This window comes from Borostomias antarcticus, assembly GCF_949987555.1.
Source record: "Borostomias antarcticus genome assembly, chromosome: 18".
NCBI lineage: Eukaryota > Metazoa > Chordata > Actinopteri > Stomiiformes > Stomiidae > Borostomias > Borostomias antarcticus.
In genome coordinates this window covers 7,608,338-8,060,837 of record NC_140251.1, presented here as the reverse complement: position 1 = coordinate 8,060,837, position 452,500 = coordinate 7,608,338, and the positions used below count along the sequence as shown (strand labels likewise).

Here is a 452,500-nt window from a genome sequence, read left to right as displayed (position 1 = left end):
CCTCCAGTCTGTTCAGAGCCTTCATCTCCACTGATGAAAGTCTGAATATCCAGACCGGGTTCACCCAGGGTTCCCGTTTGGGTTGTCCTGAGCCGCTGCCTGGCTTTTATTTAGAAGTGTATATACTCAACACGTACCGCGGTCTGTTTGTAGTTAAACAAGGGAGGATTGGGTGGAGGAGCGGGGTGGGGGGGGGGTGAGTCTTGTCTCCTCCTGAGAGATGTGCCAGAGCTCTACAGCCTCGTTCAGCTTCTCCAGGACAAAGATTGCATTGTTGTTCAGCTTTCTTTTTTCATCCTCCTCCGTCCTCCCCGAGCCCGCCCGCAAAACATAGAATCTCATCCCCTTCCCAACTCGCCGTTTCTTCAGCCATCTGTGGAAAAACAGCGACAGTGAGCTGTGTTGTGCACTACCTTCGGATTTCATTAAGCGATAACGCGACTGTAAAAAGAAATGAACTGCAAAAAAGAAAATCAAAAAATGTTCTGTTGGAGAGGTTTGTTTGATCACTTGAGGTCATCTCTTGGAGTGTGCTCTTGTAAAGTTTAGATCTACCGGACAGAAGTCACTGTACGGCTGTGGTGGTGATGGAGTGTAATTCAGCTCTGGTGATTTGTGTGACTGTCTCTGGAACAGATTGCTGCTAAGCAGGCTGCAGCTGCTGCCACCCAGACCATAGCAGCTGCTCAGAACGCCGCCGCCTCCAACAAGAACACAGCCTCGCACCAACAGCTCGTGCACAGCTGCAAGGTACTCCCATACCGAGAAGGAACAGAGCACACCAGGCTCTCTGATCAGGCACTTGAAGCCACAGGAGACTCGGCTTGAAATAGTAAAAATGCATATGTGATATCAAAAGGATTTCGCTGTTTAGACCATTTCTCACTGTGTGTAGGCTGTTTTGTTGCAGTTGCACCTGTTGGGGTGGGACAACTGAATTAATTGTGTAATAAACCAGGGCCATTTCAAACCCACTATCAGGAACCTTCCACAAATTTAAAAGAAAATATTTCGAATTTGGATTGAAACTAATTTCCGGGGGCTTTAAAATAATATATTAGTGTTTTATCACTAGACATCGCAAGCTTTACTTCAAATGATTGGCTTTACTTCAAATGATTGGCTTTACTTCAAACAATTATCTTTTAAATGGTGTGTGTGTGTGTGTGTGTGTGTGTGTGTGTGTGTGTGTGTGTGTGTGTGTGTGTGTGTGTGTGTGTGTGCATGCGTGCGTGTGTGTGTGTGGGTGTGTGTGCGCCTGGTGGCTGTGTGTGACGTATGCCAACGCAGGCGGTGGCAGATCATATCCCCCAGCTGGTGCAGGGGATGAGGAGCAGCCAGGCCCAGCCAGAGGAGCTGAGCGCCCAGCTCGCCCTGATCATGGCCAGCCAGGGCTTCCTGCAGGTAACCCCTGACCCTGACCCTGACCCTGACCCTAACTCTAAACAAAAGAGACTTGCGCCAATGCAATACCGATACACGTAGTGTGTCCCCTAATCTAACCCTGACCCAACCCTGCTCCAGAGCGCCTACTGCACCTCCACCTCCCCACCACAGTAGAGGTCTTTTCGGGTCTAAAATGGGGACCCGAAACCGAGATGGACCCGAGACATTCTTTCCGAGATCCGACTAAATCCGATCATTTTTTTTAAATATGTATACCGGACCCGATTTTGTCCGAGAGCAGGAGTAGGACAGAGACCCGAGACCCGAGTCGTATCAGGTATTTTACGGATCCAACAGGCAGTAGTAGCAAGTAGCAGTGGCATTAATCGCTTAGGCTGTCACGGCTGTTGGCTTGCATGCTGTTGCATCACAGTTGGATGGAATTGCGATTTATACTCTCAGTCTCGACAGGATCAATCGCTGTTTTGTCAGGCTGTGATGTGGCAGCATGGAAATTAAACGGCCGTAAATAAATAAGGCTACACAAAGCTGCCGCTAGGTTTGACCTCTTTATATTCATTTTCTTTCAGCTTACTTCACAAGGTAGCCTACTGTGGCTGCCGTGTCTCCGCTCGTGTCACGACCGCGGTCTCACTGAATTCGCGTCATGCGTTTCTCTCGGGTATTACGCATAATGATAAACAGACCCGGGACCCGAGGTAATAGAATCGGATCCACCCGAACCCAATTGACCATAATAAAAGCGTGGAAATGTGGACCCGGACCCGTACGGGTCTCGGGTCCGGTTTGGGTCCTCTCGGATTTACCCGACCCGTGAAGACCTCTACACCACAGTAGAGAATCACTAGTGAAGTGCATTTGGCTCTAAAACGTCTAAACCTGCTGAGCTTAATCCTGGGCCATTTTCATATATTGTCCATTAGGTTAATGACGCTGACTCTTGTTATCTAAGCCGGCCATTAATGCTACTGCTGTTGTTTCCTCCTCTCAGCCTGGTAGTAAGATGGTGACGTCTGCCAAGTCGGCGGTTCCCACCGTGCTGGACCAGGCGGCGGCCATGCAGCTGGGCCAGTGTGCCAAGAACCTGGCAACCTGCCTGGCAGAGCTCCGGACGGCCACGCAGAAGGTACCTCCTCAGGCCCCAGCTACACACGGCACTCAGCCTGTTACAGATCAACTTGCTGTTAGATCTCGAAAACGACTGCTAATGCAAGGCTTCCCCTACACTGTATATATACTGTATATATACTCAACTGAACAGTTAGGCACACCGGACAAAACTTTATACCGAATTGTATGTGTATTTCAAAGGGGGAGAACCCTTATGAGATGTTTGTGAGGAATCCCTGGGTGTTTCTGTGTGGTTGCAGGCCCATGATGCATGTGGTCCTCTGGAGATAGACTCCGCCCTTAGCGCCGTCCAGACCCTCAGGAGCGAGCTGCAGGATGCCAAGATGGCTGCCATCGAGAGCCAGCTCAAACCTCTTCCTGGAGAGTCGGTGAGTGAGCCGGGATCAACGAGTCTGTTAAAAAGCTATTTGGAATGTACACGCACTTGATTCAAATCAGCCAGTTTTGGTATATGGATGTGTTAAAATGGCTGCCGGTGGTTTGCCTGTGCTTCTCTGCCCAAGTTGGAAAAGTGTGCCCAGGACCTGGGCAGCACCTCCAAGGCTGTGGGCTCTTCCATGGCCCAGCTGCTGACCTGCGCTGCCCAGGGCAATGAGCACCACACAGGTAAGAGCCCCTCTGGAACCCCCACCAACCCCCCTCACTGTCAGAACAGCTCAGAGGAACCACTTCCTGTTTATTCATGACTAAACTCCTGTCTCTGAGTTGTTGTTTTTTACTCTTTATTAGGCTTAGTTTATTGTTAGGCTCTTTGATGTAGATCAGCCAGCCTCCAAACAATCATTATTACCAGCAAAAGAAAACCCTCTAAAGCAGTTCTCTACCAAGCAGGGTGAGAGGATCATTTAGTCCCCTGGCAGGCACCGGGGGATTAAAGTGTAATTAAATTCCTGGTTTAGTCGTAAATAAAATAGTTATCACTATTGTCCGGCAGGAAAAAAAAGACCCTGCTCGGCCTGTTGTTGTTGTTTTGCGCTCCCAGGGGAATAGATGAAGATAGATTTGAATAGTATATGCTAACAATGAGTCCTCCCAGGCTAGGCGCACGCCGGGCCCCGGGTAACTGCTCTCTCCTCATTAATCTCATTTCCACCGGATTTAACATTCCAGCAGCAGCTGGCTGCTCAAGGCTGGATAATGCATTCTGTCAGTCTGATACTGCTTGATGCTCTCATTTTGGTGTGGAATAAGTAAAAGACAAATCCCGCATGGGGCTGCGTTTTACTACCTAACTCGTTTGTTTTAATAATAGAGGTGTTTTAGATTGATCTCACCGTGATAGTCCTAGTACAGTTGAGATGCAGGCAGTTATTATTATTATTATTATTATTATTATTATTATTACCCTTCTACACATGCTCATACTGTATCTCTACTACAGTAGGTATTTACCATTCTACATGCTCATACTGTATCTCTAAATGCTGGACCTGCAGTGAGCAGCTAATAAGATTGAAATTATGTAGAATGTTGGCTAGTTCATAAGATTTCTTCTAACTAAGGCAGAGATACATGGTACAGTAGATCATATGGAACAATTATGAGATGGATGATGGAATATGGACACAGTCTGGCCGTTTCTATCACCGAGAGCCTGGAGAAGGCGGGCTGGAATGTGAGAGAAGCTGACAAGCAGACAGGATGAGGGCTGCTTCCGACTGTTGCCGGTGGGACAGTGACAAGTTCTCCTCTGCTTGTAGACAATTTTATAATAACCTAAGTCAGCGACCCAGTTTTTACACACAGTATTCAGCGTGAAGCAAAACCTGTCTTGAGTACATACTCAGAATACTGATGTACTGGTCCATCTCTGTTAAAAAGAAATTATTTTCCATGGATTACCAGTATCCTCATGAATATGTGTGTGTGTGTGCTAGCCAGCTTGTCATTTGCCTGCCCCACCACAGTACCTGGCCCACTCCAGGCATCTCATAAATATTCATATCTAGAAGTGTCCCTGCCCTGATATGTAGGCCGCCACTGCATATCTCTTTACATTGACTGTTTGAACTTCTACTGTACCTGTCTGTCTGTCTGTCTGCCTGTCTGTCTGCCTGTCTGTCTGTCTGTCTGTCTGTCTGTCTGTCTGCCTGTCTGTCTGTCTGTCTGTCTGTCTGTCTGTCTGTCTGTCTGTTTGTCCGTGCGTAGGCGTAGCTGCCAGGGAGACAGCCCAGGCCCTGAGGACGTTGGCCCAGGCAGCGCGCGGCGTGGCCGCCAGCACCACGGAGCCGCAGGCCGCGGCGGCCATGTTGGACTCCGCCCAGTACGTCATGGAGGGCTCGGCCATGCTGATCCATGAGGCGCACCAGGCGCTGGTCCACCCTGGCGATGCCGAGAGCCAACAGAGGCTGGCGCAGGTGAGGGAGAGTCCTCCTGACGCCCAGGGCGTTCATGACCAAAGCGCAGCGCGCTTCGGCTTCCTGGCTGATAACAGATTTGTAAACACTTCTCCTCCGCATAACAATTACACGCCACGTTCTCTCCGCTGTCTCCTCGCTCGCCGGCTCCCTCTCTCAGGACCGCCGCCCTCAGACTCCTGGTTCGCGGCGGAGCCCTGCGGGAGACGCGACATATCGGCTGGCTGATTTCTGTGCCGGTAGCATAAATTAGTGATACAGGTTGGTGCCCTCTGCGGCACGGCCGGTCTGCAGTAGATATCCCTAGTGCTGCAGCCGTGGCGCGTTGCTAGAGTACGTGGTTGCAGCCCGCTTGACAGAGAGTGTGTCTGGGGCTGAGCTGGGCTGTGTGGTACCGTGTGGTACTGAGCTGGGCTGAACCAGGCTGTGTGGTACTGTGTTCCAGGTAGCCAAGGCCGTGTCCCACTCCCTGAATAACTGTGTGAACTGCCTGCCCGGCCAAAAGGACGTGGACATGGCACTCAGGAGCATCGGAGAGGCCAGCAAGAAGTTGCTGGTGGACGCTGTGAGTCTGATACACACCAACAAAGAAACTGCTTTTTTTGGGGGTGGGGGGGAGGGGAGGGGATTCGTGAACACTCTTCAGCTTTTGTCTGATACACATCGGAACGGGGTGCATAGATTAGCATCATCAACTATCTCTACAACTCTCACACAATTGAATCATGCTAAAAGCATTCGGTAGCACTGGGTAATTTATCAAATCAAACTGTATTTGTATAGTGCATTTCATACACAGAGGCAACAGGGAGCAATGGGGGGGAGGGGGGGGGGGCAAAAAAACAGTTGCTGACGTCCAGGGGCCAGAAAGGTGAGCTGTAAAAATTCTTCCCTGACCTCTCTCAACAAGACGATTGAGCAAGCTCCTGGAAAATGTTTGTCTATTTGCTAAGAACATACAGATCAGTAAACATGGGATAAGTACTTCATAAGACAGACATGACAGTAGAGTGCACAAATAGTTACAGAGAAATTGTGTTATGTGTTAGCTATCCCTGTAGTCTCTAATATGATATTTAAGTGAATCATATAACAAAGGACAGTAAGCACTTAGCATGTATAGCACTTAGCTTTTAGCAATTTATACCCCCGGCACAGGGGCAATTCTTATCTACTCTAATGCTGCCCCAGATTGATTTGTGTAAAACGTGTACAAACGAGACTTGAGACGATGGTCTAGCGCTGTTCTGGGTTCCCTCCAGCTGCCGCCCTGCAGTAAGTCCTTCCAGGAGGCCCAGACAGAGCTCAACCACTCGGCCGCTGAGCTGAACCACTCGGCCGGGGAGGTGGTCCACTCCTCCAGGGGCACCAGCAGCCAGCTGGCCGTGGCCTCGGGGAAGTTCAGCGAGGACTTCGACGAGTTCCTGGATGCTGGGATCGAGATGGCGGGACACACTCAGGTAACGTCCCCCCCGCTGTTGTCACCCCCCCCCCCCGTGAAAATAGGAAGTGACACAAGTTAGGCTGAGCCTTCATTGGGAAAGCCTGTGAGGTAGTCGGTCATTGAATGCTTATTCATATTGTTCTTTCACTTTAGCACTTAAGTTATTTTGACACCTTCAGTTTGACACATGGTTGTCCCCAGGAGCTCCAAGTAGTCAGATGTGATGATGTAATATTAGATGGTGTTCTGGTTCTGGTTATTGTGCTCATTATCTTAAAGAGATTGTCTGGGAAGGGACTTGATGCACCATGACACCTGGCCCTTAATCAGGCTTAATGAAGGAGCGGGGGGTTTGGTTGGGTGAGGTGGGCAGCATGGTTACATTGCAATCATTTACCTGACGCTTAAAGAAAGCGACTTGACAATTATTGCATTTAACACTACTCCCCAGACCTCATGAGTCTCATGAGGAGTCTCCTTTCTTAACAAGTGACTATAAGAGCATAATCTAGTGCTAAAGCCAAAGCGCAAGAATAGCAAACTAAAAATACAATAGGTGCTTAAGAGGGAGGATCCTGGTTGTACTTCCTGAAGAGGTGAGTTTTGAGCCTGCGGCAAAAGGTGGGCAGTGACCCCGCTGTCCTGACATCAGTGGCAGTTCATTCCACCTCTGTGGGGCCAGGACAAAGAAGAGCTGTGACCTTGTCGATCGACCACAGGGGGCATCGGGAGTGAGGTAGTTGACTCCCATCATCACTTCGAAGGCAAAGATAACTGTTGCTTGTATATGCAGAAGCTTTTTACCTAGAACGATGCAAATCGATGTTACAGTGTTGTCATGTGCCTGCCGACATGTCTGACTCGTCATCTTGTGACTTTGCAGTGTCAGGAGGACCAGATCCAGGTGATTGGTAACCTGAAGAACATCTCCATGGCGTCCAGCAAGTTGCTTCTGGCTGCCAAGTCTCTCTCCGTGGATCCAGGAGCCGCCAACGCCAAGAACCTGCTGGCCGTCGCCGCCAGGTGAGACCGCCCACCGCTGACCAGCACGCAGGGGGACGGGGCGGACGATGTCTCTTCTGACAAACTACATTACATTACATTACAGTCATTTATCCAAAGCGACTTACAATAGTTGCATTTAACGTAGGAAAAGTCAATGTATTACTACTTTGCAGGACAAGTGCATCTCCTTTCTAAAACAAGTGACTAAGAGCATGAGCTGAAGGCAAAGTGCAAGAAGAGTAATCTAAAATACAATAGGTGCATAAGAGGGAGGATCGGTGTTGTACTTCTTGAAAGGTTGAGTTTTGAGCCTGTGACGAAAGATGGGCAGCGACTCTGCTGTCCTGACGTCAGTGGGCAGTTCGTTCCACCACTGCGGGGCCAGGACAGTGAAGAGCCTTGACCGTGTAGATCGACCGCAGGGACTAGCAGAGTGCACAGCGCTAGCAGACTAGTACAGAAATGTTTCAACATCTCGACCAGTTTCCTGTCAGAGCTTCCCGTGTTCAAGCAGCAGGGGATCTGGGAGACTACAGTACGCTGCTGGGGCTCAGTGTCCCTCCAGGCTGGTGGTGATGCAAGTGGGCTGACTGACAGAGAGAGGAGAGAGACAGAGAGACAGAGAGAGAGAGATCGAAAGGGAGGGGGAGAGAGAATGGAGAGAGAACGAGAAAGAACACGGAGAGAGAGAGAGAAAGAAAGAGAGAGCGAGAGAGACAGAGAGAAAGAGATTGAAAGGGAAGGAGAGAGAATGGAGAGAGAGAAAAGATAGAGAACAGAGAGAGAGAACGGGGTACAGAGAATGTGGAGAGAGAAAGAGAGAGGACAGAGTGAGAGAACGGGGTAGAGAGAATGTGGAGAGAGAAAGAGAGAGGACAGAGTGAGATGGAGCGAGAGAGAGAGAGGGAGAGAGAGAAAGAGAGAAAAGTAGAGTGAGAGAGTGGGTAGAATCCCCCTGGTGGAGGATGGTTGGCAGATCGTCCCGCTGGGCGTTGGGCCTCACTGCCTTCCCTCCCTAATTAGGGAGACGGAAGCATGGCTGGAGCTTGTCTGCTCACCGAGCCTGAACACAGACCCAACACTCCTGCACTGTGTGTCACTATCGTCTCTGCTCAGCCAGACTGAACACAGACCCAGACTGAACAGACTGAACACCTGTGCTGTGTGTTACTGTAGACCGTCACTGGGAGTCGGGTTCAGCCATGTGTGTATAAAGTGTGTGTGTATGTGTGTGCGTGCGCGTGCATGCGTGTGAGTGCGCGTGTGTGACAGTACTGTAGGTGTGTGAGTAGCCCAGGTTGCGTGTGTGCAGAGAATGAGAGGGTTAAAAGGTCGGTGCTGCTGCTCCTGTGTTTCAGAGCGGTGACAGAGAGCATCAACCAGCTGATCACGCTGTGTACCCAGCAGGCACCGGGGCAGAAGGAGTGTGACAACGCTCTGAGGGAGCTGGAGGTAGCTCCCTACCGAACTCTACACTGTTCGCCATCAGTCCAGGCCACTTACAAAACTATTTTTCAGTCCACATCAACTAATTTTGTTCACTGTAAAAGCAAAGTTGTACCGTTCTGGTGTTGGTTAAAAGCTCATATGTTTGTCATGTTTGGGTATTGACATAATGTACTGTATGCCAAGCAGTGCCTGTCTCCATGAGGAATACTAGCCTCGTCACATACAATACTTCCACTGTGAGTCACTGGAGTCACTTCGGCCCACGTCTCCTCCTCCTCCTCACCTCCTCCTCATCCTCCCCTCCTCCCCCTCTCCTCCTCCTCCTCACACAGAGTGACATTTATATCCAGTCTCGTCTCACCATGGAGACAAGAGGCTGCTCAATTAGTGGCAAGCGGCGTTCAAAACATCCGGCACTACAGCTAATGGCCTCATTATGGGACTGAAGGCTCTTTAATGTCTTCAACTTCCAGATAACATGAGGAATTTGGGGGGACTTTTGGAAGTTAAAGATTTCTCTAGCTTTCTCTTTCTCTCTCTCTCTCTCTCTCTCTCTCCCAGGCTGTCAGAGGGCTGTTGGACAACCCCAACGAGCCGGTCAGCGAGCTCTCCTACTTTGACTGCATCGAGAGTGTCATGGAGAACTCCAAGGTACCGTCCAGCCCCTAAAACAAACCATCCCATGCACCATCTACTTTAACATTGGGGAGGGGGGGGGGGGCATTACATAAAACACAGCTGTCGATCTGCATCTTTCTCTTGCTCCCTGCTGTCCATGTGCAGGTCCTAGGGGAGGCCATGGCGGGGATCTCCCACAACTGCAAGACGGGCGATGTGCCGGCGTTTGGCGAGTGTGTGGGCGTGGCCTCCAAGGCCCTGTGTGGGCTGACGGAGGCGGCCGGACAGGTGAGATCTGGTTCTGACTGGTTCTGGGTCATCTGACTCACTGGGCCCTTCCTCTAAGCTCAGGTCTGCCTGGCCCTCAGCCAAGGCCCCCTCCCAGCTCTGCTTCTCTGCTCACACTGGTCTTAGTCACAGCCTCTCTCTCCTCAGAGGAGGATTAAACTAAAGCAAAGCCTCTATTCTCTCCTCTCCCCCTCTCCTCTCTTCTCTCTCCTCTCCTCTCTTCTCCTCTCCCCATCACCTCTTCTGCTCTCTTCTCTCTCCTCTCTTCTTTCTGTTCTCCTCTCTCCCTCCTCTCTTCTCTTTCCTCTCCCCTTGTCTCCTCTCTTCTCCTCTCTCCTCTCCTCTCCCCATCTCCTCTCTTCTCTTTCCTCTCCTCTCATCTCCTCTCTTCTGCTCTCCTCTCTTCTCTATCCTCTCTTCTCTCTCCTCTCATCTCCTCTCTTCTGCGCTCCTCTCTTCTCCTCTCTTCTCTCGCCTCCTCTCCTGCCCCCTCCTCCTCAGGCCTCCTATCTGGTGGGCGTGTCAGATCCGAACAGCCAGTCGGGTCATGAGGGGCTGGTGGACCCTATCCAGTTTGCCCGGGCCAACCAGGCCATCCAGATGGCGTGTCAGAACCTGGTGGATCCCGCCAGCAGCCCCTCACAGGTGAGCAGGCCCATCTGGACCCGCCGGCAAACTGCTCAGCCCTACACTGGCACGGTGTCCGTTCTGGAGACCCATAACTCTCTTATGACTGGAATCAAACGGCCTGTTAAGTTTGAACCGCAACCAAACATCCAATTCCAGGTTTGCCATATGCGCTCTCTCTCTCTTTCTCTCTCTCTCTCTTTCTCTCTCTCTGGAATGTCTCTTTCGTCAAACAGTTTTCCCTGTGTTTGTCTCTGTTTGTTTGTTTGTTTGTTTGTTTGTTAGGTTCTCTCTGCAGCAACGATAGTAGCCAAGCATACCTCAGCACTTTGCAATGCCTGCCGATTGGCCTCATCCAAAACGTCCAACCCTGTGGCCAGGAGACAGTTTGTCCAGTCAGCCAAGGAGGTTGCCAACACCACCGCCAACCTTGTCAAAACCATCAAGGTGAACTCTCCGGGGAGAGAATATCTTCTCCGTTTGCCCTAAGAAGGAATTATGTACTGTATATCCAAAGAATATTTACTGCCTCTGTTTCCAATTTTTTGTGAGCTATTTGTAGTGCAGTTTGTAGGTGCTGCGGCGGCCTGGCTGAAGGAGCTGTCCTGCTGTTTTATTGCAGGCCTTGGACGGGGATTTTTCTGAGGAAAACAGAAACAGGTGCCGCGTTGCTACGACTCCCCTCCTGGAGGCTGTCGACAATCTCTCCACGTTCGCCTCCAACCCGGAGTTCGCTAGTATCCCTGCACAGATCAGCAACGAGGTACGCACGCTTGCGTTTTCAGACGTCTTTCTGTGTATGGTGGTAAGATTGAGAATCTGTCCATGAGCTGGATAGGGCCTTGGCATATCTGAAGCTGTTCTTTGTCGTATCACCAGCTTGTTTTGTTTGTCTGGTTTATTCTTTCTCATGTGTAAGGAACTGAGAAGCTGCACCCACATGTTGATTAAATACGTGTGTGACTGCTGGTTTCACTCCTATAGACACAGAGCTGATGCAGAGAGGTAGAGCAGAATGCCAGAGGAACTGGCTTGTGAGCCAATGATGTGAAATACAGTATTTCTTGATTTCCTCTTTCTGTTAATGTTGGGGAAGAGGCTCATGAGAAACCAGATGGAATTTAATCTAATTTACTACTAATGAGTCTTCACACAGTTTTAAAAGCTTTACGACTATCTGTTGGAGGGCAGTTTTTAACTGTGCTCTCTCTCGGTAAAGCTTTTCTAATCTTCAGCTTGTTCATTTAATTGTTAAGGGAGACGGATAAAGGCTGGAGCTGTTTCTTTGGCTCTGAATACACTTTGATCTCCTGGAGGTCGACAGGGAATAAGAACTGTGAGACCTATTGCTATTCAGCTTCTGCAGGCTCTCACACCTGTGATGTTGTGTTGTCACACTATGCCCCCTGTCCTCCCTTCCTCTCATGCCCTTCTCCTCCCCTGCTTCCTCTCCTTCATCTCCCTCTCCTCGTCTCTTCCTCTCCTTCCTCTCCTCTCATTCCTCTCCCTCTCCTCCTCTCCTTCCTCTCCTCTTCTCTTCCTCTCCTCCTCTCCTTCCTCTCTTCCTCTCCTCCTCTCTTCCTCTCCTTCCTCCCCTCTCCTTCCTCTCCCTCTCCTCCTCTCCTTCCTCTCTTCCTCTCCTCCTCTCCTTCCTCTCCTCCTCTCCTTCCTCTTCCTCTCCTCCTCTCCTTTCTCTCCTCCTCTCTTCCTCCCCTTCCTCTCCCTCTCCTCCTATCTTCCTCTCCTCCTCTCTTCCTCTCCTTCCTCTTCCTCTCCTCCTCTCTTCCTCTCCTCTCTTCCTCTCCTTCCTCTCTCTCTCCTTCTCTCCTTCCTCTCCTCTCCTCCCTCATCTCTGGTTCCTCAGGGCTCGGCATCCCAGGAGCCCATTGTGCGCTCGGCCTGCTCCATGCTGGACAGCTCCTCCCTCCTCCTGGAGACCGCCCGCTCACTCATCATCAACCCCAAAGACCCGCCCACCTGGTCGGTCCTGGCCGGCCACTCCCGCGTCGTCTCTGACTCCATCAAGAGCCTCATCACCTCCATCAGGTGAGCTCCTCTCTCCTCCTCTCTCCTCTCCTCGCCTCTCTCCTCCTCTCTCCTCTACTTTCCTCTCGCCTCTCTCCTCTCTCCTCTCCTCTCTCCTCTCTCCTCTCTCCTCTCTCCTCTCTCCCTCTCTTCTCCTCTCTTCTCTCCTCTCCTCTCTCCTCCTCCTCTCCTCTCTCCTCTCCTCTCTCCTCTCCACCTCTCCTCTCGCCCCTCCAACCTGGACTCCGCACCTCAAGATGTTCCTCTAGATTTGGTGGGCCAGAGTCTACTCTGTGACAAGAATGTCCCAGAGACTAATGCATTTTTGAATGATTTTAAAGTGAGTACTTGCAGGTAGTCTAATCCCAGAGAACCGGGAGGATCAGAATACAAATTCCATTTAGAACAGCATCCTGTTATACTGGAAACAACTCTCGTCACACATATTTCGGGGCGTACCGCCATCGTTGCCTCTCTGCTCTGTATTTGGGTTTGTCTGTGCACCTGCATTAATCCCATCACATTCTTCTTAGACGCACCGGCCTCTATCAATTCTATATAGCAAAAAAATAATTGTTACACATACAGCGGCCCCAAACTTCTTCAAAACCCTGCACCTGTATAGATCCTACATTAGATACCCTGGATCCCCTGACAGGAGGGATATTAGCATGAATGTTTATGGTAATTTATGGCATCTTGAGTTTCCATCTTCCTTGTAATAAGATGAGGGGCGCTGTAAGGCAATGATCCAGATGAGAACCCAGAGGATCTGCTAGGCTTTGCCCGCGTAAAACAGCTGTCTTCCTCAGGGGTGGCAGAGTATCCCTCCTGCCGGCTGGAACAGAAATGTCTTCACTGTTCATTATCGCTCTACCATCACACACACACACACACACACACACACACACACACACACACACACACACACACACACATACATTCACAGCCCCTTGGTTCCATCGTGTTCTGTACCTGACATCTCTCCAGAGACAAGTCTATCGCAAATCTGTCAGACACGCTCGCAGAGATCCAGTACAAAATGATTTTCTGTGCTTGGTGGTGCAGTGAAAATACAGAACTGTGGTAAATTAATACACTAGATGAAAAGTGGGATTTTCGACCCTGTGAATGCACCACATGCAAACTTCATGCAAACTTCTACAGTAAATCCCAGCAGTTAACAGCTGTTCATACAGTACCACTCCTCCACCTCCACCCTCCCGCAGAGTATTGAACCACTCTAATTAGCATCTGAACAGCAGAACCTCCAAAGCTAGAACAATCAAGCCTTTTCAAAAGCACTTGTGATTGGTTTGCAGATCTGTCTGTCTAGAATTCCATCGGAATGTACAGTGCTGCTTACTGACGAATACCCCACTTTTCATGCAGTAATTTGACAGACAGCCCACCAAGCTACTGTCTTTCAAGGACAGCATCACCCCAGTATTCATGGCCGGTCTGTGTCTGTAGGGACAAGGCACCAGGGCAGAGGCAGTGTGACCACTCCATCGACAACATCAACAAGTGCATCCGGGACATCGAGCAGGCCTCGCTAGCCGCCGTAGGCCAGAGCCTTCCCTGCAGGGACGACATCTCTTCTGAGGTACCTTCTTAAAGGTCAAAGGTCAAATGCTGCGGTTCCACCTGAGGAGTTTGATCTTCATTATTTGTGCTGTGCTGTCCCTCAAGGCTTTGCAGGAGCAGCTGACGTTGTCAGTGCAGGAGATCGGCCATCTCATCGATCCCATCACCACGGTGTCCAGGGGGGAGGCGGCCCTGCTGGGACACAAGGTACCGGTCCGTCCGTGTCACCGGGTCTGTCCAGCGCTGGGTCCAGACTGAGTCCTGACCTGACCTTCCCCCTCTCCCAGGTGACCCAGCTGGCCAGCTACTTCGAACCGCTCATCGTGGCGTCGGTGGGCCTGGCGTCCAGGCTCCTGGACCACCAGCAGCAGATGACCATCCTGGACCAGACCAAGACCCTGTCAGAGTCGGCCCTGCAGATGCTCTACGCTGCCAAGGAGGGGGGGGGCAACCCCAAGGTAAATAAGACTAACCCCAACCCCAAGGTAACTAAGACTAACCATAACCCTAAGGTAACTAAGACTCACCATAACCCTAAGGTAACTCTCACCAGCACAATCACTAAGACTAAACCTAACTCCAAGGTAACACTCACCAGCACAATCACAATCACAATCACTAAGACCAACTTTAACCCCAAGGTACAACGCTCGCGAGCAGAATCACAATCACAATCAGATATATTTAGCCAGTTAGGTTTTCATACATTCTAGGGATTTGTTCTAGCCTGGGTCCAGAATTTCGAATCTGCCCACTCTACCGAAGTTGACTGGTTCTTCGTCTGGTGTTGTTACATGAAACAGCTGTTTCTCTGATTAAACAATGATGGGTCCAATGAGCACTGCGAGTTCTAACGATTAGCCAATCAGCGCCAAGATCGGGACTTTGTTCTGGACTGTTGGTGCAGTACACTAATAAATAGCCAGTGATAGACAAGGATCAACAACATGACAATACTGCAAAATAAGGACCAATACAATATGATGTGTTTATATACAATATACAGTTAGGTCCATAAATGTTTGGACATTGACACAATTTCAATCAATTTCAATCATCAATCATTTTGGCTCTGTACGCCACCACAATGGATTTGAAATGAAACATTCAATGCGTGCTTTAATTGCAGACTTTCAGCTTTAATTTGAGGGTATTTATATCTAAATCAGGTGAATGGTGGAATTACAACACATTTAATATGTGGAACCCCCCTTTTAAGGGACCAAAAGTAAAACTAACAATCATAAATCAAATTGTAGATATCACCAGATGCCAGGTATCATCCCTGGTGATGCTCTGCCAGGCCTCTACTGCAACTGTCTTCAGTTCCTGCTTGTTCTTTGGTCGGTTTCCCTTCAGTTTTGTCTTCAGCAAGTGAAATGCCTGTTCAATTGGATTCAGGTCAGGTGACTGACTTGGCCATTGCAGAACATTCCACTTCTTTGCCTTGAAAAACTCTTTGGTTGCTTTCACAGTATGCTTCAGGTCATTGTCCAATGAGTTCTGAAGAATTTGACTGAATATGAGCAGATAATATTGCCCGAAACACTTCAGAATTCATCCTGCTGCTATTGTCAGCATTCACATCATCAATAAATGCAAAAGAACCAGTTCCATTGGCAGCTACATGTATACATGCCCACACCATCACACTACCACCAACATGATTCACTGATGAGACGGCATGCTTTGGATCATGAGCAATTCCTTCCTTCTCAATACTCTTCTCTTCCCATCATTCTGGTATAAGTTGATCTTTGTCTCATCTGTCCATAGGATGTTGTTCCAGAACTGTACAGGCTTTTTTAGATGTGTTATGTCAAACTCAAATCTGCTCTTCCTGTTTTTGAGCCTCACTAATGGTTTACATTTTGTGGTGAACCCTCTGTATTTACTCTGGTGAAGTCTTCTCTTGATTGTTGACTTTGACACAGATGCGTCTTCCTCCTGGGGAGTGTTCTTGATCTGGCTAACTGTTGTGAAGGGGTCTTTCTTCACCAGCAAAATTCTTCTGTCATCCACCACAGTTGTTTTCCGTGGCCTTCCGGGTATTTTGGTGTTGCTGAGCTCACCAGTGTGTTCTTTCTTTTAAAAAAATGCACCAAACAATTTGATTTGGCCACACCTAATATTTTTACATCTCTCTGGGAGGTTTGTTTAGATTTTTCCCGGCCTAATGATGGCTTGCCTCACTGATATACATACAGCTGCCATCATTGGTGTGTGAATGGGTGAATGAGAGAGGTGAAGGCACTTTATTTATTAAATTCAGTCCACTTATCATTCTGTGTTGGTGCTCAGGCCGCCCACACCCACGCCGCCATCGCAGAGGCCGCCCAGCTGATGAGGGAGGCAGTGGATGATATCATGGCAACCCTGAACGAGGCGGCCAGCGAGGGAGGCATGGTGGGGGGCATGGTGGAGTCCATCGCCGAAGCCATGGGCAGGGTGAGCTGAGTGTGTGTGTGTGTGTGTGTGTGTGTGTGTGTGTGTCTTTGTGTTTGTGTGTGTGTGTGTGTGTTTGTGTGTCGCGTCTCGTATTGATTCAGTATTGAAAGTGCATTTTATTTTTCAATACGGGACAATCCGGTATTAATGTGCAAGTGCACATGTGGGCCAAATGCATTATCATCAGTTCAGGAGGTTGAAGAACCAGCCATCAGGATAATCAGATCTGACTGTAGCTCAAATGTATGCTTTTTTATGTATATAGTGCAAAAAATATTCTCGCACGCTCGCATTCAATGTCCCCACCAAAGCTCAAATCAAAAATACGCCCTTGTGCGTGTTTGTATGTGTGCGTGTGTGTGTTTGTGTATGTGTGTTTGTATGTGTGTGTGTGTGTGTTTGTGTGAGTGTTTGTATGTATGCATGTGTGTCCTACAGAAGAGTGTGTGCTGCGGTCTAGGGAAGCTGAGCACCAGAATACTGACCTGCTGCTGTCCCGTGATGGCTCCAGGCGGGTCAGGGCTGGTCAGGGCTGGTCAGGGCTAGTCAGGGCTAGTCAGGGGTAGTCAGGGCGGGTCAGGGCTGGTCAGGGCTAGTCAGGGCTGGTCAGGGGTAGTCAGGGCTAGTCAGGGCTGGTCAGGGCTGGTCAGGGGTAGTCAGGGCTGGTCAGGGCTAGTCAGGGCTGGTCAGGGCTGGTCAGGGCTGGTCAGGGCTAGTCAGGGCTGGTCAGGGCGGGTCAGGGCTGGTCAGGGCTAGTCAGGGCTAGTCAGGGCTGGTCAGGGCTGGTCAGGGCTGGTCAGGGCTAGTCAGGGCTAGTCAGGGCTGGTCAGGGCTGGTCAGGGCTGGTCAGGGGTAGTCAGGGCTAGTCAGGGCTGGTCAGGGCGGGTCAGGGCTGGTCAGGGCTAGTCAGGGCTAGTCAGGGCTGGTCAGGGCTGGTCAGGGCTAGTCAGGGCTGGTCAGGGCTGGTCAGGGCTGGTCAGGGGTAGTCAGGGCTAGTCAGGGCTGGTCAGGGCTGGTCAGGGCTGGTCAGGGCTGGTCAAGGCTGGTCAGGGCTGGTCAGTGCTAGTCAGGGCTGGTCAGGGCTGGTCAAGGCTGGTCAGGGCTGGTCAGTGCTAGTCAGGGCTAGTCAGTGCTAGTCAGGGCTGGTCAGGGCTGGTCAGGGCTGGTCAGGGCTAGTCAGGGCTGGTCAGGGCTGGTCAGGGCTGGTCAGGGCTGGTCAGGGCTAGTCAGGGCTAGTCAGGGCGGGTCAGGGCTGGTCAGGGCTAGTCAGGGCTGGTCAGGGCTGGTCAGGGCGGGTCAGGGCTGGTCAGGGCTAGTCAGTGCTAGTCAGGGCTGGTCAGGGCTGGTCAGGGGTAGTCAGGGCTGGTCAGGGCTGGTCAGGGCTGGTCAGGGGTAGTCAGGGCTGGTCAGGGCTGGTCAGGGCTAGTCAGGGCTGGTCAGGGCTAGTCAGGGCTGGTCAGGGCTGGTCAGGGCTGGTCAGGGCTGGTCAGGGGTAGTCAGGGCTGGTCAGGGCTGGTCAGGGCTAGTCAGGGCTGGTCAGGGGTAGTCAGGGCTGGTCAGGGCTGGTCAGGGCTAGTCAGGGCTGGTCAGGGCTGGTCAGGGGTAGTCAGGGCTGGTCAGGGCTGGTCAGGGCTGGTCAGGGGTAGTCAGGGCTGGTCAGGGCTGGTCAGGGGTAGTCAGGGCTAGTCAGGGCTGGTCAGGGCTAGTCAGGGCTGGTCAGGGCTAGTCAGGGCTGGGAGAGTATCTGGCGCTCGTTAGTCAGATGAGGGTGAGGTCCTGGACTCCCCTCCCCGGGGATCTGTCTCAGTCTGGGTGGTCGAAGCCGGTTCATATTTGGTTCCCGTGCTCGCTTTATCGTGCTCTGCACCTGTGTTTTCAGCTAATGAATGTTGTTTGTACTTCAACGAGAAACAGTTGTATTTATGTCGACTAGATTGATATGTTGATTGAAGCCAATGGGTTGACCTCCACAGCTGGGAGAGGGCTCTCCCCCCGAGCCAGAGGGGTCCTTCGTGGATTACCAGACCACCATGGTGAAGTTCTCCAAGGCCATCGCCATCACCGCACAGGAGATGGTGAGCGAGATACGATAACACAGTATCCCACCTCCTTAATACAGGATATTTGATTAGTTTGTACATTTCCTGTGTGTCACTGTGGTGTCGTGTACATGGCTGTGCAGTGATGCTGTGTGTGTGCGCGTGTGTCCCGTCTCCAGATGACCAAGTCAGTGACATGTCCTGAGGAGCTTGGCGGTCTGGCGTCGCAGGTGACGGTGGACTACGGACAGCTGGCTCACCAAGGCCGCCTGGCGGCCGTCACTGCCGAGCCTGAGGAGGTGAGAGGTCACTTGAACGGCGCTGCAACTGACCCCGTTAAGACAGGATGCTCTGTCGACACACGGTGTCGTTCATTCCCCGGGTCTGCGCTACCTCAGGCGCCACTTTAGTCGAGTCTGAAACGTCAGGATCCAGAAATATCCGGAATTCGATTTGCATTTGCTTTTGGAGACACAATCATGCAGACACGATGCTCAAGCCCTTGATAGGATGCATCTTCCTGGCAGCTCTACTCGACAGTGTGAGATCAAACCGCGATGCGTTCGCACCTCTCCAACTTCCGTTTCTCTCTCCCCCTCTCTCTCCACACCCACGTAGACTGCGCTGAAACCCTGTCTCGGAGAACGCACTCTTATCAATACTCTTTACATAACCAGTTGCTGGAAAACCTGGTTCCCATGGCGACATTGTACCCCCACAAGCCTAGAAGCCTATTGCTGGTAATGAAGTGCCACCCACCCATGAATCTGTGCCAGGAAATTAAAGGTGTAGTGATGCCATCAATCCCTCTCTCTCCCCGCTAGAAACCAGCTTTCTGTCCCCCAGGCAGATAAACGCTAGTTAGTCTGAAGAAGTGAGGCACTGGCTGGCATGTGGACATAGATGGATATAATGGATGGCTGACTGGACCAGCCGACTGACTGACTGACTGACTGACTGACTGACTGACTGACTGACTGACTGACTGACTGACTGACCGACCGACCGACCGACCGACCGACCGACCGACCGACCGACCGACCGTCTGACTGACTGGCCGACTGACTGATTGACTGACTGACTGACTGACTGACCGGCAGACTGTTCTTCGCTGGCTGACCGGCAGACTGTTCGTTCCAGGTCGGGTTCCAGATCCGGACGCGGGTCCAGGAGCTGGGCCATGGCTGCATCTACCTGGTTCAGAAGGCGGGGGCCCTGCAGGTCAGCCCCACGGACAGCTTCTCCAAGAGGGAGCTCATCGAGTGCGCGCGCGCCGTCACCGAGAAGGTAGGACAGGGTTGGGAGGCTGACGACTGTCAACGTCCCGCTGTTATCTTCTGCACAGAGGGAAGAAAGTGTCTCTCTCTCTTGCCTCCACCCTATTCTCTCTGCTTCCCTGTCGCAGCGCTGTTGTAGTGTACGCCGTACCATGCTGAGAGCTTTTGTAAAGAGGGAATTCGGTGCAGAATCATCTTGCGGGATAAGGGCTCATTAAGTTAGCGTTCTCTAGCACGGTGCTGCATATAACGTCTGAAATCCCTAGCTACTACTGTGAACCCTAGAGCTGGGAGCTGGGACTGGGAGAATAGTGTGTGACCATGTGTTCCATGTTGTAGATGGTACTGCTTGTCCTTAACATAAATTATTTAACTTTATCAGTGCATTTTCCAACTCATTGGAGTAATGGGGACGGACCAATTTCTCCTCCCTATAACCCTAGCAGGAGACATCTCTGCATCTCAATTAGTCATGCATTAGAATTTCCCTTCCCCAGTGTAATAGTGAGCTCAGTGGTTCATATCAGACGGCCGTGATTTGCGGCCTGCCGCGTATGGAGACCGAGTCCTCCGTCTCGTCCGGATGCCTCTCTCATGACGGGTCGTCCGTTAGCGAGGGATGGCGCACAGCCAATCTGGGAGAGAGCTCAGAGGCGCAGAGTCCGAATCGTCGTCTTAATGTGTTTGTACAGCAGTAGCAGTAGGCCCGGAGCTAATATATCCTCTCTCTCTCTCTCTCTCTCTCTCTCGCTCTCTCTCTCTCTCTCGCTCCTCTCTCTCTCTCCCTCTCTCTCTCTCTCTCTCTCTCTCTCTCCCTCCCTCTCTCCTCTCTCTCTCCCTCTCTCTCCTCTCTCTCCCCCTCTCTCTTTCTCTCTCTCCCTCTCTCAATGTGTTTGTACAGCAGTAGCAGTAGGCCCGGAGCTAATATATCCTCTTTCTCTCTCTCTCTCTCTCTCTCTCTCTCTCTCGCGCTCTCTTTCTCTCTCTCTATCTCTCTCTCTCTCTCTCTCTCTCCCTCTCTCTCCTCTCTCACTGCCTGTCATGCTGATTCAAAGCGTTGGTTTAATGAGGGTTTTGTACAAAAGTCCAAACAATGGAGGAAGATCAGAGAGAGTTTCCTAACTGTGTCGCGCCGCTGGGTGGGAGGTCGATATCCGAAGGCTCCGGTGTTGAGTCTGAGTGGTGCGTTGTGTGGATAACTGGTATCTGGAGGTTCTGGTGTTGAGTCTGAGTGGTGCGTTGTGTGGATAACTGGTATCTGGAGGTTCTGGTGTTGAGTCTGAGTGGTGCGTTGTGTGGATAACTGGTATCTGGAGGTTCTGGTGTTGAGTCTGAGTGGTGCGTTGTGTGGATAACTGGTATCTGGAGGTTCTGGTGTTGAGTCTGAGTGGTGCGTTGTGTGGATAACTGGTATCTGGAGGTTCTGGTGTTGAGTCTGAGTGGTGCGTTGTGTGGATAACTGGTATCTGGAGGTTCTGGTGTTGAGTCTGAGAGGTTCTCCTGTGCAGGTCTCCATGGTGCTGTCTGCACTGCAGGCGGGTAATAGAGGCACCCAGGCCTGCATCACGGCCGCCAGCGCCGTGTCCGGGATCATCGCTGACCTGGACACCACCATCATGTTCGCCTCCGCCGGGACGCTCAACCCAGAGAACGAGGAGTCATTTGCTGACCACAGGTTAGAGGACCAGGTTAGAGGATAGAAACCAGGCAGAACCAGGGAAGAACCAGGACAGGATCAGGAGAGGACCAGGGAAGAACCAGGAGAGGATCAGGAGAGGACCAGGGAAGAACCAGGACAGAACCAGTGAAGGATCCGGGAAGAAACAAAGCAGAACTAGGGAAGGACCAGGAGAAGACCAGGACAGGACTGGGGCAGAACCAGGACAGGACCAGGACAGGACTGGGGCAGAACCAGGACAGGACTGGGGTAGGACCAGGACAGGACCAGGACAGAACCAGGACAGGGAGGTTTGGTTAGCTCAGCGGCTCTGATGTCTCAGGACATACAGACCTAACTAATAGAGATGAATACATACCTACAGTAACTAATAGAGATGAATACAGACCTACAGTAACTAATAGAGATGAATACAGACCTAAGTAATAGAGATGAATACAGACCTACAAAAACTAATAGAGATGAATACAGACCTACAGTAACTAATATAGATGAATACAGACCTAACTAATAGAGATGAATACATACCTACAGTAACTAATATAGATGAATACAGACCTAGCTAATAGAGATGAATACATACCTACAGTAACTAATATAGATGAATACAGACCTAACTAATAGAGATGAATACATACCTACAGTAACTAATAGAGATGAATACAGACCTCACTAATAGAGATGAATACAGACCTACAGTAACTAATAGAGATGAATACAGACCTAACTAATAGAGATTAATTCATACCTACAGAAACTAATAGAGATGAATACAGACCTACAGTAACTACGTAATAGAGATGAATACAGACCTACAGTAACTACGTAATAGAGATGAATACAGATCTACTAATAGAGGTGAATACAGACCTAACTAAAAGAGGTGAATACAGACCTAACTAATAGAGGTGAATACAGACCTAACTAATAGAGGTGAATAAAGACCTAACTAATAGAGGTGAATGCAGACCTAACTAATAGAGGTGAATACAGACCTAACTAATAGAGGTGAATACAGACCTAACTAATAGAGGTGAATGCAGACCTAACTAATAGAGGTGAATACAGACCTAACTAATAGAGGTGAATACAGACCTAAATAAAAGGATTACGGCAGGTCAAATCGACTCGCTCCTTCACAGGTAAGGAACGAAGTAAGCCTAGAGGGAGAGGATTTTCTACAGCACGTGTGTGTGTGTGTGTGTGTGTGTGTGTGTGTGTGTGTGTGTGTGTGTGTGTGTGTGTGTGTGTGTGTGTGCGGTGTCTCCCCAGGGAGAGCATCCTGAAGACGGCCAAGGCTCTGGTGGAGGACACCAAGCTGCTGGTGGCGGGCGCGGCCTCCAGTCAGGAGAGGCTGGCCAAGGCTGCACACTCCTCCGCCAAGACCATCACCCAGCTGACCGAGGTGGTCAAACTGGGGGCCACAAGCATGGGCTCCGACGACCCTGAGACGCAGGTACACACACACACACACACACACACACACACACTGAGACGCAGGTACACACACACACACACACAAACACAGGTACACACACACACACACACGCTGAGCCGCAGGTACACACACACACTGAGACTCAGTTACATTAGTCTGACTCAACGGATGTAGGTTTTGGCAATAAACCTTGTCATTCATTGTCACACTGCCCAATCAGTGGCGAGCACCAATCAGATTCGATCCAGACTATTTTGCAAGAGCACCGTCGCTGCGTCCGGGGCTGGCTCCGCCCAAGACGACTGTGATTGGTTTAAAGAAATACTGAGTTTTTCCCCCCCTATTGCAGAATGGTAATATGTCCAGCCAGACCTGTCTCTGGCGCTGGCACAGCATAAACCAAGTGGGTCTGGCTATGCGAGACTACAGGTACACAAACACACTGAGACGCAGGTACACAAACACACTGAGACTACAGTTACACAAACACACTGAGACTACAGTTACACAAACACACTGAGACTACAGTTACACAAACACACTGAGACTACAGTTACACAAACACACTGAGACGCAGGTACACAAACACACTGAGACTACAGTTACATAAACACACTGAGACTACAGTTACACAAACACACTGAGACGCAGGTACACAAACACACTGAGATGCAGGTACACAAACACACTGAGACGCAGGTACACACACACACTGAGACTCAGGTACACTAACACACAGTAGTGGGAGAGAAAAAAAGCATAGGAAGGAATACATGTTCCTCACTCTGATAAGATAGTGACTATTATGACTATTAGACCTCAACAATGCACTTTTACTGGATCTCTCATCATTCTTTGCACTGTAGTTTGCTTTTTTTGTAGTCATATCCTCTGACACACACATACACACACACACAAGCACACTGTACTCTTTCCCGTCTGTGGACCTCTCCCTCCTCCAGTCAGTCAGAGGGGTCCCTGCAGGTGAGGCTGATAATACCCGCTGGGGTCAATACTGTCCTCTAGTGACTCTGATCAACCTACGCGCTGGCCGTTGTGTTGTACCGATTTGAGCTCCCACCCTTCTCCCACCTCCACCTCTCTCTCTCTTCTTCTCTGTCTCTCTCCTCCTCTCTCTCTCTCGTTCTCTCTTCATCCCCCTCTCTCCAACCTCCACCTCTCTCTCTCTTTCTCTGTCTCTCTCCTTCTTTAACTCCTTCTCTGTCCTCCTCCTCTCTCTCCTCCTCTCTCTCCTTCTCTCTCTCTTCTTTTTCTTTCTCTCTCTCTCTCTCTCCTTCTCTCTTCATCTCTCCTTCTCTCTTCATCTCTCCATCTCCTCAGGTGGTTCTGATCAACGCGGTGAGGGACGTGGCCAAGGCGCTGGCTGAGCTCATCGGCGCCACCAAGTGCGCATCTGGCAAGCCGGCAGACGACCCCTCCATGTACCAGCTGAAGAGCGCTGCCAAGGTGAGGCTTCTCTTGTGAGGCGGGCAGCTGTGTGCGTGCTTTCCCTGCGTGCCTGATTCCACCTGCAGATGATCACTGAGGCCAAGATGGCACCGTATTATGGCGCCGCGCTACGAGCTACTCTCTCGTTGTTATTTTTTTGTGTTATATATCACGTCCTTCCTATGTAAAATACGTTACCGGAGCATTTAATCACACTCCACTTTGTCATTAAAGAAGGCACATTTATGCTAATTTCTGGTTGGGGTTTGGCGGGCGTAATAGGGGTGGGGTTTAATTAACATCTTCAGTTTCATTGGCTAATATTCTCTAGTTTCAGTAGAGCCACCGCCCATAAATAAACCAGCGTGGCTCCTCTTTGTTTACTCGACCACGTTACTATGGCATAACTCGATCATGAACTCGTTTGTGGAGGACTTTTGGGATGATGAAAAGTGCTCTGATTCTGAAACTGACGACGACATCTGATCTTATCTGATTTCAACTCCAATGAGAGTTTGTGTTCTGGTGATGAGGACGAGGACAATGGCACCGACTTTTGACAATGATTTCAACGCGAGGCTCAGACCAGAGGATGCACGCTTCACATACCACGATGCAACAAATCGAAAAAAGCGAACTTCTTGCGGCCCCTCTGATGGAGCATGAGTTACTGGCTGCTAATACCCTGTTCCAGTAAAGAACAGGAAAGAGATGGACCTTCTAGGACTGGTCTTCCGGTATGTTTAGACAGCTAGACTAAATACTGGTAAGGCAGAAGTGGAGGAACTCGGTCACAAATGCAGAACCTTACAGCACGTTCAGCGCTGTGGGCTCGGACCACCGAGTGGTTTCCATGAGGGTGAGGCTGAGCTTGAGGGTCCCCAAGCCAAACCTGAAGACCCGGCATGACTGGAAGACATTCTCAGTGAGACTTGACCTCCAGGCCAGATAGACAGTGGAGGTGAGAAATCGCTTTCAACTGCTGGACGTGGAGGAAGGTCCTAATGCAATGTACGATCGGTTTGTAGCAGCACACATGGAGGCAACCAGGGACTGTGTGCCAGTGGTGGAGAGGACCAGAGCTTCCTCATAGTCCAGGCATCCAGAGGTTGTAGCTGCACAGGAAAGAGTTAAGGCTCACCGACGTCTTGGCCAAGAGAAGACTGTGGGGAATGAATGAGGCAAAGCAACAGTTCTTTGATACCTACGATAAGATCAGAGAGGAGGAGCTGATGGAAAAGGTGCGGAGGATGGAGGCAGCCCGAGGGGAGCAACGATACAGTAAGGCCTGGAAGATCATTAACAAGATGAGTGGACAAAAAAGGGCAAGTCGCAGGTAACAGCCCAGTGGAGAGGGAGAACACTTGGTTCACTCACTTCAGGAACATCCCAGGCATCCACCCGACAGTGGAAGAAGCCGAGGAGGAGATACCTGCGGTCCTCGAGAATCTCAATATTGACAATGGCCCGTTTACAGCTGCGGAGCTCTCCAGGGTGAAATCCACTCTGAAGCAGGGAAAGAGTGCTGGGCCAGACTGCATTCCCCCAGAGGCCTTTAAGAACTGCAACCTTGATGATAGCATCTTGGACATCTGCAACCTGGCTGCCCTAATGAAAAATAACAAGCCTGATATATGATATTTCTCCAACATCATCCCAGTGCCTAAATCCGGGGATCTCTCAAAGCCCAAACTACCGTGGTATCAGCCTGACCTGTATCATTGCAAAGATGTACAACCGCATGATACTTAACAGGCTGTGGAGTGCCATCGACCCACACTTGAGAGACAACCAGAATGGCTTTCGAGAGGGGAGGTACACAGTAACTCAGATCTTGGCCCTAAGGAGGATCATCGAGGAGGTGAATTGATTTGATTTGAGGTGAAGAACATGGCTGCTGTGCTGTGTTTTATTGATTTCAAAAAGGCATTTGACTCAATACACAGAGGTGTCATGATGAAAATCCTTAAGGTCTATGGTGTTCCCCCCAATTTACTTCAGCCCATTGGGACCATGTATTCGAACGCAAGGGTTGTGGGTGGGAACAGTGAGGATTTTGACATCATGGCGTGAGTGTTACAAGGGACACCCTCGCACCTTCCTCTTTATAATAGTCCTGGACTACGCACTGCGGCAATCCAGGGAAGGGAGGATCATGGCTTCACTATAACACCTAGGGGGTCGAGAAGGTATCCCGCTGTAGTCCTAACAGACCTGGACTACGCTGACGACATCAGCCTGATATCTAACCATGTGAAGCAAGCACAAGAGCTCCTGACCAGAGGGGAAAATAAATATGCCAAGGTGGGTCTTGGACTGAATGCCAAGAAAATTGAGGTCTTGGAACATCTGCCCCTGATAGCTGAAGGTTCTGCTTGAAGACTTCAAATACCGGGGCTCTTGGGTCAACTCAATGGAACAGGACCTCAAAGTTAGGAAGGCGCTCACATGGAGAGCTCTAAACAGCATGAGCAACATGTGGAAATCCAACTTCCCCTGTGAAAATAAGTAGTTCTTCGACACCACCATGGAGGCCGTTGGACCACCGACACCATGGAAGTCGCGAGGACGTCCTACCAAAACATTCGTGGACATAATCAAGATGGATGTGGAAGTGGAGACCACGATGAGATCGCCAGGTGTATGGAGGACCGGGATAACTGGAGACGAAGATGGGAGGCCCGTCTGTGGACGACCCGATGATGATGATGATGACAATGAAGTTTGAACTTGAAATTGAACTTGAAATTTAATGAGGTAGAGCAATGGTTGTCCAATGATCGTAGGTTCGATGGTTCGAATCCCGGCTCCTCTTGTCCACATGTCAAAGTGTCCTTGGGCAAGACACTGAACCCCAAATTGCTCCCAATGAACAGCTTGCAGCCATTGCTGTGTGTATGTGTGTGTGAATGGGTGAATGAGAGGCCACTGTAAAGCACTTTGGATAAAATCTCTATATAAGTGCAAACTATTTACCATTTACCCTGCTTACCTAGCTTTGGTACAGGAAAGAGCCACACAGAGATACCCGACACAAGGATATGCAGCCAGGTATCTGAGAGATACTACAGTATCTCTGTATCACAGCTGTGTGTTCCAGTGCCATCCCATTTCCTGACAGATACCACCATCTTTATCGCTCCCTGTCTGTCATCTGTGTGTGTGTGTGTGTGTGTGTGTGTGTGTGTGTGTGTGTGTGTGTGTGTGTGTGTGTGTGTGTTTGTGTGTGTCTGTGGTTACTCGTGATTGTCACAGCCATTGTGTGTGTTGTGCGGTGTGTCGCTATGTTGTGACTGTATGACTGGAGAGAGGCCCCTACTCTGTCAGACACTCCGGACATGGCCTGACCGGGGTTTTTACCAAGGCTGCACCAAACCTGTCTGCCTTGTCCAAAACCTGTCTGCCTGGTCTAAACCTGTCTGCCCTGTCCCAACCTGTCTGCCCTGTCCAAAACCTGTCTGCCTGGTCTAAACCTGTCTGCCCTGTCCCAACCTGTCTGCCCTGTCCAAAACCTGTCTGCCTGGTCTAAACCTGTCTGCCCTGTCCAAACCTGTCTGCCCCATCCAAACCTCTCTGCCCTGTCCAAAACCTGTCTGCCCTGTCCAGTTCCCCTGCCCTGACCCTGGTGTAAGCACTGACTGACTGTTCCACAAACACTTAGTGGACAGAGTGCTACTTAGATATAGTGTTCTGCCAGCGTGACCAGAGCTTCCCTTTTAAAGGCTTTAGTTCCTCTGTCACTATTCATCTTCATACAGTAGGCACGTGCATGTTAACATGTGTCTGTTACATGCATGTTACTCTGTTATGTGCCTGTTACTCTGTCTGTTACATATGTGTTAATTTGTTATATGCATGTTACTCTATCTGTTACGTGCATGTTACTCTGTGATGTGCATATTACTCTGTTAAATGTGTGTTACTCTGTCAGTGACATGTGTGTTACTCTATCTGTTACATGTGTGTTACTCTGTTACACTACATGTGTGCTAGTCTGTTACATGTGTGTTACTCTGTTACATGCATGTTACTCTGTCTGTTACATGCATGTAACTGTCTGTTATGTGCATGTTACTCTACCTGTTACGTTCAACTAGTTTTAAACTCTCGTGCGAGGGGCATCAGGGACCACCCATGGAAGCTGCTGGTGTTGACAGATTGCTGTCATTCCTCCAACAACATACGGCAACCTCTGCACTGGACTCTCTCAAACCCCCCCAGTGCTCATGTCGCTGGAACATGCTCTCCACCACACCGTCTGTCTGTTACAGAGAGCTGTGCTTGAATATGTACAGTATTACTACTGCCGTGGAAGACGGTTCTGGTATGACTAGTGAAAGACTGTTATTCTAGCAATGGCTGCTGGTACGACTAGTGAGACCGTTATTCTAGCATGGCTACCACGAGGCCCCACTTATTCTGGTGGAGTTACACAGCTCCCTCTGCTGGCCTGTTTTTTTTACTCTTGGTGTGATCCTCAAGTCTTCATTCTCCCTTTCGCTCTCTTTACCCAACCCTCCTTCCTATCTCCCCCTCTCTCTCTCTCTCTCTCTCTCTCTCTCTCTCTCCCTCTCTCTCTCTCATTCTCTCTCTCTTCCTCTCTCTCTCTCCCTCTATCTCCCTCTCTCTCTATCTCTCTCTTTCTCTGTGTATGTGTGTGTGTGATAGGTCATGGTGACCAACGTGACGTCACTTCTGAAGACGGTCAAGGCAGTGGAGGACGAAGCCACTCGCGGGACGAGGGCGCTGGAGGCCACCATCGAGTGCATCAAACAGGAGCTGACGGTAAGCCACCCTGACAGGCTATAACGTCTCCCCCCTCTGTCCCTGACAGGCTATAACGTCTCCCCCCTCTGTCCCTGACAGGCTATAACGTCTCCCCCCTCTGTCCCTGACAGGCTATAACGTCTCCCTCCTCTGTCCCTGACAGGCTATAACGTCTCCCCCCTCTGTCCCTGACAGGCTATAACGTCTCCCTCCTCTGTCCCTGACAGGCTATAACGTCTCCCTCCTCTGTCCCTGACAGGCTATAACGTCTCCCTCCTCTGTCCCTGACAGGCTATAACGTCTCCCCCCTCTGTCCCTGATAGGCTATAACGTCTCCCTCCTCTGTCCCTAACAGGCTATAACGTCTCCCTCCTCTGTCCCTAACAGGCTATAACGTCTCCCCCCTCTGTCCCTGACAGGCTATAACGTCTCCCCCCTCTGTCCCGGCAAGACGCTATGACTCTATGGGGCCGGCTAGCTGTGTCTCACTGCGGCTATAATGCTGCATCTTGTATCTAACCTGTTGGGGGAAGGAGGGGGGGTGGGGGGGGGCGCTGAGTTCTATTCAACTCCGCCCCACCCTCTCTCTCCCGCTCATCCACAGCGGGCCCGGTAGTGAACCTCAGGCACTCTTATCACGGATGCAGCAGACATTTTCATCAGCTCGTTTTCTTTGTGATTTCCTGCTAATTCTTATCAGGGTCCCCCCAGGGCCACGGCAAGCTCTGGGAACGCCGGGACAAACGCGGCCCACTTAATTACAGCAGTGTCAGTGAGGGGGAGATTGGTCCACCTCTCTTGTTTACTCTCTCACAGTAGCTGTGTGTCCCCCCCCCCCCCCCGTCTGCATCAGTTCAGGGCTGTTTAGTGATGGTCCCTCGTCTGCCTCAGTTCAGGGCTGTTTAGTAAGGAACCATTCAAAATGTATGGGAGGGAAAACAGCACTTATTCACAGAAGGAAAACATCACTGCTTTTAAAATTTTAGTCCGTTACTAGTCCGAATTTGAATCGATCAAAATAAAATAGTTTCTTCAGCTTTTCGGAATCCAGCAAGTTGTTTTGTACGAGCCGGTGTAGGCTATCGTTTCTCTTTGACTGCCCGATCTGTTGATCTCTGTGCTTGGCCTATCCAGAAAGTGGGTGTATACAGCATCTGGCCAATCAGTGGCGCTCTGCTGGTGATGACGGGATTGATTTAGTAACTCACGTGTAGAACGGACAGATGCGGAACCATGTGGATGACTCGATTTTAACTTTGTATTCAAGTTATTTTCTTCTTATTTCGAGTAACACCCTATTGAAATGAATATTGCCTATTTAGTGGGGGAGGGTCAGTAATTTTTTTTCAATCACTCGGGGAGGGTCAAAGAAAATATATTTCTATCAGAGGGAGGGTCATGTATTTTTATTTCCGAGCACTCCAAAGTCCTCCGGTGACCCTCTCCCCTAAATTTCGAACAGTCCCTAATGGTCGGGGCTACAAAATGGCGCGGCCTCCATACCTGTCACAGTGCTCACACACACCTCCACCATCCGCAGGTTTTCCAGTCCAGGGAGGCGCCCGAGAAGTCCACCATGCCCGAGGAGTTCATCCGCATGACCAAGGGCATCACCACGGCGACGGCCAAGGCTGTGGCGGCGGGGAACTCCACCATGCAGGAAGACGTGATCGCCACCGCCAACCTGAGCCGCAAAGCCATCTCGGACATGCTGACCACCTGCAAGGTGCTGATCCAGCCGCCACCATCCCCCCCCCCCCACACACACACACACACCGCCGGCAGGGTCAGACCTCACAACCATGACAGTAGCGCGGCGGTCTCAGCGCCAGCTTAGGGCGGGGCAGGGCGGCAGGTGTAACCGAGTGAAACATGACAGTATCTGGCGGAACTCACTCCTCAAAAAGGAGAGCTGACAGTCCCTATAGGCGCAACCGTCAGCGCATCCGCCTCCCCAAGCGGGAGACCCAGGTTCTAATCCCGCCCTGGGCGTGCCGACACAGGCTGAAGAGGAGCAGGAGTGGGAGCGCTGGAAGGCCCGCTGGTCACTCGCTCGCACTCCGCTGTCAGCCAGGGACACCAGGGACACGAAGTCCGTCAGCTCCACTGACCACAGCCAGCCAGAGGGAGGCCTCTGGGATGCATTCCCATGGTTTTACACGCTGTCTCAGTGACAGCTCAGGGATCTGTTTCAGCCGTCGTGTACAATGCCGTAGAACATAGCCATTTTATGGTTGTGAGCAACTGAATCATCTTCAGCACATCTCTTCACCACACCTTCCAGAAATACGCCAAGCTCTGGAAACTCAGAGGAGTGGAAATCAGTATCAGAATCATAATTATTTTTATTGCCATTGTACTTGACATACATAGGAATTGTTTGTGACACTGTGGAGCCAACAACAATACAACAATGGGCCAGTGCAAAAACAAGACAGGACAGTGCAAAGTACAAACATAGTGCAAAAACTAGCAGTGCTTTTGGACTACAAAAGAGTCAGTGTAGTGCCAAAATTGCAGGGGGCAGCGGAGAGAGTCAGTGGGGGTCCTTGTTGATAAGGCTGATGGCCGAGGGGAAAAGCTGTTCCTGTGTCGGAACAGTTTTGGTCTTTTTTGACGACTGCAGCCTTCTGATAGAGGGGAGCGGTGTGAAGAGGTCATAGCCCGGGTGGGAGGGGTCGGCCATGATCTTCCTGGCCCGTTTTAGCGCTGGAGTCGTTTCAGCACCCTCTACGTCGAGCTGAACACTTCAGGCTGAAGAGCAGCACCTGCGGTGATGAGCGTTGTGCGTGTCCTGTGTGTCTCCAGCCTGTGGTTCTGTTGTTTAGCGTGTCCTGTGTATCTCCAGCCTGTGGTTCTGTTGTTTAGCGTGTCCTGTGTGTCTCCAGCCCGTGGTTCTGTTGTTTAGCGTGTCCTGTGTGTCTCCAGCCTGTGGTTCTGTTGTCTCTCTCCTCCCCAGCAAGCCGCCTATCACCCCGAGGTGAGCGAGGAGGTGAGGACCAGGGCGCTGTGCTACGGGTCAGAGTGCACCACGGGGTACGTTCACCTGCTGGAGCAGGTGCTGCAGGTGAGAATGACATGTTAGTACGTCGTCACGTGTCATTTCCTGTTGTCCGCTTCCTGCTGAAAAGGTTTGGGGCTGCCATATGTCTGTAACAATTATGTTTTTGCTGTATAGAACTGATACCAAATCAAATCAGACTTTATTTGTATAGCGCATTTCATACACGGAGGCAACACAATGTACAATGTGCTTTACAGAGAGCAAAGGGAGGATGTACAGAGATCCTACCCCTATATTTTCCAAAAAGCAAGCAAAGCAAAAAAAACAGTTCAGCCATTAGGTGAGCTGTAAAAAATTATTCTCTGACCTCTCTCAACAAGATAACTAATTAAAGGAGTAGTAAAGGGAAAATGCATGTTTAGCCCTGTTTTAAGGTTACTTATGATCATATACAATGATTCAGATCAAAACGTTGACAAAGCTAGCATTTTCGAGAAAGTTGATAATTGCTCTATCACCGTTTTGGTCATACGATGGATGTGGAGGGGCATCTTGAAAAATAATTCAAAAACATGTTAAACTCTCGATTTCAAAGACAAGAAGCTCACCAAGGGTGTAATTGGTGTCCATTGGTGTTCTGACATAAATTTCGCCACAAAGTATGAATCCTGTAGGGTTTTATTGATCATTTTATGAAATCCATTGACTGGTATTGAGGCGACCATTGTAGATGTGTAGATCAATCCGCAGAGGGGATTCAGGAAGCGGAACTACTTGCGGTAGCTATTGTTATTGTTTATGTTGCTAGGCTACATAGTTTACGGAAGTTTACACACGTACTGTATGTGCTGCGACTAAATAGTTCTATGCTAAATATTTAAAAAAGCCTTTCCAGATGAACTAGAATCTTACTTTATGGCAAATTATATGTCAGAACGTCAACTAACACCTATGTGAGTTTAACATGTTTTTGAATTATTTTTCAAGATGCCCATCCACATCCATTGTATGACCAAAACGGTGGTAGAGCAATTATCAACTTTCTCGAAAATGCTAGCTTTGTCAACGTTTTGATCTGAACCATTGTATATGATCATAAGTAACCTTAAAACAGGGCTAAACATGCATTTTCCCTTTACTACTCCTTTTAGCTCCTGGAAAATAGGAACATTTGACAGAGCACTAAATATGGATACATACTTCATGATAAGAAACATGACTAACAGTAGAGTAGATAAGGCCTGATAGAGGCCTCTGTGTCTAAGAAAGAAAGAATAATAATCGCAGTGCTCCTGTGAAGAATGTGAGGGTATTAATGCAGGTGCACAGATAAGATGAAATACAGAGCAGAGACGCAACGAGGGCAGTACGCCCAGAAATATGTGACAAGAGTTGTTTTCAGTATAACAGGATGCTGTTCTAAATGGAATTTGTATTCTGATCCTCCTGGTTCTCTGGAATTAGACCACCTGCAAGTACTCACTTTAAAATCATTCAAAAATGCATTAGTCTCTGGGACGTTCTTGTCACAGAGTGAACTCTGGCCCACCAAACCTAGAGGAACATCTTCAGATCTATTTACCTTCTTCACTACCTTGGTTAAAACCTTGATTTGGCCCCATCCTGAAGGTCATTGAGCGTGTGTGTGTGTGTGTGTGTGTGTGTGTGTGTGTGCGTGTGTGTGTATGTGTGTGTATGTCTGTGTGTATATATGTGTGTGTGTGTGTATGTGTGTGTATATCTGTGTGTGTGTGTGTGTGTGTGTGTATGTGTGTGTATGTCTGTGTGTATATGTGTGTGTGTGTGTGTGTGTGTGTATGTGTGTGTATATCTGTGTGTGTGTGTGTGTGTGTGTGTGTGTGTGTATGTCTGTGTGTATATCTGTGTGTGTGTGTGTGTATGTGTGTGTGTGTGTGTGTGTGTGTGTGTGTGTGTGTGTGTGTGTGTGTGTGTGCGCGCGCGTGTCCAGGTTCTTCAGAAGCCCACTACAGAACAGAAGCAGCAGCTGACAGTGCACTCCAAGCATGTAGCTGGGTGTGTGACAGAGCTCATCCAGACAGCTGAAGCCATGAAGGGTGAGGAAGTGCACGCACACACACACACACACACACGTGCGCACATACACATGCACACACACACACACACACACACACACACACCATACACACACGCACACCATACACACACACACACACACTACACACACATACACACCACACGCACACATATACACAACACCACACACACATACACACCACATGCACACACACACACACACACACACACATATACACCACACGCATGCATACACACACATACACACACACACACATTTTTCTGAATACATAAATATATTTTTTATTCCAAATGTATTTGACAGATATAAGGTGCACAGTGTTGTAATATTGAGCTGATTGCTTCATAATACGCACATAATTAGATGAGTCACAAAAATTGTCTTTGTCCAAAATAAAATATTGATTATGAATGTCACTTTTGAATATTGCACATTTGCAGACGAGGTATTTCACTGTAAAAAAAAAAAAAAAAATGTTAATAACAATGAATGTGCATAGTAGGTTCCCAGGTACGTCAGGAATGTTTCCTCTGACACCACTAATATATTGCATTTGGGTGAGAATTGGATTTCAGCGTATAGTCTTAGCCCCGCTGGGACTATCCAGTTCACTGCTCTAATGCCCCTGTAACCCCAACCCCCCTCTCTCTCTCTCTCTCTCTCTCTCTCTCTCTCTCCGGCCTCAGATGGAGGTAAGTGGGAGATGAGGGTGTTTTTCTGTGTCTGCCAGATCCTCTTTCATGGGGGGCTGGAGGGGTTTGGAGGGTTCCAGCACATTTCCCCAGGGTTCCCCAGGATTTCAACATAGTCTGATAAAAACATCACTCCATCTGCCTCTCCCAGCTGTTCCACAACAACCTTGTTTTATGGCCAATTTCAGTCCTATGAAGAGTGACAATGATCCATCAAACGTCCCTTTGCTGCAACTCTTATTTAACTTTATTTAAAAGTGTGTGGCGTTAAGATCTCACCTCAGATAGATGTCGGTGGATTATACAGCTGGCATGGTGGGAAGGGGGGGGGGGGTTATAGGGTTAGGCTTATAGGGTTAGGGTTATAGGGTTAAGGTTATAGGGCTAGGGCTGATTTCTATGTTATTGCAGTGAAGTGGACAGCTAGCATGGTTTAGCTGGTTGCTGTGGCTCAGTGGTTCTCTTCCATGTGGGATCTCTCCCACAGCTTGTTCTCATTAAAGGACACTATGTGATGTGATAGTTACATGTGTTTTAGAGAACATAGTGTGTTTTACACATACCTACACATACCACATAATTAGTGCAGCATGGACTGTGTGTTATGGGCGTGGCGGATGGACAGACTAAATGCTGGGGTGTGTTCAAATTCAGCGAACATAGCGAACGTTTGCGAACGTTAGAGAACTATTTTCCGTTAGCTTTGTGTTCGCCGCAAACGTTTGCTAACAGAAGCTAACAGTCTGGAGAGGTAGTTCACCAGTGAGGGAACGAGGATCACAATGGACCCAGGCTTACTGGAGATGTGCTCCCAGATGGGGATTGTTGCGTTTATGCGAACTATTTGGAACGTTCATTAAAAGCCGCTCAAATGTGACCGTTTGGAGAATGTTTCGCCTCTGAATTTGAACGGACCCCTGGTCTAGAGGTCAGGAGGAGTGGTTGAGGTAGGGGCCTGGTGTGTGTTGGTGCTGTGTTGAGGTCATGAGGAGTGGTTGAGGTAGGGGCCTGGGGTGTGTTGGTGCTGTGTTGAGGTCAGGAGGAGTGGTTGAGGTAGAGCCTGGGGTGTGTTGGTGCTGTGTTGAGGTCAGGAGGAGTGGTTGAGGTAGAGCCTGGGGTGTGTTGGTGCTGTGTTGAGGTCAGGAGGAGTGGTTGAGGTAGGGGTCTGGGGTGTGTTGGTGCTGTGTTGAGGTCAGGAGGAGTGGTTGAGGTAGAGCCTGGGGTGTGTTGGTGCTGTGTTGAGGTCAGGAGGAGTGGTTGAGGTAAAGTCTGGGGTGTGTTGGTGCTGTGTTGAGGTCAGGAGGAGTGGTTGAGGTAGAGCCTGGGGTGTGTTGGTGCTGTGTTGAGGTCAGGAGGAGTGGTTGAGGTAGAGCCTGGGGTGTGTTGGTGCTGTGTTGAGGTCAGGAGGAGTGGTTGAAGTAGGGGTCTGGGGTGTGTTGGTGCTGTGTTGAGGTCAGGAGGAGTGGTTGAGGTAGAGCCTGGGGTGTGTTGGTGCTGTGTTGAGGTCAGGAGGAGTGGTTGAGGTAAAGTCTGGGGTGTGTTGGTGCTGTGTTGAGGTCAGGAGGAGTGGTTGAGGTAGAGCCTGGGGTGTGTTGGTGCTGTGTTGAGGTCAGGAGGAGTGGTTGAGGTAGAGCCTGGGGTGTGTTGGTGCTGTGTTGAGGTCAGGAGGCGTGGTTGAGGTAGAGCCTGGGGTGTGTTGGTGCTGTGTTGAGGTCAGGAGGAGTGGTTGAGGTAGAGCCTGGGGTGTGTTGGTTGCTGTGTTGAGCATGGAGTGTTGTTTTGTTAAGAGTTTTTAGTGATGCGTGTGTTCTGGGATCTGATTGGGTGTGTTGTGTTCCAGGGTCTGATTGGGTGGACCCGGAGGACCCCACGGTGATCGCCGAGACAGAGCTGCTGGGCGCGGCGGCCTCCATCGAAGCTGCCGCCAAGAAACTGGAGCAGCTGAAGCCGAGAGCCAAACCCAAGGTAGGCCCCCCCCCTCCACCCCTCAACCCTACCTCCTGTGCGCTAACCCTAACCCTAACCCTAACCCTAACTTGCCCTGGCCTCGCTAACCAGACATCCACCCCTTAACCCTACCTCCCTGACCTCACTAACCACCCCTCAACTTTACCTCCCTGACCTCACTAACCACCCCTCAACCCTCCTCCCTGACCTCTCTAACCACCCCTCAACCCTACCTCCGGGACCTCACTAATCACCCTCAACCCTACCTCCCTCATCTCACTAACCACCCCTCAACCCTCCTCCCTGACCTCACTAACCACCCCTCAACCCTACCTCTCTGACCTCACTAACCACCGCTCAACCCTCCTCCCTGACCTCTCTAACCACCCCTCAACCCTCCTCCCTGACCTCACTAACCACCCCTCAACCCTCCTTCCTGACCTCTCTAACCACCCCTCAACCCTCCTCCCTGACCTCACTAACCACCCCTCAACCCTACCTCCCTGACCTCACTAACCACCCCTCAACTTTACCTCCCTGACCTCACTAACCACCCCTCAACCCTCCTCCCTGACCTCTCTAACCACCCCTCAACCCTCCTCCCTGACCTCACTAACCACCCCTCAACCCTACCTCCCTGACCTCTCTAACCACCCTTCAACCCTACCTCCCTGACCTCACTAACCACCCCCAACCCTCCTCCCTGACCTCTCTAACCACCCCTCAACCCTCCTCCCTGACCTCACTAACCACCCCTCAACCCTACCTCCCTGACCTCTCTAACCACCCCTCAACCCTCGTCCCTGACCTCACTAACCACCCCTCAACCCTCCTCCCTGACCTCACTAACCACCCCTCAACCCTCCTCCCTGACCTCACTAACCACCCCTCAACCCTCCTCCCTGACCTCACTAACCACCCCTCAACTTTACCTCCCTGACCTCACTAACCACCCCTCAACCCTACCTCCCTGACCTCACTAACCACCCCTCAACCCTACCTCCCTGACCTCTCTAACCACCCCTCAACCCTCCTCCCTGACCTCTCTAACCACTCCTCAACCTGACCTCACTAACCACCCCTCAACCTTACCTCCCTGGCCTTGCTAACCAGACCTCAGCCACAGGATAATAATACTGCGTGTCACACCTGACAGAGCTGCTCATAGCTGTACTGATGTTTGGGGAAGGTAGGGGGAATATTTGAACTGTAACACTACAGTAGTTCGACCCCGAACCTCAGGGAAAGCTCCCCACTGGGCATTGTGAGCTGCAATGTTGATGTGTAAGTCGTAGGAAAGTTTCATGTAGGAAGTTATATGGTGTGCTCCTTTTTTTGGGGTGGGGGGGGGATTATTTTGAGTAATGTTGCCAGGAGATGCAATTACACAGCCTGGGCCCTAAAGCTTATGGAGTAAGATCCAATTTGTGCACATCTGTCTGCAGGCCTTATTGAAGGAGAGCGTGTCCTTCAGATCGAACTTATTTCCTCAGCGTCTCTATTTTTTTAGACTTAGGCCTTTTCAAAACACACATAACACACGGCTTACCAAAGCACCAGGGGGTGCAGTGGCCATCGCTTGCAAACGTGCAACGCCGTAGTTACTGTAGGCAGGTTATGATGCTGTGTGTTATGCCAGATATAGACAGAACATCCCAGTGACGTCTCCCTCCCTGTGTCCCCGTAGAACAGTGTGGTCCGTGTGAAGTTCTACCGTAGAGCTTTGGCTTGTTCTGTTTGTGGCGGTTCTTGGTCAGACCCGGTCCCTCTCCTCAGCTAACGTGGGATGAGTAGGTGACTTGCCTCTTCAGACGGCACCCTACGCCCCCTAGTGATCTGAAATAACACTGCATCCTGTCCTCAGGCAATTCTTCCCAATCACAGTTTTCCAAAACACAAGTCTTCCTCTATTTCATTTTGGGCAGGACGACATGTTCATTAAACGTGATTCTGGGTTGAAATGCGCCGCTTGCCTTTTAAGGTATCTAGCTTCGACTGGAAAGGACACGGTGTCGTCTGGAGAGCAGAGTCCGGGTCGCCCAGAATAGATGTCTCCCTCAGTAATGAGAGACTGTCGATCTAATAAAACTCCTCTTGTCCTCCTTCTTCTCCCTCTTCCGTCCTTCCTCCTCTCTCAGCGCCCCCCCCCGTACCTCCCACCTAACCCATAAAACAATCTCCCCTCCAAGCATGCCCCCCCCGCCCCCACCCCCCACCCCATCCTCTGAGACATTGTAGATCTGGATCCTCTCTGCAGGGCTCTGTCTGATATGTTTGATATATTAGGTTGTTATTCAGTCCCAACTATATATCAAACATATTCCTACAGTGTCCCGCCCTGTCTCCAGCCACCTGTACCTTGTATGTCGCTGGCATGGTCTGTGGTCGCGGGTCACTAATCGTGGCGTGTGTGGTTGACTGAGGCAGGGGGGCAGCGACCTAGGACGTTGCCCAGCTGTTGTGTGTTAGTCTTTACTGGTGTTTTCGGTATGTTATGAAGGTTAGTTTGAGTTTTGACTTCTGTCTTACCGCCACAAGATGTCACTCTTTGCAAGCTTCTTAAGACATGACTTCCGTGAGACCTTCTTTTTGTACATTCTTTGAAAGATACTACCTGACTGCGACTGACGTTGATAGCAATAGCGTCAGTTACGTCAGAATCAGCTGTATGTCATGGTTTGGCGTCTTGACGGTTGACCGTGTGCTTCTCTTCCCAGCAGGCGGACGAGACGCTGGACTTTGAGGAGCAGATCCTGGAGGCCGCCAAGTCCATCGCCGCCGCCACCAGCGCCCTGGTCAAGTCTGCATCGGCTGCACAGAGGGAACTGGTAGCCCAGGGCAAGGTCAGTCCCAACCGTCTCATGTTGATGACATCATACAAGCCAGGAACAATTCCAGTGTGTCCATATGAAGTTCTGCCGTAGAGCTTCTTTGTCTGTCTGTCTGTCTGTGCGCAGGTGGGCTCCAACCTGGCAAACGCTGTGGACGACGGGCAGTGGTCACAGGGTCTCATATCTGCTGTAAGTGACCTTGTTGTTAGAGAGTTTGAGTTTGTATTAGGACCTCTTTTAGCCAATGGCTACTATTCCAAGAGTCCTGAACAATAAAACATATCAATATGTAACATATAAAACATGACAACATTAATACATATCAATACATATATCAATATAATAAGACGTTAAAACATATCAGTGTATATCATGTTGATATTCCATAGAAATGCAAAAAATGTTTTGACAAACTAGTTGGGAATGCTAACATACAAAACCTTATACTTGCTTACTTGGCCTATGTACTACATCTATAATAAATTATCACTGACAAACAAACAAACACAATGAGCATTTAGAGTTTAAAACGTCACACCTAGGATGAACACATTGTCTAAATACCCTTCTGATAGTATAATCCATGCTATGACAGCCACTACCCCACAAGAAACATAGGCTGCGCAAACAAAACCTACAGTTGATGTGGCCTGCTGTACATACAGTACAGTATTAGAATCTGGAATCAGACGTGTGCGTCGTCGCCCCCTGTAGGCACGGATGGTCGCGGCAGCCACCAGTAACCTGTGCGAGGCGGCCAACGCCTCGGTCCAGGGCCACGCCAGCGAGGAGAAGCTCATCTGCTCGGCCAAGCAGGTGGCGGCCTCCACCGCTCAGCTGCTAGTGGCCTGCAAGGTCAAGGCCGACCAGGACTCAGAGGCCATGAGGAGACTCCAGGTACGACCTCCGGACCTCAACCCCCACACCCCCCACCCCCCCCATCCCCATCTCCCTTCGCTCTGCTCTTAGTTAGGATAGTAACCTAACGTCAGAGCTTGCTTTCTATCCTCTCTGTCTGCCCCTAAGGCTGCTGGGAACGCAGTGAAGCGGGCGTCGGACAACTTGGTGAAGGCGGCGCAGAAGGCGGCGTTTGACAAGGCGGACGACGACAGCGTGGTTGTCAAGACCAAGTTTGTGGGCGGCATCGCTCAGGTGAGACTGTGGGGTTTTCTAAGTGAGCTCTTCCCAAGTTTTAGGTCTCACTCGGACCGTGAAGAGCTTTCAAATTGCTTTCACATTTCTCCTCGCTATAGTCACTGGAGATGACTGTGAAATGGTGGCTAGCTGCTGTGTGTGATCAACGACGTTTCAGATGGCGGTTTAGCAGGCTTCCACAGCTGCCAGAACATCTAGTCCCTTAAATAGGTTTTCACAGACTTCAGCGAGCGAATGATTCACTTCATTTTTAACCGTGCCAATAAGAAAGTCACTGAAGGGTGGATGAGCATCTACTGTACTCATCCATTCTCATCCACAGCCTGGAGCTCTCCTCTCCTCAGGTGGCATCTGGAGAGGGTGACTCCATCTTCCTGTGTTTGTCTGTGCGCGCCTGTGTGTGCGTGTGTGTGGGTGTGTGTGGGGGGTTAGGGTTAGGGTTAGCGTGTGTGTGTGTGTGCATGTATGTGGGTGTGTGTGGGTGGGGTGTGCACGTGCGTGCGTGCGTGTGTGTGTGTGTGTGTGTTTGCATGTGCGTGCGTGCGTGTGTGTGTGTGTGTGTGTGTGTGTGTGTGTGTGTGTGAGAGAGTACATTTATGTGGGGGAGTCTCTCTTTCTCTCTCTCCCGCTGCCATCTCCCAAATCCACAAGACCTCCTCGCTCAAAAAGAAGAAAAAAATCATACTACATACTTACGTTTAAGAAATTCCATTTGTAACCAGAGACGAGTTATGATAATTATAGGTCTCTGAGAACTAGCCTTCACAAAACCAGCATTTTCCTGTGAAAGGAACGGCCGGATTTCAAATGTGAAAGTGAAGAAAAGACACTTCAGATTATTATGGTCAGATATAGTCTATAGTCCATACCGTATGAAGACCTGAGGGAAATCACTGGTGCTTTTATAACCTTTCTCTACTGACTTACTGTTACTGCAGACCCATTCTGTCCCGGGTGCTTTCCTCTCGCACGACTAGTGTGGAATGTTTGGTGATGTCAGGCCCAGTAGAACAGGCTGTGGAGACCACTAAACTGAAACCCCTCTCCTCTCTCCTCTCTCTGCTCTCCTCCTTCCCTCTCCTCTCCTCCTCTCTCCCCCACCTCTCCTCCTCTCCTTCCCACTCATCTTCTCCTCTCTTCTCCTCCTCTCCTCTCCTATCCTCTCCTCATCTCTCCTCCTCTCCTCTCCTCCTCTCCTTCCCTCTCTTCTCCTCTCCTCCTCTCCTTCCCTTCCCTCTCCTCTGCTCTCCTCCTCTCCTCCCCTCTCCCCTCTCATCCCCTCTCTTCTCTCCTCTCCTCCTCTCCTCCCCTCTCTCCTCTCCTCTCCTCCTCTCCTCCCCTTCCCTCTCCTCCACAGATAATCGCAGCGCAGGAGGAGATGCTGAGGAAGGAGAGGGAGCTGGAGGAGGCCAGGAGGAAGCTGGCTCAGATCAGACAGCAGCAGTACAAGTTCCTGCCCACAGAACTGAGAGAGGATGAGAGCTGATTGGTCGAGCAGGCAGGAAATTCATCTCTTTCTTGAGCCTATCGTTACAGATGAGGTGGCAGGCTCGTGTGACTGGCTGCTTCTCTCTCACATGTAGGCGGGGTTTATACAGCACTTGAAACAGGCCTGATTTATGAGAAGGACTAGTGCCTGTGTTCAAAACGTGTACCTGTATGTGATGTGTGTGTGTGCGTGTGTGTGTGTGTGTATGTGTGTGTGTATTTGTCAGAGAATGGAATTGACGTTTTAACTTCAAATAAGGACCAGCTGGTTATAGATGTCTATGCAGGGTTCGAACTTGCAAACAAAAAGTCCAAACAAGTGTCTGGTATAGATCTTATACTGATAGGGTCTGGTATGTCTATACAGTAAAATATTACTGGAACTAACAATGGCTGATCGAAAGTTATGAATGCATATACTAGCTTTCATAAGTACATATCTGAATGTGATGAAGGCCGTGTTAATCGTGCTGAAGCAAATAAAAATGTGTTTACTCTGAAACAAAGAGAATAAAAAGCTGACATAGGGATCTATAGAGAAGTACAGTACCTCACCTAACATCCATAGTGTTTATTGAATTATGGCAGTACTTCAACACCTCATCTTATCACTGGCTTGCATGCACCATTATAGCTATACAGTACATATCAATGAAGCTACTAACCAATAGACTAGTAGAGAGTGTGGGGGCGCTTATTACACGTGTATTATGTTGGTATTAAAGTGAGCTTCGGGTTTACAGATGAAACCATGTTAAAGAGGTTCAGCTTAACACCAAAACAGTGCAAGTGAAGGGTTCAGTCTGAGTGAGCGGTGAAGCTAGTCCCACGGGGGGATGCCAGTCCAAATATATTTTAGAGTAATAATTATTGAAGTAATATTTAGCCCGCATTTGAATAGTTATCACTCCCTTCCATTGTATGGACTCTCAGCAGATGCGTTATCTGAACTAGTTGTTTTCCAGGAGCAGTCAGGTGAGACGTGGGTTGTCAAAACATCGGGGGTCTATCCGCAGTCCCATCTGTTGGCTTGTCAGCCTGGCGTTCCAGTAGCCCCCCCCCCCCCCCGGGCGCTCTCTGGACCGCACCAGAAGGCTCTGTTTACATTCTTTGTCACGTTTGTCCTCCCTTGTGTTTGTGTTTTAATTCCAGTCTAATTGACAATAGCCAGATTGTGGAGTTCCACTCGTCACGCGCATTACAGCCAGTCTCCAGGCAGCGCTGGCCCGCTCCTCTCACACTAACTGACCATAGCAATACGCAGACATCTAGTCTACACAACTAGTGTGTGTCAGACTAATGAGAGAATGAGCAGAGCTGACTGAAACGGTGTATGCAGGTGTGTAACGCTTTTCCCTTATAGATATTGTAGTAGGAAGCTGTAGAACACGTTGAGAAATGCACTGATAGACCCTTATCCACTAAGGAGCGCAGGTGATGCCTTGCACGTTCATCCGTGTAGGAACAACAAAATAGTGCTCAGCCGTGATTCGTCAGATGGTTTGTCATTCTTTTCATCCTCTAATGCCAAGTCCCGCTGGGTTAGTGTTAGTGTGTCCGCTCCAACGCTTCAGTCTTACGTAGGGTCCAGCTGGTCAGTGTTAGTGTGGCCTCTGTCTCCATGCTCGTCGGTCGCTGGTCTGCATAGTGTACTAGTGCCTTAACTTGCATCTGCAGAGAGAACAGCTTAAGGCTGCGTCCTCAGAGTCTTGTCATTCTGGATCAGAACATGTTGCCAGTCTAATCTAATTATCACCTAGTCCTACGCCATGTACTGCCTTGGCTGGTAGCCCATCCGCCTGTCATCAGATATTCTGTGCTGGTATATAAAGGGCATCCTGGAGACTTTAAGGTTTAGACTGGAGAGAAGTATTGACACACAAAACATCGCATTCCATCAGCACGTGGCAAGCTGTTACTGAACTATGAAAAATGGGACTTTGCTCTGCCTTTAAATTCATATGAAAAGTCATTCTTGGAACTGAACAATTTCCTTGTTTCATTGTTAAACTACTATAAATGAAGTTTTTATCAATACATGTAAGAACTACTCTTGAGATGTTGTCTAAGGAATTTAAGCATTAACTGGAATAGGAAAAGTTACTATCTTTGTTATTCTAGTAGGTCTTGTGCTTTCTTTAACAGACTGCGTTAGTTTCAACATAATTTGATGCTGTACTGTATGTATAATATTTATCTGGTCACAAAAGTATTTTTTGTATTCACCAAAAATAAAGAGTTTGAAACAAGCATGGACATGTTTGACTGTGGTTATTGAGCGCAGTATTCAACTCTTTAGGAAGGAGATGTTCTTATAAGCTTCCTGATGAACACGTAGGGGATGTTCTGTAGGGGATGTTCTGTAGGGGGTGTTCAGTGTCATAGGGGATGTTCAGTATTGGTGCACAAAGCAAATGATGTGTCAGTTTCCCTACATTCTTTCCAGTAGATGTCACTATAATACTTTTCAGTGCAGCGGCAGAGGTCACTGGGTGTTTGGAGAAAAATGTAGCAGTGGAGGGCAGAGTAAGGCAGACCAAATATGGACATAGTGTATGTGGTTAATTCCTCCTGCTTCACAGAGCAGATCTCAGACCAGCCACTGACCAGCTGTTTGAAAGCCCTGACGACTGATACTGATGAACCGACATGGATGTTGTAGGTTGTTGAGGAAATTGAAAAAGGAAATAGTCTCTTTGTTGGTGGAGTTTCTCTCATTGTACAAAAACAAAAGTAAAAGTAAATTCTTTCAGACAGAATTGATGTGTTATTGAGGTCTGACCAGATGTTGCTGCTGGCTGGCTTCCTTCTCCTCAGGTGACATTGTGTAAGGCTGTCTCTGTCTTCTCAGGGCCTGAGGCTGACCTGTCTGTCTTCTACAGTGTCCAGGGCTGACCTGTCTGTCTTCTCCAGGGCTGACCTGTCTGTCTTCTCCAGGGGGTGAGGCTGACCTGTCTGTCTTCTCCAGGGCTGACCTGTCTGTCTTCTCCAGGGGGTGAGGCGGACCTGTCTGTCTTCTCCAGGGCTGACCTGTCTGTCTTCTCCAGGGCTGACCTGTCTGTCTTCTCCAGTGTCCAGGGCTGACCTGTCTCTGTCTTCTCCAGGGCTGACCTGTCTGTCTTCTCCAGGGCTGACCTGTCTGTCTTCTCCAGTGTCCAGGGCTGACCTGTCTGTCTTCTCCAGGGCTGACATGTCTGTCTTCTCCAGTGTCCAGGGCTGACCTGTCTGTCTTCTCCAGTGTCCAGGGCTGACATGTCTGTCTTCTCCAGGGCTGACCTGTCTGTCTTCTCCAGTGTCCAGGGCTGACCTGTCTGTCTTCTCCAGGGGGTGAGGCTGACATGTCTGTCTTCTCCAGGGCTGACCTGTCTGTCTTCTCCAGGGCTGACCTGTCTGTCTTCTCCAGTGTCCAGGACTGACCTGTCTGTCTTCTCCAGGGCTGACCTGTCTGTCTTCTCCAGGGCTGACCTGTCTGTCTTCTTCAGGACTGACCTGTCTGTCTTCTCCAGTGTCCAGGACTGACCTGTCTGTCTTCTCCAGGGCTGACCTGTCTGTCTTCTCCAGTGTCCAGGGCTGACCTGTCTGTCTTCTCCAGGGCTGACCTGTCTGTCTTCTCCAGTTTCCAGGGCTGACCTGTCTGTCTTCTCCAGGGCTGACCTGTCTGTCTTGTCCAGGGCTGACCTGTCTGTCTTCTTCAGGACTGACCTGTCTGTCTTGTCCAGTGCATGGGGATGACTGGGACCCTGTATGGAGGATGGTCAGATATGCCCAACACAATACCCAGAGCCGCTCAGCCTAATGAACACCATATTTGGCTGTGTGAGTGTTTAGGTCTCACGCGAGGACCGGCCACACAGTGGAGAGGGGAAACTGAAGCCATGTGTTCAGCAGGGAGTGCCACACACACACACACACACACACACACACACACATACACACGCGCGCAGGCACACACACACACAAACACACACACACACCAAAAAGAACAGAAATCTGGGAAACGTTGGCTCTTCCATAGGACTATCAAAATCCTCCTGATGATTAATGTTTTACAGAGCCCATCTTACCCCAGTACTTGCTCTTATTATCATGAACTTCATGATTGCAGTCTTGATTAGTCGACCGCTGTAACAGCCACAGTAAGTTTCCACCCGGGCCATGGTTGCCGAATGCTCCTCAGCTACATTTCCTTTCAGTGCATGAATACCTTCATGGCTCCCACATGATCGTTCCAATGGAGAACATTTGTGTATTTCTACACATCTCTCCTTCTGTATTTTTTATCTTCTTACTGTATCTTAAGAGCCTGGATCAAGTCTGTCTGAAGACTGAAGGGAAGCACGGAGAGAGAGAGAGAGAGGGAGAGAGAGAGAGAGAGAGAGAGAGGGAGAGAGAGAGAGAGAGGAAGAGAGAGAGAGAGGTCCATGTGTTGGCATCAAGAGAGAGTTCTTGTCCGGCTCGTTCATGGATGGAGACCAGCTGGACCCGGGCGGCAGAGTGGTTTGAAGTGTGATCTGTTCCAGCGCAGGAGCGTATGTCATTAATAACAGCAGTGCCTCCGTGAAGGGGCTCGCCGTCGGGAGGTACAGTGGTGGCGGCACCCACATCAGGGAACCATGACCTCCCGAATGTGTTACATTAACAGTGTTGGAGGGCAGTCTTTAGAGAGACTGTGGCCTATGCTGTGCCTAATCCACACACACACACACACACACAGCCTGGCAGCCATTTGCTCAATGCTTTGTTCCTCAGGTTCACCATGCCGAAGCTGTGCCAAACCGTGACTACACTGGCTGACGGTATCAGCTCATCAATGTGCAAGTAGTTAGGTACAGACAGAGAGCGTATTAAGAGCACTTAAACCCCTTAAAGCATGTGATACTTGGTAAAAGATAGTCCTCCACTGGATGATAGCTCAGTCATGTTTTACTAATGAAACTGTATTAACATTTTGTTTATGGCCCACTCTCTGATGGTAGGTTTTGCTTGAAGTACATGACAAAAGGTGGCACTTGAGTGGTTTTGGGCTGTCAATCCCCTCCTCAGCATTTTTGGGATAGTTCTCTGCAGGACCTATTTATGACGTTGTGAATCAACTTTGGTTAGCAGCATACATCATTCCTCTGTTGGTGTATTGCTTCCGTTTTATGTCTAGTTTTCTTACTAGACTAAACAAAGGAGAGCCTTAGGAAATATGAAGCCACAAACAGACTGCATTCTTTAGGAGAAAAAGAAAAGCCATTGTCTGCGAATGGTCCCGCCTGGTTCACTGGCATTTTTTAGTCTTGGAAACCAATCCAAGATAAGTAAGGCTGCAGTTGGACAAGATTCAGCGAGCATCATGCTTTTTTCCCATCTACAGTGTATACGAATGAAGCAGCGCTGGCCGGAGCCAAGCGGGCCTGGTCCTGCTCCTCCAACAGCTAGCAGAGGGAGAGGAAGCAGGGTTTGGAAAAAATGTTTGCTGTCGGGGAAAGAATCTTTTTTTGGTTTGTGCCTTTTTCAACATACCGGACTCCCTATGTAGATGTGATATTCAAGGTTGTATGGGAACTCAGTGAGAGAGAGGAAATTCAATACTTTTTATTAAAACAAGTGGTCAGAGACATGTTGAGATGAGAAAGTCAACCTGACTGGAAGGAGGAACGAGCGGAAGCCAGTTTTGTTCTGAAGTAAAGGCTTTACTAGGTTCTGGTCCTCTCTGTCGGGATATTCCATCAACCACAGCCCACAGCTTATGGTGGATTGATGGTTTATTTGAACAATATCCCCAACGTTAAGTTACTGTACAGGTTGATATACCATGAGAAAAAAAAAGCCTGGCAAGAAGTGAAAAAGAAATAATCGTTTTTTTTTCTGTTCCATTTATTCTGTCTGTTCGAATTATATTTTTACAGCTGGTGTGTCAAAATGTTCCCGTCTTTTTCCCCCGCGTGGGTGTTCTCTGTTCCCCCTGCTGCACATTGTCTTCTTCCATGTCCTGATGTTTTGTGCTAACGAGTCCTCTCTACCCAGATATAGTACACCTACAAAAGAACTACTCCCAGAGACCACTGAGTTCACGTCAGCTCCTCCAGACCCCCGGTGACGTCAGCACATTCCCACTCCCTACTCTTGTAGACTGGATGGAATCTGTTTGGAGAGAAGTGGCTCTCTAACATAAACCCAGGTGTTGGGAGATGATGGATCTAAGCGAGCCTCCTGCCCTGCTCTGGTACTCATGCCTATGTAAGGCCACCGGTGGGGGGGTGGGGGGGGTTTGCCCTGCTCGCCTGCCGTTAACTCATCCTGTGGAGATGCTGCCTGCGCTGTCATAACCTAGGGAGCTGTCCGTTGTCTGTTTAACCCCCAGCTCACCACCTCTGTGCCACGGAGAGGTGTTGAGCTGTACAGTGTTATATTACTGGAGGTGGTCCCACATGTGCTGTTTGGCCCAAGCTATCGGTGGGATGCTCCAGAATATTTGTCCAGCGTATATGACTCTCTCTTTCTCTCTCAGCTATTGAGGGAGTAGTGATGGGAGCAATAGGCCTACCGTGCCACCAGGCTTCCCCTGTCAAGCTTCGTGTCACAACGCATGACCTCTTGAGTGTCGGGTTGAAGGTCTTCCCCCATATTAACGTTGGCAGAGTTAAAACTCGCCCATTTCCACAGGGGTTTCCTCGGTTGACGTGGTGCAAGGCCTCTTATGTGGCGTGCCGGGGGTCGCCTCATGGAGGCTCAGTCTTCCGCGGTCTGCCTGTCATGGCTGCCCTGGCCTCCCAGCCAGATCCTTTACCGGGGGAGTGGGAGGAAGGCAGGATTCAGCCCTGTCAGCAGTGAGAGTGCCAGCGAGAGCTGAGCTATATCGGGTTAAAGCTGAGCCTCCAACCTGGGGCTAATTTTGGACACCTTTGAGGAGGTAACGTCAATTAAATCGCTACAGCTGCTCTCAAATAAGTAACAGCATCTGATCTGACCCGAACCAAACCCCCACACCCACTCCCAGACCCCCACCCTCAATGTAGCAGGCAGTTTGAGCCGCCCCCTAACTCATGAACAGGCTCATTTTTGTTCTTGTCTGAGACAAGACGAGGCAAGACGAGCTGTGGGAGATGGCCGACTGTCTGCCTCAAACTTTGCTGTAGACTGGGACCAAGCTGCAGTGTCCTGGGATATAAGCTGTCTAGAGTGAAATGTAACACCGGTCCGTCCCATTCCCTCCGTCTTAATAAGGAAACCGTGCCGTACACTAGATGAGAGCCCACATTTCTGCACTCGCGTGTCCTTGGCTACTTTTTTTCTCTTCCCATTCCGTGGCTTCCCCACCCTGTGTAAAAGCTGAATAAACAGTCACTGTGAATGTTCAGCAGAAATGTTTCTCTTCAACCGACGCCATTTTTTTTTATGTGAGGATTTAGAGTCCAGCCAGAGTGATTAATCAATGTGACTATAATTCTGCTCCTTCTATTGGCTGTCCCTCCTCTCCCTGCCCTATAGCCTGACCCAGAAAATGGGCTGGCTAAGAACGAGGGATCCAGGGAGTGCTACTAGACTTCCAGCAGACCCTTTCTTTCATCAGGCCTTTCCCATATCCGCTTGACGGGAGTCATGATGTGAACTAGTTCCCTCGGCAAGATGGGAAGATAATTACCCTGTCCTCGTACGCTGTTATCTCTGAGAGGGAGGCCTCTGGGTAAGGCTCAGCCAGACCACACCGGATGTGTACTTATTCTCGTGTCTGTGTGTTCAGACAGTTGTTTTATGATCTCTCTCTTAGCTGCTCTACCTGACGGTGAGTCTGAGCATGACGGGAAAACAGTCTGAGCATCTGAACAAACACATGACAGACAGACAGGCGGACGGACGGACGGACAGACAGACGGGAGGGCAGGGTCACAGCCAACGTTTGGTATGTGCGGCCAGGTATTGTCGAGCTGTGGCTTCCTGCGGCATTCCTCATGGTAGGGAGACCACAGGGCCGGGCATAGTGCACACAGTCTGTCAGCTCGAGAGAGAGAGAGAGAGAGAGAGAGAGAGAGAGAGAGAGAGAGAGAGAGAGAGAGAGAGAGAGAGAGAGAGAGTGAGAGAAAGAGCGAGAGAGAAAGAGGATATATTAGCTCCGGGCCTACTGCTACTGCTGTACAAACACATTGAGAGAGGGAGAGAGAGGAAGAGCGGAGAGAGGAAGAGAGAGAGGAGGGAGAGAGGGATTCAAAAAATGTTTAAAAAAAAACACAGCGGAATGTATGCTCACTATATATTCCCACACAACCTCTAAATGACTGCTTTACTTGAACCAAGCTGTAGTGATTTTAGGTTCGGCAGTTAATTCTTGTATCCTAGAATTAAAACTCTTTGTATGAAATAGCTTGCTCAAATGAGCCTACTCAAACTTGTGATGTATTCATAGTTCAAGCTATGAAGGAATGACACTGTATCAAGGAAGTACTCACATACCCTCATGTCCATTCTACTGTAACAACCCATTTTAGATAGCTTTGTTTCATCTCTCTTGCAGTAGGTTCTGACACACGCAGCAGAGAAATAGGGAACAGTGGTTCAGTTGTAATTGCATACCAGTTTTACTGTACCGGGGAATGGAAAGAAATATCGAGAATGACTTAGACCTCACAAAAAGCCTCTCCAACCAACCCTCTCCACCTCACACACAGGCTTCTGCACCAGGGATTCCATATATGGGCACATGTATGGAAGATTCGCTCTCTGTGTACAGACACGGAAAGTTCTAACCTTGTGACATTAGGGGCAAGATAATTTAGGCAAATACTTCGGAAGTCAACATGATGCTGGGGCTACATCCAGAACACAAACAAAACTGGTACTGGACCAATAGACAATGATCGCGAGAGGGTCAACACATTCAGCACGTGAAGTTGTACACTAGCACAAGACCGTTCAGAGAACAGAGCGAGTGTTCAGTCAGGTCAGCCCCCATATCAGTGGCTTTCAGCGGCCCAGGAGGAATTCCTGGCCATGGCCAAGATGCTGGTAAGGAATCTCTTATCTGGAGCTTGAAGAAGTTCAGGCTGCCAGTAAACAGCCGTTTACTCTCCTCCCACTTGTCGGTTTTCGCCACAGTATGTGCAAACAAGCACAGTCAACGTGCAAGAAACAGTGACCCTCAAAACTGTTGTCTTTAATCTGAAGAGGCCCTCAGGAACATCCTCTGTTAGCAAGCGCTAAGTGGTTGCTTTAAAAGTGCATCCTCGGGTTCGTAACCATATCATTAAACTTTGCGACGTTCAATCAATCAATCAATCAAAGCTTTATTTGTATAGCGCATTTCATACCCAGAGGCAACACAATGCGCTTTAAAAGGCTCTGAGGTGATACTCACCATGAATGAATCACGGCAGTTCCCCTCTGAGGATTCTCCCCCTCGGTCTGAGCTGACAGAGCATCAGACAGGGCTGACATTCTTGCCTCTGTGTGTCCCCAGCTGTGGAAGGGGAACACAAACAAACGCTTTGGGAGGAGTCCATGCTAGCCCACAAATATTCAGTCATTATGGCCGCCACCCGCAGCCTCCTCCTGGAGCAGAAGTTTCTTCACAATGGTTGTTTTGCCTCCCAAGTCCTGTTCAGTTTGAATTTGCAATATAATTGGCTGTATAATTGTTTGTTTTTTCCTAAAGATTGAATGCAGGCATAATACTTCACTTTTTATAAAAAATAAGTTGTGTATCAGACAATGTAAAAAGCATTTTTTTATATTAAACTCTGGCTGAGGTTTGACTTCACTCAACTGTCACTGAGTGATTTCTAGCTCAGGACAAAGTCACTCCAAAAACAGGATATAAGCTTCAGCCTCAGAAGATGAAGATGATTTATTGAGAGATACATGTCATGTATACACAGGTCTACACAGGAGAAATACTACTAAAGATGTCCTAGTGGGTTTTGATATTGGTTTGTATTATACTAGGTAATGCACCAGGACAGAGGTCAATCAATCAATCAAAGCTTTATTTGTATAGCGCATTTCATACCCAGAGGCAACACAATGTGCTTTACAGAGAACAAGGGAGGTGGGCATACGACCCACTCTCTACATATTCCAGAGGGAAGCAAAAAAACGGTAATCACCCGGAGGCCAGATAGGTGAGCTATAAAAATTCTTCCCTTTACTAAGTAACTTTGTGGCTCTGTTCCAGTCTAAGTATAATCAGACCCAGGAAAGACTCACAGTGTGAGTGGTGAGAGACCCTCTCCCTTGGCAGCTGCCTCCAGTCTGAAATACCTGGTGCAGGTGGAATTTATGCAGCTTCAACGGGGCACCTGTAGATGAAACCTGCGCCCCCCTTCCCCAGGAAGTGCACCTCATATTGTAGCTCAACGGGAGTCTAATCAGTGCTGAATGTTCGGAATGCAGATTTGGTGAGATAAGCCATCGATTCCTTTGTTCCTACGTCAAATGCTCGTCACGCAGATACAGTATGCAATGGCATTTTGGCTGTTAGAGACTGCTGTCTTGGGGTGAATGGCTTTGTGCAGCTCTCCAGATGTATGCCCCTAATTTCTAAGATTATGCATGAATCCTGCAGTGTGCAGTACCTGAGTGCGTAGGCATTGGCCAGGTGTCAGTCTGTGTCTACACTACTTGAGGTGTGAGGACCCTAAGCCAATGGAACAAGACTGCAGAGAGACATCTGTGACATCAGAGCATTAGTTGCACTCGGGTTACGGTGGGCTAGGGTTGCAGCCCCCCCCCCCCCCCGGGTACCTCTCCCTCTTCCCCATGTCCCAGCATGGAGCGGTCTAATGTTTAGGCCATGGCTGGTGAGATCCAAGGAGCTCTATATATATCTGGACCAGGTCTGCAGAACTCCTCAGATGGTATTTGACAAGCAGGCCTCCAACACCGTGCTCCCCAGGAACACAGTCTGACGCCTTCTCCACCGAAGAGAAGGCGTGATCCAGCTGCGGGCCTAGACCGTTGTCAGTCTCTCCACGGGCTGAAGACAACATGCTGTACTAGTGTGTAACACATCACTTTCTGCCACGATAGAATCCCCTAGCTTCTGTCCCCAGGGTTCTGTTAGATAAACACGCTCTGAGAACAAGCTAGGCTCCTCCTCGGAGGGGAACCGGACATTCCAGCCGCACAGGGGGCCCGGATACCGGACCAGATCTGCCGACTGATAAAAGACCCGGGCAGCCATGTTCATTTGGGACACCATAAAAAAAAAAACTCTGGCCTGTTGTAGTACTAGGCTACTAGTCAAACAAACGGTTCTCATCACTCAACCATGGTCTTTGAAAACGGAGGCCTCTGACTTTTATCGTTAGTGATTCATTGTTCTATGTCTCGTTGGTTTTCTGATCTGAGAGTCTGCAGGTCTGGATCTCATCAACGCCCATGATGAATCACCCACACCACCTAACCGACTTTAATAAACCATCACTCAGGCAGAACGCTTGTCTAGTGACAGTTTTTGGTAACCGACCAGACACAATGTAAGCCACATGGGGAGTGATCAGGTAACACTTGGCCAGGGGATCCCAGCCGTCTGTCACCCAAAGGCAGTGGTATTGTGAGGATTCCTGGTTGATCCGTGTTGATCTGCTGTCTATGTTTGGCATGTTGTGTTACTGGACTCAGACAAGGCCCAGTCTGCTAGCTAAGTGTCAGCTCCCCAGTGTGTTCCTAGTGTGCCAGTTGGATGGGTGGGGGAGAATGGGGATGAATGGCTATCAAATCAAGTAAGTTACATTTGTGGATTTCTAAAGTGTCTTGCTAGCTCCAAACATGAATACCTTCCTTCAGATGCTCTGATCGCCAAAAAAAAAGCTCTGTGAAGCGGAAGGGTTTTCAGATGCACAAGCAGATATTTTCATCCTGAGTTATTTCAAGCAAACACATAATTATATGTTTTAAAGGTTCAGTGCCAAGTAAAGCAAAATGCAGTTCTTGTGATTCTACAGAGCCTAGGACATGCAGATACTTGACCTACTGTACACAATAAACCTATCCCAATCTTTGCTGTGTCACTTACTCAAACAAAGAAAATGTATGCTATTTCCAATAGATTCTCTGCAGCTATTCGGGGCATCCACAAAACGTTTTTTTCAGTATGTATACAATAATTTCAAAGTAGAACTCCAAGTTGGAGGGGCCCGGTATTGCTAATGTCTAGACAGAGAACCGTCTGTGTGATTACATCCACATCAAAGCCTTCGGCTATTTATACTATTTCAATATGTTATCACAATACAGCTATTTTCATTCCCAGAATGCCACTGCAAATGCGGCATGCCGAAGCAGACCTCCTGTGACTGACTGCTCCCTGTGAAAATACTGTGCTGAGGATGAGGTCACGTTACAACACAAACGTACACACAGACTGAGCTTTTCTCTCAATAATAATACAGATATACTATATATTTTCTGTCATGATAAACAAATCACAGTCTGTCTCTTAATATAGCTGCTCTCGTGATAATTTTAACAGGAAAACATGTTCTACAGAGTTAGAATTGGTAGTATATCTGGGTAGTAGTATATCTGTTGTTCAAATCGTTCATTAGTAGTAGTATATCTGGGTAGTAGTATATCTGTTGTTCAAATCGTTCATTGGTAGTAGTATATCTGGGTAGTAGTATATCTGTTGTTCAAATCGTTCATTGGTAGTAGTATATCTGGGTAGTAGTATATCTGTTGTTCAAATCGTTCATTGGTAGTTGTATATCTGGGTAGTAGTGTATCTGTTGTTCAAAATCCTTCATTGGTAGTTGTATATCTGGGTAGTAGTGTATCTGTTGTTCAAATACTTTAACTTTAACCATTTGACAGATAAAAGCAGACATACAAATCTAAAAAGACCCGCTCAGATCTGAGAGGTTGGAATGCCTGTTAACAAGTGTGGTGTCATATCTGAAGCAGCATGGTGAAGGTTTCACTGGAGCCCTTCAAACCATATGTGTCTTCAAGATTGGTATTCTGCAGGAGTGTTTTGGTGACTAAAGAAGTGGATATACTCTGACTAAAGAAGTGGGTATACTGTTACAGAAATATTACAGTTTTTACATGAATGGTTTAAATAAGTGGGTTTACTGTGGGTCCAAGGATAAAGAAGTGGGTGTACTCCACATACCTCTGTATACCCTCCAATACACCACTGGTATTCTGAGCCTCTGTTGAAGAAAAAGCAGCCTGGAAAAGAGAATTCTGCTGCTATGATTTTCACTGCCAATTATACTATTCAAGGAGGCATTCTTTCTTATAGCACAAGCTACAGCAGCTGAGGCTGCACACTGTACACTATATCCTTCTAACTTAGCCCTGAAACATTACTTACAGTAATATGTGGTGCTCTGTTGACATTACCCATTTTGACTGCTACTACTTTTTGTTCTTAAACACATTTCAAATTAGTTTACTGAACTAAGTTATCTGTGTTCGTGTAAATATTTTTCTCACAAAAAAAAGTTCATTTACTTAATTTTCCTAAGGCAACAGGGTTTCTCGCTTTTTAAAAATCATGCAACACATCTTCCAGTGCAGGATCATCATAATGATAATATTACCTGCCACTCAAACTTGATGACACGTTGACCCTATACTGCACTAACTCCACTGTCTGGAGATACTACTGAATAACTGGAATGATGGCAGTCAGACAACTTGATTTATCATATTCTGCTAATGTGTGTCTTAATCCCAGAATAATATGCTCAACTAATCCATGAAAACAATGGGTATGATATGGTGGTCATGAATTAGCTCTACACACTGATCAGTAGAACAATGGACCTGTCGTAACACATTTATTAATCACAGTATCTGTCACTGCTTATAAGCCACAGTAAGTAAGTAAGTAAGTAAGTAAGTAAGTAAGTAAGTAAGTAAAAGTTTATTTATATCTGCCACTGCTTATAATTGCCATTCAAAGACATCTAAAATCCAGTGAACCATATAGGAGACATGGATTATTTTAGGGGCTTGTCTCATCGGGGTTGGTCCTGGACACTTGGCATGGTGTCTTGGTTCAACTTTACAGACCAGGGCAGGTGCGTGAAGGAGAAGGCTATCCTAAAAATATCCTCTTAAGAATCTCTGCGAGGACAGTTAGGCTCAAGAAGCCTCAACTGGAGTCTATCTTTCGTGTAGGTTTTAACCAGCTTTGAAAATTGAAACACATCATCATTAATCATATATATATATATATGACTGTAATGTAATATCTTATGTAGTTATTTTTCCCATAATGTAATGCACTTTATTTGGTGATACTGGGTATACTCAGATGTACGGCTGTCTTGAGACGTTTGGACAGCGGTGCCAATTCCCTCAGCTCAAGCGCAACAGTTGTTCCGTTAGGATCCGCTGTAGCTGAGGGAAGGGCTGTTAAAATACCGCCCCACACACACACACACGCTGGGCATCTCAGTGGAGGCAGCCTGGCCATTGCCAGACGACTGATGACTTAAAGAGTTTGCAGAGAGGAGGCTTGATATATAATCAGGCATGCGTTCCCTTATCTCGCGCCTCTGAGATTGTGAACAATGCCTCAGGGGGGTTGACTAACTTCAATCTCTCACCAAGAGTATCTCTTCTAACACTGTACACTTCACCTAGCCTGATGCAACACCTCCCTAGACACAAATAAGCTAAAGAACGCCAACGTAGATGGCCTCATAGTGAGCACTGGTCCAGATGTCTAAAGTCTGCCACCCTGGTGAAAGAAAAAAACAGAGATTAGTCACTGTAAATACATCAAATTGTATTTGATGACTCATACTGTATCTAAAATGCATACCCAACTCCTATTAATATCTGGAGGAGATCAATGGACTCTGAATGGAAGCCCTGGATGCTTTGACCTACTTAGGCTACTAGTAGCATGTTTGTAAACAGGTTATATTGCAAATAAAACACTTAACGTGGTGCTAATAGTGTAGGCTAGCCATCAGGTAGCCTTCACCTCTCTCCCCGTCCCTCATCATCTTCTGGGGACTTCGTCTTCGTCTTTCCCATTCCCTTTAAAACCGTACAAATAGGAAGGCGTCTGGAGGGAGCCGCTCTCTTGCACATCAGATCCCATATATAGTCATATCAATGGTCAAATGTCTGAGAGCAGCGAATCGCAGAGCAGACCCATAAAAAAAGACAGGGCACGCGGAAGGCACCCCCACTTACCGTCCCCAAAAAAGTATTGGATGTCCGAAGGAATCCAGTCGCCCCCCCGCGAAAGTACATATTTGACAGGGCACAGTCAGGAAGAGCTCGCACTCCAGCTTAGCGTTCAGTTCGGCACAGACGCTCTTAGCCTCTCCTCTCTGGTTTCTCTTGGAGCATTTGGTGCAGCCAAACAAACTATAAGCAGCCATGGACGCCATCAAGAAGAAGATGCAGATGCTCAAGCTCGACAAGGAGAACGCCTTGGACAGAGCTGAGCAGGCCGAGGGAGACAAGAAGGCAGCGGAGGACAGGAGCAAACAGGTCGGCATTTTATACGGAAAATCCCAATGACCCGTAGAAAAGGCGCATACTGTGTCAGCTGCTCTGTATGCCGCTGCCTCAACAGCGAATAAATGGATCATCTCGTCAATGGATTTATTACTCTTACGGATCATTCCAAATAAGGAGCGTTAAAAGTGAATTTGTAGAGTAACAATATTTTCCTTGATTTTTGGAATACTCTATAATTCTTCATCTCAGCTGATTGGATAGCCTAATTGGTGACGTAAATATAAATTGTGTGAATATTATAGGCTGTATCCATTCGCATAAATTAATGTGAAATAATTAACAGATAACCATGTTTACTTGTAGGCTATTGGCTAGGCCTGCTGATAAAATGCATGTAGGCCTATACATTTCATAAGCTATGGATTAATTGCAAATGGTTTATTAATTGTTTTTGACGTTGTGATAAACTTAATCAGATGTCATTTATATGCATGTGTAGTTAGAGGATGACATAAGAGAGTTGGAAAAGAAATTGCGTATTACCGAAGACGAGCGAGATAAAGTGGCTGAGGAGTTCCAAACTGCTGAGGAGAAACTGCTGAGCGCTGAAGAGGTGGCCACGAAGGTATTCTGTGCGACTTGCATGATATTCCCTAACTTCTCTCTTCTTTCTCTCTGTCTCTCTTTCCCTGTCTGTCCCTGCGCTCTCCTTCACGCACTGCTGTTTCCCGCTGCTCACCTCTGAAACTGGCCACACAAACACACCTCAGCTCGAGGATGACTTGGTAGCTCTGCAGAAGAAGCTGAAGGGAACTGAGGATGAGTTGGACAAGTACTCCGAGGCTCTTAAGGATGCCCAGGAGAAACTTGAGTTGGCTGAGAAGAAAGCCGCCGACGTAAGTAAAAAAAAGGGCACAACTTGCACCTTTCCTGCACAAAACCGCTTCCCCACATTCCTACTGTTTTCCAGGTGTTAATGTGAATATATAAAATGACAGTAGGCCTCTCCATGGGTTGAACTGCCTACCCTAAGATGACAGGCTGCCTCTCTCATCATTAAGGTGTGGCACACCTGGCCATCAAATAGCCTATCCTAGACCAAAATGGAAGACCAATCATTATCATTAACATTGATCATGAACTGTCGTTTTATATATTTTGTTTGTGTTTGCCACTTGTCACGGATCACAATGCACATTAATCAACGCAAAGAACGCAAAAGTAGTCTAGTTTATGGATTCTCCATTGAAAAACTGCTGGATTGATTGATCTATTGACCCCTTATTGATATAGAATCTCATCAATAATTGAGTGTGAGAGGAAGACAATTAGCTTATTCACACGAGTCCTTATGAAGGGGCATTCATGAGTGGAAACTGAACTTGCTTAATGTGTAGTCTGAGAGCGCAGAGCTAGGCTCTGGTTAAATATAGTCCACTGCTTTATATGGTCAAGTTACAGCTCACTTCTTGGGCTGTGCCCCGTTTCTTGTAACAGGATAAATCAGTTTCCCATAAAAATGTCAGATTGCAGGCCTAATGGACCCCATCAAACGAAACACTTGAGAGGAATGTGTTTGTAGACTATCAGTGATATTCATGAGAGATAACACGCATAAACGCATTTTAGCTGATCTGTCCACTTTAGCCTAATGTTATATAGATAGAAATGCTAGAAATACACTTCCTCTTTTTCATCTTCAGTCTTTGTTGAAAGAGTCGTGACTTTATATGAAGAACCCGGGTCCATCTTCAACTTTAACCAAACATTTAATTCGTTGTGGGAATAACCACATATTTTATTTTACTGTTTTTGAAGGAGCCTTTATGTCTAATAATATTCCTTCGGAAATCATTTCTGTAATTTGTACTGTCTAAATTGGACCAGCAGAGGGTGCTGTTGCCTACATCAAGACAGCAGAGGAACTCTCATGCTAATAACCAGGCGTCCATCAATAAAGCACTAAATATGCCAACTTTTTATCGACCATCCGTTTGCATAAACGAAACCACCAGAACATCAATCCATGTATCAGTAGGCTACATGTCTTTTGTTAATCTTTGAACATTTTAGAACAGGGCTTGGCTATGAAAGCATCGTTTCCGGTGTAGTGCTTTAGTGCGTTCAGAGAAGCAGGTCCGTCTCTCAAACATTCCACGGCGTCGCTACGTTCATGACCGGTCTAAACCCCTGGTCTTTGTAAAGAGATATTATGGCGGGATATACATCGGTGGAGTCAGTCAAAAGAAAAATCAAATCTTTGCATGAACAGGCAGGCAGTGCTGAAGAGAGAGTTGAGCGACTACAGAGAGAGTTGGGCTTAGAGAGGAAAGCCCGAGAATCAGTAAGCATGTTACAAATAGATTCAATTGTGTTCTCCCTTCATTTAGGTAATCAGTTATCAAATGCATATTGTGCTGGTTTGTCTTGTTAGACTTATACATGGTAGATCTAATCTCTGGTAGATGAGCACCATGCGTCCTCAGTGCTCATAGCGGACTTTATTCCACATCCCGCTTTGGTATTTTCTAGCTGTTTTACCTTCTTCGTGTTCGCTGCGCAATGCGCACTACAGACTCCTTCTCCTACAGAGAGAATGAGCTTGAGACGTGATTATTGACAGCCTACACAAACAGAAGCTACAGCGGTCTAGTTTTGAGAATTGAGACGTTTTTGATTGCCAATTGAAGATAATACTATCCATGCGCTTATGTTATCCTTACTTTAGGCTAAGTTAATCAAAGTTAATGACATTAACTCATGACCTAAAGTGAGGATATCATAGTATCGTGCTTTGCATGGTCTTTTTTGAGACCTATGCTACATTGTTTCTTTATGCTGGTCTTAAAGCATATAGCATATTTATACAAAAGTGTATGCCGGCCAATAGGACAGCACGAGGTTCAAACTTCAAACAACCACAGTTCACACCTAGAAGCAGTATTGACCACACAGGCTTTGCAAAGCACCAAGTGCATTCAAGTGTGTGCTCTTTCTTTCCTTTCTCTCTCTCTCTCTCTCTCTCTCTCTCTCTCTCTCTCTCTCTCTCCCTCTCTGGCAGCTTAAGTCGTAAATTTAGTTTCCCTTATAAGGACAAAGACTGTTGCAACCTAGTTCTCGTGGTAGCTACACAGCAGCAGTCATAGAAACAGGAACTGGTGTCATGCATGTCGAGGCATTGCTATAACTGGGTAGTTTATTTTTGAGCATAAGTGTTTTTGGGTGGTGTTGAAACCACCAGAACTGATAACTTTATCTCCATTTCACCTGCCAGTATCTCCTCTCCATTCACAGCCTGATCTGCACTTTGCCCTGCTCAGCATACTTGAAGGTCTTTGTTCACCTGCAGTGTTCTGAGTGAGTTACTAGGGACGCAAGGCACAGAGCAAGTTAATAACATGCAGTAAACCTTATGAAAGTACTATATGTACTATGACATACAGTACTCCAGCCTGTACTATATGTACTATGAAGCGCAGTACTATAGCCTGGCTTCCTGAACGATTTTCAGAGCCATACAGAATAAAGTAGTGTATCCATTGCTTTTACCTTAAAATGTTTATTTTTTCTAATTTCATTACCTAATTACTGCAGAGTTGTGTGCACGCGTGACCTCTGGTAGCGTAGTTGTCCATGACTGTAGCCAGCTCCTTGATAGTGTTTTCTCTGGGATCTAGTAATGAGGCTAGGTTTTCTGCCCCCCCCCCCCCCCCCCCCCCTCCCCTCAGCCTGGGGAATTACTGTCATTATACAGTGTGTGTGTGGCTCGCTTCACTCCCCCACAGGTGTCACAAAAACCTCAGAGAGGGACAAACCACCAGCGTTCTTTACGTTGATACAGCGTGCGTTTACAGTACATTAGATGGCGTAACCGTGTACGCAATTGCATGTGCCTGTGTGTCGTATCGCGGAGCTCTCCTCCATGTCCTATGCGTACATCCGATGTGTCCTTCTCAAACGAGAAGTCCTCCCCTTGAGCTCCTCCTGACGGGTCCCTGTGTCCCTCCCCCCGCAGGCCGAGAGCGATGTCGCTTCCCTGAACAGACGTATCCAGCTGGTGGAGGAGGAGCTGGACCGTGCCCAGGAGCGTCTGGCCACCGCCCTGACCAAGCTGGAGGAGGCCGAGAAGGCGGCTGACGAGAGCGAGAGGTGGGTGGCGTACCGGGGTGGACGTAGGACTGCAGAACGCCAATGGGGTTCCCCCATAGAACCCCCGGAGTTCTACTGCATTCCTTGGCGAGGAGCAGCTTTCAGACTGATGGTGTCACTCACTCAAGACCTTTACAAAGGCCGCTCGGCCGAAATGTCTGTTTGATTAAATCAGCCAGCATCGAGAGCTTGAGTGTAAGGTTAATTTCTTTATCGACCACCTCTGACCGAGTTGCCCCAGCGCGCAGACGAGGATGTATTTTAAATAGACAGGGCCATGTGACTGTTTCCATTCCGGTTTGTTTGGTGTTTAAACGGCTCCCCTGTGCAGCAGAACCCAGTATCTTCAGTATCACTGTGACGATGGCCGCAGCACACACGGTGTCGGCCATATTGTATCACCTCTGCTGCTAAAGAGCCGTCAAGTTGTCTTGTCTTAGCCCTGACCCTGAGAGGGCGCGTTAGAGACGCGTAGGCCAGCGTTCAGCGCCTAACATGACGCTTAATATGACGCTGCGAGAGCAAGGGACTCGGGACTCCTAATGACTTCTGACTGTCTGCCCCTCCCCCCCCCCCCACAGAGGCATGAAGGTCATTGAGAACAGGGCCATGAAGGACGAGGAGAAGATGGAGCTGCAGGAGATCCAGCTGAAGGAGGCCAAGCACATCGCTGAGGAGGCTGACCGCAAATACGAGGAGGCGAGTGTGTCAGCTGCTCTACAGCCCGGCCGCACCACCCCCCTGTAGACAAACAGACCAGTCCCTCCAATAACACAGCACCACACACACACACACACACACAGGCCCTCCAATAACACAGCACCACACACACACACACACACACACACACAGGCTCTCGCATAACACAGCACCACACACACACACACACACACACACACAGGTCCTCATATAACACACACACACACACACGCTCTCACATAACAGTACCACACACACACATACACAAGTGACTCATTCCGCCTACTGTTTAAATAGTGGTTATTTGTCTTCTTCCTAACATACACCAAACTGTACACAGTGTGTGTGTGTGTGTGTGTGTGTGTGTCCATTTGCATTAACACTTTTGTGTGCTGCGTCTAAAGGTCGCCCGTAAGCTGGTCATCGTTGAGAGTGAACTGGAGCGTACAGAGGAGCGCGCTGAGCTCTCAGAAGGGTGAGTCCTTTCACCATGCCTCCCCAACCTGCACGCACTGTACACAGTACTCAACACCAGACCACACCTCCCTAACCTGCACGCACTGTACACAGTACTCAACACCAGACCACACCTCCCTAACCTGCACGGACTGTACACAGTACTCAACACCTTCAACTGTTAACAACATCAGCCTTGAAAAGCACAGCGCATATCTCAGTTTGAAAGCGTTGGCTTTCTATTCTTACTGCATGTGCTCATAATTTGCATGTGTTCCCTGTTTTGAATGGCCACGCCCACTAACAGACGGATTCGAAGAGCTGAGGATGAGCTAAGAGTTTTGGAACAAAGCTTTAAATCACTAAAAGCTTCCGATGCAAAGGTACTACAGACTAACATACTTAGTCAGGTATTCTCTTACAGGCTTTCTTCATTCATTCATTCATTCATTCATTCATTCATTCATTCATTCATTCATTCATTCATTCATTCATTCATTCATTCATTCATTCATTCATTCATTCATTCATTCATTCATTCATTCATTCATTCATTCATTCTGCTGAATGAAGCTTCTCCTGCCTGCATGGTCTGCTTGTCTACCTCTTTCTTCTTCTTCTTCTCCTTCTTCTTCTTCTTCTTCTCCTTCTTCTTCTTCTTTTTTTCATCTATGTGCTCTCTCACACCTGGGATATCCCAGAATCCTTCACACACCTCTAACCTGGCAGGAACTGTGCACGAACGAAATCTCTCACTTAACAAAACACAACATTTGAAACCTCATGCAATCTGCATGCTACATGGCATCCATCATTTACAAATGTGTCTTTTTAGACTTCACCTCTGCGTCACGTTCCTGCTCTGTTGGGGCGCGTTGGGCTCCCTTCCTCCACAATCCTCTCGTTCTTATTGATTTTGTTTTTGTTTCTTCTCTCCTCTCTTGCTCTTCCACCCCGCTGTTCCATCCTCCTCCCCGGCCTCTCTGTCGCCAATCCCCCACTTTGGTGCCCTTCCCCCCGCCCCCCCCCTCCTGCACCTCCTCTAAAACATCAGCAAATGCGCTGAGCTTGAGGAAGAGTTGAAAACCGTGACCAACACCCTGAAGTCTCTGGAGGCCCAGGCTGAGAAGGTAGGTGACCGTGAGCGTCCAGACTCAGCTCCCGCGCAGCCACGGTCTAGACTGAAGAACCGCGCACAACCACGTCCACGTTAGCCTCAGACAGACCACCGTCGCCATTCAACGCCATGTCAGAACTTGTGTTAGTTTTGTTTTTTTTATCGCGTGGGGGTAGGCGCCTGACTGCTTCCTGTCTCTGCGTTTGGTCCACAGTACTCTCAGAAGGAGGACAAGTACGAGGAGGAGATCAAGGTCCTGACAGACAAGCTGAAGGAGGCAAGTTTCACGAGGCTTTATCTGGGGACCCTGGCAGCAGGCCGGGCTGTTCTAACGGCAGCAGGTGCTGTATAATCACGCGTCAGTCTGGCTTCCTCCTCTTACCCCGGCGGTCTCTCTGTCTCTCTACCCCAGGCTGAGACTCGTGCTGAGTTCGCTGAGAGATCAGTAGCCAAGCTTGAGAAGACCATTGATGATCTGGAAGGTATGGTTTTCTCCACATCTATTTCTCCACTGTACTTTAGTCTGTGTTTCGCTGTAGCTTCAGTTAGTCTGATTCCTGGCCATAGGGTGAGTGCTCTCTGCTTGGTTCAACTAGTAACAATAAAATTATAGTCTTTTCCATACTTCAAAAATCTATTCTGCTCCCCCTCATTTTCTATCATGACCTATCCTCTCTTTATTTCCTGGTGAAACAATGTTTAAACAGCCGCCCCCTGATGTTGGGAGTCAGCGTAGTTTTGAATAGCTTTGGAGTGAAATTGACTGGCGATTCGGCGCACGCCAGTGTTGAACCCGTTTAGCTGGGGTATTGACATGTTTTGCCCGCAACATTGATTTTAGGGAATGAGAATAGTGTTTACGCATGGCGAGGGAGGTGTCGCCGTTCTACTGCTAGGTTGTAAATCGTTCATCTGCAGGTGACAGGATATCTGTCACAGTAATTATGAGGGCTGGAGGAACGGCCGTGTGGCAGTGAGGACGGTCAAGGGCCTGGATACTTTACTGTTCAGTATTTCCTGGTATTACTGAGGAGTTTGTCGTGGCACAAATCACATTTCTGCTCTTTCCTGTTTCTGGTGTAATGTTTTTTTTTTCTCTCTTTCCATTCTATCTCTTCTCCTTCCCGCCTCTCTCTGGGGACTGACCCGCTGCTGTCCCGGACACTCCGCCTTGCCCCTACCCCTCCCCCCCAACCATCTTACCCTCCACACCCTCCTCTACCCTCCATACCCCCCTCCCCTCCCCCCCACCTGTGCCCTGGGCTCTTGGTCCCAATAGATGAGTTGTATGCCCAGAAACTGAAGTACAAGGCCATCAGCGAGGAGCTGGACCACGCCCTCAACGACATGACTTCCATGTAATTCTTCGTCTGCTGTGCCTGCATGTGCCGCTGTCCCCTCCCCCCACCTCACCTTCTCCCGGCATTCCGGCCCCTCTCCCTTCCTTTATCACTCCCATGTTCCTCTGTAACTAGACCGGCCTTGTCTCTGTAGCTAGACCTGCCTTGTCTCTGTACCTAGACCTGCCACGGCTCTTCTATCATCTGCCGGTTCAGTTCATGCGAGACAGAAGGTTCACTTACTTACCGCTTCGTTTGTACTTACTAAGGACCGTCTGTAGTACTAGTCTGTACTATGCCAGCACTCTCGCGGTGGGGTTATGAAGACTATCCCTTTACTATAGTGTTAGTTAGGACTTTAGCAGTACAGTATGTGAACCTGAAGTCTTGCTATGTATGATCAGAACACGTCACTGAGATGGAGGTTCTCTGTTTACAAATGTGGATTTTCCAAAGCTATTTGTAAACTGTTGTATTACTTTTTTTTACATCAAGAAAAAAGTAATTATTGACTTGTGTGATTTCCAAATGGAAAATTGAAGTGCTCTTAATTTCAAAATATTCATTGTGATATTTTGCCAACCCTCAGACTAAGCATGTGAGGAGAAACTAACGATGCAGTAGATTGTACAGTACATACAGTAGGATGCATCTCATTATGAAGTGAATTCAGATGAGTGCCGGCGTGTAGATCAGTCTGCTGATTTTCTCCTCTGGACCTCAGAAGCTAACTCTCACTTACTACTAACATGGCCTACTTCACTACAGAAGAAACCCCTGGTGCTTCTTCGAAAGGCCTGGCGCTTCAGGAAGACTTGTTTTGCTCTGTCATAATCCCAGTTGAGGGTGAACTGTCACCGTCCAGTGACAGTTCAGTCTGGCTGAGCTTGGGAGGCCGGCTTCTCTGTGGGTTTTGCCCCAATGCCTCTCTGGCCCTGCGGAAGAAGTCAAACTTAAGTCTCAGAGTTGTACGAGCAGCACCACGTGCTGTTCCGTCCTCGTGACTCCTCAGAAAGGTCTTCACGTGATCAGAGGTTTGAGTCCTCAGAAAGGTCTTCACGTGATCAGAGGTTTGAGTCCTCAGAAAGATCTTCATGTGATCAGAGGTTTGAGTCCTCAGAAAGATCTTCATGTGATCAGAGGTTTGAGTCCTCAGAAAGGTCTTCATGTGATCAGAGGTTTGAGTCCTCAGAAAGGTCTTCATGTGATCAGAGGTTTGAGTCCTCAGAAAGGTCTTCACCTGATCAGAGGTTTGGTCCAGTCTTTGGTGTGTGTTTGACGTGGTTGCCTGTCCCTCCCTAACAGAGCACTAGTGTAGCTGGCCATCCAGCGTGCCGTGGCTGCTGGTGTGTTGTTCTCCTCTTAGCTCTCCCACAGGCCTCCCAGTAGCCCCCTGGTTCACTGTCCCTCTTCTCTTCCGCACAGATAAATTGTTTACACCTCATCAAAGACGCCTCCCGCCGGCCGAGCGGCATCTGTCTGCTCTCTCCAGGCTTCTCTCCGCTCCCCTCCCCCTCTCCGTCCTCTCTCCTCCAATCCTCCTGTTTCACCCTCGTGTCGGCGTTGTGTATCCCATCCGTTGTACAGAACCGTTGAATCTTTCTGCGTTGTGTAAAAATAAACTTCCTTCCTTCCATGTAAGCTCTCTTCATTCTGTCCTTTCTGTCATTTTCTTTTTCATTTCTGTTTCTTTCGTGCGGCTCTAATAAAACCAGGAAGCCCAGATTTAAAATCACCTTGTTTTTTCTTCATCATTTTAAGCTTCAAGTTCATTTTTCATTTGTATAATTTGCCATACTGAACCCATTAAGTGTTCTCTGGAGTGCTGTGCTCTTTAAGTGCACTTTTATTTGAGATTTCCCAGAATTTTAAAGTATTGCAGCAGATCTGGTAAGCAGCGGGGCAGATGTTAGTTTGATAGGGCAGCTGCAGGTAGACTAATGAGTCTTAAGAGAGGTAAATGGTATGTACGAGTTTTGATCTCATCTGAGTGTTGGAAAATGGAGATTAAATGGAAGCATAAGTATGATTGTTGACTCAACTGAGATGCAAATGATGAGAAGGAGGTCTTTGTATGATTTGAAATATAATTTGATTAATGAAATAAATATAGATTTGCAACTATATGGATCATTTGTTTTCCATTTCCCAGTGTTCAGGGGATGTAATAAAGTTGCTTAAATGTATTGGAGACCATTTCATCATGACCTTCATGGGTTTAAAGTACTCAACCAAGACTACATGGTAGACAGAATGCCGAACACCTTTCATTCAGTTTAAGGCCTCTACCAGAGAGTATGGCTTTTCAGCTATTTTATTAACCTTTTAAGAAGTTCTGCATCACCACACTTGTGCCTCTGATTTCCTGTTTTTTCTGTCTTTATTTCTCTTCACTACCTGCTCTCTGACTGCAAAGATCGCCTCTACCAGCAACTTGAGAAAAAAAAAACTTCTCTCTAACGAACGTAGTGGTCTTACATGAGGACTAAGCATAGTGTGATAATTTCACCTACTAATTTTATAAAATGTACATTGTTGACATCTAATCCCATGTTTGAAATACTTGGGTCTGTGTTGTGTATGTATGGTGATTAGTGTTACTATTTTGGGGTCACAGACTATCCAGATTAGACAGTGAATCAGGGATTACCTCTACTGAACACTCGACCTGGCATGATCATACCATTTTAAATCCTTTCAATTACTTTAATCTTTACTCGAGTCTGCCTAGATTGTGTCAGGTGGGCAGAGCAAGGCAATTTCGTGAATATCCCCATTGGTCCCGATGTGCTAGACAAGAACAATCAAGCACAGATTAGACATGAACAATCAAGCACAGATAAGTGCCGCGAAATAATTTCAAATAGTATTTTAGCCCATGATACACCATGCAGTAATCTTTTAAATAGTACAAAAACGATACTCTATTCGGGTATGCAGCTTTGTCAGTTTCACATTGTACAGCATGTCATGGGTATCCCAGGTATTACCTGCATGGTTACCACAAATGACAGAAGTGAGAGTGCATGGTTTTCTCTGAACTAGAGATCTAGATTTATGCTTGTTAGCCAGTTGATGTGGTCTTGACTAATGACAGACTAGAGTTTGCCAATGGCTCTGTTGTAGACATATTTTATACTAAAGAATCAGGCTTTCTGTTGCATGCTTTGTGCCAGGCTGGTTTATGTGGGTTTTAATCGTTTTTATTTGGTTTCTAACAGAGAAACTGGCTCAGGCTAAAGAAGAGAACCTCGATATGCACCAGATGTTGGACCAGACTCTAATGGAACTGAATAATATGTGAAAGCCTGGTTTCCCCACGACAGTTTTGGCTTTTATGTACTTGCACCTTGCTTGCCATAAACCTCCTCCCATTCCATGCCCACGGTGTAGACCAAACAGCCAGACGCTTTTCCTTATGCACCGGCCTGCTTCCAGTGGGACTCAATGACAGAGCTGAACTAAGGGAAAGTTTCCTTAACAAAGCCCTAAATGAGAAACACTCTTATTTTTTGCCAGCTGATGTATACTTGTAATGCTGTCAGCATTTTGTAATCATTGAGTTTTTTGTTATTGACAAGTTATCAGGTTAAATGGCTTGTGCCATTTGTTACATAAGTTGGGGTTCTTTTCTTTGTCTGAGAGACTGAAGGTAATGATCTGGTACTTCCCCGTTCCATCCTGATTATGCTCATGCCACACATTCAAACATTTCCACCCTACATTTCCATCCAAAGACAAAGTGGAGAAGTGTTGCACTTAACTGAGTCTCGCATCATGAATTTCATCGTGAGAGTGTAACGTGAAGTTTTTAAGACCATCTGTACTTAAGTTCTTAATGAATTTTCCCCAGAAGTGTAAGTGTACATTGGATATGTCTGTCTACATGTATACTGGTGCTACTGTGTTGTCAAGAAGTTAGAGGACACTTTTAGGAAATCCATCTATGATTACCTGTTGTGAAGGCCAAAACAGTCTTGTTTGGTGCCAGTATGAAATCCTGGCTAGAAAGGGATCTGACACGCCCAAAGTCTATTTATTTTTCTTTTGAGCCTGAAACTCATACAAAATGTATGGCAACATGATCTTGCTAATGCATTATTCTCTTTGTTTTCTTTTGGGGAAACCATGGTTCGAAATGTCTTCATCTTGTCTCAAGTATGATTTCAGTCATATTTGGTTGTTCCTTATTTGTTTTGTTTGTTTATTAAATATAGATGTATTAAGTGTTTATTATATCTGAAATGTATAAAATTATGATTATAAATAAAACGGCACAGTTTGAGATTTTCTAACTGGTGGCCTATTTTTATTAATGCCTTTTCGGTATGTGTAGGTGAACTCGAAAATCTGTTTAATTTAAAGGGAACTTATCACATGTATTGAGCTCAACATCTTTACTGATTGCATAGTTGTTGTAACTATTGTAATAAAGCGTGGAACCGGGTGTGGTCCCATGTCGGAGGTTAACCAAACACACCACGCATCCACACACTGCTTTAAGAAAAACACAGTGATCTTCATTAAATAACCAAATTCATAGGGGTCGCCAGAAAGGAGTATCAGTAGGATAAGGGCCAGTACTTGGGGTAAAATATTAGCGGTTCAAATCCTGGCTCCTCCTGTCTACATATCGAAGTGTCCTTGGGAAAGACACTGAACCCCTAATTGCTCCCAATGAGCAGGCTAGCACCTGCATGGCAGCTGGCCGCCAGTGGTGTGTGGATGGGTGAATGAGGCCATAATTAAGCACTCTGGATAAAAGAGATATATAAGTGCAGTCCATTTACCATGGACCCACACCCAGGTCTACAAGCCCGGTCCCCCAATGGCCCCCAGCATCCTGTAAACCCTCGCTCTACCTACCCCTTCCGTAGGCTACCCCCCACTAGGACAACAAACTACAGTATAAGACCAATAACTGACAGGCAAACAAAAAAAACAAAAATCTAATGAAGAGATTCATATCTTACCTCTGGAACAAGGACGACCCACCCCATGGGGTCTCCGCTGGGGTGACCCAGTGTTCTGATAATTTATGCTGCCTTGTCTCAGTCAGTCCGACCTCACCAAACATAACTACAAATCCACGTTAGTGTTCGTCTGTCATTCTCATTAAATCAGGTGGGTTGATTCAAATTCAAATGTAACATGAACAAGTCCATGTCATGTTGTGTCTGTCACTAAGAACACGTGTTATTTAAGTGAAAAACCGGACTTAACGTCACGCGCGAATCGAGCTAGCTGACTAACGTTAATGGGTAATCAATCACTAATTTACATAGGTCTATGTCAACCATGTCGCCTCTATTCTCAATCATTTCTATCAATGACCCCCCCACTAACTTGTGTGAGTAGGCTAACCTAAGATATGTGTTTGCGCAAGCATGTTTTGATATTGTCAATCGTCTCACCTTTAGGCTACTAGGGGACTTAACTCAAACATGCTGCCAGCAGGGAAGAAAAGGAACGTGGACATCAGGACATTTTTTAGTCAAAGGGCACCAGAGACAGGTGATACGGGGACGCAGGTGAGGTCTTACATACAATGGTTTAGTGATTGTTGCAGTGCAGTTCAGCATTCAGTAATCCATAATAGGCTACTTTATAGATTTGAGTAGCTAAATCTGTAATGTTTTGTGTTGATAATTTGTTTCTAAGCAGACTGAATCAGGTCCACCTGCTCAAACAGATGACAGCAAGTGCATTAGCAACAGCAGTGACAGTACCAGTGACCGTGGTGAGACCAGTCCAGTTCAGTGTTGCAATGAAGGCATGGACATTAGTACTTCCAAAAACACCTCTCCGGTGCAACCTTTATGTCAGTTTCCCATGAGGAATGGGAGAAGATTCAATACCCAGCTATACAAAGCATATGATTGGATTGAATACTCGGTGAAAAAAAAAAAAAAAATACACAGTGTATTTTGTTTTGCATGCAGACACTTTTGAGGGGTGTCAACATCCCAGGGGGACAGGCTTGGACAGAGAATCTTTATTGACAAGGGGTTTTCCTGCTGGAAGAATATGCAGAGTCAACTGAGAGAGCACAGCAAGAGCAAGCGGGACATCAGTGCAGTTGTGGCACCAAAATTGACTATTGCACAATTGATTCTACTTTTTTTTCAAGGGGGGACACCCCCCTTTCACCACCATCCCTACTCTACCATACCTTGCCTTTTGCTGAAATGACGTCACTGGCTGGCTTACAGCCACGCACAAAAAAAGTTTCAGAGCGTAGGCTACTCGTCATGTAGATCATATTGAAGAGAATTTACAAGTCTAAGATCAGATAATTCTTCCATCCGTTGAAATGGGGCTTCATCTTTAAATATTTACATCTATGAACATACGCATAATGCAATCTACTGTAGCAGTTCCGGGTTTGTCGCTAAAACATAAATAGCCTATCAAAGCAGATCGCGTAAGACATCAAGGTCAAGATTAGAGGTGGAGTTAAAAGGTATCTAGGTTTTGGCTGAGTTCCTGCAGTCTGGAAATGTAAACCTTCAGAGGTGCTGAAAGTTAAGGGCCAGATAAGGGCAGGGCACAATTCAGAGAGACACATTTATTAAGTGGGGAAAAAGACTGTCTGATGATTAGGCATATGCCTCTTGTCACTAAATAAACAGTTCAACAGTGGTCGCTCTATTATAATGAATAAGGTAAGAATGAAGTGCAACTTCAAGGACTGTCTGAAACACAGTTGTAGCCGAATCGGGGATTGATTAACTTTGTCTGTCTAGCAGCAGACAGGAAGTAGCCAAATGGCTCCGTTCTGCTACAAACACACTCTGCCCAACAACGAACATCAAAAGGTCAGTAGCGAAAACCATTACATTTACTGCAATGTTTCGGTTACTGTGTTTGCCACGTTGTTGCGCCAAGTGTAGAAACACCATCCCGCTGAGCGCGAGCCGCTACTCGACTCTGTTGACCCCGCGAGCTCAGTTCAACACGCGATTGTCAAAATACATCTTTCAACAACAACAACAACAACAGCAGCAGAGACATTTCGTTGGACCTTCATACCAAGTTTTCAAATCTTATAAATCCAGATTTTGGATTTTGGGAATCTCCACGGGGATAATCTTGGTTTTAGGGGTTAAGCACCATATCGACAAGAGTGAAAGCTCGTGTGATGGAGTAAATCAGGACACCGGGAGGAATGCTGAGAGATATCGAGCAGTGATTGAAATTAGTCGGGACCTTGTTCAGCGGATAAAGGTAGGCCAGCAGGTATCTCGAGATTTAGCGTTTTAATATGCCTTTTTGTCTCTATTGTAGGCTAGTATACTCATATGAATCTCACGTTTATGCTTCCCTGTTCTCCCCTCATCTTCTGTGAATCTATTTCAGTTTATAAAGGTTATTTCTTTCTCTCTCCACTGCTGACAGGATGAGATTGGAGCCCCAGGCCTGGTTGTCGGTGTGTCCGTGGACGGCACTCAGGTCTGGTGTGAAGGTTGGTACCGAGACTGCCTCAAAAGCTGAATTTAATTTTTACTGTGCTGGCCTCGTATGTTAGCCTACTCAGAGTCCTCAAGAAGCATACTGTATCAAGGCTATAGATCGATATACTGTAATACCTGACATCCCCAACTGAAGTCTTGACCATGTTAAGGGCTTGGCTATGCTGACTTGGAGAACCGAGTGCCGTGTGGCCCAGCGACCGTGCTGCGCGTCGCCAGCATCAGTAAATCCCTCACCACGGCCGCGGTTGTGCGCCTGTGGGAGGAGGGGAAGCTAGACCTGGATGCTCCAGTCCAGACATACGTTCCAGAGTTCCCCCAAAAACAGTTTGAGGGAGAAGATGTGAGTAGGCAACAGTACTTAGAGGGGGGAAATGACTTAATGTAAACTCTTGTCAACCATGACAGAACTTCAATGACTTTTCACTTCGTAATGTGTTGTCCCGTCCTGCGCTGTAGTTGTCGTGGTGTCTCTTGGTATCATCCTGCGTCCTGTTGCGCAGGTCACCATCACCCCGCGGATGATTCTGTCTCACTTGAGTGGCATTCGACACTACGAGAAGGACGCCAAGAAAGTCCGGGAGGACCGGGAGAAAGCTGCGCAGCTTCTGAAGCCACCAGGCAAAGACGAGAATAATAACTCGAGTGAAAGCAAAGAGAAGACCAAGACAGAGGGCAGTACAAAGGGCAAGGATACCAGACAGGCCCAGAAGAAGAGGGAGTTTGAGCAGGAGGAGTACTACCTCAAAGACGGCTTTGACAGTGTTATCCACGCCTTGGACCTGTTCAAGGACGACCCTCTCATTTTCAAACCTGGTAAGGTATGCCCTCAGAACATCTGGGTATCTGCTCACTCATGTAACAGAGGGACCAATGGCTATAAATTACCTTTTATTAAAGTGGGAATATAGAAGAGAATAGAAAGTTTATTTTCCATGTGTAACAAGTACAGGTACAGCTACATTTGAATTCTTGTCATCGCTTGTCCTTACAGTATCTTATCAGTACTAATCAGTTACTCATTCCAGTCCTAGGTACTCAGCTAGACATTTAAAGGTTCCCAAACTGGCAATTTACTATCCATAGTCTGTCAGTATCATCCTCATCTACTTATCCCATCTGATCATGGATGACTGTGTCTGTGTCCATGATGTAGGCAATGCAATTAAATAACATTCAAGTATACAGGACTTGAATATAGTAGGCCAGAGTCAGTTGTTGGAGCTGTCTATTTTATAGGCAAGAGTCAATTGTTATTGTCAATCGTATAGGCAAGTTGTTCCATTGTTCAAGTGTTTTGTGGTGTTGGTTCAAGCGTTGGGGTGTACAGTAGTACAGAGTCAGTTGTAGAGGTTGTGTGTTCAGTTGTGCTTGTTCTCCTCAGGCACCACCTTCCTGTACTCAACGCACGCCTTCAGCCTCCTCAGCGCTGTGGTGGAGCGAGCCGCCGGCCAGCGCTTCCTGGATCACATGATGAAAATGTTCAGGGAACTGGGCATGCTCAACACGGTGCCGGACAAGAACGACCCGATCATCTACAACCGCTCGAGGTGATTAGCCGCCAGGAACAGCCGCTTCACTCCAGAGCAACTCATCACTGTTACGATGACAAGCGTCGCATTGCTCCATAGCTAGTCGCTTCATGTGAAATATTATCAGAGCAGGGCTATCGTTATGTGCGATCAGCGTTTTGACAGTTCTTTTCCCTGTTTCAAGGTTTTATCATTTCAGTAAGAAAGGACGCATCTTGAACTGCCCGTACGTAGACAACTCCTACAAGTGGGCCGGAGGCGGCTTCCTCTCCACCGTCGGCGACCTGCTCTTGTTCGGGAACGCTTTGCTCTACAGCTCCCAGGTGGGGATGTAATGATAACTGGCATAATGATAAACCACAATAAAATACGATTAAATTCATTGTGATAAAATTATCATTAAAACCGTGTTTGATTTCCTTGCTCTGAACAACTCACTGTAAATACTGTCCAGCATCAACCAAAGTTAGTGACAGTCTCCAAGATGCATTATTTAAATGTTTATGCAAACAAAAAGTGCATAGTGCTGCTAATTTTATTTGTGGTTTTAATATAAAACTTTTTATAACACATTTTATAATACCGCAATAAGATAACCGTGATCATTTTGGTCACTATAATCCTGATGTGAAATGTTCATACTGTTCCTCTGATCTCTACTTCCAGGTGGGCCAGCTGAAGGATGCCGCGGGCCTCCTGCCTGGCTTCCTGCAGCCCCAGACAGCCCAGACGCTGTGGGCCCCCGTGGACAAGACAGAGGCCAGCTGGGATAAGGACGGACTGTACGCCCAGGGCTGGTTGGTGGTGGAGAAGCTGCAGAAGTACGGGCAGTGCAGGAGTCGCAGGCACTACGTCTCGCACACAGGAGGCGCTGTGGGGGCCAGCAGCGTCCTGCTCGTCCTGCCCAGTGAGGCCGTGAGCGGGACAGCCTTGCCTCAGGGGGTTGTGGTCACCATCATCACTAACATGCAGTCCGTAGGACTCAACAGCACAGCACTAAAGATCGCCCATGAGTTCGACAAAGCCAGAGGCTTATGATACATTTACTACATGTTTACATCCACTGCCAAGTTGTCAGTGGTGCACTGACAAATTTTAGCAAATGATTTATCAAGCTTCTTTAGTTGTATTTTGATACAGATTTTATACTTGTCTGCCTAGTCTATCGTATAAGAAATACAGTATTATACATTGTTGTGTGATGAATTACATGGTTATTGTTGATGTCATGTCATGGGTCATTCTTTTGTGCATGGCTGTAAGCCAGCGCACCAAAGATAGCATTTGTCGGTATAGCATTTGTTGCCACCACAATAAGCAGTGGTCCCAGCACACCAAAATAAATACACTATGACATTGCACATGTTCAAGTTCCTTGGTAGTGTAGTGGATAAAGTGTCTGACTCCCATGCGGACGTTAGGGGTTCAAGCCCAGGTGGGGAAGCTTTGGGAAAACAATATACACACCCTCTGCTAGCCTGTGGGTCTATTTCTACATTTACTTTTGGCCTTTCCATCCATCTCCCTCCCTCCTTTCCCCCTTTTTTGGAAGTATGGGAGAGATTCTATAGGAACAAAAACACTATGACATCGCACACTTTCAAGTTCCTCAGTAGTGTAGTGGATAAAGTGCCCGACTCCCATGCGGAAGATCATGGGTTTGATTCTCGGTAGAGCACGAGCCTGTTTGATTTTTAACTTTAGCCATTTCTTCCTCTCCTTTCTGCCCCCTTTTTTCAGACAGACGGGAGAGATCCCATGAGAATAAAACATTATTTTTTTATTTTTAAGGAAATGTACAGTCTGTTTTGCAGATGAATTAACTGTGTCAAACTGATTGCAGAAACTAGGTGACCAATTAAAAGTCCCATTGATATACTACACTTGTGCTTACTGTTATGTTTCTCTGTGTTTTATTTTCTCCTCCTGTTCTCAGTCCCACTCCCAGATTCCTGAGTGGATCCAGTTATAATTAATATAATTCAAAGCATTTTAATAAATATGAGCATTGTGATTTGTCATTTGTGTTTGTCACTGGATGTTATAGAAGCTATGTAAAAATGTGGTTACCTGCTGGTGCTATGTCAGTTATTGAATTTATGTGCAGTAATTGAACATTTGAAATACTCCTGTTTTTAAATTATACATACAGTATAGGTGTCTCAGTAATTACCCACTATATATTAGGCTATACTTTGCATGTATTTACCAGTTTAGTAATTGGGGGACTATGAAAGGAAGGGTTACCCAAAAAATGTTCAGAGTAAGTTAATTTAGCAATAGAAATCCATAAGCCTAGGGCCAAAGGGCCTGGGATATAGACAATAAACTACCGGTGGAATGGTGGTGGAGCAATAGCGGGAGTATTTCGGATTACTAGCGGACCGCTGTCCCTGACGCTAATAATCCGCCAGAGGTCTGCTTGCCATTCGATGTGCAAATGGCCAGGAACCCGCCAGGGGATTCGGCCAGAGGTCCGCCAGCTCGTCCATCGAGGACCCGCTGTAGGTCCGCTGTAGGTAGCCTTGTGTTATCTACCCTTACCTTTGTCCAGAAAAAGTTGAACCAATGGTAGAAAATTGCTAACGTTACAGGAATCATCAGTGTGTGTAACTGCTTTAGCCACTGACCACTACCATTAATGTTATGGAAGCTGCTGCTAGTTGTTGTAAGCTCATGAGCTAACTGGCTATCCTGCTCTTATTGTGCTGGATTAGCATTGGAAGCATTGGAACTGATGTGTCCAGGCAACAAGACTTATCTTAATTATCTTATCTTAAACATTATTTCATGTCATTTCAATTCACAGCTTTTTCAGTGGCATGACGCTTCCATCCTACCAGTCCTGAACAGAAACAAGCCAGCCACACACATAAGCCAGGCTGGACCTGGCCTGGTTTAATGGCAGCCATCGACTAGTTTGGTATAATTGCCACTAGACGGCATCAGTGTACAGTTTTTTTTTGTAGAGACCACTGACATTAGTTTGTTCATTCTGGTAACAGATTCAGTTTCAATTGTTTAAGCAACATTCCCTCATCTTAAGGAACAAGCAACCTTTTATTAACTCTTCAGGAGCAGATTAGAGGAGGTCCGTTTCTGCTGGATAATAAATCACATGCCCTGCACATTGGTTTGTATAAAGATAACCAGCGAGACCATAGCACCATCTGATGGTTAGTTACGTTTATTTGATTATTTGATATGGACATTACAGTAGAGTAAGAATTGTAACATACATGTATGCACAAGGACCAGATGCAAATGTTAATTTACAAGGTCGAAGGTTAAAGTGCCTGTATGCTGGTGTGATGGTGCTGCACACTGATCATGGTGTTGGTGAAAAGACCAAACTCCTACAGTAATTACCCTCCTTCACACCGTCACTTAGATAATGTAAAGTACATTATGTACAACTGTTAGTGTTTCTACATTCATTGACTAATACAATGGAAATTATATTCTTCATACTGTATGATCAACCTATGCCCATTAAAGCTCTGCTTATCAGTTTTTAATTTCTCCATCTTATCTAAAATAGTATTGTAACCTCAGGCCCCACTGTGCTGTGTAAACAAAATATTGCAAGCCTGAATGAAATGTGACTAACTCTGTCTTTAAATTAGGTAAATATTACACAACCATGACATTCTTTTTAGCGAAGGCATCAGGTGTCAATGCATTCCACCCACCCCCTCATCTAAGCATGTGTTCTGTATCTGGCAAAATACCCAAGACTATAAAGTACTGTAGCAAAGTACAATTCAGTCCAGAGAGTGCGCAGTGTGTCTATGTGAGGGGGGATCTGGCCTCCACATAATTTATCACGACAGGAATGCCATCCAGAGGCTGGTGGAGATCATTGGTGTGGAGCTCCCAGCCATCGAGGCCACCGGTAGGCCATCTCTATCAGAAAAGACACCAACCACCCCAGCTACCACCTGTTTGCACCATCTGTCCAGAGAGACGGAAGATGGCTGAGCATCAGGACCGCGAAGGAAAGGTTCCACAAAGGCTTTTTTGCTGACGTGTCCCGCAGGCCCAACAGCCAACAGCAGCAGTAGACTGACACTGAAGACATACCTAGGACAGACCCCACCCCCCCCCCCCGCCTCTACCACCCCTCTGCCTGGACAGTTAACCCCCCATTCCGATTGTTCAGACGGACCACTCTCCTATCCTCGCTGACACCCCCCACAAACCCCAGTTGGCCTTCCGCTCCCTGACCTACCTAGGACTGGAATGAGGAACCGATCAGTGCTGACACTGTAAGGACGCAAGCAATGGCAAGAATTCCAATGTACCTGTACTTGTTACACATGGCAAATAAACTTTCTATTCTATTCTGGTGGCCAGTGAGTGATCCACTGGCTGAGTGAGAGAACTTGTGGTCTCCTCTGTCCTCCAGGTCCTTCATAGCGACATCTTCAGCAGCATCCAGACCTAAACATTCCCACTAGTGTTCATTGACCGTTCGGCTATTGCATCTGGTCCAGTGTATGTGAGGGATATGGTGTCACACTCTGGGCTGCACTCTCCAGTATTCAGTGCTCGGCTGGTTCTTTGGTTTGGTTCTCAGCTTCCTAATGTGGGAAGAAATTAGAAAGACGTTTGTGAAACAAACACAGCGAGTGTAGCAGCCCGTAAAACAGTACGTTTCAAACCAGAAATGTCATTTGGTTAACATTACTTGTGAATGGTGAATCGGCCTGGGTGACTCACTTGCATGTGTAGTAGATCACGACCCCCAGCACGACCAGGACGAGGAGGACGATGATGACCACGGCGGTGACCAGCCCTGGCTCGATCACGTCGCCCGTACTGCTGAACATTTGGAACTGCTCACACCGGCTACCTTTGTAGCTGTCACTGCAGCTGAAACATACGAATAAACACACATAGGCCTGTTGTACTGGAGTAGACATGAATAAACAGACATACTGTACTTTACTAGAGCTCCAGGTGCCCGCAACACACAGGCCTCACCTCGCACATTCCACTCATGACTTAGACACAGATCATAGAGATTCTGGAGACATACAGTAGTGATGTGGTACACATGAGAGTAACTCACATGCAAGAGAGTGTGTCCATGGAGAGGATTTTATAGCACGTCCCTCCATTCATACAGTAGGTAGCCTCCAAGTCATCACATGGGTCTCCATGGTCTACCAAGACAGAACAGAGACATTATGTGAATATTATTCATATTAATATGGAACATTATTAACAGGGATTCATTAGGAACATTCACTCTTTGTGGATAGTCAACAGACCTGACTTTTTTTACAATACCAACATTTCTTGGCAGAATGTTTTTTTCTCATTATGAAATGTTTTTTTATGTTAGATATACTTGAATATTACGAACATTAACCAATTTCAGAATTGAAGTCATTGATCAGATTTAATGAATAAGCACAGATCCCTATCCCGATGACAGATGTCACCAACAGTAATCAGCAGCTTCTTCATTCCAAACAGAGAATTTAACTATTTTACCTGCCATCATTACAACGTTTGTTTATCTTGTTTTAATCCTTTAAAATGCCAGCTTTAGATCACCACCTGGGAATGAGAAACATTATGTTTTCGCCAAAGTGATACAGGTATCTCACTCAGGGAGACTAGTACAGTAGCCTACAAAATGCAGGAAATGCCTGAAATACTGACAAATATGTGTTTTTCCCTAACACCATAGCAAGGTTAACGTGTGTGTATAGGCTAGTTGCATGTACTTCAAGCACATCAAGATCTTACCACGCAGCCACAAAATAAACCAGGTTTGTTATTCTGTCTATCAGTGTACGAATCCTGTAGAAGTGCAGGTTCCCAAGGCGAGTCACGAGTGCCTGAAATAACTCTGAGAGCGGCTCTTTAAAGACACACGTGGGCGTGTTCTATAGCCCTCAAAAATGTTGTGATTGCTGTTTGTCTACATTATAAATTATATGTTACATTGTCAGGATTCTCTCCATTGATGGTAACTCCGTTTGGTGGAATGTGGATATGCTCAAATAGATTTTCAATTAGTTTCCAACAAAAATATCAAGCGGTTTCCTTGTTCACCTCGGCTAGCGGCCAATATTAGCTGGCTAGCATTTCTGAGGGCTTTAATAATACGTTCCAATCACTCCGTCCATCCGCAGGTGGGTCTGGAGATCACCTGCTGTCTGCGTGATGTCATGCTGTGCGTAGACAAGCTCGTAGACAAGCTCTGTGCTTGGTGTGAGACACTGGAAGCCGTGGAATGTGAAAAAGGCTTTAGAGTTAATGCCGCAGGTATGAATGGAATCGTGGGAACCTGCTTCTTCTTATTATAACATGTCATACCACTTCCACAAGACATAGCCTGCATTATTGCTACTTATGGGACCCACTGAGATCCGTTAGCACCTTCACTACAGTCTGCTGCTTTCAATAAAGTTACATAGGCCCTACCTGCCTTAGACCTGTGTAATAACTCACGCTAATTTCCCCTCATTCAGGCTGCTAGGCTAATAGCCATGGTTAGTTTGCATTTAATGAACTCGGTTATATCAAAGGGGGAACATTTTATTTATTATTCTATAGTCTATAATATTTTAGTCCATGTAATAATAACAAAAAAATAAAAACATTTGATTCCAAAACGATTTCTTCAGTGTGGTTGATCATAAAAGGTATTATAAAACTGCATAGGGCTACAGGCCTATTATTTCCCACATCAGTCATGTAATTTGACTCTGGATACAAAAAATGAATAGGCCTATTACCACCGCCACTATTTTATATTCTCAGAGGTTTATGAAAACTTTGAACTAATTATTTCATAATCTCTCTAATCTCGGGAACAGATGTTTCGGATATTCTTGTAGACTTTCTCGGAGGCTGGGTGGCCTACAACGTCCTTGCACGATACTATCGCGAGGAACACGGAAGCTCCAGAGGTGAAGGAATCGGTCGGAGTGTTTCAACTAGGCTACGACACTGCTGTGCTGTGGCTTAAAGAAGACGTCTGCGGCTTCTTAGAGACTTGACACCGAAACATCTATCACGCATTTTGATTCATAGCGGTTTGACAGCTCATTTCATGGTCGATTTCTGTCTGCGCATCTGTAGGTAATGGGATCTCGGTTCCAGCACCTGGACAGCTCCCGGTCCTGAACCTGTTGTCGGGCACATGGAGTCCCAGGCGTGATTGTGAGGGAAGCCCTGTGAGCAGGCGCGACCGCGTTATGCCCTCCTCCCGTTTCAGAGATGCTGTTCTCCGGACGTTATAGCATAGTCGTAGACACCTAGTAGCATCTCCGTGAATGATGGTGCTTGCAGCAGGAACTGGGGTCTTTGGTTGTGCCCTGTATTCCAAGCAGCGATACGGGCGCGTGGCCAATGCAAACCTGGAGAGAATCGCACAGCAAGAAGAACTGAGCTTCGATGACAGTGATCATTGGCGAGGGATATAGCCTAGTATTACCATCATCATTACGAGGGCAGAGGAGTCACGACCACACTTTCAACAATGTAGAGCGACTAAAAGGTAGGTTGAACGCAGAAGCCGAATGATCACTCAATTTGACACTTCCCGCCGCCTACTTTTGACTTCCAATTCTTTCATCCTTTAAAATTGTTGACTTGACGCTGAGATTATTCTATTCCTATATTCGCAAAGCGTTTGCCTGCAAAGCAAAGGCAAACCTATAGCAAATTAAATATTTACACGTGATTTGCAACATAGCCAATGATTACTAACATATGGAAGAGATAGCCTTCAAGACCATGTTCACGTCGACAATAGTTCAGCCAGGCTGATACTGTAGCCTGTTAAGTAGGCTAGATGTACTTAAGGATGGATCCTATTTGTGAATCCCGGATAGACTCGGTGGAGGAGGGACGCAGAGATGTTATGAGTAAGGATATGAAAGAGGATGTAGCCTAGAATAAAAGAAATGGTTGCCGCGCTGCACTGTATGTCCTAAGATCTATCTATCCTTCTTTCAAATAAAGTAATTGTAAATCATCATACGAAAGGAAAGCACTTGTGTTGTGAATGAAGCAGGTCGTGGTTGAAAGGATTTGGCAACATCTGGGATGCTGGTAATACGGTCTGTTCTTCTGTAGTTCTTGATACTCCACATAAGCCAAGAGGCTATCTCACCTCCTCTTTGGGAATTTGTCTCTGAGATCTATTTTGCCTTTTTTGTTGTTGTTGTGAGACCGACCAATGACTTCTCAATTTCATTAGCTTGGACTGAATGCTTTAAGGGAAATTACTGCAAAATGCAACTTCAATGCAGTCAGTGTTATGGCCACACATTTGTGTATGTTGGGCATTGCAGTAATGCAATATCTAACCTTAGCGTCTGATTGACCTGAATGGACTTATTTTGAGTGGCTTTTAATCTGCTGTGCTGTACTACTGTATATTGTTCTGCTGTCCTACTGTAGGCTAGTCTGACCACTGACATCATCGCTTCAGTGTCTATAGAACTGTTTTTGGTCCGGCTGTGCTGCGCCTAAACGATTAAAGCCAGAGGTAAACTACCTCTACGGGGTTCCACAATGAGGTTGAGTTAAGCCAGTACCACAATGAGGTATAGTTAAGCCAGTAAATGGTAAATGGACTACACTTATATAGCGCTTTTCCACCTTAGCGGCACTCAAAACGCTTTACAATGGCCTCTCATTCACCCATTCACACACACATTCACACACCAATGGTAGTAGCTGCCATGCAAGGTGCTAACCTGCTCATTGGGAGCAATTTGGAGTTAGGTGTCTTGCTCAAGGACACTTCGACATGTGGACAGTTGGAGCTGGGATTCGAACCACTGACCCTTCGATCACTGAACGACCCGCTCTACCAACTGAGCTACAGCCGCCCTAGTACCACAATGAGGTTTAGTTAAGCCAGTACCACAATGAGGTTTAGTTAAGCCAATACCACAATTAGGCTTAGTTAAGCCAGTACCACACTAAGGTTTAGTTAAGCCTACAGGTGCAACGTTGAGAAGCCATCCATACCCCCGTTCAAAACTCAGATTAGGTGTGAATTCACCTTTCCCCCATCACTGGTATTTCCTCATGTGGCTTGATGCTGACTGAATGAGGTGCCCAAACAGACCCTTCCATGGCTCCCTGTCTATCCTATAGCACTACCATCTAGTTCACTACTTTATTATGCAAATCGTGTGATGTTTTGAGCCCTTAGTGCAATGGAAAATCTATGTACAGTATAACTTGATTATTTTCTGACTTTTCTCCATAGGTGTGGTATGAGCTGAGTCTCTACTGTGGCCAATCAACAGTCACATTCATGGTCATATAGTTTGGATGCTCATTCCCAACAAGACAGCGACATGAGCAACCCCCAGTGAGTAAAATTTAAGAAATGTCAAGAAATTACTGTACAGTATACTGTATGCCTGATGTCTGATGTGTGTTTAATCTCGCTAATTTTAACCGCTCATCCTGATGTCGATTTTCTAAACTGGTCAACACTTCAGGAAGGTCCCGAGTGTGAGCACAAGCAGGTGTTGTGATGGAGAACTCAGCTGGGTGTGATGTGATTATAAAGCAGTATACCTGCCTGTAGGGTGATGTGATTATGAAAGCAGTCTACCTGCCTGTAGGGTGTGATGTGATTATAAAGCAGTACAGTATACCTGCCTGTAGGGTGATGTGATTATAAAGCAGTATACCTGCCTGTAGGATGATGTGATTATAAAGCAGTATACCTGCCTGTAGGGTGATGTGATTATAAAGCAGTATACCTGCCTGTATGGTGTGATGTGATTATGAAAGCATTACACCTGCCTGTATGGGAGGGGGAGCTCAGTAGGGTGTGATGTGATGATGAAAGCTGTATACCTGCCTGTGTCCTCACGCCCTTCCAGCCAGGGACTGTGAGCCTGGATCAGCAGGGGAGCTGAGTTAGCCTTTAGCCAGCCACGCTCTGCCAGAGAGCAGCCAGCCAATCGTCTCCAGCCTCTGCTGGATCTCTCAGGATGGAGAAGGGACGTTCACTTGTCATCTTCTCTTATTAATAATTACTCTCCGCCTGGTCCCCCAGACGGGCCCTGCATTCTGATGATAGTCCTGGTTGTGGCCCAGGGAAGGGGAGGAGGAGGTGGTGTGTGTGTGTGGGAGTGTGTGTTTGTGGATGTACTGTATGTGTATATTGTGTGCGTTTGTGTGTGTGTTGTGAGTGTGTGTGTGAGGAGGGGGGGGGGGGGGGGGCTGAATACAGAATTGGTTCAATCAGCTGCATCTGGTTAAAGACGGAAGCAGGAAGCCAGTTCTACTACTGTACAGCGCGTTGTCGCAGGGGCGAGTGTGGACGTTGAGGTTATCAGGAATGTTTCCATCTCAAGCATATTTGAGGAAGAACATTGTGTAATAGAATTGGCTACGGAGTGATAAAACCTGTCTGCCTGTATCATCTGGGTAATGTAAAGGTGTGAGTTACTGCTGACTGGTGGAATGCCAGATGGGAACTCCTCAAGCGGTGATGCGAGGTTGAAATCCTCCACAGTTGTTTTCACCAGTCTTCCTCCGGGCTAGAGGGATGTGTAAGTCATGTCTCCTGCTCCCTGTGGGGGATCTCCTTCAACTACCAGGAGAGAAAGTGAGTCAGGGATGGAGACAACATCCTCAGAATGTAACCTTCCTATAATGGGCTCGCATTTGACCATTTGATTTCCCTGTTTAGAACGGAATTTTATTTCAGTTGTAAATGGTTGGTATGTCTTTATTCTGCTGTAAATTAGTATTCAAACAATTCAGCAGTAAATAGATGAATGAGAGAGAAAAATAAACAGACCAGAAAAAAGAAAACTGTTCCTGAATTTTCAACAATCCTTCAATAATATACATTTTCCACACTAAACTATGGAAAATACCCTGTAAGAATAGTGGTTGGTGTTTGCTTGCTATGTAGTGAGGCTGCTGTCTTTCTCCAGGCCTTATCCCGGCTTGTTTGTACATTTCCTTCCATTCAGCTCACAAAGAGAGACCACCACACACCCTGAGGAGACCGACGTGTTTGAAGCAGGTCAGCTAACATTTACTGTTACTGACCTCTCTGGTCACGTGATCCACTGCCAGAGCAATTTTCTTTTCGTGGAACGAAGCCTCTCCTGTCTTGTTAGAATCAGATCAGCTGATTAGCAGTGTATTGTTATGGCCATAATGTTCCATGTTTCACACTGCTAAAATCTGATGTTTAAAATCCCTCTCAGAGCTGGGTAGTTGTGTGACATGGTATTACATTTGTACATTATGCGCTTGTTTTAAAGACAGATGTATTCAGGGCATCTAACCTGCCCCCAGGGACATGCATTGCAGGCTGCTATCGTCAACAGCATCACTCACAATACAGCACCGTTATTATTATGTAGATTCAATGTTGTCCAAAAGACGCAGTACGTGAATTGGGTCTGAATATTGCCTTCCTCCATTCTTTAACATAATTATGTTGGCTGCCAAGGGCACCCACATCCTAAAACAGTCAGTATTTATTTATTTATTTATCTTTTTGTTTGTTTGTTTCTCTGAAGAACTTGCTGGTTATGTAGTCATTCATTCTTTGTGCTTGAAGCTTAATTCAAATTTTAAAATGTTCGGGGTTAGGGTTAGGGATTGTGCACGTCTATTTTCAGTGTTCATGAGTTTTATTGTTTTTGTGCATGGCTGGAATCCAGCACCATAGATAGCGTTTGTCGGGTTGTCACTCCCTCCCTCCCTCCCTCCCTCCCTCCCTCCCTCCCTCCCTCCCTCCCTCCCTCCCTCCGTTGACCTGCATTTCTCTGTTGGCACCACAAGAGGCAGTAGTCCCAGCACACCAAAATAAAGAAGGACACCAAAATCAACCCGCCGATCTCCACTGCATAAGTAGAGTAGGGGTGAAAGAGATCTCCACTGCACAAGTAGAGTAGTGGTGAAAGAGATCTCCACTGCACAAGTAGAGTAGTGGTGGAAGAGATCTCCACTGCACAAGTAGATTAGTGGTGAAAGAGATCTCCACTGCACAAGTAGAGTAGTGGTGGAAGAGATCTCCACTGCACAAGTAGAGTAGTGGTGAAAGTATTGGACTCCCACCATGCAATGGGGATGATTTTATGGGAGTATACCACAAACCTCCACACGTTCATCCTTCATCCTTTCACTCCAACCTTTTCCCAGATAACACACAGATATCGGTCATCCATCGGAATCAGAGCGACAATCGGCTGGAGTGTTTCTACTGGGGGGTGTCTAGAGGGGCACCGTTGTTAAACACCTGGGGAATTTCTGCTGGCAAGTCGGTAGCGGTCTCCAAGGGGAATTCCACTCGCATTCACACACGCTGACGCCCTGCCCTGTCGCTTTTCTGATGGTAAAACCAGGGCTGCCAAGTCTCACGCATTGAGCGTGAGACACACACATTTCAGCCTATTCTCAGGCTCACACGCCACACTTCACAATTCTCACGCGGAGAAATGACCAACCCCTACATACTAGCACTTCAATGTCCATGGGGGGAGAAGGAGAGGGACTCGTCTCAAGGGGGAAGGGGATAAATCTCACTCCAAGCTTTTGGTCAAACTTGGCAGATGGGCCAACATAGACAGATTATGAAATGATGGGCCCCTGGGCACAGACACGTAACAGGCCCCCCCACTCATTTCATTTATCGAAATTTGGAATTTGCCCAATGACACGGCATGATCTCTCAGGATGGAGACGGCATGATCTCTCATGTCTTCCCAGCGCCCCGTTATGCCGCCGCAGGCTCCAAAGGGCCTTCCCAGCGCTGAAATTGGTCACTTTGCCGAACAGAATGTAAAAAAACCTCCCAAACAAACCAAGAAAAAACACTTTCTCGTGGTTGGAGCTCTGCTTCATCTCCACCCCCTCCTCGGGGTCCTTGCACCATAGTGTTCACCTGTGGCAGGTAGGTCCAGATATCAGCCAGGTAGACACAGAAGGGAGCCACCACACTGCCCACACGACATATCATACTGCCACTGCCCACTGCCAAGGACCTGAGGAGAGGACACACGCACACACACACACACACACACACACACACACACACACACACACACACAGTCATAAGGGACTTTTCCACAGCAGGGATGAACAGTTCCATAGCCACACCTGGAGAAAGGTCTGGCTGCATCCAATTATAATTTTGAGACAATGGAAATATTTTCTTATTTTCAGTATTTTCTTTAAACCAATCACATTCATCTACAATCAGTCTTGGGCGGCACTAAGCTTGTTTATTTTTTTCAACGGTGGTCTTGCAAAATAGTGTCAGGGGATCGAATCTGATTGGCTCCACTGGAATTCAGCGCCGCCAGGTCTAACAGAGAGGAATGGCTCCTGTGGTGTTTCAACCAGAGAAACGTTCCGGCGTTGGTGTGTGTGTGTGTGTGTGCGCAGGTGTGTACATATGTGCGTGTGTGTACTTGATGATGGTAGGATAGAGCTCACAGGTGTACAGGTACTGTACATGAGGGTTAGCTGCTAGATGCTCAGTGTGTGTGTGTGTGCGTGTGTGTGTGCGTGTGCAGGGATGGGCAGTATTTCTATTACTTGTATTTGAAATACATATTTCAATTACTTTGGAGTATTTTGTAATTTGTATTTGATAAGGCCGATAAAAAATCTAATGTAATTTGTAACAAAATATTTTAGAGTGGAGTAATTCTGTATTTAAAATACTCTAAATACTTTCTCCACAAATAAAAAAACAAAAATAATACATATTCTTATAATATTGGATGTAACAATAAATAATGTTTTAAGGCACATGTCCCTAGGCTTTTTTCCTTTTTTTCATTTGAAAAAAGTTGAGCGCAGGGCTCCTAAGACTGTAGACAGTAGCCTCGCGTCACCAGTCTCTCCTCGGGGAGAAGAGCCTGGTATCTATTTACTTCACTGCCTTAAGCCCGCCCCCTCATCGGGCTCGAGCCGGTAGAGCCCGCCTCCAACATCCGCTTGCTTTATTTTTCCTTAACCAGTAGTTCTCCTCGCATCTTCTTTTACAATTTTCGTCGGTGTTATGCCTGGTGATGCCATCGCGAATGTTATCTACTCGAAACTTCACCATGTGCAGCCTACAGTAAAAACATTACAACAACTGTTCGTCTTCCGGTCCAGACCGGATGATTATGCGATGCGTCATCGCGCTTCCGCTCTAGACCGGCGAAACAACACCGAACGAGAAAGGACCCAGACTAGTAGACAGTGAACAAGTTAACTAGCTAGCTATCTTGCTGCTGTTTAACTACCTAGACCATTGGTGGACAGTGAACCGCACAGCTCTCAGACTTGACAGGCATGCTCACGTGGATGCAAATTGACCCACACTACCAGTGCCACGCTGCTCATAATTTCAGATCTTCAAATTCAACGGATTGTCTGTCAAAGTAAATTATAATCTGAAACTAGTGATCGATGCTAACATGCTGATGACGCTAGCATGCTGTCTAGGCTAGTGCGCAGCATAGCCAGTGTTTAATAAAGCTAGCGATCGATGCTACAGTAGCATGCGGTCTAGGACGACAGAGTTCCTGTCAGAAGTAACAAAAGAACAGTTGAAAATACCATGCCCAACACGTTGGAATTCTATGTATGACATATCATAATTCTATGTATGACATACTGTATCATATCATACAGGTCAGCCAATTCTCTCTCATCCTAGACCTGACCACAACCATTTTCGTTCATTATGTTGTGAACCTTTTTAGTTGATTACTTTATATTAAATTACATTTTTCCTATCTGCATCATACCTTTGTGATGCCTGTAGTGACAATAGATATATCAGGATGCCTGCAGGTTTGGTAAATATAAGACATTTCATGATTTTTTTAATGCTACATGAAATAAAATTTAAGACCAATTTCTGATAACTCAGTTCCACATTCATGGCCTTTTCCAAGGCTCACACTAATAATATTTAAGGACCCAAGAAAACCTTCTTGTTTGTATGACATTTTTTAAACTCAAAGTCTGACCAACAAGTCTCAATCGGGAAATCAAATCAAATCTCAAGAAACATTCAAAAAGCAAAGGCGAGTGAGACCAGCTGGATTTTTTCTATGAAACATAGGACTAGGTCACCCAAAATACTACCAGGGGTTAAAATAACTCTATTCACTAGCCTATGGCTGGTAAAAAATCTGTCTGGCTGGTAATTGGCAGGGAAGCCAAAAACGTAGCTGTTAGCTAGGGCGACAGAGCAGACAGTTAGCCAGGGCGACAGGGCAGATAGTTAGTTGGAGCAGAGAGACTTATATAGGGCGACAGAGCAGGCCAACTTATCTAGGGTGACAGAACAGGCCAACTTATCTAGGGTGACAGAGCAGACAGACTGTTAGCTAGGGCAACAGGACAGACTGTATATATATATATATATATATATATATATATATATATATATATATATATATATATATATATATATATATATATATATAGTAATAGTAAAAGCAGGCCTATTAACACTTAACTATTTACAAACAACATTGCTACCTGCTGACTCAAGTAGATGTCCAGATAAGCCACTGTCTTGGTCTACTTCGTTCACCACCTAAAGGGAAGTGCAAAACATCAGGTAATGGCTTTTGTCCAGAAACAGAAGTTGAACCAATTACAGCAAAATAGGTAACGTTACAGGAATCATTAGTGTAACTGCTATAGCCACTGACCGCTACCATCAATGTTATAGAAGCTGCTGCTAGTTGTTGTGAACTCATGAGCTAACTGGCTATCCCGCTGTTATTGTGCTGGATCAGCATTGGAAGCCTTGGAACTGATGTGTCCAGGCGACAAGACCTATCTTAATTTATCAGACATTATTTCATGTCATTTCAATTCACAGCTATTTCAGTGGCATGACTAGCTTCCGTCCTACCAGTCCTGAACAGAAACAAGTCAGCCATGCACATAAGCCAGGCTTTACCTGGCCTGGTTTTTAGTTATGTTTTTGTTCCTAATTTTAGACTTTTGAAATGCATGATGACTTGCAATACCTGCTGATCACCATCCCCAGGCCTGAGGCACTGTTCTGTCTTCCAGCCACAGATGGAGCAGTAGTGAATGCAGAAGAGCCAGTGATGTATGAGCAGAGTGGAAAACATCTGTAATTTCTGGGAAAAAAATCTGCAGATATCTTAGTTTATTGTAGATGTACTATAAAGGAATATGTAATTGGATCCTTACACACACACGCATTTCAGAAAAATAGCTAGGCTATATGTCCCAGTAATACTACTGTATGACAAGTGCATCAGTGCTTTGTATAAGCGCCGACTGCACGGCTGCCAAACAGCTGACTGCTCATTTAAGTCCAGCTGGCTATTATATTCTTGATTATACTCATTTTTGATTATAATAAAATAGTTTTGATTAACAATTCGTATACGTGTATATTTACGACCAGTAGTCTCCACTTCAATGCGAGCATGATAGAGAAACGTGTGTGTGTGTGTGTGTGTCTGTGTGCGGGCCTGTGTGCAGGTTGCCTGTTTTATGTTTCCAGCCCAATAGTGCTCAAAATCTGCCCTAATTTATAAAAAGGCTGGAGAGAGAGGTTGGGGCTGAGGAGAGAGGCTGGGGAGAAAGGCTGGGTAAGAGAGGCTGGGGCTGGGAAGAGAGGCTGGGGAGAAAGGCTGGGGAGAAAGGCTGGGGAGAGAGGCTGGGGAAGAGAGGCTGGGGCTGAGGAGAGAGGCTGGGGAAGAGAGGCTGGGGCTGGGGAGAGAGGCTGGGGCTGAGGAGAGAGGCTGGGGCTGAGGAGAGAGGCTGGGGAAGAGAGGCTGGGGCTGGTGAGAGAGGCTGGGATGGGGAGAGAGGCTGGGGCTGGGAAGAGAGGCTGGGGAGAGAGGCTGGGGCTGGGGAGAATGACTGGAGAGAGGGGCTGGGGAGAGAGGCTGGGGCTAGGGAGAGAGGCTTGGACTGGGGAGAGAGGCTAGGATGGGGAGAGAGGCTGGGACTGGGGAGAGAGGCTGGGATGGGGAGAGAGGCTGGGGCTGGTGAGAGAGGCTGGGGCTGATGAGAGAGGCTGGGGCTGATGAGAGAGGTTGGGGCTTAGGAGAGAGGCTGGGGAAGAGAGGCTGAGGCTGAGGAGAGAGGCTAGGGAAGAGAGGCTGGGGCTGGGGAGAGAGGCTGGGGCTGGGGAGAGAGGCTGGGGAAGAGAGGCTGGGGCTGAGGAGAGAGGCTGGGGAAGAGAGGCTGGGGCTGGGGAGAGAGGCTGGGGAAGAGAGGCTGGGGCTGGGGAGAGAGGCTGGGGAAGAGAGGCTGGGGCTGGGGAGAGAGGCTGGGGAAGAGAGGCTGGGACTAGGGAGAGAGGCTGGGCAGCCCACATTGAATTTCCTTCAGGAAATGTACACTAGTTATTCATCAAATATCGTATTGTTTTTGTTTGTAGTACATTGGAGTTTTACTATCATTATTGACCATTGAAAGCATTGCTTTACAGTACAGTGCTTGTCATGGTGTTATGTCTGTAGCTCTGTGCGGCAGCCCTGGGGGAGCTCTGGCAGATGTTGCGGTGGTATCTGCTGAGTGGGAGAGCTCGCTGTTCTGTGGCGTCTTCCCTGCCTGCTGATTGAGGCGTCCGTGACCAGGACGGACTCCCAGCTGCTCCTTACTTCCTCTGAGGTGCCAGAGAACGAACACGCTGGACGCCTCCACTCTCGTCTCCACACACTAGCGCTCACAATGGGATTAACAGTTCACAATCAGTAATGAACTAGCCAGGTCACAAACGCACACACAGCTTCTATGACGAATGGGTGACATTGATTTGATCCAATATATTCTTAGAAATAGTATAGATATTGTCTTAATATCAAGGGTGGTGTCTGCAGATGCGGCTTGTCCCCCTGTGCAGTAAGTGACTTGGCACGTCGGTCCTGCTTCCCTGATGATGTTGCCGTATGCTGAGGGCCAGCCGGGCGGTGAGATTACTTTTCTCAACCCAGTTTAGCAAGAACACCATTGAGTTTAGGGTTAAGGTTATGGTTAGGGTCAGGTTTAGGGTTAGGGTTAGGGTTAGGGTTAAGGTAAGGGTCTTCCTTAACCCTAAACTCAATGGTGTTATCGCTAAACTGGGTTGCAAAACGCGTAGACGCGGCCAGGCGCGCAGGCGTATTGGGTGGGGCACCTCAGACAGGGCCGTAGACAGCCGGTCAGGAGCAGGGTGGCAGTGGGCTCGTCACAGAGAACGATACGGACGCTCTCTGCAGGAAGCCGGCCCCTGCTGAGGCAGCAGTTAGAGACTCCAGGAAGTGAGAAGGAAATGGATGATTGTATCTTGGAGAGAGTGCTCTGACAAACATTGAATTGCAAGCTTTTACAATGTCATTATTCTCCCTCCTGGTTTCCGTGTAGACTATTCTAAAGAATTATGTATAATTGTAATGTGTTTTTGTGTTCAGGGTAGCAGTTTAGTTTCAAGTACACAAGCTCACATTTTCTGTGTAACTTCATGTAGGTGTGGAGGGACATTTAATTTGATTTCTCGTTCTGTTGAGCTTGGCGGTTTTCGCGAGGCCGAGGAATGCAGCCAGAGCCCCTCTCCTGATTCAGGGATCCAGGAGGAGTCCTGGACGAGAGCGCAGAAAGCTCTGGGTGAGATGTGGTTTACAAATGACTTTCATCCACCAGTTCTCTGACCCAAGAGATGGTTGCTAAGAGGATGTAAAGTTTATTTTTATTTTTTTACATTTTATTTATGTAATTCTTGCATACATAATAAGAACAGACAAGACATCCTGAAAGCAGGTACTAATAAGACACAAGAAAAAAAGAAGACTTTGAACATCACAATACAAAAACCTAACAAAAAAAAAAAAAAAATTAGGGCAGCACTCTCAGTAATATCTTATTGTTTTCACTGCTAGTCCACAAAAGGGTACAAGGGTGCATCGTACAAAGAAAAGAGGAGGTCTACTGGTCTCTGATGTGCTGTAACACCGGGTTCCATATTCTGAAGAACCTCTTATCTTGTCTTGACAGTTTGTATCTCAATCTTTCTACATGTAAAATGCCCACCAATTCACTTAACCAAGTCTCAAATTTGGGGGTTGAGTCAGATTTCCATTGTTTCAAAATGCATCTCTTGGCAACAATCATGCCATATACCAAGACTGAACAGGCACTGTGGTCTAACTTTTCCACAATAGTGGAGAACCTGAGTAGAGCTGTTTCAGGGTCAGGGGTTAAAGGAGTAGTAAAGGGAAAATGCATGTTTAGCCCTGTTTTAAGGTTACTTATGATCATATACAATGATTCAGATCAAAACGTTGACAAAATTAGCATTTTAGAGAAAATTGCTGTTTTGGTCATACAATGGATGTGGATGGGCATCTTGAAAAATCATTCAAAAACATGTTAAACTCTCGATTTCAAAGACAAGAAGCTCACCGAGGGTGAAATTGGTGTCCGTTGGTGTTCTGACATCAAATTCAAAAGGAAAAATTATTGATCATTTTATGAAATCCATTGACTTGTATTGACGCGACTGTTGTAGATGTGTAGATCAATCCGCAGAGGTGATTCAGGAAGCGGAACTACTTACGGTAGTTATTGTTTATGTTAGCTAGGCTAGCTAGTTTGCTCACTGCTCACGCTACTCTTTCGCTCACAGACAAGGAAGCCCTAGGCTACAGTTCAGAAAACGCTTATCAAAATGGTTGATCTAGAAGAGTATGAATTTGATCGCGAGGAATTAGACTTTGACGGCAGCACTTATCGTTTCGAGCCTGAATATAGTGAGGAGGAACTACAGCAAATGGAAGAGATGGAAGCTTGCCGAACCGCAAAGCCAGAGACGGTCGATGAAGCTGTCGCTACACCACGAACCACGGGTGTTTGGTGGTGTGTTAGCAAACATTGCCGACAGATGCCCACCAAAGAGAAAAGTTTGTGCTGTACCGAGTGGGACCTGTTGCTAACAGCTGACATGGAAAACCTTTCGGTCCATGAGTCTGACTCCTTGCCTGTTGAAAGTGAGTCCTGCTTTTACCACTAGTATTTATGTCAGAGCGAATAAATCTTCTTACAATTCTATTTTTCTAAAGTTATCCTTAGCAAAGGGATTATTATTATTATTATGCTTCAACACACACACACAGGCGCACACACACACACACAGCTGGCAATGAGAACTTACCTCAAGTTCTTCCACTCGTTCGTCTTCTGTCGTTCCTCTATGTAAAGTTGGAACAGCATCACGTTTGAGGAAGACCCTTTTGGGAGATTTCTTCGAGAATAGCCTAGGCTTATAACATTTGTCCTCAAAATGCGAAGCGCACACACGGTGATCTAAGACCCGAAGAATATCCACGGGTGTGTTTACGTCCAAGTAAAGAGATTCTAGCCACAACTTCAATGTTGCGGGATCGTTGTGGGGAAGTCTATGACAAGTTACAGATTTTGCCACAATTGGCAACAGCACAATAGCTTGTCATTGTTGAGATCCCAAACAAATGCTTCGCACGAGCCTGTCTTGTTGCGGCTAGCTTTTCAAGGAAGGAAGCTGAGTGGAATCCACGGACGTCGCCTACCGCGAGATCAAGGCATTGCGCAATGTCGGAATCAGTTAAAGCGGAAGTTTACACACGTATGTGCTGCGACTAAATAGTTCGATGCTAAATATTTTTAAAAAGCCTTTCCAGATGAACTAGAATCTTACTTTATGGCGAATTATATGCCAGAAAGCCAACTAACACCTAGGTGAGTTTCTTGTCTTTGAAATCGAGAGTTTAACATGTTTTTGAATGATTTTTCAAGATGCCCATCCACATCCATTGTATGACCAAAACGGTGGTAGAGCAATTATCAATTATCGGTGGTAGAGCAATTATCAACTAGTTTTGTCAACGTTTTGATCTGAATCATTGTATATGATCATAAGTAACCTAAGGGCTAAACATGCATTTTCCCTTTACTACTCCTTTAAAGTGAGATCAAAAACAGTACAGTACCATCGAAATATGAGACACCAAAAGTTAAGGAGGTTTGGACAGGTCCAATACTGGTGAGCAAGGGTAGCCTCGGTACTCGCACTTATTGCATAAAAGTGAAAGATCAGGGAATATTCTGTGCAGTTTAGCCTTAATGAAGTAATGAAGTCTACTTTGTATTAGCCTACTTTGAATTGGATCAGTTGGAGTCTGGCGTTAACAGAGCAGGATTGTATTCCTTTTAGTGCCTCATCCCAGATATCTTTGTCAATTTCAATGTTCAGTTCTTCCTCCCAGGTTTGTTTTATATTACAAGTAGATGTGTCTAATTTGCTTGAGAAGAAGCACACAAAGTCTGATACTAGATGTTTCGCTTGTGGGGAGCCCAGCAGAATGTTCTATGTAAAGTTCAAGGCTTTTTTTAATTCTAGAAATTAATTGTTATGAGAAGGATATAAGGCCATCTGTAATACAGAATTTCTTTCAAACATACCGTAATGAGACCTATAATGATCCAATTTAATTAGCGCTGAATAAACAAAAGCATTGACAGATTTCATTAATCCTATTCTGTAGTGTCTGCATTTCTTTTTTATTTTCAAAAACACTGCGTTCGGACAATTTTTGTGACAATCTGCATTAAGAAGCCCTTATTCAGAAGGCAGTACGCTGGAGCTGGAAGGCTGCAGTCCCAGCAGGGCGTTTTATTTTTATATTTATATTGATCGCTGAGCTGATTTATAGGCGTGCTGTGTAAAAACACCAGGGGCCAGGCCACGAGGACCGCTCATCTGGGGGAGTCGATCCTTGGCAAGGATGAAACGCTCCTCCTCAACCTTTTTTTCAAAAATGTGTGGAAAACAGATGCTCACATGCAAGCAACACCAGAAGTGAATTCTGTTAGATAGAAATTATTTTTTTTTTGAAAAGAGACTAGAAATTGTTAAAATATTCATTACAGGGAGATGGCAGATAGATGAACGATCACAGGTAGGTCTGGAACACATTTGTTTATGCCCTCCATCCAAGGGGAGTTAACGGCAGCCTATCGCTCTCGTATGGTCAGCCAGAGATAGAGCAGGAGCTACTGTATCAGTATTAGTGTACTAGTGTACGTTAGTTTTTTTACTCACTTGGCATTTGTCTGATATATGTGTGTGTATATATATATATATATATATATATATATATATATCTATGCGTGTATGTGTATTGAAGTATACAGTATATCTGATCTACTGAAGAAAATAATCAGTGATCAGTAGCCCTCAAAATCCCGATAGGAGCATCCCTATCAGGTAGGGATCAGACTGGGTCTGCCAGAGGACTGGGTCCACCCTCCGCCTGTCTGGCGGGGCTGAGGTGAACATGCTGCTCATTAAGGAATAATTAATCGCGAATGGTAGATAAAGCAGTGGGGATGTTTCACTCCCTTAGCGTGCTCCCCCCCACCCCCCCCCCCTACCCCTACCATGGGTGGCCTATATTAACCTTTATGCTTCCTCCTGGCGGTTGCTTATATCGCACGCCACTGGAGAGACTACCAGCCTTTGGCGTGCTGTTGGCTGCCCTTGCCTGCACGATGGTCCTAATGTGAAGCCACCGTCTCCCCAGGATGACGACCCGCCACGCTCAACTGGGCCCTGCAACTAATGGGCCCAGGCTTGGCCAGTGATGGCCGGGGAATGCGATCTTGATGCACTGTGAACAGTTACTGTCTGTCGTGACTGATTAGCGTCCTCGTTGCTGTAAGCGGGGAAAGGTGTCAAGTGTACAGATAACAGCACCGGAATGGTGAGATGTTTGTTAGTGTGGAGGCATTCAGAAGAAGAAGAGGATGCGTCAAGTGTCCATGTGTAGTCGCTTGAATCAGATTACTAAAGGCGTTATGTCATGACTCATGAACGAGCCATGTGTTCTGCCGTGCACCGAACGACACGCTCAAAACGAATGTGGTTTTCTTTCTTTCTAAAATGATTCTGGGTACCTACGGAGATAAGGAAACAACCTTTGAGGAGAGCATGCTAAGTAGGGATTAGTCATAAGCCAGCGAGGGGCAGGGCCTGCCTACATTAACATTAACAGAGGTGCGTCTGTCTGCACACTGATCTCTAGCGCTGCCAGCTGACCAAGCGTGCTACTCTGGTTAATATGAGTAGCAGGCTGGGTTCCGGGGCGGGGGGGGGTTGGGGGGGGGGGTCCGAGGGTAGGGGGTGTCCGGGGGGGGCGAGGGGCGACGGGGGTCCGGAGTCCCAGCCATCTCCATCCAGCACCACAACATATTTTCTTCTCTCTGTCTTGTAATCAATACCCCCCCTCCTGCTCAGCGCGGCTGTTATTGATGTCTTCCCATCGGCAGCACCGGGACGAGCGCCAAGCGGCGTAAGACCTCGGTTCTCGTGTGAGCCGGCGTCCTTGTCTTCTATTGGCTGAGCTGCGGAGGGGTCCGCGGTCCTCCCTGCGTCCAGGCTTGAGTGTTTCCAGCGCAGTGGGGGAATTAAAAAAACGCCGATACAATTGGTATTCCTGCAGGCAGACATTCTCATTTTATCTTTCCTGTTATTTTAACACTAAAGGAAACGCGATTTACAGCCACTTCTGTTCAGCTGAGAGAGGCCATTACGGTGAATGTGCTCTCTGATTCATGTTGGAGGTAATGCTGTAGAGAGTAGTGTAGGGTAGTGCTCTTATTGGCCTCGTCTTTGTGCTGATCTGCAATGACGGTCATAATTTATGTATTTACTCGACTGTATCAGAGAGTGGATGTGTGTGTGTGTGTGTGTGTGTGTGTGTGTGTGTTAGTGAATACATCCTCTTGTCTTTTGTCCTCCATGCCGTCTCTTTCTTTCACCGAAGCCAAAAAACACTGAGGTTGCATTGCACAGCTGCCCGTACGAAAAGAAAATATATTTGACATACATTTACAAAAAAAATCTAATTTGAAAATAGATTTCAAAATGCATTTGAAATATGTAAAAATTGGCTATTTTAGGGACAGAAATACATTTTTGCATAGCTTCAATGTATCGTCAAAATGTATTCTTAAGATCCCAGGTATTCCAAAGGTAGGCTATTTGAAATGCATTGTGGCCAAAAAATATATATGTTTAGAATATATTTCCTTTCTGTAGAGGATCTCTGTTGGGGGACCTGTGTGTTTGTGCTGAATGTGTGTTTTACATCCCAGTGTCGGGGCTCCTGTTCTGAGGCTCAGTCTTCCTGGTGATGTGTGTCCTCCTCTAGGGCCCCGCCCCATGCTGGAGCCTCCGACCTGGAGGTGATCTCCCAGCAGGTGGAGGAGGACAGCCAGGGTGTGACGCCTGCACAGCTGGTCGGGTTTGCCTACCGAGACCTGCCCCTGGCCGCCCTGGACCTTTCCCTGGCCGGATCCCAGCTCATCTCCAACCTGGACGAGGAGGACAACAGAGACGGGTAGGTAGGGAGCTCTCTCAGACTGGACCCCAGCCTTCTGACGGGCTCAGCTGTGACCCTGGGCCTCGACTCATCAAGGTCCTCCTTTGTGGAACCTTTATTGGACTGCTAAAATCCCAGTAGATGTTCACCCATTCTTCCTCATTCATTTGTTAGGAATCAAATTCAACCAAAAAACTATTTTATCAGAGACATCATCTGAAGCATTCCCTTTCTCGTGGCATTTCTGTTCCTTGCCGTACTGTAACCATTACAGAACTACAAATATCCACAACCCATAATCTTCCCTGACAGAGAGAATATCTTCCTTCCTTTTCTTGAATTCCAGCTATTGCTTGTGCAATATGCAGCTGACGTGATATTGAATCAAAGGGGGGGGATACTCCCCACTCTCAAATAAGTTTGAACTGATTTTAATGCACATACAGTATACAGCAGACAATGAACGGACGCGCTTTTACCGTAAATACAAAAGCTATCGAAAGGCCGCAGTGCTGAAACGCGTCCGTTCATTGTCTGCTGTATATGTGCATTAAAGGCAGTTAAAACTTATACCAGAGTGCGGATTATCCCCCTTTTTGTTAAATGTATGCTCTAGAATTCGCACCCGTCAAGAGTTGAAGACTAGTGGGGCGAGCGTGCCGGATATCCTATTTGCTATGATATTGAATCCGCCTTAATTCCCCTCTCATTTTCTGTGAGAATGGTGGGAGCGTCTGAGGATACCTGGTCGGGGATTCTTTCGTGCCATCCTTACAGCAGATGTGCATTAGCCGACATGCCAATCGGTGTTCACACAATAGGACCCGGTGACACAGCAATTTCTCATGGCTAAAAATAGACCGGGCGGCGACGTTGTCTCTGTACGTGGGGGAGGCGGGGGGGGTAGGGGTGGTTATGATCCCCTCGTTGCCGCGCTGTGCCGCAGGCGGAGTGCGGACAGGATGCGCCTGTGTCGTGTCCTGGGGCGCCCGTCTCGTCTGAGTGGCTGTCTCGTTTATTCATCTGTGTGTTGTTGTTTGTTTTTAATGTATGCCACTGTTTCTATTTATTACTGGAAATCACTTTGTGATTCTGTGTCTTGAAAGGTGCTGTATAAATACATCTTACTTACTTACTTACTTACTTATACTTACTTATACTTACTTATACTTACTTACTTACTTTTACTGACTGACTGACTGACTGAATGTCTCTTCACTCGGGGTGAATGGCTCTCATGCCCGCGGTGCTGTGGTCCGTGCAGACAGAGGAGACAAACAACGCGAGCGTCGTTAGACCATCTGGCATCTCGCCGTCTGAAGCCCTGGTGTCACTGTCAATTGACCACACCTTACTGGGCCCCCGGCCCCGCCCCTGTGATTCTGTGGGATCACACACACACACACACACACACACACACACACACACACACACACACACACACACACACACACACACACACAAACATATACATACAGTACACACACACACAAACATAATAGTACACACACTGACACACACATACAGTACACACACACACACAGTCCCTGATTGGCCCAGTCAAAACATAATTTTGAAAATAATCATTCAAGATGGGGGAATCCCAGACTGATCTGCAGAGACAAACTGTGAGCTTGCGAGATTCATTTTTCAGTTTTTCAAGGTACTAGGAATTTGCTTTCGGTCGTGATGCATAACAGGGAGACAACATTGGACAGGGTGCAGGGACGAGACTGGACAGTGCAAAGAGCAAGTACAATATGCTTGTGCAAAAAAAGCTAAGACAAAGAACAATATACAAAAAATTAGTGCAGTTAGTGTATATACAGTGAGTGTGCAATGTGTATATACTAAATGGTAAATGGACTGCACTTATATAGCGCTTTTCCACCTTAGCGGCACTCAAAGCGCTTTACAATGGCCTCTCATTCACCCATAGCTGCCATGCAAGGTGCTAACCTGCTCATTGGAAGCAATTTGGGGTTAGGTGTCTTGCTCAAGGACACTTCCACATGTGGACAGTCGGAGCTGGGATTCGAACCACTGACCTTTCGATCACTGAACGACCCGCTCTACCAACTGAGCTACAGCCGGCCCACTACTGTGTGCAGAGTGTAATGTGTAATGTATGTGTGTGCGGGGTGATATATGAGTGCGGTGCGTGACAGATAGCGGTTAAATAGCCTATAGATGCAGTATGTGTAACCTGTCACTGATGGCAGATTCATACCATACATCAGTGAATCATCAGGGTTCGAAGGTCCAGCAGGAGGTCTGGACGGGCGGGGCAGCCACCTTGATTCACCCTGTGACTTTAATTCCCTATCTTGCTAGGATACTCGGTTATAAGGTGCAGGCATATTGAGAAAAATATTTTACATGATTTCTTTTATATCTTTTTTTCTTATTGTTTTATTCTCTTCTTATTTTCTCTGCTTTTATGTTCATTTTATGTCTATTTTTATGTGAACCACTGCATTTTTTGTATAAAAGGTGCTGTACAAAGGAAGTTTATTATGATTACTATTACTAGTATTATTATTATATTTATTATTAGTAGTATTATTGTTATTGTTATTATTATAGTTATTAGCATTATTTTTAATTTTTTAATTATTATTATTATTATTATTTTTTATTTTTTATTATTACTACCTTAATTGAAGTTATCTGAGTGAAGGTACATTCTGGTCGATTATTAGATAAGTGCACACGGCCTCATGGGATTATTTCCTGGTGCTGAAATGTTTTGTTTTTTTACTTCAGGCAGAAGAAATCCTGTATGACATGACATCACATTCCAGAGATGTCTTGACCTACTTTACAGAGCTGGTCTCCTACTGCATATCAATAACAGAAGCAGGAGTTTACATGACCCAAACAAAGTATACAGTACATTTGTGATTTCTTACTGTGAAATATTTGGTGTCTGGATAGTAGCATGGTGTAGAGGGGTGTGTGGTGCAGTTCCAGAGCCTCCTGTCTCTTTTGTAGTCAGCGTAACTGTGAATGGCTGACATGCCTGGATCTGTCATGTTAAAGTGCAGCATCAAGAGTGTGTTGTTTTTAACTGCACAGTGCAGGCTGCTGATCCCAGCCTGCAGAACATAGTGGGTTGTCATTCACACACTGTAGCTGCTGTACCACACGCTCGTACAGTACAGTCTCTTAAGAGCTTGACGGTATGTTTGTAATTTTAGAATAGAATAGAATAGAAAATAAAGTTTATATAACCAGTACAGGCACAGGTACATTGGAATCGCTTGTCCTTACAGTATCTTATCAGTACTAAATAGTTCCTCATCCCAGTCCTATTACAGTAGTATGGCTCCTCTCTCTGCGGGTGACCTCAGTCTCTTCGGACTCTCCGGTCCCTTCTGGAGCTGCACCCTTCTGGAGCTGCACCAGGCCTCCTCAATCAATCAATCAATCAAAGCTTTATTTGTATAGCGCATTTCATAGAACAAGGGAGGTGGGCATACGATCCACCTCTACATATTCCTCCTGCTGCTCCTGCCCAGCCTCCCCCAGACCTCCTCCTGCCTCCTCCTGCTCCTCCAGCTGCTGCCCCAGGCCTTCTCCTCCTCCTCCTCCAGCCCAGCCTCCCCCAGACCTCCTCCTGCCTCCAGCGTCAGCATCCGACCTCCGCGGGCCTTTTGGTGTGAGGAGCGTGACGCGCCACATCGATGACAGACAGCTCATCCGGGGTCAGCCTGTCGCCGTGGTGACCGGAGGAGGGAGGGGGGAGGAGGCTGACCACTACAGGTCAGAGGAAATGGCTCCATTTTACCTATATGGGCATCCATGTTGGACAGCGGTGTGGGGATTAACTCAAGTGTTGCATGGTGGGAGTGGTGTTTGACTGATGTAGTGCTATGGTGAGAAGTAGGGTGTTAAGAACGTGCCCAGCCAGGCAGGATCGCTGACGTTACTCTACAGAGCCACCTTGAGAGCTCTGCTGAGACCAAATCCTCCAGCCACTTGTCCTGCAGCCGGCCAGACTTCCCCCACCTCAGCTCTGCACAATACATAACGGCACTACGCTCATTTGTACATTATCACACCCCAGTCCAAAGAGTAAAGTAAAGACACTAGTCAGAAATGAAGCATGAGTCTTTAGAACACAGGAGAAACCATTCTGTGTGTGTGTCTAGCGTGCATGTCGGCAGGAGCAGACTTCGCTGGGCTCCCAGAGTCCTGTTCCTCTGTGGATGGATGTCTGAAAAGAGCGGAGGGGATTTCTCCTCATTTTCCCTCTGATTCCGTTTCAAACACACAGAAGAGTGGGTCGTCTCCGTCAAATTGGCTCCGCGGCCTGGCACCATCTGCTATACAATAGCTGACATTCGAGGGCAGGGATTGAGGGTTTGTTAATATTCATGGACATGCAAAGTGTGAGATTGGTTTTGGGGATGGGAGTGAGAGGGATCAAGTGCCCTGGTGAAAACTCATTTATCAGGAGCAGCTTGTCTGCTACTATGCACATGCCAGGCCCATCGGTCTCCATTTGCCTTGTATTAAAAGACCATTCCTCTGGCTCAGGCCCGCTGGAATCCCTTTTTGCCAGTTAGCCTCACGGCATGCCACAGCAGAGGTGTGTAAGGAGAAAGGATGTGCCCTCAAATGGAAGGGAAAGTCCATTTCACGGCGGTAAATGGAAGTTATTTAAGGACTGAAGTCACATAGTTAACCGACTGTACCGTGTTTGTGAGGCTGAATGATGGCAAGCCTCAGGTAGAGGGAGCATGTCGTGAGTCTTTCTTTCTCGCACCTATTCTCATCACTGAATGGTACTTTTAAATTTCATTTGATACAGTAAATCTCTGCAAAGCTTCTGCTAATTCCCCAGGCGTCAGTTTGGGTAACGGCGAGGAGATATGAAACCTCTCAGATGTAAAATTGATTGGCTGTGATAAAAACAGCAGGAAGCGTATTCAGCATATTTTAGTGCTTAGTTGTTTTTTTCCCTCGCAGTGCTTTGTTCCAATTGGCTGTGGTGATGATTCTGAGGACTCAGCAGTGATCACATCGAGAGAGGACTTAGCCAGTTGTTACATTGACGTTTGATTTTCAAACTATTGAGGGCCAATCGCATTCCCTGGCTTTTTTCCCTCCACCACCCCTCTGCCTGGACAGTTAACCTAACACTCGAATAGACCTTTCCTATTCAGGCGGCAGGTTCCGGACTGGAATGAGGAATTGACTAGTGCTGATAAGATACTGTAAGGACAAGCGATTACAAGAATTCCAATGTACCTGTAATTCCAAAGTACTGTACTTGTTACACATGGCAAATAAACTTTGTTTTCTGTTCTATTCTATTCTAGAATAAGTGACATAACTCAGGAGAAACAACGCAAGGTACAGACTGAGATGATGTACAGACAGATGGATGGATGAAGTCCTCTGAACGTGACGGCTCTGTAGCCGGCAGCCCTCTGCCCATGCCTGCTGGGTGTAGCAGATTGATGTGAATCGGTGTTTATATATGGGGAAGAGAGAGAGAGAGAGAGAGAGATTAGAATGGCTTGCTCAGGCTTGACAAGCACTCATTATTAGAAATACCCTGCATGCATCTTACAGTGATGTACAGTATTATCACCTCACTCTTACAGTATCTCTCCTTTGATTTTAAAAGAGATCGATATTATTATAAGTAGCCTTGAAAACTAATGGTTCTGGAGCCTAGTGGCCCATAGGGCAGGCGCCTATCTCCTGATTCCTTAGCGTGAGGCAGCTTGATGTACAAATACACCCCCTGGACATGACGCTAGTATGTCGCAGAGACTTCCCCCAATCCAACCCTTGATGCTGACTTCCAAGCAGGGAGGCATTGGATTGACTCGGCTGGGGATTGAACCCCCAACCTCCCAATCTCAGGGTGGACACTCTAACCACAAGGCCACTGAGCTGGTACATATTAGATATTATTACATACGTATTATTCTTTTTAAGTGGCCTAGGGCTGGTCTTTCTTCCGGGTCAGTCCTACAATGGGGATGGAGGGACCAGCAGAGCTGGCTCAATACATATTTTACAGATCTGCACCATGATTGATGTACTTGGAATCATACGGAAAGGCACGGCAGCTACCACAAGTCTGATTGTTAATGTCTTGGGAGTTTTTCACAGAGAACACTTGCTCTGGTATACATGTGTGCGTGACATCAATCACGAGTTCCGATCAATTATTCAGGGCATAGGCACAACACAACTGAACTAAATCGTTTGGGCCTCCTCAGCTACCATACCACCATAGCGCCATAGTTTGGCTTCAGGGAAACTGTTCACAACATTGAGCAAGGTGTTGGGTCTCAGAGAAGTGTAGCATTTCATGCCATTCATCCCAGGATCAATACTGGAAGGCAGGTTGATGGAGGTGTGTGTGTGCTGTAGCTGTTCTGGATTGTGTTTTCTCCCTTGCAATTCCTTTCTTTACCCAGCAGTCAATATTCTTCATTCACTCCGTCCACTCTGGGATTCTCTGCAGCGTCTCAGTTGCTACTGTAGTTCACCGTTACGGCAGCTGTGTGCTACAATTGTATTGGCCGTACATGGTGCCTTTACCACACGCACACACACACACACACACACACACACACACACACACACACACACACACACACACACACACACACACACACACACACACACACACCTCTTTGTTTTCATTGCTGTGCAAATCAAGCCTACTAAAGACTTAATGTTGTCTTTAATTCCGGCTCAATTAGAAGAGACAGTTCATGAACGAGATCAACCCCAGATAGGATCAGCCAATCTAATCTAGCTCACCCCTATTCCAGCCTAGCCCAGCTTAGTCCAACCCAACCCTACCACAGCCTAGCCCATCTTAGTCCAACCCTGTCCCACCCCTACCACAGCCTAGCCCAGCCTAGCCCACCCCTACCACAGTTTAGCCCAGCCTAGCCCAGCCCTACCACAGCCTAGCCCAGCCCTACCACAGCCTAGCCCAGCCTAGCCCACCACTACCACAGTTTAGCCCAGCCTAGCCCAGCCCTACCACAGCCTAGCCCAACCTAGCCCACCCCTACCACAGTTTAGCCCAGCCTAGCCCAGCCCTACCACAGCCTAGCCCAACCTAGTCCAACCCACCCCTACCCTACCACAGCCTAACTTCCAGCGGTCGGTGGACTCACATATCGCCCCTGCCCTCTGGAAAAAAAATCCATAATTGTTCCAGTTCCAAAGAAACCTTGTCCGACTGAAAATAATGACTATAGACCTGTGGCCCTGACTTCAATTGTTATGAAATGTTTTGAAAAATACATGGTGTCTGCATTAAAGGCAGAGGTAAGTCAGAATTAGATCCGTTTCAGTTTGCCTACAGGCAAGGGCGGGGTACGGATGAATGATGCCATTAACAGTATCACCCATTTTGCCATCAAGCACTTGGAAGATCCTAAGTCCTGTGCACGCCTAGGCCTATTATTTGTTGATTTTAGCTCCGCTTTTAATACAATGCTGACTCATCTGCTGATCATGAAACTGAAACAAATGAGTGTCAATACCTTTATTATGAATTATTTAGTGGTATTTTTCATTTTCAACTAATTATTTAGTGGTATTTTTCATTTTTAACCAATCGAACCGAGTTAGCTAATCGAGTTAACAATACCCTTTCGGGAGCCAGATCAATGAGTACAGGTGCTCCACAGGGTGGTGTTAGCTCTCCAGTTCTTTTTATATTATATACAAATGATTGTAGGAATTGCCGCCCTAGAAATCACATTTTTTAATTCTCAGATGACACCGCCATCCTTGGCTTGCTGCACAAGGACACAAGTCCTACAGCCTACTTCGATGAGACAGAGAAGTTTGTGCAGTGGTGTGATGCCAATCACCTCATTCTCAATGTAAAGGAAAACCCAGGAGATGATTTTGGACCCCAAGTCAGTGGGGGATCATAGTCCAGTGGTCATACACGATGAACCCATTACTCAGGTCTGCTCTTATAAATACCTGGGCGTTCACTTAGACAATACATCTAGTTGGAACACCCATGTGGAAAGCTTGTGTTCTCATTTACAGCAGAGATGATACTTTTTGCGTAGACTCAGGGTACATGGGGTGTTTCTATTTTACCAGGCTGTGTTAGAGAGCATAGGTATAGTTAGGTATGGGATGACTGCATGGTATGGCAATCTCACTGTCAAGCTCAAATCTAAGCTTGCTCGTCTGGTACAGACTGCTATGAAAGTCATGGGGAGGGAGGAACACCAGTCCCTCCAGTCCATATATGAGCAGTCTGTTTCCAGGCAGGCACAGGGAATACTGTCTGACCCATCTCATATTCTATAGGCTGAATCTGAGCTTTTGCCCTCGGGCAGACGGTATAAAGCGCCCAATTGGAAATTACTGTAATCCGTTTCAAACATTCATTTGTGCCGACCTCAATCAGAATTTTGAATGGTGTTAAGTGAGGTTGTAGGGGTTGTACAATAGGTCAAGGTGTTTTTTTTCACTGGGCTACGTGCAATACGGGTTATGTGCAATATACTTTGTATTATGTGCAATATGTGGTATGTGCAATATGTGGGATATGTGTTTTCTGTTTCTGTATAGAGGCAGTCTATGTATTGAGTCCAAGACAAATTTCCCTAAAGGGACAATAAAGTATATTGTATCGTATCGTTAGTCCACCCCTACAGTACCACAGCCTAGCCCAGTCCAACCCAGTCCTACATCTCTGTCCACTGTGCTCTGACTGAAAAGACGGTTTGTCTGAGTACACTGACCGTTCGTAAATTAATTGATTTCAGAGCGCTCTCTAACGTTGAAACCAGGGTGCTCTGAAATCAGAGCAGATTCTCAGAACGCATTTACGAACCCACCCTATGATCCTGTGACGTTTCTGTCCACTCTGCCTCAATGTCATTTTATTGATATAGCACCACTCATACAAATCAATGTAGCACATAGTGCTTTTCAAACCTCAGGTCGGTGAGATGTCTCACCACCGTGGCGGTGTGCGTCAAGCCAGGTGCACTACCAGGGGAATCATGGGCAGCACTTTGTGCGTCCAGCGAGAGAGGCACACAGCCACCATATTGAGGGAGCCTGGCGTACACAAGGAGACGATCTACTGGTTCAGCTACCCCACACCGGCAGCTCTCAGAATCAACTTGAAGTTCATTGAGTGGAACCACTGGTTGGCAAGGAAACACAGGGAAGGAGTGGCTGGATGTCTTTTCAAGGACATTTGAGCATTATTTTAGGGGGCTGTTCATGAGAAATGACCTAGAAATTACTTGGAAATGACGCATCACGAACACACTTTATTTTAGGGGGCTGTTCCTGAGAAATTACCAAGAAATTACTAAGAAACTATCACCTTATTACAAATTAGCTTATGATAATTCTCTCCACTTTACAAGGAGTTGTATCACCTCATTACTTTGACATTACTGCTGCTTATCACCTTATTTATATTAAATTACTTGATAAAATACCACCTTATTACTAGTATATTACCACCTTATTTCTAAAAAATAACTTGATAATTAGCACCTAATTATTAGGAAATTACTAGGTAATTTCAACCTAGTTTCTAAGAAATTACTTGATAATTACCACCTTATTACTTGGAAATTCTAAGGTAATTTAAACATTTTTTCTTGATAATTACCACCTTATTATGAGGAAATTACTAGGTAATGGCCAAGGCAATATCATAATTTATGGACCAAATAGGATGTATGGATCCCTGGCGCTTCCTCTACAGTATAACAATAAAAAACAGTTTTCTTTTTACTCTCAGGTTCATAAAACGTTTTCAAGAATTGATTACTTTTTTATAGATAATTACTTTCTCCCGACTGTCAAGGCTGTGGAATACTCAACTATAGTGATATCTGATCATGCCTCGTTGCTTCTTGACTTCTCATTTGTTCTCCTACAAAAAACACGCCCATCCTGGAGACTGGATTGCACACTGTTACATGATGATACATTCTGTGAGACAATTGCCAAAGTGATTGACAACTTCCTTATAACTAATGACTCTGACCTCACTTCCCCATCATTACTTTGGGAGACCCTGAAGGTGGTAATCCGTGGAGAGATTATCTGTTATTCTGCTAGGCAAAACAAATTGAAAAAAACAAAAAAAGGAAAAGATTTTGGAAAATATAGCAGACTTGGACAGTAGACTATCAGTATCCCCATCCCCTGAATTAGTTAAATAAAGGCAAAATCTTCAAATGCATTATAACCTACTTTCAACACAAGAGACTGAAAAGCTACTTTTAAGATATGAGCATGGGGAAAAGGCAGGACATCTTCTGTCACACCAGCTTAAAAGTCAATTGGCATCCCAGCAAATTAAACAAATTAAGACCTCAGGTGAACTCACAGCATACCCCTCTGAAATTAATGAAGCATTTGAAACATTCTACTCTAAATTATACACCTCACAATCCCCCTTGGATGATATAGACAGGATTGGATTCCTCGATAACCTAGATTTCCCATCCATAACACCCACTCAAGTGAGTGAAATGGATCAGCCTTTAGAATCAAGCGAAATTGTGGCCTCAATTAAATTAATGCAGAGTGGCAAGGCCCCCGGCCCAGATGGCTACCCAATAGACTTTTATAAACCAGGCCAGGTCCAGCCTGGCTTGTGTGTGTGGCTGGCTTGTTTCTGTTCTGGACTGGTAGGACGGAAGCTAGTCATGCCACTGAAATAACTGTGAATTGAAATGACATGAAATGATGTCTGATAAATTAAGATAGGTCTTGTCGCCTGGACACATCAGTTCCAATGCTTCCAATGCTAATCCTGCACAATAAGAGCGAGAGAGCCAGTTAGCTCATGTACTCACAACAACTAGCAACAGCTTCCATAACATTAATGGTAGCGGTCAGTGGCTAAAGCAGTTACACTGATGATTCCTGTAACGTTAGCTATTTTGTTGCAATTGGTTCAACTTCTGTTTCTGGACAAAGGTAAGGGATAAACCCAGATAACACAAGGCTAGCGGACCTACAGCGGGTCCCCGATGGATGCTCCACCACCATTCCACCGGTAGTTAATTCTCTATATCCTAGGCTCATTGGCCGTGGGGTCTGTGGCATGGAGGCGAGACTCCGCCCCCTGGCATCAGAGCGGTTCGGGTATCCAAGTTTATATCTTGGATATCCCTTTTATATTATTCTCCTAAGGCTTCAATAAGCACCAATGGGATGAAATCTAGATATTTCACACTGGGAAGAGGTACTCGTCAGGTTAGTCCTTTGAGCCCATTACTATTTGCTTTGGCGATCAAACCTCTATCCATGGCACTTAAATCTGACCGCTTTAGACGTGGAATTCTTAGATATGACTCAGAACATGTGCTTTCCTTATACGCAGATGATTTATTATTGTTAGTTTCGTATTCTATATCTACTATTCCCCAGATTATAGAGTTGCTAAACAGATTTGGACCTTCTCCGGTTATAAGATGAATTTCTTAAAGAGTGAATGCTTCCCTGTGAATAATCTAGCTCTTGAGATACCCAATGGACAACTTCCCTTTAAAATGTCTCAAAACTATTTCAAGTATTTAAGTGTGAATATCTGTCGACAATTATCTGACATCTACCAAATTAATTTCTTACCTCTAATTGACAAACTTAAATTGGACCTGGAAAAGTGGAATAACTTACATATAACCCCTGCTGGGAGGGTAAATTGTATTAAAAGGAATGTGCTTCCTCGCCTTCTATATCTTTTTCTGTCCCTGCCAATATTTTTACCCAAGTCCTTTTTTAAAACAGTAAAGAAATTAATCTCCACATTTTTATGGAAAGCCTTTAGATTCCAAGAAATGTGTAACCACACTCCCATTTGTAATAACCATCTCTTTCTCACTCCCAACACTGATAGAGCCTTTTATATGGCAGAGATCAGGCCTGGTCAAGCTAAGGGACCTTTACATTAATAACATCTTCTGTAGTAAAATCAAATAGCCTTGCTTTCCCCAATTTCTCTCCCAACTTGGTGATTGACTCAATTCTGGACACCTCTGCAAATCAAAAAGGCACTATTTTGAGACTGTACAATCTAATCTCACACCTCACTGAAGCATATCTTTAAAAAATTAAGAGATTGGGAAAATTAACTTGGTGAAGGTATACAGGATGATGGCTCCAGGCTTAATCTGATACAATTCAAAGTTGTCCATCGTATCTACTTTACCAATTTCAAACTCTCTGAAATATATCCCAATGTTAAAGATTCTTGCTATCGATGTAATTTGTCACCAGCTAACATGACACATATGTTTTGGTCCTGTCCTCGCTTACTAGAATACTGGACAATTATTTTTTATCATCTTGCTAATGCCTTAAACATACCTGCAGAGTTGATTGATTGTAAATTAAACTGGAAAGATCATATTAACCGGGTGTGCAATAGATCTATGAAAACACTTGGAATATTGAGAAAGGTGCTCCCATTTATCCACCTAACTTCATATCTCACTTTATACTACAGTCTTCTTTTTCCTTATCTCAACTGTACTGCAATATTGTATGGGCTGCAACCTTTTCTTCGTACATTAGTAAATTACTCCTCATTCAGAAGATATTCCTAAGATCATTTCTCACTGATTATTGTGAACCCTCTGTTCCACTTTTTAGACACTACTCATTATTGGCAATTGACAAGTTACATGTGTATCAAACGAGCTTATTTATCTTCAAATTCCTGAACTGTAAGCAAACTCTTCCAGTGTCGCTACTCAACCTCTTTAGCCTCTCTTCTGACGTTCATTTATTACAGCACCAGTGATAAACTATACCGGTTTCATCGGTGGGACCCCGGTAAGGTTAATCCCGAATGACAGTTGGATGCTAGCGATAGTAGCTGAGGGACCCCTGTGAGGTAAAATCCTGTTTCCGAACAGTTGGGCTCTTTGCAACTGTCCGGTGCTAGGTTAATGGCCAAATAGCAACAGTTGCAGAGCCCCGGAAAGGTTAGCTCTCTGTAGCACCTGCTGGGGAACCCCTGACAGGTAAGCTCTGTGTGACTGTAGTGCTTGTAACTGTTCAGTGCTAGATTAGCTCATTGGCTAAAATAGCGACTGTCGAGAGACCCCGGTGAAGGTAAATCTCATGTGACAGTTCTGTGCTAGATAGCTGGTGGCAAAGTAGCAACAGACGAGAGCCCCGCGAAGGTTAGCTCTCTGTAGCTAGCAGCTAAAATAGCAGCTTCACAGAGACGGACAAGTTCAAGAGTATGCTGATCCGTGCTCTTCGACAGGAAAACAGTCACCAAAAACGGCCACTGAATCCACCTGCAAGCTGTAGAGCCAACAGTACCTAGAACAACGCCGATCTCCAAGCATAGGTCAATGCAGTTCTTCAGGGGAAGAAATCGAGAATGACGTTGGCGCGGTGACACCAGATATATATATCCTCGGAGTCGGTACCTCCTGTCATGTGTCGCCAGTCTGTCCTCGTATCAGGACAGACATTGTATAAAAGTTTCCATTGTATGGTCGTGCAAGTGCATTCCTTAGGTGAAACATGAACGAATGTTTGAAAGAGAACCAGACAGTGTATAATCACGGGCATCATATAGAGTAGCTAAGCGTGAGCTAGGCGACTCGTGCATTTGTGAAATAGAGTGCGAACGCCGCCTCACACAACAGGCCTACTGTTGATAAGGTTGAGCATCAGTTCACCAAAAACACCCGAGGAGCGGAGTCTCGCCTGCTCATGTTGATATGGCTAGACGAGGCTGCCGTCAATTCTCCCCTCTCACACCGTCTGTCCCTCAGAAGTGAGACTGGCTTGTGTCACATCTGCTTAAAATAAGGCAGGGAAAGACACAGTGGTCCGAACTTGATGGCACATTAGAACTTCACCGGCGAGACCTACGGTTGTCATGTCTGCTGTAACAGCAAGGAAGACTCCGTGGCTCAACCAAACACATCCAAGATTTCCGATGGGACCGGAGCTCTCTGGCTCGGTCCCGTCGTACTCACTAACGGACGTGTTAATACAACGGATAAGTTAGTACTTTACGGGCGAGACCTGCGGTAGTCACGTCTGCTGTATACGCTGGGGAAGACCTCCACAACTCGAGCCGGAACCCTCAGAGTTTTCCTATGGGACCGGAGCCCTTGCCGGCCCAGTCCTGTCGTACTCACTAACGGGCAAGTTAGTACAGTTCCAGCGAGACCTGCAGTTGTCTGCTTTTTCCACAGGGAAGACACCGCTGCTCTAGCAGGAAACATCAATATTTTCAGATGGGGCAGTAGCTAATAGCTGGGCCATCTTACACATAACATCCAAACCCCTCCGTGTGAAGGAGCTACAACACAGTTATGTCGCTTGTAGCTCGACTAGGCACCCACGAGATGCAGACTGTACAATAAAAAATTATAAATGTATTTTTATTGTCGCCTTAATGGAAACGTCCCCATCACCGCTCTAGAGGAGCATGGGGGGAAGGCAAGATAGTCATGCACTGTGGTTACAGTATGTGCGTCGCTTCTGTCCCTGAACCTTGAGGTGGGCAGCCGCATCGGACGGGACACTGACCGGCTAGGCAGGGAGAACATAACCGGCGAGAACTGCGGTCATCACGTCTGCTGTTTCCGCATCACGAGCCGGACTCATCACAGCATTCCGATGGGACCGGAGCCCAGATAAGGTCGGTCCAATCGTAGGCTTCTCACTAGCGGCCCAGTTAATGCCGTACCGGTGAGCTCCGCGATTGTCACGTCTGCTATTTTAGCAGGAAAAGACTCCACGGCTTGAGCCAGTTTCAGTTTTCTGATGGGACCGGCGCCCAGATAGGGACGGACCCGTCATAACCTACTCACTCATACTAACAGGTGAGTCAGTAGCCTACAGTCTCGGCGAGCTCTGTGGTCGTCACGTCTGCTATTTTAGCAGCAAAAAACATCGCTGCTAAACGACCCGTGCCCGGGATCACTGGATGACAAGCCACTAGCATCCTGGGTGAGGGTGAGTCGTCGTCGGCCTCAGAAAACTCCCTCCCCTCCTGCATCATCAACAGACGGAGGATGGGACAGCATCGGCGCAGGCCGCTGAAGCGGACCGCCGACATCATCAACCCCGTCTGAGCTGCCCTCCGCAGATACAGGATCTTAGTTCCCCAGTGGCGGTGGCAGGCAGTCGAAGAACTGCGCCCGGCGAAGCCTCTCCAGAAGCTTATGTTGAACGTGGGTCTGGCAGGAAGGAAACAGCATCAGAACCGCCCTGGCGTGCTGCGTCCCCGTGCAGCAGAGCAGAAGTGGATATCTCACGTCGCTATAGGGGGCGCCGCAACCGCAGAATCTTTCCAGTAGACTGGGCCGGGGATCCCGGAGGATCACGGACGACGCCGTCGGCTTCACGGTGAGTTGCTGCATAGTCATCTTCGGTTCTTCTCTTCTCAGTCGTCTTCGCGAGCTGAACATTTCAAAGGAGCAGCTGTGCAGGCGAAGCCCGCTTATACAGTTGTGCACCGTACCTGGTTGGACACAGGTGCGTGTATGGGTTTTTTTCTTCAGTCAATTGTAGCTAGCTAGGTTTCACTAGCCAATAGGAGCTAGCCCTGTGGGGCGGAGCTCCACGAAATAGAACTATAGAAACAGAGTGCAAATTAAGAACACTAAGATATTAAAACAAATAAAACTATGTGGTAAAAGCAATGTTAAAAAGGTGTGTTTTAAGATCTCGCTTAAAAATTACCACGGTCAAAGACATTCTCAGGTCCTCTGGCAGGGTGTTCCAAAGGCTGGGAGAATATGAACTGAAGTTCTCCCCATGCCTCTTAGTCCTCACTCTAGGGACCATTAAAACTCAGTGCCAGAGGACCTGAGGGACCTACTGGGTGTATATTTTAAAAGCATATCTGATATGTATTTAGGTGCTTGATTATGTAATGAATTATATAAAATAATCTTAAAATCTATTCTAAAACTGTCAGGTAACCAGTGCAGTGATTTTAAAACTGGTGTGATGTGAGCCCTTCTTCTGGTCTTTGTAAGAATGAGGGCTGCAACCTCGGCCATGGTCACCATGTTACAGTCACATCACCTCCACCTCTGGCCAGTACTGATCAGTTTCACGTCAGCCACAGTTCGGTCAGTCTGACCCTTCCTCTGGGCTTTATAAAGCCGTCCACCACAACCCTGCGCTCTGCAGCTCACATTCATTCCCAACTTCCCCCACATCCATAATGGATGTGTTTGTGCGTGTGTGTGCGTGTGTGTGTGTGTGTGTGTGTGTCTGTGTGTGTGTGTGCGTGTGCGTGTGTGTGTGTGTGTGTGTGTGTGTGTGTGTGTGTGTGTGTGTGTGTGTGTGTGTGTGTGTGTGTGTGTGTGTGTGTATGTGTGTGAGAGTATGTGTGTGTGTGTGTGTGATGCTGGAAGTATTGCCTGTGGATGGCCATGACCCACTGTGCCTCTCCCAGCGATGCAGCTTAACCTCCCATAAATACTTGAGGTCTTCAGTGCTCAAGGTTTAAAGTGATTTCCCCCAAAATTAAGTTTCGTAGCTTGGAGTAATCCATCACGCCCATTCACTCTGCTTCTAGACAGGGTTTTCTTTGCGGGTTTATTCAATTAATACATTTTCTGCCAGGCTTGAGGCAAGCGTCTGAGTGAATTATGAATCCATATGTTCAATCAAGCTTCTCCGTCCTGAACCTCGGGTGTCTGCTTATACGTTACTGTGCCAGTCAGCCCGGGGGCTATAGGAGATCTTTTAACAAACGGCCCTCTAATAATATAATATAGTCAGCCGGTGTGAGGCAAGCCACATCCTGATGCTAATGTAACATTTACTTGGCCCAGTGACAGATGACTTTGGTCCTGAAGAAATTTCCTGTAGTGAGTTGATGCAAGACTTAAGCTAATAAGCCATTATGTCCTCCACTGTGTCCCTCTTAGCTCAGGTGTCGAGCTCCTAATCAGAGCGACTGGCAGCGCTGCAGTGGGTAGAGTGTGCCAGCTGTCCCCTGTGGGAGGAGCTCATTGACACAGCATGGCCTCGCTCCAGCTTCTCTGCTGACCTTGGCACATGCAGGACAGGATATCTAGTCCTCCACCGGAGGTCCAGCTGTAGCCACAAACTGGCTCCACGCCACTGTCTTTTCTCTCTGGCTCCTCTCTCTCTCTCTCTCTCTCTCTCTCTCTCACTCTCTCTCTCTCTCTCTCTCTATTTCTCTCTCTCTCTCTCCTCTCATGCCCTCGCTCCCATCCTATTTTGGCACCACTACTTTGCCTTTGAAATAACTGCCTCTCTGTCTGTGCTCGCCTGCTCTGCTCTGAAGAAAAAAAAAGGCAATTCTCCTCCGCTGTTCTCAGATGACTACTGAACACAGGAGTTCCTCCAGGGACATGTGACAGCGAATAGCAGCTGATTCTGAGGGAGCATACCGTCTCTTGTCAGTGTCGCCCACAGATAACCAGGTGTTACAGGGGTCGACTAGCCTGGCTCGTAATTCTAATGACTCTACTTTACAAGACTAGTCAGCCCGTAACCTGAACGTCTCTCCTTGCGTGTAGGTATCCATGTCAAGTATGCCTTAGCTTACCTGGGTGAGGGCAAGCTAACCTAGTTAGGGGGGATAGGGTCGCTCTACTCACCACAGCCCAGATAGGAACTCGGACCAGCTCGACACCGATGGGCCCGTTACGACAGCCCCGGAGTAGATGTGCGGCCAGCTTGCTCCTCGATGGTCCGTTCAGTTATATTTTAAAAAGGGGTGTTCATTTAAGTCCATAGTTATGGGGAAAGAAGTGTTCAAGAGCACGGTAGCTTCCCTTGCTCCTTGTTTGGTTGTTGTCCACTACCAGCTAAGACCATAACTACCAGCTAAGACCATAACTACAGTACCAGCTAAGACCATAACTACCAGCTAACCATAACCATAACTACCAGCTAAGACCATAACTACCAGCTAAGACCATAACTACCAGCTAAGACCATAACTACCAGCTAACCATAACCATAACTACCAGCTAAGACCATAACTACCAGCTAAGACCATAACTACCAGCTAAGACCATAACTACCAGCTAACACCATAACTACCAGCTAAGACCATAACTACCAGCTAAGACCTGGCGTAGCACCAGGAAAGAGAGAAGGGGGAGGGTGGGTTCTGGATTCCTTTTAACAGGTTTTGTGTAGAGTAGAGCAGAGTTGTATCAGGAGGGGAAATCCCCGTCGGTTTCCTGGAGATTTGTCTTTATTTATTGACAGTAAATCCCCGGGAGCCTGGGCCAGTCGCAGGGCCTGATTAGAGGAACGCGCAGGGTGACAGGGATGGATTTAAGGTAGCGCTGCTGGCAGACTCTTCTACCTAGAGATGGACCCAGCAAGCTCTCCACCCTAATGGAAATACATGGCAGTGTAGATGGGGGTCCACACAGGGCTAACGGTTAAACACCCTGGGGGGTTAGCAGGACTGACGTGCGGGTGATGATGATGGAACATACAGATTTATATCTGATTCCAGCCTGTCCCCGTGTCCGCAACAACTCAGGACAACAGCAGACAGAAGCCATGAGCATGTAAACACTGTCAGGCTCCTCAGATGAAGGCACCATGGCCGACGGGCGTCTGCGCCCTCCAGACTGTGTGAAGGCTGCCCCACCGTGATGCCGCCCAGGGGGGTGGGGGCACACGCCGAGGTCAGCCAGCCAGCATCGAGGAGCTCCCAGAGGAACCAACGCTCTGAGCACACAGCGTTGGCTGTGGAATCCTTCTTCACCGGTGTGCTCGTTAATACGCTCTGAGAATCTGCGGATTTCAGAGCGCTCTGTTCGGTTTGCTCAGACAAACCGTCTTTTCAGTCAGAGCAGCCAGTGCTGCTCTGAGGGCTCCCAGGGTTCACTGCTTTGAATTTTCAAACAGGAGCAGTTGGAACGCTCTGAATTTCGGAACGACCAGAGAGCTCTCCCGGCGCTCCGAGCACATTTATGAACGCACCCATAGCCCACTATAAAATGTTTATTTACAAACCACCTCTCTGTATACAAGGACTGTTTTAATTCATCCACGTTGTTTTGTTAGTCGTATTTCTATTCACATATATTTTCTCTTTCTCTCTGATAATAATAATTGTATTTATAAAGCACTTTTCACTGAGAGACAATCTCATAGGGTTGAAACAATCTTAAAATTATTAAGAAAACAATCAATAATAATAATAACTGAAATATAGATATTACATACAAAAAGCTTTTCTAAATAAGTAGGTATTTAGACCAATCTTAAAATAACCCAGAGTCTGTGGTGCCCTCAGATTGTCAGGGAGAGCATTCCAAAGGCGGGGGGCAGCTGCGCAAAAGGCCCGGTCTCCCATAGATCAGAGCTTAGTCCTGGTGTATGAGGAAGCAAGGTCTCCCATAGAGCAGAGCTTAGTCCTGGTGTATGAGGAAGCAGGGTCTCCCATAGATCAGAGCTTAGTCCTGGGGTATGAAGAAGCAGGGTCTCCCATAGATCAGAGCTTAGTCCTGGTGTATGAGGAAGCAGGGTCTCCCATAGATCAGAGCTTAGTCCTGGTGTATGAAGAAGCAGGGTCTCCCATAGAGCAGAGCTTAGTCCTGGGGTATGAAGAAGCAGGGTCTCCCATAGATCAGACCTTATTCCTGGTGTATGAAGAAGCAGGGTCTCCCATAGATCAGAGCTTAGTGCTGGTGTATGAAGAAGCAGGGTCTCCCATAGAGCAGAGCTTAGTCCTGGGGTATGAAGAAGCAGGGTCTTCCATAGAGCAGAGCTTAGTCCTGGGGTACAAAGAAGCAGGGTCTCTCAAACAAAAACTAAATTCACATGAACAAATCTTTAATTATTATTTCCTAACATTTTCCATAAACAAAAGCAAATTCACGTGAACATGTAACACAAGTAGTTCTAAGATCGGTCCGTCAAAGATCAGGCTGACCCCCAGTCAGTGTTTTGGTTTGTCCACCTATCACATGTGCTTTAAAGGTGCAGTATGCAGTTTGGCATTTTTTTTTATATTTTATGCAATTGTCATCACATCCTAACAGCAATCAATAAATAAAGTGCTCTGACACAAAAATGAAATAAATCTGTGATCTGTGGAACTCGAAGGACTGTAATAAGCGTCCAATCATTTTGAGGTTCCATCTTCAAATGATTGGATGGCTTACCTGCCTGTCAACCTACCTACCTGCCTAATGAGTGTCATTTGCTTTCCCCCAGTTTGGAGGAGTGGCTTCGGAGGGAGGCCTGAAGGGAGGGGCGGGAATTTTGTTGGTTGCATTTTTAAAAATCTTTCAAAAATGTTCCTAGTTTTTTTTCCCCTTGTCCTTTCCACGTCTTAACAGGAAATCACAAGCTGCATACTGCACCTTTAAGAGAACAATCGGTTACTAAAGCAATGCCTAGGCAGGTCGCAGCTTTCACTGCCACCCATATCACATGACTAGGGTATATTGGTCCTTCCTTCAGACCTCATTTCCCTGGCTGCCTCCAGATGGATGCGTTATCTCTCTGCTCTGTGCTCAGGTCGAACTGGCTGAAGCCATGCTGCGGCCGCAGGGCTGCCCTGTGGCAGGTGTGTCTGCTCAGCGCCGGCTTCAACTGCTTCCTGGTGGCCTGCGTCATCCTGGTGGTGGTCCTGCTCACTCTGGAGCTGCTCATCGACACCAAGCTGCTACAGTGTGAGTGTCTGTCTGTCTGTCTGCCTGTCTGCCTGTCCGTCTGCCTGTCTATCTGTCCGTCTGCGTGTCTGTCTGTCTGTCTTCCTGTCTGCCTGCCTTTCTGACTGTCTGTCTGTCTGCCTGTCTGTCTGCCTGTCTGTCTTCCTTTCTGTCTGTCTGCCTGTTTGTCTGCCTGTCTGTCTCTGTCTGTCTGTCCGTCCGCCTGTCTGTCTGCCTGTCTGTCTATGTCTTGTCTGCCTGCCTGCTTGCGTCTGTCTGTCTGTCCGTCTGCCTTTCTGCCTGTCTGTCTGTCTGCCTGTCTGTCTTCCTGTCTGTCTGTCTGCCTGTTTGTCTGTCTGCCTGTCTGTCTCTGTCTGTCCGTCTGCCTGTCTGTCTTCCTGTCTGTCTGCCTGTTCGTCCATCCGCCCGTCTGTCTGTCTGTCTGTCTGTCTGTCTGTCTGTCTGTCTGTCTGTCTGTATGTCTGTCTGTCTGTCTGTCTGTCTCTTATGTCTTTCTGTGCTTTCTTTCTGTGCTTTCCCCGTACATAAAGGGGGACTGTGTGTTTATACTCTTGTCAATAAGGCTGCTCCTCACTTTGGCGCTGTGCGGTGCATCGTTTGTTGTGAATATAATCGCGGGTGTGATTAACGGCGAGTTCCCTTGGGCCGCCGGGACAACAATGTGTGATTAGACCCGTGGTCAGTGACACGTTCAAGACCCGGCGAGGCCCATTAGTATTCCCGAGATGACACACTCCGTCAGCTGATCTAGATGCCAGTCTGACCCCATCTGCATCACCCGGCTGGCCACGTCCTCATCTGCTATCACCGGCTGGAAGGTTGCGCGAGTTGTGACCTTCGATGACGTCAGTAGCCCGAGAAGAAGGTCGAACGCGGGTGTGGGCTGTCGATGCGGAATGTATCTAAGTACCGAGTCCCTCCGAGTCCCAGGAGACAGACTGAGGAGGGGGGGAACGCTTTGAGGGAAAGTAAGACAAACGCAGGGGGGGGAGAGATTAGCGGACAGATATATGGGGGGGGGGGGGGAGGGGTAGAGCTTGGCCACTGGATGGATGTGGTGGTAGAGCCATGGAGGAAGATGAATGGACTGATGGACAGATCACTGAGCACAGCCAACAGAGACAGGTGGGGAGGTGGAGAAAGGGGTTGGGGGGGGGCGTGAAGAGGATGGCCTCGGCTGAGAGCCTGATGCCGTGCAAAGCTGTCCCGCAATTAGGCTGAAGGACAGACAGACGGACAGCGCCGTGTGTGCGTGCGTGTGTGTGAAGCATCTCTGAAGTGTCTGTGTTTGTGTGTGTGTGTGTGTGTGTGTGTGTGTGTGTGTGTACCATGTTCTCTCCATAGTTAACAATGCGTTCCAGTTTGCCGGCATCATCCACTGGATCAGCCTGGTCATCCTCGCTGTGTTCTTCACTGAGGTGAGACGCCTTTCTCCCTCTCCCCCTCTCTCTCGCTCCCTCTCTTTCTCTCTCTCTCTCTCTCTCTCTTTTTCTCTCTCTCTCCCCCTCTCTCTTTCAATCTCTCCCTCTTTCTTTCTTTCAATCTCTCTCCGTCTCTCTTTCTCTCTTTTTCTCTCTCTCTTTCAATCTGTCTTTCATTCACTCTCTCCCCCTCTCTGTGTCCTTCAATCTCCTTCTCTCTCCCTCTCTCTGCCCACGCTCCTTCTTTCTCTCTTTCTAAAAATGTAATTTAATTACAGGACCCGAGGGGGGGGTCTTTATTCAGCCACACGTGACACACACATTGCACACACAGTGAGTGGTGACATGGCACACAGCACACACAGTGGAAATTGTTCTCTGCATTTCACCCATCCAAGCTGTCCTCCTCCAGGGGCAGCCAGGAGCAGTGGGCAGCCATCGTTCATGGCACCCGGGAACCAAATCCAAGTGCTCAGTCCAGGTCTTGGTCAGGGACCGGACTGAAGAGCATCTATCGGGTTCTTTGGGAGGAAATCCTTGCGTACACGGGGAGAACATGCAAACTCTGCAGAGAAAGGCCCGGAGACCTTCTTGCTGTGAGGCGACAGTACTAGGTACTGCGTCACTGTGCCACACGTGAGCCATTTTGGGCTTGCTTAAGGACACTTCGGCACAATGCCAGCAGCTGGGAACCGCGGACCATCCTCGGCTTTTGATCTCTCTCGCCCTCTCTCTGCCCCCCCCCCTCTCCCTCTCTCATACTGTAACCACCCTGGCAGGCTCGGTTACAGCTGATTCTGCTGGTTATTGATTAAAGTTATAACGCTGTGTGGAGGAGCTGAAGGTGAGTTGACGAGATGCCCTGGTGTATTTGCGTCACAACACCCACAACAGCAGGAAACACTCGGCACTTTTTCATCATCAGCATATTGTACTCATTAGCCACTTCCTGCAGTTCATTTACCTGCTCCCAGGGTTCCTAGCACTACGGCCCTCCCTCCTCCTGCCTGGCGCTAGACCTCTATTGACTTCCCACCGCTGTTGAGATGGTTGGTCTCTCCCTTGACGCATGGCATCGATCCCCGACGCCGTCGCTTTTAACTTTAAAATGCAGATGGAGCTTTCCTGGGCGCTACGATTTTAACTAACGTCAGGGTCTCCTCAGGCTTAACCTGCCGTATCGATTACCGTTGCCTTGGAGCTAGCAGCATTTGTCTTAGTTCTTCTTGTTGACTGGTCCCCTGCTTAGCTTGGGCCAGAAGCATTTTAGTTATCAGAGAAAGGAAACCTATAGGGATTCTTTCAAGGACTGGGTATGGCAGGGTGGCTTCTGCTTACGGTACGTGCGAGCCTGAATATCTAAGAACAGTTGCCCTCTGCAGCCCGCGCTGAGTCAGCGGTATGCGCAGGACGCAGTGTCTATGATTGGTGGAGGGGAAACCCTACCCCAGTGCTTGTGTGAAGTGTATAAAGATGATGTCTGTGATGAATTGCCTGTGAAAAATGGGAGAAAACAGAATCACAACTGCAATTCACATTTGCTGAGATGTTCATATTTTTAGAGGGTGTTTACAACTAAAGGAAGTACGAGTCCAATCCAAGTCTAGCTTACCACCTCATACTCTCTCTCTCTTTCTTTCCTTCTTTCTTTCTAACTTACCACCTCATACTCTCTCTCTCTCTTTCTTTCCTTCTTTCTTTCTTCCTTTCTTTCTTAGTCGCTTTGGATAAAAGCATCTGCTAAATGACTGTAATGTAATGTTTCTTTCTTTCTCTCTCTCTCCCTCTCTTTCTCCCTCCCTCTCTCTTTCTCTTTATCCCTCCCCCTCTCCCTCTTCCTCTCTCTCTCTCTCTCTCTCTCTCTCTTAGACGGTCTTCAGGATCGTGGTGCTGGGGATATGGGATTACATAGAGAACAAAGTGGAGGTGAGTCTCCAGGGGTCTCATTATAGTTCTGAGGTGGGCCCAGTGTCACCACAATGTCATTCCTTCAACAGCACACTTCATCATCACAGAAACCTCAACCCCACAGTAACGACTGTTTGTTCAGGTGTGTTTGTGTGCATGCGTGCGTGTGTATGCACACAAACACACCAGCACAAAGAAATACACACATTAACACACCTGCACAAAGAAATATTAACTGATACCTATGACCATTGATGCTAGTCATTTTCTAATTGTACTTAATAATTATTCTACTCTACACCCATGTACTATGTCACCACTTTATGTTTCATACTGTGCTACTGTATTACTGTCATTGTAGTTTGCATGCTGTCACTTTTCTTTTTTTCCTTTTTTTCTGTGTACTCTGCCACTGAATTACTGTGTATGTTATATGTAAGCAGGACACATCTGTAAAAGAGACCTGGTCTCAGTATGTTCTTCCCTGTCTAAATAAAGGCTTCTATCTATCTATCTATCTATCTATCTATCTATCTATCTATCTATCTATCTATCTATCTATCTATCTATCTATCTATCTATCTACTGTATCTATCTATCTATCTATCTATCTATCTATCTATCTATCTATCTATCTATCTATATACTGTATCTTTCTTTCTTTCTATCTATCTATCTATCTATCTATCTATCTATCTATCTATCTATCTATCTATCTATCTATCTATATACTGTATCTATCTATCTATCTATCTATCTATCTATCTATCTATCTATCTATCTATCTGCGCATGTGCTGCGCGGTGCGCAGGTGTTTGACGGGGCAGTCATTGTGCTCTCCCTGGCCCCTATGGTGGCCTCCACGGTGGCCAACGGTCCCAGCAGCCCTTGGGATGCCATCGGACTCATCATCACCCTGCGCATCTGGAGAGTCAAGAGGATCATCGACGGTAAGCCCAGGGGAGTCGCCCCCTCCCCCACCCCCCCCCGCCCCAGTGTCGCATCCTCTAATGTCAGCCTCCAGAAATGCGGCAGGAAGGTACATGAGAGTCTGCGCTGCCTCCTCCCTCCCTCACTGACTGTAGTCATTAGTTGAACTTTTATCTCAGTACAGTGCCCCCACCACCACCAAGCTTACTGCTGACGGCGCTACTATGCTAATAAAATTCACATATACATGCACACGTTTACCCACACACTTTGCACTGAATGTTTTGTGCACTCGTTCGAATTGATATAGCGCCCCCTTGTGGTGTCTGACTGTATAGGTAGGCACACGTGCAGTGGAGACTAGGACACTGAGGGAGTTTGCCTCCAGCGAGGAAGAGTTCATTAAAGACAGTGGGTCAGGGAGCCTGTGGCCTGATGTGAACCGCAGCAGACAGTCTGAATGTTGGAAATACATACTGAATAGAACCTGACTAGGACTAATTTGTGGCAAAAATAATCACCTTGGAGGATGATGAATAGGTCTACCGTAAAAAAAAAAAAAAAAAAATCTTTCTAAAAGTAACTCTCATGTATATTTAAACAAGTTCACAGCCGATACTAACAAGCCATTGTAACCGTGGCGGTGCGGTGAGCTAACAACCTGCCTCTGGTGTGTCCTGGCCTAGCCTACGTACTGCAGGTGAAGGTGGAGATGGACCTGGAAGTCCAGCAGTACGAGAAGGCCAAGGCTGTGAGGGAGGAGCAGCTGGAACGCCTCACCCAGATCTGCCAGGAGCAGGCGGTATGACCTACGACCTTCTTACTGAATCACACCACCCTGCCTGTCACACCAGCAGAGGGCAGCAAGATATCAACAAGTCATCTTATCAACTGTGCATTTTTCAATTGTATTTGTATTCAACATTTATTTTCAACTGGTATTTGGTACGATGTTGCAGGGCTATACAGTTATGTCCTGTATGTAATGAGGTCAGCTGATTCCTTGGGTTTGTAAATAGGTAGGTAGGTACTGAATTTAAGTAATACTGTACATTATTGATCCCCGTGGGGATATACAGTCAAAGGAGTACAGTAAGACCAGTTATGTAGAGGTTGTGTCTAGTGCAAATCAACTCAAGGGTACATGTTTGATAATGGGTATTGATCCAGGTGATTACTGAATAGAAATCCACTCACATCGTCCACTCCTGTCTCTCTCTGGCTCTGCCCACTCCTCCTCATATCTCCGTCTCTCCGCACTCCTATCTCCCCCCCACTCCTGTCTCTGACTTTGTCTCTCCCCTCTCCTGTCTCTATCTATCTGTCTCTCCCCTTTCCTGTCTCTCTGTCTCCGTCTCTCTCCATGCCTCCTCATATCTCTATCTCTCCCTTTTCCTGTCGCTCTCTGTCTCTGTCTCTCCCCTCGTCCTCCTCAGTTTGAGATCCGGCAGCTGAGGGCCCATCTGGCCCAGCAGGACCTGGACCTGGTGGCTGAGCGCGAGGCTGCCATGCAGATCCACCACGTCTGGGGCAAGCAGAGCAGCAGCTTCCAGGAGGTGGACGGCCTGGCCCCCGGGGTCCACGGACAGCTTAAGGCCAGGGAGCCAGGGGCCAACGCTGGTGAACACACCTCACATCACACACAAACACACACACACACACAGTACAACAATCCGTTCAAAACAACAAGTGTCTTTTGGAACCAGTGGAATATAATAATGTTATATAATAATGCTTCTTGTCATGTGAGATCAGGTTTTGCCCATTCAACCCGGTCAGAGCCCTGTGCTTCGGGTCATGTTCTGGGGATAGTGTGGTCTGTCAAAAAAAACAACGTGTTCCGTTCGCACAGAAACCACAGCATCTTAACAAGCCACATCCCGGCTCCTCGGGAGGATTGTGGGACTTGAAAACGAGGGAAAGACTGGCGCATCCCTCCAGAACAGCAACCGTAGAAAGACCTGTCAGAGCAGAACACAAACTAGCAGAGGCAGAGGGCAGAGCAGCTCATTAGGAATGGACAGCACACCGCACACTGGCGCAACGCCGCGCTGCTGTCAGAACACGCCTCTTACAATTCCGATTACAACTCCTCAGCAGCCCCTAGCCGGACAGAGGGTAATGGTCCATAACTTACACGACTTGCGAGAACAAAGGGGCCATTGGTGTTTGCGATGCAAGAGCTCACAACGCGGGGCTCCATTCCTTTATGAAAGCCATAAATCAGCCTGTCTCTGCCAGAACGCTGAGGTCCCGGAGAGGAGCAGCGCGGTAACTGGGCCTGATCCTCAGACAGATTGTCTCCGTCTACCCCTCCTATCGGGACAGTGATCAAATAAATATTTAAGAAACATAAAGAGATAGGAGGTTCCATCTAAGGGTCCTGAGGGAACAGAGATGGCACTCAGAGACGGACTGTGACTGATGCCTAGTCAGTGAAGCCTCCGCTACAGGTCTGACCAGGCGGGGTGGACTTTAAATCATTTTCAACCACTACTCTGTCCCTATATAGATAGACAGGCCTCTCAGATCTGCCCCTCGAAACTGAATTGCTGTGCGTCAGCAGGCCTGATGTGGTTGGTTGGTTGCCCACTTGATGAACTTGCACCCCAGGTCATGTCTCTGTGAGGCCCCCTGTAGGCTAACCGGCTGGTCTAGGTCATCTTAGAAAGTGCAATAGCAGGTCATTTCCATTGCATCTGAGACATAATCTGTTTATTTATTTCAGATCACGTCATTCAAGACGACATGAACAACTACATCAGCCAGTACTACAGTGAGCCGAGTAGCGGTTAGTCCACTTTCGGATTCTTTTTTCCACATACAGTCCTCTTACAGTTTTTATTCCACATACAGTCCTTTTATTCTTTATTCAACATAATGCTCTTACAATTTTTATTCCACATACACATCATACACATACAGTCCTCTTTATTATTTATTCCACATACAGTCCCCTTCTTCTTTATTCTACATACAGTCCTCTTATTCTTTATTCTACATACAGTCCTCTTACAGTTGTGTTCTGTTCCAAGTCCATACCCGGTTAGCCACTGTGTGATGTTGTCATTGTAGATGTCATGGTCATACCTGGTGTGTGATGTCATTGTAGATGCCATTGTCATACCTGGTGTATGATGTCATTGTCATACCCGGAGTGTGATGTCATTGTCATACCCGCTGTGTGATGATGTCATTGTAGACGTCGGGATCCCGGACCCTGCGACCCGTGTCATCACCACGGCGGCCATCGACGTCCACCTGCCCAACAACCCAAGCCAGCTGCCCTCGACCCTGGTGAGCGCAGACGCCGTGCCGCCCGGCCGGGGTCTGCAGCGGACAGGCAGCTCGGTCAGCGAGGTCTCCACCACCGTGTCGCGCTCCAGCTACAGCTTCAGCGGCCGGCAGCACAGCGTCAGCAGCCACACGCTGGGCTCCACCGCAGACTACAGCTCCACCGTCAGGGAGGCCTCCACCTCCACGGACTACAGCGGCCAGCGCTGCTACCCGCCACCGTACAGCAGCCCCCTGGCCCTGGGCGGGGGCCCGCCGGCCCGGGGGCCGCCCCCCAGCGCGGTGGTGCAGGAGCTGCTCTCGTCCCTGTCGGAGGAGTCCAGCCTGGCCCAGAAGAAGGGCCTGGACCCGGTCAACCTCAAGCTGCCCAGCCCCGCCGGCTCCGCCAAGACCAGCCCGGAGCGGGAGCACAGGCTCAACATCTACAACCAGAGGAACCGCGAGAACCGGGCGGCACCACACACCAAGCCCCTCATCCACCTGCCGAGCAGCGAGCCCCTGCTGGAAGAGAAGTACAAGCTGATGGAGCCGGCGGACGCTCCCATTGGTCGACTCCCCGAGACATAGGGCCCGAGGTGGGGGGTGCGGGGCTCTCAGCCAGCACTCTCCACACGCTCCAGGGACACTACCGAAACTCACTAGCTGAGGGCCTCGTTGACCACCTGATACCCCCCCCCTTCAACTCAGCTCCTCGTAGAGCATAGCGGCCGTCTGTCCTGCTCTCCTGACGCCGTGACCGTTCCAGAAGAACCGCACGGGAGTCTGAACAAGCGCTGAGCATCCATTAAGAATTGGTTATGTCAAGAAATATACAAACGAGTGGCCAAAAGAAACCAGCAATGGGGCATTAGCCAAAGCTCCAGAACAGCAGGCCTCTGCAGACAGCTGACTGACGTTTCCTTGTAACTGTATATTATAAAGGAGTGGGTGTGTGTGTATTGGGGGGGGGGGGGTGCTGGAGGCTTGTTTCCACTGAAATACTTCCTAAGGGATTGGAGATACTGGACTAACATGGCATTTCACTGGAAATCTGGTTTGAAACGAGTAGCCTCCATATCAGTGCAATGTTATGAGACACATGAATCGACCGTTATACTTTTGAGACTGACTGTCTCCAGACTCACACAAAGTACAGTGCTTGGTGGCACTGCTGCAGGGTTCAAATGTGTTGAGCTATGTTCTCAATCTATTTCTTATCCTCGTCTTTCTACATTACCAATGCTAACATTTGTATTCAACTTCTATGGTAAAAAAAAAAAAAAGAAGCTCAGCAAAATATTTTTAAGTGAGATGATGTGTGATTGGACAGGGGTGATTTCAGCTACTAAAACGTGTAGCTGTTGTAAAGTATCAGTCAGAGGACAAAGTATTATAGCATGTACATTAAAAGATCTGCTTTATAGATATGGTTAACTAATCCTGTGCATTTCTATGTTAACAGGGATTTTGTGGAATTATCATGGAAGGGAATCATTACAGATTGAGACAAATAAAAGGCAAACTTGAAACAAATACTTTTTCTGATATTTTCCGTATTCATACCAGGTATCATTGTGGACCATGCAGTGAATCCTTGCATCGGATAACAACACAGCATGTCTAGTCTGAAGGTGCGTAGAGACTTCTAGGTCTCCAGTCAACTTGTCTATGTGTAGGGGTGTAGGAGCCAGAACAAAAGCGAGCACCAAGCTTACTTTAGAGATTAAAACACGCCACCAACCAAAACTAAAGTGCTGGATTTTAATTACAATAGTGGGGAACAGGTGAACATGCAATAGACGCGAGGGAACTACAGTATGAGTGGTGCCAAAGAAAATTAATCAAAGTGGTTAACTAACCTGCGTAACTAGGGCACTCAAAGAGAGCAGACCTCCGCCCAATTGATGCATGTCGTCAGCATTAGGGATCGACCAAATTAATTTTTTCAGGGCCAATAGCGATTATTAGTAATCAAGGATTACTATTCTAAGATCAGTCTAAAACAAATATACTTGGTAATGAGAAAAAATAATTGTGGCGACCACACTGCTGGGCTCTGGTACATGTGCTGGACGCACACACTAACGTACAGGGGCCTCAGACTCAGCCAGGTGGGGGACAGCTAACAAAACAACACGAAGAGAACTAGAAGACGGATAGAAAAGTCACTATCGTGGCTCAACCACATGCTGTTACACTACTGCATTCAGTCCACTGAACTGAACCAGCAGCATCTGACAATGAACAAACAAATACAAGTTGACAAAGACAACACAAACACAGAGTACCTACAGACACTAAGACAACACAAACAGTAACAAGTCGACCCCAAAACTGAAGACAGGTGGGGTTTAAATAGTAGATGGATGAACAGCTGATACACAATACACAACTACTATATGGACACGTATAGATATGCATGTGGCCGTAACAGACTTAAAATAAAACCAAGATGAGAACCTAACTTTTGACAAAAACCAAAAGGCAGTTTAGCTTTCCCAAAGTTCTTTATTGCAATGCAATGTTAAATACATTTTATGAAATATACATCAAAAGTTTTATTATTAGCAGCTATGGAAGGTACAATGTTGTATCACAGATCAAATCTAACCTATGGCTTGGTAACGTTAAGGTACATAAAAACAAACAATATGTTTTGTAAACTGATCGTGTTCTGTTGCGAGTCAGAGAGTAAGGTAACATAACTGAATATGCGACCACAGAACCCCCTTAAGACCGCGGCTCTAGGAGAGAGGTCTGGGGCGGGTACAGTCTTGGTTCCCAGGTCAGAGTTGACGGAAAGATGCTTGGCTTAACGTCGCTCATTTGTTCAGCGCTTCAGTCATCTCTGGGACAGCCTGGACGGGACACAGAAGGATTGAGAATGGTCATCAGTCTACTGGACATCGCCATCCATACAGACTGGATCTGGTCTGCAGGTGTGACACACACACACACCGCAGGCTGCGTTACAGTATGAAGTAACCGTGTCATGCGCCAACGAGGAGGAACCGACTGAAAACCCATCGGCGGTCACCATCTGAGGTTGTCCCAGCTATCAGTTTTCCAGTGGAGGAAGAGGAGAAAGCTTATCCGTTTTAATCAGTTATCCGAGGAGGTGATCACGTGTAAGACGATAACCACCGGGCCACTCTGCTGCCGCAAGCTATTATTACCAATCACTTCTACCGAGTTGACCAGAACACCTAGACCTCTCACACACCGCTGAGGGGCTAAATAAAACATGACCAACAGGACACACACGAAAATAAACGCTGCTACCGTTTCATGAGAAGCACGAGCCTCTGGCTTTAGCATGCGCCGACCTCTGACCCCCTTGGCGTGCTGTCTACAAGCGCCAGCCAGACACTAGAGGGCAGCTGAGCATATAGTCGGGGCAAAGAGAAATGGAATATAAACAGGAGAACTAGCACCCGGCCACTTCAACCAGCATCCATGACCTTTTATGGTTGGAGGGAGTGCTGCTGCTGTGTGTCGATCTAAAGTGCAGCTCCATCCACAACTCACCTCTGATTAATTCAACAACTCAATTATTCAACATATGCACATTTCCATCGGTTAGAATGATGAGTCGTGCAAAATTTATCAGGGGAAAAGTGAACGTTGTATTGTGGCTTTCACATGTCACATCCTGGTTACTGAGGTCTGCTACAAGCGAGGTTGTAAGCACTGCTCGGCGTATTTAGCGCTGGGTTGGTTTTAGTCACGTTGGGGCATACAGGCAGCCTGAGAAAGTCTCACCTTGAAAAGATCAGCCACCAAACCGTAGTCAGCAACCTGGAAAATGGGAGCCTCTGGGTCCTTGTTGATGGCGACGATAGTCTGCAGGTAGATGAAAATAGACTTTTATTTAGATTCATTTAAATGAAAGAGTTTATTTAGATTAAGAATGATGCAATGTACCCGTTGCTCTTAAACAACCAACCTCTCTCTAAAGGTCAATTCAAGAAGGAAGTGAGGAGCGCATTAAAGGCCACAATGCCTGAGTGTTTCTCTAGTAAAAATCTAAACGTTTATATCATGATGTATGACTGTACCTTGCTGTCTTTCATTCCCGCCAGATGCTGGATGGCTCCAGAGATGCCAACTGCGATGTACAATTCCTGTCAATAAAAAGAGAAATTACTACACTTAAGGCCAAATCGACAAAGAATGGATTGCTCCCGCTAATAGCTTGATATTTTGCACAGCAATTGCAACGGCAATCTGCTCAAGTTTAGCACGATATCCATAAAAGATTTTGCTCTAATGATATGCCCGGGCAAACACGCCCACAAATTTGCCAACTGTGTGCAATTTGCGCCCATGCTTGCAATTAGCCATGTACGTGTTCTTGCCCACGCCTGGCATGACGGTACCTTCGTCTGGCTACAATAACTGCTGCCATGATCCCTATAGAGCCCGGGCATGTCAGCCCCTTATATGTGTTCGGGCCTGGCCATACGAGGGGGCTTGGTCAGGCTTAGCCCCCTCAGTTTTAATTCCAGCCCCCTCAGTTTACTGTAAGTTTAATGTAACTTTACACTAATGTTATAGAAAAATAGCAAAAACAACAAAAATATTGGCCGAGAATTAGGTATCATTGAGATGGCAGTAATGAAACACTTTCTTTGAAGTTTTTCCCCATTACAGCTTTACACACAGCATTACACACAGCTTGTTATCTGATCTGTCAAGAGATGTATTTATTAGATTTGAACCTCTCAGTACACTGTAGACGGGATGTGATTAAAACGTGGTAAAAAAAATAAAAATTAAGAGCGTTTGAAAGGGATCTTACAAAACGATTTCGGGGAAAAAGACTGGAAGGATTGTTTACTCAGGAAGTTCAACAAACAAGCAACAAGGAAGCTACAACTCTACTGAGGAAAGGTAAGACAGAATGTAGTTGGTGTATTTTTCTTGTCTTTATATTTTGCTGTTTTGGCATGTTGGAGACATAGCCTACTTTTAGGCTATTAGCATAGAGCGCTGTCCCTGGTACTAAATGGTAAACCTTTGGCCCTAATTCTATTTTTCATATTTTACTGTTACTGTAGCAAACCACTGAATGGAAAGGACAGGGAAGTTTCAGTCAGCGAGAGAGAGAGAGAGCTGCATGAAACGTGAACGCCTACTGCACTTGACCAATAATCAGAAAAGATCATATTATATTGTAGCGACCCGTGTTTATAATGTTGTTGCTGTTTGTGTGTTGGTGTGTGCGGGTTGTGGTTGTAGAGGGAGGGGAGCGGGCGCTGTGTGGAATATAATACTGTAGGTAGGCGTGCCTCCTTGCTCTTCCTGAGCTACTGTATTGTTTGATTTTGGGAGTCAGTGTTAGCCTACGTTCGTGCCGCTTGGCGATTCATTAAACCAGACCCTACGCCTCAGTCAGCCTTATTGACATTACAATATTTTTGTAGCCTATATGATGCTTGCTGCGCTGTTGTATTTTGTTAATTTTAGCAGTCATCTCTCTGTAGATAGAATAATCATTCATAAATTCTTCTGCGTCTTCTTGTAAACACTCCACTGTTAGGCTAGATAAATGTAGCTTATTTTGAAACAGTGTTGTTGTTTAGCCACTGTACCACATGATGAAAATCATTTCACCCTGGGGCCAGGCCACTTTTTTGCAGAAAATATGAGTTCTGTTTGTTTCTGTGCATCGCAGCTGGCAGAACTTATTTTTAAATCCCCCTCTATATATATTTCACCCTTAATATCATCCGATATCAATTCAATATCATTTAAACTGCACAAGTTCTGAGGAGAGACATAAGGAGAGAGTGTGCGCTGACTGCTGCAGTTAATACCAGCTTTTCAAAAGCGGTATTTGCACCTCTCTAACTGTGTGTGGCAGTTAGCTCATGGTCTTTGTGGATCAGACGCAAGGCTTATTTGGGGCAATTTTGCACGGAAGTACCTAATTTACATACATTCAAATGAGCCCGGCGCAGCCGTGGAGCTATTAGCTCATCGGTGCAGTTTGCAATGCTTTCCCCCCTTTGCGTGTGCTTTGTGGATTGGATGCTATTTTTTGTCTCATTTCCGCAGGTTTTGCCACTGCAAAAGCTGCGCAATCCTTTTGTGGTTTTGGCTCTGCAGTATTACCATCTGATACTGTACGACACCTATCCAACTGAAAACTATCGCACCTCGTGTTCATATGTAAGGAGGAGATTAACAGAAACACCTTTAAATGCTGTTAACTTCCTTAAACATGATGAGGTTCTGGGGACATCTGGCCCTGGTACCGACCATCATCACTGACCAGAGGCAGGTCGGTTGACCTCTGACCTCTCCTGCCTGGCCCTGGTCTGGATGTCATGTCATCTTAGAGGAGCAGCGCTCCCAGCATGCCCTGACACCCAGGGTCAACCCTTCAGGGGCTTTCAGCTTAATGCAAGGCCATATGAATGTTTTAGTGTATAATGTTGGTGTGGTGGTCTCGACTGAGTCCACAGTATAAAACCTAGCAGTGTCTAAAAAGCAAGACAGATACTCCAGTAACCTATATAAGATAGTTTCAATCGAGGGATCATTCTAGCAGACAGCCACATGGTGTGGTATGTTCCCGTGTTCTTACGCTGTAGTATGCATGTACAAAACATGCTGACAGGAGTTTAAGGACCAGTCAAATCAGAATGCCTGTTCTCCTGTTGCAAAAGTACGGCCCATGCCATTGTATTCCTCCAGGTCTTTCACGTTTCCCAACGCAAGTGTTCCTGAGGTGCGAGAGCACATCTATCTGCTAGCAACGTTAGCACTTCTCCACGTCAAGTGGAGAATGCAAGAGGTGACCAAGCGTGACACTGATTACAGAGCTCTACTCAAACAAAACATTACATTAATTACATTAGTCATTTAGCTTTTATCCAAAGACACTTACAATAATTGCATTTAACCTAGGTACTGTAGTGAGTGTACTACTACTCACCAGAACTCACAAGTGTACCTGCTTTCTAAACGGATGACAGAGAGTAATCTAGTGCTAAAGTCAAGGAGCAAGAGCAGCAAGATACAAATAGCTTGACGTTCAACCAAAGCATATAAAAGAGGACAAATTCAAATCTAACGGAACACATTCTAGTCACATATGTCAAGCTTGTCAAAACAACTGCAAAATCCAGTTTGGGAAGAGGCATGGTCTGGGGCGGTGCTCTGAGCAGACATCCTTCAGCCTGCTCTCTAATGGACCAGATAAATCATTTAGGACCCTAAATGTGCCATTAACTACATTTCATGCGGTCTAATGTGTGGATAATCAGGGATGGGATATCCTAGTTGAACCGGATAATGGAAATGTAACCTTTTTAAAGGCCAAAAAATCTCTCTCAGTGATACTGAATTGCGGGAATGCTGTTTGGAGGAAAAGGCGCACTAGTGTATAAGCCTTCTAAACCAGCTACTTGCACACTATCGTATGTGTGTGTGCGTGTGTGCGTGCGGCACAATGAGGTATTAACTTACAGGGGCAACAATCTTGCCAGTCTGTCCAACCTGCATATCATTGGGGACATATCCAGCATCCACAGCGGCTCTGGAAGCACCAACTTAAGGAACAAAACACAGCTATATTAATCCAGTTTGAAAATACAGTATGAAAAGTAAAGTATTATTCCGATATGGTCACAAACTAACCAGCAGCATTCATTCTGTCAGCAAGGTCATAGAGCAGCTTGAAGTTGTCTCCACTCTTCAGACCTCTGCCTGCAGAGACAGAGGCATATTTATATCATATTTAAACAACAATACTACTAATTGAATCAATCTAATGAGGGGGACATAGGAATGAACCATCCAATGCAACAAAATGGTTGAGACAAATGGTAAAGCTGAGGCAAGTAGACCCGTACCTCCCGACACCACCACCTTGGCGCTGGTCAGCTCGGGACGGTCACTCTTGCTCAAGGTCTGTTCCAGCCACTCAGACACCCCAGCGGGAGAGGATGCAGACACTGCAAAACACAAGTAAAGAAAACCAGATCAAATAGAACAACTACAACTACAGAACAACTACTGTTTTTCTCCTGGGTGTTCTCCGGGAGTGTGTCGGCAGATCTTGGGCAGTGAGGCTAGCAGCTACCTTCTTCTGACGAGGCGCCGCCGCCCTCCGCCGCCGCCGGCTCAAATGACGTCCCCCTGACGGTGAACACCTTGACGTTCTCGTTACACTTCACCGTGCTGAGAGCGTTCCCTGGGAAACAGACGCAAGTTCATTACTGCAGAAGTGAGTCTCATTATTTGTCAAAAATGAGCAATAGAGAATTACCGTTAAGAGTATCTAACTCGCCAAATACTTGTACTGTAAATGCTATCCCAAATGCAGCTGAATGCATTCATTTCCCTTGACAATGTAAAAATAAAAATAAACAAAAAACATACATGATATAATTCAGACCGTAATGATCTAATTCAATTCTGAAAGCATTGGTAAGTTAATTACCCAGAATATCATGGCAGACAGTGAGAATGATACTGAAAGGCTGGCGTGTAGACCACAAAACAAACAAACTAGATGTTTATAGTTGGCTATAATATATATATATATATATATATATATATATATATATATATATTATATGTATATGTGTATATATATATATATATATATATATATATATATATACACATATACATATACATATATACACATACATATATACACACATATATATATATATATATATATATATATATAGCCTACTGTATATATTTATATATATTAGCGTTTCAGGTTCGTAAGGAGGCAGTCACCAGCATAGATGGTTCTGACAAAGGTGTCTGGGGCTTTGATCTCAATGATGTCGGAAATGGGAGCGACGTCCAACTTGGCAGCCACCCTTGGGAGCAGGTTCTACAAAAAAACAAAACAGTGAATTATGAGCAGAATTGAGATTTATCAGCGGAACACTTTTTTTTAAGGTTGTATTTTACTTGATCTCTATCTTCTTTTACTATTCTTCTTTCTCTGTTGTAAAGCACTTTGAGCCGCATTTATTTGTATGAAAGGTGCTGTACAAATAAAGTTTTATTGTTATTATTATTATTATTATGGATATGAGTCTTACTTTCCCAAAGGCAGACGCCCCAGCACAGATGTGGGTGAAGTTGAACTGCTCCTGGGTGGCCAGGATGAGCGGAGTTAACTCCTCTGTGAGTAGACAAAATGGTCACAGGTTACACCAAACTGTTGTTGTATCAGACATAAAGACAGAGAACAGGTCAGTTGAAGTACATGTCCGAGTGCAGGTTCCAGTGATCTGCTGTAGGCTCTGCTACAGGCAGACATAGTGGACTGTCAGCCTACCTGGCAGAAAACCTTTGTAAGCATTGTGTTGGGCCACCAGAACCTTCTTCACACCCTGGACTTTGCTGATTTCTTCTACAACCTGAGAGCCATACACATCAAAACAACTCCTCAAAGACAGTTTTCACCAGTCACATAAATATACACTACATATTACACACTATGACCGGCAACTGTAGCACACATGTAGGGTTTCACAACAGATCTGGGGATAGGCTATGACTGACCAGGTTAAAGTAAGGATTATGAAAAAGATCCTTAATCATTGGCTCTAACAGCTCTGATCAATCGAGAAAAAGAATCACACACCTTAGAGCAGTCTGTCCCAGCGACCAAGCAGGACACGTCTCCTCCAAGCTTATTTGCGGCCGTGATGGCGCTCAACGTGATGGCCGTCAGCTTGTCATTGTTGTGCTCTGCCACCACCAAGGTGCTTTGAAACCTCTGGAGGAGGCCGGTCTGCAGGAGAAATGGATCAGTACATAGGCTACCCACAATATAATAATAAGAAGAAGAAGATCTATCAGTAAAGCATTCGCCCAGAAGTCTTGATTGGAGGTCAGTCGAGCTACAACTGTGGCAAGGGAGACTCAATTTCTGTAAACAAACTGATGTTGCCGACAAAGTTGAGTCAGAAGGACCTGGCTGTTTGAGCAATCTTGGAAAACCGCTTCAATCCTGTGGTGGCCAGGAGAGAACAGGGAGATACCACCACGTTATCCGACACCGCTCTGGTCTCATCCGTCTTTGGAGGTCATTCAAAGCGCTTGTGCAACGTTAAAGGCAGGGCTGGTTTCAAACTTTAGACTAGCCTCGACCAAACGTAGAATGAAGAGATCATGAGTCTCTCAGGATCAACTCATCCTATAACCAGAACACCCCGGCCAGTTTCCGCAAGATCGTCGCACAACAACAATGCGATGATTTTCCGTTTCGATGTGTTTGAGTTGTGTAACTTGTTCAACCAGGTTGAATAACTCACTGGCAACGATAGCCTAGCTAGCTAACGTTGTATTTTGCAAGGGCAGACTGACAACTCGTCTATATCAATACCTATTCAGAACTGGGCGACACTATTTTACGGTCACTAACGAAGGCAACAATGTGTAACTTGCGTAATATGTAATAAGTTAGCTAGGCTAGGCTAGCTATAACACAACATCTGAGCTAACTAGACATAGTGCTAGCTAACATATGGCTAGCTAGCTAACTTAGCTTAGCTACATTTCAGGCAGCGCCTGAAAAGCCTTGTACGTTCCCCCGTGCATTCATAACAAATAATTCGACTAAACTGATGCCGTGTCATGTGGAACTACAATCCACTCAGGATCCACTTACCAAATGTTTCAATTTGGTTTTGGTAATGGCTCTGTGCATGTTGGACCCCTGGTTGGAACCTGCTGTTCTGCACTGTCGGAGGATTCTCTCTCGGATCTGACAGCTGCAAGGCGTGCTCTCGCGAGACTAAACTCAAGTTGGACTACAGTCACGTCCATTCACTCTTTACATAACGGTCCATGTTGGCCCCTAACCACAAAGCTAACCCTAGCCTGGACCTAGTTTTTGGATACCATATTCCATATTCTAGTAAATTTAAGCAACGACTGAGAAGATAATTATAGGTAATGAATCTTACACTTCTTGTCACCATTCCGAGATCAGGTAGGCAAGCAGAAGCTTAGAAGTGAGTGATGGCTGAAATGAAACTGGACAAGGTGGTTAGGCTATACCAGTGCGGAGGCAGTATGACTAGCCCGCGAGAAATTACATGATGAACAAAATAAGTGTATGCAAACAAAACTATAGCCTGGTGTCTTGCATCAGTTGTGATAAAAGTCACAGATATTAGCCTATTTCTATAGCCTTATATTTTGTTAGGTGACGTTCGATCGTCTTCATGGAGTCAGTGAAATTGGAAAATATGTAATAAATATATATATATGAAAGGTGCTGTACAAATATAGCCTATATATATTCACATTAGCTAGGCCTACTACTGAAAAGTAAAAAATAATGATAGGTTAATCATAATGATTACACTGATCAGTTTGAAATCACAAAAACATAATATTTGACTACAGGCTACTAGAGGGTAGTGATCAAGGCGCTTTTATCAATCCCACTAAATGATTCATATTCTTTGCAGCATTTCAGCAGATAAACTGTATTTGAACATATATTACATGACTCCAAATAGTCTAATTCAATTAGACACTTTCAATAGAATAGTTCATTCTTAATAAACAAATAAATACAATTAAAAAAGGCTATGCTAGATTTAATTAAAAGATTGGTCACTTATTGAAGTTATTGCACCTATCAGGAGTGGATTTAGCCTAGGCCTACTTTATCCAGTAGAGGACGCTCTCATAGAACCTGCATGGGACAATGTTCCTCCCTTTGAAACTTAATGGATTATGAAATGAAATATCTCAGCAAGCACATGGTCCTAACAGTGATAAAGAATAGGCTAGTAGCCTAATATTCATAATTGTGATAGTAGCCTAATAATGATGAATAATTGACAAATTAATCTATGGTTATAAATGGTCTTCGTTGCCCTATAAATGTAGGCATATGATTCAAAACATAGTGTGCATTGTTTGTTGGCAGCTAGGCTTGCCTTTCGCGCTATTTTAGACAAAAAATACAACTTTTTGATGGAGCAGTAGCCTAGCCTTATCCATATTTTAGTTTGTTTGCATGGACTTGCATGAAAATCAACATAACAACAGTGGATGGTAGCTTACAACAACCAGGCAGGAACATATAAGAACAGCTAAAAACAGCGACAGTAGGTATACGAACAGCGAGACAATTACAAAAATAAACGATATATGTTTTTTTTTATAGAACAAAATGAATAAAAAATCAAATAGTCCTACAAATGAATACAGTACTACACATAGCATTGACCATGTTCCTCTAAAGGCAACTTTGCATGATTCATCGCATCCCCATACGTCACTGTGCGCGTGGGGCAGTGCTGTTCCCACCTCTACTAGAAACAGAAGTTATCAGTCAGACAGGACCGGCCAGCCGCCCACTTCATTCCTTTATCTGTCGGCCTATACTATACCTCCTGTATGGTGGATATTATATTAAATTCTTCTTTCTTGGGTGATATGGGGGATCATTCCAAAAGTAAGTAGACGCATATACGTGACTCTCCATATTTTTTCATCTTCATATAGGACAAACATATTTTTGTGTCCACATATTCGATTGGATCAAAAGCGCAAACTGAACGGCAAAAGCGAAGTCTATCGGGTTGGTTAAGGCTTGGTTGTTACGGCCTTGCTAGATTTTTCTAGGCTACTTGTTTAGACCAACAGCATATTCAATTGTGAGAACTTTTTTTTTTATTGTTATAAAGAAAATCATTTGCACCCCGGCCTGAGCCTATTGAAGTGACAGGGTTAACAGATACGGATGCTGGGTGGACACAATGCACGCGGGGATTTGGTGAGGATGTCTGGGGATTACAAGGTCCAGTAATGTGTGCATTCCACAGAGAAGTCTGGAATCGCCATGTGTGTGGGCTGTGGAAGTCAGATACACGACCAGTACATCCTGAGAGTGTCCCCGGACCTGGAGTGGCACGCTGCCTGTCTGAAGTGCGCGGAGTGCAGCCAGTACCTGGATGAGACGTGCACTTGCTTCGTCCGAGATGGCAAGACATACTGCAAAAGAGATTATGTAAGGTAGGAGTTGACTACATTTTCACACTCTTACGTGATTTCAGAGCTTTGGAATTTCATAAGGTCTACAGGTCTTCTGGCCTACACAGAAAAATTAATCATGGTGAAAACCAAATTAAATTTTTAGGAAATAGGCTTAATTGCACGTATAGCCTAAATGATTGTCCTCACAAAACGAATTTGTGTGGGCTATGAAGAGTCATGAACTAGGCCTAATGTTAATAAATGTTAATTCCAAAACAGCTTTAAACAGTTTTGCCAAGATTAAATATAGCTACAATGGCGCATAATATTGAGACCGATGTCCCTATGTCCTTTTCAGATTATTTGGGATTAAATGTGCAAAATGTAACATTGGCTTCTGCAGCAGCGATCTGGTGATGAGAGCTCGAGACAACGTGTACCACATGGAGTGTTTTAGGTGCTCGGTGTGCAGCAGACATCTCCTCCCCGGGGATGAGTTCTCCTTGCGGGACGAGGAGCTGCTGTGTCGGGCTGATCACTGTTTACTGATGGAGCGGTCCTCGGCGGGAAGCCCCCTGAGCCCGGGAAACCTGCACTCCAGGCCTCTTCACTTGTCAGGTAGGTTTACGTGAAAGAACAGAAATAAGCTACCATAACATAGTGATTAAACAATAATAATGAAGATAATCATAACGATAATAATAATAATAATAATAATAATAGTAATAATAATAATAGGCCTGATAATAATAATATAATCATATAGGCTGTTTATGTTGATAATGATAATAACGTGTGATAATGTGATATTAATGCTAATAATAGTGCAAATAATAGCCTAGCTTTACACTAGCATATCTGTAATAATAATAGGCTAATAATATTAATAATAATAATAATAATAATAATAGGCTAATAATGATGATCATCATCATATGAATAATGAATAGGCTATAGCCCAATGCATTGATTTTATGCTCTTGTATAGGCTATATTTCTTTTAAAGTGTCTGGAAATAGGCTATAGCCTACCTTTTTCAAGATAGACTAGCCTACTTGGAAACTGGGATTTAAGAAAAGGGTTGGATTTATTGGGTTTATTCCCTTTGCTAAATGTAATTCACAATGTGAAACACCTTTGAGTGAAATATATTTTAATTAGTGACTAATTCCCCTTGCACAATGTAATTCACAAAGGGAGACGCCTTTTTAATTATAGTGAATTCTCATTTCCCTCAACCATTTGGATCATTTTACTTTTAACTTGTTTTCCTTTAAATAACTTTTAAAATGTTTCCATGTTTAGAATTCTACGGGGACAGGCTAGTCCTATAGATATACATCGAAGTGAAATAAATAGGCTACGAATCAGTTATTAGTTACTCACAAATGTTTTGCTCTGCTCAACTTGTGTCAAAACAAAGCTGAAATCCATGACTTGGTGGGACTGGTCGACCTTTACGGAAGGGGTGGATAGAATAGAGTAGAAAATGCTATAACATTTCACGAGTGCTCTGAGGATTCGAAATCAAAATTCACAAAACAAATATTTGTTGTTTCCTTTCTGTACATTTGTCCTCAGATCCAGTGTCAGTTCGACCGCCTCCTCATCGAAGCCATGGCCATAAGCAGTCTGAGAAGACTACACGAGTACGAACAGTTTTAAACGAGAAACAGCTCCATACTCTGCGGACTTGTTACAATGCCAACCCCAGACCAGACGCCTTAATGAAAGAACAATTGGTGGAGATGACGGGTCTCAGCCCGAGGGTTATTCGAGTTTGGTTCCAAAACAAACGTTGCAAAGATAAGAAGAGATCTATATTCATGAAACAACTCCAACAACAACAACACAGTGATAAAACGGTAAGTCAGCCTACTTAATCATTGCCACATTTTTAAAACATGTTATTTGTTATAAAATATAATTTTCCTACAGTAGCCTACTTGAAAAATCACTAGGCTATTCAGATTAAACAGTAGCCTAATATCTGATGAACAGTTATGCGCGTATAATAGACCTATCCTACACAGCCTCGGTCAGAGACAATAGGGTGCAGTGTGGGTGTGTTGATTTCTGTTTTCTCATAGAATCTTCAAGGCCTCACTGGTACGCCTTTGGTGGCAGGCAGTCCAATTCGACATGACAACACCGTCCAGGGGATAGAGGTGCAGACCTACCAGCCGCCGTGGAAGGCCCTGAGTGAGTTCGCACTGCAGAGCGACCTGGACCAGCCGGCTTTCCAGCAGCTGGTAAGACAAAAACTTTATGTGGGGGGAAGGGGGGGGGTGCACCGAGGCTACGATCTAGCCTAGGCCCTATAGAACCACCAAAGAACCCTCTGAAAAAGGTTCCATATAAAAGATAGGGGTCCAAATAGAACCCATTTCAGCTGTTTGGAACCCTTCTTTCTGGTCTGAAAAGGAGTCTACAGTATATAAAACATTCCCTTCTGCTGTTTCAAAGGGATATAGCACCTTTTAGAATGTATTTAGCTGGTGTAGGTCTATCTTGGAAACGGCCTTATTTTGTAGGCCTATTTATTTGCTGAAAATAGTAGGATTTTCACAGGCCCCACTGACGAGTCAGCTCATTACTCTAAAAACAAAAACAGTTCTACAGGCTACTCTAGAACCATTTTCAGGTCATTAATGTTACAGAACCCTTTTCAGAAAGAAGCATTCAGGGTTCAAGCACTGTAAGGTTAGAACCGGTTAGAACCTTCAGAGGGTTCTTCTATGAAAGGTTCTATACTGTAGAACCCGTTTATTTTAGAGTGTATACAAACTCCACAAACCAAATGCACACAGGTCAATATTTTTTTTCTTACCTTTTCATCACACAGGTGACTTTTTCTGAATCGGGATCCATGGGTAATTCCTCGGGTAGTGATGTGACCTCTTTATCGTCGCAGCTGCCGGACACGCCGAACAGCATGGTGCCGAGCCCCGCGGACACGTGAGACCGGTCCGGTACTGAGCTCCGAACCCAGCATGCTTCCGCGTGCCCTGCCCTGCATGAGAACCGCCAAGCCCACCGCTCTGGATGAACGGGGATTTCGTTGTAGCGACCAAAACGTTGGATACGAGGATGCATCTTTTTTCTTTTTCTTTTTATGGAAAAACCACGAGGATTGGGATAACAGTGCAATGCAGCCGGATTGAACACAGATAAGTGAGGATTGATACACTCACTTTCGTTGAGCCACTGACTTCAATATTGAACATATTTGAACATTATTCCTCATATTGGCCATTGTTTATCATAATAGGCTATATGTTATTCATGGGGTCACGTGTCTCTGTAAATGTGCATGAGCAGAGGTGTAAATGTAGTGTAGGCCTAATTAAGATGATGGGATGCAGATTGTTTGAGCCTTTCAAGAAAGAGTAAGTTATTGTTATTTATTGTGAGGACAGACAGATAATAAAAAACAACAATTGTTTATGTATATGTGCTCTGGATGCAAACATCTCTTTGGTGCAGTAATTCACCAGAAATTCAATGGCCAAAATAAATAAATTTTGAGAATGAATTTTCATAATTATGACTCTCCCTAAAGCAGGCTTAATAACCAAAATCGACAAGGTGAAAATGTGGATAATTCTTATTCCATTTAGTTGCTAACAATTCGCATAAGATCCCAAGAATAGCCTACATTTGGGATCATCGGCTGAGGGAATTTGTCGCCTGTAAATTATAGGCTATAGGCTAGCCTACCTGCTTATAAGATTTAATACCGGTAGTCCTAGCTATTTGTTAAAACAATAAGCTGAAAATATTGGTGATTTGGAGAAATTTGCCATGTGCTCAGTCTCGTTTCGCTAGTCCCAAGTCTAGACAGAGGACAGGCCGGGCGGCTGCTTATCTGCGCCTGGCATCACCTGCAAACGATACACTGAATGGAACCACAACAAACCCACCTCTCGGTCGTTAGGCCGGGCTGAAGGGGGACTCCAGCACCCAGCGGACCTGGCGTGTCTTGCTTATTTTTCATTCCAGTCGGATAGGAATAGCCGCTGGACATAAGAGCGCAGGGCAAGTCACCGCTGACAGCCCCCAGCAATGTGTTACAAATGATGGACATTTTTGGTCTTGATTGGGATTGCTCTATCAAATACTGAGATGGGGTGAAGACGCATTTGACCCATCACGACACACCCACACACTTTGTGCACAATTATTTTTTATAAATAAGTCTATCTTCGAAATGTTCATCTAAAAACAGCGGTAGAGGACAACGTAGCCTACATTGCAAGCACGTACCTGAGGACATTTAAACATAGGCCTACAATATTCCAGTCTACTTTTCACAGACTATGAGGAGACTAAACTATCCTATCAGTGGCTGACATTTGTTTAGTCTACAAAAGCTTACTACAACAAATGTGTTCTTCATAAAACGGCATCTAGGAAGTGGCTAGTGAATTAATATATGGACACCGGTTAGGCCTATTCGATTTGAATAGGCCTACAAAGTAATATCGATATTTTAAAAATTACCATCTATTCGACTGACTTGGACTATGATCTAATCAGCTCATAAAGGAGGCCCTGATCCGTTGTGCCGGTGCGGCCCCGTGTGTCCAAGGAGAATGAAAGTAGCCTCATTTCCTCCTGGGATGAGCCTGCTAATTTCACCAACAGACTAATTATGACAGAAATCTAATGTTATGATCGTGTTCTAACGGGTGTTATTTCCTGTGACCAGCCGTCAACAATGCCGTGCGAGCCTATCACTGGGAGGAAAACGCTTAAATCAGACATTGTCATCATGACTTTGTACAAGGACTCAGAATTCCATGCAGTCTATACATTTTGGATGAGATAGTCTGTCGTCTTGCTTCTTGGACTCACAAAAACAGTAGTGCAGGTCCATAAAACAGTGTCAAAAGGGTAACAAGATAATCAAGAGAAATTAGTGTCTTGATTAGTTGAACTGTTTAGATAACCATATAGAAAAAAGTAATGACAAGCACATGATGCATAATAATTTATTAAATGTGATATAAACATAAATGAATTAAATAAATTATATTCAGTAAATGCTTCACAACATAGCTACAAGAACAAGGAAAACAGGAGAGATCATACTTAAAGCAAAACTAAATGTTCAGAGTAAACAGACTACTACCTGTAATACAAAACAACCAAGTCTGGTAGGTATAGGGAAAACATTCTGGCCAGGTCGTTCACATCTTAACAGAACATGATGGATTAACGGAACCACTACACAGAACCACTACACGATAATATAAGCATTTGAGAATGCTTTCAGTGAACTCTTCTATGGAAAGTCCTTTTTGCACAGTATTGTGGAAACTAAAGACAAAAACATATGACTAGCATGGACACTTAATCAAATTGTTGTGCGTGACTTAAGGACTATATACGAATAAGTGAGATATACACGCAACTCAAAACTTTGTGCAAATCTTCCATCGACATCATTGTCACGGAAATCTGAGTTTTACACACACACACACACATCTGAACTTAGGTTTTGGCCCATGGGATGCTAGGATTTCAAGAATGTTGGCAATGCTTAGAGACAGCATTCTTTTATTTATGCAGACCTCAAATCTACATCTAAGTGGAAGAGTAAAAACGGACTGAAGGGGGACGTCTCTGGCTCTCTTTCGTAGTGTTTGTCACGGTTGGTGTCCGTGTCAGTAGAACAGTGTGTGTACTCTAATCTGCATTACAGTTGGTGTGGTCAGCGCGTATATTCTAGTCTGGATTACAGTTGTTTGGACAGTGTGTGCACTCTAGTCTAGATTACGGTTGTTGTGGACAGTGTGTGTACTCTAGTCTAGATTACTGTTGTTGTGGACAGTGTGTGCACTCTAGTCTAGATTACGGTTGGTGTCCGTGTCAGTAGGACAGCGTGTGCACTCTAGTCTGGATTAAGGTTGACGTGGACAGCGTGTGGACTCCAGTTAAAATTACGGTTAACGTGGACAGCGTGTGTACTCCAGTTTAGATTACGGTTAATGTGGACAGCGTGTGTACTCTAGTCTAGAGATTACGGCTGTTGTGGACAGCGTGTGTACTCTTGTCTGGATCAGTCCTCCTGCTTCTTGAGGAAGAACTGCAGTGCCGATTCCCACTGGTCTCGAGGGAAGCGGTTGGACAGCTCACAGTAATCCAGCATCTGAGAAACTCTCTCTGCCCCGGACACAAGACACAGAGGGACTCAAAACAATGGACCAGAAGAACAGCCCAGACATTCATTTGTAATGGCACTCTTCCAAAAAGGACAACATTGTAGTTTCTCTCTCTTCATAAAAAAAAGTGTAGACAAAATGATCTACGTGTCAAGAATAATTGCGAAATGAAGTTAGGTTGAGATATGATTGATACGGAGGGGAGTGAGCTCACCTGCTGGCAGAGTTTTACCGTCAGGCTGGTGCTCAGTGGAGGCACAGTCCTGGAGGAGACAGAGGAGTCAGTGCATCCTGCCTCATCAAAACACTAGTGAGCTCTGGAGAAGCTGCCCATCATGTGAGCTGGTCATCATCTCATCCACATCTCCATCTGAAACCTGAAAAGGTTTTAGGTTAACTGCCGCCAACGTGACTTGGGTCAAAAGCGACAGAATTAATTTTTGATAGGTTTCAGATGGAGATCTGATAAGTTTCTGATCAGTTTCAGATGGAGATGTTGTGGATGAGATGACGACCAGCTCATGTGATGTGTCATACAATGGCGTGGGCCGAGACGCCACACATCCTTCCTCTGCTATGGCCTGTCCATTTGGGAAGGAGGGCTAATCTTATCCCAATAGTGTTGGTAGCAGGGAGGGGGGGGGCAGGCTGTTTACTGGAGGCAGGGTGATTGAGGGGTAAAACCTGACACACATCTGTGTGTCCAGCTGACAAATACGCACCTCAGGGAGACGGAGCAAAAATGATGCAGTAATGCACAAGTGGGATTTCCAAATGTGTGTGTTCTTGCATGTGTGTGTGTGTGTGTATGTGAGAGTGTGTGTGTGTTTGCATGTGTGTGTGTGTACCTGTATGAAGGTGGCCAGCAGCACACAGCTCATCTCCTGCTGCAGCGTGGCCTTGTTCTGGGGGTTGTTGTAGCAGGCTGAGATCAGTGAGGGGAAGAGCACTTTGATGAGGCGTGGGTGGCTGAAGTACTGGAACGGCAGCTGACACAGTTTCTGCAGCACGCTGGGCTGGCGGCCAGACTGCACTATTACCTGGGACACACACAGAGAGCAGGGCCAGTCAGTCAGTCAGTCGGTCAGCCAGTCAGCCAGTCAGTCAGCCAGTCAGCCAGTCAGCCAGTCAACCAGTCAACCAGTCAGTCAGTCAGTCAGTCAGTCAGTCAGCCAGTCAGCCAGTCAACCAGTCAGCCAGTCAGCCAGTCAGTCAACCAGTCAATCAGTCAATCAGTCAGCCAGTCAGTCAGCCAGTCAGTCAACCAGTCAACCAGTCAGTCAACCAGTCAGTCAGTCAGTCAGTCAGTCAGTCAGTCAGTCCGTCAGTCAACCAGTCAACCAGTCAGTCAGTCAGTCAGTCAGTCAGTCAGTCCGTCAGTCAACCAGTCAGCCAGTCAGTCAGCCAGCGGCATATCCAGTCTTAAATCACAGCCCTGCGCCCCCCTGCACATAAATCTGCCAGTAAAACAACACACCAAACAGCCATTAGGAGCAGAACTGGAGGGCGCAGCCTCCCACCGCACAATTACAGGCTGTAAAACACAATGATGGGATGTTTTTCTCTTCCTTTGTACCACAAGTAATTGGCGAGAAATAAGGGAAGTGAGAAGTCTGAATGAGACACACTTTGCTGTCATCATGCGTTTGTGGGACTTTTTCTTTTCGGTGCCATTGAGACACAAGTTTGTATGCGCTTCAGTCTCATCTGGACGCTCCAGCAGGGTAGGGGGGCAGGCCGGGTTGAAAGGGCGTTCAGAGGGCAGCAGGGATGGAGGGGTGGGCGCGACGAGAGGGGAGCCGACCTCCACTGTAGCCTGGCCGCCGGCACTTTAAGAAATGAGCAATAGCATTAATGGAGTTCTCACCCTGCCGACATCCTGCTGCCCTTCACTAGCACCTGCCACTCACGCCATCACATCCGGCCCAGCGGTATTAGAACCAGATCACCCTCAGCCTAGTTTGATTAGGGGGCGGGGGGGTGGTCTAGAGGAAGGGGTCGTCCTGGCCTAATGCTCTGGGCATCTCCCCTGAGCCTGGGGAGAGCTTTAGCCCTTCCCTGAAAACCGGGGCGGTGTGTGTGTGGAGTCATCACAGTACGTTCTGGCTAGAACAGCAAACCCCCACGGCCTCGACCGGTCCACACACCCGGGGGGGCTCAGCAGAATGGAAACCAGAGGGGCAGGGTGAGGTCCCCCGGTCGCAGTGACATCAATTCCCAGAATTTACAAGATTTAGAAAATACACCTCACAATACTCTTCCAACGCATTCTCTCTTTGATAATGCACTTTGAGGTTTAAGTGTGGGATAAACAAAGCTATAATTCAAGTGCTTTTATTATTTCAAGGTGAAGCTCCTCAGAGCTGGGTTCTACAGCAGTGTTCAAAGGCCCACACGCGATGTCATTTCCTATTACTGTCTGTTTAAACATTCTTTAGAGAGCAGCTAAAACAAACTCCCGAAGAGGCTTTTTAAGGGATTTATGACCTGCCTAGCACGCAACTATAGCTGGGTCTTGATTAGTTTGACAGAGATGAACTCAAGAATAAAACATTAATGTTTCTTAGTTATAGGACACTAGAATCACGGTAGATTCACTTTGCTGAAAAGGACTGTTCTTTTATTTAAAAAAAAAAAAAAAAAAAAGGGCAGGAAAGAGAAAGCTCTGGTTGTTATCAAAAGTGTAGCTGCTTATTTTCATCTTTTGAACTAAATATGCTTAGTTCATCTCAGACCACCAAAGGCCTCTTAATCATTGCAACACTGCCTGAGGAGGAGCAGGAAGATAGAATAGTCATAAATTCAATAATGACGAAGTAAAATCCTCTTATTTGAGAATATGTTTTAATACCTTTAATGAAAAATACACTCACAATTTGCTGTTTCAAGCCTGCCAGTGGACATCATAATCCTGACCATTCATACAGGTCCTGCTACCTGAGGGGGGGGTTAACTCTGAAGAGATTCCGCCCACAAATCATACAGCAATCTCATAATCCCCCCACTATGCACCGTTCCATCTTCAGCTGCCTAAACAAATTGTCCACCCTCAAGTGCCCGCCACAGGGAGACATAAAACCAGGACTTCTGGCAGGCCGAGAGCAGAGGTGGGAAAGAACCCCAGCCTAACGCCAGCTCTCCAGGCCCCTCCTAGCCCAGGAGCAATAACACAGCCCAGGACGGTGCTCCAAACGGGGGATTATACCATAGCCTAGGCTCCCCCGGTGCACTGGAGTATCTATTCCAACCCTGACATCATAAACGGCGAGCATCTATATACCCATGAATCAGGCCCAGGTCGAACACAGACCCCCGTAAAGCTCAAGTGCCTGGCGCGCCTGCTCCTTCTTAACTACACAGACCTGGTGTTCCCAAACAGGGCTGCACTTTTATGACACTCCGTTACATAACTTCACTCCACGGACAACAAAGAGCGTGCAAAGTTAATGTTCCGAAACGTAAACAAAATCTTGGGGAAAAACGGACTGAACAGCTCTGGGTTGTTTTAAGTTAAGTAAGCTACATGGAAAAGGAAAATAAAGACTTCAATCGCATCCTGCCTGCGCCAAGCGCTGTCCTTTATAAAGAACCCCAACCTCAAACTCATCTCTAGAGAGCCTGTTCCCAGCAGGGCTTCCTATCAATATAAACCCATGAGCTCAATACAGAGGAACTTGGGGTGGGGGGGGGGGGGTCCTCTTGGTCGTTGCGTCTAGACTGCCCCAACACCTCCATGGGGGGATCCAGGATGTATCAGGCTCAACACGGGGCCACAAATCTGACTCTCTGGGGCCTAAACACAAACCAGACCCCGTCTGTCCACCTCCCCCTGCTCGGCAGAGTTAGCGCGGACGTGGAACTGGTTTGTTCGCTGATAAGAGATGCTGAGCAGCGCGTTACAGGACACGGAAAGTCCACAGGAAGGGAAGTGAACGCCAAAAGGCCCTGCTACCACCCAGCAGCAGCTTACTGAGAGGTACTGTACGTTAACGTGTTGTCCTACGGCAATCAGATGACCTAGACATACCACTTTTAACGAGGCCAAAAGGGCCTCAGCGTCTTAAACCACCCACGTTTGGGGTTTGCAAAATAAGGTCTAATTACTGTGGATTTATCTAGCAGTGTCATCCCACCCAAGATCGCACTGCAGATAGTTCTGCTCTCCTGCCGCCCCCTGACTGAGGCTTGACGGACCAACTGGAACGCCTGAAAGGTTTACCTCGCTGGAGTCAGCTGCACCCGTGTTCACCCTGGGAGGAGTCTGTAAATCACCCATGGAGCCAACAATCAGGTCCTCTCCTGCTAGGCTCTGTGTGTGTGTGTGTGTGTGTGTGTGTGTGTGTGTGTGTGTGTGTGTGTGTGTGCGCGCGCATGTGTAAGTATAGGTGTCGGTATGTGTGTTTGTGCGCGTGTAAGTGTAGGTGCTGGTGTCGGTGAGTGTGTGTGTGCGCGTGTGTAAGTCTGACATTCTCTCTGTGTACTTCCCTGTGTGTGATAGCCTCCCCGACAGCCTGCTTTCCTCCAGTGCAAGGCTGGCTGGCTGGCTGGCTGGCTGGCTGGCTGACTGACTGACTGACTGGCTGACTGACTGGCTGACTGACTGGCTGACTGACTGGCTGACTGGCTGGCTGACTGGCTGACTGGCTGACTGGCTGGCTGACTGGCTGACTGGCTGACTGACTGGCTCCCCACCGTCTGCACGAGACACTCTCCGGCCCGGGGCGAGGCAGCCTGGGCTTGGTTGTCTTGGCAGTAATGGACTGTTGAAGGGAGGGTTTCAACATCAGTTTAGCAGGGATTACAGGCGCAGAGCCGGGCTCGGGCCTGCAGGGCGGAGGAAACGCCCTCGAAGGAGAACGGGAAGGAGAGGAGAGGGCTGACCCCGGAGATAAGGCAGAGGTGTGGAGATGTGTGTGTGTGTGGGAGGGATGGATGTGCCTTCTGGGAACAGCGGTCCGTGGGCTAACCCTCTCTGATATTCAGCACACATGTTAATCCTGACTCCTGGTGCCGGCGTTCAGGGAAATCTAATTAGCCCATTGAGAACTTTCCATACCCTGGCAGTAGTCATGGAATTGGATACACGGCATACCTGTGCATACCTGTATGCGTGAGAGTGTGTGTGAGTGTGTGTGTGTGTGTGTGTGTGGCAATTTCCATGAGTGTGAGAGGGCCCAGAGTTTTCTTAAGACCTCTGTACTCGAGTGACACTGATGTGCTGGTGTTCAGACAGGAGTCAGGAGGGTTAACATGTCAACAGTTAACAATTATGGCCTCTACATTTCAAAGAATTCTGAGATCACCTGGAAGGATCCACAGATGAATGACTGGAGGTAGTGAACCGAGGGAGCTTACCAGTCCGTACCTCTCCCCGACACAGGGAACATGTCTACCACAAAACGGGATTTCGTTTAGCCTGTTTATTTTGCAACCGTCTCTATGGACTCATACTAACCCTAACCCTGCTCTAGATACCCCCTCTAACCCTGCTCTAGATATCCCCTCTATCCCTGCTCTAGATATCCCCCTCTAACCCTAACCCTGCTCTAGATACCCCCTCTAACCCTGCTCTAGATATCCCCCTCTAACCCTGCTCTAGATATCCCCTCTAGCACTGCTCTAGATATCCCCTCTAACCCTGCTCTAGATATCCCCTCTAACCCTGCTCTAGATATCCCCCTCTAACCCTGCTCTAGATACCCCCTCTAACCCTGCTCTAGATACCCCCTCTAACCCTGCTCTAGATATCCCCCCTATCCCTGCTCTAGATATCCCCCTCTAACCCTGCTCTAGATATCCCCCTCTAACCCTGCTCTAGATATCCCCCTCTAACCCTGCTCTAGATACCCCCTCTAACCCTGCTCTAGATATCCCCTCTAACCCTGCTCTAGATACCCCCTCTAACCCTGCTCTAGATATCCCCTCTATCCCTGCTCTAGATATCCCCCTCTAACCCTGCTCTAGATATCCCCTCTAACCCTGCTCTAGATATCCCCCTCTAACCCTGCTCTAGATATCCCCTCTAACCCTAACCCTGCTCTAGATACCCCCTCTAACCCTGCTCTAGATATCCCCTCTAACCCTAACCCTGCTCTAGATACCCCCTCTAACCCTTCTCTAGATATCCCCTCTAACCCTAACCCTGCTCTAGATATCCCCTCTAACCCTGCTCTAGATATCCCCTCTAACCCTAACCCTGCTCTAGATATCCCCTCTAACCCTGCTCTAGATATCCCCTCTAACCCTTCTCTAGATATCCCCTCTAACCCTAACCCTGCTCTAGATATCCCCTCTAGCCCTGCTCTAGATACCCCCTCTAACCCTGCTCTAGATATCCCCTCTAGCCCTGCTCTAGATACCCCCTCTAACCCTGCTCTAGATATCCCCTCTAACCCTGCTCTAGATATCCCCCTCTAACCCTAACCCTGCTCTAGATACCCCCTCTAACCCTGCTCTAGATATCCCCCTCTAACCCTAACCCTGCTCTAGATATCCCCTCTAACCCTGCTCTAGATATCCCCCTCTAACCCTAACCCTGCTCTAGATACCCCCTCTAACCCTGCTCTAGATATCCCCTCTAACCCTAACCCTGCTCTAGATACCCCCTCTAACCCTGCTCTAGATATCCCCCTCTAACCCTAACCCTGCTCTAGATATCCCCTCTAACCCTAACCCTGCTCTAGATATCCCCTCTAACCCTGCTCTAGATATCCCCTCTAACCCTAACCCTGCTCTAGATACCCCCTCTAACCCTGCTCTAGATATCCCCTCTAACCCTGCTCTAGATATCCCCTCTAACCCTAACCCTGCTCTAGATACCCCCTCTAACCCTGCTCTAGATATCCCCTCTATCCCTGCTCTAGATATCCCCCTCTAACCCTGCTCTAGATATCCCCTCTAACCCTGCTCTAGATACCCCCTCTAACCCTGCTCTAGATATCCCCTCTAACCCTGCTCTAGATATCCCCCTCTAACCCTGCTCTAGATATCCCCTCTAACCCTGCTCTAGATACCCCCTCTAACCCTGCTCTAGATATCCCCCCTATCCCTGCTCTAGATATCCCCCTCTAACCCTGCTCTAGATATCCCCCTCTAACCCTGCTCTAGATATCCCCCTCTAACCCTGCTCTAGATACCCCCTCTAACCCTGCTCTAGATATCCCCTCTAACCCTGCTCTAGATACCCCCTCTAACCCTTCTCTAGATATCCCCTCTATCCCTGCTCTAGATATCCCCCTCTAACCCTGCTCTAGATATCCCCTCTAACCCTGCTCTAGATATCCCCCTCTAACCCTGCTCTAGATATCCCCTCTAACCCTAACCCTGCTCTAGATACCCCCTCTAACCCTGCTCTAGATATCCCCTCTAACCCTAACCCTGCTCTAGATACCCCCTCTAACCCTTCTCTAGATATCCCCTCTAACCCTAACCCTGCTCTAGATATCCCCTCTAACCCTGCTCTAGATATCCCCTCTAACCCTAACCCGGCTCTAGATATCCCCTCTAACCCTGCTCTAGATATCCCCTCTAACCCTTCTCTAGATATCCCCTCTAACCCTAACCCTGCTCTAGATATCCCCTCTAGCCCTGCTCTAGATACCCCCTCTAACCCTGCTCTAGATATCCCCTCTAGCCCTGCTCTAGATACCCCCTCTAACCCTGCTCTAGATATCCCCTCTAACCCTGCTCTAGATATCCCCCTCTAACCCTAACCCTGCTCTAGATATCCCCCTCTAACCCTAACCCTGCTCTAGATATCCCCTCTAACCCTGCTCTAGATATCCCCCTCTAACCCTAACCCTGCTCTAGATACCCCCTCTAACCCTGCTCTAGATATCCCCTCTAACCCTAACCCTGCTCTAGATACCCCCTCTAACCCTGCTCTAGATATCCCCCTCTAACCCTAACCCTGCTCTAGATATCCCCTCTAACCCTAACCCTGCTCTAGATACCCCCTCTAACCCTTCTCTAGATACCCCCTCTAACCCTAACCCTGCTCTAGATACCCCCTCTAACCCTGCTCTAGATATCCCCTCTAACCCTGCTCTAGATATCCCCTCTAACCCTAACCCTGCTCTAGATACCCCCTCTAACCCTGCTCTAGATATCCCCCTCTAACCCTGCTCTAGATATCCCCTCTAGCCCTGCTCTAGATATCCCCTCTAACCCTGCTCTAGATATCCCCCTCTAACCCTGCTCTAGATATCCCCTCTAACCCTGCTCTAGATACCCCCTCTAACCCTGCTCTAGATATCCCCTCTAACCCTTCTCTAGATATCCCCTCTAACCCTAACCCTGCTCTAGATATCCCCTCTAACCCTGCTCTAGATATCCCCTCTAACCCTAACCCTGCTCTAGATATCCCCTCTAACCCTGCTCTAGATATCCCCTCTAACCCTAACCCTGCTCTAGATACCCCCTCTAACCCTGCTCTAGATATCCCCTCTAACCCTAACCCTGCTCTAGATATCCCCTCTAACCCTAACCCTGCTCTAGATACCCCCTCTAACCCTGCTCTAGATATCCCCTCTAACCCTAACCCTGCTCTAGATATCCCCTCTAACCCTAACCCTGCTCTAGATATCCCCTCTAACCCTTCTCTAGATATCCCCTCTAACCCTGCTCTAGATATCCCCTCTAACCCTAACCCTGCTCTAGATATCCCCTCTAACCCTGCTCTAGATATCCCCTCTAACCCTGCTCTAGATATCCCCTCTAACCCTAACCCTGCTCTAGATATCCCCTCTAACCCTGCTCTAGATATCCCCCCTAACCCTGCTCTAGATATCCCCTCTAACCCTAACCCTGCTCTAGATATCCCCTCTAACCCTAACCCTGCTCTAGATATCCCCTCTAACCCTAACCCTGCTCTAGATATCCCCTCTAACCCTAACCCTGCTCTAGATATCCCCTCTAACCCTTCTCTAGATATCCCCTCTAACCCTAACCCTGCTCTAGATATCCCCTCTAGCCCTGCTCTAGATACCCCCTCTAACCCTGCTCTAGATATCCCCTCTAGCCCTGCTCTAGATACCCCCTCTAACCCTGCTCTAGATATCCCCTCTAACCCTGCTCTAGATATCCCCCTCTAACCCTAACCCTGCTCTAGATACCCCCTCTAACCCTGCTCTAGATATCCCCCTCTAACCCTAACCCTGCTCTAGATATCCCCTCTAACCCTGCTCTAGATATCCCCCTCTAACCCTAACCCTGCTCTAGATACCCCCTCTAACCCTGCTCTAGATATCCCCTCTAACCCTAACCCTGCTCTAGATACCCCCTCTAACCCTGCTCTAGATATCCCCCTCTAACCCTAACCCTGCTCTAGATATCCCCTCTAACCCTAACCCTGCTCTAGATACCCCCTCTAACCCTTCTCTAGATACCCCCTCTAACCCTAACCCTGCTCTAGATACCCCCTCTAACCCTGCTCTAGATATCCCCTCTAACCCTGCTCTAGATATCCCCTCTAACCCTAACCCTGCTCTAGATACCCCCTCTAACCCTGCTCTAGATATCCCCCTCTAACCCTGCTCTAGATATCCCCTCTAGCCCTGCTCTAGATATCCCCTCTAACCCTGCTCTAGATATCCCCTCTAACCCTGCTCTAGATATCCCCCTCTAACCCTGCTCTAGATATCCCCTCTAACCCTGCTCTAGATACCCCCTCTAACCCTAACCCTGCTCTAGATACCCCCTCTAACCCTGCTCTAGATATCCCCTCTAACCCTAACCCTGCTCTAGATATCCCCTCTAACCCTAACCCTGCTCTAGATACCCCCTCTAACCCTAACCCTGCTCTAGATATCCCCTCTAACCCTAACCCTGCTCTAGATATCCCCTCTAACCCTTCTCTAGATATCCCCTCTAACCCTGCTCTAGATATCCCCTCTAACCCTAACCCTGCTCTAGATATCCCCTCTAACCCTGCTCTAGATATCCCCTCTAACCCTGCTCTAGATATCCCCTCTAACCCTAACCCTGCTCTAGATATCCCCTCTAACCCTGCTCTAGATATCCCCTCTAACCCTGCTCTAGATATCCCCTCTAACCCTAACCCTGCTCTAGATATCCCCTCTAACCCTAACCCTGCTCTAGATATCCCCTCTAACCCTAACCCTGCTCTAGATATCCCCTCTAACCCTGCTCTAGATATCCCCTCTAACCCTGCTCTAGATACCCCCTCTAACCCTAACCCTGCTCTAGATATCCCCTCTAACCCTAACCCTGCTCTAGATATCCCCTCTAACCCTGCTCTAAATATCCCCCTCTAACCCTTCTCTAGATATCCCCTCTAACCCTAACCCTGCTCTATCCCCTCTAACCCTAACCCTGCTCTAGATATCCCCTCTAACCCTGCTCTAGATACCCCCTCTAACCCTAACCCTGCTCTAGATATCCCCTCTAACCCTAACCCTGCTCTAGATATCCCCTCTAACCCTGCTCTAAATATCCCCCTCTAACCCTTCTCTAGATATCCCCTCTAACCCTAACCCTGCTCTATCCCCTCTAACCCTAACCCTGCTCTAGATACCCCCTCTAACCCTTCTCTAGATATCCCCTCTGCTCCAGCCATCTCGGCCCAGAACCACATGGACATATTCCGGAGCTGTGGAAGCACATGGACACATTCCGGAGCCGTGGAAGCACATGGACACATTCCAGAGCTGTGGAAGCACATGGACACCCTCCGGAGCGGCATGAAACCGCTGGTGGCGGGAGCAGCTCTGGAGGTCACACAGGCCCCTCCCCTTTCTCCCACTTCCACCCCCCTTCTGAAACCTCATGTGACCCTCCGTTAAAACAACAACAAATAACTCACCTCTCCATCATCTCACCACAATAACCCCAGGTCCCAATGTAGAACATAACAACAGATTTAGGATATCAATCTTCATTTTCTAGAAGTGTGTAGTACCCCAGATGGGGGTCACAAATCCTTTTCAAATCAGCAAATTGCTCAGCTCACGCATGAATATGCAAAGGCAGGTTGTTCTGTTGTCTTTGCCCTGGTGAGTACAAAGCCCTATCATCTGTCACCCCTTAATCCAATCAACCAGCCCTCATTCAATTATCCAATATAATATGCAAATCAGGCCAGCTATGGCCAACAAATGCTAATTACATACATCAGAATAATTAAATTGGATAGGAGCAGTGGAGAAGAGCCGAACTACCATAAAAAGCAGACAGATCCTTTAATTAGGACTAAAATATCTTTAGATTAGAATCTCTAATAAGCCTATACATTTCTGCACGCGGCAGCGAGGACGCGGGGTTGAGGCCAGAGCTCGCCTGCTGCCCCCGGAGAGGTCAGGCTCCGCCCAGCTGAGGCTGCTTGCAGCCGGGGCCGATCAGGGGTCCGCTGTGCAAACCGTGCACGACAGCCGATTACACGGCCGCCAAGGCTGATCTGTCCCGCCTGCTCCCTGCCCCCGCGGGCTTAGCGCTTAGTGCCACGGAGGCGGGAGCGGGGCCGGCCGACTGGCTGTGGTTGGCCGGCTCTGGGAGGAGGAGGGAACAAGAGAGCGCGCCACTCCGAGGGACTGCAGACGACACGGGTGGGACAATGGTTCCGGTGTGGCGAGGCGTCGGTCTTTAAATGGGTGGCTTCTGTTGTTCCTCGTGTGCGACTACCATAGAACAGCTTCTCTCCTCTGTGTTATCAAAGGCGTAAAATAAAAGACACAAAAACACCACTAAGGGCACAGTCTCTATCTGAGTAGTGCAGTTTGAAAGCCTTACCTGGTTGTCGGGGTGGTTGACGGTGAAGTAGCCCACGCAGACGATGAGCTCGTGCAGCAGCTCTTCAGACGTGTGCTGGGAGCAGTACCACAGCAGGGAGCTGACGATGTGACGGAACGCCAAAGAGAGACCCTCTGCTCCTAGGACAGACTGAACACAACAACACAGGCCTGTCAGCTCCTAGGACAGACTGAACTGAACACAACACAGGCCTGTCAGCTCCTAGGACAGACTGAACTGAACACAACACAGGCCTGTCAGCTCCTAGAACAAACTGAACTGAACACAACACAGGCCTGTCAGCTCCTAGAACAAACTGAACTGAACACAACACAGGCCCGTCAGCTCCTAGGACAGACTGAACTGAACACAACACAGGCCTGTCAGCTCCTAGGACAGACTGAACTGAACACAACAACACAGGCTCGTCAGCTCCTAGGACAGACTGAACTGAACACAACAACACAGGCATGTCAGCTCCTAGAAACACAACACAGGCCCATCATCTCCGTGGCCTGTACCTGTATATACAGCATGTCATTTCAAAATACAACATCTTCCTCACATAACGTCTGACACAATAACCCGATGTAGAAGGAGCTAGAGGCCTCTCAGCAAAGGGGATGGGTTGGCAGACCTCAATAAACGGCGTGCGTTTCTGGGGACCGACAAGGTGTCGGACTGACTCTACTGAGGGGAGTCGACCAAGGGAGCCCCAACCCCCCCAGAGATGAGATGCTATCAGTAGCCACCCCCCCCCCCCCCATCCACCGCCCTGACACTAAAACAATATTTTTAAAAGACCCAACTCAATGCTGTGTTTCTGTTTGTACCTCCCTCTAAGCCTCCCCATTAGCGAGTGTGGAGTGTGCGTCCGGCTAGCCCTCAGTCCGGCGTCCAGCGCTTGTTAGCCTGCGCCGTAGGATAACACGAACCACAAGGTGATTACAACTCCGGGGCCGCAAAGACGCATTATTTAAAATGTTCATAAAAGTGCTTTGACTCAGCAGCTGTTTCGAATAGCCGGAGCGTGGCGGCAAGGGGGAGTGTAATTACGCTCCAGAGGCATTAAAATAATTAATAACCTTCCTCTGTTCAGGTGGTGACTTGGCACGGTGGAGCTGTCACCCTCCTCTCATCAGAGCCGCTAATGTACAGCCCCCGCCCGGGCGCTAATCACTCAGGTCCGTCCGCAGTTAACCTGGCCAGATGACCCCTCCCCCCGGGTCAGGGTGCAACCCGGCCAGATGACCCGTGTGCATATGTCGGCATAACACTCCTACAACGTAACACTCCTACAACGTAACACTCCTACAACGTAACACTCCTACAACATAACACTCCTACAACATAACACTCCTACAACATAACACTCCTACAACATAACACTCCTACAACATAACACTCCTACGATACCACACCACTTTACCTTCCTGTGAGGGTGTGTGTGTTTGCGCTTATGCCTCCACATTGTATTGATAGGAGCTGTGAGGAGTTGTAGGTAGGATGTACTGATAAGTGTTGTGAGGAGTTGTACAGTAGGTAGGATGTACTGATAAGTGTTGTGAGGAGTTATAGGTAGGATGTACTGATAAGCGTTGTGAGGAGTTGTAGGTACAGAAGAATGTATTGATAAGCGTTGTGAGGAGTTGCAGGTAGGGCATATTGATAAGTGTTGTGAGGAGTTGTAGGTAGGGCGTATTGATAAGTGTTGTGAGGAGTTGCAGGTAGGGCATATTGATAAGTGTTGTGAGGAGTTGTAGGAAGGGCGTATTGATAAGTGTTGTGAGGAGTTGTAGGTAGGGCGTATTGATAAGGGTGTTGAGGAGTTGTAGGTACAGTAGGATGTATTGATAAGTGTTGTGAGGAGTTGCAGGTAGGGCATATTGATAAGTGTTGTGAGGAGTTGTAGGAAGGGCGTATTGATAAGTGTTGTGAGGAGTTGCAGGTAGGGCGTATTGATAAGTGTTGTGAGGAGTTGCAGGTAGGGCGTATTGATAAACGCTGTGAGGGTTAGGGGGGCGTACCTGGAAGGCGGAGAGGTCGAGCAGGGCGAAGCTGTTGAGGAAGCGGAGCCCCTGCAGCGCCACCTGGATGACCCCCGGGGCGTAGGGCTCCTGGGGGCTCTGGGCGGCCGGCTCCGGCTGAGAGCTGTGCAGCAGGATGCAGTAGAGCGTGTGGACCACACCCACCACGTCCGTGGACTGGAGCAGGGCCGTCAGTCCGGTGGGGTCCTGGCGCTTGTTGTCAAATATACTGGGAGAGCTGGAGACGGAGGTCAGGGAGATTGAATTTATTTAACAATTGCATTTATTGGAAGGATAGCCCCTTGAGACGTGACATCTCATTTACGAGGAGGAGATATAGTCACATATGGACACACGGTTGCATCACAGATCCCCAGGTCAGGGCAGAGCAGGGGACAGTACTGATGGGAAGGGACAGGACGTCACTGAGAACGACGCAAATTGTCTTTTTCCAGAAAAAGAGAGAATAGAGGTCCACACCATGTGGCTCCCGTTAAAAGGATTTATAAGTAGTGGCGTTTCCAGCGCACAGGTCTTCCTCAGACTTCCGTCTGAAAAAGACCAGTTAGAAATCGTAAGAAGGTATGAGGATACATTTAGCCGAGAGACAGAGAACTACTCTCTAAAACAACGTTTTCAAACCAGCAGATTTGGATAAATGGTTATAGACAAGTAAAAACTGCTGCAGTTGCTTCGCAATCGTTCCACAAGCAAAGCCACCGAGAGCCATGAGCTCGCCCGGGCCCAGGGCAGACAGGCAATTCAAGCGGACTGCTGCTGCCGCTACGCAGGCTGTGATTTGCAGTCAGTAATAGAGGGGTTCTGACCTCTCCATGGAACCCACCGTGCATGCTGTTACTTGATGTTGGCCAACAGCTCCGTGTGGAAATTTGTAGCCCGGCAAGAACACAGCCCTCTAATGCCGCTCAAATCCCCCGACACAGCAACTGGCAGGGACAAAAATATTCCAGAACCACGTCAGGCGTTCTCAGATCCGACGTCGGGAGAATACCGTCGGAACGGGCGGAGAGATGGCCGGCCCGGATTAATGGGCTGTTGATCATTACGGAACACCTCTCGGTTCCCTCATTAAGAGCTATGACGCGGCGTGTTCTCACAGATATTCGGTGACTCCCCGGCGCTGGTGAGCGTGGAGCAGCTGGCCACTGTTACAGCTCGCGGCAGCTGGAAGGGGGGTGCAGCTGAACGGGTAGAGCGCCAGGCCGGGCGACCGAGTGGCCACGAGCTACAGCCATAGGGTCTTACTGTGAGCAAAAAAAAAAAAGCTACCCGGTCAGGCTGCTCTCTGCGTTTTAGGCCGGCCTAAAGAATTCGTATTTCTTTATTCGATACAAGATTGAAATTACAGAGGCTTATTGTACTGTGATACATTCTGATGACTCGGCGGTCGGTCACCCTTAAGAGCGGCGCGCCATCGGACGTGCTACCGCTGTCGGCGTGAGACAAACCGATGCAAGGGTCTGGAGTGAGAAGTGTGCTTAGCCTCTGTCAGCGCCGACCTCTGGCCGCCTCCCTGAGGAGGCCGTGGCGACACGCGTGGGTGGGCTCGGCCCTCGGGGCTCCTGGTGAGTGACGGAGCACTGGGGGTCAACTAGGTGCCCATCTCAGTCAGCGCCGGCGACGGCTCTGACAGCTAGCCGTCTGACGGAGGGAAACCACCAGTTGTTGGCTCAAATATACACTCCGCTACACTCACCTAGTCTTTATGGAAGCACTAACAGGGAGTTAATCCTGTCATTAGACATGCCGGGAGTGTGTGTGTGTGTGTGTGTGTGTAGCTGGAGGGGTTGGAGGGAGGGGTGATAAAAGGAGGGGGTCATACCACTCACCGGCTGGTGACAGCGAAGCACAGCTTACACATGCCGTGCAGCAGAGCGGAGGCCTGCTGGAGGAAGGCAGACATCTTGGGACTCTCGTCCACCGGGCCTTGGACGGACAGGAAGCAGCCGTACAGCTTGTCAATCAAACCCATGTTGACCACGTAGCTGAGAGAGACACAAGGGGAAAGTTGTTTTAAAAAATAAAAATGTTAGGGTGTCTCTGCTTTGTTGGGATAGAACAGAGGACAGACATGAAAGGTGAGTGAGAGAGAGAAGAGAGAGAGAGAGCAGAGACAGAGCAGAGAGCAGAGAGAGAGAGAGAGAGAGGAGGCCCGGGCCGGATTCGGTAAGGACCCAGCCTTCACATGGTACGCGCCCCAACCCGTTGAGCCACCGGGGCGCTCCGACAAGAGCAAAAGTCCAGAGTTCACGGCAAGAGGTCACGTTCGCGGCGGCGAGCCAAAACAATGGCACATGATGAAACCTGGAACTTGAGAGGAGGAATATCGGATGATCCACCGTGAACGGCTGGAAATTTTCACAAAGCCCCTCACTGAGGACCGTATCGCAACAGGCAGCCCGGGCGGTAACCAGACACCCAACCTCAGCCTGCTCCCTGTCATTACTGGGATATCTCCAATTTGTCTCCCCAATGACAGGTCTCATGGTCATGTTCCCTGAGCTCTTTAGCCACAAATCTCTGGTAATAGCGTCATTAGAGGGACGCGGTGCCCTGTGCCAGGCCTGCCCTGGGCCCCTGGCGGTCTGCTGACCTGGGGCTGCCTCAGAGCTCAGGTATGCCCCTCTCTCCCTCTCCCCTGCCCCCGCTCACCTCAGACACACCCAGCATGGGGAGGGGCTGGGAGGCTCAGCTGTCAATCAACAGACTTCCCAGTGTACGAATCCTGGCGCTCACCCGGGAGGCCCTCACTGTCCCCACACAGCTCATCCACCCTAACCCTAGCTTCAACCCACCCTAACTTCAACCTACCCTAACCCTAACTTCAACCCACCCTAACTTCAACCCACCCTAACCCTAACTTCAACCCACCCTAACTTCAACCCACACTAACTTCAACCCACCCTAATCCTAACTTCAACCCACCCTAACTTCAACCTACCCTAACCCTAACTTCAACCTACCCTAACCCTAACTTCAACCCACCCTAACCCTAACTTCAACCCACCCCAACTTCAACCCACACTAACTTCAACCCACCCTAACTTCAACCGACCCTAACTTCAACCCACCCTAACCCCAACTTCAACCCACCCTAACCCTAACTTCAACCCACCCCAACTTCAACCCACACTAACTTCAACCCACCCTAACTTCAACCGACCCTAACTTCAACCCACCCTAACCCCAACTTCAACCCACCCTAACCCTAACTTAAACCCACCCTAACTTCAACCCGCTCCACAGGTCACATATCTTCTTTGTGGGAGTTGTCAGTCAAAACAGAGTCCTCTGCAGAAGGTGATTATGCCCTTTACTCCAACCTCCACAAAGGGTCACCTGACACTTGAAGAGCACCTTGTTATGATTTTAACCTCTTCTACAGCTTTACCTGAACTGAAAGGAGCTTTCCACACACGCGTGCGCACGCACTCACACACACGCGGATGCGCACAAGCACACACACACACACGCGGCTGCTTCGCACAATGCCAAGCTCAGGGTTTGTTTGAGAAACTGTTCAGTCCTGCCTTGATAAGTCTGTGACTAAGAGACTCAAGCCCCTGCTCCACTACAGCCATCAGGCGTCTGATTCAGGAATGCGTCCTTTGAAACCAGCTAAAGCTGCTACACTGTTCACGTTGCATTGCATCCAATGGCTGCGTCCAAGCAAGAAAGCTAGCAAGATTAATATTGATATTTATCATATTTATACATATATTTTATTTTATTACTCTTACACCTTGGTTTTAGTGCTAGATTATGCTCGTAATCCCTTGTTTAGAAAAGAGATGCACTTCTGAGTTCTGGCATGTAGTAGTACACTGACTTTGTACGCTAAATGCAATTATTGTAAGTCACCTTGGATAAAAGCGTCTGCTAAATGACTAATGTAATGTATATTCAATTCTCAATGGTAGATGTGTGCCTTTATATCTTGTGATCTTGAAATACCGTAATAAGAAACAAGATTGTGCTCAGAGAGCACAGACCTCCGCCCCTGAATGCATTTTGTGGCTCTGTGCACGCCAAAATTGAATGGGTTCTAAATTTGCCCATGCTACACCCCTCCATCGTGTTTCATGACAAGCCTAGATCTTAGTCCAAAAAATGAATGGAGGTGAATGGCCGGCCCGGCCGTGTTTGTGCGGTTCGTAAACCTGTCCTGTGATTCGGATCCACTCCAAATTTCAGATTTTAATGGGTTGTTAGTTGATCCATGCTACACCCCTCCACGAGTTTAATGAAAATTGGTCTGGTAGTTTTAGCAGAAAGAAGGGGTGCGTTTCCCAGAGGCATCGTAGCGCTACGTTCATCGTAAGATACGTCGTTAGGTCCCCCTCTAGGTGGCGAGGCGTTTCCCAGAGCCTTCTTGGCCAAGGTATACCTTGGCTAAGAAGGCTCTGGGAAACAGCTCCACCCAAGGTACATCATAAATCGGCCTTACGATGTACCTTCCAAAGATACATCATAAGCCCTCCCTGGAGCCGAAGCGCTGTTTCCCAGAGCCTTCTGAGCCAAGGTATACCATAGCCAAGGGATGCCCTCTCTCCTATGATGCTTTTTTAGCCTCTCTTACTCTGAAATGTAATTTAATGTGATGTATTGCTTTATAAATGTTCTTAGCCGGTAGACAAACATACTCCTGGAGCTTGCTCGATCGCCTTGTTGAGAGGGGTCAGGGAAGAATTTTTACAGCTCACTTATCTGGCCCCGGGTGATTACTGTTTTTTTGCTTCCCTCTGGAATATGTAGAGAGTGGGTCGTATGCCCACCTCCCTTGTTCTCTGTAAAGCGCATTGTGTTGCCTCTGGGTATGAAATGCGCTATACAAATAAAGCTTTGATTGATTGATTAATTTCAGGGCGGTCTGAACCCATCGTAAGCTGTCCCTTGGCGATGCGCTCCGTTTATCCCGTTATAGTTTTCGCACGATCAGAGCAAAATTATACTTTTAAAAAGGAGAGTTGCAATAAAGCGCATATCTATCTACCCTACCTGCGCGAACTACATAATTAGTGTACAATAAAAGGAGAGTTGCAATATAGCGCACATCTACCTACCCTACCTGCGCATAGCCTACATAACACATCATGGGAATGTTGTCGTTAAACATTTTATTGAGCCAAATAAAATATAGGGAATATCCATAATATAAATTCAACACTTTATGTAAAGGAGCAATATTTTCTTATGTTAAGTAGCAATTTGATGGCATATGAGTTTTCTGGCTGCCTGTAGGCTACCCCACCACTATATAGGATACCGACAGATATTAGGCAAATTGATTAATCCATTGAGGCCTTCTAGACCCCTGGTAGGGTAGACACAGGTAAGGTCCGCTTCTATTTAGTGTGTCACAGCCAACTCGTGCTTCGTGTAGGCCTATAGGCCTACATTATGGCTGCATGAAAACAATATTGTGTTTAATTTATGAGTAGCGTAGGCTATTGTGTCATGTAGGCAATTTCGAAATGCCTATCAACATTTCCTACCTGACAGGACGCGCTACCCATGAATTGAACATAACGTAATGGGTGGTAGGTCATCCTGAGGAGGTAGGCTATATGCCAACTTTTCAGAACACAAAGTGAACAAAAACAGTCACTTATTTAGCTATCATCATCATCATTCTAGCTCCTTCCCACTCTGTGTCGTCAGCTGTCCCTACCCAGCCACCCCTACCCATTTTTTTTTTTACCTTTGGCTCTCTGCTTTCTGTTTCCCCACCTCTGCCTTGTGGCATTAAGTGCTTACTGTGCTTTGTTATATGATTCACTCAAATATCATATTAGAGACTACAGTGATAGCTAACACATAATGGCCTACCATGTAGGCAACTTCTCTGCAACTATTTGTGCACTCTCCTGTTAGTCATGTCTCTCTTATGAAGTATCTAGCCCATGTTTACTATCTTAGCCAATAGACAAACATTTTCCAGGAGCTTGCTCAATCGTCTCGTTGAGAGAGGTCAGGGAAGAATTATTACAGCTCACTTGTCTGGCCCCCGGGTGAAACAGTTTTTGCTTCCCTCTGGAGTATGTAGGGGTGGGATCTATGCCCACCCTCCTATTGCTCTCTGTAAAGCGCATTGTGTTGCGTCTGTGTATGAAATGCGCTATATAAATAAAGTTTTGATTGATTGATCATTAGCCATCATCCTCATCGTATTTTTCCTGGGCTTTCAATAAGTCCAAGACTAGGCGTATATGTCCCAATGAATGCTCTTTATTTTATATTTTGTAGACTATAATGTATGAATTGGAACTATCACGAGTATCACTTCCATTTTGTTAATATTAGATAGGGTTAAAATCAAAATGATTATGAGAACGGTTGAAAACGTCATCAACAAGGGACAACGATGTACCTTACGACGTACCTTACGATGTATCTTACGGCGCCCACTAAGGGATGGTCTGGGAAACACTCGTAGGAAAAACTGTCCCTTCGCCAAGGTACTGTATACCTTGAGAAGCGTCGTAGAGCGCCAAGGTACAGCGAATCTGGGAAACGCGGCCCTGGTCTAAAAATGAATGGAGGTGAATGGCCGGCCGTGTTTGGGCGGTTCGTGGACCCGCCCTGTGATTCGGATCAGCTTCAAAATGTAATGGGTTCGAAGTTGGCCCATGCTACACCTCTCCACTGAGTTTCATGAAAATTGGTCAGGAAGTTTTTGCTTAATCCAGCTAACAAACAAAACACACAAGCAAACACATGCCACCGAAAACATGACCTCTCGTCCAGCGCTGTCGCGGGGGAGGTGGTAATAAAGTTGATGTTTGGTTTCTGCTATATGGACTCACGTTACAAAACAATTGATAGCAACCCACAGACAGTAGGCTATAACTGTAATTATAAGAGGACTGTTTAGTACAATCGCTAGCAACACTTTAGCAGCTGCTAAAAACTCCAAAGCTATTGTACTGATGCATCACACACAGTAAGGAGGAACACAGACTACAGAGGCTCCTCCCTCTGCTCATAGACTAAACTATGACGTCTAGTGAGCGACTGGCAATGAGAAGAAAGGGGGAAGAACTCGCTGATGCAACGTTTCTGCGGGATCCGCGGGGAGAGTTGCAAAAGTGACCCTTTTTGATCTCATCTCCCTCCCACAATCACACACATTCGCTCCGACAGCGGAGGTAAATCTCCTGTCGCTCGCAGGATTAAGAGTCTGACGACGCCATTTTTCACAAGCCCTCCCCTGTCTCTCCGGGGTGATGGCCGGGTCGCTGGGTGAGAGCGCGTTGGGCCTGTGCAGCTGCGCTGGTCAGATGAATCATGGGCGGCGGTGGGAAGACTCGTGAGGCTGGACAGGCCTGCCTTTCCTCACAGTCCAACAGTACCCCCGGAACGGCCCACCCCCCTGCCCAGCAGGCCCACAGGCCCAGCCCCTCAGGCCCACCCCCCTTCCCAGCAGACACTCAGGCCCACCCCCCTTCCCAGAATCTCCACAGGCCCGGCCCCTCAGGCCCACCCCCCTGCCCAGAAGCCCCACAGGCCCGGCCCCACAGGCCCACCCCCCTTCCCAGCAGACACTCAGGCCCACCCTCCTGCCCAGAAGCCCCACAGGCCCGGCCCCTCAAGCCCGGCTCAGAAGCGCCGCTTCAGAAGGACGCTGCACAGTTCCAGGACTTCTGTTTAGGTTTTAACGCGGCTCACCCAGAAACAGGCGTTATTACTCTGCTGGGAAAAATGTGGTGCCGAAACCGTGAAAAAGTTACTCCCCTACAGCCTCTCTTCACACTCACTCCATTTTTATTCCTGGGGAGGAAAAGGACGATCGCTTTTCCAGAAGAGCTCAAATTACGATAGCCTTTTTTTTTTTTTTTTTTTAAACAGACAAGGCATGTAGCTCAGGAAATCAGTAGCTGACCAAATCAACCCTGCTGGGTGGGAGGGGTGTAGCAGGAACAAGCAGAAGGAAGCAGAGGTTTGAGAAAGGAGACTGGTGCCTATGTAGCCTGTCTGTGTCGGCACGCCCAGGGCGGGATTAGAGCCCGGGTCTCCCACTTGAAGGGGGGGGGGGGCGCTGACAGTTGCACCAATAGGCATGTCCCTCTCTGGGGCTGTCGGCGCTCTTCTGAGAATGAGTCTCACCAGCTAATTCACATTTCGCTCAGTTACACCTGGATAGGGAGGAGAGGTTTGAAAGAGGAGAGAGGTCGGGGGGTGATGGGGGGGGTACCTGATCAGGTCCTGTGCGCGGCTGTTGAACAGCTCTGCAGCGGAGATCCTGGTCTTGGTGTCGGGCGAGCAGATGCGCGGGGAGTCCCCTCCGCTGCCCTGGGGGCCGCTGGGTCTCAGGAGCCCCAGGACGGCGGCGGCGGTCTGCAGTAGCCCCGTGGTCAGACCCTCAAACACCTGCTTGTTCACGCTGCGCCCAAAGATGGACTTGTCTTCGTCCGGCACGTACAGCTGTGAGGAGAGAACAGAAGCACTTCAGTCCATCCAGTCAGAACCCTCCAGGTCCCCCAGACCAGCCATAACCTAGTCTCAACGCCAGACCCGTGAGAGTTCTTTCGCTGATACACTAACGTAAGCTACGCTAACTACGTTTCTGCACACTGCAGATGTTATGTTATGTTATTTTTATTTATAATGCACCCCCCAACCAACTGTTACATCTGCCCGGGGCGCAGCCCGGGTACAAAAGGAGACAAACAGATCTGTCTATGGGTCTGGGACACTTCATGCAAAAATCTGGTGTTCAAATCCTGGCAATTCAATCGGTAGCGCCGGAATCTCGGCGACACCAATCAGTAATGACTTTCACAATCAGTCGCTCCCACTCAACCTGGCCCCGCCCATCTAACCTGGGCTAAACGTCTCTCATTTGCTGCTACGACCTGTCACTCACGCTTTCAATTTTGACCCGTCGATATGCCCTCAGGACACCAGCTTGGGTGGCGAAGTGGCACAGACTCTATTATGTAGAAGGCGGAGTGTAGTGAGTCAACTCTCCGGAGAGAGACTTCCCATAAGCCTCCACCGGGTGTTAAACCAGGCACCAGGTACCCTCCAACCATCTGGCGTCATGTCTAGCGTTTCACACACCGACGTACGGGAATCTAGACGGGTGACGGATGCGGCGTCCCCAATCTGTCCTTGTCCCCGATGGTCACAGTATCCAATGAGTAAAACAAAAGGACAGGGTCACTTAACCCTCAACCTGCCTCACATACGATTGAAGAGGAGGAAGCCAACTAAACCTCCCTGGCTCAGTCTGTTTACCCACGCAGGGCGTTTGTGTTGATTGGCATCGGGTTACACGTCAGCATAAATAACAACATGTCACGCGGACCGGTCCATTATTCATCAGTTCCGGGCCGTAGGTTTGTGGTTAACGGGAGGGGGGGGGGGGGACCGTGACGGGTGACCTGCCAGGCCGCTGGGGTGGAGGTGTTCCCTGAGACATGCACGGGACGACCGGACACCCAGACGCCGCGAGGCGACAGACGGGGGGGACACTTCAGTGTGCGTGCAGAGAGAGGTTATGGTTCAGCATGTAGAGAGAGGTTATGGTTCAGCATGTAGAGAGAGGTTATGGTTCAGTGTGTAGAGAGAGGTTATGGTTCAGCATGTAGAGAGAGGTTATGGTTCAGCGTGTAGAGAGAGGTTATGGTTCATGTATAGAGGTTAACCATCGTATAATCATCTGGGAACTCTCTGTTGAAAACTGTTTGGAAAAGGGCAGGCACTTTCAAAAATACTTGGTACAGGTGATTGTATGAACCATCTGAAAAAAAATCAGAGGTCTATCAGGCGCTAACTGCTCCTCGCTGTCATAAATCCGCCCGGCGTAGCTGTTAGTATTTAAAATTCCCCAGAGCCAACACTGATTGGCGAGATCGTTTTCTACGCTGGCCCAAACGGATCTCTATGGAGAGTATCCAGACTGATTTGCGGGAGAATGTGAGCTCGCGAAATCAGGATGGTCTCACAAGGCTAGGACATACAGAGAAAGTCAGGTCAAAGCTTGGAGAACATCTCATTTAGACTGTTAGGCCAGCATACTGAAGCCCAGGGCTGCATACTGACCGTGTTAGTAAGTCCTCATTTAGACGGACGGTGAAGCCAGCATACTGACAGCGTTAGCAAGTCCACCAACATTCTTCACAAATCGAATTAAAGGGGTACAAGCACAGACGGCCGAACTACTTCCACTTATAAACACAAGTACAGACACACGCTACACACGACACACACTTCAGATTTCTACTGACGTGGGCAAAATATACACCAGGTCAAAATCCAGAGGACAAGAGAAACACGCACAGTTAATAACATGTTCAATTGTTCATTTTTCCCAACTTGTGATCCAGAAATCTCACATCTAGAAAAGCTACCACTGTGCAGTTCAACATGTCACTTATCAGAGCAGCTGCTGGGATACGTTTTATATAAACTGAAGTGTAAAGCCTAAACCCCCCCCCCCCTTCTCCCCCCAGGAAATATGACTGCTTGGGATTGCAACTCCAGCCCCGGTATGGTTTGTGCAGCTAGGCCCATCTGAGTCTTGTCCTGTCTGAGCGGCGTTCAGGGTTTGAGTCTTGTCCTGTCTGAGCGGCTTTCAGGGTTTGAGTCTTGTCCTGTCTGAGCGGTGTTCAGGGTTTGAGTCTTGTCCTGTCTGAGCGGTGTTCAGGGTTTGAGTCTTGTCCTGTCTGAGCGGTGTTCAGGGTTTGAGTCTTGTCCTGTCTGAGCGGTGTTCAGGGTTTGAGTCTTGTCCTGTCTGAGCGGTGTTCAGGGTTTGAGTCTTGTCCTGTCTGAGCGGTGTTCAGGGTTTGAGTCTTGTCCTGTCTGAGCGGTGTTCAGGGTTTGAGTCTTGTCCTGTCTGAGCGGTGTTCAGGGTTCGAGTCTTGCCCTGTCTGAGCGGCGTTCAGGGTTTGAGTCTTGTCCTGTCTGAGCGGCGTTCAGGGTTTGAGTCTTGTCCTGTCTGAGCGGTGTTCAGGGTTTGAGTCTTGTCCTGTCTGAGCGGTGTTCAGGGTTTGAGTCTTGTCCTGTCTGAGCGGTGTTCAGCGGCTGGCTCCTGCCACCCTTAGATGTTTGGAGAGGGCTGATGTTTACAGTCTCAGAGAGTGCTGAGGGATATGGGCCTGACACGTCCGCCGCCATACCACCAGACATATTTCTCTCCCTCCCTCCTTCACCCTCCTCCCTCTCTCCCCCTCGTCACCTCTCTCTCTCTCTCTCTCTCTCTCGCCAGGACCAGAAGCATCTGAGGTTTATAGTGTTTGTCTCCCTCTCTGTCTTTTATTTACACAGTGCCTGGAACAGAGGCTGGCGAGACCCCGGGTTTGTCAGTGCTCGTAGTTGACAGGGGAATTTACACAAACACTGGGAGCGGCAGTCATCAAACACCACGGGAAGCACACAGACACAGTTAAGCAGTAACACACGAGAGCGAGCGCTTCATAGCGGTCACTGGCACGGCTGTGCTGCGGCCGAGGGCTCGAGTGCCGTTTCTTTGTGTGTGAAAAACATGTGTTTGTAGTGTTCCATTTCGCTCAACTTGCTTTGCTTTTAGCCCTCCCCAATCGGAAATAGTTCTCCATTGTTTACCATTGCTATAGGCAACTTAACACCAGCTGACCGCGTTTAACGGAGTGATACCTTTACCGGTGATTTGCCCGTTGGTATATCGCGGTTATTGGCACGGCTCCCGATGCATCTTGGCTGATCAAAATGCGCGGTCGGAACTAGCTGGAGTACGATATACAAGATGTCTGATCACACGCCACTTTTGTAGGTGTCACAGATTTCACACTCAATCAAGACAAGGCTTTAAAAAACAACAACATAACAGTATCTGGCAATCTTGCACACTGGTGTGTGATCCAGCTTTGGTGTTTTCTGTGGTTGGGGATGAAGACCTACTGTGAGCTGGTGCAGCAGCAGATCCACGAGGAGGGCGATCTTGTTGCTGAAGAGGACGTAGGAGCAGTTGTGTTGGCAGCGTGAGCAGGCCAGGTAATAGGTATTCATAGCCGTACACAGGGACCTGAGGGAACGCACAGACAGGCAAACAAAAGAAGATGAATCATATGTCAAACTAGTGAGACACTTCAAGGCAGGCGGCCATTGTTTAAACCACTCATTCATAGCACCGCTACAGTCTAGCCAGGGGTGCTGACAGGATTATCTGAGGTAATCGGGAAACTGAACACACTCTGCCATGTTTGTGGTTTCCAAGGTTACAGTTTATCTCCATGGACTGAGAGCGTGTTATGTCACTGACAGGAGGAGGAGGAAAGTTCTGGGGGAGAGAAAGGCCTCCTGTATGAATTCATTAAATCATATCAGCTACTTCGGAGGAGAGAGCCTCCTCTCCAGAGAGACGACAAGCAAATGTGACAAAGATCTGCGGACAGAGAGAGAGAGAGAGAGAGAGAGAGAGAGAGAGAGAGAGAGAGAGGAGAGAGAGAGAGAAAGACAGAGAGAGAAAGAGAGAGAGAGAAAGAGAGAGAGAAAGAGAGAGAGAGAAAGACAGAGAGAGAAAGAGAGAGAGAGAAAGAGAGAGAGAAAGAGAGAGAGAGAGAGAGAGAGAGAGAAAGAGAGAGAGAGAGAAAGAGAGAGAGAGAGAGGAGAGAGACACAGAGATCCTACATTGTTTCCTCTGGGAGAGATAAGGCCGTTCCTCTCTCCCGCTCCTCAAGAGGCCCCGGGGCCCGGGGACGGCTGTATTATGTCTGCTTTTAAACAACCCCCCACCCCCCCAAGAGAAGATGAATGCCACAGATAACTGACCAATCACTCTGCTCTGACCGCCGCTCCCCCCTTGCCCCCTCTCTCCATTCGTCAGTTCATATGTTTCTGACAACTGTATATTTTAGCCAATGGCAGAGTGGCGTGTCCTATCTGCTCGCGTGGAGGAATGGAATCTGGCGTTCCTGTTCCAAATGTAGGCCGTGTTTATTTCAGCCGGTAAACATTTTGATATCTACCGCAACCTTCACATCTGCAACACATTTTCAGTCAAACCCAAGTTGGCATAAGCTACAGAGAGAAAATAGTCTCGACCCACGCAGGCCTGGGTCTGTCAATAACTCCATCCCGATGAAAATATTCTGTGTATCTGATATGCTAGAAGGCAGATCTGTAAGTTTTCCATATCACTATTGACATTGTAGTGTAAAGCTGTCAGTAGTGGAATGTGGTGTTAATTTGAGAAGTACTACAATGTGAGTTATGGGATGGATTCCAAATACAACATCAAGATCTACCTCAACACTCTGAAGACAAAACTAGTCTAAACAATACCTCATGATTACCATATATCACAGTGTGCTGGCGTTTGAATTTTTCACTGAGAAAATGTCAACAAACCCTGGTTTGGCGTGTTGGTTTCTGTCTCTGCCACTCACCCTTGTAGGAACGTCACATTCAATTCTTCTACACAAGTTACTTAGTCATTGGCAAAAATTGATCCATCCAGTTCAGTTATTGGGTCCTCAAATGGAGGAGGTGGGAAAAATGGCCGCCATCATGGTGTTGTAGAAGGACACTACAGCCCTGCCGGTCATGGCTAGAAGGGATACAGCTACAGCCGGTGTCGAAGGAGGGTAAAGGCTAGTTCCCATAAGCGCAGAGAACATTTAGGGTTATGGTTAGGTTTAAGGTTAGGGTTAAGGTTAGGTTTAGGGTTAAGGTTAGGCTTAGGTAAAGGGTTGGGTTAAGGTTAGGGTTTGACCGGTCCCTGTGCAGAGAGTCTGGAGTTTACGGTAACATGAGAAGCCCACCAAACTGTGCTCTCTGGGCGTCCGACCAGCACAGGGGACTGCCTCACTGGCTCTCCAGTCAAAGAAGAGAGCAGAGACTGACCGGCCAAAACCCATGAGAGAATCTCAGCGTCAGACAGAGGATTTCCACACTGCAGTGGATATTCTGTGATCGCACGCACAGCGCCTGTAAATCCAGGCTCAGGTCTCATCATGTAGGTCTCTGTGGGAACTACGCAGGCGTTGCAGGTGAACAAACCCTCAGCTACTGTGATGGAATGCGAGGTGTCCTTATTGAATAAGGCAAGACACAATAGCAGGGGTGTCAGATCCCCTGGAGGAGGTAAAGAGACAGGTCTTGGCTGATCGGGTTACGGCCAACAATCACATTACATGCATGACAACGTGATGATAGGCTGGGGAGAAAAATGGGGGACCGGACGAAGAACAGAAATCTGACAACGGCTCGCGCCTGGTAAATCACATGACGTCTCGCTCCTGGTAAATCACATGACGTCTTGTGCAAACCAGAAGTGTCATGAATTACGACAATCCTAAAACGAGTCATTCAGCGTGGGGAAAGTAACCGCCAGCCTCAGTAGCAGGGCTCCAGCCTGGTGAGGTCCATACGTGGCTCCCGCTGCCTGGCCTGACGCCGTCATCACCCACACAGGGAGCGGAGGAGCAGGAGGGCCGGGGTCTGGTACCCCACCAGGCCCCAGGTGGCCAGCGCTCTTTAACGACAGATTAAAAATGGCACAGGCTCTCGAGCAATATCTTTTAATCTTATTAGAGAGGAAAACAGCTGTCAAGCTTGTCTCTCTCCACACAAACTGACATGACAGGAACAAAGCAAAACATGAGCATCTTTCAAGATTCAAGATCCGCCCAGAACATCACTCACTTATTATAGTGTAGCGTAGCTAATGTTTCATTTGACATTCGATGCTTGTTCAGATTATTATTTTTTTGTTATTACTGCACAGTATCGCCAAGCTATTTCCATTCCGATCGCTATGGGTAGTCAGCCAGCCAGTCAGATCTGGAGCCATCAACGACTCGCTGATTGCTCTCAATTGACTCAGCCAACCGCTCATGTAATGAGCATGCGATCGCTGTGAAACACAGCTAAAAGCGTTCCTGCGCCTCCTCGTACAACGAAGCTTCGCCGCGCTCCTGTCTGCGGTTCCCGCCCACCTGCACTAACTGAGCTCGATTAGCATGACACCCGATAGCGGGGCCTTCTCCTAATAACGTCGGGCTCCCCGCGCCCGTCGACGACAGCCCGCGCCGGAGATTTTGAAGAACAATTTGGTTGAGTGCCACGCTGCCCCGTCTCCCGTTACTCGCCGAGTGTGCAGCGTTGACCCAAGAATGCCGGTCAACGCTAACAGGCAGCGTTTCTCCGCCCTCACGCCAGCGTGAGCCTCAATCCTCACAGCCGGCCCACCGGGGGCTGGGGTGCACGCACCTGCAACCCCCCCCCCCCCCTCCTCCTGCCAGACGACGCCCAGGAACAGGCACACTGTTAATCTGAGCACATTGAAGCCTTATTTGCAGACATTGGATTAAGTCCCACTGCTGCCGGCCAATACTGGCAGGCCACAGAGCTAGAAGGACAGCATGAGGACTCGGGTCAGGGGGACACCCTTCAGGTCAGGGGGATTCAGGTCAGGGGGACACTGGAGGAGTGCACCTGATCCCTGGAAGAGTGCCCCCCACCCCCGCGGGGCTCTGCCTGGGTGGCCGACAGGCCCCGACAGGACCGTGGACCTGGTAGGGGATGGGGGTGGGTCGGAGTGTCACTGACCTCTGAATTAAAACTCTTACGTTTAAACCATCACCAAATCCATAGAGCATCCCAGGACAGATGGTGTAGGGAGGGGGGTGGGGTGAACTGGGGCGAAGGTCAATACCCCCCCCCCCCCTCCTCCTCCTCTTCAAGACAGACTTGGAGAGTTTCAGGGAGGTATGCCTGCATGGGCATCAGGCAGCCGTTTTCTAAACAAAGAACGCAGAACGGTTTCTTATTGAATCTAGGGGTACGTTTTGCGTTCCGTACAGCTAATCCTCTCTCTCTCCCTCTCTCTGTCCCTCTCTCTCGCTCGGCTGGCGGTTTTGACAACAGGACAACCCCTCCATGTAAAAGGCTCTTTATGCTTCTTGTCACTGGGCTATCAAGCAAGAGATCACCGCTCTGCAAAACTTGCGGCTCATGTTTCCCAGCAGCCTCTCTGTGCCGGTCCCGCGCGCCCGGCCGAGCCTGACCGGAGCCGTGGCGGACGCTGCAGAAATCTGACCAACTTCCAGATCAGGTTGAATCTCAGCTTTTCAAGCGGGGAAAATTGGGTGTTCGTTAGGAAAGAAAAAGGATCCTAAGCCAAAACAAAAAGGTGAGGAGCAAGTCCATTTCCTCGCGCTGTCAAACAATCCCTTCATTCACTGCTATCTAAATGACATTTAATTTGACTCTGCTGTTGATCTTTCCGATAGCCGAGTGCTTCCAAGGCATCCATTCAGCCCGTCGTGCCATAGTGGTGGGGTATGTACTGGGGGTAATCTGATGAGCGGTCACACATCACACACACACACACACAGGCATACACACAGACAGACACATACACGCAGGCACACACGCGTGCACACTCTTGGTGCGCTATAACGACATCCTGAAATGAAACCTCAGGTAGCAGCTTTGATTTCACCGGACGTGCTCGGCCATTGTGTGACTACAAATGCTACGTTTTAACATTGAGCGTTCCTGCTCTCTGAAAATGATGACCCTTCAACGCTGCAGAGGCCCGTGGTCCACTCTTGAGTACGACAAGGAGTATGCTTCACCAAGTGACTTGTAAATTATACCATGGTTACGTGATATCAGCATTATATCACGTTTTCGCTTCAATCTATTTCTATACAGAAAGACGATGCCTCTAAATCCTTTGAGTTTCTAGCCTCTCAGAGTGCTGCGGCTCTATACTGAGGTCCTTCTGTCTTTACTTCTCTCTCTCCCTCTCTGCTCCCCACTGACCCCTACTGGCAGACAGACGGACATGCCCCGTCCGCACCTACTGGTCGACTCCAGCGACGCGTCCTGCGCTTACTGTAACCTTCAGGTAATGTCAAGAGCTACGTCTGGGTTGGACATGAGCCACACGCTGAGCACAGCTCTGTTGGAATCCGCTTAATACTACAGTGACGGTGAGGAAGGGTGCGGACTAGCCTGTACGCCTCAGTCCCGTACACCTCAGACCGGCCCTCTCTGAAACCACCCACTCTGACTGGGGCAAAACATTTTCACATCCCCTAATAATAATATTGATGCTGGAGATAAGAGACTCTGCAGACAGAGGGGAGAGAGACAGAGAGAGAGAGCTGTGGTTCTGGTTAGGACCTGTGATCATTTACAGCTTGTTTTAGATATCTCCCCCCCCCCCCCCCCCCCCAACTCCTCAGGGGAACAGCCCCTCTCCACCCCCCTCTCAGAATCACACAGTACACACTCTCGATCACACTCACAGAGAGAGAGCGAGAGCACAGAGCACACACTCTCAAACACTCAGAGAGAGAGAGCACAGAGCACACACTCTCAAACACACTCACAGAGAGAGAGTTCAGAGCACACACTCTCAAACACACTCACAGAGAGAGAGTTCAGAGCACACACTCTCAAACACACTCAGAGAGAGAGAGCACAGAGCACACACTCTCAAACACACTCACAGAGAGAGAGTTCAGAGCACACACTCTCAAACACACTCACAGAGAGAGTTCAGAGCACACACTCTCAAACACACTCACAGAGAGAGAGTTCAGAGCACACACTCTCAAACACACTCACAGAGAGAGAGTTCAGAGCACACACTCTCAAACACACTCACAGAGAGAGAGTTCAGAGCACACACTCTCAAACACACTCACAGAGAGAGAGTTCAGAGCACACACTCTCAAACACACTCACAGAGAGAGAGTTCAGAGCACACACTCTCAAACACACTCACAGAGAGAGCGCACCGAGCACACACACACACACTCATAGAGAGATGGCTCAGAGCACACTCTCAAACACACTCCGAGAGAGAGCACTCATCCTAACGCCTTCACGCCGTCACCTTGGAGACCAAACACAGACCAGACGAGCCTGACTGAATACGATTCATATTCAAGGTTAAATAGGTGAAAGATAGCTCAACGATTACATTTTACTAGTCACAGTAAAACAGAGGCAATCCATTTGATTTATTGCGCGCTACAAAACAACAAAACAATTAACAAAACGCAGATGAGCTGGATTCATTAGGGGGACCTCGTTTGGTTTATGGGTGCCTTCTCCAGGTGGACATCTGGGACACGACACAGTAGTGTCGAGACCCCCCGTCCCGTCCCCCCCGTTCCACGTTAAGATGTTCCAGACGTTCCGGCAGCCAAAGGGTTACACAGGGACATTAGCGCAGCCTCACACAGGGATTAGCTCATTAATGTAATGATAACGAGATGGACTGCTCCTCCCAGGGGGGTGATATGGCAGCAGCATCTCCGTAGCGGATCACTTTGTTTTTCTTCTTTTTTTTTGTAAATCACTCTGCTTATCTGAGAGGAGGCGATCAATGCGGCAGCATTACTGTAAACAGATAATGTAGCGAGCGATGCCCTGGGGACGGCCAGCGTCTGTCTGGGAGGCCATTACGGCCGCGGGGCCGTCCCAGATGAGGGGCGGCGATTAGCGGACGGCCGGGCCTCGGCTACGCTAACCGTCCTCTGCACTTCCTGCAGCACTAGACCGCGGCCGGGAGGCGAGCCGTTATGAGCACGCTGCTAGGGAACGTTCAAACTATCTAGGATTACCTGCATAAATCTAACGTGAGATGTTGGAATTTTATTAGGCCAACACTTTAATGAAATCACTGAAACAGGAAACTTGTATGTGCTCGAGTCTTTCATAACATTCTACAGTAGTTCTTTACCGATACTGATGGAGTGGCCTGCCATGCACGGTTAATCAATAGTGCTCAGTCTGGTGTGTTGAGTACGAACGCTGTAGAGAAGCTCTGTACGACATGTTCAGGCAGAGCGGCGATGCAGTCATGAAAGACGGTGACTGAGAGGGCCATTCCTTTACGGTTACATGCGGCCCACTGCGGGCTGTGATTGGACAGGCCCGAGGCGCCCTAGGTCTCCGCCTCCTCTTCCTCCTCCCCGGAGTGTCGAGTGGATCTCTTAAAGCCACGGAACAACAACAACTCCAGCGCGCGGTGTGGCCTCGTCGTGTGTGAAAGGCAAAAGATCGCAAGTAGCAAGTTAAAGATCTCTTCCGTTTGCGTTCACGAAAACACTCAAGTCTGCTTCAAATCCTCCAGGATTTGCGATAAGAGGGGGGGGGGGGGGGAGAGAGAGAGAGAGAGAGAGGAGGGGAAAAGAAATCAATAAACATGCGATGCCCTGTAAAAGCATTATAAATATAAGTAGCGTTTGTCCATTAGTGGGGGTTTGGGAGACCAGTAAATGCTAATGAATGGGGGAGAGGGGCCATTCCGGTCCATTAGGGCGTCCCGGCCCGGTGTGCGGCGGCCTCACAAAGGTTATCTACTGGCAGGCCGCGCAACTCCAGACCCACAACTCAAAAACACCAGCCATTCACCGTGATGGATGAGACAGACGGGCGCGCGGGCGTACGAGAGAGAGAGGTGGAGGAGCGTGGAGTAGATGACTTCAGATGGAAGCCCTCGTTTCCCTTCGTGAAAGGGTGCTTTGTTATGCGTCAGGACATTTTGAGAGTATTTATGAAGATGGGACCGCTGTACACGGACAGACACAACAAACGAGGTGGAGGAGATTAGCTCACTCGCTTTATGCAATTGCAAACAAAACAACAAAAATTGTTGTAAATACTGTGAATGAGGTCAGCGGGAGGCTACAGTCACGGGGGGGGGGGGGCGGCCGTCCGTGTCTAACAGGCCGGGGTACAGCTGCTCCGGACCGCTGGCTGGCAGACAAGACAAGCCCTGTGTGGGTGAAAGAAGCTAGACCCCCCACTACAGGAGAGGGGGGGGGGGGGGGGCTGTGTTTGACTGGAGAACGTGGTTCTCACTTGAGGGGACAGGGGGGCCTGTGTTTGACTGGAGAACGTGGTTCTCACTTGAGGGGACAGGGGGACCTGTGTTTGACTGGAGAACGTGGTTCTCACTTGAGGGGACAGGGGAGCCTGTGTTTGACTGGAGAACGTGGTTCTCACTTGAGGGGACAGGGCGGTGGAAGGTCTGTGTGGGCGGGAGAAACTAGACTCCCAGTTGCTTGAGGACGAGATCTGTGAGGGATTAGAATCGTTTTGGCTCACGTCTCCTCACAGGAGGATGGGGGGGTCAGTTTCACTGGAGAACGTCGGTACTCACTTGAGGGGAATGCGCGGCACAGCGGTGGACGTGGAGGCCGCGCTGACGACCTGCAGAATCTGTTCCAGAGCAGAGAGACCCCCTCCGACCTGGAACGCCACCTGATCAGCATTGTTCTGGAGGGAGAGAGAGAGGGGGGGAGAGGGAGAGGGAGAGAGAGAGAGAGAGAGAGAGAGAGAGGGATTGGGAGCCAGCTGTAACAGTGGATCACATTGCTCTCACAGATGAGCTTGCCCCCCCCCCCCCCCCCCCCTTCCAAACGGGGGAGTTGGAGCTGGAGTGAAATCTAAAACAAAGTGATCCCTCAAGCATTCCTGTTAAATCTCAAAAGTGCACAACCCCGCGCCAGCGCCCCCCCACCCCCCCCCCCCAGACACACACACACACACACACACACACACACACACACACGGGCCGTGCCGGGCCCAGTGGAGGACAGGCTCTCCGCAGACCTCCGCACGGTGCCAGGGTGGTCTGTGACCGCAAACACAGGCTCAGGGAAGACCAACGTGGACCGGTACAGAAGAGAGATCAAACAACAAGACAAAGGCACCAGGGAGTTCGATCAAGATGAGATAGCGGTCACATGCAAAACTTGGCACCTTTGTTGTTTTTTTGCATCTTAAAGAGAAAAAACTTTTCGCATTGTCTGGCTCCATATGCAGTTAATTTATTGATGATCGTCAGAATCCTTTTGTATCTTAAAATACCCCCCAAAACAACAACTTGTGTTTGTAATGCTCACTCGTGTTTGAATGTCAGTCATTTGACATGGCAATGATCTGATGTAGCCATATAATTCAAGCGCATACCTCCTTCTAACGAGAGGTCCGTGCCCTGCTCGGGGGTAGGGGGGGGGGCGAGACTTCGCTGTCCCATAAATCAACAGCTCCACAGACGAGAGCGAGCGGCCGCAGCCAGGCGTGTTTGTGCCTGGGTCGACGCTGGGGTGGGGGGTGGCGGTGGAGAGGGTGCTGACGGAGCGCTTTCTTCACACACGGGGTGGGGGGGGGGGCAGGGCCCGCACTGTGGCGCACCGGGGGTCGCACCTCCGCCTAATGAGGTCAGAGGCTCCTCGCCAGACTGACAGCTCTCAAATCCGGGGCCCTTCGCCTCTGTTTTTGTTCCCCACACGCCCGGGCCACAGGCAAGCCCGAACGGATTGAGGAAGCGCTTTCGCAAAATTATATATAAGCTCTCCTGTCTGTCAACTCGCTCATGCCGCCCGCCGAGGCACAAGTTCTCAAGATCCGGTAACAAAACATACTCGATCTGGTCGGGCGGAGGGATTGGGGAACAATACGGCTGACAAGCACGGCAGAGGCTGTCTCTGTTCCCTCCAGAGACCGTCTGCTCACTCCAGAGGCCGGCTGCTCACTCCAGAGACCGGCTGCTCACTCCAGAGACCGGCTGCTCACTCCAGAGACCGGCTGCTCACTCCAGAGGCCGGCTGCTCACTCCAGAGGCCGGCTGCTCACTCCAGAGACCGGCTGCTCACTCCAGAGGCCGTCTCTGTTCACTCCAGAGGCCGGCTGTTCAGTGTCAGGTAAGGAGCTCAGCCTGCAGGTCTAATCGGACCATGCGCTGTTTTGTACGGGACACTACCTTCCCCTTCTCCATATACCTGATCAATAAGGCCTCATCCTGAGCTGGGTTTAACCCTCTCTTAACCCACCCATCAACACGCCTTCCTAAAAGCGTCTGGTTTTAACTGAGAGGAGGCAGCTCTTTCATGGTGGCTTATGGATGGTCTTTAGGGGGGGTTAACCAGGACCTGCCCGTCTTTAGGGGGGGTTAACCAGGACCTGCCCGTCGTGGGAGGGCTCTAACTGGGGGACTGCCCGGCTCTGACTCCGCCAGCTCCTCCACAGCTGTGATAGTGGAAAAATACGGGGTGGAAAGGGTTAACCGCAAATCATTTTTGGAATTATCTACCTGTGGGTGGTCGGAGTTCACCACACATCTCTTCAGAAGCAGGGCCTGTAGTGTGTTGCCTCGTTAAGCCACAAGACATCTTTTTCAAATGGTCACATCTGCATCTAGACTTGACAGATTGTTTCAACAGCAGCCATCAAACATACAACAGCTATCATGGATAGTACGGAATTAGAGCAACTGATTGACAAGGATCAAACAGTGAAACGGGGTTTAAACAAGCTGTTTTTGACTGTCTGTTAAAACAACAGAGATCAGCAGTACAAATCCCTCCCCGTTGTCCTTAAGAAGCACTGTGTGATCTGTCTAGTCCCACCCCCCCCAACAGACAGGCCAATCACCGTGGTCGTAAGGAAGCACTGTGTGATCTGTCTAGTCCCGCCCCTCCCCCCACCCCCTCCCCACACAGACAGGCCAATCACCGTGGTTGTGAGGAAGCACTGTGTGATGTCTAGTCCCGCCCCCCCTCCTCCCACCACAGACAGGCCAATCACAGACAACATTAATGAGGGCCTCAATCTTCCAGAGGAGAGAAGCAGCCCCATGACTGAAGAGCTGAGAACAGACAAGAGGGTAGGGGACGAAGGACAGCCTAACTTGGATTATTCTCCTGGGTGACCATTATTACCCCCAGGCTAGCCAGGAGGCCAGGCGGCGGCTACCTCCTGCAGCCGCGGGGATGTCGTCGAGATGAGGCGGGAACGGCCAGGCTGACCTGAGTAGGCCCCTCCCACAAGCCACTCTCATCGGAGCCAGGAGGATGGGGGGCTGCACCTTGGCTCCTCCCACCCAACAGCACTGGGAACACCTGACTGAGTTCATTAAGGGTGTGTCACTGCCTCTCTCTTGCAGTCTTCCAAGTCAGTGTGCAACAATCAAGTTTTTATAGGCCTATATTTCGCTGTTGTTCGACCTGAGCTCACTCTTCACAATCGCAGGGAATCTCTGATGTGACACAAAATGGATATGAAGCCAAAATGTTTAAGATACTGATCACCTGTCTATTAACTTGATTTCTATTGGTCCACACCACAGACATTGCAAGAAAGAGGGGTAGGCTGCACAAGCTATTAAACACATTCGGAGAGGATTTTAATTGCTATTTTTATTCTTAGTTTTTATCATTCTGGTGCTGGGGGGGGGTGCCAAAAATTCCTAACGGGAAAACCCCTGACATTGTGTGCTACCAGAGAAAGCAGCAGGTCTCCCTGACACACAGTCAACATGCTATACACAACAGGCTTCAAATTTTAAAAAAAAACAACGAATTCCTCGTTTCATTGAGCAGTCTAAAGCGGCGTCACCGCGTGAGGGAGGAGTTCTGCCAAACCACAACACGAGTCCTAGAGTAAACATTTAGAGACGGAGTCAGAGGCTGGCGTGCTTACGGGGTGTACGGCGAGGGCTGTTTGCTACGCTCAGATTGACGACTGCTGGGAGACAGTTGGGAAAGTGAAACAGCGACAGCCAACTTGATTCTATCAAACACGTTCAGCAAAGGCTAGTGAGGCACAAAATCAAACGGACCACAGACAGCCACAGCCCTGGGAGTAGGCTATGGTTAACAGCCCTGGGAGTAGGCTATGGTTAACACAGCCCTGGGAGTAGGCTATGGTTAACAGCCCTGGGAGCAGGCTATGGTTAACACAGCCCTGGGAGTAGGCTATGGTTAACACAGCCCTGGGAGTAGGCTATGGTTAACACAGCCCTGGGAGCAGGCTATGGTTAACACAGCCCTGGGAGCAGGCTATGGTTAACACAGCCCTGGGAGTAGGCTATGGTTAACAGCCCTGGGAGCAGGCTATGGTTAACAGCCCTGGGAGTAGGCTATGGTTAACACAGCCCTGGGAGTAGGCTAGCACCGCGCTGGACGAGCGGTGGACGGCCATAGAGAGCAGGATACATCCGGGAGGTTAAGGGACTCACTTCCCCTGGACTGTCTGATGCCTTTCATTCTTCAGAAGAATTAAGTTGTAATTGATCAAATTCACACACTAAAAGCTTTTTCAGGACAGTAGACAATGACTGACGTTGTAAAATGCTGATTGTTTAGTTCTTAGAAAGGTACCAGGGCCCGCGAGGCTCCGTGTCAGAGACGGCGTTGTCCTGCCCCTCTGGACCAGCCCCCCCAGGTAGAAACAGCCAGTGGCTGGCCTCCTAGGGCCGTCCCCCCCCCCCCCCCAAACCAGCCCGACCTGACAGCTGGCTAATGAAAATGTAAATATGCTCTCTCCACTCCCAAGCTCTTACAAGCACCCCGTTTCTGACAGTGTCACAAACGCCGCCTGCTTCTAGCTGGCCTTTATTTGAAAACAGTGACAAACACTTTGCCCGATATGTAAATACCTGCACTCTATAGTAATGATGTAGGAGTGAGAAAAGGAATTGTCGGACGGGAAAAAAAAAAAATCCTATAAGAAAAAAAATCTCTCCACTCCCGTCGGCCAACAAAAAAAAAACGAAAACCTTGTTTGACACAATATAAACCATTAGAGGCCACTGAGGGAGAGACGCGCTGGGGTCGGAGACCAAGCCCACAGCGTGAGGGGGGGTAGCAGAGGAGGAGGGGGGAGTGTCGGGTGTTGTCCAAGGAATTAGCAGGGAAAGTGGAGACTGAATCAGATAGCGCGGGAGGAAAAACAAATCTGTAGGTGAGTCAGTGACACGGGAGATGCTTGTTAGGTCAAATAATCCGAGCGGTCCTGACTTTAGAGTGACTCACGGGGCAGACTCTCCTGCTGACGGAGACTGTGTTTATTTTAACTTTGTCCAGAGATTAGAGGAGGAAGTGCTCCCCAGGCCCGGTTCACAGGCTGACACACAACACTGCCCCAGGCTAGGCTGGGCTGGGCTGGGCTGGGCTGGGCTGGGCTGGGCTGGGCTGGGCCGGGCCGGGCCGGGTTGGGCCGGGTTGGACAGCGCTCAGGCCTGACCTGGGCCGGGCAGCACAAATCTACTCCTGACAGACACACTGAATCAACTCCTCAGTAAGCCACTCTACAATCCTCTGATCCCACAAGTAGAAAACATCCTCCCAGTCTTACAGATCCACAAACGCGTAAAAGCAATGGAACACACAGCTAGCCGACAGCAGGGTATCTAGCCTACAGCGGGGTATCTAGCCTACAGCGGGGTATCTAAGCCGACAGCAGAGTATCTAAGCCGACAGCAGGGTATCTAGCCTACAGCGGGGTATCTAGCCTACAGCGGGGTATCTAGCCTACAGCGGGGTATCTAAGCCGACAGCAGGGTATCTAGCCTACAGCGGGGTATCTAGCCTACAGCGGGGTATCTAGCCTACAGCGGGGTATCTAGCCTACAGCGGGGTATCTAAGCCTACAGCGGGGTATCTAAGCCTACAGCGGGGTATCTAAGCCTACAGCGGGGTATCTAAGCCTACAGCGGGGTATCTAGCCTACAGCGGGGTATCTAAGCCTACAGCGGGGTATCTAAGCCTACAGCGGGGTATCTAAGCCTACAGCAGGGTATCTAAGCCTACAGCAGGGTATCTAAGCCTACAGCGGGGTATCTAGCCTACAGCGGGGTATCTAGCCTACAGCGGGGTATCTAGCCTACAGCGGGGTATCTAAGCCTACAGCAGAGTATCTAGCCTACAGCAGTGTAGCTAGCTTGCACCAGGGTCGCTAGCCTACAGCAGGGTATCTAGAGTACAGCAGGGTATCTAGAGTACAGCAGGGTATCTAGAGTACAGCAGGGTATCTAGAGTACAGCAGGGTATCAAGCCTACAGCAGGGTATCTACCAAGCCTACAGCAGGGTATCTAGGCCTACAGCAGGGTATCTAAGCCTACAGCGGGGTATCTAGGCCTACAGCAGGGTATCTAGGCCTACAGCAGGGTATCTAAGCCTACAGCGGGGTATCTAGCCTACAGCGGGGTATCTAAGCCTACAGCAGGGTATTTAAGCCTACAGCGGGGTATCTAGCCTACAGCGGGGTATCTAGGCCTACAGCAGGGTATCTAGGCCTACAGCAGGATATCTAGCCTACAGCAGGGTAGCTAGGTCTACAGCAGGGTAGCTAGCCAATAGCAGGGTACGTGGCCCTGTGACCTCTGACTTCCCTCTGGGAGGGTACGGAGCTGAGGGGAGGAGCCCTCCGCGTTAGCGACAGCTTGTGCTCCCCCCTCCCCTCCCCCGACTACTCCTCTCGTATTACAGCACATCGTGCCACCACCACCCCTGCCTTCCCCCTCTCCCTCTCTGGGGAAATTCAGTAATAGCGCCCCCCCCCCCAACCCGCCTCTCCTCTGTGTCGAGACGCCATCATCTCCCTATCCCCCCCGCCCACATCCCGGGCCTTGTGATGTCCCAGAGCACAACTCAGCAGAGAGAGTTATGTCTCGTCACTGGGGAGGCTGTATATTCTCCCTCTGCATAAATAAGGAGAAAGGTGCTCCCAACGCCTCGCTCTTTATTTGGGGCGGCTGTGGCAGAGGTAGAGGTCCAGTGATCGTAGGGTCGGCGATTCGAATCCCGACTCCTCCCGCCCACAAGTGTAATTGGGCAAGACACCGAACCCCAAATTGCTCCCAATCAGCAGGCTAGCAACTTGCATGGCAACTTGCATATAAGTGCTTTCAGTATTTCTGAACAGTGCGGCGGGCTTCGCTGTCCACAGAGCTCAGCGTAACCCTCATACGACGTCACGCGGTCGGTGGAATCTACCTCCTGTAAACCTATTCAAAACTGCTGTCTATATCTGTGAATTAAAAAACGAGTCGACACAGTCAATTCAAAATCCTCAAATGGACAATTAAAACCTCTGGGCTCCTGCGATGTGAATTCTTTTGGATTAACTACACACATCCCCGGAAATCCAATCAGTTGCTAATCCAATCAGTCGCTGTATAAACTCCTGCTGCTTCTGAGAACAGACAGACAGAGGGGAATGGCGTGCCCGTCTAGAGATGGGTAGCTCCTCTATTAGGACCATGTGGCCCATGAAAACATGGCTAATCTGGCCTGCATTACCCATAACCCAGGGCGAGGGGGAGGTGGGGTAAGAGGATACCCCCTCTCCTACGCCGGGACGCCCAGACAGACGGAGCAGTGGCCAAACACACTGCTTCAGTTCAGGCTGCTGCCAGAGGGGCCCGCCACTCCCGCACAAACACACACACACACACAAACACACGTACGTACGTACGTGAGCACACACACATACACACACACACACACACACAGACACGTGCGCGCACACACACAGACACGGACAGACACAGACACACGCTCGCCCACGCACACACACACCACTGCAGACAGCTCCGCCCTGACAGGGGCAGCACACAAGTCGCCGAGGTCCAGCACGAGGAAGACGCCTGCCGACACAGAACCTCCCATGTCCGCTGACACTAACCCCACGGCTGGTACAGACGCAGCTCTGAAAACATCTCTGTGTTTTCGGGTTTTGGGGGGGAGTACCTGTTTCTCCAGGATGCGGGAGATCTCTCCTAGAGTCCTGTCCAGACCGGACACCTTGTTGTTGGCCCACTGGCCGCTGTCCTGCCCCTGAAGCTGCTTCACCAGGTCCTTGACCAGTCGCTGGAGTCTGGACACACACACAAGACACACACACACAGTTGTGAGTGTGTGGACAGGACGGACTGGCCGCCTACCTGGCCAGCCATCAGTGGAGGTGAATCTGTAGGAGAAGCGGGGAGAGGCTGGTTGTGAAACATACTTGGCCTTGTATGGAGATTCGGGGACCTGGGTCTTTGCCTCCACTGACGTCTCGTACTCCTTGGCCCTACAGAGAGGGAACACAGTCTCTCAATAACAGGAAAGGAGTGCTGAGCCTGTCAGTGAAAAGGCAACTGGGAGGATGAAAAGTCTGAAGGAGGAGGAAAAAGTCAGAGTCAGGTCTGAGTGTTTATTTGCCCTGTCAACCGTTCCCTCGTTACTGCCTTAAAATAATCACAGGCTGATTCTTCAGGGAGCTCTGTACACTACTCCACCTCAAATCACTCACGTTACAAAGCCATATCAAATTATTCATTTTACTTTATTGGCAAATAAACAGTTGATGGAATGTCATTATGGTGTTTTGAATATTTGACCTCTCAGAGGGTCATAAGGACTGTTCTTTCACTGGCATTACACCCACCCCCCAAACCCCCCCACCCCCCCCAGATCTGTCACTTAGGCATCCCAGCCCAGATAAGAACTACAGATCCCAGACAGACGGAGTGGCTTTACAGTCAGGCACCCGCTGATAAACCCTAGCACTTTCCGGAAGGTGACAGGTGGACCTTCCCGGAGGACTAGGCTTGGAACACGCAAGGTTGACCGCAATAAATGTGCATCAGATGGAAACGTGTGTTCACGGTCTCTGGACAGGCGCCACGGGACAAAAATACAAATGATTAAAACTATCCCAGCGGTGACCAATTAATGCGTTCAACTTTTTCCCGGGCCTACACACTTACCATATGCCTTCAGCGTTCTCTAGATCCCAGGAGATTAATACTGGCTTATTTCTTATCCTAAAGTGCATTATAAATCAGTGTGCGTACATGAGCACTACAGGAACCGCATGCGAATTAGATTACGCCTCGAGGAGTATAACCTAACGGAGATATAATACCACGGGACCACTAACGTGGTAGCAAACTAGCTATCAAAAAGGCTTCTAAACAGAGGAACAGGCCAAACTACTGTAATATATTAAAATGGCTTCTAAACAGAGCAGCAGAGCGTGGGCCTAATGTGGCATAAGCCAGGCAGCGTCTGTCAGACATGGCTGCAGGGTGTGAACACCGGGTTGGGACTTTTACACGCAGCTGCTCTCTGAGTGAACTAGCCAGCACCCCCCGCTCCGCCGGGGCGACTGGGGTTCGTAGTTTTATCCCATTATTTAACACGTCCTTACAGAGGCCATGATGGGAAACGCAGGCAGGCTTGGAGCTACACCTGGCCAGTTTGTCATTCGTAATATTACAATATTCATCTCTGACAGGTTTACACCCACCCAGGTTAAACGGGGGAGCAGTTGCGGAGCCGTTCATCATGTTCAGTAGCCCACCCCACCAAATGGCCCGGGTCCTATAAATACCAGTCATCAGCATTAAGGGAAGAGGCATCAGTCTACAATGCCGAACGAATAATCAATTCATCACTATCTGCCTGTCAATTCATCTGTACTGGGCCCAGAGTGGCTGAACAGATGCTTTGGAAATTCAAAATTCCTCAGAAATTCAAAATTCATGTGCACAAAACACAGAGCATGAGGTAAGGACACCTGGAGAGAACAAAACTGTGTGTTTATGTGTAATTGTGTGTTTATATCTGTGTGTTTATGTGTAATTCTGTGTGTGTGTGTGTGTGTGTGTGTGTGTGTGTGTGTGTGTGTGTGTGGGAGGGAGGGGGGTGTTGGCCCCATGTTTTGGTCCTCTTTCCCCACCTGAGGGAGCAGACAGGTTGAAATGAGTGAAGGCTGTGATCACCGCTCCACGTTCCGTACAGCGGGGCCATTGTGCGCACACCTCCCGTGGGGGTTCAGCGCACACACTGGGGTCCGGGTTTGTGTGTGTGTGTGTGTGTGTGTGTTCAGCTCACACACTGGCCAGTCTGTTCCCCGCCCGGGGAAACACACCAGCAGAGCCGTTTCACAGGAGGATCACCGGCCACTTATGAGTCCCCATTTTTCAAAAAGTTCAGAACACATCCTGACACAAAAATGACATGCTACTTACACGCCATTTTACCTCCAGGTTCCCTGGCGGGGAATATTTCCTACTGAAACAGGCCGTCCGACCCACGGAACTGCAGGTTAAACGGTGTTTCCATGGAGAGAACGAGCCCGTCTGGAGTCTGGGTGAAAGCCTGAGCGTTTTAAGCCACGATGCTCTCTAGTAAAATGGCTCCCGTCCAACCAGCGGTGGAGCGGCTCACCTTGGTGCCTCTAGCTCTGAGATTTATGACTTCTGAGAGCCTTTCCCTTCAGAGTGCTAGTCTGCTGGTCTCTCTCTCTCTACAGGGCTGAGTGCTAGTCTGCTGGTCTCTCTCTCTCTCCAATGGGCTGAGTGCTAGTCTACTGGTCTCTCTCTCTACAGGGCTGAGTGCTAGTCTGCTAGTCTCTCTCCCTACAGGGCTTTTTGCTAGTCTGCTGGTATCTCTCTCTCGCTCTACACAGCTTAGTGCTAGTCTGTTGATCTCTCTCTCTACAGGGCTGAGTGCTAGTCTGCTGGTCTCTCTCTCTCTACAGGGCTGAGTGCTAGTCTGCTGGTCTCTCTTTACAGGGCTGAGTGCTCGTCTGCTGGTCTCTCTCTCTACAGGGCTGAGTGCTAGTCTGTTGGTCTCTCTCTACAGGGCTGAGTGCTAGTCTGCTGGTCTCTCTCTACAGGGCTGAGTGCTAGTCTGCTGGTCTCTCTCTCTCCATAGGGCTGAGTGCTAGTCTGCTGGTCTCTCTCTCTACAGGGCTGAGTGCTAGTCTGCTGGTCTCTCTCTCTCTACAGGGCAGAGTGCTAGTCTGCTGGTCTCTCTCTCTCTACAGGGCAGAGTGCTAGTCTGCTGGTCTCTCTCTCTCGCTCTCTACAGGGCAGAGTGCTAGTCTGTTGGTCTCTCTCTACAGGGCTGAGTGCTAGTCTGCTGGTCTCTCTCTCTCTCTACAGGGCAGAGTGCTAGTCTGCTGGTCTCTCTCTCTCCACAGGGCAGAGTGCTAGACTGATGGTCTCTCTCCACAGGGATGGGGTGACAGTGTTGCTAGTCTGCTGGTCTCTCTCCCTATAGGGCTGAGTGCTAGTGTGCTGGTCTCTCTCCGCAGGGCTGGGCCCGGAGTGACAGTGAACAGAGGGAGATCATGTTGTCACCTTCTCAGCCTCTCTACAAGGCAACGACACCCTCCAAAACAGATTAGGGGAAGTACGGGAGAATAATGTTCTGCGCCTGGGGGAGGTTCCACAGAGGAGAACAAGCGCCCAGAGCTTCATCCCTCGTCCTCTCTTTGAACACATACTGTACAAACGCTGATCTCAGAGCTGAACCACAGTATAAAAATGTTGTTCACCTAAGGCCACTTGCTTCCAATTGAGTGTTTCTTAATGCCAGTGTGACCACAGACACGCACACGCGCACGCACACACAAACACCCACCCACCCACACACACACACGCGCGCAAACACCCACCCACACACACACACCGCAGCAGCAGTGTGTCCAGGGTCTGGGTCCTGTTCAGTGTGAACTGTGCTGTGTCTTGGCCAGGCCTTCCGCCTCCAGCCCACTGTCACCCCAATGACAAACCCCTGTTCCCACAAGTTCCATGTGGCTCCTCTGAGCGCTGGCATGTCCCTCTCCTGGTCCCCTCCCTCCTCTGAGCGCTGGCATGTCCCTCTCCTGGTCCCCTCCCTCCTCTGAGCGCTGGCATGTCCCTCTCCTGGTCCCCTCCCTCCTCTGAGCGCTGGCATGTCCCTCTCCTGGTCCCCTCCCTCCTCTGAGCGCTGGCATGTCCCTCTCCTGGTCCCCTCCCTCCTCTGAGCGCTGGCATGTCCCTCTTCTGGTCCCCTCCCTCCTCTGAGCGCTGGCATGTCCCTCTCCTGGTCCCCTGGCTGCTAGATTGATTGATTGAGCCCAGGACTGGGTTCTGACACTGTAGCACACTAACTCCTATTTGTTGAGTACTATTGATTTTCTTTGATACTTCATTTTAAAATCAATAGCCCAGAGAGAGAAAAACAGGCATGGTTTACACATACTTTAACATACTATTGTACACTGCAGGAGGCTCTGGTTTTGGCAGCGCCCCGGCAGCAATTAGGGGGAAAGCTCTTAACAGGTGAAAGCCAGGGCCCTCAGATCGATTCCCCGTTTTCCTCCCCAATCACAGAAAGTGGTCATAAATTAAGCCCATCGGTGTTATTCTGTGGACAGCTGGGATGCACATAACGCCTGCTCTCCATCTCCTTGTCACTCATAAAGCCCTCTGACGCCGAGTTGTCCTCTGTGCCTGTGGAATGGTGTGACGGAGAGGGAGGGAGGGAGGGAGGGAGGGAGGGAGGGAGGGAGAGAAAGAAAGGAGGGAAAGATGGGTGTATCACCTGGAGTTCATGCGGGCACGGAGCTTCTTGGCCTTCTTTCGCGCTTTCTGCTTCTCCTCGCCGTCCTTCACGCCCTCCGAAGAGACAGAGCTGTCCGTGACGATGTCCACGATGTACTTCTTTAGGGAGAGGTGCTCCTGAAACACAAAGCATGTTGCATAAGCTCTCATCTCGCCACGCAAACGGGAACTGGGCTGGGGTAACAGTCACCTATGGGTCCTATTTGGTCAGGCCAGTTTAACAGTCACCTATGGGTCCTGTATTTGGCCACAGGCCGGGGTAACGGTCACCTAGGGGTCCTGTATTTTGTCAGCTCACCAACGGCTCATCCTGCTGCTGAAGAAGCCCACCTGCTGCCTGAACTCTAGACCCATTTATATGAGCGTCCACTTTCCTTTGGGAACCACTTATCTCCAGACAAGACAGTCAACCTGAGCAGGGCAGGTTATCGCACTAGAGGCGCTCCTATAGGCGACACCTGTTCTATAAAAAGCTACCTGTAGCTAAAAATGTTCAGATTACAGTAGATAAGAGCCAGCCCGATCTACACCCCAACCGCTGTGGGTGGAGGCGTATCCATTGTGATGGCAGGTGTGCGTGCCAGCTGTGGACGTATCATGTAGGCCCGTGCCTCTCAGCGGCGCCATCGAATCCTGCAATTATCAGGGCACCTCCAGCCCCTTGCACGCCTGCGGGAACGCCGTGGCGCCTGTGGCGCCGTCAGCCGAGGCGAGCCGTTTCCATCGGGAGAGACGGAGGGATGTAACCCAATTTGAAAGGACGTGATGTATGTGCAAGAAGCTAATTACCCAATTATGCTGTCACCCTCGGAGCACCCCGGAGAATGGGATGGCCTCCCGAGATAAAGGCCCTCCGTTCAGCGCTCGGCCCACGTGTGGGATGCCATTCCTTTTTGGTCATAAGTGTCGGCAGGTGCACCTGCTGCTGAGTGGCGGTTCTCGGAGGAAGCCCCTGACAGATTGGTGTTGTCATTTTTTTTTTTTTTTTTACTTGGCTCGCCAAGTGGTGAACTGCGGAATACAGTAGCTCGACACGTATAACAGATCACACACGCAGGTTGTGGTGGATTCAAATCAATTCTTACTGCTTTATTGCCGTGGGGTATTGATTACTGATATGTGACCAAGCAGATCAATCAGAGGGGAGGGGTTAGGAGTGATTAGAGAGCCATTCCTCCGACCAGTACAGACAAGACTGCTCAGAGGAAACACTGTTAAAGACCGCTCAGAGAAGGCTGCAGAAGCCCTTTTAAGGGGAGTCATGGATAAAAGCCCTTCTTCTCCCTCTCCGTTTTCTCTTGGAGTTAAATACAACTCGGAGAGAAATGTCAATATTAAGACAACCAACCTTTATGCCTGTCACCTGTCAAATATAAATAATTCCTGGGGAAAATTAGAAAGATACTCTTACAATTGTGTGTCGTGTGTATGTGTGTGTGTGTGTGAGAGAGAGAGAGAGAGTGTGTGTGTGTGTGTGTGTGGCCCTCCCTGACAGGGTTACAGGGTTCGGCCCTGCAGTCATAGCCGTAGTGGTCCCTTGCTTGGGAGACAGCTGTTCAGTAATCTCTCTAAAAGGCTCCAGTACTGCGGCCGTTTACTTAAAGGGATTGTTTCAGTTAACACCTCAAAGACCATCAACCATCTCACACATAGCCACACAAAGGAGCTTTAGGCGAGGCCAGAATATTACTGCTGCTACTTAATCTTCCACAAGATCATCCGATTCTGTCGTCCTGTAGACCGCCGTGGACACAGATGCTGCTATCTGGACAATCAAAACCACGACACCGGCAGCTAGCTTATTTGTTGTAATGACATGGATATTGGCTGTGGGAGAGTGTTCCAGGTGATGGGGCAGAGTGATAGACAGGTGTCCGACTGCAGCAGGAGCACAATGGGGCACTGAGATCTCGGCCTAGAGGGTAGGGCCCACTCACAATACCACAGACTGGCCCTGGAAGGAGCTGGGTAACCAGAGACCTCCGCGCACACACACCACAGACAGCGCCCAGCGAACAGAGGTCTTTGTACACATGCACACCCCGGTGATATGTCCCCCCCAGGCAGCCTTTTGTCCGGCACAATGGCCCAAGCGCTTGGCTTTCCACTTGGCGTGAAACAGACAGCTGTATGTCATGTAAGCTATAGTGCGATGGTACACTATTGAGTTACCTTTTCAGCAACCATTAGCGCGACTGTTTTCTCACAGAACTGTCAAAGCGAGTGTCTTATTTTAGTCTCAGATTCTCCCTCCAGTGTACTTCCTCCTCTAGATCTCCTGCAATTTCTTGATTCGTTGAACTGAACTGAAACTGAAACATTCCTCACAGCTTGGTGAACCTTCTGTTTTACCGACTTGAGAGGCACAGGGTCCGAGGCACGGTATCGTCCACGACTACCTCTAGCGTGGCCAGCCCGGCCCAGTGATCCCTCTGGTGGCCTGAGGCTGCCCAGCACCCAGACCGGCGGGCCCCGGAGCGGAGGGGACGAGCAGCCTGGCCCCTATGAGAGGCCGCCGCCGTTTCGGGGGCGCCGCGTCGAGGGGTCGGTAATAAATAAATCCCACATGTCACGGGCGAGGGGGACGCGGGCTCCGTGAACGTCGCGCTCAGCAGGGACAGACGACAGCTACGGTAATAAGGGCGAGCTACGGTAATAAGGGCGAGCTACAGCTACGGTAATAAGGGTGAGGGGAGAGACTGACCGCGGTCCCGGGCGTCCGCCCAGAGCATCGATCCCACTCTGTTGATAATCACTGTATTTTCAATTTAACCTACAAGTCCCTCAAAATGGGTTAAAATGACTAAATATAAAGGCAAAAGGCATCTGCCGCCCGCCTCCACTGGGAAACTACAGACTGACCTCTGTACAGCTCAGCCAACCACCTTCCTTTTAATTAAAAACCTTTCATTCCACCAAGAGTTATGGAACTACCGTCTGGAACAGCGTTGGCCGTTGCATGAATGATATACAGCACACCAAAATGAGCAGGGACTTAAATACAGAGACAGGCCAGCTCGGTCCCCCTAAACAAGAATCCCAGGACATTTATCTGTGGTGCCCCCATCATTCTCGCACTTTAAGTGAAAATGTGAAGCAAAAACGGGCAAGGCTCAATGTGTTGTACAGGAAGTATGCCATGTCCACTGAAAACATATCCGTCTTTTATTTGCCTGCTCCCATTTCAACGAAGGAGAGAAATGATTATGCTTGATGGGTAGACAATTTAAATGTTGCTCTGCTCAACTGTATGAACTGAGATTTTTTTTTTTTTTAAAGTACCTCAATAGCAATGAAATGTGCAGCCAATTCATTCTCTCGGACCGCTGAGAGGTACTAGCCATGTTCATAGCACTGTACTGCACTTCATAGCACTGGTGAATTGCCTGCCTTCATTTCCTTGTTTAGCATACTGTCAAACAGAAAAAATGACCTGCAGTTGGACAGGAAGTGATTTAGAGGCAAATGGCGGGATATCATTTATTCCCAGCTGAAAAAAAAGGGTTGGAAGGAAGGAGCTGCTGAGGCCAAAGTTGCTGCACATGTAGCACCAACAGTTGTCAAGCTCACAAAGCGTGTGTTGAAAAGCCAATCTCATATTGCAGGCTGCCCGAGAGGCTGCCTGAGAGGCTACCTTGGCTTTAACGAGCAACCGTCTAAGGAAAGAGCACTCCGGAGACAAAACGACCCGGAGACAAGGGGGTGATGTCACCCCTCAACCGAGCCACTGAACCTGAAATATTTACACTGCAAGGCTAATTGATCACACCACCAAGCCTTACACGATATGACGGCTGCATAAACAACACCAATAACCCTGTCATAATGGACTAATATTATGTTTTATATTATTGCAGTGAGTATGTGAGTGGTATCCTTTGTTTGGGAGAGCTTTGCCGCAGTGAGCGCCGTGGTCTGGGGATACGTACCACTTCCTCGTCCGAGAGCTCCCGCCCCTGGATGCTGCTCCCGTCCCTCACTGCCTGCTGGTGCCTCCTGCCCTTGGTGTGGCTGAACAGGTGCACCTCCGTGGTGATCTACAAACACGGCACACAGGTCAGAGGTCAGGGGTGACACGGCAGGACACGGCGGAGACGGAGGAGGGGGGTGGGAGTTAGGAGGGCCCCTTGGGAGGCCACTGAGGCTATAGGTTTCAAGAGGGTTTCAGTGAGATCAGAAGTGTCTTTGTCTGAAACAGGCTAAAGGAAGCCAGATTGGAGATAATATACATGGACCCGTCTTTATCAAGCCACTGACGGGCGTTTTCACACACACAGAAAAACAACGCGGAACACAATGCAGCTCAAATAATCAGAACCTTGCCGTTAACAAGAGATGACTTCATGGTTGTATGTCATACATTTTCCCTTCTGACGGCACAGCAGAAACACATTAATCACTGCAGCTGGAACCCAGAGGCTTACTGATCCACTTAGGACAACAGTCCTACAGTTAAACAAAAATCGGAACAAAGAACATTTCTGTTTAGTTTCACAATGCTTTTTAGATTATTTTCCTACCCAGTATCCTCTCTGACAGTGTGGAAACTCTGACAGACAGTGAGAGTTGATTTTAATGATAACTACAGCCCTGCACTGAACTACACGGGGGATATAGTTTAACATAGCTAATAATGTACAAAACTGGACTGTACAATATAAACATAAAAATTATAAACGCTGATAAAAAAAATTATAACAATGGGATGTGCTTCAGGTAAGGTGAGGTGAGGGAAAGGCAGCGTTGTTGTTGTCTGACAGCTGGAACAAAGCCTGTTGTGGACGGGCGTGTGTTTAATGTCATTAAGTAGAGTGCTCATTTCTGACCCCGCGCATGATCTCCGGTGTCAGATGCTGGCCAAGGTCATCTGACATCTTAACAGGATTCCCCTCCCCCCCTGTTTCTCTGACGCTGGTCCGGAGCTTCAAGGTGTCTCGGCCGCGTTGCTGGGAGAAAGCGGCCCGTCACAGATAAATGCGCATGCCTGGAAATTTGTTGCCCCGTCTCCTGTAAAGCGTGATCATGCCCAGTAATAAATCTACCCCCCATCCCCCAGAGTTCAGGTTTAATCAATACAGTTAAATCCTCATTTAAATGCGCCCTCTTCCAAAATCCTCTGAATCACCTTCTCGTCAGCAGTTTCATGCGTTGTCGTGCCAAGCCCCCAAGACAGGAGCTCTGCTGCTGCTGCCACTCCCCCTCTGTTCATCCGAGCCAATCAAGTCTCTCAATTTAGCGCATAGGATTAACTTAATGGAGTGAAGGCTGAACTCCACACTGATGAGGGAATCAAGCCAAGTGAGGCTGTGCTGTACTATAAGTCTATAGGGGCAGGGGCTGACGGGGGCCTGTGGCTCAGGAGGTAGAGCGGGTTGTCCAATGATCGTAGGGTCGGCGGTTCGAATCCCGGCTCCTCCTGACGACATGTCGAAGTGTCCTTGGGAAAGACACTGAATCCCAAATTGCTCCCAATGAGCAGGCTAGCACCTTGCATGGCCGCCATCGGTGTGTATATACTGTATGTGTGTGTGAATGGGTGAATGAGAGGCCTTCATTGTAAAGCGCTTTGGATAAAAGTGCTATATAAGTGCAGACCATTTACCATTTTACCGGTCAAATGTTAAATGGTTTTCTACTCAGTACACTACAGTAACATGGTTAGCATCGGTCCAACGTCACCAGACGTCTACGGACTGGCGGTATTTGCCGTGTTGCCACGGTAAAGACAAACTCTTCCGGAGCTGAGCGCGGCGGCGTCCTGTTCGGACAGCGTCCTCGTCGACTCACCACCACGTTGCACAGAGAGCAGTGTTTCTTGCGCTCGTAGGGCGTCAGCTTGGGGGCGTAGTCGGTGTTGGCGTGCCGGCCGCTGCTGAGCTCGGCGGCCTTCTCCTTCCTCTGCTCCATCTGCTCCATGTGCCGCCGGCTGCTCTCGTCATGCTGGGGGGGCACAAGACAAGACAGGGGTATAGTCAATGGTGTGGTGGGGGGCGGCAGAGGGACCCTCGCTGGGAAACTGAAGGTGCGAGGGTGAAGGTCTGAGGGTGAAGGTCTGAAGGTGAAGGTGGGAGGGTGAAGGTCTGAGGGTGAAGGTGGGAGGGTGAAGGTCTGAGGGTGAAGGTCTGAGGGTGAAGGTCTGAGGGTGAAGGTCTGAGGGTGAAGGTCTGAGGGTGAAGGTGGGAGGGTGAAGGTCTGAGGGTGAAGGTGGGAGGGTGAAGGTCTGAGGGTGAAGGGCTGAGGGTGAAGGTCTGAGGGTGAAGGTCTGAGGGTGAAGGTGGGAGGGTGAAGGTCTGAGGGTGAAGGTCTGAGGGTGAAGGTGGGAGGTTGAAGGTGGGAGGGTGAAGGTGGGAGGGTGAAGGGCTGAGGGTGAAGGGCTGAGGGTGAAGGGCTGAGGGTGAAGGGCTGAGGGTGAAGGTGGGAGGGTGAAGGTGGGAGGGTGAAAGTCTGAGGGTGAAGGTCTGAGGGTGAAGGTCTGAGGGTGAAGGTCTGAGGGTGAAGGTCTGAGGGTGAAGGTCTGAGGGTGAAGGTGGGAGGGTGAAGGTCTGAGGGTGAAGGTCTGAGGGTGAAGGTCTGAGGGTGAAGTTGGGAGGGTGAAGGTCTGAGGGTGAAGGTGGGAGGGTGAAGGTGGGAGGGTGAAGGTCTGAGGGTGAAGGTGGGAGGGTGAAGGTCTGAGGGTGAAGGTCTGAGGGTGAAGGTCTGAGGGTGAAGGGCTGAGGGTGAAGGGCTGAGGGTGAAGGGTTGAGGGTGAAGGGTGAAGGGCTGAGGATGAAGGTGGGAGGGTGAAGGTCTGAGGGTGAAGGTCTGAGGGTGAAGGTGGGAGGGTGAAGGTGGGAGGGTAAAGGGCTGAGGGTGAAGGGCTGAGGGTGAAGGTGGGAGGGTGAAGGTCTGAGGGTGAAGGGCTGAGGGTGAAGGTGGGAGGGTGAAGGTCTGAGGGTGAAGGTCTGAAGGTGAAGGTGGGAGGGTGAAGGTCTGAGGGTGAAGGGCTGAGGGTGAAGGTGGGAGGGTGAAGGTCTGAGGGTGAAGGTCTGAGGGTGAAGGTCTGAGGGTGAAGGTCTGAGGGTGAAGGTGGGAGGGTGAAGGTCTGAGGGTGAAGGTCTGAGGGTGAAGGTGGGAGGGTGAAGTTGGGAGGGTGAAGTTGGGAGGGTGAAGGTCTGAGGGTAAAGGTCAGAGGGTGAAGGTCTGAGGGTGAAGGTCTGAGGGTGAAGGTGGGAGGGTGAAGGTCTGAGGGTGAAGGTGGGAGGGTGAAGGTCTGAGGGTGAAGGTCTGAGGGTGAAGGTCTGAGGGTGAAGGTGGGAGGGTGAAGGTGGGAGGGTGAAGTTGGGAGGGTGAAGTTGGGAGGGTGAAGTTGGGAGGGTGAAGGTCTGAAGGTGAAGGTCTGAGGGTGAAGGTGGGAGGGTGAAGGTCTGAGGGTGAAGGTCTGAGGGTGAAGGTGGGAGGGTGAAGGTGGGAGTATGTGAGGCTCCACCGACCTTCATCTGGATCTTCTTCTGCAGCTCCTCCATGGCCTCCTGCTGGGCTGCGCTCAGGGCGGCCAGACGCTCCTCCCTGTCCCTGGGGAGAGAAGGAGGAAGAGAAGGAGAAGAATAAGAAGGAGAAGAAGAAGGAGAAGGAGAAAAAGAAGAAGGAGAAGGAGGAGAAGAAGAAGAAGAGGAAGAAAAGAAACGCCAAATGTCAGGATCCCTCAGTGTCCTGTCCTGCTCGGGACAGAAGCGTAGACAGATAGACAGGCAGGCAGGCAGGCAGGCAGGCAGGCAGGCAGGCAGGCAGGCAGGCAGGCAGGCAGGCAGACAGACAGACAGACAGACGGGCAGACAGATGGGCAGACAGATGGGCAGACAGATGGGCAGACAGATGGGCAGACAGATGGGCAGGAAGCCAGGCAGACCGTCTCAGACAGACAGACAGACAGACAGGCAGACCTGGCCCTCTCGCGCGCGGCGTCCTCCCTGGCCCTCTCCTTCTCCTGACGCTGCTGCTCGATGCGCGCCTCCTGCTCCTTCCTCCTCACCAGCAGCTCCTCCACACGCGCCTGTCTCTCAGCCTCCAGCGCCCGCTTCCTCTCCTACAGGAGGGGTTTACAGGATCAGCGGTCAACTGACAGGAAGCCCCGCCCCCCCTCACGGTGAGTGGACAGAAGGCGACGGGGCTCCCGTACCTGCACCGCCTCGTCCCGGGCCTGCTTCTCCTCCTGCCGGCGCTGGCGCTCCTCCTGCAGCTCGTTGAGGCGCTGCTCATACTCGTTGAGCTTGGCCAGGACGTCGTGCCGCTTGTTCTGGGCCTCCAGGGTGTTGATGAAGGCAATCTCGTTCACCTGCAGGGGCGTACACACACACACACGAACGCCGATCAGTGTCGGTGGTAGGACCCGGACCCGGACCCAGACCTGGACCCGGACCCCCACCCCCCGGCGAGCTGGACGGAGCTGCGGTACCTTGGCCTCCTCCTCCTGGGCCTTCTTCACGATGGCCTGCAGCTGCAGCTCCCGCTTGAACTCGGCGTGCAGCAGCTTCTCCTCCATCATCCGGCGCCGCTGGTCCAGCAGCTCCTCCTTCCACTTCCGCACCTCCTTCTCCTGGGGAGAGAGGGGGGGGGGGGGGGGGGGGGGAAGAGGAAAGGAGGGGAGAAGAGATGGGAGGAGAGGAGAGGGGGCAGACAGCTGGCGTCAGCTCGTTTCACACACAGCACGTGTTCCTAGCCGAGACCTACTGCGGTCTCTGCCTGGCGCGGGCTGCCCCCCCCCTCCAGCGTGTCCTCCGGGATTACTGGGAAATGCACACAAACTTCATGTATTTATGTGGTTAATAGTCTGGATTATGCAGGGACTCACTCATCTCCGTCGGACCTGACGAGCGGGGGGGAGGGTGTGTGGAAACGACAACGGATGTCACGAGGCCGCGGAGTTTGAATTTGGGGTCCGCCGGGCGAGTCTGAGAGACCAGCCGAGCAAGAGAAAGAGAGAGAGAGAGATAGATAGAGAGAGAGAGAGAGAGAGAGCGATGCCAGGCGCGGGAGGGGGGGCTCTGAAGTTTAGCGATTGTATCTGGCGGCGTGCTGACAGAAGCTCTCCTCATGGACCGGGCCTGAGCTAAGCTATGCCAGCCCTGCTACCCGTGGGGGGCGGGGTAGGGGGTGTTCCCCGTCTGGCTCTGGGTACGGAGGTACTCTAACTTGGCTTCACCGGACCCAATTTGCAAACATGCGAAGGTTCTAGAGCTGCTGAGTTTATTTTCGATTTCCACGGTCGCAGACCAAAATGCCTCTGGACGCAATTGGATAGACCTACAACCAATCAGAGCAACGAAACGTGGGTTAGTTGTCGTATCAAGCCGGCGCGGAGTGCCTAAGAAGGGCCGAAACAACGGAGGTCTTCAAGCGAGAAGAAGAAGATTATGGCAGCAGAAAGGCGCTGGTGGACAAGAGAGCTAAAACAACGTCAGTGGTGTGGAAACACTATGGGTTCGCGGAGACAGATTTGGACCAAGTTGACAGGTGTGTAAAATTTGCTACGCAGTCGTAGATGCCCCTCAAAGTAGCCCTTCTCAGTCCCGTTGTCACATTCCGCTCGCTCATGCCAGACAACAGTCCTTTGCCGGTCCATTCACTTTGCCATCAAAATAAATCGGTGTTGGCCTAGTTAGGAGAGGCGCTCATATTTACAAGTGTCAGATAAACATGAAACTTCACTTACCTAAGCAAAGGGGTCTATTTAAACAAATGCTGGATTTTGAAGCCTCGGCGCTACCATTAAATAACATATTTAGACGCGTTCTGTCCTAGTGAAATTATTTTTCCGAGGTAGTCTTCTTCTGTGGTGGTGGCGGTGCTTTGAAGCTTCTTTATTTATCAGTTTTGGCACTTTTATTTATTTATTTATCAAAGTCAAGGTTCACAATTTGTCTCCCATGGGAGAAATGTCTCTAATCCAAAGAACATTGTTAAAAAGAAAAGCCTCTGTCAACATTTAATAAATTAATTGTTACCAAAGTCAATGTATAATTTGATATGTTAAGAAAATTTAAAAACTTTTGATAATTTTTTTTTTTTAATGAATAATCGTGTTAAATAATCGTGATCTCAATATCAATCAAAATAATCGTGATTATGATTTTTGCCATAATCGAGCAGCCCTAGCTACCGCCCACACTGGTAGCTCAGAACACAAGACGGCTAGAGCTACTCTCCCTCTCCAGGAGCTTCTGGTACTCAGTACTACCCACTACTACTCTGTACTACTCACTCTCTCCAGGAGCTTCTGGTACTCAGTACTACCCACTACTACTCTGTACTACTCACTCTCTCCAGGAGCTTCAGGTACTCAGTACTACCCACTACTACTCTGTACTACTCACTCTCTCCAGGAGCTTCTGGTACTCAGTACTACCCACTACTACTCTGTACTACTCACTCTCTCCAGGAGCTTCTGCAGCTTGTGGGACTTCTCCTCCCTCAGTTTGTCCCGTAGCTGCTGGGCCTTCAACTGCTTCTCCTCATGCTTCTTCTTGGACTCGGCGATGGTTCTAGGGAACGGATACACATCAACCAGCGCAGACACACACACACACAGAACAACCAGAATGAGCACGTTACCAACAAGCATCTGTATGGGGATGGGGGGGTCTACCCAGGGTGAATGAGAGAATAGCAGCCAGGAGAATGAGGCTGGCTGGTCACTGCCAGAGACACCAGGAGCCGACCAGCGAGCAAACTGGGAGCCAACAAACGGGCATCGATCACGAGGGCCGTCTCTCCCCCATCTCAGAATGATAATGGGTTGCAGCCAGACCTTTCTCCAGCGCTGGAACAGCGCGAAGCACGGTGTGTGTGGAGAACGGCTGGCTATGCGAGACTAACTCTCCTACAACTGACAGTAGCTCTGACCTCCGCTTGGAAAATGTGTGTGTGCTTGTGTGTGTGTGTGTGTGTGGGGGGGGGGGGGGGGGTCTCACCTCTTGCGAGAGGGCGAGGAGAGTTTTTCATGCATGTGGATGCCGTGTCCCGGGGGCCGAGAAGGCTCCTCCTCCACGATGTCCCCCCAGGAGGTGCTCTGACGCCAGGGCTCCCGTGCTGCAGAGGGCGGGGGGGGGGGGGGTGAGAGGGTTACACACGATTCCCACTCCAAGTCAAATGTCAAATTCCCTGACTTTTCCCTGACTTTCACTGACTAAAAAGCAGAATTTCCATGACCTGTAATGAACGGAGAAGCTGTTGATGAGCGGGAAGGGGGATGAATGGGCGCTGAAAAATCAAGTAACCAACCTCAACCGTGTGTGATAACCCGATAAAGAAAAATACTGCTGAGAAATATCACACTGATGTTGATGAATGGCAACTAAAATGCTACAAACAAAATACCCTGATATTCCATGACATGGCTAAAAAAAAGGATGTCAGGAATAGACTTTAAAATACTTTAAAATTGATGATATTCCAGAAATTCCATGACCAGTGGGGAGCCCTGGCCACAACCTGCTCCAGAGAGGATACTCATACACAGCAAACACAGACGCTTTATATGCTGTCATCACAGAAGGAAACCAACCCTCATAGTCAGCCAACATGTCACTCCAATCCATGTTGAGTCCACAACTTCCACTGCCTATACTGGCCTGAGGGAGAGGACAGAGGTTTTGAGTTTATAATCAGCTTTAATATGGTCATTGAATTTTGGCCTTTTCAAATCAATGCACTGTGTGTGTGTGTGTGTGTGTGTGTGTGTGTGTGTTTCATACAGAAAAGTCACTCTCGTTGTCCGTCTCCAGGTCGTTGTTCTCAGCCTGGATCTCGCGGGTGAGCTGCTCCTCCTCTGCGATGGCGCTGGCGATGGCCTCCTCGTTGGCCCTCTCCAGACGGTCCGCTAGCTCCTCCTTCTTGGCCAGCACCTCCGCCATGGACTGGGGCTGTGGCACAGCACACGGACACCAACTCACGTACAGAGTTTACAGCAGATGATGCCTTCACCGAAGCTCCTCAAATATCTCTCCTTCGAATTTGCGCCTGTGATTATTGTAAGAATGTCGAGGGGAACAGAAAAATCAACCCCGAAAGCAAAAAATCATAACACGCCACAAATCACCACAAAATCACAAGTGCAGAAGCATTCAGGAGTCATGCAGGGTCTGTTCACTGTGAGCATGAAGAGATGGCGGAAGGACTAGCAGGACTGTTCCACTGACCAGGGTCCTAGTAAATGGCTAAACACTAACTAGATGGGTAGTTAGTTCCTGCGACTAAACTTCAATGCGCTTCTCAGACATGTTCACGCTGGGCCTTGTAGCGTGTGACGTCCATTTCTACATCTAAGGTTGGGCCGTTTCATGAGTGGTGAGGGAGGGGGGCGACAGTATCGCTCACAGAGGCCAGGGGCTCCGGTCTAACTATACGAGGGGAACGGGAGAGAGACATCGGGAGAGAGAGAGAGACAGACACAGAGAGAGAGAGAGAGAGAGAGAGAGAGAGAGAGACAGAGACACAGACAGAGAGAGAGTGTGAGAGACAGAGAGAGAGACAGACAGAGAGGGAGAGAGAGAGAAAGGGAGAGAGTGGAGAGAGAGAAGGAGAAAGAGAGAGAGAGAGTGATGGGAGGCGTTGAAGCCTGTCTGCTCTAATGATTGGTCCGCGGTACGGTCTAAACAGCGCTGGACGTCGTCTGAACCGCCCTCCCTGGTGCGTCTGGACGGGTCATGTGGAGAGAGACCAGGTCCTGACTGAGCTTGGATAACCTTTCCCCCCCGGTGCTGTTCCGTCTCTACGTTCTGATACTGGCCTCCGTGAAAAGCCTGAGGGAGTGTAGTACGTGGCGGTCGTTACATTAGTGAAGAGGGACGTTCACCCTGGGTTCGTCTCGCTTTAGGGAGGCAACGTACTTGCAGTATGTCAGCAGGGCTCGTTTTAGTAAACCTGACACCGGACCACCGTCTGATAAACTCACCTGCTCCCTCCTCCATTTACCCATGAGCCCTCGCTCCACACTCCGCCATCGACCCATGAGCCCTCGCTACAAACTCCACCATCGACCCATGAGCCCTCGCTCCACCGCTGTCTTCTTCAACATTTAACAAGTGCGTCTTTAAGCCTCCTGACCTAAGGAGTGTCAGGACTGCCACCCTCCACTGTTACGAAGGGGCAATCCATTCACCCCCCACCCCGACACTGAAGCCGTCCCGCGTGTGCCTGGCCGGTTGAGGGGGCTGTTCAGAGGGAGGGGAGATCTGCAGCACGTCGGGGGCCGGGAGGTTTCTCAAGTCGACTGTGTTTAGGTGGTGAGGGCCCCCTAGGGGAACCCTGCCAACCCCCCCTCCCCTCCCCCTCCCCCTCCCGCTCCACCATCTCTCAGCACTCACAGTGGAAAGCTCTGTGGGGTCCAGCACACACTCCGGTTTCACCACTGCGGCCAGGGGAGCCTCAGCCCGTCCCGGAGCAGATGTGGCGGCTGCACCCCCCGCAGTGACCCCCCGCTCCCCCTGGGCTCGCCCGGCACCGAGACCCTCCTCACCCCAGGTCGGGTCCGGGGCAAGGTGGGGGGCCACGCCTGGGACTGACGGGGCGGAGGACGGGGTGGCGGCGGGGGGGTCTGGGGCTTGGGGGGGGAGGGGCGGCACGGGGGGAGAAGCGACGTCGGCACACCGCCCAGAGTCCTGCGTACTGTCCGACGGGGGCTGCACCGACACAGTCAAGCACATACACACACACGCACGCACACACACACACACACACACACACACACACACACACCATTAAACACATGCATATGTTCAGCAATTTCATGAGAGCAGCGAAGGACAACAAAAACAATTAAAAACACAAGCCTTGGCTGAAAACAAACACACCGGTCATGCAGGGAGGCTGGTGCTGACATGCCCTACACATCCAGCTCTGATTGGACAGACGGTGATGACAATGAGGAAATACAGATTTGTATTTCCTGATCAGGAGACGCCCCGGACACACCCGTACCAAGTGTTATGATCCGAGGCGTCCAGACGGTACTCATTTCACGAGGACGAAAATGAGATTTCTGGCACCGCCCCGCCACCGACATGTCAGTGCAGAATCGATGGCTTTTAAAGTTGATATCCCACGATGCCCCCCCCCCCCCCCACCCCCGACAGCCTGTCTACGAATACCGCGGAGCCCAACACAAAAACAGCGTGGTTGATAAGCCGGTCTAATGTTACTCCGCTTCACCTCTCCTGTCTTCCTGAATAATTCCTATAGGGGGATTGCTGGTGGGGCGGGTGTACCTCCATCACGTGACACTTCTCTTCTCTCACTTCTCCGCTCTCCTCCAAGAGCGCCAGCTCCTCTGGGATTGGCTGGCTCGGCTCAGACAGGAACTGGCCCATGTCTTTTTCCGGGTGACAGGAGGGTCCGAGATGCTGCTGTTGTTGTTGCTGCTGCTGGTTCACCTTGTTGTTGCTGTCCTCTGTGGAGCAGGCGTTGGCCAGGACCGGGCTGACCATGGCCACGATGGCGGCGTGGCGAGGCCTGGCGGGGCGCCCGCGCTGGACCATCTCCCACCCCTCCGCGTCTTTCTTACCTACAGAGAAGGATGCGCGCTCAGAAGAGGAACCAACTGAAGGCCACGCAAACCCTGTGAGGGTTTATATGGTCTGTGTGTGTGGTGAGGGTTTCTATGTGTGTGTGTGTGTGTGCGTGTGTGTGTGTGTGCGTGTGTGTGTGTGTGTGTGTGTGTGTGGTGTGAGGGTTTCTATGGGTGTGTTGTGTGTGTGTGTGTGTGGTGTGAGGTTATCTATGGCCTCTGTGTGTGTGGTGTGAGGATTTCTAGGGGTCTGTGTGTGTGTGTGTGTGTGTGTGTGTGGTGTGAGGGTTTCTATCGGTCTGTGTCTGTGTGTGTGTGTGTGTGTGTGTGGTGTGAGGGTTTCTATGGGTCTATGTGTGTGTGTGTGTGTGTGTGTGTGAGTACCTGGTTTGTCTGCAGGGCAGGTGGTATTCTGGCTGAGGACAGGCAGGGACTGGGAGGACTTGACACGGTCGGCCCAGCTGGGGCCTGTGTGAGAGAGGCGAGCTACGGCCAGCGTGGGAGGCGGGCCGCTGAGGAGACACACACACACACACACACACACACACACACACACACACACACACACACACACACACACACACACACACACACACACACACACACACACACACACACACACACACACACACACACACACACACACACACACACACACACACACACCAGCTGGAATTGGCAGCACACACAACGGCTCTGCCGCTACGCAACAAAACGAATCGAGCAAAAAACAGGGCGTGTACTCCTCTCTTCAACGGCCTATCCTGACCCCGGCAGCCCTTGTCTCTCCTTCCTTCTTTCTGTCTCTGTCTCTCTCTCTCTCCCTCTCTCAATATCTCTCTCTCTCTCTCTCTCTCTCTGCATCTCTCTCTCAGTCTCAATCTCTCTCTCCCTTTCTCCCACTGTCTCTCCCTCTCTGTCTCTCTCTCTCTCTGGGCTGTCTCAGGGAACAGACCTCCATCATAATCAATACCCATTTCCTCTGGTTTCTGATTACGCGCTCGTATTGAACCAGTGCTTCAGCGTCTTCAACCACACGTTTATCTACACCTCCCGCCGTTTCTGTGGTGAAGGAGTGAAGGGCTCGACAAATTACATTAAACAAATGTCCCTCCATCAGCAATCAATGGCCCCCATCAGCAGATCATTCTACAGGCGGGCTTGGCATCGCATCGGACATCAATCCGTTAATTACAGGATGTTATGCCACTTTATCAATTTAGACTTTGTGTTTCTCTTTCCAGACCAATCACAGCGAGTGTCTACTGTAATCGGAGGCTCCGTCATGCCAGGCGTTGGCGCTGGAGAAAGCTTACCCAAAGTTGAGGGACCGCCGGGCACTTGGCGAGGGGACGATGCGGTCGGACGAGGGATTGGGCATCACGTGGCGTCCTGGGGACATCTTCCGCACTTCCCAGGCCAAAGACGTGGGTCTGGATTGACAATGGAAGAAGAAATCTGTTCCTGATAGTCAAAGTATTGTATTATTCTAAATGTTAATACCAGTCCCAACACTACAATGCCCAGGTTTTGTGCAGTGCCAACAGGATGTGATGACAGAGACAAGCCAAAAAGTTTCAGGTTGTCTGAATCGATTAACGTTCAAACTTAAATGGACAATTGGGAGGCAATGTAAGAGCATAATTTATAGTTTCTATACCTTAGTCAATTTAAGAGTGTTGTGATTATTCTGTTGAAGAAAAGCCAATAAACCGGTGGTTCACCTTGAATTACAGCAAAGCCTATTATTGATCTGGGCTTTGTTAGGGAGTGATTGGTTGGGTGGTTATAGAGAGGTAGGGACAGAGAGAGAGAGAGAAAGAGAGAGAGAGAGAGGGAGAGAGAGAGGTACAGTAGAGAGAGAGAGAGAGGAAGAAAGAAAGAGAGGTAGAGGTAGAGAGAGCGAAAGGGAGAGAGGGAGGTAGAGATAGAGAGAAGTAGAGAGAGAGGTAGAGAGAGAAATGGAGAGGTAGAGGGAGAGAGAAGTAGAGAGAGAGAGTTGGAGAGAGAGAGAGAGAGATAGAGAGAGCGGTAGAGAGACAGAGAGCGTGGTAGAGAGACAGAGAGAGCGGTAGAGAGACAGAGAGAGCGGGGTAGAGAGACAGTGAGAGCGGTAGAGAGACAGAGAGAGCGGTAGAGAGATAGAGAGAGGGGGAGAGGGCATAGGTCACCTGTTCTGGGCGTCTGTTTTCTCCAGCTTCTCCTGCAGCTGGATCCAGTCAATCAGAGCTTTGAAGTCTCGCACATAGTTATCCAACATCATCAACACCTCCTGGAACACAACCAATCACAGTGCTGGGAGGTTATTACACAGTCCCACCTATGTATGTGACAAATAAATCCAACTTTGACTTTGACTATAGGACAGAGGCAACATACATAGTGCGACATCATCATGATCATGGAGATGACAGCAGATATGAAGCAGTTGTTCCAGTCCACGACCATCTCTCACTGAGGAGGTGGACGTACGTGTGTGTGTGTGTGTGTGTGTGTACGGACAGGGCTGATTAATGGGGAGTGTGGAGGGAGTGGTAATTGAGAGAAAAGCTTCATGGTGCTTTTAGTTAATAGAGCAGTCAGGCCAGTGAAAGATGTGTCCAGCAGCAAGCCTGCTGATTAGAGCTAGTTAACGGGCCGGGACCCCCAGCCCGGGACCCCCAGCCCGGGTGCACCACTGCGTCCTGCTCATCTGATAATGAAGGAGCCACAGCTGGGGGGCCGGGGGGGGCGACATGACAGACAGTGAGTGAAGACCCTATAGAAGCGCAAACACTCACCCGGCGTTCAAACGGCACGCTTGCCTAAATACGACCCGCTCGTAACCTTCCACAGGGGGACAGCCCGAGACCCTAAAACCTGCCTGGTCATCGCATTATGAACACTAGCAAGACGAGCCTGTCGGGAGTGAACGCTACACTTGTCTTTCCTGAGGGAATAAAAATCCAAACTATAATTATAACACACAAGATTCCCTCTGAGCTAAGCCGGACGCCCCCCCCCCCCCCCCCCCCTGTCCATGGCCCACTTCCAAACAGAGAAGGTGTGTCCTGGCCCCCCCGGCAGACGGAGGATCCTCCCCGCTCTCCGCTCCGCCCCACGGGATTGAGGGAGCATAAATCTGAGCCGGGACGGAACAAACGCCTGGTAAGAACTAATTAGGCCCGGGGGGGCTGTAGGTTAAAGAGATGTGGGCGTCGTTAATATACAAGCATAAATCAGCCCCCCCGCTCCCCCAGAATAAGGCCTGTCGGCGCGGGACGGGACAGACCGGCAACCTGGGCCCCAGGGCCGGCAGGGAGTGAGACCCCCTTGCGGTTCTCCTAGAGGCTGCGGGCCCCCACGGCAACATGAGCTCCCGCGGTGTCTGTGGGTGGTTTCGGGGCGCTGTGGGACAGGGGGGGGGGGGGGGCAGGGGAGATGGGCTGTTTGTGTCAGAACACGGTGCAGCTTTCCAACTGCTCCGGGGGATTGTGCCCCGCTGGCTGGGGGCCGGTATCACAAGCACTCAGGGGCTTCTGCTCTAGAGCGGTGCGCGGCCAGCCCAGATCTCGTGCCTGCGAGCCGACAGAAACCCCACTACCACAACACACACGTCCATGGTGTTTACACCATCATGTCATCGACGTCCACTCCCCTGGCCGGGCCCCGGAGAAGGCCCCGTGATAATTCCCTCACTAGCACGCCTTCAGACCCCCTCTGACACAAAGCAGGAAACTAGAGGAATGTGAGGAGCTGGGGAGAAACTCAGCTGCCAGCTCTATGTCTCCCTCTGGTGGTCATGAGGGTGTAGGACATCTCATTCTCTTCAAGAGGCCTCTCTCTCCATTGCATACTAGGCAGGTTAACGGTGACCCCGGTGACCCCGTTGACCCCCCCACCCCCCACGGAGGTGGAGATGACCTTCCCCAGCGGTTACGGGGATACCGGGGTACACAACCTCAGTTTCCAGAGACCGACCTTGCACTCCACCACGCTCTGGTCGGATTCGCAGGTGACGTAGATCTCGTCCACGGCCCGCCGCAGGTTGTCGAAGAGGAAGGCCCAGTAGCGCGCTCGCAGGTCCACCTTGCGTGGCTGCCGGGTTTTGACGGGGCTCTTCTCCGCCCCCTTGTCCAGCAGCGCACCGGCAGCGCTCTTACTCTCCAGACCTGCATTCTGCGGAGACAGGGAGGCAGAGAAAAAAACAAACAAGAGTAATAATTATTAACCCTATAGGCTGAGGACTAGCGAATGGTCTTGAGCAGAGTCTGGCGATGCCAGCCTTTCCAAACTCGTAGAGCGTGTTTATTTGTGTTGTGTGTGCAGGGACCTTCTATGATTGGGACAGCTAGGCGTGTGCTGCCCTCTAGTGAGCATTCAGACGCCTTTACACACATCCTGTAGTCATAAAACTAACATGTTATGTGTAGGCAGAAATTGGCTTCCATCCATGTTGGTTTAGAGATAGATACTATAAGCCCACCTGTTTCTTATTTCTGTGAAGCCCAGAGTTGATTCTTTGAGCCCTTGGATTGTTGTTGGAGCTGCTCTTTGACTTCCCTGCGAGGAAAAGCAAATAATGAAATAACATTTCAGATGGAGCAGAACAATCATCAGCATGTGTCACCGTGGTCTGTCATCCAGCGGCATCTGTGAGCAGAGATGGAACACAGCCTGAGGGCGGAAACGCAACATCACCCACGCACATCATCACACACGCACAACAGCACCCACACACAACATCACACACACACACCGTGAGAGTTAAAGAGCCATGATCAGGGTCTTACACAACACAGGAGAGGAGAGAGAGACAGAGAGAAAGAAGGAAGGGGAGGGCAGTGGAAAAGGAGAGAAACGCGCGCACGCACGCGCACACGCACACACAGTGAGGAGGTGTGGGGTTTCTGAGCTCTGAGTAGGTGTTAAAGGGACTCACTCATGCCCCACGTCCAAACCACAAGCCTTAAACGCCAATAAACTGCACTGTAAATTGTGGCATTATCGTTTTGATTATGAACATTCCATGAAATGGTCAAAAGTTTCTACAAAGCATGTCCTCTTCAGAATTAATGAATTAATGTTCTTTTATGAAGTTAATGCAACACAAGTCAATACAAATCTTGTCGGGGGGGGGGCAGGCATGGCCTAGGAAGCAGGGGGTAAAATAGCTGTGAGGTGTAGCAGTAGGCTATTACGTTACAACCAGCAGTGACTAGAATCAAGTTACCGTCCCACCACTCCACAATGACCTGATCCTAATATGACCTAGTTAAGGGTCTCTGTTGTTCCATGTGGACAAATAACATGAGTCATACCCTGTATGTCAACAGCAACACCTGCTACTGCGGCTGAAGAATGAAAACACTGACTTGGCAAACGGCCTAACTCTACTCTACTACTTCGAAGTTCAAACAAACGTAGAAGCATGACCACGCTTATAGAGTGGATCATCCAAGAGGGTGACAGAATTTGATGGTGTGTGTGTGTTCATCACCGTCTTCTTCTTTGTTCTCCAGGGGAACGCTCCAGGCGATGAGGTTGCGAGCAGCGCGGCCTTCCTCCGCCACGATCCTCCTGACCTTGTCCTGGCTGTTGGACCGCTGGAAAGACGCCTGTGGACGCCATGGAGAGGCTTGTTAAATTACACTCCGCACCTGGCCCATTTACGGTACACCCTGCACCTGGCCCATCTACTGTACACCCCGCACCTGGCCCATCTACTGTACGCTCCGCACCTGGCCCATCTACTGTACGTCACGCACCTGGCCCATCTACTGTACGCTCCGCACCTGGGCCATCTACTGTACACCTTGACCTGGCCCATCTACTGTACGCCCCGCACCTGGCCCATCTACTGTACACCCCGCACCTGGCCCATCTACTGTACGCTCCGCACCTGGCCCATCTACTGTACGCCCCGCACCTGGGCCATCTACTGTACGCCCCGCACCTGGGCCATCTACTGTACATCATGGCTCTCAGTGGAGAGGCTCAGTTCAACTCAATACATCTTTATTGTCCCCGGAGAGCAATTTAGGTGCAGCTTTAAAACAAACACTACAAATCATCACAAAAACACAACACTATACACAAAAACACGTAACAGATAACACGTCCATGAGTAAAAGACAGTGCAAGTAATACTATACCCAAGTCTTTCCCTAAAGGTGGCCCAATCCTATAATTACTGGTTTAGGGTCAAAGCTGCGCCACGGCTAAACCACAATTCCATGGTTCGAAGCTGGTTCGAATCCCAGCTCCTCCTGACTACCTGCAAGTGTCCTTGGGCAAGACACTGAACCCCAAATTGCTCCCAATGAGCAGGCTAGCACCTTGCATGGCATTGGTGTGTGAATGGGTGAATGAGAGGCCTTCTTTGTAAAGCACTTTAGATAAAAGCGCTATACAAGTACAGTCCATCATCTACCATTACCATAAAATGCAAAAAATCAGGGGCTTCCGCATAAAATATCTAATATTATCCAATATATGCCTATTTAAACAGATAAACAATTGACAAGCACAGACATTTGCATCTTACTATCATCAATTAATAGTCAATAGTCAATAACAGTCATTAATCGTTAATAGTCAATTACTAATATAAGTAAAACAGAATAAAAATTAACTTGATTTGTTTGCCTCTGGAAAGGGAAGTCCATTTCCAAAGTCTGTTAATGAAAACAAAATAGTCTGTTCTCACTCAGAATCCCAAAAGGTATTCTAAAGTAGAAGGAGAATTAGACTTTTTACGATGGGCCAGAGAAATAGGCCTAAAGGAAAGAACTGTGTGATGATAATTTTGTGAGTGGCAGCAAACCATCAAAATGTTGGTGTAATAGTTGTGGGTGTGAATTTTATTGCAGAAATAACCACCAAGGGAAACTGCTGGGTTCGTTCCAAAAACTGAAGAGATGTGTCTAGGCCTGCTGATGCAGCTGATAGATTCGAGATGGTATTTACATTCGAGATAGTATTTACAGGTTTGCATCTATGGCCAAAAAAATAATTAAAAACTCCACCTGGGCCATCTGTCATGCTGGGCTGGCGCATTAAAAAAAACATGTAATGTAACAAGTATTGTACGACTCTATCGACAATTCTACGTTCATCACACGCAGACAGGAAGCAGGAGCTCGCAGTGCACAGTTTACTGCAGGGTTGACCTGCTGTGTTACTGAGTGCATGAGTGCACTTCATAACGATGTGTGAGAGGCGCTTTGGCAGGGCGGGCAGTGTCTTGAACAGACAGAAGTCCGGAAGATGAAATGCCTTGGCTCTCCTTATGAGTCTGAGGGGCTCTTCGTGCCCGTGTGTTATGATAAACAATCTGAAAACCTCTCCATGGTAACTGCTGTAACATTCAGTTGGTCACACGCACGCTGACCTAATGCTGAAGCAATACCCCCACCCTCTCCCCCTCCTCTTTCTGATGCACACTGTCAGATTATGACAGCACACGGAGCACAGTCTAGGATCTCATATGTGGAGCCCGGGGGGCAAAGCTTCTTCACGCAGCCATGAGCACAGTGTCCCACTTTGCAATGGCAGAGATATAATAAGAGTAGGTCTCTATTTGCAGTGTCCACACTGAAATGGAGGCAAGTGAATTGAATTTTAAATGGAATCCTGTGTTGGACAAAAATGGAATTAGTGCTGAATTAAAGCTAACTTGATTGGGTGACCAATATGGCGATGTGGACTTGACAATGCAAATTGTGACTTGAAGCAGAGTTGGTTCTCTGGCATCCTCCGCTCCAAAAGCAACAGAGTCACAGGACATAACTTGTTCCATCTCGAGTCTCGACTGTCACACTGACCCTATCTATCGTTTACTCAAACAGGCTGCAATATTTCTGCACCACTAGTGGAAAAAAGATAGAATTAGACTGCTGTTACCAAGATTGTTAATCCTATCATCTCAAATGTCACACATACTGATGCAGTAGTTCCTCTTCAGCCTATCAGCTCCACTGAACGCAGCTTCTGTTTCAATACGTTCACAGAGGATTGGTTATCTGTTTCAACACGCGCACCGAGGAATGGTTATGGTTGGCTAGGTTTTACACATGCAGAAACATCAGACGGTGTCCTGGTCTGCTACCATGTCATACCCCTGGGAGGGACACCTCAACCTACATTCACTGAGCAAGATGCTTTACATGCTCTGTTCTTTAACCAGAACAGAAACCAGCCGTGCATTAAGCACAATAGCCTAGGCCAGGCGTCAGGAACTTGTGGCTCCAATATTTATTTAAATATTGAATAAATAGATACTGAAACCAACTGAATAAAGTCTAAGGGTTTCGTTTGTAATGCAGCTGTATTAGTCACGCCTGTCCGACTCAGACACAAACACCATGGACAGCTCATGGAACAAGCTTTTTTTAATTTTTATGACCGTTACCTCCGCCCCAGCGACTTGGGCGAGAAGTAATGTCTTCCGCGTCCGTCCATCCATCAGCAGGATTACACAAAAACTACTGCACCGATTTTCACAAAACTCGGTGGAAGGTTGTAGCATGGGCCAATTTAGAACCCATTCAATTTTGGAGCAGATCCGAACTACGGGTCCACGAGCCGCCCAAACACGACCGGGCCGGCCATTCACCTACATTCATTTTTTGGACTAGGATTCCGCAAAAACTACCAGACCGCTTTTCATGAAACTCGGTCGAGGGGTGTAGCATGGGCCACCTTAGAACCCATTCAAGTTTGCCGTGCACAGAGCCACGAAATGCATTCAGGGGCAGAGGTTTGTGCTCCGAGTACAATTTCTAGCAAATTGTTACTCTGTCAGGACGCTTTCACTTTACAGTATGATGCGACATGGGAGGCCTACAATTCAGGAATAAAACTTGCGCAAGGAAAAGTGCAGATTATTCAAAGAAGAATGGAATGACTCTTACGTAGTCATATAGTAGCTATAACTGATGAGTTTGAAAGATGAAAAACGCTGTGGAAAAAGTATTCTCTCAATATTTGATATTGCTCTTCCAATCAAACCTGGTTCAGAGGTATGTTTGATTGGAACAGCAATATCGAAAGACAACATTTGCCACACAGTGTTTTTTCTTTCAAAAAGCCACACTGTGTTTTATCTTTCAAACTCATTGTTTTCATCAACTGCAACTCCCGAGAGTACATGTTTTTCTTTTTCTCAAAGGTTATTCCTGACCCCTGGCCTAGGCCCAACCAAAATGGAGAACATAGCAAGCTGCAAGAACACAGTAGCCCTTCATCCAGCTGACAGTGAACATTAACACAGTGTTGCTTGGGTTTGGCAACCATCAGAGGACAGACTGTTGTGGGGAGGCCTAGTCTAAGCACTCACGACTGATGGCTAACTGTGCAGAATGAGGCAGGCCAGGCTTATGGCAAGGCTATCCTGATCCACTTAAATCAACTGCAGATAACCTGCCACCTGGCCAGAACTCTGGAAGAGACGCTTGTCTTTTGGAGCCCTTCTCCATATCCTATATACAAAGACCTGGACACAGCCTAGACTGAACGCAGGAACCTGGACTCCTGTTATGCTGACCAAAATACAGACCTGTCCTTCACATACACGGAAAAGAGCTAGTTCTTTCTGTCTTTTGCTGAGTGTGTGGGGGCAGGGGTAGGGTGTCCTAAAAGCAGGTCTAGTCACAGACTCATGCAGGGAGACAGAGGGAGAGCGACAGCAGGAGACGGACAGAGAGAAAGCTCAGAAGAGTACATACTGAATAGAAGTAGAGTCTGTAAGCAGGTTCTTCGTTCTTGTCCACCACTGACATACTTTTGCAGCACACGTCAGCCAACCTGTTTCCCCTCGCCCGCAGTGCCACCAGTACTAGGTGACATCGTCATCTGACAGCAGGACCGAAATAGACTGCCCCCATGTAGCTTGCGCCGCTATAGCAACTTGCCCAGCTGTGTCTGTCAACTTTTCCACCAATGGCGACTGAGCGAGCCGAGTGCTTAGCAGGCTGAGAGCCCCCTCTCCCTGGCTGCCCTCTGTCCGTAATCAGGGCTGAGCCTCCAGCACTCTGCTGAGCTAGCAGACACCCCCTGCGCTGCTGTCCGCCTGTCTGCCGATGCTCTGCTCTCCTTCATGTGTTTACAGTTCCTCTCCCCTCTCCTCCCAGCTCTGCATCGCAGCTCCCCCCCCCCTCTCTTTCTCTCCCCTCTCTCTCTCTCCCTCTCTCTCCCTCCCTCAGCCACAGCACTGCGCAGTTAGGAGCAAAGAGTGTTGCTGCAGACTCCAGCAGTGTGCTACCGCTAATGTAAGCATGAGCAGTGACAGAGGCTTTGTCTCCAAGAGGACTGATGAATCATACAAGGCAGGGGGACAAACTCACATGGCCTAGCTGCAGTTGGCAGTCATTTCAAAATTTGAAATGACTGCCAACTGCAGCCAGGCCATGTGAGTTTGTCCCCCTGCCTTGTATGATTCATCAGTCCTCTTGAGCTTTTAGTCCGCAGCCAACAGTTGAGGGCTAGATGCCATTTCAATGAGAAAACGAGACTGGGCTAGAATAAATAGGACTTTAAATAGGAAAAGCCTATACTCATCATCACTGACGTTACAATCAAATCAAAATGGAAATGTATCCCTTATTTGCAAGTGATTTCAAAGCCAAATTAACAAATTTGTACCCAACTTCCTCCCGTAATTCCAAACATGAGTGTTTACCTGGCTGAACTACTGTGGATGTGAAACGTGGAGTAAAGTAAGCAAGTAAGTAAGTAAGTAAGTAAAACTTTATCTCTATAGTGTTCTTTTCAGCACAAGTGCACAGAGTGCTTCCCAGTGGAGATGAATCAAAAATACAAATCACACAGAAATACAGGCAGCTCCTACTATAACATAAAACCATAACAGCAACAGAAAAAATCAGTAGTTGAGCTACTGTACAGATGACCAAATGCCTGCCTGAAAATGGGGGTCTTCAACTGTCTCTTAAAACAGTTCTCAGATGTCACAGCTCTCAAGTCCTGGGGGAGTGCATTCCAGAGCTAGGGGCCACTGCTAAGGGTGACCAAAAGCTTGGTCGGCCTTAGTCTTTAGCTTGGTCAGAGGCACCACCAGGAGCCCCTGGTCGGACGACCTCAGGAACCGGCTGGACGAGTGTAGGTGGATGAGGTCGCAGATATAGGCGGGGGCTTGACCATGGAGGGTTCTGTAGGTGAACACCAGGACCTTGAACTGGATCCTGAGGTGCACTGGGAATCAATGTAGGGAGGCAAGGATGGCAAGTGATATGGCATGACTTCTTTGACCTGGTGAAAGAAGTCATGCCATAAGTTTTTCACATGCCTTTCAGTAGCTAATTCCGCCAGGTAAACACTCTAGTAAACACTCACTGAGATAACACGAGGACTGAGGGGATGACACGAGGACTGAGGGGATGACACGAGGACTGAGGAGACATCCCCCAGTGTGCTGAACAGCAAATTTTGTTTGAAAAAGCTTCCGTATGGAAAAAACTGAGGTTGTGTGCACATATTGCAGTGACGTAGGCTACTCCGTCTTTCCACCGAAGCAAGCCGAGTCAAAGAAAAGCTTCCAGGTGGAAGATAAAACCATTGTGTGTAAATTGCAGTGATGTAACCGTCAAGCAAGTTGAGTAAAAACCAGGCAAGGTCCAGCCTGGCTTATGGCTGATGAGCGTACATACAGCTGTTCTTTTGATAGTTCTAACCACTTTGTCATGCATTTCTTTATTCTAACATCACACATGCCTAATTGTTTCATCTCCCCCCAAAAATACAAGTACTAGTATTTTAAACTTGTGATTAATCATGATTGATCAGTCTATTATTGTGATTAACTCGATTACATTTTTAATCGATTGACAGCACCAATATAAATATACACATTAAATAGAAAAAGTCTTAAAAGAACCCAGAGTCCGTGGTGCCCTGACTGACTGTACAAGCTCGCACATATCACAACGGCACACAAATTGTATAAAAACATTGCACACACATGCACTCTGTACACATAGGCTACTGTACACTCATCGCACACCACTTTGTATCTGTACTGCTCATTTGCACAGTCCTGTCTTTGCACTGTCCTGTCTAGTCCTTGCACCCTGTCAAATATTGTCTCCATCAGTGTTGTGCACCAATTGACCAAAATAAATTACTGTTGTGCATCAATTGACCAACACACATTCCTAGAATGTGTAAAAACTACATGGCTAAAACTGATTCTGATTGTCAGGTTCCAAAGGCGGCGGGCAGCTGAGCAGAAGGCCTCTTCTCCCGTAGATTTGATCCAGGCATTAAAGAAGCGTTCATCACTGAACCTGAGAACACTGTAGCACATTCCTATGCATAAGCCAGCCATGGTGAGCTAGCTAAAGTTAACTCGTGGGTTGTTAATGGTCGCTAGCTATCAAACAGGGTTAACAGGTACATATTTATTTAATTACATGATTTAAGAAGAGCTAGCTAACATTATAATTAGCCGGCTATATATTTACGTAGCTGTAGCCAACTGAATAGGGAAAGGTGCCCCATTTCCCTTGGTCATCGATTAACGTTAGCTATCTATCTAGATAGGTGGCCAAATGATGCACGTATTGTAGCTAGCTACCCAGTGCTAACGTTACCCGCAGCTTACTCACGTTTGTCCTAACTCGTAACTGTAGCTAACTCAACGCGCCGGTACTGTGGCTATACCTCCAATGACAGCAACACGTTTGATAGCTAACGTTAATGCGAGTTAGGCAGGAGCCTGCTGTGTCCAGCCCATGGGGGTCCAGTCACACATGGCTCGATGCTCCGTAGCTAGCCAGCAAAAACAACGTAGCCTATACAGCTGGTCAGGCTACGATATAAGGTTTAATAGCTCATTTGTACGTGGTTTACTACTTTGGGGGGGGGGGGGGTAACGTAACTTCGCTGGCCAACATATTTGCAAGAATCGAAAGACAGGTCGCTTGCCGAGGCCGCCAGGCTACTTGGACACAAGACTTTGATAACGCTAGCTAGCTAAAAACATTAGCAAGGTGGTTAACAGACTACTGTGCTACAGTAACGCACCTTCAAAGCGATGGTTACAGCCGCCCCCCTGCTTTTGCCTCCTCCCTGCGAGGATCCTGAACTGTTGCTCCCGGACCTCTCCCTCCCGTCCGCTCCACCAGGACCGATCCTCGGACCGAGTCGGTGCTGCTGACCAGCCCCGCGCCGCCGGCCATCGTGGCGGCTGTCTTTAGACATTGGCGTACAGTTAGAGCTATGATTAAATCCACGCTAGTGATGTTAATGTCAAATCCCTTGTGGTTATAACCAATCTTGTCTTTTTTTCCAGTGTCGATGGAGACATTTGCCACAACTGACAGCAAAGAACCGAACACCCTACACCCGAGCAGGAAATAAACTGTCTCCACGGTTGATTGACACACCTGTAATCCAATCACTGTTCATGAAGGCGGAAACAGAATATTAACAAACCAATCATAGAGCATTTAACACGGGTCAGGGGTCATGAGAGGGTCAGGGGCCATTAGAGTGGTCCAGAAACTTTTAACCATGGCAACCAGAATGGTGTGGGCGGGACAGACAAACAAGTTGTCTGGAAGTTGTTCAGCCAGGATCTGGTCTAGACGAGCATCATCAATATTCAACAAAGGTCTGCTCACTACCTATATGCTGACCTTCTGATTTCTAGATATCTAACGTTAGCGTTAGCTACATAACTTTTTGCCGTCTGCTTCTAGGTTTGTTAGTTAGGTCGCTTACGAATAGCACGATTTAGCTACTTACGTTAGCACTACAGTTACCTAACACCAAACCAAGCCTTCTTTGACTGTCTACTAAGGCTAAGGTAACATCATACAGCTGTATTTGTGGCTAGACAATGGAATGAGGTATCTTTGAGAAGCACAACAGCTATCCTGCCAATCCGCCTAAACTGTTAGATTGCTTGCATTAACGTTAGTGGTTAATGTTGAGCCAATCATATCACCTTGACTGTAGGCAGAAATAAAATATTTAATGATGCTGGCAGCAGTGTAAATATGTTTTTGTTGTTCCATAGATGGTATATTCAGTAATGACCATTGCATTTCTTGCAATGCACTTTGCCCTTGGAGAAAGCTCCAACAAGCAACTTCATGAGGATCATTACATTGGTCACCAGCACAACCCTGAGCACGACATGGATGTCCTGTTTGGAACAAAGGTAAGCAGTATTTGCCTGCAATCATCTAAAACACATTATCCGACCTTATTACTTACGAGACCAAATATTATGTTGTCTTTGTTTCACACATTTCAGGACAAAGAGGATATTAAAAAACTCACTCCATCTGAGCAGAGGGAAAGAATTATGGAAATTGTGAAGAAGATCGATAAAGATTCAGACAAGTATTTATCCTTAGGTAGGCCAAATTTGGTTGCTTGGGTTATTTTTGAAAGTATTATATTTTCATAGTTGATTGATATCATATTGCGATTGTATATTTGCATTATATTCACAGAGGAGATCACCTTATGGATTCAGCATGTCTACAGGAAATATGCTCTTGATGATGCAGAAGAGCGCTTCCCCGAGTTTGACACTAACAAAGACGGTATTGTGTCATGGGATGAATATAACATGGTCATCCATGAACGGATAATTGACATCGATCAAAATGCTGTTCTGGAGGATCCCGAAGAAGAGTCTCTCAGATTAGTATGATCACAGTCGCTGTACTAACCGTAGACATGTTTGAGTTGCTGTACTAACGATAGACATGTTTGAGTTGTTGCACTAACAAAAGACATGTTTGAGAAATGTGAATTGAATTTAATAATATTCTGTTGTGGATCTTCATTCCTTTTTAGCTTCATTTGAAGGAGAAGAGGCGCTTCGACTTTGCTGATGTGGACGGCAAACCTGGCCTCAACCTGACTGAGTTTCTTGCATTCACACACCCGTCTGAAGTGGATCACATGGCAGTGCGTTTGAACTTCACTTAAGCTTTGTGTTCTCAACAATGGGAATATCTTATATCTTTTTTGTTGAGGCATGTCAGTGTTTTATATGTGGTGTAGGTTATTTCTTGGAATACAGTAACACTGCCATGTGAATGATGCTGTTGCTTTTCTTGCAGGATTTTGCCATTGATGATGTGTTGAGTGAATACGACTCCGATAAGGATGGCTTCATCAGTCTAAGCGAATTCATTGGAGATGTTCGAAGTAATGGTAAGCCTATTTTTCTTTCACAACATACTATGTTACAGTACTGTGCCATATGTCAAAGCCCAGTTAGTTTTCCTGTGGGAGTGATCTGTATTTCTGCTCTTAAAACAGAAAACAATGAGCCATCACAGTGGGAGGTAGAGGAGACTGTGCGTTTTCAGGACCTCTACGACCAGGACAGGGATGGCAAGCTGAACAGAGAGGAGCAGCTTCGCTGGGTCGCCCCAAACAGCTACGGTTCAGCAAGAGAAGAGGTGAACTACCTCTGCACCACGATTAGTAGCAGTATGTACAATTAGAGACACATCTAGAGTGGGAGGTGCTGGTCAAAGCAAGACGTCAAAAACATGAAAAGTTAAACCTTCCTAGGATTCATGGGAAGGGGCCACACACTCCACTAGAAACTCTGGCCGTGGATTTATGCCGCATTCCAGATAGGATTTTGAGCCCGTAAGTTACGACTTCAAGTCACGACTCACGACTTCATAGCGTTCCAGGCAAACTGTCTGAATGCGTGGCATTCTGGATAAATGTAAACAAGCCGATATGGTAAAAGCTTGAGATTTGGCACATTGTCAGAGCTGGCAAGCTAAACATTGTATGCCTAATTTCGCTATGCTAAGAAATTGTACGTTACATTTTATTTATTGACATCATCGACTTTTCGCCGTTTGCATGGTCACGTTCAGGTTTACCTTAATGTTAGCTGGCTAGCACTAGCTATCTCGTCAACATATTTGGGCATCATTACATACACATAGCAGGTTGTAGTGCATAATCGTTTGTATTATTTTGATTACAACGTACAAATGTACGTTACGTTGCCCTAAAGTTATCTTTGTCGCCATACCCATGGGGGCTGCCATCTTGCTTAGAGGGCTGTGTGACGTCAGAGAGCGCAACTGGGGGTACATCGATCTATACGAGTTCACGGGTGGGAAGTTACGGGTTTGACTGCCATTCCAGAGCATTTTCACATGTAGGAGGTAGGAAAAACACGAGTTACGGGTTGCCTGGAACGCGCCATTGCTTACTTAATGCATAACGTAACATAATTGCTATGCTTTATCAGGGGCAAGAGGTACGTGTGGCATAACACACTCCAAACACAGCTTTAATCAATTAATCAATCAACCAATCAATCAATCAATAAATCACTTGCTAAAAAGGTCATTTCAAATATAGAAAAAGTAGCCCAAGTATTTACACACACACACATCATCGTCATCGGCGGTCACTCGTCTTTGAGTATGACTGTCCTCCCTCCTGGTCCTTGTGGGTCTTTAGATGGGCGTAGAGGCCAATCCTGGATCCGATTATTCTTGTGCAGTGTGGGCAGGGGAAAGTGGTGGTAGTAGTGGGTTTGGGCTGGGCTTGCTTGGTGGAAGCTCTCTCCTTCCTGTGCTTGCGTTTTTATTCTGCAGCCTGGTGGAGGTCTTCATTGTACAGTGCAGCTCCATCACGGACAAGGTTTCTCCAGGTCACCCTGTTTTTGGCTTTGTCTTCCCAGGTCTTAAGGTCTATGTGGGACTTCTTAAGGTTTGTTTTGATGTTGTCTTTGTACCTCTTCTTTTGGCCTCCTGGAGCACGCTTTCCTTTAACAAGCTGGGAGTAGAGGACTTGTTTTGGGAGGTGAGAGTCAGGCATCCAGATTACCTCCATTTGAGCTGGTGTTGGGCGATGATGGCAGTGATGGTGGGGATGCAGGCGTCCTCCAGGACACTGGCGTTGGTTCGCCGATCCTCCCAGGTTATCCTGAGGATTCTCCGGAGGTGCCTCTGATGAAAAGCCTCAAGTGCTTTCAAGTCTGAGGCAATGGTGTACCTCTTCATCAATGGTGGTTCTTGATGATGGGAGGCTGCCAAGATAAGGGAAGTGGTCCACGTTTTCCAATCTGGTGTCTTCGATGGAAATGTTTGGGGGAGTGCTACTGTTTGGTGGTGGCTGGTGGAGGATTTGGGTCTTTCTTATTTTGATGGCCAGACCAAGCTGTTTGAATGCTTTTGCAAAAGCAATCAAGGTGCACTGTAGATCCTCTTCTGAGGAGGCTACAAGGGCATTGTCATCTGCATACTGTAGCTCTGTGATGGATACAGTGGTGGTTCGACCATTAGCCCTGAAACGGTTGATATTAAAGAGTTGCCCGTCAGTTCTGTACATAACTCCAACTCCCTGTGGCAGCCGTGTCCCTGTGAGATGGAGGATGGCAGCAATGAAGATGGAAAATAGTGATGGGGCAATGACACATCCCTGCTTAACTCCTGTGTCGACCCGAAAAGGTTCTGTTTCATCTCAGTCAGTATAGTAGCAGACATGTTGTCATGCAGCAACCACAGCACTCCTATACTTTTCAGGGCAGCCAATTTTTGCCAGGACAAGCCAGAGGGGCCTGACGGTTGACTGAGTCAAAGGCTTTGGTGAGGTCTATGAAGGCCATGTATAATGGTTGACTGTGTTCCCTGTATTTTTCTTGCAACTGGCGAGCAACAAAGATCATGTCCGTAGTGCCTCTGTTTGGGCGGAAAGTAACCACTCTGAGACTCAGGAAGAGTGCTTTCTGACAGGGGGGTGACTGTTGGCCAAGACACGAGCTAAGGCCTTCCCTATGGTGGCCATGAGGGAAATACTGCGGTAGTTTCCACAGTCTGCCTTTTCTCTCTTAAAGAGGGATATGACTAAGGCATCCCTCAGCTGTGCAGGGATTTCTTCCTTCTCCCATATTTTGAGGAGCAGGGCATGGATGTGTTCGAGAAGATCAGGTCCGCCTTCCTTCAGGACCTCTGCTGGGATGCCGTCAGGCCCAGCAGCCTTGTTGTTTTTCATTGTCTGAACACCATCATGCACCTCTTCCAGACTGGGTGGTTCTCCCATGCTCTCGACAATGGGCAGTTAAGGGAGTTGGTCCAGAGCCTCAAACTCAGGGGTGGTGTCCCTGTTCAGGAGCGCTTCATAGTGCTCTTTCCACCCATTTGTTATTGCCTCCTTGTCTTTCATCAGCGTGAGTCCATCTTTAGAGCGAAGGGGGGTTAGGTAACGGTGGCTGGGGCCGTATACCGCTCTTGTGGCTTCAAAGAAGCCTCTGGTGTTTCAAGAGTCAGCGAGCTGTTGGATCTCTAGAGACTTTTGTATCCACCACTGGTTCTTCAATATCCTTACCTGTGATTGTACAGCTGCCTTCACTTTGGCATGGGCTGCTCTATTAACCTTGCAGTTGATGTTATTTTGCCAGGTGATGAAAGTTTGCCGCTTGATGTCAATGAGCCGCTGGATTACGGTGTCGTTCTCATCAAACCAGTATTGATGTTTCTGCTTTTTGTGACATAGGATGGCTTTGCAGGAGTTTAGGATGCTTTTCAATATCCTCCGGATACTGGTTGGGCAGCTCTGCGCTGAGGGCTGCCTGGAGCTGGTGTTGGTAGGTGATACCACCCAGTCACTCGATGTTAAGCTTTGGGCGGATCTGTCTTTTCTGCCGCCTTCTTTTCTGCATTAAACAGATAGACATGGTGGAGTGAATGTTGTGTTCAGAACACTTTGTTAGTAGCAGTAAGCCATTGGAGTTAGTGTTTCCAACCCCTTCTCTCCCCAGCGTTCCAAAATGTAGCTTATGTTTCTGACCGCATGGTGGTGATCCCTCTGGATGCGGTATTCCAGATGGGAGTTTTGAGGCAGGCTATGTTTAGGGTACCTTTTCTAACCCCCTCCCCTCCTGGGGTGAGCAGAGTGTTTCCTTAATAGGGCTGCTCAGTCGTGGGTGCAGCTGCCGAAAAGCTCCTTCTGCCTCGTTCCAGGAGCTTAATGACCTTCTAACACCCACCGCCTGTGTGCTAGGTTGTGGTTAGTGGCTGCCAGACTTCACGGTCCTGCCACCGTCACTACTCCCTGATCGCCACAGGACTTTGTGATCCGCACCACACGGCCCTTGGCAGAGTGGGTCAGGGTCCAGTGGCGTGGAATCCATGACGACTGGAGATCGCCCTCTGTTGCAGCCTTCATCCGCCATCAGTGCCATTGTGACCGAGACATCCTCTGCCACTTCCGCCACTTCCGTCATTGAGGTCTTCTTTGGGTCGCGCTTTGCCTGGAACCTCCCCATCGACCTTATCGCCATGGGTGACCCTACCAGGAGCTAAGCTCCAGACAGCATCGCTCTCAGGTTCATTGAGACACACAAGGTTCTCCACCATGTCAAGGTGGCAACCCAAGGAGAACACACACACAGGTAGATTGAAAACATACAAAGTGATAGAAAAAACACATCCAACAGGCAATAATCAGTGACCGAATAGCCGACCCAGTCTACTAATGAGCTTTAGGTTCAACACACAATTCCTGTGTTCGGAATCTCTCCCTCGTTCCATCACTCCCTATTCCCTATATAGGGTTCACCATGTAGTGAACTACCTAGGGAACGGAGAAAATGTAGGGTACATGCACTGTTCCCTGCAAATCAAGGTGAATTGTGGGTAATAAATAGTGGACTATATAGGGAACGAAAATTCCGTGGAGAATTCGGACACTACAAACAAAATGGCTGACGCCCTATATAGTGCACTATATAGTGAATAGGGAGCGATTCCGAACACAGCTAATGATTCCCACTTGGGGCCGGCAAGGCAATAAGCTACATGCTACAAGCTACAAGTCTAGATGTATCATAAAATAATAGTGCATATTATATGGTTTGAATCACTTTGCATTTGGCATGTCCAATATTTTCTGAGCCTAAATAAGGTTATGAATGAATGTCTTCCCAGGTCTCCACAGAGAGAGTGTGTTTTTCTCATTTGTTTACCACAGTTGAATTAACATCATCCTTCTTGTGTGATTTCATAGGCCTACTGCTGACACCATTCTGTGGTCCATTGTATAGTATTGCATTGATTGAGGGATCTGTTCAACCACCAGATTCGCTCAGTACTGTATGTTATGTTGTCTCAGGTTAATTTACTTTCTTACAATTTGCAGGGTATTCACCTCATCAAAGAAATGGATCTGGATGGTGATGGAAGACTCTCAAAGCCAGAGGTTTTGAAAAATCAAGACGTTTTCATGAATAGTGAAGTCACAGATTATGGGAGACAGCTGCACATATCACATGATGAATTGTAACTGTGTAAGGGTGCCTGCCCACTGCCCCAACCAACGGCAACTAACACCAACATTGGATTGGTGTGCTGTGTTTGTTGGTGACTGTTGGCGTCAGCTGGTTTTATTTTTTTGGAGCAGTGTGGAGCTGGATTTTAAACTTCGAACATTCTAACAACAACTGGCAACTTTAGAATGTTGGGTGTTGGGAGTTGGTTGGGGCCGTGTGCAGGCACCTTAGAGTAGCAGTTGTGTATCTGATCACTCAGGCGTTTTCAATAAAGATGCAACCGTTTTCCATAATATAAAGTCACATATTGAATGGGTTGCGTGTGGTGGTGCTGTAATAAGTACACAGAGTCAACATCAACTCTAGTTACTGAAAATGTAGGTATCTGTGTAACCACCAGCTACACAGATCCCTATATTTACTATCTACAGGCACATCTTTAAAATGGAAACCAACATGAGCCATCATAAAAGAAGGCTGTATTTGGTAGCAGAGTTCTTCCTCATTTGAGTCACACAAGTGAACCAGAAACGTGCTCTCAGCTGGGATTTCCTGTGTGGGGCATTATCAACTCTCATAGGCTCTGACCTTCTGTCAGTTCCAGTATGCTACTGCGCATACTGAAGTGAACTCACTTTACAGTGTTCTTGTTCAAAGAGGAAACCCTTTGCTGAAATGACTTTACAATTTAAAGATGCCTTTTGGGTGAGTTAATATACCAGAAACTGATATGTTTGATTGTGTGATAAGAATTGTGTTGTCAAGACGAGGCTTGGTTAATTTTTTAGCGCTATATGTTTTATGACTCTGGCTGACAATTTTCATGAAATTGATTTAATGTTCAGACTGCTAGTGTCTACAACTGGGTATTTCAAATATCCTCTCAGCCAAACAAATACTGTAATGTAACTAACATACTGTACATTAATCTATGTGCACTATTCTGGGTTCTTATAGGCTGTAGGTATTTGTTAGTCATTGGCTCTCCTGAAACCATCTTGTATGGTTACATTATTTTTTACATAGGCTTAGGCTATTTTGTAGATGAAAGTAATGTTCAATGTGTACTGTAACATTGGATGGAAAGTTTCTGTGGTAGTGAGAATGTTACCACTTTAGCATCATTTAAAAAAAAAAAGTATGTATATTTGATTAGTTAAATAAACAGCAGTTTCTTAGAACAGTTGTTGAGAAGTAGTGTCTATTAACTTGGTTTATAGTTTTTTCTTTATATTCACCAGTTGAATATGACCAGTGAATCTTTTCCCTGTTCTGTGATGGGCTTCCTATAAGTTCACCTCTCTATGTGGCTTTGATCTTTTAACTGTGATGCGATCTGCTCAGTAATCTACAGAGAACAGTCTGCTTCTGGGTTCATTTGCATTGGAGGCTCTGTACAATAATCCCCTTGCAAATGAAAATGATCACATGATGCATCAGCATCTGTAACTTTTGTATGAGCTTTTATATGTGAAATATGAGAATGTGTTAGTCTACCTTGCGTTAAACTTATTTAATGGCATCAAACCAGACGTTGAACCAACTTGGTGAATAATTTGAGTTCAGTAGGCCGTCTTAAATTACGGTGGAATAATTTGGCTGCACTGTTTGACTCCCACTATTTTGCTAGATAGAGCATGAGATATGCCTTACTGCTGTGTAGTCACATAGCTTACTGTAGTAACCTTTCCTGTCCATTCAATGAAATACCATTATGTTGTAGATCTTTGAAAGATCTTTGAAAACCACCTTCAAACTACAGGACATATGTCAATAAAAATGAGGCTGTAAGGTGAAACTTTAGGCCTACTCTTTGTCTATTTTCCTTGAACTTCTGGTAACATTTTACATTTTAATAGCTTTGAGATTCAGCAATTTGATTTATGTAGGGACAGTTCCCATTTGAGTTTCATACAGCGTGTAAAGTTGCCATCATTAAAAGAGGAGAAAGGGTGGTTTATGGTATGATGGTTCCAGGGACTGGATTTCATCAGTAACGTGGGATACGAGGTCCTCGCACAGAGACTGTGTGAAGGTCGACGGACATGCAAAGACATGGAGGAGCTCTTGAAGATGAGGTAATGACTGGCAATGTTTTGTTTGTGGTGTATTGGGGGAAAAAATCCTAGAAATTGTAAAGAAATATGGTCCTGTATTTTGGATAGGGCGTCAGCCGAGGAGAGATATGGCAAAGAGCTGGTGACTATTGCACGCAAGACAGGAGGTCTCTATGAAATCAGGTGGGAATAAGTGTCTGTTTGCCTTCTTGTGAAGCTTACCTACCACAACTAGAAAATGTCATATGCACACTTTGACAGTTTCTCTTGGTTTTTACAGCACTTTGAGAACCTCCCTTGACCAACTCAAAGCTCGTGAGTAGAAAATCCTATACACTTGTTCATGTGTAAACAGTTTATAGTCTCCACCTCAGCCTGCTGTATTAGGTGCCTAATTGATGTCTTCCAGAAATGGAGAACATTGGGAACCTGCACATCCAGCTCTCTGGGATGTTGAAGGAGGAGCTGAAGAGGATGGAGCAGTTCAGGGAGCGTCAGAAAGAGCAGAGGAAAAAGGTTCTGGTCAAACGTGTAACACAGTCAGTACCCAGAAGAGGAAATTACAGCGATATACATTTCCTCCAAGTAGACCAGAGCTTACACCTACTCTTTTCACCCCTACTGTATGTTAACAGTCTGATGTTATCCCACGTCTTTGTAATGTCTCATCAAAACAAGAATGATGTAGATGTCAGTGTTAGTAAATATCGAAAAAGGATGCATTTCTAGTTGCTGGTAATAATCGTTGTTAGATTAATATGTCAATTTTTCAACTAAACATAACCCTAGCTGTTTTCTTCTTCTCTTCTCAGTTTGAGGGAATCATGGAGAAGGTTCAGAAGACAAAGGTGTCTCTGTATAAGAAAACAATGGAGGTGACCCTAACACTCGTTATTCCATTGCTTAGTGCTGTAACCTTCTGTGCAGTTGCCCTCAGTAGTGTGAAAGATCTGGGTGGCTATTTTACCTGTAGCTGGAGGCTATCAAGTAGCATGAGAAACTAGGATTATAGTTGGCTATACTAGTGACAGTTAGTTTTAGATTTGGCATACATATAGTAGGTTACAAGCCTGACGCACAGTGTAAGCCTATTTGTGTTTAATAGGTGGGATTTTTTTTGGGGGGGGGATAATAATATAGCAACAAGTAAAGAAAAACAGACAGAGGGAAAGGAACTGCATTCTCTGAAGTCGATGGGTGGCTGTCAAACATATGAACCACCAGAGGCTGTAACCAAGTCAATAATGTAATGACATCGCTCTCGGCTCAGGAAGTCCTGCGTTGTGGCTATTCAAGTACCCTGCTTGCTCACGCTGTAGCTCTCTAATAACACTATGTTCCCCATCCTGCAGCAACTTCCTGTATTAAAAAAAGTATACACATATATGTATTAAGTCAGTCATAAAAAATATTTATATTTACAACTGTAGAATAAGGTATTGAATGGTATTCATAGAGATATATGGTCTGGTTTGGTTTCACGTGCCAGTCTAAGAGGTCATATGAGCAGCGCTGCAGGGAGGCTGACGAGGCGGAGCAGGCCGCTGAGAAGATGAGCAGCACAGCCACCTCCACACCTAAACACACAGAGAGGGTAAGTCACCACCACCTCCACACCTAAACATGCCAAGAGGGTAAGTCACCACCACCTCCACACCTAAACACACAGAGAGGGTAAGTCACCACCACCTCCACACCTAAACACACAGAGAGGGTAAGTCACCACCACCTCCACACCTAAACACACAGAGAGGGTAAGTCACCACCACCTCCACACCTAAACATGCCAAGAGGGTAAGTCACCACCACCTCCACACCTAAACACACAGAGAGGGTAAGTCACCACCACCTCCACACCTAAACACACAGAGAGGGTAAGTCACCACCACCTCCACACCTAAACACACAGAGAGGGTAAGTCACCACCACCTCCACACCTAAACACACAGAGAGGGTAAGTCACCACCACCTCCACACCTAAACACACAGAGAGGGTAAGTCACCACCACCAGAGGGTAAGGGCGTATTCACATAATAGTGCGCATCATTGATGTGCACCAAAAGCGAAAGTGATACATGGTTTTCTCAAATGAAATTAATCAATGGTGCGCACTCACATATGTGAATACGCCCTAACATTCTTTAACAGGGATTGTGTATTGGTTCTCCTTGAGTACAGCATTTCAATACACGATTATACTGATGCTCAAACTCAGGAAACCAGTAAGATGATCCTGTGAAAGGCCAAGCAAATAGCAGGACTACTGTAGATGTACTTCTAATCTTTTGGAATATGTAAGGGACTATAAGTACCCTAACTGTCCCAACACACACATCATTCTCTGTGTAGATTCCTCATAAGCGTCTGTTCAAATAAAAGCTCTGTATTTTCTTAGTCCTGCTTCCTCTGTAAAGAAGAAGTGATTAATTGGACACAGCTATGAGAGTGGTGACGGTTTTGAACTTGGAAACAACATTTCATGCAACAATTTTTTTGTTAATGACAGTCACCTCTCTTCCTTATCAGTTGCACAACAAAGCTAAGCAGTGCAGAGAAGCAGCAGGAGAGGCAGGTAAGGATAGAGTCTACTGTACACTGACCTACTGTGGCTGTGCTGCACATTGTTGGGTCCACTTAGAGACATCTACTGTATCCTTCCTGTTAAACAGTTTGGGGTGTGGCGGTGTTTAAGTAGTATTTCTACTTCAACTTTTCTGAGGTTTACCAGAGTTAACCCTAACGCAGTGGCTACACTTACTTCCCTTTCCACTGAGGGAAATAATGGAAATACACCATACTGATGTATGCCAAAAGGCTGTGGAGACACTGTTACCTCAACTCAAACTTTAAAAAAATTATAACCACAGTAACCATAGTGTACAATTGTTGTCTCTTTCTGTAGAGAACCAGTACATGTCAAATATTGAACAACTTGACAAGATTCGCCAGGAGTGGGAGACCACACATGCAAGCACGTGTGAGGTACATCGAGAGGACCTCCTCCTTCCCCTGTTAATCAGATTTCTCTTATTCAGATAGAGCCCCTCAAACAATTTACAGTACGGTGACATTATGAGACATGGACCTGTAGATTCTATTTACATTTACATAGGTCAGCCATTTCCGCCCTTATACAGTTGATACAACTGATATTTGGTATGCAGGTCTACCAGCAGCAAGAGGAAGATCGTATTAACATCCTAAGGAATGCCCTGTGGGTGCACTGTAACCACTTTTCAATGCAATGTGTCAAAGATGATGAGGTTTGTCCAGTTTGACTTGTTCTTAACTGATATCCGCAATAAATCATCAGTAAATACTAGATAGTGAGACCATAGAAATGTTTTGAAGATGAGAAGTGGACATGTTGTGTAGTAATGGTTGATTGTGGATTAGTTGCATCTGAATAATGTGTTTGAACTGTAAACAAACTGTTCTTTCAGTGTTATGAACATGTTAGGAACACCCTAGAAGTGTGTGACATCACCACAGACAACAATGCCTTTGTTGAGATGAAAAACACCGGCTCAAGTCCTCCAGGTAAATGCACACCTTTTGGTTTCCCTTATTTGGATATGTTCCAGGTTTGTTCACTTTCCTGATAAAAAGCCTCCGCACTGAGGATGTACATTTATGTAAATCTATTGTGCTAAGTTCCAATGGTTTCTCCCCAGCACCAATTTTGTTTGAGAACTACTATGAGAGAGAGCCCACAGTAGAAAGCAATGGCGGTGTCCGTTTTGTGGGAGGAGTCATGAAGAGGTTAGATCAGCTCATTTTTGGCCACTTTGGTAACCCTTTGACTAGTTATTATGGAATGTTGATCGTTTAGATCTAACAGTCTGAAATATGTATTGCATAGTCTCTCAATTTTGGTGTGTGGTCTTGTCAACAAGTATTGCATGAGGCTTTGGCAAACTGGCAGATTGGTAAACTATACACAAAACTCATTCATTTACACTTTTTTTTACTTCCGTTAACTGTTTCAAGGTTTACAAATCTTCTCCAAGGAAACAGCTCTGGTGTTGGCATTTTGGTTGGCTCCAAAACAAACATTAATGACTGTTCCCAGCCACTACCACCACTTACTGGTATGTAGCTACAGGACAAAAAATAGTTGAAGTACAAAAGGATTGTGAATTGAGTTTTGTCTGCAGGAAACAATTTAACAATTGCTTATATACATAACTATAGATCTTATATACACACTGCTAGCAAATAAGGGGTAATGAGGTTACAATCTGCCTGTGGCTAATTGGCCCGGTAACAACACCTAATCTGCTGGCATCTCTGCTGCTATGTGTACCTCCTAGTTGAAACATCAGACAGCGTGTATGCTTCCATCCCTGGATGTCAGCATGGGCAGCCAAACAGCTCAGAGAATACTGACGAATACCAGGCTCTGTATGACTATGTAGCTCAGGTCAGGATCCTCCCCTGTGTACCTATTTCCATTCATTCACAAGCTGACCTGTGAAATTGTGAATTAATGTTTAAATGACAATTCCTTCAAGAGAATTTTATAATGAATGAGTATTGTGGAAGTGGAATGACCACTATTCCCCATCACAGACTACAGCTAAAATGACCATGTCCATGTCCATCCCCAGGGTGAGGATGAGCTCTCTATCTTGGCAGGGGAGGTGCTGCTGGTTCTGGAGCAGGGCGACGACGGCTGGTGGACCGTGGAGCGGAACGGACAGTCCGGACTGGTCCCTGGATCCTACCTGGCCAAATGCTGAGCTCATCTGACCTCATCTTGAGGGACTGGAAAGCAAACAGCACACACCTCCCCTCTCACTGTCACTACTGCTGTTGGGTTATTAGCAGTGCAGGTTCATGCACCTCCTTACTGATGCCTCAAAGTTCTGGTTGGATTTGATCGTACTGTGTTGAGGGATCTTTAATGTTATTGACAAAGCTTTATCTTAAGATGGGAGAGGCAAGTTATTTATTGTTAAGGTGGGAATATACATAATATTCTATTCCGGTTATTGAATCTCTTTAAGTTATCTAGCTTTGAATTAAGTTAAGTACCTTATTGTGTACTGAAATAAAAATGAAATGGCACAGCTGAACCAACAGCCATCTGGTTATTGTAGTCATAGTTGCCTGTTTCAGAAGTGCTCCTCTGAGGTCTATTCTCCATTAAGATCTGATTGCTGTGGAATAACATCTGTAGGACAAAGGGCCTCTTGGCACCTGCTCAGGTTCTTTGCCAAAGAGCTGTTTGTGTTTATTTGCAACATTCACAGAGAGCTTAAAGGACTAGTTTGGTATTTAGCATTATAAGCCGTGTTATAATGTTGTTTGCGGTCCATATCAACATTTTGATTAACTGTGCACTCTTGAGATATTAGTGCTCATTCCTCATGTTACAGCTACAAAATGGATTTCTATGGGCATATAGAACATTCCTCAAAAGACACCATACACTCTCATTTTCAAAGACAGGAACTCCAGAAGTGTTATTCATTGATATCCAATCCATCAAAGCCAACTTAATTGTGATGATCTAAGGATATAGCTTTTTCAAATAACAGAGTAGATGTGGAGCAAAGCTCAACAAGTATATCTATGCTCTTGGATGTCTGCAGAGTGACTTGATCTTGTCCATGAAAACGACCAAACACCATCTGGATGGAATATACAGGTTTATTTTTTTATGTCTGAAGTCTCTGCATAGTCTATTTACATTCATTTGAGTTTTCAGTTCCTCTACATGGCTACATGTTCTCAAAATCAGCTCTTAAAATGACATCTACATCAGAATAGAACATAATGTATGTTATTCCCCAATAAGCCCATTTCAATTTCAAATGCAGATTTGTAAAACAGTGGATGATTCTGATTCTCCACAGCAAATTTCCCTTTGGTGCCTAGACAATCGTATAGGGATAATGTAGTCATGTAGGAATAATGTAGACAGTCATGTAGGGTCAATGCAGTGCATTTTATGTTATATTCTGTCCTTTTAGTCTCAGGTTGCAGGTTGAGGGTGAAAGTTTGACGTTCATATTGGAGTAGAACAGGGAAACCTTGCGTGCCTACAATCTTTTAACATCGTGTGAATCTGAATCATGTGTTCACATGATGAACTTTAGAGTAAATCCATACACATACTGTAGTGCAAATTGAAACAAGGAAAGTATATCATTCACATGTTGCATAAAGTAGGTCCTTCATGTAACCTTTACACAGGCCTCCCATTGCCCTCACACCTGTGGTAACACTTAGTCAGTTACAAATGACATTAAAAATCTTAGTTTTGTCATAAATAATATGAAAAAATAACTTTAAGAAAAAAGAAAAAGTCATAATAAAACACCAAATTATAAAGCATGTAAATAAATTTCTCACATTTTGACCCATCATCAGTGTCCAGTACAACCCATCCAGTAGGAGGAGCTTCCCAATATACAGTAGAAGAAGGCATAGATAGGGCAAGCCAGGGAGCAATCTCCACTGACAAGTTTTGTGGTTTTGTGTGTGTGTGTGTGTGTTTATGCTTGGGAGACGGGTCCTTCTCAGGCATAGGTCCCCCCCGTGATCAGAAGTTCATAGACAGGGTCGCGGCCCCTCCTACACAGGACCACACAAGCACACAGCATCCCCAGCATCTAGGAGAGGAGATCAATGGAAATATGATAATGTGCTGGACTGACCGTTTCTCAAGGGTGAATAATAGTTCACAGCATTAGTTCGACTCAACATGGGTAAAGCATTATGCAATCCAGACATAGGAGTGAAAAGGTTAAAGTATAGAAAATACTTCTCTTCCCTCGGCATTAAGAATGTCATTATCAAATTCATTATCTAAAATAACACAAGACGGAGAATTAAAGAGCAGAGTTTGGATAAAATAAAACGTGTACCGTACCTGAATGGCAGCAAACGTTAACGCAGCCCAGATGACATACATCATGATCTCCTTTAATTTGTCCACAACCAGAGCTTCACACCCCTGTAGACACACAGCAAGAGAGATTAGACCATGTGACATCTTGTGTAGGTGTGAGTAGACCTGTGTCATGGAGAAGAGCCTGACAGGCCGGTGCTGGGCCCAGCGTCACCTCTTGGAAGAGGTCCCCTGGACGGCCCAGGGAGCCTGTGCAGTTCCGGATGCTGGGTTGGCAGCAGCTCACTGGTACACTGTTGTTTCTGGACTCGCTGAACCAACGTGTATTCTTCCAGTCTGAGTAACTGTGAATCCCACAGCAGCGGAGCTGAAGACACCAGAAAGATTACTTTTAAATCTGAAACTATTTATGCAAGCAGATTATTCCTCCTAAAACTACTAATAAAACAATTAAAAGCATGGTTACTTATAGCTGACATGATTAACAGTCTCCATGTCAAACTGCTCTTACCTGTCTCTGCACGTAGTCAATGGCACGGCTGGGAGCATCTGTGTTTGTACCATTGTATTCATTATATAAATTCTGGATGGAGCTGTTGACCTCATTCTCGACCTGAAAACAAACAAGGAGCTGTGTTTAATCCAACTTCACCATTGTCATTAATCATCCAACACGTGAGGTTGGCTGGAACTGAAGCCCATGTTAATTTAATTATTGCGGGCGATCAACTGAGTGAATGAGGTCAAATGCAAACAACCATACTTAAATAAGGGTTTTGCGTGTTCTACATTGATTTAAACCAAACCTGGCCATAGTGCACCATATATAATTCAGGGCCACAGACATACAGGTTCATCTCAAAAAATGTGAATATCATGGAAAAGTTCAATATTGTAATTTTTTTTTAGATACACCTGTACTGGGAGATGGCAGCGCTGATAGGCACTGGAATGCTGGAATGACCCAGAGGTGTGGAAAGTTGCATGCAGTTGCAAGAAGTTTGGGAATTGCTGGTATTGCATGGCTCCGTTTGGTGACTGGCTCTAAATCATCTTCTATTTCATCCAAAAGCTCTAAACTGGCATTACTGGATAGCCAGTATTTTTAAATGATTTCAAAAACATTAACACGATTGGAAAATACCGGCAGTGTTCTTGTATTTTTTCTGACGATGAGATGCAGCCTTCTTTCTGGATGTGTGTCAGTATCTGCTCTCCATTCGTATTAAAACACAGACACATTTACCTGCCCTGTACCAACCCGCCCTGAACCAACCCGCCCTGAACCAACCCGCCCTGAACCAACCCGCCCTGAACCAACCCGCCCTGTACCAACCCGCCCTGTACAAACCTGTCCTGTACAAACCTGTCCTTACTTTCTGGCTTGGTAAATCACATTAGACATGCTAAATTCATCTATTTGCATTTTGTCCTCCCACTATTTTGCACACGCATGTGAAACGCCCAAACACGCAAACATGGGCGAGGCCCGTACCTGGCACATTAGACGCCATCCTCAGTGCACCCCATTTAGTAGATGAGCATTTTTATGCAAATGGTAACAAGTTTTACACATGGCTTTACACGCAAAACCTTTAGTTAGTCAGCCCCTTAGGATACTACCACTTTCCATTTAAACCTTTAGTAAGTCAGCCCCATACGATACTGCCACTTTACATTTAACATCACTACTTGACTTAAGCAAACAGAACAGAGTTTGTGTTTGAGAAGATATTGGGCTTGTAGAGTATTCTCATTGAGTATGTGTGTATTTAATTACTCACCTTTGCTCTGTAAACATAACCAAGAACCACCACAGCCACTTCAGTCACAAATACCAGCATAAGAATGACAACAAACTGCGGAATCAAGAAAAGAAAATGGCACAGAATCACCAGTAGACCAGAGTTGAGGAAACAGTAGAGGAGTGTTTCTAAATAGACTGAAGGTTTACTGTAGGATAATCAAGGGCACATAGAGGGTAAATCCATATTGACTGACCGTTGCTAGTCCACAGCGACTCTCTCTGATGGTGGCACAGCAGCCTACAAGGCCTATGATGAACAGGAGGGCTCCAACAGCAATGATGACCACAGCAGGAATAAGGGTGTACACATCCTCAAAGAAGTGATCATAGTCATCGTATGTGATGAACACATACGCTCCAACATAGCACAGGATTCCAGCAGCTGCCTGTATAAGGAGACATGGGGCAAAAAGAATAAGGTACCGCTGCTTCCTAGGTTGAAACTTAAAACTGGAACAGATCATGCACATTTTATAAATATATATATATATATAACACAAAATTAATTTAAGTTCAATATAGCCAAGCTAGCAATAATGTTAGCACAGACCACAACCACTCCATATGTTGACTGTTGAGAGAATCAATTAGCACCAGTATGTAAAGATTTTATTTAAATATTGCCATGATAAATCGAGAGGGATAATTGTTTGAGCTCCTCCGTGAAAACCACATCTTTGTAGAAGTTGTTTGGCTCTGCTACAGCCGTTATTGTAATTTGGTGTCAGGTCTGGTCGACACCAGAGCATTAAAAACAAATGACTAACAAATGAAGGCGTGTGTCCCACCTGGTTGAAAGAATGCTGAGATCCAATCAGCAACAGAGTACCTTCTACTATGGCCTTATGGGTACTCGTGAGATTGAAGCTGACTGAATTTAACTTGGCAGACTGAATTCTCTTCTAAGGCTTTACTTCTAAGGGGTTACAGAAAGCAACTTTCACACAACTTTAGTTGTAGTTGCAAGTGACAACATTCTTTCCATAACTTGACAGTTTACAAGAAGCAACTCAATTGCAATCAAAGTTGCATCAGCCACAAATCAAGATTCAACACAAGGTTCATCACATGTAATGTATGGTGTACAGTAACAGTGAAATGCTGCTGCCGGCTCCAAGATTATGCTATAAATAAACCTGACTCAATTCCAAATTTACAAGTAACAAATTTACAATTTAGGCTACACAAATTACAATTTTACAAACTAACAAACAAAAACACAATGAGTACCCTTTGTACAAGTATAAAATTAAGCTGGGATGGGATAGATAAAGGTCTGGGTGGATTATGTTCATGCTATATATGGATAAATAAACGAATAACCCGGGGTGCATGGGTGAGTTATGTACATGCTATACTAAATAAATAAAATCCCAGGGGGGTTAAATAGTTATTCAGAGGCCGGATGGCTTGCGGGAAGAAGCTGTCATATAAAAATGGCATAATAGTCAACTGATGTAGCCACTAGCCAAAACACACGCAATCTCCTGTTGGCTGGGGTCACATCAGTTGAAATGTTGCAACTGGATACAACTTAGTTGCAGATCAACCAAGAAGCAAGCAAGTTGCAAGCATTGTGCCACAGTCAAAGTTGGTTCGCGTGCCAGATTAACAGGCGTAGAAGTTACTAGAGCTTTAATGTTGCAAGATAGCCTGCTATCAGCCACGACTGTAAAGCTAAATTCAGATGCTTCAATGTCACGGTTTGTGGGTTTTTGGTACCAGAATGCCCAAGTTGCTGATTGTCGAGCTCCATGTACCACACTGTTAGTGATATGAGTGTAGCTAGTCAGCACGGCCTAATTAAACATGTAGTACACGTGTGCTCTGAATGTTTGGGACTCCTGCTGTATCTCTATGCTTGAGTGCACAAAGAGTCGCTGGTGTTTGCAAATATCCTATTAAATGTATTAGCTAAAGACGGACAGGTCGTTGTCTGTTCAAACTGTATTGATTAATCTCACTCTTGGGTACATGTTTACGACATTTATATGCAATTGCTGTCAGAGCCTGTAAAAGGGACTCAATGACGTATCCCTCTAGTTCATAGCCCATTTTAAAATCGTACATAGCCTGCAGTTTTGAAAATATTTCTGACTAGCTACGCTAAAATCTGAACAAGTAGGCGCTACGCTAAAATCTGAACAAGTAGGCTAATCTAAAACCATCTAACGTTAACCAGGCTAATGACATTGGTCAGACAAAACCCTTGTTCAACTAGGAGACTCGAGGTGGCCTTGAACTGGGGGTGGCTATATTGTGCGCCACCCGGATCAAGTAACTTAAGTAACATACATAGCAGTCCATATAGATACCAAATTATATTATTTAGCTAAAGCATACAGCGAAACGAGTTGCTAGATAGCTCGCTCGTTATCTGGTTGTTTCCAGGATGCGGCAGCTCGACCTACACAATAAACAAAACAGCCAGCCGCGGCCCAGTAGGCATTCAACACGTACGTCCTTTTAACTTACCCAAAATATCAGGTTGAGAAATACCAGCACCGTCTTTGATGAGGTGATTCCACACTGCCCCATGATTAAAACAGGTATTCTTTAAAATGTGTACAGCGACTTTAAAAGGGCTCTTGAAAATGTCCGTCTCTACCTGTCGTGTCCCATACTGTTACTGCTATTGCCACCGCAGCATCAACAGCCACGTGATCTCCACGATGAGCTCATCTTCCCTGCGCAGCTGAATGTAACTGACTGGGATTCCGGAGTATTTAGCTAAGTATTTGCCAAAGCACGATCTGTTTAATGCCACTAATCATAGGTTTTACAAAACGTGTTTTTTTTAGAAACTCGTGCTAACTTCTAAATGTGTCCTAGCTTTAGAGACTATTTTGGTCTGATAGGCGCGCGCAGCTGCAGATGAAATTGGATCTTATGTCATATAATTGGACAATCTGTTTAGTCGTGAATCAGTTTAGTTAAAAGATCCACAACAATTGTACATTTTGTAATAAAAGCATGAAATGTGGTATAGCCAACATTATGCCATCATGCATTTTCAATAGCAGCCATTTGCAATAGGAAACCTGTTGTTTCTCTTGTATTTTCCACTAGCCTACTCTTTTCCTGGACTCAAATACCTCAAAAATATGTAAAGGTATGAATAACCAGGTGTGCTTGTGTCTTTCCACACGGGAAACAAATTTGCCCGAATAACCCGTAGTCTCCGCCATGATGATGGATTTTTCTGCAGTTTGAAAATTTAGCAAAACCTATTTAAACGTTTCTTCTAAATAAATCGCAAGTCTGAATGGTCTGAAATTGCTCATGGACATGTATGGTGCATGTCTCACTTTAGGGTGTTAATAGGTCCGTTCCAAGATGGCTGAGAAACTGGTAGGTCTTGTCGCCTGGACACATCAGTTTCAATGCTTCCAATGCTAATCCAGCACAATAAGAGCGGGATAGCCAACAACTAGCAGCAGCTTCCATAACATTAATGGTCACGGTCAGTGGCTAAAGCAGTTACACTGATGATTCCTGTAACGTTAGCTATTTTGCTGCAATTGGTTCAACTTCTGTTTCTGGACAAAGGTAAGGGATAAACCCAGATAACCAGGGGTGGAGAGCTGGTTGGGGACAGTACAGTGACCTCCAAACAATCTCCATGCACCCACCGGTGAAGACCATGCGTCTCTAGCCCCCTCAAGGGCTGAGTTTCGGGGTCCATGGCGTGGTGGTGAGACTCCGCCCCCTTTGGTCAGAGCTGGTCGGGGACAGTACAGTGACCTCCGGGCAATCTCCATGCACCCACAGGTGAAGACCGTGGGTCTCTAGCCCACTCGGGCTGAGTTGTGGTGTTTGTGGCGTGGATAGTGGCGTGGTGGAGAGACTCCGCCCCCTCATGTCTGAGTTGGTTGGGTACACGTCACTGACCTCCGGGCAATCACTGCACCCACCGGTGATGACTGTGTCTCTAGCTCACTCAAGGGCTGAGTTGTGGGGTCCGTAGCTTGGATGGTGGCGAGACTCCGCCCCCTAAGGTCAGAGCAGGTCGGGAGCAGTGCAGTGACCTCCCGGCAATCTCCATGCACCCACCATTAAAGACTGTGTGCCTCTAGCCCACTCAAGGACTGAGTTGTGGATTCCGTGGCGTGGTGGCGAGGCTCCACCCCCTTGGGTTATAGCATCTACAAAAAGAGACAGCATTGACAATAGTGTACAGTTAAAACGCTCAACCATCCCGTCAGACTGTGGATGGTAGGGGGAGGTACGGGTTTTATTGACATCCAAAAGTTTACACAATTCTCGAAAGAGATTGGATTCAAAATTCCTCCCTTGATCTGAGTGGATGCGGGTCGGGGGGCTCCAAACCGGCATATCCATTCCTCTGCCAAAACCTTGGCAATGGAATGGGCTTCTTGGTTGGGGAGGGGGAACGCCTCCAACGTCCATTTAGAGAAATAGTCGGCAATCACCAGGATGTATTTGCTCTTTTTCGGAGTCTCTGGCAAAGGGCCCAAGATATCTAGTGCGACGCGCTCATAGGGTCTGGATGTCACAGAGGGGTTCAAAGGGGCACAAGGATGTTTCCCCTGGGTTTTCCGAGAAGCACAGTCAATACACTGTCTACAGTGTCACGTCTGCATACCATCCAGGCCAGTAAAAACGATCTTTGACTTTGGCCTGCAATTTTTGGACCCCTAAGTGACCCCCTGTGGTGGTGCTGTGTAGTGTTTTCAATACTTCAGGTACCATCGCTTTAGGTAACACCACCTGGCTATTTGGGGCGGCGTCTGAGTGAAGCAGGGGGACCCTGACTAGACGCTGGCCTTCCATCTGAAGCTGCCCCCACGCTTGTGCATACTTCTTAAACTCAGACCCATAAGGCAGGGGGTCCTGCTCAGTGCTAGTCCTCTGCTTAAGATGAATAAGCCGTTTAATCTCCGGGTCATCTCGCTGGGCTCTAGCCAACTCATCAACACACTCTCCCTCAACCTGTTCTGACGGTGGTGCCTGACCCCAACAACAGAGACAATAGGGAGGGGAACCAACCCCTCAACTGGGGGGCAGGGTGGGGGTACTACATCACCCCCCACAGAGAAACCGGGCAACCGGGAAAGAGCATCTGCATTTGAGTGCACAATCTTACCATATATTTTCATACAGTAATGAGATGTCTTTCAGTTTCATATGCCTTTATTTAATCTTTACTTCAGGATGAAATATAGCAGCCACTTAGGTAACAGTAGGAGAGAAAACAACTAACCAATCATTTAAACAGCAGTCATGAACACCAACATTCATGAATACCTGATTCAGTCATTATACAGAGAAAAAAGACCCCTTATACAGTATCAAAGTACATCAACAATATCATCTTTTATAATAGATGTTTATAAATGAATCTATGACAAAATGATTGTATACAATGATCAAGTTGAAGTTACAATATTAAAGAACCAAAGTTCAACTATTATAAACAAATGCTTCATGAGGTTGCAAACTTGAGCCAGAGGCAACGTTCCGTTCCTCTCCCCCCATCCTCTAGAAGGATCCCCCTCCCTCTACCACAGTTTACTAATCTCTGCACATTCATTATACCAACACATAAGCCCTAGATAGAGTGGCTGGGTGAATGTGGTCTGGACTTTGTGGAGGAGGGTCACTGTGTCAGAGACGCTGTAGAAGGACAGAGAACCTGCCTTGTGATCTAGGTACACTCCTACTCTGGAGGACAGAGGGCCTGATAGTTTAGTCTCAACATTATTATGTCTGAACCTGTTACCATCCCTAGAGCACCTTAAACACCAGGACTTGTTATTGTCACCAAACCTGGAGGAGTTTCTCTCTCTTCTGCTGATGTCTTTATATGAGACTGCTATGATAACACCACCTCTCCATTCCACCTCCCAGTAACAGCGCCCAGACAGAGCCTCTCTACACAGCACCTGGGGCCAGCAGGTGAATCTGTCTGGATGGTCAGGATATGACTGGATCGGCTCTGAATATGTCACCTTCCTGTTCTCCCCAGACAGAGAGAGGGATCTGTATGCTGTGTTTGGGTCCAGAGTGAGCGGACAGGAATCTGGGAACAGAGCAGAGACCAGATCAGAGTTAATAACATGACCGTACATCTGTCGCCCTTAAAGCTGGTATTGTTGATTTATCATTCAACAGAGAGAGGTGGAGACTTCAGACACTCACAATGTAAGAAATGTGCTCTGGTCCTGGGCTCTGGAGGAGACAACACACCCACTAAAGAGACTTCAGTCACGCACGCACACACACGTGCACACACACACACACAAACACAAACGCACATCAATTTTAAAGCCAAGTAGACAGTATACAGAGATGTGTTCAATGTGTTTCATTGTGAACCCTAAATCTTTCCTCTGGTCACGTTGTTTCTTATTGGACGAGACAGGATCACTTGTTGCTCTCCGTACTTTAGTGATATTTTTACAGAATAATTTACTCAAAACTCCTCCAACACACCTGTGAAGGAGATGCTGGACCACTCTCCCTTGATCACGTCCTCTAGTTTCTCTCTCAGCTCAGAGACAGCCTTAGTCACATCACTGAAGAACTGAAGAGAAGGGACAGAGACGCTGGGGAGGTCTGAAGATACACTGGGACTGGAAACAGACTGGTAACTCTGGAGAGAGAGAGACTGGTAACTCTGGGGAGAGAGAGAGAGAGAGAGAGAGAGAGAAAGAGCGAGGAAAAATACATACCGAGTGTACAGATAATGCTGGCCTATAGACCAAACCAGTTGATGTTCACATGTCAGGTACCAGGAGAGTCCAGCTACTGTACCTGGAGGAAGTGGATGTGGTCTTCTGTGTGTGAGAGCTGCTCCAGCTCCGCGTCTCTCCTCCTCAGCTCAGCTATCTCCTGCTCCAGTCTCTCCAGCAGTCCTTCAGCCTCACTCACTGCTGCCCTCTGCTGGGCTCTGATCAGCTCCTTCACCTCAGAGCGCCTTCTCTCAATGGAGCAGATCAGCTCAGTGAAGATCCTCTCACTGTCCTGCTCTGCTGCCTGGCCAGAGCGCTGGACAAAGAAAGAAAGAAAGAAAGAAAGAAAGAAAGAAAGAAAGAAAGAAAGAAAGAAAGAAAGAAAGGAGTTCAAGTGAAACCAATAATCCTGAATGTGACAGTTATAACTGTCCTACAGGTATCTCCTAGCCTCATAACACCATCCTGATCTGCGGAGGGAAAACTGAAAGAGAGCTGGTGAGTTCAGGATGGTTTCACAAGGCCAAGTATCTCCCTCCACCATAGCTTGAGTAGCTGACATCCTGATGCTGACCTGGAGAGACTCCACAGCCTGCTGGACCTCCTTCAGCTCCTTCTCTTTCTCCTGGATTCTCTGCTGGACTTTCTGCTGACTCAGACCCAGCTTTCTCTGGAGATAAACACACAAATTACAACAAAACATTAGAAGTTACAGTAGAAACAGTACTGGAGCTCTGTCATAACACAGCTACAGTATCACCAACATTGGTACAGCTGGTAAACATGAGATAAACTTCAACCCCTGACTGTCCACTACAGGTATGTACGCTGTAGCTTTATAGGCTAAAGGTTAAGTTTACATACATGGTAAAGATTTACTATAGGTCATTTATACAGGTACGTCATAGAAGCAAGTATCCATCCTTGGTATCAAAGGTGTATTTGATAGTGAAAATGAGTAGGACGACTCTCTCTTGTGATGATCAATTAATGAGCTACTCTCTACTGTAGTTCTGCCTGCAGGCACTGAAAGAAGGACAATATCCCCCCTTCTAACATGTCAGAAGAGGGAAAAGTTTTGGGTCTGATGTCACTTTGATGGGGCAACATAAAAGTTCTCCTGCATTTCCTGATATGAGTCAGCACTTGGTGACGGTGTAGTTTTTTATTGTACAGTATGTAGCCCAGATAGGAGTTCAGACTGGACTTTTAACTCGTGAAAGCCAAATATAAAATAATAATCATCAAAGACTAGGGTCAAATCCACAAAAGGATTGCGCGGGTTTTGTAGCAAACCCTGTGCAAATTAAACAAAAAAATAGCATCCAATCCACAAAGCACACGCAAAGGGGGGAAAAGATTTGCAAACTGCACCGATGAGCAAATAGCTCCACGGCTGCGCCAGGCTCATTTGAATGTATGTAAATTAGGTACTTTCGTGCAAAATTGGCCCAGATAAGCCTTGCGTCTGATCAACAAAGACCATGAGCTAACTGCCACACACAGTTAGAGAGGTGCAAATACCGCTTTTGAAAAGCTGGTATTAACTTCAGCAGTCAGCTAGCCTGGCATGACTATCCCGATCTAGCGTGCTCTCTGCTTCGCTCAGCTGAGCTCGCAAGAACGGGATGTTCGTACCAGGCTAGCAGTCAGCGCCCACTCTCTCCCTCTGTCTCTCCTCAGAACTTGTTAAGTTTGAATGATATAAAATTGATATTTTTCTGTTATTAAGGGCGATATATATATAGAGGCGGATTTAAAAATAAGTTCTGCCAGCTGCTTTGCACAGAAACAAACAGAACTGATATTTTCTGCAAAAAAGTGTGGTTTGTTTTTGCTATTTTTCTATAGCCTAGGCCTAACGTTAGTGTAACGTTACATTAAACTTACAGTAAACTGAGGGGGCTGAAATTAAAACTGAGGGGAAAGCCTGACCAAGCCCCCTCGTACTGCCAGGCTCGAAGGGATCATGGCAGCAGTTGTAGCCAGACGAAGGTACCGTCATGACAGGCGAGCGCAAGAACGTGTAGGCCTACATGGCTAGTTGCAATCATGGGCGCAAAAAACTGCACACAGTTGGCAAAGTTGTGGGCTTGTTTGCCCGGGCATATAATTAGAGAAAACTCTTTTATGGATATCGTGCTAAACTGGGGCATATTACCGTTGCAATCGCTGTGCTAAATATCGAGCTAGCAGGAGCAATCCTTTCTTTGTGGAGCTCAGAGGGGGCGGCCCGGGCTCCTCCTGTCTCCTTCAGCTTCTCCACCACCTCAGCCAGCATGGTGTTCTTCATCAGGACAGGCCTTGGAGTGAAGCTCCGTCTGCACTGGGGGCAGCTGTAGATTCCATTCTGTTCATCATGGTCCCAGCAGTTATCGATACATCTTCTACAGTAGCTGTGACCACAGTGGAGGGTGACTGGATCCTTTAAGAGGTCCAGACAGATACAACAGCAGAACAGGTCCTGGTCTAAAAGAACTCCCTGCTGGGCCATGCTGGTGTGTCAGGGACACAATCACTCACTCACAGACGCAGATAGATAAGAGTTTGAGAGAGAAAAAGAAAGAGAGAGCGAGAGAGACGGAAAGAACACTCGTTTTCTCAGAATAGAGAGTGAGTACTGGGAGGAGCAAGAGATTTCCTGGTTCTGCCAGGGGGCGTGGTTTAGAGAGAGAGAGCGAGAGAGCGTGTGTGTGTGAGTGAGTGAGAGAGAGAGAGAGAGAGAGAGAGAAAGAAGAAAGGAGATTTCTAATTGTTGTGTCCTTTGCTTGATATTTCCTACAAAAAATATCTTATTGATTGTTCATTTCAACTGAGGTCAGGTGTCTGCTGGAAGGGATTAACCCTTCACATATGAACTGTTGCAATATTAAATATCTTGTTCATGTTCTACAGTACTGAATCCCTGTGTCCTGTGTGTATTCCTGCTCATCAACTCTAGTTTGATTGATGTAAAGAGCGTTTAGAAAGCAAATGCAGATTTATCAGAAGCAGAACCATCGGCGTCGCTAGACCCTTTTTACTGGGGCACGTGCCCCAGTATTGATCTGCTGTGCCCCAGTAAAATTTCACATTTGAGTTTTAACACGCGGTTAATTAGATTGATGACAATAACCCACAATGTCAAGGCAATGCAGTTTAACCCCAAAATACAAGTTTAGGCACGCACTTTATGATCATTGGCCATAGACATGACCGTCCGAGGCAGTAGGCTATCAAGCGCAGTATGTAGCCTATGACATTGGCCGCGAGCGCCGCGCGCACAGCACTCCCTAACGGCGCGAAAAAACATTCAGTCACACACGAGCATGGACGAGAGACATGAAAGGAGGGCGGCACCGAACAGCTGGACTAAAAAGTACATTTTTGAGTAATAGGCTAACTGGCTGAATATTGATGATCTTATTTTGACTTCAATTTGACTCAAACAGTAGGCTATTACTCCTGTAGATGGACATCAGAAAGTTATTTGCTCGCAGCAGGGAAGCAGCTCTGAGGAGAAATGGGAGAGGTAATCCCTGGCTATTGCATCAGAGAACGAGGAGCAAACTGCAGGATGACGGGGAGAGATTGAGCTAACGTTAGTTGGGAAAAGAAATGAGACGGAGACTTGGCTAGCTAACATGCTAACGTTAGTTAGCTAACACAGATCGCTGGTTAAAGGGCATTGCTCGTTTTTGACAACCTGGACCTTATTTACGACATATTATAAGAAGTTTGACTCACCGAGATCACTTTTGTGTAGTTCGGAGGCATGTAGAAGAAATTTTAAATCCAGCGCGAGCCAGTATATCCATGTAATGACGGTGATCCGGGCACCGAGAATGCAGTTTCTCAAAATCTATTTTCGGCCGCTAAACGGTTGTTTTCATCAATCAGATTGGATGAATCGACAGTTGAATCTGATTGATGAAAACAACCGTTTAGCGGCCGAAAATAGATTTTGAGAAACTGCATTCTCGGTGCCCGGATCACCGTCATTACATGGATATACTGGCTCGCGCTGGATTTTAAATTTCTTCTACATGCCTCCGAACTACACCAAAGTTATCTCGGTGAGTCAAACTTCTTATAATATGTCGTAAATAAGGTCCAGGTTGTCAAAAACGAGCATTGCCCTTTAACATTGACTTACTAGTCAGGGTTTACCTCTCTGAATTATGAATTTGGGAAAGCTAATGTTATAGTTGACCAGATATCGCCTAGGCCTACTGTATATATACAGTATATATAGGACACTCCTGCCTGTTTGAATGTCACAGTCCTTCACATGGGAGCACTGGTCCAACAGGAAATCACATTGGTACTGTTACTCCACATCACCATTATCCCAGTCATAAAAGGGGGAAGCTCTGTAACTGAACACTGATGACAGCAGCTTCAGAGCCTTCTCTCCTCTCTGCTCCTCCCAGCCACTCTGCTGCTAGAGACAGGAGATCCACCAGGAACATGATCTGCTTTGAGCACTGTCTTGATAGAAACTGTAACAAAAACATACATTAAAGAAAAATTTTACTTGTATATTTCACATTTAAACACATTCTAAATCTAATGGTTATAACACTCCACTGGTTCTGAACAGATGTTACCTAAGAGAGTAAGAGGAAAACAATTGGGTTGCTTGAGTTACATTTGCCTCTTACAATCTGAATGTTCAGAGCCAATCACTTGAGCCGTGTGCTATAGGGCAGACACTGAAGGAAACTCCTCACTGCACTCTCTTCATCTGACCATAACCTTTTACGTGGTATTAAAGATGTTTTCAAAAGATGTTATCATTGCAGATTTTTTTGTGTGCCCTTTCAGCAGTAATTCTGGCTTGGTCTTGCCCCTATCGGTTCAATTCTAACTATCTGAATGAAATACGCAGCCTTGCCGATGGTGTGGTAGCCTACCGCTCCACGTTAATGTTTTTTTAATTTATTTTTTTAATGAAAAGAGGCCAGGAAAAGGCTGAAATTGAGGTTGAGATAGTTACCCTCAGTTCTGAGGGGATATCCCTGGATGGCCAGTAGAGGGAGCACAGAGCCCCTGTAATCATCAGACAAATGGGTTTGGAGTAGATAGCACGTCTATGAGCTGGTAACTAACTTGCTAGATTCTGTCTATGTCTTATCTCAGTTTAGGACCACATTTAGGATTTTTGCTATTACAGAAACCTGTTTACAATAACCATGTGCCCAATAGCAATGTTTATCGTTGCTAAGCAACCTCATACCAGCTGATAGTTAAGCACAGGTGCAACAGAAAGCTAGCAGCTAACTTTATTAACTAACACTACTACATAGGATATATAACGTTACATTGTTCTGTTCTTGTGTTTCTTTGACAGAAGAAACAACAACTGACGAGTTGTAATCAGATCCCACTAATGTTTAGCGCATTGCATCCAATCCTTCCGCTGCCCTAATACCTACCTGCAGCTTTCGTGACGCAGAAGGAGAGGAGAGGCAATGCCTTAACTTCACCCAACAGTAGCTGTACCCGTGACCTGGTAATCACAGGTACGTTAGCTCAACTCAGCTGTATTTATACCACACATATAGCAACGCAATTAGGGTCACGGTTGGTAGTATAATTGTCATTTTTACTCATGAATCAAATAAAAGCCATTAAATTCTTTTGAAATGCAGCATTGCATAAATAATTGTTTTATCTGAACGAGTGAATTGGATGAATTTGAACTTTATAATCGGCAAACGAAATGGATGCCGGGTAATTAAACGTCGTAATCATAATCATAATCATAATCATCATCATAACTTATTAACGATGCTGATTTTTTGTAGGCTTGATCTTAATCAATGGCAACAGACAGGTGGCCACTTTATATTCAACACCTGTCTAAAACGTTACACTAGCTAGCTAGATAACTAACAACAAACACCAACACTTGACAGCGTTAAGAAGATTTATCTGACAGTGTCAAACAGTCAAACGTTAGATGGCTAGCTAGCTAAAGCTAACATGCCAATGGCTACCCATAAAACACGTGCTAGTTGGCGTAACGTTAACAATATCTCGTATTTATGTGCTTGCGGTGCTAAAGAAAAGATTAAGCTATAAATCGTCCGACATGTAGGCCCACATGATTGATATGGAGTGATTGCCGGGGCGGCACATAGGGCCTAGCTCGGGAGGTAGAGCGGCCGGTTGGGGATCGCAAAGTCCCCGGTTCGCTCGGAAGTGTCCTTGAGCAAGACACTGAACCCCAAAGTCGCTTACGTGCATTATACCTGCCTTGTACTGTCGCCTCACAGCAGGTCTCCGGGCCTTTCTCTGTGGACTTTGCATGTTCTCCTGAAAGGAACAGATGCTCTTCACTCCGTCCGGTCCCTGACCAGGACTTGGTCCCCGGGCGCCATGAACGATGGCTTCCCCTGGAGGATGGGATAAACACTTCTTCTCGCAAGCCATCCGACACCTGAATGACTCAATCTAGAGCATCCAGTGTACATAACATAACCACAAATGCAAACGTCAATCCCTCGGGATTATTTATTATAGCTGTAGCATGTACATAACACGCCCATGCCCTCCGTGGCAGAGGTACAGGGAGAACCATGGGGAGAACATACGCGGACGTCGCGGGAATGAACGAAGAGGCGCGAAGGGGTTCGCATGGTTATCGGTAGGCTACGTTCAAGCACTGAGCGCAGATCTCGGTGGCAGTGAATGCGGTGGCGGTCGTTACGTCACGCTGAGGCGAAAGACCTCGAACCTGTGGTTAGTTTTCTGTCATTTTAATTCACAGCTATTTCAGTAACATGACTAGCTTCCGTCCTACCAGTCCTGCACTAAAACTAGCCAGCCATGCACATAAGCCAGGTGGACCTGGCCTGGTTTTGCATCTAGACCTGAGGTGATTTCTTTCTTATTTCTATATCTATTTGCCACTACTAGCACCTCTCTGAATAATCCCGCTGTGCGTTTTCTTCTCTTTGCTCAATTGCTCAGTTTTGCCTAACATTAGTGTGTTCTATTGTCCACCCAACTAGCTATCATTCCAACGGCACTTGCCGATCACCACATGTCTACTATGTTCTGGTGGGAGACAGGCATATAATGGACTAAATCGACAATTACTGATTGCTCCAACAGGTACCAAGACAGATACTGTAAGTTAATAAAATGGGCTAAGATGGAGTGATAGCAGATGTGTAACCCATACTTTTCGGCATGCCCTGGGTGGGAATCGATTCCTGGGTGGGAAACGAACCCTGGTCTCCCTCGGTTACAGATGTACAGTATTTAGCCTAGTTGGTGTCCATAGTGCTCCAAGGTAACAGAACTGCATTACAGGCGAAGGCCTGATACCCTAACAAGACAATAACCTTGACACTTCAGCTCTGCCCGGGACAGAAACCTGGGTCAAAGCATATATTATTAACAACTGAAACCGTAACCATTTTCTGAAACTTGGATTCATTTCCAAGCAGAATAATCTGACACCATGCAGACATCAGTGTTTTACCATGTAATTGTTTCCATTGCACACAAATATTAGGCTACTTAATATGAACAAATGGCAAACAAATACAAAACAAATGCAAATAGTTGATGCCAATATACATTTCACAAGCTTCACCAGGTTTAAATCATACAGTGATTACTGGTACTCTTTAAGATCATACAGGTGCTACTGGCAGCAACATTTCACTGTGACTACACCGTACATTACATGTGACAAATAAAAGGAATCTTGAATCTTGTTTCTACTGGTACAAGCTACTTTTTAAGGAACTTCACCAGGTTTAAATCATACAGTGACTTAGGCTACTAGCCTACTCTGTCAGGAGAAGAGAAGCAGAAATCAGCATGTGTTCCAAATATTTTATCCCAGTGGCTGAAGTGAGGAGCAAAGTTAGTGTTGGGTTTCTGATGGTGCACATCATGTTTGCTGGGTCCTCCATAAATACCGAAAGGTATCAGACGAGATGTTGACCAGGGGAAATCATATCCACAGTGATCCTCGACAGACACGTAGACGTGTACCACCATAAAGACCCATGTGGTGAGGAGGTGACACCTCAGGATGACTGGGTTCAGGGTGGTCCAGAAGCCCACGGTGACCAGCTCCCACCCGCCCAGGCACTGGGTCGCCAGAACGAAGGGAGCTGAGTAGCTGTGGTGGACTGCGTGGAAGGTGACATACAGCCAGCGGACCCTGTGGTGCAGCAGGTGCCAGATGAAGTACTGGAAATCAAAGAGTAGGAGATTCCCTGTCACGCCGGCGACGAGCTCCAGTAAGGATGGGGCTTGGTCAGGCAGCGGTACCGGCGGTCTCCATGCCCACTGAGCCACCGTCGCTGGAAGCACGAGGAGTACATGGTTGTGCAGGGTGACGCCTGCACAGTGGAGCAGCATCGAGGCTGTCGGGCGCTTGCTGGGCTGGATCTTGAACCGCTGCACCCAGGGCCACCTGTCCCCCATGATGTCGCAGATGAGGAAGGGGAGGCAGAACACAAAGTATGAAGAGACAGTCAAAATTATGGGGAAAAGTGGAGATCTCAGGCAGTCCCTGTGATCGAGTCGCAAGTTGTCCCATAGAGGCTGTAGCAAGGAGTCATTTCCTTGGTAGGCTTTCCAAAGGTCTGCATATGTACCATGGTGATCCATATGGGAATGGAAAAAAATAAAAACTTCTATCTGGGATTGTTTAAAATATAGAGTAAGAGATAGTTGAAAAGACCAGTTGAGACTGTTAGTCCTGCCACTGAGTGTTGTCTTGCACCTTTGTCGTGGTACAGTAGGCTATCAACTAACACCGAGCAGTTAATTATTCATACATAGGCCTACAGTACCCGTACACCCTAGTAGATCTCGTCAGCGCAGACTGCATGTGTCCATTAGCTCATTTGTATGTTTGAACATTGGATATTTTCATAAATGCTCTGAACCTTGTAAACCGTTGTGATGGTAAATTTTGACCTTAGAGATGATCACCAATTCAACTACTACTACTACTACTACTACTACTAGGCCTACTACTACTACTACTACTACTAATAATAATAATAATAATAATAAGTATTAATGTTGTAACTGATTAAACCATTTTACTGTGTGTGTGATTCCAGACAGGGATAACTGTTTAAGGTAAACCATTTCTCGTCTAACTGTAAGGGGCCCTTTTGCTCAAGCCATCCTGTCTATGTTTTGAGTTTAAGCGCCAGCTCTGTGAATAACAGTTATTTACCTGCTTGACTCTGCTCATTTGACCTAGCTTAGAGGACCATATTTGGTCCTTCCTTCCTAGCTTAGAGTGTAGCTAGTCAGCACGACCTAGTTATGGTAAACATGTATAGGAATGTCTGTGTGCTCTGAATGTTTGGGACTCCTGCTGTATCTCTGCTTGAGTGCACAAAGAGTCGCCGGTGTTTGCAAATATCCTATTGAATGTATTAGCTAAAGATGGACAGTTCGTTGTCTGTTCAAACTGTATTGATTAATCTCACTCTTGGGTAGGCCTACATGATTATGAAATGTAGATGCATGCAGTGGTAAATTCCACATTCTCCCATAATTTCCATCTCTCCTAATTTGACATAATTTATAAGGGAGGAAGGCCAAGGGCAAATGCTTACGTAAATGCTGCCTTAGTAGGCAGCCCCTTAATTTAGCATAGCGATAGGATCTGCAAAGTTAGCTCCTAGTAGTTTAGCAATCACCTATCACCTTTATTCCAGAATAAAAATCTCTCCCACCAGCATGTGGCAGCATCACCAGGAGCCTTGCTATACCCTCCACGACAGGAGGGGGCGATAACGTACAAACATGTTCTGGCCACCCCTTCAACGTTAGCTAAAGGAAGTCTGATCAGTAGTACTCTACCTCCATGGTAGTACCGTAAAGAGTCGGCGATTGCTATTAGTAGCCTATTAATCGCATGCTCGGATGTCACTGAGGCCACAGTATAAACAATTTAGGAACATCCTCCATGAGCAGCTTTGAGGTATTGTACAATCCTACTACTTGCTACCCAACTCAGGACAGGTGTTAGTGCTAATTTTGTTAAATGGGACAAGACGCTTCACAAAACTGTCAACATTTCAGAACCAACGTGGCTAGAAATCAGATTTGCATGTGAAAGTGTCATATTTCTCTGATATCGCGTGTGCACACGAAGATCTAAATTCACTATCTAGCACCAAATTACAAGTTTTCAGTGCCATGTAGATTGATGATTTAGGGATACATGTCTTGATGTTAATTATTCAAACATTTTTCCAGGCATCAGCAATGGAGAACCATGGGGAATCTGTCCCTCTGTCTCACAGGGAAAAAGAGAACCAGGATGAGACAGGCAGAGCACTAGGTGGCCCCCAACAGGTGTGCCGATTCTTCTCACAGGGACGGCACTGTAACTTTGGGAGGAAGTGCCGCTTCCTCCATCAGAAGGGAGATGTTCCTGTCCAGTGTAAGCTGGAAAGCAGGACTAACAGGAGGTTGGAACAGGAGAGACATGGAGGGGCAGTTCTTCACAGCACCCCTGGGGTCACCCTTCAGGACATGAAGTCTGGTCCAGGAGGAGATGTAGGCGACGGGCCACTCTCCAGCCTCAGGACCGGGCCCGGCAAACGCCAGGGAGCCAACCGCCGACCATGTCGCTATTTCCTCTCTGGCTTCTGCACCATGGAGGATAAGTGTCGTTTCTGGCACCCGGAGCAGCTCTCCCTGGTGGACGCCCAGACTGTACCCGGGGACGACGGCAGAGCCAGGCAGAGGACACCCGCCCCTCCCCGCCCTAGTACCCTCCAGGAAGTCAAACTCTGCGACCTGACAGACCCTCTCGCCAAGGAGCTGCGCGACACTGAGATTAAGCAGTTGATGAAGCGCTTTCCCAAAGAGCGGCTCATTGTGCAGGAGCGGAGTGACGGCAAAGTTACTTTCTACAGGGTCACAGTCGAGGCCACAGACCCAGACTGGGTAATGGCGTTTTTCCTGATACCCCGCAAGGTCACAGTCAAGCTTCTCAGCTATATTACCTAGCCTACACCAGGAGCTGTTTTCAACATGATAATAAACCAGTGATGATGGATAACCACATACCGTGTACTTTAATGGAGTACGATCTCCAAATGATGTTAAAGGGTCAAGCAGGATCTAAAAGCTTTTCACAGAAATGTGAAATAATTTTGCTCTTCCTGTATATCGCTGGAACTTGTCAAAAATAGTTTTAGGGTCAGTACTTTTGTCCCATTAACATTGGTCCATTAATCAAAGACAACAAAAGTCAATTGTTGGCCATTGTACAGTAATATACTATATCACATTTCCCATCTCACATTATGTCAGAGATTTGTCCCTGGAAAGGACCAACAGATATGCCTTCAATCTGGCTCCTTTTTCTCCCGGATGGTTAGGCTACTGAGCGTTGTGTGTTAATCATTACTGGCCGTAACATTTCGCCCCTGGTTTGATTTTATGAGCGTCTTGGTAATGCTACCTTGTGGTAAAGTGCTTGTAAAAACATGTTGATTACCTGCTCTGTTTCACAGCCTTTTGACCTGAAAGAAATTGATGTTATGGTGAGCTTCCCAGAGAAGTACCCCCAAGAGGTGAGCACACGCGTCTCTACTTCATTACGACTGATATCAAATGTTTGATTTTATATTCAAGACCTCAAGGCTAGGCTTATTATTGACTTCTTTTTTTTTTTTTAAGGTTTTTACTATAGATATACCGGGGGACCAGGACCTACCCTCCGTCATGGCGAGGTGAGAGGAACTGTAGCTAATTTAGTGACATCATGCAGTTACATAACTGTTTGATGCGTGCCAATCCTGTTCCATTTCCACATGCTTGTGTTTATTTCTACAGCCATGTGCAGCAGGCCTCACTGGAGTGGCTGCAGGCTAAACACGCCACCAACCAGCTGATGGGGAAGGTGGAGCTGCTCTTCCGGCCCTTCCTTCGCTGGCTGGACCGGAGTTTGGAGAAGCTGTTCACCGAGGGAGCCAGGCAGGTCAGACACCTGGACACCAGGGTTGTGTATTGTAACTACCTTTACACCAGTGTTGTGTTGTGTAACTAGTGACACTTGTACACCAGTGTTGTGTAGTGTAACTAGTGCATTATGCCAGCAGGTGGCAGGCTTGAGGCTAGCTCTATTTCTGCTCCAGGAGGATTCCAACAGCTCACGGGTTATCTGCAGAACCTGCCTGATATTTGATACTTGAGGATACTGTTGGACACTGGTTTATCACCTTCTTTCCACAGCTGAAGAAAGACATTGAGGTAGCGAGGTCGGGATTCCAGTTCGTGCCATACCAGCATCTCCAGGCAGCAGCGTGCAGGGAACCCTCCAGCAGCACCGACACTGCCGGGACACACAAGCCCCAGGAGGGGGAGGAAGAGGAGGAGGAGGAGGAGGAGGGGGAGGAGTGGAAGGGGGAAGGGGAGGGGGAAGCAACCGTGGAAGAGAAGGAGGAAGGGGACGCGGGCGGCGGTGCTGTCCGAGAACGGGGCGACAGCGGCCCGGTGGAGAACGTCAGGAGTGGCGACCCGCGGCGGGGGACGGAGGTGAAGCTGCTGGGTCTGAGGCTGGGGGACACCACGGCCACCGTGGTCGCCAGACAGGTCACCGTGTGTCTGCAGTGCAGCCGGTGAGCGCGCCGGCCAGGGCCCGCCCCCGACGTCCCGCACTCCGTACACTCTCCATCGCTCATCTGATATTATTGACACCCCCCTTATTCCATGTTTAGTGCTCTGTGAAATGTTCCTAGCCGATAGATTTAAACATTTTCTAGGAGCTTGCTCGATCGACTCGTTGAGAGAGGTCCAGGGAAGAATTTTTACACCTCACCTATTTCGACTCCTGGATGAACTGTTTTTTTTCTTCCCTCTGGAAAATGTAGGGGTGGGACCTACTCCATCCCCCCTTTGCTCTCTGTAAAGCGCATTGTGTCGCCTCTGTGTATGAAACTATAGGAATAAAGTTTGATCTGATTTGATTTTCTAACGGACTTGATGATCGCTGTGATCCGTGTCTGTGTGTGTGTGCGTGCGTGTGTCGTCCGCAGGTGTAAGGTGACCGCGGACCTGACCCTGAGTGGACGGACGCCCTGCTCGGCCCAGTGTGAGAAGTGTAACGCGGGGATCAGCGCCGCCTTCAGGCCCAGCATGCTCCACCGCTACTGCGACGTACTGGGCTACCTGGACCTGAGCAACGCCGCCCCAGTGGACCTGGTCCTCCAGGACTGCCAGCTCGCCGTGGGCTGCCTCGACTGCTCCCAGGAGGGCCCTGTGCAGGTGGGCTTCTACGTTTGTGAAGTCATCAAGGTTAGAACCACTTTGAATTGTGATGGGTTCTGAATTCCACATTCGGGTCTCCTCAGAACCTTTCGTACGGTCAGAGTAAGGACGTCAGCTGCCAGCACTGCCACAGCAAACTTAGCATCCTGGTCGACGCCACGCGGTTCCAGTACATCCAGCCGCGTTCTAGAGACCAGCCAGGTCAGAGCGCCCTTCACGGTGGCCCCTGGGAGGAACAACAAGGTTCCCCTGAGAGGTTGACTTTCTATTTGAGCTCCTCGGTCTTGGGAGGCTTATCTGTCACCTGTCACCTGTTGTTCCGTATGCAGGACGGTCTGCTCTGAACTACCGGCAGACGGTCAGAGATCCGGCAGTCCAGCTGGGAAAACCGCTGCCTGGGAATGGAGCCTGCAGGCACTACAAACAGAGCCATCGCTGGCTGAGGTGATCCTGTTGCTCTCATTTCTAAACACCTGTACTGGATTTATTACACGGCTCTCTGAAATACTCGATTCTGATTGGACAAACGACACGTTCTGCCAGTCAGTTATTTCTCGATTAACTGACCGACATACAGGGCAACGGAGCAATATTGGCTGCTGCTAGGGGCAACGCTGTTAAACTGTCCAATTCAATCCACTTTATTTATTGCCTATAGCACATTTACAAACACAAGGTTACCAAAGTGCTGCACAAAAAACACAGTGAAACACAAGTAATAACACAAGTAATAACTGTTGTTATCTAGCTAACATTCAACAAAATCGGTGGTGAAATAAAAAGTGTAGGCCTATAGTATTAGTATTAATACTGTTGCTAAGTAGCTGTGTAAAAAGCAGGATAACGTATGGCCAGCTGGTCATTATTGAAAAATAAGAGTCTGCACGCACAGTCGGGCTCTTAATTTTCCGATAATGACCGGCGGCTAGCCATACGTTATTCCTTACTTGTTTACCGCACTTGCGAAGGAGAACGGTACCAGTGAGGGACATCTCTGTGTGTCTGTTGGCACCGTCAGGTTCCCGTGCTGCGGCCGTGCCTACCCCTGTGACGTGTGCCACGACGAGGACCAGGATCACCCCATGGAGCTGGCGACCAGGATGATCTGTGGTCACTGTGCCAAAGAGCAGGTCAGACAGATAAGGCGGCACTTTATCAATGCGGTTCACGGCACGGTCAAGGCTTCTCCCTCCTCCCTTTACTGAAGCACTCCTCGCTCCTCGCCGTCTAACCGCTGGCGTCTATCTACCTCACCATCTCACAACACTACATATTCTACCTGTCCCACTTTGCACTCTTGTTGTTCGCTAACTAATGAACTAATGACCTTCTGCCTCTTGAGAACTTTTTAGCCTATCCCATACAGTCACGTACCATCTCCAGTCCTCTGTTTTTAAAGAGCGTCTTGGTTGTTGGCTGTGGTTGTGAGTCAGGACCATGGAGGTATTATGGTGCATTCGTTTGTGGTCGGAGGTGGCAAGTCGCAAGTGGCAAAATACCTACCTCCGACCTGTGTGCATTCGAGCTATATACCATTATATCACAGTTACCTAGTTATATCTAGTGCATTCGAGCAACTGGGGGCTGAGAAACATATCCGAATTTGCGACGAGGAAGGGCGAGTTCATGCGGTGTTTTATTTAATAATTCCTAGTAGCAAGTTGCAATTTGCCACCTCCCAGTTATAAAAGAACGCACCATTAATAGAGCAGACAGGACAGAGGCTGATCGCTGATCTTGGGTCCTGTCTGCCCTCTGCAGCCGTACAGCAACGGGAAGGCCTGCGTCGCCTGTGGAGGCATGATGACCCGTGGAGCACACACCAGCCACTGGGAGGGCGGCCTGGGCTGTAGGAGCAAAGTCAAAATGAGCAGGTACTGTACCTCTACTGTAGGTCACGCAAGCAGGCTTCCACACACTCCACCAGAATGCTCTCAGCATGTACTGTACACACTGGTTAAAGGACCATACCGGTCTAAATATGATTTGAGCTCCTTAAACTAGTCACCCAACGTATATCACATTACCGCAGTCAATCTTCCGAAGCAAAGCTCACGTTAAAAGATATTTGCATTTTCACATTTTACTTACATTTCAAAATCTAAGTTTAATTTCATCAATTTAAAAATAGGTTTGAAGCCATCACGTTCAACTTTTGAAATGTAAGTAAAACGCGAAAATGGAAATATCTTTTCATGTGAGCTTTACTTCGGAAAATGAATTGCGGTAATGTGATATAAGTTGGATGACTAGTTTTAGGAGATCAAATCATATTTAGACTGGTATGGTCCTTTAAGTGATTCTTGAACCCAATTTTATACAACAATGTATTTTTTTCCTCGTTCACAGAAATGATCGACATAAGTATGCCAACACAAGCAAGACGATCTCAAGGAAAGCAGCCAGCGAGAAGAAGTGATTGAAGAGAGATGAGATGTTAGTATTATGGTAGTGATTCATGATCACTCTTGCATTCTGATTCAAGAGAAACACTTCACATTTTTCTTCAGTGAAATTGAGGGACGGCTGTAGCTCAGGAGGTAGAGCTGGTCATCCCGTGATCGTAGCTGGCAGCTGCCGTCATTGGTGTGTATATATGTGTGTGTCAATGGGTGAATGAGAGGCCTTCATTGTAAAGCGCTTTGGATAAAAGGGCTATATAAGTGCAGTCCATTTACCATTCTCAAATAAATGAAATTCCTATTGTTATCCAGCTTGTGAGATTGAGTGATTCCAATATACACCAGTACTGTATGTACAGTATAGAAGGGGGTCTGATGTACAGAGTTGGTTGAGACAGATGCAGAAGCTCCTACTGTAACTCCAGAGTAAGACTGTCTGATGGCATCTGAGTTGAGGTGTTAGTATTTCTCAAGGACTCAGGTCATGTTTTCATGATATTTCAGCAGCCGTCCTCTTGACCCTGAAGCTGTGCTCCAGATACAGTACCGACTGCTGGTCTTTCTGTTCCCAGAAACATTACATGTCCAATGAGTTCATTCTGGAATGAATAGTTTTATTGAAAGGAATTCTGTGGATGCAGACGGTACACACAAAAGTACAGCAACAGTTATGAACAATTCATAGAACTGAGTTCATCGAACAATCCGGTCCTGCTTCCTGTGTAGAGATAGACGATATCTGGGAAGTTTGACTCTGGTATAAAGTAGTTATGATTGAGATCAGTTTGGCTGGTTCACAAACTATAAATCCCTCATAAACCCACAATAAAGTTAGATTACAGAACGTGTGATTGGACTCATTTACAGGAGCCTTGAGGAGTCCGGCATTCAACAGCTTGTTAGGAGATTAAATGGCAAATCCTAAATCTCTTTAAATGTTCCTACAGAGTGATGGGGAAAATCTGCAGTAGAAAATCTCTATTACATAATTAATGATAACATGGTTTTTAGTTCGGATGTAATAATACAAGATCATTTCTTAAAATGAGGTATAATGTGACTGTATTCAATTGCATAAACTCCTAGTCCCACTCAGCACTACTGTATATTGACTGAATTAGCTGATTCTACTGTAGTACTGTACATGTCCAGAGTTTAATGTCAGATGACCTGGGTTTGACATGGGTAACCTGTATTTGACTTCACAACACATTAGCTTTATCTGTTTTCTGAGTGCGCAGTCGGTGCCCTGATTGGCCAGGAGAGGTTTATTGATAAGGACACACAGTACTAAATGATAAAAAATACGTAGGTCAGACTGGCACTCAAATACAGTACGTGTATACACCCTGTTTTGATATGGCACATTTCTTCATACTTGGGTTCATGCACTCAAAACAGTTAAAAGCATTACATGTACAGCAGAGTTTGTCTGTTTTGCAAAGTGAATCTGTTCAGGTGGCTCTGTTATGCGTGCGTGAACCTTGGAATGCAGAAACGAGTGGCAAATTGATAAGAGAAATACTATTATCAAATCACCTGTATTGAAGGTTACTATTAGCATCTATTTGATTATGAAGATGACAGTACCTCAGGCAATATGCAACAGGCATGCAGTCAGTTAAGCAGAGAGAGAGCTTCTCCCCTTTTCTATTCAAGATTAGCATTCCTTTCAGAAAAGAATCTGAAATATGCTTGGTTTCTTTGAGCCTGTTGTTCAGTCTCTATTTCATTGTTGGTTTACCAATAAACTGCTTACTCTGACCTGATTCACTGTTAGTACGAGGAGCACTGCCAGCATCTATTGGGGCTGTTTAATATATTTTTGGTGAATTAATGGATTTGGTTAATCCTCCAAAGAGAAGAATTGATTGTTGTCTCATTGGCCAAAGTCCTGTACTCAGCACTATATAAGGGGAGGTGTTTCACTCAGCCCTGCTCACTGCATCCGCAGACCAGCATCCAGACCAACAACATGTGGAACATCACTAAGGAGCCCCCGGTTCTGGTTCCCTCCAGGACCTCAGACGGGCTTCTTCAGCCTCTCTGGGACTACCTGCTCCTCCACCACCGCCCCCTCGTCTCCTCTCCTTTCTTCGTGGTCCTGCTCGCCTTCTCCAGCTACCTCTTCTTCAGTGTTCCCTTCGCCGTGCTGGACGTCCTGGGAGATAAGGCGCCCGCCTTCCACCGCTACAAGATCCAGCAGGAGAGGCGTCCCACACTGAGGATGATGGCTAAGAGCTTGTCCAGGGCTGTGTTTAACCACCTGGTGTTTGTTCTGCCTGGGGTCCTGATACACAGCTGCATCATGCCTCCACCACTGCTGCCGGCCAAAGCTCCAACTGTATCACAGGTCTTCATCGACGGACTGGGTTCACTTCTCCTGTTTGACACTTAGTACTTTATCTGGCACGTAGTGCACCACAAGAACCCTCAGTTGTACCGCTGGGTCCACGCTCTCCACCACGAGTATGTGGCGCCCTTCTCCTGGTCCTCACAGCAGCTCAGCGTCCCAGAACTGATGGCTGTGGGGTTCTGGAGCAATCTGGATCCCATCCTGCTGAAGTGCCACCCTCTCAGCAACTGGAGTCTCGCCGTCTTCAGCATCTGGTTGTCCGTGGAGGACCACATAGGTTACGACTTCCCATGGAGCTTCAACCGCCTAGTACCGTTGGGTCTGTTAGGGGGAGCGCCGGCCCACGACATGCACCACCAGAAGCCCAACAGGAACTTTGCACCTTTCTTTACCCACTGGGACAGACTCTTTGGGACTGCCATCCTTGTAGAGAGGAAAACTGAGAAAAAAGCTGTGTAAATAATATGGATGAAAAATATGAACTCTATGAAAATATAAATTACCGTAAGTTATTGATTCTTTATAGTTATTGATTCTTTATAGAACATACTTTCTTATAGTGTCAAGGCTGCCAATTTTGACCAAAAGTTTGGAGTTCCTTCAAGTAATTTCAAAATAAGGGTCCCATGAACATTGAACTGCTAGTATTTAGGGGTTGATCAATTCTCCGTGTGAGAATTATGAAGTGTGAGCATGAGAATAGGCTGAAATGCGTGTCTCATGCTCAATGTGTGAGACTTGGCAGCCCTGATTATTATGATTATTTTATATCACTTTATTTAACAACAACGAATGCACGTTACATTATATTACTTTTTAAGATTACTAGGATCTTAGATACATAAGGGAAGACATGTTTACATTTCTTGCTGAGACTAGAAGCTTTCAGATCAATAAATCCACAGGATGTTTGCCGAATCCAAGGGTCACTCACATGATCAGGTGAAGTTGAGTTTAGAACCAATAACTTAAAGTAGCCTACTTGATTTTCAAATCACCTGGGTCTGGGTGAGTAGTTTAGAAGGAAGAGTTACCTAGGGTCAGTGCACTGAAAGATTTGTCCATGTGTGTTTAGTCAGAGGGGTTGATGGGAGTGTACATCTCTATTGACATCCAAAGGCAAGACCACCTGACAAAATGCACTCACTAAAGGTTGACAATAAGTGCAGGGCTCCATGAGTAATACGAGCAGTATTGAACTATCTCTTCTTATTGAAAACTATGTGGACCATATGCAAACGCTGGGTCAAATTAGGGTCAAAATGGTCATTGTGATAACTGCTACTGTAGCTTAAGGGGACCTCTCAACAAGAACATCTAATTAGCATGTTGAAAGTAGGCTAAACTGAGCTGGATAATGGCAGTGTACTGTACAAGCACCAGATTAACATGGCAAAATATTACTTTAAAAACATTTCATAATTTCCCTTTGCAAAGACTGCAAATGTAACCCTGAAATTCTCACAGGTTATACCCAGTGTAATATTACCACTATAATACAATAACACGTCAAAATGTACAAAAAATAATAATAGCCCTACATATAAGATACAACGGAACGGAATGATGGTGCTACTGAAAAAACAGAGACACAGGAAGATTGAAACATTTATTTATCCCAGACAATATAAAAATAACATGCCATTTGTATTACATCATTTTCACACTCAGAACCAAAGGCTTTCAGTTTATGTACCATCAATGGATGCTCTTGTTTAGATACTGTACAAACATGTTAGCGATGTGTCCAATGTTCTCTGTTGGGTGCGTTTTCGAGTAGCTGATGAACTGGCGACGCAGTTTCCGCAGCTCCGCCATGTTAAGACTTCTTGTTAGTTCTATGTTTTGAACCTGGTTAAGGAAACAATGAGCAATGTTGCAGTATCAAATCACCTTGGTCCCCAAATTCTTATACAAACATATTTAAACAAGGAGTGAACGATCATTTCCTTAAAAACGCTGTATAACTGAATTCTCAAGCTCTTGTTTACCGGTGCCATCCACTTTAAAGTGAACCACAGGTATCTGATTTCCTTGGATGTCTCATGCAGATTGCATATTAAGTCAAAGTAAAGTGGTTTGGTCTTCTAACATTCAGTGTGCTTGAAGGGAAGACCTTTCTGGCTGCTCAGTTACTAAGGGTATCAAATGAAATGATTGTCTTTGATGCAAATCCGTCCACCCACTGCCCATGCCAAATGTCTACTAAGAAGTCTGGCCGTTTCATATTTCATAGGTTGGCTAATGCCCGTCAGGATGACGACATCAGTCAAAATAAATAATCTTCCTCTCAAACATTCAATGTGCTTGAAGGGAAAACCTTTCAAGCCGCTCAGTTGACGTGTTACTAACGATATCAAATAAAATGATAGTCTTTGATGCAAATACGTCCACCCACGGCCCATGCCAAGATGCCTACTAAGACATCTGTGTAACGTGTCAGTGTGTCGCTCATTAACACTGCCTCCACCTTCACTCAACACACAGGGCTTGATCTCTGGGCCTCTGACTTAAGAACACACGTGACCACCGCTCAAACACCGCTTCAGCCAGCTACAAACTTGGTGGAACTCAGATACATCTGGTCATTTCCATACAGGATATGCCTGACTCCTGCTGCATAAGCCTCCTACTCTGTTGTACATGCATGGATGAGATACAATGATGAGCTGGACAATAACCAAAAAGTAAATACAGTGTTCAATCATTATGTTAATGACATTAGGACCTTATTTTTCATCCGAGAAATATATCACGGTAAAGGATATCTTTTCTGTAGCGCCTGGAATTGTAATGAGATCCCCAGGAACACTTGTCTTCTGTGAATTGAGAATGGCCTGGAAAATAGAACATATATACAGGTAATGCAGATGTTAGACAGTACTGGACCACAGGTAATGCAGATGTTTTAGACCGTACTGTAACCATGTCAAGTAGGAGGAAACACAAGAGGAGGAATAGACTGAATATGAAGCCTCACCATCAACACATCCTGTGTGACTTTGTCCAGCTCATACAAAAAGTTAGTGGATGACAGTGGTTGCTGTAATATGGGCAAAAGACAATATTAAAACTTGTGCAGCAACCACTATGACAATCAACACAGCGAGACCATTTGAAGTGTGTGTGTACATAGTATGTGTGTGTATACACCATGTGTGTGTGTGTGTGTGTGCATTCATGCGTGTGTGCGTGCGTGCGTGTACGCCCGCAGGCATGTGTGAGAGAAAAAGAACGCAATTTAGCTCAATTCCTCACACTCTGTGTGGACTGGTTAGGAGGGGGTGCTTTTCTTTTAAAGATGGCGTCAGAGATGGCTTCAAACGGGAGCGTGTCCTCTTTCTGAACTGTGAAGAGCGGGCTGTCCCATCTGTTCCTGGAGTCCGGCGCTTCAAATCTCAGCACCAGTTCATCTAAGCTGCAAACCAGAACCAGAACTAATTATTCTATATTATACATAGAGACGAGTGACTAATTAAAGGAAAAAACCTGAATACATGAGTGGAGAAACATAACGAATGCAGATGCTTCCATACAGGTGTGCTGTGGAATCTAGGTGCTTCCGTACAGGTGTATGATGCAGGCCCAGCTGACCTCAATTTTGGATCAAGATGGCAAGAGGAAAAGATGCAAGTGACTTTGAAAGAGGGTTCCTTGGCAGAAGCTTCAGTCACAAAGACTGCTCAACTGGCTAGTGTCTCAGTAGGAACAGTGACTAAAGTGACATCTGCATTTAGATCTATGGGGAAGACGTCAGTAAATAGGGTCGGAATTGTGGTTGAAAGCGCACATTCAATGACCGTGATGCTCGTGCATTAGTGCAACTTGAGGGGAAAACAGAAGAGCAACTCTTTCTCAGGTGACGGAGAATGTCAATGTCAATGCAGGACGTGATACGACTGTCAGAGAGGGATATTATGGTATGGTGGTTGTAGTAAATAAACCCCTCAAAGATGAATGCACATTTGAGAGTTCAGCTATGTAAAAACCAGAGTCATTGGTCAACAAGAGATGTGGAAAAAAGTGATATGATCAGATGAGTCATCCTTCACCCTATTTTCGACACGTGTGCGAGTACAGGCCGCGTGTGAATGCTTGACCCTTACAATGAGGGGGTCCGATGGCTCTTATGCTATCCATTGTTAGACAGCGCTCTCCATCAGCATAATTAAAACACTAGTGTCAACCAGAGAGCTGGATTTTACAGCTCCAGAGAGCTCTAGAGAGAGCTGTGTTCCAAGCACTTTTAGCGCTATAGCGCCATGGGCTCTAGGCTTTTTTTTCAGTTCAAAGAAGTTAAACTTTTTGGGCTAAAGCGTTGGCTGTAAAAGGCTGTTCTGACGAAGATGGTTAGTTTTCGGCAAGACTGCAGAGACAGCGAACGTTAGCACTAGCTAACATTAGTCTTAATTTAGCTAGGTAATCTACAGTCTCGGTGCTAATGTGAGCCATCGGTAGCCTAGCCAGTCCACTAGCTTTCCCAGTGCGCTGTGAGCAGCTGTAAGTTTGCCGTTGTTCAGGTGCATACAGCTCGCCGTTGGACACACAGCCTAAAAGAGGGAATATGGTGGGAAAAGTGTGCCATCCCATCAGTAGAGTTCCAGAGACTTGTAGAATCTACGTCAAGGTGAATTGAAGCTGTTCTGGTGTGGTGGCTCAGCACCTTACCAAGACACATTATGTTGGTTTATCCTTTCTCACCCATCTGTACACACATTCCTATTTCCAGCGAGTAAGAAACGGTATAGACCAGCTACTCACATCTCTGGGGTGTACTGCTCATCAGCATCCCTGTTCGTGTTCCACTCTGCGCTCACCTCTGCCGACGTCAAGCAGTACACCTACAACGCATTAAATAATAGGCTACATTTATTATAAATGTTCAAATAGGCTGTATAAATCTAGTTACCCCAATCTCACGTAAGTATAGTATTATGTCATAGTGGGACAACGGAGTGCAATGGTCAACCATGGCTAAACTGATTAATGCAATTAGGAAAAGTGAAACAAAACATACAGACCTAGGCTACGTATGTACCAAGCTGGGAAAGGGACGGCAGAGGCGCATGCTTCTCTGTACTTACCAGACAATGAGGCGTCTGTGTGTGTTTGATCAGACAGAACAGTTCATATCGGTAACCTAGAGATGAAGAGTGCAGGTTAACATTTTTCTAAGGATAGGTGATGAGAACAATCATTGTTTAAAGGTGTAGGCTATAACAGATGGGAGAAACATGTAGTCTACCTTTGATGTAATTCAGTGAATCCAGAATGACAATGTCATCTTTGTTGACCCTCCTAATACAAGTGAACAGAGTCGTCAGACTCAGATCTGGTAACAACTTTTCAGAGATTAAACTTTCTAGAGGATCGTGTCGGCTATTTTGCCTTGTAAACTCACCTCTCCACATCGGCTCTTAAAGCTCCTCTCACGTTTTTCTCACTCTGGGGATCTGTGAAACACATCGACTAGGACTTGCAGTCACACATAACTAGCTTTAATAGTAAACATATGCATTTCCTCCATTTCCTGTGAAGCGCAGTGTTGCCTTACGTGTTGTTGTTGTTGTAAGTGTAGAAGCCTAGGCTAGGCTATGTAAAAAAAAAAAAGGTTTGATTAGATTTAGCTGTACGGCTAGCCTACCTGCATATACGGCGTTCTTCTCAACCCCCAGCGTTCCATCTCCTACAACATAAACCTTTTTCTCTGTGTTCTGCTCAAAATATTCCTTTAACTCCGCTGCCCTTTGTGTTTTACCACAGCAGGGAAAGCCACACATCACTATCAGGGGCATAGTTATAGTTTTCACTGTGGAAGCATGACCATGCACAGCTAGCAAGCTGACATAACCCGGAAGTGGTAGTAGCGAGCGTGACTGTAGTTCTGTGTGATGTCCTGAGACTGTTGTACATAATGGTTGTACATTTGTTTTGGCAATGCCCAAGTGTGAGAAAATTCTGGCAAAATCTGTGTGTTTTTATTACTGAGAATATCGATGAAAGTTTTTCTTTATTTTGGAAGAATATATTGTTTGGTCTCCTGGGAACTAACAAACAGGAAATCACTGAGTAGCCTATAGGTTACTGATTAATGATTAATATTATCATTAGCCTATAATGGCTATAAGTTCCATATTCATAAATGTAAATGTACAGGTAAAAAGCCATGTTTTATTGTCTTTAGCAGAGAATTTACAATGTAGCCTACAGTAGGACCCCACTTATCCGAACCCAACGGGACCGAAGGTCGTTCGTATCTCTGAAATGTCCGGATGACTGAAACGTATGTTAAAATGCACCAAATTCTATAAGTGGTGTCTTGTTTCATACAGACTCATAATAGACCGATAAATACCCGTAATTAGCCTACTTGTGAAAATGCATCAAAGTTGCAATCAAATAGCCAACTAAACTCATATACAGTATATTGATTCAATTCGACATTCTGTGAAAGAAAAAGCTAAGACTACTGCTTGTACAGTGCTTAATTTTTTGTATAGATTTGTAGCCCCCCCTACCGTTGTTTTGTTAAATTTACATACCTAAGATGTTGGTATTGATTGTTTTGAATAACATGTAAGGTGATGCTATTATAATAAGAAAAAAGGAAAAAAAAAGACTAGTTCTGTGTTCGGAATCGCTCTCTCGTTCCCTCACGGGGTTCACCATGTAGTGAACTACCTAGGGAACGGAAAAATGTAGGGTATGCACTGTTCCCTGGAAAACAAGGTGAATTACCATATTTGTGCCCTACACAGCATAGGATTCTATGCACTAGAGCCAATTAAACCACTTGATACACCTGTGGAGGACACACAGATGGCAGGTCTAGGACTAGGCCTACTTGGTACCCATGAATAGGGAACGAAAATTCCGTGGAGAATTCGGACACTACAAACAAAATGGCTGACGCCCCATATAGTGCACTATATAGTGAATAGGGAGCGATTCCGAACACAGAATAGCCTAACCCCTAAACCCACCCCAATAACGCCACCCCAACCCCAACAACCCTGACCCCAACCCCACCTCAATAACCCTAACCCCTAACCAGCAGAGCAGAGCCTCTTTAAAAAATCTCTGAAGTAGCCTATTTAGGCTACAATATGTCTCGACCTAAACACACAGTATTTACAGTAGCCTAGGCCTATCTCTCGACCGGCGGACACAATAGTAGGCTATTTAACCTATTAGGCCTACACTATTTTTGAATAACCTATAATAATGTAACGCAGTAGGCTACACAACAGAAAATAATGTAAAAGCAGATTTTAATAGTTTTAGTTTCCAGGGGGCAAACAAAAGTGCTCTATAACCAAAATGTGAAACAGCACAACATCGAATCACGCTGTGTAAAAATTATTGTAATGTAGGCCTACTAGAATAAAGAGTTAAGAGCCTAGTAAAACTATCGATATAAATGAACAAATGACACAAGTGTCGTTTTTGAAATAGTATATTGCATGACATTACATCCAAACACATAAAATATATCAGACCTACTTTTTTTAAACAGGCATACATATGTATTATAATTCTATATATAAATTGTTAAATATCTTCCCACAGTCACTGTCTAAACAAATAACAATTGATTGATTGCAAGATTCATGTGATAATTGTACAAATACACTTGAAACGTCATGTCTTGTGAGTTTCATTGGATGATGGAGGCTCAGTCCCTCAGTAGTAATTTTACAAGGAGACCCGTCATCTAAAAAGTAAAAAGAATGCTGTCAAAATGTTGCAATGTTGTTGGTAACAATTAAGTGTGCGCGCGCATTTTAGCAACAAAAGAATGACTACGGATGCGCAACACTCGTGGTTGCATCAATCAAATGCATCGATTAATTGACAGGTGTCATTACAGCGATGCCTGCGCAATTTCGAAACAGGATGATGACATTGCACAGAAAAGGGTCTATAGGACATCATAATCATTCCTATACCTGGTCCCCGTGCTCCAGCTGTGTCTGCCGAGCCTTCAGAGCAGTTCTCAGCACCTCCTGAATGATCAGCTCTTTCCAGTCCTCCGCCTCGTCCACAGCGCTGACAGACTCAGACTGAGGCGCAGAGTCTCCGAAGGGCGACTCTGGAAAGCTATCCACAACACTTTTCTTGCCCATGAAATGACCTGAGGGGGCATATAATAAAATCCAGAAATATGATCAATGGCAATCAATTCTCAATAAATAAATAAGTAAATAAATAAACAGTAGGCCTAGCCTAATCAAATCAAACTTTATTTGTATAGCGCATTTCATAGACAGAGGCAACACAATGCTCTTGCACAGAGAGCAAAGGGGCGATGGACATATATAAGTCCTGCCCCTACATTTTCCAGAAGAAGGTAAAACACCAGTTCACCCAGGGGCCGAAATAAGTGAACTGTAAAAATTCTTCCCTGACCTCTCTCAACGAGACGATCAAGCAAGCTACTGGAAAAGTATAAATCTATTAGCTAGGAGCATTTCACAGAGCACTATGGAATAAATACATTCAAGTAACCTATACAAAATGGACTCACCTGTCGCCCAGAGATTTCCCCTCGGATTTACCTTGATATTTGACACTTTATTTCTTAGTTCAGTTAAATCAAGACTCATTGAAGAAGTCATGGCTATATATGAGATCACAACAAAGGAAGACAGGAGTCCCGTTCTGTAGGTCACCGTGCATGTCATTATGCCTTTCTGGGCCACAAAGGAACATTTACTGGGCAGGCTAGCTCTGGGGAAACTTGTGCTCTCCTGTCAGCGACTGCAGACTTTTATATTGCGATCGGCGAGCTTCATATTCTAATGAGATGAAGTCAGTGATCAAAAACTGGTTGGTCACCCATCCTGGCGCTTATTGGACGTAACTGACAATGATGACAGGGTCTGAAGCAGCAGGTCGTATGAGGACGAAGGGATGCTGAATGTCGGAGAGGAGAGCTTGTCACAATGAAATTGCAGTCCACCTGGTGCACTCTCATGCATTGAGCGCCTGGTTCTAACTTACGACCCTACTGTATCAAGGACACAAATGACATCCAAGTTCACATACCTTGCAATTTATTGAAGTAAACATAACGGCAAGGCTCGATGCCCTGCAGGATGAAACGCTAAATACAGGTGATGGCTTACGAAATGCTGCAATTAAGGAGTGTTAATTAGCTGTTGTATGCATATTAGAGGCTACATATTATCAAAAGTACAAATTTCTTTTAACAGGTAATACAAAAACAGTGAGATGTGGATACATGTCATACCACTGAGGTTTAATAGTGAATGTGTTGTTTAAAGGACGAACACTGTTTAACTGAGAAAATAAGTTCATACAACAATTAAATATAAAGTTTACTAGCTAGACAAGTCAATGTGACCACAGATATACAAATCCTCGATGCAATTCATAAAACTGAATGATGTGCGAGGATGATACTTTCAAGATAAAACACTTGACATTGCAGAGACAAGAGAGAAAGACAGGCCCACTGATCACGTCTCCAAAGACTTACGGTGTTGAACAATCACTGATACATGTAGCTATGGAGGTAGGATCACTGCACTGGTCTACTGTCTCAGGTTTCACATGCACTCACATAAACCTTCACATTTCAACATTTGGTATTGATTTTCATTTGCAATTTACCCTGGTTTCTCTACTGTTCTTTCCGTGTCCTGTTATAACGCCTCACTGACGTGCTGCTATTTTTGAACACCTTTGTCTTCTTACACTAACAATAAGCACAATTAAAGAAAATGTTACAATCTCGCATGCAACCGCTGTTTTGTACATTTACAATAGATATGTGAGATATTAAAGCATCTGAAAGGACAGATAATCCACTTCTTCAGGCTTCAACAGAAAGAGTACTTTTTTCATAGTATAACGTATTACATTTTTCACCAACTCTCCTCCTACATTTGATCTTGTAGAAATCGCTTCAAAATGGATGAAGCTACAGTAGAGCTACATGATATAATCAGCTATGATTTAAGGGGGTGAGGGACGTGTTAACATTCCTGAGTCTTTAGGGGTGGTTAGAGACATTCAAGGAATACTTAAAAGCAATACCTTTACATGGTGATGGTTGTGTATCAGTTGCTTTTCAGTAGATAATAGGCTATATAATATAAACATGCATAAGTCAAAATTGTGTGAAAAATGGCCAAAATTGTGTGAAAAATGAAATTAACTGACAAAATAACAAAACAAGTAGGCATACACATTTTCAGCTACCTACATTATATTTTCATTGTCTCAATTGTAAGAAACCAGTCTCCCAGTCCCATGAATATATGGAACAACTTAATATTTGATGTGAAATAAATGCAAGTCTGAGTGGCTTGAAATGTATTATTTTAAAGGCCAAAGGAAAGTACCACTTCAGTGCAGCACTTGCTGCACATCAAGCATCTTCAGTTATTATGAAAAGAACAAGACACTAGCAGCTTTCAAGAGGTCAAAGGCTCATTTCCCCTGTTCTGCCCGAGGAAGAGTATCTGCTGGGCTCTCCAGGTGAGAGCTGGATGTGGAGTAGTTAAAGGTCTTCTCACAGTGCAGTCTTGTAGTGTCTTCCCTCTGTGAAAGATGAGCTTCAACAGTTGGTGGTAAGTTAGTTATCTCATTCACTTCCATTGTTTTGACCTCCTTCTTGTGCAGATCCACTCTGAGCGCTGGCTTCCTCTCCTTCTCTCCCTCCCCCTCCTCAGTGTCTTTGATCTTGTGCACGATGAACAGGTGTCTATTGAGAGACAGCTGAGATGCGAAACACAGCCCACAGTGTAGGCATTGGGGAGTGTCCTCATCTGTTTTATGCTGAGGTATGTGCTGCTGGAACTGTGCACTGTCCCCTGTGATGAAGCCACACTTTGAGCAACGAAATTGAGTTTTCAAGCGCTTGGCTGAGGGGCCCCCTGGACACGTAACACTGTCTGGACCATCTCCTTGGCTGTCCATGGCAGGTCTTTTGGAGATAAGCTCCTGCAAGTCAAAAAGAACCCACAAACAGGTGCACAATACTCTGTTAAGATACCTCCTGGAACCTGTTCAATTTAGATTGTTCAGGGTACACCATTTCCTATGAACCAGGCAACAATAATTAGCAAACTCTTCAAAAATGGAAATGTTAAACTATGATAAACTCACCTCTCCATAAGTCTTGCTAAGATCCTGTGTGGCTGCTTTTGTCATGAGGCTGAAGTCAGGGTTCTTGATTCCATGCATCAAACTGATGTGGTTCCTCAACGCTACGCTGGAGGGAAATGTTCTCTTCTCATCTGTGCAATACCTTAGGAAAACATAACAACAGTAAGCCAGTCTAGAATAATCTCTTTGATGAATACAGACCAATTTGGAGACAACGGTAACAGACTATCTTACCAGCAGGTGTAGGTCTTCTTCTTTCCATCATGGTCATTGCGGATGTGTCTTCTCAAACTTGTAGAGGAATTGAAAGATCTCTCACACTGTCGACAGGGATACCTCTTCAGTGACTGTAAAAAGCACAGACCGAAATCTCAGTGACTAAACCACAAACAGAGCAGGGATTTCAACAGTTAACATAATTACAGGCTTGCTACTGTTACAGTACAGGCTGATTATACATTTCTGATACGGGCATTAAGAAAGGCCTCAGTCTTTATTTGTCAGAGAGACACAGTCCTAAGTTTAGGAGACCAATCAGTGGTTTCCAGTGCAGTGATTGTGTGACTCCTCACCCTCCCATGGCTGCTTTTCATGTGGGATAAATACGTGTCTCGGTCAGGGAGCCAGAGGAGGCACTCGCCACACGTCCAACCAGCGCTCCTCACACTAGGCTTGCCGTCACGAGCCACCAGGCTGGCCTTCTTTCTGGCAACATCCGGGTGTTTGACAGGACTGTGAACCTTCTGCTGGTGGGGTGCTAAAGAAATGTCTTGGTGCTGAGAGGTCCATTCTGTTGGTTTAGTGCTTTTTTCCAGCTCCTCTCTGAAGATTCCACCATGTATACTCTACAGAACAGAGACAGACATAGAGCACAACTCAATTATGTAAACCATTCTCAACTGGGCCGTCTTCAATACAACTAAACTCCAGTCCATTCTGAACTGCCCCGTTCATTCTTATGGCAGGCCGATAGTGCATCTTGAAAGCACTCATACCCCTGCACTTTTTCCACATTTTGCTATGTTATCTTATTCCAAAATGGATTAAATTCAATTTTCCCTCATGAATCTACACACAATAGTCCATAATAACAAAGTTTTTATTTTAGCAAATGAAATATAAACATTTTATGGTAGAGTGGGTTAGGCGTAAGAGTGCACACAACCAGCATGACTCGCTGATGATGGCTTAAGGCCGAAACCTATCCATTTGCCTAAATAAAACATAGTTTCATTATATTATTATAGAAGACTAAACTGTATATTCCTAAATAAAACTTTAAAAAATATTATTATAGAAGACTATAGTGTCTATTCTGTGAGTGGCGGTTCACTGCTTCCTTTATGGTTGAGTGGCCAGTGGGAAGCCTCTCCCAAAGGCACATGACAGGCCAGAGCGCTCAGGACCTCAGACTGGGGCGAAGGTTTACCTTCCAACAGGACAACAACCCTAAGCACACAGCCAAGACAATGAAGGAGTGGCTTCGGGACAAGTCTGTGAATGTCCTTGAGTGGCCCAGTCTGGCCTAGTTGAACCAGATTGAACATCTCTGGAAGACCTGAAAGTATTGTAGCTGTGCAGCGACGCTCCCAATCTAACCTGACAGAGCTTGAGACGATCTGCAGAGAATAGGAGAAATACCCCAAATACAGGTGTGGCAAGCTTGTAGGGTCATACCCAAGAAGACTTGAGGCTGTAATCACTGCCAAAGGTGCCTCAAAAAAGTACTGAGTAAAGGGTGTGAATACCTATGTACATGTGATATTTCTTTTTGTAATAAAATAAATAAATAAATAAAACATTTGAAAATATATTTTTTTCACTTTGTCGTTATGTGGTATTGTGTGTAGATTTATGAGGAAAAAATGAATTGAATGAACAAAAATCCATTTTCAAATGAGGTGGTAACAACAAAATGTTGTTGAAGTGAAGTGAAGGGGTGCAAGTATTTTCTGGATTCACTGTACAAACCTTAAAATGCTGCATTAACAGCAGCTTGTGGGTGAAGACTGATGTGCACTCCGGACACTTGAACACACAGGTGGCAAACTGTTTGGCTTTCTGATGGAAGTGCTGAAACAACAGCTGCTTTTTCTTGAACACTGTTTCACAAGAACACTTAAAGATGAACCTGCAACAAAGAAAACACTATTAGAACACAGTTTCCATCTAACACATACCGTATCTCTAACACATGCATCTATCAAACATCTAACATTAATTATAGCTGCTACGGAGCGATTAGCCGGGGCCAGGCAATTTCAGACAAGTTTAGGAGCACTTTTCACCTGTTGTCAATCGTGTGTGATTAGCGAACAGCGTCCCAACGATTCCCAAGCCAAAACGCGCCCCTTGTTTTTTTTTTGCTCAGGTGATGATGATGATTATGACGTGGTGTTTGGCTCAAACAGATCATAGTTCAAAACTGCTCACTTGTGCTCTGAGCAGATCAGTCTGAGCGTAACTGAGCAACCCGTTAAGTGAATTCTGATCACTGATCGCTGACTGAGCGCTCAGCTACTTAATGCACCCACTGCTTCAAATAGAACCCTGTCCCCAGCATTCCAGCTGCCTACTCTAGAATTCTGGAAGAGTGTTCATCAGCAGCAAGGAGCTGCAGCTTTTCCCAAAATAGTGCAGATGCCCTGATACTGTACAAACGTTGAACTATTACCTCACGTCAGCCTACTCTAGAATTGTTTTGCCTTTGCTCAGCTTTGCCTAACATTAGTGTGTTCTATAATTGTCCACCCAATAGTAGTTAGTAGCTGGCTTGCAAATAATAGCCAAACCAAGCTATCATTCAGATGGGACTTGCCAACAACAGGACTGCTATGTTCTGGGGTGGGGGGCAAGGGCATATACAGTAATGGACTAAATCAGATAAATTGATCGGATGGGCTAAGCTGGTGTGATAGCAGATGTACAGTATTTAGTTGGTGTCCATAGAACTCCACCTGGTATCAAAACTAGTTTAATCTATCAGGAATATACTTACTGAGGTGACATTCTGCTTGCATTGTGCTTATTTTTCATATGCATTTGACAACCTTCAGAAGACTTGAAGGCCACTGGACAGATGGAGCACTTGTAGAAGACCTCACAGTGTTTTTCTTCAATGTGACTCTTTTGCACACTGAACGAGGTGAAAATCCTTTCACAGTGAAGACACCTGGAAGACGAGAGAGGAATGGAGGAGCAGTGAGCAGTGAAAACCTGTGACCACATGTATGATCATGACTGATGCTGTAAAACGGCCAGTCACACATGTTTCAGTTGATATGATTTGGATTAAATTTTCAAAATCATCATCAGTGTAGCCGTTTCCTATATACATTGGAAATACTAAATCATAGGAAAAACTTCAAAAGCCAAAAGCGTCCAGTGACGTTCTGTTTTCCATGTAGGGAAACAGCAACACTGATGGCGATTTTAAAAAGGCCTACACACAGAATGTAAGCATTTAATCCAAATAATATCAATTGAAACGAGTGTGACTGTGCCCCTTTAAGAATACATGCTAAATGATCCTCTCCACAGTGTATTAAGGAAGGGGCTTACTCACTTGTATCCAGCCTTGCGTGCATAGTGTAGGCAGTTCTCCTTCACATGCTTCTGTATGTCCACAGAGCGACTGAGGGCACCACACTCCGGGCAGCAGTAAGGGGACTTGTGAGCATGGATGCGCTGGTGAGCTCTGTAGCTGCACTTGTTGGGCAACAGCATTGAGCACACCTTACACATCTACAAAAGACAAACCAACACAGATAGATGGAATCATTGCAACTCTTCATGGGGTGTTTTCAACCCAAACTTGTTTTTCACCGTATAAGTCTAAATATTTTCATTTAAAGATTTACAGCTTCCTGAGGTATGTGTCATCAGGAGACCTCCTAAAGTAAGCGTCCTGTTGCAGGACGTGCTCTTGCTATTGGGATAGCTATGAAGCCCATTATCCACAACATGATAATGAATATGAAGAGAACTGCTCTACTAACCAGTCCATCCTTATCGTCTGAAAGCCTCTGGTAATGGCCGGCCAGAGCTCTGTAGTCAGACAGCTGCTCGTTACACTCCAGGCAGCGCAGTCTGTGTCTGATGACTTTGTCAGGATAGAGAGGCATGACTGGCTGCCCTTTAGTGGAGGACGACGGGGGCTCGTGAGAGCCGACGCCCGCAGAAGGCTCGGCCCTCAGGGGAGCGAACATCTGCCCCTCGGCTATGGGCTTCATGAAGAGCTGCGAGCACTGCATCACCATCCCTTTGTTCTTGTGTTCCCGCGCGTGTGCCAGCAGGGCACACTTGTTGAAGAACACCATGGTCTTTGCACAGTGGGTGCAGGCGACTTCGATGTGAACGCTCCTCCTGCTGTAGTGATAGGCGAGACTCCTCTCCACCCCGAACGAGTCCCCGCACTCGAGGCAGCAATATCCGCGCGGCGGCAGGCTAATGTTACTCTCGGGCGGCGGGGCCAGGTTGGGCACGTACGTGGGCACAGGGTTGGCGTTGTTCAGGAGCCTGCTGAGGGTCCCTGCCGCCGAGCTGGGAGCGGCGGCGTGCGGGGCGGGCGCAGCTTGCTTCACCTGGTGCACCAGCGGTACCGTACTACATACCACGGCGGAGGAGGTGGACAGCGCGTGCTGCTGGCTCTGCTGGTGGACGGCCCGCGCCGTGACCGAGGCGGCGACGCTGTGGGGGACCAGGTTCAGATTAGCCAAGTGCATCGCTTTGGGAAGAAAGCTCGTGTTGGCAGGACCGCCTGCCTGGGCAGAGGTTATCTGCTTCTGTTTGAGCCCCTGCTGAGCAACAGGTACCGACTTCATGGCAGGGCTGCTGGAATTATGGAAAATGGTAGGGGACTGCACTAGCCCGGCCTTCTTAAAGTTCCCTTCTGATTTGATATGAGAAACGTTTGCTGACTGGGTCCCTCCTGGCGAACTTTTGACAGGGCCACCCGCGATATTATCATCGATCACACTGCGGGGCTGGGAGGGGGACATACCAGGGTAGGACTCGTCCGCAGTCAAACTCTGGGACGGAGAGGACTCGCAGGCAGACTGGATGTCTTCCGTCTCCGAATCGGGCAGCACGCTGGTAACCATCCGTTTGATCTGCCCGGTGGTGGTCTTAATGGTTTTGATCCTGACCCGCGGTATGGCCGGAGAGGAGCTGGACGCCAACGCCGGCGATGCCTTGCCACTGCTGTCGCTGTAGACGCTCCCGGGGCTGTCCGGTGGCTTCAGCAGGGGCTTCACGGTGTCGAGAGGACTGCAGGGGCTCCGCGGAGACAGGGGCACCCTCGGACTAATCTTCACGTCGTTGTTCTGAGACACCAATGAATCTCCGGGGTTGGTTTGTTCACCAGGATCTTTTCTGGCATTCAAAGCCACTAGTGCCTCAAGACAAGATGACAGTTTGGAGGCTTTGACGCATGGACGATTGGCGGGCGCGATCGACTCTGCTCTCGTGTTGCAGTTGATCCCAACACTACTACACTGATCATTTGTGGGGTGCACTGCACTGCTCTGACAATCTGCCCTATCTATGTAGTCTCTGACATAGCTGTAAGACATTTCCTTCTCCTCGGTCTTGGTGGATTCTCTTCGACACTCCAGAATGTTCCCAGGTGCGTCTTCTTTATGCCACTTGTCAAACATGCTCAGGGATAGCTGTTTTTTCTGATTATAAGATAATGTGGGTTGGATAGATGTAGACACACGAGCATCTGGGAAGTAAGGTCGCTCTTGATTTGGACGGACGTCGACACCATTGCTCTGGGTGTCTTCAGATTCAGGACTAGAGATGGGACTGAACTGGTTAAAGGCCTGGGAAAAGGATGGCGTTCCTTCTGGCTTATGCTGGACTGGGGCCTTCGCTAAAAACCCCCTAGAACTGTCACCATTCAATGTGGACATAAGAGAACCACTATGAGATAACAGGTGAGGCTCCAATGAGGTGCCCGGACCCCTGAATCCATTTTGCAAGGGGGGTCCCTCTCTCTCTCCAACACTTTCCAACGACTCCTGGCGGCTCGTGTTCTTCACAATAACACTGACAGCAGGAACATCAGACGTAGCCACAGTGTGGTGAACAGATAAGCCGTCATCCAGACATATCCCAGCGTGTTTCAGGTGACCCTCAGCTGATCCGTCATCATGGTTCTCCTGGATGGCCTCCTTGGCATCCAAACTGGTGGCATCTGGGATGTCAAAGGCAGCCAAAAGATCATCGAAATCTGGTGTCTTCATGTCACCCATGTTAGGATGCTGCAGAATACCTGAGGTACAATAAGAACATTAACTTAAGATAAATGCATTAAAACAATACAATAATGTGATAGTGTGAATTTTACATGTAACTAGTTAACAATGTAACAAAATGCTAGCTAGTCAGCAATAATGGCCTGTTGTTAGCTTGTCAGAAGCCGTGACGCAATTACCTAGCTAGATGACAACTACATAGCACTATGGTGCTGAATACACACATTACAAACAGAATCCGTTATAACTAGCAAGCTACGTTGCACTAGTGTTTACAGTAGGTTGGCGTAGTTAGGCTAGCTAGCAAGCTAACGTAGCTAACAGGATAGCATTTCTGACAGCCAGCGACGTAAACTAGCTAGCACTAACGTTAGCTAGCTAACACAGTTTGGGAAACACAGGCTTGGAGTTAGCTAGCTGGGCTTACATACAGTTAAACAGAAGACTTCACCTATTTCATGACAACCGCTTTGAGACCATTATGCGCCAAAGCCAGTCTCGGTCCTTGCCAGGCGAATTCTTGTTGACAACAAAACCAATAGAGCTAGCCTAGTGCTAGCTAGCCATCGCTGTCAGATGACAACCGCCTCATTAAGGAGCTGGCTATATGGTGCTACAAACGTCTTTATATTAAAGTACTTTAACCGATACGTCCCTCAGCAGTTTAATATCGAAAACTAACTATCAGTTGAAAATATTATATAATTAACTAGCTGCGACATGAGTGTACAAATGCAAGTTTGCTAGCTAGCTATAGTAGTTAGCTACAGCCGCTAGCTACGTTACTGTTACAGTATAGTATGCAATCTTCTTCCCTCTCTCCTACTCCTCCTTCCTTCCTCACCCTGCGCAGGCCTGCCACTTTTTGACGCAACTCGCCGCGAGTTTGGTGCATGTGTAAACCCCACGGTGGATTCATTGTTTGTTTGTCCGTGGTTTAATAATGGATGAAAAACATGCATATGACCGAAAAAGACTGCATTTTATTTGTGATTTTTCATTGCATTGTGATTTGTTATTGCACTGGTATCTCAATTAGGCACTGGTAGCCTACGTAGCCTGCAGTTGCTGTTTCAGGTAGGCCTAGTTTTTTGTTTGCTTGTTTTTGTAGGGCAAGACCTACATAATTTTGACTGAGAAAAATCATTTGTTTTGTTTTTCATCCATTAATTCCACACATATTTTTAATGTGCACTCACTTAAGCCTAGTTTATACTGGTAAGCTCAACAAGACAACATAAGTATAAATTAAGCCTAAATTAAGACTAATGTAGGCTACAGCCTACATCCATGGCTACAGCCTACTGTGTTATGAGCCACGAGCCAACTAGTTTATACAGTATGAACTAGGCTTTAGCTTACCAGTTCTGATTATAATAGGTGTTGTCTCTACCAATCTGTCCCTCGAATGATTTGCCTCGTTGCACATACAATAATAATAATAATAATAATAATACAATCCTGATCAGTGAACCACACCCATCTAAATTCAATATAATGCAACAAAAGCCATAAATTTAGCCATTAACACGTTTTCAAACGGTCAGCGTCTTCAAAGATGACTGATTACCCAGTGAGCACAGACAGAAGAAGTACTTAGGCCTACAGGTAGCCTAATGTACAGTAGCAAATCCTTTTCAGGATGGACTGGCTGAGGCTCGTTTATTTTTATGGAGCTCAGGTAGATCATTTTCAATTTTCTATTTCCTGGAACTTTGGGGCTCTTTTCTAATGTGAGTTTTAACATCATAGCTAGATACAAATATGGGTCTTGTTTTTGTGTTTGAATACAATCGTCTACCATATGCCTGCTTTAAATCCTGGCCTGTATGGCTTTTGGACACTGATGTTCTCAACTGGCTGATGTCAGGCCTAAGAGTGAGGTGATGATTTTTTGATCCCAGACATTTAGACTACATAGGAAAATCCAAGTCGAGGAAAATCCAGAACTCATATTGTGCAACACTGGCATCTTGTGTACACAATTTAAATAGCACTCAATGTAAACTTAAGAGCTATTGTACTGTAGGCTATGTCTTTGTATCTTTGTCAATGAGTTATCATTTTACACCTTCGCGTGGATCCGTGAACATATTTATGAGATGGGTAGAGTCGATAAGGAACATATGGACAAGGTTTACTGTTTTTTGACTCGTAATATACTGTAATAGAGGGGGGTAGCTTAACCTCTGACTAGTTCTGGGTTAATCCACTAGGCTATATTCCCATGTGCATGAAGCCCTCTTTGACAAAGTCAGCTGTAGCTGATCCTGTTATGTGTGTTCCTCGTGTTTACTGTACAATACCATTATGATCACACATCGGCTTTTTATTTATTTATTTATAAATACCTTCTTGCTGAGTAGACAACATGTAGTATCCAGATTCCAAATACAGTAGTTTACTAACCCTTGCCTCTTACATGGCATTGCATTTATATGGTCCATCAATAAATCAGTTCAAAATTTTCTGCTGAGGTCAAGCACCTGAGCCTTCCTAACTGGTCACAGATTCTGTAGAACTTGTCTGTTAATTAATGATTAGATCTTCCAAGGAGGGCAGAGTATATTTCCCAGCACAGTGTTTTACTGCACAGCATTTGTCTCTCAGAGAAACAGGACGCACAATGTGTAAGCTATTAGCTCTCTTTCCCCTGAAATCACTGTCTGTTTCAGGCAGCTTTGAATAGACTTTTTTGTAGCTAATCTCCGCAAGATGGCCATGACGATAGTGTGGGAATGTTTTCTCTCTCAGTCTCACAGAGGAAATGTTTGTTTTGCTCTTTGCTCCCAAGATTGAGGTAGCTGCATTTCAAAAAAAGCTGGTACAAAGATGTAGGCTACAGTATGAAAATATACAAATGTGATTTTACCTTGCAGCGGAAGCCTATGACATCCAGCTGAAGGTTGTCACTTGTGCCAATGGAGATGGGGTGGACAACTTGGCTTTTGAGATACAGGTATGTAAAACCAATCATGCAATGACACTATTCAATTCATTACTGTCATTTCACTGAATTGATGAATGAAATGTGATTGTTTTTCTTAGGAGGACAACATTTCAAAAGCTAGCAGTATCAGAGAGGAGGAGTCTAGAAAAGGACTGGGATCCTACTTTAGGTGTGTCAATTGAATAAAATGAGTTTAGATTGTATTGTTAGTGGGTTTATCAGTTGTGGTACACATTGTGTATCAAAGCAACATTTCAGTTATTTAACTGTTATTTGAGATTTTAAAATCACATGCACTATAACTACACTGAAACGTTTTTCATCGAATCAGAATATTTTTTGTTTTTGTGTGTGTGCAGTGGGAACTGGGAACTAACATGCTCCTTTATTCATACTTTAGCAAGGTTTCCAAGCCGATTACTGCCACAGAGGATTACTTTAGAGCTCACTCAAAAACCATCAAGTACATTGTTCTGAGCATAGTTGCAGCAGGTAATGTTCCCAGTGTGACTGAATGTTTTATTTTCATGAGCACAGCTGATATTGTAATACGTTTTTGCATAAAACAAGACAATAGGCCTATAACAAATATGAAATAACAAGTAAACATTACAGTGCACTGTATTTACTTTGTCAGATGTTGTCATGAGAACCCTTTAAATAATTGCACTTGTTGATAATAAAGGGTTTGTTCTTGTTACAGGTTATGTTGCGTTCTTCTTGACAGCCTGTGTGCTGGATTTTCAGAGGGCCACTGCTCTGGTGGTACTTACCAGCTTGGCAGTTGTTATAAAAGCCTATGATCTACTGAAGACTCACAAGGGAGACAGCATTGCAAAGTGTTTCAAACCTGCTGCAAAATGCTTCCAAGCTAATCTGAGATGGATCAAATGGTGAGTAACTGGTTTCATCTGCTTCAGGTGTACTGAGGGATGGTATGACATGATGGGGTGGATGGTTGGTTGGTTGGTTGGTTGGTGGGTTTCAGTGTCCCAGGGTGTGTTCTGTGTGATTCAGGGTGTTTGTCCTGGTGGCGGTGGGCCTGTTGACAGGGTGTGTTCTGTGTGATTCAGGGTGTTTGTCCTGGTGGCGGTGGGCCTGTTGACAGGGTGTGTTCTGTGTGATTCAGGGTGTTTGTCCTGGTGGTGGTGGGCCTGCTGGTGACCTGGCTGGTCGTGGACACGAGGAAACGACCAGAACAGCTCATCTCATTCGGGGGTGTCTGCATGTTCATCTTGGTTATGTTCATCTTCTCAGCTCACAGGACAGCGGTAAGCAGGAAAACAGACAAACAAAACAAAAACAAACTAATTCTCAGCCATCACAAAGCATGAGTGTGTTACACTCCTAGTACACCCGGGCGGAGTGTTTTGATGTAGCCCGCTATCTTTTACTGTTTATTTCAGACTTTGGATATCCGTTGTCCATGCATGTTTCTTCTTTAGGTTCTGCCAAAAGATTCCACTGACATTTTTATTGGAGAATCCATCTTATGTAATGGTGCCTTTTCCCAGCATTGTGTTGTAAGGGGCTTTACAAGTGTACTTCTTTGTAATCTTTTTGCAGGTGGCATGGCGGACTGTCTTTTGGGGTCTTGGTTTGCAGTTTTGCCTTGGGCTGTTTATCATCAGGACAGAACCAGGCCTCATAGCTTTCGAATGGCTTGGAAAACAAGTGCAGGTATCCTGACTGAATAGTCCCTTATCTCAACAGGGTTATACCTTGACTGAGTGGAAGTCTCATGTTAATCTCTAATGACCCTGTTTATGGTGTCCAAGCTCAGTGATGCTGGGTCCATATAACATTAGAATCGGTGGCAACTATGCACAAACACAGACATTCTGGGGTACACCTAGGGACCTGTAACCTTTAACCACTGTTAGGCAACGTATTTTCTTAACTTCATCATTGTTGCTATTGTATTTGTGTGAATGTAATTACCTTATGTGCCTTATTAATTCCAAAAGATTATGTTTGAAACAATGATATGGTTGAGACGTTTTAAATTATCTTAATACATTTTTTTTTTGCTTTCAGATATTCCTGGACTACACCAAAGCTGGGACATCTTTTGTGTTCGGACCTGATCTGATATTAAGCATCTTTGCATTTCAAGTCAGTGAACAATTGTGTTTTTCTGTAGATATGCGTATACATATTAGTTAATCATGAATACAGGATTAAGTAATATCTCTGTATTGTCCATATCTCATATCCTATCTTATCTCCAGGCGTTGCCCATCATAGTGTTCTTCAGCAGTGTGATGTCAGTCCTATACTTCCTCGGAATAATGCAATGGATCATTATCAAGGTAAAGGCCATTAAACATTGAACCCTTCTAGCCAACAATGTTATAGGTTTGGGTGTGTATCCTGAAGTGCTGTGTGTTTTTTTTGTCCACTCAGATCTCATGGGTCATGCAGATAACGATGGGAACCTCACCCACCGAGACCTTGAGTGTAGCAGGCAACATATTTATTGGACAGGTACTTTGGACCTGACTTGCTATCATAATTTCAGTATGGCCAATACTGTCTGATAATGGTTTAAAGCTTGATAGTTACCACAGCAATTATTCAAGATGATGGCTCTACACTACAATCGTGACATCATGCACAGCAAGTAATAAGACACAAGTCACATCGATAAGGAAATGCAAAGCTGGCTGTAAATTTCTTCAGACTTTAGAGTCAGCACTGCACTCACCATATGTTTCCCCCCTCAGACTGAAGCCCCTCTGCTGATTAAGCCCTACCTGAAAGACATGACTCGCTCTGAGGTCCACGCGGTCATGGTTGGCGGCTTTGCCACTATTGCAGGAAGTGTGATGGGTGCCTTCATCTTATTTGGGGTAGGACACCTGTGTTGTGCTATCACGCCTCCACGTTCAACATTCACATGATCCACATGATCCCGAGTCTGAAGTGTGATGGAATGGCGCGTCCTTTCCTCACACAGATTGACGCCTCGTCTCTGATAGCGGCCTCGGTCATGGCTGCGCCATGCGCTCTGGCTTTTGCCAAACTGTCGTTCCCTGAGACAGAGGAGTCCAAGTTCAAGTCAGACGAAGCGATCAAAGTAGATAGCGGGTATGTGTTTAACTACTTTTCAATTCAGTTTTCCTCCCAAAGTCTTGAGGTGTTTGTGTTTAATTTTGTTTGTCGTTTGATCTCTAGTGGTGAACAGAACATTCTGGAGGCTGCTAGCAATGGGGCGTCAGCATCCATAGGCCTTGTTGCTAACATAGCTGCCAACCTGATAGCATTCCTGGCTATCCTTGAGTTCATCAATGCAGCTCTGAGCTGGCTGGGTGGCATGGTGGGATATCCTTCCATCACATTTCAGGTACGCACCGGGGGCTATGATAAGTTGTTCAAAAGCATTGATTTATTGATATTGTTGACTATGTCATATTTATTTCTTTTTCTTTACATATAAAACTGTAAATCTCTGCATGGATAGCACGGCCTCCCTTTTACCATGTAAAATGCCACCATTTTTTGTCCATAGATGATCTGCTCTTATGTCTTCATGCCTGTGGCCTTCATGATGGGAATACCGTTTGACGAGGCGTTCACAGTGGCAGAACTCCTCGGCATCAAGCTGTTCCTCAACGAGTTCCTGGCCTATGAGAAGCTGTCTGAGCTGAAGAATAACCGACTGCACGGAGTGAACGAATTCATTGACTCAGAGAGGCAATGGATCTCAGTGAGTATATTTAGTCAGTAACAACACGGTACGCATAATATTGAGCTGTACTTCCCACCACATCACCTCACCTGTGGGTACTTTGTGAAGCCCTGTTCGTGTATTAGTCATGATCGTGTATTGCTCTCTAATGTCCTATATTTCCATGGTCCAGGTCAGGTCAGAAATCATCTGCACCTATGCTCTATGTGGATTTGCCAATTTCAGCTCCCTGGGCATTGTGATTGGAGGCCTGTGTAAGTATGACCTTTCAGATACTGTAGATAGATACTTTAATAATCCCCATGGGGGAAATTTGGGGTTTCAGCAATGGGGAGAAAAGTACTGTGGAATAAACAATATACTTAGAATATACATAATAGATTACATTAAATGGCAAATACAGTACAGTATGGATAAATATAGGATACATACATACATACATAGATATAGATAGATAGATAGATAGAGTACATACATACCTGCCTTGTGATTGGAGGCCTGTGTAAGTATGACCTTTCTTGCCTTGGACCAGGGTCTTGTCATCGTGTTTCTCTGCTTAACATATTTGACCAATGCCAATCTCTTCTTTTAAAGCCTCCATCTGCCCATCCAGAAAAAGCGATATCTCCTCTTTAGTGTTGAGAGCACTGTTCACCGGGACCTGTGTAACTCTAGTTAATGCTTGCATTGCAGGTAAGTGCTTATCAAGGCGTCATTCTTCCTATCATCATAGCTGATCTATTATCTCAGGCTAAATGACAAAATCTCCATAAAGCTCTTGTTTTGATTGTCCTGACAGTGACCTCTGTCCTCTGCTCCCCCTCAGGGATCCTGTTTGTTCCTTCTCCCCTCGACTGTCTTGAGGTGTTCAGGAGCTCTGCTTTCAACACCACCGCTCTGGACATTAAAACATGCTGTGAAGATCTCTTTGGGAAGTAAGTTGCATTATTAGAGTTTGAAAGCCAATATCAGGATGTCTAAGTCAAATATTGTATATTTTTCTTGATGGTGAAAGAGGGATAGATGGTCAGATTAATGTGATTCTGATTCTCCTAATTCAAGCCAATTGTCTTTTGCAGCACTATGAATAATGGGAACGTCTCATTCGAGGGCGTCTGGGCCTCTGTGGCCAATGCCACTCTGTATTTCACCAACTGTTGTGGTCTGTTTGATGTGACTGTTTGTAAATAGGCTACACTAGTAAAACATTTTTTTTATGTTGATTGCAAGTAGATGGACATTTAGCCCTCTTTGTTTGTATATATATATTTATGTTTTATTTTATTCAAATGCGATTGTACATATGTATACTTTAAGTAGAAAAAGTCAAAAGATTGCAAAAGATAAAATAACTAATAACCTTTGAAGAATGAAAAACTGACAAGAATGTTCTATTTTATTTAAAAAAATTGTCTGTCACATAGCATAACTTTACTTACAATTGCACTCTGCCAACAAACTGAAAACACCAACCGCCTACACGTTCCCCCACACAACCTCTCACAGACACACACAGCACATTCACATACTGTACACACACTTAACACACATCAACCCATCAGACGTCGGCTAAGAGTTTGCTCACTTGTATTTTACTATTGGACTGTAGGGTTGGACCTACAGTCTAATAGAATTACTGGATTTTTACTTTTTAATATAATTAAACACCAAACATCTGTGAAGAACTATCAATAAAGCTGTAATGTGAATACATGCAATTAAAATCAGCTAGAGGTAATCTAGTTATGACAATGGGTTGGTTCCAAACCCATCTCTACACAGGATCTCATACCTTTGACTAAGTTCTGAGTGCTTGCTCATGTGTTCGGATGGTCGAACGCAATGCGCAAGTTTTAAGAGTTTTTTTCTGTAAGCCCCCTTACCACTCCTCCACACTAAATACTTTGCCAGTTATTCTCCACAACATTACAACAATCCATTGAGGAACTAAGGTGGTGGGATTGATGGACTGAACCGTTTGCCTTCCAAAACAGGTCAACCTGTTTTTTTCCAATTAAAACTACAGCGGTCCAAATAAAGTTAATCCAAAAGCTACCAGAAAACGTATCGATGAAAAGTCCACACAAACAATTTCCTATTCAAGACACAAGCATTGTGTAATTCCTTGGCACAAGAAGAACTGTGCTAAGGAGCTCTGCATAGTTGTCAGATAGCCTACACAACTGAGAACACTCAGCACCTGTACTGCAGGAAAGCATTCACCACCGCTGGGCACTGTGCAAGCTCTCCTGTTCACTGAGTTACACAGTGGGTTGATATCATGAGTAAACAAGAGCACAGACCAACAAAAACATTTTCTGTGAACGAGGCACATAAACTACATCACAGATGTACATAGCAATTGGTGCATTTCTCTTTGATCTCCTTGATCTGCATCAGCCTGTAATTGGGGGATTTATCCAGCACTGCCGTTACAGTCACAGCCTCAAGTGTATTTCAGAGTTCAGAGCACTGAGCTCTGGAATCCAATTCCTTAGTACGTTCATTCAGTCCAGCAGTTATCTTTAAGCTGGGAAAGAGGCAATTGTTTTACAGTGAAGTCCACTTTTAAGCATTTCACAGTAAAGGTTACACAACAACACTCACCCATCATTGGTCAATGACCTACTCTCTTTCTTTGGCATCCTATTTTGGTTGTTTGTTCTGATGGTTGCTCTGACAACGCCCTGTTACGTCTTGTTAAAGGCCATGCGTTGTCCAAATGCAAATTGTCCGAATCAATAGGTGACAGAAAAAAAAAACATCTGGAAAGTGTGTGTGTTTTAAAAGCAAAGTCCTGTTTCTACGTCATGGTGACAACCATGGGAATCTCTTCTGTCTTGGACTTGTCATCTTCTGTCTGCTCTGTCTTTCTTGCAACCTTTGGGCTGGAGGTGGTCTTTCTGGACGTCTGAGGACTGGAGGTAATCTTTCTGGCCGTCTGTGGGCTGTTCAGCTTCTTCTGCAGCTGGGGGCTGGAGGAGCCGGTGCCTAACTTGCGGTTGAGCAGAGGGCTCCTGGAGCCTTTGGCCTTAGGGGGCTGCTGCAGGCTGTCCATGGTCTTCAGGCTTCGCAGGCCAAGGAGACCACAGTAGTAGTTACACTGGTGCTGAGTCTGGAACTTTTCAAACACCTTAGGAGAGCCACTGTCTGTAAGACCTTGATACCTGTAATACAGAGATCATTTCATTTCAAAAAGCAGTATAACAACAGGTGGACTACCTAAATGACAATAGTTTCACACAATTACACAACTACTCTAAAAATTCTAAATGTATTTGAATTTTAACTATTCTAAAACTTCAAAAGGTATTGTAATACCATACAGCCACGCCCTGACAGTGCATCTTAGTGAATAAGGATACAAACCCTTTGGACTTGGTGGCAACTCTAACATGAGTGATTTTCATCCCAACACCTACAAAACAAAACAAAACACATTGATAATTTATTTTGTTTAGCAGTACAACTATCTTATCAAATATAATGCATCCGTCTTCGTACACACTAAACCTTGAGACTCTCACCTTCTAGCTGAATGACCAGTAGGTTTCCGTGGGTCCACTGGTGGATCCAGTGCTGGAAGGCGCAGCATTTCTGCTCCACCTCAGACTGGGTTCGCATAATCAGCCTGCCTTTATCGTCCATCAGACAGTACTTCAGAAAGACACCCTGCAAATAAACCTCCACTGTGGCGTAGGGCACCGAGTTAGCAGGGCGGTACATCAGGTACTGAGGAATCACTCTGTGGGAATCCAGGAAAAAAATCATTTTTACAAGCAGGGCTAGAATGAAGTAGGCACAGTAGACATGACTCTTTCTCACAGATTTACGGTTTGGATTTGTAAACTGTGTGTTCCTGGACAATGAGAGGGTGGACTGTAATAATTTGTTACTTACTCTAGCGCAGAGCCAAAGTTTTCAATCACCCTTGCTTCAGCAGCAAAGATTTTACAATACTCTCGAACCATGTTTTGGATTTTGCATTCCTGGTGAAACAAAATGTATAAAGATGCAGATTGTTTCTATCAAATCCACTTATTTTTCCTAATTTCCAGGATTTTATTTTATTTTTTTACATCTAAGGGTCTACATTAACAGTGTCAATCTGTCAGTTATGGTACTTAATCGAAACCTAAACTGTTTTTTTCCTGGATACATCTGATTATCTGGTTCCTATCCAGGAGTATGTAGGGTTGTTCCAGTCTGGATATACCTCTTCACAGTTATCTGCATTTGAATAATGTTGTGATTCCATAATTTAACAATAAGTCTCCAACACCAATTACTCTATGTAAAACAAACAGCCTATTGTTTATAACAATCAATAATTTGTGGCTATTGTATAAATAATGACCAATCTTTTGTTTCTACAAGCTTGACACTGATGCTGAGTAAGGGTTAAAACACTGGGTAATTGGCCTTATTATATGTATTAACGGTGGAAGAAGTTGGGCAGCCAGCACTCACTTGCTTGGTAATCTCTAGGTTTCTCTCTGTAAGGTTGCTGTCTTCTTTGGTCCCATAGGCGATGGGGTTTTGCACTTTGATAATGCAGGTGCTTCCAGACTCAAACACGGGATCAAGACCATAGATGACCTTGACCCTGCTGGCTTTGTGTGCACAGGCCTCCCCAAGGTGGGCCTCCTCAGTCATGATGCGGCCAAAGAATTTATCGCCCCAGACGCCTGTGTCTCCCAAGCCTTTGGAGAACAGCAGCGGAGTCATCTCTATCTCCTCCCCCACTGTGAAAGACAGAGTATTAGATACTCTCCAGATGAGCCTTAGCACCATCATAGCAATGCATCATATCAATGTAAGGCCTACCCTCTAAATCTTCTCGTAGAAGGAACTCTGAGAGAACTGCGGAACAGAAAAAAGACACAGCAACTCATAGAGCAAATGTTTTAGGCAATTGTGGATTTGAAAATGGCTTCCAGTGGGAGAATTTACTGTCAACGCTTAGCAGGAAGTCAGTCGAGTCAGTCCCATATTCATTCTTGATTGTGCAGCTGTACACGCCGCAATCTCGACTTGACGCCTGGACGATGGCCAACGCCACTTGGCTCTCATCTCCCCCGCTAGGAAACAGAGGGATAAACAGGACGATTTAATACTAGCTCATTGAACACTACTAGTACCAGAGGCTAATCTCCCACAAGAGGTCGCTGTGAGACACGCGGTGCTGTTACATGTGTGCGTGAAGGGAATTCCGCTGACCCAGCAGCCAATAGCCCAGATATAGACTTTAATGCCCTCCGGTGATGGCGAAATAGTGTCTCAGTTTACAGTGTCCCGGTCTGGCCAGAGTTTTACTTCCCTGGACCACAGCTGTGGCCGTTCATTTGCTCATGAGCTGGACAGTAGCTCCCCCCAACCTGCTCATCTTATCAACACACTTGTTTTATATACAGATCGTTAATTTTCATATCTCTAAATGCCTACATGAATAGCAGATGAGTAATAATTACATGCTGGACTACTTGATCAGATTGAATATAATGGAATTCCACCACTGGATTGGATTACAAACCACCTCTGTAAGCTTTCCACTGCCAGGCTGACTGGGTATTTACCTTCTTTGTACCTCAGCTATCTCCTCATCATCCCTACACCACTTGATGGTGGACTCGCTGAGCACGTTGAAGAACTGGCACCACAGCTTCAGGTGTCCTGAGGCATCTGCGAAGGCCTCTCCCCTGATCTTGCGGATAACCTGTGGAGCTAGAGGGCGAGGGAGAGGGGGTTCGCCAGCAAGGGAGAGGGGTCCGGCAGCAACCCACGGTAAATATATACAGTACTGTAACCTACAGGAGACTTATCTCATGTTTCCCTTTCCTCGAACCGACGCTAACGCACCATCCCAGCATGTCTACGACTGCAGACACAACACAACCTTTTCAGAAACGGGAGGGGAATATAAATAACTTAAAGTCGCACTGAAATGAAAAAAGCATTCTGTCCCATTTCGGTTCACATAATTGGTCATAGTGTTCACCTATTCAACGATGTATGCCAAAAAAAGTACAAAATTCTACTTTTGTTGTAATCTTATATCAAAGTATATCATTTCTTACTTCCTGGAAAACGGTAGGTCACGTGCAATGACGACAACAGGTACCTTAGATTTTAGGCCAATAATCTCACGACATCCACCCGTCAATCAACGCTATCCTTCTATCGAATCTGTTTAAGTTCTTAAAACCCGTCCACTTGTCAATGTTCCAATCAAATTCCTATAAACATATGTCCCACCCTCATAGCTTGTTTGCGTCAGAAATACATCAAACTACGGAAGTTAGATGATCTCAAACGTCCGTTTCAGTGCGACTTTAAAGGTCATGGTGAAAAATGTAAATAGGCATGCTTTTCAAATTGTCTGCATGGCAAGCGTCTTATTCTACCTTTGAAGGGGTTGAATTTCTCCGTCTCGGCAGGCGGGGTCTCCTTGGCTGTGCTGTCCGGCTCCTCAGCGGGTGTCTCCTCCAGGGCTTTTGGCACGTCCAGGATGGTCTTCCTGCGGGCCAGCAAGGGGGAGCGCTTCTCCAGCGGGGGGGTCTGCGAGCCCGCAGGGGTCTGCAGGAACGCCGCCCGGCGCGCCTGGCCGGGCGACAGGTAGGGGGCGTCCTTCTTGCCCTGGGCGTCCAGAGCCCCCGGGCCGGCCCCTGCGCCCTCCCCCTCCGCCCCCGGCGTTTTGGCGATGAAGATCTTGCGGCGGGCCCCCAAGGCCAGCTCCTCGGGCGTGGCCGAGCGGATCAGGGTCAGGCTGTCCCTGCGCTTCAGCCGGGGGCTGCTCTCGCGGGACAGCGAGGACGTCGGTGTCGACCCACCGCTCAGCTCCTCTCCAGTCCGGTCACTTGGGGGAGCGGCGTCGCCCACGGTGATGGCAGGGACAGCCGCTGTCAAACCCGGAGCATCTGCACCGGCGGCGGACTTGGCCAGGAACCGACGCAGGCTGGCCGGACTCACCATAGGTGAGGTGGGGTTCTTAAAGCCAAGCCTCTCAATGTCAGCTTCCATCTTTGTCTCTTTAGGTGATTTTACCCTATCAGCTTCAGTGATATTGGCGCTCTCCACTGTGTTACCCAGTGAGGGCGCGAGGGATTCTGATACTGTTGGCTCAGTTCTAAGAGACTGTTTGGTTTCATTGAGGCTGACAGAAATAAGAGGCACCACAAACAAAGGCATTTTTGGCGCTTCCTCTGGCGGTGGCGTGTCTAAGACAAGTGGTTTTGCAAGAGAAAGATCATCATCCCTGAGATTAAGATCGTCAGTACAGGAAACATTTATGGTAGGAATCAACTGATTCATAGCAGGGAAGCTCTCACTGCCTACCTTATTTGGTTTCTCTCCATTGAGCGTGACAGTTTTCTCATCTTGCTGCGCAACTTTCTGCACTTTCTCCATTGGTGGGAGCAGATCGTCATCCTGTGCGCTGTCATGAACGGGCGTGACGCCTACAGCCACCGGAGACGCGGCCGCACGGTCGACTGTGATCGTGATGTCTGACTCATCTGTTGCCTCATCGTTTGGGAAAAAGGCCGGCTGTGATTCACTGAGCTTTGACGGCAGCATTGGCTCTTCATCTTCTGGTTCCATGATTTCAATTTGGGGTATTATCATGGGTTCCTTGCGCTTGGCTTCAGGCACAGTTAGTTTTATCTCTGGGAGTTCTTCTGGTGCAGAATCAAAGATGTTTTTTTCTGGAACACTCTGGAAGAATCCACCCAGGTAAGAGGTATTGGCATCTGGCCCACTGATGGGTGCAGCCAGAGGTTCCCCAGGCACAATGACATCCTTTTCAGGCTGTGTCTCTGAATGGCTGCTTGATCCATCTAGGACGTCCACCATTGTCTGCATTTCCATTCTCTCCACAACCTCACTCTCAATCTTCAAGGTCAGTGCTTCACTCTCCTGCGAGTTGTCGTTCTTTTCATTCATCTCCACAGTGCTCTCCTCTGCCTTCTGAAGCTCCTGCTCTTGTATTCCGAGGTTGCTGACTGAATTGTTCGCTAACCTTTCCTCCAAAGCAGCTTTTAAGGTGCCTTCCTCTTCCCTCTCCTCCAAAGCGGAGGGAGAGATTTCTTTTATGCTGGAATCAACATCCTCAGTGCTTTCCTCACAGCCTTTCATAGGTGCCTCCTCTGCTCTCTCCTGCAAAACTGGGACAGATTCTTCTTCTGTTTTTGAATAATCACGCTCTCCATTTTCTTGAGGGACTATGATACACTCCTCTTGTGCCTCAATCTTAGCATTTTCACCCAAAACATGAGGCCGTGGCGTTGATGCCATAGAGTCAAACGTGTCTACTCTCTCTTCTAAAGCAGGTTTTTCCAAATGAATCATCTCTACACTCTCTTCTACATTTGGACATGACTGAATCTCTACTGTGACTTCATCATCCTGCCTTGTTTCCTCTGAACTGGGAGAATGTTTATCTTGTGTCACATAGTCACTCACAATAACGCTCATATCAACATGCATTTCCTCTTCTGTTTCACTGTCAGCGGTTTCCGTGAGGCAGCGGCCGTCTGTGAGGGAGACAGCCCCGTCCGTTGGGCTGCTACTGTCATACATACTGATGGGGTTGGTGGTGTGGAGGCCTGCCTCCATGGTGGCCTCTGGGCTCATTGAAGATGCCCATGGACCCTGTGAGGGTACAGCTGGAGTATCATCACTTGTCGCCTGATGATGCGGCTCCAGTAACAACACTGGGATGTTGACCTGATGGAGGGCTGGGACGACAAGTTGGATGACAGGGACACTCTGGGAGTGAATACCAGCAACCTTAAAAGAAAAACAAACATAACACTGTTTAGTACCAAAAACCACCACACTAGACCAGGCTTCGATATGAGCCCCATAAAACATCACATACTGTAGGCTTCTGTATCTACAAGTTTTATTTACAGACAATCATAGATATTTTTATTAAATTATAGCTGACAACTACACTAAAGTTGACAAACCGTTCTGAATTGTATACATTTTCATATCTATTCATGTAATTTGGTAAGGTAGAAAACACAATGATTAACAACAATAGATATGGTTCTCAAATCATTAACAAAGTCTGCGTTTGGCCAACCGCGTGCCCAAGGTTTAGTGCGCTGACCTTTGAGAACAGTATGTGACACTCGGTGCTATTTTAGACTGAGGAAATGTTTTCAATAATAAATCATCTTATGAGAATTTGTGTGAGCACTGCAGTGTTTGTGGGACAACTCCTGTCATGTGTTCATGTTTACCACATTCCGCTGTTTTATGAAGTACCCTGAACCATATCATCTGTACATGTGGGCAAATGTCAATATTTTTACAGAATCTACATCATCTACATCTTTAGACATCTTCTTTTGCAGTCATACTAAAGCTTTACCAGATAAGGTGAACAGTTCCTCTTTTGTTCACCCAGGGAAACGCTCCAACGTATTACTCATAAGATAAATAGGGTTGAAATGCTCTACTGTATGCCATGCAATTGTATATTTACACAGTTCTGATAGTGATACTGTATTAGGTGGGCCGTGAAAGAAAGGACACTGATTTACCTGCTCTGGGGAAACGTGGGGAATTCCCCAGTGTGTAAACAGGTGTTATTACACAGACATTTCCTGAGAGGGGATAGAACGAGAGCCTGTACCTCTTGGCACGTGTCCATAAACTCATTCCACATCATGCTACGGCCAAATTCAGTAAATCAATTTAATTGGGCTATTCTCAAAGCAATGTTGGCATAAATGTCCCTGAGCTGAAAATATATACAGTACTTAACATGACAATGCCAGTGACAAAAATAATTTCTATAATAAAATATACTTTATCCATTTGCGTTCTAATTAGTAGTGCAATACTGTTTAACAACAGATCACTATATTACTTCCTCTAAACACATCCTGAATGAGTCACCAGCATACTGCTGACAAACACTAGTCACGTGCAGTTCCATGACAACATGTCTGGACAGGAGGGGACTCACAGAAGAAAGTAGTTGAAGCACTCAAAACAGAACTGGCATCACGTTCCATCTAAGAATGAGGGCTTTTGATCTATGTAACAGAAGTCCCGAATAGTGCAGTGTTCTGACTCCTGATGATGAATGCTTTGAGGTCGAGACAGACCACAATGCTAACACAGGAAAGGACAGTTGCAGTTCCACATTAATGAGAAATCTGTCCACAAAGCCATTGCTTGGCAGGTGCAAAGTGTGTGTGTGTGTGTGTGTGTGTGTGTGGGGGGGGGGTGTATGTGTGTGTGTGACAAGTTGGGAGCATCTCCCCTTACTGAACACGTTATTTTAATATAACACAAACACACTGGACAGCAGATTTGGAGTTAAATTAAATTAGCAGGTTAGGAGCTTAATATAATCTACTGTACAGTATGTTATCAAGTGTTACACAGGATTTGAAAAAGACAAATATCTTTCCCTTACATTACAGAGATTATCTGTCACTGAATTTCAATAGGAGAGGGGAATATATAATAGCGATCAAACGAGTAGCTACAATAACCTATGCTGCAGTACATACAGTAATTACAGTACATTAACATTCATAGTATGGTTAGAATACAGACCAACAACAGGTATACTGTATGATTTGGAATTTCTCACTGCTATATTCATACACCGCATATGGCAACAACATGGCAACAACATTAGAGCAGTCATCGCATGCTGGAAGAGTCTTTGTTGTGTGCTGCTCAGTCACTCTACGTACCGACAGACTACCTCCCTCCCCTACAGATGAGGAAGAGCTTTATTTTTAGACGTAGGAGGAATGCGGTCAGTATGAAGAGGTCCCAGGTCGCTGCTGGGGCTTGTCTCAGACTGGAGCTCCTCAAGATACTGAAGACTGGGCCCTGTGTCTAAAAGCCCGGCCTTATTTGCAATGCTGAATAGACACAACAAATCAGAAGTCACCAGGGTAATCTTGTTTTTGCGCTGGTATATCTTTGCATTGTTTTACCCTCATCTTTATGATTTATCTCATCTGCTCCCCTGTTCCCAGTTGCCATGTTGGTGTCGGCTGGTTCCCCTATTTCCCCATTAAATTGTGTGAGGCGTTGCTCTCTCTCGTCTCGAGTGATACTGTACTGATGATGCATTGAAACCCATACTGGAGCAAAGCTTACTCACTTGTCCCCTCAATGCTGATATTTCCCTTAAAGATATTTCCCTTAAAGAGCTAATATACAGTATTGTCTGACCCACATCCCAAAGAGATAACTACAGATACAGCTTCCTCTTTGGCTTTTGAACACTGTAGCTGAGTTTGTAAAATGAAAACATGGTTTGTTTGCCATCCAAACATGTTTTCAGCATAAGTTCTTAAAAACCTGTCTTGTCTTGGCGGGTTAAGGGGCTGGAGTAGTTAAACTCTCGTCAAAGTCTTGCCACACAAATGTGCAACCTATAAATAGCCTTGAAGCGTCTGCCTGCCGCAGTGCTGGGCTCTGCTCCTGGTCTCACACCGCGAGCAACAGGGCGAAACTCACCTCGCTGGGGCCCGGGAGGCCAGGCGTGGACGCTGCTTCCGGCCTGTCGCTGACCACTTCCGCACACATCTCTACGTCCCTCTGCTCGGCCGAATCAGCCACGTCCCCTGGGGGTCTTTCCGGAGATGGGGGGTGTTCCTCCGTATGTAGAATGGGGTGTTCCTCCGTATGTAGAACGGGGTGTTCCTCCGTATGTAGAACGGGGTGTTCCTCCGTATGTAGAACGGGGTGTTCCTCCGTATGTAGAACGGGGTGTTCCTCCGTATGTAGAACGGGGTGTTCCTCTATATGTAGAACGGTAACTGTGTGCTTGTGTTCATTTGGTGTCAACTGCTCCAACAACACTGGCTGTGCTTCTGACGCCTCGTTCACCGAGGCCTCCTGTGGACTTTCTACCTCCAGTGGCACTGCCTCTTCTTCCAGGGGTTTATACACTTCTGCTGTGCCGTACGGTTCTTGTGGATGTAGCGGAGGAGGGCTGGGGGAAGGTAGTGTAGGGGCCACAGGGTAATCTCTGGCTCTTTCCTCACTGATCTCCTCATCACATGGATGGCCCTTCTTGTTCTTACCAAAGAAGAAGTCCTTGACAGAGTGGAGCACCGAGGAGATCGACGCCTGGATGTTGTGGTGCTCCGACTCCTTGTGAGCCTCCATCTTGACCTTGGCAGCGCTGGCGCCGGGTGTGGTTCTTTGCGACAGTTCTTTCTTCTTCGCGCTCCCTAGCTCTCTCTCTCTTTCTCTCTCTCTTTCTTTCGTTTTTCTTTCCCTCTCTTTTTCTAGTGCTCTCTCCTTCTCTTGCCTCTCCCTCGCTGCGTCTCGGTCTCTCTCTTTGCTGCCGTCTGCTTTAGAGGTATCCATTGCGACGGTCTTCTCCAGCCGCGCCGCCGGGTTCTGTCTGTCCTCTGCAGCCTGACAGTGCCTGGTCTCTGCTAAGAACTGAGCCAAAGCCCTCCCTCCATCATAAGAGTTTTCACCTGCACTGCCCTGTACGCTATGGCTGCTGCTGCTGCTGTTGCTGACAGGCCCATCATCTAAGCCATTTGAAACCCTAATCTTCTTCTTGCCCGAGACCTCTGCAGTTGGAGGCTTGGCGGTAATAAGCACTTTTTCCAAGTCGTGGTCAGGAGTCTGGCGCCCGTTCTCCATAGGTGCCACAAGGGCCTTTTCACTGACCTCGGCTCCGACTCCGTTGGGCTCTCCGGCGGTGGCTGCAGGCATCTCCGCGGCCTCGGCCTGCGCTGAGGCGGCGAGCTCCGCCTCCACTGGGGAGTGGCGCTTCCTCTGAGGGCTGCTGCGGACGTTCTCCATGCCCCTCCTCCTGTTCTCCTCCAGCTCCCTCTTCTTGTTCTCCGCCTTCTGCTTCAGCTTGGCGAAGAACCGCTGGTGGATCTTGAACTCGTCCATGACGCCCACCTCCAGGACCCCAGAGCAGGAGACGATTCCTTTGCTGTTGCAGGCGGAGACCTGGTAGATGGCTGCGTCGTCCACCGTGCAACTGGACAGAGAGAGAGGGAGAGAGAGAGAGAGAGAGAGAGAGAGAGAGAGAGTGAGAGTGACAGCGAGAGAGGGAGAGGGAGAGACAGAGAGATGTTTGGGGACATTTTGAAAGCCAGGACAAATTGCCAGAGTGTTTTCAGATTCAGATCTTTATTCAGATTCCTGTTATCCAGGAACTGTAACGTACTTGTAAATATGGAGTGTGTGGGTTTTTCCATTGCGTCTGATTTCATATTTAGGGAGACCACAGTATCTGTCCAGCTCCATGTCATCTTTGTACCAAGTCAATTCTGGGGTAGGGTAACCTGAAAACACACAGTTATAGAAGATATTGAATTAAAGACAGACACCATACAGTAACAAATCTAATTACACTTTGCTTGTTGTGCAAAAAAAGAAAGAAATTCTGTTGTTGTGGCTGAAAAGGGACCAACCCTAGGTCCCTAGAATTCCTAGTATGTGTGAACCATATACATGACAATAAACAGATATTAAGTCTTGAGTCTAAGAAGCCTATCAACTGCTTAGGTTTTATTAGAGTAAAAACATCATGTAGAAACATGCAAATCCAGCAAGCAAATTTGTACAGGGTACCTGAAACCACACAACTAAACTTCACATTACAGCTCTCCGACACTGCCTTGGATTTCAGCGTGGTCTCAAATGAAGGCTGAATGTCCTCAGACAGCTGAGCCATCACAGAGCACAATGTGCTCCTGCGGAAAAGAAAATAGTGTTGCTTTAGTGAGGGCTTTATCCTGGCATATGCCGTCATTTTCATGAGCTAATTCAATGACAGTGTGCTTCAGATAATAACTTGTTTGTTTCAGTTCATTCAACTGTCATTGCACGGGGAGGGGGGGGGGGATAACAGTGAGTGTTCTATTTAGTTGGAAGGGTGACATGGCTGCATACACAATCGGCTATGAACAAAACACAGTCAAGTAGTTCATGGCAGTCAATATTCAGTTATTTAACATGTTTACTTAAAACATTGTTAAAAAAAAAGTTGTAGAAATGTCAGTCATTCTTAGGGGTAAACCAGGAGGTGAGGTTAAGAAGATGTTAGTTGGAATGGGTATTTTAAAGTTGGAACGGGTGTTTTAAAAGTATGTATTACCTCGGAGGCCTGTAGTGAGAACCTGAGTACCTGTGACTCGAGTAGCTATTCGGAGAAGAGGCAAATACATTCAGCTTATCAGTCATAGGGGTGTCTATCTGAAAGTATCTCAGGAAATGAATTGCTCACATTTTGGGACTTGGGTCTCTCTTCTTAAAAGAGGCATTGGAGCCAATATGCTATACCATCCATTATATACAAGAGCATAATGTAAGTGTGTGTAAACCCCTGTAGGATCAGAGTTATCTGCTGCATGGGAACAGGGAAAAGCGAGTGGAGGCTACACACAGACCTGTTTTCAGGCCTGACGTTGGAGAGGTAGGGATTGCGGGTCTCCGGTCGGCCGTTGGAAGAGCTGTCCTCTTCCTCATGATTGAAGCTGCCGGACCTCCCATTGCCAGAGAAGGAACGGGTCATTGGTCTTCTGGAAGTCATTGTCCACTGAATGGATTCACCAAAATGTAACTTCCAACGTAAAAAATAAATAAATAAATAATAAACAAAAAAAATCTACTAATAACTGTCCCTTGGTTGAAAAAGGATCAGCTTGTCTAGGTTCAATGCCCCGGTTTTAGTTTGTAGTCTTACCGCTGTTGGAAAAGAAAGGTGAAAACAGCTATGAACAAGACCATCTTCTGAAGTAGAAGAGCCTCTCTAACTGAATAGTTAGTCGATCATTCACCTTTTCCAAAGCATTTAACTATGACAATACCTAAACATACACAAACACCAACTAGTTTCTTTTGACCAAGCAAAGCAGTTGCTCTGAAGAAAGTTATAAATAGGAACTGCTATCAGTCTGTAGAAGACTGTTTAGAGAAATTGAATCTTAAGAACTGTCATCTCCCAGAAGATACTGTATTAATTCCAATACCAGGCAAAACTTGGTTGAAATAAAACTTGATCAAATTGAGAACTCACCATTGATATGTTTTTCAGTGTCCTTTGGAGCCTGGAGTCCTAGAGGCAACGCTCTGGAACTGTCAGTCATGGACGCGCATGTGCTGCCAGCAAGGCCCTATTTATAGCAGGCCTACAAATAGTAGGTGCTAGTACACATCACATTTTCCGAAACAAGTCTTCAGACATGTATTCAGACAGTAATCATTAAGGAAAAACCTATACCCTTCATTCCTCAAAATAAAATAATAAAAAAAAAAAACATACTGTCAAATATTTAGCAAATCACATCAGGTAAGATGAGTCCACAGTAACCATGATAAGTTATGTCTCAAAGCTCCTGTCCTTGAGCCTCGTGTAGCCCAATGTAATAGACAAATTGTGAAGCACTGAGTTGGAGGTGGACTTGTTGCAAAACAGTCATGTGTTGCTGATGTGAAGTTGTCCCACGATGACGGCCATGCATTGGTTCACTAAGGACAACCTCCTACATTCGATAGCATCACTCTGTCCCAAAACAGGTTGTAAATACAATCACGTGACATTTCCAAAAGAGGTAGACCAACATAGGCCTAACCTAAATGATACATTTCTAAGAGGGGACGTTTCTAAATGTAATTTCTGTTCCACATAGTTTGAGTTTTATGACCCTGAATTACCTGAGTGATAGGCCTATATAGTTTTGTCTAATAAAAAAATCTAGGCTTTTAAAAGTGACTGACGTAGAAGCTAGGTGTGATTTCATGAGGTACTCTTCCTGTGGCTGGAGGTAAATTGAGTTCAATCTGAGTGAGATAGCCTACCGTAAATGACAGTGCCAGCCCTCCCTGTTGAAAACCCATTGATTCGTTGGCGATGTATTTTTCGTTATAAAGACTTTTGTATGACGTGTATAAAAATCAATGAATATTAAATACGGTGAAATACTATTAAATATTATAACGTTTCAATTGTTGCCAATTTGTTTGATGTCCGAAAGGAGAGTTCTGACATACTATGAGTGTGGCGGTAATCATGCTTCCGGGAAAAAGGGGTAGTCATTGTCACCCCCCCCCTTTTTTTTATGTCAGTAGGAGTTTTAAGGATCTCTGAGCGAGAACTCTTGCTTGTTGCCATCAGTAAAGAGAACTCCTGATTGTTTGAGCCATTGACCAACTTGGCAACTTTTTTCATTTGGGCGCAATGTGTCCCAGGGAAGGTAGGCCTATGTGTTTACTTGTGTGTATGTGATTGTACATATTCTACAAATTGTGATTTGTTTGGGTTTCCCTTTGGTGATAGGCTGTTGAAATGCCTCAGTTAAATCAAAGTTAGAATATAATTAATTTAGTCTATTTTGTGGTGATATTTCACATTATTCATTTGTCATTAAGCTCTCCAATGGCTTGTGTGCTGAAAGTAGGCAACAACTTTGTAGTTTCTTGAGTTCAACTTTAGATCCAATACTAATTTTGTTTGAGACTGTTGCAAACTGCTCTGAGATTGTCACATGCATGGAAAATGGGAAGTGGTTTGAGAATGTCTTCGTCACACTTCCATTTTGTTGTTGTCCTTTGATTGATGTAGGTCCATTACGCATGAATTGCCACTTGGCTATTTTGAACAATACAATTTAATGAATCCCTTCGCATGGTGGTGGTCAATTGAACCGAAGCAATTGATGCTCATAAAATATTATTGTCTTTACTCTCCAGCAGACAAGGCGATGCAGTAATGAGGACTTGATACAGACCACAGACTAAACTAGAGGTTTAGCTTCTAAAGTGGTGAAAATCATGATCAGAGGTGAGTACTGTAACTATCTCACTATTAATATAGTCTGTTTTCTTTGATCAGTAGTATCATTTTGTGCAATTTAACCAACTTGCGCTCTCCCTCTGCACTTCCAGACATTGTCATAGTGCAGCACCCTGTCTCTGTATGTGCACCAGTGAACTACAAGGTGACTCTGTGTGTTCGGGCGGAGGGCACAGGTGTCCTCAGCTACCAGTGGTTCAGATCAGATGAGACAGAGGTCTGTGTTTGAGGAGTCTCACTACCACTGTGACTTATTTCTCTCTTCTAGCGTTACTGTACATGTTAAACTAATGCAGTTTAACCAATGCAATTATAACATACTTTTTTAAAGGTACTTGGTGGGACTGAAGCAGACCTGACTATAACAGCTCTCAGGACTCAACTCTATGTGTGTCGAGTAAACGACCAGTTTTGCAACTGTGTGTTCAGTGAATGGGTCAAGGTCAAAGTCCTGGACATTGATAAATCAGGTAAATGCCAAGCTGGTGGCTTCTCATCACCACAGGCCATTCATTTGTCGTCGGTCTGTGAGGTCAAACTGAATAGTAGAATAGCTGAATAATGTTATGAAATACTACCATTACCACAGTCCAGCACAACAACAACAAACAAAACAAACATCTTTATTTGTCACGCGGTGAGACACACGCACATCACACAGTGTAGGCGGCGAAAGACACGCGCACACACACACACGCACAAAATGGCTGGAGCATCCACCGATGAAACGTCTTTCTGCTCTTAACCCATCAAACCCATGAAATACACAGTGTCTATTTTGACTGTAGTGAACTGCAAATTTCTATAGTTCAGTGCTGTAGGTTTGAAAGTCCTCATTCTCCCCAGGTCTTCCGGAAGCATGGGGAGGAGAGCCACATATCGCCGTCCACCCCAAACCCCAGACCGTCCGGCAGGGGGAGAGACTGACCCTCCAGTGCTTTGCCTTCGGTATACCCATCCCACACTACCAGTGGTACAGGAACGGGCTCCTGCTGCAGGACAAGTCTGCTGACACACTGCTGGTAAGGAGGTGGCAGAATCCACTGTTTATTTACTACTGTGCCACGTGTCCCAGTGTCTATCATGTCCAGTCACGTGGGCAAACAAGCCAGTGTAAACACTGTGATAGATTAGTTGGGTAGCTGATTTATCTTGTGCTTGGGCCTAACCAAACAGTGACGGGAATGTGTTTGATTATATCTCTTGTAGATAGAGAAAGCAGCAGCCGACCATGCAGGATCGTACCTCTGCTCTGTGTCTAATGTTCTAGAGGAGAGATGGACAGAGCCAGTAGATGTTGATATAGGTAGGCTGCTTTACTGTCTGTCTTGTACACCAGGCTTGTACGCCATGTCATTGTCTACTAATTTGTCCTTTCATGTTTTATTGTCTCTTGAGTCACTCAGTTTTTTTATTTATTTTAAATCTCTAACATATGCATCTCAATTCTATCTTATTTTATTTTGCTTTTTGAAATGTTAGGTTGCCTTTTAAACATCTAAATACATTTTGATTTGATCTGGACAGGGAAAACTGGCTTGTATACAGCTTGACTGTTGATTGGTGTGCATTGCCCCTGACAAATAAACCAATAAATTAAATGAAAATAAATTGAATGAACCCAGCTCTAACAATTTTTTGTAGTAGTGGAATCTCTCATTACTTAGAAATCCCTAGTATCCACCTCCCATTACAGTAGCCTACATGTGTGCAAAGCCATTAAATGGGTCTTTCCATTCAGCTGAGGATTGGAAGGTACTTTCCCATTTTTGGTAGAAGGAAGTTGTTTCACTCAGTCACTGAAGTGAAACTCACCCTTATGGTTCCCTTTTACTAATTAAAGAAGTTATGGCCCAAACAGCATGTCGACTCTCTGAGAATATGCCTGAATAGAAACTGAACGTCCAGACAAGTCTGAACAAGATTTTTTGTCTGTTTCCCTTTCTTGCAGTAGTGCCGCCTCCTCAGCTTCCTGGTCCAACACCCACAGGTATGGCCCAATGGAAACGGCACGTCACCTCTGGTGGATTGTTTAGAATGTGGCTCATGCAGTATCTCGTAAAGGGAAACATTTATCGTGTCGTCTTTCATATATTGCATATGCACATCCTTATAACAAATTCCATTTTGGTCTCCTTTTCCAGCAACTGACAAAGTTGCTCTGCTGATCGGCAATCTGAATTACTCCCACCACCCTGGCTTGATGGCCCCCACTATGGACGTCCATGAGCTGGCCAACCTGCTGCAGCAGCTGGGCTTCCGTGTGGTGTCCTTGCTGGACCTCACCAGGGAGGAGATGCTGGCTGCCATTGACAAGTTCCTTCAGCTTCTGGACAGGGGGGTGTATGGTAAGTTCAATATTTCTCTACAGTAGGAGGCTACAGTGCTATGGAATGTCCCATTTTGAAGTTTCTCGAAGATTAAATGTTTTTCCCTCAGATAAAAGTCGAAAGTGCTGTCTTTCTGTGTTCCTTTGTTCTCAACTAATCTTGCCCTTATCCTTTGATCTTTTTTGTGTCATGGTTCATGAATCTACGAGCCTGGTGTGGTTTGAGTGTTCAGTTGAGTGGGCAGATACAGTAAGAGGCCTGAAGGAGAAGTGTGGTCTTTGATGTTGGGGACGAGATGCCTTGCTATGTATAGCTGTTTCCGAAGGCCTGTAGCATTTTGAGATGGCAGTTTTATTTAGTAGCTGTAAAGGGTGTTAAGCAACCTAGCAAGCTGTCAGCTTGCTGATTTTACAGTGTTATAAGCTGAGAACTACATCAGATATGTTACATTCTATATGAAAATTCTAACCATTCAGATTTGCTGATAAAGTCATATCTTAGCTTCTATGTATATAAGACCCAAACAGCTTCTGTCATACTTTCTCAATTAGGGCTGGGTATCGATTCGAATTTCAAGAATCGATTCGATTCCAATTCACAAGGTTCAGAATTGATTATCACGATTCAATTCGATTCGATTCAATATCGATTTGGTTAGTGTTACTAAAACCTTTTTTTTATTTTTTGCTGTAACCTTAATTACATGACTGCCAAGTTATGCAACACATCAATACTAGGGCTGGGTATCGATACTGATTTCCAAAAATGAATGAATGAAAATATGAATCATTGAATGAATTAATGAACTATTCATTCCTTCATTTATTTTTTCATACAAGATTGATTTTGGGATTCATGAATCGATTCTGAATCATTTGATTCAGAATCGATTCATCGATTTTTTTTAACACAGCCCTATTCTCAATGTAGTCTACCATACTGTGTATAGGCTTTGGGGAGTGTAATATCCATAAAGATAAAAACAACAACCCTTGTCGGACAGATACATGGGCTATGGCTCATCAACATCCCACTTTCATTACCCCAAAAACTCAGCAACCTTTTGATGTGCTTCTCTAAACCCTTTCACCCTGTCTTCTCACTGCTCTGTTGCTGTGCTGTACTTAACATAATGAATACGGAGAAACGGTAAAGTCGAAGATGCATCAAAGCTCTTCACTGGCCGAGTATGAAGCAGCATGACCGATTTGACATCTCACTGTACATCACCTCCCATAGGCCTCTTCTACTACGCGGGTCACGGCTACGAGCGCTCGGGGAGGAACTACCTGGTACCCATCGACGCCCCGCAGCCGTACCAGCCAGGGAACTGTGTCTGCGTGCAGAGGGTCATGGGTCGCATGCAGGAGCGCCGGACAGCCCTGAGCGTGGTACTACTGGACACCTGCAGAAAATGGTAAGGCTTTGGAATGAGGGTTCAGCATGGCTTGTAATGATACTCATTTCCTTCAGAAATGGCTGATATTCATGAGGCTTTCATGCGTTGTTTTGTACTGCATCTCAAACAGGTACAACCTGGACTGTATAGCATCTGAAATCAAGCCCTTGGTTCCGATGGGAAACACAGTGTATGGATATGCCACGTATGTACTCTTTCAGTGGCACTTCCAAACCATTAAAGAATCTCATCAAAGCAGTCATCGCAATACAGTTTTGAATGAAACCTCTGTATGGATAGAGTGACGACTGTCTCTGCAGGTGTGAAGACGCTGAGGCTTTCGAGGTCCAGGACGGACGGAAGAGCACAGGGATCTTCACCAAGTACCTGAACAAGCACATCCTGCTGCCAGAGAGAGTCACCCGTGTCCTGGAGCAGGTGTCTGAGGGTGAGTGCCCCCTGGTGGGCGGTGGTGTCAGTAGCCCCCTCTGGTGGCGCGGAACTGTGTCTTGTAGTGCTGTCGTCATTCTCAAAGGACTTCTCCAAATGTATGATGTTCATGGGATACCAGGGAGCCCACAATACAGGTTGTGTGTACGGTATGGACCTGGCTTTAGTCTACTCAGTTTGAGGTTGTGTGTATGGTATGGACCTGGCTTTAGTCTCTTCAGGTTGAGGTTGTGTGTATGGTATGGACCTGGCTTTAGTCTCTTCAGGTTGAGGTTGTGTGTATGGTATGGACCTGGCTTTAGTCTCCTCAGGTTGAGGTTGTGTGTATGGTATGGACCTGGCTTTAGTCTCTTCAGGTTGAGGTTGTGTGTATGGTATGGACCTGGCTTTAGTCTCTTCAGGTTGAGGTTGTGTGTATGGTATGGACCTGGCTTTAGTCTCCTCAGGTTGAGGTTGTGTGTATGGTATGGACCTGGCTTTAGTCTCCTCAGGTTGAGGTTGTGTGTATGGTATGGACCTGGCTTTAGTCTCCTCAGGTTGAGGTTGTGTGAGGTTGTGTGTATGGTATGGACCTGGCTTTAGTCTCCTCGGGTTGATTTCAGTTTGTTTCCATTACAACCGACGACTCGTATTGAAAAGGGAAGTACTGTACCATAACAGAAGAAATTCAACTCTCTCTTGAGTTAATCACCATCCAGGTTCCTGCCGTATAGAAAATACTTATCTTCTTCTCTTAAAAGAGTGCTTGAGAGCCCATTAGAGAAGGAACATATCTCCCTGTGATGAAAGTATCAGTTCTGTAAACAGGGTGAGTGTGGAATTTGTTGTTCAGTCTGCTGGTTGGAAACATACACACACACACACACACATGTTGACATCCACCAGCACCTCCGTCACTGGCTACTCCCCTGGCCTGCAGGTGTCCTGCGGGGAGCAGGGGGGGAGCAGCCAAGCCCCTGGGCCTGGGCGCAGCTTGTTTGGTTGTTTGATGCGGTCTCTCCGGTAACATGACTTTGTGGGACGGTGCCGCATGAGCATGTGACCTCATTCTCTGGAAATTCACGCTGGGGGCTGCAGGAAACCTGAGCACCGTCGCGTCGAAGACAGCTGCCCCACCGCGTGCCCCCCACCCCCCTCCGCCTGCACCCCCTCTCCACCTGCTCCCCCGCCCCCCTCCTCCTCCTCCTCCTCTCCTTCTGCACTCACTCACCATTCAGCTGGGCTCTGTAAGCAGGCCTGCCTTTGTGACACTGACTGACTGACTACTTGCGTGTGTGTGTGTGTGTGCGTGCGTGTGTGCGTGTGTGCGTGTGCGCGTGTGCGTGTGTGTGTGTGTGTGTGTGTGTACTGCCACTGGCCAACAAACACAAATCCATATTAATGAAACTGTTCGAATTGACTGGTTTGCCTCATTCCAACTTAGCAATACATTTAACAATATTGTCGAAAGCTCTCCTAATACTGTTCTTTTGACATGTACACTTGCTTTAGCTATAAAATATCAAAATATCAACCACTTGCTTATGCCATCTCTGCATATGGGTATAATTGCAAAATTATAGTTTTGATATTTGGCAGCTTAGGGCATGTACATAAAATGTGTGTACGAGGACTCCAACTTGCTGGACTGGCAAAAAAATTCAGCAAAACAGTTAAGTACTGTTCTGTGTCTGCCATCATTGTGTGTGTGTGTGTGTGTGTGGAGCGGAGGGAGGGTTAGGGTTCTCTATCTGGTCTTGATTTATTTATAAATGGAAAATGGAGTTGTTGATGATGCACTGCTGTCTACTCGCTATGCCTAATGGGAACACGTTGGAGACAGCTTGCCTAAAATTATTGCTGGAGCCAAGTCCCCTGCAAAGTTTTATAGTGAGCCTGTATCCACGGCCTGGAATAGGGTTCCGGGAGTTCGCTTGACTTTCTGTAGGTTTCCACAGCGTCCCATAGGTTGATGATGCCTTATACCCATACTCTCAGTGCTTCATAATGTATGCACATTTTGTTTTGAAGTTTGGAGTCGTTTATATTTACTCAGTTCAGAATTTAACTTATTAGGAATTCTTGCTGTGCCGGTGTTACTGTACTATATACAGTGCGCATATCAGATCAGGATTTGTTTTATTGCCATGCAGTTTTTCACCTTCCTAGGAATTTGCTTTGTCGTGATGCATAACATGGACAGAGTGCGGGATCGAGACAGGACAGTGCAAAGAGCAAAGAAAAGAAAAGAAAATGCTAGTGCAAAACAGGATAAGCTAAGACATCCGACATTAACCTACGTGCTCTCCATCTGTTCCTCTGTTCTCCTCAGATCTCGGCCGAGACCCTCTAGTGAAAGGCAAGCAGGCAGTGGAGATCAAACACACGCTGCAGGAGCCTCGCGCGCTCACAGACCCCATCAGAACCACGGGCCACACCAGGGAGCTACGCCAGAGGAACATCTGCTGGAGACAGGCCAACGGTGAGCTCCGGAAAAACAGCCCGAATACTGGACCTTGACCCCCAACCTTTTTATTTGTACCAAACTGTAACACTCGCTCACTGACTGATACTGACTTATACAGTGCATCCGGAGAGTACACACACACACACACACACACACACACACACACACCCCGCACGCGAGGTGCCTCAACAAAGTACTGAGTAAAAAGTCTGAATACTTGTACATGCAATATTTCATTTAAAAAAAATATTTTTTTATACACTTGCAAAAAATACTAAAGGTTTTTCACTTTGTTATTATGGGGTATTGTGTGTAGATTGATGATGGAAAAAATGCATTTAATCAATTTTGGAATAAGGCTGTAACATAAAATATGGAAAAAGGCTGTGAGTACTTTCTGGATGCACTGTAGCTTTATGTATGCAAACAACCTTTGTTTCTATTGTATTGGCTACAATACAATAGTCTTTCAATGTCTAGATCTAAGGGGAAGAAAAACAACATCCACAATTTCCAACACTTCCCGGTCTTCGGCTTATGACATGCTGTAGTTAGGAAGGCTACCGTACCATGAGTCATTATATGTCGTGGCTATTGCGCCACTGTTGGAAGAGCTGTTGGACTGTTTGAGGGGAAAGCAGAGGGAACTTGTTTCTATACTGCATGTGTTCAATGGTTACTAATTGATCACAGGTTTCACGCATCAGCAGGGAGATTCTCTCTTAGATACAGCAAATGTTGGGTCTGGTAATATTGTCTCACTGTGTGACGTTCATCCTTCACAGAATTGCCAGGCCAGCGACTGCTGCAGTTTCCTTGCGGAGTTGAGGTGGAAGTCAGTTTCTCAGCCTTGTTCTCAAATGTGATGGTGGCCTTTGCCATTGTGAAGAGCACTGGTCCCATTGCCCAGGACTGCACAGTTGGCCTGACGAGCACACCTGTAAGTTACCTCACTCTTAACGAGATGCTGTCACACAAATGTGTCTCGAGGGCAGGAGGGGGAGATACACAGTCCTCAATGTCCAAAAGTTACATCTGTTCTGCACAGATTAAGATTTAGTTAACAGGGCTTCCGGAACCCTCTTGAGGCCCCTAAAAGCCATGCATATCCGGACACCAAATGTGATGTCTCTAGGAGTAAAAAAAGAAAAAAAGATTTGTGGTTTTCATTGTAGGCTCGCTTAACAGGACGTCTACACTGTTTCCTGTTGCAGGCACAGTTCTCAAGACTGTTGCTTCCTAGCTGTGTAGGTATAGATATACCTACAGTACTGTAGATAGCTCTGCAGGTATACTGTAGATACAGTATACATACTGTATATAGCTCTGTAGGTATACTGTAGATATACTTACTGTAGATGGCTGTGTATGTATAGATGTACATACTGTAGATAGCTGTGTATGTATACTGTAGATGTACATACTGTCTAGTTATGTAGGTACTGTAGATGGCTGTGTATGTATAGATATACACACTGTAGATGGCAGTATGTTGTAGTAGTTGTAGGTATTCAGTATGTCTCATGGTCTTATAGTCATCTCAAGGTGTTGGACTACCTCTTTGTAATCTTTAGACTTTGTCTCCATCTCATGGAGTACCTTTGCGATCTTTATTGCACATAAAACAACATTATATGTACTTGCAGTACAGCTAAAATGGCTGCTAAGAGTTCAAGTTCTAGAACCCCTCTTTTCTCATGTTCACATGCAAGATCTTATCCTCTGATCTGCTTGAAGTCATACTGTATTGACCCTTCTTAGGCCTCTTTAAGGTTTCATAACTGCAGTAACTTATTACCAGTGAGGCTAAACTGCAGTCACATTGTGAAGTTTTACATAAAATAAAAATGTTTGACTACTGTGCCCATATATGAACTTCCTTTCCTGTCAGAAGTCACTGAAGTTAGATGAGAGTAGGAGCATTGGGGTAGGAGGTTGTGAAAAGGAATTGGTCATCTCCTCCTCCACCAACCATGGCTTGGCGCATACTGACACCTAGTGGCTGAATGTGTGAAATTATCCTTGTCTTAAAATCTGTGTAATTCTGAATATTAAAATCTGTGTAATTCTGAAACACCATTTTACACACCAACGGTACGCCTTCATGTTTTACCCTAGTAATTAATTCAATTTGGTCCCTCAACTGCTTCACCTTTAGGTGATGGAGGACATATTCTCAGGTCCACACATGTCAGATGAGATGGACTCTCTGCTGCTAAATCACTCTGAGAATCCTGACAGCAGTCTCAGACTTTGTGGCCTTCAAAAGCTCCAGGTATGACTACATTATCTGACCTTGTATTCCAGTAAGTGCCTGAGGTGCATTTGCAGTGAACAATACTATAGAATAGAATGGCGCATTCTCACTGGTGATTTCAACCCGGGGTGACCAGACATGTAATTTCTCACTCGCAATTTCAACACAAGGTGAAACTTTCAACCCGGGTTGAGTCAACTCTGCTGCAGGTCAGGGTGGATATCTTTCAACCCGGGTTGAGTCAACCTTGCTGCAGGCCAGGGTAGATATCTTTCAAACTGGGTTGAAATGCTCGCCCAGGGTTGAAAAGCCAGTGAGAGACGGCAAAGGTTTCTCACCCTGGGGCGAGCGCCTTCTGAAATTACTTTAGCAATGCAGTTACGGAATTACTATAGCAATGTAAAGTTCTGTGTGTAAATGCTCAACCCGTGTTGAAAATATGCAGGGAGAAATGGTCACTCTGACCCCAGGGTGAGTCAACCGAGTATATTTAGAACGTTGTATTTCACAGTGCAAGTGTGAAAACACGCAGGGTCGACTCACCCTGGGTTGAAATCGCCAGTGAGAATGTGCCTTTAGACATCCCGGTATCCCATCTCATACTCTAATGTATTACAGTGTTCTGTGAAAGACGTGTGCACTGATTGTCCTCTCCAAAGGGATCCCTGGTGATAACGGTGGACCTATACTATACTAACAAAGACAGCGGGCTGCGCTTGAAAGAAAGAAGACAGCTGAACGCAGGGAGGCCTATGGTGGCGTCCTGCAAACTCTACAGCAAAAAGCAAGCGGGGATATGTGAAAGGAGAGAGGGTGCCGTTGCTCAAAGCATGGGCCATATTTCCAATAGAACCAAGCCCCCCCCCCAGGTCCTGGGGGGGCCTGTCACCAGGAAGGCGGAGTGTGCGGCCAAAATCACGGCGGCCAGTAGCAACGAGCCAGAGGAGAATGATGAGAACGAGCTGCCAGACACTTTTAAATAATTCCTCTCTTAAACAGACTACACACGTTTGATCGACCCCTATTGAGTATGATCGACCCCTATTGAGTATTTTATTGTATAGCAGCTATTGTGTGCGTGTGTGTGTGCGTGTGTGCGTGTGTGTGCGCACGCAATATGTTCCAAGCACCAGCTGTTCTCAGCATGACACTCAGTTAAGCATTATTTATTCTAACACAACACAAGGGATTTAGAAATGGGCAGTTACAACTTTATTTTTTTAATTTTTTTATTAATACGACGACCTATAGCGAGATGAGACTGTAACTGTCTTCATAATAAAATATCTAAGACCCATAATAAGTTGTTTCTATGATTGTGTTTGTAAATAATGTGAATCATGAGTAGCCTAGGCAACCATAATTTGTCTGTTTTTGTTGTTGATCTGTTAGTCTCGCGATACCAGGCTTTGGAGAGTCATCATCAAAAGTTTATTTGGATCATGGATGATTTGGACAGGACAATGTGCACGTACATAAAATGTTCAGGAACATTAAAATGGCTACACCAGATTCTCTGATTCGTGAGTCTATCTGTGGACTGTTACATTAGTTAGTCATTTAGCAGAGGCTTTTATCCAAAAAGACATTTGCAATGTAAATTGCATTCAGTGCATTTACTTTGTCAATATTTCATTTAGTTTGTGAAGGATGGTTTGATTTCTGATGGTGATCGGGTTCGCATCACTATAAAATCACACGCAAGTGATGGAGTAGCCTAGCTGTGTAGATTTATGAGCAATCTACTGCCTTCTGCTGGTGTGCAGCGGTATTGGCGACTCATGCTACAATCGGACACACGGACTGACACATCGGTGGTTACAGCTTAAACCCCTTAAGTATTTTCCAAAACGTCAAGGGGAATTAATGAATGGGAAATTCACTTAAACAGCTTGTTGCGGTCATTGTAAACGTTAGCTCGACTAGCTAGCTGCTAGCTAGTTTTGTAGTTGGCTCTGGATAAACCATGGATGTAATAGAACAGGGATAAGGGATAAACTCGCCACGAATAGCTAACTTTGGCTAGTTAGGCTATTGATATGCTGAAGTAAGTCGCGGTCCACACTTCATTATGGTCTCCAATAACACAATTTGACGCTTGTGTTCACAACAGTCAATAATTTTGTTTAAATTAAAATGCCCCAAAGTAGTCTACAAGAACATGAACATGCTGCCTTCTCAACTATAAATTTTCCATTTACACCAGACGTACCAACAGCCCCGGTAGCTCGCCGTGATCGTATAGTGGTTAGTACTCTGCGTTGTGGCCGCAGCAACCCCGGTTCGAATCCGGGTCACGGCATTGCGAAACAATGTCACGGCACAAGGGCTGTCCTTTTCCGAAAATCAGTAATTAGTCATCTCTTTGTCCCACGAATGAAAAATGTAAATAGCTACTGCTGCATTCTCCAGATAATTTAACAGAATAATACAAATTAGAAAAATGGTGTTGTTTCCAAAACGGTAGTCTACCACCAGGGGGGGCAAGATACTTTCGAAAGGCAGCAGTTGTAAGTCTTTGTAAATTAAATAGTGGTAATAATATAACAGTCTAGTATGATGGTGGAAAGTTATTTTAACTACTCAAAGTTAGCATATAGCTGCCTACTAGATCTATCATGGCACCATGGAGTGCACTATCTATATTGCACTACTTTTTAGGTTCCCATTGACGTCAGTCTGGTCCAGGGATCCACCCCCAGCTCAAGTTGCATCTGTGAATGATGAATCAATGGTCATCCGTCGCCCGACACCGACAGTGTATACAGGGTGAGAGACTGGATCTGGATGCGGGCAACCTTTCTTCACCACTGTAGTGCCCGTAGTGTGTCCACTACATGGGATAACGATGCACTGCTTCCTGGCAGTCAAATCTTCAGATGCGTTTCGTTTGGATGAACGGGAAATGTGGTCAGTGTGACATTTCGTAGGCTATATGCAGTGTTCCGTTTATTGTTCTGGTCCTAGACGCAGACCAGCAACTCTGTGAGAAGATGTTGAGCCGATTTATGAGTGGCAGCATCAGGAATCTTGAGAGAGAATACAACTGCACCGTCAGATTCCTGGATGATACGGAATATACTTGCACAATTCAGGTCAGTTACCTGTAGGCTACCATCATCCCCTTTCATTCCCGCCTCAGAGGGTGCAATGCCGACCAAGCAGATCCCTGCATCCGGCAGGCTCCTACGGTATTTAGGCTACTGAATGTGTAGCCTACTGTCATTTCTATTTCTAAAAGCTGGAGTATCGTTTGAAGCTAAACTCTAGCCGCATTCCTCATATTATGCCTCAATATTTCGGGCGACCCAAATGTAGGCTACATTCTCCATCATAAAACTGGGTTTTGGCGTCACATGCAGAGTGCATGGTGTCCTAGTGGGTATAATTCAGCATCATCGACGCGCTCCAAGTTCGGAAAAGCGTATATCCGCGGGATCTGTGATGAAATGATTTGCGGGTAGGCCTATAGTGTGTTTCTACAATGTAACAGCCTAATATTTTCAGAAAAATGTTGGGTTGAACAGACGGTCCAACTTACTCAGGAGCAGAGTGTGACCGAACAATGCACAGCTAGTCCATCAATCAATAGGCTATTACTCTGGGGTTATTTTTGAGAGCATGTTGTTGTTATAATAGCCTATATAGACTAAGTCTTTATTCTTCTCATATGAAAATTCGTTTAGTGAGATTCTTGTAAGGCAGAGACAGGGGTAAGTGTACATGTCAGTCTGCTGCAAGTCTGGCTTTGATCCTTCCTTTGTTTCATGTTCAAGTCTGAAGTCAAGGCAGGGGAGAGAGGGCTAATCAGAATCAATGTTTGTATCTTTTGAGTGGTATGCTGCTCTCCTGGATTAAATCCCACTGGGATCTTCGGCTCAAACACACAGAGACATCCAACAAACCAAAGACACATTCCAAAGGCCCAGGGACACCTGTGGTGGAAGGAACGGTTGAAGCACCATGCATGGTTGCTGTCACCTGGAAGTCTTTGAATCATTTCCTTATGGTGGAGCAGGTTGTAAACAGTCCCAGGTTCCTGCTAGTCTTGGGGCTGAGCTGATGCTGGAGGTGGGCCAGGGAGGGAGGGAGGCAGGGGAAGCCAGCAGGTGTGCAGTTTGCAGCATTGCTTCGTGGTGTGGTTTGGGTGGGTGACGTCATAGGGGAGAGGGAGTTGATGGAGCAGCAAGCTCTGCCCCTCCCCCCGCCACTGGGGTCCCTCTCTGCCTGTACCCTAGCCCTGTGAGTCGTCTATCCGACCAGTCTATCGCCCTGTAGTCTGTCTGACAAGCCAAGCCATGAGGGGGGGGGGGCAGGGAGCATGTTCCTGGTTTAGTTCTCACCCTGCCCTCCCTCCCTCTGACAGCCACAGACACCCATGATTCCAGGACACTCAGGCTGGGGAGTGAGCAGTGAAAGGCCTAACTGGGTCAATCCCTGTCTGTCTGTCTCTCTCTCTCTTTCTCTCTCTCTCTCTCTCTCTCTCTCTCTCTCTCTCTCTCTGTCCCTCTCTACCTGTCTCTCTCTGCCACCCCCCCTTTCTCTCTCTCTCGACCCTCTTGTGTATATCCCATTCCCACTATGTGCTGAGATTCAATTCCCTTCGGAGCTGTTTTTCATTACAATCTTATCTTTTCACTAAACTGTTTCAACTGGCCCCACATTCAGGCTTGCCCCTGACACAGTAAACTATTTCAACTGGCCCCACTTCACCTGACATCCAACCTGCTCGGGTCAAATGAGGAAGCTGTGTGTGGGTGTCGATGCTCTCACATTTGAGAGAGTCATTGACAGCCACAATGACCTTGAATTTCACTTTGCAATAATGATGGATCCGTCCTCTGTACTGGGATGAGAGAGAGAGAGAGAGAGAGAGAGAGCAGATCTGATGGAAGGATCTCCCTCCTTGCCTGTTAGCCCCCTCTCCCCAGGCCTCCCCCACTCTGGGATGTGGTAACACAGCACTGGCCATGGCTGGGAATTAGGGTTGCAAAATTCTGTGAATATTCACAAAATTCCTAATGAGAATTTATGAGAATGAATGGGAATTAACAGGAATAAACTGGAAGTTTATGGGAATTAAAATGTTCCATTTTTTTTCAAACATGAACTGCCATTCAAACATGAACTTCACATCTCGAAGTTCATGTTTGAATGGCACAGGTCACACCAGCCAGGTGTCAGGGAGGGTTGGGGTTAGGAGAGAGAGGGATACAGACCCCGGGAGGTCCTAATTATATACGACCTGTTGACTCTGTCCATCAATTTCATTGATGTTTTGCCATTTTGATCTGAATGCAGGATTGAAGCACTGTTGAGGTAACAAGACTCCAAAGTGCAGAGATGGGATGCACTTCACTGAGATGATGTGACATCAAAGCAGTGTGCTCAGATTCTAAAGCTGAACTCTAGCCTAACATTATTCCAATTTTCTCCTGTCAAATGTACTATTCATCTGATGGAGTCGGGCCTCTAGCTGTGTTTGCTGTCCTTTTCAACATTTCAAAGTCACCCAGTTGAATCCGCACACAGGCACGGGAAGCCTGAGCAAGCTGACTGACTGCATCTCCAGAGGTGATGTTCTGAGAGTGTCTCTGTAGGACTGCCATTCTAGCTATGCAGCCTATCGATAGATAGATACAGTAGATAGACAGACAGACAGACAGACAGACAGACAGACAGACAGACACAGATAGATAGATAGATAGATAGATAAAAAGAAAAGAAAAACACTAGAAGCAGAGTAGTAGAATAAAAAAAGAGGAGAACCAGGGAGGATATATATCCATATGTACAGCATGTGTACAGTATAGAATAGAATAAAGAATATATGCACATACATACATCCAGTCTGTATAAATACATATTTCTAGGAGTACACATACATACCATACATACATACATACATACATACATACATACATACATACATACATACATACATACTGTACAATTACTTCAACTAAAGTCTAAAAACTAGTGTAGTACCTTGGAACTGGAATGAGGAATTGATTAGTGCTGATAAGCAATTGTATGGACAAGCGATAACAAGAACCCCAATATACCTGTACTGGTTATTTATGGCTAAATAAACTTTCTATTCTAAAAACTTAACTTGTCAGTAAAAAGATGATTGTGTTTTAATTCCCACTCTTCGCCAGAGGTGAAGCTTATTTTTAACATCCAGTGAAGGTACCTCTGATTCCAGGTGTGAAGGCTACAGAAGCTCTGAAAATCACTCTTATTGACAACAATAGCACAGGGAAGATTCATTCCCAGGGTTTGCACTGGAAGTGTATTTGTGAAATGATCAGTAGACAGAGAACAGTGTGTTTTATAGCATAGAGGACTCTGTCGGCCTGCTTCACAGTCTGCTCTGTGTGTGAGCTGATCAGTTTTTGTCTCATAAAAGCAGAATCCATGACAATGGAGACCGGAGCCTCAGGACAAGGCCCAGCTACAGCTTTCCTCTAAGGGATATTAATTCTTCAGCCCACAGGGCCTCACCCTCACTGGGATTCTATGAATAATTATGAAGCTGGGATCGAGTGGATTGATCTGGCCTCTAACCACATACGTCCCTGCACCTCCCCCACCTCCGCCCCAGACTGCACCCCTCCTGTGACCTGATAGGTTGGATACAACTCTCAGAGCACACGAGTTAACTGTGGCTCTGCTCATTGAGATATATGGTGTGTTTGCTAGAAATTAATTTAACAGTAAGTATACTGTTACGGTAGGGAAATGTTTCTTTAGAGTCTAGGATAACCTGTCAGATCCTTAGCATGCATACAACTAACTTTTTACAAACACAAGAGAGAGGATACTACTCCCCTATCTGAGCCCATCTGTGACCGCCACTGGAGGTTTGGTCCTGATGTCTGCCAAGGTCATTTTTAAGTGTTTACAGATCATGAAAGTGTAAATTGTAAGCTTTCAAATGATGTGCCATACATTGACATCTGCAAATATTTGAAGAAGATATGCTTCTGTTAATGCTGGTACACCTGAAATCACTTAGCAGAGCAAAAGGGCTTCAACGATTCAGAGCTGTTCACACTTCTCACAGGACAATGGATTTTGGTGACAAAATATGACTATTTAGTGATCCTAAAACTGTTGTTTGTTATATTGAGTGGGTTCTTTGCAACTTCAATTGTCCTAATATGAAAAAAAAGTAAAACAGGAAAAACCTTTTTTTTTTCTTTTTTTTTAATTCGTCCTCTAGCGCATTTTGAGGACTGCAGACATCAGGACCAAACCTCCAGTGGTGGTCAAGAATAAAGTGAAAATAGAACTTTAACTTTGAATGCAAACTTTACTTTATTCATTAATTGTTTATCGGGGCAATAGCAAAAGCAAAAAAATAATACATGAATGGTAATAGTAATTAAATGAAATAGTAATAAGTAAATAAAATCATAAAAATGTAACCTTAGAGAGAGAGAGTTTACCCAGCTGCAGCCTGGCCTTCAACCAATCATGACCAACAGGCACACATCATGACCTTATACAGAGTGATCATCTCATGGTCATCTCATGCTCATCACATGCTCATTGTTACAAAGTCATCCTGACATCTAACAAAATCGCTCTAGTACATTCCCAATGAACACTACACATATACAGTTGCACATAACTGCTAGCATTGCATGTTATTTCATTTCAATGAATCTAGACATCACTTTGTTACTTTACTGCTCAGTCATCCCCCAGATAATCCTCAGTGTAAAACCCCAAACCCCCCTTAATAGGGGTCTCATCCAGGACCCACAGATACTCATACATCAGAATCTTACGTCCTCCTGGTGCAACCATTTCACCCCCTGTATTTTCTGAAGTGGTGCTTCCAGCACTCACAGAAGTGATGGTTATGGTTAAGTTATGGTTTCTACCGACTCGGCACGACCTCCTTAGCTCTACAGCATTCTTCAGCATTATTCTGCCCAGGTTGTGCTATCTTGACTTCATGGGGTTCACATGGTGCATCATGCAGAGGAACTGGGGACCCTGCAGGGGCCCCAATCACAGTTTCAGGGGATTTCATTCTTTTAGGACCAGGTGAAGACTTCCTTCTTCCCTCACTGGCCTCTGGTTTGACCCTTGTGACCTCTTGGACCAGTAGATAGCATTCTCCCGTCCTCACAGTGTCGAGGAGGAGGCTCAGGGGGGACAGGGCTCAAGAGACCGCAAGACAGGGTGCAAGAGACATCGCAGTGTACTGTACAATATCATACTCTAGAACCTTCCATCCCAGACAGAGGCCACCAGGCCACAGCCCACCCTGAGGCCGGAGGAAGCAGAAACGGTTTGGCGTCATTTTCTCAGGGGTGCTGTTCTGCCTCTCCAGAGGTCTGTCTCTGTGGTGTTCTCCATGGTGACCAGGCAGGGGGGCCGGGTGTTTTACATTTAAACACGGTGCCAGCGTCTCAGCTGTTGCTACAGTGACTCCACAGTTACGCGGCCAAAATGTGAGATCACTTCATTCAGGATATCCCGTTGCAGAGGCCTCAACAATGGTTGAACTGTTAGTGCCAGAGGAGGAGCACGGATGATAAAGTTACATGATACTCTGAATGCTATTGGAGGATGCTGCCGATGAGGTGATCGATGCCACTCCCACTTTGACCACCTCTACCCCCAAGTCTGCTGTTCCCCTGACCCATCACCCCGTCTCCTCCACAATGGTGTTCTCAGGGTAAACGTCCACGGCTCCTGTGTGCTCTACCCTACCCTACCCTAGACGCTCTTCATTGTGCCTCGCTGGGACACTAGAACAAACAAATCATTGTATTAAAACTGGAGTGTTTTTCCTCTATTCTCTTTCTTCCTATGTTGACAGGCTTTGTTCTGTGACGAGTCCTCAGTTGCCAGTGTTAGAGTTTGAAGTCAGTCAATGGAATTCCTGGCCTTCAGAAACTCAAAATGTCAGTGTCAGTTGTTGGGCTGTGCTGTAGGTGACTGCCCGCTAGGTAAAAGGATTATTTAAATTTAATTTTGTCTTCTGCTGCTCGGCAGATGTTGGTCTGGAAAATATCCCTTGCAATCCTGTTATATACTGTATATACATATACATATCTCTAGTAATGCCTAGAAATGTATCTATCATAACATAGTAAAAGATCGTTAACGGTTTAGATCTCTTGTCTGACCAGTCTTGTCTGACACTCTCAGCTCAGCTCCCTGCTGGCTCCAGGCCTCTCTCTGAGTGCCTGTGTGGTGGTGCAGTGATGAAGCAGACTGCCCCTCTCTTCTTCTCCTCTCCTGTCTCTCCCTCCCCTTCTCTCTTTCTCTCTCTCTCTCTCTCCCTCTCTCTCTCCCTCCCTCTCTTTCTTTCCCCCCCTCTCTCTCCCTTCCTCTCTCTCTCTCTCTCTCTCTCTCTTTCTCTCTCTCTCCATCACTCTCTCTCTCCCTCCCTCCTTCTCTTTCTTTCTCTCTCTCCCCCTCCCCCCCCTCTCTCCCTTCCTCTCTCTCTCTCTCTCTCTCTCTCTGGCTGTTCACACATTTCTCTCTCTGGGCCGAGGAGCAGCAGTCCTGGCTCTTCCTGCCAGATAGTCATGTGTGTGGGCCGTGACGGAGGAACAGCCGCGCGCGCGTGTGTGTTTTGGTGATCACGCTGGCTGCCACACTGTTGCTATGCTGCGTATTAAAGATTAAAATGTGTGCCGGGCCTGCATGTTTCATGAGGAGTAACCTCCTGAGGTGCGGCGCCGGTGTTTATGCCGCTGTCATGGCGCAACAGCGCTCCGATTGGCTGGCTGAGTTAGGCGGCAGCCAAGCCTGAGGGATTGCATCACTTCTAGAGAGGAGAGAGCAGGGAGGAAGAGGAGGGCCTGCCGTGTACCGAGCTCTGGTTCCTCTACCCCTCTCATGCGTTTCATTTTGGAAAGCAGCCACTTGCCATGCAGTCAGAAGCCTGTCTGGCAGATCACGAGACAGCGTTTTGATGCATCGTGGCGTGCCCCTGAACGGGCTGCCTAGCCCTGAGCAAGCTCTCCTACGTGACGTGTCCCTGTACGGGCTGCCTAGCCCTGAGCTAGCTCTCCTACGTGACGTGTCCCTGTACGGGCTGCCTAGCCCTGAGCTAGCTCTCCCTGACTGTCACACACATCTTCTGCTGCGGTGGAGCCTTGTGGGCAATCAGCTCGGACTGATCTGCGCTGGGTGTCTCTGGGATTTGACAGGGTACCTAGCGTCATAAAAAAAAGTTGAGCTAAACACAAAACACACACACACACACACACACTCTCACACACTAACAGTAAAGGTAGCTGGCTTGGCTACTGTACCACAGAATGGTACTGTACCACAGAATGGTATGTTTGTTTGTTTGCATAGCTGAGCATCCCCGTCTGGTCCCCTGTCACTCTTTGTGTGTGTGTGTGTTTGTGTGGGCTTGGTGGGGACAGACAGCAGGCGAGCGGTCTGTCTGTCCATCTGGGTGTCGATAGCCGCCTGCTGTGGTCTCCATTGTGCTGTCTGGGCTGCATTGTTAGAGAGAGAGGAATCTGAGAGGGGCCAAGGGTGCTGCTCCAGCTGGAGGCATGAATACCAAATCACCCCTGCTCCAGGGCAGTCTAACATGTCCCCCTGCTCCAGGGCAGTCTAACATGTCCCCCTGCTCCAGGGAAGTCTAACATGTCCTCCTGCTCCAGGGCAGTCTAACATGTCCCCCTGCTCCAGGGCAGTCTAACATGTCCTCCTGCTCCAGGGCAGTCTAACATGTCCTCCTGCTCCAGGGCAGTCTAACATGTCCTCCTGCTCCAGGGCAGTCTAACATGTCCTCCTGCTCCAGGGCAGTCTAACATGTCCCCCTGCTCCAGGGCAGTCTAACATGTCCCCCTGCTCCAGGGCAGTCTAACATGTCCCCCTGCTCCAGGGCAGTCTAACATGTCCCCCTGCTCCAGGGCAGTCTAACATGTCCCCCTGCTCCAGGGCAGTCTAACATGTCCCCCTGCTCCAGGGCAGTCTAACATGTCCCCCTGCTCCAGGGCAGTCTAACATGTCCCCCTGCTCCAGGGCAGTCTAACATGTCCCCCTGCTCCAGGGCAGTCTAACATGTCCCCCTGCTCCAGGGCAGTCTAACATGTCCCCCTGCTCCAGGGCAGTCTAACATGTCCCCCTGCTCCAGGGCAGTCTAACATGTCCCCCTGCTCCAGGGCAGTCTAACATGTCCTCCTGCTCCAGGGCAGTCTAACATGTCCTCCTGCTCCAGGGCAGTCTAACATGTCCCCCTGCTCCAGGGCAGTCTAACATGTCCCCCTGCTCCAGGGCAGTCTAACATCTCCTCCTGCTCCAGGGCAGTCTAACATGTCCCCCTGCTCCAGGGCAGTCTAACATGTCCCCCTGCTCCAGGGCAGTCTAACATGTCCCCCTGCTCAAGGGCAGTCTAACATGCCCCCCTGCTCCAGGGCAGTCTAACATGTCCCCCTGCTCCAGGGCAGTCTAACATGTCCCCCTGCTCCAGGGCAGTCTAACATGTCCCCCTGCTCCAGGGCAGTCTAACATCTCTCCTATGACCCTGAACGGCGCGAGGCTGAGAGGGCCGTCTGTAGCTGGGGAAACGCCACCGTAGAAACCGACTCGGGCCAAGGTGCAGAGAGAGCCTCCAGCCAGGGTCGCGCAAACAGATGGCACAGTCCACTGGTGATGTTTACATGCTTGGGCGGCATCATAAATGACTTTGCGCGGTTGACTGGGGGAGAGTGGGAGCTAAGTTATGACTGTGAATAAATAATCAGTACTATGGTGAGTGGGTGCCGGCGTATGTTCACCGATGAGGGGCCACCTATCTCTTTGGGCCAGGCCCTACCTCTCCTCCTCCTCCTCCTACAAAGGCCCCTCCTCCTCCTGCTCACCCCTCCTTCCGCCTCTCCTCTTCCTGCTGCTCCTCACCCCTCTCCACATCTGTGTGTGTGTGTGTGTGTGTGTGTGTGTGCACGTGTTTGTGTGTGCGCACATGTGTGTGTGTGTGTGGTTGGCGGCCAGGCTAGGTCAGTGGTGCTGCTGGAGGGGAGATTAAGATAAGGGATTAGTCTGAGTGCCGTCAGCGTACAGACAGGCCGGTAGGGGATAGGCGGGGGCAGCCCCAGCGGTGACACTGAAGGACAGGACAGAACAGGACAGGGTAGGACAGGATAGGACAGGACAGGTAAGGAGAGGGTAGGGCAAAGCAGGACAGGAGGACAGGTCAAGACAGGGTAGGACAGGAGGACTGGACAGAACAGGACAGGCAGACTGTGGTGGATCAGAGCAGAGCTGAAAGGGTAACCTGGAAAATACCAGACATGGCCACAACAAAGGCCTCAACCACTATGTTTGCTGCTCCCTCTCTCTCTCTCTCTCTCTCTCTCTCTCTCTCTCTCTCTCTCTCTCTCTCTCTCTCTCTCTCTCTCTCTCTCTCTCTCTCTCTGCTGCTCTCTCTCTCTCTCTCTCTCTCTCTCCTGCAGAGTTTATATGCCTCGCTCGCCCGTGGCCTCTCCTATGGTTGAGAACTGTACTGTGGTCAGCGCTGTCCTGAGAGGCGGGGCTTGGACAGGGACAGAACAGTGTTGGCGTGCCTCCCTCCCCTCCTCCTACTGCTGAGGATGTGTGTGTGTGTGTGTGTGTGTGTGTGTGCGCGTGTTGTAGGTGTGAGTGTTGCTGCTGAGGACATTATGACAGGAAACAGTCTCTCGCCATCATCTGGCTCTGACAGAAAGCCACTGACACCTCTCCCTTTCATGCTGTGATGACACACTGCTACACACACACACACATCACACACCACACACACACACACACACACACACACACACACACACACACACACACACACACACACACACACACACACACACACACACACACACACACACACACAATTATGTCATTATTGTCACAGAACAATTATGTAGGCCTATGTAATATTCCTGGCCAAAGCTAAGGGAGGTGTGTGTCCATGGGAGTAGCCTGGTAGCTGCCAAATGTGAATATATCTCTGTGAAGAGACAGTAGTTAGGACTGGAACCTGATAATGCAGCTTGTTAAGAAAGATGTGGCGTGAATAGAAATGATCCTCTAATTTGTCGTCTCTCAGCGTGCCTGTTCCCATAGATAGGCAGCACTTTAAACCACCTTATTTTCTCAGCTGAATCTGTGCAACCATATATTGGACAGTGCTACTTTTTATTTTTATGTTTTTGTTTTTGGCCAGTTAGCAACCAAAACTGTGGTCATGACACTGTGTAGTTGGTACTCTGTGCTACTCTTCCTGACAGACATGGAGGTGAAGGTCATGTTTTTCGGTGGCGGGTTTGTGCTTTCCGTGTTTGTGTTTTTGTGCGTGGCTGTAAGCCAGCACCATAGATAGCGTTTGTTGGGTTGTCCCTCCCTCCCTCCCTCCCTCCCTCCCTCCCTCCCTCCCTCCCTCCCTCCCTCCCTCTGTTCCGTTGTTGACCTGCATTTCTATGTTGCCACCACAAGAGGCAGTAGCCCCAGCACACCAAAATAAATACACTATGACATCTGGCACTTCCAAGTTCTTTGGTGGTCTAGTGGATAAGGCGGTGTAGTGGATAAAGCATCTGACTCCCATGCGGGAGATCAGGGGTTCAAGACCCCAGTGGGCAAGATTTTGGAACAATACCCACACCCTCTGCTAGCCTGTGGGTTTATTCCTACGTTTACTTTCGGCCTTTCCATCCCTCTCCCTCCCTCCTTTCACTCTCCTTTCCCCTGTTTTTGGAAGTACGGGAGAGATTCCGAGATTTCTGCTCGGTAGTGCAGTGGATAAAGTGTCTTACTCCCATGTGGAAGATAATGGGTTTGATCCCCGGTAGAGGATGAACCTGTTTGATTCCTAACTTTAGCCACAACCTTTCTTCCTCTCCTCTCTGCCCCCTTTTTCAGATGGATAGGAGAGATCCGATGGGAACAAATTTTTTTTTTTTTTTTTATATATCTAAGGATATGTCAGTTATTGAATTTATGTGTAGTAATTGAACATTTTAAATACTCCTGTTTTGAAAGTCTACCTACAGTAGGTGTCTCAGTAATTACCCATTATATATTATATTAATAATTGGGAAACTATGAAAGGAAGGGTTACCAAAAAAATGTTCAGAGTAAGTGAATTTAGCAATAGAAATCCATAAACCTAGGGCCAATGGGCCTGGGATATAGACAATAAACTACCGGTGGAATGGTGGACCGCTGTGCAAATGGCCAGGAACCCGCCAGCGGATTTGGCTGGAGGTCCGCCAGCTCATGAGCTAACTGGCTATCCTGCTCTTATTGTGCTGGATTAGCATTGGAAGCATTGGAACTGATATGTCCAGGCGACAAGTCCTATCTTAATTTACCAGACATTATTTCATGTCATTTAAATTCACAGCTATTTCAGTGGCATGTCTAGCTTCAGTCCTACCAGTCCTGAACAGAAACAAGGTGCACCTGGCCTGGTTCTGCTCTGGCGGAGGATGGTCTCTGGCAGTCTGCTGAGAATGATCGGCCGGGGAGGAAAGACATCGGCACTCCACCAAATGAGGAGTATAGATCTCAGAGAAACGTCAGATCTGAATTGTGCAGATGTGGCTGGGAGCCTGTGAAGGGGGCTAATTGAGATGCGGTGAAAGAAGTGTCTATTCCTCTCCTCTCTTTTTCTCTCTCTGTCTGTCTCTTTTTATCTCTCTCAGTTTCTCTATCTCTGTCTCTCTCTCTCTCTCTCTCTCTGTCTCTCTCTGTCTCTCTCTGTCTGTCTGTCTGTCTGTCTGTCTGTCTGTCTGTCTGTCTGTCTGTCTGTCTGTCTGTCTGTCTGTCTGTCTGTCTGTCTGTCTCTGTCTCAGTCTCAGTCTCTCTCACCCACCTTCTTTCATCCTGCAGTTGAAAGGACTGCCAAAGCTCTCTTTCTCTCAGGTGTGCCATGTTTCATAGTTCAACAAACTGTCGTCTGAAAATCACTATGTACCCCCCCCGCACTGTAAAGTGCATTGTGCTGCCTCTGTGTATGAAATGCGCTATATAAATACATTTTGATTTGAATACATTTGATTTGGAGAGCTGTATGATTGGTCTGTTAGCGGGCTTGTTATTTTCCTCAGAGTAGAAAACCCTGCTATTATTCATCAATGGCTAGTTTGCTACATCCAACTGGTAACGCTTCACACTTCTCTGTGTGTATGTGTGTGTTTGTGTGTGTATCTGTGTGTGTGTGTGTGTGTGTTACCTCAGCCATGCGTCTGCATGATTTAGAATTAAGTATTTATTTATTCCATCCCCCTCAAATTAAGTCTCCCGTGGTGATTGGTGATTGGATGCCTCCTGTTCGTTCGGGTCTGCGACTGCACCCACAGCAATTCATTTATGAAATCAGTCCCCCTCTTTGTCTGTGAGTGTGTGTGTCTTTGTGTTTGTGCATGTGTGTGTGTCAGGGCGGCGGTCTGAGGAGACGGTTGTCTCCGGAGAGTCTGGGGGATCAACACATGGTGGAAACAAAGAGGCAGGCTAGAGAGAGGACCGACCAACCAGCTACTCTGGGTTAGACCCCCACCACCACCACCCAGCTACCCTGGGTTAGACCCCCACCACCACCACCCAGCTACCCTGGGTTAGACCCCCACCACCACCACCACCCAGCTACCCTGGGTTAGACCCCCACCACCACCACCACCACCCAGCTACCCTGGGTTAGACCCCCACCACCACCACCACCACCCAGCTACCCTGGGTTAGACCCCCACCACCACCACCACCACCCAGCTACCCTGGGTTAGACCCCCACCACCACCACCACCACCCAGCTACCCTGGGTTAGACCCCCACCAACACCACCACCACCCAGCTACTCTGGGTTAGACCCCCACCACCACCACCACCACCCAGCTACTCTGGGTTAGACCCCCACCACCACCACCACCACCACCACCACCACCCAGCTACCCTGGGCTAGACCCCCACCACCACCACCACCAACAACAACAACAACCAGCTACTCTGGGTTAGACCCCCACCACCACCACCACCACCACCACCCAGCTACTCTGGGTTAGACCCCCACCACCACCACCAACAACCAGCTACCCTGGGTTAGACCCCCACCACCACCACCCAGCTACCCTGGGTTAGACCCCCACCACCACCACCCCCACCCAGCTACCCTGGGTTAGACCCCCACCACCACCACCACCACCCAGCTACCCTGGGTTAGACCCCCACCACCACCACCCCCACCCAGCTACCCTGGGTTAGACCCCCACCACCACCACCCAGCTACCCTGGGTTAGACCCCCACCACCACCACCCCCACCACCCAGCTACCCTGGGTTAGACCCCCACCACCACCACCCCCACCACCCAGCTACTCTGGGTTAGACCCTCCCCCCCACCACCACCACCAACAACAACAACAACCAGCTACCCTGTGTTAGACCCCCTCCACCACCACCACCAACCAGCTACTCTGTGTTAGACCCCCACCACCACCACCACCAACCAGCTACTCTGTGTTAGACCCCCACCACCACCACCACCAACCAGCTACTCTGTGTTAGACCACCACCACCAACCAGCTACTCTGTGTTAGACCCCCACCACCACCACCACCAACCAGCTACTCTGTGTTAGACCCCCACCACCACCACCACCAACCAGCTACTCTGTGTTAGACCCCCTCCACCTCCACCACCAACCAGCTACCCTGTGTTAGACCCCCACCACCGCCACCACCAACCAGCTACTCTGTGTTAGACCCCCACCACCGCCACCACCAACCAGCTACTCTGTGTTAGACCCCCACCACCGCCACCACCAACCAGCTACTCTGTGTTAGACCCCCACCACCACCAACCAGCTACTCTGGGCTAGACCACCACGGCCCACCACCACCATCACCACCACCACCATCACCACCAACAACAACAACAAGCTGCTCTGGTTTAGACCACCACCACCAAGAACAACCAGCTACTCTGGGTTAGACCACCACCACCACCAAGAACAACCAGCTACTCTGGGTTAGACCACCACCACTAACAAGAACAACCAGCTACTCTGGGTTAGACTCCCACCACCAACAACAACCAGCTACTCTGGGTTAGACTCCCACCACCAACAACAACTAGCTACTCTGGGTTAGACCACCACCACCACCACCAACCAGCTACTCTGGGTGAGACCACCACCACCACCACCAACCAGCTACTCTGGCTTAGTACTCTGTACTTTGATTTTAAACGTGCTTTATAAATAAAGTTGACCTTGACCTACTCTGGGTTAGACCACCACCACCACCACCACCACCACCAACCAGCTACTTTGGGTTAGACCACCACCACCAACTAGCTACTCTGGGTGAGACCACCACCACCACCACCACCACCAACCAGCTACTTTGGGTTAGACCACCACCACCAACTAGCTACTCTGGGTGAGACCACCACCACCACCACCACCACCAACCAGCTACTCTGGGTTAGACCACCACCACTACCAACCACCGCCGTTATTGTAGACGGTCAGAGTGAATGATAACAGGCTATAGGCTAGGACGCATCTGCTGCTCTGGCTATAACAATTCACTCTATACATCATCAGAGAAACCTGCTGGCTGCAGATCCCACACCGTGTACTAACCCTAACCCTGACCCTGACCCTAACCCTGGCCCTAACCCTGCTAATGGAGCTGCAGGAATGAGCACTGAATATTCACTGCCATGTCATGTTCCGGAACAGAGAGAGAGAGCTCCCTCATACGTGTCCGTGCCCTCCTGCAACATACCAGGCTGTCCCTGTCATGCTGCCACCCCCCGCCCCCCCTCCCGAGCAGTTGACGGTGCGAGTCTGGTCATGGCTGTGAGGAGCACCACCAGTCGAGAGAGGAGGAGGGCTGCTGTCTGGCTCTGGCTTCCAGCCTCTGTCTCAGCCCCTCGGCCTGCAGTCTTTGTCCTGGGAGATGCAGCCTCAGGGGGAGGGGGAAGAGAAGGGGGGAGGGAGGGGCAGAGCGAGGAGAGAGAGAGAGAGAGCCCTCTCCCTGGTTCATAGCAGATGACGTCAATGTCATTTCAGTAACAAAGCAAATCCACTTCTTTCATGTTTTCCACCTAATACCATTCCAACGTGCCGTTTCTTTCCTTGGTGACGGCCTGCGTGCGCTAATGTTTGCGTAGCACGTGACATCGTGCCAGAGACTAGAGGCTAGAGACGTCCCCAGGGCTGGACTCTCTCTCCACTCCCTCTATAGATGTCCCCAGGGCTGGACTCTCTCTCCCCCTCCCTCTATAGATGTCCCCAGGGCTGGACTCTCTCTCCCCCTCCCTCTATAGATGTCCCCAGGGCTGGACTCTCTCTCCCCCTCCCTCTATAGACGTCCCCAGGGCTGGACTCTCTCCCCCTCCCTCTATAGACGTCCCCAGGGCTGGACTCTCTCCCCCTCCCTCTATAGACGTCCCCAGGGCTGGACTCTCTCTCCCCCTCCCTCTATAGACGTCCCCAGGGCTGGACTCTCTCTCCCCCTCCCTCTATAGATGTCCCCAGGGCTGGACTCTCTCTCCCCTCCCTCTATAGATGTCCCCAGGGCTGGACTCTCTCTCCCCCTCCCTCTATAGATGTCCCCAGGGCTGGACTCTCTCTCCACTCCCTCTATAGATGTCCCCAGGGCTGGACTCTCTCTCCCCCTCCCTCTTTAGATGTCCCCAGGGCTGGACTCTCTCTCCCCCTCCCTCTATAGACGTCCCCAGGGCTGGACTCTCTCTCCCCCTCCCTCTATAGACGTCCCCAGGGCTGGACTCTCTCTCCCCTCCCTCTATAGATGTCCCCAGGGCTGGACTCTCTCTCCCCCTCCCTCTATAGACGTCCCCAGGGCTGGACTCTCTCTCTCCTCCCTCTATAGATGTCCCCAGGGCTGGACTCTCTCTCCCCTCCCTCTATAGATGTCCCCAGGGCTGGACTCTCTCTCCCCTCCCTCTATAGACGTCCCCAGGGGAGAGAGGTGCTGCTGTGGAAATAAAAAGCTGTTTGCACAGCTACCCCTGCATACCAGTTGCTCAGCATCACGTGGAGTGGGAGAGTGATTATTTACCTCGGTCTACATCCAGCCCAGAGAAAGAGTCCACATTCAGCCCAGAGAGGGAAAGAGCCCAGAAGGCAGAACTGAGAGAATAGTACTAATACAGTATCAGCATTCTTTGTCTTTTGTCTTTGTCTGCATACTTTTCTTTTGCTGGCTTCTGTGAAGAAGTTGGTGTGTTTGCCAAAAATTGTTTGGAATAAGAAGCAGATTATAGTTTGTAGGCTAATTGTCATACAGAGGTTGACTTTATGATCAAATTTTGTTCAATAGCCTAGATGCTAATTATTGATTATTGGATGGGGTTGCTAAGTGAAATGTCCTGTTGCGGTTATGCAGCTTGTTTTCCAAAAAAATTTTATACAGTGATCGTGGGCCATCATTGCTGTCCTAATTGGAATCCGTTTGGAGTAGATCAGATCAATAATTCCAGTGGGGGCCGTGTGGCTAGCGATGCCTTTCTGCGGTCAAGCCAGTGTTGTGTGCCGCTATTTTTAGCTGCAGCGTTTCCCCGCGGTGAGGAGCGTAGAGAGATTAAATTCTCACCAGACGAGCCTCTGCCGCCCGTTCCTCCACCATCATCGCCACCCTGCCTCAAGCTCAATGCTGAGGTAATGAATCACTGTGTTGCACCCACACTGTGACCAGACGGTCTTTCTCTGATCGCTGCTCTTTATTTCTGATATCTCCCTCTCCCACACGCACGCACGCACGCACGCACGCACACACACACACACACACACACACACACACACACACACACACACACACACACACACACACACACACACACACTATCTGACTTCCCGTGCTGTTTGAGGATTCGTTTGTCTCTTCATCCGTAGTTTGTTTGAGGATTTGTTCGGCTCTGAATCGTGGTTATCTGCACTCGTCCTGTGGCTTTCCCTCCAGCAGAGGAGACGTGATGCAGCGCTGGTATTCTAGCTGAGGGCTGACCCGCCGCGCTGTTCTCCGCCATGCTAGCGAGCCCGGTTAGCGAGGCAGGGCTGCACCGGCGCCGTCTTCCGTTCGAGGGCACCTAGGCGATGGTGGGATGAAAGCACCGCTGGCGCCAGGGCGCGCTGCCCCAGAGAGGAAGAGTAGCGGGAGGTAGGAGGATGATTCACTCCCCTGCTGGGCCTCTTTCTGAGTCATGGACTCCAGGATTCAGGCGTTCCGTGTTTTCACTCACCCATCCTACTTTGTCACTCTATCGATAAAGCAATGCTGAGGCTGAGCTAAAGGCCTGTGCTTCCCTGTTTCAAGTCGTTAGATCAACTGACAGTTGCATTGTTTTACCACACAGTGTGAGTCCTCTAGATGGAGTGCAATGAACCTCTGTTCCCATTCTGTAACAGTGGTCCTCTGCTGTGCTTTTGCACACGTCACCTTGACCGGTTCACTCCCCCTGGCTCTCGTGGGCCCTGCAGAAAGACCTCTCATGTACAGCAGGCATTAAATGTCCTCAGTTATTAATGAGGGTGTCTAGCAGGAGAGTGGCAGGGCATGATTTGTGGAAAAGCTCCCAGGAGTGCCCTTCAGACATTCCCATTAGCTCTCTGCCTCAGATGCTCCCAGCCTCTGACTGCCTCCTGTTGCAGTGAGAGGAGTGTCGTTCATTTATCCAACATGATATAACGGCTAAACGTGTATAGACAAGTAGAGGCACTTGTGTGAAACGACTTTTTAGCCATGCTTAAACGTAGAATACACACGTTTGAAAACGTGAAATAGGCCCCTTGCTTAAACGTGTTATAGAGCCGTTCCTCTTAACACATATATTAACAATAGTTTGACAGCCAGGAGGCGTGTGTGCAGCGAGCATTGAGCAATTCCCCTGCTCGCCCGTGAGCCTCCAGGCGAGCGAGCCCGAGCAGGGGTATTTCGATATGCGGAGCGTGCCCACTCAGTGCCGTCCGAGTAGCTCCACTCCTGGGTCCAGTTTCGTTAATCAGCCTGACCCCCGTGTCCAGTACTGACGTGCATTGTAAAATGGCTCTATTAAACAACAACCGAGGACTTCCCCAGCCGGCCGCTCTACCTCCTGAGCTAATGAGCTTTTGGCATTGGAGAGACTTGTAACAGTTCTATGGCTATGGAAGGTGTCAGCTCATCACTGTAGGTAGAGAATTAGTCTGTAGTCCGAGGTTTAGCGCCCGCTCATGCCAGAGGGCCCCAGCCTTCTCTAGAAACACGTCTCTGTTGGGATGCACCGATATATAGGCCTACATATTGGCCGTACGTTGACTGCCATCGGCCTAGCAGTAAATAAGATGACATTCAGCAATGGCAGTGGCTGCCAGACAGTCTATATCTGTCTGAGTTCATCCACAGAGAAGCTACCATCTTTCTTGATACTTCAGTCAAGCCGTCTGTTCTGGAGGACATCGGAGAGTCTTACCAGAATGCAGATAGCTCTCTGGTACATGAGCTGGACAGAATGAGAATACACTCTTGTCTTTTGGATGGGTGATTATAATTGACAGCTTCTCAAAGTGATCAGTAACTCTCACACACACACACACACACACACACACACACACACACACACACACACACACACACACACACACACACACGCACACTATGAACTAGAAATGGTGCTCGGAGGGAACTGCCATGAATGCATATCATGGCTCTGCGCGCACACGTGTGTGCGAGCAGGACATGTTTGGTATTGTTGCATTCGTCAGGTCAAGAGCTTTATTATGCCAGTCCAAACTCTATATGGCCGTTTCAATCCCCCCCCATTGTCAACGAATGGGGGGAATTTTTCGCTCCTGAACCTCAAGTCAAAAATGAATGGAGGTGAATGGCCGGCTGTGTTTGGCCAGCTGGTGGAGTAGCCCCGTTATTCGGATCTGCTCCAAAATTTAATGGGTTCTAAGTTGGCCCATGCTAACACACCTTCACCGAGTTATATGAAAATCGGTCTAGCAGTTTTTGTTTAATCCTGCTAACAAACCAACCAACCAGGAAATAAATAAACCAACACCACTGAAAACGTTACCTCTGGCTCTGCTCTTTCGCTGGGGGAGAGGCAATAAACCTGATGTTGTCTGTTGTTTACTCACAGCCCATGCTCTGTTGATGCCTCATCCTGGTAATTGGGGGAAGATCCTGACATCTCAGCGTTACAAGCACCGTATCCCCAAAATAGGCAACATGCTCTTGTTCTGATTGTTTCCTCACTCCCATTCATGGAGGCATGGATTCGTTTTTTTATTATTTTTCTTTAGGGCCGTGCTGAACATTGTTTCTCTCCCTCAGGACAGAGCTTGGCAGCCGGCTCCGCTCCACTTTCCCCTCGCTGCTCAGCTGTGGCTGCAGCCGCTGGTGTCGTCTTCATACTGACTGACACGATCCGCCATTCATGTACAGTGAATGTAAAGAAGGCGATAACTGGAGCAGTTATCCCTGAATGAAGGTTGTTCCGCAGGACTGGTGAGCTCACAGACAGAGAATACGATGGACAGTTATGAAAGGCTTTAGATATCTGGTTTGTTGGGGCGTCAGGACAATGCTGCATCATCAAGGTTATTCATTAAAGTTATTGAGCGATGAGTCGGAGTGTGTACTGGGAGGTAGTCTGTCAGTGTCAGCTTCAGAACAGATAGATGGCAGCCCCAAAATAAGAGTGGATGGATATTCGCCTTATTCACCTGGCAGCCATATTGGTCAGTCTGGGGTGCGGATGCGGAAGTGCCCGTTGACTTCAATGTTAAAAGTTTGCTGTAAAAACACCACTATAAGAACCAAAATAGTGCCGTTGTTTTCACGTTTGGAAATACATGGATGTGAATGAGCCATAGTTGCATTAAATCCCATGTATTTCCAAACGCGAAAACAACGGCCGTGAAAAACAATCAGAGTCTGGTAATGATGAGTTTGTAACCCCGATAGTGTATTCAGCCTGTTATTTTGACTATTTTGGTTCTTGAAGTGGTGTTTTTACAGCGAACTTTTAACATTGAAGGCAACGGGCACTTCCGCATCCGCACCCCTCATTACGTCAGACTGACCAATATGGCAGCAATAAGGCGAATTAGGCAGTCAAATGGCTCCAACTAATGGACGACTTAAGCTCAGACAGACTCTAAAATGTCATTCCATTACTGTATTCTCTGTGGGTTTTATTCTCGTCCTACAGTCATATTTTGGTAGTCATACTGTAGCAGTAATATTGTAGTAGTCTACTTTATGTCTTGGCCATGGATCATCTTTAGTGGACTACCGTCTCTCCATCAAGATATTTTAGAACCACTGTCCAGAAAGGACTACAAGTAAACGCAATGCTCAACTACAGCATAAAGACCTCTAGTCAAATGTTACAAGTAATATATCACGATTTAAAATTAAAAGGATTCATGGGATGTTTAAGAATTATCTTACAAATTGTTGATCATAGCACAGTCATCTGGAACTTTTTTTTTTTCAGCGTTTAAACAAGATCCCCTCCCCTCTACCTGAACCTCATGAAAGTGTGTAATACTGTAGGTTCATAACAGTCCCCCTCGAAGGTCACTCTTTTCATTTGTCTGGCGTGGAGGGAGATGACATTTTCCCGTCCTTGGATTTCTGGGATGCTGTGCTACCTCATCACCATGGTAACAGTTTATCCGGTCAGCGACCCCCAGCTGTGCTGCGTAAGGCTACGCTCAGCTGGCAGATTTTGCAAGCTGCTAAAAACGCATTGTCCCTGGCCAATGTTATTCATTGCCAAGTGACAGAGCACAACAATCATAGGGCGCTTCCTCCGCGTTCCGCAGAAAAGTTTTTAAAAAATCTACTTTTTGGTGCTGATAAAACGTGAGAGGCCTTTTCTTGCATCTAACAATATGTTAATATGTACTGCTCTGCTATCTGAAGTGAAGAACATGAAACGTGAATACTATAGTAAGAAACCAAATGCTTTTGAATGGTATTTAAACTATATTTGGTGTATATTATGCGTAGCTTGTCTAAATCAATACACTCATGTAGTGTACAGTCATCACTAGTTATCAAGAAGCCAACCATCAATACAGTAAACTTTATTAACCTACAGATAAACACTCAATACAGCCAAAAGGAGATACTAAAACACAGCTCAAACATAAAATAGAACACATCTCTTTGATGCTTATCTATGCTGTAGTCCGGCCACTAATCATATTCCATTTTTCCTTTTTCTAATTGCTATGAAATATGTATATTTCTTTGTTGCAAAACTTGAAGGGAAAAATTAATGAAAGAGTATGTTATCTCAAACAGAGAGGGTTCTGGGGTGCTGCGTGGTCAGCTCTCATACCCAGGCCCAACCCTGGAGTGAGTATAGTGGTTATGTGTGAATGCTTAAGTGTTTATGTATCCCTACAAAAACAGACTAGTCACTATACATAGAGGACTGGTAGACTAGTCACTATACATAGAGGACTGGTAGACTAGTCACTATACATAGAAGACTGGTAGACTAGTCACTATAGACATGTTCATGCTCTGTAATGACGGTTGTTATGCCATGGTGCGCTAGTAATCAATGTAGCCAGATCACATATCCCAGGCAACCGCTGCCACACTGACAAAACAATAGACAAGAGGCAGCTATGAAATTGCTTAAATCAAACCGTCTGTTGACCATTTGTGGAATCATCAGTAATTATGATGCCAGCCGAGGTCACTATCTGACTGACCATGCTCAAGGAGAGTTTGAAATGGCCATGTAGAATAATGACTAGTTAATCGACCATGCTGACCTTAAAGGATGTTGCAGCATAATCGTTTTAGTTTATGATAGCCTGTGTAGTTATGATGTGTTTTTGTAGGGATACATAAACACTTAAGCACTCACACATAACCACTATACTCCAGGGTTGGGCATGGGTATGAGAGCTGAACACGGAACACCCCAGAACCCTCTCTGTCTGAGATAACATACTCTTCCATTCATTTTCTAATAAGTTTTGAAATTTAAAAAAATACATATTTCATAGCAATTAGAAAAAGAAAAAAATGTAATATGATTGGTGGCCGGACTACAGCATAGAAAAGCACCAAAGAGATCGAAGAACAAAAAAAACATGTTCTATTTTATGTTTGAGCTGTGTTTTAGTATCTCCTTTTGGCTGTATTGAGTGTTTATCTGTAGGTTAATAAAGTTTACTCTACTCTATTGATGGTTGACTTCTTGATAATTAGGGATGACTGTATAATACATGTGTGTATTGATTTAGAGAAGCTATCTGCATAATACACACCAAATATAGTTTGAATACCATTCGAAAGCATTTCCTACTATAGCTCATAAACCTGGGAAGGTTTTTATATACAAGTGAGTCAGTAACATGTACAATAAAGTGCTTGAAAATAATTACTTTTGATGAGAATTTGTCAAGCGGACAGACTTTTTTTTGTGTGCCTTTTTGGGTATGTTAAGGGTGATTTTGGAAAACAGAAAGGCAACAAGCCCCATAATCTTATTTTGCTTGTTCCCCCTATGTTTCAGGATACTCCATGCAAAATGTCATACTTGTATGACTATTTATGCAGTTGTAGTACTTTAATATTTGCATTTACATAATTTCGCCAGAAACGTTTCCCAAAAAGGAGTGTTTTTGGCCCCTGAGACCAAACGGGCCTGAGTTGGGAGTACTCGTTATCAACTGGTGATGGCCCAAGGAATGGGCTAACAGGAAATAATAGTGAAAAAAAGGTAGCAAAATACATTCTGAGGGGTGGACCTGGCTCCTGGCCTATAATGATCACTGAGGAACAGCACGCCTGTGTGAGTGTGCAGCCTGGGGGTGGAACCTTTGCTCACCTACGTAGTTGTTGCCTGAGGAACACACCATTACCGTAGCACGTCCTGCATATCCAGGTGCTGGGGCAGCAGCAGGGCCTGTGTATCCAAGTGTAACCGAATGAAATGTGAGAGTAGCCGGTGAAAATCTAAATGAGCGCTGACAGCCCCTCCGAGCGGGACTTCCCTATTGGCGCAACTGTCAGCGCGTCCGCCTCCCATGGCGTGCTGAAACAGATGGGTTACACAGGCGCTACAGCAGCAGCAGGGCCATGCATATCCATGTTCTAGAGCAGCAGCTGGGCCTGTGTGCCTTGTAATAGAAATTTAACTGATCTAGTCAAAAAAGGATTTACCAAGATTCGCTCAAAAGGTTAAGTCTGGTTTATTGTGAAAAGCATACGAGCGCAAGGACTTCCTGAACAACGCAACAAGGGTGGTATCCAGCGAAGTGCCCGCTCTGTCTTTTGCTGTGCCTTATATGCAGTCAAACCACAGGTAAGGTGCTTCCAGGATGTGATTGGCTACTCCATTGTACGTCATATGAAATGGCAGGCGTGGCCAAGAGTACAGACATGTGACATGAGAAAAAGGCGGCAATTGGGGACAAAGGATGACAAAGGATGGTTATTCTGTTGTAGACAGATGGCCTTCTGGAAGCCATTTTGTATGTTAGCACAGCTATGTGAATATTTGGGGGAGGTGATGAATTACAAAAGGAGTGAGAGGACAAAGGTTTAAGGTGTTTGGATGTAAATTCCACAACAGCCTTGGCTGGGCCGGGCTACTGGGTAGAGCAAGGCGGCTTTCAAAGGCTGATTGCACACTCCTAATGGGATCAGTGTTTTGGGCTCAAGGTTGGTGGTTTGCTTGAGATCGCTCTCTTGGACTGGTGGCTTTACAATGAAGCTTAAGGGGTTCTTGAAGCTCAAAGACACGTCCTAGTGACATTGGCATTTACTAAAGATTGTCTCTTCAGGGAAGGATTCAATACATCTAGTCCTTCAAACGTTGTTGTGCAAATTATGCCTGGTGTTTTAAATGGGGTTGGTCATCATGGAAGCAAGTGCTATGGAGATGTGTCTTTAGCCTAGTTTGGCTTTAGCCTGAGGGAAGGTTAAATTATCTGCACTTTTATCACTGTCACTGGGCCAGCAATGCTCCTCCTCTCTACAGATGGTGTGTGTGTGTGTGTGCATGCGTGCGTGCGTGTTATTCTCTGATCAACCCCCAAAGCTCCTCCAGTGAAGCACACATACCCACGTGGACCACTGGACCATTCCCCTCCGTTCCCATACATTACAGTGGATGTATAGTATATGTATGGATGTTAAGTATACGTGTGTGATGTGTGTGTGTGTGTGTGTTTGTGTGTGAAGTATATGTGTGTGTTTATTGGCCTGTGCTGGTGAAATATTGCAGAGTAAGTCTGACAGGGGTTTTGGTGACGCTTCACTCCACCTGAGATCACTCACCGTTCTGAGATCACTCATCATTCTTCCAAGTACCTGATTTGGCAGGATTACACCAGATTACCCCTCCTAGCCTTGTTTCTGTGGCTGGGAACAGACTGGGCTCAAACGAGGCCCTCTGCCGTGCTTGTTTCATACCCGGTTTCCCCTATGGTCTGAAGACAGAGGTGAGGGGGGCTCTGGGGAGCAGCCAGAGCCCCGTGATCCTCTCCTCCCGACCTCAGATGACCGAGGAGCAGCGCTGTTTGAAGCTCCACTTCCCTGCAGCACAGATGTTCATCTGAACCAGCACAACATTACACTAAGAGACTGCCCCTGGAGGCTAGCCCTGTCCTTCCTCTTCACGTTATGTAAGCTGGGATCTGTTGTTGTGCATAAGCTAAAATAAAAACCACAGTGTCAGCAGTACTATATGCAGCAGTGAAAGTTATGAACATTTAAGATGTAGAAATGTAATGAGTTAATGTGGTGAACGAGTTAATGTGGTGAAGGCAGAGTCTTTCCTCGGGCACCTCGCTTCCGCAATGTTCAGCCTTTCATAGAGAGGACTTGGATGCTACAGTATAGGGCTTTTTAGATCTCGGCAACATAGCAGAAAGAGAGCTTTTTCTGTCAGCATCAACTACCTCTAGACTGACATGTATGACAATATGACGAATCACCCTTATTACCCTCTGTGCAGTGTGTGTGTCACCAAAAAGGCTGCTAACAATTTCATCCCTGTAATTGATTTTATGTAAATGTGTATTTGATGCGCTCAGTACTAGCACATTAATGTGCTGTCCGTACCCTCCTCATTTGGAGATGGATAGACGGCACAGAATCTAAATCAGGTAGAAGCCATTATCGGGCTTGCAGGGATTTTTTATACGGCTGTACAGTAACTAGCCTTTGCTAGTGCGGTTGTTCAGTGCACCAGCCTAGGAGCTGCCAGGAATTTCATTTGAAAATCCCTGTCAGTCAGTGGAGGAGGAGATGATGGTGTCGAGACAGACTCCCTTCTGGGAACGACCGCACCTCTGCCCATGCTTTTGTCACGGCTGAGGGATGGTGTCCACTAAGCCAGTCATGCTACTGCTTCATGCTTTGCTCAGAACCCTGTTGTTCCTTCATATCACATTACATTACAGTCATTTAGCAGACACTTTTGTCCAAAGACACTTACAATAATTGCATTTAACTTTGGTGGTTAGTGTCCTACTACTCGCCATAACTCACAAGTGCATCTCCTTTCTAAACAAGTAACTAAGAGCATAATCTAGAGCTGAAGCCAAAGTGCAAGAATGAGGGAGATCCAGCTGAACTAGCTGTGTTCCTCGTATGGAGCCAACTGTCCAGGCAGGATTGAAAGGATACAGTATAATGACTTTTTCCCTGCAGACATAGGTGGTAATGATGGTCCGTTTATAGCTCTAGAGTAGCTAAGTGATTCCTTGATTCCTGATGGTCCTACATTGTAATTTGTGATTGGGCAACGCTGCATGTGCAGAGGCACAGCAGATGCAGTTGGGCCCAGGGACTGAACCCGACAGTTCCTACATTATTTATACATGACGATATGAACTGCCGATGTTGACAGAGTAGTCAAGACGCCGCCCCCTAAATCTCAGATCTGAAGTTCGCCCACGGTGCTTCCTGCCGGCTCTCTGCAGCACAGCGTGACATCACAGCCTCCCAGACCCAGCATGGTTAGAGGAGGCAGGGAAGCCGACGTGGAGGGAAAAGCACATCCTACCACTCCACCATAGTCCCAGTCCTCTCACCATAGTCCCAGTCCTCCTACACCACCATAGTCCCAGTCCTCTCACCATAATCCCAGTCCTCTCTCCATAGTCCCAGTCCTCCCACCATAGTCCCAGTCCCTCTACACCACCATAGTCCCAGTCCTCTCACCATAGTCCCAGTCCTCTCACCATAGTCCCAGTCCTCCCACCATAGTCCCAGTCCCTCTACACCACCATAGTCCCAGTCCCTCTACACCACCATAGTCCCAGTCCTCTCACCATAGTCCCAGTCCTCCTACACCACCATAGTCCCAGTCCTCCCACCATAGTCCCAGTCCTCCTATGCCACCATAGTCCCAGTCCTCCCACCATAGTCCAAGTCCTCTCACCATAGTCCCAGTCCTCCCACCATAGTCCCAGTCCTCATGCCGCCCAGTGCGCTCTGCCAGCCAAGCCAGACCCTGCTAGCTCCCTCTCCGGGGCAGACAAAGCCCCCATTCAGGCCGGTCCCCACTGCACCCGCGCAGAGCAGGAGCAATCTGTTCCTCTTGGCTGCTCCCTGTGAAGTGACCCGGCCTCTCCATGCTACAACGTCGCTGCTTTGTGGAACGCCGGACCGGCCAGCATGATTCTGCTGTTTGATTCTGTGCCCGTCTCAGTAAAGGACACGGACTGGACTGAGAGAGAGGAACAATGGACCGCATGCATCTGCAGTGTCCAGTGCGAGCGCTGATTTGAGAGAGACAAGCACATGCTGTGGAGGTGTGCATGTGTGTATGTATTACTAGATATATCTACGCAGCATGTATGTATGTACAGTATGTATGTATGTATGTATGTATATATTGCATTAATATATTTTTGTACTCTATTCTATACTGTACACCTGCTGTACATATGGATGTATATAGTCCTGCTCTTCCTCTTACAGTATTTATGCTACTGCTCTGTATCTAGTGTCTTTTTTCCAGCCTTGCAGTAATTCCACTGCTGAAATGCCAAATTTCCCCCTAGGGGATCAATAAAGTAGATCCATCTATCTATCTATCTATCCATCTATTTATCTATCTATCTGTCCATCTATCTATCTATCTATCTGTCTGTCTGTCTGTCTAACCATCCATCCATCAGACGATTGATCGATCGTCTGGACTGAGAACCAGAGGTGTGACATGCTGTGTTAACTATTCCATTACTCAGCAAAAAACTTCAGAAGACTGGAGATTGCTGTTGTTTATGAAGTGGGGCCTCCATAGTGCTTCAGAAAAAAGCTGCAGCCAAGCTGTCACCAGGTCAGGTGAGGTCAGGTGATCAGATGCTCCTGCACCTGGAAACACAAACCTCATTCCTTAGTGCCCAAAGGCGGTTTTACTCAAAGGAACAAATCTGTTTTTGTTACACATGGGAAACTTCTTCTCCGACAAATGATTCAGGCAGTTCAAGGCAACATATTTCTTATGAAGAGGCGCTGAGTTGATCTTTTCTCTTATTGCTTAAGGGGGCTATCTGATAATTGTGCTGTTTGGTTTTGTAATTCAGTTCAAAAGAATGTCATTGTCTGTCACATAATGGTGGAAAATTGTCTTGGGCTAACGTGAAGAGATGTCATCTCTTGTTACAGTAGGTCTTTGGATCCTCATCTAATTGAAGAGTAATTCAAAAGCTTAGTAAGGTGTATTATCTGTCAGGATATTGACTTGTTGGCTTTCCACTTTCACCTCTCTGTTTGTATCTTTATCCGCAGGGAATCATAGCAATCCGTCTGCAGGGAAAGTGCTGAATTAGCCCAATGTTAATTTCACCTGCTGCTTTCTGCTGAGTATTGGAATGAGGCACTGTTAAGTGGCTACAGAGGCTTTTATGAATTTGGGTTCTTTGTCATTTGTACTGTATGTAAATGAAGCAAGGTAGTTTATTCATCCCCATGGTCTAAATAATTGCCTGCAGTCCGAGGCTGCAGCTCCTAGTTCCTGATTCTCCCTCAGTCTAATTCCGTGGTGGTATGTATGGATTACAGTCACATGCTGGTGGAGGTCTCCTTCTACCACTCTTTCCCTGAAGCGGCATCTAATCTGAGTTAGACATGCCAAATAAGGCACGCTCCAAGGGAAGTGAGTGAATCGAAACTCATTCCGAGGAGAATTAGATATTTTGTTTTCAGCCGTGCAAGGCTGTCTGTGGTGGCTGTTAATCAGCCTCAGACTTTATGATGGTCTGTCTGATACCATGACAGACAGACAGGCAGACAGTCAGGCAGGTAGACAGACAGACAGGCAAAGAGACAGACAGACAGACAGACAGACAGACAGACAGACAGACAGACAGACAGACAGGCAGACAGAAATGCAAATATACAGACAGACAGACAGACAGACAGGCACGCAGAAAGGCAAACATACAGACAGGCAGACAGATAGACAGGTAGACAGACAAGTAGACATGGTGGGTCCATTCATACAGTACAGTATGGTCATCACTGTGTGAAGTGGACGGATACAGCATTCAGTCGAGATCACTTTTGATATTTTTGATACTACATAGCATATGAATTTTGGCGGTGTGCTCTGTTCGGGGGGCCCCCTGCCTTCCACCGATGTGGAAAGCGCGTTAGCAGGGGGAGGCAATCTAGGTGTTCCCCCCCTCTGGGCTGCTTGGCCCAGAGAGCCAGAAGGGGGAACTAGCCCCCTGCCTCAATGACGATCAGAGTGGGCCGCGATCGGGAAGACGCTCGGAGGTAACTCTAAGACCGTCAAAGAGAGCCACAGGGGGACTGCTGTACATTATAGTCCCCGGCCTCCACGGGCCGACGCTTCGTGGAGTCCGAAGGAGATACAGCCTAGTGTCTCTGCCTCCATGGTGACCGGAGGGACCGCTGGATGGCCATCCGGAGATGTTTCGGCCCACGGTCACCACGGAGAGCCACAGAGACCAGCTAGTGTTTACCCTGGCTTCCACTAGCCGACGCATAGTGAAATACCGGAAGAATGCAGCAATACCCCGGACAGAAAGCAACGATGACAACAGAGATGACATCGACATACGCAGGTGGAGCAGGGGAGGAGGTGGGGCGAGCATGCAAATACACAACTAGCAGTAATGGCAAGTGCGAACAATGACATGTTTTGACAGCTTAAATACATGCGCTCTAGCGAGCTGAACCAATGCTATGACAGCTGCCAGTCAGCTGGTGGTTAGCGTCATTACGGGGTGTGACTGATTAACCTCTGCCGATGACCCCGGCCGTGACGTTCGTCCTGAAGTTACGTCGGAGACTTCATTTTTGAACTGAAAATGCACAGCTTGACCAAACAAAAGGTTCTGTCATTTGTGGGACAGGTTCTGTTGTTTGTGGGACGGGTTCTGTCATTTGTGGGACAGGTTCTGTCGTTTGTGGGACAGGTTCTGTCGTTTGCAGGACAGGTTCTGTTGTATCAGAAGGACGCTGATGATTGTCACCTTGGAGAAAAGAGAAGAAAATTAAAATCTGTGAGGAAAATCCGTCAGGGTAATTCTGAGTCAGTGCTGTGTTGCTCCTACATGCTCACTCCCCCCCTCACCCCCTGTCTTACTTAGTCACTTACAGAGACTTGTCACAATGCCACCGATCCTTCAGGGATCTACCTGTCTATCTATGTTCACATGAGCCTATGTTCAGGTGAGCTGTCTTATACTAATATTCTAGTGTGAGTTTGTGTGTATGACCCTAATGCATCTAGGCATCTGTTTTTCTCTAATCCAGAAAATCCTGAATGAAACTTGGTTTTATGGCCACCGTCATGTAAACCGACACGTATCGCTACATCTTGTCCCAACTCTTCGTGAAGAAATTGGCACCCCTCCCTCTCATTGGTCAACGGGGCTTTCACAGGAATCCATTCAGACAGACGAAATAAGATAGTTCAGGGGGGAAATGTGAGTTTTTTTCTGCACAGGACATTAAAATTCACTTTTCTGAGACTCCAGAAACCGATTTTAGGTAGGTAAAAACAGCATATGCGGTGCCCTTTAAGTTAAATTGTTCCAGAAATAGATAAAAAATCTTCTCAAATAGTTCTCAGAATTGTATTTGGGGTTTCTTAGTTTTTCTGGAGTCATGTCTTGGGCTTCTATTTATAGAGGCTTAATTAATATTAGAAAGAAAAAAAATTGAAAAGTAAAAAGGGCTTGCACATCCATGGTGCAGGACAAACCGGAGAGCGAATGAGAAAGAGAGTAGAGTCCGCACACTGGAGCATATCGAAAAATTGAATGTTCGCAATAGTTTATTAAATACTGACATTTCGATCTTATTCGATCTTCATCAGAATGAGGTACAGGGCAGACAAACACTCATTATGAAGGATACCTCTGCCAATCAGATGCTGGTTACACGGGTGAGTCAGGTGGGGTCACTTAACAAATCAGCAAGCAATCAGAGGAGTGTACCAAAGTCTTGCTCAAGTACACCATCGGTAAAAATATCTAAGACTGAATACAAAAAAAGCACAGGACAATATTACAGAATGAACAAAATAAATACAATAGTCCATGTAAGACAGTGTGGAAATAGATCTTCAAGCTAAGAAGTAGCCAATGATGTAAAACCCCAAACGCACTTATCAAATTAATCAATAACAAAGGGGTATGAAACCCTGGAAAAAGCTATATAGTCTGGTTGATCAGGAACCAGCCACAGAAAATGTAATCACTCAAGTGGGTTATAGAATGAAGAGGGAAAACAGGCCCTATAACTATAAATATAAATATTATTCAACAGTTCCTTAGTTTGATGATCTATTTCCACACTGTCTTACATGGACTATTGTATACAGTATATTTTGTTCATTAATGTAATATTGTCCTGTGCTTTTTTTGTATTCAGTCTTAGATATTTTTACTGATGGTGTACTTGAGCAAGACATTTGTACACTCCTCTGATTGCTTGCTGATTTGTTAAGTGACCCCACCTGACTCACCCGTGTAACCAGCATCTGATTGGCAGAGGTATCCTTCATAATGAGTGTTTGTCTGCCCTGTACCTCATTCTGATGAAGATCGAATAAGATCGAAATGTCAGTATTTAATAAACTATTGCAAACATTCCATTTTTCTATATGCTCCAGTGTGCGGACTCTACTCTCTTTTTAAAGTTCATATTAGCTCTATACTCAGATTGCTCTCAAAATACCCTCTTTTAATTAATTGCACCACATTAAGTGGCACGCTGTCCTGTTGAGCCGGTGGATATTCCCAGATGTTCACCACAGCCAAGGTCAGCCCAGAACAGCAGAGATCTGTGTGGAGGATCAGTTTTACAACACCACTCCTGTTTCATGTTCAGCAGATCGCTACGACAGGGCACTGTCTGTGTGACAGGATGTCCCTTCATCGAAGCTCCTGTCAGGCTCTTTTGTCATGTCACTGAAGGGGGTGGCTGTAGCTCAGGAGGTAGGTTGGGTCATCCAACGAACGTAGGGTTCGAATCCCGGCTTCTCCTCCATGTCGAAGTATCCTTGGGCAAGACACTGAACCCCAAATCGCTCCCAATGAGCAGGCTAGCACCTTGCATGGCAGCTGCCGCCATTGGTGTGTATATATGTGTGTGTGAATGGGTGAATGAGAGACCTTCATTGTAAAGCGCTTTGGATAAAAGCGCTATACAAGCACAGTCCATTTACCATTTACATCACATCTCACTACTGTTTCACTGCTGGTGACCCCTCTGTGTACTCTGCTGCTGACCAATGAGCACACAGGGTTACACAGCATGATTCCCGCAGTCAGGGAACACAGGCGTGAGAGCAGCTAAAGCCTGCTGCCTTGCTCTTCCGTGCGTGATTCATGACTGTGCATTGACCTTAGGCTCAACTTATGTCCATGCAGTTTTGAAAATTGCAACGCAACCACATTTTTGTGTTACGGAGCAAAGTTTAATGAGATTTACATCGTAGGCTTGAAATGTGTTTCACTGAGAAATGAATTAACGCAAGGCTGAAAAGTCATTTAATTGAGATTAATGTGTCTCCTGTATCTGTTTGCACAGCAGAGCTTCCACTGCAGAGACTCATCACAGAGAGCAGCCATCTGAGGATATTGGTTCCCAAACAGCTCTGTCACGTGTCGCCTACACTGTGTACACTCTACACCTGCACTTGCTTGAGGCTAGGCTATAATGTTTATAGAGGACCATTCTCTGAATGCCCCTACATGACTACATATTTATTATTATTATTATTTATTTAAAAAGGATTTTTCTGTTTTAATCTGCAGGCTATTTTATTTGAGGGGGGGGGGCAGTCAGAGATTAAGCAGTAAAGATAGGAATAAGTGACACTGCAGTAAATCTCCTAAATAGGCTGTCGTTCCAATCCCTACCAAGCAACTCAGCAGCCCTGTTAATCTTGTGCTGACTGGCTGTTTGCAGGGCATCCTTGCATGGGCACCGTTTGCCCCCTCGCCTCCTTGTGGCTGTCACTCTACATCAAGAAGCAGGGGTGGCTGGTGGGAGGGGAATCATTCTTCTCTCATCCTTCAAGCCCTCAGAGAACCGACTGCTCGAATGGAACCGCGTACGGATCCAGAACCGTCAAGAGTGTCATTGGTCCCGTGGAGATCCGCCAAGCTTTACGTAATATCAGATTGCTATTCTTGCAGTTTGCCTTCAGCACTAGATTATACTCTTAGTCACTTGTTTTAGAAAGGAGATGCACTTGTTTTTGCAAGTAGTAGTACATTGGCTTTTCCTACGTTGAATGCAATTATTGTTAGTCGCTTTGGATAAAAGCGTCTGCTAAATGACTAATGTAATGTAGTATCAGATTATCTTAAACTATGAAGTGCTACAGATCTGAGAAAAACTGCTTGGTTGAATTCCACTGTTCTCATGGATTCATGTTCTGTCCATGCTCGTGACCGTTTTCCAGGAGGGAATCTCAGTTACGATTGACTCTTTATATAAATCATCTTGAATCTGTCTAAAATATTATCCAGCAGTAGGTGTTGGACAATATCTTTGAGCACTGTGGCATCAAAGTAGTTTTGCGGTTGTGTTTCCTACAGCAGGAAGTGCCTGTTGAGTTGATGAGAAGGGTGATCTGGGGGACGCCTAAGGAGCAGGTGACCGATCATGTTTGCATTGTCACTGAGCCACCCTGCCTCTTACGATTTAAAAACTCACCACATGTCCTCCGGTGGCTATCACAGAGAGCTCAGCTGTGGCCAGTGCTTGAGCGGCTTTGACGTGCCCAAGCGGTCCTTTGTTTCCTCGTAGCGGAAATCCATTTGCGTGTGACCAATAAGATCATCGCTTCCTAATTCCTCAGCGTAGTGGAGGCGATGAGAAAATGGCTGATCACTGAAGTAGCCTAGTCCATCTCACTAACCCCTCGCTGTTGTATTGACAGCATGGAGCACATGAGAATACAAGATGATCGGATTCAAATGTCAACCCACTTTAACTCCTGCACAGCTTGGCCGGGATCGAAACAACGCTTGAGTTGTGCGCCCATCGAGAGCTTATTACCTGAAAGGTCCATTCGTCTGTTGGCTTACTAGCGGGATAATAAGCTTCCCACAATGACATTTCTCCTGTGAAGTCTTGACACCTCATTAAATTGCCTCCACCCAATGGCTTTCATATCCTTTTAACTTTAAGCAGAACAAGAAACCACCAACATAGTGTGTGTGTGTGTGTGTGTGTGTGTGTGTGCGTGTGTGTGCGTGTCTTCATGCAGAAGGTCAGAGATGGGTCTGACCTCTCCTCTCCTGCCTGTCTGTAGTCGGTACCTCAGACTGCTGCTGTCTTCCTCCCTGGTTATTTCCAACACGTGTTATAAATCTAGGTCTCTCTCTCCCTACAGTACATACATGTACACAATACGACAGATGAACGTCTCACTTCCCGATTTGACTTTAGCTCCTAGTTCAGCAGACTCTGCATGTAGATATCTCTGATGCATAGCCAGGCGTGGCGTGGCGTGTAGTAAGCACAGGGCTGTGTGTGTATTTGTACCTGTGTTCTAGTAAGCACAGAGCTGTATGTGTATATGTGTATGTGTGTTCTGATATATTATTTGATTATGCTTCTATCTTAATGTTGTTCTATGTTGTCGAGTTTCATTTATACCCTATTATTTCTGTTTACCCTGTTATTAATTGTTTACTTGATCTTGCTTTTATCTCTTTTATTGCCTTTACCTGATGATGTTTTTTTTTTTTGATGATGTATTTTATGTAAAGCACTTTGAGCTGCATTTTGTCATGAAAGGTGCTATACAAATAAAGTGTATTATTATTATTATTATTATTATACAGAGTATAGCAGAAAAACATGAGCAGTGATGTACTGTAACTGAGAACTGTGTGTTTTCTGAGTACAGTAGCCGTGACACCCTTCTATGTGATCCCCCTGCACACCTGCAGGCACAGGGTAAATTTAAACGTTTTTCATATAGGTTCCCTGAGTCGTGAGCTCTAGGAGCCAGCAGTGATGCACTCCCCTGTGTGCTCTGCCCTAATAGCTTTTCTCTCTCATCCCTCTCTCTGCAACACACACAGCAATGCATTGTGGGTAGGGACACTTATGAATGGATTACAGGGGAAGGGTCGCGTGGAGCTTGACGTTTATGTGACTGTCATCAGTAAAGGCAGAAAGACAGATGAAGTAAAGAGTTGGTTTTGTCAGCTTTCGCCTGCCTCTGTCAGAAGAGCGTGGCACCTGCCGCTTGGCGCTCTTGCTCTCCGGTCTCTGTCTCACTGCTGAACTCACCCGGACCGAACGCATTCATTGGGCCTCGACTTATTCTGCCAGTCATTTAATTTTGCTCACAAAACAAAGTGTAGCAAATAACGCCGGAGCGGTATCCACGCAGGGGATTAGGATGAGTGTAGAAACAGCACCGCATCCTTGGCCGCCTGGCCGACCCCAGTGGGTCTCCCACGGCGCGTACGCTGTCGGGCCGTGACTCAGTGTCTCTCTAATCCAGACTGCATCACCCTTCCCCCCAGACCTGACATTAATTACTATCTGCTGCTGCCCCGCGTGCCTGACCTGCCGATCCTGCTTGTCCACCGGGAACTGCTCTGTCAGGGGACTGCGCTAATACTGTATCACACATATGACTCACGTTTCTCTGCCCAGCGACCTCACTTTCCGCCGGTTGCGAGCATTAGTGTGGCTGGCCACAGCTCTTTTCACATTAGACAATGGGTTTCCTTCATCATTAATCAGAGTAATGGCCGTAGGCGCGTGGACATCATTACTGGACTCCCTCCCGAGGTGGACTGTAGACTACACCCTGAGCCTGGTAGAATTTTCTAATGATCTCTCTCCGTTTCATACGAGGCAAGAACAAGTGCTGTCAGATGGGTTCCGTGTGAGGTTACTAGACGGGAGCGCTGATAATGGATCTGCAGATGGTCTCACGGTGCAGATTAAGTCTACAGTCTGTCTACCCCGTCGGCCCTTTGTAAAGAATGAACAACCTTCTGCCTGGCCGTGGATATTAGCCCAGGCAGCTGTGGCCACCGCAAGCAGGCTCCTTCACCGCTCCTTTCAATGCCTCTTGTTTGTAAAATATGCGCAGACACCCACTGTGGCTAATTGTTTCAGTTCAACTGCACCCTTGCTTTTGCATAATTGCCCCTCTTGCTGAGCAGACAACGTGACAACGCCCCCAACAATGAGGGTGCATGCATTTCACCCCCTCTGCCTTTTCTTTCCAGTCTCTCTGCTTGACTCCGTGGTAACGATGTCTTGATCACATTATGTTACATTACAGTCATTTAGCAGATGCTTTTATCCAAAGCGACTTACAATAACTGCATTTAACGTACAGTAGATAGTCAGTGTGCTACTACTGTACTCACCAGAACTCACAAGTGCATCTCCTTTCTAAATAAGTGATTAAGAACTTAATCTAGTGCTAAAGCCAAAGTGCAGCAAAAAACTAGTTACCCATCAAAGCAGATTTGATTGCGTTTTTCTTGAATTTTCATTGTGTTTTTCTCTACACACTTTACAGGAAAACTGTCCCTGGCTGCCGCTTAAAGAACCTGTTAAAGGGATCGCCTGGAATTTTTGAACTAGGGCCTCATTTTCGACTTACCAATAATGTTGTTAATTGATGGAGATAATTTTTAGCTGATTCTCGTTCGGGCATTCAGGGCATGCTAATGCTAGTGCAATCAAACCAAATTGGCTAGCATTTAAAATAAACTCACTTAAACACTCCAAACCAGATAAACTAAACTCCTCATCACATATCTTATTCGAATATGACCTTTGCAACTTGTGTTGATAGTAAGAGAATAGTCCACTCTGTTTGTTGTCAGGTTGTTGTGAAGACAATAGTGCTGGCTCCGCCTCCCTATTTACAGAGAGCTATTGGGGTGGCACGTAGCTTGGGAGGTAGAGAGGCCGGCTGGGGATCGCAAGGTCCTCGGTTCGATCCCAGCTTTCATCGTGTGCCAAAGTGTCCTTGAGCAAGAGCTAGACACTAAAACCCCAAATTGCTCACATGCAGCATGATTTCGCAGTACCTAGTACTGTCACCTCACAGCAAGAAGGTCCTGGGCCTTTCTGTGCAGAGTTTGCATGTTCTCCCTGTCTTTGCAAGGGTTTCCTCCCAAAGAACCCAATATGAAGAACAGATGCTCTACAGTCCGGTCCCTGACCTGGAGTGAGCACTTGGATTTGGTCCCCTGAACGATGGCTGCCCACTGCCCCTGGAGGAGGACAGCTGGAATGGGATAAATGCACTGGACAATTTCCACCGGCAACACCCGATAATTGTGTGTCATGTCGCCCTCACACTATGTGTGTGCAATGTGTCACTGTGTGGCCCTTGGGTCCTGTAATTATATAGGTCCAATCAAACTAATTGGTTCAACGATAGTTGGACTTAAAAAATTATAATATAAAAACTCAAATGAACAGACTGTCCTCATATTTGATTTGGCTACACTGTGGAGTGCTAAAGTGTGTTTTCTTTTAATTCTAGCCAGTTCGCTAGATAGATAGATAGATAGATAGATAGATAGATCAAATCAAACTTTATTTGTATAGGGCATTTCATATACAGAGGCAACACAATGCGCTTTACAGAGAGCAATGGGGGGATGGGCATAGGTCCCACCCCTACATATTCCAGAGGGAAGCAAAAAAACAGTTTCACCCAGGGCCAGAAAAGTGAGCTGTAGAAATTCTCCTCGAGACGATCGAGCAAGCTCCTGGAAAATGTTTGTGTATTGGCTAAGAACATTTACAGAGCAATAAACATGGGCTTAATACTTCATACTGTAGGAGAGACATGACTATCAGTAGAGTAGATACTGTATTGTATTTTTGCACCTTACATTAGTTAATTAATTATAATAGGAGGAGAAAGCAAAGTAAGAATTTAATTGTGTGGTGTAACCACTGTGTCTAACCATGCACATGACAATAAACTTCTTGAATCTTGAATAAATAGTTACAGAGATGGTAGGCCATCATGTGTTTGCTCTCCCTGTAGTCTATAATAGGATATTTACTGTAAGTGAATTATATAACAAAGCACAATAAGCACTTAGCAGACAGGCTCATAAAGAATATAGAGTAAATTAGGTATAGCCGTAAAGCAGAAGTGGGGAGACAAAAAGCAGAGAGTCAAGAGTAAGAAGGGGGGTTGGGGGGGGGGGGGGTTGACAGCTGACGACAGTGGGATGGAGCTGGACACGAGGATGGCAGGGGGGCCTCTCCAACAGCCATGGGGAGCCATTAGGAAGACCTTGGCCGGGAAAAGAGAGGGGGGGGGGGAGAACTCTCCGGGACCAGGTGTAGTACAAGAGGGGTAAACACTAGGGAGGAGAGAAGAAGACAGGGTTAGTAGCTGCACTGGGTCTTCACAGCAGTCAGGGGAATTTCTATCAGAGACAGGGTGTCCGGCAGGAGACACGCGGGCATCCACAGGACCTGTTTAGAGTATAAGAAGGAGAGACACTAGGGAGGAGGGAGGAAGGCAGGGTTAGTGGCCGCTCTGGACCCCTACAGCAATCACGGGGGGGCTCTACCGGACTCAGGGAGGTCTGTAGGTGACAGAGGGGCATCCACTGGACCTGGTTAGAAGGTAGGAGGGAGAGACACTAGGGAGAGGGGAGGCAGAACAGGGTTAGTAGCACGCAGAGCCACATAAGCAACACAGATTTTCACCAGACCATGCCAGTCGCTGGGCAACAAGCATCTGTACGGTATATACTGTACATCTATATACATACACACATTGCATAAAAGGATTGCATTTATACTCCAATGTATACGAAGGATTCTCTAGCAGGCTGGAGGTTGCCTTTCTGGGTCTCTAGGTCCTGGCTAGTGATTGTAGGCTAGATAGAACTTTACTAATAATTTGTTACTAACCCACTAACACTTATCCACCTAGCAAACCCTCAAATGGTGTTGAGTTGCTATAGCAACGGTAAACAATGGAGAACTATTTCGCATTGAGGAGTAACACAGTTTAGCGAAATGGAACCCTACAAACCCATCATTTTCAAAACAAATATTAAACGACAGCTAAATATTTGTAGTATAAGCAGTAACACACTTGAGGTTGTGCTTATCGCGCTTAGCACATCCTACAACCGCAGCACAGCCGTGCCAATAACCATGATAAAGCACTCCCTCTCGTGTGTTACTGCTTCACTGTAAACTGAAGAAGGCTGAGAGGTATGTGCCAAACCCCGCGCAGTAGAGTGGGTGGACTCCTCCATATGTCTGGTTACATCTCTGCCCAGAGTGAGGTCAGCCTGGCAGGTCAACGCTCCTCTCCGTGCTACGCCCACTGAGTAAGGAGAGACAGAAATAGCTGGAGCCGAGGTTAGAGCCGGACACATGGCGTACCTGAGGGAGGGGAGGCGGCCATGTTGTACCTCTCAATGTCACGTTGCTGTAAATCACACCGATGTCGCTGTGGCGAGGCGAGGCTGGAACAGTTGTACGGGACTACTGACCGTATTGATGCTTGGATGTCGCTCAATAGGCCTCGACTGCCCTCATACTAACATGCTATTGATTTTCTTCCTCCACAAAAATGATTCCAGCAGTTCCACAGCCAGCTAGTAACTCTGGGGTCTATCACAGAGGCCTACGCACAAGTGGCTGCTGTTCCTGGTGTGTACAATATTCTGTGGATGTAGAGCAGGTGCGCGTCCTCCAGGTCTCTTCTGAGAGGGTTATAATATGGGAAAATAACCACTCCTATGACATAAAAATGCAAGGGCAGAGGCTCAAGTCATACTTAATTAGAGTGCTGTTGACGAGTTCCGGCCAAAGGCCTTCATCAGAACCTTCTGTAACTGTTTGTGAACAGTTTTATATTTCATGTCTTACTGGGATCCTTCCCACCTGTGTGGGGAGGCACGATCTGACATAGAAGTAGTACACATAGACATAGATTGAAATGCATAGAAGTAAAACATATTCACAGACTCAGGACATTTTCACAGATGCATAGGTAAGGAAAACTCATCATTACAACATTTACAGAGAGCAGAGCTCCATATTCTCTTAGGTAAATCATTTTAGAAACTTGAATGCTCCCTTGACTCATCCATTGTTACTGCTGCCCCAGGAGAGATCTCTTACCACTGGAGAATCCAGCCATGAAAATGCAGAAAGTTGTTTGGCCCTGGAGACTGGGCTTCCTGTGCATGCGGGCGTGAGAGGCCCACTGTAGCAGCCACAGCTCCAGCTCCAGTCACAGGCCCTGCATGGCAATGCTTTAATAGAGGCCCTGGGGAGACACCATCTCCTAAATGATTCAGAGACATGGCTTTCACAGAATGCTGCATATCCAGTTATGACAGGGGCAAATCTGGCCCAGGGTTGGTCAGGGTTCCTCCGCCATTCAAGATTGACACAGTGCTGCTCAGAGGGTGGGAACCGTCAACAGACAAGAAGGTAGTATAGTTCTAATTTAGAGAAGGGTTGAGGAAGCGCTGTGTGGGTTCTGAGGTAAAATCACAGAAACAGATGCTCTTTGGTGAGGGTGCAGATAAGCATGAGGTAAGAGTGGGATCCTTGCAGAAGTCAACTTGCAACACTGTTTTCATAATTGATTAAAAAGCCTTTATTGTGGCGTGGCTAACGAACGTAAAAACATGAGGCCCAACCCTGATGAAGCCTCTGAGGAGCTGAAACGCGTAGGTCCATGTTTTTAAGTGTGTTAGCCACGCCACAATAAAGGCTGTTTAATCAATTCTAAAAATCTTTTTCAAGTTATTTCTGCACTCTACTCATGTTTGACTTCTGCAAGGAACCCACTTGAACTCTTAGCTCAAGATATTAAAGCTGTTGTCTTTGAAAAACTAGGAGTCAAGGGCTGAACCAAGATGCATCAAGATTTTCTTGCTTGGATGACTAAGCAATGAGCCGTTATCATATCTCTCTCTATATATATTATCTATCTATCTATCTAGAGATCATCTAAGTTCCGTAGTTTGACGTATTTCCGACGCAAACAAGCTATGAGGGTGGGACATATGTTTAGAGGAATTTGATTGGAACATTGACAAGTGGACGGGTTTTAAGAACTTTAGACAGATTCGATAGAATGATAGTGTTGATTGACGGGTGTATGTCGTGAGATTATTGGCCTAAAATCTAAGGTACCTGTTGTCGTCATTGCACGTGAACTACCGTTTTCCAGGAAGTAAGAAATTATATACTTTGATATAAGATTACAACAAAAGTAGAATTTTGTAAATTGTTTGGCATATATCGTTGAATAGGTGAACACTATGACCAATTATGTGAACCAAAATGGGACAGAATGCTTTTTTCATTTCAGTGCGACTTTAAAACTGTGTTTGTACAGTACCTTTCATACAAATAAACGCTTTACAATAGACATAAAATGAACAAAAAGCAGGGAAAATAAGGTGGAAGATAAAACACAAAAGAAGATACAGATAAGAACTCAAGTAAAATACAACAATTTTATAAAATATTGGGTAACACTTTGTTAGGGGGTCGAAATTACCTAGTAATTTCCTAGTAATAAGGTGGTAATTACCTAGTAATTTCTTAGAAATAAGGTTGAAATTACCTAGTAATTTCCTCATAAGGTGGTAATTATCAAGTTATTTTTTAGAAATAAGGTGGTAATATACTAGTAATAAGGTGTTTTTTATCAAGTAATTTAATATAAATAAGGTGACAGTAAGAAGCAGTAATGTCAAAGTAATGAGGTGATACAACTCCTTGTAAAGTGGAGAGAATTATCATAAGTTAATTTGTAATAAGGTGATTGTTTCTTACTAATTTCTTGGGTAATTTCTCAGGAAGAGCCCCCTAAAATAAAGTGTTCCTAATGCGTCATTTCCAAGTAATTTCTAGGTAATTTCTTATGAAGAGCCCCCTAAAATAAAGTGTGTTTCTATGGCATAACTTCCAGGTAATTTCTTGGTAATTTCTCAGGAACAGCCCCCTAAAACAAAGTGTGTTCCTACTTTGTAATTTCCAAGTAATCTTTCAGGAACAGCCCCCTTACATAAAGTGTGTTCCTACTTTGTAATTTCCAAGTAATTTCTTGTTAATTTCTCAGAAACAGCCCCCTAAAATAAAGTGTGTTCCTACTGCGCAATTTATAAGTGATTTATTGGTAATTTCTCATGAACAGCCCCCTTTTCTTTTTCTTTTTTTTAAATATTGTACTGGAGAGATATACTTTAAAGTGCAGTAGCATGCATGTATATAAAACATCTCAAAGGTGTTTAACTTATTCTCTTAATGATTTTATTGTTTAGCGGGAATAATGAGTGCTAATGGAACTTATTACAGTATGAATAATCATAAATGTTTCAATTACAGAACCATTGAGCTTGAAGCACCCACGTGTTTGAAGTGATTCTTGGAGTGATGCTTGGTGGTGTTCATTCTCTCCCTGAAGCTCTAATTTATTATGAGTGCTGACTCTCTACACTCCCTCTCTCTCTGTATCTGTACACCCACTTTTAGCTCTCTTCTGCTCAATTTATCATGCCAACTTAAAAAAAAGAAAAGATATTCATGCGTTCATATTGTGTGCTTGCATGTGTCTTTGTTGCTGTTATGCCGCCCCCAGCTCTGTTGCCCTGCTTGTTGTTCTGTTTCTGAGGCAAACTGCCTGATTCCTGTCATGTTTTTATGACCCAATTATCACCTGCACAAATCTGAGCAGCTTTTGATGTTTCTTCTCTCTCATGCAAGGCATTCTGGGTGGAGATGCTCTGGGCACAGGCCCCACACAAACACCACCTCATCTTCCTTCTGCCCATGCCTGAGAGTGAAACAAACTTTAATGAGGTTTTTTTTTAGAAGGAGAGAGGAGTTATGTAAAATAAGCTGGTGCCAATGAACACTTGAATTTATTCTGCTTTACTTTTTATATGAGGGTCATATAATTTATGCCGGCCGCCTTTTATTTCCGCGGCTCTCTTTTAGCAACATATTTGTGTCACATGTTATCAGGTCTTTGCAGATGCCTGTCTGAGGAGTATGTCAGTTGAATTGAGTGAAGCTCTCTGATCACACACACACACACACACACACACACACACACACACACACACACACACAGAAGCAGAAGCGTTTTGCTCTTTTCACTGCTCTGTGCAGCCCTGGCACAGTACAAGGGAGAAAAACCATAGAGCTACCATGTTGACATGGAAACCTGGCCGTTCCATCACACCAATATATCACCCACATACCTGTAGAGCTCTGCTCATTTGCCCATGAAACTCCCCACAACACCTACAGTACATAGCTTTCCTATTTCCGTTGGGGTTTGATAAATTAATAGAACATAGAATAGAATAGATAGGGTTCGAGTCACCAAAGTTCCCTACATTTTTAATTAGCTACTCTCTGTGACTCCACAGACTCCAACACTGTCTGTCTGGTCGCCATGAAGTCTGTTCAGCTTCCTCATCCCTCTCTGAAACCAGCTGAAATGTGGTGTAGAGAGCTGGGTGTGGTGAAGACCAGATGGGGGGAGGCTCTGATTGGAGGAGAGGAACAGAGTGGAGGAGGGTTAACTGATGCTGCGTTCTATTTGGTCCAGGAAGTCGCTTTTTACGCGATACTACACAGTTTTAACTGGAACGCCCTCCGCACTTGTTTTGTCCACTCGTTAACTCGTACCACTCGACCCTACCCCCAGTTCACTCTGGAGGTCGTGAACAAGATGGCAGCTCCTTGTGTAACTGAGAGAATCTTTAGTAATACTGCTTTATTAGCATTCCTGTCTTATTTGTGTCTCATTAAATCAGTCATACACAGTATTCCCCACCTGTTATCTGAGAACTATCGCTACCTCTTTTGTATGCAAAATGCAGCATAGTGCGTTATCTACTTGTTTGGCAAACGAAGCTAGCTAATGTCCATCTTGGTTCCCAGCTGTTATTGTTGTCTACTGTGCCGCGGTTACCTCGGGGGTGACGTCGTTCTCCGTCTCTCCCACTTCCCATCCCACCCCTTCCCAGACAAACACGAGAGCGAGCACGAGAGCGAGCCTGCAGTGAATGAACAGAGAACATGTCTGTTTCTCGGCACTTGGCCTCCCCACCACAGGCATACAGTAGAGCGGAGCATCTCTGGAGGGCTCTCATAGATCAATACAGCTAAACTGCTTGATAAATGTGTTGAGTACCCTCCCTCTAAACGATCCCATCCTCATGAGCAAATGGTTTTATGGGCCCCGTTTAAAGTTACCTATAGAATCCCTAGGAAGTGGTCGAATGATTTGCTGCGTTAAGCAGAGCTCTGTGTACACTGTATGGTGAATAGATGGCTATTGGATTGCCCTGTGTGTGCACTTGGCCCCAGGCTGGTTGGCTAGCTACTACCAGGTCGGGGGCAGCAGGTCCACGGTTTCAACCTGCTGAGAGGTGGAGTGCATCTGCTTTCTACTTTAACCAGTGCAATCGCTCACTCCCCCTTGGAGCACAGCAGAATAATCTGCATATGAAGTCTATTTGTTAGCCGTTACTTTACTTAGAATTTGTACTCCTATTGATAGGGGTGGAACTCATGTACAAGCCCATTGGGCTTCGTTCCCTCCTTGCACCGTTGTAGGATGTGCTAAATTAATAAACTCTAAACTCTAAATGAAGCCAGACACACGCGCACACACACACACACACACAAAAATAAACACAAACACACACTCCCAACCAACCAACAGCATCGTGTTTCTCTGACCTACCCACCGCAACATAAAGTGACAGCATGTTTTATTAATGGTCTGTGTTCCTGGGCTGACATGGACACCCTTTTAATGATTCATCTGAAAAGAAAGTGGCCATTGTGCCCCTGGGAATCCCGAGGAAATATAGGAGCCTCTATTCAACCTGGGATGATGACTCATACTGATTACCGCTATTACTGAGTGATATGCATATGATCAGGAAGACTCTTCCCGTTCTGTCATGAAGCCCGATGCCTATCTTTTCCATACCAGCTGCAGTTTCTTTGTCTGTGGACTCGTGGCCTGAAGAACACTGGACACATGGGATTATTACTGACCATGCTTCATCATTTTCTAAGTCTGGAATTAAAGCAGCCCCGTTGGCCCGAACATAAAGATATGTTTCTGTTGGCACAGCACTCCCCTCTGAAAATAAATTACAGTTTAATGACTATTTAGCACTGCTGCCAACAGGCCCCCCCTCAAAACATCCGGACAGAAAACCATCTGCAGCAGTTTTAATTTTATACAGCAAATATAACAGCATTAGCCCACGTCTAGGTTCACACAATGGGGCTGACTACAGCAGGGACCGTGGAGCGACTGCTACCCAAAGGTGATCTCTGCTCAGCGGATCGGACTTCACGATTTTCAGATGATTTTCCTAATAACGGGATAATCCTTTATGAAACAAAAATATATTGTGATATATTTGAAAATATAATGTCATATATCAAACAATACATTTCCATATATAGGAAACTAGTGGTTATATTTTCCAATATACTGCAATATATGAAAAGCGGCAACTCCTTATGTACAGTATTATTCAATATATTACTGTTATGTATGTACTGTATCATATATTATTCTGTATATGTCCTCCATATATTTTACATACTATAATACATTGACAGTTATTATATATCAGGCAATATATTTTCTTTGCATAAGGGATATCGTGAGGAGAACTGTAGAATTGGAATTTGACGGATATCCCAGATAGCAAGCGGATGTGTAATAATTCTGGGCCATAAACGGGCCGGAACTAAGCCACAAGGGCCAGATCTGACCTGTATATGGCCCAGATCCGCTTGCTATCTGGGATCTTTTAGAGGCGGGGAAGCTGTGGCTCAGGAGGTAGAGCGGGTCTTCCAATGATCGTAGGGTCGGCGGTTCGAATCCCGGCTCCTCCTGTCCACATGTCGAGGGGTCCTTGGGAAAGACACTGAACCCCACATTTCTCCCAACGAGCAGGCTGGCACCTTGCATGGCAGCTGGCAGCCATTGGTGTGTATGTATGCGTGTGTGAATAGGTGAATGAGAGGCCATTGTAAAGCGCTATATAAGTGCAGACCATTTAGTTTGTTTTGTCCTTTTGCTCTGTGAACTAGGTACGGACACAGAGGGTGAGAGAGAGCGACAGAGATCATGGCTTCTTTGTCGTAGTCTTAAACGTTGACCTGCCAATCTAGCTGAGGAGAGACGCTCCATTAGTTTAATCATGAATTCAACAGCGTCCTTCATTATATCCTTTCCTCCCTGTCCCACAATCACACACATCCTACAATCAGAGATGCTTGGGGGGAGGGGGGTAATGCAGCTGTTGAGTGTGTGGTATAGAGAGAGAGGGGGAGGGGAGGGGAGGGGAGGGGAGACAGAGGAGGGGGACACTGCATGCTGTCAGCAACAAAACAAAGCAGGCATCCTCCTGTCTTGACTCACGGTTCTATTACTTTGTACTTCTCTGGTGTGTCCTAGTGTCATCTCCTCTAGTGTTCCCTATGTCATCTCCTCTGGTGTTCCCTATGTCATCTCCTCTAGTGTTCCCTATGTTATCTCCTCTAGTGTTCCCTATGTTATCTCCTCTGGTGTTCCCTATGTCATCTCCTCTGGTGTTCCCTATGTCATCTCCTCTGGTGTTCCCTATGTCATCTCCTCTGGTGTTCCCTATGTCATCTCCTCTGGTGTTCCCTATGTCATCTCCTCTGGTGTTCCCTAGTGTCATCTCCTCTAGTGTTCCCTATGTCATCTCCTCTAATGTTCCCTATGTCATCTCCTCTGGTGTTTCCTATGTCATCTCCTCTGGTGTTCCCTAGTGTCATCTCCTCTGGTGTTCCCTATGCCATCTCCTCTGGTGTTCCCTATGTCATCTCCTCTAGTGTTTCCTATGTCATCTCCTATGGTGTTCCCTATGTCATCTCCTCTAGTGTTTCCTAGTGTCATCTCCTCTGGTGTTCCCTAGTGTCATCTCGGTTTATTTTTTATTCCGGAAAATGACATACTGTAAACGCAGTCTGTTAGACTGCAAACTACAAATTCATATGCATGGTTCCCCGTAATGTTACCAGACTTCTGAGGGCATGTGTGCTTGCGGGTGTGGCAGCACACTACAACAAGGATCTCATGCCCAGGAAGTGGGCGTGTCCTATTGCTTTGTGAGGTCACTGTGAGGAAGCTGCCCAGTAGCGGCAGGGCCAGACGCCCCGCGAGGACACGACCCCCTCCCCCGAGCCTCGCTCTCTCCCTCTTAGGAAAGGCCTGAGGCCACGAGCAGAGCTTAGACTGTTAACCAATCAGCCACGCTCCCTGACAGAGCACGAGCAGAGCTTAGACTGTTAACCAATCAGCCACGCTCGCTGACAGAGCACGAGCAGAGCTTAGACTGTTAACCAATCAGCCACGCTCGCTGACAGAGCACTCTCCTATGTCAATGTCGATGTCTATGTCTATGTAATTTTATTTATATAGAACCATTCATACAAATCAATGTAGCACATACAGTAATGCTTTAAATACGGTAGAAGGAGAAGGATAAAAACATAAATTATATAAATAGTGAGAACAGATGTAAAGAAACAATAAAAGTAAAATCATAAAAAATGTAAAGATCGTGTAAAATATAATAAAAACTATTAAAACAGAGTGCAAATTAAGAACACATTAAAACAATTAAGGCTACATGGTAAAAGCAATGTTAAAAAGGTGTGTTTTAAGATCTTGCTTAAAAATTACCACGGTCAAAGACATTCTCAGGTCCTCTGGCAGGGTGTTCCAAAGGCTGGGAGAATATGAACTGAAGTTCTCCCCATGCCTCTTAGTCCTGACTCTAGGGACCATTAAAAGCTCAGTGCCAGAGGACCTGAGGGACCTACTGGGTGTATATTTTAAAAGCATATCTGATATGTACTGTAGGTGCTTGATTATGTAATGAATTATATAAAATCATATTAAAATATATTGTAAAACTGACAGGTAACCAGTGCAGTGATTTTAAACCTTGTGTGATGCGAGCCCTCTTTCTGGTCTTTGTAAGAACACGTTCTGCAGCATTTTGAATTAGTTGGAGTTGACTAATCGCTTTTATCGGAAGGCCAGACAGGAGAGCGTTACAATAGTCCTCCTAATGAAGTGACTCATCAGGCCAGAGTAACTACACTGAGAAGAGCTCTTCCACTGACAGCCTGCCCCTCTGCCATCACACAGCCAATCAGAGGAGAGAATGATATCCAGGTGATGGTGTCTCTGGAGGGGGGGGGGTCGTGGTTGACATGTGCATGTCACACATGACTGGACATGGCCACATCCCATCCTGCCATACCCCAGCCCTTCCCCCTGAGGGAGGCCTCAGTGACCCCTCCTCTCTCCAGGCCTCTGCTGCCCAGTGCTGTTTCACTGTTCTTGGCATGCATCAGGAGTACCGTATGAATTCAAGGTCCACTACGTTCGCCCCCCCCACACCCCATCTGTCAGGCAGCCAAGAATAGACTGCCGATGCTCTCGCAATAAGCTAAAAGCGGAGGTTTTTAACTCCCATGTCTTGGTTCACGTTCATAAAAGGGGCGCCAATCTCGTGACCGCATAATTAAGACGGGGCGTAATGCGCTGACCCGTCAGAAGGGATGATCTGTCCCTGCTCCGATCTGACAGATGATGTAATCGAGCTCAAGGCATGCTCCTCCGGCAGTGACGAGAGGGAGTGTGTTCACTGACCCCGTTACAGGGAGCCATTAAACAAGCCCCCAGTGGACGGCGGCCGAGTTGCAAGTGGGCGCTGTTTATGCCTGGTCGTGGGGGTAGAGGGCTCATTGGAGTGGCACCGCCATTAATCTCCAGCCTGTCTCTCTCTCTCTCTCTCTCTCTCTTCCCTGGGCACTGATTTCTCACCACCCGTCTCCTCATCCACATCGCGTTTATTAGAAAGCGTCTTACGTTCAAATCTCTCAAAGTCACCCACATCTGCGGAGAGGCGAGCCAAATGTCAGCCAAGCCTATAGGCGCATCCACTGCCGTTAATATGGTAACCCGATGTTATTTTGAATCCAAATTCATATTTTATAGAACCTATTTGTAGAACAAATTTGCCCTTTCCTCTGCACATTCCTACCTATAGGATTACCGTTACTTTTGTAGGGATTCATTGTATTGGATTTCCACTGTGATTTCCTTGATTTGATTTGCCTCATTGTAAGAGGGGTGAGGGATTGATCTGGGATGCAGGGAGGTGCAGTGAAGAGCCTCCCCTCTCAGGCCTTAGCCTATGGGGACGAGAGGGGGGGGGGCGGGGTGCGAGTCGCCTGTCGGATCGCCATCACGGTCCTAGTCTGAGCTCTAGTCATCCCCGGTGGGTGCAAATTATATGTCAGCAACCTTCACACAAATCCACCGTCGGGAGATCAACAAATTACCACGGGGCGCAACATTTTCCGGGTAATTCTAATAGCGTAGGCCTATATCCTTCCTTTAATAATTTTTAAGCAGGGGTGTGTGAACGTTATTAAGGAAAACATGGCAGGTGGACAGAAACTACCTCTCATCTTCACGCCCCCCCCCCCTCTCTCACTCTCTCTCCTCTCTCTCTCCTCTCTCCTTCCATCCTTCAGCTTTGATCTCCCCCGTAATGCCCCTAAATCCATTTCCGCGTCATCTGTTCGCCGTCAACCAGGCGCACATCTCCTCAGAGACGGGCGGTGGGATTACGGGTGGGACTGATTGTCATTCTAACGCTGTCCTGTTTATCGCAGTGCTGCATGTGCTGTGCTCTCCTCTCCCAGCCATATGAGACGGTCATATCGCACACATACTCTAGAGTATCATACAATACCGCAGTACCACTCCCCTCAGTCCCTTCAGAAGTCTACAGTGATACTATAAAATAAATACAGATAGAGTCGTGTTGATTCCAGGGAGAGAATTCATACATAATTCCTGTTCGGTGGTCGCCTGTGCCTCTGCTGGGCCGGACATACAGGGGGGAGGAGGGGAGGGGGGGGGGGCGTCAGATGGGAAGCTGAGCCAGAGGAGAGGGTACAGTCGGCGCCCAGTCCTCCCTCGCTGCGTGCTCCTCGTGCCAGTCAGACCGCCGCTCTGAGGACAGCGTGGCCGGGTAGCGAGAGAGGGAGAGAGAGGGAGAGAGCGGGAGAGAGAGGGAGAGAGAGGGAGGGAGAGGGAGAGAAAGAGGGAGAGAGAGAGGGAGAGAGGGAGAGAGGGGATGCCACGCGGGGTGGCAGAACGGCAGCCAGACATCCGCTTCCTCTCCAACTCCCTGAGCCCTGCAGGAGGCGTTCAATGATGATGGCGGTGTTAATGACGATGTTGGCTGGTGGTATTAATGATCACGTTGGCTAATGGTATTAATGATGACGGTGTTAATGATGATGTTAGTTGATGGTATTAATGATGATGTTGGCCGGTGGTACTAATGATGACGTTAGTGTTAATGATGATGTTGGCTGTTGGTATTAATGATCACGTAGGTGTTAATGATGATGTTGGCTAGTGGTATTAATGATGATGTTGGCTGGTGGTATTAATGATGATGTTGGCTGGTAGTATTAATGATGATGTTGGCTGGTAGTATTAATGATGACGTTGGCTGGTGGTATTAATGATGACGTTGGCTGGTGGTATTAATGATGATGTTGGCTGGTGGTATTAATGATGACGTTGGCCGGTGGTATTAGTGATGACATTGGCTGGTGGTGTTAATGATGATGTTGGCTGATGGTACAGTATTAATGATGACGTTGGCTTGTGATGTTAATGGTGATGTTGGCTGGTGAAAATAATGATCACGTTGGCTGGTGGTATTAACGATGATGTTGGCCGGTGGAATTAATGCCGAATGAATCCCCAGTATCTCTGGCAGGGACGCGGAGAACGCTAGGTGCATTCCGGTATCAGCCGTTTCTCTCCATCCTCTTCCAGCCCCTCCCCCTGAATCCCTGGACCTGGTCTTCCCCTTGCGTCCTCACCTTGATGAGGTCCTGTTGGTGCTTCCACTAACTGCCTATGCATATGCTGTCTGTCTGTCTGTCTGTCTGTCTGTCTGTCTGTCTGTCTGTCTGTCTGTCTGTCTGTCTGTCTGTCTGTCTGTCTGTCTGTCTTCCCCTGTCGTCGTTCCCCCTGAGCTCCTCGTCTCAATGCTGTTCTCTTCTCTTGCAGCGGGAAGCCAAGGGACAGTATCTGTTTGACCTCATCTGCCACCACCTCAACCTGCTGGAGAAAGACTACTTCGGCATCAGATATGTGGACCCAGACAAACAGAGGGTGAGTGCGTGTTAGATAGACACTTTAATAATCCCTGCCCGGGAATTTGAGGGTTCAGCAGTGGAAAAGTACAGCAGCAGTGGGAAAAAAAACAGTGGAATAAAGAATATACATAGAGAATATACATTATAGATAAGATGTAATTTAAAGAAATATATACATACAGTATGAATAAATATAGGATATATACAGTACATAGTCTGTATAGATATGTATAATAATACTCATATACATACATACTATACATGCACACATCCACAACACTCAGGGGCACTCAGCAACACCCAGGCACTATTATAGAGTCTGATGGCCGCTGGCACAAGGGAACGCCTGAACAGCCCAGTTTTGCCCCTGGGTGGCTGAAAGTGCTCCCCATCTGCCACAGCTAGTCATGGACGGTATGGGAAGGGTTGTCCAGGATGGACTTCAGTTTGTCCCTAATCCTCCTCTCCACCACAGCAGAGAGCAAGAGAGAGAGAGAGAGAGAGAGAGAGAGAGAGAGGAGGAAGAGAGACAGAATAAGATGCCCAGGGCCAGATAGAACATTTATCATTTATGTTCTTCTCTCTGCCTCATTCACAGGCCCTCTTAGTGACACCCATCCATCAGCCACAGACATGTACTGCAGGCCATTATTGCACACACACACTCTCTCTCTCTCTCTCTCTCTCTCTCTCTCTCAGAAATGCCACCACTTGTTTTGTTAAGAATTCACACTGGCTCAGGCCCTGCGGACCCGGCCTTTCTGTCACTCAAGGCTATTTTAGAGGCTGGTATTGCGGGAGGGAGTGATGGAGAGAAAGCGACAGAAAGAGAGAGAGAGAGAGAGAGAGAGAGAGGGACCCTTAGGGTGGGGCAGAGATACAGATTGATGGAGTGAATAATCTCAGGGGGACAGAGGGGTGAACCAGGGTGTGAAATGCTGGCAACATCAGCACCAGGGAAGAGGAGGCATAACTTTCATCACCGGAGCTCTGAGGCTAGGAGAACAGAGAACGCTGTTACAGCTCTGTCCAGGCTAGGAGAACAGATAACGCTGTTACAGCTCTGTCCAGGCTAGGAGAACAGAGAACGCAGTTACAGCTCTGTCCAGGCTAGGAGAACAGAGAACGCAGTTACAGCTCTGTCCAGGCTAGGAGAACAGAGAACGCAGTTACAGCTCTGTCCAGGCTAGGAGAACAGAGAACGCTGTTACAGCTCTGTCCAGGCTAGGAGAACAGAGAACGCTGTTACAGCTCTGTCCAGGCTAGGAGAACAGAGAACGCAGTTACAGCTCTGTCCAGGCTAGGAGAACAGAGAACGCAGTTACAGCCCTGTCCAGGCTAGGAGAACAGAGAACGCAGTTACAGCTCTGTCCAGGCTAGGAGAACAGAGAACGCTGTTACAGCTCTGTCCAGGCTAGGAGAACAGAGAACGCTGTTACAGCTCTGTCCAGGCTAGGAGAACAGAGAACGCAGTTACAGCTCTGTCCAGGCTAGGAGAACAGAGAACGCAGTTACAGCTCTGTCCAGGCTAGGAGAACAGTGCGCTGTCACAGCTCTGTCCAGGCTAGGAGAACAGTGCGCTGTCACAGCTCTGTCCAGGCTAGGAGAACTGTGAGCTGTTACATCTCTGTGCCAGGCCTTCACCACGGGGGGACAGAGAACGCTGCTAACGAAGGTGTCCCTTTGCTGGCTCCCTGTTACCAAGTGGTCTATTTGTGCCAATACAATTTTTACGAAATTGAAAAGTTGTCAGATGCTAAGCTATCACACAAATACTGTATAGATGAATGGAAAAAATTGGAGCATGATTGAGTAAGAAAGCACTAACTAGGCTTTGGAGGCCTGTTTTATTAGAGCTGTCACTTTTTATATCATAATACATATTGTCTCTGGTTGTTGTTGCAGCATTGGTTGGAGTTCACAAAGTGTATCGCCAAGCAAATGAAATGTAAGTATTCTCCTGTCCTATGCTAACTCTTAAAATAATTGAGCAATAATTGTAGTCCCCACCATGGAGTTTCTAACACGCATGTATTTCTGACTAATCAACGATGCATTTGAATGCAGATGAAGGAACTCTATTATGAATTCACACATCAAGATCCTTCCTTTGACTGTGATTATGGACAGACGATCTGCCCCTTAAAAAGACTCTAATAATGTACATGAAATTCAAGTGTATAATTACCCAATAAAGTGTGTTCCTGTGTACTGTACTCCTTTTTGATAACATAACAAATGATGACTAATAACCAGTTTTATGGTTATTCTCAGTTTTCACCTCACACACACCTGTTTTCGGTAAAGTTTTATATTGAGTCACTTTTGAACATATAGCACTAATAACATCAATCATACAAATCTGTCATCTTTAGATTACAGCTAGCCTTCACTGGATGAAGAATACCGTTCTTGTTTGCTAGTGAGGTCCCTTAGACTCTTTCTCCACGAATCATTATGAGGTGTGTGACCGTGAGGTGACAGTCTATGTGTGTCCAACGCTGCTGACGCCCATCTCTCCTCTCCTCAACCCAGCCCAGCCTCCATTCACCATGTGTCTGAGAGTCAAGTTCTACCCTCCTGACCCTGCTACCCTGAAGGAGGAGATCACCAGGTAGGCCTGCAGTGTGGCGCGCACGTCTGTCTGTCTGTCTGTCAGTCTGTCTGTCTGTCTGTCTGTCTGTCTGTCTGTCTGTCTGTCTGTCTGTCTGTCTGTCTGTCGGTCTGTCTGTCTGTCTGTCTGTCTGTCTGCTCACATGAGCTGGGAGAGCTTTCTGTCTGTCTGTCTGTCTGCTCACAGGAGCTGAGAGAGTGTTCTGTCTGTCTGTCTGTCTGTCTGTCTGTCTGTCTGTCTGTCTGTCTGTCTGTCTGTCTGTCTGTCTGTCTGCTCCCAGGAGCTGGGAGAGTGTTCTGTCTGTCTGTCTGTCTGTCTGTCTGTCTGTCTGTCTATCTGTCTGTCTGTCTGTCTGTCTGTCTGTCTGTCTGTCTGTCTGTCTGTCTATCTGTCTGTCTGTCTGTCTGTCTGTCTGTCTGTCTGTCTGTCTGTCTGCTCACAGGAGCTGGGAGAGTGTTCTGTCTGTCTGTGTCTCACCCAGCCAATCGGCCTGCATCGTGACGGGGAGGCTAGTGAATGGAAGACATTCAGCACAAGCTCTGTGTGTGTGTGTGGAATGCTTGCAAATGTTACGCCTTTTGAATCATTTATCTTTGTCATGAGAGTATGTGACTAAGAGACATTGTTGAATGTTGTTGAAGAGAGTCTGTGATTGAAAAATGTCGGACCACTTCATCTAAAAGGAGTTGGACAAGTATTTCGAAAAGCAATGCTATTCAAATGGATGGCTCGTAAAGTTGTGAAATGCATAAAAGCCTTAAGTCTTCCTCAGTAAGCTGCCAGCCTGTTCTCTGGAATGGAATGGAGTGTGTAGCTGTGGCTCTGTGTTGACCTTCTTGGCTGGCTGGCCGTGGGGATGGAGGATAGAGGGTCAGTGCCTGCTATTCTAGCTGCTAGCTCTAAATGATACATGATTATCCCCCAGCTAGCTCAGACTTGGATCACTTTTTCACATTCGCCTGACTTCCTCATCCCCTGTGCAGGCTGCAATGAGGTCACCCAGAAAAGCCATTTGTCGCCCCCAACAGAGACTCAAAGCGCCCTCTCTCACACTTCCTGATTTCTCCCACCTGATGGTGACAATATGACAGTGTGCTTTTGTGTGTATTTGTGTGTATTTGTGTGTCAGTGTGTTTATTGTGCGTATACTCTGTTGGCACTGGCATTTATTATTGAGCTGCCAGAGAGAACACAGTCCTTCACTCGTCTCGAGGGTGATGGGAGGAACACGGAGTGCAGAGAGTGTCATAATGAAGAGTCATAATGTGTCATAATGAAGTGTCATAATTAAGAGTGTGGATTATGGATGAGTCTGTCATAATGAAGAGTGTGGATTATGGATGAGTCTTGTCATAATAAAGAGTGTAGATTATAAAGAGTGTTGATCATTGATGAGTCTGTCATAATGAAGAGTGTGGATTATGGATGAGTCTGTCATAATGAAGAGTGTGGATTATAAAGAGTGTGGATTAGGGATGAGTCTGTCATAATGAAGAGTGTGGATTATAAAGTGTGTGGATTATGGATGAGTCTGTCATAATGAAGAGTGTGGATTATGGAGGGGTCTGTCATAATGAAGAGTGTGGATTATGAAGAGTGAGGATTATGGATGAGTCTGTCATAATGAAGAGTGTGGATTATGGATGAGTGACTGGAGTGACAGAGGATGCAGAGGAGGACAGTTTCTTCAGTGATCACATCTTATTCCAGTAGATCTCCATCTGTTATATTTATTGGCATTATGCGTTATGGCATTATGAGAGCACCACTGCCAATTCAGCTCTAGATAGATAGACAGACAGACAGACAGACAGACAGACAGACAGACAGACAGACAGACAGACAGAGATATGAAATGTATTTATCCCCAGTAAGCTCTCCCAGTAAATGTATTTAAAGGGAATTTGACTTTACACACAGCACACAACAATTCAATGAAAAATGAAAAATAAAAATCAATAAAGACCCATGGTGAAGCTGAGGTACTTTGTAGCAGTAAGTTAATTAATAACTAATAACCTAATAACTACTACTACCAGTCCAGACAAGACACAACTGATGCTAGAGTGGCCATCTTAGCTCATACCAAGCTGGCTCAGGTCTATAGTGTCCAGCCAGTGAGGGGATGCGTTGACCAGTCTGCTGGCATCTGGTAGGAAGGACCTTCAGAAGCGCTCCCTGGAGCACCATGGCAGGATCAGTCTGCAGCTGAAGGTACTCCTCTGCCTAGGCTCTCCGTAGCCAGACCAGAACAAGGCTTCTCTGTAATATCCGTTGAGCCAGACTATCCTCTGCCTGACCAGTGTCGTGAAGAGGGTGGGAGCCATTTTCCATGATGGCCCTCAGTTTGGCAAGCATTCTTCTCTCTGCCACTGCAGTCACTGTTTCCAGGCTGATCCTCAGGACAGAGCCCGCCCTCCCGATCAGACATGTTCAGCATTGTTCTACACACATCAAAGGACCTGAGCCTCCTCAGGAAGTAGTTGTCTCTGTCCCTGCTTGTAGAGTTTCCTGACCTGGCCTGTTATACAGGAGCACCCCCAGGTACTTGTATGACTGGACTACCTCAGCATCAACCCCCTGGATGGAAACTGGGGGATTGCGAGGTCTGTTTCCTCAGTCAACCACCAACTCCTTGGTCTTCTCCACGTTGAGCTGCAGGTGATTCAGCTCACACCATCCAACAAAATCCTCCACGAGACCTCTGTATTCCTCCTCCAGTCCTCCTCTTACACGTCCGACAAGAGCAGAGTCGTCCGAGTACTTCTGCAGGCGGCACGTCTCCGAGTTGTAGCTGAAGTCCGAGGGTGTAGAGTATGAACAGGAAGAGGGGCAGAACAGTCCCTTGAGGGGCTCCAATGTTGTTTATCACACTGTCTGACTCACAGCCTTGAAGCCTCACATTCTGTGGCCTGCCGGGCAGGTAGTCTGAAATCCAGTCCACAAGCGGCTCCAGTTGAGGCACAGTGAGATGGTTGGCAGCGCTGCTGGAGCTGCTGCTGCTGTTTCTGTGGGAGGCACTCACTCTGCCTGGATTCCAGTCTGAAAGCTTGACGAGAAACACAGTTGATAATAGCAGTTCTTAGCCGCAGGGCCTCCCCTCTCCCAGAAACAAAAAGCTAATTTCAGCTAAATCAAAAAGAAATAGTCAAAACACCCCAGAAGGGAATTTGAAATAACATCCTTTTTGAGATTTGGTCGATGGGGATGTTTAACCGTTTCAAGTCTCTTTGTCAGTTAGAAATAGGACTGGCTAGAAAATATGTACGGCGCTCACTGTTTTTAATGATGGTCACCTCCACAGGTATCTAGTCTTCCTGCAGATCAAGAGAGACCTCTACCACGGCCGGCTCCTGTGCAAGACGTCGGACGCTGCCATGCTGGCTGCCTACATCCTTCAAGGTAAGGGGGGCTGACGGGCTGAGACGGCCTGTACCACTCACTGCCCCCCCCGTGACCCCTCCCCCCCCTCCCTGCACCACTCACTGCTCCCCCCGTGACCCCCCCCCCCCTCCCTGCACCACTCACTGCTCGCCCCGTGACCACCCCCCCCTCCCTGCACCACTCACTGCTCCCCCCGTGACGCCCCCCCCCTCCCTGCACCACTCACTGCTCCCTCCGTGACCCCACCCACCCCCCTGCACCACTCACTCCCCCATGCGGCATGCTAGCCACCGAGGGGCTGTTTTCATGGAACACAGACAAGTTTCAAGAAAGATGGACATTGCAGTATTAGTTCAATGGAAATGCTACCTGCTTGATATGCAAGAACAAAGTCGCCGTTCTAAAGGAATAGCCTATAATGTCAAGAGCCATTCATTACTAAACATGGAGAGCAGTGTGAGTCATAGGGAGATGAGAGGAAAAAACAAGCCACACAGCTGAGAGGGATAACGTCTCAGCAGTCTTTCAAGATAAGTGTCTGGCAAGAAATAGAGTAGTAGCATACAAATTTATTAAGTGTCTGGCAAGAAATGGAAACAAACTTGAACTTTAATTAATGCAAGTATAGGTCCAGGGCAGACTTACGGTAGTGATGCATCTTGCAGCTAAAACAGAATAAAGTACAAATGTAGGCTATTCAAAATAAAATAAAAGTAAGGAAAAAATATTGACACTAACTGTTAAAATATATTGAAATGTATAGAAACCCGTTTGAATTTGTATGATGGAAATGTTAGTTATGGAATAGTCTTGCAACATTTAGAGACTGACTTGCGAGTCTAGTTATGGAAATGAATAATGACATTTTCAGAAATATTTCACTTTCTTATAGTTACAGTAGTAGCACTTGAAGTTGACATTGTGTGGCCCTCCTATGAGTTGACGATACCAGCAGTGGCCCCAAGCCAATTTGAGTTTGAGACCCCTGATCTATATCTATGAGATAAGGTTGGAGTGCTATCAGATATCTGAAAGAAAATTACCAAAGGCTGTTTATTTAAAAGCCTAGAAATAAAAATAGGTGTTTCATGTCAACAACCGGTGCATCTGCATGTTAGACTACCTGGTACAACCCTCTCTGTGAGAAAGAGGAGGTAATGAGCCTAGGGCATTCGATACATATTCATGAACATGTGGAAATGGTTATATTCTGGAAGGATGTGTATTGGGTTCATCAGGAACGTTGCTATCAGCTTTGTCTTTAGGTCTTTGTCTTTTGTATGTGTGTGCGTGTGTGTCACACAATAGGTATTGTGTGACACACACACACACACACACACACACACACACACACACACACACACACACTCTCCGCATTCACACCCTGCAGAGACAGCCAGCTGAAAGCTGCAGACAGAGCAGTGGTACGTGGGAGAAAGGTAGCCATCTGGCAGGTGGCCAGGGTTCGGCAGCTCAGCCACCTCCGTATGTGGGAGAAGTCATTGTCTCAGGTCGCCCAGCGCAGCTCGACATCCTTAATAAACAACCCTGCGTCCGCTTGAAAAGCTCTGCTGTTGCAGACATAGAGAAGCTGCCTTTTACATGGTTTAATCTAAATGTGCGTGCCTTTACACTTTGCTGTCGTCTGAGGCCATGTGTAGACATTCGCCCTCAGTAACGGAGATATCAACCTTTGACCCCTTCACTGTGTCCCCCTCCCCCAGCCGAGATTGGGGACTACGAACCAGGGAAGCATCCGGAGGGATACAGCTCCAAGTTCCAGTTCTTCCCCAAACACTCGGAGAAGCTGGAGCGGAGGATCTCAGAGATACACAAGACAGAGCTGATGTAAGGACCGGCATGTCTCAGTCACTCTGTCCCATCACCCCTCTAGCACGTCTGCTGAAGCCATTCTGCCATCGTTCCGTCACTGGTGTGACCAGTTCACTTGCCGTCACACATGCACGCGCACACACACACACACACACACACACACACACACACACACACACACAGTCTTTCATTAGTACAGTCGTTAGTGTAAGGGTCAGAGAGTCAGTGTAATTACCTGGTACACTCACACACACACACACACACACACACACACACACGCACACTACTCCACCATTAGGCTAGCTGATGAAGCATCTCCTGTGGTCTGTAAGTCATGATACGCATGGTATGACACAAACTGACACACCTACTGACCCTCTCAGCATGTTCTCCGAAGGTTATTAGGTCGAACACATAACAGTTAAGCCATAAAGGTTGAGCTACTCATCTCGGTAAAGTTCCATTTCCTTTGTTTGAACTGTACTTGTACCTGTACCGTAATACACGCCATTGTTATTAGGCTGATTTATGGTTGCAGCAGTGTTCACATTAGCTCAGGGTGCTCTGAAGGTTGATGCTAGCTTACCGAGCAAAGGAGAGAAGGTGAGAGTTTAGGTGAGAGCCAAATCTGCCTAGCAACAGAGCTCAGCAACCTGGCCAAAGGATTGTGTAGTACGTGCTCTGTAGGTAGACAGCATGGGGACATGACTGCACCACAGCACTCCAGAGTGTGAAGAGATGAGTTAGACACAGGAGATGGAGGATGGTGCCTGCAGATGATATACTCTGCTGCCCCCTAGTGAAACATTCGCTTCTCACCGCCCAAGAGAATACCAGCCCACATGCTCCAGGTGACATGTGGGTAAATGCTTACAATGCTTCGGAATATTTGAAACTGGTGCTTGCGGGGTGCTTCTGAATGCACCTGAAACCGAACCCTTTTCCATTCGTTTTTCTAATGTAGGTCGAGCTGATTCTCCCGTTACATGGCAATCGAAAGAGCTGAGTGGTTGAAGCTTGATTAAATGTTAATTGGAAAAAAGTACCAGTGGCAGGGTCATTGATACAGCCTCCGTCGCACCGTCTAGCCCGCTGTCTGCCCAGCTCCCCGGCCAGTCTGCTGATGACCCCTCCGGTCTGGCCGACAGACGGACCTGGAATCCCTACCTCCGGCGTTGTCGGTGCCGTACATTGCTGGCCAAATGTCTTGTCCATTCACTTCCCCTTGCGCCGATATTACGGTATTTAATGCTAAACTGTCAGACTGTGCATTTGTCCATCCTACGCTGACGTCCAGACGTGTGGCGGTGTGTTGCTGCTCTCTCCCCAGCGGTCAGACGGCCGAGACCTCGGAGCTTAACTTCCTGCAGAAGGCCCAGATGCTGGAGACGTACGGCGTGGACCCTCATCCGTGCAAGGTGGGGCCTGTTCTTGTCAAACGTCCCCTTTGTTCCGTACCGACTGAAGGAGCCTGTCCTGGTCAATCAGACGGCGTTCTCTCTGTAATTCTAACTGGGGGGAAGGGTGGCCTGCATGCATGCGTGTGCTTTTCATACGGCCTGTCGTCCTGACGCGGCTCTCCTCTCTTCCAGGATGTGTCTGGGAACCCAGCCTTCCTCGCCTTCACGCCATTCGGATTCGTCGTGCTGCAGGGTAACAAGAGGGTTCACTTTCTCAAATGGTGAGCATCGGCGCCGTCTTTCTCTCCGCCCCCTGACCCGTACTGTCATAGAGAGCGTCGTTTTGTGTTTGTTCGCCGTTAGCGTGTGAAGCGCAACGTTTTCTATTCCCAGTGCGTTTTCCCGTAAGTGAAACACAGAGCATGCTCCATCAATTCCGCGATCCGAACACACAGCCGGTTGTTGCGATGAATAAACAGCCTCTGTGGCTCTCTGTGTGTGTAACTGACTGTCTGCTTCCTCACGGGCAGGACTGAGGTGACCAAACTGAAGTTTGAGGGGAAGACGTTCCACATATATGCAAACCAGAAGGAGGTGAGAGGATGAATAGCGTCCGTGCGGAGTCTGGCGAGCAGCGCCGGCGACCGCCGCGTGACCCGTCGTATGTTTTGACGAGGCTGTCGCATTCAGACACCACCCAGCATGCATGTGTCCTCAGCGGTCCTGTCCCTGGGGCTCTTTGGCGTGTTTTTTTCAGTTTGGCCTTCTTATTTCGATCGTGCAGGACCAAAAGATCATCTTGACGTACTTCGCGCCCACGCCAGAGGCCTGCAAGCACCTGTGGAAGTGTGGAGTGGAGCACCAGGCCTTCTATAAGTGAGTCCCCTACGTTTCGCTGCTCTCTGTGAAACATCCGGGCTTCCTCCACGGGCTGCCCCGGGCTGCCCTCCTGCACTGTGACCCTGAGCTGCCATGAGAGGCCCCTGGCTGCCTCTCCAGGACGCGTCCGCGGCCCCTGCTAACCTCCGGTGAGGGAGCGCGCTCTGGAAGCCAGGCGAGGCGCGGAGCCATGTCTCTCCTCCTGAAATACGGCCTCTGTCACGGCCCTGACGGATGGCTGTGTGTCCTCTCTCTCTCTCTCCTTCTTTCTCTCTCTCTCTCCTTCTCCCCCTCTCTCTCTCCCTCTCTCTCTTCTGCTCTCTCTCCTTCTCTCCCTCTCTCTCCTTCTCTCTCCCTCTCTCTCTCCTTCTCTCCATCTATCTCCCTCTCTCTCTCCTACTCCCCCCTCTCTCTCTCCTTCTCTCTCTCTCCTGCTCTCTCTCCTTCTCTCCTTCTCTCCCTCTCTCTCTCCTTCTCTCCCTCTCTCTCTCCTTCTCTCTCCTCCTCTCCATCTCTCTCCTTCTCTCTCCCTCTCTCTCCCTCTCTCTCCTTTTCTCCCTCTCTCTCTCCCCTCTCTCTCTTTTGCCCTCCCTCTCCTTCTCTCCCCCTCTCTCTCCTTCTCTCCCTTTCTCTCTCTCCCCCATCTCTCTCTTGCTCTCTCTCTCCTTCTCTCCCTCTCTCTCTCCTTCTCTCTCTCTCCCTCTCTCTCTCTCACTCACCACACCACGTGTTAGGTGATAAAAGAACACCCCCGTCCACACGCACACACATCCCCCCGTGTCTGTGAGCAAGTGTATTAATATATGGGGGTGACAGCGGAGGTTGTGGAGGAGTGTGGGTGTTGAGCGGGAGATTCAGGGACGCAGAACAAGGGGGTGGGGAGGTCAAACCAAGGGCATCCCGCAGCACGCGCCAGGAGGGGATAAGCGCGGTGCGATGATGATCTCACTGATAACGCTCCACCGGAGACACGCGCCAACGCCGACTGTCCTACAGAAACAGACTAATAGACAATGATGCTGTACAATTAATGTACAAACAGTACATTAATGATTTACATCTCCATGTACAGTATATATATAATTCAGAGAGTCATAACATTTCCAATGAGATCAGCTTAACAGTCATGCCTTATTTAATAGGTCTCAACATTGTACATATTCTATGCTTTATGTATGCTTCCATCTCTGGAAATGGTCCCTGTAGTGCTCTGCTATGCATAATTAACAGGCTGGGTGTTTGGTTGTAGCATTTACGGTGCTCAGCGGACCAGACGCCAAATGAGCTCTGGGATGAAGCACCTCAGTCATCAACAACTAATAGTGAGAATAACCCTGTCAGGGTGAAGTGGTACAGTCCATAACGGAGATGAGTGGTTCATTCCATCTGTACAGTCTTTCTTGCAATATAATTTTCTCTGTATATTTTCAAAATCCTCTCACCTTTCTTACCCTTCTCTCTCTTCTCACCTTTTCATACTCTGTGTTTTCTCGCGACCTGTCAGGCTGGACAAGTCAAGTCAGGTGCGGACGGTGTCCAGCAGCAACCTGTTCTTCAAAGGAAGTCGTTTCCGCTACAGGTACAGTACCTGTACAGTACCCAGTACACCTTAGAGGGCCCTGCAGACCCCATATACACTGCAGGCCCCACACACACTGCAGATCGCACACACACACTGGCTCTCCTGGTGGAGAAGAGCCCATGGCCCAGCCTGTAACTACGGCAGCCTAACAGCCTCACACTCTAGAGGCGGGGGGGGGGGGGGCATGGATGGTGTGTGTGTGTGCACACGTGTGTGTGACGAAATCCAGTCTTTTTTTCCGATAAAGATGACATGCATAACTTTTATAATCCTGTCAAGAAGATCTACGGCCCAATAAACCGCTGCATCACCTCCCTGAAAACAGCAGACGCTCTGACAGTCCTGAAGGACCGGAATGGCATCCTGCTGAGATGGGCTGAACATTTTGCCACCCTACTTAATCAGGACTCTGATGCAGACCCCACCGTTCCCGACGACCTGCCCACAGTTCCTCCTATACACAATCTACACCAGCCCCCGACCTTCCTGGAGGTCCTATCAGCTATCCGTTCCCCCAAAAACAACAAGTCCCCTGGTAATGACAACATCCCTACTGAGCTGCTGAAACAAGGAGGCCACCTCTGTACAAGAGCATTGCATGAGTGCATCACCAAGGTCTGGGCCGATGACAACGTCCCACAACAATGGAGAGACGCCAATATTGTCGCCATTTATAAAAACAAGGGTGACAAGGCTGTCTGTGGCAACAGTAGGGGCATTTCGCTCCTTGCAGTCGCTGGTAAGGTCCTGGCAAAGGGGACGCTTCAGTGGCTGATTAACAACATCACTGAATCGATACTGCCTGAATCGCAATGTGGGTTTAGGAAGAGCAGGAGCATGGTGGACATGATTCTCACAGCTCTCCAGCTGTGGGAAAAGTGCAGAGAACAACATCAGGACCTGTTCATGGCCTTTGTTGATCTCTCCAAAGCCTTCGACACTGTCCAGCCTTCTCTGGTTTGACTGCCCCAACAAAGTTGTCAAAATCCTCCGCCAATTTCATGATGGAATGACTGCTCTGATAACTATAGGGGGGCAAGAGTCTTCCCCCTTCCCTGTAGATACAGGGGTTAGGCAGGGGTGTGTGCTAGCCCCAGTACTTTTTAACACCGTCATGCTACTGTATGTGTCACCCAGCTTCTCCACAAGGAGACCACCACAGGCTCAAAACTCACCTCTTCGAGAAGTACTACCAGAATCCTCCCTCTTAAGCACCTATTATTTTTTATATTTTGCTACTCTTGCACTTTGGATTTAGCACTAGATCATGGTCTTAGTCACTTGTTTAGAAAGGAGATGCACTTTTGTTTAGAAAGGAGATGCGAGTTGTACTGTAGTACACTGACATTTCCTACGTTAAATGCAAGTATTCTATGTCACTTCGGATAAAAGCTTTAGCTAAATGACTAATGTAATGAAATGTAATGTAATGTGTGTGGGTGGTAACAGGATATGGAACAGTGCTGAAAAGGCTTTCTCCATTGTAGTTCTCAAGGACCTTTCATCCTGAAACACTTGTATTTGTTTTTCAAGGTCATACCTCATCCATCTATAGAGTGCCTCTTGCTTGTGATATAGCCTAGTAGTCTAGTGGGCTGTGATTGAGTTAGACAGAGTCCCATTCAACAGGTTAATTCAATCGCATTGTACTACAGCCATGCCCCTCATTGCATTATGTGGCACCAAGGGGCAGTGTGTGTGTGTGTGTGTGTGTCTAAGTTTTGTCTGTGCTGTATTGCAGTGGACGAGTGGCGAAAGAGGTGATGGAGCAGAGTGCCAAAATCAAACGAGAGCCTCCAGAGATACACAGGTAAAATCAGAGATACACAGTTAAAATCAGAGCTCATTTGATTCACTAAACTAGAGACTACACCGTGACCTGTACTAGACTAGAGACTACACCGTGACCTGTACTAGACTAGAGACTACACCATGAGCAGTACTAGACTAGAGACTACACCGTGAGCAGTACTAGACTAGAGACTACACCGTGACCTGTACTAGACTAGAGACTACACCATGAGCAGTACTAGACTAGAGACTACACCATGAGCAGTACTAGACTAGAGACTACACCATGAGCAGAACTAGACTAGAGACTACACCATGAGCAGAACTAGACTAGAGACTACACCATGAGCAGTAATAGACTAGAGACTACACCATGAGCAGTACTAGACTAGAGACTACACCATGAGCAGAACTAGACTAGAGACTACACCATGAGCAGTACTAGACTAGAGACTACACCATGAGCAGTACTAGACTAGAGACTACACCATGAGCAGTACTAGACTAGAGACTACACCATGAACAGAACTAGACTAGAGACTACACCATGAACAGTACTAGACTAGAGACTACACCATGAACAGAACTAGACTAGAGACTACACCATGAGCAGTACTAGACTAGAGACTACACCATGAGCAGAACTAGACTAGAGACTACACCATGAACAGTACTAGACTAGAGACTACACCATGAGCAAAACTAGACTAGAGACTACACCATGAGCAGTACTAGACTAGAGACTACACCATGAGCAGTAATAGACTAGAGCGATACGTTTGCATACAGGGTCTGGTGTTTCTCACTACTGTATCTGCATTATATAAATATCTCCCCTTATTTCCTCCCAATAGTGGCGCAGTTAAATGTGTTGCTCTCATTCACAGCCACGCTCAGTGTTGGTGTGTGTGTGTCTGCGTGTGTGTGTGTGTTGATGTGTGTGTGTGTTGATGTGTGTGCGTCTGCGCGTCCGCAGGGCTGGCCTGGTTCCCAGCAGAAGCTGTCCGTCCATCACTCACGGCCCGCGTCTCAGCAGCGTTCCGCGGACGCGCAGGAGGGCGGTCCACATATCCATCATGGAGGGTAAGACCTCGCACCCGACCCCCCCCCTTCACTGCAGCCATGCCGACACAACAAATGACCAAAGTAGTGTTTGGGGCAAATGTTACGTGGTCGTCCGTAGGAGGCTGTAGGAATCACAACACTGACTGTGTGTCGTCAGTTATCTGAATGAACCCACTTCTGGGGGAGCGGTTAGGGTACTGGGGGGGGGGTCAGGGTACCCTGGGGGGGGTCAGTAGCAGCGCTTCTGTTCAGGTTTTAAAGCTAAGCGCTGGATAATGAATTGGAGGGATCACAGAGTGTGAAATCCAAAGAGTTTTAAACGGATCAGGGCTTGGCTTCTATTTGGGAGCCGATACCCTGCCCACTTTAAAATACACAGACAGACAGACAGACACACACACACACACACACACTCTCTCTCTCTCTCTCTCTCTCTCTCTCTGTAACCTGAGCTCGGTGCTGTCCATGCTCGCAGTACTGGAGGGCTGAGTCGCAGGTGTGTGTGTCACTCAGACTGCTCTATTTCAGTGCTGGGACTGGGACTGGAGGCTGGAGGCTGGAGGCTGGGGGCTGGGGCTGGGGCTGGGGCTGTGGCCAGGGCTCAGCCCTCACAGGCAGGTGGCCTCTCTCACAGACTGTACTTTGTACTCTCTCCCTGAGGCCAACCTTTCAGGCTGCAATGACCGTTTAGAGGCTGTCCAGACCGGCCCTTGTCACACAGCTGTCGCAGTCCCTGCCTCTCATGTACCCTGGACTTTCACTGTACTTTCACTGTACTATCACTGTACTATTACTGTACTATTACTGTACTGTGTGCACCTGGCTGAAGGGAGCCCAGGCTTCTTACCGCTGCACTAGTGAGGAGAAAGAGAGAGAAAGAGAGAGACAGAGAGAGAGACAGAGAGAGAGAGAGAGAGAGAGAGAGAGAGCGTGTTCTGTAGAGCCATGCGAGCAGCTCACCCCCTGTGTGTTGCTGACTGGGTGTCTTACAGGGGTATTAATACCCCGCGCTGCTGGAAATAGCACGGGCCTACCTCTCCATGTATGTCACCCTACTGGGCGGGGCCTAGACGGCGCTGGCCCTCCGAACACCGCTGCCGCATCACACTCGCTCCGACCACCTCTCTCACCCGCAACTGAGGCAGCACCCATTGTCCTAACACACATATACACACACACACACACACACAACACACACACACACACACACGACGAGACAGCGGCCTGTGGGCTCGGGTGGGGACGTGGGACGCTACGGAGGACACGCAACGCTCGTAGGCTCTTAGACGCCGCCACCGCCATGGTGAAGTGCCTGATCCGCATCACCACGCGGGTGAACGTGCACCTGCGCATGATCAACCACTGCTACCGCGACGTGAAGGTGCGCGTGCTGAGCCTGGGGCCGCGCATGCTGAGCAAGGCGCTGGGCGTGCTGCCCCTCTACCCGGCCCTGGGTGGGCCGCAGGAGCCCTCGACCGCTAACCCCGCCACGCCTCCGCCTGGCGCCGAGACAGGTAAACTCTTCACTGGCGTGGGGGGGGGGGTGCACCTCACGGCGACGAGTTCTCTCTCTCTCTCTCTCTCTCTCTCTCTCTTTGTGTTAAATCACTCCCACCTCATCAATGTTGACAGAATAGAAATGGCGCAGTGCCTGTTGATGTCTGTGCTTTTAAATCATAGGGCCCGTGGTGGTCTAAATCATAGGGCCCGTGGTGGTCTAAATCATAGGGCCCGTGGTGGTCTAAATCATAGGGCCCGTGGTGGTCTAAATCATAGGGCCCGTGGTAACAGGCTTGCAGTGGTCCTTGCTGAATGGAGAGCATTTCGACTCTTCTGTCAACTGATTTTATTGCGATATCAGTCCACATGCCTGATGCTGATGCTAGTGGTTGAAGTAAAATACTTGGGTGTACATATGGCTATAAAATGTTATAGTGACATTTTCGGTTTGTAGAGACGGAGATTGTTGGCATTTCCTGGGGTGTTACAGAGGAAGATTACCTCTAAGTAAAGTTGGCCGTGGATGTGTCCTACCCCTCTCCCCTCACAGGCATCCTTCCTGTTCTTGCTTTGACAAAACCCCAGCGCTCAGCTTGCCTTAACTCACCTCGCCTAATCTGGGATTCTCAGAGGATCTTGCCATCGGTGTTTTGAAACGCACGTCGATGAGTATTGAGATGTGCCTCCTCATCAAGAGATGAAATGTGAATCTCTCTCCGTCAGAATGAAGGTGTCATATTTCTTCAGAAGTGAGGCGATCAGCGCCAGCTCTGCGGTGATGTAACTCTCTGCACTGAACTGTCGGTTACTGTTACTGCAAAAAGGAAGTCTAGAGCAACCTATATAATTATCTTTAGATCATCAGCGATCAGCGAACTGTTCAGGAAGTAGATGTAAACAGAAGACAGATGGAACTCACATATGGAGTTGCTCTCTACTCAAGCATTTCACTTGGAAGATTCATTTAATGAACCATACACAACGTCAATCAGTGCTGATTCATTTGTGTGCGTCTTACTCGTTATATCTATATTTTGGGGCATGAATTATGATGCCTGGGCCTTTCTGAACATGACGTGGTTCATATAATTATAACTGTGGTTGTAATTAGAAATGCTTCATCAGTGACAGTGTTATTGCCAAGTTATTGCATGGCTTCTGCACCTTGACGCCACGTCATCAGCCAACAGCAACATTTCACTGTAACTGTACATGTACATTACATTTGACCTTTGGCCTTGTGGGTATACATTTAGGAGTTTCCCTGGGTTGCTGTTGGGGAACTAGTGAACAAGCAGCTAGTTTGAATGGGAGGTTTGTCTGTCGGTACCGCCTGTCATTGAGGAATTACTTTCAGTGGATAGATGGCGCATCTAGCGCACGTTGCGTGGTAAGTTTCCATGATCAGGTTTCTCTGCTGAGGCTACTCAGGTTTAAGTGTCGGGTCTTTGTAGCAGACAGCAACAGGCTCCTCTCAACCAGTCCAACACTCCTATGGGGTGGCTGTCTGTATACCACCAGTCTTTGAGAAATCAAACACGGACACTGACAGTTGATCTGGGGTCTGTTTAAAGTGATGTAGGCCTACTGCACTGATACTGTATGTGATTATATCTTCCATCCTTCTCTCTCTCTCCTCCCTCTCCCTTCCCTCTCTCCCCCCACCAACCTCCCTCTCTCCTCCCTCTCTCCTCTCACGACCTCCCTCTCTCCTCCCTCTCTCCCCTCACCAACCTCCCTCTCTCCCCTCACCAACCTCCCTCTCTCCTGCCTCTCTCCTCCCTCTCTCCCCTCACCAACCTCCCTCTCTCCTCTCTCTCCCTTCCCTCTCTCCCCTCACCAACCTCCCTCTCTCTTCTATCTCTCCACTCTCTCTCTCCTCCCTCTGTCCTCCCATCCCTGGCCAGGTCTGGAGTCGTTGCGTGACAGCGCCCACTCCACGCCCGTGCGCTCCGTGTCCCACGGGGACTCCTTCATGCCGCGCTCGCGCAGCCAGGCGGCGGACGTCGGCGACGGGACGGCGGTCATCTCCGACGAGGCCTACAGCCCCTCCGATAGCGTGCTGCCCACCCCGGTGGCCGAGCACAGCGTGGAGCTAGCCGCCTCGCGCCAGGTCAACGGCGCCCCCCGCAGTATCGAGGAGGAGAGGGAGGAGGCGGAGGCGGGCGCCCCCCCGGTCGGGGACGCCGGCGAGCTGGGGACGGACAGTAGGGCGGCAGAGGCCCAGGGGGGGGCGGTGGCGCTCAGTGAGGTGGAGCAGGTGAACAAGTTTGTTTTGAGCGTCCTGCGCCTCCTCCTGGTGACCATCGGACTCCTCTTTGTTTTGCTCCTCCTCCTCATCGTGCTCACCGAGTCCGACCTTGACGTCGCATTTTTACGCGACATCCGCCAAACCCCCGAATTTGAGCAGTTCCACTACGAATACTTTTGTCCCCTCCGGCGGTGGTTTGCCTCCAAGCTCCGCTGGGTGGGTGAGCTGCTCATTAACAAGTGAGTTTCTGCTGGCGCGCGTTCGCCCCATTCGGTGAGGGGGGGGGGTGGTTTGAGAAGACGATTAAAGACGGAGAGATGGAGGACAGTTGCTCATCCCGGCCATGAAACCCTGCTTCTCTCATGATACTCCTGCAGACATACACTTCGGACCACAGCAACAGGAGCCAGGAGCTCTCTCTCTCTCTCTCTCGCTCTCACTTCCTCCATTTTGAGTTCCCCCCCCTTTTTCCCCCATTTATGTTCATTTGTTTTTTACAAACCCAGAAGACATTTTTGCATTTCGTTTTTTATTTCAGGTCATTTCAGGTATTTTATTTTTTCAGAAAATCTAAACGAAAAAATACAAAACTGAAATCAAACAACTGAAGTATTTGGAAAGGTTCCTTTTTAGGAACAAGACGTTGCAATGAATGAGACTTGCCTTCATTTCCTATATATTGTCTTGAACAGAAGTTTGCATAGGGGAAAATGTGAGGGTACGTTCAGGGAATCTGGGAAGTTGTAAAGTCAAATGAAATCAAATGGTTCAGAATGAAGTGAGATAGGCAAGTGACAGTTTGGAAAGTGTTCAGTGTGTTCCACAATTTAACTGAACTAGGTTTCATTAGACAACAGGAGGTCAGAACATCTAACCTGAAGAAAACTAGAAAAGTTTGTGGTAGTAGGTTATAGTGGTCAGGGTAAGAACCAGATGTCTTTTATGAAGAATACATTAATGGCTGAAGACAGTTTTGTGGATTGTTTTGAAGAGAATCAATTATACTTTAGTATATATTGTGTACAAAAGTAGAAGCTGTGAAGTTGAAATCTGCTTTTTAAAGTTTTATAAAGGATACAGTTAAATAAAGCAGTAACGTTCTGTGACCCACTAGTGTCAGCAACTGTTAGAGAAGTGTTCATGATCAACCTGGCATCGATAGAACCAGTCTAGATACTGTAGATGTGCAATACTATCATGGTTTTAATACTTCAGTAATTTTGAATGTAGCCATTTGTTTGGTCATATTTTAATTTAATTTAATTTACATTTCTTGGTTATGTTAAGATTTGATGAATTGGAAGGGTTTCTTTGTATAAAGAATTTATTCTTTGTTTCAGTTCCATACAGTATCAACCTTGCTTAAGTTTGTGTAAATCATACTATAATTGATTGTTGGCCTACGAGAATAACAATGATGTACTTTTTGTACAAAGTAGTTTGTTTCCTAATATATTGACAATTTTTCCATGTATATTTTAACAGAACTTATTTTATTATTGAAAATTAAATTATACCTTTTTTAGCTCTGTGTTTCAAGTGAGGTCTAGCATTTATGGAAATATTGGAAAGGAGGAGGGGACTCGAAAACATGTCTTATCTAGATCCATCCTGTGATCAAACCTCTCCCACTTCACCAGCAAAGAGGCAGTCTTCACTGTATGCAACATTTTCTAGTCATGAAGAGATGAAATGTTTCAAACACCCTCCTGGACTAAGGCACAACAGATGGTGGGCTTGTCTAGACCACAGTATCAACCACCACAAATACTCTGCTTGTCCAAAGATGTGTTTTCATGCTTCGTAACAACATGACAATGCGCTTGTTTTGTCTTTACAAGTTTGAGAGATGGCTGTGCAGAATCCTGAGCCTCATAGCTCGAAGGAGCAATAATTCTGCTGTCATGGCTGCTGGATTCTGGGTAAAATCCTGGGTTTGAGTTGTGCGTTCACCTCCTGTACTGCGTGCAGGTGTAAGTGAGCGTGTTTGTGTGTCTGTATGTGGGCTACTGTAGGAGTGTAACAAAAGTCAGACTGACGACGAGAGGAGGTGCTGACAGAGCATGAGAGTGCGGTCTTATTTTTGGAAAAGGGTCAGAAGGTTATAGAGAGACAGAGAGGAAGAAAAGAGAGAGCAACAAGGGACGTCAGAAGAGATGATTGGTGAGGAACTGTGAATGTGAGCAGTGAGAGGAAGCTCAAGGCAGCACATACGTGAGCTCTTGGCGACTCGTGACCCTATTGGCTGTGGTGCGTGGCCTGTTTTGGCCTGTTATTTAACACCATGACCCCAACCCCCCTACACACACACACACACACACAGCTGCTCCCATGGTCTCCCAGCGGTGCGGCCTGTCCCATGTCAAGTCAGCTCCCAGATATGAATGCTGTTCATAACAGTCGCCTGTTTGATGAGACAGACACCTCAGTACAGGGGGCGTACGGAGGATGCGTGGTGGTATGTTTAAAGTACAGACGCCCTCAGAACGTCAGAAGGACTCGGGTCAAGTTTGCATGCTGCATATGCAGGCATGAACGTGTAACAGAAGATACACTGACAAGTATCAGCAGAGACTAATTTGAAGATACAGATACTGTAACAGGATTCGTCCATTTCTATTCTTATACCATGTTTATTTCTTCCTCATATCAACAAGACCAGTTCTAGGCAGAGTTTGTTAGCAGAAATTTAAAGGTCAGCTGATTGGAAAGACAATAACGGATAACAAGCTAAATGAAGGGTCAACTTCCTACACTTTTATCAGCATTATGTAGCTTCATTATTATTATGGTCCTTCCATGCTGCAACAATCATATTAGCATTATTCAATGAGCAATAATCTGTAAAGTATGGGGCAAGTGGGCCGGAAAACAAACCTGCGATAATACGAGAGTCTTAACTGGACATTGTTGTTTGCTTTGTTTGTCAGACTGCTGTGAAGATATGTTTACTTTCATTGTATCTACAAAACACCAACAAGTTAACAAACCAAGGTTGTAACGACAGTAGGTGAAGACAGTTATCATTATTAAGATTTTATACTGGTATATATTTCATTGTTAGATCTCCTGGATGGGCAGTGCAGTAGCTGTCAGTTTTGGAGAGAGAAAAGCATAGTATCCTAAAGTACATGAACTTCAACCCTTTAATTTCACTGGCTAAAGGGAAGCCACTGTTTGCTACTGTAGATGTTGTGTTGCAGTCATTTTAGGTGTTGGTCTCTGAACCTGTAGGTGGTTAATGACAGGTTGGGACTAAAAGCGGTGTTTTTTTTGTGCGTGTCTTCATTTGTCTGTAGAGGAACGATGCCGCTGAAAAACCTTGAATCATCATTGAAACATTTACATTTTGGTCCGGCGTCACATTTACACTGTTTCCCTGACTGATCTGTCAGGGGAACTGGCAGTTAAATTTTACAAGCCCCACTCATTTCAAATGTCCTTACATATATTTGCAAGTCCATACTGTACGTAAATCCAAACTGGGAAGTCTTTACAGGCTGCTGCACTGGTAATAGCAGGAATTCTAGGTATATCAAAACTGTGAACATAATGCAAAGATGTACAAACCCTGGGATAGACCTCCTATATACAGTAAATCCCTCTCAATCTCAGTAATACTAACGCAACATCCAGAGAACAGAGCTACTTAGCTGAGGGAATTAGTCATTATTATACAGTCACCTTGATACTGTAGGCGTATGCTCTTCTGCCCGCTCCCCAGCAGACTGTCACAGCCATGCGTATACATGTAAATAAGTGTATATGCATATCAGTGTCTGTAGGCGTGTCGTGTATTCCTGTATTCTGCATCTTTCTATCTTGGGATCAGAGGTTGCTGTTTATCGACGTAATATATATTATATATACAAATATATACAAATCCATGTGCCAAATCGAGTTCTTGTTCAGTCTCATCCATTCCGAACCCATATTTGTACTGTATGAAATCTGTACAAATCAGTATGAAATATTGTTTCTCTGATAGTCCCTTGTAACTGGTGCCATTAAACTATTCAAACTTGAAAAAAACATTGAATAAACGTGGTGGCTTCTTTTGGTGTATAGTTTTACTACAAAATTGTTAAAATTAAACATTTGGAGCACAGCATTGCACATCTGTCTGGTAGATAACTCAAGATATACTGACATCTAGAGGAACTTCACATTGCATGAATAGGTATAGTTCTTATAGTTGGAATCTTTTTATTGTTTTTATTTATTTAACCTGTATTTAACTACACAAGTCAGATAAGCATATATTTTTATTTGCAATGATGGCCTGACAAGAGGCAAATAACATCCTCCTCTGATAGAAGAGATAAAATTAGTGTCACAAGGAACAAAACCTACACTGACTGAAAGACAAAGGGAAAAAAGGAAATTGTACAATTGACAAATCAGTTACAAAAAACAGCTAACAAGTATGGAAATAACTTAAAACAAGCCTTGACATGAACCGTGAACAGGTCAAGTCCATGTGGCAGTGGCATCGTGCTCCCTGAGCATACTTGGCACTGCAGGCGGCAATCTTTAAGGTGGTAACCCTCCAGCACGTTCAGAGATTGAGCTATACGCTCATGTGAGAGAAGGCTGGTTTGAGGAAGGGTCTGGCGTTGGTTTGTGGTGTGGGAATGGCCATGAAGCCAGGCCGTCTCCCTACAGGTCCTGATGATGATGATGATGAAGATACTGCTGCCCTGGAGCCTCTGCCTGCAGACTGGCCACGACCTCCAGATACACTTCTGGCACTAGAACTGTACGACTTGTTGCGACTGTAGCCACTACACAAAAACAGACAGGAGAGCAGAAGTGTCATAAGTTTAAATCGGGAGTCATGTTGGTGATACAAATCTTAAAAACCTACTGCAATCTGATTTTTTTTCAATCAAGAGTTATCTGTAACAGAGTTCTCTGATATAGGAGAACAGTACTCCACCGACCCCTTCGAGCTGGAGTTGCCGTAACCCTTCCGCTTCTTGGCCTTGTTGACGGCAGGGGCTTTCTTCCTCTTCTGCCCTCGGCCTGTCGTGTTGCTGAAGTAGCTGGACGATCCGCTCTCGTCCTCGCAGTCGTCGTCCTCGTCTCCGCGCCCTCGCGCCGTGTCTATCCATCCGCTGGAGCTCCCCGGGTCGGCAGGCTGCCCGCCAGCTGCAGGCAGAGACAAACATCGGCGTTTACTAGGACCAGTCGCACCAACGGAAACCAAAACCGGCACTTGCAGAATGAATAGCGGTGGGTGCTTGGGTGAAAGATACGAGGGGGGGGGGGACGGTGTTTGCGTGGTGACTGACCAGGCTGCTTCCACTCAGAGTATTTCTGCAGCAGCTCGATGAACTCGGCTCCGTACTTCTGCAGCTTGTCCTCCGTCACACCGTCTATGAGCAGGAGCTCCTCCACATCGGCTGACAACGTCTCTGTCAACAGAAAACGGTTGGACAACAAGGCCTGGTCACTAACGTTCTACTCACAGACAGTGAACACAACCTTTATAAAGCAACTGAAGGGCATGATTAGTTTAACTATACAAATCTGTGTGTGTGTAGGCCATCTCACCGGCTATCTTCTTCAGGGTGGCAGAAGAGAAGATGTTGTAGTAGTGAATGCCAAACACCTTGCCCAGTTTCTTGCACAGCTCTGTGAGCTCCTGCAGACACTTCTGAACCATCTCCTCCCTCTGGGAGACGCTGGCCACGGCAGCTTTGTGCTTCCTGATACTAGAGGCTGACTCGGTCTCATAGAAGTCCACCTGGACGGGGACAAAAGGTAAGTGAGGGGCTCTATTGCAGAAATCTCAGGTTTAACAAGACTATGTTTATGTATGTATTCAAAAGGAATTGAATCTGAGGCAATGTTAGACCATTCTTTCCATGATAAGTCTGATAAGAACAAGCAGTAGTTGGGCTGACCTGCATCTGTCCCGTGAGGATGCTCATGGCCTTGGGTCCAGCAGAGATGTAGGCCACGGCCTGACCACTGTTGCCTATGTAAAGATCTTCCGCCAGGACGTTGTCCAGCACCAGCTTCTTAAACAGGCGGTCGGTGTTGTGTTTGGAGTAGGCTGCTCCGATCCCATACATCCCAGACTGTATCTTAGCATTCTTCCCACCTTCCAGAGAGCAGAATACAATACATAAGACAAAAACACACTACCCCCAATCTTTATTTTTTTTCCACGAGTGGTGTCATGATCATTTCATTTAGAAGTGATTTAATGCCAGCCTTTACCAAGGAAAATGTCCTGCAGCATGTTCAGAGTCAGACGGTTTTGGTTTGAAGATCTGCCGTATCTGGACCCGACTTTCTGACAATGCTCCTGGACAAACCTCACAATCTTCTTCACATCCTCAGTCACGTTTCTCAGCTTGTATTGCTGGAAGCACAAAACACACACAGGAAAAGCTTTATATAACGACAGCCATCTTTAAAAAAAAAAAAAAAAAAAAACCCCCACAATATACACCCCTGTATTCCAATGCCATGTAAACTGTGTTCAGTGGTGAAGAGGTCTGCCGAGGTCTGGATCTCACATTAGGCCTGGTACAGTTGTCACAGATGACGTCTGGGTGTTCTTTGCAGAAGCTAGGGTTGAACTTGTGTTCTCCAAAGTAACCCAGCAGCTGAATCCTCCTACAGTCCATCACGTTCTCACAGAAATGCACCATACTGTTAAGGTTGTTGAAGTGAGTTGCTTTCGTGTCACGGTTGCCATCTTTATCCACTGTAGTCAAAGAAGAGACCAATTTTTCTTTTAGCAATATAACATTTCCATTTTGATTACAGATATTAGAATTAAAGAAATTCCCATGTTCAATGTGCAGATTGCAGAAGATGTAGAAAGTGTACGGACAAAGGTGAATATGCATATGTAACTAAGGGGTCCCTCAAGGCTTGATTTTAGAGCCCTTTTGATTTTTATTAAAAAATACATGCTCTGACCCCCACCCCCCAACTGCAAATTGCACTTATACGGATGACACAGTTCTGTCTATTTGAGCCCAGCCTTCAACATGATTTAACCTTTATCTCAATGACCTTCTGGAATTATTCTTGTAGCTAATAAACATAATCATTCCCATAGCCTAGCATGAGTGTGGTTTATTTTAAGCTACACGTACTGCTGATGATCCTCTTGATGCGGATGACGTCGTGGTAGGAATAGAACAGGATGCAGTGGGAGATTTCTCCATCCCTTCCCGCCCTGCCTGACTCCTGGTAGTAGCCCTCTACCGACTTGGGGAGGCTGGCGTGGATCACGTAGCGCACATCAGGCTTGTCTATGCCCATGCCGAAGGCTATGGTGGCACATATCACCTGCCGGACAAGGGAAACACAATGTAAATCCTGCCCCATAACCACACATTAGTCACAATGACAGGGAGAGATCCACACCTGGCAGCCGTCCTGGTTGATCCACTTGTTCTGGACGTACTCTCTGTCACTGTCGTTGAGGCCAGCGTGGTACGCCAGCGCCTGAATCCCCGCCCTCTGGAGGCTTGTTGCCATGCTGTCGCAGTCGTTCCGGGACAGGCAGTAGATGATGCCTGAGTCGCCTGTACACGAGTGGAGAGGGGAAATAAACCCCAGTCAGAACACTGGTTCGGTTACTTTCACATTTTAGTCATTTTATCCAAAGCGACTGACAACAAGTAAATTTGTTTGGAGTAAGCGAACCAACTGTACATCACAATCACCACTTCCTTCCACCACACAATAAGACATCCCCCGGCACACTGAGGGAAGACTCAACGCTAGGGACTTACGGGGATAATTCTTCTTAATCCAGTCAATGCAATCCACGTCAACTTTCTTGGGTTTCTTGGGCAACACAGCATACTTGAGGTTGGTTCGGTTGAAGCTCATGGTGAACCTGAAAACGCACAAGGGAGAATGTTTCCAGCACCTGACTATTGCATGTTAAAAGAAGACAGCCGTGCTGCTGGGAGTGGTACTTGTGTTCAGTCCCGGACCGGGCCTGGTCCAGACCGAGTACATACAACTGTGGCTGGGTCATCTGTAGCTGGTTGAGGATGTCCTTCTGGACGCGGGGGGTGGCGGTGGCCGTCAGCGCCATGATGGGCACGTTGCGGAAATTCTGCCTCAGCTCATGCATCCGCTTGTAGTCAGGGCGGAAGTCATGACCCCACTAAGAGAGGACAGGGCTGGGGCTTAGCCACGGTGCCTACTTCTACCCCCCCCCACCAACATTATGTGCCAGGAAGAGTTACACATGGGACCATACCTGACTGACACAATGAGCCTCATCGATGACAAACCGAGCCAGAAGGCCTCGCTCATACAGGTTCTGCAAGGCACTGACCATCCTACCGCTGGCACACACCTGGGGAGGAGAGACTCTAAAACATGGCTGTGGTATCTCCGAATAGCTTGCAGTTATGAGAGGAACAAACAGCATTCTAAAGAAAAGTATATTCCAGTGCTGCCGTTGCTTGTCTTACTATTGTATACCTACCTTCTCGGGAGTAGCATAAAGCAGTTTGATGATAGGGTCTTTCTTGGACAGCTGCATGTAGATTCTCCCAGCTTCACTGTCACTTTTGTCACCAGACAAACTTGTGGCCGGGATCTAAACCATATAGGACATTTGAAAATAGTCCCATTTAATCCCCTCGGGTGATGATGTCAGCATAATGGCAACCGTGAGCAGTGCCAGTGGTACTTAAGAGAGAACATTAAGGAGACAACCTACATCCAGAGTGGTGAGTTTCTGAACCTGGTCTACAATGAGCGATTTCAACGGGGAGATGACGATGGTGACGCCTGCAGACACACAGGCTGGCAACTGGTAGCACAAGCTTTTGCCCCCGCCTAAAAAGCAAAAAACAAAATTACACTGTACAGCCAAGAAACTATTATTCAAATTAATTTAATATACATTGGTTAGTCACGGTATTCACAACTTGTGCAGTATACAGTGTAAATTCTTTTGATTTTGTCACGGTGAAACTATATGAATATAGATGGCTCCAAGATGATTGTATGGAGTCAGCCCTGGCAGTATATACAACCTGTGTTAATAACCCACCTGTGGGCATAAGGACAAACGTGTCTTTGCCCAGCAAAGTAGCGTTGATGGCCTCTAGCTGATTAAAGCGGAACTGATGCAGACCAAATCGCTTGTGGAAGATCTTCATCATCTCTGGAGAGTAGGGAAAGTTGAACCCTCTGAAGCAATCATGGGCAGGATTTCTATACGTGGGCTCTGCAAAGGAACAGACATATTATGATACACGGACCAATCGCAAGCAATGCGAGACATACACACACTTACTTGGAGAGAGATCGAGACATGCTGCTCAGATTTGGACTACACTTGCCAGGAGAGGAAATCTTAGGGGCAGGCTTCGGGGCGGGGGCTGGAGTGTTGGGTTTCTTCCCGGAGGTCGACTTTCTGGGCGCTCCCTCCCTGATCGCAGCGCTGGAGTCAAACCTGGACGCCAAGGAGCTTGCGGGTTTGTCAAAGTAGTCGGGGATATCCGAGTCCTGCAAGTCGTCTATGTCAAAGTCATCGATGTAGAAGTCGTCAGGCTCCGGCTCCGCTGGAGCTGCACTGGGAGCTCGGCTCTGCCGGCTCCTCGCCACGACAGCTGCCGGTCTCTCAGGAGAGAAGAAGAGATCTGGCACGTCCAGGTCTGCGGTGGTGCTTATGGACACGTCGTGGGGCAGTCCCGAGAGGCTATAGTTTGGAGAATCCATGATGCCGTGGTGGTCTCTAGTAGCTGGTGTTTTCCCTTTGTCTGCAGTGAAAACACCGTTAGGGAGAGCGCTGGGTCTCCACGAGGTGCCGGGAGTCTGAACGCCGTCGATGATGCAGTCAGAGTCCTCGAGCATACTGCTGTTGTAGTCTACAGATATGACCGAGGATCTCCTGAACGGAAGGGCTTTCATGGAGGAATGTCCTTTATCTGTGGACAGACGAGGGGTGGAGGACAGGGCACTGGGAGTGGGAAAAGAAGGCTTCTCTTTGATACTGGGTTCCAAGATCACTGTGCTATCTGGCTGTTGCATCCTGCTAAATGTATGACTGCCCTTAGCGAGAAGAATCCTTTTCCTGGGGGTAAAAGAAGGCGATTAGCTGATATGAAACGGCTAATTTAGCAAATATCATAAGCATAACATACTCCTATTAGAATACGTACCTGTGAGCCCTCTGCAGAAGTAGCTCAGTTCCATAGGGCAAGGCAATTAATTCATGCTCAGGGATGGAATCCACCAGGGAACAGATGGACTCCATGACACTGAAGAGCTGGTCAGTCTGCGTAGGTGTGACTATGGGATGTAAACCAGATCACAACTTAAACAATATAAAAATAGACATGTTCATAGAGGCGGTGAATATTGAAAATAAGTAAATTACGATATTGTTTGGCGAAATACACATAACCCACCAGTTATTTCTTTAGGATGGAGATGAGAGACTCTCTGCAGGCTTGACCCAGACCTCTGTGTTGATACAGGGCTGATGTCTCTACTCGTTGAGCCTGCAGACTGCAATCTGGAGACCCTATAAACACACCAGAGAACCCAGACACACTGAATTGTACAGTAAGCAACGAACGAACAGACTAAAATGTAACCTCTGAATTCCCATATAAACAATAGATATTTACGTTTTCTTAATGAACGAAGGACTGTGATTCTCAGGCTGTGGGGATGGAGGGATGTAATCAAGGTTGTCCTCTGGATCCGACCTGTCATCAAGCTCTATGACATCTGCAAGTTAAATGAAGTGGTATTGTAGTCTGTAGTCAAATGAAGTTGTATTGCTATTACCACACTGCATTTGCATCTGTTTACTCTGATGATGTGAAGGAGTTTTGTAGTTGTTATTCCACACCAAAGGACAAATCTATTAACCTCCTAATAGTTACCTAATGTCCGCATCTCCCTGACTGGAATGGGCTCAGGAATGCCCTCCTCGTCTTCGTGGTCACTCAGAACAGACCTGGAGAGAGCAGGGGGGCGTCTCTTAACCCTCTTAACAGGTGAGTCATCCTCCAGCGCCAACGTCTCCACATCCGGGATATGACTGTCTCCATGGGAAGCTACGGCAGGTAGCTCTGTACCATGTTGTTCAGAGTCATCCACAGTGATCCGTTCTTTCCCAGACAGAGCATCCTTGTTTGCAGTATGGCTGCTGAATTTTGCAGGCACAACTCCGAGAGGGGCGTCGTTGTCAACTCCATTTGTTCTAAGTGGTGTCTTTCTACTTTTCCCTGGGCTTGGTAAAACACTTTTGCCCTTCGCAGGAGTTTCAAAGTCATCAAAATTATCCCAATCGTCCAAGGGGAAACTAAGAGAGCTATTAAGTCCTGCATGTTTGCTTTCATTGCCTCTGGCTAGTAAAGTGTCAGATTTTGCAGAGCTGTGGGACACTGTTAAAACAGGTTTGCTTACGGGACAAGAGCTGAATGCAGGGCTGCTGGAATCCGACTTGCTTTTGGAATTTATTAAGTAGCAGTTGGTTTTGGCAACAGTGGGTGTTTCAGGCTTTGTTGAAAATGTCAAAGGAGGTTTAGTTACTGCAGGGTTATGAGGAATATTGACACTCCTGTTAGCTAACATTAAGCCATTTGAGATTACCTTAGTGGGAACTTCCACTTTAGTGATGCCTGAAGTGGACTTCTTTTTGAAGCAAAATGCTCTGCAATCGTAAGAAACAAACACATTAGCTGACCAGCTTGCTTAAGTTATCATTTCATTAACATTATGTGTGTGGCTAATTATTCTAGAGTAGCCTAGACCAAACGATTCGTCACAAGGTCCTACATCAGGTCTACCAACCATAAGGCGTAGCCAGTGGCCCCACACTGTGGCGCGTAATAAGTATGGCGTTAGCTCATGTTTTGACTTCTATCAGTATACTACAAGTAGACTAGTAAGGTTACGCGTCCCAGTGTGCTGCTAGTCAAGCAAGCTAATGTTAGCTAGCTAATTCAATTTGGATGCTGCACTAGCTAGCAAAGGCTAGCTAGCTAACGTGATATTACTCACCCCGGCTTTGGTTTATTCAACGATAGTTTACTCTGAGCTGCATTACTGTGCTTCTGGAGTTGCTCTTTCAGGTTATTCTGCGGAAGGTTGGACATTATTGCTAGAAACACTGAGCAGCCAAAGACAAGTGAGATGTTGCTGGCTAGCTAGCTCGCAAGCTAATCAGCACGGCCGAGTTTTTGTTGTTGTCCTCTGTTGTCATTCCTCGCCAGTTTTCCAACTCGTCCTCACTGTTCCCGAATACAATATAAAGAAAACCGACGTCAATATTTTATATCCATGAAGACGCCACACTCGATGCCCCCCTTGGACAGCTGACTTTGTTTGAGAAATTCATCTTTTGCGCCTGTTTGATGGGACGACGTCCCATTGGCTGAAAAATACACGCTCTGATGGCAGGTCGTTATGGGAAATGTAGTCAAATGAAGTGGTATCGCTATTACTGTATTGTGCAATGTCGCATACCACATTGCATTTGCATGTGCACTCTCTTATGAACGTATTTGGTTGCACCCATCGTAACCATCAACTATATAAATGAATGATAGTACAAATCTCTTATCTTATATTTTATGCTATAAACACTTTGGTGGACTGTCTAATGTGTAGGTTGCATGGTAGGAGATCACAGATGAGAGTGACACCAATGAGCGAAAATCAACATTTTTACTGGCACATATTTAAAATGTGGCAACTATCTCATTTATACAGGCCTGTTAATCATTAAATTGGCTCCATATAGATTTTTCAGCCGTTTACGTCAGCTGTATGCAGATCTGATAAACATCACAGCACCAGAGGAAGGGGATAAGATGAGCAGGCAGCTAGTCCACACATGTTTTTCCCACGCTCGATGAAGAAATATCTGTGAGCAGAAAAACAAAATATAATCATCACACTACATCCAACTAGTTTTGCTGGTACTCTCACACTCTAGTACTCTGGCGATTGATTTTCATGTTAAGATTGTACCCTTTATTTCCCCAGCTGGTTCCCCAGGAGTTCTTGACGATCCAGTAGGGGGTGCCATCCTCCTCCCCGTACCCCACGGCCAGCACTGCATGGTTCACCTTGTCAGTTGTGTTGTGGCACTCAGTACTTCAAAAAAAGTGAAACAGCACTCAGAAGGTTAACTATCTGTAAAGAGGAACATAAAAACCTGCCATGCAACTAATGTCTGGTCTGGTTTCATTTCCCCCTTTACTATAACCAGTGGTGTAGTGAAGGGTACACAGAGGTATATGGAGTAGGAGGGCGGTTGTGGCTCAGGAGTTAGAGCGGGTCATCCAGTGATTGTAGGGTCGGCGGTTCGAATCACAGCTCCTCCTGTCACATGTCGAAGTGTCTTTGGGCAAGACACTGAACGCTAAATTGCTCCCAATGAGCAGGCTAGCACCTCCACCTTTCATGGCAACTGCTGTCATTGGTGTGTGAATGGGTGAATGAGAGGCCATCGTAAAGCGCTTTGGATAAAATCGCTATATAAGTGCAGTCCATTTACCATTTATCCATGGATCCACAGTATACCCACTTCTTTAAACAGCACTAATGTAAAAACGGTAACATTTCTGCTACAGTATATCCACTTTAGTCACCACTACACTCCTGCTACACTCCTCAAACAGTATTAAAACTATAAAAGACTCCTTTTCACCTGCTGTACACGCCATGCTGGTAGTGCATGAAGTCGGAGGTCACCTGATAGGCAAAGCTGACAGGATTGTGCGTGGCCACTGCATCCAGCATCCCCATTTCATCGTACTGCCACAGAATGAAAAATATGAATGAATAACAGGACTACGTTGGTCTTTTGGACTAAAGCTCTCTGCGTACAGTGCAATTTGCATTCATTTACCATTGTGATGTTGACTACCTCCTTTACAAATGCAGCTGCAAATCCAGGCTGGAACTTGCAGGTCTCCTCCTGTAAAATGAATGATGGTCATGAATAATCATCAATCATCATGAGGAGTATACAGTAAGTGTGTCATGATTTGTAAAGTTGATAAGTTGACATACCTTTGCTGTGTATCGGTAGTCATGCTCCATCATGAGTCCCCCGTTATACTTGATGTACTCAAAAGCGTGACTGGGAAGGCCTCTGAAAGAGAGATTCAGCAGCTCGGTAGTCAGGAGGGAACATGACAAGAAGATAAGAATATCCTTTATTAGTCCCACAAGGGGAAATTGCAATGTTACAGCAGCAAGTGGATCGTTTTTTTTATTTTCATGATACTGTAGCATAACTTAGATTTTAAAAATTCACACACATTTCACACAAGTTCCCACACTATATACATTAGAGTGCAATCATTTAGTCAGTTTAGTTCCGGTATGTGTGTGTGTGTGTGCGTGGCAAGGATGTTTCTGCATGCTGACAATACTCACCCGTTACAGCCGTGGTTGTCGAAGGCCTGGGCGCAGTCCACCAGCTGCTGTTCTGACTAAAAGGACATCAGCGCAGGGAGGTGAATAAAAAAAGAGAAAGTCATATAAAAGATGTCCGATGAGACAGTGAAAGGGCTTTGCATTTTTACAACTTCACAAAGTTCTGCACTCACTGATATTACTGTAATTACATGAGCACCATGATTAGCTGAAAATATTGATTGTACAAAACAGTCCTGGGCTGAGTTTCCCAGAGACATCGTAGCGCTACGTTCATCGTAGCGCTATGATGAACGCCATAGCTTACGATGAACGTAGCGCTACGATGCCTCTGGGAAACTCACCCCTGTAGTCTATGAAAATCTCACCAGGTGTAGGAGTCTCTTTGTGGCGATGGCGGTGACTGACTCTAGACAGCCTGTGGTGGAAAAGGTCCAGCAGCTACCACAAGCCCCCTGAGGTCCAACAACAACACCGTACCTTAGCACATACAGTACAGTACCTACTGTAAAGATCAACAACAACAACAACAACAACACCATACCTTAGCACATACTGTACTGTGCCTACTGTAAAGATCAACAACAACACTGTACCTCAGCACATACAGTACCTACTGTAAAGGTCAATGATATCTCAGCTTGAGTCAGATCATTCATTACGTAGCAGGGCTATCAATGCACTGCTGTACTGTATACTCGTACTACTGCTCCTGCATGACTACAAAATTGAAATGGATTTGGAGTTGAAGATGGAGCTGACGATTGCTGGATAGGTGTAGTAGTGTAGGTGTGCCAGTCCGGACACAAGTTGGAGATGGACAATGAATCCTCTTGTGGTTATTTATTTAGAGAACAGTGCACACCGGGTCGATGTTACATCACTGGGTTAACATGAAACAAAGTTTATTACAACAAAGTCTCAAGGGAAATATAAGCTTCTGGTCATAATCCACTATATAATTTGTAACTTGTGACGATGAAACGGTTGCTACAGCTATGGCCTGTGTAGAAGGCTCGTTCCCATAAATGCAGAGACCGGTCAAACCCCTAACCCCAACCCTAAACCTAACCTTAATCCTTACCTTAACTCTAACCATAACTTCACCGTAACCTTAACCCTAAATGGCCTTTGCGTTTATTGGAACTAGCCTTTACGCTCCTTCTACACCAGCTGTAGCTGTATCCCTTCTAGCCACAACACTCTGAAACATGAGCCAGTAGCCCCAGAAGCCTTTGCAGCCAGAATGATTAACAGCAATGTCGTAAATCAACAGTAAATACACTGATCATATTCCAATACAATAACAAACAGCACTGATTCTATTCAATGTGAATAATAATGTATTTCTTGTATGTAGCATACCTGCTGTTTCACACCAGTCACATAATGTCCCTTCTTCCTCCAGTCAAATGAATCTGGGTAGGGCCCTTCACTGCTCACATGACTTCCTTTGGTGGCTGAGCAGTTCTGTGGGAAAAAAGCTTAACTAAGCGTTCATAGCAAGTTCACCTTGGCTACTTACTTTAGTCCTAAACGTTTACAGTTTGCTGATATATGTATGAGTGTGACAGCACCGAGTGGAGCTATTAGACCTTATGGAATAGGCCTACCTGCGGCTCGGTCATGAGGAAAGATCTTCTGAATTCATCAAAGGTCATGTCAGAGAATTGATTCAAGCCCACTATGTACAGTACAGACAAAAGTCAATGGATATTAATGTGAATATACTGGATGAATAATGGCAGCTGGAAAACACACCAAAATGCAACAACTGTTCTTACAACTGATCTTATAACTGATCTTATGACTGTTCTTACTTGTGAACTTGTGATTCCCTTCATTGTGCAGGTCAATCCTCCTCTTGTTCTCAATGAATATTTGAAGTCTCTGGAAATGTTCCTCCATGCCATATTCTTTATTGTACTGTACACGAATGGAACAAAACATTTTAGAATTGTTTGATCTCTTTATTGTACTGTACACGAATGGAACAAAACATTTTAGAATTGTTTGATCGTAGCCTACAGTAGTATAATATTTCTACAATGGGCCATTGAGTCCTTATGCCTTCTTTATTATTACACTTGGGATGGAGTGTGGACAAACAGGAAAATCAGGAAGGTTGTTTACCTGAGACATCCATGACTTGAAGTGATGTTGATCTACAAAAAACACACACAACTTCAGGGTTTTACTATTTTGCAGTCGTTAGCCTACACCTTTAGATAAGGAGACCAGAACTGAAACTGGAAGCACAGCCTACAATGGGACTGTGTTGTGTGAAGTGGTGTGAATAAAAGAGAATTATATGTTACATTTCTTCTTACCTTCGTCTGAAAACTCCAGCGCTGAAACTTCAGACTGCAGGGAGGAAAATATGACGGAGAACAAGACAATACAGATGCTTGTAGCCATTTAGCTACAGGAGGACAGCGTTATCGACGATCTCGAATGCTGACACACGGTCACACGGTTTCTACAGAAGTGAAAGACGTATCCGTAACACTGTAAAGTTTTAGTGACGGGCTAAAAATTAAGTGAGCAGCTTCTTGGCAGAGAGAGAGAGAGAGAGAGAGAGAGAGAGAGAGAGAGAGAGAGAGAGAGAGAGACGGAGAGATATAGAGATGTTTCGTTGTATACCATTGAGTTTGTGTGATATAAAAACACAAAACAATACCCCTGAGATAGAACAGATTTATTAGCGAGAGGTAATCTAGGAAACATGCATTGTTTTATTTCTTTATTTTTTTATTGTGTTATTATTAACAACGTGTGATATTCCCACTATTTATTTATTTATAATAATAACAATAATACTAACAATACATAATAATAATAACAATAACAAGAATAATATTATTAATAATAATAATAGCCTAATACTTATTATTGTTCTCCTCAAAATTTTGGCGTTTAACTACTTCTTCAAACATTGTGCTAGAAACTTCATTCAAACTTTAAAATGTTCATGATGTTTAGCTGTTTCCCGGATCTATTCAGATTTTTGATATTTTTAATAGTTTTTTGTAATTTAAATTTTAATAGTTTGAATGTTCAGTAACTTGACGTTTTTAGAGTGGTGGCAGTTGTTACGTTGAAAATATTCACACATTTTGTAAACTGCTGGCACTTCAGTTTTAACAGCTCATAGCCTATCAAAATGTTCACACGATTGTGCTGATTCGTACAATTTAGTTTTCGAGCTATGACAGTTTGTGTGACAACCCCCCATTCAAACGATTGGCTCTCCACTCTTAAAGGAGTAGTAAAGGGGAAATGCATGTTTATCCCTGTTTTAAGGTTACTTATGATAGCCTACAATGGTTCAGATCAAAACGTTGACAAAACTAGCACTTTTGAGAAAGTCTGATAATTGCTCTACCACCGTTTTGGTCATACAATGGATGTGAGTGGGCTCCTTGAAAAATATTTCAAAAACATGTTAAACTCTCGATTTCAAAGACAAGAAACTCACCGAGGTGTTAGTTGGCGTTCTGACATATAATTCGCCATAAAGTAAGATTCTAGTTCATCTGGAAAGGCTTTTTAAAATATTTAGCATAGAACTATTTAGTCGCAGCACATACGTGTGTACACTTCCGCAAACTAGGTATCCTAGCAACATAAACAATAACAATAGCTACCGTAAGAAGTTCCGCTTCCTGAATCCCCTCTGCGGATTGATCTACACATCTACAATGGTCGCGTCAATACAAGTCAATGGATTTCATAAAATGATCAATAAAACCCTACAGGATTCATACTTTGCGGCGAATTTGATGTCAGAAAACCAACGGACACCCCCTCGGTGAGCTTCTTGTCTTTGAAATCGAGAGTTTAACATGTTTTTGAAAGATTTTGCCCACCCACATCCATTGTATGACCAAAACGGTGGTAGAGCAATTATCAGACTTTCTCAAAAGTGCTAGTTTTGTCAACGTTTTGATCTGAACCATTGTATATGATCATAAGTAGCTAACCTTAAAACAGGGCTAAACATGCATTTTCCCTTTACTACTCCTTTAACTTTTTTGTTGCTAATTTATAATTCATACCCATCTTCTAACTTGTCACCACGGCTACAGTTTTTACGCTATGGACATATTATACATACACATGTTCAGCCTGTTCCAGGATTCCTACTGTGTCAATATCTAAGCTGTAACATTTATACTTTTTGAGAGAGCTGTCTACCTACAAAATTCAATAAGAATAAGCATATGTTACAATATTTCTGTTATGAAAATTACTATAGACAGGATTGTATATGCAATACACATTGAAGTTATCCACTACTTCTAAATAACGGTTTCAATTACCAAGGTGCACACTGTTCCACATTAAAAAATATGCAGGGCTGCATGTACTGTATGTAATGTAGCTATAGGCTACAGCACATATCAGCAACGTGAATTGACAGCAGCTTAGAAATTAGTTTCCCATGTTCTTATGAAGAGAATCTCCTTTATATTAATGCCCCATTTCCATCGCACTACAAAGTATATACTCAACTCTACTCAACTTTCTTTTTGGGGCTTTCCACCGCAAAACGTTTTACCTTTTGTGCGTGGCTGTAAGCCAGCGCACCAATGATAGCAAATGTCCGGTTGTCACTCCCTCCCTGGCTTCTTCCCTGGCTTCCTCCGTAGTGTTGTTGACCTGCAGTTCTATGTTGCTACCACAAGAGGCAGTGGTCCCAGAACCTGCAGTTCTATGTTTCTACCACAAGAGGCAATGGTCCCAGAACCTGCAGTTCTATGTTGCTACCACAAGAGGCAGTGGTCCCAGAACATCAAAACAAAAACACTATGACACCACACATTTTCCAGATCCTCGGTGGTCTAGTTATGACTACTGATCAGTGGGCTACACTGTCCCCGACTGGCTCTGACCCGAGGGGGCGGAGTCTCGCCGCCATGCACCCCACAACTCAGCCCCTGAGAGGGCTAGAGACACACTTGTCTTCACCGGTGGGGGCAGGTGGGTAGCCCAGAGAGGGTTCCACAGCCCCCGACCCAATATGACGCGAGGGGGCAGAGTCTCGCCACCATGCCACGGACCCCACAACACAGCCCTTGAGTGGGCTAGAGACACAGGGTCTTCACTGGTGGGGGCAGGTGGGTGGCCCGGACAGAGGTACACTGTCCATGACCAGCTCTGACCCGAGGGGGCGGAGTCTCGCCTGGGTGAGTGGGCTAGAGACCCATGGTCTTCGCCAGTGGGTGCATGGAGATTGCCAAGAGGTCACTGTACTGCGCACAATCAGCTCTGACCCAAGTGGGCGGAGTCTCGCCACCACACCACTATCCATGCCATGAACTCCACTACTCAGCCCCTGAGCGGGCTAGAGACACATGGTTTTCACCAGTGGGTGTATGGAGATTTCCTGGAAGTAACTGCACTACACCCGAACCGCTCTGACCTGAAGGGGCAGAGTCTCACCACCATGCCACTATCCATGCTACGGACCCTACAACTCAGCCCGAGTGGTCTGGTGGGTGCATGGAGTTTGCCCAGAGGGCTCTGCACTGCCCTTGACCCATTCTGTCCCAAGGGGGCGGAGTCTCACCTCCACTCCACATGGGAAACCTGTGTACCTCTCCTATGTGATGGATAAGCATTGAAAGCATTGGAACTGATGTGTCCAGGCGACAAGACCTATCTTAATTTATCAGACATTATTTCATATCCTTTCAATTCACAGCTATTTTGGAAAGAGTGATATACTATCACATCCCAGTCAATGTAGCAGCAAAAAGGACATAGATTGTCTTTTGATTACATAATTGCAGAACAACCTATATCACTAAGCCTGAAAATACAACTGTTGTGTTTTATTTAGTGTGTACTAAATCTACTTTGAATCAAATCAAAGCCAAAAAAGAACATGTGGTTTAAATAAAAATTGTAATCATTACCATGGCATGCTCCGAGAATAGCAGCAAATTATGTTAAACCATCCCCCCTAACCTCTGTCAAACTGGAAGTCCCCCTGTAGCACAAATATAGTATTACTGGCCCATTAGATTACATTAATGACGAGAGCTTATTCAAACAAAGTGTGTCCTTAATTACTGGTTTGTAAACAGCTGGTTTGTAGTTTAAATGCTCATCACAATGTCTGACATAATAAAAACAAACATACAGTACAGTATCTACAAAGTATTTTATTATGTGGAAGCCAGTAACTTCACTTGTGGGACACAACGTAGGTCTTGGTAGAAAAAAAAGAAAGAAAAAAAATGGTGCCGTTTGCTAAGCTGTGGTAGGTTTGACTTACAACAATTAAAGGAACACTCATGTTGCCGTATCGATTTTGGGTTGAAATAGTAATTGTCAATCATCTTTTACCTGGTTTGATATCATTCCATTTTTACAATGCCACATAAGTTGCAGATAAAGACAATAAATCTATTTTAGGAAGGAGAACAATCTGTTACGCACAGTTTGAATCTGTCTGCACGTGTGCTTATAGGGTGAAAAGTTCACAGTATTCAAAAATGCAGATCAATATCATTCATCACAAAGAACGCAAAATTACACAAAAGGTAAATGAAATATTCTAACAATACGAGACAAATAAATTAATCAATACAATAAACTTTCTCAGTAACCACTGAAACTGATACAAATAAGTGAAAAAAATATATAAACCAATTCAAGTTCTATATTTACTGTACATGATGTATACTGTATTGATATAGAGTGTAGACAAGGAGTTGACTTTGGGAGACCGTGATTCCCATCAGTTGGGCACTTTGGGCTCAATTCGTAGAGAAGCTTCATACAAGCTTTCTTCATCCAGAACCGAGCTGTTATCCAGCAAATACTGTGCTGCCTAGACAAGGACAGACAGACACTTTGAGCAATTCCCCTCAACAACTCACTATAAATAGTTTTTTAGCATTCAGGATTACAAAGAACTTCCTCTACCATTCTGTTTAACTGCATCTACTGTACATTGTTTGTGTGTTGGCATCCAAATACTTACGAGGTCCAAGGACCGAAATGTTGCAGCAATTTCAACATTTCAGTCCTTTAAAGTAACATGATGCCAACAAACAAATAATGTGTTGGTGGCACGGTGGCACGGTGGCCCTACGTTTAACTGTCACCTCACAGCAAGAAGGTCCTGGGTTCGATTCCCACATGGGCTAACTCCCAGCCAGGCCTTTCTGTGTGGAGTTTGCATGTTCTCCCCGTGCTCACTCGGGTTCCCTCCACATAGAACCCCAATATAAAAGCATTCAGAAGAACAGACGCTCTTCAGTCCTGTCCCTGACCAGGACTTGGACTGAGCACCTGGACTTGGTCCATGAACGATGGCTGCCCACTGTTCCTGGCTGCCCCTGGAGAAGGACAGCCTGGATGGGTGAAATGCAGAGGACAAATTCCACCGGCAACCGCTGAAAAATGCATGTGTTTGTGTGTTGTGTGTCGCCGCTCCCTCAAGTGCGTGTATGTTGGTGTGTGATTGCCGTGTGGTAAATAATCAATCTTCGAGGAGCATTATAATGCAGAGGCAGATACACAGAGAATGGTAGGGGAAGTTCACCCAACATTCAAATGTTTACCTTTGGCTGATGATCAATCTTGTATGCCGTTTGCTGAAACTGCCTTATTTCTCTGATGATATGGGAAATCTGTAGAGAGAGTATCACTCTCTTAACTTATTATCGTACAGTATTACTGTGTAATTAATGTACTTAACTGCAGAGACAGCTTACCATCCTCATCTTAGAAAAGTTGACCAAGTTCTCCTCAGTGTAATTGGGCGTGCCCTCCTCTATGAAGGCCAGGTCAGTGAGGTACATCCCCAGGTACGGTACGCAGGGAGGGTCACAGCTGGCGGGGGAAATGCACAGAGACAGTCAGCGTCCATCACTTCAATGCATTTGTGTCATCAAATGTTGGCCACTTTAAAACACCTACTTCTTCAGAGCCTCCCTCAGGTTCTTGAACCTCCCCTCTGATGAAACCAACTTCTGTAGCTTGTCGATGACGGTCTTAGTCTGCGGGAATGAATTGTAACACTGCATCAGATTGTTGTGGGTACTTTTAGACCCCGTTTAGACTTGGTTTTAGAATGTGTTTTGGATGATCAGATTCAAAGTGGACAGCAGGACACATCATCATTTACACCTGTCTACCATGCGTCTCCAAATGTGTCCAGCTGACCACTTGTGTTCATAGTAACCATAGTAACTCACTCACTCCTGCCTGCGTGCGTGTCGCACAGCTGTTCCATGTAAACAAATCAATAATCAGTCGGTTAGACTTCGAACAGATTGAAAAAAAGTGCACACGAAAGCAACCGAAGATGTTTGAAGAACTAATGAACATAGTAGGACTATTCCAAAAAAATGCCTTAGCACTCCTGATGATCTGCAAAAAGCAAATTAATTAAATGACTTCTTCCTGAGATTTGAAACCCATGACTTCTCCCCTGAGTGTAATGATGGTTTACAGTCAGTATATGTTACTGCCCAGGATGCCAGAGTGCTGATCGATCCTTATGAGGTCCAAACACTCTTTAAGCAGTTGTGCTAAGAAAGCCACAGGGCCAGGCGTCAACTCCACATTCCTCCTTAAAACCTGTACAGAGGAGCCGACACCTGCATTGTGCCCCATCTTCCAAAAATCTGTGGACCAGCACACTCCCCCCATCATCTGGAAGAAATCAACTATAACACCTGTCACAAAATCCTGTCCAAAGGAAAATAATGATTTTCGTCCTGTTGCTCTAACATCAAATATTTACCATTACCAATACCATTTCAGTTTGCATATAAGCAGGGGCGTGGCACAGATGATGCGATCAACAGCATCACTCATCTGGTCACTAAACACCTGGAAGACCCCAAAGCTTATGCCCGGTTATGCATTTAACACACTGCAGCCACACTTGTTGATTGAGAAACTGAAACATATGAATGTTAATCCCTTCATTTTTAAATGTTTTTTGTCTTTCTTAACAAACCGTACTCAGCAGGTTAAAGTCAACAATGCTCTGTCTGAGTTCAGGTTGACATGCACTGGTGCCCCCCAGGGGTGTGTCAGCTCCCCTGTGCTCTTCACATTATATACAAATGATTGCACAAGAGTCCACTCCGATAACTACATCATTACATTTTCCGATGATACAGCCATCCTGGGCTTACTGCACAAAGATGGTAGTCCAGCGGCTTATCACTCTGAAATCAAAAAATATGTTTGGTGGTGTGACTTTAACCATCTTGTGCTAAACGTGAAGAAAACAGAAGAGATGGTGTTCAACCCTGAAGCAGTTGATGATTTGAGGCCTGTGGTCATCCATGATGAATCCATCACCCGGGGGCGGCTGTAGCTCAGTTGGTAGAGCGGGTCGTTCAATGATCGAAGGGTCAGTGGTTTGAATCCCAGCTCCTTGGATCCCCGATCCGGCCCACATTCTCCCCTCTGAGTTCCAGCTGCTGCCCTCCAGCAGAACATTCAGAGCTCCCCGGAGCAGGCTAAACCGCTTCAAAAATTATTTTATTCCTATGTCTCTCAGGACTCTCAATGCACACATGTAGTTTGGTATGTAACAGGTATAGTACAGTGACAGTGTAGAGCACTGACAATGACATTTCTGTACCATTTATTGGATTATTGTATTGACTGTTTCCTTATTGGTTTCTGACTGAATCAACACTATATTGATTGCATTGACTGTTTTATTTTACTTGACTGAGGGTTGTGCAATATGTCAGCTGAGGGTTGTGCAATATGTCAGCTGAGGGTTGTGCAATATGCTGCCATTGCTATTTCTTGTCTACTTAAATTCATGTGTTGAGGATGATTGCGATGTCTGTCTTGTGACCTGCAGGACCAGTGGAGTCTACAACAAATTTTCCCATGGGGACAATGAAGTATATGAAATGAAAATGAAATTCCAACTGCCAAGCCATTTGCCACTTGAAAAGGAGTGCAGGATAAGGCGAAAAAAGAGAAAAAAATCCTGCATTGCTGACGTGTTTTCCTGTTATAATGGTAAATGGACTGCACTTATATAGTGAGCGCTTTACAATGAAGGCCTGTCATTCACCCATTCACACACACATTCACACACCAATGGCAGCAGCTGCCATGCAAGGCACTAGCCTGCTCATTGGGAGCAATTTGGGGTTCAGTGTCTTGCCCGAGATGACGTGTCATCAGAAGGAGTCTTTTTCAACGCATCAGGACGCATCAGGGTTTAGACTACTAAAGATATGTGGTCAAATGCGTTCCAGACCACCTGCAAGTGGTTTGAGGAAACGTTTCACAATACGTTTTGGTGGCTGTTTACACTTGTATTCAGCGCTGTCCACTCTGAATCTGATCATCCAAAACGCATTCTAAAACCAAGTCTAAACAGGGTCATACAGTCCGGGGCAAGCGTAATGTCTTATATGTGTGTAGGCCCACCTGCTTGGACACCTTGAGCCAGGTCTTTTTGAGGCGGAACACCGAGCTACGGTTGAGAGAGGAGGTGATCTCCAGCACGGCGTTGTAGTTGTGGAGACAGCGGCAGATGTCGGCCACCGCCACCCACTTCTCCATCACCACCACCCGCGTGTTCACGTCTTCACACCGCAGGATTTCCGTGGCGATCAGGTTACTGACCTGTCACGGGGGGGGGGGGGGGGGGTTGTGAGATCTAGGGAATATACTGTAGTAGCATGACACACCCACCGTGGTTGGATGTTGCTAGGAGATGACGGTTGTCCCTTGGTACCTACATCGTTGAAGTGCTTGGTTGTTTTCATTATGTATGGCGTCTTCTCATTTTTATCATTCTTCATCCAGCCTTGACCAAAGAACTCTCTGGAAGACCAAGTTTTAAGATTAGCATAGGCACACAATAGACAGTGTCTCTCTCCAAATTTCTACTGTATGTCTACAGTATATGTATTCTGGAACAGTATTTTGGGAGAGTGTACAGTAGGTAACTGTGTGGTGTGGTGTGACTCACTCATATGGGATGACCTTGAACACCATGTGGTCCAGCAGGGTGAGCTGCTCGGCAATCTCCAGGGCAGAGTGGCTCTCAAATGGCTCCGCTTTGCCTACTTGCGCCTGACACGCAAAACAACCCATTATGTAACTGCCAACATTTCTCTAGTGTAACGTACGATATGCAAACAACTTTTTTTTAGACACATTCAAATTAGTTTGGGTTCAGGGTAAGTACTAAGTACAGTATCAATAGCAATAGTGTAGCACTGTAAATACGGCCAGATGTCCCACTCACCAGCTGGGTCACCTCCTCAAGGCTGATCTGATTATCACCTGGGTCCTCTTGCGTTAGTGTCCTGTCAGGCAGTCCATCACATTGTCAGCTACTGTACTGCAGGTCTATTTATAGTGTTGTCTTTAGTTGTAATGTGTTCACTTGCTATTGCTATGCTACTGTACCTGATGATGTTTGCTGCAGCTTTCCTCTCCTGGGTCAGCAGCTCAGGGTCATGCATCACCTCCTCCAGAAAGGCGATGACCTTCGACCTCAGCTCATTGTTACTCTCAAAGTCCTAGAGGTAAAAATGTGTGTACATACACCAATGACATGAATTAGGCTGGGAGCCAGGACCAGCCCTCAGGATGTTTTCAGCTACCTTTTTTTCACTGTTATTTTTTGTTAGCCTATACCTGGGCCATCACAAGCTGATAATGAGCACCCCCAACTTGGCCCCATTTGGTCTCTGGGGGCCCAAAAAAAAATTTTTTGGGGACATGTTCCTGGCAAAATTATGTAAATCAAAATATGAAGGTACTACAATTGTATAAATAGTCATACAAGTATGACACATAAGGGAAAGTAGGAAAATGCGATTCTGGGGGTGCTGCCACTCTATTTTAAGATATCGCCCACAACATCCTCAAAAAGACACAAAAAAGTACTGTCCGCCTGACAATAGTCTCATCAAAATGATGATTACATAGAGTAGAGGACTGGTAGACTAGTCACTACACATAGAGGACTGGTAGACTAGTCACTATACATAGAGGACTGGTAGACTAGTCACTAGTACATAGAGTACATGGTCCTGGCGAAATTATGTAAATGCAAATATTAAGGCACTATAATGGCATAAATAGTGATACAAGTATGAAATTGGCAGAGTATCCAGACACATAGGGGAAAGCTGCAAAATAAGATTCTGGGGCTTGTTGCAACTCTATTTTAAGATATCACCCACAACATCCTTAAAAAGACCCACAACATCCTTAAAAAGACCCACAACATCCTTAAAAAAAGTACTGTCTGCATGAGTCTCATCAAAATGATTATTTCATTGAGGACAATTGTTACCATAGCTGCTGCACATTACTCACCAGTCCAGATGATGCATTCTGCAAAGGAGTACAGTGTGTACATGTATCTGTGTGGATGTTAGATTGTATCTTGCCTGCGAATGTTTCGACACCCAATGCCTCAGGACATTCAGGACTCTGTTGGTCGCGGCTCTTCGGATGACAAACTCCTTGTCCCCGTTTCTCTGGTCTGTTGGGAACCCTGCAGAAAATGTAGCAATCAAAACACAGAACATATTACTTATTAAATTATTTGAAGACAGAATTGATGGTTTGTCCTACTGCATTAGTACTTGAGCTCTTGCTGCATTAACATTTTTGAGTGGTATTCTGAATTTGGGCTTCAACAGATTAACCCTAATCTGGACTAAATAAAGAATCTCAATTCTCATGTTTTTATCATAGGACAGGGCATAATCTGTGTGTGGGAATCCAGACGTAGGAGTCAGTGTGCTAAAGGTGAATGGTTGCATGTTCCTGTGTTGTACCTGTACTGGCCAGGGTGGTTGCATGTTCCTGTGTTGTACCTGTACTGGCCAGGGTGGTTGCATGTTCCTGTGTTGTACCTGTACTGGCCAGGGTGGTTGCATGTTCCTGTGTTGTACCTGTACTGGCCAGGGTGGTTGCATGTTCCTGTGCTGTACCTGTACTGGCCAGGGTGGTTGCATGTTCCTGTGTTGTACCTGTACTGGCCAGGGTGGTTGCATGTTCCTGTGCTGTACCTGTACTGGCCAGGGTGGTTGTATGTTCCTGTGTTGGACCTGTACTGGCCAGGGTGGTTGCATGTTCCTGTGTTGGACCTGTACTGGCCAGGGTGGTTGCATGTTCCTGTGCTGTACCTGTACTGGCCAGGGTGGTTGCATGTTCCTGTGTTGTACCTGTACTGGCCAGGGTGGTTGCATGTTCCTGTGCTGTACCTGTACTGGCCAGGGACGTGCGTCTGTACTTCTCCTTGGTAGGCGTGCCCTCATTGGCTCCCGCGGTGGCGATGGCGAAGGCAGAGGCGGCGGACAGGGCGCTGCGGGTGTTGTCTAGCTCTCGGTGGGATGACATCACCATGCCATTATTGTATGAGAACAGGGAGAACTCTATAAGAAGACGGCCATAGAGAGAGCCAGAGTCAGAGAGAGAGAGAGAGAGATAGAGAGAGAGAGAGAGAGAGAGAGAGAGTTACACTAGTGCCATGTCACGGGATCCATACTGGGGCATTCCAGTTTGAAAGGAAGAAGGAAGTGCCAAAACACACCCTAGATAAAAAGGGAAGTAGCTTTGTGCAAATGTGTAACACAGTACTTGTGCTGACGTTATTGCTGCAGCCAGACAGCCTTTGAAAAGGACCCATGGAAATGTCAGTACTGTAAGTTAAAATGCGCTTTAATGGCCCCCAACGATTCCACTGAGAGCAGGAGAATGCAGTAGATCTACCCCGTTCACAGACATCATAGGGACATTTAAAATCTTTTTGTGATATTATATTACCAGCAGCTTTCCACATGCTACGTGTAAAGCTATCACTGCAAAGGTTTATCCCTGAAATTATATAAACCTGTTTGTCAGTGCAATTCGTAGTACACACAGTCATTCTCCACTGCTTCCATTAGGGGGCAGCAGAATAAAGATTATAACTCTCTCCCAGTGGAATATTAGGACGTTACACAAGGCTTTGATATTCGAGATGGTTGTGGCTAAATATAGTCAGCAATATCAGCATAACAGGGACATCAAGTTATTCTCTACTGCCTGTATATGAAGACAACCTAAAGACAAGACTTGGACAAATAAGCAAATAACAAACAAAAATGGCATGGGATTTTTGTCAGACTATTATCTAATAATGGGAATTATCAATTTACAGTGTACAATATGACATTATGGAACCCGTACTGGGAATCGGGGAACAATATAGATCACTCTGAAGTAAAGCTGCTCAGATCTGTCACTGGGGAAATCGCGCTCACACTGTAGTTGCTATGGAACAAGTTTTCCTAACACCTACTCACACCCTTGCTTTGGCTTCCCCAGAACGTTCACAGCCATCCTCTAATTCACACGCACTTCTAAACAGATACTGTTGAGGGCATCTGACATAAAATGACCACTTTTCGGCCAAAATATTGTCAAAGTAATGACACATTATCAAGTGAATACAAATGGAGTTGCTGTCGAAACATATAACCTACTGTATACAGGTGATATACACTGAATCATCCTTGGAACGAAAATTAACAGTGGTGTCAAGAGTAGTGTCATTAATAAATATGTCATTTTGGATCAGTAAATTGATCCAGGTGGCAGGCCAGCATGTGTTCCAGCAGGTGCCTGGCTATCACCACCCTGAGCCACAATGACACCACTCTGCTGTCTGGGACACAATGTACCTGAGGAGTTTTTGCACTTGATGTTTTTGGGGGTGCTTGGTGACTTGACCGGAGACATTTCTGGGTCTGCGTCGTCGCTCTGGTTTTGGTCATTGTCGTTCTCCTCCCGTACGCACAGATCTACAACAGAGGTCAGTTAACACATCTGTGATGAGTCTTCCGTCACAAAGAGAAACCACTGGGATTGTCTTTGTCAGTGCTTGGTCAACGGTATCAAAATTAAACTGTTTTACCACATTCCCTGCGGTAGTGCAGGATCCAGTATAGCTCCCATACTGCACCTTGTTTGCAGGCGGCGGTCTCCTCCGCCCTGTCCACCTTGCCCTCCCCCTCGTCCGGGATCTTGCCGGCGACTGGGCTGGAGACGTAGAGCTTGTTGATGTCCATGGTGGTCTTACTGAAGGGGGACACGGAGTACATGCTTGCATAGCCATTGGGGGAGCAGCTGAGCGCGGCCAGGTCCAGGGCCTTGCCCCCCGTGATGATGGGGATGTTGAGGGAGAGCTTGCGCCGGCGGTTGGGAGACGCTGATGAGGTCTTGGCGATGGCGAGCGGCGGCGGCGAGGAGAACTTGCGACTGGCCCTGGGGGACTTGGGGGGCTCGCCGTAGAGGAGCTTGTTGTTCTGACTGCTGGCGAAGAACAACTCCAGAGATCTGCACCAGAAGACCAACAGCGCATTTTCTATTAAGTGGTCGGCAGCGACAATGGTAAAGCAACGCATCACTTTTGTAGCCCTGTCCTGTCTTGAGTATGATGTGACTATAGTGTGGCAGAAAACCTCTCCCACTCAGTGCCGCCGACACTAGCAGCCCTAGCGAGGTGGCTCATGGGAGACATGACCGGCTCCATAGGAGAGCATGCTGCAGGGCATGGGGATGGGGACTTCCCCGATCTGAGCCTCAGAGGGCTCTCTCTGTCTGGAGGTGGTAGTGGTGGGGGGGTGGGGGTGGCTCTGGTGGTTTGGTCCACAGTGATATGTCACGCGCCATCAATATTTCATCCTATCCTCCGCAGACGAGCGGAGGGGAGGACCCTGCAGCACTGACGCCCCCGTTGCTAAGGTGACAGCGACAGATCCCTGCCGAGATGTTCTGAGGTAGTCTGGACCCAATCACTACCTCCTCCAGATGAACACACACACACACACACACACACACGCACACACACACACTCTGCTCACCTTCTGTCTTTCACACATTCGCACACACACTTACGCACACATACACACTTACGCACGCACACACGCATGCGCACACACACACACACACACACACACGCACACACGCACACACACACACAGTCCATGATAAAGGGTTAATGCTAGGGGCTGTGAACACAGAGCTGTACAGCTAGCAGTAGGCAGAAGAGAACCAGCCAGCAGCAGGATAAAGGTTGCGAGGGCTGTCAGGGGCACTTAGCATCCAGCCTCACAGTCACTAGCTTGGCATCCAGCCTCACAATCACTAGCTTAGCATCCAGCCTCACAGTCACTAGCTTAGCATCCAGCCTCAGAGTCACTATCTTAGCATCCAGCATCAGAGTCATTATCTTAGCATCCAGCCTCAGAGTCACTAGCTTAGCATCCAGCCTCACAGTCACTAGCTCCATCCTTAGCTATCTGTGAGGTGAACACAACCATGCAAAAAGCACAGCAATATAAGATGAGCCCAAACTAGATTTGGTTAATGTGGTAGAATTTTAACTTGCTCTGATTGATATAGCCTACTGTTATTTGTACCAACATCTTTGTGAGTAGCCTACTAACAATGGTAGCAGATCAGAGGCTCCAACAAGGACCAATCATACAGTAGCAGACACAGCAGAAGATTTGGGTTTGATTGAGTGATAACATCATCCTGTGATGGATAAGAACATCTATGGGTGAAGTCGGTTAACCCTGTCTCTTCAAGCTGTTGTGATGAGATATATTACATACTATGGTTACATTGGCAAACGGATCATTAAGGAGTGTATCCCTTTAACAGTATAAGACAGAGCTGCACTGTCTTGAACGCTACTTTTTCTGGGAGACTTCTGACTGACAACTTTACCGTCACCCTCTGCAGTGGTCGCAAGTAAAACTACAGCACACTATGCATTTGAGAATTGGCCTACTCGTTTCTCATGAACAGCTTTTCCACGACATCAAGAGAGAGAGAGAGATCAGTGAGACCGGGCAATGTCGTCGTTCGAGGTCAGGTGGGCTCACCGGGCGGGGATGGCGCTGATGGGCTTCTTGTAGATGGTGATGAGTTTGTCCAGCACCACGTCGGCGGTGGTGAACACGCGGTAGGAGTGCAGGAAGGTGTTGAGGAAGTCGATGGAGAGGAAGCGCAGGTCGGTCAGCCGCTCCAGCAGGCGCTCCACGCTGGCGTAGCGGATCTGCAGCACCTTGCACGAGTTCATCATCTTGCTGAAGCGGATGTCCACATCGTCGCAGTAGAGGCTGGTGTCCGACCTGCGCGCCGGACGCACGCGACGTGGCGTGGGGGAAGGAACACACTCGTTGAGAGGGTCCACGCACAGAAGAGTATGCGAACGCGCGCACGTACACACACACACACACACACACACACACACACACACACACACACACACACACACACACACACACACACACCATACTTACTTGATCATCTGTGGTACGGATACTTTAGAGTTCTCCTCAAAGGCGTTCATCATCAGCCCATTGCAGCGGATGTTGTCTATGCACTGTGTGAGAGACGGAGACAGAGCGGGTTGGAGAGAACGTGTTTTTGTCTGCAGACACCCGGGCCTACTGGACGGCGTGATACGTTCCGGACAGATGTACCTGGCTGATGTCGCTGGTCCAGGCAGATTTCTCCTGCCGTGAAGAGGCCACCAGGATAACGGTGAAGGACTGGCTGTCTTTGGGCTCCACCACCACCTTGAAGTCCAGATGCTCCATGTCTTGACCACTCTTTTCTGACTTGGCTATGAGGGAAACACCCAACCTCGCACGCACGCACACGCACACGCACACACACACACACACACACACACACACACACACACACACACTCACTCACACACACACACGCAAGCAAGCAAGCACACAATCATGTACACATACAAACAAAGACATACACAGATATACAAACACACACACACACACACACACACACACACACATACACACACACACACACACACACACACAAATGAGAGCTGGATTGCATTTCAAGAAAATTGCGCTACAATATGAATATTGTTTTAGGGATGCACGATATTATCGGCGGCGATATATACCGGGCCGATATTGAGAAATGAATGTTCTTATTTAAATATCGGTTTTATTAAATTTAGCCGATATACAGCGCCGACATTCCAAAGCCCGAACGCTGTGTGCAACAAACACAACAGATTGTGGCTATAAGCACCACTGTCTACTGATTTTTAAAATAAATGCACATTTCAGTTTTCTCTTCTCTTTATTATGTTTCCATAGTGATGTCAGTTAGATTTAGTTAGATCAGAAGTCATAACTGAAACTTAGTACTTTGACCCACTCTAACTCTGGTTGTTGATAGAGCACCCTCTGCTGGTCTAACCATTGCTACAGTATAGGCCTAATGCCTACTATATGTATGAACCATAAACATTACAATAACTATGGGATATTAAATCATCCATCTTTGCTCACTACAAAGCCTTTCTTACAAGTGTATAACTACAGGTTATCAACTTTTAAAACCCCCAAATATGTGAAATTATATTGGTTTATATATTGGTTATCGGCCATGAGAAGCAGGCAAATATCAACAAATGTATCGGTTGGAAAAAATGCATATCGTGCATCCCTAGTAGTCATACATAATACAGTGCACCATACATGTTAATGAGTGACCTACTGTTGTATTACAGAATACCTCGGTACTCACACTCCTCGTCTGCTCCCTCGGGGTCCTCCATTAGAGTGCAGTCGATCAGAGAGACCACTCCATTCTGAGAGGAGCATACGGTACGCCTTAGTATGGACAGGAACTGTACTCTAACAGAATGGTGTACTATAACAATAACAGTGTCACTTAAATCATATAGTGTATCAAATTATCTATCTCATAATAACAGATTTAGGGAGCATAAGTAAAGTAAAACGATCAAAAAAAAAATTGTTAAGTGTTGACAGAAGCAGCTCTATTGCCGCCTTAGCAGCTCGGGTCTAGGGTTAGCGTTAGGCTTTGGGTCAGGGTTAAGCTCAAGAGTCTAGGATGGCTCAGGGTACAACAAAGAGTTTCTCTGCTGAACCTCAGCCTTGTGTACAAGATAGTCTTCGGGGAGGTTCCCAAATACTTCCGAAATTATTTTAATTGCATCAGAAATAATCATAATTTCTCCAACAGAGAGAGCAGGACAAATATTATCTACTACAGATTTAAGATCAGCCATTATGGTCAGGTCACATTCCTCTACTCAGCTGCAGGATTATGGAACGATCTGCCCACCAAGATAAAAATGGCCACAGGGCTATCCAGCTTTAAGACATCCTTGTGTAAGGGGCTATCTACGTAGGACATAGGTTTGGTCTTCCTTGTAGTGTGTCATTTTTTGTAGTTAAAAATGTTAGCGAAGTGTAAAATGATGATGTCTCACTCAGGATGAATATTCTTTGCACAATGTCTTGGCTGTTTTTTGCACCCAAAATGTACATGTTGCACATCTTGCGTGTCTGAAGAGGACCACAATGGAAATAAGTCACCAGACTTTATTATGTTTTTAATCCTCATCAGAATGGTTTTAATGGTGTATTGTTGCCCAACTGGGAAAGCACTATACATATGTATTTTATTATTCAAAAAATCAATCAATCAATCAATCAATCAATCAATCAATCAATCAATCAATCAATCAATCAATCAATCAATCAATCAATCAATCAATCAATCAATCAATCAATCAATCAATCAATCAATCAATCAATCAATCAGTCAGGGTTAGGGCCAGTCTACCTTGGTGAGATGCAGCTTCCCCCTTGGTCTAGGGGTGGGTTTAGGGTTAGGGTCAGGGTTAGGGGATGGGATGGGGTAGGATTAGGGTCAGAGTCAGAGTCAAGGTCAGGGTTAGTCAGGTCTACCTTGGTGAGATGCAGCTTCCCCCCGGAGCCTCTGGTGCAGATGATTAAATGCTTGGAGAACAGGAAGCACTGCCTCTCCCCCTCCTTCTTCAGAGACAGAGAGCCCAGCCGCCCACGGGTGATCTTGCCCTTCTCACTCATCGGCACCTGGATAAGAGACCCTGCGAGCGGGGAGAGAGGGAGGGGCAGAGACAGGGAGGGAGAGAGAGAGTGAGGAGAGGGAGTCAGTGACAAAGATCAGGTCTTGGACAGGTATGCACTGAGTGAAGGAGATACATAAGATTAAGCCATTTCCTTTTTCTTTTTTCTTTTTCTTTTTTTTACAATTCTTTATACGTCCATGAAAGCCCGTTGGGGATGGGTGACATTTACAATCCCTGGCTCATCATCACATCGCCTCGCAAGAATCTAATTACACTTGGAAATAAACGACTGCCCATTTTCAGTACATGCTGTTCTTTAGAGGCAGACAGGATTATATGGCCCTACCCTTTGAGTCTTTCACTGGCGGTGCTTCAGAGAGACACTGTGGAGGTTTTGAAGTTGTGGAAACACTAAGATCTGGAGTCTGACCAGTGAGAGGCGATAAATCCACCATGATCCTGTCTTTAGCTGGAACCTGCGGCGGCTTCGCAGAGAGCCTCTCCGAGGTTGGGGGCGGTGCGGGGGGCTCACCTTGTCTCACAAACGTCTGGCTGGTGTCGAGCAGGATCTCGCAGCCCTCGACTATCATGCGCTCGATAGCCAAGTTCTTCCTGATGTTCTCCGTCTCACTGACCTCATCATGCATTATCCTAACGGGGAGAAAACGTTTGGTCGGAAATGTCAATGAGAAAGTAATGCATCATAATGTTTTTCACTGTGAAATGTTTTCTGCTGCAAAACGAATAGGCAGATAAACGTCTAGAAATAGACAGAAATAGGTTTAAAGCACTGTGTTATAGAATACATCCCCCTGTTACGCTCCACTCTCCACAGTATCATGGTTCACCAGAGATGTGCGCTGCGTCAATAGTAACGTGGTAGAGCTGACGTACCTGGACAGCTCCTCCAGTTTGGACTTGGCGTAGTCCAGGCTGTTCCTCTCCACATGTTCATGGGGCGTGTGAGCCAGAAGCTCGTGGAGAGTCAGAATGTAGCGGGGGATCTTGAGTCACAGGCAACGAGAGGAGACAGGCGAGTCAAATACAGTACGTTACAGTACATACAGTACAAACAAGCTTGCAAGTGTTCACAGAAACACACGCAGAATATACAGTACAAAGACGCCCGCAAACATGGGCAAGCATGCTCGCGCGCACGCACGCACACACACGCACGCACGCGCGCACACACACACACACACACACACACACATGGAGGCAGATCAACGGGGAGTTCTAAACATCTACAGTCATCAGCAAAAATGTATAACCAACACAGCAGAGCCCAAAGTAGGCCCCAATGGAACCCACTGTGCTAAAACTGCATGCCTTGACAGAAAAGAGCCATTATGAAACCCTGAGCTTCACAAACAATCACTTCGTGTGGTTATGGAAAACACTACAGGGATATTCTGAGCAAAAACAAAAACAACAACAACAATGTGAGATAAATGGCTGCTGTGTTGCTGGTGGTCAGTGAAGGAGCCTCTCCTGCCTACGCTGGGCTGTTTGAGCTACATGACTGACCAGCGAATGAGAGGCGAAGCTATACAGTCAAATGTGCTCTCACCTGGAACATGGGGTAGGTGAGGAAGGTCTCCAGCGTCCTCTCCTCACAGTCGGGCTTGGCCTCATACTGCTTCAGGAGCTTGTCAAAGTCCCGGTTCTGCTTGCAGTGGGCCAGGATCTGCAGGCTGTACTGGTGGTTGCGCACAAACTCCTGGTAGATGTTGAGCATGGGCAGCAGGATGTCAAACAGGTCCGCTGTGGAGCGAAGGAGCGAAGATATATACTGTAGATACAGATAATCTAGTGAGAGGTGTAGATATACTGTAGATACATACAGTATAGTCTAGTGAAAGGTCAGTTTATAGATATAGATACATATAGACTACAGTAAGAGGTCAGTTTGTAGATATAGATTCATATAGTCTAGTGAGAGGACAGTTTGTAGATAATAGATTCATATAGTCTAATGAGAGGACAGTTTGTTGACATCTTAAAAAATGAAACTGTGAACAACTGGGGAAAAGCATGATCTTATTCATAAATACAGTATGAAAAAAAAAGATGGTTACCCAGAACTAACGTTGGCCAGCTGGCTAGTCTCGCTTTCAACCCTTGGTAGAAAATCTGATGTAGAAACATGATAGTTTCACTGCAAAAAAGAAGAAGAAAATTGAATAATTTCGAGTGGAGAGGATTATTTCACTATTTAACATGATGCGAACATGCATTTGTTACAGTATTGGCTTGGTGCATACTACAGCATACACTGAGAAGGCTCATACTACACCTAGTATACAGTGCACACTATACAGTACACTGACAAGGGGCACACTACACCTAGTGCATGGTGCATAAAGGTATACATTTCACAGGAGAGCATACTGAGACTGGTAAGATTACATCCTGTGCTTCCCATCTTGGAAAACCACTTTATCATAGTTTTTCCAACGCATTTTCGTATGCCCCATTGACTTCCATTGCAGCCCAGCGAGAGTCTGCATAAAAACTGCAGCTAGCTCAATACTGGAACGATCAGTGAAGTTATGGTCTCTATGTTTCATGGTAGACAGACCACAAATAGGGCTAAATGTCCAAAATAGCACACTACCCCTTTAATATCTTATCTTTGTTCTTAATTTGTATTCTCTATTTTTTTCTTTTGATTTAATTGTTTCTTTGTGTTCTCATTGTGTTTACATTATGTATGTTTTTAATCATCTCTTTTATGTAAAGCACTTTGTGCTACACTGATTTGTATGAATGGTGCTATAGAAAGAAAATGACATTGAAATTGACTGAGAAGGTAATCCTGATCCAAGCCCTCTTCTCCTCATGAGAGACTGCAGTGACCCTGCAGCTCAGCTTGGGGATTTTGACGGCAACACACCTGTTGAGGAAGATGCTGCTGACGTCGTCGTGGGTGATGGACGGCTTCTTGGAGCTGGCGGCCATGCGGAGCGGCCGCAGGAAGTTGTTGACCAGGATGTGGAGCTGCTGTACGTACTCGGCCTCGGCCTCCAGCATGCTGAAGACCACCTGGTTCCTCTTCCTCATGCTCTCGGCGTGCGGCGAGCGGATGTAGTCCTGGATGATGGTCTTCCACTTCCTCCTGCAGATCCACCCTCGCAGGAAGCTCTGCACCTAGAGGGGCCATGGGAATTATCACGGACGACCATGGGTTGCTAATACATTTTAGAGAGAATGTAGTCCTTTTTTGAAAACAGAATGATCACTTTTTTTTTTTGTAGTACAAGGTTTTACTTTTTTGATCTTCTGAATTTCAGAGTCGTCTTCTCTTGGTGCTGCTGTAGGGCTGGACTGGATCTTCTCGTTGTCTTTGAGCAGCCCGGAAATCTGCCAGGGACACATCCACACCACGGACCAGTCATTCTCACACACTCTCCAGCATGTCTGCAAGCTTTCTCCTCACTTCCCAGCATGCTAACCAAGTGGCTGAGTCAAACAGGATTAGAGCCTGTTGAGCTGCCAGCAGAGACATGTGGCGGTGGCAATACTAACACTGTTCACTTGGCCGATAGCTCTGAATCATATCTGATTTACACTGGTTATAAGGGCAAATTCACAATGTCTGTACTTGTCCTGTACATTGTAAATAGATAAAGCTGTTGCACAAAAGAGCTGGGAGCTCCCTAGAACTGTCTGAAGTTAAGTGTCTCTGTTTACTTCGCATAGACTGAAAGAGTTTATTATCATACACGTCAGAAGGAGGGAGGGAGCCAATATGTGCAATAAAGCCCTATTCATGCATATTCAGTGCACCGTTTCATTTCAAGCCTCACATTTGCACATTAAAGTGAAATGACTATTTGATGTGAAGAATACAGCGGGGAACATAGCTGTATGGGAGGGAGTGTTTCTGAGAGGAGAGGCAGAGTGGAGAGTGGCAGAGTGCAGATACTGAGGTGGGCCTGCAGGTACAGATACACACGGCAGTTCAATGACCGCCCGGAAGTGGGGGACAAGAAGGGGACAACGCGTCTTAATTAATGGAGTTTCTGCACTTTTGTCCACCTCCGACATAAGCTGTGTTTGCTTTTTTTGTGATTGAATAAACTTTTCTGCATGTTTGTTGTGTCCCTGTTGACATATTTAATGGTTATCGCCATCAACCAACTGCATATTATTCAAATGTCACTCACCTTGTAAAGAAAATATTGCTAGCCGGTTAGCTAAAGCTAGCAACCATGCGGTTTGGACTGGCAGAAAGGTCTCAACGTAACGAACGCAGCAATACCATACGGTTCAGTGTGGGGACGCTAGAGACACAGCGTTTGGACAGGGGTGTGCACCGAACCGCCAACTCCCCTGCCGTCTCTGACCAGAAAATGCCACTGAAAATGTCTGTTTAAGATAGATAGACACATAGATCAACTGATCGATCGATAGACCACGACGGCTCCGTGGGGACTGAGCATAAATCTTGAAGCTACATCTTACGTACAGTCAGATCAATAGTTGATTGTGTAGTTGTTGAAACAGAGTTGTGTTTCTTCAGTTTTGGGGGCTGTGCAGCCCCGAAGAGTTTTAATCACTGATATTTGATAGATAGATCGATCGATGGTTCAATATACTGTACCACACCATTCCTACGGGCACTGTGCACTAGTTGTACCCCACTTCTGGGTGGTCATTGAACTGCCGTGTGAATCTATAGAGGTGGGCCTGCAGATATAGGATCCGGTGGGCCTGCAGATATCTATTTGTGACAGAATGGTGCTCCCTTTTTTCCTGTTATACTCTATTTTGGTATAAGTAAGATAATGAAATACAGACACAATTTCTAAGTCCTAGACATTATGTACACCTAAGTCACAATAGACACAGTAGGGTTACCGTTACACAAGCTGTTACACAACTACAATACTGTTGTTGCCCTAGATTCAACACAAGCCAATCCACAGTGAAGCAAAATGAATCAACGTTAATATAACCTCTGATTTCAGCCGTTCAATCTCTATTTCCCCATCCTCTATCTGTTGTCGAAGTTGCTTAGCAACTGTTTTCTCTGTCTCCACAATTTGGAGTAGATGGAGATACTTCTGCGTGAGCGTCTCATGCTCGGTGGCCATGTTCCTGTAGCTGTGGACACACACACACACACACACACACACACACACACTCGTCATGGGCACGTGTCTGTGAAACATTATTTGACAACATATATGAAATGTTGGAGGAGAGCGTGTCAAAAGCAGTGAGTGTGTGTAGGAACTACACCAGTGCATCACACAAACTTGTTCAATTGTTCAGATCGACAACGACCCATGTGTTCATTTGAAACCAGTGACGTACGTTTTACTTCAATGAGCAGAACCAAGACCTTAATCAGTCAATATATCTGTATTAAAATCACACTGTAATAACTCAAGTATGGGTGGTTTTAAAGCTCTGCTCCCTGACGGCCTGTTACCTGGCATGCGTTATTGCAACCACCCATTCATCACAATCTTTGACATCCTCTGTGCGCAGCTCCAGGGCTTTCTGGTTCTCATGGGTGAAATTGACAGTGAAATAGTACTGAAACACACAGAAAGAACCAGGGTGAGACATTAGACACATGAGCAAAGCCACACTTGATCATCATAGTTATCATTCATCATGTTTATTTAAGACAATATTTGAATCCGTGGTTTAAATGAGAGTCCGTGTTTTGACCACAGGGATATGAAATGTGGGTAGGCTACATTTGGCACATCGATGCACAGAAATCCTCTGAAACCGCCTAGACATGCGCAGCGAGCTGGTACGGTAGCTCCTCTCTCTCACTAAAGACAAGGGGGGCGAGTTCGAACCAAAGGCGGTGTGAGTTCGAGCGAACCACCGAGGGATTGGGAAACCCACATCTTTCTCACCCACTCAAATGATCGATGAGACATGCTGAGGGAAGCCTCCTCTGCCGAGGACGGCTTCGGTTCCCACGAGGCCAAGCCAGAAGACAGGCGGGCTGGAGGCACGGACAATTACATAACTGTGCGCTACCTGTTACCTAGCAACTCCACTCAGTGCGAACGGAAAGGCTCTTTGCGCTTCTTGTCTCACTCCATTTTAGATAAGCATGCCAGGGCCTTCTCTGGGCTGAATTCCCCCAACCGCGTTCGTTTAAAGTTCACTGGGAACAGCTATTTACCATGATCAATTAATCTAGCCCGTTTTTAGTTGCAGAATTTGGTACATGCCTCCTTGTAAAATGGCAGCTGATACAGCATATCCAAGCATAGTCAACAAGGATCAAAATGTCCTCAAAAGAAGCTTCAGAGCTTCTATTTGGCGACAGAGTTCCTTCAAAGGTGCATCCACTATCCTGGCAGCCTAATCATGTATTTTTTATGACGTTGTCCTTCGATCTCTTTTTTAGAGCAAGAAAAGTAAAGAGATGTTTAATATCTAGAGATATTTAATTGTCTGTTTCACACCATATTTACAGCTGAGTCATGCACTCTGACACTTTCAACTGATTCATTTACTTCTTAACACGCTACAATCCCTATATCCTGAGCTTATGAAACCTAAGATGCATAAGATCAACCCAGTGCATGTTTGCCACACTTATTAAGAGGACAGATCACTACAGTATACATTCTTTGTAAAAGGCCTTATGTGAATACCACAAAGCTAAGGCAGATGAAGTGGTCTTGGTTATAGCAAAGTCCTCTATCCTTAAACAAGAGCAGGAAAGCATGGAACATCAAAAATCTATGCTTTCTGTGAAATTAGTGCTTTTTAATGAATTATCTGCTAAGAAATAGAACCAACAGGAAGAATTCAGCAGGATGTATGGCACAGATTTAGCCTACTTGTAATGAGAAAAAAAAAATGTAGGCTGCTTTATTAACCCCCCCCCCCCCCACCCCCGCACACACACACACACACACACACACACACACACACACACACACACACACACACACACACACACACACACACACAGTGTCACACACTCGCTCAGCTAACTCTGAGTGGGATGAGAAATAACATTAATCCATCCCTCACTTCTGACTGAGCCTCTAAAACGGTACGAGATGCACCAACCCCCCGAGGAGCAAAGGCTGGGGTTTCTAAAGACGACCTCTGACCCCTCCGAGGTCGGCCGGTGCTCAAGATAGCTGGTTGCTCGCATTAACAGGGGCGGTGCAACACAAAGCGCTTCTCCACGGTCGCTGAGCCCGATCCACACACCACTCTTTTACATGCTAATAGGGGTTGCCATAGGAACCATGAGCTAAACCCCATTATCATTTTTAAGCTAGAAAAAGGGGTTTTCTTTTTGACATTTTCTGTGAGCTTGCTGAAAGTAGTTGAAATGTTTTAGAGTGAATGGTGTTACGTGTAGTTTGCTTTCAGCAAGCACTCTGCAAAACATGCAGGAGTGCTGTCCATAAATAATGGGCCAGTGTTTTATCCTCTGTCTGTGTCCTACTCTGCTGAACAGAGAGATGGGTGAGGCTGGCACTTTCACTACCTGAGAAGCTTACAGTAAGAGTACAACAGCTAATCTCTAAGGCCATCAGAGAACTAGTTCAAGTACGATATATTACAATCCAACAGTCATTTGGCACAGGATAAGAAGTATATGCATGTAATTCATGAAAGAAAACACAACAATTTTGCATGTTTCTGATATGAGCATTTTTTCATTCTCTGTGGTGTGAAACTAGTAGTGCAAGACATTGAGCAGTCTGAAGCGTACTGCTTTGTCAGCACAGGGGCAGCTGCTCACAGGAAGAGCCCAGACTCACTTTGGCCTGCAGCCATTCACAGACAAGGAGGGAGTGTGGAAAACAATGAGCTGAGAATCAATCTCTGCCTCCCCTGTCTAATCGCAACAAACCAATCAGTGCCAATACTGGTAAAGAGTAATTACAGCATAACTACACAGTTTAACAGTAGAAAATGAAAATACAATAAAAAAGGTTCAAAGATTTTGGAGCAATAGACCATTGCCAGAGCTCATCGAAGCCTAATCCTCACCAATGGAAAGCAACCACATAGCCTAAAGCCTTGTTTTTGTAATAAGGACATATCAACCCAGTTAGTTACCGACTGACAGGGCATTTTCAAATAGCTCAGTTCAGTTCATTCCTGGCTATAGATAGAGACAGATAAAAAGCCTTTATTTAGACAGCATACACAGCATCATTGTCGGCTACTTTTTGACCTCATCCCAATGTTTTCTACAAGGGATGAAGTCACGCTCCACATCCATAATTTGGGAGCATGATAAAACAATCCAAAACTGTGATTTTTATTATGTAATGGTTTTATGTTGGCTATGAACTTAACTGTTTGCTGCAGACTCAGTTGCCAAGATGGGATGCTATTAATATCAGTGCGAGTTAAATCAATACGTCAAACCGTACTTACCTCAATTTCCCACAAGATGGCGACTCTGTGATACAATAGTTCTATTTTGCGCATAATATTTCATACTACAGTAAGACAATCCAAAGTCTTCTATAATAACTATTAGCTAATTAGCTCAGTGTGACAAATTTACAGAAATTGATCGATTTGATTAAAAAAAAAAAAAAAAACTTAAACAATCTGTTCAGTGCATTACTGGTCTTCTTTAAACATCTGAGATAATACCTCATTAGAAACCTAAATAGCGTGCTCTATCAAAGCTATGAGGCTATCTACAGCAAAATGCATCATAGCATAGCCCTAATCGAAGGCATAGAGCTTTAAGAATTAAATTAGGTGTTGATAATGGAATGATTAATTCAATGCAAGATTACATAACATGTCATACTGTAGGCTACGTAGAAAGCCCTACATGTGTGACAATTCCAATGGATTTGGAGTCATGGACTACAGTAGAAAAAAGGAGAAATGGGACAAACGTAAAGGGAACACGTCTATGGATTGAAATACAAAGAACGAAAAACTCCCATATTCCCTTGCTCTGAATTGACAGCCTGCACTTTAAGCATTAAGCAAGTGCAGCATGGTCTCACCTTCACAATGCTTACAGACTTCCAAAAAATTGTTCAGCCTAAACAACGGGAGGAACTTTGTGTGTGTGTGTGTTATTCCTACCTGCTTTTCTAAACACTCCTTAGCTGATAGTGAGGGTTTTGGTGAGGGCGCCCTGTCACACAGGCACCCCTCCAACAGGTACAATCCCGAGGGTCGCGAGCTCGACTCGCTCTCAAAATAAAACAGCATATTCTGTAATAAAGCAAACCACTTTGTATGCCATTTTGTATTGTCTGAGCTCTTTTTGCTCAAACAGCCTCGCCTCGTACCATCCTTCTTTGCCAAAAGACCCAGGTAGGTAACATGGCCATCGTTAAGTCGTATTCCTTTCTGCATTTTGATAAGGAGACTTTGGTTGAAAAGGGTAGCTGGTCCTTACATCCTCCTATACCCCGTCCTAAAGGAGCACTTTCGCGGACCACCGGTAGCCCGCTCTGCCAACGCATTTACCGTGTTCGCATGAAGTAAAAAAGAGCATAACAAAACGAATACATCGTTCTAAAAATTGAAGATATGCTTATGCTGAGGTTTCAAAGTCAATAATCCTTGATAAAAAAAGAAGAGAAGAATATAAAGACGACTCCCAGTTCAGGCTGCTCCTAGTAGAAGGGGATGAAGTGTCTGCGAGTTGGTTTGTCCTCCCCTAGCGCTAAATCTCCAGAAAAACCAGCTAGCTTCGTGCTGAGCTAGGCAGGCAGTGAAATTAAGTCACGTGGCGTCCTTGAGAAGATGGCACATTTCAGGACCTCGGACAGCGAATCACAACAACTACGAATAGCCCAAAGACTCCCTTTGGCTTTCTGTTCTCAGGTATGATAGATGCAATTATCCCACACCAGAAAAAGTATTAAACAGTTACCTCTTTTTTGTGACAACTTGTTTCTCGCAGGATGAAAAGTGTGAAATTCTTAGTGTTACACCCTTCTTATTTTTGTGCGTGGCTGTAAGCCAGCGCACCATAGATAGTCTGGTTGTCACTCCCTCCCTCCCTCCTTCCCTCTTTCCCTCCATCCTGTTGTTGACCTGCAGTTCTATGTTGCAATCACAAGAGGCAGTAGCCTAGTCCCAGGACACCAAAATAAATGCACTATGACCGTGTCTGAAATGCCTGCTACCTGCTATATTCTCCTCATGTCTCTCCTCAAGCTTCTCCACCAGCTTTTTAGATCTGCGCGTGAACATGTAGATATAGCAATCCATCAACTATCAACATGGCCAACTCTAAGTTGCCAGAACACAATTTTAAGAAGTTTACAATTTCATCAACAACATATATTCACGTCCAAACTGTTTGCTACATACAGAAGATGGGTGATTTTTCACTCCCTCACACACTGTCAGTACGCATGTCTTCAGATTGTTGACCTGCAGATGAATATTAGCTTTGGTCTACTAGCTAACTCTGGTACAGTTACATTGATATGTTGATTAATGTGCATTGTCCCTTCTTTTAAATAAAATAAGCAAACAAAAAATAAACAAAGATTACTTCTATTACCTCCGCCCCAGCACCAGCGTCGCAAGGTGAGGTAATGTTTTCAGTGGCGTGTTTGTACGTCTGTCCGTACTGTATGTCTGTCCATTAGCAGGATTACGCAAAAATTACCAGACCGATTTTCACAAAACTTGGTGGAGGGGTGTAGCATGGTCCAGCCTAGAACCCATTGAATTTTGGGTTGGGCCGGCCAATCACCTTCATTCATTTTTTGGACCAGGATTACACAAAAACTACCAGACCAATTTTCATGCAACTCAGTGAAGGGGTGTAATATTGGTCAACTTTGAACCCATTACATTTTGGAACAGATCTGAATCATGCGGCGGGTCCATGGGCCGCCCAATCACGGCTGGCCATTCACCGTCATTCATTTTTTTGACTTTTTGCTCAGGTCAAAAAATGACCATATCACAACATGGGAAGGTCACAGGAACACGGAGTTTGGACTGGCATAAAGCTAAACGGCATGAGCAACGGCACAAGCAACATGTGGAAATCCAACCTCCCCCGTGAAACTAAGCTCCACTTCTTCAACGACACCATGGAGGTCATTTTCCTGTATGGCTGTGAGTGCTGGACCCTGAGCCTCTCCCTGCGGAGGTCGCTGGACGGATACTACACCAGAATGCTACGTGCAGCACTGGACATAAATCATAACGCACACGTCATTATTGAAGATCTGTACAGAGAGAGGCCAAGGGTGAGTGGGAAGGTGCAGCAGGCTCGCTGGGCACTGCTACAGACACCATGAGCTTCCGGCCAGCAAGCTGCTGTTATGGGAGCAATCTCCATGGCGCGGATGCAAGTCGCGAGGACGTCCTACCAAAACTTTCGTGGACATAATCAAGATGGATGCAGAAGTGGAGACCACCGATGAGATCGCCAGGTGTATGGAGGACCGGGATAAGTGGAGACAAAGTGACAAGCCCATGTGTGGACGATCTGATCATAAAGCCTTCGACCTAATGAATGCAGCAATACCAAACATGTCGTATCGTCCTGCTCACGTGCACATCCATGCTCACAGAGCCACGGAATGCATTCATGGGCAGAGGTCAGTCCTCCCTGAGCACCATTTTTACCTTTGTTACACTGAATGACATTGATGAAGCAGAAAAGTCGGGACATAGGTTTTAAAATATTTTTTAGATAAAGTATATCATGCATTTTCTATATATTGTTGCAAACACAAAATAATGCCATGGGTACTGTATTCATTTATAATTTTAGGATGAATTTTAGAAATGAATTTCATTTTGAGCCCCAATTGTGGATTAAGATTCAAGATACCTGTAAGACTCAAGATTCTTTGTCACATGCAATGATCGGTGTACAATCACAGTGAAATGATTATTTCAAAGATTGTGCTCAATACAGATACATAAACTCCAATGCTCAATTCCAAATTTACAATTAACAAATTACAAAATGTACAAATTGCACAGTAAGTACACAATAATTTAAGATAGGATGGGGTAGATAAAGATCTGGATGGATGGATTATGTGCATGCTACTTATGGATATGAATAAATAAATGAATAAATAACCGGTGGTGGGGTCATGGGTGTGTTATGTACATGCTATAGCTATAATAAATAATCCTGGGGAGATGGGGTGGGGGGGTGTGAATTAAAAACATACTTTATGGAATACCATTCTGAATGTATTTATTTACAAATATCAATATTTAATCCACTGGAATTTTAGGAGTAATGTGAACTACAGTACCCAAAACACACTAGCAGCCCTATGAGGAATGTAACAAACTGGACTAGCTAGTCCAAGCAGCAGTGGGAGGAGTTGTTAGTTAAGTTAAGGTTCGAGTTATGATCATTACATAAGTAATAATCTAGAGAAAATAACAACTGCAGTTCCTCATAGATAAACATGTCATGAGACATTCCTACACCCACAGGAATGAAGCAGAGTCAATTAAGGTCACAACAGGTGATTATCAGATCAAGAAGGATGTAGAGAGGCTGGTATCTGGTTTCTATCTTGAGAAGTGTTTGTTTAAAAGTGAACCCACAGATAGATACAGTATCTCCAACATAATAAAGAGAGAACACATGACATTAAAATATTTAATCCTTCTTTTTATTGACACAGAAAGACTGATAGACAGACATGCAGGAAGGCAGACAGACAGACAAACATACAGACAGACAGACAGACAGACAGGCAGACAGGCAGGCAGGCAGGCAGGCAGGTAGACAGGCAGGCAGGCAGGCACACATCAGTGCTTTGATACTCTTACTCTCCCTCTACTGTTGGAGATACATCTGGACAAACTCATTTACCCTCCCAATTTCTCTTCTGTTCATTCACAGCACAGCTGTTTACACATTACTTTAAACGTCAGCACAACTGCTCAATTTAGTTTAGGCACACCACCTCTGGGCCACAAACTCAGGTGATTTGGGAATCAGATTGTGGCAAGGGCCAATTTAGACCCCATGCAATTTTGGAGCGGTTCCAAATTACTGGGTGGATCTATGAATTAAAGCAAAACTTTGAGCAAAGCCAGTGTGGGAGCTCTAGAGACACAGGGTTTGGACTGTGTGAGTGTGTGTGTGACTTGTTTAATCATGGCAAAGATGAACTGCTTTGAATTAGCTAGTTATGCTTGCTGCTAGCTAGATTCTGCTGTCGGTTCTGTCATATTTTCCTATTTCCATCAATGGGACATCTGTTGATATTGTTGATAGCTTTAGATTTCTTGGCACACACATCTCAGACACCCTCACATGGTCTCTGAACACCAAGTGTATCCTTAAGAAAGCAGAGCAGAGATTGTACTTTCTGAGGCGTCTCAAAAGCTTCGGTATGAGCACCAGAGCTCTTGTGAATTTCTATCGCTGCACCATTGAGAGTGTTCTTACATTTTAAAGAGAGCAGCAAAGATCATCGGCACAGAACTGCCTCTTCTTCATGACATCTACACCACTTGCTGTAAAAGTAAATCCTGATACATCATTAAGGACACCAGCCACCCCGCTCTAACTCTGTTCTTGCTCCTTCCATCTAAAAAACGTTAGCGGATCACGGAATCACCAGACACCGTCCGTCTCAGCCTGTCAGGCTGCTGAACAGCTGATGCACCCACATGCACTGCACTTTGTATGTTAAGCACATTGTTGTATGTCATATGTCCGTTGGTGTTGGATGCTGTTGAATATTGTTGATTTTCAGAGAAATGCCTTTTAATATGATCCTGTAGCTATTTCCTAATTATGATGATTGACCTCTGAGTATGGCTGTCGGCTTGAGTTTTCAGTAAGAAACGGTGTCCCTCTTCCATAGACTTATGAGATAAAGACATTCCATGGCTGGTACACTGTGCCAAACACCATTGCTGTGGTTAGAGATAAAGGCCTGGGCGCCGAGGCGGCGTAGGTTAACGTGACAAAACAAGGCCACAGAAGAGACCAGAGAGACAGTCTTATCGGAGAAGAGATGAGGGAGGGGGGACACTCAAACCACATAAGAACGTTGCAACGAGACCAATACTTTGATTTGGGTCCAGACAGCATACAGAGAGGTCAACTGTACATTAGGCCATGCCATCATCTTTTGTATGTCAAACCTTCTGTAATACACCGCTTTTGCTTGAGGCTCAAATCCCGTGTTGGAGAGATTCATTTGGAATACACCTGAAAAGGAGACACTGGACTGTGTGGTATTGTGTGAGATTGGGGGCTGTCTTTTATTGAAATCAAAACACAACGCAGAGCTGAAATAAGGACAATAATAAAAGACAACGAAAGTCATCAATGCCTTCTATGTATGAGAGAAAGCAGCGCACAATCTTTAATACATGTGACAATAAAGTTTGAACTTGAAGTTGATATCTAGCTATCTAGAGTCGAAGAGCACCCTTTCAGCTGACCCCAGCTGTGTCAAACCCAGGTTCTCATAAGCTATAACGGTGATGCACCACCAGTATATTTTGGACATTTGTCACCTCTAAGTATCGGCACCCTAATGTCACTGTACATGCTGACCACATGCATTCATGGACGGAGGTCTGCACTCTCCGAGTACCATTCTAGTGTCTAAATGTTTTTACACATGACACCCAGTCACAAGTAAAGCACCATTTTGAATTTTCCATTACAAAAGTCATTAAGCAACGAAGCTGGAGAGGTTATCGTGTATTAATGTTTTCATATTGACCCTATTAACATTCTGGTACCTGGTACCTGGTACCATTCTGGATTAGCCCCATGTTGTGCATTAGGAAGTTTGCATAACTTGTGCATCAAAGTAAACTGTAAACTGTGTTACCTTATACTAATGTATGTGTATGTGAATGAAAGGTATAACACATTGGAGACATATGCACTGTTTGTAAGAAAATGTGTTTATTTGTAAAATTTGGTCTACAAGTAAAAAAAGGAGGAAAAAAAAGAAGATCTACAGTGATGAGGGTTTTGTGATTGTATATGGGGGTACCTGTATATTTGTTTATAGACTGATTGCTGTCATTAAGCTACTAGATAAGCAGGGTTATCATATCAAAAACATGTAGGAAGACAAAAACACCAAAATTGTTTGGTTACCTTGGGTGATACAAATTTGGGAAAATATCACTATTGGCCCCTGGACTATATAGCTCTTTTATACAAAGCGCTTTACAATGGCCTCTCATTCACCCATTCACACATACATTCACACACCAATGGCGGCAGCTGCTATGAAAGGTGCTAGCCTACTCATTGGGAGCCATTTGGGGCTCAGTGTCCTGCCCAAGGACATTTGGACATGTGGACTGGAGGAGCAAACCTGCCAACCCTGTGGTCATTGGACGACCCGCTCTACCTCCTGAGACACAACCTCCCCAGGTTAGGGTTAGGACCATCACTGTAGTAGCAGTTCTCACGCAGCAGACCCAATGCAGCATCATAGTCATCATATATCATATATATATGACCATCTTTAAACTACTTCACATCATTAGATAGGTAATACATTCACCAGAACTCGGTACTCTGTCCCTGGCCATCTGAAATGGCACAAAACTACTTCACATCATATTAGATAGGTAATACATTCGTTCAACAGATAATGCCGCTTTCCTGTCCTCGCATCATCAGTTCGGTTTCATATAAGCCTATAAAATCTTATTTACAGCATTGCACAACTCACAGTTATAATTCACTGAGGATTCCATTATCTGAGCTTATTTGGACTTGTGGTACAACGCTGTCTGGCTTGTACGGTACCAGTATTCTGTGTCCCTGTGGTTATACAACTGAGCTATAAACCATGCTCTAGCACACAGGCAATATGCCTCTCCGAGCACCCAATTTGTTTAAAAGGCACAAGCTCTAATCTGGTGCTGTCAGTCCTCTTGCTGCCGTACAGTACTTCTCAGTAGAGATTTATCTATTACTTTATCCACGTTCTTATCTGGCCTCTCTCAGATCCATTCTCTCATAAATCCTTCCTCACACCAAGGCAGCTAGTTAAACAACCCCTTTTCTTTCCTTTCAAATTCATGGGAGATATATTAACCCAAAGTCAAATTCATCTCATGATTATGTAAATGCTATGATGTATCTGGGTTTTGTGAAATGAGAGCAGATGTCTCTTTTTGCAAACAAATTGATCCAGTGTGAGCTTCACCATGCCATCTTTATGATCCCAATTTGAATAGATTTGCGTAGACGTACATGTGAGAGCTTGATAACAGGGAGTATATTGTTGGGGCCAAGCTGCTATCATGGTGGAAGCCCTAACAACAGGGCTGTTGTGCTCGGTGGTGGGACTGGCTCTGTATGCTGACTGACTCCATCTTGTGTCATGGATCCTTGGGCTTTGAGTGTGGTGCTCTCAATCGTGTAACACTTTTAGAGGTGCCTCTTACTGTCACTCGCTTTAACATAGAGGAATGAAAAGACTGAATAAGCATTCCTCTGGTAGCTGCAGTAAGTCAACTGCTGTTGGACCTCCAGTCAGGGTTGACTGGCTTGGCAACTCTGTTGGAGACCTCCTCCCCACATGCTAATACGCTATCGACCCCCACATGCACGCAGATCATACAGTACAAAGGAGAGCGTATCTATGTTCCCAGGATTTCCAGGGTCCTAAGGTCCCAAGGTCCTATGTTCCTAGGGTCCTATGTTTCCAGGGTCCTATGTTCCCGAGTTCACAGGTTCACAAGCTATGTTAACGTTTCAATAGGTTCTATGTTATCAGGCACTCATTCTCCCAGTCGTCCGAGTTGTTGGAGCAGTCTCGCAAAGCCGCAGTGAAGCGCCAGGTATGGGTGTGTGACAGACATTTCATTTTCATTTCATTTTGCTCGGCGTTGTGTTTTCTGTGTCACTCGTTCCTTTTACCCATGTTAAGGGATTGTTCCTTTGACCCATGTTAAGGGATTGTCCAGGGCGGGACGCAAACCTGCAACCTTGCGCTCGCAAGTCAGATGTGCTAACAACTATGCCAAGAGAGATATCCCGCTCGGCAGGGTTGTTAGAACATCCTTTATACTAGGGGAGTGGGTTTCACTACTGGATGATTACTCTACTTTAGCCTCCTTGTTACACTTGCCGGTGCTGAGTCCTGGTGGATGGAGCCTCAATAAACAACTACACTAGGGCCATAACAATACTAAGACCAACCAGTACAGAATCCCAGCCCAAGGACAAATCCCTAGGGAGGCCAACCAGTCGCACCAGGCCAAACTACGGCCAGACCACACAGAAGCACAACCCCAAATACAGTATCACCTCAACCAGCAACAGTACGTGGTTGCGAGCACTCACAGGTAGAAAGATCCTGGCTGAGGCCCTGTGTTCAGCTCCATGCCCTGAACATGGCCACACATACAAACACCCATTCTGAGTTTCTAACCCTAAACCCTCTTTGACGAATTCCCACAATAGCCCATGACATATTAGGCAATCACAGAGCTGGAGAACATCTTTTTCAGGTTCCCATTGTGTGTATAGAGCTGGGGAACATAGAAGCCTGGGAACATAGGACCCTGGGAACATAGACCCTAAGAACATAGGACCCTGGGAACATATGGCCCTGAGAACATAGGACCCTAGGAACATAGGGCTGAGGAACGTAGACCCTGAGAACAAAGGACCCTGGGAAAATAGAGCTGGGGAACATAGGACCCTGGGAACATACTGTAGGATCCTGGGAACATAGAGCAGGGGGACATAGGACCCTGGGAACATAGGACCCTGGGAACATAGAGCTGGGGAACATAGGACCCTGGGAACATAGACCCTAAGAACATAGGACCCTGGGAAAATAGAGCTTGGGAACATTGGACCCTGGGAACATAGAGCAGGGGAACATAGGGCCCTGGAAACATAGAGCTGGGGAACATAGAGCCCTGGGAACATACGTAGGACCCTGGGAACATAGACCCTGAGAACATAGGAATGTAAGAAGGGGAAGAGGTTGTGTGCTAAACATGTACAACCACGCAGGTCTTCCTGGTGTGATTGTAACTCTGTCCGTACACTCAACCAAAGATTAGCAGCCATTTCTAACGCTATGTCTTTGCAGGTATTCATCTATTCAGTCCTATTTTCTGAGGGACATTTTCACTGTGTCTCCCACAAGCCTGACAGTAATGAAGGCATGAAGGCATCAGTGGAACTGATCCTATTACACCCCCTCCGTCCTGGAGGATGTGAGGCTGTTGCTCCGCTGTCCCCGTGCTTCCCCCTGCTCCACCGCGCTCTTCTCTTAATTACGTGATCCACCGGGAGTTTAATTCACCCGACTCTTATCAAATGGTGTTCACTAATCAACCTATTTTTAGAAAAAGCTGTCTGGATTTCCTCCCATGCCTCCCCTCGTGTTCATGATTATATTATGCCAGCTGGAGGATAGCAGCAGTGTGTTGTGTCGACAGTGTGTAACAGCATACGCAAACATACACATTCAGTTGGTAAAGCATGTTTTTCTGTTTAAAAAAAATCTGGACCAGAGAAAGGAATTCACTGGAGAATGGGATATGGGGAAAATAATGCTGTGCAGTAGTCATATAAAATATGGAGTTTACCTCAGAACATAAATGCTACAGTACCAGCACCGTGCCCTGGTTGCACTGAACAGGCCTACTGGAGCAGTGCTCCAGTACGCTCTGCGTAGTCAGACTATGGGGGTTCCACAAGGGTCTGTTCTGGGTCCTCTCCTTTTTTCCCTCTACACTACATCTCTGGGCTCTGTCATTCGCTTGCATGGCTTCTCCTATCACTGCTATGTCGATGACACCCAACTGGTCCTGTCATTTCCCCCTTCTGATACACAAGTGGAGGCACACATAGCTGGGTGCTTGGCTGACATCTCGGAGTGGATGACAACACATCACCTCAAGATCAATCTGGACAAGACTGAGCTGCTGTTCTTCCCGGGGAAGGGCTGCCCACACCGGGACCTGGCCATCACCATTGAAGACACAGTGGTGACGCCGACTCGGACTGCGAGGAATCTGGGTGTGACCCTGGATTATCAACTGTCGCTTTCCGCACATATCACATCCGTCACACACTCCTGATGATCCAGATTCATGCTTTACAACATCAGGAGGATTCACCCTTTCCTCATTGATGAAACAGCACAGGTGCTCATCCAGGCCCTAATCATCTGCCGCCTGGACTACTGCAACTCCCTCCTTGCTAGGGCCCCGGCATCAGCCACTAAACCTCTAGAACTTGTCCAGAAAGCTTCTGCTCACCTGGTGTTCAACCACCCCAAGTTCTCCCACACAACTTCCCTTCTCCGTTCCCTACACTGGCTCCCTGTAGTGGCTCGCATCCAGTTTAAAACTCTGGCACTAGCCTACAGGGCAATGAAAGGAACAGCCCCCTCCTACCTCCAGGCCATGGTCAAACCCTACACCCCCTCCTGACCGCTACGCTCTGCTACATCATGACAGAGGGCCACTGTTCTAGTGAGGTGGAATAAAGATAAGGTCGGGTAAAGCATACCATTATGTAAGATCTTCTCTGTGATCCAGACCTCTGGTACCGTACCACCGTTCTACAGAGGGAAGGGATGGTTTTGGTGATGGTTTAGCGTGACGCAGTGTTTAGAAGAATTATGGGAATTAAGCCTGACATCTCCGGCTGATGGTCTGGGTCTGGGACCTGGGTCCTGGGTCCTGGGTCCTGGGTCCTGGGTCCTGGGTCCTGGGTCCTGGGTCCTGGGTCCTGGGTCTGGGTCTACTGTAGGTCTAGGTCTAGGTCTAGGTCTAGGTCTAGGTCTAGGTCTAGGTCTAGGTCTGGGACCTGGGTCCTGGGTCCTGGGTCCTGGGTCCTGGGTCCTGGGTCTGGGTCTACTGTAGGTCTAGGTCTAGGTCTAGGTCTGGGACCTGGGTCCTGGGTCCTGGGTCCTGGGTCCTGGGTCCTGGGTCCTGGGTCCTGGGTCCTGGGTCCTGGGTCCTGGGTCCTGGGTCCTGGATTTGGATATGGGTCTTGGGTCTGGGGTCTGGGTCTATGTGGAGGCCAGCCATCGCCCCCCATGGCTAATCCATCTCATCTGTGAGTCAGTCTCCTGCGTGGGGACCCGTCAGATGGCTCGCCACTCAGGGCTGGTCGCTGGGAGAGGGGAGCACCAGGAGGCCAGAAAACACTACCTTGATTGTGTTGTTGATATGAGCTGCCTGTTACTATTGACTAACATCTGAAAGACAGAACTTCAATTCACGAGCTCATCATTGCCATTGTTTCCCTTTAAGATAAGTTATTTAGCTCTGCTCCAAAATGAGTTCAGCCCACTGGTCTTCATTATACTTGGTCAAAGTTAGTCCTGTAGATTGATGGTCATTGCTTATTGTTGTCTTCTGTACCATGTTTGATAAGGTTATGAAGATAACTGTCACCATGAGTGGAGTTTTAGGCTGGTCCTTTGGCCACCATTAGTGAGACACACTGTTACACAGGAAGGACAGCATGTACAGGGACAACCACCAGATCAAATCTGTTCATCCAGAACAACAGAATGATCCAGGAAATGATCTGATGTGTATCTCAAATACGTGGTACTGTACATGAATATGGACCCAAGGGTAAGGGGGCAGCAGCAGTGCTTGTTGTGTAACAGCACAGAGACGGACACACAGTAGAACAGGCTACTGTAGCTCCTAGGGGCAGTGAGTCTTGGTCACATGTAGGAAGTGCAGGGCTGTGCTCCCGCAGATGTCACTCTGCATGGGCGAGCTGTCACCAACCAGAAACCCCTTTACTTCCACTTCAGTCTCACATCAGCGCAGCCACTGGCACTCCTCACTAATCTACCACTGTGGAGACAGCGCCACCAGGTGGGCTATCACTAAATACGACGTAATAACACGTTACAGTTACATTACATTATACAATCATATTCTTCTATCTACCAAAGCATGTTTCTTTATTCCAATCTCCCATGTGCAACAATTCTGTTTCTGTGTGCCCTGGTGAAACACGTGAGTACTGTCAGAACATGCTATTTATAGGAAGCAGGATATGAATTATAGAGCAAAGTACCCAACAATATGCGTTCTTTTCCTAGTGACCTGAGTGCAGTGTGTCAAGGGTGGTTAGTGGGCTGAGAGTGTGTCTGATGAGCGATCAGGTCCTGCCAGAGAGGTTGAAGGGGGCCAGCGAGATGGCAGAGCCCCAGATTTCGGCACTGACCAAGGGCATTGTGGTGTGTGCTAGATACTGCCTGTGGGGTCACCACCTGGCTGCTGCTGTTCACCGTCCGCATTCAGTTCCCCAGCAGGTCTGTAATTGAATTTCACACTTTATCACAGTCCACTTAGCTGTGCTGTCTGCAAGGTTCATACTCCCCAAAAATTCCGTACAGCAGGTAAGTCATACACCACTGTTGTAAATATGTAATCAGATCCACGGAAATGCATTCAAAACGTTTTGATTTATTTATTTTTCAAACTAGGTTTTTTTTTTTCAAGTGAAGCTTTCAGGATGTTTGTTTTGTTTGTTTTCCTGTCTGTTTTTTGTCACCCAGCAGCTAGTCTGGTGTGTCACTTGGGATGGCGCGACGCACCCAGCGAGAAAGAGAACCTTCAAAGCAATGTCCCAGAAATACAGTATAGTATGAGTAGCAAGCTTCCGGGGGAAATATCTTTGCTCTTTAGAAGAATTGTTATAGTTATTTTATCTGAATAGTTGAATGTTGAGGCACTGAAGTCCTGAACACGTTCTGTTTTCATGATTGTGGACCCACACAGCTCTCCTACCCAGCAATTGGTGCACACTGTACATCTCTGCTACAGTTCTACAGAAGGACAAACAAACAAACCCATCAAAGTAGGCCAATTATCAGTGACTGTGAATGAAGACATTAACGCAGTGTGGCAGAGCCCAAGAGAGGAAGGAGAGGCACGGTTTCTTCAGGCTCCTCCTCCTCCTCCTCCAGCGGCTGATGTGAAAGCTGAGGGAACACCGCAAATCAAGTCCCTCTGTTATATGACCAGGCAGGCCTGTCCCCCTCAGACCGTCCTCCCCACCTCCAGCCAGGCTCTGCTCGTGTCCCTCTGGCTACCTACTGGTGAGAGGGGTGGGGGTGGGGGTTGATGAATTGTTGATATTGCCCCCCCCCCCCCTCGGGAATGTCAGATTGTCGGATATGTTCAGAATGCACAGCAGGGCTGCCTTGCTGATTCTACCAATGCTCACAACACTAAGATGTGATTCTTTCAGGTTTGTCTCTGGCCAAAAAGAGGTGTTTGGTTAATTCCAAACCTGTGGTGTGTTTTAAGAGTCAACATAGCCTCAAGGGACTTGCCTCGCTAATGCAGCAGTCTACCACATGCTCCTGCAGCATCAAGCCACCTAGCAGTCTACCACATGCTCCTGCAGTGTAAAGCCACCTCATAAATTTGCAATGAGATATTGATCAGAGACTTTAAAAAACTGTGCTATTGCTCAAAACATATGGTTGTGTCTTTTGCAATATACTCTTATCGAGAACTGAAGCAATGGTGTGATGATGTGCTGATGGGAAAATGTTTAGTTTCTCAGAATCATGCCAAAAACCTAGGGGAGATAACTAACCATAAGCCTCTCTAGAGTGACAACTAACCTGTCTCTAGAATGATAACTAACCTGTCTCTAGAATGATAACTAACCTGTCTCTAGAATGATAACTAACCATAAGCCTCTCTAGAGTGACAACTAACCTGTCTCTAGAATGATAACTAACCTGTCTCTAGAATTATAACTAACCTGTCTCTAGAATGATAACTAACCTGTCTCTAGAATGATAACTAACATGTCTCTAGAATGATAACTAACCATAAGCCTCTCTAGAGTGACAACTCACCTGTCTCTAGAATGATAACTAACCTGTCTCTAGAATGATAACTAACCTGTCCCTAAATAACTAACCTGTCTCTAGAATGATAACTAACCTGTCCCTAAATAACTAACCTGTCTCTAGAATGATAACTAACCTGTCTCTAGATAACTACCCTAACCCCTAACCCTCTCTAGAATAATAATAAACTTGCCTCTAGAATGATAACTAGCCTGTCTCTAGATAACTAACCTGTCTCTAGAATGATAACTAACATGTCACTAGATAACTGGCCTGTCTCTCGCATAAATAACTTGTCTAGAATGATAACTAACCTGTCTCTACTGGAATGATAACCAAACTGTCTCTAGAATGCCAATCTCAAGGAGGACATCTGTTTTAGTCTATGATCGTTTGATGATTGTACAGTTTGATGTCCCCATAATTTCGCAGGACACATTCAGTACTAACTGAATATACACAACAGAAACTTCTGGAAGGCACTGGGGTTGCATCATAGGAAAAGCCCAGCCAGACTGAAGACCATTAGTGTGATTATTATGGGACCCGAGACACTTGTCTGTACTACACACCCCTGGCAGGGCCACTGGTGGAGAGGACACTGCCCCCATATCCTCTGCATTCAAGCCATGGATCATGTCAGCACTCTGGACAAGGTGGCATTAAGGTTGGCAGACAAAGACTCCATCTGGAAAAGCGAGGCCAATGACAGCCCAGCTGGGGTTATTACCAATTTGTCCTCTCCAGCAGTCAATCAGAGCAAAATTAAACCTAAGGATGACAGATGCTGCCAATCAGGGACAGGTTAGTGAGGTCAAACCCAAATCCATACTGTGACCTTCTCCTCAGCGGCCTCTCTTCAGAGTACCCATCATGCAGTGCGTCAGGGCTATCAGGGAGGACAAATGAGTCATAATGGTCAGACCCTGGAAGACGGACGTCCCGTTACACTACAGTTCCACACTCACCGGGCCACTGTTGATGAGCGCTCTCAATAAAAACACCATCATCTAAGCTGATTCAGTACATCAACAGCAACAACAACATCAACAACAACCCTCCTCTGTCTCCCAAGCCTCCCAGAGTCATTGCTCTTTTACTTGTCTGTGTGACATTTAGGTTGGCTGTAGGGCACATGCTGTTCATTTTACAGCTTTTTTCTTTTTTCTTCTGGTGTGCTGCACCATAAATCCCTCTTGTGGGGCGTTCTTCATGTGGAACATATTGTTTGTTAATGGCAAGTCATGACCAGTGGGTGATTTAGCAGCCCAGTGCAACACTGAGGACCTTCTGCCACCAAACATAAACGTGGTCCTCCACCGTCTTAACCTAGCCACCTGATTTATACCTGTTTATCAAACTGCCCTTTTCAGCCTGCCTCTGCTAATTAGGTCCGCATCATTACATGTCCAACGGCTTCTTTGTTTACAGTGGACGTGTTTATGGGTTATCAAGTAGACTTGCTTGGGTCTTTTACTGTAGATGTGGTGGTAGGGAGGAATCGACAGGTCATTGTGCTCTAAATGGATTAGGATTAGTCATGATAATCTACAAATATTATGTAATGTAATGGAAAACTAAAATGTTGTATATGGGAATTTTCTAGGCAAAGGGAATTTTCATCATTATTCCACAAGTAACTAAGAGGGCCAACTGTAACACCTGCTCAGCAACAATTTGGATTCATTGCACACTAAATGTACATCAAGCCTACTCTATGCACACACACACACACCCACACACACACACACACACACACACACACACACACACACACAGAGGAAGCCGTGAAGTATGAAAATGTCAGCCCTTATTATTGTTGAATTCGTTCTCCCTTCAGGAAACACGCCAGTGCAGTGGAGCATCGTGTCTGCATTTCATACATCTACATTTAGACGTCTATTTGTGGCTGGAAGTGCATTTTCACGATCTGCACCCTCTGAGTTTCATAAGGCGCTCTCAGTCTGCACTGGTTAGTCTCAAAGCCACAGGAAAAGCAAGCAGCAGCCGCCTGCAGTGCAGAACAAATGCTCCAAAACTGATAGAATTGGACAAGCCAATGTGAGGAGACAGTCTTGCCAAAAAGAAAAAAAAATCATTTAAATCTCAAATTTGTTCATGTTTCCTGATTGTGACTACGACAATAAATTAATGTGCATAACTCTCCTTTAATAACTCCCTGTGTGGAAATGGAAGCACAGCAGACTGTGACCCTGATCATGGGGACAGACACATGGATGGACACATACTGTTGCTAAAGCAAGCAGTCACCTTAAAGAAGGCTACGACTCATGTTTAAATACGAAAAAAAACGTTCCTTAACATGGATGAAAACAACCAATCAATCATGTTTCACACAATAAAGAGAGAGATGGAGAGAGAGAAAAGGAGAAGGAGTGGGTTGGGAAAGAAAAAAATAGATTGATTTTCTGTATACCAAATGAGTATTGAATCATCAATCCCTTTTCCCCAATAGCTGCTGCCCTGGCTACATTTGACAGTATAATAATGTAAGTAACATAACATCTATACAATACAACAGGCGACTATGGAAGGGAGAAGGCAGCAAGGCTGCTGTTGTGGCCATGGCTTTCTCTGTGCGGGGCAGAGCCATATAGCAAGGCCCTTCTGGATGACTAGAGTTTTCCAGGCAGCATTCGGACGATTGCATCTATTCATCTGCAGTCTATGTTATGCACACCCTGCCTGCAGGCTAATTACATTTGCACAGTCCGGAGATCTTCCTCTGCTGAACATGGCTGGATCTCATCTGTCCATTTGTGAGGCATAATCAACTCACCAAGTTTGGGGTCAGCAAACGTCTGGGATAAGACTATAGTTTTCTTCTGGAGATAAATAGATAGAACAACAATTATGTGAGCCTGCTCCACAGGAAACTGAAGAAAGGCCGTTTTGGACAGTCAAATGAAAGGTTGTGAATTTGAAAATAAAAAGCTTGGAGTTGACACATTATCAGTGTTTGAGATGGAGTGAAGAGAAGAGAGAGAGAGAGAGAGAGAGAGAGAGAGAGAGAGAGAGAGAGAGAGAGAGAGACACACACACACACGCACACACACTCGCACACGTGCGTGCCCACACAGGGGGATAGGCTAAGTAGTTGACTTCCTCGGTTGTTACTCACACCTGCAGTAGGATGCAATCTCCCTAGCAACAAGACTTGGCAACACAGTGCAGAGCTGATTTTTGAGGTTGTGATCTTTAACACCAGTCTCTCCTTTTCACTGCGCCGCTACTTAGAAATGCATTAATGCACCTCTTAATCACTTTCTTCTGGGGCGGTAGGCCTACCACTAAAACAGCGGCCTACAACCGTCAAGGTTCTGAGCAAGCAACTGATAGAGGTAGCCTATAGCTTACCGGCTCTACTGAACAAAGGTCTACAGTATTGTTTTCATTGCTTTTTAATAGCCAGATATATTATGTAAAAATATATTATGAAAAAAAAAGCTTCCTAACAGCCTAGCCTGTTGTGATTGCCTTGTCTTTTCTTGTGGTAAATGGTAAGTGGACTGCACTTACAGTATATAGTGCTTGTTAAGGTGTATGAAGTTAGTCTGTCTGAAGTTAGTAAGGAGTAAATGGCATTCACGGGAGCGCAACGTTGCCATTGGAGTCATCGTCTGGCTAACGGACCAGAATGCCTTGAGGAGCCAATAGCCTATAGGCTTGCGAAGGTTGTCAATGTCAACTGTGACACGAAGAGATGTAAATGTCCGAACATTCCCAGCTACCCAGGCTCAACTGTGAAGACTTCCAAAGAGGTATGCAAAGCAAAGCAGGATCGTTCTGGCAAAATCCCTGCAACAGTTCTTCACAGAGACGTCAGGCGGATAATCGTCCTGCTTCCTATAGAAGAGCAAAATAACACTGGAGTGCCAGATGATAAAGAGGATGGAGAGAGGGTAGAACAGTCTACCACCCCATAGACGCCTGGAGACGAATCGGCTCAACCCTTCAAACACCAGAACTTGGATCCAATTGCTGTGACCTCCTTGGGTTCAAGAACCAGGAGCTCAAGTGAGACGTGTTAAGGTGTATTAAGTTAGTCTGTCTGAAGTTAGTCAGCCATGGCATGAGGCCACCTGCAGTCGAAGCAGAGCATTGCATGCCCTCCCTGCTGAGGAGGGGAAGAAACTCCAAGCATTCAGGTAAATTTAGGTAATCAGGTAAATGACAACACCTTGTGCAGTCTGCTGCATGGCTCTGCACTTCACTTTGGAGAAACATAGGCAGCTACTATGTTGAGACAGAGAAAACAGACAGCACTGTTCAGCTTGGAAGCACAAAGATGCTACTGGTACGAATGGATGTAATTGAAATGTATTGAACTGTTTGTTTGAATGAGATATAATGAAATGTATTGACATGTTTGTTTGTGATTTATTGAGTATATATAATATATATATCGTGAAACAGTAGTAGTCGTATATTAATTTAAGTTATGAATTGCTTTAATACTATGGTACTGTATGCAGGTTAAAGGGTTGTAGAATGAAATATAGTGAGCATTTATGTTTAATATCATAATGAATATCAACTAATTTAAAGTGCTGTTAATATTGTTTTGGTTTAAATATTTACGTTCATGCTGAATGTTTGCTTTTTAGGTTTTCAACCTGATTTATTCCTCTAAGAAATGAAAGACGAATAAAATTAACAAAAGAGGAGAAGAGTTGTCCCATTGAATTCTTTATGGTTCATGCCATTTGTCAAGTTTGGACTGGAGCTGAACAATTCTGTGAAAAAAAACTTGTCAGTGCTTTTATCCAAAGTGCTTTACAAGGGCCTCTCATTCACCCATTCACACACATTCACACACCAGTGGCAGCAGCTGCCATGCAAGGTGCCAGCCTGCTCATTGGGAGCAATTTTGGGTTCAGTGACTTGCCCAAGGACACTTCGACATGTGGGCAGGAGGAGCCGGGATTCTAACCCTACGGTCACTGGACGATCCGCTCTACCTCCTGAACCACAGCTGCCCCGGCTGTGTCCCCCAGCTCCCTTCCTGGTCTCATTTAGTCCCATTCCTCTCAGCCTTCAGCTCCAGCTCTAGACCTAGTTCCCCCCTCACTCCTGCTCTCTAGTCTCTCTAGCCCTTCTAGTCTCTCTAGTCCGTCTAATCCCTCTAGACCTCTAGTCCCTCTAGCCCTTCTAGTCTCTAGTCCCTCTAGTCCTTCTAGTCTCTCTAGCCCTTCTAGTCCCTCTAATCCCTCTATACCTCTAGTCCCTCTAGCCCTTCTAGTCTCTCTAGTCCCTCTAGCTTAGTCTCTCTAGTCCGTCTAGTTCCGATAATCCTTCTAGACTGCCTTCCTTCTCCCTAGTGCCTCTCTCTCTCCCTCCTATCTTCTAACCAGGTCCAGTGGATGCCCCACTGTCACCAGCAGACCTCCCGGAGTCCGATAGATACCCCCGTGTCTGCTGTGGATGTCGTAGCATGTCCGTAGGATGTCCTCTCTCCTATGATGCTTTTTTAGCCTCTCTTACTCTGAAATATAATTTAATGTAATGTATTGCTTTATAAATGTTCTTAGCCGGTAGACAAACATACTCCTGGAGCTTGCTCGATCGCCTTGTTGAGAGGGGTCAGGGAAGAATTTTTACAGCTCACTTATCTGGCCCCCGGGTGATTACTGTTTTTTTGCTTCTCTCTGGAATATGTAGAGAGGGGGTCGTATGCCCACCTCCCTTGTTCTCTGTAAAGCGCATTGTGTTGCCTCTGGGTATGAAATGCGCTATACAAATAAAGCTTTGATTGATTGATTGATTGATTGATAGACCTCTAATCCCTCTAGACCTCTAGTCTCTCTAGTCCCTCTAGTCTCTAGCCCTTCTAGTCCCTCTAGTCTCTCTAGTCCCTCTAGTCTCTAGCCCTTCTAGTCCCTCTAGTCTCTCTAGTCTCTCTAGCCCTTCTAATCTCTAGTCCCTCTAGTCTCTCTAGTCTCTCTAGTCTCTCTAGCCCCTCTAGCCCTTCTAGTCTCTCTAGTCCCTTTTGGCCCTCTAGTCTCTCTAGCCCCTCAAGTCTCTCTAGTAGTCCCTCTCTAGCCCCTCTAGTAGTCTGTCCCCCTGTAATTGTCTGCACCTGTGTCTGGTTATGTTTAGTCATCGGCACCTCATTCCCATTGTTAGTGTCCCAATTTAGTTTGCCTCAGTCCCTCTGTCTTTGTCTGTTCATTGTTATGTTTGTTGTGTGTATTGTCAGTCACCTTTTGTCTCTGGATCTTCTTTCTCAAAGCCCTCATTGAATCTTCCCTGCCGCCTGCGTCTGCCTTTGGGTCTGACCCCTGCAGCCCGTACACACTGACCTTAACACAGGAGTGTAGTGGTAAAGAAATGAGTACCTGTAAACACTAATGGCTAAATTGCAGAAATGTTACAGCCTTTAATTGGGTATACTGGGGGTCCATGGATAAAGAAGTGGGTGTACTCTGTATACCTCTGTATATTCTCCGCTACACCACTGCCTTGACAACCCCTGCTGCCTGCAAGCATTGACCTTGACACATTCAGCCTCATCATCCATTTGATAATAATAACGCTTGATGACCATGCAGCAACCTCGCCAATCTGTCTACATGATACCGCCATCTAGTGGGAATGACAGGAGTGGCGCTTTCAGACCAGCAGTTCTGTCAGAGGCCTGTGCTTGAATAAGGCAGTAGTATTTGAAGATCGACATAAAAATTTACAGCCATATTAGTGGAGTGATCATGAGGGTGTGGTAGAAAAGTTGATATCTCATTTTGCAACCACTGCCCTAATCAGTCATGTAAAGCACCAATAGCAGCACTACCTTGTCTTTAGCTGGGGAGGAAGCCACACCAATAGATCTATTTGCTGATGGTCCTGGAATCAGAGACGTGCTTGCCCAGTTTCACGTGTTACTTCCTGTTCCTTGTTTCTATCTTTATCTTCTCTTTATTGTGTTTTATCTTCCATATTTTCCTGCTTTTTTCTCATTTTATGTCTATTTCTATGTGAAGCACTATCCCACAAAATCCCTGTTGTAAAGCACTTCGAACTGCATTTTTTGTATGAAAGGTTATTATTATTATTATTATTATTGTTGTTATTGTTATTATTATTATTATCGATAACAATAATATTAAATATATATTATTATTTTTTTATTATTATTTTTTATTATTATTATTATTATTATTTTTTTTTATGAAGCCTCCAGCAGCCTCTTTCCCCAGAGTTCTTCTGGCCTGGGTTTAGCATTAGTATGTATGTATGTATGTATGTATGTATGTATGTATGTATGTATGTATGTATGTATGTATGTATGTGTGTGTGTGTGTGTGTGTGTGTGTGTATACTGTACAGTAGTACAGTGTAACAACTCTCTACAAGGTCTCCAGGACTACCAGGTTGTAGAGACATCACTGTTGCACTACTGTATAGGATTGTGGGTAGTTTATTTTCTGCATCAACAGCAATAGTTTACATCAGCACAGAATTCAGAATACTGTCAAAATTCAGTTTTTGAGATACGTTTCTGAAAATGTACCATCTACCATGTGATGAAAATGTTGTCATCTTTTCATGAACATTGGAGATTTATTGAGTGAGAATTTGCAGTAGCTGCATGCAGTACTGTTTACAGTGAAACATTTTGATGCACTGTGGGCTCAATTTTTGTTATTTCAAAAATCGGGGACAGTTTATAGGGGCCCGCATCTTTTAAAAAAAGAGAGAAGCTTGTGTGGGCTACATATTTTCTATAATCTACTCTCTAATGGGTGGGAATGTAGGCTATCTTTCTATAGATAAATGAGTAGGCTAGAAAACTAGTCTATAGAGGGCACTGTGAACTCGAGACAGATCACACAGGTTCAGGTCACAAGGTCAATTGGTTCAATATGTTTGATCTTGACAAAGAACTGTACATGTAAAATGGAGCCCCGTCACATATTAAGCGGAGCAGCAAAACGAAAGATCCGAAAAGAAAGAGTCAAGGCAGTAAGACGCTTTACAGCAGGTTCCTCGCTTTTCCAGTTTTTTTTTTTTTAAGAAAACAACAGTGTTGCAGCGGAGGCTGTAGGGGGGTGGGGGGAGCTGGCAGGGAGGGGTTCCCCTCTACACATCCAGGCCCAGGGACCCATTTTTTCATGATCAGTCTATGACTGTTGTTCACCATTTGTCCTACTTTTCTGGCCATTATTGGTTGTAAATGGTTGTTTCTAAAACTACAGTCTACCTCCTAGAACATCAGTGTGCCAGACACTTGATGGATCCAATAATAAAATAATACTGAAACAGAACAGTTTTATATCTGTTATAATTCAGTCCAGTCCAACAGATTGTTCTCCATCTCCTTATTGCCAAAAGCGTGGCATAGTTTTTCATTGTGTTGTCATGGGCAGTTTTCAAAATAGGAGGAAAAAAAGACAAGCAAAAGAAAACACATAATCTGTGTCCATAGCAATGTGCAGTTCAGTACAGTTCAGTGATGCCAAAAATGGATTACGCAAAGGTCTTCCAGTGTTACAGTAGCATAATATAGAGTGCTAGCATAATAATAGCATAATATGCTAACAAGACTTTTGCCTAATCCATTTTTGGCATCACTGATGCCAAAAATGCCATGTTTGGATATATGCAGTGTCTAGTCATATCATGGTGTATTGTAGTCATATAATTTATCTATTTGTGGTCTGTCTAACATGAGCCTGAAACATAGGGATCATAATTTCACTGATCGTTCCAGTATTGAGCTAGCTGCAGTTTTTATGCAGGCTCTCACTGGGTTACAATGGAAGTCAATGGAGCATACGAAAATGCGTTGAAAAACTATAATGAATCTACTTTTGTGCGTGGCTGTAAGCCAGCGCATCAATGATAGCAAATGTCCAGGTGTCACGCCCTCCCTGGCTGCCTCCCTGGCTTCCTCCGTCCCGTTCTTGACCTGCAGTTCTATGTTGCTACCACAAGAGGCAGATAGACTGCATTTACCGTTTTCGACCATGGGAGGGCAGTAACAGGCTTAGATAGACTGTGTTCCTTGTTGAGTGTAGTTCTAGCAGTACTTATAACAAACACCTACTGCTTTTCACTGCTACTGATTCTCACCTCAACTTCCATACATCACCTCCACAGCTACTGCTCGGCCCCGGAGTGGGCTATAGACATATGGTCTCCAATGAGTGGTGCATGGGGATGGCCTGGCAATCACTGACCTGCCCCCCCACCGCCTCTGACCCGAGGGGGCGGAGTCTCGCCACTAAGCCACTATGCACGCCACGGTCCCCACATCTCAGCCCCTGAGTTGGCTAAAGACACAGTTTTCAGGTTTGGGTGCATGTGGGTGGCCCGGAGAGCAGTACACTGTCCTCGAGGGGACAGGGGACACCTCTACTGTGGGCTCAAGGGGGCGGAGTCTCGTCACCACGCCAATATCCATGCCAAAGACCCCACAACTAAGTCTGAGTGAGCTAGAGACACACAATCTTCACTGGTGGGTGAATGGAGATTGCCTGGAGGTCACTGTACTATCCGCGACCGGCTGTGACCCAGGGGGGCGGAGTCTCGCCACCACTCTACTATCCACGCCAGAGACCCTACAACTAAGCCCCTGAATGAGCTAGAGACACACAGTCTTCACTGGGGGGTGAATAGAGATTGTCCGGAGGTCAATGCAGTGTCGCTGACCAACTCAGGTCCGAGGGGGTGGAGTCTTGCCACCACACCACTATCCACGCCATGGACCACAGATCTCAGCCCAAGTAGGCTAGAGACACACGGTCTTCTCAGGTGGGTAGCCTGGAGAGGGATACACTGTCCCCAACTGGCTATAACCCAAGGGGGTGGAGCCTCGCCACCACGCCACTATTCACGCTACGGAATCCACAACTCAGTCCTTGAGTGGGCTAGAGGCACACGGTCTTTCATGGTGGGTGCATGGAGATTGCCGGGAGGTCACTGTACTGCTCCTGATCTGCTCTGACCTTAGGGGGTGGAGTCTCACCACCATGCCACTATCCAAGCTACGGACCCCACAACTCAGCCCTTGAGTGAGCTAGAGACACACAGCCACACTGGTGGGTGCAGTGATTGCCCAGAGGTCAGTGACGTGAACCCGACCAACTCAGACATGAGGGGGCGGAGTCTCGCCACCACGCCACTATCCACGCCACAAACACCACAACTCAGCCCCTGAGTGGGCTAGGGACCCACGGTCTTCACCCATGGGTGCATGGAGATTGCCCGGAGGTCACTGTACTATCCCTGACCTGCTCTGACCAAAGGGGGCAGAGTCTCACCACCACGCCACTATCCATGCCATGGACCCTGAAACTCAGCTCTTGAGTGGGCTAGAGACACATGGTCTTCACCGGTGGGTGCATGGAGATTGTTTGGAGGTCACTGTACTGTCCCCGACCAGCTCTCCGCCCCTGGCTATCTGGGTTTATCCCTTACCTTTGTCCAGAAACAGAATTTGAACCAATTGCATCATCAGTGTAACTGCTTTAGCCACTGACCGCTACCATGAATATTATGGAAGCTGTTGCTAGTTGTTGTGAGCTCATGAGCTAACTGGCTATCCCGCTCTTATTGTTCTGGATTAGCATTGGAAGCATTGGAACTGATGTGTCCAGGCGACAAGACCTATCATAATTTATCAGACATTATTTCATGTCATTTAAATTCACAGCTATTTCAGTTGCATGACTAGCTTCCGTCATCCCAGTCCTGAACAGAAACAAGCCAGCCACGCACATAAGCCAGGCTTGACCTGGCCTGATTCTGAGACAGGAAGCACAGGGTGTAATCTTATCAGGCTCAGTATGCTCTCCAGTGAAATTTATCGCAATCTGAATATTTTTAGGTGTTTGGCATGACTTGTACATAGTCCTCCATGGGAGCAGTGAAAACAAGCGCCAAGGGAATGCTTATGGCCAAACATGTAAAAACATTCAGATTGTGATACATTTCACCGGAAAGCATACTGATTGGTAAGATTATAACCTGTGCTTCCCATTTTGGAGAACCACTTTATCATAGTTTTCCCAATGCATTTACATATGCCCCATTGACTTCTATTGTAGCCCAGTGAGAGCCTGCATACAAACTGCAGCTAGTTCAATACGAAGTTATGGTCTCTATGTTTCAGGTTCATGGTAGACAGACGACCAGCAAAATCTGAATATTTTTAGGTGTTTGGCATGACTTGTACATAGTCCTCCATGGGAGCAGTGAAAACAAGCGCCAAGGGAATGCTTATGGCCAAACATGTAAAAACATTCAGATTGTGATACATTTCACCGGAAAGCATATTGATTGGTAAGATTATAACCTGTGCTTCCCATTTTGGAGAACCACTT

The 452,500-nt window shown here is 46.7% G+C and overlaps 25 protein-coding genes across 36 annotated transcripts in view; 12 read left to right on the top strand and 13 right to left on the bottom strand.

Annotated features, from left to right (window-relative positions):
* The window catches only part of tln2b (talin 2b), a gene marked incomplete at its 3' end in the record, with an annotated part of 72,236 nt that extends 30,010 nt beyond the window's left edge, over positions 1 to 42,226 (top strand). The window contains exons 21-56 of the mRNA XM_084452618.1: positions 637 to 750; positions 1,291 to 1,404; positions 2,399 to 2,533; positions 2,778 to 2,906; positions 3,042 to 3,144; positions 4,687 to 4,895; positions 5,341 to 5,460; positions 6,158 to 6,355; positions 7,223 to 7,362; positions 8,703 to 8,796; positions 9,355 to 9,444; positions 9,577 to 9,699; positions 10,201 to 10,344; positions 10,612 to 10,773; positions 10,949 to 11,089; positions 12,191 to 12,372; positions 13,825 to 13,957; positions 14,044 to 14,145; positions 14,226 to 14,396; positions 16,240 to 16,386; positions 18,360 to 18,461; positions 18,605 to 18,724; positions 19,566 to 19,712; positions 21,211 to 21,377; positions 22,653 to 22,836; positions 24,160 to 24,285; positions 28,936 to 29,052; positions 30,575 to 30,760; positions 31,994 to 32,101; positions 34,008 to 34,113; positions 36,648 to 36,772; positions 39,472 to 39,597; positions 39,712 to 39,774; positions 40,300 to 40,482; positions 40,612 to 40,737; positions 42,098 to 42,226. Of these exons, the coding sequence (XP_084308744.1) occupies positions 637 to 750; positions 1,291 to 1,404; positions 2,399 to 2,533; positions 2,778 to 2,906; positions 3,042 to 3,144; positions 4,687 to 4,895; positions 5,341 to 5,460; positions 6,158 to 6,355; positions 7,223 to 7,362; positions 8,703 to 8,796; positions 9,355 to 9,444; positions 9,577 to 9,699; positions 10,201 to 10,344; positions 10,612 to 10,773; positions 10,949 to 11,089; positions 12,191 to 12,372; positions 13,825 to 13,957; positions 14,044 to 14,145; positions 14,226 to 14,396; positions 16,240 to 16,386; positions 18,360 to 18,461; positions 18,605 to 18,724; positions 19,566 to 19,712; positions 21,211 to 21,377; positions 22,653 to 22,836; positions 24,160 to 24,285; positions 28,936 to 29,052; positions 30,575 to 30,760; positions 31,994 to 32,101; positions 34,008 to 34,113; positions 36,648 to 36,772; positions 39,472 to 39,597; positions 39,712 to 39,774; positions 40,300 to 40,482; positions 40,612 to 40,737; positions 42,098 to 42,226 (4,866 nt within the window). The remainder of the gene's footprint in view (positions 1 to 636; positions 751 to 1,290; positions 1,405 to 2,398; positions 2,534 to 2,777; positions 2,907 to 3,041; positions 3,145 to 4,686; positions 4,896 to 5,340; positions 5,461 to 6,157; positions 6,356 to 7,222; positions 7,363 to 8,702; positions 8,797 to 9,354; positions 9,445 to 9,576; positions 9,700 to 10,200; positions 10,345 to 10,611; positions 10,774 to 10,948; positions 11,090 to 12,190; positions 12,373 to 13,824; positions 13,958 to 14,043; positions 14,146 to 14,225; positions 14,397 to 16,239; positions 16,387 to 18,359; positions 18,462 to 18,604; positions 18,725 to 19,565; positions 19,713 to 21,210; positions 21,378 to 22,652; positions 22,837 to 24,159; positions 24,286 to 28,935; positions 29,053 to 30,574; positions 30,761 to 31,993; positions 32,102 to 34,007; positions 34,114 to 36,647; positions 36,773 to 39,471; positions 39,598 to 39,711; positions 39,775 to 40,299; positions 40,483 to 40,611; positions 40,738 to 42,097) is intronic.
* Positions 42,227 to 57,537: 15,311 nt separating this feature from the next.
* On the top strand, positions 57,538 to 69,666 carry tpm1 (tropomyosin 1 (alpha); the record flags this gene model as incomplete). Of its 10 annotated transcripts, none has more annotated exons than XM_084453047.1 (10): positions 57,538 to 57,669; positions 58,139 to 58,264; positions 58,410 to 58,535; positions 61,655 to 61,788; positions 62,370 to 62,487; positions 62,892 to 62,962; positions 63,998 to 64,073; positions 64,275 to 64,337; positions 64,473 to 64,542; positions 68,622 to 69,666. In XM_084453047.1, 10 exons carry the CDS (start codon positions 57,556 to 57,558, stop codon positions 68,702 to 68,704), a joined length of 981 nt encoding a protein of 326 aa, XP_084309173.1. The 10 variants fall into 10 exon arrangements, with proteins under 10 accessions (XP_084309173.1, XP_084309175.1, XP_084309176.1 ...); XM_084453049.1 differs by lacking the exon at positions 68,622 to 69,666 and adding an exon at positions 65,340 to 65,422; XM_084453050.1 differs by lacking the exon at positions 58,410 to 58,535.
* A 2,514-nt stretch (positions 69,667 to 72,180) lies between these two features.
* Positions 72,181 to 76,333, top strand: lactb (lactamase, beta). The gene is made up of 7 exons (XM_084453044.1): positions 72,181 to 72,627; positions 72,799 to 72,865; positions 73,025 to 73,215; positions 73,376 to 73,688; positions 74,257 to 74,422; positions 74,589 to 74,727; positions 75,071 to 76,333. Exons 1-7 carry the CDS (start codon positions 72,250 to 72,252, stop codon positions 75,440 to 75,442), a joined length of 1,626 nt encoding a protein of 541 aa, XP_084309170.1. The 5' UTR covers positions 72,181 to 72,249; the 3' UTR covers positions 75,443 to 76,333.
* A 2,789-nt stretch (positions 76,334 to 79,122) lies between these two features.
* nrg4 (neuregulin 4) lies at positions 79,123 to 79,913 on the bottom strand (the record flags this gene model as incomplete). The annotated part of the gene is made up of 3 exons (XM_084452531.1): positions 79,123 to 79,279; positions 79,479 to 79,572; positions 79,907 to 79,913. 3 exons carry the CDS (start codon positions 79,911 to 79,913, stop codon positions 79,123 to 79,125), a joined length of 258 nt encoding a protein of 85 aa, XP_084308657.1.
* A 17,774-nt stretch (positions 79,914 to 97,687) lies between these two features.
* On the top strand, positions 97,688 to 127,540 carry tmem266 (transmembrane protein 266; the record flags this gene model as incomplete). Its single annotated transcript, XM_084452530.1, has 10 exons — positions 97,688 to 97,728; positions 98,590 to 98,778; positions 119,266 to 119,420; positions 120,765 to 120,838; positions 122,711 to 122,767; positions 123,561 to 123,699; positions 124,366 to 124,481; positions 125,116 to 125,299; positions 126,408 to 126,470; positions 126,882 to 127,540. The coding sequence occupies 10 exons, from the start codon at positions 97,688 to 97,690 to the stop codon at positions 127,538 to 127,540; spliced, it is 1,677 nt and encodes a 558-aa protein (XP_084308656.1).
* Positions 127,541 to 129,450: 1,910 nt separating this feature from the next.
* etfa (electron transfer flavoprotein subunit alpha) lies at positions 129,451 to 137,690 on the bottom strand. Its single transcript, XM_084453046.1, has 12 exons — positions 137,607 to 137,690; positions 136,578 to 136,727; positions 136,269 to 136,350; positions 136,030 to 136,112; positions 135,716 to 135,815; positions 135,045 to 135,155; positions 134,815 to 134,916; positions 134,600 to 134,668; positions 134,429 to 134,511; positions 131,011 to 131,076; positions 130,715 to 130,795; positions 129,451 to 129,810 (listed from the first exon to the last, which is right to left on the bottom strand). The coding sequence occupies exons 1-12, from the start codon at positions 137,643 to 137,645 to the stop codon at positions 129,775 to 129,777; spliced, it is 1,002 nt and encodes a 333-aa protein (XP_084309172.1). The 5' UTR covers positions 137,646 to 137,690; the 3' UTR covers positions 129,451 to 129,774.
* Positions 137,691 to 139,354: 1,664 nt separating this feature from the next.
* Positions 139,355 to 143,016, top strand: isl2a (ISL LIM homeobox 2a; the record flags this gene model as incomplete). Its single annotated transcript, XM_084453045.1, has 6 exons — positions 139,355 to 139,412; positions 139,783 to 139,972; positions 140,292 to 140,551; positions 141,515 to 141,798; positions 142,024 to 142,185; positions 142,779 to 143,016. 6 exons carry the CDS (start codon positions 139,355 to 139,357, stop codon positions 142,893 to 142,895), a joined length of 1,071 nt encoding a protein of 356 aa, XP_084309171.1. The 3' UTR covers positions 142,896 to 143,016.
* A 2,016-nt stretch (positions 143,017 to 145,032) lies between these two features.
* Positions 145,033 to 219,868, bottom strand: scaper (S-phase cyclin A-associated protein in the ER). Its single transcript, XM_084453223.1, has 30 exons — positions 219,576 to 219,868; positions 212,035 to 212,152; positions 211,021 to 211,097; positions 210,516 to 210,713; positions 208,727 to 208,827; positions 207,872 to 207,988; positions 206,940 to 207,067; positions 206,257 to 206,552; positions 203,746 to 203,913; positions 203,556 to 203,622; positions 202,963 to 203,080; positions 202,422 to 202,533; positions 200,448 to 200,588; positions 200,172 to 200,327; positions 199,936 to 200,078; positions 199,486 to 199,567; positions 197,804 to 197,956; positions 195,946 to 196,053; positions 191,997 to 192,133; positions 187,642 to 187,707; positions 187,383 to 187,509; positions 180,007 to 180,122; positions 171,777 to 171,900; positions 168,088 to 168,317; positions 161,723 to 161,878; positions 159,873 to 160,110; positions 157,846 to 157,995; positions 146,949 to 147,140; positions 146,315 to 146,363; positions 145,033 to 146,101 (listed from the first exon to the last, which is right to left on the bottom strand). Exons 1-30 carry the CDS (start codon positions 219,750 to 219,752, stop codon positions 145,998 to 146,000), a joined length of 4,149 nt encoding a protein of 1,382 aa, XP_084309349.1. The 5' UTR covers positions 219,753 to 219,868; the 3' UTR covers positions 145,033 to 145,997.
* Positions 219,869 to 220,108: 240 nt separating this feature from the next.
* On the top strand, positions 220,109 to 228,564 carry rcn2 (reticulocalbin 2). The gene is made up of 8 exons (XM_084452467.1): positions 220,109 to 220,164; positions 220,573 to 220,716; positions 220,813 to 220,915; positions 221,015 to 221,211; positions 221,364 to 221,477; positions 221,633 to 221,726; positions 221,835 to 221,977; positions 226,692 to 228,564. The coding sequence occupies exons 2-8, from the start codon at positions 220,573 to 220,575 to the stop codon at positions 226,833 to 226,835; spliced, it is 939 nt and encodes a 312-aa protein (XP_084308593.1). The 5' UTR covers positions 220,109 to 220,164; the 3' UTR covers positions 226,836 to 228,564.
* pstpip1a (proline-serine-threonine phosphatase interacting protein 1a) lies at positions 227,497 to 233,621 on the top strand (the record flags this gene model as incomplete). Its single annotated transcript, XM_084452528.1, has 15 exons — positions 227,497 to 227,526; positions 228,799 to 228,899; positions 228,987 to 229,061; positions 229,159 to 229,193; positions 229,288 to 229,394; positions 229,691 to 229,753; positions 230,368 to 230,472; positions 231,406 to 231,451; positions 231,782 to 231,861; positions 232,044 to 232,142; positions 232,323 to 232,419; positions 232,554 to 232,641; positions 232,870 to 232,970; positions 233,193 to 233,302; positions 233,490 to 233,621. 15 exons carry the CDS (start codon positions 227,497 to 227,499, stop codon positions 233,619 to 233,621), a joined length of 1,269 nt encoding a protein of 422 aa, XP_084308654.1.
* Positions 233,622 to 234,527: 906 nt separating this feature from the next.
* Positions 234,528 to 240,158, bottom strand: tspan3a (tetraspanin 3a). The gene is made up of 7 exons (XM_084452525.1): positions 240,021 to 240,158; positions 237,740 to 237,931; positions 237,523 to 237,597; positions 236,250 to 236,351; positions 235,953 to 236,105; positions 235,760 to 235,843; positions 234,528 to 235,499 (listed from the first exon to the last, which is right to left on the bottom strand). The coding sequence occupies exons 1-7, from the start codon at positions 240,081 to 240,083 to the stop codon at positions 235,407 to 235,409; spliced, it is 762 nt and encodes a 253-aa protein (XP_084308651.1). The 5' UTR covers positions 240,084 to 240,158; the 3' UTR covers positions 234,528 to 235,406.
* Positions 240,159 to 242,824: 2,666 nt separating this feature from the next.
* Positions 242,825 to 246,768, bottom strand: LOC311320712 (tripartite motif-containing protein 16-like protein). The gene is made up of 6 exons (XM_084452527.1): positions 246,402 to 246,768; positions 244,815 to 244,910; positions 244,323 to 244,556; positions 244,002 to 244,185; positions 243,708 to 243,767; positions 242,825 to 243,588 (listed from the first exon to the last, which is right to left on the bottom strand). The coding sequence occupies exons 1-6, from the start codon at positions 246,732 to 246,734 to the stop codon at positions 243,068 to 243,070; spliced, it is 1,428 nt and encodes a 475-aa protein (XP_084308653.1). The 5' UTR covers positions 246,735 to 246,768; the 3' UTR covers positions 242,825 to 243,067.
* Positions 246,769 to 252,019: 5,251 nt separating this feature from the next.
* On the bottom strand, positions 252,020 to 252,859 carry ch25hl1.2 (cholesterol 25-hydroxylase like 1, tandem duplicate 2; the record flags this gene model as incomplete). The annotated part of the gene is made up of 1 exon (XM_084452524.1): positions 252,020 to 252,859. One exon carries the CDS (start codon positions 252,857 to 252,859, stop codon positions 252,020 to 252,022), a length of 840 nt encoding a protein of 279 aa, XP_084308650.1.
* Positions 252,860 to 254,096: 1,237 nt separating this feature from the next.
* Positions 254,097 to 260,130, top strand: LOC311320706 (uncharacterized protein). The gene is made up of 13 exons (XM_084452521.1): positions 254,097 to 254,195; positions 254,474 to 255,169; positions 255,742 to 255,801; positions 255,908 to 255,960; positions 256,064 to 256,208; positions 256,463 to 256,578; positions 256,717 to 256,848; positions 257,266 to 257,494; positions 257,581 to 257,716; positions 257,827 to 257,941; positions 258,516 to 258,627; positions 259,259 to 259,371; positions 259,847 to 260,130. The coding sequence occupies exons 1-13, from the start codon at positions 254,181 to 254,183 to the stop codon at positions 259,914 to 259,916; spliced, it is 1,992 nt and encodes a 663-aa protein (XP_084308647.1). The 5' UTR covers positions 254,097 to 254,180; the 3' UTR covers positions 259,917 to 260,130.
* Positions 260,131 to 261,874: 1,744 nt separating this feature from the next.
* Positions 261,875 to 262,714, top strand: ch25hl1.1 (cholesterol 25-hydroxylase like 1, tandem duplicate 1; the record flags this gene model as incomplete). Its single annotated transcript, XM_084452516.1, is given in 2 exon segments — positions 261,875 to 262,294; positions 262,298 to 262,714. Coding segments are annotated over 2 exon segments (837 nt in total).
* Positions 262,715 to 263,923: 1,209 nt separating this feature from the next.
* kti12 (KTI12 chromatin associated homolog) lies at positions 263,924 to 268,050 on the bottom strand (the record flags this gene model as incomplete). Its single annotated transcript, XM_084452684.1, has 9 exons — positions 263,924 to 264,097; positions 265,024 to 265,092; positions 265,236 to 265,298; positions 265,514 to 265,673; positions 267,017 to 267,096; positions 267,340 to 267,395; positions 267,501 to 267,553; positions 267,657 to 267,708; positions 267,900 to 268,050. The coding sequence occupies 9 exons, from the start codon at positions 268,048 to 268,050 to the stop codon at positions 263,954 to 263,956; spliced, it is 828 nt and encodes a 275-aa protein (XP_084308810.1). The 3' UTR covers positions 263,924 to 263,953.
* A 3,331-nt stretch (positions 268,051 to 271,381) lies between these two features.
* znf592 (zinc finger protein 592) lies at positions 271,382 to 280,196 on the bottom strand. Its single transcript, XM_084452407.1, has 9 exons — positions 280,103 to 280,196; positions 277,390 to 279,668; positions 276,957 to 277,135; positions 276,390 to 276,563; positions 275,363 to 275,522; positions 273,964 to 274,236; positions 273,626 to 273,738; positions 273,392 to 273,533; positions 271,382 to 273,226 (listed from the first exon to the last, which is right to left on the bottom strand). The coding sequence occupies exons 2-9, from the start codon at positions 279,646 to 279,648 to the stop codon at positions 272,714 to 272,716; spliced, it is 3,813 nt and encodes a 1,270-aa protein (XP_084308533.1). The 5' UTR covers positions 279,649 to 279,668; positions 280,103 to 280,196; the 3' UTR covers positions 271,382 to 272,713.
* Positions 280,197 to 282,978: 2,782 nt separating this feature from the next.
* On the top strand, positions 282,979 to 287,483 carry slc28a1 (solute carrier family 28 member 1; the record flags this gene model as incomplete). The annotated part of the gene is made up of 15 exons (XM_084452512.1): positions 282,979 to 283,093; positions 283,305 to 283,494; positions 283,731 to 283,872; positions 284,168 to 284,281; positions 284,639 to 284,716; positions 284,833 to 284,913; positions 285,008 to 285,088; positions 285,328 to 285,453; positions 285,561 to 285,691; positions 285,779 to 285,947; positions 286,113 to 286,310; positions 286,465 to 286,546; positions 286,887 to 286,985; positions 287,119 to 287,227; positions 287,372 to 287,483. 15 exons carry the CDS (start codon positions 282,979 to 282,981, stop codon positions 287,481 to 287,483), a joined length of 1,827 nt encoding a protein of 608 aa, XP_084308638.1.
* A 1,612-nt stretch (positions 287,484 to 289,095) lies between these two features.
* On the bottom strand, positions 289,096 to 300,843 carry alpk3a (alpha-kinase 3a; the record flags this gene model as incomplete). Its single annotated transcript, XM_084452510.1, has 17 exons — positions 289,096 to 289,459; positions 289,662 to 289,710; positions 289,820 to 290,037; positions 290,193 to 290,281; positions 290,763 to 291,037; positions 291,120 to 291,155; positions 291,246 to 291,373; positions 291,869 to 292,016; positions 292,697 to 293,368; positions 293,621 to 293,749; positions 294,872 to 294,941; positions 297,792 to 297,898; positions 298,322 to 298,461; positions 298,591 to 299,286; positions 299,476 to 299,593; positions 299,883 to 300,004; positions 300,701 to 300,843. The coding sequence occupies 17 exons, from the start codon at positions 300,841 to 300,843 to the stop codon at positions 289,096 to 289,098; spliced, it is 3,504 nt and encodes a 1,167-aa protein (XP_084308636.1).
* Positions 300,844 to 302,380: 1,537 nt separating this feature from the next.
* malt3 (MALT paracaspase 3) lies at positions 302,381 to 313,487 on the top strand. Of its 2 annotated transcripts, none has more exons than XM_084452513.1 (15): positions 302,381 to 302,506; positions 303,003 to 303,093; positions 303,198 to 303,322; positions 303,437 to 303,575; positions 303,952 to 304,127; positions 304,315 to 304,411; positions 305,057 to 305,095; positions 305,250 to 305,453; positions 306,675 to 306,852; positions 306,965 to 307,039; positions 307,155 to 307,282; positions 309,596 to 309,745; positions 310,516 to 310,670; positions 311,889 to 312,005; positions 312,647 to 313,487. In XM_084452513.1, the coding sequence occupies exons 2-15, from the start codon at positions 303,084 to 303,086 to the stop codon at positions 312,968 to 312,970; spliced, it is 1,917 nt and encodes a 638-aa protein (XP_084308639.1). In that variant the 5' UTR covers positions 302,381 to 302,506; positions 303,003 to 303,083; the 3' UTR covers positions 312,971 to 313,487. The 2 variants fall into 2 exon arrangements, with proteins under 2 accessions (XP_084308639.1, XP_084308640.1); XM_084452514.1 differs by having other exon boundaries at positions 302,413 to 302,506; positions 303,006 to 303,093.
* A 1,493-nt stretch (positions 313,488 to 314,980) lies between these two features.
* frmd5a (FERM domain containing 5a) lies at positions 314,981 to 384,263 on the top strand (the record flags this gene model as incomplete). The annotated part of the gene is made up of 14 exons (XM_084452573.1): positions 314,981 to 315,082; positions 365,633 to 365,737; positions 367,627 to 367,669; positions 368,257 to 368,335; positions 371,640 to 371,737; positions 373,444 to 373,567; positions 374,883 to 374,970; positions 375,145 to 375,233; positions 375,483 to 375,546; positions 375,737 to 375,828; positions 377,336 to 377,410; positions 379,155 to 379,223; positions 380,181 to 380,287; positions 383,677 to 384,263. The coding sequence occupies 14 exons, from the start codon at positions 314,981 to 314,983 to the stop codon at positions 384,261 to 384,263; spliced, it is 1,722 nt and encodes a 573-aa protein (XP_084308699.1).
* Positions 384,264 to 388,590: 4,327 nt separating this feature from the next.
* Positions 388,591 to 394,498, bottom strand: blm (BLM RecQ like helicase; the record flags this gene model as incomplete). The annotated part of the gene is given in 18 exon segments (XM_084452509.1): positions 388,591 to 388,795; positions 388,955 to 389,171; positions 389,315 to 389,437; positions 389,577 to 389,769; positions 389,930 to 390,129; positions 390,249 to 390,393; positions 390,551 to 390,741; positions 391,139 to 391,334; positions 391,413 to 391,573; positions 391,784 to 391,890; positions 392,018 to 392,166; positions 392,263 to 392,361; positions 392,494 to 392,607; positions 392,731 to 392,849; positions 393,067 to 393,241; positions 393,354 to 394,092; positions 394,181 to 394,310; positions 394,430 to 394,498. Coding segments are annotated over 17 exon segments (3,228 nt in total). The 5' UTR covers positions 394,276 to 394,310; positions 394,430 to 394,498.
* Positions 394,499 to 394,901: 403 nt separating this feature from the next.
* Positions 394,902 to 396,146, bottom strand: LOC311320695 (uncharacterized protein; the record flags this gene model as incomplete). The annotated part of the gene is made up of 2 exons (XM_084452508.1): positions 396,036 to 396,146; positions 394,902 to 395,685 (listed from the first exon to the last, which is right to left on the bottom strand). Exons 1-2 carry the CDS (start codon positions 396,128 to 396,130, stop codon positions 394,902 to 394,904), a joined length of 879 nt encoding a protein of 292 aa, XP_084308634.1. The 5' UTR covers positions 396,131 to 396,146.
* Positions 396,147 to 396,766: 620 nt separating this feature from the next.
* On the bottom strand, positions 396,767 to 400,871 carry ctsh (cathepsin H). Its single transcript, XM_084453247.1, has 12 exons — positions 400,754 to 400,871; positions 400,557 to 400,588; positions 400,244 to 400,349; positions 400,037 to 400,107; positions 399,789 to 399,893; positions 398,792 to 398,878; positions 398,424 to 398,479; positions 398,055 to 398,136; positions 397,891 to 397,959; positions 397,690 to 397,796; positions 397,008 to 397,133; positions 396,767 to 396,900 (listed from the first exon to the last, which is right to left on the bottom strand). Exons 1-12 carry the CDS (start codon positions 400,839 to 400,841, stop codon positions 396,822 to 396,824), a joined length of 1,008 nt encoding a protein of 335 aa, XP_084309373.1. The 5' UTR covers positions 400,842 to 400,871; the 3' UTR covers positions 396,767 to 396,821.
* A 4,267-nt stretch (positions 400,872 to 405,138) lies between these two features.
* On the bottom strand, positions 405,139 to 427,701 carry rasgrf1 (Ras protein specific guanine nucleotide releasing factor 1; the record flags this gene model as incomplete). 2 transcript variants are annotated; one of them, XM_084452499.1, is made up of 27 exons in its annotated part: positions 405,139 to 405,264; positions 406,001 to 406,069; positions 406,154 to 406,271; positions 406,359 to 406,438; positions 408,855 to 409,052; positions 409,169 to 409,253; positions 409,402 to 409,505; positions 409,681 to 409,741; positions 409,845 to 409,957; positions 410,837 to 410,943; positions 411,659 to 411,829; positions 413,120 to 413,239; positions 413,401 to 413,774; positions 415,331 to 415,579; positions 415,751 to 415,833; positions 415,934 to 416,076; positions 417,024 to 417,117; positions 418,217 to 418,377; positions 418,892 to 419,010; positions 419,254 to 419,363; positions 419,930 to 420,123; positions 420,438 to 420,517; positions 421,256 to 421,509; positions 421,630 to 421,722; positions 423,321 to 423,468; positions 423,800 to 423,906; positions 427,426 to 427,701. In XM_084452499.1, 27 exons carry the CDS (start codon positions 427,699 to 427,701, stop codon positions 405,172 to 405,174), a joined length of 3,804 nt encoding a protein of 1,267 aa, XP_084308625.1. In that variant the 3' UTR covers positions 405,139 to 405,171. The 2 variants fall into 2 exon arrangements, with proteins under 2 accessions (XP_084308625.1, XP_084308626.1); XM_084452500.1 differs by having other exon boundaries at positions 417,024 to 417,087.
* Between the last annotated feature and the right edge of the window lie 24,799 nt (positions 427,702 to 452,500).

Bases quoted from the DNA above. Each gene is read 5' to 3' on its own strand.
- rcn2 (XM_084452467.1), top strand. From the start codon at position 220,573: ATGGTATATTCAGTAATGACCATTGCATTTCTTGCAATGCACTTTGCC. The intron at 221,478-221,632 runs GTGCGTTTGAAC...CTTTTCTTGCAG, and splicing joins CTGAAGTGGATCACATGGCA to GATTTTGCCATTGATGATGT. The intron at 221,727-221,834 runs GTAAGCCTATTT...CTCTTAAAACAG, and splicing joins TGGAGATGTTCGAAGTAATG to AAAACAATGAGCCATCACAG.
- LOC311320712 (XM_084452527.1), bottom strand. From the start codon at position 246,734: ATGGCCCAGCAGGGAGTTCTTTTAGACCAGGACCTGTTCTGCTGTTGT. The intron at 244,186-244,322 runs GTACAGTAGCTG...CTCTCTCCCCAG, and splicing joins ACCACATCCACTTCCTCCAG to AGTTACCAGTCTCTCTCTCT. The intron at 243,589-243,707 runs GTGAGTGTCTGA...CTCTGTTCCCAG, and splicing joins CAGAGCACATTTCTTACATT to ATTCCTGTCCGCTCACTCTG.
- scaper (XM_084453223.1), bottom strand. From the start codon at position 219,752: ATGTCTAAAGACAGCCGCCACGATGGCCGGCGGCGCGGGGCTGGTCAG. The intron at 200,079-200,171 runs GTACGGGAGCCC...CCCCTCCTGTAG, and splicing joins CCCGGGACGAGGCGGTGCAG to GAGAGGAAGCGGGCGCTGGA. The intron at 146,364-146,948 runs GTACACACACAC...TGTCTCCTCCAG, and splicing joins TGCTGGCCACCTTCATACAG to GACTGTGCCTCCACTGAGCA.
- malt3 (XM_084452513.1), top strand. The intron at 309,746-310,515 runs GTGAGCTCCGGA...CATCCTTCACAG, and splicing joins CTGCTGGAGACAGGCCAACG to AATTGCCAGGCCAGCGACTG. The intron at 312,006-312,646 runs GTATGACTACAT...TCCTCTCCAAAG, and splicing joins GTGGCCTTCAAAAGCTCCAG to GGATCCCTGGTGATAACGGT.
- tspan3a (XM_084452525.1), bottom strand. From the start codon at position 240,083: ATGGGGCAGTGTGGAATCACCTCATCAAAGACGGTGCTGGTATTTCTC. The intron at 237,598-237,739 runs GTCAGTCAATAT...TTGATTCCGCAG, and splicing joins GTCGCTGTGGACTAGCAACG to TTTGTTGTCATTCTTATGCT. The intron at 235,844-235,952 runs GTGACGCTGGGC...GTGTGTCTACAG, and splicing joins CAGGGGACCTCTTCCAAGAG to GGGTGTGAAGCTCTGGTTGT.
- lactb (XM_084453044.1), top strand. From the start codon at position 72,250: ATGTTTCGGTTACTGTGTTTGCCACGTTGTTGCGCCAAGTGTAGAAAC. The intron at 73,216-73,375 runs GTGAGTAGGCAA...CCTGTTGCGCAG, and splicing joins AACAGTTTGAGGGAGAAGAT to GTCACCATCACCCCGCGGAT. The intron at 73,689-74,256 runs GTAAGGTATGCC...TGTTCTCCTCAG, and splicing joins CCCTCTCATTTTCAAACCTG to GCACCACCTTCCTGTACTCA.
- ctsh (XM_084453247.1), bottom strand. From the start codon at position 400,841: ATGGCTACAAGCATCTGTATTGTCTTGTTCTCCGTCATATTTTCCTCC. The intron at 397,960-398,054 runs GTATGTCAACTT...TTCATTTTACAG, and splicing joins ACTACCGATACACAGCAAAG to GAGGAGACCTGCAAGTTCCA. The intron at 397,134-397,689 runs GTGAAAAGGAGT...CTTTTTTTGAAG, and splicing joins CAGCATGGCGTGTACAGCAG to TACTGAGTGCCACAACACAA.
- etfa (XM_084453046.1), bottom strand. From the start codon at position 137,645: ATGCACAGAGCCATTACCAAAACCAAATTGAAACATTTG. The intron at 136,351-136,577 runs GTGTGTGATTCT...TATGGCTCTCAG, and splicing joins CTGGGACAGACTGCTCTAAG to GTTGTAGAAGAAATCAGCAA. The intron at 135,816-136,029 runs GTAAGACTCATA...GTTTTTTTGTAG, and splicing joins GGGCGTCTGCCTTTGGGAAA to AACCTGCTCCCAAGGGTGGC.
- znf592 (XM_084452407.1), bottom strand. From the start codon at position 279,648: ATGGGTGACATGAAGACACCAGATTTCGATGATCTTTTGGCTGCCTTT. The intron at 276,564-276,956 runs GTGAGTAAGCCC...CTCGTCTTCCAG, and splicing joins GCACGCAAGGCTGGATACAA to GTGTCTTCACTGTGAAAGGA. The intron at 275,523-276,389 runs GTAAGTATATTC...TCTTTGTTGCAG, and splicing joins GCAAGCAGAATGTCACCTCA to GTTCATCTTTAAGTGTTCTT.
- LOC311320706 (XM_084452521.1), top strand. The intron at 255,170-255,741 runs GTAATGGCGTTT...TCTGTTTCACAG, and splicing joins AGGCCACAGACCCAGACTGG to CCTTTTGACCTGAAAGAAAT. The intron at 256,849-257,265 runs GTGAGCGCGCCG...TGTCGTCCGCAG, and splicing joins GTGTGTCTGCAGTGCAGCCG to GTGTAAGGTGACCGCGGACC.